General features: G+C 40.1%; 2 protein-coding genes and 2 pseudogenes across 2 annotated transcripts; 1 reads left to right on the forward strand and 3 right to left on the reverse strand.

The window, feature by feature from the left end:
- Positions 1 to 100,453: 100,453 nt before the first annotated feature.
- On the reverse strand, positions 100,454 to 174,177 carry GAD2 (glutamate decarboxylase 2). The gene is made up of 16 exons (XM_066281106.1): positions 173,750 to 174,177; positions 173,002 to 173,061; positions 172,685 to 172,834; positions 171,485 to 171,718; positions 166,769 to 166,859; positions 166,110 to 166,222; positions 161,776 to 161,891; positions 150,720 to 150,799; positions 130,480 to 130,534; positions 128,941 to 129,057; positions 126,015 to 126,079; positions 119,680 to 119,758; positions 116,699 to 116,848; positions 109,697 to 109,804; positions 109,255 to 109,344; positions 100,454 to 103,502 (listed from the first exon to the last, which is right to left on the reverse strand). The coding sequence occupies exons 1-16, from the start codon at positions 173,823 to 173,825 to the stop codon at positions 103,329 to 103,331; spliced, it is 1,758 nt and encodes a 585-aa protein (XP_066137203.1). The 5' UTR covers positions 173,826 to 174,177; the 3' UTR covers positions 100,454 to 103,328.
- On the forward strand, positions 138,149 to 140,123 carry LOC136306214 (fidgetin-like protein 1; annotated as a pseudogene).
- A 4,244-nt stretch (positions 174,178 to 178,421) lies between the features above and the next one.
- On the reverse strand, positions 178,422 to 419,245 carry MYO3A (myosin IIIA). Its single transcript, XM_066279445.1, has 35 exons — positions 419,130 to 419,245; positions 418,423 to 418,509; positions 391,616 to 391,800; positions 388,879 to 389,013; positions 364,726 to 364,830; positions 364,067 to 364,166; positions 348,377 to 348,453; positions 334,917 to 335,062; positions 332,308 to 332,373; positions 328,278 to 328,433; positions 302,858 to 302,957; positions 301,017 to 301,133; positions 299,938 to 300,042; positions 299,753 to 299,836; positions 295,519 to 295,721; positions 290,910 to 291,008; positions 290,704 to 290,818; positions 287,307 to 287,433; positions 282,551 to 282,761; positions 280,135 to 280,282; positions 265,947 to 266,100; positions 262,095 to 262,183; positions 259,785 to 259,914; positions 252,638 to 252,717; positions 252,101 to 252,178; positions 248,822 to 249,027; positions 238,197 to 238,308; positions 235,769 to 235,931; positions 233,745 to 233,868; positions 227,318 to 228,221; positions 225,077 to 225,221; positions 192,338 to 192,444; positions 187,004 to 187,044; positions 185,533 to 185,676; positions 178,422 to 178,663 (listed from the first exon to the last, which is right to left on the reverse strand). Exons 3-35 carry the CDS (start codon positions 391,781 to 391,783, stop codon positions 178,543 to 178,545), a joined length of 4,860 nt encoding a protein of 1,619 aa, XP_066135542.1. The 5' UTR covers positions 391,784 to 391,800; positions 418,423 to 418,509; positions 419,130 to 419,245; the 3' UTR covers positions 178,422 to 178,542.
- LOC136337970 (large ribosomal subunit protein uL23 pseudogene) lies at positions 269,427 to 275,874 on the reverse strand (annotated as a pseudogene).
- Positions 419,246 to 437,980: the final 18,735 nt, after the last annotated feature.

Raw genomic sequence — 437,980 nt, forward strand, 5'->3', positions numbered from 1 at the left:
AGGGCTCTGGCCTTATAGTCTTGAGATAGGAATATAGAAGGTCAGAAAGAAGGCCAGTGTGCCTGGAATGTAGCTAGAGAATAGGGCTGTGGTAGAGGATGGTGACAGAGAGGTAGCAGGAACCAGATCAAGCAGGGCCTTGGGATCAGCCTTGAGTATTTTGGCTTTTATTTTAATTGCAATGGGAGATATTGGCAGATTTTTAGCAATGAGGGCATGATTTGATTTCTGCAGTGTGACATCATGTTGGCTGTTGATTGGAAAAATCAATTGAATGGGCAAGGGTAAAAGCAGTGAGATATTACTGAGTAGGCTGTGCAGTACTCCAGGGGAAAGATGATGTGGCTTTGATTAGGATTCTAACAGTGGGGATGGTGAGGAGAGTTTGAATTCAAGATACAGTTTCAAAGCAGAATAAACGGTGTTTGCTGATAGACCAGGGCAGGGGTGAGGGCATAGCAGAAGGAATTAGGAATTTAATAAACCAGTGTGACTGGAGATCTAGAAACTCTCCTGTGAGGCAAGGCTAGATAGAGAAAGGTCAGTAGAGACAAACCCTGCAGGACCATGTGGACCATGCCAAGGATTGTTTTCTCATCCCACAGGCAATGAGTGTGTTTAATAATATTTCAAGCTTGCAGGTGGTGGGATTTATGTTTTAGAAAAATCTTTCTGGCTCTAGATTTGGGAATTGACCACATGAGAAAAAGAATGGGTGCAAAAAGTTTTGTGAGCTAGGCTGGGTAAGGGATTACATTGAGTTGGACTAGGTTGGTGGCAGTAGAAATGGAAGGAAATAGATGGACCTGAGATATTTAGAAAGTAGTGACATTGTGATGACTGGATACGGCCAGAGTGAACCCTGACAATCAGATTTGGCTAATTGTGCATGGCACTGCTGTTCATTGAGATGAAGAACCCTGGAAGAGAAATGTTTGGGGAGAGAAAGAGATAATGAGTTTTCTTTTGAGTAAGTTGATTTCGATAACCTTGGAGACATACAGTTGGAGACTTCAAGTATAGAGCTGTGTATAAGAGTCTGGTGCTGAAAGAGAAAACAATTCATGGATAAGACAACAGGGTGGGGATTGCCAAGGGGAAAGGGAGTGGGGCGGGGTGGGCGTAGAGGACATAAATGGTGATGGGGGGACTTGACATGGGGTGGTGAACACATAATACAGCAGCGGTTCTCAACCTGTGGGTCGCGACCCCGGCGGGGGTCGAACAACCAAAACACAGGGGTCGCCTAAAGGCATCGGAAATACATATTTTATTTAAAAATGTATTGTATAATAAATATGTATTGTATAATAAATATGTATATGTATTTTCAGATGGCTTTAGGCGACCCCTGTGTTTTGGTCGTTCAACCCCTGCCGGGGTCGCGACCCACACAGGTTGAGAACCGCTGTAATACAGTGTACAGATGATACGTTGTGGAATTGTGCACCTGAAACTTGAATAATTTTGTTAATCAGTGTTACCCCACTAAATTCAATAAAAAGAGAAAAATATAATCTGGACTCAGAGAGTGAGGTTTAGAGCTGAAGATAGATAGTTTGACCAATCTACCTTTAGGTGGCCAGAATGGCTATTGACGAAATTGCTTAGAGAGGAATGAGATGAGAAAACAGGTTAAGTCTAAATTTAAGGAATGCTATCATTAAAAGGAAGATGAGCCTGTGAGGGAGACAGGGGAAGAGCTTTCAAGGGGTAAGAGGTGAACCCAGAGAAGGCAGAATTATGGAATGACAGGAGTGGGAGGGAGTGATCAGCCGTGTCCTGTCTGGAGGTGCTGAAGGGAACATGCTGCTTCCACACTGGAGCCCCAGGCCAGACTGGGTTGAGGAGTGAGCGGGGCCATAAAGAAGTGAACAAAGAAAGCAAAATAACCCTTTTGAGCAGTTTGCCTGTGAAGAGGAGGAGAGAGGTAGGGAGGCAGCGAGAAGGACATGTGAAATTGAGGGAGATTTCATTTATTTTAAAAATGAAGTTTTCAAATAGGAAGAATCCAGATTGAGAATGAGGATTTGAATATTAAAGAGAAAGTAGAGATTATTGATGGGTGAAAAGTTCTTGAGAATGAAGAAACGGATAGGGTCCAAAGCACAAATTAATGAAGGGGTCCTTAGCTAAGAGAAATGAGACCTCTTCTATTTTATCAGAAAGGAAGGCCAGAGAGTTTAGAGTGGGTGAGGATTTTCTTCATTTTGAGAGCTGTGAGATAAGGAAGTTCTAATGCTTCTATTTTCTTTGCAAAGTAAGAAAAGAAGTAGGGACATCTGCTGACTGAAGTGGGAGGTAGATTTGGGTACCTGGAGGAAGCTTGACAAGGTCATTACAGAGAATGGAAGAGTGATTTGAATAAAAAAAGAAAAAGCAATAGGTTTTCCAGGCAGCCTGAAAATCTGCTTGAAATTGGTGAACATGGTGGTGTAGTAAGGTACCAAAAAGCTGAAAAATTAATATTGATATTTTAGGAGGAAAGGTCAGGCTTTCCTGTCCCATCCTTCCTTTGGTGAGGGGAGGGAGAAGAATGTAGAAGTTTCTGGCTTGCAAGAGCAATAGGTCATTTAGTTTTAAATCTAAGCAACTTCTTCTCTTTCAATGGAAGACAGAATTTACATACCACCCTACATTGATTGAAGTTCCTCCTCCCTTCCTGGACTCTTGAGAGTAAGATACCGCTAGGCAAAGGAGGGAAGATGAACCCTAAAAGATTGGTAAATATCTTTGATTGTGTTACCTTGAAAGTCTTAATATTTCTGTGTTTCCCCCAAACAAATATTGTAAGCTTGTGCCATGATGTCATGCTCTCCCCCTCCCGTGTGTGAGCAAGGGTATATAACCAGCTCCTGAGATATATTTGGTGCACATGATTTGGGTTTGCAATTGCTCCGTGTCAGCCATATGTGGCTGGCATATTTAATAAATCTCCTCCTTTAATAAAACCCTTCAAAATTCATCTGGACTTGGTGTCTCTAAGCAAACCCGAGGAATTGAGGTATGGTACTTTACAACAATGGAAGCAGTTTGCTCAGTTGTGTGACTCCCTGCAGGGCTGGGTTACCTGGGTTTGGAGAACAGTTAGCCATGATAGAAGTGGTCAAACTAGCCAGCTGGAAAGATGGGTTACGTTGTCAAAAGATAGGCAGATTAAATTTTGCTCCTGGAGGTAGCAAGATTATGAGTTCTGATGTTGACCAGGGTGTGACCATGGGCCCAGGTGGATGAGCTGATCAAGGAAATGAGAGGGCAGGGGGTTGTGTGGATTCTCTAGGTACTTGTTTAAATCATTCAGGATTAGAGTGACCACCTAAGTTCTTGTTGAGACTGGGTTATGGGCAGGGTAAGCAGCAAGCAGATGGTGGCAGTAACTACACAGGTGACTGCACACCTGTACCCATCCAACTTTGGTAAGGGTCCAGTGGTGTCTATTTGCCACCATGTCAGTGAAACTGTGATAAGGTGCCGAAGAATTGCAAAACTTAACATTAGTATTTTAAAAGGAAGAGTCAGGCCCCCCTTATCCCTCCTTTCTGAAAAGAAAAAAAATCCAGAGAAGGAGATCAAAGGGGCAAAAGTTAGTATCTAAAAACTTCCCCTTCCCCTTCAATAAGATCCTTTAGGAGACAATGTTTACATACCTACACTGATTCTAACTTCCTCCCCTCCTGGAGTCCTGAGAGTGATGTATACCTCTAGACAAAGGGATCACAAGACCATTCCCCTTGCCTGAAAAACCTGCATTCTGTATCATTTTATATGCTTTCTAATAATCATCCCTCTTGAAATTCTTTATAAGTATAAAACTTTTAAACTAAAGCTAGCCCCAACACTTTTAGCAAAGGTAATTTCCTTATCCTAAGCTAAAACTTTTCACTGTTGTGGCAAGAATCCTAGAAGATTTGAGAATGTCTTTGATATATAAAACAATATTTATGATACTGTAAAACATTTATCACTACTGTGTTATCTTGTAGTTAATGTGTAGGAATGTTTTTTCCTTTTAATAGATCCTATAAATAAATGTTGTAAGCTTGTCAGTAATGACTATTGTGTCATGCTCCCCCTCCTTTTCCCCCAACCTGTATGTAATCAAGTCTATATAACTAGGCTCAGAGCTATATTCAAGGCTGCACGATTTGGGTTAGCTATACCCCGTGTAAGACATATGTAGCTGGCTTATTAATAAATCTCCTCATAAAATTTCTTCTGTATCTTGCCTTGGTGTCTGTTGGCAGATAAAATATATTATGCTCACTTTGTTAAAGATGGTGCTGCCCACGTGGAAGCCTGTTGCCCAGGTGATGGTATTGGTTGCCTTTCTTGCTTGGGATGGGTGTGTTTATATTAATGTGTGTTGGGGCAGGCTGTGGGCAGGCAGGATCCTTGTAGCCTGGGGCTTGGTTTTGGGACTAAGCCTTTGCCACCCTTTTTGATGTGGGGTGGTGCATTCTCATGAGGAATCCCATCATGCCTCAGATAAGTGACTTTGTATCAGAGACTTCCTTGTTTGTATATTGGATTAAAGGTTTGGGTTTCTACATTATAAAGTGGGGCAGATGGGGAGCTTGCTCTCTCTCGATTCCTGAGATTAGCATTAGAGGAGAGAGCAGAGAGAGAGGAGAGCAGAGAAAGGCCACGTGGAGGAGGCCAGGAGAAGCAGTCACGATGATGGAATGCTGAAAGAGAAGCCAGTTTGTGCAGAGTTTGTGCAGAGAGAAGGAGATGGGAAACAGAGGTGAATAAGATTCTAGGAAACTCGGATAAGTCTGTAGCTTTGTGAGCACTGAATGTGAGTGGGTTTTGGAGCCCAGTGTGTGTTTTTACTTGCCCGCCGGATGCAAGCTAGGATTAAAGATAATGACCCACCTGTTCGTGGCTCTGTTGTTTCATTACTATCTGTCCGAATCTAATGCGAACCTGCATAGGCCAGGCGGCTGTGATAGTGGCTGTGGATACTGGCTTGACAGTGTTTCTATGTAACCCGTGGATTAAGGTAATATACTTTATAACAGAACATGACCTATTTGGATCTGTCCAAGTGACACCAGTTCTTTTAGAGGATGCTACTTGGAACACACTGCACATTGCTCACAGGCTGAAAGTATCTCTGCATAGGACACAGGCAAGTTCCACACTTTAACCATAGCCCGCATAGTTTTTTGTTCTGCATGGAGCAGACACTGGTGGAGCCACTGCGCCATGTCACCTGCAGACACAGTCTCCAACCATTGCACCTTCTCCAAGGTGTCTGTCTCATCATTCCCAGGATGGGCTAAAGGGGTATGCCCCATGACATGGTATACTGTTACCTGTTTCTAGTGTCCTATCTCCTATAAGTCCTGCCACATGGCCTGACCCCATAGCAGATGGTGCATTATCATCCACTGGTTAATATGCAAGTAGCAATCCAAAGGGTCAGTCAATGAAAGACAGCCCAGCTGTCAGTGCAAATCACCAGAGGTGAAGGTTTATTATGGGCAACTAGCCATATGTCTCTTAATTCTGCCCATTGGCTGCTTGTGTCCATCCAAATAGTCTCAGTGGCCAGATGGAAGGCTATGGCTTGTTCACTTGGCAGGTTGGCCCCTGCTGGAACCATCAATATACCAGGCACCCTCAGGGATGGGCGTTCGCCCCTCCTGGTAGGGACTGACTTCAGGTTCTGCCTCCTGAGCCCCAGCTGCACCTGACTCTAAGGTTGCATATGTGACTGGACCCAAGACTTCCTGCAGTTCTGCTCTCAATGGGCTGGTGCTAAGAGCACAACCTTGTTGCAAGAATGCACCTCACTTGCCCAGGGTGGAGGTTTGGGATGTACCACTACGAGGTTTGGTTGCCCAAACTCTCACCCATCCTGCAATAGGATATGTGGTCTTGACCATAACTAGAGTTGTGGCTAGGAGGGCAGTATGCATAGCTGCCAACTATTTCTCCACTAATGAGTAACGGACTTCAGCACCTTTCCACAATTGGGACCAAACCCCAATAGGTTGCCGTAGGCGCTCTGTCCGTTGCCACAAGTCCCATCCAGACCCCTCAGAGGTTACATGGACATCCAGCTCACAAGGCCTGGCAGGATCAAACACAGTCAAGGCCTGTGCCACCTTGACAGCTCTCTTAGCTGCTGCGCATGCACCTTGTGCCTGCTCAGTCCAATCCCAGCAAACCCCCTTCTGAATAAGGTAATATAAGGGGCGCAGTAACTGAGCTAAATGGGGTATGAATGCTCGCCAACACCCTAACAGACCTAGGAATTCCTGTAACTGCTTTACTGTAGTGGGCACAGGGTATGCTTGGATCTTATCTGTAACTATGTCAGGGATAACTTTTGTCTTCCTTGACCAGATAATCCCCAGGAACTTAACAGATAACCCAGGTCCTTGTAATTTGCCCTCATTGACTGCCCAGCCACACGCTTTTATGTGGGATAGCAGGGTAGGGACTGCTTGCTCCAATTCTGGAAGAGAGTCACTCATTAGCATAATGTTATCAATATAATGATACATATGAACCACCTCTGGCTTTTTCCATTTAGCCAGGTCAGCAGCCGCCAGCCCATGGCACAAGGTGGGGCTATGCAGATAGCCCTGTGGTAACACTGTAAAGGTCCATTGCCGCCCTTCCCAAGTGAAGGCAAATTGGTCTTGACTCTCTGCAGCTATATCAATAGAGGAAAAGGCATTAGCCGAGTCTGCCACAAAGTGGTATGTCCCCAACTCATGGCTTAACCAATCCATCAGGGTAGCTATGGAGAGTACAGCAGCACACAAAGGGGGAACAACTTTATTCAGTTCCTGTAATCTACTGTCATTCGCCAGGTTCCGTCTGGTTTGCCCACAGGACACACTGGGGTATATTGTAAGGGCTGTGTGCTGGCCGGATGATCCCCACCTTTTCTAGTTCAAGGATTGTCCCAGTGATTTCTTCATAGCCACCTGGCAGGTGGTACTGCTTAGTGCTAGTTAACATGCTGGGGAATGGGTAATTGCAAAAGGGGAATGTGATGCATGTCCCTGCAACACTGCCTTCATGACCCTAACTCTCGTAGGCAGAACTCTCGGCTGTAGTTTCCAACCACAGTCTAGTCCTTCTATGTACTATGTATGGACTAGCCCTTGTATGGACACCCAAATATATTCAGGAATAGGAGATACATATACCTTATATGGCTTAAAAGGCAGTCTTCTTATCCCCAATGGAATAGTTATTGGTTTCACTTGAACAGTTTGGCCCTCATACCCATCAATGGCCACTGGGGTCCCAGCAAACTGTTCTGGGTTCCCATAGAGAAGGGAACATTCTGCACCTGTATCCACCAAGGCCAATACCTGTTGTACATTAGAAGGGGACCGGTGGATAGCCAGTTCCACATGGGGCTTCCAGTCCCTGCCCGTCCCTGTTAGACGGGTCCCTTGGCCTCCCCCCTATTCAAACTGAAACAGTGGGTCTTGGGGGGTCCTCCTCTCCCTCAGTGGTCTCCATCCTATAATCTTGTAACCGTGCGAACTGCACAGCAACCATTTTATTGGTAGCTGCTGGGACCATTCATCTCAGTGGCTAGAACCTCTGTCCTGGTTTAAGCTGCTTCACAGCTCCAAAAGAACTTTATTAGGTTTGCCATCCAATTTCTCCCTATCTGCCCCAGCCGCAATGAAATCTACCCACATCTGTGTTTGGGTAACTTTCACAGGCCCGTTCCTCTTGCTGGTGGGAGGGGCAGCATGGGCAGCAGCCCTCACAGCTTTGTGATTCCGTGCTACCTCCAGCTCCCCCAAATCTGCTACCATCTGTGTAACCATGTTGATGGCTGTCCCACATAGGGGCCCAGGATAGCCACTAGTGACCCAAAAAGGGCTGATGGGGTGCTGCAGAGGATAAGATCCCACATCCTAGCCATAAACACTTCCTCGTCTGGTCCACGAGCCCTAGGTTGAAATAGTATTCTTCATACCTAGTTCTCAAAGGACCCGAGACAGTTCACTATAGCACTGCCACCAACTCACTGCCCCAGGCAAGTGTCTAGCATTCTACCAGACCTTACAAATACCAGCCATCACCCATTCTAATAGGGTATGGTTTCCTGGGTTGTCATGGCATTTCTGAAGACCCTGCCTCAAAGAGGAGTGTGTGGTAATGGTGGACAATTTCTCCATCTCTGTTCCAGAGAGCATGATGCCATTCACCCCTATGTCCCACAACCTCAGTAGCCAGGCTGCCAGGGTCTTGGTGGGTTTCTGCCTGAATTGTGCCCCCTGCTCTATCAGCTCTGCCTGGGTGTGGGGCCAGACCAAAGAGTGCTCCACTACCTGAGGAGGTGGATTTAACGATGGGCACACTGGGCATGCTTCTTGGGCCCCACAAAACCCCAACTATACACTTTTTCCCAATGATACCAAGTTTGGTTTCACATGTGTAATTTTAACATTAATAGTATATAATATTTTTTATTTATTTAAAAATATGGTTAACATGTGTTTTTATTTTCCCTGTCTCTCTCTCTCTCTCTCTTTTTAAAATAGGCCTAATATTTTCTTCTGCACCCAGGGCCTCAATCAACCTTAATTCATCTCTGGGGGTGTGCCTGTCCCTGAGGGACTCTTGACTGCTGGGTCTTTACCTTCTTGGTGACCACCAGCCAGGCTCTGAGTCTGCAGATGGCAGTTGCAGCCTGAGCCTCCCTGACAGAAGAGGAGGAGCTAGAAATGCTGCTCCTGCTGACTCAGAGCCCCTCACTCTACTGGCAAGAATGCAGCTTTGTCTTCTGTGCCTGCTTTGGCTCCTGCAGCTGCTGGCTGTCAGTCTGAAGCTGTGACTCGAGCTCCTGAACCTGCAGTTGTTTCTCCAACAGCTGTTGCTGCCAACATTCAGCTTCTGGGGCAAACTGCAACTGCCAAACCCACAATTCCTTTTCCAGAAACTGTTCCAGTTCCAGGTACCATTGGTGCTCAGCCTGCATCTCACACTACAGCTCTCAAACCTGGTTGGCCTCCCTCTCCAGCACTCACTCCAATTCATGCTGTCAGTGGTTCTCAGCCTGAAGTTCTTGGACCTAGAGCTCTTTCTCCAATGACTCTTCCAGCTCATGGTGTTGTTGTCGGTTGGTCTGCAGCTCATTCTGGTGCTTTTGATCTCAGGCAGCCTCTCTCACAGACCTCTCAGCTTCCTCTCACAGGGCTATAAAACAGACTCAGCCCACTTCCCCCAAAAGGACAGCCACAGGGAACCATATGCTGGAGAACAATGACCACTCCTCTATCCAACCCTTCAAGGGAGTTGCTGACTCCATACCAATTTGCTCCAAATCCTGCCCACTATGCCAGATGTAATGCTGGTGGTTGAAGCCAGGCAGGTTTTCACTGAATTTGGGCAGACAGTAGAGGAACTGTGAAGTCAGAAAGTGTCACGCCATACCCGTTTATTGGAGGCTCACAAAGACAGGCAAGCAAAAAAACAGCAAAAGGAAAAGAGCTAGTAAACAAAGGAAAATCGCTTTTTGCAGTGTAAGTCAAGGGAGCAGGAAAAACCGAACCTCATGGTGGTGGGAGAGCAATCTGGGAGAATCGCCCCTCAGGTAAAGCACCTGCAGCCTCACAGAGACCACACACACACGGCACTGCCACATGCCAACACAACATTCAGGCAAAGTGCTTACAGCCGGTAAACCCGTGAGCAAGCCTAACAGCCATTTCCCCCACAAACAGTAATAGGAGGAGGAAGGTGGGAAAGAAAAGAGTCCAAGAAAGCTTAGGAGAAGACTTTTGGTGGTGAGATGAGAGCAAAGCAGGGAGAAAAGTGTTGGGGACACTGCAGGACATGACAGAGGTAGGGTGTGAGAAGAAGGGAGGAAGGGGGGGTTAAGAAATATGGACTTGGTTAAAATTAAACGTGGTTGACGGCTTCTTTGCATTGACTCTGTGCTGAGGCTATGCCCATGGGAGTTAGGTTGCTTTATAAACATTAACATCTGTGAAATACTGTGAGGGAAAACAGCTAGGCTTGCTTGCTGGTTTACCAGCTGCAAGCACTTTTCCTGATTGGTGCTTAAGCACATGGCAGCACCATGTGGGTATGGTCTATGTAAGGCTGTGCATGCTTGCAATAGGGGAGACTGTGGATAGCAGGCTGTAGATTGACTGCCCACTGCTGTGAGGGTCCATTTTTGTTGTTTGTTTGCCTAAGAAGAGGTTTTTCCCTTCCATGTTTGCTCATTTGCCATTGTAAGACTTTATTAAATGAAATGGCTCAAAGCTTTCTGGCTCCATGTTTCTCGACCATCTGCCCCAATCTGGTGTGGACTTGCTTGGCCTCGGCCACTGATATTACAAATACTAACACAAATGCATACACAGTATCTCCCCAGGAATGTGTCTGTAAAGCAGTTATTGCTGTTACCCAATATCATTGACTAAAACGATGAAACAAGCAGGCATTGTTTTATTCACAAGAAACACAATCCATTCAAACTGGCTCAGGTTGAAAGTTCTGGGAGAGAAGCTTCAACAGCTCACTGAAGTCAAGCAGGAAGTGCAGTTGGGCCTCTTGAGGGACTGCGCAAAGAACTAGAGGGCCCTCAGGAGCTCTCTTTGTCTCTCTTTCTCTTTTCTTTTTCCAGATTTTTAAATTGTGGTAAAATATACATGACAGAAAATTGATCATCTGAACCATTCTCAAGGGTTCAGTGCAATGGTATTAAGTACATTTGGAATGTTGTATACCCTCACCACCATCCATCTCCATAACTTCCTCTTCAGCTTGCAGAACTGAAACTACACCCACTGATGCTACTTTCCATTCTCTCCTCCCCCAGATCCTGGCAGCCGCCACTCTGCCTTCTGTTTCTATTATTTTGACTAAGTCTCTCAAATAAGTAGAATTAAACAGTATTTGTCTTTTTGAAATTGGCTTCCTTTTTTATTTTTTTCACTTAGCATAATATCCTTCAGTTTTATATGGGTTGCAGCTTAAGTCAGAGCTTTCTTCCTTTTTAAGGCTGAACAGTATTCCATTGCATGTATATACACATACTGCTTATCCATTCTTTCATTTCTTTCCTCAGTGGGCACTTGAGTTGCTTCCACATTTTAGCTATTGTGAATGTTTTGAACATGGGTGTACAAATACCTCTTTTAGTTCCTGATTTTGATTCATTTGTGTATCTACCCAGAAGTGGAATTGCTGGATCATATGTTACTTTTATTTTTAAGTTTTTGAGGAATTGACGTACATTTTTTTTTTCTTCTGTATTTTTCTGAAGCTGGAAACAGGGAGAGACAGTCAGACTCCCGCATGCGCCCGAACGGGATCCACCCGGCACGCCCACCAGGGGCGACGCTCTGCCCACCAGGGGGCAATGCTCTGCCCCTCTGGGGCGTTGCTCTGCTGCAACCAGAGCCACTCTAGCGCCTGGGGCAGAGGCCAAGGAGCCATCCCCAGCGCCCGGGCCATCTTTTCTCCAATGGAGCCTTGGCTGTGGGAGGGGAAGAGAGAGACAGAGAGGAAGGAGGGGGTGGGGGTGGAGAAACAAATGGGCGCTTCTCCTATGTGCCCTGGCCGGGAAACGAACCCTGGTCCCCCACACGCCAGGCCGACGCTCTACTGCTGAGCCAACCGGCCAGGGCCTAGGAATTGATGTACTGTTTTACACAGTGGCTGTACCGTTTTACATTCCCATCAGCAGTGCACAAGGGTCCAATTTCTTCACATCTTTGCCAACACTTATTTTCTGTTTTTGATAGTAGCCATCTTATTGAGTATGAGGTGGTATCTCATTGCGGTTTTGATTGTATTCTCTGATTTAGTGATGTTGAACATCATCCCATATGCTCATTGGCCATTTGTGTATCTTCTTTGGAGAAATGTTTTTTGAACTCCTTTGCCCCCTTTTAAAGTTGGTTTATTTGGTTTTCTTAGTGTTGAACTTTAGAAGTTCTCTTTATATCCTGGATATCAATCCCTTAACAGATATATGATTTGAAAATATTCTCCTATATGTGGGCTGCCTATTTACTCTATGGATATTATTGTTTTTTTTTTGTTGTTTTTTTTTCTTTAATTTATTCTTTATTGATATCAAGGGCAAAATTATTCTTCTTTGAGAAACTTCTGCGGTGCTGCAGTTTCAAAGCAGAATACAACTCGGTGGAGTTCATAGAATTATAGAGCTGAAACTTACCTCAAAGTTCTCTTCTTTTTTTTTTTTTTTTAAATAAATTTTTATTAATGGTAATGGGATGACATTAATAAATCAGGGTACATATATTCAAAGAAAACATGTCTAGGTTATTTTGTCATTAAATTATGTTGCATACCCCTCGCCCAAAGTCAGATTGTCCTCCGTCACCCTCTATCTAGTTCTCTGTGCCTGTGCCCCTCCCCCTCCCCCTAACTCTCTCCCTCCCTCCCTCCCTCCCATGTCCTCCCTCCCCCCACCCCTGGTAACCACCACACTCTTGTCCATGTCTCTTAGTCTCGTTTTTATGTTCCACCAATGTATGGAATCATGTAGTTCTTGTTTTTTTCTGATTTACTTATTTCACTCCTTATAATGTTATCAAGATCCCACCATTTTGCTGTAAATGATCTGATGTCATCATTTCTTATGGCTGAGTAGTATTCTATAGTGTATATGTGCCACATCTTCTTTATCCAGTCTTCTATTGAAGGGCTTTTTGGTTGTTTCCATGTCTTGGCCACTGTGAACAGTGCTGCAATGAACATGGGGTTACATGTGTCTTTACGTATCAATGTTTCTGAGGATTTGGGGTATATACCAAGTAGAGGGATTGCTGGGTCATAAGGTAGTTCTATTTGCAGTTTTTTGAGGAACCACCATACTTTCCTCCATAATGGTTGTACTACTTTACAGACCCACCAACAGTGGATGAGAGTTCCCTTTTCTCCGCAGACTCTCCAACATTTGCTATTACCTGTCTTGTTGATAATAGCTAATCTAACAGGGCTGAGGTGGTATCTCATTGTTTTTGATTTGCATTTCTCTAATAACTAATGAAGCTGAGCATCTTTTCATATATCTGTTGGCCATTTGTATCTCTTCCTGGGAGAAGTGTCTGTTCATGTCCTCTTCCCATTTTTTTATGGGATTGTTTGTTTGTTTGTTGTTGAGTTTTATGAGTTCTTTGTAAAATTTGGATATTAGGCCCTTATCTGAGCTGTTGTTTGAAAATATCATTTCCCATTTAGTTGGCTGTCTGTTTATTTTGATATCAGTTTCTCTTGCTGAGCAAAAACTTTTTATTCTGATGTAGTCCCATTCATTTATCTTTGCCTTCACTTCTCTTGCCATTGGAGTCAAGTTCATAAAATGTTCTTTAAAACCCAGGTCCATGATTTTAGTATCTATTTCTTCTTCTATGTACTTTATTGTTTCGGGTCTTATATTTAGGTCTTTGATCCATTTTGAATTAATTTTAGTACACGGGGACAGGCTGTAGTTGAGTTTCATTCTTTTGCATGTGGCTTTCCAGTTTTCCCAACACCATTTGTTGAAGAGGCTTTCTTTTCTCCATTGTGTGTTGTTGGCCCCTTTATCAAAGATTATTTGACCATATATATGTGGTTTTATTTCTGGGCTTTCTATTCTGTTCCATTGGTCTGAGTGTCTATTTTTCTGCCAATACCATGCTGTTTTGATTATCGTGGCCCTATAATATAGTTTAAAGTCAGATATTGTAATGCCCCCAGCTTCATTTATTTTCCTTAGGATTGTTTTGGCTATTCGGGGTTTTTTATAGTTCCATATAAATCTGATGATTTTTTGTTCCATTTCTTTAAAAAATGTCATAGGAATTTTGATGGGAATTGCATTAAATTTATATATTGCTTTGGGTAATATGGCCATTTTAATTATATTTATTCTTCCTATCCAAGAACAAGGAATATTTTTCCATCTCATTGTGTCTTTTTCTATTTCTCTTAATAATGCCTTGTAGTTTTCGTTATATAGGTCCTTTACATTCTTTGTTATGTTTATTCCTAGGTATTTTATTTTTATTTTTTTGCAATTGTGAAGGGAATTATTTTTTTGAGTTCGTTTTCTAATATTTCATTGATGGCATATAGAAAGGCTATGGACTTTTGTATGTTAATTTTGTATCCTGCGACCTTACTGTATTGGTTTATTGTTTCTAATAATCTTTTTGTGGAGTCCTTCGGGTTTTCAATGTATAGGATCATATCATCAGCAAAAAGTGATACTTTTACTTCTCCTTTTCGGATATGGATGCCTTTTATTTCTTTGTCTTGTCTGATTGCTCTGGCCAGAACTTCTAGCACCACGTTAAATAAGAGTGGAGAGAGTGGACAACCCTGTCTTGTTCCTGATTTAAGGTAGAAAGTCCTCAGTTTTATGCCGTTTAATAGGATGTTGGCTGATGGTTTATCATATATGGCCTTTATCATGTTGAGATATTTTCCTTCTATACCCATTTTGTTGAGAGTCTTAAACATAAAATTGTGTTGTATTTTATCAAAAGCCTTTTCTGCATCTATTGATAAGATCATGTGGTTTTTGTTCTTTGTTTTGTTGATATGGTGTATTACGTTAACCGTTTTGCGTATGTTGAACCATCCTTGAGATTCTGGGATGAATCCCACTTGATCATGATGTATTATTTTTTTAATATGTTGTTGTATTCGGTTTGCCAGTATTTTGTTTAGTATTTTAGCATCTGTATTCATTAGAGATATTGGTCTGTAGTTTTCTTTTTTTGTGCCATCCTTGCCAGGTTTTGGTATGAGGGTTATGTTGGCCTCATAAAATGTGTTTGGAAGTATTGCTTCTTCTTCAATTTTTTGGAAGACTTTGAGTAGAATAGGAACCAAGTCTTCTTTGAATGTTTGATAGAATTCACTAGTATAACCGTCTGGGCCTGGACTTTTATTTTGGGGGAGGTTTTTAATAGTTTTTTCTATTTCCTCCCTGCTGATTGGTCTGTTTAGGCTTTCTGCGTCTTCATGACTCAGTCTAGGAAGGTTGTATTGTTCTAGGAATTTATCCATTTCTTCTAGATTGTTGTATTTGGTGGCATATAATTTTTCATAGTATTCTACAATAATTCTTTGTATATCTATGATGTCTGTGGTGATCTCTCCTCTTTCATTTTGGATTTTATTTATTTGAGTCCTGTGCCTTTTTTCCTTGGTGAGTCTTGCCAAGGGTTTGTCAATTTTGTTGATCTTTTCAAAGAACCAGCTCCTTGTTTTATTGATTTTTTCTATAGTTTTTCTGTTCTCTATTTCATTTATTTCTGCTCTGATTTTTATTATCTCCTTTCTTCGGCTGGTTTTGGGTTGTCTTTGTTCTTCTTTTTCTAGTTCCTTAAGGTGTGAAGTTAAGTGGTTTACTTCGGCTCTCTCTTGTTTGTTCATATAGACCTGAAGTGATATGAACTTTCCTCTTATTACTGCTTTTGCTGCATCCCAGAGATTCTGATATGCCGTATTTTCATTTTCATTTGTCTGTATATATCTTTTGATCTCTGCGCTGATTTCTTCTTTGACCCATTCATTTTTTAGAAGTATGTTGTTTAGTTTCCACATTTTTGTGGGTTTTTCCCCCTCTTTTTTGCAGTTGAATTCTAGTTTCAAGGCTTTATGATCAGAGAATATGCTTGGTACAATTTCAATTTTTCTAAATTTGCTGATATTGTCTTTGTGGCCCAACATATGGTCAATTCTTGAGAATGTTCCATGTACACTAGAGAAAAATGTATACTCTGTCGCTTTGGGATGAAGTGTCCTGTAGATGTCTATCATATCCAGGTGTTCTAGTATTTCGTTTAAGGCCACTATATCTTTATTGATTCTCTGTTTGGATGACCGATCTAGAGCCATCAGCGGTGTATTGAGGTCTCCAAGTATGATTGTATTTTTGTTAGTTTTTAAGGTCAATAAGTAGCTATCTTATATATTTTGGTGCTCCTTGGTTTGGTGCATATATATTAAGGATTGTTATGTCTTCTTGATTCAACTTCCCCTTAATCATTATGAAATGACCATTTTTGTCTCTGAGTACTTTTGCTGTCTTGTAGTCAGCATTATTAGATATGAGTATTGCTACACCTGCTTTTTTTGGGGTGTTGTTTGCTTGGAGTATTGTTTTCCAGCCTTTCACTTTAAATTTGTTTTTATCCTTGTTGCTTAGATGTGTTTCTTGTAGGCAGCATATAGTTGGATTTTCTTTTTTAATCCATTCTGCTACTCTGTGTCTTTTTATTGGTAAGTTTAATCCATTTACATTTAGTGTGGTTATTGACACTTGTGGGTTCCCTACTGCCATTTTATAAATTGCTTTCTGTTAGTTTTGTATCTTGTTTGATTCTTCTCTTTTGTTTTTCTATCATTTGTTTTTGTTTGTTTGTGTTCCATACTTCTTTCCTCTGTTGCTACCTTTTTTAAGTCAAGTGTTTTTGTGGTGGTTTTTTCAAGGGTGGTTACCATTAAGTAATGAAAAGGGTACCTACCATATTTATTGTAGTACCCTATCTTATGAGTATTTCTGCACTTCATCGTCCTTTGCTACTGTTAATCTCCTTCCTCTCCCCCCCCTTTTTTTCTTTTGTTGTCACAGTTTAAGTTTGGTTTTATTGTGTTCTTGGTGGAGCTGTTACTTGTGGTTTTGTTTTCTTTTGTACTTTGAATCTGGTTGGAAAACCCCCTTTAGTATTTCCTGGAGTGGGGGCTTTCTGCTGATAAATTCTCTCATCTTTTCTGTATTTGTGAATGTTTTTATATCTCCTTCGTACTTGAAGGATAGCTTTGATGGGTATAGTATTCTTGGCTGAAAGTTCCTCTCTTTCAGGGCTTTAAATATTGGGGTCCACTCTCTTCTAGCTTGTAGAGTTTCTGCTGAGAAATCTGATGATAATCTAATAGGCCTTCCTTTATATGTTGTACTCTTCTTTTCCCTGGCTGCCTTGAGAATTTTTTCTTTGTCATTGGTTTGTGACATCTTTATTATGATGTGCCTTGGAGTGGGTTTGTTGGGGTTAAGAAAACTCGGTGTTCTGTTTGCTTCTTGAATTTGAGGCTTTAGTTCTTTCCTCAGGATTGTGAAGTTCTCGTCTATTATTTGTTTGAGTATATTCTCCATTCCGTTTTCTTTCTCTTCTCCCTCTGATATACCTATTATTCTTATGTTATTCTTTCTGATGGAGTCAGACAATTCTTGTAGGGCTTTTTCATTTTTTATTATTTTTGAGTCTCTTTCTTCTTCTCTCTGTTGTGCCTCAAGTTGCTTGTCTTCTATTTCACTAATCCTATCTTCTATCTGGGCTGTTCTGTTAGCTAAACTTGTTACCTCGTTTTTCAGCTTTTGAATTGAGTTTTTCATTTCTGTTTGACTTGTTTTTATAGTTTCAATTTCCTTGGTAATATATTCTTTGTGTTCATTGAGTTGTTTTCTGATCTCCCTAAATTGCCTTTCTGTGTTTTCTTGTATATCTCTGAGTATTTCTATTTTAAATTCTCTGTCATTTAGCTCCACGGCTTCCAATATGTTAAGTCTTTTCTCCATAGATTTTTCCACATCTATTTGTGTTACCTCTCTATCTTTTGTATCCATAATATTCGATTTCCTCTTTCTTATTGGCATCTGAGGGTGGTCTTGTTGATAGCACTAATTAGAATTAATAAAGAGTAAAAAGTAAAAAAAAAAAAAAAGGTAAAACACCCCACAAAAAAAACAGTAATACTTTATTATTTCCCCCTTTTTTTCTTTCTTCTCTTTCCCTCCTCTCCCCTCCTCAGAGAAATATCGTGATGACCTGTGAATTATATTATGCTAAATGGAACAAAAACTGCCTATAATGGAGGACATGATTTGGGGTGAAGAGTTCAAGGGGCAAAAAAAAGGGAGTAGGGACCTACTAAATGCAAAAAAAAAAAAAATCTTAGACAAGCATAAGATGATTTGCTTGTAAGTGATGGTCGACTAAGAGATATAATGAGAGGGATAAGAGGGAACCAGGAAAAAGGAGAAAAATAAAGAATAATAAAGAAGAAAAAAATAAAAATACTAAGTAAAAATCTGTTGTATTAAGTGGAGCGAAGACTAAATACAATGGAGACCTTGGGTTGGGAGGAATGCTAGTGAGTTAAAAAGCAACGTAAAAAGTACCCAAAATGCCACAAAAATAAACAAACAAACAAAAACAAAAAACAAAAGCAAAAAAGAAAAATAAAACCAAAAAAAAACCTTGAGTCCCAAATTAAATAATTTGTTCGTGATTGAGGATTAAATGGGAGGAAAAGTAAAACGAGAAAAGAAAAAACGAATAGAAAGGAAAAAATAAGAAAAAGAGAAAAACGAAGGAAGAAAAAAAAAGAAAGAAAAAAAAACAAATAAAGCAAATCAAAAAAAAAACAAAAGAGGAGAGAGTGAGAGTTAAGTGTTTTGGAGTGTAACCTTAAAGGAGAGTGAGGATGAAGAAAAGAAATAAAATGTAACACTCATGGGTAGTGTAGTTCCAGAAAAGGGAAGCCTAAGATGGGCAGAGAATAAAAGGACCAAGGTGGAGGAAATAGAAATAATAATAATAAAGGCAATAAGATAGAAAATACAAACAACAACAACAAAAAATTAGTGGAACCAGTTGTAAAGTCTGTGGATTTTTCTTGATTTTGAGAGGTTAACTTCTTCCTTTTTCTTTTCTCTCCCTCTTCCTGGTCAGTGACTCTGTACCCCAGGCTCTGCCCCTGTGTCACACTTAGGTAGGGATTTGCAGTTGATGGGATTCTATGGCAATGTCACATACTTGGCTTTAGTCTTGCTAGTAGTCAAGGCTTGTTGGCATTTGCAGGGTCCAACGATGAGAGAGTTTGCTTTCCTGGAGTCTCTCTCCTAGTCCCCCCTTCCTGAATTAGCAGCCTGGTGATCCAGCTATAAGGCTGCTACTGCTTCTGCCTGGGGAGTAAGAGGCTCAAAGAGCTAGGAAATCCCCACTCTATCCCCACTCAGCGCAAGGCTTTGGGAAAGGCTCTGGCAGTCAGAGTCTCCAGTGTAATCAGGCGGGGGTGGGAGTCAATTGTTGTCAAGGTGACTGTTCAGCGCCTAGCATTCAGTTGGACCTCTCAACCCAGGCTTTCCACACTTTGTAGCCTGTTTTGGCTGGGAAGAAGAGGCACTAGTCTCTGCTTGCGACTAGTGTAGTATAGATCTTAATATCTGCCAAGTCCCCCTTGTTAGGGTTTATCGCTGAATATGGAGGCTCTATCAATCAGAAGTTGCCCCCGCCCCTTTAGCGAGAGGCACTAAAAAATATCATGCCTCTTGTCTTGGGTCGCTGAACTGAGAGATCTTATCAATTAGAGCCCCGTGGGTGCGCAGATTTCGTGGGTTAAGCTAATTTCAGTGATTGGGTCCGCAGCTGTGCTCCCGAAGGTATTTCAGGCTGCCTGCGCGCCCCTCCCCCAACGCTTGATTGTTAGCTTGAATGGCTGGGTGAGGTGCCCCACCCATGGAGAGAATCTCCCAAGTAGGAAAGACCGCCCTGGCGCCTCTCCTGCTCGCCCCGCCACTGATGGCTGGGGTGCACCGGGCGCAGGATAATGGGGCACCCTGGGTGTGCGGGCCAGTAGGGCGCTCTGGGCGCATGTAACTCCCAGGGCATGTGCGCGAATGGGGTGCTCCGGGCACCGGTGGCTGGGGACTCTCACTCGCAGTGCGCGGGCCGCTGGGAATGCTAGCGGTGCTCGCTCTGCGACCGGACCGTGGCACCAGGCGCGCACCGGCGGCTGCTCGCCACTCCCTGAGTGTGGGCCGACTCACCACAGGTGCACTTTCTCCGCGGCTTGAATGAACGTCCCTGCGGTAGTTAGCTTCCTCCACACCTTTGTCTCTCAGATTGAAGTGATAACAGTCCTTTCGCTTTCAGTTTGTGTGGAACTCCGGAATGCTCCGAGGATAAATTTTTCTGTTTCTAGTTGATAAATTTGTTGTGATTTAGGGGAGATCTGTCGGACGCGCTGCTCACGGCGCCATTTCCGTGATGTCACCCTGGATATTATTGTTAATGAACAAAATCTAAAAATTTTTATGAAGTTCAGTGTATTTATTTTTTCTTTGGTTGCACATAGTTTTGGTGTCATAGTTAAGAAATCACTGCTAAATTCATCTTCAAGCAGCATTGCTCTAGAGTTTCTTCTAAAGTTTCATAGTTTTAAGTCTTATATTTAAGTTTTTGATACATTTTGAGTTAATTTTTTGTTGAAAAGACTGTCCTTTCCCCATTGAATGGTCTTTGCACCCTTGTCCAAAATCATTGGACCATATATGTGAGGATTTATTTCTGTGTTATCTATTTTATTCCATTGATTTTTATGTTTGTCTTTATGCTAGTACCACACATTTTTGACCACTATAGCTTGGTAGTAAGTTTTGAAATCAGGAAGTGTAGGTCCTCCAGCATTGTTCCTCTTTTTCAGGATTGTATTGGCTATTCAGGGTTCTTTGGGATTCTCTCTGAACTTTAAGATAGAGTTTTCTATTTCTGCAAAAAACATCATTGGGATTTTGATAGGGATTGCATTGAATCTGTAGATTGCTTTGGGTAACATTGACATCTCAACATTAAGTCTTCCAGTCTATGAACATGGGATGTTCATTTCCATTTACTTATGTCTCTTTAAATTTCTTTAAGCAATATTTTTTAATTTTTATTAATTTTAATTTATTGTGTTAACATAGATTCAAGTGTCCTAATCAATATAACACCCTCACCCCCATTCTCATGTCCCCCATTACACCCCTTGGCCCCCTCTTGCTGACTCCTTCCCCCCTTCCCTCTGGGTTTTGCTGTCCTGTTATCTGTATCTATGTGTTATGTATATATTTTCACTAATCCCTTCACCTTCTCTGATCCCATCTCTTCATCCCCCTTCCCTCTGACAGCTGTCCCTCTGCTCCCTGTGACCCTGCCTCTGCCTCTGTTCCATTCCTCAGTTCACTTTGTTCATTAGATTTCACATATAAGTGAGATCATATGATATTTGTCTTTCTCTGCCTTGTTTATTTCACTTAGCATAACAGTGGTACCTTGAGATACGGACAGACCAACATACGAATTTTTTAAGATATGAGCTGTGACTTGGTCTGTATTTTTGTTTGAGATCCAAGTGAAATTCTGAGATATGACGAGTTGTGATTTGGGAAGCTGCTGCTAGTTGGCACATTGGTGCACAGGTTCAGTATTGGCAGTTTGATATACGAGTTGACTGACTTATGAGCTCGGTTACAGAACAAATTAAATTTGTATCTCAAGGCACATATGGGAGTTGATGCTTCCTGCTCCTCCCCCCTTCTCTCTCTCTCTCTCTCTCTCTCTCTCCCCTCTCTATAATGAATAAATAAAATCTTTAAAACACTGTCCTCCAAAATGACCGTACCATTTTGCATACTCATCATTAATAAGTGAGAATTCCTCTTGCTCTGCTTAGACAATTGCTGTTTTCAGTGTTTTAGGCTTCAGCCCATTCAAATATGTATGTAGTGGTATCTCATTGTCATTTTGATTTGCATTTCTCTAATGACAAAAGATGTTGAGCATTTCTTAATATGGTTATTTATTTATTTTGGTGAGGTGTTCAGTCAGATAGTTTGCCCATATTTATTTGGCTTGTTGTATTATTGTTGAACTGTAAGAGTTCTATATTTATTTTGAGAATGCTAAATTTTTAATATTCAGTTTATGCTCACTCAGTATTAGCCCTAGCAAGGCCGAAATATCTCCTCTTCCACCCCATTTTCTTTCACACAGTGGTGGCCAATGGCAGTTATTGCCAGTCAGCTTTTATATGAAAGATCAAGTTTGGTGAAAAGTGGTTTAGGGCTGTCAGTATAACATGTTTGAAAATGAAGGCTATAAAATCAATAGTTAATATCTTTTCTCTGTTAAAAAAGGTTATCTGTTTCATCCAGTGTGATTCTTTGTTTTTGGTGCTCATTGGAACGACTAGGGAAGCCATAAAAATACTGATGTCTTGAGACATCAGGCAATGGAATAGGCGGATGTTCCAACTGCCACCTCCCAGGACCAAACTAGATTACAACTAAGTTAAGAACAATCATCTTGAAAAACCAACTTTGGACTAAACGAAGAGGACTCTATAACCAAGGATCACAGGAGAAGCCACACTGAGACTGGTAGGAAGGGTGAAGACGTGGAAAGAGCTGCCCTGCTCCCAGGAGTGAGTGGTGGCAGAGGGTCTGGAGGGTCTCTCACTGAGGGGAGGGTTGCCCTGAGAAGTGTGGGTTCTCAGTCCCAGGTCTAAAGCTCCAGCCTAGATCCCCAGAGCCTAGAAGAGGCACCCACACAGCATTTGGAGGTGAAAAGAGCCAGGTTTCTGTCTGTGAGAAAGAGACAGCATTCTCATAGAAGCAGGCTTCATCTTAAAGGGCCAACACAGAAAAATCTCATTCACAGCCACTTACCTGGGACTCTAGCTGGGGAGGGTTGAGAGGACTAGAGTTGCGTGAAGAGACTGTAAAGTTGGAGGCCCAAGGAGAGAGACACTGTGGTGGATAGTCACCGAAACCCTTGTGCTGAATCATTCTCTAATACTGCAAGAGAAAGGGGCCCCCATAAAAATGACATCTGACTTCTCAACAGAAGCACTTGAGGTCAGAAGATATGGGAAAAAATACTCAAAGTAATGCAGAACAAAATCTTACAACCAAGACTACTTTATTTAGCAAGGCTATAGTTTAAAACTGAAGGAGAAATAAAAAGCTTCCCAGACAAAGCATGCGTGTGAGTGTGCGCGCATGCGCGCGCACACACACACACACACACACAACAAAAACAAACAAAAAAACCAAACGGAATTTATTACAACCAAACCAGCACTGCAAGAAAAATGTTAGAAGCTGGCTATAAAAAGTGCAAAATAAATAAATAAATAAGGAAATAAAAAAAAATAGATTGTAGATTTAAAGAATAAAATGGAGAGATGACGTCAGAGTAATGGCGGAGTAGGAAGCGATACCGATAAATCTCCACCAAAACTCAACAAGATCTTCAACCAGAAACAGAAAAACCTATACTTGGAGCTTCCAGATTCTTCGCAATACACCCAAAGGTATGATTGAGTGAAAAATTGGCTAAATATATAACCAAACCCCAAAGGAAATAGGGAGTAAGAAATGCTCCGCCTTCCTCACTAACCTAAACAGGGCGGCTTTTTCTGGTAACTGTGAATATAGAAACTGAGGCGGGCAAAGGGGGTGAATAGATCCAGGCCGCCGCAGCAAAAACGGCCGAACCAGGCTGTGGCTCAGAGATCCAAGCCGAGGAAAATCTGATCCTGTGGCAACCCGGGCAATACAAGCTAACACTCGCGCCAAACCCAAACAAAGAAAGACAAGCGGAGCCGCCATTTTACCCGGTCTCCTGGTCGGTGCGCAGTTAGTGGAAGAGAGATTTCTTCCTAAGCCGCGGAAGTGGGTGCCCGTGTTGCCCCACGGAGAGGCAGGGTCAGAGGCCTTTCTGTGGGCTGAGGGCAGAGTCTCTGGGCAGCCACAGCGCCCTGGGAAAGCCACGCACGGGAGGGAGTGAGAACTAATCCCAACGGTGGAGATTTTCCGTGCTGGAGGCTGTTTCACTCAGAGGGAACCGCGGCCGGCCTCATATCCTGGTTTGCGCGCGCAGATAAGGAGTGAGCGATTCCTCCGAGTGCCTCGGCAGTGCGCGCCCGTGTTATCGCACAGAGGGGCAGAGTCAGGGGCCTTTGTGTGGGCCAAAGCGGAATCTCGGGCCGCCCCAGCGCCTTGCAAGAGCCGCACACGGGGACGGAGCGAGACTCAATTCCAACGCTGCAACTTTTCCCTGCGGTTGGGGGTTTCACTCAGAGCGTGAGACAGCTGGCCGGATATCCTGGTTGCAGACAGTGAGTGAGAGTTTCCTCCAAGCACCCCGGAAGTGGGAGCCCACTTGTGTTACTGGATAGAGTGGCAGAGCCAGAGGTCTTCGAGTGGGCGGAAAGCCCGCCTGATTATGCTAGCAGCTCTGACTGACTGAGCCTTACCCAGAGCCCTGTGCTGAGTGGAAATAGAGTGGGGAGTTGCCAGCAATTTGAGCCTCTTACTATCCAGGCAGAGGCAGCAGCAACCCCATACCTGGACTATCAGGCTACTAATTGAGGAAGGAAAGACTAGGAGAAAGGCTCCAGGAACACGGACTCTCTCACTGTCGGAGCCTATAAATGCTAATGAGCCTCGACTCCCAACGAGAATAAAGCACAATACATGACATTGCCATAGGGACTTATCAACTGCAAACCTCTACCTGAGCGTGCCAAAGGGGCAGAACCCGGGGTACAGAGTCACCGACCAGGAAGAGGGAGAGAAAAGAAAAAGCAAGAAGATAACCTCTCAAAATCAAGAATAATCTGCAGACTTTATAACCTATCCCATTTTATTATATTTGTTCGTTTGTTTCTCTTATCTTCATTCTTGAGACTTTTTTTTCCTCCTCCAATTTGGCCGATTAACTCTCTACCGGTCTTACTCTCTCCTCTCCCTGAACTACACTACCCATAAGTGTTACATCTCCCATTATCATTTCTCTTCTCTTCCTTTCTCTCTATGAGGGTTGCACTCCAAAACCCTTAACTCTCTCTCTCTCTCTCCTTTCTTTTTTCTTCTTTTAGTGGTTCCCTCTTTTTTTCTCTCTCTCTCTTTCTTTTCTCCCTCTATATTAGTTTCTTCCTTTCTCCTTTACATCTCCTCTCATTCAAACCTCAATAACAAACAAATTATCTTATCTGGGACTCAAACCTATGTTTGTGGCATTTTGGGGGGTTTTTACTTCACCTTTTTAACTCACTAGCAGTGCTCCCATCCCTGGCTCTCCATATTATCTAGTTCTTGTTCCACTAAATACAATAGTAAGTTTTTAATTTGTCCCCCCATTTTTCCATTTTCCTCTTATTCCTCTCATCATAACTCTTAGAAAACCAACACCTAAAAGCAAATCATTTTATTCTTGACCCAAATTTTTTCCTTATTTGCTTTTTGTGGGTCCATACGCTCTTTTTTTTTTTTTTTCCTTTTTTTTTTTTCTTTCTCTCTTTTTTGCCCCTTTATTACTTTTCCCCAATTCAGGCCCTCCATCACAGGCATTGTTTGTTATAACTCACAGTCCACCACAAGATTTTCTCAAGAAAGAGGGGAGAGGAGAGGAGAGGAAAAAAAGAGGGGGGGAATAATTTCCTTTTTTAAAAAATTTTTATTTTATTTTATTTTTCTTTATTTCATTATTAATTTTTTTTAAAAAAAACAACTCTTTTCGATTTGTTATTTTTTTAACTTTTTATTCTTTATTAAATCTCATTAATACTATCAACAAAACCACCCTCAGATGCCATTAAGGAAGAGAAAATCGAATATCATGGATACAAAAGAAAGAGAGGTAACACAGCTAGATGAGGAAAAATCTATGGAGAAAAAATTTAATATATTGGAAACCTTGGAGCTAAATGACAGAGAATTCAAGATAGAAATCCTAAAAATCCTCTGAGATATACAAGAAAACACAGAAAGGCAATATAGGGAGCTCAGAAAACAACTCCATGAACACAAAGAATATATGTCCAAGGAAATTGAAACTATAAAAACAAATCAAACAGAGATGAAAAACTCAATTCACGAGCTGAAAAACGAAGTAACAAGCTTAGCTAATAGAACAGGTCAGATAGAAGAGAGGATTAGTGAAATAGAAGACAAGCAACTTGAGGCACAACAGAGAGAAGAAGAAAGAGACTCAAAAATTAAAAAAAATGAGATAGCCCTACAAGAATTATCTGACTCCATCAAAAAGAATAACATAAGAATAATAGGTATATCAGAGGGAGAAGAGAGAGAAAATGGAATGGAGAACATACTTAAACAAATAATTGATGAGAACTTCCCAAGCCTGTGGAAAGAACTAAAGCCTCAAGTTCAAGAAGCAAACAGAACTCCAAGTTTTCTTAACCCCAACAAACCTACTCCAAGGCATATCATAATGAAATTGACACAAACCAACAGCAAAGAAAAAATTCTCAAGGCAGCCAGGGAAAAGAAGAATACAACATATAAAGGAAGGCCCATTAGATTATCATCAGATTTCTCAGCAGAAACTCTACAAGCTAGAAGAGAGTGGACCCCAATATTTAAAATCCTGAAAGAGAGGAACTTTCAGCCACGAATACTATACCCATCAAAGCTATCCTTCAAATACGAAGGAGAAATAAAAACATTCACAGATACAGAAAAGATGAGGGAATTTATCATCAGAAAACCCCCACTCCAGGAATTACTAAAGGGGGTTCTCCAATCAGATACAAAGAACAAAAAAAAACAGAGCCACAAGTAAAAGCTCCAAGAAGAACACAATAAAACCAAATTTAAACTGTGACAACAACAAAAAGAAAGAGGGGGAGAAGACGGAGATTAACAGTAGCAAAGGACGATGGAGTGCAAAAGTACTCACAAAATAGTTTGCTACAATGAACAGGGTAGGGACCCTTTTCATTACTCAAAGGTAACCACCATTGAAAAAACCACCACAGAAGCACACGAGATAAAAAAGATAGCAACAGAGGAAAGATGTATGGAATACAACCAAATAAAAACAAAAGATAGAAAAACGAAAGAGAAGGATCAAACAAGACACAAAACTAACAGAAAGCAAGATATAAAATGGCAATAGGGAACTCACAAGTATCAATAATTACACTAAATGTAAATGGATTAAACTCACCAATAAAAAGGCACAGAGTAGCAGAATGGATTAAAAAAGAAAATCCAACTGTATGCTGCCTACAGGAAACTCATCTAAGTAACAAGGATAAAAACAAATTCAAAGTGAAAGGCTGGAAAACAATACTCCAAGCAAATAACATCCAAAAAAAAAGCAGGTGTAGCAATACTCATATCGGATAATGCTGACTACAAGACAGGAAAAGTACTTAGAGACAAAAATGGCCATTTCATAATGGCTAAGGGGACACTGAATCAAGAAGACATAACAATTCTTAATATATATGCACCAAACCAAGGAGCACCAAAATATATAAGACAGCTACTTATTGATCTTAAAACAAAAACTGACAAAAATACAATCATACTTGGAGACCTCAATACACCGCTGACGGCTCTAGATCGGTCATCCAAACAGAGAATCAACAAAGACATAGTGGCCTTAAACAAAAGACTAGAGCACCTGGATATGATAGACATCTACAGGACATTTCATCCCAAAGTGACTGAGTATACATTTTTCTCCAGTGTACATGGATCATTCTCAAGAATTGACCATATGTTGGGCCACAAAAACAATATCAGCAAATTCAGAAAAATTGAAGTTGTACCAAGCATATTTTCTGATCATAAAGCCTTGAAACTAGAATTCAACTGCAAAAAAGAGGAAAAAAATCCCACAAAAATGTGGAAACTAAACAACATACTTTTAAAAAATGAATGGGTCAAAGAAGAAATAAGTGCAGAGATCAAAAGATATATACAGACTAATGAAAATGACAATACGACATCAGAATCTATGGGATGCAGCAAAAGCAGTGATAAGAGGGAAGTTCATATCGCTTCAGGCATATATGAACAAACAAGAGAGAGCCCAAGTGAACCACTTAACTTCCCACCTTAAGGAACTAGAAAAAGAAGAACAAAGACAACCCAAAACCAGCCGAAGAAAGGAGATAATAAAAATCAGAGCAGAAATAAATGAATTAGAGAACAGAAAAACTATAGAAAAAATTAATAGAACAAGGAGCTGGTTCTTTGAAAAGATCAACAAAATTGACAAACCCTTGGCAAGACTTACCAAGGAAAAAAGAGAAAGAACTCATATAAACAAAATCCAAAATGAAAGAGGAGAAATCACCACGGACACCGTAGATATACAAAGAATTATTGTAGAATACTATGAAAAACTTTATGCCACTAAATTCAACAACCTAGAAGAAATGGATAAATTCCTAGAAAAATACAACCTTCCTAGACTGAGTCAAGAAGAAGCAGAAAGCCTAAACAGACCTATCAGTAGAGAAGAAATAGAAAAAACCATTAAAAACCTCCCCAAAAATAAAAGTCCAGGCCCTGACTGCTATACCAGCGAATTTTATCAAACATTCAAAGAAGACTTGGTTCCTATTCTACTCAAAGTCTTCCAAAAAATTGAAGAAGAAGCATTACTTCCAAACACATTTTATGAGGCCAACATAACCCTCATACCAAAACCAGGCAAGGATGGCACAAAAAAAGAAAACTACAGACCAATATCTCTAATGAATACAGATGCTAAAATACTAAACAAAATACTAGCAAATCGAATACAACAACATATTAAAAAAATAATACATCATGATCAAGTAGGATTCATCCCAGAATCTCAAGGATGGTTCAACATACGTAAAACGGTTAATGTAATACACCATATCAACAAAACAAAGAACAAAAACCACATGATCTTATCAATAGACACAGAAAAGGCTTTCGATAAAATACAACACAATTTTATGTTTAAGACTCTCAACAAAATGGGTATAGAAGGAAAATATCTCAACATGATAAAGGCCATATATGATAAACCATCAGCTAACATCATATTAAATGGCACTAAACTGAAGGCTTTCCCCCTTAAATCAGGAACAAGACAGGGTTGTCCACTCTCTCCACTCTTATTTAATGTGGTACTAGAGGTTCTAGCCAGAGCAATCAGACAAGACAAAGAAATAAAAGGCATCCATATCGGAAAAGAAGAAGTAAAGGTATCACTTTTTGCAGATGATATGATCCTATACATCGAAAACCCCAAAGAATCCACAAAAAGACTACTAGAAACAATAAGCCAATACAGTAAGGTCGCAGGATACAAAATTAACATACAGAAGTCAATAGCCTTTCTATATGCCAACAATGAAACAACTGAGAAGGAACTCAAAAGAATAATCCCCTTCACGATTGCAACAAAAAAAATAAAATACTTAGGAATAAACATAACAAAGAATGTAAAGGACTTATATAATGAAAACTATAAACCATTGTTAAGGGAAATTGAAAAAGATATAATGAGATGGAAGAATATACCTTGTTCTTGGCTAGGAAGAATAAATATAATCAAGATGGCTATATTACCCAAAGCAATATACAAATTTAATGCAATTCCCATGAAAATTCCAATGACATTTTTTAAAGAAATAGAGCAAAAAATCATCAGATTTATATGGAACTATAAAAAACCCCGAATAGCCAAAGCAATCCTAAAGAAAAAGAATGAAGCTGGGGGCATAACAATACCTGACTTCAAACTCTATTATAGGGCCACGACAATCAAAACAGCATGGTATTGGCAGAAAAATAGACACTCAGACCAATGGAACAGAATAGAAAGTCCAGAAATAAAACCACATATATATAGTCAAATAATTTTTGATAAAGGGGCCAACAACACACAATGGAGAAAAGAAGCCTCTTCAATAAATGGTGCTGGGAAAACTGGAAAGCCACATGCAAAAGAATGAAACTGGACTACAGTCTCTCCCCCTGTACAAAAATTAACTCAAAATGGATCAAAGATCTAAACATAAGACCTGAAACAATTAAGTACATAGAAGAAGACATAGGTACTCAACTCATGGACCTGGGTTTTAAAGAGCATTTTATGAATTTGACTCCAATGGCAAGAGAAGTGAAGGCAAAAATTAATGAATGGGACTACATCAGACTAAGAAGTTTTTGCTCAGCAAGGGAAACTGATAACAAAATAAACAGAAAGCCAACTAAATGGGAAATGATATTTTCAAACAACAGCTCAGATAAGGGCCTAATATCCAAAATATACAAAGAACTCATAAAACTCAACAACAAACAAACAAACAATCCAATAAAAAAATGGGAAGAGGATATGAATAGACACTTCTCCCAGGAAGAAATACAAATGGCCAACAGATATATGAAAAGATGCTCATCTTCTTTAGCTATTAGAGAAATGCAAATCAAAACTACAATGAGATACCACCTCACACCTGTTCGATTAGCTGTTATTAGCAAGTCAGGTAATAGCAAATGTTGGAGAGGCTGTGGATAAAAAGGAACCCTCATACACTGTTGGTGGGAATGTAAAGTAGTACAACCATTATGGAAGAAAGTATGGTGGTTCCTCAAAAAACTGAAAATAGAACTACCTTATGACCCAGCAATCCCTCTACTGGGTATATATCCCCAAAACTCAGAAACATTCATACGTAAAGACACATGCAGCCCCATTTTTATTGCAGCATTGTTCACAGTGGCCAGGACATGGAAACAACCAAAAAGCCCATCAATAGATGACTGGATAAAGAAGATGTGGCACATATACACTATGGAATACTACTCAGCCATAAGAAATGATGACATCGGAACATTTACAGCAAAATGGTGGGATCTTGATAACATGATACGAAGCGAAATAAGTAAATCAGAAAAAAACAGGAACTGTATTATTCCATACGTAGGTGGGACATAATAGTGAAACTAAGAGACATTGATAAGAGTGTGGTGGTTACGGGGGGGAGGGGGAAATGGGAGAGGGATAGGGGGTGGGAGGGGCACAAAGAAAACAAGATAGAAGGTGACAGAGGACAATCTGACTTTGGGTGGTGGGTATGCAACATAATTGAATGACAAGATAACCTGGACTTGTTATCTTTGAATATATGTATCCTGATTTATTGATGTCACCCCATTAAAAAAATAAAATTATAAAAAAAAAAAAAAGAATAAAATGGAAATAAATAAGTACATATCAATAATAACCTTAAATATAAATGAATTAAATGCTCTAATCAAAAGACATAGGGTAGCTGCATAGATAAAATACAGGACCCATATATATGCTGTACATATGCTGTTCTGAGATGGGTCTCTTATAGAGTGAAGGGATGAAAAAAAGTATTTCATGCAAATGGAAACGAAGAAAAGCTGGGGTAGCAATACTTATATCTGACAAACTAGCCTTTAAAACAAAGGCTATAGTAAGGGATTAAGAAGGTCACTACATAATGATAAAGGGAGCAAACCAACAGGAGAATATAATTGTAAATATTTATGTGCCTACTATAGAAGCACCTAAATATATAAAGCAGATTTTGATGGACATAAAGGGCAAGATTGACAGCAATACCATAATAATAGGTTATTTTAATACCCCACTAACATCAATGGATAGATCCTCCAGACAGAAAATTAACAAAGAAACAATGGCTTTAAATGACAAACTAAATCAACTGGATTTAATTGATATCATCAGTACTTTTTGCCCAAAGCAGCAGAATATACATTCATTTCAAGTGCTTATGGTACATTCTCTAGGACTGACCATATGTTAGGACACAAAACATGTCTCAATAAACTTAAGAAGTTTGAAATCATATCAAGTATCTTTTCTGATCACAATAGCATGAAACTATAAATCAACTATAATAGAAAAACTGAAAAACATTCAAACACTTGGAAGCTAAATAGCATACTATTAAGTAACGAAAGGGTTAACAATGAAATCAAGGAAAAAATAAAAAATTTCCTTGAAATAAATGAAAATGAATATACAACTCAAAATCTACGGGACACAGCAAAAGCAGTCCTGTGAGGGAAGTTCATAGCATTATGGGCATACCGTAAGAAGCAAGAAAATGCTCAAATAAAGAACTTAACACTGCATCTAAAAGAACTAGAGAAGGAACAGCAAATAATGTCCAGAGGAAGTAGAAGGAAGAAAATAATAAAGATCAGAGTGGAAACAAATGATATAGAGGCTAAAAAAATATATAAAAAAATCAATAAAACCAGAAGTGGGTGCTTTAAAAAGGTAAACAAAATTGATGAACCTTTAACCAGACTCATCAAGAAAAAAAGAGGACTTAAATAAATAAAATTAGAAACGAGAATGGAGAAGTAACAACTGACACAGTAGAAATACAAATGATTGTATATAAATACTATGAAGAACTGTATGCCAAAAAATTAGACAACCTAGGTGAAATGGACAAATTCCTAGAAACATACAGTCTTCCAAATCTCAATCTGAAAAAATCAGAAAACCTAAACAGTTCGAGTACAGCAAATGAAGTTGAAACAGTTATCACAAAACTCCCAACAAACAAAAGTCCTGGGCCAGATGGCTTCACAGGTTAATTCTACCAAACATTCAAAGAAGAACTAACACCAATTCTTCTCAAGCTATTCCAAAAAATTCAATAGGAGGGAAGATTTCCAAGCTCTTTTTATGAGCAAAGCATTGTCCTCATTCCAAAGCCAGGTAAAAACACTACACAGAAAGAAAACTATAGGCCAATATTCTTGATGAATATAAATACTGAAATTCTAAACAAAATATTAGCAAACCGGATCCAGCAATACATCAAAAAGATCATACATCATGATCATGTGGGATTTATTCTGGGGAGGCAAGGCTGATACAATATTTGCAAATCAATCAATGTGATTCATCATATAAACAAAAGAATAAAAATTACATGATTATATCAACAGATGCAGAAAAAGCATTTGATAAAATCCAGCACCCATTTATGATCAAAACTCTAGGCAAAGTGGAAATACAGGAAACATATCTCAACATAATAAAGGCCATCTATGACAAACTGACAGCCAACATCATACTCATTGGGCAAAAATTAAGAGCAATCCCCTTCAGATCAGGAACCAGGCAGAGGTGCCCCTGTTCACCAATCTTATTCATCATAGTTCTGGAAGTCCTAGCCACAGCAATCAGACAAGAAAAAAAAATAAAAGGCATCCAAATAGGAAAAAAAGAAGTAAAACTATCATTATTTTCTTATGACATGATACTGTACCTAGAAAACCCTAGTCTCAGTCAAAAAACTATTAGACCTGATAAATAAATTTGGCAAGGTGGCAGGATATAAAATTAATATTCAGAAATCAGTGGCATTTTTATACACCAACAATAAACTGTCTGAAAGAGAAATTAAGGGAACAATCCCCTTCACTATTGCAACAAAAAAAATAAAGTACCTAGGGGTAAATTTATCCATGGAGGTAAAAGAGTTGCACTCAGAAAATTATAATACATTAAAAAAAGAAATCAAGGAAGATCAAATAAGTGGAGCATATACCCTGTTCATGGATAGAAAGTAAACATCATTAAAATGTCTATACTACCCAAAGCCATCTACAAATTTAATGCAATTCCTTTTAAAATCCCAAAATATAGAACAGATATTCCAAAAATTTATATGGAACCAAAAAAAGAACATCAATAGCCTCAGCAATTTTGAAAATGAAGAATAAAGTGGGAGGTATCACACTTCCTGATATCAAGTTATACTATAATGCCATTGTAGTCAAATCAGTTTGGTACTGGCATCAACAAAAGTGTACAGATCAATGGAAAAGAACAGAGAATCCAGAAACAAACCCACTTCTTTATGGTCAATTGATATTTGACAAAGGAGGTAAGAGCATACAATGGAGTAAAGACAGTCTCTTTAATAAATGGTGTTGGGAAAACTGGACAGGTACATGCAAAAAACTGAAACTAGACCACCAACTTACACAATTCACAAAAATAAACTCAACATGGATAAAAGACTTAAATGTAAGTCGCAAAACCATATGTATTTTAGAAGAAAACATAGGCAGTAAACTCTCTGATATCTCCTGTAACAATATTTTTGTTGCTTTATCTCCCTGGGCAAATGAAATAAAGGACAAAATAAACAAATGGGACTATATCAAACTAAAAAGATTTTGCATAGCAAAAGACACCATTAACAAAATAAAAAGACAACTCACAGAATGAGAGAACATATTTGCCCATACGTCTGATAGGAGTTAATAACCAACATTTATAAAGAACTTGTAAAACTCAACACCAGAAAGGTAAACAATCCAATTAAAAAATGGGCAAAAGAACTGAACAGACACTTCTCCAAAGAGACATACACATGGCCAATAGGCATATGAAAAGATGTTCAATGTCAGTAATCATCAGAGAAATGCAAATTAAAACCACAATGAGATATCACCTCACACCAGTCAAAATGGCACTCATTAACAAATCAACACACAGTAAGTGTTGGTGAGGGTGTAGAGAAAAGGGAACCTTCCTGCACTGCTGGTGGGAATGCAGACTGGTACAGCTAATGTAAAAAACAGTATAGAATTTCTTCAAAAAATAAAAAATGGAACTGCCTTTTGACCTAGCTCTCCCACTTTTAGGAATATATCCTAGGAATACCAAATCAGTGATTCAGAAGAAGATATGCACCCCCATGTTTATGGCAGCATTGTTTACAATAGCCAAGATCTGGAAACAGCCCAAGTGTCCATCAGTGGATGAGTGCATTAAAAAGCTTTGATATATATACACAATGAAATACTACGTGGCCATGAAAAAGAAGGAAATCTTACATTTTGCGATGCATGAATGGACCTGGAGATTATTATGCTAAATGTAATAACCCAGGCAAAGAAAGAAAAATATCATATGATTTCACATATATGTGGAATCTAATGAACAAATTAAACTGAGAAATGAAATAGAGGCAGAGGAGGGGTCACAGGGAGCGGAGGGACAGCTGTCAGAGGGAAGGGGGACAGAGAATGGGATCAGAGAAGATGAAGGGATTAGTGAAATTATATATACATAACACATAGATACAGATAACAGGACAGGAAATCCCAGAGGGAAGGAGAGGAGGGTGTTAGGGGGAGGGGAGCTAAGGGGGTGTAATGGGAGACATGGGAGTGGGGTGTGAGGGCATTATATTGAGTGAGACACTTGAATCCATGTTAACACAATAAATTAAAATTAATAAAAATTAAAGAATATATTCATGAAAAATATTAACTAATACCTGAAAAAATGAAACTGTTATTTAAAATATTTAAAAATACTGATTTTTGGGTGTGACGTCACGGAAATGGCGCCGTGAGCAGCGCGTCCGACAGATCTCCCCAAAATCACAACAAATTTATCAACTAGAAACAGAAAAATTTATCCTCGGAGCATTCCGGAGTTCCACACAAACTGAAAGCGAAAGGACTGTTATCACTTGAATCTGAGAGACGAGGGTGTGGAGGAAGCTACCGCAGCGACGTTCATTCAAGCCGCGAGGGAGTGCACCTGTGGTGAGTCAGCCCACACTCGGGAGCCGCGAGCAGCCGCGGGCGCGCGCCCGGTCCGGTCGCAGAGCGAGCACCGCCGACACTCCGGAGCGCAAGCAGCCGCGGGCGAGCACCCGGTCCGGTTGCAGAGCGAGCACCGCTAACGTTCCCAGCGGCAGGCGCACTGCAAGTGAGAGTCGCCAGCCACCGGTGCCCAGAGCCCCATTCGCGCCCGTGCCCTGGGCATTCCACACGCCCAGAGCGCCTTACTGGCCCGCACACCCAGGGTGCCCCATTATCCTGCGCCTGGTGCGATTCAGCCGCCAGCGGCAGGGCGAGCGGGAGAGGCACCAGGGTGGTCTTCTACTTGGGAGATTCTCTCCGTGGGCGGGGCACCTCACCCAGCCATTCAAGCTAACAATCAAGCATTGGGGGAGGGGCGCACGCAGGCAGCCTAAAATACCTTCAGGAGCACAGCTGCAACCCAATCACTGACATTAGCTTATCCCATGAAATCTGCGCACCCTCGGTTCTAATTGATAAGATCTCTCTCAGTTCAGCGACCCAAGACAAGAGGCGTGATATTTTTTAGTGCCTCTCGCTAAAGGGGCGGGGGCAACTTCTGATTGATAGAGCCTCCATATTCAGGGATAAACGCTAACAAGAAGGACTTGGCAGATAATAAGATCTATACTACACTAGTCGCAAGCAGAGACTAGTGCCTCTTCTTCCCAGCCAAAACAGGCTACAAAGTGTGGAAAGCCTGGGTTGAGAGGTCCAACTGAATGCTAGGTGCTGAACAGTCACCTTGACAACAATTGACTCCCACCCCAGCCTGATTACACTGGAGGCCCTGACTGCCAGAGCCTTTCCCAAAGCCTTACACTGAGTGGGGATAGAGTGGGGATTTCCCAGCTCTTTGAGCCTCTTACTCCCCAGGCAGAAGCAGTTGCAGCCTTATAGCTGGATCACCAGGCTGCTAACTCAGGAAGGGGGGACTAGGAGAGAGAATCAAGGAAAGCAAACTCTCTCATCGTTGGACCCTGCAAACGCCAACAAGCCTTGACTACCAGCAAGACTAAAGCCAATTATATGACATTGCCATAGAATCCCATCAACTGCAAATCCCTACCTAAGTGTGACACAGGGGCAGAGCCTGGGGTACAGAGTCACCGACCAGGAAGAGGGAGAGAAAAGAAAAAGGAAGAAGTTAACCTCTCAAAATCAAGAAAAATCCACAGACTTTACAACTTGTTCCACTAATTTTTGTTGTTGTTGTTTGTTTCTTCTATCTTATTGCCTTTATTTCCTCCACCTCGGTCCTTCTATTCTCTTCCCATCTTATGCTTCCCTTTTCTTGAACTACACTACCCATAACTGTTACATTTTATTTCTCTTCTTCATCCTCACCCTCCTTTAAGGTTATACTCCAAAACACTTAACTCTCACTCTCTCCTCTTTTGTTTTTTTTTTGATTTGCTTTATTTTGTTTTTTTCTTTTCCTTTTTATTACTTCCTTCGTTTTTCTCTTTTTCTTATTTTTTCCTTTCTATTCGTTTTTTCTTTTCTCGTTTTACTTTCCTCCCATTTAATCCTCAATCACGAACAAATTAGTTAATTTGGGACTCAAGGCTTTTTTTGGCTTTATTTTTCTTTTTTGCTTTTGTTTTTGTTTTTTTCGTGTTTGTTTATTTTTGTGGCATTTTGGGTCCTCCCAACCCAAGGTCTCCATTGTATTTAGTCTTCGCTCCACTTAATACAACAGATTTTTACTTATTATTTTTATTTTTTTCTTCTTTATTATTCTTGTTTTGGTCCTTTTTTCTGATTCCCTCTTATCCCTCTCATTATATCTCTTAGTTGACCATCACTTACAAGCAAATCATCTTATGCTTGTCTAAAATTTTCTTCCTTTTTTTTTTTTTTTTTTTTTGCATTTAGTAGGTCCCTACTCCCTTTTTTTGCCCCTTGAACTCTTCACCCCAAATAAGGCCCTCCATTATAGGCACGATATTTCCCTGAGGAGGGGAGAGGAGGGAAAGAGAAGAAAGAAAAAAAGGGGGAAATAATAAATTACTACTGTTTTTTTTTGTGGGGTGTTTTACCTTTTTTTTTTTCTTTTTACTCTTTATTAATTCTAATTAGTGCTATCAACAAGACCACCCTCAGATGCCAATAAGAAAGAGGAAATCAAATATTATGGATACAAAAGAAAGAGAGGTAACACAAATAGATGTGGAAAAATCTATGGAGAAAAGACTTAACATATTGGAAGCCTTGGAGCTATATGACAGAGAATTTAAAATAGAAATCTTAAAAATACTCAGAGATATACAAGAAAACACAGAAAGGCAATATAGGGAGATCAGAAAACAACTCAATGAACACAAAGAATATATTACCAAGGAAATTGAAACTATTAAAACAAATCAAACAGAAATGAAAAACTCAATTCACGAGCTGAAAAACTAGGTAACAAGCTTAGCTAACAGAACAGCCCAGATTGATGATAGGATTAGTGAAATAGAAGACAAACAACTTGAGGCACAACAGAGAGAAGAAGAAAGAGACTCAAAAATAATAAAAAACGAGAAAGCCCTACAGGAATTGTCTGACTCCATCAGAAAGAATAACATAAGAATAATAGGTATATCAGAGGGAGAAGAGAAAGAAAATGGAATGGAGAATATACTCAAACAAATAATAGACGAGAACTTCCCAAGCCTGTGGAAAGAACTAAAGCCTCAAATTCAAGAAGCAAACAGAACACCGAGTTTTCTTAACCCCAACAAACCCACTCCAAGGCACATCATAATAAAGATGACACAAACCAATGACAAAGAAAAAATTCTCAAGGCAGCCAGGGAAAAGAAGAGTACAACATATAAAGGAAGGCCTATTAGATTATCATCAGACTTCTCAGCAGAAACTCTACAAGCTAGAAGAGAGTGGACCCCAATATTTAAAGCCCTGAAAGAGAGGAACTTTCAGCCAAGAATACTATACCCATCAAAGCTATCCTTCAAGTACGAAGGAGATATAAAAACATTCACAAATACAGAAAAGATGAGAGAATTTATCAGCAGAAAGCCCCCACTCCAGGAAATACTAAAGGGGGTTTTCCAACCAGATTCAAAGAACAAAAGAAAACAACACCACAAGTAACAGCTCCACCAAGAACACAATAAAACCAAACTTAAACTGTGACAACAAAGGAAAAAAAGGGGGGAGAGGATGGAGATTAACAGTAGCAAAGGATGATGAAGTGCAGAAATACTTATAAGATAGGGTACTACAATGAATATGGTAGGTACCCTTTTCATTACTTAATGGTAACCACCCTTGAAAAAACCACCACAAAAACACTTGACTTAAAAAAGGTAGCAACAGAGGAAAGAAGTATGGAGCACAAACAAACAAAAACAAATGATAGAAAAACAAAAGAGAAGAATCAAACTAGATACAAAACTAACAGAAAGCAATTTATAAAATGGCAGTAGGGAACCCACAAGTGTCAATAATTACACTAAATGTAAATGGCTTAAACTTACCAATAAAAAGACACAGAGTAGCAGAATGGATTAAAAAAGAAAATCCAACTATATGCTGCCTACAAGAAACACATCTAAGCATCAAGGATAAAAACAAATTCAAAGTGAAAGGCTGGAAAACAATACTCCAAGCAAACAACACCCAAAAAAAAGCAGGCGTAGCAATACTCATATCTAATAATGCTGACTACAAGACAGCAAAAGTACTCAGAGACAAAAATGGTCATTTCATAATGATTAAGGGGAAGTTGAATCAAGAAGACATAACAATCCTTAATATATATGCACCAAACCAAGGAGCACCAAAATATATAAGATAGCTACTTATTGACCTTAAAACAAAAACTAACAAAAATACAATCATACTTGGAGACCTCAATACACCGCTGACGGCTCTAGATCGGTCATCCAAACAGAGAATCAATAAAGATATAGTGGCCTTAAACGAAATACTAGAACACCTGGATATGATAGACATCTACAGGACACTTCATCCCAAAGTGACAGAGTATACATTTTTCTCTAGTGTACATGGAACATTCTCAAGAATTGACCATATGTTGGGCCACAAAGACAATATCAGCAAATTTAGAAAAATTGAAATTGTACCAAGCATATTCTCTGATCATAAAGCCTTGAAACTAGAATTCAACTGCAAAAAAGAGGGGGAAAAACCCACAAAAATGTGGAAACTAAACAACATACTTCTAAAAAATGAATGGGTCAAAGAAGAAATCAGCGCAGAGATCAAAAGATATATACAGACAAATGAAAATGAAAATACGGCATATCAGAATCTCTGGGATGCAGCAAAAGCAGTAATAAGAGGAAAGTTCATATCACTTCAGGCCTATATGAACAAACAAGAGAGAACCGAAGTAAACCACTTAACTTCACACCTTAAGGAACTAGAAAAAGAAGAACAAAGACAACCCAAAACCAGCCGAAGAAAGGAGATAATAAAAATCAGAGCAGAAATAAATGAAATAGAGAACAGTAAAACTATAGAAAAAATCAATAAAACAAGGAGCTGGTTCTTTGAAAAGATCAACAAAATTGACAAACCCTTGGCAAGACTCACCAAGGAAAAAAGGCACAGGACTCAAATAAATAAAATCCAAAATGAAAGAGGAGAGATCACCACAGACATCATAGATATACAAAGAATTATTGTAGAATACTATGAAAAATTATATGCCACCAAATACAACAATCTAGAAGAAATGGATAAATTCCTAGAACAATACAACCTTCCTAGACTGAGTCATGAAGACTCAGAAAGCCTAAACAGACCAATCAGCAGGGAGGAAATAGAAAAAACTATTAAAAACCTCCCCCAAAATAAAAGTCCAGGCCCAGACGGTTATACTAGTGAATTCTATCAAACATTCAAAGAAGACTTGGTTCCTATTCTACTCAAAGTCTTCCAAAAAATTGAAGAAGAAGCAATACTTCCAAACACATTTTATGAGGCCAACATAACCCTCATACCAAAACCTGGCAAGGATGGCACAAAGAAAGAAAACTACAGACCAATATCTCTAATGAATACAGATGCTAAAATACTAAACAAAATACTGGCAAACCGAATACAACAACATATTAAAAAAATAATACATCATGATCCAGTGGGATTCATCCCAGAATCTCAAGGATGGTTCAACATACGCAAAACGGTTAACGTAATACACCATATCAACAAAACAAAGAACAAAAACCACATGATCTTATCAATAGATGCAGAAAAGGCTTTTGATAAAATACAACACAATTTTATGTTTAAGACTCTCAACAAAATGGGTATAGAAGGAAAATATCTCAACATGATAAAGGCCATATATGATAAACCATCAGCCAACATCCTATTAAACGGCATAAAACTGAGGACTTTCTACCTTAAATCAGGAACAAGACAGGGTTGTCCACTCTCTCCACTCTTATTTAACGTGGTGCTAGAAGTTCTGGCCAGAGCAATCAGACATGACAAAGAAATAAAAGGCATCCATATCGGAAAAGAAGAAGTAAAGCTATCACTTTTTGCTGATGATATGATCCTATACATCGAAAACCCGAAGGACTCCACAAAAAGATTATTAGAAACAATAAACCAATACAGTAAGGTCGCAGGATACAAAATTAACATACAAAAGTCCATAGCCTTTCTATATGCCAACAATGAAATATTAGAAAACGAACTCAAAAAAACAATCCCCTTCACAATTGCAAAAAAATAAAAATAAAATACCTAGGAATAAACATAACAAAGAATGTAAAGGACCTATATAATGAAAATTACAAAGCATTGTTAAGGGAAATCGAAAAAGATACAATGAGATGGAAAAATATTCCTTGTTCTTGGATAGGAAGAATAAATATAATCAAAATGGCCATATTACCCAAAGCAATATACAAATTTAATGCAATTCCCATCAAAATTCCTATGACATTTTTTAAAGAAATGGAACAAAAAATCATCAGATTTATATGGAACTATAAAAAACCCCGAATAGCCAAAACAATCCTAAGGAAAAAGAATGAAGCTGGGGGCATTACAATACCTGACTTTAAACTATATTATAGGGCCACGATAATCAAAACAGCATGGTATTGGCAAAAAAATAGACACTCAGACCAATGGAACAGAATAGAAAGCCCAGAAATAAAACCACATATATATGGTCAAATAATCTTTGATAAAGGGGCCAACAACATACAATGGAGAAAAGAAAGCCTCTTCAACAAATGGTGCTGGGAAAACTGGAAAGCCACATGCAAAAGAATGAAACTTGACTATAGCCTGTCCCCGTGTACTAAAATTAATTCAAAATGGATCAAAGACCTAAATATAAGACCTGAAACAATAAAGTACATAGAAGAAGAAATAGGTACTAAAATCATGGACCTGGGTTTTAAAGAACATTTTATGAACTTGACTCCAATGGCAAGAGAAGTGAAGGCAAAGATAAATGAATGGGACTACATCAGAATAAAAAGTTTTTGCTCAGCAAGAGAAACTGATATCAAAATAAACAGACAGCCAACTAAATGGGAAATGATATTTACAAACAACAGCTCAGATAAGGGCCTAATTTCCAAAATTTACAAAGAACTCATAAAACTCAACAACAAACAAACAAACAATCCCATAAAAAAATGGGAAGAGGATATGAACAGACACTTCTCCCAGGAAGAGATACAAATGGCCAACAGATATATGAAAAGATGCTCAGCTTCATTAGTTATTAGAGAAATGCAAATCAAAACTACAATGAGATACCACCTCACCCCTGTTAGATTAGCTATTATCAACAAGACGGGTAATAGCAAATGTTGGAGAGGCTGTGGAGAAAAAGGAACCCTCATTCACTGTTGGTGGGACTGTAAAGTAGTACAACCATTATGGAGGAAAGTATGGTGGTTCCTCAAAAAACTGCAAATAGAACTACCTTATGACCCAGCAATCCCTCTACTGGGTATATACCCCAAAACCTCAGAAACATTGATACGTGAAGACACATGTAGCCCCATGTTCATTGCAGCACTGTTCACAGTGGCCAAGACATGGAAACAACCAAAAAGCCCTTCAATAGAAGACTGGATAAAGAAGATGTGGCACATATACACTATGGAATACTACTCAGCCATAAGAAATGATGACATCAGATCATTTACAGCAAAATGGTGGGATCTTGATAACATTATAAGGAGTGAAATAAGTAAATCAGAAAAAAACAAGAACTACATGATTTCATACATTGGTGGAACATAAAAATGAGATTAAGAGACATGGACAAGAGTGTGGTGGTTACCAGGGGTGGGGGGAGGGAGGACATGGGAGGGAGGGAGGGAGAGAGTTAGGGGGAGGGGGAGGGGCACAGAGATCTAGATAGAGAGTGGCGGAGGACAATCTGACTTTGGGCGAGGGGTACGCAACATAATTTAATGACAAAATAACCTAGACATGTTTTCTTTGAATATATGTACCCTGATTTATTAATGTCATCCCATTACCATTAATAAAAATTTATAAAAAAAAAATACTGATTTTTTAGCCAAAATCTTAAAATAATTATTGAAATTAAAATTTGTGGACCTACTAAAATAAAACTAATTTGAAAAGATACGTTTACCCCTATGTTCACTGCTGCATTATTTACAAGAGCCATGATATGGAAGCAATCTAGGTGTCCATCAATAGATGAGTGGATAAAGAAGAGTGTGTGTGTATGTGTGTGTGTGTGTGTGTCTGTGTGTGTCTGTGTGGCACAGATGAACGGATATTACTCAGCCATGAATGAAATCTTACCATTTGTAAGAACATGGATAGACCTGGAGGGTAAGTCGTCAGAGAAAGACAAATACTGTATCATTTCACTTATATGTAGAATCTGAAAATAAAACAAACAAACAAAAGAAACAGGCTCATATATACAGAAAAAAAACCCTGATCGTTGCCAGAGGGTTGGACAGTGGAGGGGATGGCAAAATGGTGAAGGGTATTAAGAGGTACAAACTTATAATTATAACATATGTAAGTCATGGAGATATAATGTACAACATAGGGAATATAGTCAGTAATATTTCAATAACTATACTCGACTTTTTTTTTTGTTACTAGACTCCTGGTGATCACTTTTTAAAGTATATAAATGTCAAACAACCTGAAACTAACATGATATTGTATGTCAATTATACTTTATTTAGAAAGAGATTTACATTCCATAATGCAAAAAAGACTTCTGTACTAATTAAAACTGTATGAGACACCACTATATATCCACTAGAATGGTTAAAATTAAAAAGATTGATCATACCAAGTGTTGGCAAGGGTGTGGAGGAAATAGAACTCTCATACGATACAGGTGGGAGTGGAAATGGTACGAACTTAGAAAACATTTTAGCAGTTAGTTCGTCAAAAAGTTAAACATACTCTCATTGTGACTTGGTCATTCCACTTCTAAGTATCTATCTAAGAGAAAGAAAGATGTATGTTCACCCAAAAGCTTATTATGTGAATGTTTACAGCAGCCTCAAATTGGAAACAACCCAAATGTCCATCATGGGTGATTGGATAAACAAATTGTGTAATAATTACACCATGGAATACTACATTGCAACAAAAAAGAATAAACTGGTACAACAATGTGGATGAAACTCAAAATATTTATGCTGAGTGGAAAAGGCCAAATTAAGAAAAGAATACATGTAATATGATCACATCTATATAAAGTTCTTGAAAATTCAAACTAATCTAAAGCGAGAGAAAATGGAGGAGAAGAAGGGAGGATCACAGAGGGACACGAGGAAACTTCCAGGAGTGGTAAACATATTCATTGTCTTGACTTTGGTGGTGGTTTCCACAGGTGTGTCCTTATGTCAAAACTGATCAAATAGTACACTTTAAATATGTGCAGTTTACATTGTGTCAATTGTATCTCAGTAGAACTACAAAAATACTTTGCCTTTGGACTGTTATTCAATTTGTGATTTCAAAAATATAACTTAAAAATCTATATATTAGATTTCAATTAAAATCTCAACAACAGTAGGGAAACTTTAGATATTTGTAATAATTATAATACATATGGATAAACAGGCAAGAATCACTGCTTTACCTTTTTTCATAGCTGAACATTCTGTTGTTGGAAGCTTTAATCTAAAATATAAATGAGAGAGTGAGAGAGAGAGAATACACAAAGTTGTATGGGAAGAAATATGAAATCAAATACTAGAAAGTTTCCAGCCGCTCTGTCCAAAGTCATCGGCTCCAATGGCCTATGGGGGTGCACAGTATTACATGCAGTGTAGGGAGGTGATGCAATAACACGTGTTTCTACAGCAAAGAGGGTTTTGTACCAAGAGTGAACACACCGAGAAAAAGCATAGCATTTTAGAAATGGTAGTGATACATATGTTAGAACACAAACGTTACTATGGTCATTTTAAATTCAAATTAAGTTCTTTTATCTTAATTTTTACTAAATCCATATGACTTCTAGTAATAGAGGCCAAAACACAGGCTCCTCAGTCTGTCTGGTGACATTACATTAAGAGAAGAGAAGAATTCCAACTGCTTGCAATTTAAATAATTACTTTTCTGTATGTGTGTCTGCATGGCAGGATTATAACTGATTTAAAAAATTGTGCATGAGGATTTATTGCAGTTGATGTTAAGTGTTTTAGAACCTCAGTTTGAGCTTTGGCAGATTTTAATGGGCACAGAGTTGCATTTAAATGCTGGCCATAAACATTGCCCAGTTGGACACAAAGTCAATACAAATTATTCCCCTAGGCATTTTGATTACAAAAATGGTCTTGTTCAATAGAAACATTTAAATTACAGTTTGCATTATAGTTTTCTTTTTCTTAATTAATTTTAATGGGTGACATTAATAAATCAGGGTACATATGTTCAGAGAAAACATCTTCAGGTTATTTTGACATTTAATTATGTTGCATACCCATCACCCAACAGTTTGCATTATATTAATAATTTTACTTGTCTTTCTCAGAAATGAAAAAAAGCTATTTTGACAGAATTCCTGCACTTAAAAATAAATCTCAAATTTAATGACAGATATGTGTTGTAAATTTATGATGTGATATTTGGGTTTCACTTATAATAGTAGTAACTATTGTTTATTTTTGTTTCCTACTGTGAAAATTAGCTTTTATGCTCTATGATTAATTTCTTTTCACTTTTATGACACATCTTTTTCTTAGTTGAGGTATAATTTACATATAGAAAAATGCACATATTTTAAGTGTACAACTTTATGAGGCTTCTCCCTTTGATGGTGTAAATTTTTAAAAAACATTTATTGATTTTTAGAGAGAGAGGAAAGGAGAGGAAAACAGGAACACCAATCTGTTTCTGTATGTACCCTGACCAGGGATGGAGCCTGCAAACTCTGCACTTTGGGAAGATGCTCTAAGCAACTGAGCAATCCGTCCAGGGTGATGTAAATTTCAATGAAGTGTAATATATCAACTTTTTCTTTTAAGATAAGTCTTTTTGTGTTCTATCTAAAAATCTTTGCCTACCATGATCATAAATATTTTCTTCTATAAGTTTTACAGTTTTTGCTTATGCAAATGATCAATCCTGAATTAATTTTTATGAGTGGTGTGAGGTAGGGTTTGAGATTCATTCTAATTTCAGGCATTTACCCAGTTGTCCCGGCATCATATGTTGAAAAGATTTTCCTGCTTCAGCTGTTCCATAATGTGAGTGATTGGTCTAATTCTCAGTTTCAGCAACAGAAAGCCCGTTTGGCTTTCCTACTAAGTTACAGTTCTCCTTGTATAGTCTTTGTCATCATGAAGGTGATATTTTGGTTTTCGATAATTCTTCACTTGTCTCACATTCAGTATGTTCAAAAATCAGGTAGGGGAGAGAGGTGCTGTTTATAAGTTCTTTCCACTGGGAGCGCCTTCCAAGCTCCCAGTGAAGGATCCAAATTCAAATCCAGTGACTGGCTTGGCCCAGGTTCAGGCTGCATGAACATTTCTACCTTCTTCTTCCTCTCGAGATATTGAGTTACATGGGAGCCATAACCCTAGCACTGGTTGGTTGAGGAATTTTTTTTCATCTTTTCTTTTTACTAAAAAACGCTTTGGCCTCTCATACAGTATAATTTATTAAAGAGATGAAAATCATGATTCTCATACAAATATAATATTCACAGTTGTCAAGGATTTAATTTAATTTATTAATTATTGAGGAAATCTGGAAGATGTTACAGCTGTTTCAAAAGAGAATTTAAAGAAGCCCATGTTTATATGCAATAAAGGAAAGCTGAAATGAATTTACAAGTAGATAAAAAAAAAACTAGTCTACCCCCAAGGAAGTTGTCAATTATATTTCACCAGACACAGTAATTTGCATTTCTGTGGTCAAGAATCATTTGTATTAATACCAGTATTCTACAATTTACAGTTGCAAAACAGCTCACTGATAAAGCAAGACGGTGGTAATTAAAATGATTAAGCTGGACAAGACACCTGCTCATCTTTTTACCTGTTTGTGGTGAGCCTGGTTCTGTCGTCTGACACAAGATTCTAACCAGCGTTAGCTATTTATACATTTAGCTGGTTTTCTCTAACTGCCTTCCTGACCTTTCCACTTGGGTATTCAACATGTACCTTAAACTTGACATGGATAAAACAGATTTTTTTATTTTCCCTTAATTCTATTCTCCTCCCAACCTTTTTTTATCTCATTAAAGGGATCCCCTTTTTCCTGGGACCTCAATCCAAAATTCAGGAGATATCACTGATTCTATTTTGTATTTCTTCCCCTTGTTGAATGCATTAGTTAGCATGTCCTTTTGGCTCTACTTCCCAAGTACATATCTTTCTCTTTATCTCTCTCCTCACCTACTAGGTCCAAGCCCTACCTCAGTAATTGGTCCTTGGACCACCTCAGTAATTTCCCAACTGGATTGGTTGCTTATCCCCTTTCTCTCAACCTATTCTCTAATAAAAGTCAGAATTATTATTTTAAATAAAATAAGTAATGTTTAGCAATGTCTACTGTACACCAGGCACCATTCTACATATTTCACAATGAATTATTTCAATATGGCCCTATGCTGTGCTATTGTTATCTGTATTTAATAAATGAGGAAACTGACATGTGAATATTAAGTAGCATGTCTTCATTCATACATTTAAGAAATGGTATTTGAACCTAGATGATCTGATTCTAGAGCTCACATTTTTTTTTTTTAGCAGAGAGAGAGACAGGGACAGACCAACAGAAAGGGAGAGAGGTGAGAAGCATCAATTCTTTGCTGTGGCACTTTAGTTGTTTATTGATTGCTTTCTCATATGTGCCTTGATGGGGGGGCACTCCAGCTGAGCCAGTGACTCCTTGCTCAAGCCAGTGACGTTGGACTCAAGCCATCAACCCTGGGCTCAAGCCGACAACCATGTGATCATGTCTATAATCCCATGTTTAAGCCAGCTACCCCAAGCTCAAGCTGGTGAGTCCGTGCTCAAGCTGGATGAGCCTGCACTCAAGCTGGTGACCTTGAGGTTTCAAACCTGCATCCACAGAATCCCAGGCCAGCACTCTATCCACTGTACTATCACCTGGTCCTGGTCAGGCTAGAGATTACACTTTTAACCACTATATGTCCTGCCGCTCTGAACATGATCAGATTTGTCATTCCTTGTTCACATTTCACATAAAATATAAACTTGCTTTTTGTTCGCAGGATAAAATTAAAAATTTTGTCTTGATCTCCAAGGTTTTATAAGTTCTGATGCCAACTGCACCTCTCCAAACTCATCTCATACTTGTCTTTACAAAGCAAACAAAGCTCCATCCATACTGGTGTCTTCCCTTCTGTTCCTTAATATTGGAGAGCTCTGTACTGTCGAGAATGCACATCTTCCTGATCTTTGCTTGAAGGACATCTTCTTATCCTGTTAGTCACAGGTTAAAAATGACCTTTGTCCCTGTCAGGTAAGCTCCATGAAGCCATGCAGGTGTAGCTACAGTAGTGGGGTAAGAGGTGGATTGTAGGGAGGGGGCTGAGAGAACTCAGAGAGCTTTCATTTCTCCAAGCACATTGTCCTAAATTGGTAATTTTTCTAAGAGAAGTTGTGTGAAATATTCAGTTTAAACACTCTTGATCAGGGTGTGAAACATAGGAGGTCAGAAAATGGCATTTTTTAAAGTTCTCACCCCACCCTCAAGTGTAAAATGAGGTCAATAATAATGTCTTCCTGCCCGAATAACAGGGTTGTTGTGCAGATCACGTATGCAAGATTACTCAGAAAACTGTAAACAGGAACGGATGTTAGCAACTTCAGGCTAATGTGGTCTTCACACTATAGTGGGGCCTTCCTTTGTGAATTCTGCCAAGGATGAAGCAGTGAGCTCCAAGTGCTTAGAGAAGTCCTTGGAGGCATTGCATTGCCTCCTCTGGGGACCCCAGGGGGTTCTGCACCTCATTGCTGTTCATGCACCCATCTTCAGACACTAAGTAATAGTGTGCTTATTTTATTCTTTCAATGAACACAGTAAAGAAAAAAATTTAAATGGGAAACTTTTCTCTAGTTCACTTTAGTCCAGAATCTCCTCCTTCTTAGCCTTTCTCCCTCCTTTACCTTCTTTCTCCATTATCCTTCCTTCCTTCCTTTCTTCATTCCTTCTCCCCCCCCCCTCTTTCCTCCCTTCCCTCGTTTGCCAAGATTAAAGAAGGAATCTGCTCAAGGTGGAAAACTCCATGTGAACAAATGAATTTCAAGCATAGTAAAGCGTATAGCAGTAGATTTTTTTCAGTGTTAGCCATTAATGACACTAAGACGCTGGTGTAATTAAGTGACCAAGCAGAGTGGCTAGGACCCCACAGACGCTACCTCAACTACTTTTCATTTGCTTTGCTTTGTTCACTTTTCTATCCTATGATCTGAGGTAAAAGTATAAAATAACTCATTGCTGGACTTTTAAATTTCTAATGAGGACCACATTAAAAACATTTTTTCCCCTCTTTAATCATAATTTATTCTGATAAGGGACAAATACTAGAAAAGTACCATATAGTTTTTCTTCCCTGGAGCCATGCTTGCAGTCAGTCAATGAGATGGTATTTGGTAAAATCACTGTTTCGTCAACAGTTCTATTTCAGTTCCCATCCTTATTTCTACTGATTCTAAGTTATTATTATTATTATTATTTTGAGTCTTACTTGAGTATTTTCCCATGATATCTTTCATAATGATGTGATTCTCTTTCATGAGAATCTGGTGAAGCTGACTCTAACAAACTCCCAGTGCAGGGTCACACAGTGCCTGGCCCTCTCCTCATTCAGTCTATGGACCCTCATGTGGGTTCGTGATGAAATCAATGTGATAATGCAGTTTCCTGATATGTGCTACTTTTTTTATCTAAGCAGAACTCCTTAAATTATTTGTTACTGTAAGATTTTAATTGAAATAATTTAATTTACTATGGAAAATAAAGGATAAGTCACTAAATAGAAGCAATACACAGCTTATATTCGAGTGTTATACTATTATTTACAGTTGAATATATTATTATGATGATGATTAGTTATATTGCATATATAAAGCACTTCAGAGGTACCCAAATAGTTACTAACAGCCCCCCATATCATACAAAATTATTTTTCTTAATTGATTTTAGAGAGAGAGAGAGGAAGGGAGAGAGAGAGAGAGAAGAGAGAAACATTGATTTGTTATCCCACTTATTTATGCATTCATTGGTTGATTCTTGTATGTGCCCTGATTGGGGATTGAACCTTTAACATTTGAGTATCAAGAGGATGCTCTAACCAACTAAGCTATTCAATCAGGAGCCAATTAAGTCTTTTCCAAAAGGAAGAGCTGTTTATTTACAACACATTTTTTCCACCACTTTTACTTTATACACATCCTTCTCCCTCTAATATTACACTCTCTTCTCCTGGGAATCCTTAGTTGCTCTTATTCAATGACTATAATAATCCAGAGCAGTGATTTTTAACTGTTGTGCCACAAAAAATTTTAAAACATGCAATACGCAACTATTTAGTCAGGAACACTGACTTCTTTTCCCTTAGATTGTCATACAACAAAAATGCCAACAGCCAACACAACATACACCATGAAGCATGACAGGCAATTCTAATGCTGTATCTTAATATTTTCTTTTTAGATAACATGATTTGTAATTCAGGCAACACACTGCTTGAAACACGTTTTTATTTTATTTTTTAATTACAGTTTACATTTAATATTATTCTGTATTAGTTCCAGGTGTACAGCAAAGTGGTTAGACAATCACATCCTTTACAAAATGTTCCCCCTGTATTTCCAATACCTCCCTGGCACCATATATAACTATTATAATATTATTGACTATATTCCCTATGCTGTACTTTACATCCTATGACTATTTAGTAACTACCAGTCTGTACTTAATTCCTTCACCGTTCTCACCCAGTCCCTAAACCAGCTGCCAGTTCCCTCTGGCAACCATCAATCTGTTCTCTGTATCTATCTATGAAATTCATATTTTGATTTCTCATTCCAGTTGCTGCACATGCTATTTGAGGAAGCAAATAATACATGGATGAAGAGAAAAATATTTAAACATTCCTGGGCTAGATAATCAAGACTACTACAAAGAATACAAATAACAAATTAATAACATATTACAACCCAAATAAATGGCATTTTTAGTATAAAATTGCATTTGCATGAAGAAGCTATTTGGGTGATGGGTATACAACATAATTGAATGTCAAAATGATCTGGAGATGTTTTCCCTAAATTTATGTGCTGTAGTTGACCAATGTCACCCTGTTAAAATTAATTGTCTAAATAAAATTATTAAAGAAAAAAAGAAAAAAGTCTGCAGGGGCTTGTGGTGGCTCTGGCTTCTTTAGTGGTGAAAGCTGCTGGTTTGTGCCCAGAGCAGGTGACTGAGAAACCGTGATCACACCTGCTGTGTGGCTGCTGTTTAAAGCCTGGCATTTCTCTCTTGTTCCCAGCCATCTCTTTTCATCTCGGCTCTGCCTGTCTCTGGGCGGGTGAAACTGAAGTGGGGCCTTTGTGCGGTATCCCAGACAGGCTGGGGAAGTGGGTCCTGTCACTCGTTTGCTTTCTGTGAGGGAACTTTTTCTATCAGGGAGTTTCCTCTGCTGCGCCACCGTGCCAGCGTGGGGGATGGGCTGCTGCAGAGAAATGAAGAAGCCCTCCTTCCTGTTTTGTATGGTTATTCAAGTTTTTCATTCTGCTGTGTTACTAAAGTTTCTTTTCCTTTTTTTTTTTTTTTACGGTCACAGTAGTCAAAGATATGATTTATTTCTATAAGTGCTGTTGACACACCCATAAATTGATTCTAAACCAGTGGGAAAAATGGAAACCATTAACAGAGGTACAGGGCTAAGTTTGTTAAAACCCAGCCTCATCTGACATGTGGTGGCGCAGTGGATAAAGCACTGACCTGGAAATGCTGAGGTCGCCGGTTCGAAACCCTGGGCTTGCCTGGTCAAGGCACATATGGGAGTTGATGCTTCCAGCTCCTCCCCCCTTCTCTCTCTCTGTCTCTCTCTCCTCTCTCTCTGTCTCTCTCTCTCTCTCTGTCTCTCTCTCCTCTCTCTCTCTCTGTCAATCTCTCCCAGAAGGGGAGGCTGCAGGACCGTCTGCGGCTCTTGCACAGGGGTAGAAGTTAGACTAGCTGTTCTGTGCTGGTTACTAGAACTCTGGTTCTGACTCTCTAATGCCTTAGCACATTTTAACTGCAAACTAAGCAGAAAGTGCCACCTGTTCCAGACTGGTTTCTTGGAATGTTTCTGTGAGATGTTAAAAGCAATCAGAGAGAGTAGAGTTCTTGGGTCAAAGGTGTTTGGGAACACTGGGTTAAACAGAGCAGAACTTTTGTTGTTTTTATCTCTTTCTTGTTCCTCTTCTTCCCTTTTCGTCGCTCTAAAGTGTCTTTACAACACTTACTTCCTCTTTAAGATGCCGAAGCCCAACGTGGACATTCACAAAGACGATAATGGTACATAGTACTCCCAACCCTACCTGGTCATAGAACACATCCTTCATCAGACACAATTAAAAATCTTATGGGATACTAGTGTTCAACAAAATATAGTTTGGGAAATTATATGAAACCATTTCCTTTGATTTTCCTATGAGTTTAGTAGACAGACTCTGTTACTTAATAGAGATATAATAATAAGAATTATTATTTTTATCTACTTCACTGCTTGCAAAGAGCTTTCATACATATTGTTGAGGGCAATATTGAGAGCTCACTTTGTTCGGGATTATTATTATTATTGATAGATACACCAATTACAACTACCCTTTTGCTGTTCTGCTTGGCTGCCTGACCCCACCCTTAATTACCGGTCAATCGCCCCTGGGACAAAGGAATTCCAGGAAGCTAGTCAATCACCCCAAGGAGGAGTATTCCAGAAGGCTGAACATACCAGCACACCCTTGCTCGAGGCTATCCTCAACCCTATAAAATTTTGCCTCAGTCTGTTTTTGGGGCCCTTCTTCCCCGGAGAAGTGCCTGGCAGGTATTTCTCGTCTAATAAAGCCTGCACACCTGGAATTCGAGTGCCATCTCATTCTTACATCTGATGCCGAAACCCGGGACAGGGGACTAACTGCCTGGACGATCCCTCTTTGCTGTCCAAACGAAGCCTGGACAAACAATTGTAGGTTGATTGGCCGGCAGTCTAACCCTGTCCTGAATCCCTGCCGGATCAGAAAGGTAAGGAATTTCTCACTTCTCTCTCCTGGTTGGCTTTAATTCGACCCATAAATCCCTAATCCATCGTTAGACAGTTTTCTCGATCAGCCTCACATTTTGAGGGGTTTGTCATTTTTCTGTCCCAGGGACAGCACATTCCAAAAGTCTAAGTGATTAGCCAAATCCCCCCACATTCTCTTTGAGCTCCTTCTTAGGTGGTGACAACCCCTAAGTAGGACGACTCCACATTCCCAGGAGAGCTTTCTCCTTTGAGATTGTGATTGGAGTTGGGGATGCCCTGTCTAGATCACTAATGTCCACATTGGGCTCTTTGGAGTCAAAGCCACCTGACCAAACCCCGTTGGGCTGTCTTCTACTCATTTTCTTTTGGCATACTGCCTGGCCACAATATAAACTAGACAGTGACTCCCATTGGCCTGAAAATGGGACATTCGATTACAATATTCTGAGAGACCTTGACAACTTTTGCCACCAGACTGGGAAAGCTTCTGAAATCCCTTGCGTGCAGGCTTCCTTCTCCCTTCACTCCTGTCCTTAATTTCGGTACTGCTTGTTCTACACGCAGGCTGTTTTTGGCCAAGGAAACCTCACCTAAAACCTCCACTCCTAATCTTTCTTTCTCCGCAGACTCTCAACTCTCTCTCCCTCCTGCCTGACCACTGGGGGCACCCCTTTCTTGGGACCCCTCTCTGGTCCCTCTGCAAATCTCTTTGCTCCAGTCTCTTCCCTCCAGAAAGCCCCCTCCCTTCGTAGGATTCTGTTTCTCATTCACCTGCAAATACCATTCTCTCTTTCTCCTACTTTGCTGGCCAGGGCCCCCTCCCTTCTCCACTGTGTTCTTAAATCCCTCCTCCCCCCTTAAAAGCTGTGGCTCCAGCTGCGGTGCCTGTCTCTCTTCTTCGACCCCTCCCACTGGCTTCAACTACAGCTATGCCCTCCTCCCCCTCCTCCTGCAGATTCTGACCCTCCTTCTTTCCATCTAGCTGTTCACACTATCCATCCGTCTGCTTTCTCTCTTCCTCCCCTCTATGCTGGCAACTCCCTGCCATCTCAAAAAACTTAAAAAAGCAGAATTGTATATTAAGCTATGTGAGTAAGTAATCCATCTTCTCTTTATTTGTCAGAAAATATCTCTAGTATAATTTGAATTGAAACAAGTAAAGCACTCTCATTTAAATTCCTTAATTCATAACTTGTAAAATCTTTGTTTAATGTGTAACTGTGTCTATTTCTAAGGCCTTAAACCAATAATTACCCACCTCTTAAATGAAGCCTTACTCATCCCCACAAACTCTCCCTGCAAAACCCCCACCCTTCCTGTTCAAAAACCTTCAGGGGATTATTGCCTCGTACAAGCCTTACATTTAATCCATAAGGCAATAGTTCCCCTCCATCCAGTAGTCTCTAATCTCTACAGGTTACTGTCACACATTCCCTCAAACACCACTCACTACATGGTCCTCGACCTCAAGAATGCCTTCTTTACCATTCCTCTATACCCTGACTCTTACTTTCTGTTTACTTTGTTTAAACTGACCCAGACACTAATGCAACCCAGCAACTTACATGGACTGTCTTACCCCAGGGGATCAGAAACCTGTTTTGGCAAGCACTAGCTCAGGATTTAGCAATATGCAATCTCAAAACTAGTACTCTCTTACCATATGTAAATAACCTACTCCTCTGCAGCCCCTCCCTGCCTGCCTCAAGGAGACACACCACCACCCTTCTTAACTTCCTCACTGTAAAGGGATATTGTGTCTTCTCTACTAAGGCTCAACTTCACTCCTAGTTTGTAGTCTATCTAGGCATTGTCTTAACCCTCACCACCTGAAGTCTCACCCTAGATCAAACTCAGACCCTCCGCAGTCTCCAACCACCTACCACTATAGATCAAATCTTTTCTTTCCTAGGTCTAATAGGCTTCTTTAAACACTGAATTCCCCATTTTGCTCTCACCTTTAATGCTTCTCAGTCCTTTTACCCTTCACATAGTAAGGGGACAAGATTGCTGGGTCTTCTTGGCTGAAGAAGAGCCTACAAATGGACATGAAACATTTCTTTTAGCTCAAGCTAACTGCTCTCTCCAGGGCTGCCAGGAAAAAATATCTCTAACTTTACCATGAAAGAACTTTCACCCCCTGCTATACAACCCTCCTTATCCAAATACTTGCCCCCTTCTTTATCAAGTTCCTACAGGCCAGGATGAGAGAAATCTCTAGAATTACCTACAATCAAATGCTCCTATTCCTCAATACCCCAAGGAGAACTTCACGAGGGAAATATCAAATAGATAGGGATGGCAGCAGGAAGAAGCCACCCCTTAGCCCGAGAAGTTCCCTCCTGAATGTTCTCCAAACCCCCTTCCTTTTAAACCACACATATTCAGTCCTTCTAAAAACTTACACCAACAGGTTCCCTATCTCTAAAAATCTCCACATATCCTCCCATTTGAGAGGAACCAAACCAGCACATCTCATGAGGCTCATCCAGGAGACCATGTATCACCATGTCACTCTGTCCACTTGGCACTCGCAGCAAACAATTCACAATTATTACCTCGCAAAATTTTTTTACTTCTCACTCAGGTTTTTGAAGACATCTCCTGGTTCAGACCTCACAGCACAGAAATTGATGAACTCCTTAACTGGATGGGGGACTTGGCTTGGCAAGGTTCTTTTCTTGAGTTCTCTCCAGAAGAAACAATAATTTTCTAAAATTTTCTCCTCTTTCTTCTCATCACCCTTCACCGTATATTATAAAATTAATAACTGCCTTTCTTGTATATGTAACCACAGAGTTGAGAAATGATAGATACATGAATTACAACTGCCCTTTTGCTGTTCTGCTTGACTGCCTGACCCCACCCTTAATTATCAGACAATTGCTCATGGGACAAAGGAATACCAGGAAGCTGGTCAATCACCCCAAAGAGGAGTACTCCAGAAAGCCAAACAGACCAGCACACCCTTGCTTGAGGCTATCCCCAACCCTATAAAGTTTACCTCAGTCTGTTTTTGGGGCCCTTCTTCCTGAAGAAGTGCCTGGCAGGTCTTTCTCCTCTAATAAAGCCTGCACATCTGATGTTCAAGTGCTGTCTCATTCTTACAATTATTATTTTTGATTTTTTTTTAAATTTATGACTTTAATTTGTGTTTACATAGATTGAAGTGTCCCACTGAATATATCTACCTCCCCCCACCCTCTTATTCCTCCTCGGCCCCCCATGCCCCCTCCCCTCAATGCCTTCCCCCCTTGCCTCCAGGATTTGCTGTCCTGTTCTCTATAATGCTGTGTTATGTATATATAATTTCATTAATCTCTTTCCCTTCTCTGATCTCATCTTCTCTTCTACTTTCCCTCTGACTGTTTTCCCTCTGGTCCCTTTGATCCGCCTCTGCCTCTGTTTTGTTGCTGAGTTCACATTGTTCATTGGATTCCTCAAATGAATGAAGTTATATTGCATTTTTATTTCTCTGCCTGGCTTATTTGACTTAGCATAATAGTTTTCAGGTGCATCCATGTTGTCGCGAGAGTTAAGATTTCCTTCCTCCTCACAGCCGCGTAGTATTCCATTGTGTATATGTACCACTGTTTTTTAATCCATTCGTCCACTGACAGACACTTGGGCTGTTTCCAGATCTTGGCTATTATAAACAATACTGCCATAAACATGGGGGTGCATTTCTTCTTTTGAATCAGTGATTTGGACTCTAAGGATATATTCCTAAAAGTAGGATGGCTGGGTCAAAAGGCAGTTCTATTATTAATTTTTTGAGGAATCTTCATACTGTTTTCCACAGTGGCTGCACCAGTCTGCATTCCCACCAGCAGTGCAGGAGGGTTCTCTTTTCTCCACATCTTCGCCGGTACTTATGTGTTGTTTTGTTGATGAGCGCCATTCTGACTGGTATGAGGTGATATCTCATTGTGGTTTTAATTTGCATTTCTCTAATGATTAGTGATGTTGAACATTTTTTCATCTGCTTATTGGCCATCTGTATGTCCTCTTTAAAGAAGTGTCTATTCATTTCTTTTGCCCACTTTTTGATTGGATTGTTTATCATCCTGGTGTTGAGTTTTACAAGTTCTTTATAAATTTTGGTTATTAACCCCTTATTCAGACGTATTGGCAAATATATTCTCCCATTGTGTGGGTTTTCTTTTTATTTTGTTAATGGTGTCTTTTGCTGTCCAAAAGCTTTTTTAGTTTCATATAATCCCATTTGTTCATCCTGTCCTTTATTTCACTTGCCCGTGGAGATAAATCAGCAAAAATATTGGTATGAGAGATTTGGAGAGTTTACTGCCTGTGTTTTCTTCCAAGATGTTTATGGTTTCACGACTTAAATTTAAGTCTTTTATCCATTTTGAGTTTACTTTTGTGAATGATGTAAGTTGGTGATCCAGTTTCAATTTTTTGCAAATACCTGTTCAATTTTTTTTAACACCATTTGTTAAAGAGACTGTCTTTACTCCATTTTATGCTCTTACTTCCTTCGTCAAATATCAATTGTCCATATAGGTGTGGTTTATTTCTCAGTTCTCTGTTCTATTCCATTGATCTGTATGCCTGTTCTTATGCCAGTACCAAGCTGTTTTGAGTATGATAGCTTTGTAGTATAACTTGATATCAGGAAGTGTGATACCCCCCCACTTTATTCTTCTTTTTCAGGATTGCTGAGGCTATTCAGCAATTCTGAAAAGTGTTCTTTTTCGGTTCCATATGAATTTTTGGAATATTTGTTCTATATCTTTGAAGTATGTTATTGGTATTTTAATAGGAACTGCATTGAATTTATAGATTGCTTTGGGTAATATAAACATTTTAATGATGTTTATTTTTCCTAACCATGAGCATGGTATATGCTTCCATTTGTTGTATCTTTCTTGACTTCCTTTAACAATGTTTTATAATTTTCCGAGTACAAGACTTTAACCTCTTTTGTTAAATTTACTTTATTTTTCCTAACCATGAGCATGGTATATGCTTCCATTTGTTGTATCTTTCTTGACTTCCTTTAACAATGTTTTATAATTTTCCGAGTACAAGCCTTTAACCTCTTTTGTTAAATTTACTTTATTTTTCCTAACCATGAGCATGGTATATGCTTCCATTTGTTGTATCTTTCTTGACTTCCTTTAACAATGTTTTATAATTTTCCGAGTACAAGACTTTAACCTCTTTTGTTAAATTTACTTCTAGGTACTTTATTATTTTTTTTGTTGCAATAGTGAAGGGGATTGTTTTCTTAATTTTTTTTCAGACAGATCATTGCTGGTGTATAAAAATGCCACTGATTTCTGAATATTGATTCTATATCCTGCCACCTTGCTAATTCATTTATCAGGTCCAGTAGTTTTTCCACTGAGACTTTAGGGTTTTCTATGTACAGTAGCATATCACCGGCAAATAATGATAGTTTTACCTCTTCTTTTCCAAGTTGGATGCCTTTTATCCCATCTTTTTGTCTGATGGCTGTGGCTAGGACTTCCAGAACTATGTTCAATAAGAGTTGTGAAAGGGGCACCCCTGCCTTGTTGCTGATCTTAAGGGGATTTCTTTTAATATTTGCCCATTGATTATGATATTGGCTTTGGGTTTGTCATAGATGGCCTTTACCATGTTGAGGTATATCCTTGTATCTCCACTTTGCTAACATTTTTTACCATAAATGAGTGCTGGATTTTATCAAATGCTTTTTCTGCATCTATTTTTATTATCATGTGATTTTTATCCTTTCTTTTGTTTATGTGTTGAATTAAATTGATTGATTTGTGGATATTGTACCAGCCTTGTCTCCCTAGAATAACTCTCACCTGATCATGATGTTTGAATTTTTTCATGTATTGCTGGATCCAGTTTGCTAATATTTTGTTGAGAATTTTAGAATCTAAATTCATCAGGAATATTGGTCTATGGTTTTCTTTTTTTTTTTTTTTAATTTTTTTTTTAAATTTTATTTATTTATTTATTTATTTATTTATTTATTTATTTTACAGAGGCAGAGATAGACAGGGACAGATAGACAGGAACGGAGAGAGATGAGAAGCATCAATCATCAGTTTCTCATTGCGCGTTGCGACTTCTTAGTTGTTCATTGATTGCTTTCTCACATGTGCCTTGACCGTGGGCCTTCAGCAGACCGAGTAACCCCCTGCTGGAGCCAGCGACCGTGGGTCCAAGCTGGTGAGCTCTTTGCTCAAGCCCGATGAGCCCATGCTCAAGCTGGTGACCTCGGGGTCTCGAACCTGGGTCCTTTCGTATCCCAGTCCGACGCTGTATCCACTGCGCCACCACCTGGTCAGGCTAAATTTTATTTATTTATTTTTTACAGAGACAGAGAGTGAGTCAGAGAGAGGGATAGAAAGGGACAGAGAGAGATGAGAAGCATCAATCATTAGTTTTTCATTGCACATTGCAACACCTTAGTTGTTCATTGATTGCTTTCTCACATGTGCCTTGACCGCAGGCCTTCAGCAGACTGAGCAACCCCTTGCTGGAGCCAGCGACCTTGGGTCCAAGCTGGTGAGCCTCTCTCAAACCAGATGAGCCTGCACTCAAGCTGGTGACCTCAGGGTCTCGAACCTGGGTCCTTCCACATCCCAGTCCGACGCTCTATCCACTGTGCCACCACCAGGTCAGGCTCTATGGTTTTCTTTGTAGTGTCTTTGCCTGGTTTTGGAATCAGTATTATGCTCGCCTCATAAAAGGAGTTTGGAAGTCTTCCCTCCTCTTAAACATTTTGAAATAGCTTGAGAAGGATAGGAGTTAGTTCTTCTTGGAATAGTTGGTAAAATTCACCAGTGAAGCCATCTGGATGATGACTTTTGTTTGTTGGGAGCTTTTTGATAACTGTTTCAATCTCATTTGATGAAATCGGTCTGTTTAGGTTTTCTGGTTCTTCTATATTGGTTTTTGAAAGATTATATGTTTTGAGGAATTTGTCCATTTCACCTAGGTTGTCTAATTTTATGGCATAGAGTTCTTCATAGTATTTTCTTACAATCCTTTGTATTTCTGCTGTGTCAGTTGTTTCTTCTCCTTTCCCTTTTCTAATTTTATTTGAGTCCTCTCTCTTTTTTTCTTGATGAGTCTGGTTAAAGGTTCATCAATCTTGTTTACCTTTTCAAAGAACCAGCTCTTGGTTTCATTAATTCTGTGTATTCATTTTTTTAGCTTCTATGTCATTTATTTTCTCTCTGATCTTTATTATTTTCTTCCTTCTACTTCCTCTGGGTTTTACTTGCTGTTCTTTTTCTAGTTCTTTTAGATGCAGGGTTAAATTGTTTATCTGAGCTTTTTCTAGCTTCTTAAGGTATGCCTGTAGTGCTATGAACTTCTCTCTCAGGACTGCTTTTGCTGTGTCCCATAGATTTTGAGTTGTTGTATGTTCATTTTCTTTTGTTTCAAGGAAATTTTTGATTTCATCCTTGATCTCATTGTTAACTCATTTGTTATTTAATAACATGCTATTTTGTTTCCAAGTGTTTGAGTGTTTTTCATTTTTTCTGTTGTAGTTGATTTATAGTTTCATGCCATTATGATCTTGATGTGATTTCAATCTTCTTAAATTTGTTGAGACTCATTTTGTGTCCTAGCATTTGGTCTATCCTAGAGAATGTACCATGAGCACTTGAAAAGAATGTATATTCTGCAGCTTTAGGGTGAATGGTTCTGAAGATATCTATTAAATCCAGTTGATCTAGTGTGACCTTTAAGGCTGCTATTTCCTTGTTAATTTTCTTTCTTGAGGATTTATCCAGTGATGTTAGTGAGGTATTAAAATTCTCTACTATTACAGTATCACTGTTGATCTCACCCTTTATGTCCATCAAAATTTGTTTTATGTATTTAGGTGCTCCTATGTTAGGTGCATAGATATTTATAATGGTTATATCTTCCTGTTGAATTGCTCCCTTTATCATTATGTAGTGACCATCTGTATCCCTTCTTATAACCTTTGTTTTAAAGTCTGTTTTGTCAGATATAAGTATTGCTACCCCAGCTTTTTTTTTTCATTTTTATTTGCATGAAATATTTTTTTCCATTTCTTTACTTTCTGTCTATGTGTATGTTTTGTTTTGAGTTGTGTCTCTTTTAGACAGCATATGTTTGGGTCCTGTTTTCTTTTTTCACAGCTACTCTATGTCTTTTGATTGGAGCATTTAATCCATTTACATTTAAGGTTATTATTGATATTTAGTTGTTTAGTTTTTTAATTTAAAACTATTTATTTATTCATTTTTAGAGAGGAGAGAGAGAGAGAGAGAAAGCATCAACTCCCATATGTGCCTCGACCAGGCAAGCCCAGGGTTTTGAACCAGTGACCTCAGCATTCCAGGTCAAAGCTTTATCCATTGCGCCACCACAGGTCAGGCTATATTTAGTTGTTTATTGACATTTTATTCTTTAAATCTACATTCCTCTTTTAGTAGATTTTTATCCCCTCCCCTTTGTTCTGTTTACAGCAGGTCCCTTAACATTTCTGGTAGCATTGGTTTGGTTGTAATGAATTCTTTGAATTTTTTTTGTCTGGGAAGCTTTTTATTTCTCCTTCAATTTTAAATGATAGTCTTGTTGGATAGAGAAGTCTTAGTTGTAGGCTCTTGTTTAGCATTACTTTGAATATTTCTTGCCATTCTTTTCTGGCCTCTAATGTTTCTGTTGAGAAGTCAGATGTCATTCTTATGGGGGCTCCTCTGTAGATAATAGACTGCTTTTACAGCTTTTAGTATTCTTTTTTATCTCTTAAATTTTGTATTTTAATTATAATGTGTCTTGGTGTTGGCCTTTTTGGGTTCACCCTTAATGGAACTCTCTGTGCTTCTGAACTTGTGTGACTTTTTCCTTCCTCAATTTTGGGAAGTTTTCAGCTATGATTTTTTCAATCAGATTCTCTATCCCTTGTTCTTTCACTTCTCCTTCAAGAACCCCTTATGGTGCAGATATTATTTCTTTTCATGTTATCACAGAGCTCTGTTAGTTTCCTCAGACATTTTGAGCTTCTTTTCTCTTTGCTGCTCTGCTTCCATGCTTTCATTTATCTTGTCCTCTAACTCGCTGATTCGATCCTCAGCTTCATCCATCCTGCTTTTAAATTTCTTCCATTGTGGTCTTCATTTCTGATATTGTATTTGTCATTTCTGACTGATTCTTTTTTATTATTTCAATGTCCTTTTTTATACTTGCTATCTCTTTAGGTGCTCATTATGTCCATCCATTGTTGCTCTAAGATTTTGAGCATCCTAACAATCATTATTTTAAACTCTGCATCTGGTAATTTGGTTATATCTGATTCATTCAGGTCCTTCTTTGGGGATTTCTCTTGATTCATTTGGGTTGCATTTCTCTGCCTTCCCATTTTGCCTGTGTACTAGAAGGGTGTGGCCACAGGAGTCTGATGGGTGTGGCCTCTGTGTTCCCTAGGTGTGGTCCATCTGCATGCCTACCACCCCCTCTGCCACTGCCTTGGGCATTTGGGCACAGGAATTGTCATGCTGGCCTGTTGTGGCAGTCATTGAGGTTTCCACCTCTCCTCTGTGGCCGGGACTGTGTTCACGTGCCCAGGCTACAAGGCCTGGCCGGTCCTAGCCTTTACCCTGCTCCTGCAGGTGGGATGGCGGGACTGTGCTCCTGCGTCTGGGCTACAAGACTTGGCTAGCCTCGGCCTTGGCCCGCCTCCATGGGCATGACTGCACTCCTATGCTCAGCTTCAGGTCTCAGCTGGTTCCCCAGCTTTCGCCTTGCCCTTTCAGGCGGAACTGCAGGCGGGACCACTCTCACCCAGCCCACAGCCATGGGTCAAACCACTTTCGTGCACCCCTCCTGCCACCACGGCTGCCCTCAGCCTCCGCCCCCGCTGGGCAGGATTGTGCTTGAGCCAGGCTTCAGTCGCGGCCAGCTTTGGCTTCTGCCCCTGTTTGCAGGTCTGTGCTCACACCCCGGCTGCAGCTGCAGCCAGCCCCCAGCTTCTGCCCCTGCCGATGGGACCGTGCTTCCGTGTCCCGCCGCCACCCGCCCTCCGGTGAGCATTCAGCAGTTTGTGGGTGGTGATGCAGCTCAGACCTAAGCACTCAATACTGTATTCCTGAAGGTTCTCTCCTTCTAAGTGACTCTGCTCTGAGTGCCATGGGAGAGCTTCTGTTTGGCTGGTGTCCTACTTCCCTTTGCTGGTATTGCTGGTTCCAGGAAAAATATTCACTTCAGATTTGGGGAGTGACTCAGCCCAGGGGTTAGAGTGGTTGTCCCTTAAAGTGTTTCTCCCTATGCCTCCTAGATTACACTCTCTTCCTGCTACTCTGGTCCTCTCATCTCTCCCCATCCCCCAAAGCCCCGGGTGAGTGGTTGTGAAAGAGGTTTTCTGCGTGGTCCCTTTAAGACAAATCCTGGGTTTTAGAAATCTGTCTCTTTCTTGAAAACAGTATTCTGGCTTGTTTCGCAGCTAAATACTGTCTGTAGGCCTCTTTTAGGCTCTGGGGCTGCAGGCTGGGCTTCATTCCTGGGGCCTCATTCCTGGGGCCCAGGACCTTCCCCTCTCTGCTAAACTCACTTCCCACTGCTTAAGTCCCTTCAGGCTGCTATTTACTCCAAGAAACCAGACAGCCCTCTTCACATTTCCGCTTTTCCTACCAGTCTCAATGTAGCTTCTTCAGTGTTCCTTGGTTAAAGAGTCCTCTTAGTTTAATCCAAAGTTGCTTTGTTCAGATGATTGTTCTTAAAATTAAGTTGTAATCCACTTTGGTTTTGGGAGGTAGAAGTTGGTACATCTGCCTGCTCCATCACCATCTTGCCGCCCCAGGACCTAAAGTTTCTTAAGTGAACTCCAGAGCTCTCCCAGAGCTGTTTTAATATGTGGATAGCTGTGTAATCATTGATCTTTGCTGTGGGACAGAGACTAGTGTCCCCTATTCCATCATCTTGGTTATGTCACTCTCCCTGTGTAATGCTGGTGGCCAAGGCCAGGCAGGTTCACACTGGATTCAGACAAATGGTAGAAAAACTGTGGAGCCAGAAAGCATTGGGCCAATTCGTTTAATAAAGTCTCACAATGACAGACAAGCACACAGGCAGGGGAAACCACCTCTCAGACAAACAACAAAATGACCCCTCACAGTGATGGGCAGGCAATCCACCATCACAATCCCCCTAAACACAAGCCCCCATAGCCTTATATAGGCCATACACATGTGACCTTATGTACCAATCAGGCAAAGTGCTTGCAGCTGGAAACCCCACAAGCAAGCATAACACAGCTGCCCCAAACCAGTAATGCAGTCATTCATCACTATTATCAAGTAGTATGTACATCGTTTTATGTGTTATTCTTTTATATGACTGGCAGCACAGTAGGTTGGTTTATACCAGCATCACCACAAACATGTGAGTAATGCATTGTGCCACAATGTTGCGATAGCTATAACACCACTAGGCCATAGAAATTTTTGGCTCCATTATCATCTTAGGCACTGCTGCTGTATACGCAGTCTGTCATTAACTGAACCATCATTATGAGTGATGCGACTGTACTCACACACACATTTATATGTATATTGAAATAACAACAATGAAAACCACACAAAGCTAGACCCCTTTCTTACACTATATACAGAAATGTAAAGGCCCTGGTGGGGAAGTGGCTCAGTAGGTTAGAGCATTGTCTTGAAACATCAAGTTTGATCCCGAGTCAGGGCACATACAAGAACAACCAATGAATGCTCAACTAAGAGAAACAACAACAACAAAAATGAATGCATCTTCCCCCCTGTCTCTCCATTTCTCTCTCTCCATCTCTCTAAACAATCAATAAAAAAAGAAATAGTAAAAATTTAATATTAGAAAACAATGAACAACTAGAATAAAATTTTGAAGAGCAAATTTTGGAATAGGAAAATCCTCCAAACCAAGAAATTTAGTAAGCAGAAAGACAGATAGGTTTTTCTACATGTATATTTTTAGAAGTTCATGGAAAAAATAATTATACACTAAATAAAAAGGCCCAATGGGTATGACAGACAAAACTATTAAAATCAATAATAACAATTTCTGTGAATTAATAAGAACTAGAAAACACATAAGAAAGGGGAAAGGTGATTCATAGAAGATAACATTTAAATGACCAGTAAATATATAAAAGGACACTCAAACTTGCTAGAAGACAGGTTGGTGAACTTGAATGAGGTGGAGGTAGTACTCAGACTGTGTGTATATCAGAATGGGAGCTTTAAGGATGTTGATTTGTTATCCAAATGCTATTACATAATTTCTTTGAACATTTCAGTGCTGGCTAAAGAAATTCATAAATAGATATGTAGAAAACTTATGTAGAGAAGTCCTCAAATAAAGTTTTTATTTTTTAAAAATCTGTGTGGGATAATGAGATTTTTATCAGGAAAATATTTAGCAAGATCCCACATTTTTCTTCTCCACTAAAAGGCCCATTTAAAACCATAAAATTAGGTTAGCAGTTAGGCCCACTTAGTTATTGATTTTTCTGTACAATTGGTTAGCAAGTGGAGTTAACAATTATTTTACATCTCTAGACATTAGATAACATTTCTCACACTCTTCTCTGAAATTTTGTGATTTCTTTTGGCAAGAATTGGCATGTTAGCAGTCAAATGTCCAGCCATGTCATTTACACAAATGAATTTTGTGACTGCGAGTAGAAAAAGGGAAGAAATGTTAGAATTATGGTTACCATATTAAATTAGTCTTCCTAATTTAGCTTCCCAACTTCCTTTTAGGCTGTTTGTGTTTTTGCCATCCAATAGCTGTATGTGTGTTTCCTTTTTTCCTCTCTTTTTTATAAACAAGTTTTTCATTTATATTTATAAACAGAGTCTGTTTCTAATCAGATTAGTTACTCTCTGGAAAAGACTGTAAATGAAAACACACAGACACACACTCACACATATGCACAAACCCTGTCCACTTACAGGCACACAAATAAACACATAAAAAAAGTTATGATCTCATTTTCCTAACCCTGTCAAGGGCACAATTAACTGCCAAGTTAGCATTTTCTGCATAATGATATTCTCTCTTACGGTTAATTCAATTCTGTGTATAGATTTGGGCAACCACAGGCTATGTGGCATTGTGCTTTAAGCTATAGTTGTGTGTGGGATTAATAAACCTCATAGGTTTTATACTAACTCATAGTACTTTTGCTTTTCAGAAGCATCTATTAAATTTTGATGTTATAAATAAAGTCAAGTAATTTAAGGTTTTTCTACATGCAAATAAGTGAAGGGTTTAGAACTTCATGTTGGAGCATAGGTAGAATGTTTGGAAGATTGAGCATTTCCTCAAATTTAAAGTTTCCAAAATAAGAAGCTATATTATTAAAATTGCCATTTGAACTTCAACATCTAGCCTTTTCACAGTGCTTAACTGGAATGAAAAGTGGCGATCAGTTATGCAGAAACGTCATTGCTGTTCTTACCCTGACAGAGAGAAGGAAGTCCCGCTGAGGACGCACTAGTGCTCCAAATGGAGTTCACAAAGGGTGAGGAAAGAGATTCTAAGAGCCAACACACAAGAGTTGCTGGTTTGCCACAGAAACTCACAGAACAACAGCAAGTATGGATTAGCCAGCAATGAGCTACTCTAGCTGACAAAAGTGTAGGCGCACGCTGATTTGAGCAGCACCGTGTACTTCCTGATGCTGCGAGGCAGATGTCTTTCCATAGCATGCTGGAAGGCATCCGGTGTTATCTTCAAACTCATTGTCAGGGACTACAGACCATGCCAGCAGTCATCTTCACCTGTCATAATCTCTGCAGACAGCTGATACTAAAGTGATTGATGTTGAGGAAAGCTCCCTTGACTGTGACATTTGAGACAGTGATAAATTTCACAGTTTTTAAGAGACTATCACAATGTGAAAAATAAGCTCTATACCAGGGGTCCCCAAACTACGGCCCCCTGAGGCCATTTATCCGGCCCGCCACACTTCCGAAAGGGGCACCTCTTTCATTGGCGGCCAATGAGAGGAGCATATTGACCATTTCATTAGCCAAAAGCAGGCCTATAGTTCCCATTGAAATACTGGTCAGTTTGTTGATTTAAATTTACGTGTTCTTTATTTTAAATATTGTATTTGTTCCTGTTTTGTTTTGTTTTTTTACTTTAAAATAAGATATGTGCAGTGTGCATAGGGATTTGTTCATAGTTTGTTTTATAGTCTGGCCCTCCAACGGTCTGAGGGACAGTGAACTGGCCCCCTGTGTAAAAAGTTTGGGGACCCCTGCTCTATACCATGCTTATTATTTCCAATGTCTGAATGTTCCACAAACATGGATCAGTTCTTGTAGGTGAACTATTATAACTATTGATTTAAAATTATTTCTTCAAATAAAGCAGTGAGCAGAATTACCCAAAGTTGTTGAAACAACTACAACTTTTAAATTCAATTTTACTTAGGTAATTGTACATAGGTTAATGTAAAATATTTCAAACTGAGTCTTAAATGGTAAATAATGAGCAATCTGAAAACTTTTGGCAAAAAGTATATTGGTAAAAATAATGTAACCTAAATAACCCCTTACTTGCAAACAGAAGATATCTAAACTCAGTATTTCCAGTTCCAAGTTTCTTTATTTTTCCATAATTTATGAGAAAAGTAAGCCATTTCCTCAAAACAACATCATATAAAACATCATCTCTGTTTTTGTGACTCACAATGTGGTTCTTATACTTTTCAGGATAGCAATGAATGCATTGATCCTCCAAATATATGTGGCGAAAGGATAAAATGTCTGAATACCTCAGGTAATCTATTTTGATGAAATGTTTGTTTTTCGTAACAATGTAAGAATGGGTAATAGTAGGCCCGGATTTGATCACCTGAGGCTTTTCCAACCATATACACTCTCAGAAACTCAAACACACAGGCTGTGAATTCTTGTTCACCTGTACACGAGTTAGCACACTTCTGGACTCTTGAGGGGAAGGTCTACTTCCTCATTGCCTTCTTTTCACCTCTCAGTGTGCTTTTGGGAATTCCTCAATGTCTGCATGTGAGTTCTTAGGAACACAATGATAGTCTCAAAGGCAGGGTGTAATTGAGAAGGTCAATTGGATGCAAAGGAATTAAACAATGCCTTTCAAAGTCCAAATGACTTGAGTTAGATAGTTTGGGTTTCCTGGATGCTTCCTTTAATTCATACAAGTAACTGATCCCACTCAAAAAATGTTAGGACCAGTTCTCTGATTAAACAGAAACTCTCTCCAGGTTGATGACAGGAATTCATTATCAGGGTTAAATTCCATCTTTTTTTTTTTTTTTTTACCTCTGGAGCAGTCATTCTTCAATGATAGAAAGGGGGGGTATAGTCCCAGAGCATTTCCATCTGTGGGATGAGATCTCTGGGCTGATGGAAGAGCTAATGAAAAGCCCCTGCTTTTTCATCATTTCTCCCAATATTAGCTGCTAGGAAGGAAGATGATGATTCAGGGTGGACAGCTGCCAGTGTGAGGGAGGAGTGTGTTTTGATAGAAATGACAAGGCTGAGAGAGGACTTGATTACTATCCTTGAATTTCTGAGAATTTTTAACAAGATATTGGAAAAGTTGTTGATCGAAGATAGAAATTTGAAAATGTGAGTGTACAGTGACTGATGCTTTGAGGTTACTTGTCTCATTTATCAACAAATGACCTGTGAGTTACTGAGCAAGTCCTTTCTGGGAGTGGACAGCTATTATTGGTAAAGCCTGTCAACTGATTAGGTTAGGTTGTCCAATGGGCCATGTCTATAGTTTTTGGAGTCCTGCCTGAACTTGGATATATATTTATTTTGAATTATAATACATTTAGGAGAGTTCATTGGAATTTATAGTATGGTTAGCTGACACACAAATTTTTGCATAAAAAAGATTGGTGTTTGTGGTTCAGAATTTTTTTGGTTTTGCTTTTGTTCTTTTCCCCTCCCCTTAAGTTAATCATTTCTTGGGGTAGTTAATAGCGTTAGTATCTTTTGGTTAAAAAAAAATAAACTAACAACAGCAAAAAATGAAAAAGAATGAAGATAGTTTAAGGGACTTCTAGGGCAACAATCCCAGCAGTGCAAAAGAGAGAGAAACGGGCAGAAAGCTTATTCAAACAAGTAATGTCTTAAAACTTTTCTCATCTAGGTAAAGAAACAGATATCAGATTCAGGAAACCCAAAATGTACCAAAAAAAAGACAAATCTAAAAAGGTCCACACTGAGACATATTATAATTAAATTTTCAGAAGTTAAAGACAAGGAAAGAACCTTAAAAGCAGTAAGAGAAAATCAACCTGTTATGTATAAGGGATCCCTACAAGAATATCAGTGGGTTTTTCAGCATGCACCTTGAAGACTAGAAGGGAGTGAGATGAAATATTCAAAATGCTAGAAGAATAAAACTGCCAATCAAAAATTCTCTACTCAGTAAAATTGTTCTTAAGAATTGAAGAAGAAATAAAGAGTTTTCCAGATAAACAAAGGCTAAGGGTAGACTGATCTTACAAGAAATCTTAATGGGACTTCTTTAGGCTGAAACCAAATGGAACATTACTTATTTAATTGAAACTCATTTAGAATTGCAGAAGCTATGAAGATTATTTCCTTTCTAAACAGGTGGTTTCAGGTGTCTGGGCATTGCTGAGAAAGGTGCCACTCTGGATCATGTGGTCGCGGCTATGTCTGCAGCCAAGAAGTGTGACAGTGTCAGTGCCTAGAAAATGGCACTGTTTCTTTTTTAAAATTATTACAAAACCCACAAAGTATAGGAAGGACTAAGTTTGGAGAAAGTAGTATCAGGCTTAGACAGGTCCAGGATCGAACTGGTTGGACAACATGGTGACTTTTTTAGTGACATCTTCTGCAGTCATTAGGGAGTTCTCCTGTTGGCACCTACAGAATCTGACTTGTTTGCTCTTGTGTGGTGCTTATGAGATCAACAAAATGCCTCTTTTCTAATCTCTAACTCAGCTAGAGATGAGCAAAGAAAGGCAGACTTCATATCCAGAGAATAATCAAAGGAGCTTTATGTGGTAGAATGAAATGTTCAGTACAAAACCCAAGTTAAAAATTCTTCATTGTTTCAGCTATGAATAACTCAAATCTCAATATTACTCAGTGATACTGGGCTGAATAACTTGGATGGCTAAGAAAGACGCTTGTGTATTTGACACAGCTGTGAAATAAAGCTTTGATACGGAGTTGAAGGGCTGATAAGGCAAAGTCTTCAACCTATGAGCCTGTGATTTTTAAGCCTGCTGCAGATGATGCACTTGGTTCAGGCATAGGAAGTGGCAGGGTGCCTGCCAATCATATCTGCCATCAGCTAGCAGTGTGGGAACACACACAGCCCATGAACAATAAAGTCACTGAAACTATAAGTTGTTTAAAATATCAAAGATTGAAATATAAGAAGTGGCTTAGTTATTTTATCCTCAGATAATGTTTATTCAAAAGACATTATCATTATCTTTATGTTAGTTATTTAAATTCTGATGTGCAAATATTTCTCAATGCTTTTAATACAATATTTCCTATTCATTATTTAATTCTGTAAAAGCTAGTTTGCAATCAAGTGGGTTTTTTTGTTTTTGTTTTTTGTTTGTTTGTTTTCAGAGACACGGAGAGAGTCAGAGAGAGGGATAGACAGGGACAGACAGACAGGAACGGAGAGATGAGAAGCATCAATTATTAGTTTTTTGTTGCATATTACAACACCTTAATTGTTCATTGATTGCTTTCTCATATGTGCCTTGACCGCGGCCTTCAGCAGACTGAGTAACCGCTTTCTTGAGCCAGCGACCTTGGGCTCAAGCTGGTGAGCTTTTGCTCAAACCAGATGAGCCCGCACTCAAGCTGGCGACCTCGGGGTTTCAAACCTGGGTCTTCTGCATCCCAGTTCAACACTCTATCCACTGTGCCACCACCTGGTCAGGCTCAAGTGGTTTTTGATTGAATGCATTTCAATATTTCTAGCTTTTTAGTATTGTGAGGCATCTATTACGGGTGCTAACTGTAACTTCTATACATTAAATTATCTGTTGAAACATCAGGGATGCTGTTATGCACGTTATACATTTTAGTGAGCTCAACAGCTAGCTAGATATAAGAATTAAAGTAATTTAAGGAGTAATATTTTTCCCCTGAGGATTATAGTTCCTTCAAGTACACTTTAGTACAGGGGTCCCCAAACTACGGCCCGCAGGCCGCATGCGGCCCCCTGAGGCCATTTATCCGGCCCCTGCCGCACTTCCAGAAGGAGCACTTCTTTCATTGGTGGTCAGTGAGAGGAGCATAGTTCCCATTGAAATACTGGTCAGTTTGTTGATTTAAATTTACTTGTTCTTTATTTTAAATATTGTATTTGTTCCCGTTTTGTTTTTTTACTTTAAAATAAGATATGTGGAGTGTGCATAGGGATTTGTTCATAGTTTTTTTTATAGTCCGGCCCTCCAACAGTCTGAGGGACAGTGAACTGGCCCCCTGTGTAAAAAGTTTGGGGACCCCTGCTTTAGTAGTTGACTGGTGTCTTAGCTTGGGCCACCATAACAAAGTATCAAAGGCTGGGTGGCTTAAACAACAGAAATTTATTTCCTTACAGTTCTGGAGGCTGGAATTCCAAGATGAAGGTCCTGGCTGATTTGGTTTCTGGTGAGCATCTGTGTCCTCACACAGTCTTTCTTCAGTGCAGGTACCTAAGGTGTGGGGTGTGGGAGAATTTGGTGGATTTTGTGACAGACAGAAAGCTCTCTGGTGTCTCTACTTATAAGGACATTAATCCTATCAGATCACAGCCTCATCCTTATGACCTCATTTAACCTTAATTATTTCCTTACAGACCTCATCTTCAAATACGGTCTCGCTGGAGGTTAGGGCTTCTACATATGCATTTGGGGGTGACACAGAAGACAAGCTACCCTTTATGGCAGCTGGATGGAACTTTCACATAGTTGGGAGAACTGACTTATGAGACAGTGTTGTAATTGATATTGGAATGACAGAGACTACTGTGAAGTGGCTTTCATTGTTTTTAGCTGATTACACCTAATGGAGTATTATTAATACCATCTTTTCATTGTGTGTAAAAGTTAAAATGCATTTTTAACTCTGTTTGGCTATCTTAAAACTTGTGCCTTCTTCTTACATCACTTTATCTCATAAGAAAGTATTACAGGTCCAAGGATATAATGGAACCAAAGGAGGTAATGTACTGAGATTTCTCGACCTTGGGATTCTGGGCTGTTTCATCTTGTTACTGTTAACTGGGCATTTTAACCATAAGCAGCAATAGCATAATTAGAAAGGATCATCAAGAGCAAGGATGTGTCATTAGAGACCAAGGCTAAGATCATCCATACCCGCATATTCCTGATAACTGTGAACAGATGCAAGAGTTGGACAGTGAAGAAGGCTGATAGGGAAAAAATGGATTCATTTAAGGTATAGTGTTGGAGGAGACCTTTATGGATGCCCTGGACTGCCAGAACGATGAACAAGTGCTAACTCTTTGTTTAACCATTTTAGAAACTGCCAGATTGATCCAAAGCAGCTGCACCACATTCCTTTCCTATCAAGAGTGTATAAGAATTGCAATTGCTCCACACTCTGAATGCCCGTGTTGGTGTAGGTGAACCCCTATTACAAACCTGCTCCTTCCTTTGGATTTTCTCCCTTACCCCTAGAGGTAACAGCTACCTTTGCTATTGTTGCATTATTTGCAATTTTGTTTTACCTCTTTCAGTAATACCCACTCTTTTCAAGTTAATAATTTCTCCAGTCTGAATTCCTCCCCCAATTCCTATGTTGAATCCTAATGCTCAATGGCAGAGCCGTCAGGAACGAGATTAGTGCCCCTTATAAAAGACACTCCCAAGAGCTCCTCCTCCCCTTCCATCATGCAAGGATACAACGAGAGATCTGAGACCCAGAAAGAGGCCCTCACTTGACTGTGCTGACACCCTGATTTTGGACTTTCAGTCTCAAAAGAAATAAATTTCTGCTGCTTATAAGATACCTGGTCTATAGTATTTTGTTATAGCAGTCAGAATTGATGAAGACAACTTTTTTATTAAATTTGCCTTGTTTAAATTACTAATGTGGTTTTGTCTCCTTACTGGATCCTTATAAGATTTGCCATCTTTTTTTTTTTTTTTTTTTGTATTTTTCTGAAGCTGGAAACGGGGAGAGACAGTCAGATAGACTCCTGCATGCGCCCGAACGGGATCCACCCGGCACGCCCACCAGGGGGGATGCTCTGTCCACCAGGGGGCGATGCTCTGCCCCTCTTGGGGCAGAGCTCTGCCGCGACCAGAGCCACTCTAGCACCTGGGGCAGAGGCCAAGGAGCCATCCCCAGCGCCCGGGCCATCTTTGCTCCAATGGAGCCTTGGCTGCAGGAGGGGAAGAGAGAGACAGAGAGGAAGGAGGGGGTGGGGGTGGAGAAGCAAATGGGTGCTTCTCCTACGTGCCCTGGCCGGGAATCGAACCTGGGTCCCCCGCATGCCAGGCCGACGCTCTACCGCTGAGCCAACCGGCCAGGGCCAAGATTTGCCATCTTTTAATGCAGTTGGACATAGTGACCATTTTAAAATTAAATTTGTTGGGAAGATACTGGTTAAAAACATTATATAAGTTTCAAACGTATAATTCTTCAATATGTTGCCTCTCTATTGCATTGTGTGCTCACCACCCCAAATCTAGTCTCCTTCCATCACTATCTATTCAGCTTATTCAGCTCCTTTTACCCTCTTCATCCTCTCCTCACCCCCCCTTCCAAGCTGGTAGCCGCCATACTGTTTGTGCCTGTAGTTTATTTACTGTGTTTATTTATAAACACTTTCTTTTTAAATTAGTTATATCAACAACACACTGAAATAGAGTTCAGTTATTTTTATAACCGTTGGTGTGTTAAACTATCATTGTAGTGCTATCTAAATTCACCTTTGCAAGTTTAATACAGTATTAAAATGTTAAAATCTCTAGTAAACAATTATAAAAAGAAAACTATAAAGGGAAATTCTAAAGCTGCTAAATAACTATAGTTACAATGAAAGAACTGTAACTTTATGTAAGAGTTTACTTTCAAATTTTAATCATCATTTTAAATAAATGCAAAATCATGTGTCCAACTCAGCATAAAATAAAATTCAAATGAGAAGCTTTATGATTTGCAATATATGTATCCCTTCAGCAACTACTTCCTACCATGTTTGAGTATAACGTTATGATCTGTCTCCAAATTGCAGGCAAAATGAAAGAAGTAGGTTATGAAACAAAAGAAAATGGACTCAGGAGACCTTTCCTGACCCAGCTGATTTTAATGGAAACCAAGGAAGTGGGACTGCACTGTCTTCAGTTTAATATAGCCATGTTCACAGCCAGCCAGCCTGCGGAAAGTCAAGAGCTGGATGAAGCTCTATTAGTCCTTCTCTAATTTATTTTTATCTCCCCACTTCCTTAAAGCTGTCCTAAATCATGTCAGAAGTCTACATTCAAGCCCAGTGGCCAGCATTTGGTCTGGCACCTGCTGACTTCATGTTTTATGAAGTGCATTTGACACTTCCTGTGTCATAGGTAACTGTTGGTAAACCCTGATGTGAATTCCCACACTACAGTTTTGAAGCATTGAAACACTCTCAGGTATCAGAAGGAACAAACTTAAAATTTTAAGATGCCATTAACCCATACTACACAAGTGAAAAATAAAGCACCAAAATTTTCCAGTCGGGTTTACTTGAATGTGACTAGCAAGATGTTAAGGCTAAGCTCCAGACTGCCCTGCAGAGATGCAATCCAACTGGAGTTACTTGATAACCCCGATGAAGGTGTGCTCGGCCCCAGCTCTCATGGGGTTCCCTGAACATATTTGTGATGATGATTGCACACTGTGTGGCTATTTTAAAACAATTGAATTGTATACTTTAAGTGGGAATATGTGAATTATATCTCAATAAAATATTACATTTAAAAAATTTTTTAAAAGGGTATATTTGGAACTGAGGCAATAAATTGGTAACTTGCACAATTCTCAAAAGACTTTGAGCAAAAATGTAGCCATTTTACTATATTAAATTCCAAAGCATTTATTTTTTATAGGAAGCTGATAAAAATATCTGAAGGCTGGAGAGGTTAGGTGAGTCGCTCAGAACATGGTTTTCCTGACTTCCAGGCTATTTTTTTGTTGTACAAGACAATATATTTCAAGAGAGTCTTTAGAAAAGCACTCTAACAACTCCTGTATTTCCCAGAGAGAGGTGCTCTCTGTGAAGATTTATCTCTGATTTAGAGGTGTTAGAGGCACAATGTATCAGAGTTTATTAAGGGAGAAAATAAAGGTCTGGATGTGAAGAGGGCTTCAAATCCAGCCATGGAAAACGACTGGTTGGATTATATGTTGCCAGTCTGAAGATGAAAGACTGATGATGGTGTATGGCCAGTTGCTGTGGCCACCATCACAGTCACCTGGCCTATGCAGGTTCGCATTGGATTCAGACAGACGATAATGAAAAAATGGAGCCAATAACTGGTGGGCTTTAATCCTAGCTTTCAGCCGGCAGGCAAGTAAAAACACACACTGGGCTCCAAAACCCAATCATTTAGTGCTCACAAAGCTACTACTGATTTATACGAGTTTCCTAGAATCAAAGGTTTCTAGTTCACCAGACTTATTCACCTCTGCTCCCCATCTCCTTCCTTCTCCCTGCACAAACTCTGCACAAACTTCTCACTCAGCACTCCACCATCTTGGCTGCTTCTCCTGGCCTCCTCCACGTGGCCTTTCTCTGCTCTCCTGTGTAATGTTAATCTCAGGAACCAAAGAGAGCAAGCTCCCAGTCTGTCCCACTTTATAGTGTGGAAACCAAAACCTTTAATCCAATATACAAATAAGGAAGTCTCTGATACAAAGTCACTTATCTAAGGCGTAATGGGATTCCTCATGAGAGTGCACCACCTCACATCAAAAAGGGTGGCAAAGGCTTAGTCCCAAAACCAAGCCCTAGGCTACAAGGATCCTGCCTGCCCACAGCCCGCCCCCAACACATATTAATATAATCACGCCCATCCCAAGCAAGAAAGGCAACCAATACCATCACCTGGGCGACGGGCTTCCACGTGGGCAACGCCATCTTTAACAAAGTGAGCTTAATATATTTTATCTGCCCAACAGATGAATTAAATTATCAAGTTTTTAAGTTTTGATAAATATAGATTGCTTACTTAATGCAAGAGAAAAAACATATCTTTTTTGAATTGTATACTTTAATGGGTGCATTATAGAGAATGTGAATTACATTTTAATACAACTATTACAAAGATCCAATTTTTTATTTTTTAATTTTAAAATTACAGTTGACATACAATATTATATTAGTTTCAGGTGTACAACCCCACGATTAGACATTTATATAACTTACAAAATGATCACCCTGATAAATCTAGTACCTGTCTGACACCATACACTGTTTCTGCAGTATTATTGATTATATTTTCTTTGTTGTACTTTATATCCCCATAACTATTCTGTAACTACCAATTTCTTAATCTTTCACCATTTTTTATCCCTCTTTCAACTGCCACTACCCCTATCTGGTGACTCTCAAAATGTTCTCTGTATCTATGAGTCTGTTTCTGTTCTGCTTGTTCATTTATTTTGTTTTTTAAATTCCACATATAAGTGAAATCAAATGGCATTTGTCCTCTATCTGACCTATTTCACCCAGAATTATACCAAAATTTAATTCTTTATTTTGGCTGAGTCATATTGCATTGTACATATGCACCACTTCTTTACCCATTCACCCACTCTTTTATTGATGGACATTTAGTTTACTCCCATATCTTGGCTGTTGTAAATAATGCTGCAATGAACATATGGATGCATGTGTCTTTTCAGTTTAGTATTTGGGGTTTCTTTGAATAAATAACCAGAAATAGCTTCGCTGGGTTCATTTTCTTCTCTTGTTGTATAACCTTTGTTTTAAAGTTTATTTTTCTGGTATAAGTATTGGTACCCCAGGTTTTCTGTTTTATTTTTTCCACTTTCATGAAATATATTTTTCTGTACCTTTACTTTCAGTCTGTGGGTATCTTTCAATCTGAAGTGAATCTCTTGTAGACAACATATGTAAGGGTCTTGTTTTGTCATCCATTGAATTACTGTATATCTTTAGATTGGAGCACTTAATTCATTTACATTTAAAATAATTGTTGATAGAGAAGAATTTATTGCCATTTCATTATTCATAGTTTTGATTATTATTTACTTCTTCTTTAGGAAGACCTTTAAACCTTTCTTGTAATACTGTTTTGGTGGTGATGAACTCTTTTAGCTTTTTCTTGTCTGGGAAGCTCTTTATCTGTCCTTTGATTCTAAATGATAGCTTTGCTGCCGAGAGTAATTTTGGTTGTAGGTCACTGGTTTTTATACTAGTCCCTTCTGGCCTGCAAAGTTTCTGTTGAGAAAGCAGCTGACAGTCTTATGGGAGCTCCCTTGTAGGTAACTAATTGCTTTCCTTTTGCTGCTTTTGAGATTCTTTGTCTTTAACCTTTGGCATTTTAAGTATGATGTATCTTGGTGTGTGGGCCTCTGGGTTCATCTTGTTTGAGACTCTGTATGTTCAGACTTGTGTCTATTTCCTTTACCAGGTTAAGGAAATTTTCTGTCACTTTTTTCAAATAGGTTTTCAATTCAGTTCCTTGCTCTCTCTCTTCTTCTAGCATCCCCATGATGCAAATGTTACTATGCTTGAAGTTGTACCAGTGACGCCTTACACTATCCTCATTTTTTGGATTCTTTTTTCCTTTTGCCATTCTGACTGGGTGTTTTTTGCTTCTTTATATTCTAAATGGCTGATTTAATTCTTGGCTTCATCTACTCCACTGTTCATTTCTTGTTATTTAGTCTTCATCATAGTTACTGTATCCTTCTTTAATGACTGGTTCTTTTTATTTATTTTATTTTATTTTTATTTTTTAAAGAGACAGAGAGAGAGTCAGAGAGAAGGATAGATAGAGACAGACAGGAAGGGAGAGAGATGAGAAGCATGAATCATCAGTTTTTTGTTGCAACACCTTAGTTGTTCATTGATTGCTTTCTCATATGTGCCTTGACCGCCGGTCTTCAGCAGACCGAGTAACCCCTTGCTCAAGCCAGCGACCTTGGGTCCAAGCTGGTGAGGCTTGCTCAAACCAGATGAGCCCGCACTCAAGCTGATGACCTCGGGGTTCTCTGCTTCCCGGTCCGGTGCTCTATCCACTGCGCCACCACCACCTGGTCAGGCAATGACTGGTTCTTTTATATGATTTTCATGTTGTTTTTTATGCTGTTGAAGTTCTCACTAAGTTCCTTGAACATCATTATAACCAGTGTTTTGAACTCTGTATCTGGTAGTTTGCCTGCTTTTCTTTAGTTCTTTTTCTAGAGGTTTCTCCTGTTTTTTTCTTTGGGATCTTTTTCTTTGTCTTCTCATTTTGGCTGCTCCCTTATGTTTGTTTCTGTGTCAGATGGAACAGTTGTATCTCCTTGTCTTGGTAGAGTGGCCTTGTGTAGGAGGTGTTCTGTAGGGCTCAGTGCACAGCCTCCCAGTCACCAGAATGGGCGCTCCAGGTGTGCTCCCCATACACACACCCTGCCCTGTGCGGGCTGTGTGCACTGTTCTGTTAGAGCTGAGCCTTGACTGCTGTTGGCACGACACTGGGAGAGGCTGGCCCTCAGGTTGATTGGCTGTGAGAACTGCCTGCAACTACAGTGATGGATCTGTTTTGCAGGGGCCAACCCCACAGACCCCACAGAGAAGGACTTGCTGCAGTGGGGTTTTGGTGCCTGCCAAATCTGCCCTTTGAGTGTGTTGTTCATGGAAGTGGTTGGATTGTAATCTGGTGTGGTCTGAAGCTGGGCCTCCTGCGAGGTTCAAGGTTAACCATTGTCTGTGCCCTGCCTGGGGCCACCTGGCATAACCTACAGAGTGATCCGAGTAAGCTGCAGATTGCTGCTACTTATGCTGGGCTTGGAGGTGTTTATGAGAGGCCAAGTTGAGGCTGGTTGCCACTACTGCCAGGCCTGGGGCCACTTAGCAAGAGGTCTGGGGCACACTGAAGCCAGACACTGCTTGTTTGAGGGATTTTAGGAAAGTCTGAAGCATGAGCCAAGATAGGTCATTTGTGTGAAAAAGCCACTGAAAACAGCTTGGGTGGGCCTGCAAGTTGGGTGGGGTGGGGCCTCAGGGGATCACCAAGGTGGAGCAAACTGTGTGAGCCAGGATGATGGAGACTTAGATATGGTGACTTCCTGCAGGAAGTGTGTGTGTGGGGACAGTGGGTGGTGCAAGAGGTTGCTTAGCAAAGGAATAATGGCCTCTGCCAGCACTTTTGTCTTGGAGTAAATTGCCTCTTCAGCTCTCACTCTGATGCCAGATAACTCAGTTCTTCCTCATGTGTCCCTAGTACCTTTCAAGCTGCTGCACCAGTGCTAGAGCTCAGAGGAAGTGAATCCATCTGAGTGAGTTCGTGTGTGGACCCTTTAAGAAGAATGCCTGGGATTCCAGCAGCCCTCAGTCTCACTCAGCCACAGTCCTCACTGGTCTTCACAGCCAGAGGTTTGGGAACTTCTCTTCCAGCACTGGAACCCTCTCTCCTTAGGGGGACCTCAGTAGCTGAAATATGTCTCCCAATTTTATCCACCACACGTGGGTGTGGGACCAGCTTGTTTGGCATCCCTGCCCTCTTTACCAGTCTTAATGTACCTTCTTCTGTATTTTCTTAGTTACAGGATTCCTGTTCAGTTAGATTTCAGGCAGATCTCCATGACAGTTATTGTTTAGATTAGTTGTAATTTTGATGTGGTTTTGGGAGGTTCCAGGTATGATGTTTACCTGTGCCACTGTTTTTCACCAAAAGTTCTCAAAACATTTCTTAAATGCTCAACTTTTGTAGTACCTTCTATTTTAAACTTCCAAGACATAAAACAGACAAAATTCTGAATCATGCTTCAAATAACTTTTCTCTGTGTGATAATTCACATACAAGAGTGTTCAGTTATAAAGTTTATGTTTATCTGTAGATGGTTTTAATGGTTTTCTCATTTTTGTTGTAACTTTAGCAGTTTCTCTTTCTTCTATCATTTATATTGTGTTTTGACAAACTAGGAAATAGAAGCCATATGACACATACTGGAGTAATATTGCTGTAAGTACATGGATTTTAGTTGTACTTAAATAGAGCATTTCTTTCCTTAACAACAGAAATACTAAAATTAACAAAGTTTTTGTTATATTTTGGAAGTTAACCTTTCTGAAAAGATCAGAAATGTAAAAAAATTCATTTTTACTTTTAAAGAAAAAAATTTATATTTACTATAACTGAATGAGATATATTTTATATTATTCTAAATCATTTCAAATACAATAAGGAGTTCAGTATATCATCTAGTGCTATCTTTTAAAGCTGATTATAATGTTTAGAGTTTGAATATTCTCCCATAATGGAACAAATATCACACCATATTAATAAAAGATTTAGAAATATTAAAACTCAAGTTTTAAATAATATCACAGCTAATAAATCAAGGAGTTTTAAAATTCATTTAGAAAACTAAGCTGCCTTGTTATCTTGTCATGTGAATTGTTTTTTTATCAGAAGAGTTATGTCATAAAAGTCAGGAAGATCCTAGGTTAGGGGGAAGAGTGATGAAGAGGATGGACAAAGCCTCCACTCATATCATTTGAGGCCAGCCCTGCATCCTGTAACCAGACCATACACTACTTGTAAGAAGAACGATCAACTGCCATAATGGTGGACGTGATGAGACTGTGTAGCACTCACATTTAGATGAGAAATTTTTGCAGCTAGTTCTATAAAGATAACCTGAAAGGTGGAGTTTGCTAAAAGAAAGGAAATCAAAAGCTGAAACAGTTTTCTCTCCTTTTCCTTGTGCTGTTTTTGGCATTTTTTGCTTCTGTAGTGGAAGCAGAGGTGACCTGCCCTGTGCTACTGGCACCAGCTGGGAAGTGAAATGTACCTGAGGACTGTAAGCTTGCTGGCTGCAGATAGGAAGGGGACGGCCTGAGAGAATCACTGTACTGGCACTATCACACCGGAGTGGGAGCCCAGCGGATGTCAGCATAAAGACAATTTCTGCTGATTTCCTTTTAACCTAGCTGAAAAAATTGGGTCTTATAAAAAGACGGCTCTTATGAACAGAGCTGGAGCTTCCTCCCTCCCAGTTGCCCAATTCCCCTGTAGGCTAGTGGCACTTAGAGCTATCTGTAGAAAAATTATCTCATGCCCTTGGAAATCACCTGTCCACCAATCCCTTACACAGCCCACACCTCCACTCTCAAGATTCGTATTCTGAATTTCTGGAGTAATATATTAGATTTTACATTTTTAATAATCTCTACAGACCATCCTAATGAATAGCCAGGGTTGAGAACTGATGTCTGAAGGACAAATAACAAATATATGACTTGCTTCCTTGCATATCTTTTTTTAAATCTAAGTGTGTTTTCAGATTTTACTCTTTTTTTTTTCTAAAATTTATTTGTTTATTTATTGAGTCATTGATTCACTTATTAATTCAGGTATAATTTACTGAGAGTCTACTATGTCCCAGGAATTGTGCTAAGTGAGGTTAATAAGATATCCTTAGATGTGGTAGGGGAGATAAATAAGAAACAAGTAATTTCAATATAAAATGACAGCTATGATAGAGATATATACATGTGATAGAGATAAATTCAGCAATTAAGGGGGACTCTCATCCTAAGGAACATGGCCATGGCATGACTGAAATGTATTGATGGGAAAGAGGACGGAGAACCAGTTTGGGCGGGCAGAGTGTCCCTGTCCTTGGTGCTGAACCATCGGAAATTTCCCCAAACACCTGGCTTCTGATGCTTTTTTCTGCTACTTCACCCTTTAATTCCGAACCAGCTGAGGACAGGAATATAAAAAAAATTTAAGAACATAGATATAAGAAGATTAAAGAGGAAGCAGAAGAAACAGTCACTAAGTCATTGACTCAGTGATGTGGGAATTTGGGGAAGTGTAGGAAGTAGAGATTTCAAATTACTTATTTCCAAGAAGAAATCTCTCCTTTGGGAAGGTAAGCTCTCCAGTACATCCTGCAATGCTGTACTTATGAAATCATAGGCTTTTGGAAAGTACTAACAACCTGAAATTAGTCCTGGAATAACACTGTATGAGAAGGGATTCTGAGAGGCATTTGGGAGAGAAAGCGTATTTAAAATTTTTTTTTTTATTTATTCACTTTAGAGAGGAGAGGGAGAGACAGAGGGAGAGAGAGAGAGCAGAGACAGAGAAGGGGGAGAGGAGCTGGAAGCATCAACTCTCATATGTGCCTTGACCAGGCAAGCCCAAGGTTTCGAACCGGTGACCTCAGCATTTCCAGGTCGACGCTTTATCCGCTGCACCACCACAGGTCAGGCCAAAAGCGTATTTTTTAATGTATTAATTTTTATTAAATTTATTGAGGTTACATTGGTTAATAAAATTATATAGGTTTCAGGTGCACAATTCTAAAATACATCATCTGTATATTGTATTGTGTGGTCACCACCCCAAGTCAAGTCTCCTTCTGCCGCGGACCAGCGCAGCTCCTAATAACGGTGAGGAATTGAGGAAACACACCTGTCAAAACAAAAACAATGGGACCTGGAGGACTCTTCAAACTTCCTGGCAGTATCTGAGTGCCTCATAGCCCCAGTTCGCTTTATTATATAGACCTATGCAAATCAAGGACCCTGATACAAAATTGCACATCAAAGGCTAAGACAGGAACTCTCCCAAGGCAAAAACAGGATACATTAGTGAAATTTACAAACATCTGAAACAAACAAAGAGTCAGAGGAAGGGCATGTATATTGCTTCCTGCAACCCAAGGAAGCAAGTGGAGTGGGTGCAAATACTCAGCATCAAAGCCAAATATGGAGATGGAGGGGGGAGAATTTAGCCTTTTGCTAAGCCTCAAATCTATAATGGCTTTTTGCCATTAACGGTCCACAACATCCTTCCATCACCACTGATTCCCCTTTCACCTTCCTCTACCTCTCCCCACCCCCTCCCTCTGGCAAACACCATGCTGTTGTCTGACCTGTCCATGAGTCTTTCTTTCTTTTTCTTCTTCTTTATCCTTTCACCCTTCTCACCCCTACATCCTCCCCTCTGACAGCTGTCAGTCTGTTCTCCATATCCATGAGTCTGTCTCTACTTTGTTTTACTCATTAGATTCCACCTATAAGTGAAATCATATAGCACTCATTAATTTAAATAAAAAAGACTTTTTCAAGGACATACATATAATTTAATATAGCAAAAACCTACCCTGTGATGATACACTATAATGGTAAAGATGTAGCTGGGAGTTGTGTCATTTTATCAGTGTCTTGCAAGGAGAAGAGTGCAGTCATCACTTAGATGCAGGCCAAACCCTCAGGTGGCAGCTGGGAGTGTGTGTAGTTAAGTCCCTTCCAGGGAGAAACTAAGAGATGGGAATTTTTGCCTGCTCAGTCTGTGTCTGGATGTACAGCTGCAAGGTGCTGCCCATTAACTGTTTCTTTGTTTGCTGTGGTCCTGTGGGACTCAAGTGCAATCCCTGTTGAGTACTGTACTAAAGTCAGGCAATCTGGGGCTTTTACCTTGGTGGGCTGCTGAAAATGCTGGAGTTCCAGATGTACAAATTTCTTCTGTGGGGATACAGGATGAATCGGGATGGGTTAGTGGGAGAAGGCAAAAGGGGTATCCCCTGGCTTTCCTAGTCTCTTTTCCTGGTCCCTAGTGCCTGCTGACTTAGAAGCCTGGCCCTCAGCAGCAGCTTTGAAAGTGGTCAGACAGACTTCTTCCAGGAAGGACAGGGAGATGGGTACGATTGCCTGTGCCCTCAGGATGAAGGCCTGGAGGGGCAGCAGCGGTGAGTGGTGAGTGCTCTGCATCATTAAGAATGGCTTCTTTGTTTGCTCTAGTCTTGTGAGCCTCCTGGACACAAGCCTGTTGGCTTTCAGAGCTAGGATTTTTGGGAGTCCATTTCTCTAGTGGGATTCTTAAAAGTTGTCATGCTAGATGTGCAGTCCAAATTCTTCATTCCTTAGTGAAGTTAGGAGTTGGGAGTTCCCTCCCAATTGTATGGTACTGTGCTGCTGCTGGTGGTGGGGTTATGGGGAAAGAGTATTCTATGTTTCCTTGTGGGTATTTTCTCATTTGTTTGATGTGTAGGGGTCACTCAGCTTCTGGATTTCTTTTACAGAATTGCTCTGTCTGTAGTTGTATACTCAAGTGCTCTGTGGGAGGAGAGGCACTCAGGAGCCACCTGTCACCATCCTGGTTGGCTCTTCAGTCCCCAGTTGTCTTTTAAATGTTTTTTTTTATGTTTACTTGTTAGGTTGCTTATTTTAGTATTGTCACCAGGAAGGAATTGGGCTGAGGTAGGTCAGCCCCAGCATGGGCTGGAATGTGTGGTTTCATGAGGAAAGAAGTGAAACCCAGATGATTTTGAAAGTATGTTTATTAAATCTTAGGACAGTACAATAAAAGAGGGGCTTAGACTAGAAGAGACAAGGTCACAGCAACAAGAGTGAGCCTAGGCGGAGCTGCTTTGGGTTCTTTTAGATAGAAAGTCACATGGCCTTGGCTGATTGGCTCAGTGGTAGAGTTTAAGCCAGTGTGTGGATTTCCCAGATTCAATTCCCAGTCAGGGCATACAGGAGAGATGACCATCTGCTCTCTACCCTCTCCCCCTCCTGCAGCCATGGCTTGATTGATTTGAGTGCATTGGTCCCAGGTGCTGAGGATACCTCTATGGAGCTTTTGCCTCAGGCACTAAAAGTAGTTCAGTTGTGAGCATGGCCCCAGATGGGCCAAGCATCATCCTCAGACAGGGGTTGCCAGGTGGATTTCTGTTGGGGCACATGTGGGAGTCTGTCTCATTATCTCCCCCTCTCTCACTTAAAAAAGAAAAGAAAGAAAGTCACATAGGCAGAAGAAGTGATCCATGCTAGGCTGACTGGATGCAGGAAACAAATTAGAAGCAAAAGGAGGGACCTTGGAGGCAGCCCCTCCCATTTTCCATTCCTCTGCATAATAAGAAGCCTGAACTCTGTACTTTCTTAAGATGGATTTGAGGAATAATCCTTTTCTTACTCCAAACTCTGACATCTGAAATTTGGCTTTTTGAAGTGTTAGGTGCATGGGCTTTAAACTGTAACACCAACAGATAATCCTTAATGTATTTTACAGTTTACCCTACAAAAGTTAAAATGAGAGTATGTGTATTCCATGTTCATGTATCAGAAAAATCAACATAGTTAAAATGGCCATATTACTCAAAACAATATACAAATTTAATGCAATCCCCATTAAAATCCTAATGTCATTATTTATTTATTTATTATTATTTTTTTAATTTTAAAAAACTTTATTGATTTTAGAGAGAGAAGGGGAAAGGCAGAAACTTTGATTTGTTCTTGCATGTACCCTGACCATGCAAGGATTGAACCCTCAACCTTCGCATTTTGGGATAATGCTCTAATCAACCAAGCTATCTGGCCAGGGCCCAATGTCATTTTTTTAAGTGTATGGATTCATAAAAGACTCTGAATAGCCAAAGCAATCTTAAGAAAAAAGAATAGAACGGGAGGTATCACACTACCATACTTCAAATTATACTACAGAGCCACAATAATGAAAACAGCACAGCAGAAAAACAGACATACAGACCAGTGGAACAGAATTGAGAGCCCATAAATAAAACCACATATATATGGACAAATCATCTTTGACAAAGGAGTCAAACACACAATGAAGAAAAGAAAGCCTCTTTAATAAATGGTGCTGGGAAAATTGGAAAGCCACATGCAAAAGAATGAAGCTCGACTACAGTTTGTCCCTGTGCACAAAAAAATTAATTCAAAATGGATCAAATACCTAAATATAAGATCTGAAACAATACATTGCTAGAAGAAAATATAGGTACTAAATTTATGGACATTGACTATAAAGTTATTTTATGAATTTTACCCCAAAGGTAAGGGAAGTAAAGGTGAAAAGAAAAGAATGAGACTATGTCAAACTGAAAGGCTTCTGCACAGTAAAAGAAACTGACAACAAAACAAAAAGGCAGCCAACCAAATAGGAGTTGATATCCACAAATAACAGCTCTGACAAAGGGTTAATATCTAAAATATATAAAGAACTCACAAAGCTCAGAAACAAACAAGCAAACAATCCAATTAAAAAATGGGAAGAGGACCTAAACAGACACTTCTCCCAAGAGGACATGCAAATGGCCAACAGATATGTGAAAAGATGCTCATCTTTGCTAACTATTACAAAAATGCAAATCGAAATTACAATGAGATACCACCTACACCTGTTAGATTGGCTATTATGAACAAGACAGGTAATAACAAGTGTTGGAAAAGCTGTGGAGAAAAAGGAACCCTCATTCACTGCTGGTGGGAATGTAACTGGTACAGCTATTATGGAAGAAAGTATGGTGGTTCCTCAAAAAGTTAAGAATAGAGCTACCAGCAATCCCTCTATTGTGTAGCTATCCCCAAAACTCAAAAACACTGGTATGCAAAGACACATGCTCTCCCATGTTCATCACAGCATTATTCACAGTGGCCAAGACATGGAAACAACCAAAATGTCCCTAGATAGAGGGATAAAGAAGAAGTGGTACATATATACAATGGAATACTACTCAGCCATAAGAAACGACATATTGCCATTTACGATAACATGGATGGACCTTGATTGATAACATTATACTGAGTGAAATAAGTAAATCAGAAAAAGCTGAGAACTATATGATTTCACACATAGGTGGGACATAAAACTGAGACTCATGTATATAGATAAAAGTGAAGTGGTTACCAGGGGGAGGTGGGTGGGAGGTAAGGGAGTGAAGAGGGACAGATATATGGTGACAGAAAATGATTTGACTTTGGGTGATGGGCACACAACACAATCAACAGTTCAAATGCTGTAGAGATGTCACCTGAAACCTTGTACTCAAACTGTTCAATGTCACCCTATTAAATTTAATTTCTAAATTAAAAAAGAAAAATATAAATAACAGGAAGAAGGATCAGCAGATTGAGATAGTAGAGAATGGGTGAGAGGAGGGAACAGAAGCCAAGGACATCGTTTTTAAGGAAGAATATGAAAGAATAGTGGGTTAGAAAAAAGCAAAAACTAAGAAGTGATAGCTGTGTGAGTTCAGTGAAGCTATTGAGCCGATGCAGTGGCTTGATTGTTTCCAGTGTCGGCCCCAGATGGGGGTGGATCCTGGTTGGGGTGCATGCAGAAGTGTGTCTCATTATCTCCCTTCCTCTCATTTTTTAAAAAAGATATAAAATCACAGAGGTGCTAAAAGAAAATATGCAAAAATTGTTTTTATAATCTTGGTGGTGTGGAAGGCCTTTATAAGGAGGCATAAAACCAGAATCCATAAAGAAACTGTCAATAAATTTACTTCTCTAGAAACTAAATCTTTATGGTCAAAGGAAAACCAACAATCAAAACAAAAATGAAAGCAAAAACAAAAATTTCCCTCCTTCCTTTCAAAAAGTACATTGCCAAAAGTCAAGGAAAAGATTCACTAAGTTTCTGTGCCTGAAAAAAATGAGCAGAATTTGCAGAATTTGGTTTTGCTCAAGGGAAGAGGGTATAGAAAAAAAAAAAGAAATGTGGACATAGAAAGACGGGCTGCTGGGCTGCCCTACTGTCTTTGCACCTCACTTAGTACTCAGTGGGCAGCCTCCCTCTCCCCATCCTTTGCTACCACTTCCTCCCCAAAGTCCCCCCTCCTTCCCACCCCGTGGTAGAAGCAAATTTTGTTCATGTACTTCTGTGGAATTGTTTAGTTATGCTAAACTCACACCTGATGTATAGTAGATGTACAATAATTGTCAGCCATAACAGAGAGAATAATGCTTTTTGAAATTCATCTCTTGCGTTACTTTGCTGCAAATATCCATGTCTTTAGTGTTTTACCTCCTATCCCAAAGAATTTTCTTATACAAATGAAATTGCCATTCTGAGAGGAATTATGGTGCTAGGGACAAGAGAAAGTGTGTAAAAGAATTACATATATTATCAGTTATACATGTATACACACACATTCACACAAACACATATATACCTAGAAATATAGCTTCCCCATCCAAGCACTTCTCAAATTTTGTCCTATATATGTTTTCTTCTATGTTCAATAATACACAGAAATACAGAAATACACCCATACACCTCAATTTTGTTTCATTATAGGTATTCATACAACTTTTATTCTAGATATATACACATCTGTATGTCAATATATCTATGCATTTGCAGATATATAAAAAAGCACCCGTGTGATATGGCTAAATCTCCTCACAGAGGTTCTCTCTGGGGTTTGTAAAATGTCAACACAATAAATTAAAAATTTAAATAAAAAAATTAAGGTAATTGATCATAAAATTACACTTCTTTCTTCACAGTAACCAATCATGCTGCTTTGAGCCCTCTTCCAAATCACCTAAAACCTGCAAATATCTTCTGGAAATTCTCCATAGTCCCCAATAATGGGTGTTCTTTCTCATTGCAATGAGTCAACAAATCTAAATTTGTTCAAGTGTAATAGTGTTCCTTGTGGTCTTTGGCTGCAGAGCATTGACATTTTATGATAAATATGTATTTTGGAAAACAAAATAAAATAATACTTTTGTTATTTAAAAAAAGAAGCTTTTGGCTTCTTCTTCCTTTTTTTTTTTTTTAACCTTTCTGTGTTGGTTGGATTTTCCACATATTTTATTATTTTGGAAAAGAAAAATGACCTTAAAAATGAAATAGTGTTTGGAAGGACTATAAAAGGTAAAATGAAGACAAAATATTCCCAGGTTTTAAATTGTCAACAAAATATTTGAAGTCGTTTTACCATCACCATATTCTAAATGAATGAAGAATGGCTTCTTGAATTTAGACTCTGTACTTAAAGATTAAAAAGAAAGACAAAAAGGAAGCAACCAGTTGAGAAGTGGCCAGCAACCCTTCCTCCTCAGCATCCTGAGCCCTGCAGTGGGGTTTTGTGCCATATGGAGACACATGCAGCCGGCTCCTCTATCGCTGGGGAGCCCATTCTGGTTTGTAGTCTCTTGACTCCTCCCCTGTTCTTACTATTTGTTGCCATCATTTTGTGTGTGGGGGATGGGGGAAGAGAGAAATGGAAAGAGAAAGAATATAGAGCCCAATATATTCATTCATTTACTCATTCACACATTCATTCATTTACTCACTCATTCATTTTCTCTCTCTCTCAACCCCCAACCCTGTGTGTGTGTGCACACATTTTTCCTAATTGTAAGTTACTGTTAGGAGTTTTTATAGTAGAATTTCACAGAAGCAATGGGTTAGCCAGCTGCAGACTTGAACCCTGGGGAGTAATAAAATGCGTCACATATAGCATTTAGAGATTACAGACCATTTTACTTAATTTTTAAAAAAATTTATTGATTTGAGAGAAAGAGATAAGCATTTATTTGTTTGTTCCACTTATTTATGCATTCATTGGTTAATTCTTGTATGTCCCTTCACTGGAGATTGAACCTACGACTTTGGTGTATTGGGAAAATGCTCTAACCAACTGAGCTACCTGACCAGGGCCTCATACCATTTTACTTTTTAAAAGAACTATTAATTTGGCCCTGGCTGGTTGGCTCAGTGGTAGAGCATTGGCCTGGTGTGTGGAAGTCCTAGGTTTGATTCCTGGCCAGGGCACGCAGGAGAAGCACCCATCTGCTTCTTTACCCTCCCCCTCTCTTTTCTCTCTGTCTCTCTCTTCCTCTCCCACAGTCAAAGCTCCATTGGAACAAAGTTGGCTTGGGCACCGAGTATGGCTCTATGGCTTCTGTCTCAGGGACTAGAATGGCTCCAGTTGCAATAGAGCAATGCCCCAGATAGGCAGAGCATCGCCGTGTAGTGGGCATGCTGGGGGATCCCAGGTTAGGTGCATGTGGAAGTCTGTCTCTCTACCTCCCTGCTTCTCACTTCAGAAAAATACAAAAACCAAACAAAACTAAAAACCAAACAAAAAAATCTGTTAATTATTATTTGCCAGCCTCACTGATAGCATTCATCATGGTCAGCCACATGCTGACCATGTGGCTGTATAAATAGTATCAGAATACTATTTCTCTTGATTTAACTCTACTCAGTTCCACTCTGCTTATGAAAGGAAATTGAAGGGTCTAATTATATATGAAGAATAGATAAATGGCAGAAGAAAAGATTTGCTTTCCAAGAACCACGATAGAGAATTAGGAATGGAAGATGAGAAAATGGCAAGAATATCAAATCATTATTTTCTGCATGTCCCTAGAAATCGAGGTGAAAGAGTGCACTAGTGAGAACTTTATGATGATGCCAGAGATCACCACAGCTGCTGGTTATTGACAGAAGACTACACAATTGGAAAACAAAAATGTCAGTGTGTTCCTTGTGTCCTACAGTATAAAAAGAGCAGAAGAAAATAAAAATGAGGATCCAGAAAACGTAGTTTTCCTCAGAATGAGCTCTGAAACACCCAACTGAGTCCATTCTTTTTAAGTGAATATTCAAGGGGGGACAATGCTAATGTGGATGCCATCTGAATGAAAAGGCACATGCAAAATGGGGGAAAACAATATGAGTTCTTTGAGGAGGATACTGCTACTTCCTGGCACTACCATTTTAACAGATTGTAATTATGGAGGTGACAGTACAACAGTAGATTCCAGGACATACTCCCTGAGATAATAATATTAGTATTGGTTTCTAAGTATCAAATAAGTGCCAGACATGAGCCATAAAGATGCTGATGGAAAAGTCAAACTTAGGTGACTTCATCTCACATTAAAGGGTGAGTGTGTGGAGAACTATTGGGACTACTGTATGTGGATGTGGAATTTTTATAAGCTGATTATGGGGTGGAAGAAAGGATAAAGGATGAAACGTATTGGGAAGGAACATTCAGATATTTAGGCGTCCAGTTCAGTGTTGGGTTCATCCATCTCCCTGAACTTTCTACTGGTTTTAGGTGCAGTCCAAGTGTTCCGTAGTTTTTCACTTTGTGTTACACTGGTCACTTGGGTAACTAAGTTCACTGGGATGGGCTGAGTGATTAAAGTCCAACTTTGTCAATATAATTTATCCTCCCTCTTTATTTATTTATGAGAGAGAGAGGAAGTGTAGGGGGGAGAATGAAGAGAGAGAGAGAGAAAGCATCAACTTGTTTCACTTTAGTGAGTGGTGTACTCATTGACTGCTTTTCATAAGTGCCCTAACTGAGGCTTGAACCAGTGCCCTTGGCATCAAACTGGCGACCCTGGGATGGAGCAGCAATCTCAGTGCTCCAGAATGACACTCTATCCACTGTCCCTCTGGCCAGAGTCTTCCCTCTTTTTTTTTTTCTGAAGTGAGAAGCAGGGAGGCAGAGAGACTCCCACATGTGCCCAACTGGGATCCACCAGGCATGCCCACTAGGAAGCGATGCTCTGCCCATCTGGACCATTACTTGGTTGCAACCAAAGCCACTCTAGCACCTGAGGCATAGGCCATAGAGCCATCTTCAGCACCCTGGCCAACTTAGCTCCAATGGAGCTTTGGCTGTGGGAGGGGAAGAGAGAGACAGAGAGGAAGGAGAGGGGGAGGGGTGGAGAAACAGATGGGCGCTTCCCCTGTGTGCCCTGACTGGGGATTGAACCTGGGACTTCCACATACTGGGCTGACGCTTTACCACTGGGCCAACCAGCCAGGGCCCAGAGCCTCTCCTCTTAATTTCTGAGTAAATGTAGCCATGTCTTCTAATCACAGCATTTTTGTATGAAGTATTGGTAGCTATGTGAAAGGCTACAGGGATTAACTAAATTATAGTTGAAATTTTAAAAGCCTTGGTGAGAACCTCCTACAGAAAAAAGATGGTGCTTTTCTTAAATGTCATATTCTGAAAAAAGCTAATGAGGCTATTTGAAATTTTCTTATAAGATTTTAGCGAGCTGTCATAGCATTTTCTGCATGGGGGGAGAGACTTAAATATACTTTAAAATGATGCAAGTCTCAAGTTATTAATGATAATTATAAGGTTTAAGGAACATCTCTAATACTTAAGTTTTATTTCATATACAGTAATACTGTTTTCCCAATGTAAAGCTGTGGTATCTCTCTCAGATTCACAGTCTCGGGAAAATGAGGTTTTAGTTCTTGCTTCAGTCAGCATGTACTACGGACCTGCCAAGGTGGCGTTTAGATTTTGCAGATCCTGCTAGAAAGACTGGCCCTCCAGTCTGCTGTGGCTTTTCCCAAGCCAGTTGGGGCTGTTGCTTTCTCTGAAGTTTAGTCTCTCTGCTTGCTGCTCCTTTTTTTTTTTTTTTTAAATATAATATATTTGAATTCTGGCCCATTCATGATACCCTTCTCCTGTTAAGACTATTGTGAATTAATTCCTTTTGTTTTTCTTCTCCTTTCAATAGAATTTGGTTAAAATAGAACAGGAAATATAAGTGATCAATCCACATCTCATACTATAACTTGAATTAGAAAGTTCTTTTCCATTAAAAAAATTTATATTATTTTTCCTTCATCTTCTTTAGTCTTTCTTCTAATTGATATAGGAAGCGTTGGTGGTGGTTAAACGTACAGGCCAGAGGTTGAAGAATTGGGAGAGCGGGGAGAGGATTAGAGCAGTAACGTTCGGTGGAGGTCGAAGGCTCCGGGCACAGAGGGCCTGTGGCATCCCCGTCTGCAGTCACCGCTGCCGGGGTTCTGCCGCGCCCGCTCTGCGTATTGTAATGGCCTCCCAGCCAGGACAGCTTCCCCGGACCCTCTACATTGCTTCCTATTTTAAACAGTTCTCTTTTCAAATGCAAATCTGCCAGCTCTCTCTTCTTTCTTTTAGGACATAGACACAAGTCCTGGATGTGCCCTTCAAGGCCCTGCAGGGCCTGGTCTGACTTCTCCTTCCAGCTCTGCCAGGGCACGATCTCCTTGTCCGCTGCTCCTCTGGTGGGCCTGGCAGCGAGCTGTGATTCTTCCTGACCCTGGAGAGGACGCGGGGACCCGCACAGGCATGGCTCTGACTCTAGTTGGAGAGCCCAACAAAAACCAAGCATTTGAGAGGTGTCTTTGCGAGTCGTGCTCCTGTCCTCACGGGTGCTCACATGTGCGGTTTCCTCTGCTATGGGTAGAACTCAGTGACCACTGGGTATGGTTGAGTGTGGTTCTTGGAGTGGGAATGGATGGTTTTAATATGTGCTGTGGGAGAGGAACGCAGGGCGTAGGTCATGTGCTTAAACATTTAATTGCTTCCAAACCTAACAGATTCTGTCACCTGAAATCTATTTCATTAGATTTTTTTCTTCCTTGGAGCACAGTGAATTGGTAAGGTTTTCTTTTCCTCTATTAAACGAGGCTGGACATTTCTCAAGTTCCTGGCACCGAAGGATTACTGAGCCCATGGCTACATCTAAAACCGCATTTGTTCTGACGTCATCTGTTGGTAAAAAAAAAAAGGTGATTTCTGGAGAACCAGAATTGTCTGCGGGAACTTCTCTTTGAGTGACACCTGTAGGACTAGTCTTCCTGCCATCGCAGCGCGGTAGGGCGCGGGCTCTGCTCTGGCCCCGCTCTTCCTTATAGATGCTTCCAGAACAGTGACTATCTCAGCTTTGATTTTTTCGTGTGTGTTCGCAAACAGTATGCCTGAAGTTTTCGTTGTGACTTTGGAAAGTATCCTTCAGGATCCAGCCTTCTCTGACCTCCCGCGGAGGCATCCTCTGGCGATTCTGACAAGGTCCCGTATTGATTACGTCTCTGCCTCTTCTGCCACTCTTGACACCTGAGACTCTGATCTTTCAGCTTTGTCTGCCAGCAGCTAAGGTGTCGCTGACCAGCTCCCTTCGGCGGGGAGGCCACAGCTCCTGGGAGGCAAGTGGAGGGTGAATGGGAGGGAGCTATGGGCTTAGGAAGTTTAGACTTTTTTTTTAAATTAATTTTAATGGGGTGACATTGATAAATCAGGGTACATGTGTTCAGAGAAAACATCTCTAGGTTTAGACTTTTAGATATTATGTGGTTGGTTGGTTATGTTATATACTCTTCAACACAGAAGTTATATATGTATTCTAGGGAGTCCTGTGGTCACCCCTCATTTCTGAAGCAAACTATGTTATTTAATGTTATTTAACCTCAAAAATGGATGACTAAAATCCTTTTCATTTCTCCCATCTCTTTTTTCTTAGAGAAACCCTGATTGGGCACAAGGAGACTGAGCTAATATGGCTCCAGTGTCTGGCGGAACCTGGCGGGTCTCAGCGGGCTGGGCCCTTGGCTCTGGTGACAGGCCTGGGGAGGAGGGCAGAGCAGCTGCCTCCAGCCTGTGCCGGACGTGCTGAGGCAGGGTGGCATTCCTCCTCAGTGCCACACTCGTGGTGTGAGTGTCCCTTCGCAGCCTCACTGATCCTGTGCCTTGTGTACTAGGCCTTCCATGGCCACACACAAATCATCTCTTTGCCACAAAGGCAGTGGCACTGGCGTTTGTCAACCTGGGGTCCTCTGTCTCAGGTGGTCGCTACTCACCAGCTAATAGGTGATTATCTAGTCTGTCCCTTGTGGGGTGCGGTCTTAATAGAATCTAATAAAGGCTTTATGAATGAGTTTACTGGAATAAAACCTGCTCCCGGGGTGCTCAAGCCCACTCTTCTCTGGAAGTGTATGGTCTCAGTTGATGTTTTGTTTAAGCGAACAAACCAAAAAACAAAGCCCTTTTAGTTTATATGGAAAGCTACCCAGGCTAGTAATCACATTCCTAGTGAGTGCATGTTCCAGTTGACTCCCCAGCACAGTAACTGTCCGTCAGGAGGTGACTCCAGTCCCAGGAAGGCAGGGCAGTCCCAGAACAGAGCTGGGGAAGGAGAGTCCCTGGCAGCTTGCTATTGCCTCGGGCCTTATAGGCTTTTCCTTTGCAATCAGTACCAGTAACCCAATTTTGCAGAAGAGAAAGAAACATTCAGAACTGATAAAGAGATGAGACAGTGTATTATTGAGTAAGGAATGTTATCATTATTGCAGAAATTGCTGAAGGGCTTCTGGAATTTCACAATAGCTGCTTCAGATTGAAGGCAGGAATTAGGGAAAAGAATCAGGCCCAGCCTTTGACTGTTTCTTCCTCACTCAATCCCCTCATTGCCTCTCCCTGAACATCATTGTAAGTGTTAGATTAATGGCGTCACTGAGTTGGGGTCCTTCATGCATTGAATTTATTCCTAGGCTAAATTAACTCTTATCGTACATTATTATAGCTCGTTATGACAGGAGCAGAGAGAATCACTCAATGTCAGGATTTAACTTCCCACCCAGGGCTAACTATAGATAGTTAATTCTCGATAGATCTTTTACCTGAAATTCCATCCACCTTTTCTAAAAAGTGAAGTGAGCAGATGCTTTGTTTTTGCCATTCACTCTATCTATCTATCTATCTATCTATCTATCTATCTATCTATCTATCTAAAGTGGGAAGAGGGGAGATAGTGAGACAGACTCTTGCATGCACCCCAACTGGGATCCATCTTGCAGCACCCATCTGAGGCTGATGCTGGAACCAATTGAGCCACTGGCTGGAGGAGGAGAAGAGGAAGAGAAGAGGAAGAAGTAAAGGAAGAGAAGCAACTGGTTCTGACCAGGAATCAAACCCAGGATGTTCATAGGCTGGGCCGATGTTCTATCCATTGGGCAAACTGGCCAGGGCCATGTTTTTGCCACTTTTTAAAAAAAGGAAATTCTTTCTTTACCTTTTGATTTCTAGGTAAGAATTGGAACCATATGCTCTTCCATGAGCATAAACTAGCCTAGGCTCAGCCTCCTGCGGACACACAGTGGTTTCTCCCTCTAGAAAGTCCCCATGGTACAGAGGGAACATATGCAATGATTCAAAAGAATTAATACTAAAGAAAATTCCCATTCTTCACTCTCTTAAACTCCACAGTCCCAAAACAGACATATAAGGAAATAAAGAGAAGGCGAAAGATTTAGCAGCAAGATTTCCTTTTGACTAAAATCTGAATTTAAAGAAATTCTTTGATGCTCTCCTTTTCTCCAGTTTTTATCATTGAAGCTTCTTGGAATTTACAAAGTGACCATGTTTATTTTTTTTTTTTTTCATTTTTCTGAAGCTGGAAACAGGGAGAGACAGTCAGACAGACTCCCGCATGCGCCCGACCGGGATCCACCCGGCACGCCCACCAGGGGCGAAGCTCTGCCCACCAGGGAGCGATGCTCTGCCCATCCTGGGCGTCGCCATGTTGCGACCAGAGCCACTCTAGCGCCTGAGGCAGAGGCCACAGAGCCATCCCCAGCGCCCGGGCCATCTTTGCTCCAATGGAGCCTTGGCTGCAGGAGGGGAAGAGAGAGACAGGGAGGAAAGCGCGGCGGAGGGGTGGAGAAGCAAATGGGCGCTTCTCCTGTGTGCCCTGGCCGGGAATCGAACCCGGGTCCTCCGCACGCTAGGCCGACGCTCTACCGCTGAGCCAACCGGCCAGGGCCAAAGTGACCATGTTTAAATAAAAATTCTTTTTATCTTGAAAGTTCTTTTCTTGCTAACTGTAATAAGCTTTTTGTTAGACCAAAAAGAAGACTGGCAACCGAAAGGTCTAGAGAATCAGGTTTTATTAGAAAGAAAACCTGCCGGGCTGTCTCGAAAAATGAGAGCAGCCCCGGCTACAGTCTTAGGCCACGTCTTAAGGGTTAGGTTAGGGAAGTAGGAAGGGTGGCGGGGCATTTGCTGATTGGCTGCCACTGTTGCTGGGCGCAGGGGTGCTTTCCACTAATTACGGATGTTGGTGCATTATCAACCATCAGCAGTTTCAACCGTCCATGACTTCTTGGAATTGGGACATCGGACATTCCTTTGTGGTTGGTCACCTGCCACAAGTCCTGAAACAAAACTCATGCTGGCAGGGTTAAAGAAATAAAACCTAAGACTTTTAATTAGTTTTCCTTAGCTAGAAGCCTCAGTTCTGACATGTCCCAGTAGAGCCTGAGCTCTATGTCATTCAAGTGTCCCTGATTCAACTTCCCCTACAGTGGGACACTCCTGCTTAAGAGCAGGGCTGGAAGCCTCTTTAAGAGTACTCTTGAGGCAGCTATGAGGATTCTACTTATTGGTACTGAGACCAATCGCCACTGGAGGATAGGTGCAATCAACATACAAGTTAGTTGCAAGAATCACAAAGGCAGTTTATTACTTACAGATCCTATGGTGTGCCTGGGTACAGTTTAATTGGGCCCCGTCGGCGTGCTCCTCTTGGCTGTCCTTGGTCAGAGCAGAGTGGAGACAGTCCACATTCAACATTGGAGTCTGGATGACTAACTGCAGCTGGGGCCCCTCTGCTTTAGTACCCTTTCTGACATATGCCTTCTAACAGATGGTAATCTACGGTATTATCACATCAAGCCTCTTTTAGGGCGTTCCTCACAGAGAGAGCTCTTTTTATCCATATATAATTTCACACACACACTGACTGGGCTCTGTGCAGAGGGCATGGTCTTGCCTGTCACATCCCTACACACCAGATTAGCTCCCACCCAGAAGGCATAGCCTTATTCACTTGCCTTCATGGCTCTTAATATTCTAATTTATTTCTATATATCGTCTATATTTTTCTATATTTCTATATATGTAATTACTATAACATTATATTACTGTAACATGATACTTGAATAGAGACTACGGACATTGTTTTCAGAGAGTGGGAAGCTGGGTTCTGAGAAATATCCATGTAGCCACCGGGCTGTGTGGTCTGTTCGTGTGTCCCAGGCATGGCTGCAGGGCCAGTACTGATGGCAGCTGGTGCTGGGAAGGGATGACATTCATTTTAGAGACTTCAGAGTTTCTTTGCTACTTGTTATTTTAGGTATTAGAAACTCTTTCATGACTTGGGGGAGACCCAGTCACTCCTACTTCTTGTGGTGTGCCCCCTATGATTCAGTCTCACTGTATAAATGGAAGCTGTGAGCCTCAGGTAAGGGACTATATGAGCAATTCCAACGAAGCCAAAGCTATGTCACTAGATTGTTTTGTTCTAACTCTGATGGCTGCCTGTCTGAGGCAACTGTGTGCCCTGGGGCAGGGGTTCAGAACAAGTACTACAGAATTCACCCCAACAGCGGTAGCTTTCTTCCTCCTGCACTTCCTTTCACTAGGCATCCTGCCCAGCCCTCTGAGTCTCCACCCATTCCCTACTAAAGTGAAGGGTGAGGCTGTGAGTGAGGCTGCCCTGGCCACAGCCTGCTATCCTCAGGGATAATTCACGGGGTGGCTTTTTACAGGGAAATGCTGCTGTCCCAGGCTTTATGTGTTCAGCACAATCTTCTGTAGGTGCATGAAGTGGGGTGCAGCGCTTGCATCTGAAGCCTGCTTCTTATAGGCAGCAGCACAGAATAAACTACAATTAACATGTAGTGAGCATTCACTATGGTGCTCGCATTGGGTTTTCTTTTCATTTCAATCTTCGCTTTCACCCTTGTGAGGTAAGTGCTATTTTTGTCCTCATTTAACAGATTAGTTAACTGAGGTTCAGAGAGGTTAAGTGAATTGCTGAAGGTCACAGAGCAAATAAACAGCAGAACTGGCACCTGAGACCAGGCAGTATGACTCCAGCAGCTGATCCAGGAGTGGCCGTGTTGGAAGAATGAAAATGTGGGCACATGGCTTCTACCTCTCCCAGCAGGAGACTGGGTTTCTAGGCTGCCAAAAACCCAGTCTTTCTGGGTACTTCCTTACCATGACATGGTAGCACTTGTAAGCACTCAGAACACATACTAAGCCTGATTTGTATTTATTTGGCCATGGAAGTTCCCTGTGTGCATATCAGAAATGCTCCACCAATTACGTCCCAATGACATTTTACTTTTTTTTTTTTTTTTTTTTGGTATTTTTCCGAAGCTGGAAACGGGGAGGCAGTCAGACAGACTTCCGCATGCGCCCGACCGGGATCCACCTGGCATGCGCACCAGGGGGTGATGCTCTGCCCATCTGGTGCATTGCTCTGTTGCAACCAGAGCCATTCTAGTGCCTGAGGCAGAGGCCACAGAGCCATCCTTAGCGCCCGGGCAAACTTTGCTCCAGTGGAGCCTTGGCTGCGGGAAGGGAAAAGAGAGACAGAGAGGAAGGAGAGAGGGAGGGGTGGAGAAGCAGATGGGCGCTTCTCCTGTGTGCCCTGGCCAGGAATCGAACCCGGGACTCCTGCACGCCAGGCCGACGCTCTACCACTAAGCCAACTGGCCAGGGCACATTCTACTTTTTAACTTGCTCACATATCAATAGCCACGTATACACAGAGCTGTATTGTGTGCCTGACCTGCCTAGGTCCCAGCTGCCCTGAAAGGAACATGGGACATCACGGAGTTTCCTGAGCCCAAGGCTTTGCTGTAGAATTGAGAATCAGGGAAATGAGAACACTGACTGAATATTTGATGATATTATGGCAATATTACTATTATAGTTTTAATTCTGATAGTGGTATTGAGGCCTTTTGGGGGGAATTCTTCTCTTTTGCAGATTCATATAAAAATAATTGGTGTTGCCTGACCAGGTGGTGGCGCAGTGGATAGATCATTAGACTAGGATGTAGAGGACCCAGGTTCGAGACCCTGAGGTCGCCAGCTTGAGTGCGGGCTCATCTGGTTTGAACAAAAGCTTACCAGCTTGGACCCAAGGTTGCTGGCTCAAGCAAGGAGTTACTTGGGTTTGCTGAAGGCCCATGGTCAAGGCACATACCAGAAAGCAATCAATGAACAACTAAGGTGTCGCAATGAAAAACTAATGATTGATGCTTCTCATCCCTCTTCGTTCCTGTCTGTCTGTCCCTATCTATCCCTCTCTCTGACTCTCTCTCTGTGTCTGTAAAAAAATAAAAAATAATAATTGGTGTTGGAGAGGCTTTGAGATGGGGGAATAGATGAAATGAAATCCAGGCTCAGAATCAGCCAATGTTGAAGCCAGGTGAGGCTTTCATGGGAATTCATTATACTGTTTTCTCTACTTTGTGTATGTACACAGAATTTTCAATAATAATATTTTTTAAAAGGATTGGCTCTGGCCTAACCTCTGGTGGCACAGTGGATAAAATGTTGACCTGGAACATTGAGGTCACTGGTTCAAACCCCGGGCTTGTCTGGTCAAGGCACATATGGGAGTTGATACTTCCTGCTCCTCCCCCTTCTCTCTCTCTCCCCTTTCTAAAATGAATAAATAAAATCTTAAAAAAAATAAAAAGGATTGGCTCTGATTGAGAGACACCAGAGTGCTATGCAGGATCCATCCAAGCCTGCAGAAGGGCGGCCACAGCAGTAAGAGCTCTTTTCCCAAAGACCCGAAGGCACTGAACTCTGTGACAAGTGCAGAGCCTTTGATTTAGGCAATTCATGAACAGTTAGCTCCACCATGTGGCAAGGTCCGAAATAACTCTCCGAAGCCTGAGATGTGGCTACATTTACACATTTATTTGGGTTTAGAGAGACAACACAGATAAAATACCTTGATCATATACACAAGTTTATATTTGGTAAGAACAGACTGCCACATATTTATATATTTTTAATCTTTTTGTGTCTTTAGTAATTGAACAATGTCAGGGAGATGGCGATGTCTTTCAAAAACATCAACTGGGAACAGTATTTTGGCACACATAACTAATAAATATACAGTGTTTGTACTTAGCATTTGAAAACAGGACAGCACGTGCAAAATGATCTCCACTGTTGGGGTCCTGGACTCCTTGTCCCGCTCTGTATTTACACCTGTGCTTCCTTTGTCCGCATTCCGAGGAGTGATACCTACCCCACAGCCCGGCAGGGATGGTCCCTGCAATTCTGGTAGTTGTGACATTCCATAATTGGTCTCTTCTGTCCTCAGAGCTGCAGTAGCGTTCACCTTGTGTTTTGTGAAATTGCAGTTCTCAAAGGAGATTTCTCAGCAGGAGCTCAGCCGAGGGCATGTGCTATGTACAAGCGGACGTGGGAGGGGTGCAGTGTAGCAGCGCGGGAGAAGGAGAGTACAGGAATGGATGCGAATGTAGTTCTCAGAATTTCAACATAACTACCACACAGAGAAAGACATATCAATAATGTACTGTACAAGCTTTTACAGCAACAAATGTTGATTGACAACACTGTACAGCTCGAGCTAAAGTGCACAACCACAATCTGAGGTGACGAGACGGTACTATCAGCATAGTCAGGGTGATGCAGTCACACACATAGCTGATGTCATTTTCCTTCCTCACAGCCTGGTGATGGGACATGAAGTCAACGCCATTTATACATCTCAGAGGAACACATACCACACTTTTTTTCAAGTATTGAAAAATAATAAACACAATATTGCAGTATAAGTAAAAAGAGCCATGCCAATTCGGACTAAAGCTACAACCAAACTTTTCTCAAGTCTGTAAAGAACGGTCCCACATATAAGCCTCTGGCGCTGGGCATTTTGGCTAACGTTCAATTGGCTAACGTTCCAAACAATCTCCCTCTGTCAGTCCTTCCCTCCTGAGGGGATTACAGATCTGCTTTAAAGATTTATGGGACCGCTGAGACGTAGGAGGCTCTCCTTTGCCTCCTTCCCTGGGCTCTGCTTGGTAAGGGTTTTACCGCATATGGTGAGCAAGGCTCCCAGCAAACTTGGGGAAGGACTTGGAAGGAACAAGGGATTGGGAAAACAGCCTATTTGTGAAAACAATTTCTGGTCTTTAGAGAAGGGAGAAATGTTTCTAAGTTTGTGTCTGCAGTGTCATAGATGAGCTTGCAGTCCCCTCTGCGAGCACTCGGCCTCTGGGAATTGGCGGCCCCATAAATACCTGTGAGGACTCTTGTTAGCTCATGCCTCTCCATCAGGTTCACAGGGGCAGAGGATGCTTTTAAAATATTATTTTGAATTCTAAGGATCTTATTATCTCTGCATATACTCTGGTCACTTTGGACCTTGATGGGAGACAGAGAAAAGGTTTTAAGATGCTGTCTCAAAATCTTGGGTGAGGAGCTGTTTTGATGAGAGAAAAAAATAACCACCCATGGAGTAGAAGTTAATTGTTTGGGACCCCAGTGATGGGGAACCTAGCAGGGAAGACTTCTGTGGGTACGAACGGGAGGGAATGGGACTAAGCAGTTACCCAGGTGGTAAACGACTCCTCCCTGGACAGTGGCAGTATGGCGTCTGGGATGCTGCCATTAGTCTCACACAGAGATCTCTTCTCCTGAGGCTGACTTTAATTTTCTGGGCTCACCATGTCCTGGAGTGTGCTTTGCCTCCCTTTGCTCAGGCTGATTAGATTTTATTCGTATTTTTCCTTAATTAACCCAAATGACCTAATAAAAGAATATTGTTTGGGAAGATGCTTCAAGAACCAGCATCCACCTTCTGTTCAGAACAGACTGAACTGAAAAGTCGATTAGAGACAATTACCCTAATTTGGTCCACAATGAAGCTGGGCTGGTCATGCCCACTGAGTGGGTCTGCAAAGGGCCACCTGGGTGGAAAACAGTTTTAAATGGGAAGAGAGTCTTATTGTTGATCTCATCAATTATATTAAGGGACTTGCAGTATTCTTTTGTATTAGTTTTATAATACTGACTTTAGAGATGTGATAAGCCATAACAATGAATAGAAGGAAGGCATCCTACCTTTGAAAGAATTTTGTGGGTCTATGTTTCAAAATAACATTGCTAAGTGTTTTGTTGTGCCTCCATTAAAAGAAAGAGAGATAAAAAAAATTCGGCTTAATTTTTTATATCTGCCTCATATAAAATAAAAATCTATATGTTACAAAATAGGATTTCTTTTTTAATATATATTTTTTCCTTTTGTAAAATTATATGTATTTAAATACATTTGAAATGCTGCTATAGGTAAATTAGAAATTTTTTTTCTAATACTATGAAAAAGGCAAGAGTTTTTATTGTCAACATACATTTTATATTTACTTTCTCCTTTCCGCTGCACCCCAGAGAAACTTTTATGATTCAGGGGCAATTTGGCACTATTCAATCCTACTACTCCAACATGAAAATAAAATTGGATTTGCACACTATATTAAAAGTAAAGGAAGTATTTATAACAATTTTAAGCTTTTCCTTATTGATTAGAACACAGCCTTTTGTCACTAATTATTAGAGGTATTCTAAACTTAAGAAAGGATTTTTAAAAGGAGCAATGTTTTGTTTTGTTTTTAAATTTTAAACTGTACTCTACTTTGACACCACAATATAGAAATAGGTTTACTTTGGAACAAACTACAAATACAATCACACAGGTTGTGACAACTTAATTGTCTACCTAGAGAATTGAGACAGCTTAGTGAGCTAGTTTATTATAAATCTTGTCCAAGGCGTTCTATTTCTTCAATCAGGAAGTCAATGTCTTGGTGAGTTGCTGCGGGATTTGAAATGACCATGCGGAAGAAATTGACCTTGTCTCCCAAGGGCTGGTAGCTGACCATGGTGGTTCCATATTCCATCATTCTGGCTTTAATTACTGGAGCCACCTGCGGGAGAGACCAGATCAATATGGTGACTGCTTCTCCTGGGGCTCTCCCCCGAGTCCCCACTATCAGGTAGCATTTTCAATTTTTAACTGAACCATTAGAATCATATTTGTTTTTCCTTGAAGAAATTGCCTCAAGTTTTCTTGGGTTTAGAGCACTGGCTCAGTTCAGCACATCCAAGATATCAAAGGTGATAAGAGAAATAACCAGTAGCTATCAAGTGCTTGCCAACTTTTTCTTGACTTTCTAATTAGTGTTTTGGGAGAATGAGAAGAAACCGATGTTGGCCCAAGGCTAAACAGTTCAGCAATTCAGCATTTGAGTAAGGGCATATGTCCCCGTCCCCCCCCCCCCCCCCCCCCCCGCCTCAGTACAATGTAGAAACACTGGAAACAAAACATTGCTCCAAGAATAGTTACTAGGAGGTAAGCTTCAATTTCAAGTGATGTATGAAAACAAGTAGACCCTAAAGCAATTTTTTCCTTGAGCCCCTAATTCTTTCTAGTTCCTTTGCGTCCTTCTTTGAGTGACCTCAGTTTATAAGGTGTTGGGAAATATTTTCCATAATAATAAAGAAGAACGAGCTGAAGCAAAAAGCTGAGCCCGACAGAAGCGGATTACAGACGAGGTGATCACAGCACATGCGCGCCAGGCGCATGGAGACGGTGCCAGCAATCTTCTATTGTCTCTGAGATTCAAGTCACTCTTACACTCAGCACAAAGACCTCCGTCACCCAGCTCTGAGGACTCGTCTTCCAGTGCTCACCAAAATAAACCTCAACTCTGAGAGGGGCTAGCTATTTAATCCCTCTTGACTGTACACACGTATTTTTTATCCCTTTACGCTTGTTCTCAGATTTGCCATGTCACATCTGTCTCTTTGCTTAGACGCCCCCCCTTTTCTCTTACAGTTCACGTTCTACACACGCACGAAGACCCCACTGCGGTCCTACACCTGCTGTGGACCCCTTCCTGATTCCTCTAGTCCACTAGCATCTTCTCTCATTTGAGTGGTAAATACGTGATCCTTACCCATAGATTATGACCAGATTCTATTTTCCAATTGTTCTATTAAGAGAAAATACATTTTATCCCTTTCCCACAAGCTCCTGGAGGTCAGGCACAGTGTCTCTCATTTCTTTTGATTACCGGTGGCACTAGGTCCCTATTGAGGTGTCCCCAAGTCCTTATTGACTGTAAAGATATACATTTAAATTAGGTCTAGTTGTATATATAATCTGTCTAATCGTATTTTATCATTGGAATCTATAAATATAACCTCTGATCTTTTAAGTTCATTGCTGCAAATACAGTTACCAGGTAAAGACACGCTTCGCCTTCACCTTCATTTTCCCTCCAGCTCACATTCTGAACCTAATTTTCTCATTTAAAAATGAGGATAGTTCCAGCACTCAGTTTTCTGATTCTATACTGCTCACAAAAATTAGGGGATATTTCAAAATAAATATGAAGCGATAAAAAATAGAAGCATTTGATTTTTTAAAATTAAATAAGAACATCAGAAAAGCAAATGACAAGTCAAAAGAAAGTTGTTTGGTTATGCAAATGAGATGCAAAACCAACTTTTATTTCATTGGTGAAAATGCACTATGCAAAAGGCTGAAAGTACCGGAGTATCTGCACATTCCCTGATCCCCTAATTTTTGTGAGCAGTGTATGTTAACAAATTCTTTAGTCCCTTTCTTCCCATTCCTTATTCCATGAGGAGGTGATATAATTAGGGATGTTTCTGTTGGGCTGATCCTTCTTTTGCCCAAAGGATTAAGGATGTGTTAGAGCATTGGGCTTATCCCAGGGAATAAAATAAATAAGGATTTAAATATCTACAGTCTGTGATTAAGTTCTAAAAATGGATCTACTATAATATTCTAGCCTAATGACACAAAGTTTATCACTTTGTGCTAGAGGCAGGGCAAGTCAATGTGTTTCTGGGAAGATAAATCCCAAATTAGAAAAGAAATTCCAACTCCATGCATCTTCAGGCACTTAAGGAAAGATCACACAACTAGTCCTTAGTTTAACCTGGGCAACAAAGTGTGCTTGCTCTGCTCTTTAGAACTGATAAAACAATGACTGTGCTTTACTCAGTGAATTAAACCCTGCTTTAGTTTTCATGGGCAATCCAAGAAAAATATACAGGAATGGCACTAATCATTAAGAACAATCACCTCTGGCTCTGTTCAGTTGGCCAGTTGACTCAGTGGATAGAGCATCAGTTGGCGTGTGGATGTATCGAGTTCAATCCCTGGTCAGGGCACACATAAGAAGCAACCATCTGCTTCTCTTCCCTTTTCTCTCTCTCTTCTTTTTCTCTTCCCCTTTTTCTCTTCCCCAATGGCTTGATTGTTTCAAGCATCAGCCCCAGGTGCTAAGGATAGCACTGTTAATTTGAGCAACAGCCCCAGCTGGGGGTTGCCAGGTGGATCTTGGTCAGGGCACATGTGGGAATCTGTCTCTCTATTTCTCCTCCTCTCACTTAAAACAAACAAACAAAAAAGAACAACCATCTCTAACTTTTCAGGTAAATGCAAATGAAAGGTCAGAAGATTAATGGTCTCAGCCATCCTCTCAAACAGAATTTGGCATCAAGTGAGATTGACTCTCTCAAGTTTCTGAAGTGAGTGGAGTTGGCAGAAATCACAGCTATCTAACTATGTATGACTTTTGGTTGTTTCCAGAAAATGCTGATGAACTAAAATTAGCAGGAACATGGAACATCTACTTCATTACATAATCACTAATTGCAAGTTAAGAAGGAAAATAAAATTCTGACAGTTCTGATGAATACATAGAGTTTCACTTATTTCTAGGGTTTTTTTGTTGTTGTTTTGTAAGGGGGATAACACTCTTGGGTTTGCTAAGTAAAGTCACTTAAGAAAGAGAGGAGCCAAATGCTAAACTCATGCAGGGCCTAATAATCAGCAGGAGCTCTTTGGCGCTGCCTTGCAGGTTTTCGGGTATTATTTTCTCCCTTGTGCCATTAGCTTTTTCATCTTTTAAAATACAATAACCAGGGGACTCCTTTATAATTTGAACCCACATTTTTTCTTTCTCTAAAGAGAGCTCAGATTAAAGCATTAGGCAATAGTATTACAAGCTATCACAGAAATGCATTTTTCACTGTGTATTACAAACCCTCTTTGTTTTTAAATCTTGGAAGTGTGACAGAAAATTTGAAAACTGAAATAGCAGAATAACTATAAATAAAACATTTTATACTGTTAAAAAATCTCACAAATTAATTACATTTAATAACAGAAGAGTCATATGTAATATAAGGCCAAAATACTTCTTTACAAATTTATTTTTAAATCTATAGATAACCTTTTGAAAGTCCACCAATCAGTATAGAACTATCAAAGCTAATAGAAGAGATGTAGGTCATGATCAAATATTATGAAAACTAAAATAGGAGAAGAACCAGAAACACAAGAGGTGATCAATATACTGCCTTTAGGTTCTTTTGTGTGTGTGTGTGTGACAGACAGAGAGAGACAGAGAGAGGGACAGATAGGGACAGACAGACAGGAAGGGAGAGAGATGAGAAGCATCAATTCTTTGTTGCAGCATCTTAGTTGTTCATTATTAGCTTTCTCATATGTGCCTTGATGGGGGGGGGGGCGGTTATAGCAGAGCAAGTGACCCCTTGCTCCAGCCAGTGACTGACCTTGGGCTCAAACTGGTGATCCTTGCTCAAACCAGATGAGCCCGCACTCAAGCTGGTGACCTCAGAATTTTGAATCTGGGTCCTCTGTGTCCCAGTCCAATGCTCTATCCACTGCACCACCATCTAGTCAGGCTACCTTTGGGTTCTTATCTGATACCTACCTGCATATGGAGTCTACCTGCTGCTCCTTGTCTGTGTCTAAGCATGTGGCCATATCCCCTTAGCACCTAGGTCCTCATATCCACTCTGCCTCAGTGACAATGTGCCACCTGCACAATCACAGTCCTGATTGGGCAGCAGGAAGTGCACCAGCCAGATTTTCGTAACCTCCCTCGTGAAGCTGTGATGATGCCTGTTTTAGTAGTAACCAGGTGTTACCTAGTGATCTATCCCCAAGCCAGCGTAGATGGGAAAAAGGCCTATAATTCACTGGTAGGCTTCCTAAGAGTTATTTCTCTTACCTATTCTGGAGATGCAAAGAAACGTTAGCTCAACACTTTTGAGTGCCTACTGTACAATAAGCCAAGTAATTTAACTTAATTCTCTTGTTTGCCACTTGTCACAGAGTGGTCTTCATACATCTCCCCATTTTGGGTCTATATCAGCACTGACTATGAACACTTTATGTTATAATGATGAAGATGTTTGCTATCTGAACCAGCCGACATAATAGCCACTAGTCACAAATTGAGCACTTGACATGTGGCTAGTGTGACTGAATAAGTGAATTTCTAGTTGAACTTTATTTTAATTGATTTAAATTTAAATAGCCACACGTGGCTATTACTATCATGCTGGACAGACAGTGCAGATGACTTATTTTGCCTCAGCTCTTTTCCTTTTGAAATTGTGTATGTTGTGTGTGTGTGTGGTATGTGTGTCTGAAGATTTTATTGGTCCCTGGACATTATAGTTTAAGGGCTTTGTACTTAGTAAAAAGTTTTCTGAAACTCTGAACAATTATTAACATATACAAACAAAACTTAACCTTGATATTTTATGTGGTGCTATTTTGGTTTCCAGTTCTGAATTGCTGAATTCTCTCTATTACAGTTAGAAAAATGGAGTACAGGAGGGGAAAATTATAATTCATTTTGCAATTCCTAGAGATCTTCAAATTTGACTTACCAACAGTACAAAAACAATTTACTAATATTCTAATGGCTGTCCCAAAGAAATAATCTCCATCCTCATCATAGTTTATGTGACGTGCTAAAATCTAAGAGGTAGTTGAAGAGAGATGCATTTAACTGGGGGAACTCAGAGTTGACATTTGCTCAGAAAATGGTGAATAACGCATTCTGTGTTTAATTCCCATCCTGCCCCATCCCTCAGCGAGAATGAACCAATTTAACAAATGAGATCAGCCAAACTACTCTATGCTTTCTCTGTCTGGTCAGAGAATTAAAGAAGTGAAAGCGAATAAAAATGGAAATATCTAATTTCTAACTTGTTAAATACAATTAGTTATTCTTAAGATAATATATACTGTGGAGAAGCCACCATGAAAATTACAGGAAAAAAAAGGAATTCTTGCCTCTCAAACAACAGCAGGGACAGACCACAGTCTAAGCAGTGGCCGCTTATTACTGCTCCCTGCTCTATTACCTTCTGGGAGTCACCACAGATCAGACACCATGGGGCAGCCTTGACCTTGGCATCTCAGGATCAGCAGCAGCTTTATTATTTTCTAATAATTTCTGGCACCTGAAGTTCTCTTCAGTGCTTGTAACTGAGCACCAGTTTCACTTGGCAGGTCAGTCGATGCCTGCGAGGGTTCTTGCTGTGTTGTGAAGGCCAGTACATGTTGTCACCACATTGCTTATTATAAGACATCTTAAACTGACTCTCAGAAAACAGAAGCAAGTATGATAGTTAAAAGTCTGGATATATCAGCTTTGCATGTCCTGGCTCTGGAGGAGCCCACAGAGGGGAGTGGGTCCATGCACCAAGATTAAGGATGGATTTCTCCTAAAGGTCTATGAATATGTCATAAAGCTTATGCACATGTGAATGGCCCAACATACCCACCAATGTCCATATCAAGGCGCTCGTATCACTGACCTTTGAGAGGCGGCTCATTCTCTCCTCCTTGTCTTCCAGGGCACGCAAACTCGGAGGGACATACCAGAAGCAGACATTTGTGTGCTGAGGCTGCAAAGAAGAATGTAAGATTCAAACTTAGCCCAAACTGGATATTTTGAAAATTCTAAGGATTTTTCTAATCTATTTAATCTGTAGCTTCTGATTACAATTCCTACTTTGACATCTGTAATCACCTTTGAAGTGGCTGACGTTCACAACATCATACAGAGTTGTATTTTTTTACTTTGATGTTTTTTTACCCTAGCTCAGAATAGCTACTCTGTCATCCCTACTTATGTATTGGTTCACTTAGCTGGACAGTACATTATTAACATTAAAAATATATATATATATATATATATCAGGGATAAGGATGGCATTTGACTAAACATTTTGGGATCATTGACATCAGAAGACATACCTTTCCATCAAGCACCATTTCATATCCTTCTCGGTTTTTTATGATATTGTATAAATACTCCGCCAGCTCCAAACACTGGTCAATATGTGCTTCGAACCCAGTGGTTCCCTAGTAAGAGAAGAAGAAGGCGGTCTCAGGCAGGCTGAGGAAAGTGGGTGAGCACCCAGGCTGAGATGCAGGACAAGGGATTTCTCGAGACAGACGGTCTTTTGACCGCATCTGACTCGGCTCTGGCTCTGCTCCCACACTTCCCTAACATAGGCAGTGTTTCTAGAAGCTTTCCTGGCAACCGTTTCTCCTTTCATGCTCTCCTTGCTCCCTTTCCCGCCTGTCATTCCTGCTCTCCCGGAGACTCCCTTTCTTTCCAGAGCCTCTACTCCCCAGGCAATTACTTTGATTACTCAAGGGGAAAATTCACCTCTGCCATTCATAGGGGTGATTATGGAAGTAGGTAATGGCAGGAGGGCTGGGCTGTTCTCTCCCTGTGGATGAACCGCCTCATCCGAGGCCACACCTCCTGACCCTGCAGGAGACCTGCTTAGCTCCTGCCCATCATGTCAGCCTGTCAGTTCCAGGCCCCTCTTTTGTTCACCAAGTACACCCCCACCATAGAACAGATAGGGTCGGTCTCAGTGAGCATTTGCTGCACACATGAAGGAATGAATCTTGAGGGGCATGCAGATGCGCTGCTAGCCTGTCACTCTGCAGAGCTCCTCTGGGGAGAAATCACTGATGTGTGTGTGATGGGGAAACGTTAGCACAGAAGTCTTTCAGCTTCCAGCTCTGGAAGCCCAGGGTCTGGACTTAGGGAAGACAACACAACAGCCTTGGGCTGGGACTGTTTTACTGACATCAGCCCACACTAGGGAATTACTTTTCGAAATGGCTTTCCTGCAGTGTTTGCAGTACGCTAATGGAAAACTTAGAAAAATGGCAAATGCTCATTCCAGAAGCTCTGAGGAGCTTGGCCTACCTGTGACTAACTCATCATGGAAACTAGAGTGAGCAATTGTAACAGATAAGAAGAGCCCACTTTCCCATTTACACGGAGTCTGGTCAACCCAACGAAAAGGGGGTCCAGCATGGCCAATGACATTCAATATCGAAAGCAAATTTAAGAACAAGCTGCATTGAAAGAATCTCATGTGGTTACACATCTATTTCCTTGAGATGGACCCCCTCACTGATTGGTTCTAGGAGGCTGACTAGATCCTGATGAGCCCAAGGGAGGGTTTGGCCGCCGCCTGAATGCTCAGGCCGGCACCTAGGCCATGTGCGCCATCAGTCTGTGGTGCCAAAGAAGTTAGGATTAGTTTGCACCAACTTGGAGGTTTGGCTCCCCTGGGATGGACTCTAAGTAGGAGGGAGAGAGGTTAATTGTTCTCCACACCTGACCCTTTGGATCAATCTAGAGCTGAATTTAAACTTGCACACACCTGATCCAGGCTATGGCCGGGACCAGTGTGACTCTGACCCGCTCAGAATAGGACCTTGGGGAATCTCTTTGGTTACATGGGAAAATGGTGCCTGTGTGATCCCCCACACAGAGGCATAGTAAGGTACAACAAATGCCCTGAAAATGCTCTCGATTGCATTGCAAAGGGAGTAGGATTGCCGCAGACCGAAGCGGAAGTCCTCCGGCTTCGCTAGTCCAGAACTTCACTCCAGAGATGAGCAGGAGTCTGACAGCCCCTTTGGTCGATGACTAAACATGTATAAGGGGAGTGATGTAGGAAACTCTAGTGTGACCTTTGAAGCCTGGGGCCACTCCTTTCATGTTGGATATTTATGGAAATACGATCTATATTTTATTTTCAAGGTTCTGAAGCTTTTTAGGAGATTGTTTAAAAATCATTTATTTATCAACCTCTCACTGAGTAGCTATCGCCCGCCACCCAGCTCAGACTGTGAGAACGACTAAGGCATATGTAAAACTTTATCAGCACTGAACCATTGTGACCCGAGTCACTGGGCAGGACGCTGAAGACTCAGAAGGGGTTCCTGAGTGGAAGGCAGGGCTTTGCTGAGGGAGCTTTGGGCACAGACAGCTTTATTTACTACCTCACTCCCCACACGTAGGATTGGTCTGGACTAACCTGGCTCAAACATGCTCCACAAGGGCACACATTTATGTTCCTTTTATTCGTTGTATCGTTCGTGCCAGCAGTGCTGGACACATATTAGGTGCTCAATGTATATTTTTTGAATGAATGGAGGAGTGAATGGAAATGTAACTTCTAATCCCAGGGGCAGTTTTTTTACAAAGTGCATTCTCAAGAACCATCTGTATCAGAACCAGATTAGCTGTTAAAAATGTGGATTCTAAGTCCCAGCCCAACTCTTAAATCAGCACTTCAGGGAGATAAATACGGCTTGTATGTTCTCCAGTGATCTCACGGTCTCCCACTGTTCACCTGTGGCCCGGTGTCTTTGGAGGGTCTTACACCCGAGTGCTGCCCATGGCTCCTCCCTGCTTCTTAAAGCCCCCATCTAATGCTCTCAGGTCCCAGGGCTGCTGCTTCTGAAATAAAGACTGACTCCCTTGTTGTAAGCTCCACTGTTACTGCCGCCACCCGGACAATGGCTCCCTAAGCACCCTCTGTCCTCTAGACTCTTCATGAGGCTTAGAATATCATGCACGTTGTTCCCTGCTAGAACTTTTCCCCAGAATGACCTTGTCCCAGCTCTGCTGGTTCATGTCCTACTACTCTGCCTCTCTTGCTCAACACCCATCTCAATCAAAGGCCATCTCTTGATAAGCCACTCTCGACTCAGCTAGGAATGAGCTCTCGTCCTTTAACATCTCCAGATGTGTCTGTGCTTCTCTTATGGCCATTTACATCCTGTCTCAGGTGCTGGTTATCTGAGCATTTATCTTTTCCTGTCTGGAACACTGCAGCTCCTGATCTCATTCAGCACTGGGCACAACAGCAGCTGCTTGATATCTACTTATTAAAACAAATTTATATTGTAGAGAGAAAGTGAACATTCAGTCACTCAGCAAAGGATACTACCAGTCATCAGTGTCCTCTTAATAGTTTTCTACTGTTATTTTTTTTGGCCCTAGCCATTTACCAGTCCTTTTATTATCTATTATCTATTACCTATGTTTAAATTAGGAGGGACAATCAGAGAAAACAAAAAGGAAACCTACCAATTTGTATAAAGATACACACAGATTAACTGTGAAAACTCATTAATCACATATGAAGCCATCCCTGCAGGCCTGAAAAAGGGGAACTATATTTTAAAGTTATTTTTTTCTACCACCAAGTTTTTATCATTGAAGAAATCTGGCAAGATGGAAACTACTCGTCAAGTGCTAATGAAATGAAGACAAGGCCCTGGCCAGTTGGCTCAGTGGTAGAGCATCGGCCTGGCGTGCAAGGGGTCCCGGGTTCGATTCCCGGCCAGGGCACACAGGAGAAGTGCCCATCTGCTTCTCCATCCCCCCCCCTCCTTCCTCTCTGTCTCTCTCTTCCCCTCCCGCAGCAAGGCTCCATTGGAGCAAAGATGGCCCGGGCGCTGGGGATGGCTCCTTGGCCTCTGCCCCAGGTGCTAGAGTGGCTCTGGTCGCGGCAGAGTGACGCCCTGGAGGGGCAGAGCATCGCCCCCTGGTGGGCAGAGCATCGCCCCTGGTGGGCGTGCCGGGTGGATCCTGGTCGGGCGCATGCGGGAGTCTGTCTGACTGTCTCTCCCCGTTTCCAGCTTCAGAAAAATACAGAAAAAAAAGAAAAAAAGAAATGCAGACAAAATAAATGTTCCAGTCAATAAGAACTGAGCTCAGGGCAGGCACAGTGCCTGTGTGTAGACAGGACTGTAAGTCAGACCGCGATCTGGAACACCCCCAGCATCCTACAGCAGGAGGCTCATTTGGGGGGGAAGGGATAAATTTGCTTTAATCAAGTTATCTTGGACTGAATATGATGGCTGTTATTGGTGCACTTAGCTCCAGTAGTTGAGGAGCTAACAAGTTGAGGAATAGTAATTTATACTTAGGGTCCTATATTTCATGGGGTTTATCTTGGGAGAAAACGTAGATTCATTTGATGTTGCATTTTCCAGGAGTATCTGATAGCAGGGGGTTTACAGATCATTGATTAGTCAGATTGCCTCCTAATTCCTGAGAGCAAGGGGGCATGTAGGACAGAACGTCATGGTTTTCTCTGGTTCTTCTGGGGAGAGATAATCTCTCTTCCATGGCTAGCATCACCAGACAACTTTTGATATAAGAAGGTAATTATCCTCACCTCTGATCCTGAGCGTAGGATTACACTTATTACTTTAATAATTATTATTAATTCATTTAGTAAAAAAAAAAAAATGCAGCTCTAAGTTGAAAGCCAAATGGGAGTTTCTGCTCTTTGGATGCCTAGATACTCAAGGTTTTGCACAAGGAATGAAGAGGATATATGCACATAAGTTATGTGGCTGCTCTGCTTTCTCTTCTTATCCCTTTCCCTGGGCCTTCACATCAGCACTTTAGAAACTGGGTCCTCTGCCTTTATTTCAGCTTCCTTGTTCCTACTGTTTAATTCCCACCGATGTCCTCCAAGCCATTCCTCTCAGAACCAAGCGGCTGTCCCCTGCTGGTGAGGAGGCTTCAGATGACAAAGGGGCAGCAGCAACTGACCATGAGAGAAGCACTTCTGTGGAAACATGGCTAAAGACTATCGCCTTAATGAAAACACCCAGGAAAAGGGGACAAAAGGGATGGTACTGAATAACAATTAGAGATCAAGCTGCTGATGTTTTGTAATTCCCACCAATTGAAGAAATGACAAGCCCACTCTTTTTAATAGCTTGAGAGTCCACCAATAATTCATATTCTTGATTTCTTACTTTTCTCAAATGAAAGTGTCATTGACAACTGAACGAGTGTCATCCTGGGTGATGAGGACCAGGTAAGTGTCCTTGTTAGGCTTTAACTTTCAAAAGAGGAAGTGGTCCCCTGCCCTGCTCAAGAGATGGGAACTCACCCATCACATCACCTTTACAGGGCAACAACTTACCTGAGGCCCCACCCACTCCAGGTAGCTGCCCAATATTTAGCAGCACTTAGAGAAAATTCAGCTGGGATAAATGGTATGATGGAGGCTTACCTGTGAATCCATGGTCCAGCCAGTGGTGCGATTCAGCTGGTTCGCACCAGTTCGGCAGAACTGATACCTAATTTTTTGAGTTTGGTGAACCGATTGTTAAAATGGCACTTGTAATCAGGGTTCTCTCTAAGGTGGGCATCTGCCCAATGTAAAAATCACAAATTTACATTCCTTACATTTGTTTTTAATGTTCATCTGTGCAACAGTGTATTCTAAGCGTTCATAATAATGTTCATTCTGTTCATAGGTGAAAAAAGTTTGATGGAACTATGCTTGTAATATTTATTTATTCATTTCATAAAACTCATTATACCTTTGCTAAGATACTACATTTTAATTCCCTTGTGTTTGTTAGTTCAGTAAACAAACATATAACGTAAAGAGAAAAAGTGCCAAACAACCAGGGGGTGACAAGCTGTCATTTGTTTCAGATTTGTGTTATGCCCCAAATCCCCCTGAGACACTATGAGTGCGCTGGTTTTCCTCAAATGGTGAAACCAATAGGAAGCTAGGACACAATGAACCAACAGAATATAGATTTCAAGGGTTAGCTTATTGCCCATGAAATAACAAACAACCTTTTGGTATATCAGTTTTTTACACTTAAAACGGTCATTAGGGCAGAGAATCGGCTGTTAAATTATTTGAATCCCACCACTGGGTCCAGCCATCCCTGGAGACCATGCAAGAGTTATTTCTGCAGGAAGCTTCTTTCTATTTAATCTGCTGTTTTTCAAGATGAATTTAAAGAAGAGTCCATACAAACATTGTGGATTATATTGTTTGATTCTGTAATCAATCCCTCCTCCGTAAACTGCCGAAGGCAATTCAGTTTACTTTGAAAACTATTATGAACAACAGCATATGGAACTGGTGGTTGTGGATATGGGTCACACGTCTTTACACAGACCCGAGGAAGAACCCATTCTGTGGATTCATCCTGGCACATCTCACCCCTGTTGACCAGGCTGCCTGCTTGTTCCTATGGGACTGTGCCTGTCACATGTTTGTGTGGACTACTCAGAAAGCTTAGAGCCAAATCTGTGTGACCTTTCCTACACAGGTAGGACCTCAGGGCGTGACGACTTCCTTTTCACTGCTTCCTTCCCCTCCCACCTTGGTCAGCTTTCCCCCACAACTCTTTCAGCAGCTGGGTTTTTCTAGCATGTCCAGCTGGCTCTGGGCATTGCCTCCTGTGGGAGGTAAATAAAACCAGGTGGTGAGTCACCCAGTTTGTGACACTTAAGTGAGGAGTCTGGTCTAGATGGAAAGTAAAAACTTTGTTCTTCCCAGCCTGCTTACTGGTTAAACATACACGAGGCTCCGTGAAGGCTTCAATGAGATCCAGCCAGTACCTTACACCCTTAGTCACAGCGTTTGTGTTTCTGAGAGAGGAGTGATTATCTGTAGTTCAATTCTCAATGGAGAAACTGGGTAAAGGAGGTCACTAGGTACTTCTGGAGTTTTTACAAAAGCTCTCTAACTAGAGGTTACCCCTTTGCAATGTCAAAAATAAAATATCATGATGGGTTTTTCATTTTTCCATTTTTGTTGCTTAAATATATGCCATTAGATTGCATTAATCTGCCCGGTGATTGATCCGTGGTAAAAACAAAAGAGTCGAGAGATGGAAACAACAGCAAAACATTTCTTAAATTCCAGATGGCCTGCCATACAAAGTGACATGGATTTGTCTTCCCACTGAGTGAAGATTCAAAGAAAATTGGTTTACAAGACAAAAAAAAAAAATTCAATGGGTTTTATTGTATTCTTGCCCATGGCAGAATGTAGATAAAGGATTAAAGAAACTTAACCTTGAGTAAGTACTTTTCAACTTGGAAATCAATGACTAACATTTACACTAAGGCTCAGCAGATATAGCTGATGTGCATGTGCTCACCTTTGCTCTCCACATTAGCCATAACTTGAAGACGTCCACATGGCGCCCGCACTGTAAAGCCTTGTCTCCGGTGTCGTAGGACAGGTCGTAGTGTTTATCTTGCTGGAAGAGGTAGGAGGCATGCATCTGGTTGCAACTCTGCATCAGTCCCTAGAAGATAAGAGAAAATTAGGAAACTGTAACAACTGTCTAAGGTGGTCTATTAGATTTACATCATGATGGAAATTATTAAGAAAAAATAATAATAAAAGGAAGAGACATGAATATCATAGAGAAAGAAAACAGTAAGAATCAAATGAAAAAAAATTCATGTGATAGGTAAACTCTGTGGGATAAATGGCTCAGGGTCTGATGTTACCAGAGTTCCACTAGGGCAGGCATTTGCGAAAAATAAAGAAATAAAATAAAATAAAAATCACATTCAGAGTGTAATGTTCATTCTTTGGGAGAACGTCCTGATGGTCTGGTTTTATTGCAATTATAATATTTTGGAAACTATAGTTCTGTAAAATATTATCAGTGTGATTCTTCTAGGGTTTCATTCATGTTTAATTCAAGTACTTTATCAGTCGAATTATGTTTGGAAATAAAGCTTTTAAGATAGTTCATTACTATCACTTATAATGCAATCTAAAAAAATAAAAACATTGCTAGCACCCAATGGGTGTCTTAAACACCCAATATATCAACTGTCATGTTTGTCTCTCAAGAGTGGTTAGAGCGCCTCTACTGAACTTTCATACTCAGTGGAAAGTTTCATTGTCGGGACTATAATGGCTCCTTGGCACCGCAGCTTACTCTGGAAAACGGGGGACAAAATGACTGGAGTTTTCCAAAGAACAATAAATGAATCATGCTCTCTGACTAAAACAGCCCTGTCAGTCTCCTCATTAGAAACCCCACCATGTTTCAATTTGTCACGAACCACAGGAATCCTTTGCACTATATAATCGTGATTTTACAGAGGCTTTGGCATTCTCTTTTTCCTCTTGTGACTCATGATCAGAGAAGAAAAGACTTAAATGTGATTACTTAAGTTGAAGTTAGTAGTCATAACCCTTTTTAAAAATTATTCAAACTAAAAAAAATGCAGCTTAGTTAAGATTTTTAACTAGGACTCAGCCTTGTGGTTTAGGCTTTATAGTCAGTGGAATTCAGTCAGTTAATAGTTAAATTTTTGAGACTAAAGGAAATTACACTACATATAATTGAAATAGGGCAGTAGAGAGACATAGAATCTGAAAAAAAAAATCACTTCATCAAGAAAGTCGAAAAACTTTGCAGCAACCTTCCCAGCCATGCAAACTTGCAAATAGGGGCCACCCCCGGGTGTGGACTGGTGGACAGACTGGGCCAGCTTCTACTGGGATAGGAAAAGCCACTCAAAGTACATGACCTCTAAAAGTTTGGAGGGCACCAGTCTCATTGTGCAAAGGGATAAGTACAAGTGATGTTGTTTTTCTCATAAAGGGCCTTGGTGAGATAATATCCTGGTTCTGGGCCATTAAAAGGTTATAAAATAGTATGTCCCAAACTATGGTGACTACAGGAATAGGTGCTGTGCAGTAAGATAGTAGCCGTGAAAGAGTTCCCACAATCAAATGTGAGAAATTCTGTATCATAAATTCCTTCTTTCCAGATATTTGCAATGTATGTCAGCATATTAAAGGCTCTGATATGCCCAGAAATAATTAAACTAGTTTTTAACTCTTTAATCTGATGTATCACACACTGTTTTAAAAACAGAATTTTCTCATCAAACAATACGTAATATAATCTCATAGAATGATATTATTCCTTGGTTCCCAGTAACGGAAATGCAGTCAGAGCTGGCTGCTAATCTGTGACCTCCCAATGAGGGAATCCCTTTTATCCTCTTACCTAATAAGTGATTGTCCAATCTTCATTCAATTACCTACCCTGATGAGGAATTTATTTCTACATAAAGCACTCATTACTTTTTGAGCAACTTAATTTTTGGAAAAGTGCTCCTTTTATTGACTTCCAACTTGGACCTAAAATCACGGTGAATTCAGATTTTATCATGAGTCTGTACCACCCAGTGTTACTAACCCGGCTCCCTGAAACATCAAGAAAAAACCGAAATCTCTTCCACTTGGGTCATTTAAGCTGTAAAGCCTGGCTAGCCTGTCAGCCCTTTCTGCCTCTCTTTTTAGACTAAGCATCTTTAGTTCTTTCAACCCCCTCTCTCACTGTTTACCAAGTGTTCTCCGCTGTGCACACTCCCCCTTGATGAGGTTCCATACTCTATTTGGCACCCATCTAAGCAAACCACAGCAGGTGTGGTTTAACCTTTTTTGGGCCACGGACCAGTTTAATGTCAGAAAATATTTTCACAGACCGGCCTTTAGGGTGGGACGGATAAATGTATCACATGACCGAGACGAGCGTCAAGACTGAGTCTTAGATGGATGTAACAGAGGGAATCTGGTCATTTTTTAAAAATAAAATATCATTCAGACTTAAATATAAATAAAATGGAAATAATGTGAGTTATTTATTCTTTCTCTGCGGACAGATACCAAATGGCCCATGGACTGGTACCGGTCCACGGCCCGGGGTTTGGGGACCACTGGTTTAACCAAAGGAAATGGAGGACTACCACCTCCCTTATCCTGAAACTCCACTCTTTCATCCCATTAATGTTTTGTAAATAGTAATTCTCTTTTAACCCGTTGTTGACCCCACAGGCTACAAGCACTATCCTGATGTGCTACGCTTTTTCACAAGTAGAACAATTTAGCCATGTGTGAAACATGACCTTCTTGTCTAGTCAAATTGTACCAGACTATGCTAGGATATAAGAGCAGGAGTTGACGATTATCCTCATTAACAATTTCCCCCTTTTGGTAGTTCAGTGTTCCAGCCTGTGAAATCACCCCATATTCTGATTCCGTCACTACACATATCCACTCTGTCCAATCCCACAGTGGCCTGGGCCGCAGCCAGGAGAGACGTACCTCTTCCCTGACCAGGAGGGCGGAGCACTGCAGAGGGACGCCCATCATCTTGTGCGGATTCCAGGTCACGGAGTTGGCCCTGAGGGAAACCAATCATGTTAAGAGGTGGCACCCATGACAAACTCATTCCTCAGGCCCTGTGCATGAGCAGCAGAGCTCCAAGGTTCTTGGCACAGTTTCCAGACTCCAGGAGGACACTTAATTTGCAAAACCACAAGTGGGTCTACAACCTTTTCCCTTTCCCATGGAGGCTTCCAAAGTGGTCTGAGAGCCCCTTCAGATGACCGGGATCATCCAGTCTGGGGTCCCACCTTTAGCCACCAAGGAGCAGAGCACCAGGCACATGAAGGTGCTACTCTCGTGTGTGTCCTCTGCTTCTGACACAGGAGTGGCCTGGAGCTCAGAGCCAGAGCTCACTCCATCCACTGCTTCATTTTGGTTTTTTCCCAACCCAGTTTCTCCTTCTTCTGATTTCAATGGATTACCAAATTTCTTACATGCCTCATTTCATAATAGCTTCTAGCTCATCCCCTGCTTCCATTTCTTCTCAAATCTAGAGTTATCCTTCTAGACTGCAGGTGAAATATGCTACGGCTCCTGTAGCAGTTTTCAATTGCTTTGGTTTCAACAACCTGGAAAAATAGAATGCTCTTCTTTCAGCACTAGCAAGTCTAAGCTCAGGGGTTTATGCTATTTGAAAACTCTACACCATAGCCCTTATTCAGATTCCTTAATAATAATAATTGTTGTTATTTTAATCTAGACATAGCAAACATGTCTTAACTGACTACAGGTTTCCATTTTATCTTCCCCCAGCTCCACAGTCATCTCCTCACTCTGCTTATGGCTCTCTCCTCTTTCTAAATTGTTGATGACTTCCTTTGACCTCCAGCCTACATTCAAGTGACAGGGTGTGGCCCACTGGGGAGAGCCCCGGCTGTGTGTTCAATCTTGTGTCCTTTGCACTTTCTTGTACCCATTTCCATCACATCAGACTATTTCTGTTCCCAGAAAATTCTATGCTCATGCTCCTAGGTCACCTTAATGCTATTTCCTCTTCCTGGGATGTCACCTCCCTTTGCCTCACTTGGCTAAATCCTACTTACTCTTTATGGTCCAGATCAAGTCTTATCTCTGCAGCTTCCTTTGACAGCATTCAACTTCTCTCCCTACGCTGTACTGTGCCCCTTCCCTCACTCCAGTTCCCCAGAAAGCAGCTGTCCCTCCTTGAGCTCCTCTCACTCACTCTACATGCTTAGCATGCAGGCGTGCCCCTATGCCCCTCTTCTGAGAACCTGAATGTGTCCTTGATATAAACAGACTCACAAGAGGAGGAAGGTGAGTAGCTGCACCACGACAGTTGCCGTGACTGCTGCCCCTCTGAGCAACACACTCAGGCTCAGCCTGCTCCCAGCACCCGAGGGGTGAAAGCCTTGAGGAGAAATGAGAATCTGGGAAGAACCTGGTCAGGTCAGCTATGTGAGGAGTGGAGGCTCAGGCGGCCAGTCAGAGAGAGCCCTTACTGGCCTGGAAATCTTATCTGGGTCAGCGAGTAGTCCAGCTCTTCTTCTGGACTGGTAACGAGGCAAGGAGCACAGGCATTTTGAAGCCCGGTGGATACTACCCTAGAAAGAGGATTAAATGACTTCAGGACCAGCGACCTAGGCTCTAAGCGGTAGACAACAGTGGGCCAGGGAGGCAAGGGGGGAGCCAGACAGTCTGTTTGCACCCAGTGCAATCACTCCCTAGCTGTGTGATCTGAGCAAGTTACTAGATTTCCTTACCTATGAATAGAATGCAGTACCTCATGTTAGGACACAGTTCTGTTCCTACAACAGTGTTGTAACCAAAATTTTGGTGTAAGTCAAAACACACCCTAGCCTAACACAAATGGAACACTTGTCCAAAATAGCATGGGTACTGGGGATGCCAACCTCTTCACTCATACCAGGTTACTGTATATTCTTCTGTTCTGCGCAACCAAACTAGTTTGCCCACATAGTCCATAAGTACCACACTAATGGTGTAAACCAAAACATTCACATCTCAATTTTTAAAAGCTTTTATGGGAGTGAGCATCGTAAACTCCAAACGTTGTATGTCCAGACTGTTGTAACCAAGGACCCCCTGTAATAGTAAAGAGTTTGGGCAAAGTGCTTATAACTGTGTCTGACACACCATAAACATGAAATGAGATTGGCTTTCACCATTGATTTCAACTCCATCATTTCTGAGCTCCCTGACGCTGGGTCCACCGACACTGCCGTTCCACAATGTCCTGTCCTGTAGCTCTGCCCCTCATCCTGATGGAGCACAGCTGTGTCAGCAATGATGCCAATGGAGAAGAAAACAGCTGTTCTCCATGTCTCTTACTGGAGGTGCTTATTTCTACGCTGTGGCCAATGTGTCTTTTTAGACTAGCAAGTGCCCAGGCCCACCAGTGACTGCCTGTTATTGTCCTGCCTCTTCTCAGCAGGCCACCTCATAGAGGTGAAAAAAGCTGAGCAGACTGATTCAATGACACAGGCTTAATTTGTTTGAAAAATGTTGGCAATTTATAAACAGCAGCCTCAGGTTTATTTCAGAATGTTTTGCCACGGGATTCAGACAAGGTGGCACCTGTGACTTTCCAGTAGAGAGCACGGAGTCCCCGGGGGCTGTTTTCAGACAGAGCCTGAGCCCTGTCTGCACCAGGAACTCAGCAGATCCCAAAGGAACGCCGTCACTTGCCCCTCCTCGCCTTCCAGGCTTCTCTTCCTCCTGAATTTCTGTGCCTTAGTTCCTTGCATCTTTTCTTCCTGCATCTAGCCCCCAAACCCGTGCTGCTTGGGGCATTCTCTCCGCCATCCCTGACCCCTGACAGGGCCCCATCCCTGACCCCTGACAGGGCCCCGCGGTGTCTTCCTGCCTCCTGGGCTCTCCGCTCACTGTCCTCCCTGCCCTCAGCTCCTCTCCCCTCCACTGCCCCCTGCCCCCCCCCCCCCACTAGCCATCTGCCCAATAGCTCTGCTCAGTTCTGCCTTCCCCCTCCCCTTGAATCCAGAGTTATCTTTCCAAAGCGCAGGTGACAACAGCACTCCTGGCTCACACCCTCTAAGGCCCCAGGGCAGGGAGGGCTCTCCCAGCTTTCCCCAACCCGAGCACTACAGTGCTCTCCATGCCCAACAGTGGCCCACACGGGGCAGGCGTGATTCCCAGCCCTGGGCCAGGGGTGGGGGGCTGCCTGCGCTCTGGACTGTGGCTCCTCGCTGGCTTCCTGGGCACTGCCATGACTCCATCTCCACCTGCACGCAAACTCATCTTTCTCCAAGGACCCTTTCAAACCTGCAGGTCCCTGATCGCCACCTTAGGTCCCTTCTCCTTCCACGTCTGCCTGGCTGAGCTCTGCTGCCCGCCCCTGTTTCCGAGGAGGAATCATTGCTTCCCTGGAGCCCTCTAAAGAGCTCGCCCGCTGGTCTCTGGGCCTCACTCCCTGGCCTTGTGTTTCAACCCACTGCCGATTGCCAGTCTTCCCTGATAGCCTCAGCCCCTTGAAGAAAGGACTCATAACAAGTGTGTCTTGGTGCCCTCACTGAGCCCAGTGACTGGGCTTACATGGCAGAAGTTCTGCCATTACTGACTTGAATTTTGTAACCTCTGGCTCTGAGAGGGCAGTAATTGGTAATGGGTCAGAAGCTGCGCTGGGACCTTCTGCTGGGCCAGAAACCTTGAAGTGGCCCACAACCCACTTGGGAGGACCAACGGAATCAGCTTCCAGTGCACAGAACAGGCTGCAAGCTTCGGGGCCTCTGGAACGCCCTCGTGACATTTGGACAGTGTCATGAGGAAGGAAGCGGCTTTCTGAGAAGTTGGTTGGTTTTCAATGGGAATGCCAGGCAGGGCGCTGGGAATTGTGCCATTTTGCAATGAGAACAGCACACTGGGATCCCTGTGACTACTGGGGAACGTGTGCACTTGGGGACAAGAACAACTATAGATTTCCTCCACTTTTGTATGGATCCTAATGCTTGGGTAAATGTGATACCCCAAGTGAGGCCAATTTCCTTCCCACATTTGTGCCCATGCATATTATGCTCAGGGGTTTCCATGGGCCCCATAATCTTTTCACCAAAGAAAGTGTGCCTTTTGCTGATGATAAGTGAGCAAGATGGGTAGTCTCCGGTAAATGGTGGCTATGGGGATACTGCTCAAAGCAGAACACTACAGTGCCTCCCTCATTTTTAGGACATCTCTGACTATTCCATTTAGTTGAGTTTGTTACAACACAGTTCCAAGAACTGTGGCGATTACAGAGGACTCTGTGTTCCATGGTGAGTGTTCTAAGCTTTGCTCTCAAATAATAGTCTTTAGTACCAAAGCGTGTGGGTGTGTATTTTTCTAAGGCTCAGGGTAGGTAATTTAGCGAGCTTTCAAGTGATCACCAGTGTAGGATGCTGCGTAGCCTTCAGCACTTGGAGTTCCAGGTGGCATTAAAGGTAGAATAACAGATGCTCACTTTCTTGCCCGTCAAAGAGAGCCATAACGAAGGGAAGGTCCTGTGCACCACACACCTCTCTCAAAAGTACACAAATTTATTTCCTGTTTTGATCAACTAAACAGACACCTTCTAAATTGTTCTCTTTTGTTCATAGCTTCTCCTTGTTTACTTTCTTGCCTCCTCCTTAAGCTTCAGGCTCCCTGCAGCACTTCATGACTAAAGGAATGTGCCTGTGAGAAGGCCTGGAGGACCAGAAGCAGACACTAGAGTAGGCTCAGTGCAGGAAGGGAACAGGTCTGTCCTCACCCGTTCACACCGACACGGGCACCTGCAGTCATCATCAGGGTGGCTGCCTCGGGGCCAGCATCCTGCAGCAGGTGCGGAGCGGGCCCAGCTGCTGTCTCCCCAGCCTTCTCTCTAATGAGGCAGCCTGCCCCTGACGGTCTCAGTAGCCCCGTCTTCCTGCACTCACAGGTTCTCCGGGTGTGAGTGGGCCTGGGCGTCACACTGCATACCCTGTCTGTTTATTCTGGCCTGGCTGCTCTGCGTGCCCAGTGCTGACACATGCTGCCAAGTGCATTGGCCTTCCTCCTCATCCTGGATCAGAAACTATGCCAAACTGTCTAGGGGCAGAGCCCGTGGGAAGCTTTTCCTGGGCAGCATCCGGCTATTTGGCAGGGCACGCTGGGAACTTGGCAGCCTTGGACAAATTTGGGCTTTCTCAGTTGCCTGCAGGGTCAGAGCCCACAACTACAGTTGGCCCGCCGTGTTGTGGTGGAGAACAGGGAACCCTGAGCTCTCTCTGCACATGGTCCAAAGCCCGCCCAAGGCTGGTTTTGTATTCTGTAATTTTTTTTCATTTTTCTTTGGATCTGAATATGCTTTATACTAACCAAATATTATCTCTTTTGTTTTTTACAGCTTTTCTCAATAATTTACTGCTTGGTTTCTGAATAAAGGGTGCTTTGCAGGACTGATCAGAGTTATAGCTGAAAAAATCTATTATAGAGTGAGAACATGTTCCACTTTAAGTAAACTGGCCGTGTTAAACCCAAGCCCAACATAAATTACAAGGTGCTTATTTGTTTTGCTAAATTATTTACTGGTTTATTTAAAGCAGTAGATATCACCCTTTATGGAACTCAAAACAATAGATCTTTTTCCTAGAAAACTATGGACTGCCTATAGTTTAAACCAGTGGTAGTCAACCTAGTCCCTACTGCCCACTAGTGGGCATTCCAGCTTTCATGGTGGGCGGTAGTGGAACAACCAAAGTATAAATAAAAAGATAGATTTAACTATAGTAAGTTGTTTTATAAAGATTTATTCTGCCAAACTTAGCAAAAATCCGACATAAAGTACTTGGTAAGTAATTATTACTATGTGCTTTAACTTGCTGTAACTTTGCTTTATAAAGTTTATAAAGTAAAGTTACTTCCCTACTTTATAAATCACCATTACTCTGGAACCGGTGGGCAGTTAGAAAATTTTACTACTAACAGAGATACAAAAGTGGGCAGTAGGTACAAAAAAGTTGACTACCCCTGGTTTAAACAGTTTTGGTGCTAGGTACAGAGACTCCAGGCAGGTCATTCCTGATTCTTTTGGAGAACCACGGGTCCCAGTTAGGAATCCATATACTTCAGAGACCTTCTCCTTGGGTCACTTGCTATGGGCTTTGGTTTCTTTCTGTTGATTACACATGCGAGTCACACGAATATGATCACACGAGGCAAGGTGCACGAGCACTGCACAGAGTGGTTTTACCTGCGTGCCGACAGTTCTTAGAAATGGGGTGAGACTTGCTTTCACCTTTAGCTTTCCCACTTTACATTATGAACAAGAAAAATGTGTGTACCTCTCCACGCCGCTCAGTTTCCACTTGTGTTTCCGGGACATCAGCAATCCCCCACCCCAAGCAGCCTGAAAAAGGAAGATCACACAAGGAAAAAGGGAGTGGTTTTCATTGCTGAGATTTCTGTGACTGGGTATGTTTCACAACAGGGAGGTTCTCCTTGACCCGAGGCAATGTGGGGCTGGCCACCTTCCTCTAGCACTAGAATATCAAAGTTTAAATTGGGGGGCTAAGCCCTGGCTGGTTGGCTCAGTGGTAGAGCGTCGGCCTGGCGTGCGGGAGTCCCAGATTCGATTCCTGGCCAGGGCACACAGGAGAAGCGCCCATCTGCTTCTCCACCGCTCCCCCTCTCCTTCCTCTCTGTCTCTCTCTTCCCCTCCCGCAGCCAAGGCTCCATTGGAGCAAAGTTGGCCCAGGTGCTGAGGATGGCTCTGTGACCTCTGCCTCAGGCGCTAGAATGGCTCTGGTTGCATAGAGCAACACTCCAGATGGGCAGAGCATCGCCCCCTGGTGGGCATGCCAGGTGGATCCCGGTCGGGCACATGTGGGAGTCTGTCTGACTGCCTCCCTGTTTCCAACTTCAGAAAAATACAAAAAAAAAATCCTAAAAAAAAAAGAAAAGTAATTGGGGGGCTATTCTAAGTCTCAGACTCTACCCCACATTTCTATGGTGTAACAGCCAAATCAGGGCCCTGTTCCCTCAGTCTGCATGAGAAAGAGGCGGGTTCTCCCTGCAGCCCAATCACCAGCTCTCTTAACCCTGGGAGGCTCATCATGGGATGGGGACGCTTTAAACATCTTCCAAGTTGCAAGGAAAACTCTTTTGACAAGTCTGAACAATTCCAGAGGGAAGAAGCAGCTTCTCCACCCAATTTTACTGCTGTGTAATTTTGGATAAGCTAATTTCTCTACCAAAAACAAACAACAATAGAAGCAAGCAGGAACGAGTTATACTGGTTAATTGGTTGAGCAATTAAAACATGTCCCTTAAATTGCAACAGCAATCTTTAAAAATAAGATGTCAAGGTGGAGATTCATTGGGAAATGTTAACATTTCTTGTGGTTGAAAATATTCCTGGAATAATTTTAAAGAAAAAAAACCTGTTAGGGTATAATTGCTTCCCCCCTCCCCTTTGTTGTAATTTTAGTTCTTTTACACATTTAAAAATTACCCAATATTCTAAAATGTGTAATCTTTTCAGATTTTTTCTAGCTTAATTATAGAATGTATAAACATTAAAGAGCATGAGTACGTGGTAAACTTGACATGTTCTGAAGAAAGCTAATGCAATCAGTTAAAAGGTTTCCCCGGCTATTGTAATCAGAAACCCCGAAGGAGGGGACACGGCTTCTGCTGGCTTAGGGCACACAGTCATTGCTGTTTTTAAAATCGTCAGGGTCATTCTCTTTCTGCATCAGCCAGCAAGAGTTAATGGGCTCCCCGGTTCTGAGTCCAGGTCACGGATGGTACTCAAGTTGTTCAGCTGTTCCCCAGGGTCTTTGAGTATAAAACAAAGTGATGTCTGTTAGCCTAATGCGCAACTCACATTGTGAATCAAGGAAGGAAAAGGAGATCAGTAACTGCTATGCAGGACACCTCTGGAATAAGAGAAATTTACCTAGCTTAGCTTGCAGACATTTTCTGCTCCTAAGAAAGGGGGAATCAATTTGCTCTGAATACTGATCATAAAGCCAAAATGATCTGACTGTGCTGCTCACCAACATTCTTGCACCAGAATGTAAGTCAACCTGCGCTTCCTTCCCTGAGGAAGACAGCTCTAGCAAACTCTGCTTAGTGATGATCTGCTCCAGCTCCTTCTCTCCTCAGAGACCGTTAGCAGTTAGCAGATAGCTGCTAATCTTTGAACGTTCTTTGAGAAATATCGGCCTAAATTTAAATCTCTGCAATTAGTCCTTCTAAAAATGGACTGTTTTTCATTTGAAAATGTTTTCATTGGCCCATCTCCATTTTTTTCTTTTTTTTTTTCTAATTTGTCTAAGCCTGGAGTCAAAAGTCTCACATATAGTTTATCTTCTCAGCTGAACAAGCCAAGGCATTGGAAACTTGGTGGTAGGTATTTCTTAACAAGTTGTCAAACCTTCTTTCCTCCAGATGTATACAGATAATCTGACTTGAGTTTTTTACCCTTTGGGTTTCCTATATAAATGCAACTCCTAGTTACCCTCTTGATCATTCTTGCAGGGAAGTAAGCTCTGCATGTGTGTGAGTGCATGTATGTACGTGGGAGGCTGTGGCTCAATGAATTTAGAATGAGCTCTAAGCCTGAGTCCTGGTCAAAGAAATAAGAATATTATCATGTCAGGAACATTAAAGCATAATTGGTCTCAGACTGCTTCCTATAAGTGTTGCATATCATGTGAGTTGTGTGCTATTTTGTCTTTGCAGCCTTTATAAACTGAATTTGCTCTGGCTGGTTGGCTCAGTGGTAGAGTGTCAGCCTGGTGTGTAGATGTCCTGGGTTCCATTCCTGGTCAGGGCACACGGGAGATGTGACTATTTGCTTCTCTAGCCCCCTCCCATCTCTCTCTCCCTCTCTTTCTTTCTCTTCCCCTCTGTAGCCATGGGGCTCAATTGGTTCAAGCAAGTTGGCTCCTGGCACTGAAGATAGCTCCATGCACTCGCCTCAGGCACTAAAGCAGCTCAGTTGCCAAGCAATGGAGCAAGGCCTCCATGGGCAGAGCATTGCTGGTAGGAGGCTTGTCGGGTGGATCTCAGTCAGGGTGCATGTGGGAGTCTGTCTCTCTGCCTCCCCACCTTTCACTTTATATATATATAAAGCTGAAATGTTACCATTTGAAAATAAGCTCCTAAAGTAAAAGAGAGAGACAGAAAACAAATTTTATCCCATGAGTCCCAGGGGAAAAACATGCAAGGATATTTTAGTAGCAGGCCCAACCAGATACTTACATCCACATGCATCCAGATCTTATACTTTTTGCAGATATCAGCGACAGCTAGGAGAGGATCAAACGCTCCATACACGGTGGTCCCAGCTGTGGCACTCACAAGAAAAGGAACAAATCCCTATGCAAACGAGAAAGCCCCAAGTCATGTAAGACAGGGGTTCAAGGACTCTTTAAAGTTGCTGACATACTTTCCCTCTACGATGCACACACATGCACTTTGGGAGCCATGGGAAGGGTGGTTGAAAACTTGGAGCCAGGTAGGAACAGCGTTCACATTCCACGAACCGGGTTCTCCAGGCCATGGTGTTGGACCTACCATTGCCTTTTGAAAAGACATTCTGGTTCTCAGAAGAGGCTATACTGGACCTCAAGGTGAATGAGTTTTGCGATTCCCACAAGTCATTTATATGTTCCGGGGGAGATTTAATGCCCTCTACCCCCATTGCTGATTTTCTAGTTTTTTGTTTGTTTTTCCATAACAGGGCCTCAGAACTTAATTTAAAAAAGCAGAAAAGAGAATGAAGCGAAGCCACTCCAACCAGCCCTTTACTCCTATTTGAAAGATTCTCAGATAATTTACCTGGAGTCTTAGAGAAGAGAATTCCTATGGGGCTAAACAGTAAGTTATTGCTCTTATCTTAGTAGTTCTCTGTGTAGCCCTGGCCACATGAAATTTACTGAAATAATAGGTAGCCTCTGAGAGAAAACAAAAGAATGCTCCAAACAGGACTAACATGTTGCCCCACATGATGAAACGTGATGTTACAGGGTCAGTGTGTAGGGGCAGCAAAGGTGATTTATTTTACAAGTTACAAGAAGTAGTGCTAGAACAAGAACAAGGAGTACCCCTTGCTACCAATTTGTAGCGTGGCGTTTGGGGAGAAGGCATATAAAAATAAATAATTATTCCTGATTTCACAGTACTCAAATGCGTGTGCTAGCATTGCACTAGGAACCAGTGAGAGTTACACTGAAAGAGTTCTGAAAACAAGCTCTCTGGCTTGCGAACCACCCAGGGGATGTAAATGACTTTCCAGAGCTTTGTGGGAATCTTTAGCAGGTCTTCTGTTACTTCTAAAAAAGAGCTCGAAATTGCTTCTAGAAAAATAAGACATTTGGAGAGCCAATCACACCAGTATGTGTCCAGGCAGGGCAAATCGGTCCCTTTCAAATAACCTCCCAACAATAACTCACAGGCGGCATTAGCATCCTGATATTTTCTACTTGTGAAAACAGTCTTTCAAACGTGTCTGTTTAATGCCAAACTTCATCTTGTAAGAAGACAAATTGCTTTGGAAACTCTTACAATAGTATGTGAATGTTATTCATTCAACAATGTAGGCATTTCAAAAGCAGGAGCTGACAACTCAGAGAAATAAATCATGACTGGATGCAAAATCTCATGTTCTCATTTAAGCTGGGATGTGAGGCTAGGGTCCTCTTTTTAAAAATAAAACCGAAGTGTTTTCTCCACTGAGTAGACAAATCAATTTGCCCTTAGCTGGTTATGGGCTGGATTTAGCTACCTACAAACACTTACTTTTTGTTTGGCTTCAAGGATCCTTCTTTCAAGATCAGATGGGATCATTTTTCCCCTGGAAGGAAAAATAAATGTGTTATAGATTTATTTTGAATAGTTCACTTCTTTTTATTTGATAAGTGGCCACATGAGGATAAAAGTACAACCCTAAACTGTTGATAATAATGGTCAGTTTAAAAAACAACTCCTTGCCTCTTTTCAGAAAGAAATGCATTTCCTCCCTGAATGAAGCACGGTTGTGATTTCTGGCACATTTTGAGGACTCCTGACAACACAGTGCTGTTAGAACAGCCACGCGTCCTGAGCTCTGAACACAGCCTACTTTTAGGTCACCTCTTCATTTGGTTAAAATGAGGCTGCTTTGGAGCAAGACATGTTGCAATAGGGAGTGAGTGCAGAAAACTATTTGTATTCCAAACCTTCTGATGAATGGACATGCAATTGCACACATAGACGAAAGACCAAGAAGAGAAAATCCAGTCTGATGCATTTGAGTGAAACATTAAGCCAAAAATCTACGTAATTACATTTGTAGTGCTAAAAATACAGAGCGCACCAGAGCTCATGGGCTAAAAGTTCAAACAGTTAATAGAACCGGAGAAAGAAGCATCCTTTCAGCCTCGTAATGTTTCTTTCCTAAAATAAAAATCCAGACATTGCTCACTGTAAAACTCATTATTATAATAACCAGAGGAGTTGATTTCTCCAAGAAGCCATATGTGGCTAGAAATGTGATCTTGGTCGAGTTTCTTAATCATTATCCCTAGAACATAATGATAATAATATTACTTAGGGAGTTATGAGTTAATAAATGCTCATAACATTTTACAGTGAGCAATGTCTGGATTTTTATTTTGGTGTGGAAGCATTATTAGCTTTTATTGTTGGGATTGTTGCTTTGTCTTGTGACATTCCTATCTTAAGGCATTCAGAAAAACAGACAAAGGGCAGACAGAGCGGCCACACAGCATTGGAGGCAGTGAAACAGTCTTCAAACCAACATAGCTCTCTTGAGGTTGCTAAACTGCCTAAACTTTTTCCATCAAGGTCCGATCTAGTTTTCTTTTCTTTCTTTTTAAAAAAAGGCAATTTGGAAAAATAAATTATGGGGAGGAGGCTGTAACAATGAATAGTGTGGGGTGCGACTAGCAGTCAGTGAGCAACAAGAGGGGCGTCAGCGTGCGGCCGGTGCAGGGGTCCAGCTGTGGCTGTCCCCCTTCCGAGACAGGGCGGAGGAACCGGGCTGCTGCGCTTCACCTCCCGGTGTGGGCTTGCCTGGGCTTTTTATTGAAATGTTATTATTGTTAATTACTTTGGTCACACTTCTCCATTTAAAAACATAATTTGCGCACTCTACAGTGAGCAGCTAAGTTATATATTTTCTACAATTTCCATTTCAGGCTAATACAGGAAGTGTTACAAAATGGCCGGAATATAAAGCAGACAGGAGGCCTGAAGGCATTGAGAACTGCTGATTTATGTGACGCTGTTTTCTGAAGAAAGGCAGTTAAAATGCAATTACCTGGCGACAGTGACAGACAGCTAGCAGTGATTAGTTAGGGAGGTAGGGAACAAAGGACATTTATGTACCTTTGGTGCAAAGGGTATTCCCCGACTCAGAGCTGCCCGTGATGGGGACAGGAGGAGGGACAGAGGGAATGCAAAGGCTGGGTGGTGGGGCGGGCACCTCACTCCCTACATTTGCCTCTCCACGTCATAGCTTGGCCTGGGAGCCATCCTCTCTCAGTGTGGTGACTTGCACCTTGCTCCAGCCCCACTGTAAACAAAATGTTCACATTTCAGAAGAAATTCGGATGTTTATTTTTTATATAAATCTCTAAGCACATTAAAATCACCCTGGCACTTTGGTAGTATATGAAAATTGAGAACAAGAATTCACAGAAATTGCTGGCAAATCCCAAATTTTACTAATCACCTCTGCCTTGGAAGGTTTGAGGAGGACTAGCTGACCATTGCTGCCTGCTCCTCTCATCACACCCAGATGCTTTGTTGCGCGTAAGGCAGTGGGTGTCACAGATCAGGGTGCATTAGGATTGGAAGGGGTTCAAGACCTAATTCTAGTTTAATTGTCTCTCTCTTTTTTTATTTTTATTTTTTTACAGAGACAGAGAGAGAGAGAGTCAGAGAGAGGGATAGATAGGGACAGACAGACAGGAATGGAGAGAGATGAGAAGCATCAATCATCAGTTTTTCATTGCGACACCTTAGTTGTTCATTGATTGCTTTCTCATATGTGCCTTGACTGTGGGCCTTCAGCAGACAGAGTAACCCCTTGCTTGAGCCAGCGACCTTGGGTCCAAGCTGATGAGCTTTGGTCAAACCAGATGAGCCCAGGCTCAAGCTTGCGACCTCGGGGTCTCGAACCTGAGTCCTCCGCACCCCAGTCCGACGCTCTATCCACGGCGCCACCACCTGATCAGGCTAATTGTCTCATTTTTCAAATGAGAAAGAAGGCCAAGGGAGGTGAAGTGACTGCCCAAGATGATAAGCTGGTAAAAGGCTGGTTGTATCTAGAAATAAAACGCCAAGCTTTTAGTACGGACTCAAAGGGCCACAATTATGGCAAACCTATTTGGAAAGATTGAAGTTCTTTAGGATAAGATAAATCCTTTAAGATAATATCTGATTTTCAGGGATCAGAGCTATCATTCCAGCCTTCTGGGAGAGCAGAATGACCATTTCTGTGCCATGGTTGATTGTAAACAGTGCCACTGTGGGTAGGGGAGACCACTGCATGCAGTGCATGCATAGGTTTGCGTCTTGCAGAGTGGACAGTGACGGTGTGGCTCATGACAGGCGGGCTCCTGCCTTTCCTAGGTGCTCTGCTTTCCAAGCCCATACTTGTTTTGTCTTCCTAGAACCCCCCCACCCCCACCCCAGCCTGGCACACCACAGGTGGCAGACTAACATCCGTTAGATGTGTGTGACCAGACGCAAGAGTCGAGCCAAGGATGATATTAGTATGTTCACGTCACCTCATTCTCTTACCAGGCAGCTAGTGTGGGGGCCTCTGGAGACAAAACTTTTCATCTTTCTTTTTATTTTAGAACTGGTTCAATTGCTTTAGAACAATGGTTCTTAAAATTTAACATGTGTAAAAATCACCAGCATACATCTTTAGACTGCAGATGCTTTGGCTCCATTTTTAGGAATTTTGATTCAGTAGGTCAGTTATAGGACCCAGGAATTAATTCATCCCACAAGTATTTACTGAGCACTTACTATGTGCTAAACTCTGTCAGGGGTGCTAGGGTATCCAGGTAAGCAGACCAGTTCCTACTCTCTGGGGCCTGTGTGCCAACAGGGGAGACAAACACTAACATAGTTAACAGACAGACGTGCCTAGGAATCTGCGTTCCTAACAAGCACCCTGGTGATTCTGAAAAGTGGGTAGACCTAGCTTCAAGAAATATCGCTTTAGAAACGGAAGTTTTAATACAGTAAGCATTTGAATAATTGTGCAACATACTAGCCAGTTTTCATGTGACCCATGGCTTTAAGCCATTGTGGCTTAGGGCAGCAAGTAGAAGGCGCTCCAGATGTGGCAGTAGGCACCCCCCCCCCCCGCCTATGTGCTGTGGGGTGAGTACACTGGGTGATAGCCCCCAGGCTCTTCCGAAGATGAGGGGCTGTCTGGCCAGTCCAGGCTCCTCCAGCCAAGCCTCCCACAGGGCAGGGCAGGGCAGCACCAGATGGCAGCCATTGCATCCTCTATCTCTGGTCTAAAAGCATTTCCGAAGCAAAAATTTATCTTTAATGTTTACACATCCAGCCTTCAGGCTCACAGTTAAGGGGTGACTGATGCTTTGCAGTGCTGCTCTCTGTTGGTTGCCAGTGTTTAAGACAGCACTGCCCTTAAAGGGAAGGCTCTTGAACCAGACTGCTGCTTTGAATGCTGCTGTTTTGCATTAAGATTTCTGACTGACCATAGCCTTTCAAAATTCATGTGACGTTACAGGGTCAGATAATGTCACAGAGTTGCCTGGGAAAATCCCACAATGCCAACTAGGATTGCCAGCAGGAAACATCTTCTCTTTATGGGAAGGGCAAAACCCACAGGTTACACTGTGTGTGTGGCCTTTTGACCCAGATTCATGGCTATCTTCCATGGCTCTGAAGGCAAGAGCCACCTGTCTTACTAAAAGGATCACGTTCCTGGAGAGTGTGTACCTCTAGGCAGGCATCCAAATAGTCGTGTGGCTGGTGCTTGAGTCATCAGTGACCCTGTTCATTGGCCCTGCTGAACCTGTAGTAGTTCTTCTAGCCTTTCCAAGGTAAGCAGAGCATGGCTCTGTTCACACAGATATGAGTGCAAAGAAGAAAGGATGCGTGAACCCTTCCTGTTAGAAATCAACCATGCTGCAATTGCTATTAATAGCAACACTACTGGCAGCATAACAAATTACCAGTTTTAGAAAGAGTCACTGCACTCTATCTTAGATAAGAAAACTGAGGCTCTGAGAGGCATCTGAATGTGGCTAAAGGTTTGCAATGTGGAGACAGAATAGCAGGGCTCCTGCTGCAGATCTCTGCTAAGATCCTATGCTAACTGTGTGTACTTGAAGAATTTAGTTCTTCCTTTTACCACCTATGGATGATGGTAATAGTATCTGCTTCACAAGGTTTACCTGAGGATTAAATGAAATGGTGAATCTAAAACACTGTAGAGCACTAAGTATAAAATTCACCTAGCATATAGTAACCACCCAATGCATATTAGATAATCTCGTTGTTGTTTTTAGTAGCAATAGCACTGGCACTATGTAACTTGCAGGATGTCACACAGCTACTAGGAAGCAGATTTCAAACCTAAGAGCCTTGTGACATCAGAATCAAGGTTCTTACCACTGTACAACAAATGTCCAGAGCATTTATGTGGTTTAAATAAAATACCTACTACCTTGACTTAACATGAACCTTTTCTGGCTGAGTTCTAGGATAGTAATGATGTATGTAATATTTCCACTATGATTGTCTGGAAGTCCCTTGAATTGCATAATCCCTTGGTCCCAGTTCTTATTGCTATTAGCATTGATTAGTAAAATACAGAAAACATATAAGGTCCTACTAAAACAAATCGCTCTCTTGTTCTTTGATGATACGTTCTTTCCAGTGTAGTACCCAAACATTATAGGAGTAACAGAACCCTATTAGCTTTTTATTTGTTTTTGTCTCTAGTCAGTGGCAAGCAAAATGATTTCTTTAACATACAGATAACAAGAGGAGTTCATGGACCCAAGTGAGTTTCAAATTGCCCAGACTGTATCGTGCTTGAAAAACTGCAAGGGTTTAGAAAAAAATTTGTTGCAGGAATTTACAGAGCAGCAATATAACTTACTAGAGAGATTCCTTTAGGGAAAGAACTCCATGTGTCCCCATATGGCCACTGCTGACGTGGCTGACCTATCCTAAGGAAGGCCCATGAGATAAACTAACAAACAGAAGTCATAACAGATCATCCAGGAAGCACTTGTATTATGAAAACAATCTCTGTGTAAAAACATTATTATTATTATTATTATTATAGGTAAGAGGAGGGGAGATAGTGAGGCACACTCCTGCATATGCCCTGACTGGAATCAACCTGACAACTCCATCTGGGGTCAATGCTCGAGGACCTAACTATTTTTAGTGCCTGAGGCTGATGTGCTCCTATGGAGCTATCCTCAGCCCCTGCTGCCATACTTGAACTAGTTGGGCCACTGGCTGCAGGAGGGAAAGAGGGAGAGAAGGGGAGAAGGAATGGGGGGAGAAGCAGATGGTCCTTTCTCCTGTGTGCCCTGACAGGAATCGAACCTGGGACATCCATATGCTAGACCAACACTCTAACCACCCAGCCACTGGCCAGGGCCACCATAGTTATAAACGGTGGACTTCCTTGGTCCTTTTGACACACAGTTTGATTTGGATAAATAACTTTAACTGTAACAACCATATTTTCTCTTAAGATTTGTTTTTCAATATGCACAATGGGATCCCTTAGCCTATGATTGAATATGGAAGCAAGCTATTTTTGGTGATTTTTATATCTAATTATATTTGTATATATATTATTTTTTATTTAACTTCTCCAAAAAGCATTTACATATTTACATATGCTGCATAGCAATCCAAGTGATATGCAACTGGGGACTCCAAGTGGTAAAGGACCTATTCCTTTTTTATACGAAACCTTCTCATTGCTGCCATTGGGGGCTAGGAGAGCCTGGCAGGGGCAGGCAGGGGAGGTAAGGTGTCTGTGTGCTCAGGGAGGTGTGCTGACGGCCTCGCGTCACTCTGCCCACTCCCTAGTCTACCACCCTCTTCCGTGACCTTGTTGGTAGAGAGAAGAGAAGGATTATTGTAAGGAGTCCAGTTTATCTTGTAAGAAACAATTGCTTGGCTATTGTAAATAACTTTTGTGACAAGGAGGAAATCAAAACTGCTATTACAAAAACCTTAAAAGTTAATGACGTGGGATTACAACAAATAGAAATATGAGAGGCATCCTAAATCATTCCCAGAGGAAAATGTATAGCCTGAAGTGCTTTTGAAATTAAATAACAGAGGATAAAAGTAACTAAAGTAAATATTTAACCCAACAATAAACAATGTGGACAGAAAGACTGATTTTTTTTTCAATAAATTAGAAATCTAAGTACACTTTAATTTTAAAGCTGGAAGGTTGGAAAGATCAATGAATTTACAAATATCTGACTAGTCCAATAAAAAAAGAGAGGAAATGTAAATGTAACATTTGAAATAAGAAAGAAGGTATGGGTATATATATTTTTAATATTATAAAATAATTTTTTTTTAATTTTTTATTTTATTTATTCATTTTAGAGAGGAGACAGAGAGGGACAGAGAGAGACAGAGAGAGAGGAGCTGGAAGCATCAACTCCCATATGTGCCTTGACCAGGCAAGCCCAGGGTTTCAAACCAGCGACCTCAGCATTTCCAGGTCGATGCTTTATCCACTGTGCTACCACAGGTCAGGCAATATTATAAAATAATTTTATGGAGAGCCTTTGCCTGGTCTTAAAATTTTTGTGGATATAGATAATCTCTCCCCCCCAGAAAATGTAAATTAAAAAGAATTGATTCAAGAATATATAGAAAGTTTGAAAAAATTAATAACCAAATAATATGTGGGGAAAATATTTCTGAAAAATTGTCCCTCAAAATGCCAGGCCCTGATGTTTCTAGTAGTGATTTTTAACATGTCTACTCTTGGCAAATAATGCTTATTCAGCTTTCATAGACAATGGAAAGCTACTGAGTTTATTTCCTGAAATTAGTTAACTATGAAATCTGTCAAATATAGCCTCCAAAACCTATAGATATGTCTTAGAGTATAGCTATAAAAATCTTAAATATAATATTAAAAATATAATCCAGAAGCAAGTTAAGGATCAACACAGAACTAAGTAGGATTTGTTGCAAGAATGCAGAGAATGAAAGGGAGGTAAAATAATAATTAGTATCTGAAACTATGTAAGTGTGTAAGCAGAAACTAATCTATAAGGAGAAACATATAAGCAGGCATACAAATATATGAAGGTCCCAGATAAAACTGAAGACTAGGCGATATTAAGAAGCTTGCTTAAGATCATTCATCTACCTCTTCTTGGAGACCAGACTTAAACCTCAGGCTTGACTGTCTCAAATGCAGGCCTCGGGCTCTAAGCACGTGCACCTGCATGGGTGGCAGAACTCCTTTGCAGTTATACCCAGCATGTGGACAGAAGGCAGATGGCTACTGAAGACAGATACTAGCATTCAGTCTTCATGGGCAAGCTCTGAGGTTTCCCAGGTCTGTGCTACCAAACTGTTCAAAAAATAGGCAAAGAAATATTCTGCAAGTATTGATTCTGACAATGTTGAAACTGGCTTGAATAACTATGTGGAAAACAGATTAACTTTAGCAAGATCTCAGCAAACTGACCGTGACAAGAGGCAGTCTGGATTATCAATAAATAATGATTTCAAAATGAGTGATTCAGGCTGGCAAAAAGTTCAGAGCCTCCCTGTTGGCATCTGCTGATGCATCAGTAGTAATCCTTCAGGAGGCCGTTGTCTTCGATCCTCCTACATTTAGTGTCTGTGGTGGTTCTGAAGAGAGTGATCTATTAACGGATCCAGCTCATGGTGCTGACAGGACCCAAGGCATCCCAGAGAGCAGGCCTTTGAAAGGTCCTTAGAACAGCCAGCCACTGTGCTGACAAATACCCTGAACACGTGTCTTACATTCTCAACACCCTTTCGCAAATTAGTCACTGTAAAATTCTGCCCCTCACCGTTATTTGTAAATGTCAGAGAGGAAAGTAACGGCTTTCCAAAAGCCAGCACAGGGCCAAATGTGTGCTTACCCAACCAGTCTCGCTTCCTCCTGGCAGTGAACATCCCCGAAAGGCTTTCTCCACAGTCGGGCACCCCTGGGGCATTGTCCACCCCAATGCTGGGTAAGGCTTTCAGTAAAACAAGATAATGGCCAAAGAGAGGAACACAGCCTGGCAACTTTAAAACTGGAAAAATCAACTGTGGGAAGATCAAAAAAATATATATCATGTACCCCTTGTGTGTCAGAGTCTTCATGTGGTAGTGTAACAAAGTCTCTGGGAGCCAGCAGATCCTGAGAGATACTTGGGAAATTTGTCCCTCCTGTGCCTAAGCCAGACAGGGTGGGAGGATCTGAACGGGGGTGCCGTGTAAGCCCGACAGCACTGGGCCCACAGAACCAGCACATCCCGTTGATGAGCATCTGAAGAACTTGGAGTCAAAAATGATTAAAATGATTATGAATAAAATTATGAACCACGGGCTCCCAGGAATCTGGGAAGATATCGTAAGGATACAGTCTGCCAAAGCCACAACAAAGGAGAGACCTGTGTGGCCCATGATGAGGCCACACATCTTTACTGGTTTATGAGGACCCTTGGAAGGAAGTCTGCTCTCTGGTCCTTCTGGGACTGGGAAAACCCTGATTGGCAAGCGCATTGCTGGTCAGTCTGGGGCAACCTTCTTCCACATCTCTCCCTCCTCCTTGACCTCTAAGTGGGTGGGTGAGGGGAGAAAATGGTCTCTGCGCTGTTGCTGTGCAGGTGTTAGCAGCCAGCTGTGATATTTACTGATGGAAATGATTCCCGTTATCTCAGTGGGAAGATGGTGAGCATGAGTCTTCTCGGCCTGGGGATAAAAACCGAGTTTCCAGTTCAGTTAATTAGACCAACCATGTCTCCTGAAGATCGTATGCTAATGGTGGGAGTAAGCAAACGGCCTCAAGAAATCAATGAAGCTGCTGAAGGAGGTTGGTGAAAAGGCTCTACATTCTCCCTCCAGAGCATCAGCCTGGAAACAGCAATTAATTTGACATCCAGGGTGCAGCTGCCTCCGTGAGGAGAGAACTGAGCTGGTTGTGTAGCCATCAGAAGGCTTCCTGGGCGCTGACAGACCCAGCTATGCAGAGACATTCCCTTGGTCCCATTCTCAGGGACCGACATCGCCACAGTACATCAGACAAGGTTCCACCAATAACTTACACTGGTTTTGAAATGCTTTTAGAACTGTGCCAACCCAGTGTGTCTCCAAAAGGTTTAGAGTTTTATGAAAACTGGAACAAAACTTTTGACTGTGGAAAGTAAACGGGACACTTAACATTGAAAGATGGCATCTCTGTAGTAGTTTTTCCATTCATTAACATAGGAAACTAGGGATTTATTAACTGTACTTCTAGTGTGTATTCTAAATCTGACACCTCAAAAAAAATCAAATAGTGGTAGCTCAGATTCTACAGTTGACTGACAGCCTATATTAAGAGAAACTTGATTTTGCTTCCAGTTATTATCTGATGTGTATACCTAGTCAAACAAAATGCAAAGGAACTTTTTTCTTTTATTTCTAATAGGGCTTTTTCAAGATGTGTAAAAGGACGAACAGTGAGCTCAAATCAAAACTTTACACCTTATTTGTACATAAGGATGCATGATTTATATACATCTTTTATAGGAGAAAAAATTTCTTCCTAAGGCCACATAATTCTTAGTGTTGGCTGATACAATGATTTACATTTGAAACTGATCTTTGTTTACTGTTGTTTAACAGATTTAAGATCTCATCAAAATGTTGGTGAGGATGTGGAGAATAGGGAAGCCTTGTACCCTGTTGTGGGAATGCGGACTGGTGCAGCCCCTGTGGAAAGCAGGATGGAGTTACCTCAAAAAATTAAAAATGGAACTGCCTCATGACCCAGTGATTCCACTCCTGGAAATTTATCAACAGAAACCTGAAACAGTAATTTGAAAGAATTCAGGGTAAGGCAAAAGTAAGTTACAGTTGGTTGTATGGAAAATAATACAATAATTAATAAGTAATACTACAAGAATAAACTCAGTGTTTCACATAGTCACAACTGTAAACCTCGTTTTGCTCAGCCCTGCACATGCACCCCTATAGTCATTGCAGTGTATTTACAAGAACCAGGATCCAGAAGCAGCCCAAGTGCCCATCAGTAGGTGAGTGGATAAAAATGCTGTGGCACATTTATACAGTGGAATACTACTTGGCTATAAGAAAAGAAGGAAATCTTACCTTGTGTGACAGTGTGGATGGACCAGGAGAGCACTATGCTAAGTGAAATAAGCCAGTCGGAGAAAAACAAGTACCATATGATCTAACTCATTTGTAGAATCTAATGAACAAAGTGAAGTAACAAGCAAAATAGAGGCAGATTCACAGATAGAGAGCAGGCTGACAGCTGTTGGAGGTGAGGCAGGGTTGGTACAGGGATGGAGCAAAAAAGAAAAAAAAAAGAGGAAAAGCTCATGGACACAGACAACAGTGTGGTGATTTCTGGGGGGAGGGAAGCAGGGAAAGGGGGAGGAGAGAATGGGGGAAAAATAGTGATGGATGGAGGCTTAGGGTGTGAGCCCACAGAATAGTGTATAAATGACGGGAGTAGGACTGTACCCCTGAAACCTGGATAATTTTGTTAAACAGTGTCACCCCCTAAATTCAATAAATAGAAAAAAAAGAGACCTCACCAAAAGCTGGGTAAAGTGCCAGCTTTTCCTTTATCTGGTTTGTAACCTGATGCTGTTTTCTTCCCTTAACAGGGCTAACTGATAAAGCATGTTCAGAAATTAAAAAAAAAAAAAGTGGAAGAAAAACACAGATCTTTACCAAAGGATGCAAAAAAAAGAGATTTGGATAAATGGAGAGATACATTATGTTTTTGGTAAGAGAAGTCAGCATGGTGAATACATATATTCAATCTCTAAACACAATTCCAGTGGGAACCTGGGAAAATAATGTTAAAGCACAACTAACTGGGAAATGTAACTAAGGATATGCAATTTTTAAAAAGTAGCTCACAAACAAAAGAATAGGCAGGGGATGAATTTTTCTCTACCAGAATGTAGAACACATTATAAAACTAGTGTGACTAAAGAATATTCTAATAAAGGCAAATAAGCCGCTTGGTGGAACAAAACTAAAAGACTAGAAATAGGCCTAGTATGAATTTTGTATACGGATCAGTGATTAAATTTTTTAAAAATTTCATATGTTGTTAGAATATGTGGCAAAAATAAATTTAAAAAATTACATACCTCTCAAACATCATAGATTGAAATAAATTTCAGTTAGATCAACTATTAAAATAATAAAATAAAGGTTGTGTTAGATCAACTATTAAAATAATAATATAAAGGTTGTAGTGGAAAAAAAGATGAATGTTAACATGTGTTAAGAATAGGGGATACTTTCTACAGAAGGCACTAAAGGTGAAAAATCAATAACTAATGATAGCTCTGACTACCAAAAAATGGAACATTTTTATAAATACTACAAATAAAATTTAAAAACAGATGATACATTTTGGAAAACATTTACAGCACACATGACAAAAGAGGGTTTTGTTTTCTTTTTTCAATTATAAATAACTGATAAGCATAAAATGCTTGACTTTACTAATTATCAAAAGTACAAATGAGAGAATCAATACAGAAAGTTCTGCCTGACCAGGTGGTGGCACAGTGGATAGAGCATTGGACTGGGATGTGGAGGACCCAGGTTCGAGACCCCGAGGTCACCAGCTTAAGCGTGGGCTCATCTGGTTTGAGCAAGTCTCACCAGCTTGAGCCCAAGGTCGCTGGTTTGAGCAAGGGATCATTCGGTCTGCTGTAGGCCCTTCCTCCCCCCGTCAAAGTATATATGAGAAAGCAATCAATGAAAAACCCCCAAAAAACTAAGGAGCCACAATGAAGAATTGATGTTTCTCTTCTTTCTTCCTTTCTATCTGTCTGTCCCTATCTGTCCCTCTCTCTGATTCTCTCTGTCTCTGCCACCACACACACAAAAACGGAAGTTCCCATGCACCAAATTCATATAAGTCACTTAAGGTTGAAGGCCTAGGTTTAGTGAGGACATGGTGAGCAGCCACACCTATATACACCTTGGGTTGAATGTAAATTGGCAGTTTCTATTCTGGTGGGCAACATGCCAGTTAGAACAATAACTCTAAAAATAAGCCCAGTCTTGGGCTCAGAAATTCTATTTTTAGGAACTTATCCTAGAAAAATAATATAAGAATATATGTAAATATTTGGCAACAATAATGTTTATGTTAGCATTTTTATTTTTTTAAGTTTTTAAACTTTTTTTTTTCTTTTTCTGAAGCTGGAAACGGGGAGAGACAGTCAGACAGACTTCCGCATGCGCCCAACCGGGATCCACCCGGCACACCCACCAGGGGCGATGCTCTGCCCACCAGGGGGCGATGCTCTGCCCCTCCGGGGCGTCGCTCTGCCACGACCAGAGCCACTCTAGCGCCTGGGGCAGAGGCCAAGGAGCCATCCCCAGTGCCCGGGCCATCTTTGCTCCAATGGAGCCTTGGCTGCGGGAGGGGAAGAGAGAGACAGAGAGGAAGGAGGGGGGTTAAACTTTTTTTTAAAGGACTTTTATTAATTTTTCAGAGAGAGAGAGAGGGAAAGAGGAAGAGAGAGCAAGAGAGAGAAGGGGGAGGAGCAGGAAGCATCAACTCCCATATGTGCCTTGACCAGGCAAGCCCAGGGTTTCGAACCGGCGACCTTAGTGTTCCAGGTCGACGCTTTATCCACTGCGCCACCACAGGTCAGACTATATTAGCATTTTTAAATGGCAAAAATTTTAAATAACTAACAACAGAAGGTTTGTTAAATTACTTAACAGTAAGTAACAGTAATAAATTCTAAACAATAAATTATTAAATATAATTAAGCATTATATTGAAAAATTTCTAATGACATGAAAGTTGCCCATAATATTTTAATTATGTAAATAATAAATTTCTAATCAGTAAGTTTTATGTTTAAATATATATATAATTATATGCACCAAAATACTACAAGAGATTTTGTCTAGATCCTTCTATTCTCTTATTTTTCTACAATGTCTATGTGCCACTTCTGAAATAAGGAAAAAGCATAAGATTAAGCTTCATGACATTGGATTTTGCAATGGATGTATTCATGGATATGGCAATAAAAGCATCAGCAACAAAAGAAGAAGTATTAGACAAATATTAAGAACTCTTGTGCATCAAAGACAGTACCAACAAAATAAAAAGGCAACCCATAAAATGGGAAAATATTTACAAATCCTATCTCTGTAGAGAATTAATATTCAGAATATATAGAGAACTCCTTAAACTCAACAACAAGAAAAACAACCCAGTTAAAAAATGACTGAATGACCTTAAGAGACACATATAGAACACTCCATCTAAGAGCAGCAGAATATATATTCTTCCCAAGTGCACATGGAATAGATCATATGTTAAATCACAAAACAAGTCTTAACAAATTTAGGAAGACTGAAATCATATTATCTTTTCTGGCCATAACAGTATGAAATCAATAATAGGAGAAAAATTAAAAGAATTATATACAGTGTGTCCATAAAGTCATGGTGCACTTTTGACTGGTCACAGGAAAGCAACAAAAGATGATAGAAATGTGAAATCTGCACCAAATAAAAGGAAAACCCTCCCAGTTCCTTGCTGCATGGGCAGCATGTGCGCATGCGCAGATGATGATGTAACACCGTGTATACAGCAGAGCAGCCTACGGCCATGCCAGTCAAGATGTGGTCGGTACAGAGGAAAGTTCAGTGTGTTCTGTGGCTCGCTAAATTAGAATCCATGACCAAAGTGCAACGTGAATATCGACGCGTTTATAACGAAGCGCCACCACATAGGAATAACATTACGTGGTGGGATAAGCAGTTGAAGGAAACTGACAGTTTGGTGGAGAAACCCCATTCTGGTAGGCCATCAGTCAGTGACGAGTCTGTAGAGGCTATACGAGATAGCTACCTAAGGAGCCCTAAAAAATCTGTGCGTGAGCCCACATTGAACTGCACTGAATAGGTATGAAACTGGGAAAGTTTTGCTTTTATTTGGTGCAGATTTCACATTTCTATCGTCTTTTGTTGCTTTCCTGTGACCGGTTGAAAGTGCACCATGACTTTACGGACACACTGTATATGTGGAAACCAGACGACACACCAATGGGTCAAGAAGAAATAAAAATAAAAATCAAGTCTATCTTCAGAGAAATAAAAATGGGAACATAACATATCAAAATTATAGTATGCAGCAAAGCAGTTCTAAGAAAGAAGTTTATTGTGATAAATACCTACATTAAAAAGAAAGCTCTCAAATAAACAATTTAACTTTACATCTCAAGGAACTAGAAAAAGAACAAACAAAGCCCCAAATTACCATAAGAAAAAAATAATAAAGAACAAAATAAAAGTAAATGAGAGAGACAATAGAAAAGATGGACAAAACTAATAGCTTTTTTGAAAAAAATAAACAAAATTGACAAACCTTTACCTAGATTTACCAAGGAAAAAAAAAAGGACTCAAAATAAAATTAAAAATGAAAAAGAAGACATTACAACTGATACCATAGAAATGTAAAGAGATCATCAAAGACTACTATCAAAATTTATGCCCATCCCTCTACCCCAACCATCAGCTTCCAACCTCTAACCCACCTTTCACTCTGTGTTTAAAATGATTGTTCCAACATAAAATAGGAAGTCGCTCCTCTGCTCAAAATTCTTAAGTGATGTTCCATGTCTTTAGCCTTATGTCCAAACAACTTAAGATAACTTGCAAGATTCTTCATGACAAGGACATTCTGACCTCTTGCCCCAGAACTTCTTCTCAGTTCCTTGGACTAGCCAACTTCTCTCACATCCATGGCTTACAACGTGCCATGACCTCCACTTGTTCCAAAATCTGCCTCACACCATCAGACCAAGTTTCGCAGCATCGGTGACTATGTCCATGTTCTCTGCCACTGCGTTCCCAACCAAGGCCGCTGTGTACAGCCAAAAGAAGTGCTCTCACTTCCATCATATGGAAACTTTAAATTCTTCCAGATTATCATCTATAGAACAGAAGGTTTCTCTCCTCGGCCCCCGTCTAAACCTCTCAGAAAGATCTTTCTGGTCATCAGCCTAACCCAATTTTGAAACAGCACTCAGTTTTCTTCCACAAATACTTAATTACTAACTCAGACTTTTTGCTCTATCCTTAGACACATCAGTGCATCATTACTTTAGATTCCACTAATTCAAAATTTGCAAATATTAAAACCCAATGACTCTTGTAATCCCATCACTGGAAATATTCAACTTTTTTCTAACAAGGAAAAATAATTCAAGTTAAAACTTAGGGAATGAAAGATTCATTTAACATATTTTCCTCTTTTGAACTTAATTAATTTTTACAAAATGGAATACTCTTTTTAGTTATAATACTCCCATTAAAATATAAACCATGCTAAATTGAGGTTTTTCATTACCTTATCTTATTTTACTTATTTGAGTACTTATAATAAAATTAAAATGTTTTTTGATGTTCAACTCTGAGAGAACCTATTCCAAACAAATGATTTATATACATTTTGGAGAACCATGTTTTAACTGAGAACCACGTTTCACTCTGAGTGGATCATCAAACTGAGCCCCTATAACTGCTAATTCAGGGCAGTGTTCTGGGATCTCCTTCCACATGTGGCTCTGAGCTTGTCGTTAGAAGGTCACAGGTTCTCCTCCTTCACTGAGACACTTCCCTTTGTGCGCTTCCTGCTAAGTCAGCTGTCTGCAGACCACGACAAAAGCGGTCACCGCAGTCACTGACAGACTAATGAGCAGAGTTGGAGAGAGTAACTGTACGATGTGCAAGCCTGCCCTGGCCGGAGCTCAGTGGATAGAGCGTCATCCTGGTGCACTGAGGTCATTGGTTTCACCCTTTAGACAGGTAACATATGGGAAACAACCAATGAGCGCACAGCTAAAGGAAACAACTAAGTGGAACGAGTTGATGCTCTCTCTCTTTTCATTCTCTACTCTCCCCTCCTCTCTCTCTCTTTCCCTTCTCTTCTTCCCCCCCCCTCCTCTCTCTCTCTGTCCCTCAACTCAATGAAAAAAAAAAGTGAAAACCTTAGCAAGCATGTCCAGGTTCATGTTTTGCAAAGTCTGGATGAACTTTGTAAAACCTATTAGGAGAAACGAGAATGTAGGTACGTACTTTGTCAGCCCCAAGTGATTTTCTGAACTGCATGTCTACTTCCACGAGGACTTGATAATAAAAACAAAATGGCAGCCCTGGTGGGGTAGCTCAGCTGGTTAGAGCATCCTCCCAATACGCCAAGGTTGCGGGTTCAATCCTGTCAGGGCACGTACAAGAATCTACCAATGAGTGCATAAATAGTGGAACAATAAGTCTATGTTTCTTTCTGTGTGTCTCTCTCTCCCTTCCTCTCTCTATAAAATCACTTAATAACAAAAACCCAAATGGTTGCCAAGAGTGTTTTAATAGGTTTTGACTGGCATGGTGGCTACAGATGACTATTCAAGGGCTTCTCCTTGACTCCTGACCCTGAACACTTCAATTCTACTTACTCCATTAAAGCCAGCTCTCAATCTGAAATGCATGTTATACAGATGGTATGAATTATGAGAATGAAAGACTGCCTGTCGCTGCAAACATAGCTTTAATTTTCTTTTCGGAAATGTCCTCATACAATACTCCTGGGAGTGAAATGATGAAACCTTCTGAAAAGCAGTTTGGCCTGATGCCTCACTTTACTTAAGAATGTTCATAGAGTTTAAGTTGGCAAATATATTGAGAAATAACCATGGATGGGGAAGCCCTGGGCACATACGGATATTCACTGAAAGATGCAAGCGTTATTTATTAACAGCAATACCAGAATTAGGGAAATAAACAGTAGGGGACCAATATTTTGTGCTTGCTCTGATCTTGTTGTTTTTAGCATTTGATATTTGTTCATGCATTCAATCTGCGCAACCACCCTGTGATGCAGGTGCCATGGCTGTTTCCTTCCCCAGAGGAGGAGACAGGCACGGAGCGGCATTAGCCCGGCTGGAGCTGGAGCTGAGCTGAGCTTCAACAGCCCCGCTCCAGAGCAGCCCTTCAAAGTCCTGCCATGTTTTTCAACTGTCACACCTCAAAAATAATGTAGTTAAGTATGTTTAGTTTGTAATAATGTAGAAAAGTATTTATGTGATCATGTTCAGTTAGAAAAAAAAACATGATCACAACTGTTAATTTTGTTCAAAAGAGAGAGAAAAAAAAGAATAAACCTCTATGCTTAAAAGAAACTCAGGTGTTTAGACACCAATGTAGTGTTAGTGATGACATTTTGGTGGTAGAACTACATTTCCCCATTATTTTCTATTTTTTAAAAAGCAAGCATATATTGCTTTTTACATGATGAAAATGGTAATTTATTCCTTTTAAAGTGTGCATGGGTTTCCTGCCCCCCACATCCTCTCTGCATCCCTCCTCCTTACCCATTTCAAATGTTCACCACCAGGTTTTCACTTGCATCTTTTATTTCTTATGCCTTTTCTCCTTCCTGTTCTCTTTCTTCTCCCTTCTGTATTGCTCCCTCCTCCCTTCCCCACCCACAACTCCTATGAGCAGAAGACACAGCCCCCCTCGTCCTGCTGTTAATGAAAGACAGACACCTTGGGCCCCCTCAGGCCTATGGTCTGTGGTTCCTTTCCCTGTGACACTTTTGCTTTTTCTTCTTTTTTTTTCCTTTTTCCAGTACTTCTCTCTGGAGCACAAGGCTGCCCCCAGCAGCCCGATGTCCTCAGGCCAGCCTTTGCTCCTGTGAACGCCAAGCTGGCAGGCTTGGTGGACCCATCCCAAGGCCATTACATTACATTGGTCACAACCTGAGTTTCACATGAGTCACAGCAGCAATACTGGGCCACAAGGAGTAGAGTCAAGAGCCCCCTCTGTCCTCCTGGGTCATCTGTTCTCCTACTGGCATGCCACTCAAGAACACCTCCGGAGAGGCTCAGGAGGAACGTTAGTGACACAGAAAAACCAGGCTCTGTCAGCCCATTTCCCCCGGAATTCTAGGTTCATTACTTATAACCGTTTGGCCAGACGTTAAGAAAATATATAGGCCCTGGCCGGTTGGCTCAGTGGTAGAGTGTTGGCCTGGCGTGCAGAAGTCCCGGGTTCGATTCCCGGCCAGGGCACACAGGAGAAGCACCCATCTGCTTCTCCACCCCTCCCCCTCTCCTTCCTCTCTGTCTCTCTCTTCCCCTCCCGCAGCCGAGGCTCCATTGGAGCAAAGATGGCCTGGGCGCTGGGGATGGCTCCTTGGCCTCTGCCCCAGGCGCTGGAGTGGCTCTGGTCACAACAGAGCGACGCCCTGGAGGGGCAGAGCATCGCCCCCTGGTGGGCAGAGCGTCGCCCCTGGTGGGCATGCTGGGTGGATCCCGGTCGGGCGCATGCGGGAGTCTGTCTGACTGTCTCTCCTCATTTCCAGCTTCAGAAAAATACAAAAAAAAAATATATATAATATATATATATATATAGTTTATATATATATTGTTATTTAAACCTTTATCCCCCAACTGGCCAGTAAGCTTACTTGGTTAGAGAATAGTGCTAATCAACCTTTATCCCCAGTTAGCAATTTGTGTATGTGCCAGTTCTCTCTTCAAATCTTAATTCTAAAGTACCGGGTAGTGAGGATCACTAGTAGTCTTAGAAATACAAGACAGTTCTTTTTCAAAATGTGTTCCTCACAAACAAACAAAATCAGGCAATATATCAGGTGCGAACAAAAAAGCAGCAGTCTCTTGTGATTTTGTCTCCCAGAGGGAGACAGGGTCATTGTTCAGTTTGGCCAATCACATCCACCAAGGCCATCCCTGCCCCACTGGGTCAGGTCCTGTGCCTCCACCCCAAACGCTCACTCCTACTTCCGGGGCTCTGCTCGTGGTGTTCAGTCCTCTGCATTGCCCCTGCCTTTCCCTCCACCCGTCCAACTCCCCTGCAGGTTCAAAATTCAGCTCAAGCTCTTCTGCTACCTGAAGCTGTCCAAGCCGTACTCATAGACTATGTACTAAGCCACACAGTTCAACCACACCAATGTCTCCCCTGATGCCCCCCTCCCACCTGCCTCACATACTGTCAGGGCACTGGCACCAAGCTTATCTTTTTCCAGAGCTTAGTGATATGGTGGGCAATCATAAATATCTGTCCTCTGTCCAATAAATTCATATGAATAAGTGGTTAATTACGGCAGCTTACTTTTAATTTAGTGAAATTCCTCACTCAACACATTTAACATTTTAAAGGTTCCAGGCCTACAGGCCAGTGATATTTACATGAATATCTTGAAAATGCTTTTCAGTCTCCCCCACACCTGTTCAAAGAGTACCTATGAGGTATAGATGTCAATTATAACAGGGATTCCCCTTTGGTTCCAGCACAAAGCTGGTGAGTGGCGGAGGCATTTACTCCCTGCTCACTAAAACATCCTTCCTTCTGTAATTACTCCCCAGCTCCACACCATCCATGGTGCCTAGAGGATGATGCCACCACGAATCAGTGCTCAAGCTGCTGGTTGTTCCTAAAGTGCCCAGTTGATGACTGTTCTGTGCACCGTCTTGGTGCAGTATATTTTGATGGATTTAACAAAGGTTCTGATTCAGGCAAGGGCCATGGAAGACCCCATGGCATTGAGCGACACTGTCCCAGAACTCCAAGAGAGAGCCACATGAAAAAGAAAGTGAACGACAGTGGCCAAGATGGAGGCGGGTTTGCTGCATCACGTCGCCTGTTTTCAGACTAAAAGATACGTGTGTGAGATTTGCAAATTGCTAACCAACAAGGGTTGCATATTCAGGCTCACCTCTCATCACATTTAATAAGAATCACGCTGTCTGTTCCAATGCCCAAGGCTGCAGCTCCCTTCTTGAGAGAAAAATGACTCTGTAAAAAAAAATATTTGCAATTAGTTGCATATATAATAATGTCAAGATCCACTCTCTGAGCTTTTTCTTTCCTTTCTCCTCCTCCTAATCTGTCCCTCCAAAGCCTGGGTTGCTGAGTGAAGACATCCTTCACTTGGGCTTTAGAAAAAAATCGTGGTGAAATAAACATAACAAAATTTACCATCTTAACCATTTAAAATGCATAATTCAGTTGCCTTAAGTATGTTAATATGGTTGTGCCATCATCACCACCATCCATCTCCAGGATGCTTGTCATCTTGCAAAACTCTGTTCCCAGGAAACAACTCCTCGTTCCTCCTTGCCTCTCTAACAGCCCCTAGTGGCTGCCACTCTACTCTGTGTCTGGGAATTTGACTATTCTAGGAACCTCACGGAAGTGGTACACTATTTAGCCTTTTGTAACTGTCTAATTTCACAGAGCATAATGTCATTAAGTGCCATCCATGTGTAGGTGATGTCAGAATTTTCTTCCTTTTCAATGTTGAATCATATTCATTGTATGTATACATCACATTTTGTTATTCCATTCATCCATCAATGAACATGTGGGTTGCTTCCTCCTTTTGGTCATGTGGATAGATAATGGCATTGTGAGCACAGGTATACAGAAATCTCTTTGAGCCCCACCTTTAATGAATTGGGAATACTCAGAAGTGAATTGCTTAATCACATGATAATTTTATTTCTGAGGAACTGTCATACCGGTTTCCATAGCAACTACACCATTTTTCACTCCCCCCAGCACTGCCCAGCGGTTCCAGTTTCTCTATATCTCTCCAACAGTTATTTTCTGTTTTTTGAAAACAGTCATCCTAATGGGTGTGGAGGGATACCTCAGTATGGATTCACTTTGTATTCCCACAGTGATTAATGACCCTGAGCATATTTTTATGTGCTTACTGGCCATTTGCACATGTTCTTTGGAGAAATGTCTATACAAGTCCTTTGCCTATTTTTGAATTGAATTTTTGGCTTGTTTGTTGTTGTTATTAAATTCAGCTGGACTTTTAAGTGAGAATAATAAGACACCAGGAATTGTAAAAGAATCTGCTGCCCCAACACGTAGTACTCCAAGCCCATTTTATATACAAGGAGGAAGAACACGTCAGCTGCCCCCAGCAGCTTGTATGTGTGGCTTCCAAAATTCTGTTTTGCTACTAAGAGATTATACTCTGTTTCTCTCAAGTTCAGTGAAATTGTGTGCACTTAAGAGAAAACATAGGCTTTAAATTCAGCACTTTTCATCTCATGCTTGTTGGAGGGGCTATTCATCGTGCAGGTGACAGTCCAGCCTGGGGTGGCCTGGGGAGAAGGCATCAGTTCCCAGTAGAGCACCGAGTGGATAAAGGCCACGTGACAAGGCACCGCCCCATCTTTGTGCTCTTGCTTATTGATTCCGGGTGGGAATCTGAATCTTAAAGGCTGCATCTCTGTGCCATTTGGAAAGCTGAGAGACTCACCCAAGCCCAGCTGTAGTGCATCTGCTCAGCAGCCTCTTACTATTAACTACAGGTCATTAAGCTGTCCACAAGGGGAGCCGCTGCCTCGATTTACGTCCCCAAAGGCTGCTGCCTGGAATGTTAAGTTTCAATTCCAGAGTGTACTCTCCCTTCCAATGACCACTTCTGACTCATTCGAATTCTTAAATACACTCCATAAAAACTGCTAGCACACATATTTTTAGGGGGTGTGTCTCGTAAGCAAGAGGAAATCAGGTTTAAAACAGCAGCAAATAATGTAAACCCAGCAAACGAGGCAGGAATGGAGGAGTTTAAAAAGCCCAGTGTAGCTGAGAAATAATGAGAAATGTTAATCCTAATCCGGAGGGACCCAAAACATCGAAGACAGGAACAAGGTCTGTCGATTACACACCAAAACTTTATTGTCTAGCTTGGCCAAGCGGCGGGAACTCCAACAGGAATCTGAGGGAGAGCGCGCCGGCCCTTTGTTCTACTTAGTTTTTATAGTTTTGTAAGTGGGAAGTACAGAAGAAAATATTGTAATTAGGAGCCCCTTACCACTATTGGTTATAGTCATATGTCCTTTAACATGATAGGACCATGTTCAATTTGCAAGCCATACATCCTTTTGGAGAAAACAAAATTTACAAATCAACACATTGGTAGAAAGATGTCTCTTTACATATTAAAAGGCTTTCCTATATTATCTAGTGTTTTTCTGCTATTTCTCTGTCTAGAGTCACACGTGTTAACCACACGCATTTACATAGGAGAGGTAGTTTCTGTGGGGACAAATGTCCGTAAATGGCTCATTGCTATAAGAAAAGGTTTATTTTGGCTTTTCTCTTCCTGCACCTGGCTAGCCATTCACCCCTTTCCCCACAGGTGTGGTGGAATGTGTGGGGATCCATGTTTTCCTCCCCTTTGCATTTACAATACAATGCCAATCACACAGTACAGAGACTATTCTCACAATTTCTCTGCACACCTTAACCCAAATTAATAAAATGTTCTCCAAGCCTCTTAAAATATTAATATTAATTCTGTAGCTTTTGGTACTTTACAACACCTGCGGGTGAAGTGGCTCCTCAAGAAAGAGCTATTTTACAGTCTCAGGAAGACAAAGCAGATGTTTGTTACCAAGATACCTGGGAACTAAAAGAGAAAGCTTAATTGTAAAGATGCCTGTCTCCCCCATTAGAAAAAAAAGTGCTCTCTCTTGCTTACTTAGTATATCTCTGGGTGACTCCAGAAAAGAGGGAAACAGTGCTAAGTCTCACTGCAGGAGGCCACAGAACAGCGGAAACAGCTGCCCCACTGAGCAGCACAAGCTACTCAAATTAGGCCCCTCAATGAATGAGCTTTGAGCAGGAAACTGCCAAATGGCAAATTGGGGATAAGAGATCGGGTGCACCTGGTCAATGAGAGGAAGTTGTCTTGTCTGGTCTTTAATGAGAAAGAATAGGGATTCTCAAAAGAGGAGCAATTAACCAGGATAATTGATCACTGTACCCAATGGCACACACTTTAAACACATGCCCAAATAGAAAGCTTCATGACAGGGAACAAAGGTGGTATGAGGCATGAAAAAAAGAAAATTAGGTACTCAGCACTGTTTATATTTTTAGGGAAGGGGGCAGGGAAATAGCTAAATATTGTTCACAAATAGTAAGGAACCCATAGAGGAAGGAACTTGAGAGGGGAAAACAAAGATGCTGCCTAATGAGGAAGAAGCAGCGAGGACAGCTCACATGGCCCATCTATTGGGCAAATAAGTTTGTAAAATTTGATTTTTATGTTTGCTCACTTTGTTAAAAATGGCCGCTGCTTATGTGAATGGCGCTGCCCAAGGTGATACTGCTAATTAACTTCCTGCTTGGGAAGGGGCTTTGTTATGCTAATGTTGCTGGAGGAGGGGTCTTTGTGGACACAGGTCATGTTTTAGAAGGAGGAAGAAGGAGAGGAAGGAGGACGAAACCAAGATGTCAGGGTGCTGAAAGAGAAGCCAGTTTGTGCAGAGAGGAGTAAAAAGCCATGTTGGCAGACGGGGAATCAGAGGTGACTGGGACGGGCGGGGGCCTTTGATTCTAGGAAAACCCAGATGTGTCAGTGGCTTTGGGAGCCCTGAATGGAAAGGGAAGTGTTTTCCCACTGTGTCTTTCTCGCCAGCTGGATGCGAGGCTAGAATAAAGAAATGGCCCACCAGTTTTTGGCTCCACAGTTTCTTTACTGTCTGCCCAAATCTAATGGGAACCTGCATATGAATGGCCGCCACAACCGCGTCTACTGGCCATACACCATCCTTCCGTGCTGGTGGGACAACATGTGGAGAATCACTTTTAGTGCATGTTTCATGGAACCACATGTTGATGAACCAGAGCACAGGACATCCTGGACACTACCAAGCCTGGAAACCAAGGGTCTAGAGAGCTCAGAGGAAGCTTGGTCGTGAGCAGAGGACATGAGGAACATGTGGTGTGTGTGGCCTCACCATCTGAAGGGCTGTGCAAAGGCAGAAGGAGAGGAATAGATGAACTGTTCTGAAAGCAAAACTCTGAACAAAAACTAGAAGCTCTGAGAATTCAGAGGTGTCCCATAAATCATCAAGACTGTTATGATAATCAGCTCACCCACAGAGTAGCCGGACAACGAGCTGATGAATGCCCTTCTTGCCTCTCTCTCCCTGATTTTGGAAAAATAACAACAAGCCCCTCTGATAGATTCTAATACTTATTTAGAACTAAATCATATTTTGATTCCAGGATAAAAGATGTTAAAACCCATATGGCTTTTAATTTATATTCAATAAAGATTAATTTCTCTTATCTTTTCAAATATATTGCAAATAATCTAGATACAGGCTACATGATTCAGGTGACATTTAAAACATGCATGAATAAGCATGGGATTTTATAGTTATAAAACAATTGCAAGTTAAGACATAAGCAGGCTTTCTGGGTTTGAGTGGGGTGAGGTTATCCAAAGTGAGAACAAGGGAACCCACAGGCATGAGCCCCTCCCTTCATCTAGCCCTGGGACTGAAGAGTGCAGATCAGTCCCTTCCTTCTTTAATGGGTCAATAAATCTGATTTGTCCTTAGGGATGGTGAGGAGTGAAGGGGATGGTGAAAAGTTCTCAGACAAATCACTTCAGTCTCTTGACATGCTGGTTTCTCTTCCTCTATTGCAATTTAGATAAGCTGTTGGGTAAATAAGTTTGTAAAATGTGATTTTTATGCTCACTTTGTTAAAAATGGCCACTGCTCATGTGATGCTGCTGCCACATGATAGTGCTGATTGCCTTTCTGCTTGGGAAGAGGCTTGATTATGCTAATGTGTGCTGGAGGAGGGCTTTTGTGCCAAAAAGTTCTAAAAGGAGGAGCTAGGACGCCATTTTAGAGAGAGACCATGTTGTTTCAGGGGAGAGAGGCCACGTGGTTGAAGAGGAGGCAGGAAGCAAGATGGCAGGGAGCTGAAGAGGAACAGAGGTGAGCCTTTGATTCTAGGAAAACTCAGATGTGTCAGTGGCTTTATGAGTGCTAAATGAATGGGTTTTGGAGCCCAGTGTGTTTGTGTTTACTCGCTTGCCGAGTACGAGCTAGGAATAAAGGTAATGGCCCACCAGTTCTTGGCTCCATTGTTTCATTACGATCTATTCAAATCAAATGTGAACCTACACAGGCTAGGTGGCTGTGATGGTGGCAGTGGTTACTGGCCATACATAAGTGGTTTGGAAAACTGCAGTAATTCTTTCAAGCCATTGCTAGTCACATCCAGATATTTAACTGAGGCTCAGAATCAATCATCTTTGGGATCACAGGGCTTCAGAGACATCGTCTTCCAGGTTCATGGAACATACAGATTACTAAGGTGGCCCTTGGTATCTAGTTACCTTCACCTGCGCATCTCCCCCACCTGTGTCTTTTAGTATCATTCTGGTATTTTGGGAGAGGGGCCATAGCCATTGTAAGGCAATAATTTGCTCCCAGATACATTCCCAGACATGTCACTGCTCTCCCTGCTGCCTCCATCTTGCCTCCTGGATGGGCTGGACTCTCCCCAACATGGGGCACGGTAGGGGCCTGGTTAGAGAAGCAATGTTACTGCCATTTGTGGAGGGCTTACCAAAGGCCAGGCACCATGCTCTACCTGTTGGCATGTATTATCTCACGCCACCCTCCCAACAACTATGTGAGCTGGGTATCATAATTCTCATTTTAGAGACAAGGAAGAAAATAAAGTAGCTAACTTGGGGTCATGTCCTGGGAGTTAGCAGAGCCTGCCATCATTTCTAGTCACTTCCAAAGCTTATGGGCTTTATCCACTAACCCAGTGGTCGGCAAAATCATTAGTTAACAGAGCCAAATATCAACAGTACAATGAGTGAAATTTCTTTTGAGAGCCAAATTTTTTAAACTTAAACTATATAGGTAGGTACATTCCTTAACAAGGTAGCACCCGCACGTGCTATTTTGTGGAAGAGCCACACTCAAGGGGCCAAAGAGCTGCATATGGCTCATGAGCCACAGTTTGCCGACCAGGCTACTAACCTAAAGAAAAAGAAGTCTGTCCAATTACTCCTGACCTGGCACTCAGGGCAAGGGAGTCAGTCAGCCAATGTGGAATGTGACCTCGGGGGCACTGGGAAGGGAGATCGTCCCCTCCCTGTCCTCCTCTTCTCCCCCAGTACAATCTATGCTCCTTGAATGCAAGCACTGAGTCCGTTCTGTGCACTGTTGTTGCCCTGGCACCTGGGGCAAAGCCTGGCATACACATCCTTGAGTGAATGAGGGAAGGGAAAGAGAACCGCCTCACTGGCCAGTGGCTGTACTTGGGCCTTGTGGCCTCATTCCTTTGTCTCCTACTGCAGTGAAAACTACCCCCCCCCCCCCAACATTTGGGTTTTATAGTCATTTTCTTGGCTCTCAGGTTCTTTCTGGACAGTAGGTTTTGACAGGTTTGGGTGGAGTAGAAAATAACTCAGAAGTGATGAGGGCATGAGAGCAAAAGTAGGCAGAGCAGGGAGTGCCAAAGGGGACTGAACTTGGCTCACAATTTCACTCACTGACAGTTCTGTCAGTCTAACTTTCTGTCTAAGGGGAATCATTACATGGGAGATATCCTTTTCCAAGCTGCCTGGATTGCTGTTCATTTTGCTTTGTTTTGTTTTTCATCAAACACAACTATTTTTGGAATTGAAACCCTTTCAGATAGTGTTGTGATATGAAAAACATCTTTCCAAAGCAACTAAGAAAATCATTTCCCCAAAGAAGTGGGCTGAGGCCATGTGGGGCCCAGGCAGAAAGTTGGTGACTGGCTCAGGGGACATGGATGGGGCTGGGCCTGGCTAGTGAAGACTGGAGTGCGTGAGTTCCATGACTGGTCTGAAGGAGGCAGCATCTCTTATGATTGTGAAGAGTATTTTTCCTACACAAGTATGCTATTTCACTGAAGCTATTTCTGGAAGATCTTGTGTCACATGAAGAAATAAGAGGAATTTGGAATTAAGTTCGTGGTTGGGGCTTTCAAAGGATTCAGAGAGAGAGAAAGTGAAAGAGTGAGAGAGAGAGAGAGAAATTATCAAGCTGGGATCATAGCTTATTTCTAAACCTACTCTCAATAAAGGACCTTAAACGCAGATTAACTTTCGCCTTTTTTTTTTTGTCACTGAAGATTTTTGAAGGTGGTAAGATTCTAGCAAAGGATGAGTACTGAAGCAGATGATCTGTAAGGTCCTGCCCGAGTCTGAGATTTTGTGATTCTATATTTTGGAGGAAAATAACTTGGAGCTCTTTGCTCAAAGCTTTCATGCTTTCTCTTGTTTTAACTCAGTGATTTATTTACTTCTTCTAATGTTCGTCACAGCAATCCTATTTGTTTAATTTAGTTCCAGTAAAAATTTCACCAAGGTAGTTTGATAGGAACAAATAGGAAGCTCTTTTGGTGGAGTGTGAGAGGGAGAGAGAGAGAGATAGGGAGATGGGTCATTTAGAAAATAAAGAATGACCCCTCCCTTCCTATATGTGTGAATTTTTTAAAATGTTTATTTTATTGATTTTAGAGAGAGTAAGGGTGAGAGTCAAAGAGAGACAGAAACACCAACCTGCTCTGGCATGTGCCCTGACTGGGGGACCAAACCTGCAGCCTCTGTGCTTCAGGATGATGCTCTAACCGAGTTGCCCGGCTAGGACTATGTGAAGTTTAGGTTGGATGCTGGAAGATGACAAAATTTCTCAATACCATTTCCATCTTGATGGCTCTAAACATGTCAAGTTATTAACTCAGTGCTCAGAACAGAAGAAAGGACCGTAACTTGACCAGGCTCAACAGATCAGGAAATTACACGAGCTCTAGAATAACGAACACAGGGAAAATAAGGTTTGAGAAAAAGCGCTACAAGTGGGGACAGAGCAGCCAGCTAGGGAATGGTGCTCAAGTCGTTCCATCCTGCAGGCGAACGGCAGTGTTGGGACTGTTGGGAAACTGAGGCTCTAGCTCTGACTCTGCCAATGTGGCTGTGACACCTTGGGCAAAGCATCTTCCACCTCTGGGGCTTGGTTTCTTCATTTATAAGACAAAGGTTCTTTATGTTCATTTTCATTTTAAGTTACCTCATGTTTATGAGATATCCTATCTCCCAGCACTGACACAAGTGTTTTATGAGGCTCTCGTCTGATTTCTCAAAAGTTGTGAGCCTTAGAAATGCTCGAAGTACGTGAAGTGAGACAAGACCGGGTGCAGCCTCCACCTCCTCACGGGGCCCTCTCAGAAGCCCCCCACAACCCCTTCTCCAGAAGAGCAATCTCTACACAAAGATGGAAATTGTTTTGCCTGGAGAAAAAGCATTTGAGACATATCCCAGTAATTTTTTTTCTTTAGCCTGTGGAGAACTATTTCTGGGGCTCATGGAGACACGGGGGTAGTGAAATCGGAAAGAACTAGAATATACAGCTTGGCTTGAAGTGGGAAGGAGCTCCACCCAATGATAGTGGAATGGAATCGCCCAGAGAAAGGAGCCCAGAAGGAACTAGACCTTGGGGGTCGAGTTACCTAGAGCTTCAAGGGCAGGGCTTACTTTTAAGGGCTCACCTGTCCAGAATGATTTGGATGAAGTGTTCAGAGATATAGGAGTGTTTTCAATAAACTCTGAAAACCCCCTCCAGCCTAGCCCTATGTGATAATGAGGAGGTTTTATTTGGGGGAGGTAACAACTTAGCATCACTTCCACACACACAAAAAAAGCTCTTGGTGGAAATGCGATTGGGAAGGTGGAAAATGTTGTCAATAGCTGAACCGTGGTGTACAAAACTTTGTTGTTGAATCTTTTAATCTGGTTTCTACATTGGTAGTCAAGGCAGGTCTCACTGGCCTGGGAGTCAGGAAATCCATTTAACCCTGGCTCTGTCTCATAGCCTCTTCATTTTAAAAACAGTGATAGCAATCTCTGTCCTGCCAGTTCCACAAGATTGTAGTGAGAATCAAAAGCTAATGTATATTGGAAGTGTGTTGGAAATGGTCAAATAATTATCAGGTATAAGTATTATTACACATTAAAAAACAGGTTGTTTCTCAAAAATACACTTGCAGTTAAAACCAGTCAATATCTTAGGGAAGGTTTATAATTCAAATGTTCTTTCATAATTATGCAGATGGCTAGAGATAGAGGAAAGAAGAGAGAGTGTCAAACTACCTTTCTTTCCCTTAGAAATGAAGACTTTGACTTCAAGTTGGCAATATCAAGAAAATAAGCAAAATTACTCGTAGGCCATGTGAGCTGACTTTCTGGGCAAGGTTAAATCAGTTGTGTGAAGGTTGTGCCCAAGAACCTCATGCAGAAGCCAGAGTGAGTGCAGGACAGTGTGGCGGCGGCCAACCTCGTTTCAAGTTGTACAATCAGCACAGAAGCCAAAAGAAAAAGATCCCCAATATGACATCATGTGGAATTTTTGAGACTGAGAATATAAGAACATTGAACTAATCCACTGCAAGGGTCCAAATCCACTGCAGGAAAATACTAATTAGAAAAAAACAACTACATAACGTTTTTCTTCCCTTGGAGAAGCTGAGTAATGAGAAACAGCTGCTGTTGGGCTGCCAGGCCTAGTAAGGTGAACAGTGCCTTCCTCCCCAACGTGGGCTCTATCCTAATCCCTGAAACCTGGGAGTATGTTCCTGAATTTGTGTTGTTTTAAGTCACCAAATTTGTAGTAAATGTGACTAAAAACAATATGCTACAGATAACTGGATAACATGCATTACTGATTCCTTTGATTTCATGGCGACTGCTGTGATTAAGAATTGTACTCACTGTTTTCCACCTGTACTTGCCCTTTGTTTCCTTGTTATAAACAAACGTGTGTGTGCATGTGTGTGTGTGTGCGCGCACACACACACACACACACACACACCACTTAAAAAATACACAGAAAAGTCCCGCAGTAGATGAGGCCCATTGCGGTTCCCTGCTTCTGCTGACTGACATCTTTCAGGAGTTTCTAGTTTCCCCACAGACCCCTTGCTTCCCTCTCCATTACCCATTTCCCCAACCATCAAAGGGTTTCTTGATCTTCAAGGCAGTTGTTTCCCAGACCCTAGGATACTTTGAGGCAAAGTTGTGAAGGAATGATCTCAGAAATCACACAGCTTAGCTAACACCGTAAGAACATCCTCGGTCCGTGGCAGGGCCGTGTGGTGGGAGACAGCGTGCCAGGATACTGCTCACACAGCCTCAGTGTGGCTCTGGGCCTGATGCCCTTCACTGTGCTGTATGAGAGCATGGCAGCCCAGCAGAGCTGTGATCTCCGGGGAATGTGGATGGGACGAACCATGGTTTCCATGCCTCGTGGCAGTGGGGAGAACGGCTACTTGCAAAGCCATGGAAAGAATATGGAACACCATGCCCTAGCATTCAAGAAGGGAGGCCTGAGCTCTCAGCATCCTGCAGGCCAGCAGCCTGATGGTGAGTAGCAGCCTGTGACTGACTGAGACAGATCTGGCCCAGAGATCAGCTATGACAGATCACTAGGCCATTTCTCCACAGTGATAAACCCTCTGGTTAAGTCCACCAAAGGTTAGCATTAAGTGGTTCAGGTACCAGGAGGCTAGACTATCTGATCAGAATTATTAAACACAGAGACTGTATTAACAAGGTATTTTGAGTCTTGTGTTATACAGGCAGAGTATCGATAGTCCAAATGAGTTCATAGCTACTCCGCTTTCTCTCCTCCTACCCTCCCCCCAACACACGATGTTATTACTAAAAAGTGAAGTGTAGGGACTGCAGATAAAAAATCCTCCTTTCCCTTTGAGAGTTATCTGACTTTCAAAGAGGAAGAGTTCACCCCATTGTACCACTCAGCTGTTCTCTCTTTTCTTTTCCAAGAAGTATCTTCTGGAAAGAAAACCTCTGGGGATAAAGCATTTCCAAATAGCATTCCTTCAACCTGGGGTTTACGGAATAGAATCTTAAACTTGAAAAGAACTAAACCACGTACATGCTCAGACGTGAAGGCAATGAGCCTGGGAACAGCAGCCATTCCTTTCTCCTTGACTTCTGGGAACATCTTGAAGCGTGCGATCAGCATGGCATACATGTTAGAAATGGCTCCACCTAGAGTAACAGCAGCACAATTATCTCTTCTAGTCTGTCACCACTGTACACACAAGCTACATCCCTACTTCCACTAGCTTCGTCCTCCTCGGACACAGGGAGAAGACCTTTTTGGCTCGCCTTAAACTGAATCCTCAGACTCAAGCACTAGTTGAGTGTCCAGCGAAGGAGCATTGGGCCCAACCATAAGATGGATGCTCCTTCTCCACACCCATCTCTGTCACTAAGAGTAACTGTAATTGGTTCTTCTCTTGGGAGCTCTCTGACGAAGCGTTTGAGAACTGAGAAATGGCTACCTTCCTTGCCAGCTTGTGAGTGGGGTCATTCTGCGCGAGGCTTAGGAAAATCTTATATTCTCATATAGAAGACTCATTTCTTCTCCCTTCAGTTTATACAGTACCTTGCACTTGAACTGAGACAAACCAATTGCTGTTAATGATGTGGACTGGTTTAACAATTCTTACAGAATGGGAAGAAACACCCAAGCCCATCTCGTTGTACTCATTTGTTAATTTTGCTAAACAGTTCTTCTCTCTTAAAGATATTATTAAAACATAATCGTAATAGATAACAAAATCTTGTTTAATAAGACATGCAACTAAGGGAATTTTAAGTTTATATTGAATTACCTTTACTTTGTCATCCTAAAACTGTCAAGGATTTCATTCAATAAAATTTGTATCTCATAGGTAGAGTTTTATTTGCTAAGCAAGCAAGTGAGCTTTCCTCCAGGATTGTTGGAAAGGCTAGGATTTTTGCTATCCAGGAAAAAGATAATATTGTGCATGCAAATGAATGTGCTGGCATGGAAGCTGTGAGATCATGAGGCAGATGAAGGTACCGTCTCCCCCTCTCACCCACGGAGGCCATGCCCTGGCCCTGCTGTTATGTGAATACTTTGAGCTCCCTTCCCTCCACGTGGTTGAGGAGTAGCAGGGCTCTCTGTACTTGGTTGAGTGGCTCACTCAGGGTACGATATTTGCCTCATGAGCCCTGGGCTCTGACTCAAGCAGGCAGCCACCACAGAGCGGTCGCCAACCAGATCTTGGCTCTGTCATCAATCAGAATGAGGACGATTCCTACTTCTGGACCCCAGAGACATGTGACAAGCAGAATCTAGGTCAGACCTGTTCTGAGCAGACACCTTGTCTAAAAGTCTGACTGTGAGGATGCTGGTGGGAAATAGAGCAGCTTTTAAAGGAGCTGGCACTCTAGCTGTGGCTTCTCGATCCCGCACTTACTGGTATTTCGAGCTGAATAATTACATGTGGAGGACTGTCCTGTGCCTTGTGGGATTGTAGGGTGTTTAGCAGCATCCCTGGCCTCTACCCACCAGATGCCAGCAGCACTATGCTCCCTAGAGTGACAACCAGAAATGTCTCCAGACATTGCCAAATGTCCCCTAGGAGTGTATTAGGGGCAGAATTCCTCACTCTCCGGCTAAGAGTTTAGCAACCTGAGAGGGCCAAAGAGGCTTCCGGCCTCCAGACAGAGCAGGCTGCTCTGTGCAGCACAGGCAGGAGGATGGAGGCACAAGTCCTGCATGCTCTTATTGCCCACGCGCCTTCCAGAGACAGGCTTCACAAGCCAGGCCTGAATCACTGGGAGAAACCTGGAGACAGGAAAAGGTTTGTGACTAAGCCTTTCCTCTTCCCCCTCAGCCTTTCATGACTTGCTGAGCAGTGACGAGTGCTCAGTTCTCTCTGGCTGTTAGGCAGAAGTGACTTCACATAAACAGATTTCTTTGAGAAGTCCCAAAGGACTTTCCATGAAGCACGAAGCCTCTGGATGTGATAGATGGAGGCATAAGGCAAACAGCTGAGCTATATATTCAGCCACAGATTCAACTCTTCATGCTTAGTCCCAGACAAAGGGATTTTCAGACCTCAGGCACATAATATGTGCATTTCCCCTTATCCCCACCCTTAAATAGTAAGACCCTTTACTCCAGGAACAAGGCTGACTGCTACCTAGAAAGGCTTCCATTAGTGATGAAGGATGCTATCCACCTTTCCTCTGTACTGCCTATAGAGGGCAGAGAAGAAACAGGTTGCCAATGGCCTTCCCTTCTGTCCCCTCCCCACTTTACAGTGTCTACATTACATTGTAGCATGACATCTACAGGTTCCATTTTGGGTCTTTAGGGTCCAAGGAAGGAGCCCTATGATCAAGCTTAAGTCTTGTCTGCCTCTTCTCTTGATCATTCCCTGTCACTGACGAGGGTGGTGGGGAGCCTAAGCCCATGCCTGGCCTAACAGAACTGCCAGAAAGAGTCCATTTTCTGGGGCAGGTGGGTTTCAAGACCAGCCAGGTAAATTAGGCCTTGCCCAAGCCACGTTAGTCAACATTTTTGGGTCCACAGGAGCAGATGTTCTCTCCTACTTCTTGAAAACCATTAAAACAGAGCCCAGGATGCTCCTGGCTGCCTCAGGGACAACTCAGTCATGTCTCCAACCTTGTAAGAGGAGGAAAAATAAAGTTAGAAGTAATGTTGATCTCAAATCCTACTTAATTGCTCTTGAAAATGCCTTAAATGTTAAGAGTTTCAGCTCCAACCTGACCAGGTGGTGACACAGTAGATAGAGCGTCATCCTGGGACTCTGAGGACCCCGAGGTTGCTGGCTTTAGCACAGGCTCATCTGACTTGAGCTTGGGATTATAGATATGACCCCATGGTCACTGACTAGAGCCCAAATGTTGCTGGCTTGCATCACTGGCTTGAGCAAGGGATCACTGGCTCAGCTGGAGCTCCCCCCCTGCCCTCCCCCCATTAAGGCACATGTGACAGAGCAATCAACGAACAGCTAAGGTGTGGCAACAAGTTGATGCTTCTCATCTGTCTCCCTTCCTGTTTGTCCCTGTCTCTCTCTTGCTAAAAAGAAAGAAGGAAGGAAGGAAGGAAGGAAGGAAGGAAGGAAGGAAGGAAGGAAGGAAGGGAGAGAGAGAAAGAAAAGAGCATCAGTTTCAGGCATGATGACAAAATTCCCCTAATAAGGAATAATTTTTCCAGAGAACAACTAAGTACTAAGTTTCAAAATTCATCACAGCTGGTGTTCAATGACTTAAAAAGAAAAGGCTAATTTTCCCTGCAATTTCACTAACAGGCTTTTTTTCAGCACCTGAAAAAAAAATGCTATGTCTTTAAAAACATAAAATAAATGAGCCAATCTGAGCCTGTCAGTAGAGCTGCTGGATTTCAGCCCCGGCCTCGAGGCCACTGCTGCTCATTCATCATTTCTTCTTTCCACCTGGTTTTATTCTCTCTCCCTCAGCAGCCCTTTGTCTTTGCAGATCTGCTGGAGAGAGAGCACACTGTGGTCTTGCTAGGCCTGGCACAGCAGCAGGAGTGGTACTGGCTCGTGGACTGTGCCCTAGGGGAGCACCCAGCCCATTATGATGACCTCCTCCCTGCCACTGATTAGGTGATGATCTGCACACCAGGTGTCTTTTCCCTGGGTCAGCGACTCTTTCCCCACTGTCTTCCTAAATTCTGGCTCTTCTCTTCATCAAACCAAAGCCACCAACACACCTGGGTACCCAAGAGCAGGGCTTCGCCTCAGGCTGATTCCCTTGTCTGGAAGAGGTGTAAATAATGGAGGGGGACACAATGGCGGGTGATAAAAGGCAGGATGGGAAAGACTGAGCGGCGTGATAAAGAAGAGAAGGGATGAGAAAATCCTTGAAGAAATCATCACTCTTTTAGCTCTAACAAACTGTCTCTCTAGGCACTCCTCTGCCCTTATGGAAATTAATGTAAATCAGCTTCTCTGCTTGTTGTTTGAAAGGGACAAGGTACTTAGGATCTATTAAGTAGCTCTGCCTGCCATGCCCTCTTAAACAGAGAATGCTTTATGAAATGAAACTACCCTTTTCCTTTCTCTTATTCTGGGAAGAGCATCGGAGAGTGAATTCTCTTTCTAGGAATCTTTATTATTTTATTCCATATGAGGAATACATCATGTGTGGGGGGGCCCCAGTAGAAGTACTGGGTAAGTGTCACCCTTGTTTATGCTGTTTTTGAATACAAATAACTAATGTTCCAGCATGGGGTAGTTGGCTTGGAAGCATGGTCAATGATCACGGGCACTTAACAACACTCGTGCTTTGATTGCCTATTTAACTTAAGCAGAAATACAGACTAAACATTAAGATTTCCTAGGTTCATATAGGGCATTGAATACCAGAAGAATAAAAAAGAAAAGTTGAAATATCATTTACCAGGAGAAAATATCCCATCGCCAGAGCCCCCAGGCCAGCCAATGATTTCTCTCATTTTCTTTAGCGTGACATATTCCAAAAGCACAAATACTGGAGCAATTTCATAGGTGAACCTGAAATGTGGTAATGGCCACATTTTATGTATGTAACTCAGAGAAATAATTCACCATTACAATACTCACAGAACCAGTTCCTTTCTCAAACCCCACATTTACAAATGTTATAATTATACATTAATCAGAGAGAAAATTATGTCTTCTAAAAGGTTTGATCATTTTTTTTACATTCTTAAAGTTAAGGGCATCAATTATTGGCTTAGTGCACAAGGGTCATTTATCATATTGAATAAAAAACATTGCCGTATAACACTATTCGAATGACAACATCTGGTCTCATTTCTATTTTACAGTGTACATAACTAAAAACCCAAAATGCAAAGAAGGTCTCTTTTCTGTTTAAAAGTGTTGTATAGCTTTGCACAAAGTTATATCAGGACTCTATTCTATCAAGCTAGAGTGAACAGCGATGTACATCTGATGTTCCTATTACTATTTTAGGGGCTACTTAATAAAAGAGATTTTCACATGAGAGGTAGGATAAAGACCATGGATTCACTAATAATTATTCTGGATTACACAAAGACACAGTTAACTACTTACATGTTAGTGTTTGCTGTTGATGTCAGCCAGTCTGCTGCTAATCCAACCATATCCAGTCCAGTGGAGAGTTGATTGAAATATCTGGGATGCCCTGAGTAAAATGAAATACTGGACTCAGGACTGCACTCTGAGCAAATAAATGCCTCTCAAACACACAATTTCTTTGCTAAAGAACCTTGAAAAATCCTTCAGTGAAAGAAAATCTGTATTCAGAAAACCAACAGGCACACACATATTCCTCAAAGGAATATTTTTATCTAACAAGTGAGGCTTATTTTGGATGTTTGGTATCCTTAAAACACACACTAAGAATCATTCTTTAAATATTCCCTATTAAAAATAACAAATGAGAAAAAATAACGATAACAGCAGATGTAGTCTGCAATGTGGACGCTAGCTTATTTCCTAGCATTCTTTCAATGTCCTAGCAGATGAAATGCTAGTGCAGTCCAAAGCTGCTCAAAGACAGCCTTTTCTTATTTATACTCGTGCTGCTAAAAATCCTTATTTGTTGAAGCTGTTTTGAATCAGTCATACCATGTCATCCGCCAGGCATGCCAACATTCATAATAATATTAGTGACAAATGACTGATGATTACCAAAGACAAGGCAAAAGTGAGAAAATAGGACATTCAGTTGAGAGATTTGCCCTGGATTCCAAAGGTGATGATGACTGTCTAAAGATGGCATGGACACACCTAATTCTTGTCAATTCTTTTCTGTCCAAATATTTAATTATGAACAACAGAACTCCTCCATAGCTGCAGTTTAAAATCAAGCTGAATCGACTCCACATGGCTGTCTTGTCAACAAGATACATGAAGATATAGTCAATGGACTGATCAGTCCATTAGCAAGGCTTATCTAATTAATTTCTGGATCTCTCTAAGACTCTCCAAAGGGTTGACATGCAAATACTCCTGAGGCTGGTATTTTAAATGTGATGGTAAGTATCTCATTAGCATTCAATTTCCTTGTCTTGCCCCATAAAAGACTATCTATAAATCTGATTTGTTTAGCAGGAAAAATTTGGGTAGATGAACAATTATGGAAATAGCATCTGATCAAAAGGCACCTGCCACTTACTGGACACCTGTCTGAAGTCTGGGGATGTGATAGTCTCTCGTGCCAGCATGGGCAAAACAAGATAAAGAAAGCAATGGGGAAAACAGGGACAAAAGTCAACACAGAGCTTATCTCTCAGACTGGAGTGCTCTCTTATCAGCCTCTGGCATGTGGCTAGACAATTAGACACAGGGAAAAGATAGGAACTGGGAAAGAAAAGAGCACATTTGCAAAAGATTGGGTTTTGTGCAGCTCTCAACCTGGTCTCCGTCATTGTTTTCCCTCCCTGCGGCCGCGTACAGTGCCCTCCCATCTTTCCGGCTCTTTTCCAGGCCCTCTGACGCTGACCCTGTCACTCTATGCATCCACAGAAAGCGACAAAGCCTGCTTTGCTGCCCCTGCTGAGGCCCACCGTCTGGAACAACCCTCCCTCCTCTCTGCCTCATTGACTCGCCATTTCATTAGAGTTCACTGCTGAAATCATAGCCCTCTTTTCCCTCCTGGTGTCCCTACATTTCTGTCCTTTAAGCCATTTCTTTAAAGCAAGGAAATGAATAAGGACGAACAAATCTATCCGTTAATCTACTCTCTCAATTCATATGCATTATCTGTGAAGCTGGGGTCTGTTATCACACACTATTTAACTCTATGGAAACTTTGGCATGAAATTGGCTGCATAAAATGGAAAGGGAATCCAAGAAGTGTGTTGTGGCCCAGGGTGTTAGAAGGCCTTTTCCTGAAGTCTGCCTTTGGGAAACTGTGGAAATAAGTCTGGTGGTTCAATGGCCATTTCCCTTTTATATATATTTTTATCTTGGTCTCCCATTTCGCCTTCCCTCAAATTTTGCATTCTCTGATGAGGATGTAACAATACACAGGGAGATAGTTTGACAGGCCGGAACAACATGATCTCTCGATTTCTGTAGAAATATTTTGCAGAAATGTTATTTCTGCTCCCTTTGCATAACCCTTACAAACTGCAGGCGAATCCAGGCAGGGCTCTGTGAGTGGAAGGGTGTGAGAGACGTGCCTAGGAGCTTGCCCGCCTCTGGGCAGCCCCGCACCTGGCTGTTACCACTGCTGCTGCTGCTGCGCACACCTGGGCCCTGTGCCGCCAGGCTCTGCACCAGCAATCTGGTGGCCACCAGAGCCTGCGCAGCCAGGGTCACCACAAGTTTGAAAGGTGAGACTAGAGCCTGTCCCAGCTCTGAAATGCTTCCCACAGATCAAGTAAATGGACCAGGAAGGATGCACAGACTACTTGTCCACAGTCAGCTGGGGAGGAGCCCAGAGTTGCCAAACTGCTCTATGTCCAGGTAACAGGCTCCCAAGGACAGCCTCCCTTAATGACACTTCAATTCCTTTGTCTGATGGTTTACTGACAAGATTCAAGACAATATTTAACCACTCAACCACTCAACTACCACCACCACCAAATATAAAGACCCCCCAACCCCACAAATGCCAATTATTCCAGGATTCTATTATTCTTGGCAGCTTTCAGTCCTGACATTTCTTACAAAGGTAGTATTAACAAAACGCAGCGGCATCATTTAAGAGTATTTCCCCATTGCCTCTCACTCCTCTCTAAGCTTGGAGCCCAGGTGGAAATTAGGTTAAGGACTCTTAGTAGAAAGCAGGTGATAAGATGCATTTTATAAAAATATCTACTGAGAAGTATGAAAATGCTTAATGGGAGCAGGGTAGTAACGACTTTATAGACCCTAAATAGGACCAGTTGTCAAGTTGCAGCATAAAATCCTATAAACCTGCTAGTTAGAAAGAGAAGATGACTGCTGTTAATTGTTTAAAATGCTATTTGAGGGTAGGAGGAAAGACCAGATGACTATGTATGTCATGCATCCTATTGATATTGAATTAACATTGATATGACATGTTAGAAATCCAACTAAATCATATTTTTTTCTGAACTTCATGCATCAGAGCTACACTTGACCAAAAGTTTTACAAGCATTTTGGTAAAAATCAAAGTATTAAATTGATTCATGTTTTCCTGACACTAAGTGAAACACTGACAGATAGAATTACTTTCATTGACTTTCAATTCCCATTATCTTAATTCTTTAAATTGTATTTCAGACACTATCAGCTTTAAAGGATGAAGAAGTAAAAGTTTGTATGGATTCTTTTTGATTTGGTAGCAAAACAACAATAAGAAGCATTTTACTAATAACAGTTAAATATTAGGTTGGTGTAATGGGTCAAACAAAAATGAATTAAAAGCATTGTTCAGTTTTGTTCTTATAGACAGGGAGGAAAGAAATCTTTAATGCCATATATATATATTATATATATATATATAATATATATATATATATACACACACACACACACACACACACACACACATTATGTGGATTTTCCGTGACCATAATTGAGAATGATATCCAATAAGCCTTCAAAAATCATACTGCACAGACTGAGTTTGATAGAAATCACCAAGCTAAATTCCTTTCCCTATGTGTCTAGCTCTAAATCTACAGTCTCACAAAGGTGGATATTAATAATTCAGTAAATCAGTTTCCCAAGGTTTTTTCTATGCATACCTTTCCTCTCCATTGGTATAAAGAATGTGCAAAAAGCCCCTCCACACACACACACAAAGAGCTAAAATCACACAGCAAACATTTTAAAAATGTTTGTTGTTTAGAATGATACAGATCAAATTCAGCTTCAAATCAATTAGCCACAGATGAATTTAGATCCACAAGATCTCTCCCTTTCCCTTCCCCCAGAAAAATTCAGTCATACTTATTTTTACTGCTTTAATGAAGTGTTGTGCCACCACGTAGCAGGATGTTCAGAGACGATGTAGAAAAGAAAGGAGTAATCATGACCTGGGAGAGAAACAGCTGACTTTATGTGGACAAAATGAAAACTTAGACTGCATTCAAGCAAATGGTACACCTGGCACTATACCAGAGTATGAAGAGTACTGTGAAAAAGCGATACATTTGCCCCTAGAGCTATCTGACTTTCTTCAGCCCCTTTCCTTTTTTATCTTATACGCAGAGAGTGTGAGAAGCACACATCCTTGTATAATATGGCTGAATTGTTAAGGCATTTTGAATTGTGTTTTCTTTTGTGTCGGTTTCTTTAAAAAATAAAGACAACCTGGAGTTCAAATATAAAGTGTCGGCCATTTGAGACAATGCCAAAATATTATCTTTCTGGTTCAATAATTGCATAGGATGGTTTGTCTAGTTCCTGACCATTTCTATGCCAAGGAAATTACCAATTAGTATTTCAGCTTTTGTTTAGATCATGTTTTTTTTTTTGAATGTTCATTTCCACATTCCCCCTTTTCCTGCATTTTGGGTCCCTTCTACTGGCTTCTGCTGGCAAATGGTTGTTTTTAAGTCAGTGGTTAATCCCCATGGCCAAATAGGTACAATATAAAATATAATGATTTATAATTAATGTTTCTGAAATTATCAACCACAGAAGCATTAACAGTGATAGTAAAGGGTGCTTTTGCTTTGAATCATTTTAAGTTACTATTTTTTTAATGATGAAAATAATTTTGTAAACTTGAACATATCCATAACTCCATAAAACAGAAACTATTTTATAGTAAAAATAAAGATTGTGAAAGAAAAAGAGCTTTATTATTTCTGATGAGACAATACCTGTTTTAATTGCATATTTTAGAGTTGTTTGGCAATGCATTAAAATTTCCTCCAAATTTTGTGGCTGGTCTGCCAATTCCCAATTATACTCTTGAAGAAGCTCATTAGGATAATGGAAATCAATCACTTTGGTTGTTCTGTCGAAACTTTTCACCACATACTGAAGCAAAATATCCATAACGTCCTGCAGAAACGCCAGGGTGGGTCCTTCTCCATCGCAGGCCGGCAGCAGGTCTACGGGATGGAATTAAAAGGCCACATTGTAGTTTTGCTAAAGAAATACCCATGCAAGATCTTGATCCAGTAATTTCTCTGAAGGGAGGAATTGTATGTTTAAAAAAAATCTTCTGGAAATGCAGTTAGCTTTAAAAGGGAGGCATTTTTCAAAGACGATGGAATGAAAGAAATTAAGATTTCTCCTCCTCACCTTAAATGAATTCTTGCATTTCAAAACTTGTTTACTTTTCTTTTTTTTAAGAGTGTGTTCCTCTTTACAGGGGTTCGTCCTAAAATGTTACTTCTCGGGGAATCGTCCTAAACTATTATGAAAATTCTTCATGTCAGAAATGTTTCAGGAATGCCTTTGGGCAAACCAGGCAGAACGGGACATGCAAAAAGTCAGGATCTCCGATTTATTAGGAAGGGCTGCTGTTTTCCAAAGCCTGTGTGTGTGTGTGTGTGTGTGTGTGTGTGTGTGTGTGTGTCGCGTGCGTGTTTGGATGACTAGACGTGTAAAGGCAAGGGAACAAAACCGCGTGCAGGTCTCACGTGAATAGAATCGTTCTTCTGTGAATTGCAGCTATAGATTAATTATTCTTGTGAGCTGAAGACCTAGAAAGTGTTTACAATTCTGGACTGGAAACCGAGTCCCACCTGAAGGTTCAGCGGCACGAAAAAGCCGACCAGGAGCTCGGCGCGCGCAGGCACCTCGGCCGCCCGCAGCCCCGGGGGTGGCGCCGGAGCAAGAACGCCGCGGCCCCGGAGCCCCCTCGCTACGCGGGCGCCCAGCGCCAAGCCGGGTCTCGGACCCAGGGAGCAGGCCTCCGCTGTGTCTCCCTTCCAGCCGAAGGTTCTCCTACGGTCCGCCTCCGTGCTCCACCTGGAAGCCTGGGGCTGGGCTCCCGGCGCCGGTCCCTCCGACAGCGGGGGGCGCGGCAGAGCGGGGACGGGGGCTCCCGGGGCCCCGCGAGGCGCCCTCACCTGTTGCGCGCAGACCAGCGTAGTTGACGCCCGCGTGGGGACAGCTGCAGGGCTTCTGGCTGCAGGCGCAGGCGGCCTTGCGGGAGGCGGTGCGCGGGGGCTCGCTCCCGCCGCTCTCCGCCGGCCTCTCGGCGTCTCCGTAGAGCAGAGCTGGTCAAGGACACGGGCGCGGACCTCGGTCAGCCGCCCGCCCGCCCGGCCCCCCGGCCCCAGCCCGCCCCGGGCCCGGGTGACCCCGACTGCGCTGCTGGCGGAGCAGAGCGGAGAAGTGGCTTCGCGCCCCGGGCCCCGGGGGCCCCCGGGGCACCCGCACTCACCGCACAGCTTGTTTCCGATGCCGCCCGTGAACTTCTGGGCCACCTGGCACCAGGCTCTCGCTGCCGGGAAAGACAAGCAGGAGGTCGACGAGGCAGAAAGAGCAGAACGGACAGACGGACGTGCGAAATTTTGTTCTACGTGAGCGACGTCAATCAGCCCCGTTTCGGGAAGGCACCGCCCAGGATTCGGCACCGAGGGCAGGTGCGGGAGGCGCGCGGGCCCCGGCCGACCCCGCCCGGCCCTCTGTCCCCGAGGAGAAGCCCGCACCGCGACCCCTTCCTCACACCGGCTTCCCAGGCGCAGCCGGATCCGCCAAACTGCCTCCTCTTCCTGTCGCGCTCGAGCGAGCTCCCCAGACACTGAGCTCGTCCCTTTCTTTGCAGACACTCCTTCCAGACCAAGAGCCTTTCCCCTTCCCCACGGCGACTCTGTCCCTTCTAAAGCAGGGTCCAGACGCTTAGGATGGTGGCAGTGTCCCAGGCCCCCGGAATTGAGGGTCAAAGACATGCCTCTGATGGGAAGGCTCGCCCAGAGCTGGGCGAACTGGGCCCAGGTTTCTTGCGCGCGTCTTCCCAGGGGAAAGGCACCCGTGGGGCTGTGGTCTCTTGGGCCCGGAGGGACCTACTCAAGAGCAGTGCGAGACCGCCGAAGTTTCCTGCTCTAGGTGAAAACCCCCTTCGTCTCCCCCAGCCCCGCAAACCGCAGTCCCCCCCAAAGCTCGCCTGCTACAGGTCCCGGCCCTCCTACCTGTGCCGGGGTTCTCAGGGTCCCCGGAGCCGTCTTCGGACCCGAAGGACCAAAAGCCAGAGCCGGGAGACGCCATCGGCGCTGCGCGACTGGAGCAGGTCGCCTCCGAGTGCGAAGTGCCTGCGAGCTGCCCTCGGCTCGGCCCCGCACGCGCGTGCACGTGGGTGGCGGGAGGGGGGCGTCGCCGGGGGGCCGCGCGACCGCGCGGCAGAGGGTGAGTGTCACTCAGGGACAGGAGTCGTGCGTGTCTGACTGTGCCTGAGCGTGTGTGTGTGTGTGTGTGTGTGTGTGTGTGTGTGTGTGTGTGTGTGTGTGTGTTGGGGCTTTGAGACGCGGGGACTCTGTGAAAGCTGTGGAGGTTAAATAAGGAAGGGGACCCAAGGGTCCTCGAGCCAGGAGATGGGAAAGCGCTGAGGGCCCCAAGGATTTTGAAGGCGAGGGAGCCCAATACGGCTTGACAAGGGGGCGGCGGAAGGAAAAAAATGGGAGAGGAGGTGGCTGGTTCGTGAGGGTGAGAGACAGACAGTGCCCACTGGCTGGAGTCCAAGCGGGTGGGAGAACGCGGACGAGCTCCCTCCGAGGGCCAGGCCAGGGGCTGCGGGCGTCCCCACCGGGCCGGAGGCGCTGTCCAGGGTGCTGACGCCTCTGGCTGCGTGAGCGCCTCCGGGAAGCGGGGACAGAGAGACCGGGCGAGGAGGGAAGGGTGGCCCCGAGGAGGCTGATCTACGCCACGGTTGGCGTATTGTTTGAGGTCTGTCTCCCGCTGCCGAGAAGCAGGAGCGGTTTCCGGGCCACCTTCCTTCAAGAGGGTGCTGAGGTCGCTGTGACCTCGAGAGCCGGAGCGGCTGGCCGGGAATCCCGAGCGGTTCTCGAGCTTGGGGAGGGGGTGGTGGGTAAGGGTGCACGCGCGGGTGGGCGCATTTTAGCTCCTTAGCAGCGCGGAATGCCTGCCTACCGCGGTGCACAGGTCCTGCGCTTCCGAGAGCGCAGTCGCCGGACCCACCGTCCAGATTCTGACTGACGGCTGGGGAGAAAGACTGCCGATTGAGGCAATTAAATCCATGCTGGAGTCTACCACTGAGGACCTCGGGCTGGAGAAAAAAATAAAACAAATGGGAACTTCCTGGAAGAAGGGCGAGGAAGAGAAGCTAGAGTCAGCAGAATTGACATGGGGTGGGGTCAGGTCATTTGGTGACTTGGGCCCGTGGAGGCGTGAAAGGGTCAAGGGTCGCTTCTCACGTGTGACAGGCATCGATGTGTGCGTGGGAGGCGTGCACAATTTCCAACTAAGCAATTTGAGCTTTTCAAATCCGAGGCGGAAAGCGGGCATCTCTTGCTAGGCCATCTTTTTTTTTAGCGAATCTCACATCAATGACCCCCCCCCCCCACGAGAATCTTTAGGATAGCGTGTGTGTGTGTGTGTGTGTGTGTGTGTGTGTGTGTGTGTGTGAGAGAGAGAGAGAGAGAGAGAGAGAGAGAGAGAGAGAGAGGATTAGCTATTTCCGTGGTCTGTTGGAAAGGGCCTTGAGAAAGTTAGTGTTTCTTTCTTACAATTTTCTTTATTTAAAAGCTGTTAAACAAAGAGAGGGCGCCCCTAGAATTCGGAGCCCCTGGATTTCGGTGGTTAGCAGTGGCGACACCGCGAGCGGCTGCTGGGCAGGTCGAGAGCGCGGGGCGGTCCGGGCGGGAAGGGGCTGGTCCGGCCGCTCCCGGGTTCACTCGGGCATATCGCTCCCCTCGGGCTTCCATTGTGTTCCAGTCACTCTTTCTCGAGCCTCCTAACCAAGTCGCCAAAGCTGCTGCCAAAGTACAGATGCAGATCCTAAATCTTGGCTAGCCCCTCAACCCGCCTTAGGACGGGCGTCGTGGGTCCAGGACGGTCGCGTGCAAGTGTTCAAGACGGGTGTCCCTCGGCACGTGGAGGCCTGGTCATTCTCTCCACAGAGCTCTGTCTTCTTTCCACGGGCCAGAGCCCAAGGAGTGGTTTAGTCGGTACCGCGGCCGCCAGGCCTGCTCTGGGAGTGGGGGCCGGGAAGGGGCAGACCCGACTGTGTTCAGAGGCCTGCCCGCGGCTGAGGACACGCGGGGGCTCCACGCCAGGCCTCAGCTCGGCCCCTCTTTCCCGAGCTCCCGGGCTCAGTGCTTCAGTGGACAGGTAACCCCAGGGGTGTCGTGTCCGCAGCTCTTGCTCCAGCAGTGCAGATGCGCGTCGGAGAGACCCGTTTCCTGTGGAAGTCCACACAAACCCTGCAGCTGTCCCGCTTCCAGCCAGCAGGCTGGGGCTCAGTGGTGGGAGACAGACGGGTCTCCAAAACAGGCGTGGGAACACACACACAAAGGCCGAAATAAGAAGCCGATTAAAACTCTAGGAAGGTAGAAATCACATCTGGATTTCACTGATTTTTAAAAACGCAGTGACTTACAATTCTACTCCATTAAATCCCGCAGCTCCGGAGTACTTTGAATCAAAGGTACTATTTGCATTTTTTATTTAACACCCCGAGCGCATTAATCAGATGCACTCAGGATCTGATTTGTTCTTCCTTAAGCGTCCCTCCCTAGACGGCAATTTGCTTTCTAAAGACTCATTTCGCAAAGCAGCCCACTCCCGCCTTCGGCGGCTCGGGTTTGGGGATAACAAAAGAGCTCGGGGAGGTAATAATTACAGTCGTTAGTCCACAAAGGAGGCCGCCGCCGAGGGGGAGGGAGGAGGGCCGGCGCCGGAGCTTTCCGAGGCCCTCTCCCCGATCAGGGCGGGGAGGCTCCGCTCCGCCCACGGCCGGTGCCTGGGTGACCTGTTTTCTGGGGGCGGTTTGCCCACGTTCGCGCGGCAGGCCAGCTAAGGAAAAGTGTGTGGCACATCTTTCCCTTGTGTCCAGTGCTTACATGTCAAAGGACAGAGAAAGGAGATGGTAAGAAAAAGGAGAGAAAACGAAGAACTATTAAACAAACACACACACACACACACACACACACACACACACACACACACACACACAAGAACACTGAATCCTTTCCCCAAACGTTGGCATTCTCTTTAACGGTCCCGCTCTGAAAGGGAGGAGGGGTTTTAGGGAAAGGGTCAGTCGCTTCCCTTTCCAGCGCGGAAGGGCCAGCCTGCTAGGGCTCTGCTCTGCGGGCCCCTCGGGACACTGGGCTGAAGAGGCCCGGCAGGGAGCTCGGCTTCGCCCCGAACCCCCCTCGGAGTGGTCGGAAGGCTGGGGGGGGGCGGGCCACCTCGGAGCACGGAGACTCCTCCCTCCCCAGACCCGCCGGGGATCCGGACCCTGCGGCACAGTGTCGTGGGGGCCGGGCCCGGCCGGGCCCTGCCGCCTCCACAGCCAGGGGTGGCCTCCTCCTCCGGGTCACAGCAGCGGCAGGCGGGGCACGAACCCAGGGAGGAGCAGGACCTGCAGCGCAGCGCAGCTGGCCTTGCAGCGCAACCCTGAACGCTGGGAGGTTTCCCCTCCATGCTGCTGAGTTGTAAGATGAGGAATGTGCACGTGTCATCTCAGAGGACCTCTCTGTGCCGACCCTTTGGGTTGGAGAAAGCCGAAGCCCTGCGGTGGAGCGGCACGACAGACATCACCGGCGGGCACAGCGGCCTCCTCATCTCTCCCAGTATTTCACCAGTCTCCCGGCTCTGGGCTCTGGGCTCCGGGCTCCGGGTACACTGGCAGAAGGGACAGTTTCTGTCCCAGCTAGAACTCCCCCTCCCAACTGAGCCGTCGATGAAGCCACGTCGCCCTCCCTTCTCGCCCTCCAGGTCGCGTAGACCCGGAGGGGGCCCGTCTCAGAGAAGGGCGCAACCTCAGAGAAAATGCGTCAACCGAGGAATGCAACCCCCTGTCAACCCACTGCTCTCCCTTCTCTCTGAAATTCACCAGAATTCAGAGCAGCGGAGATCGCCCAGATCTGCAGGCGGAGGGAAGCTAAACACCCTACAGCTCACTCGGTGGTGGGTCAAACATTTTACAGGTGGGGCCAAAGGAAGCCAGTGTTTGGGAAGGGTGTGTGTGTGTGTGTGTGTGTGTGTGTGTGTGTGTGTTCGGGGATTTGGAGATTTGTCTTTGTCTGGAGGTCACATTATGTCGCCAAGTACGGGTTGTAACTTCGTGTGTGCGTGTGGGGTGACGGTGGCGGGATTGTTCCCGGGAGAGAGAAGGCACCACACCCGCTTCCTTTGTGGCTCCAACCTGCACAGCAGGACGGCAGGAGCTGGGCCCCGACGGGAACACAGCGACCAGCTCTGAAAGCCACGGCTCTCAAAGGCCTTTCCTTTATTTAGTAACCTTAATAACCAGGGGTGGGAAAAGCGCGGGTTTAAGATGAAGTTCATTATCGAAACTTTCCCAACATCCCCGCGATTCTCCTCCCACCCAGGCTGTATTCCGTTTTCACAGATGCAACCGGTCCGTGAGTGTCCTGGGACGCGGAGCGGGTTTCCATGAAATAAATCTTTTAAGTCAACCAAAATGAATGAGGAGGAATCAGCGAGAGCTCAGGGGTCATTGGGATCTCAGCAGGAGTCGCAAACAAGTGAACAAAAACACAGGGAGCCGGGGACGAGGATGCCCCAGCTGGTGGGCTGGCGGAAGTGGGGCGCGGGGGATGCTCCCAGTCGGCGTCCGAGCGCTCCGGGTCTCCGTCCTCCGAGCGCCAGAGGCTGGCCTGAGCGCTCGCCCTGGAAGAGCACAGTGGGCAGCCGCGACTTCATGCCCCCCGAGGGTCCCCGCACTGGCGCCTGCACGCCGCAGTCCCGGCACATTCTGACCGCCACTGTGGCCGCTGCGCTACACCTGCTGGAGCAGGCGCCGGCGCTGGGACGTTTTGCGCAGGAGCCTCCTGTAGTCGTAGGGGTTGCTGACGGGTCCTCTCTCCTCCTCTTCCTCCGGGTTCTCCACCGCCCAGCACCTGCAAGCGAGACCCGGCCGAGCATCAGTACCAAACACCTCCCTCCCACGCGCGCTCACCCAGAGTGAGGTGGGTCCTGTCTCTGCACCTCCTGCCCGTCTGTGCGTTTGAAAACCGCACATTCCATATTCGATCCTGATGTTTTGAATGTACGGTTTTCAAGTGCCCGCTGACGGTGGAGGGTGTGGAGAAGAGTGCCTGTTTAACTGCAAGTCTCTCTCTCTCTCTCTCTCTCTCAAAATCAATTTAACTGCCTTTCTCTCTAAAAATCAATTTAACCCCCCCACCACCACCACACACACACATATCAGGATGGTGGTCAAAACGATCTGAGATAATTTTTCTCATCAGGTTTTCAAAACTGAGCCGAGAAGCAGAATGGCTGGTGAATCTGGTGGCTTTGTGTTTGAATGACAGCTAAGAAAAGTGTCAAAATGTGTAGTTCAGAAAGGTGAGCTTCTTCTGTCTTAAAATAGCACACAGCCAATGAACAAACACCTATTTTAGTTGCATAATAGACAACTGTTATTTTGCATTTTTACACTGCTCAAATGTTTCTTTAAAACGCTCCCTCCAAATCTAACCAGCCACACAGGTATCAGTAGCAAGTGACACAGTTGCTGTTAGCCCTGTGGGCTTTTTTCAATGTTGGGCCAAATTTCCTAAACCTACTGTTGGAAAATCCTGGACTTTCTTAAATCTTTACACCCCAACCCCATCCATCAGCAAACTCTTTCAGTTCTACCTGCCAAGTATGAACAGAATCCGATCAATTCTTACCTCCTCCTGTCAATGTTTACCTTTGGATTCTGCAGCTTTCTTGGGGAAGCTGGTGCTACCTAAAAGGTAGCTACAAAGATTCACTTGTTTTACCCATGGAGCATCAGCCACCAGTGCAGGTGATGTGTGAACAGAAGTCCCTGTTCCCATGGAGTTTATAGTCTAATATGGGAGACAGCCATAGATAGACAGTGTTTAATACCAGATGGTAAGAGGTGTTAGACAAATAAAGCAGACCAGTGGGGAAAGAGTGATGGGGTGTGTGTCAGTGTGTACAAGCCATTCACAGAGGGTGGCAGGTGACAGGTGAGCACCGGCCCAAAGGAAGGGGAGGAGTGAGCCAGGTAGATCTCGAATGGAAGGACTGTCATTCCAGGATGACAGTCAATGTATAGGGTCCAAGACTATACTGTTTATATTGTGTTCAGGGAAAAACAAGGAGGCTACTGTGGCTTAAATAGAGCAAGCCAGAAGAATAATAGCAAGGAATGAGAGCAGGAGGAATGAGGTGATAGCATAGTAGATAACTTAGTGCTTTGAGACCACGGCAAAGGCTTGACTTTTACGTAGAGTGAGACAGACATTGGAGAGTTCTGAGTGGAGGAATGATTCATAACAAAAGTGGCAGTAGGGAGGCCAATAGGAGATGCTGCAATAGTTCAAGCAAGACTGATAACAGCTTGTTCTAGGCTTATAGAGGAGGTAAGAATTGATCGGATTCTGTTCATACTTGGCAGGTAGAACTGAAAGAGTTTGCTGATGGATGGGGTTGGGGTGTAAAGATTTAAGAAAGTCCAAAGGTTTTTGGCTTAAACAACTGAAAGAAAGGGGCTGCCATTTGAGATGGGGAAGGCTTCAGGGCAGCATTTTTTTGGAGGGTGGTTTAAAGATTTTGGTTTTTGTTATGCTAAGTTTACTTACTAGATATCCAAGAGGAGACACTGACTAGGCAGTTGGATATGTAAGTCCTGATCTAGGCCACAGATTTCAGTTCAGGAGTTTTAAGTAAATAGATGGTGCGGAAGGCCATGAGAGTGTATGTTAAGTGAAGGACTGAGACACTCGGATGTTGAGAGGCCAGTGAAATGAGGAAGACTCAGCCAAGGAGAAGAAGAAGGAGGAACCAGGGAGGTAGGAGGCAAAGTAAGAGAAGTTCTATCCAGAGACAGATGAAAAAAATGTTTAAAGAAAAAAATGAGTAAATGTAAGGAAAAAAAAATGTTAAATGTCAATAGGGCAAGATAAGGATTGAGGATAGATAATGGCATATGGCAAAATAGAGGTCCCCGGTGGCCGTGGCAGGGGCAGTTTCAGTGGAGTGGTGGGAAAGAAAGCCTGAGTGAAGTGGCTCGAGAGAGACTGGGAAGAAAGGGCGTGGTGGAGGTCAGGTCATTCTTCCCTGTCACTCTTGCTTAGTGAAGAGCAGGTAAGACTATACTTTCAGGGATCATTTCTAAAGTTTGTGAAGAGCAGGAAAGGTGGTCGGGAGGGGGATTGATGAGACAGGGCTGTTTTTTATGATGGGTCTAATTGCATCATGTTCACAGATTGTCAAAAATGACGATGTAAAGAGAACAAATGTTCAAGTTGCAGAGGAGAGAGGAGACACTTGCGGGGCAATGTTCTTGAGTAGAGGACCCAGCTGGATTTCGTGCACAAAAGGAAGGTTTGGCTTTAGCCAGGGGACAGACATTCATGCTAAACTGAGGGAGGTTTATGGGTAAGTGACAAATTTGGCATAGGAGGCATATGCCTCTTCTCTGTCATATTGTTTTCTCAGTAAAACAGGAGAAAAGATTGTCTGGTGAGAGTGAGGAAGTTTTGAGGTTTTGAAGAGAAGAGCAAGTCTGAAGGAGTGAACTGGGAAGTGGGATTATGGATTTTTAGGGAACTGTAGTACTGCAAAATAACTCTAGGGGCCTGCCTAAAGTGTGTGGTTATAAGTTTTAATTGATGATAGACTTTTTTCTAGCCATGTTCAGTTTCATGGGTGCAGATATACATTGGGTAGGAAGTCCTGCATTGGAGTTTGCCAGTTAATATAAATGAGGGAGAAAGGGACAAGGTCATTGGAGGTGTAAGCAAATAAATGAAAATAATGAGAGGATAGAAAGGAAAGACTAGCATTTGTCTGCAAATGGAATATGCCTTTATTTTGGTCCATTCTGAATAGAAAATTTCCAAAAAGAAACCTGTGGGATTTTGCACAGCAAAGGAAACTATCAACAAAACAAAAAGACAACCTACTGAATGGGAGAACACATTAGCCAATGATATGTCTGGTAATGGATTAATATTCCAAATTTATAAAGAACTCACACAACTCAACACACACACAAAAAAACAACCCCCAAACAAAACACAATACAATGAAAAATAGAGGACCTGAATACCACTTCTCCATAGAGGACATACAGGTGGCCAGTAGTGATATGAAAAGATGCTAATCATCAGAGAAATGCAAATTAAAACCACAATGAGACATCACCTCACACCTGTCAGAATGGTGCTCATTAACAAAACAACACATAACAAATGCTGGCAAGGATGTGGAGAAAAGGGAACCCACCTGCACTGCTGGTGGGAATGCAGACTGTGTAGTCACTGTGGAAAACAGTATGAAGGGTCCTCAAAAATATTACAAAATGGAACTGCCTTATGTTCCAGTGATTCCACTTCTGGCTATATATCCAAAGAAACCCAAAACACTAATTTGAAAGAATATATTAACTCCTATGCACATTGCAGCACTATTTACAATGGCCAAGATAAGGAAGCAGCCCAAGTGCCCATCAGTAGATGATTAGCTGTAGAAGATGTGGGACAGATACACAATGGAATATTACTTGGCCATACAAAGAAGGAAATCTGACTATTTGTGACAGCATGGTTTGACCCAGAGGGTATTATGCTAAGTGAGATAAGTCAGTCAGAGAAAGACAAATCATATGATTTTATTTATACGTAGAATCTGAAAAACAAAATAAACAAACAAAATAGAAACAGACACAGAGAACAAACTGATGGCTGCCATATGGGAGGGGGCCGGGTGAAAAAGGTGAAGGGATTAAGAACAGATTGGTAGTTACCAAATAATCACAGGGATGTCAAGTAGAGCACAGGGAATATAGTCAATAATACTGTAATGCCAACGTATGGCGCCAGGTGGGTACTGGAAGTATTGGGGGAACACTTGGTAAAGTGTATGATTGTCTGAGCAGCATGCTGTACACCTGAAACTAATACAAAATAATATAGAATGTAAACTGTAATTTAAAAATTAAAAAAAAAGAGAGAGAAACCTTTGGGAAGGTCTTTCAGGGCAATCTTGAGCTCAACTGATGCTTGCTAGGGAAGACCCCTGGCTAGTGTCTATGGAAAGGATCTTGGGTGACTGACTTGAATTCTCATACCTGATCATCTCATTTCTAGTTTAAGAATAATGAGGATCAACTCTCTGCCAGGCACCTCACACACATCATCTTCAGTATATATGCTGCCAAAGTGAGCATAAACGTGATCTTTAGTTCCAAGGACAGCATGTGGGCTGTAGTTTATCTTATCCTTGGTCTTCAGATGAGAAGATTACAGTCGACATGACTAGTGAGGAGTGAGTGGGGATTCAAACCCTGTCTAGAGCTCATACCTTCCCGTTTCCCTTTGCCTCTTTTCTTTCATGACTCTTCTATCCCTAGACTTGCTCCATTTTATTCCACCTTTGCCCTTCCATCTTTCTTATTTCTTCTTGTCCTAATTAAAACCTGGCTATGCTTAACTCCACAACACTCTCTGTTGCTCAACAGAGACCCCACCAAGTCCCATCTTAGGAGGAGACAGAAGACAATGGCTCTCCTGAGCAACTCCATTGCTCTCTAATGCTATACTCTAATCACTGCCCACCTGCCACCACTTTTATTTTTTATGAGATACTTAACTCATCACTGCTATTGTCCCTGGTTCCTGGATCTAGTCACACCTTCCTGGGTGAAATCAGTGCTTGGTATAGGTGTGTGTGTGTGTGTGCATATATATATTTTATATATATTTATATATATAAAATACATATAATATATTGTCAGAATAATATATTACACTTATTACATATAATAGAAATATATTGTATGAAATGTTATATTATTTACATTTTATAAATGTATAATATGAAATATATTTATTATGTAATAATTTAATATATAATAAGATATATGTTCTTTCTATAATAGTGATATCATCCAATTTATTGTTTAGCCCCTTTTTCTCTAACTTTAGAGCTGCTTTTCTGTGTTGCTTTTGTTTTCTGTTTTAAATTCAGGATCTTATCAACAAGGTATACCTATTGCATTTGAGTGTTTTGTCTCTTTAAGCTTTCTTAGTTTAGAAAAAGTCATTCTCAGAGCTATCTTGTTCAGCTTTGTGAGATCAATATACTTTCTCTATAGAGCCAAGGCCCTTGGATGGATAGAAGGTCACATCCCAGACACCAATGTATATACCCCTTCCTCACACACCCAGCACGGGGCATAGCTTAGGGAGGTGATACAGATCTGTGGTTAAAGTCTTACTTGAAATTCAAAAAAGGCCATCTTCAGATGCTGGCTCCATCAGTTATTATCTAGGTGAGTATTTGTAGTTACTAAACTTTGTAGACTTATCCTTCACATCTATAGAATGGGGCAATAATAGTAATGGCCTCAGAGGTTACTGGGGATTAAATGAGATATTAGCATAGTGCTTCGTACAAGGTTCTTATTCTAGTGAACACTAACTACACATCCATAGGCACTACTAGAACACCAGGCAGTACTTCCGAGATGCAATGCTTGTATAGCCTGTGTGTGTCTGCCATAGGGCAGAGGAGGCAGCCTGGGCTGCTACCATGGGAAGCAGGTACGTCAGTGAAAAGCAATTTCAGCAGGAGTGAAAAAGCTTGGATTTTGGTTCACTAACGCAAGTCACTTTGGGCAAGTCACTCAATCTTTCTGGAATTTGGTATTCTCCTGTTTAGAACTCTGTGGTTAAACAGGAGAATCTCTAAGTGCTAACATGTTATAGTTCTTGATCCCAAGATGGAAAAAATACATCTTCTTTGGGATACAAGGGGAAGAAATCATAGTTCAGGTAGATTACGGAAAAGCAAACAAAGATGGTAACAGCCATCTTCATGGACCATCTAGCCAATGCCACAGCTGGTGTTAAGTACTTTGCACACATCATTTTGCTAATTTCTACTACAACATAGTGAGGCAGTTATTAGTAAATCCCTTTGCAGACCTGGTTGTGGAAGCTTAGAGAGGTCTTGTAACATGAACAAAGTCACCCAACTAAGTGGCAGAATCGGGATCCAAATCAGAGATCGTCTGACTAAAGCCTTTTCTCGTAACCACTGTCTCACACTGTAGAAGAGGGGAGCGAGGGGGACGAGGGAGGCGGGTGCCCTAGGCTGATAGGATGTTCATTTAGGATTTCAGAAAAAACAGGTTTTCAGGGCCTGCCACTGCTCCCATTTCCATACCCCATGTTCCTATCTTATTATGTGCCCTCAATTTCAAATCTTCAATAAGAATTTCTAGGGAAAGGAAAAGAACTGCCAAGGTAGTAAGTTACAAATGGTTAGTTACTTGTTATGAAAGTCAGTGGCAAAGTGAGAAATTAAATCCAAAATACCTATTTCTATATTAATCTTTGCCCAAACACTTTCCTGATCTGACATCACTAGTTTTAGGAAATAACAGCATAACTGAGGAATCAATAGCTGATAAAAATTACACTGGTTAGTGCTTAACCACAGTTTTGAATATGATTTATTGCTTATAATTAGTAAAACCATAAATTTATCATCCCAACTGAGGTACTTTTAAAGGGAGAGATGCTATTAATGAATACGCCAAGAAAACAGCTACAAACTGGGCTTGTGCTAGAAAAACTGGGATGTCTGATTATTCAGCATAATATTTAGGGGTTTATTTTTAAATAACATATCAATCATAAGATGCAGCACTCAGTAAGGGCTTTGTCATACATAAAATGCTTAGAAATGGAGTTGTGAGTATGAACCTGAAAATGCTGTACTTTAATGTGAAGTTTATTACCTTTCTTCATCTTTAAAAGATTGATTCTGGAGTTCTCTCTGTGGTCTTCGTTCTCTTAAACTTGGGTTGAGTTCCTTTGGTCCAGAACGACTGGGCAAAAATTCCTTATAATAGAAATCTTCCAAATCTAATAATTTTCCCTGACTGTAAATGAGCACATAAACACACTACAGTAGCAACTGAATTTTCTATTCATTTAAACATACAGGACACTTGCTTTCTTCTATTAAAGTATTTACTGTAATTTAGGAGTAACACATATATGTCAAGAGAAATAGGTTAGTCTTGAAATGTGCAAAAATAGCATATACCATAAATTAAAAAGAAAAAACAAAACCCTTATCTCTTACCTTTATGAGAACGTTAGCTATTGGAGGGGCTTTTCCTGGTTGTGTTGCATTCAACTTGGCACAACATCAGTAATTACTAGATAGCCAGTGATCGCAATGTTCCAGTTTGGCCAGTCTAGGTCAGGGTTCACAACAGACCTTGGGCCACTTTATTTAATAACTCGTAGCATTTTCCAATTTTATCAATCACTAATACATTGATATATACAATGTTTCATGATCTTGCCTTCCTTTACAGGTAACCTTCTGTCTTCCCTCTACCCATTGTCTTAGGGAATTCTTTTCAGTGCTAGTTTTTAGTTCCTGCACATGACATACACACGGGGTGTGTCCTTAAACATTTTGGCTCTTGGATCTACTCTATGGCTCTGGTGCCTGAGTGTTCAGTATCTGTAGTCCAATGGGACTTCACATGAGTTAACTGGGGGCAGGTTTGGATGACTCCGAGATAGTACAGTGCTTCAGTGCTTCTGGGAAAAAGTGCTTTTCAAGTTGCAGATACCAATTTATGAATGAACTTCCAGAATGCCATTGATTCATAAATTAGGAACTCTGTATCCACTCATGCCTAACAGAAGAACTCTCAATTGCTATTAGCACTGTCTGCACATTAGATGATTGAAATAGTTGCAATATATTAAAATAAGTATTGGTCAGCTGAAGTATTATCGGAGAAGGAAACTGTGAATTTAAGTGTGTCACACCTGCAGGTGACACAGACCTTGTCTTCTAACAAATCTGTAAAAGTGAGATTTAGTATGTTTTGTCTTCAAGAATTAAAAGCAAAAAGAAGTTTGGGGAAAGAAAGGTCATGGACATGGGCATGTTCAAATTGCCCAATCATAATCATATCAATGGACCAAGAAAAGCAAATTCTGTATTGGGATAGTACAATTCTTTCAAAATGACTGAGTTTTTAATGTACAATTCACACTGTGCTAACTCAGTGCATTTCCTGTAGACAAGATCTAAACCATATACAGGTATTGATAATATAAATGCATATAGAGCACACTACTTTCCAAATCTATTCAAATAAAAACTGTTCATTTTTAACTTAATTTGAACATATAGATTTATATTTTGGTTTGATAACATTGAAATCTAGAAAAAATAATTACCTATCTTTCCTTGGTCTTCGTTTTTCTTCTTGGATTGACTTCTGAAGGGAATAGAATAATTAAAAAAACTATAAATATGATCTTAATGTAATATAATATAATGTAATATAATTATATTATACTATAATCTTAATATATAAATGCATTTGTTCCTATAAAGCTGTTAGAAACAAACAAGTGGATACAATATTTTTTAAATCTGAGGAAATGTAATTTATTCAGATTTTACTAATTATGAATTTGTGATTATTTTTTACCAGGACTGTCTGAAATTAATCTTTGTATTCCATGTAACAAACAGAGTTTACCACAGTGATCACTATATACAAGATTACATAAGGTCTATCTACCTACAAATGGGGAAAAAATGTCAGAATTTCTGGAAAATCCATCTCTCTTCACAAATGCTGTTATGACTTAGGCAGATAATGAGGCTGATCATGTCTTGTTTCTGTGTCATCCTTGTCTGCAGGTAAAGCAGGTGGGTGGATAGTGAGAGCAGCTGCAGCAGTTCACAAAACAAAGAAATTGACTTCACTAACCACAGGAGCCCATTTATGGCATAAAAGTAGCAGCACAGATGATACATATGTTCATTTGTGAAATGTTTTCATAGTTGAGACTTTCATGCATCAAGACACAAATTAGAATATATATTTTTTTCTTCATTGCCAAGTGAGAGGAGGGGAGGCAGAGGGACAGATTCCTGCATGTGCCCTGACTGAGATCTCCTCGCAACCTCCCACCCCCATCTGGGGCTGATGCTCTGCCCATCTTGGGTCATGCTCACAACCAAGCTATTTTTAACACCTGAGTTGGAGGCTCCACAGAGCCATGCTCAGCACCTGGAGCTGACACACTTGAACCAATTGAGCCATGGCTATAGTAGAGGAAGAGAGAGGAGACAGACAGAGAAGGGGGAGGTATGGAGAAGCAGATAGTTGCTTCTCCTATGTGCCCTGACTGGGAATCACAACTGGGACATCCACATGCTGGGCTGATGCTCTACCACAGAGCCAACCAGCTAGAGTCACAAATTAGAATATTTAAGTATAGACATGATTATATATATATATATTTTTGTATTTTTCTGAAGTTGGAAACAGGGAGGCAGTCAGACAGACTCCTGCATGTGCCCGACAGGGATCCACCTGGCACACCCACCAAGGGGCGAGGCTCTGCCCATCTGGGGCGTTGCTCTGTTGCATCCAGAGCCATTCTAGCACCTGAGGCAGAGGCCATAGAGCCATCCCCAGTGCACGGGCCAATTTTGCTCCAATGGAGCCTTGGCTGCAGGAGGGGAAGAGAGAGACAGAGAGAAAGGAGAGAGGAAAGGGTGGAGAAGCAGATGGGTGCTTGTCCTGTGTGCCCTGGCCGGGAATCGAACCTGGGACTCCTGCACGCCAGGCGGACGTTCTACCACTGAGCCAACCAGCCAGGGCCAACATGATTATATTTTAATCAATACTTTAATTTGAACACTAACAAAATGGTACTTTACATACAAAACAATATTCTCTTTGGTAGTGTAACACCAGTGATTTGTTTCATTGTGTGCTAGCTCAATATATTTGAGCCTACATATTTACATGTTACATGAGCACACATGTCTCTTCAGCTGAGGAAACAAACACCACACTCACCTTGAACAAGCTGATGGTATTATAATAGGGAAACTCTACTGCAGATATCAAGTTAGCTGGCACTATAAAAGTGCAAGATAATAACAATGGCAATTAATAGCAATTTGTAAGGATGAAGGGTTTTCTCAGTATTTTTTGACAATCATTTTTTCCTCATGATTTAACACTTGTAATACACTAAAATCTTAGATGAGCCAAACAGTTCATAGTTTCTTTAATTTTTATTGGTTATTGTTTTAGTGGGTGGATGAGCTGGAAGTGAATGCTTAAATGTATCACATCTGGGAGAGGACCCATTAAGAAATAACAATATAAGGGGCAGGACTCCAATTACATTCTTGTCCTCCTTCCCATTTTCTATTCCTTCACGTTCTTGACCCAATGCCCGGGACTGGGAGGTGCTTACAGATAATTACACTACCAGCAGAGGTACAATGGCCCCTAGTGGTCCAGTTAATGATTCCTGGGACCAGAGTGGTGTTTGCAGTGGTTGTTGTTGTTTTAACATGAGAGGTCCTATACCTTTGATCTATTGTCTGAAAAAAAATGTTTTTTTTAAAGTAATAGTTTTCTGTAACCCAAAATTATGCTGAAATGATGGCATGATATTGAACCGCAGAAATCCCCTTTATACAACCAAGAATCAAATACCATTGTGCCCTTGAACTCTAAGCTGGTCAGGACCCCTGTGTTCTGGGCCAGCCTCTCCCCAGGGAGGTGGTGTGGATAAGCTGGTTCTCAGTTACAGAAATTTTCAGAAGAGGAAATACTGTCCAGGCTTTATTTCACTCTTGCATGTGCTAGAATAGTCTAATGAAATACAATTTAATAATAACATTTTCTAAACATTATTTAAGACAGTTTATAAGTCCAAAAGGGGGGGCATGAAAATGCATTTTTTTATCATAAAGAAGGAAGCATATTGAACCTCAGAGGAGAGGATTTAATTCAATTTTAACCCATGAGACTTTAGGGAAATTTATTGCTAAGACAAACAGTATTTTCAATGGTAGCTTTGAAATGACAAATTACCAAATTGAAATTTAAAATGAAAATAAAGAAGCAAACGTCCTAAGGCAGTTCCTTTTGGGACTAGAGCATAGAAGAGGGAAAGACAAAGACCACCCCAGGAGGAGACAGTCTGGTGAGGGAGTCTCCTGAGGAGGCCTTGGAAAGAGCAGAGATTTCAGCTCAGGGGACTCTGAAGACCCAGCCACATCTCCCCACCACCATTACCGAACATAAAGAAACACATTTTATAGCAAAACTTCAAATTTTACATCCATTGCAGCATGGTGGACACAGTTATACACTCCTTTTGGAAATATACCAACAATTCATTTAGAGGTCTCCATAAAGATGAAGAAAGTAGCCAAGACACAGGAAAACTACCTACTTCGGTAGCCAGGGAAGGTATGGGAGAAGATAACAACACCGGAAGGCCTTTGAAATGACGTGTCCAGTTACTCTTTCTGAGGAAGCTGTTGGCCCTGAGTCGTTCTTGCTGAGGGCTGCCCGCGTCTGAGTGGGAGGGCGGCCCACACGTGTTACAGCTAACGTCCTCCCCTCTGTGGGACATTTCTTAGCTCAGCCTACTCTTATTTTGGACACAACTCTGATGACATTTCCCAGGTGTAAGAGATTAAGAGCATCAAGTCATAGACGAGAGCTGGGAGTGATGTTAAGGCAGTCAGACGTCTATAGTAAGAAGTGACATTTAAGGAGAAACAAAAGCTGTAAGAATGGATAAAACAAATGAAAGCACAGCTGTCTGGGATGAGCAGGTTCAAGGTGTCATTCCCCCAGCTCAGCAGCCCCCCCCAGCACTGTGCTACAGGAGTGTGTTATTCACCAAAGTCTTCTGTTTATGAGCAACACACACATTCCAGCAACAAGGGGCAGTCACAGTGAGCAGAGCCCTGCCTTCATAGAGCTAATCATCCCTGGAAAGGTCAGACAAGAAACAAGTAGAGAAGTGAAGATTTATAAATGGAAACACATGGAGCAGAGCCAGGGGTACACAGGGACGGAGTGTGCCTCAGATGTGGGGGTCAGGAGCCTCCCTGCAGCACAGGTCTAAATCAAGTACAAACACTTCCGTTCAGTATAGTGACTTTGGGTCCTCAGGACAAGATTTAGAATGTGCAGCATATTTTAGAAAGATTTTCATAAAGCCACTTAAAATTACAGTGTTTTGATGGGGAAATGGGTTGGGGCTGTGTCATTTCTGTAAATTTCACTCATGTGTAGCACTCGAACCCAGCTGAGGGCAGAGAAATGTGAACACGTGGTATGTTTGCTTTCACTTATAATAATAATAGATTAGTTTTCTGTGTTTTGTTTTTCACTGAAGTCTCAAATTTAAAGACTCAGGGTTATAAAAAGGATTCTAGTAAATAATAACTTAAGATGAAATAAAACACTTTATATTCATTTAAAAAAAATAGTTCAATGGCAAGGCAACCTTCCTGTGGGCAAGGACTCACCTGTGAGACTCAGCCCGCTTCAGGCTCAGCGGCTGGCTGGTTGTGAGTCATAAACATCTCCCTTACTTCAAAGTCTCTCACAATTCATCACATTGAGAACAGTGTCTGTTGCTGAAGCCACAGCAGCCACTTGTCATTTCAGGGACAATTAAGAAAGGTTACCGAGTAAGATTTACTACTTACATTATTCAAGGCTAACTGGAAATGTTTGGTGCTTCCTACTCTCATTGTCTTCTGTTCGGTCCGGAGGAGTCTGGGCTTTATGCTGGGGGAGCTGCTGAGTTACAAGGGACTATCAAGGGAGAGACACGACCAGATTGACGGTTTACAGAAATTTGCTAGTTCGGGCTGGAGAACCTGAGACTGGGAGCGCCTGGCTGGGACCTGAAGGGCTCCAAGGGAGGGATGAGGACAGTCAGAAGCAGGGCAGCTGCTGTGAGATTACAGGGGGGAGACGGGGCGGGGGGAGAGCCAGTCTTGGTGGTAGAAGCCGTACTTCAGAGTGAATAGGTAGATGTCAGGTATGGGATAGAGGGTCAGGTCCAGGATGACACCAGGTTCTTGGCTTAGGTAACCCAGTGGATGGGGTGGCAGCCATGGAGAACAGGAGCATGAGAGGAAGGGCAAGCTGGCACGGTGATGCCACTGAGCTCGCACGCTGCCTGTAGTGAGAGGTCCTCAGTATAACTAGTGACCCTGACAGCTGAGATGTGCTGGGTCTGTGACTCAGAGTCCGATCTGTGAGGTGGGAATGCCCCTTTAGGGCTATTTCTAGGATCAGATGTCCCAGCATATGTGAACACACCTTAGTTCAGGCCTGGAATTTAAAAGGTGTTCAATAAGTGTTTCTTTTTCCTCTTTCTTCCTTTCTTCTACTTGCACCATAACTCACCCGTTCACATTCAGGTCCCTCTCTGGAGAGCTCCTGCCATGACACACAGTGAGCATTTGCATATCAGCTCAAATGAAATGACCAGCAGAGGGGACTGCTGGGAGGACACGGAGGTTACGAGACTGGCGAGGCCCGGGTGGCGAGGAAGACGGGCTGGAAGGCAGCTGAGTGCCCGCATCTCAGCCAGGGCCGGGGCAGGGAGGCAGAGACAGGGGCATCTCCCTTTCACGGGCCCTCCCTTCGGACAGGCCCAGTGTGGCCGCAGTTTCACAGACGCTATGGCTCTCATCTGAAAATAAGAGCGAGCACTTACATGTAGCAGATAATAGTATGTGCAGTCTTCAGGGTTATTTAACGTTTTGGGTTTCCGGGGCCGTCTTGGGGGCCTCAATATTTTTGGCTCCTCTCCTTTAGAGATACCTATAAGAAAGGTGATCATAAACAAGTGTTCAATTGCAAAGACTATCATCAAACAATCCACTGGGTTACCTAACCAAGAACCTGGTGTCGTCCTGGACCTGACCCTCTCTCCCATACCTGACATCTTACCATTCATTCTGAAGTACGGCTTCTACCACCAAGACCTGCCCTCCCCCGCCCCCGTCTCCCCCCTGTAATCTCACAGCAGCTGCCCTGTTTCTGACTGTCCTCATCCCTCACTTGGAGCCCTTCAGGTCCCAGCTGGGGGTCAATAAATTATATGCACATCCCTGGGGCTGAAGTTGGGAGAAAGGAAATCCTTTGTTTCCCCAAACCAACCCTTATCATACTCCTCACCATGTGCTTTCCCCCAATCGTCTGGTGGTCTACAACCATAAGGGGTAAGGGGGAGAAGACAAGGGGAAGAAAAGAGACGAATAGTTTGGGGATGTGCAACCGGTACTGCAGTTCAGAGGGTGGACGCGGAGAGCAGACAGAGCTGCCAAAAAGTCTTTAAAAGGGGTATTGTGCCCACAGAATCTTGCTGTCTCCTCTGTCCTGTCCCCTTACTGCCAACCTAACATACCCACCTGTCCAAGCACTGCCTGATCTTCAGTCTGAGTACCACCTCATGTTGCGGCCCAAACAAAAATCATCTGCAAGCTTTACTCTTTTCCAAAAAGCCTAATCTAATTTTTTTGCCAAAATATAGAACCTCATGCTATTAGAATGTTCAGATCTGCCTTGAAAAACCTTGATCAAGAAAGAACAAAGTCTATCATTTTTCCTGCCCTTTCTTCCCATATCACCACAGTCTTAAAGCGTGGTCAGAGTGTGCCTGGTTGCAGTGATCACTGTAACTGGCTTTATAGTTACAGAGATAATAGACCTCTCATGAAGTATTTTTATTTTTCATAATTCTTGACACCACAGCCACTGAAATTTCTCATGGCCCTTTACACCCCATCCACTGACTGCATTTGTGCAGGAATGTCTGCTCAATAGATACATAAGGCTTGGGGAGGAAGAAGGCTGTGGGTGTGATGGGAGAACAGCCTACGTTTGAGATACTTGAGCATATGTTTCTTAGCGGAATTTTAAGGGTAATAATACTTAGATCCTTACTATGTATAGTAAAGGGGTAATAATGATCCCTAATTCTTAGAAGTAGAATAACAGAGACTGAACTTCTCCAAACCAAAGAAATAGAACCAAATCAAAGAGTGTTTAATGACTGTGTATGAAGAGTTGTGGCTGGCAGTACACGTCGGCTTCAACCACGAGGCAGCAGACACAGCCCTGCCTAACTTTCTGGTCCCCCATCTAACATCATCCGGCTCATTCACTTCAAAACATATAGGAAATTGCTGGATGACAAAAATACATCGAGTAGTTGGGAACACTTCCCAGAGTGTGACGCAAGGAACAATGCTAACCAGAGAGAACCACAACAATCATACATTACCACCCTTTATTGAACAAAACAAAAGAAAATGAGATCTTGGCTAATGAGACCATGTTACATAGAGATTAGTAATAGACTAATTACTAATCAGGAAGAGTGAAAGCACTTTTCCAACCAATCCCTGGAAGTTCATCGCCCCTGCTCTCTCTTTTCTCCACAGGGGCAGACAGTGGAGGGAGTTTAAATACTGTATTTCCCCATGTATAAGACGCCTCCATGTATAAGATGCACCTTAATTCTGGGGCCTGAAATTTGAAAAAAAATGTATTACATAAAGTTACTGAACTCAAGTTTTATTCATCATAAAATTCATACAACTCCTCATCACTGTCAAAACTCCCATTTATTAGCTTGTCCTTTTCTGTGTCTGATGACGAATCATTGTCTTCATATATTGACTCATCCTCAGTTCCATCTATGGCATTTGAAATGCCACAACCACTGTATAAGACGCACCCAGTTTTTAGACCCCAAATTTTTTGAGAAAGTGTGCGTCTTATACATGGGGAGTGTGGCAGCAAGCCCTGTCATTGTTGTGCCTGGGACTGTTACAGGCACAAGGAGAGACGGCAAAACCTGAATTCTTGCCACAACCATAAACTGTTCTTTAAAATTATTTTCTTTCTCTTTGCTTATCGTCTGTCCCAGTGCTGATTCATAAACAGTTTCTATTGGCTCTTGCAAAGTTTAATCATCTTAAAATGTATCAGTCATATTCATTTATATCGTTCCTTTGAATCTGAATGGAAAGAAACATAAAAATATAGTATCGAGTTTTATGCTTTTAGAAACATGAAAGTGACCTGTAATTAAATTTTAACTTGACTATTAATATTATTTAAAGTCTGAATTAAAATATCAGAACATTACTATTTCTAACAAAAATTGAATTGAAAATGGCAAAGAATTTGAATAAATGCCAGGGGAGTGAAAAAATAAGTCAGATTCTGGGAATAAAAGAAGTCTTGCTCTTACCTCCATTTTCTCAACAAATTTTCCTCATTCAATCTGATTTCTATTACCAAGACTCTACTGAAGCTGCCTTCTAGAAGGTCAAGGGTGACCACTTTATTGATAAACCAAAGGCCCTTTATTTGTCTTTATTATTATCCCTGACTTCATCATTCCTCATTGTTGACTACTACTTGCCTTCATGACCGGGGATGAGGTTTTTGAGGGCAGACATGCTATCTTATTTGCTTTGTATCCCGGCACTTAAGGGAATGCTGGACACAGAGTACATGCCTGATAAAAGTGCACTGAATAAGTCAGCACTCCTTTTGCCTTCTAGACTGAATCACTCTCCCTACCCCCGCCAGCCCCTTGCACTTTCCACAGTGTACGCCACACTGACAACTCCCTAATGCACACCCCAGGTTTGACCTTCTCAGCCCCTCAGAGTTCCTACCCTAATTTCTTTTTCCTTCCTTTCTTTCTTTTTGTTTTATTTTGAGAAAGAGAGGAGAGCAAAGAGAAAGAGTAAGAAGCATCAACTCAGTTTTCACTTTAGTTGTACAATGAGCTTCTCATACATCCAGTGTCTCTGAGCCTGACCTGTGCTGGCACAGTGGGTCAAGTTTTGACCTGAAACACATACAGTGTCCTCTTCCTCAAGCCAGTGACCTTGGGCTTTTCATGCCAGCAACCTTTGGGATCATGTGGATGATTCCTCTGCTCAAGCCAGTGACCCATGCTGACAAGCCGAGTCGAAGCTTTATCCACTGTACCACCACTGGCCAGGCCCTGCCCTAATTTCTTATGGAATACTTTCATCTCAAACTCTCAAAGGGACCAGTGGTCGCCTTTCCTCTGCATCTAGAATTCTGCATGCTACAGTCTTAAAGGCACCTTTATTTCTGTCCTTCAGGTTAAAAAAATACTGCTGTCCCCTTGTCTTATCCCTCTTCTTCATTTCCTGTCAATGGGCAATTGTCAACTTGTGTTGATACTGAAGTGGTATTTCAGGGAGAAACATCTTGTTTTCATTTGTCAAAAATTTCACTTTTTAAAAAGTGTACGAGAGAAGTGACGTCACGGAAATGGCGCTGTGAGCAGTGCGTCCGACAGATCTCCCCAAAATCACAACAAATTTATCAACTAGAAACAGAAAAATTTATCCTCAGAGCATTCCGGAGTTCCACACAAACTGAAAGCGAAAGGACTGTTATCACTTGAATCTGAGAGACGAGGGTGTGGAGGAAGCTACCGCAGGGACGTTCATTCAAGCCGCGAGGGAGTGCGCCTGTGGTGAGTCAGCCCACACTCGGGAGCTGCGAGCAGCCGCAGGTGCGCGCCCGGTCCGGTTGCAGAGCGAGCACTGCCCACACTCCGGAGCGGCGAGCAGCCGCTGGCGAGCGCCCGGTCCGGTTGCAGAGCGAGCACCGCTAACGTTCCCAGCGGCCCGCGCACTGCGAGTGAGAGTCGCCAGCCACCGGTGCCCAGAGCCCCCATTTGCGTGCGTGCCCTGGGCATTCCACACGCCCAGAGTGCCCTACTGGCCTGCACACCCAGGGTGCCCCATTATCCTGCGCCTGGTGCGCCCTAGCCGCCAGCAGCGGGGCCAGTGGGAGAGGCGCCAGGGCGGTATTCCCTACTTGGGAGATTCTCTTCGTGGGCGGGGCACCTCACCCAGCCATTCAAGCTAACAATCAAGCGTTGGGGGAGGGGCGCGCACAGGCAGCCTGAAATACCTTCGGGAGCACAGCTGTGACCCAATCACTGAAATTAGCTTAACCCATGAAATCTGCGCACCCACGGGTTCTAATTGATAAGATCTCTCTCAGTTCAGCGACCCAAGACAAGAGGCGTGATATTTTTTAGTGCCTCTCGCTAAAGGGGCGGGGGCAACTTCTGATTGATAGAGCCTCCATATTCAGGGATAAACGCTAACAAGAAGGACTTGGCAGATAATAAGATCTATACTACACTAGTTGCAAGCAGAGACTAGTGCCTCTTCTTCCCAGCCAAAACAGGCTACAAAGTGTGGAAAGCCTGGGTTGAGAGGTCCAACTGAATGCTAGGCGCTGAACAGTCACCTTGACAACAATTGACTCCCACCCCCGCCTGATTACACTGGAGGCCCTGACTGCCAGAGCCTTTCCCAAAGCCTTGCACTGAGTGGGGATAGAGTGGGGATTTCCCAGCTCTTTGAGCCTCTTACTCCCCAGGCAGAAGCAGTTGCAGCCTTATAGCTGGATCACCAGGCTGCTAATTCAGGAAGGGGGGACTAGGAGAGAGAATCCAGGAAAGCAAACTCTCTCATCGTTGGACCCTGCAAACACCAACAAGCCTTGACTACCAGCAAGACTAAAGCCAATTATATGACATTGCCATAGAATCCCATCAACTGCAAATCCCTACCTAAGTGTGACACAGGGGCAGAGCCTGGGGTACAGAGTCACCGACCAGGAAGAGGGAGAGAAAAGAAAAAGGAAGGAGTTAACCTCTCAAAATCAAGAAAAATCCACAGACTTTACAACTTGTTCCACTAATTTTTTTTTGTTGTTGTTGTTTGTTTCTTCTATCTTATTGCCTTTATTTCCTCCACCTCGGTCCTTCTATTCTCTGCCCATCTTATGCTTCCCTTTTCTTGAACTACACTACCCATGAGTGTTACATTTTATTTCTCTTCTTCATCCTCACCCTCCTTTAAGGTTATACTCGAAAACACTTAACTCTCACTCTCTCCTCTTTTGTTTTTTTTTTGTTTTGCTTTATTTTGTTTTTTTCTCTTCCTTTTTTTTTTCTTCCTTCGTTTTTCTCTTTTTCTTATTTTTTCCTTTCTATTCGTTTTTTCTTTTCTCATTTTACTTTCCTCCCATTTAATCCTCAATCACGAACAAATTAGTTAATTTGGGACTCAAGGCTTTTTTTGGCTTTATTTTTCTTTTTTGCTTTTGTTTTTGTTTTTTTCTTGTTTATTTTTGTGGCATTTTGGGTCCTCCCAACCCAAGGTCTCCATTGTATTTAGTCTTCGCTCCACTTAATACAACAGATTTTTACTTATTATTTTTATTTTTTTCTTCTTTATTATTCTTTTTTTTGTCCTTTTTTCTGGTTCCCTCTTATCCCTCTCATTATATCTCTTAGTTGACCATCACTTACAAGCAAATCATCTTATGCTTATCTAAGATTTTCTTCCTTTTTTTTTTTTTTTGCATTTAGTAGGTCCCTATTCCCTTTTTTTGCCCCTTGAACTCTTCACCCCAAATCAGGCCCTCCATTATAGGCACGATATTTCCCTGAGGAGGGAAGAGGAGGGAAAGAGAAGAAAGAAAAAAGGGGGAAATAATAAATTATTACTGTTTTTTTTTGTGGGGTGTTTTACCTTTTTTTTTTTTTTTTACTTTTTACTCTTTATTAATTCTAATTAGTGCTATCAACAAGACCACCCTCAGATGCCAATAAGAAAGAGGAAATCAAATATTATGGATACAAAAGAAAGAGAGGTAACACAAATAGATGTGGAAAAATCTATGGAGAAAAGACTTACCATATTGGAAGCCTTGGAGCTAAATGACAGAATTTAAAATAGAAATCTTAAAAATACTCAGAGATATACAAGAAAACACAGAAAGGCAATATAGGGAGATCAGAAAACAACTCAATGAACACAAAGAATATATTACCAAGGAAATTGAAACTATAAAAACAAATCAAACAGAAATGAAAAACTCAATTCACGAGCTGAAAAACGAGGTAACAAGCTTAGCTAACAGAACAGCCCAGATTGAAGATAGGATTAGTGAAATAGAAGACAAACAACTTGAGGCACAACAGAGAGAAGAAGAAAGAGACTCAAAAATAATAAAAAACGAGAAAGCCCTACAGGAATTGTCTGACTCCATCAGAAAGAATAACATAAGAATAATAGGTATATCAGAGGGAGAAGAGAAAGAAAATGGAATGGAGAATATACTCAAACAAATAATAGACGAGAACTTCTCAAGCCTGTGGAAAGAACTAAAGCCTCAAATTCAAGAAGCAAACAGAACACCGAGTTTTCTTAACCCCAACAAACTCACTCCAAGGCACATCATAATAAAGATGACACAAACCAATGACAAAGACAAAATTCTCAAGGCAGCCAGGGAAAAGAAGAGTACAACATATAAAGGAAGGCCTATTAGATTATCATCAGATTTCTCAGCAGAAACTCTACAAGCTAGAACAGAGTGGACCCCAATATTTAAAGCCCTGAAAGAGAGGAACTTTCAGCCAAGAATACTATACCCATCAAAGCTATCCTTCAAGTATGAAGGAGATATAAAAACATTCACAAATACAGAAAAGATGAGAGAATTTATCAACAGAAAGCCCCCACTCCAGGAAATACTAAAGGGGGTTTTCCAACCAGATTCAAAGAACAAAAGAAAACAACACCACAAGTAACAGCTCCACCAAGAACACAATAAAACCAAACTTAAACTGTGACAACAAAGGAAAAAAAGGGGGAAGAGGATGGAGATTAACAGTAGCAAAGGATGATGAAGTGCAGAAATACTCATAAGATAGGGTACTACAATGAATATGGTAGGTACCCTTTTCATTACTTAATGGTAACCACCCTTGAAAAAACCACCACAAAAACACTTGACTTAAAAAAGGTAGCAACAGAGGAAAGAAGTATGGAACACAAACAAACAAAAACAAATGATAGAAAAACAAAAGAGAAGAATCAAACTAGATACAAAACTAACAGAAAGCAATTTATAAAATGGCAGTAGGGAACCCACAAGTGTCAATAATTACACTAAATGTAAATGGATTAAACTTACCAATAAAAAGACACAGAGTAGCAGAATGGATTAAAAAAGAAAATCCAACTATATGCTGCCTACAAGAAACACATCTAAGCAACAAGGATAAAAACAAATTCAAAGTGAAAGGCTGGAAAACAATACTCCAAGCAAACAACACCCAAAAAAAAGCAGGTGTAGCAATACTCATATCTAATAATGCTGACTACAAGACAGCAAAAGTACTCAGAGACAAAAATGGTCATTTCATAATGATTAAGGGGAAGTTGAATCAAGAAGACATAACAATCCTTAATATATATGCACCAAACCAAGGAGCACCAAAATATATAAGACAGCTACTTATTGACCTTAAAACAAAAACTAACAAAAATACAATCATACTTGGAGACCTCAATACACCGCTGACGGCTCTAGATCGGTCATCCAAACAGAGAATCAATAAAGATATAGTGGCCTTAAATGAAATACTAGAACACCTGGATATGATAGACATCTACAGGACACTTCATCCCAAAGCGACAGAGTATACATTTTTCTCTAGTGTACATGGAACATTCTCAAGAATTGACCATATGTTGGGCCACAAAGACAATATCAGCAAATTTAGAAAAATTGAAATTGTACCAAGCATATTTTCTGATCATAAAGCCTTGAAACTAGAATTCAACTGCAAAAAAGAGGGGGAAAAACCCACAAAAATGTGGAAACTAAACAACATACTTCTAAAAAATGAATGGGTCAAAGAAGAAATAAGCGCAGAGATCGAAAGATATATACAGACAAATGAAAATGAAAATACGACATATCAGAATCTCTGGGATGCAGCAAAAGCAGTAATAAGAGGAAAGTTCATATCACTTCAGGCCTATATGAACAAACAAGAGAGAGCCGAAGTAAACCACTTAACTTCACACCTTAAGGAACTAGAAAAAGAAGAACAAAGACAACCCAAAACCAGCCGAAGAAAGGAGATAATAAAAATCAGAGCAGAAATAAATGAAATAGAGAACAGTAAAACTATAGAAAAAATCAATAAAACAAGGAGCTGGTTCTTTGAAAAGATCAACAAAATTGACAAACCCTTGGCAAGACTCACCAAGGAAAAAAGGCACAGGACTCAAATAAAAAGTGTACGAAGCTTCTTTTTCCTTCTTCATTATGCCTAAACTTCCAAATCCAGATTACTTACAATCAGCAGCTTCAACTTTATCTTCCTCTTCCCCCAAAATGAACTATGTTCCTTGGTCAGCTGAGTTATTGCACAGGAACTGCACATGTCATGTTTGTAGCTATAACCTTGTTTATGCTCATCTTTCCCATGCCAATGCCCTCCACTTCCTCTCTGAGACCTCAGCCACCCTTCATGCCAGTCTCCAGGCCTGACTCCTCCAGGAAGCATTCACCGACTGCCCAGTGATTTCCCTCTCATGTGAACACCAACAGTATGTACAGGCTGTGCAAATCATTTGAAACGTGTTATGGGCTGAGTTATGTTTCCTCAAAATCCCTATGTTAAAAATCCTAAGCAGCAGTACCTCTGAACGTGACCATATTTAGAGAAAAGGTCTTTCAGGTGAGGCTGTATGGGATGGCCCGGATCCCACATGACTGGAGTCCTTATGAGAGGAGAGATGAGGACATGGACACACATAGCAGAAAGAGGGTGTGAAGACACATGGAGAAGATGGCCATCTACGAGCCAAGGAGAGAGGCCTTGGAAGAAACCAACCTTGCTTAGACCATGATCTTGAACTTCGAGCCTCCAGAACCATGAGGAAATCAATCAACTTCTATTGTTTAAGTCACCTAGTCTGTGGAACATTATTATGGAAGCCCTGGAAAAATACATAACACCTTACTATTTTTACCTGTGATTTGTTTTCTAAATAATGAGACCTTATGTTTTGGGATGGTGGCGATGATGATTTAGTTTGCTATGCCCTCCTGCCTTAGCATGGGTGGTCTGTCTGCATGCGCTCATGTCTGGGGACGAGAAGTTTGATCGACTCCCTCTTCACTTAGAGACGTGGTGGTAAGTGAATAGTGGAGACTCAGTGCACTTTTGTTAACTGGATCGCTATTGTCACCAGATACAAAAATCAATTCCTAATGCTTTAAAGAAAAACATAAAAATAACAACAATAGCAACAACAAAACTCTTGAAAGAGAACTCAGAGGCTTCATGAACAATCTAGGGGTATAAATGTCTTATCCAAAACTCAGAAGTTATAAAAAGGTAGATATATCTGCCTATCTAAAAATAGATGAAAACCTTAATATGGCAATGAAATCAAAAGACACACATAGATTTGAAAAACAATATTCACAACACAGATGCCACAGAAAAGGTTGATATTTCTAATGTACTAGAGTGCATGCAAATGACCACAAAAACATGAGGCAACAGGAACACAGACAAACGACATATAAACAGGAGAGTCAAGATAAGCAAATCCAAAAGGCCAGCAAGCATGGAAGGCCCCTGAACTTTCTAAGCAGACAAAAAATATAAAATAAAAACAATGAAATATCACTTTACTTCAGATGTATTAGCAACGATTAAAAAGACAAGTAAACCTGTTAGGATGTCAGATAAAGTGTATTCTCACACATTGTCGAAGAAAATGTCAATTGCTAGGGCCTTTTAATAAAGCAATCTAACAAAACCAAAAATACTGCCCTGATTGGGTGGCTCAGTGAGTAAAGGGTCAGCCTGGGGACGCAGGTTTGACATCTGGTCAGGGCATGTATGAGAAGCAATCAATGAGTGCACAACTAAGTGGAACTAAGTGAAACTGAGTTGAAGCATCTCTCTCTTTTTCTCCTTCTCTCCCTTCCCCTCACCTTCTTCTTCCTCTCTCTCTCTTTCTCCCCCCTGAAAATCAATACCCCCCCCAAAAAAATCCCCTAAATACTTTTCAACTCAAAAACCACTCTTGGTGACTTTCTCCATAAAATTAAAATCCTAGGATACAAGGAAAATTTCAAAGATGTTTACTGTAACATTTTCCTTAGTGGCATAAAACTTAAAAAGTGAATATTTAACAATAGATAAAAGTTTATATAAATTATTGTGTTCTACACATGGACTAATATATAGCAAGTAAAAATAATAAATTATAGCAATTCCAGTTAATGTGCAGGAATTCCTGCTGAAGTATTGAGGGAGAAAAGCAAGATAGAAAAGTATTTATATTATGATCTTATTTATATAAAAGAATGACAAATTCTTTGTGTAAGTACATGTATGTGCATCTGTAAAAACTATGAAAGAATGCATATTTTATAGTAAGGGTTCCCTTAGGGGGAGTAATGTGGGCTGTGGAGGGAGAACAGAGGAGTGGGGAAGAAGGAAATAGGAAAAAAAGGAGAAATAAAAAAAAATACTCCATAAAAAAGAATCCTGGGGCCCTGAGCAGGCTCAGTGGATAGAGCGGCACCCTGGCATATGGATGTCGCGGGTTCAATTCCCAGTCAGGGCACACAGGAGAGGCAATCATCTGCTTCTCCTTCCCTCCCTCTTCACCTTCTCTCCCTCTTTCCTTCCCTCAGCCAGTGGCTCCATTGGGTCTAGTGTGACTTCAGGCATTGAGGATAGCTCAGTTGGTCTGAGTCTCATCCTAGGAGCTAAAAGTAGATCAGCCCCCTAGGAGCTAAAAATAGATGGGGTTGCCTGTGGATCTGGTTGGGGCATATTCAGGAGTCTGCCTATCTCCCCTCCTCTCACCTGAAAAAAAAAAAAAAGAATCTTGGAATGTGTGGTATAGTCACATTTATGTAAAGTTATAAATTTACATGCTGGTATGTGGATATTATAGAGATTTAAAAAAGTCAAAATGCTTTAAATCTTCAGAATTTGTTTAATTCTTGTATTTTGCAGGATCTGCTTTAGTGTTAATTTGCTGACTTCTTCCCTTCACCAAGACAATCTGAAGGTTGAATATTCTTAAAGGGTGTCTCATTTAAGATACTGCCATGCAATGTGGGCAGCCAGCAAAGAAAAATTATGATGAGTCTATTCAACAGGGACTGGTTATGCAGATTAAATTTACCCGGACTATTTTGTATTTTTGAAGAGCTAACTTCCCATAAACTCATCAGCATACAAATGTTTTGGAAAGGCACAAGTTTATTTTGCCCTCTAAATTCTTGTTCCTTTGGGGGAGTACAAATACTGTCTACTAAAGTCACTCTAATCTTTTAATTACAAAAGTGACATAAACATTTATAATCACAAATGGTCAGCAGCATATCAATCTTGGCAGTAGCAAAATTAGTTTTGTGATTATTTTGTGTGAAAGGAATGATAAACCTTAGATGGTAAGGGGTACTGCTTATTAAATATTCAGAGGATAAAATACTTATTTACATTGTAGTGCATTAAGTGTCTTAGTTTACCAAGAATAAATATTTTAAAAATAATGAATGGGATAAACATCACAGCATTTTGTATCCAAAGAAAGAAGACAAATTTAAAAATTGTTGTGAATAGCTGCTTTAGAAAATTAAATTTCAGTATTACTCTCATTTTAATAATTACACTATTTTACTTAAGTATACATGCAGAGTATAATTTGTCTAAATCAATCATGAGAACAGAAATGCACTTCTGTTATTGTAATTTCTTCTTTAAGAAATCAGTCTTAGCGTGCGGAGGACCCAGGTTTGATTCCCAGCCAGGGCACACAGGAGAAGCGCCCATTTGCTTCTCCATCCCTCCGCCGCGCTTTCCTCCCTGTCTCTCTCTTCCCCTCCTGCAGCCAAGGCTCCATTGGAGCAAAGATGGCCCGGGCGCTGGGGATGGCTCTGTGGCCTCTGCCTCAGGCGCTAGAGTGGCTCTGGTCGCAACATGGTGATGCCCAGGATGGGCAGAGCATCGCCCCCTGGTGGGCAAAGCGTCGCCCCTGGTGGGCGTGCCGGGTGGATCCCGGTCGGGTGCATGCGGGAGTCTGTCTGACTGTCTCTCCCTGTTTCCAGCTTCAGAAAAATGAAAAAAAAAAAAAATGAAAAAAAAAAAAAAAAGAAATCAGTCTTTTAGTTTTTCTTTTTTACAATTTTTTTAAAATTAATTTTAATGGGATGACATTGATAAATCAGGGTACATATGTTCAGAGAAAATATCTCTAGGTTATTTTGACATTTGATTATGCTGCATTCCCATCACCTAAAGTCCAATTGTCTTCTGTCATATTCTAACTGGTTTTCTTTGTGCCCCTCCCCTCTCCCAACCCCCTCCCTCTCCTCCCCCCACCCCATAACCCCCACACTCTTGTCCATGTCTCTGAGTCTCATTTTTATGTCCCACCTATGTATGGTATCATATAGTTCTTAGTTTTTTCTCATTTACTTATTTCGCTCAGTATAATGTTATCAAGGTCCATCCATGTTGTTGTAAATGATCCGATGTCATCATTTCTTATGGCTGAGTAGTGTTCCATAGTATATATGTACCAAAGCTTTTTAATCCACTCATCCACTGATGGACACTTGGGCTGTTTCCAGATCTTTGCTATTGTGAACAATGCTGCCATAAACATGGGGGTGCATGTTTCAAACAGTGCTATGTTGTTCTTGGGGTATATTCCTAAAAGTGGTATAGCTGGGTCAAAAGGCAGTTCAATTTTTAATTTTTTGAGGAATCTCCATACTGTTTTCCACAGTGGCTGCACCAGTCTGCATTCCCACCAGCAGTGCAGGAGGGTTCCCTTTTCTCCACATCCTTGCCACCACTTATTCTGTGTTGTTTTATTGAGGAGCGCCATTCTGACTGGTGTGAGGTGATATCTCATTGTGGTTTTAATTTGCATTTCTCTAATGATTAGTGATGTTGAGCATTTTTTCATATGCCTATTGGCCATCTGTATGTCCTCTTTGGAGAAGTGTCTATTCATTTCTTTCGCCCATTTTTTTGATTAGATTGTTTGTTTTCTTGGTATTGAGTTTTACAAGTTCTTTATAAATTTTGGTTATTAACCCCTTATCAGACATATTGTCAAATATATTCTCCCATTGTGTAGTATGTCTTTTTATTGTTTTTATTGTCTTTAGCTGTGCAAAAGCTTTTTAGTTTGATATAGTCCCATTTGTTTATCCTGTCCTTTATTTCACTTGCCTGTGGAGATAAACCAGCAAATATATTGCTGCGAGAGATGTCAGAGAGCTTACTGCCTATGTTTTCTTCTAAGATGCTTATGGTTTCACGGCCTACATTCAAGTCTTTTATCCATTTTGAGTTTATTTTTGTAACTGGTGTAAGTTGGTGGTCTAGTTTCATTTTTTTTCAGGTAGCTGTCCAATTTTCCCAACACCATTTGTTGAAGAGGCTGTCTTTACTCCAATGTATGCTCTTACCTCCTTTGTCAAATATCAGTTGTCCATAAAAGTGTGGCTTTATTTCTGGGTTCTCAGTTATGTTCCATTGATCTATTGATATATGCCTGTTTTTATGCCAGTACTAGGCTGTTTTGAGTACAATGGCCTTATAGCTTGATATCTGGAAGTGTGATACCTCCCACTTTATTCTTTCTTTTCAAGATTGCTGAGGCTATTCGTGTTCTCTTTTGGTTCCATATAAATTTTTGGAATATGTGTTCTATATTTTTGAAGTAAGTCATTGGTATTTTAATTGGTATTGCATTGAATTTATAAATTGCTTTGGGTATAGACATTTTAATGATATTTATTCTTCCTAACCATGAGCACGGTATATGCTTCCACTTGTTTGTATCTCTCCTGATTTCTTTTATCAATGTTTTATAATTTTCCGAGTACAAGTCTTTAATCACCCTGGTTAAATTTATTCCTAGGTACTTTATTTTTGGCTGCAATGGTAAAGGGGATTGCTTCCTTAATTTCTCTGACAGTTCATTGTTAGTATATAAAAATGCCTCTGATTTTTTAGTATAAATTTTATACCTGTCACCTTGCTGAATTTATTTATCAGATCCAGTAGTTTTTTGACTGAGATTTTAGGGTTTTCTATATACAATATCATATCATCTGCAAATAATGATAGTTTTACTTCCTCTTTTCCAATTTGGATGCCTTTTATTTCTTTTTCCTGATTGCTGTGGCTAGGACTTCCAGAACTATGTTGAATAAGAGTGGTGAAAGGGGGCACCCCTGCCTTGTTCCTGATCTTAAGGGAATTGCTTTTAATTTTTGCCCATTGAGTATATGATGTTGGCTGTGGGTTTGTCATAGATGGCCTTTATCATGTTGAGGTATGTTCCCTGTATTCCCACTTGGCTGAGAGTTTTGATAATGAATGGGTGCTGGATTTTGTCAAATGCTTTTTCTGCATCTATTGAAATTATCATGTGGTTTTTCTCCTTCTTTTTGTTTATGTGATGAATCACATTGATTGATTTGCGAATATTGTACCAGCCTTGCCTCTTAAGAATAAATCCCACTTGATCATGGTGTATACTTTTTTTCATATATTGCTGGACCTGGTTTGCTAATATTTTGTTGAGAATTTTAGCATCTAAATTGATCAGGGATATTGGCCTATAATTTTCTTTCTTTGTGTTGTTTTTTGCCTGGTTTTGGAATCAGAATTATACTCGCCTCATAAAAGGAGCTTGTAAGTCTTCCTTCCTCTTGAATTGTCCCATAAATTTTGAGTTGGTGTAAGCTCGTTATAGTTCGTTTCTAAGAATTTTTAAATTTCTTCTTTGATCTCATTGTTAACCCATTCATTATTTAATAACATGCTATTTAGTTTCCAAGTGTTTGAGTATTTTTCAGTTTTTCTGTTGTGGTTGATTTCTAGTTTCATGCCACTGTGATCAGAGAAAGTGCTTGATATAATTTCAATCTTTTTAAATTTGTTGAGACCACTTTTGTGCCCTAACATGTGGTCTATCCTAGAGAATGTACCATGAGCACTTGAAAAGAATGTATATTCTGCTGCTTTAGGTTTAAAGGTTCTGAAGATATCTATTAAATCGAGTTGATCTAGTATGTCCTTTAAGTCTGCTGTTTATTTGTTAATTTTCTTTCTTGAGGATCTATCTAGTGATGTTAGTGGGGTATTGAAATCCCCTACTATTATAGTATTGCTGTTAATCTTACCCTTTAAATCCATCAAAGTCTGCTTTAGCGCTGGCTGGTTGGCTCAGTGGTATAGCATCAGCCTGGCGTGCGCATGTCCCGGGTTCGATTCCCGGCCAGGGCACACAAGAGAGGCGCCTATCTGCTTCTCCACCCCTCCCCCTCTCCTTCCTCTCTGTCTCTCTCTTCCCCTCACGCAGCCAAGGCTCCATTGGAGCAAAAGATGGTCCAGGCGCTGGGGATGGCTCCATGGCCTCTGCTCCCGGCACTGGAGTGGCTCTGGTCGCGACAGAGCGATGCCCCGGATGGGCAGAGCATTGCCCCCTAGTGGACATGCCGGGTGGATCCCAGTCGGGCGCATGTGGGAGTCTGTCTGACTGCCTCCCCGTTTCCAGCTACAGAAAAATACCAAAAAAAAAAAGTCTGCTTTATATATTTAGGTGCATAGATATTTATAACGGTTATATCTTCCTGTTGGATTGCTCCTTTTATCATTATGTAGTGACCTTCTTTATCTCTTACTATAGCCTTTGTTTTAAAGTCCATTTTGTCTGATATAAGTATTACTACCCCAGCTTTTTTTTCATTTCCATTTGCGTGAAATATTTTTTTCCATCCTTTTACCTTCATTCTCTGTGCATCTTTTGTTTTAAGGTGTGTCTCTTGTAGATAGCATATGTATGGGTCCTGTTTTCTTATCCACGCAGCTACTCTATGTCTTTTGATTGGACCATTTAATCCATTTACATTTAAGGTTATTATTGATATGTAGTTGTTTATTGCCATTTTGCTATATTCTTTTTCTCCTTTGATCTGCTTACAATAGGCCCCTTAGCATTTCTTGCAGCATTGGTTTGGTTGTAGTGAATTCCTTGAGTTTCTTTTTGTCTGGAAAGTTTTTTATTTCTCCTTCAATTTTAAATGATAGCCTTGCTGGATAAAATAGTCTTGGTTGTAGGTTCTTGTTGTGCATTACTTTGAATATTTCTTGCTATTCCCTTCTGGCCTCAAGTGTTTCTGTTGAGAAGTTGGAAGTCATCCTTATGGGAGCTTCTTTGTAGGTAATAGTCTTTTTTTTCTCTAGCAGCTCTTAATATTTTCTTTTTATCACTTAGCTTTGGTATTTTAATTATGATGTGTCTTGGTGTAGATCTCTTTGGGTTTCTCTTTAATGGAGTTCTCTGTGCTTCTTGAACTTGTGAGAGGTTTTCCTGCCTTAATTGAGGGAAGTTTTCAGCTATGATATGTTTGAACAAAGTTTCTATCCCTTGTTCTTTCTCTTCTTCTTCAAGAACCCCTATGATGCGGATGTTATTTCTCTTCATGTTGTCACAGAGCTCTCTTAGAGTTTCCTCAGACTTTTTGAATCTCTTTTCTTTTTTCTGCTCAGCTTCTATGCCTTCATTTATCTTGCCCTCTAATTCGCTGATTTGATTCTCAGCTTCATCCATCCTGCTTTTTATTCCTTCCATTGTGTTCTTGATTTCTGATATTGTATTTGTCATTTCTGACTCTTTTTTATTATTTCAATGTCCTTTTTTTATATTTGCTATCTCTTTAGGTGTTTGTAATGACCATCTATTGTTGTTCTAATATCTTTGAGCATCCTAGCAATCGTTATTTAAAACTCTGCATCTGGTAATTTGGTTTTATCTGCCTCACGTGGGTCCTTTTCTGGGGATTTCTCTTGATTCATTTGTGTTGCATTTCTTTGACTTCTCATTTTGTCTGTGTAAAAGAAGGTTTTGGCCACTGGAGTCCACTGGGTGTGGCCTCTGTGTTCCCTAGGTGTGGTCTGTCTGCAGGCCCACCACTCCCTCTGCTGTTGCTGCCTAGGGCATTCGGGTATGGGCGTTGCTGGTGCCTGTCCACTGGGGCTGTTGCTGTGGTTTCTTGCCTCTCCTTCACGAGAGTGGCTGTGATCATGTGCTCGAGTATACAAGCCTCGGTGGCTTCGGCCTTCACCCCACCCCTGCGGGTGGTGTTATGCTTGGCCCTGAGGGCAGGGGTGAGCACTTTTGCTCATCTGCAGGTCTCCACCTGATTCCAGGCTTTCGCCTTGCCCCTGCAGGAGGAGCCTGATCATGGGACTGCTGCAAGCCTTGGCTCCACAGGCCGGGTGGGACTGCATGCCCATGCTGTGTAGTGGGACTCTGCCTGTTCTGGGCTTTTGACTCCAACCCCACGGGAGGAGCCGGTTCCCAAGTCAGGCCACAAGCCTTGGTTCCATGGGCGAGGCGAGGCTGTGCTCCTGCACTCTTGCTCAAGGGCTTGTCTCCACCCCTTCTGGTGTTCCCGCCCTTCCCCTGCAGGCTGGATTGCAGGCAGTCTGCAGCTGGGCTTGACCACTTTTGCACATCCCCTCCTCCCCAGCTGGGCAAGACTGAGCTCACACCTGGGCCTCAGTGGTGGCCAGCTGGCTTCCACCCTTGCCAACAGAACCGTGTTTCCGCATCCCGCCGCTGCCTGCCCTTGGGCGAGCCCTCAGCCATGTGGGTGGGGGCACTGCAGCTCAGACCCTAAGACTCACTACTGTAGCCCCGAAAGCTCCCTCCTTCTAAGTGTCTCTGCTCTGAGTGCCACGGGAGAGCTTGTTTGGCTGGTGTCCTGCTTCCTTTTGCTGGTATTGCTGTTCCCAGGGGAAATATTCAGTTTAGATTTGGGGAGTGATTCGTCCCAGGGGTTAGGGTGGCTGTCTCTCAAAATGTTTCTCCCTGTGCCTCCTAGATCTGGTCCTCTACTCTCTCCCTGTCCCCCGGAGCCCCGGGTGAGTGGTTGTGAGAGAGGTGTTCTGTGTGGTCCCTTTAAGAAGAATCCTGGGTCTGAGAAAACAGTCTCTTTCTCACAAACAGTATCCTGTGTTGTTTCCAGCTAAATACTGTCCTTACGCCTCTTCTAGGCTCTGGGGCTGCAGGCTGGGGCTTTGTTCCTGGGACTCAGGACCCTCCCCTCTCTGCTAAACTCATTTCTTGCCACGCGAGTCTCTCCGGGCTGCTGTCACTCCCGGGGCTGGGCAACCCTCTCCACGTTTCCGCTTTTCCTACCAGTCTCGGTGTGGCTTCTTCAGTGTTCCTTGCTTGGCGAGTCCTCTAGTTTAGTCCAAAGTTGGTTTTTCCAGATGATGGTTCTTAAAATTAGTTTGTAATCCATTTTGGTTCTGGGAGGTGGAAGTTGGTACGTCTGCCTACTCCATCGCCATCTTGTCTTCTCAGAATGCTGGTGTTGAAAGTGATTTTCTACCAGCTCCCTCACTAAAGAGTGAGTTGTGTTGCCCACACTAGAAGCCAGCCTGATGCCTCCTTTGCAAAGCCCAGTAAACAGTACTTCCTAAGTCTAGTCTTTTAGTTTTTATAAATTTCCATTTACCCCTGACAGTCTGTGAACTTTAAGCAAGGCAGTGACCTACAGGGAATCTTAGAAGGGAGGGATGATCATTGCTGTGTGTCCAAGGCAGGGCTCACCCTAGTCACGGATGCAACCTGCCTTTCAGGAGCAGCTGCCTTTCACCTCTGCCCTTCAGCCAGGTGAGCCACTCTCAAAGGAACGGGATACAGGCTCTGAGCGTGTGTGGGCACTGCTCCTCATGCTCTGAGCTCCTGGCGGTCATGGTTGCCTTGGATTTGACTACTAACTTTACTCTGTGGTCTGTGTTCCTTTGACTCTGCCTGAGGTTTTGTAAGGGTCCTTTGAGTGTCCTTACTGTTTCGAGTGTTTACCTTACTGTTCAGTGGGTCTGACTCACTGGCTCCCTCTGACCTTCTCAACAGGCAGCTACCAGCCCCCACCCCATTCAGAACTTGTCAAGCGATTCCCTGTTTTCCTTTCCAACCAGGAACAGCAATTTCTTAGACCCGGCTTCCACCGTACCCATCCTGTAGGGCATGGGCTGTAAGTTTTTGTCATTTTCTGATTTAGGTATGTTGCACTAATACCCAGAATCTTGAAAATGGAGCATTTAGTTTTTTAATTACATTGTCAGACTTAGATAAGGTGCTTACCCCAGCCTGTCACTCATGTGTGTTCTACTTACATCACAGGAGGAACAGGGGAGAATAAAGCAGCTGTGTTTGTGGGGTGGTGTCTTGGACATGATTGCTACATACATCCTGTCTTCTCCATTGGGCTGAGGTCATGGATTACAGTCCTCAAAGGCTAGTTTGTTTTTCCCAGTCCCCGGGGTTAGGTCACACCCTCACCCTGCTATCTTGTGTTCATGTGCATTGTTATCAGAGGAGAGTGCCTAGCAGAGGCCTGTGAGAATCACAGTGAGGACAACGGGGTCCTGACAGTACCATCTTTGCTGGGGACAGTGAGTTGTCATGCTGACCCATGGGCACGCAAACTGTGTATGTCCGTCTGTGGGGTCATGCATACAGTCAAACGAAAAAATATCGATACATCCTTCCTTGCTTGAAGGATGAGGAAACTCAGGGTGGTATTTAAGGTCCCCTAATAACCTCTTGGTTATTTTCAAGATCATACTAAGCTTAATCTCTCTGAAATAATAATTGCATGTATAGCCTGAGGTGAAAGCCTAATGTTAATTTTTCCCAAAGAGCCAAATTTTAGAAAATTATTTATTGACTATTTTATGGTCATTTTCTCACATTGGCCTTTGAAAAACACAGGCTAGAAGAACATTGCCTGATTTTAAACCAAAAACATTTAGATTTTTCTTGCCCCATGCTCATGCTGTATAACACAAAGATAGGCAGTTCCTCTCAAGGTAAAATAAAATATACTGGCCTTTACAACAAGCTGTTAATCCATATTAGAGCATGTCTGATCACACGCATGGCCAGAGGAGGTACCAAGCAAGCTTTTAGTGGCTCAAGACAGCCTGGCACCAAAGGTGACATGTCTGGAGAAGACACTCTGGTCTGTCGCACATGGCTGTGCAAGCTCAGTTCCAGGTGGCAGTGACAGTATTCAGATTATTAATTTTATACAGATGCGAGGGTGGAGGGCGTCTGCTGTGTTGGCGAGTGAGCACTTTCTTCTTATTCAACCAGTTATGGGGATTTCTAGAGCTCTCTACACAGATGTTCTTGTTAATGAGCCACCTCGCATGAGGAAAGATTAAGCTGATTTATTTACTGTGTTCCAATCCCAAGTCTGCCATATTTTATCCTGTAGTTGGGTTAGCTAGCAGTTTGCCAAGGTTATTCTTTGAAAAATGAATTTAAGGGCTGTTAATATTCTACCTATGAATGTATTATTACTTATTAATCACTTCCTTATTGTCTTATTTTATATTTTGCCATGTACATAAATTTTTATTTTTCAGCTCTGATTATTTCCTTAGGCTATGTTATCATAAGTGGTTTCACTGGGTCAATGATATAATCTATTTTTTCTTCTTTTCCAAGTGAGAGAACTGGAGACAGAGAGACACTCCCGCATATGCCCTGACTGTGATTGACCTGGCAACCCCCATCTGGGGCTGATGCTCTGCCCATCTTGGGCCATGCTCTCAATCAAGTTATTTTAGTGCCTGAGATGGAGCTTCATGGAGACATCTTCAGCACCCCAGGGTCGATGCGCTCAAACTAATTGAGCCATGGCTGCAGGAGGGGGAAAGAGGGAGAGGGAGGGAGGAAGGGAGGGAGGGAGGGAGGGAGGGAGGGAGAGAGAGAGAGAGAGAGAGAGAGAGAGGAGAGAGAGGTGGGAAGGGGAGGGGTAGAGAAGCAGTTGCTTCTCCCATGTGCCCTGGCTGGAGATTGAACCTGGGACATCCACACACCAGGCCAATGCTCTACCACTGAGCAAACAGGCCAAGGACAATATAATCTATTGCAATGTTGTTGTTTTTTAATTTTACATATTGTCAGATGACTTCAAAATGTTCACCTTTTAATGTCTCACCATTACTGTTTGAGAATAATTAAATTAGCATATTCTAATTTTAATCACTGTTAACATTTTTTCTTCCTTGCCATCTTGATAAGTAAAAAACAGTAATGTATTTTTATTGTATTTTTTAGTTCATATATATGCTTATTTACTATTTGCATTTTCTTTTTTTTATAAATCCATTCTTGTTCCCATTTTTCCACTGGGGGGTGTTAATGTTTTCTAATGATTTGTAAGAGGTCTTTCTACATTATGTATGTTAACCTTTTTTCTATTTGTTTTAAGTATTTTATCCAGTTTGTCTTTAACCCTTTAACTTTTTAAAACAATTTTTATTTATTAATTTTAGAGAGGAGAGAGAGAGAGAGAGAAAGAGAGTGAGAGAGGAAAGAAGGGGGAAGTAGCAGGAAGCATCACTCCCATATGTGCCTTGACCAGACAAGCCCCGGGCTTCGAAACGGCGACCTCAGTGTTCCAGGTTGACACTGTGCCACCACAGGGTCAGGCTAGCCCTTTAACTTTTAATGATGCTTTCTAATTTCTAGAAGGTTTGATTGTGAAGTATGATGTCCAATTCTATCACAATTTTGCTTTGTAATTCTTTTGTTGCTTCCTAGGCTTTGTCCTTTCCAAAGAAGAGAGTGTGAAATACTCAGTTCATATCATCTGGTTTCTTTTGGTTTATTTCTTACATTTAAATCATTAATATATCTGTGAAATATTTTAGTAGTTAGCATAAAGTAGGACTTTTGTGTCTTCTCCCCATATAAGAAAAGTTTTAAGCATTATATATGTTTGTTTTTTTTAAATGGTTTGCAGTGTACCTTTTAGTTTTTCAGAAATACTAGACAGGTATTCAGAGTCCATTTTTGGGCTATTTTATTCCAATAATCTGTGGCTGATTTTTATAACAGACATGTGGTTTTTAATTATTATAGCTTTATATTATTCATTCTAGTATCTATTAAGAAAAATCCTCATTTACAATTATTTTTTTCTAAAATTGACAAATAATCTTTAGGGACATTTTCTTAAGTTCTAAGAAAAATTTCATAGAGATTGAGTGCAATATTTTTAAACTTAGAAATTAAATTAATTTTAGAATAGTCATGCTTACAATATCGTATCTTCCAATTCATACATACAATGTAATATCATTCCATTATCCATCCCGTTTGTCTCTTTATCGTTTTCTTGCTGGCTTTATTTCAGTGTATTAATTTTTTTTTTGCTGTTATTTCCAATGAGCTCTTTCTCCATTATAAATTTTTATAATGAATGGAAAGAACATCTGTGTACCTATATATCCTTGCTGAAGTCTATTGCTAGTACCAGTCATTATTTTGGCTCATTCTTTGTATCTTTAGGGTCAAAATTCATGTTGTATATGAATACTTTTACAATCCTATCTTCCTTCTTCTTTCCAATAGTTAGAAATTTTAAGAAATTTCTATTTTCTGTCTTATTGTGTCAGCTAGAAATTTCCCCAAATATAAAAAACTAGCATTGTTAGCATCCTTATATTAATATTGCCTCCTGAAAGGAACTGCATCCAGTGTTTAAAAGTTAGTTCTGATGTTTAAGAAATACTTTTTCATATTGCTAAATAATCTTCTATTTCTAATTTAGTAAGAATTTTGTTTCTCATCAGGACTGGTAGTTGAGTTTTATTCAAAATTGTTTCAGCATTTATCAAAGTGACTTTTTTCTTTTGACCCTTTGATATTATGTCACATTAATGTGTTATTTGGAGAGTCTCTGAATGTACAGTTATCCAGTGCTGTTCTTAGGAGTTCTACCTCTGAATCTCTGAGATTGATCCCTAGCTTTCTTTCCTTGCCCCCTCCTGCCTTCCACCTTTCCCCATGTTTTCTTCTTTCCTCTGTCTTCTCTACGCCCCTGTTTTTTTCTAAAATAAAATTTATTTGTTAGACTTTGCTTTAAGGTTACATGACTGTCATAAAATATGTAACCTATACTTTTCCTCAGGTTATATAATATGGGAATTAATCTGTTTCATGAACTTTGAATGCAATTGCCAAAAACACTGAGGATGTTTTGTTTGTTTTTCCAAGAGAAAGAGAGAGAAACAGAGAGAGAGATGAGAAGCATCAACTTGTAGTTGTGGCACTTCAGTTTACTGATTGCTTTTCATATGTACCTTGACCAGGGGGATCCAGCTGAGCCAGTGACCCCTTGCTTAAGCCAGTGACCTTGGGCTTCAAGCCAGTGACATTTGGCTTCAAGCCAGTGGCCTTTGAGCTCAAGCCAGTGACCACGGGTTCATATGTATGAGTCCATGTTCAAGCCAGCAACCCGGTTCTCAAGCTGGTGAGCCTGCACCCAAGCTGGATGAGTCCATGCTCAAGCCAACCTTGGGGTTTTGAACCTGGGACCTCTGTGTCACAGGTTGATGCTCTATTCACTGTGCCACTACCAGTTAGGTTGAGTTTTTGTTTTTTCAGTTGTACTTTTTAAAAATTAAATTTATCGGGGTGTCATTGTTTCACACAATCATTTACATTTCAAGTGTACAACTCAACAAAACATCATTAGCGCACTTCATTGTGTGCTCATTGCCCCAAGCAAAGTCTTTGTCTACTCTCATTTCCAACCCCCTTGCCCACCTCCACTGAGCCCTCACTTTCTATTCCTTCTGGCTATCACCACACTGTTGTTTGCATCTATGCAAACATTGAGTTCTTGGACTTTTTTTTGACAGACATCATGTCACTTTGACTAATTTATAATAGAAAATTTTTGTCAGTCCAAAATTGTTTTTGTAAAACAGATTACATTTATAGCATGCCAAGATTTTAGTGTTATCAATTATAGCTGTTACGATCTTGTCCTTTTTCTAATTTTTTGTACCTTCTTTTTAAAATAGTCATAAATTTTTTGTTGTTTTATTTTCAAAGAACATTATCTTAGCTTCATTTAGATCTTTGGCATATTTCTTTTTCTCTAACTTTTCTTGAATTTATTGTGGTGATATTGGCTAAGCAAATTAGACAGGTTTCAGGTATACAATTCTATAATATGCCATCTGCATATTGAATTGTGTGTTCACCTCCCAAAGCCAAGTCTCCTTCCATCACCACTTATCCCCACTCTACTGTCACACCACCATTCTGTTGTTTATGCCTATTTTTTGTTGTTAATCCTACTACACTCAGACTTCTAAAGCTCTCTTCTCTGACAGCTTTCAGTCTGTTTTCTGTATCTATGAGCAGTTTCTATTTTGTTTGTTTATTGTGTTCATTAGATTCCACATATTAGTGAGATCATATGGTATTTGTCTTTCTCTGACTGGCTTATTTCACTTAGCACAATCACTGTCCAGGTCCATTCACACTGTCACAAAAGGTAAGATGTCCTTCTTTTTCAAGACTCAGTAGTATTCCACTGTGTAAATGTACCACAGCTTTTTTATCCACTCATCTCCTGATGGGCACTTGGGCTACTTCCAAATCTTGAAAATTGTAAACAGTGCTGCAATGAACACAGGGGTGCAGATGTCTTTTTGAATCAGTGTTTTGGATTTCTCAGGATAAGTTCCTAAAAGTGGAATCACTAGTTCATAAAGCAGTTTCATTTTTAATTTTTGAGATAACTCCATGCTGTTTTCCACATTGGCTTTACCAAATCTGTAGTTTCCACCAAGAGTGTACAAGGGTTCCCTTTTCTCCACATTCACACCAACACTTGTTGTTTGTTGATGTATTGATGATTTATTAGTGATCATTCTGACAGGTGTGAGGTAATATCTCATTGTGGTTTTAATTTGCATTTCTCTGATGATTAGTAACATTGAGTATCTTTTCAAATGTTTATTGACCATCTGAATGTCCTTTTTGGAGAAGTGTCTATTCAGGTTGTATTTCTGTTTTTTAATTGGATTGTTTGTTTTATTGATGTTGAATGGTATAAATTTTTATAGATTTTGGATTTCACCCTTTATCAAGCATATCATTGGCAAATATGTTCTCCCATTAAGTGGGTTGTCTTTTCATTTTGTTGATGGTTTCCTCTGCTGTGGAAAACCTTTTTAGTTTGATGAAGTCCAATTTGTTTGTTTTTTTATTTCCCTTGCCCAAGGAGATAAATTAGAAAAAATATTGCTGTGAGGAATGTCAGATTTTACTGCCTATGATCCCTTTATAATTAGTAGTGTCCTTCTTTGTCTTTTACTATACAGGGGTCCTCAGGTTACAACAGTCTCAACATATGACATTTGGAGTTTACGATGCTCATTCCCATTGAGAGGAGCTGTCTGCTGAGGATCTCATTCAGCTGGAGAAGCAGCTGATTAAAGAGGAAGAAACAGAAACTCCAGAACTCAAAAGATTTACTACCAAGGGTCTGGTAGAAGGCTTTCCTATGGTAGAGGATGGGTTGGCAAAATTTCAGGCTGAGGACCCCAGCGATGACAGATTCAGTAAGGTCTACAGAGCTGTTATGGATGCCTTGCAATGCTATAGGCAGATTTTGGAAGAGAAGAAGTCATCAACCTTCCAGACTAGCCTGGTACAATTCTCTAAGAAGATAGAGGGGCCTACAACAGATCCTATACCCTCTACATAAGCAGCTTCTCAAATGAAACACCTGTAGTGCAGGTAGGATCATCTCTAGCATTCTCCTGCATATTCCTTAGGCAATCCTGATTCCCCTGACCCAGTATTTCCAGCACCTTCTGCAGGTTCTCCCGCCTCCCCAGCTTTCTTCTCCCAATAGGTCACTCTTTCCTACCTCACAATGCCCCTTCCAGTGTGCAAGCCAACCACAAAAATAAAGGTAAGAAATTTTTTTACACTCATTTTTTGTCATTTTTCTGTTACTACAATACAGTGTACGGTGCAGTATATTTATGTCCTTTTCCTTTTTCTGTGGCTTAGTTGTGTTTTTACGTTTTAGATTATGATTTTACAACTGTGTTAGGATAGGTAAGTGACTCGGCTAGGGTGTGTTTCATTTTACACCAAAATTCAGGTTATGTCACTGTTGTAGGAACGAAACTGTTGTAACCTGAGGACCCCCTGTATGTGGTTATGCTCATTTTTATTATATTGAAATAATTCATAACTCTAATTATAACTCCTTCAATTCAGATTACGTTATTAAATTTTAACATGCAGATTTAGTTTTCATGTCTATCTCAATTGGTTTGTGGTCAGAAAATGTAACCTGGTACAATTATAATTTTTTGGGAATTTGTGGACTAGTTCAATATGTCTAATTATAAGAACAAAAAAATATACCAGGAGCTCTGGCTGGCTGGCTTAGTGGATAGAGTGTCATCCTGGTATATGGGTGTCCTGGGTTTAATTCCCCGGTCAGGGCAAACAGGAGAAGTGACCATCTGCTTCTCCCCCTCTTTCCCTCCTGCAGCCAATGGTTTGACTGGTTTGAGTATTGGCCCCCATGCCAGGATAGCTTGGTTGGTCTGAGTGCATCAGGCTCAGGTGCTAAAAATAGCTCAGTTGATTTGACCATTGGCCCTAGACAAAGGTTGCCAGGTGGATCCCAGTTGGAGTGCATGTGGGAGTCTGTCTCACTATCTTCCCTCCTTTCACTGAAAAAAAAAATACACACACACATACTAGGATTTAAAAAGAAGACATTTCCTATATGTGATATGAAATTATGAATTATATGTGAATTTACCTTGTTGAATACTCTATTTTATTAAATGTTTTATTTCTCTTTGAATTGATCTTATGTAGGTAAGTAAAATGGTATCAAAACATTTAAAGAAAAAACTCAGTTTCTAGTGCTGCTGATATTATTGGTCTTTTTTATGCATTATAATAAAAAATTAATGGGAAGATTGGGGGGAGTACATTGTTGGTGACTTCTCTGTTTCCATGTTAGCTCTGTGTCCTCTGTAGTTTAAAGTAAATACAAAGTATGAAATGAGGAACAATAATTTATATGCAAAAAATTTAGCTCTTTCCATCTAAGGCTTCTAGGTCAGATATTTTGTCTGAACTAATTCAGTGTGAACTTATCAGAAATCCATACTTCAGAGTGTTAAGTTACATAAAGCAAACTATTTTATATAATTAGCATTTAGTATAAAATACTAGAAGTAAATGATTCTCACGGAATTTTACATTTATACATGAAATCATTTCTTTCTGGATACTACAGGTTGTTGTTTTTAAGAGGTTTGGGGAATTAGTATTACTACTTATGAACAATGAGGAATAGCAAATAAACTTAGGAAGATAAGTGTTCACCAGAGTTATATTGGGTGGGAAGCAATATAACTTCTGTAATTTCTTTCTCTTCTACTCTTAATAAAATAACATTCATATAAAATATATAACCCAACATTATTTGAGCTTCCTGGATTTCATATAAACCTAAGTATGTTTATAGATTGATACACATGGAGATACCTTCTTGGACAGTTTGTAAAACACATTCCTAGGTGCTAGCATTACGATGGTAACTTGATAGGATACCTAAAAATAGAGTGGATTAAATCTGCACTCTAATGACCAAAAATACTAGGGTTATTGCATGATTTTAAAAATTGCTATTTTTCCTGACATTCATGCTGAAAGCAACATGAAAGCATTTTCACTGTATCTACTGTATGTGTGTATGGCAAAGGACTGCTTTGATCTCATCTTGAATTTACTGATGATATTATGTAAACAAAGCCTGGAATTATAATAGCATCCTTATTTGTTAACCTTGCAGCCCATTTAAAAATGGCTGCTTGTTGAATAGTTATAGCTTCTTTGTAACAAGAGACAAGGAGAACATGTTTTTCTGTTGCCAGGGTTTATTTATCCTACAATTAACCTTTTTCTTCTCTTCACAATTGTCAACCCAAATCGCCAGGTGTACCATAGTAAGTAGAAAACATCCCCGAAACTCTGCATGCCCTTCAGGGGCAGATAATGCAATGTCATTGTATACTTATGCATACAACAGCATTTATTAGGATCTATACTCAAGTGACCATGTTCTAGTTAAATATAGCCTATTTATATATTTATCTCAACAAACATGCAGTGCAGTTAGCCTTGTATCAGTTTCAGTTTATAGAAATTATTATCAAAACAAAGATATAATATAAGCTGTCCATGCACTCATTTTACTTTTAAATTTCATAATTAGCTCCTTGGTTTTCATTTGTGTATTATTTTACTTTTGGCACTTTTGCACTTTTAAACATGTTTCACAGAAAGAGAAACCTTATAAAATAAGGTTACAGCTTGTTAAAATTTGCAAAACTTAATTATCCTCATTTATTATACGTTTTCTAGGGCTTTATTTAGAGTACATAAGAAGCTTTTCCAGTACACTCTACATAATCTAGCTAAGGCTTACCGAGTTCTTACAACAGAGTTGGGTGCAGCAATTATTTGAGAATGCCTATAGATTTTGAGAGGAATGATATTACTAAAATTTCAGGTCCTTCTTAGGCTCATTCTTATAACAAAAGGATCTGTAAATGAGCTTGATTTTGGCTCCCCAAATGAAAATTTTCCTGGGGAGGCAGACACAGCCGTGAAGGACAGTACTGCATCAGCCACGTCTCCCAGTCCCTCCTCACTCCTCGGTTGTGGGTTGTCAGGTCCACCCAGATCCCCCGGGCCTTCGGGCCACTTCAGGCCCTCACTCAGGCAGTTCCTCTGCTACTCTTGGGGACACAAAATATCCAGAAGTTTGCCAACTTAGCCTCAAAAAAGTTTGTAGAATACACAATTATTCTACACATGCACAGAATAAAAAGTTCCCTCTCTACACCAGAGAGTTTAAAAAGTCACTGAATTATAATTCTCTCCAGATAACTTAAAAACTGGTTCTGCTAGTCTTTTTAGGTCCATCAAAAATATTGACACAATGAAGAAGAAAGTGAACTAATTTGACTTTCTAGAAAATTCTGCTACAATTAGGCCTATTCAAAGTCCTTGACAAAGCAATCTTGAGAAAAAAGGACAAAGCTGCAGGCATCCTACTTCCTGATTTGAAGCTGTATTATAAAGCTATAGTATTCAAAACAGTATGGTACTGACATAAAAATAAACACATAGACCAATGGAACAGAACAGAGAACTCAGAAATAAACCTATGCAGAGCATGTATGGTTGACTAACTTCTGATAAGAGCACCATGTACACAATGGGGAAGGGATCATTTCTTCAATAAATGGTGCTAGAAAAACTAGATATTCACATGCAAAAGAATAAAATTGGACTCATATTACATCATACAAATAATTAACTCAAAATGAATTAAAAACTTAACATAGACCTAAAACCATAAAATCCCTAAAAGAAAACACAGGGAAAAATTGGCAATGATTTTTTTGGATACGACTCAAAAATTCAGGCAATAAAAGCAAAAATCAGCAAGGAGGACTAAATCAAACTAAACAGCATCTGCATACTAGACAAAACTATCAAAACATAAAAAGGCAACTGAAAGAATGGGAGAAAAGGCCCTGGCCAGTTGGCTCAGTGGTAGAGCGTCGGCCTGGTGTGCAGGAGTCCCGGGTTCGATTCCCGGCCAGGGCACACAGGAGAAGCGCCCATCTACTTCTCCAACCTTTCCCTTCTCCTTCCTCTCTGTCTCTCTCTTCCCCTCCCGCAGCCAAGGCTCCATTGGAGCCAAATTTGGCCCGGGCGCTGAGGATGGCTCTGTGGCTTCTGCCTCAGGCGCTAGAATGGCTGTGGTTGCAACAGAGCGACGCCCCAGATGGGCAGAGCATCGCCCCCTGGTGGGCGTGCCAGGTGGATCCCAGTTGGTCACATGTGGGAGTCTGTCTGACTGCCTCCCATTTCCAACTTCAGAAAAATACAAAAATACAAAAAAAAAAAGAATGGGAGAAAATATTCATAAGCCACATACTAGAAAAAGGGCTAATATCTGAAATATATAAGAAACTCATACAATTCAATAGCAAACAAGGGACTTAATTACAAATTTGGCAAATGACCTGATTTGAAATTTTTCCAAGGAAAACATACTGGCAAACATACAAAAAGGTACACGATATCACTAATCTTTAGAACTGTTATCAAAATCACAATGAACCATTTCACATCTGTTAGGTTCTATTATCAAAAAGATGAGAAAAGAATGCTGGTAGGTTGTAGAGAAAAGGGAACCCTAGTGCACTGTTGGTAGGAAGGTAAATTGAGGCTGCCACCATGAAAAACACTTTGAGGTTCCTCAAGAAACTAAAAATAGAATGACTGTTTGATCCAGCAGTCCCTCTTCTGGGTATATATCTTAAGGAAAGGAAACCAGGACCTCAAAGAGGTATCTGTGCTCCCATATTCACTGCTGTATTATTTACAGTAGCCAAAACATGGAAATAACCTAAGTGTCTGTCAACAGATGAATGGATAAAGATGTTTGTATACACACACACTAAAATATTCAGCCATGGGAAAGAAGGAAATCCTGTCATTGTGATAAGATGAATCTGGAAGACATTATGCTAAGCGAAATAAGGTAGCCACAGACAGAAAAAAATTGTCATGATCTCATTTGTACATAGCATCTAAAAAAATCAAATACATAGAAGCAGACTAGAATAGTGATTACAGGGGAAGATGAGATGTTGGTCGAAGGGGACGCACCTGCAGTGAGAGAGGATGAAGCAGTCTGGAGATCGAAGGTTAACATGCTGACCACAGTGAGCAGTCCTGTACTGCACACTGGAAATGTGCTCAGACTAGGATTCAGATGTTCCCCTCTCCCTTCCTCCCCCCCCCCTCTCTCTCTCCCTCTCTCTCTCTCCTTCCCTCCTCCCCCTCCCCCTCCCTCTCTCTCTCTCTCTCTCTCTCTCTCTCTCTCTCACACACACACACACACACACACACACACACACACAAACACATAGTAATTATGAGGGAAGAAACGTTAATCAGCTTGACTGTAGTAATCTCTCTCCCTGTAAATATATGTCACATCATCATATCGTACACTTTAAATATATACAGCTTTTATTAAGCACACACACAAGTCCCTGAGATGGTCAAAAAGTGTAAGTCATAGCAAACCGTCAGTAGCCTCCACTCCCTCCCTAGGGAGCTGCAGGCCCCTTCCCCGCCCCCCTTCCAGGAGGCCTGGGCTGCACTGCTGACGGGCCTGCGGCTGTGAGCACCAAGCACCGCCTAGCTGCCCTCGTTTCCCGTTTCCCGGGCTGACCAGCACCTCACCGCTCACACTCAGCAGGGCTGCCGAGGGCACAGCCAAGAGGGAAGCTGGAGCCCCTGCCTATCCCTCTGCTCCCATCTGGGCAGGGGTCATTGGTGGCAGTCCAGCCTCGGGCCTCTGGCTCTGAGCTGTCAAACTGCTTCTTTAAAGGAAGAGGTTCTGGACCAGGGCCAAAGAGCAGCCGGGCTGGAAACCCACTTTAAGGGCAAGCTTTTTTTTTTTTTTTTTTTTTTTAAATGTTTCACATTTCTCGACAATGATGTGGCAAGATAACCAATTGAAACACTGAGATAATTTCCCTTCCTCCCATATCAGGCAAATAGCCAGGCTCATCTTAGTATTTCTTGCCTAAGGGATTTTGCAGAAGCTGCACGAGGTTAGCAGCTCTTCCTGTCTTTGGCAACGGCCACACTCATTGCAGAGGTGGTGCCAGGTGTCCTGGATGGGGTGGGCGGGGCGCGGAGGGCCTCGGAGAAAGTGCGGGAGTGGGAGTGGGAAAAGGAACGCAGTTCTCTGCGAGAGGTAGGGAGAGGTCAGGAGAGCGGCGGTGGCTGCCCTGGGGAAGGTGGCAAGGCTGCGGAGAGGATGGCTATCGACACCTCGTGTGGATCAGGGGGCGCTCCAGACTCACCAGTTTCCCGGCACCTCGTGAGATATGGGAGCAGTAGAGCCTCTCTCCTTGAAGGGCTCATAAGGCCGGCTAGGAGACGGGTGTCCCAACAGGAACTGTGTGGACAATGACTAGTCATCACTTGCTCAACCTGATGCTCACCCTGGCGGGTGTATAAGGCTCGAGGCCTTTGCACATCCTTGGGGAGAAGTTGGCCTGATAATTACTGAGGCTGAATGTCCTGCCAGTTTCATAGAATGGGGGCAGAGTGTGATTTAGGTTGATTAGAGGAAAAGTTAATAGTGCATCTGAGTTTGTAGTGGCAGACACTGACAACAGGGATACTGTGTTTTACCTGTTGGCTCTCTCTTACCAAGCTGTACCTTGCCCTGGTCCCCCCAATGCCATCCCTTTTTATTCCCTCTGGTGTCATATGCCAAGTTCTAGTTAAAGTGTATAGAAAGGGAAAAGACTAGAAGGAGAAGGAGAATGAAGGCAGAGCTAGTACATGGAACATTCTGAAAAAGCATGCATGTGCTTATAAGACATGGAATGCAAAGAGGACTCTCCCCAAGACAGTTCGAACACCATGACCTCAGGTCTACCACAGAACAAGTGTGGGAAACTAAGAAGCAAGTCAAGGGAAGGGGGTCTGGTGTTGGCACTGCCTTTCCTGCAGGGAGTTCCAACCCCTGGTTTTACCTGAGAGGTACTGCTGAGAAGAAACTCGTCTATTAATTGGCTTATGAGGATAGCCACCCAGATAAAGAGGCTTCAGTTGCTGTGACAAAATCATTTCATTCAGTTTTTTCTGCAGAATAAAATATTCTTCAGATAACTTTGATATCTAAAAAGAAGGTCATGTGTCAGATTAAATCAAGAAATAGAATTCAGAGTGCTCACAGGTATACTAGGGTCTAATGAATTCCTGATCAGCGGTCCCTGGGACTCCCATGAACTTCTTCTTCAGGACCCTGAGCCTATACTAGTGCTGATAAAGACCTCACCTGACAATGGCCCATACCCTGGGCTACCTGCCTCATTCACATTTTCCATAGAAAACAGCCAATCAGGTCATGCTACAGGAAGCATTCTATCCTGATCAACTTCTTCCTGGGCTTCCTGAGTTTCTTTCTGGGTTTCTGTCCTTACCGATCTATTGTGATTGCCTTTGTTCTTCTAGCTGGAGGAACCCCTCTGCTGACTCACAAACCTCCCTCCTTCCCTCCCCTTTCCTTTCCAGTATCCTCAGCCTGACTCAGGGTTACCCTCTCCTGGCCCCTCTCCTTCCACCAGGCCCTTCTCCTCTGTCTGTTCTGTTTACATGGCTGTCCTGCTAGTTTGAAAGGGGAATCCTGCTTTTTTGCCTCTAGCACTGTCGCTGTGGAGCACTGAAGCAGCCCCCATTATCAGCCTGCTCTAGGTAGATGACTTGGTCATTCTACATCTCCTCACTGTGTCAGTCGCATAGCTGTTCACGGTTCTGACCCTGGCCTTGGACTTTGTGCATCAAGGGAAAGAAGGCCTGTTTAAAAATTGAACAGGTAAATTTAATTTAATTAGTAAATAAATTAATTACCTATTAATTTAATAGGTAAATTAATCAATGGCATACCTCTACTAATGGCTAGAGGCTAGAGATGTTTGGGCAGCACCTCTAACACTCCAGGTGTCTGAGGGCAGTTACTGTGCTGTCTCATGAGCTCGGCCACCATCAGACAAAAAGGCAGAGTTTAGAGCAGTGGTAGTCAACCTTGTCCCTACCGCCCACTAGTGGGTGTTCCAGCTTTCATGGTGGGAGGTAGTGGAGCAACCAAAGTATAAATAAAAAGATATATTTAACTATAGTAAGTTGTTTCATATTTATTCTGCCAAACTTAGCGAAAATCCGACATAAAGTACTTGGTAAGTAATTATTATTATATGCTTTAACTTGCTGTAACTGTGCTTTATAAATTTTATAAAGTAAAGTTACTTCCCTACTTTATAAATCACCATTACTGTGGAACCGGTGGACGGTTAGAAAATTTTACTATTAACAGAGATACAAGAGTGAGCGGTAGGTATAAAAAGGTTGACTACCCCTGGTTTAGAGGTTTAGGAGAATTAGCTGATCCTTCTTTGAATTAACCATTATGATACCTATTCTATGATTTCATTCACTAGTGACTACCGGGTAGTTCATATTAACTTATAATATGCATTTGAGAGGTCATCTAGATAAAATCCTTCACTTTACAACAAAAAAAATACAGTGGTTTTCTTAAGGTTGAACACCTAGAGGGAGCAGGAGCTAGAAATGGACTTTACAGGGGCCAGTCCCTGTGACCTCTTCAGATCACTAATATTTCAGAGTGCCGTGTGCATCCACAACAGGCTCTAATGTCAACAGCTCCCTTCTAGAAACAGCTGAGGCATGCCCGCTAACTGCATGGCATACTCTCCAAGAGGGAGCTTTTCTTGGTGGTTCCTCATTGTCAGGATGTGACATGTAGACCTTCAGCCTCATTGCATGTGTAGCCTCAATATAATAACCATCTAATTTCAATACCTGATGAAGTTGTCTCAAAATCTGGGCCAAAAAAGCACAGTCTTTAAAATAATTTAGAAGACCTTTTTTTGTTTTTTTAAATAAAAACTATAATGACAGATCTCAGATACACAGAAACTTGCAAATGCCAATATTTTTAAGCTATATAAACCAATGACTAGTCTCCTTACTACGTAAGATTTCTACTATATTTTATACCATTCTATCACAACAAATTGTTATAAAATTTATGGTAATTTAGCTAGCACAACCCTTGAGACATTTAATTAAAAGGGTTTGCTGTCTCATATAAACAGATGAAACAATATATCAATTATTAATAAATATGCATTTAATTCAGTTATTGTGCCTTTCCTGGAGATTTGCATCAGTAAATAACTCTATTTACATACCTGTTTTGAAAATATTGCCAAGTCACATGCTTCTTTTTCTGAAATTGCTTTCGAGTCTTTATCATTCCTCATCTTGATATTGTAGGATTCCTCATGTTTTGTGGAATAGGAATACAAATTATGAGTACTTTTTGCTACTTCTGTCATTGGAACAATCTTTTGACTTTTAAAAGAAGACCTCCTGTCTTTCCGTAACTGCTGCCTCCTCTTGTAGCCCCGGTACTTGCTCTGAATGAACACTGCGGCTCTATCTTCTGCATCCTGGGCTTGTGCTGATGGTTCAACTTGACTCTCTTGGGCCATCCCGAGCCTCAAGTGGCTTCTCTGTGGGCTGCATGTGGATGCATTCTGGGTGACCACAGATGTCTTTTTTCCTTTTTCCTTGCTGTCTGCATTTTGACAAACAGGCCTTTGGCTAAGACTAGGTTGCAAAGTTCTTTTAAAGAAAGGCTGCTTAGTTTCATTATCTGAGATCCAAAATCCTGGGCAGCTCGGCCTTTCCGACGTGGCCTTCCTTTCCAGACACGCTGCTTTCGAGTCATTGAAACTCCTTTCCTCTATGTAGCTCTGATAGTAATTCTGGATCACCATGTCCTCCTTCTCCTCTTTGTTTATTTTACTGTTCTCTTCTGGGTCTTTCATGTACTTCTGTTCGGGGCTTTCTTCTGTCCAAGGCTCCCCCACCAGACACAGTTCTTGCTTAGCCTCTTCCCCATACATATTGTTAAGTTTTTTCCGAGTTTGATGTCCTCTGTTGTTACTTTTGACAGTGCTGGTGGCTTCTCCTTCCATTCTGAATGTAGAAGTCTTCACAATAGGTGTGCTCCCTTTGTTATTAGGAGCCGGACTAACTCTTCCATTAGCAAAGGCTGCATTTTCGGTCTGTTTCTTCATAAAGGCTTCCCTGTGGAAAACATATTGCATTTGAATATATGGTACCAATTTCGAGCTATTACCTCTTTGGGCTATAGCTACATAATATGGAAGAAGAGCAAAAAGGACAAATAAACCCCCTAAAATAAAAACTGATCAAGTCATATTAATCAAGTGGTTTCTAAAATGTTCTCTCGAGCAACAACTGTAATGGCTATGCAAATAATGACAAAAGCAATGTAAACTTAGAGTGAGAAATATCCTAGCATATTTTCACTTTATGAGAGTGGTATCAAAATCTGAGAATTTTAATTAGTTCAGGTATGTCCTGCAGTGAGGAGATGTGAAAAATACATCTAGATGTGAGACCAGTAAGCAGGGAATGTTCACTAGATTGATGTACTGAATTTTAATAAGCTCTAAATCTGCTGATCACAAGAAATACCTTAAAAACTTAAAGGAAAAGCAATGTCCCTGCTACAATTCATAATTATATAATATGCTGGCCAAAATTTCACACTTATCTCTTTACTAATATCCTTCCAAATTCATTTCCCCTTAACTGAAGATAATATCTCCACAACTCTTTTTTTTTCCCCAGTGAGGGCAACACCCTCACAAGATCAATTTGGCCATAAGAATAACGTTAAGGGAGAGTCACACAGTCATAACCTGACACCCCAATGTAATACTTGGGAGGTTTTGCTAAAAATTTTTTAATCTTGTCCCAAAGAAGCATGAGAGAGTTTTGGTCTTTCAGATCTATTTGTAAAGAAGGGTTGCTTTATATTATTATTATTTTTTAATATGTCAAACTTGGAAAAAACTATTAGCACTCTATTTTCTTAATCTCACTTCCAAAACCCACTGTGACATCCTCAGGCTTTTACAGGAGGGCCAACTAAATCTCTGTTATTCTGTCAGTGATCAGAGAACTAGCGAAGGAACAAAGAACCCCTTCATTTTGATCACTGGCTACGCTAATACCCCTCCCAGAGAATGCTTATACTAAATATAAGCAAAATACAATAAATAAGAAAAGACGAGCAAACTATCTTACAAAGCTATCACAATCAGGACAGTATGGTATTGGCATAAACATAAATACATACATCAGTGGAACAAAATAGAGAGCCTAGAAATAAATAAATGCATTTATGGTCAATCAATTTATGACAAAGAAGCCAAGAATATATAATATGATTGGATAAGAATGTCTCTTCAAAAATGGATTAAAGCCTGACTAGGCAGTGGCACAGTAGATAGAGGGTCGGATGTGGAGGACCTAAGTTCGAGACCCCAAGGTCGCCAGCTTGAGTGCGGGCTCATCTGGTTTGAGCAAAGCTCACCAGCTTGAGCCCAAGGTCACTGGCTCGAGCAAGGGGTCACTCGGTCTGCTGTAGCCCCACGGTCAAGGCACATATGAGAAAGCAATCAATGAACTAAGGTGTCGCAACGAAAAACTAATGGTTGAGGCTTTTCATCTCTCTCTGTTCCTGTCTGTCTGTCCCTATCTATCCCTCTCTCTGACTCTCTCTCTGTCTCTGTAAAAAAAAATGGATTAAAGAGTTGAATGTAAGGTCTGAAACCATAAAACTCCTAGAAGAAAACAGGCAATGCTGCCTGACCTGTGGTGGCGCAGTGGATAAAGCGTTAACCTGGAAACACTGAGGTTGCCGGTTCAAAACCCTGGGCTTGCCTGGTCAAGGCGCATATGGGAGTTGATGCTTCCTGCTCCTCCCCCCTTCTCTTTCTCTCTCTCTCCTCTCTATAATGAATAAATAAAATCTAAAAAAAAAAAAAAAAAAAAAAAAAAAAAGAAAACAGGCAATGCTTATTTGGATTTGACACCAAAAGCACAGCAACAGAAGCTAAAATGAAATAGTGGAACTACATCAAACGAAAAAGCTTCTGCACAGCAAAGGAAACCATCAACAAAATGGAAAGGCAACTTGCCAAATTGGAAAGGTACTTTCAAATCATATATATAATTGGCGGTGGTACCCAAAATATATAAAGAACTCATTACAACTCAATAGCAAAACAACCTAATTAAAACATGTCTAAAGACCTGAATACACTTTTTTTTTCAAAGAAGACATATAAATGGCCAACAGATATATTAAAAGGTACTCAATTTCATTAATACTCTTCAAGGAAATGCAAATCAAAACCACAATGATTACAATAACACAGTAGGATCTTGAGAACATTATACTGAGTGAAATAAGTAAATCAGAAAAAACTAAGGACTGTATGATTTCATACATAGGTGGGACATAAAAATGAGACTCAGCCCTGTCTGTATAGCTCTGTTGGTTGGAGTACTGTCCCTTATACAAAGCTTGTGAGTTCCAGCTTCAGTCAGGGCACACAGAAACAGATCGATGTTTCTGTCTCTCTGTCTCTCTCCCTTTCTCTGTCTCTTAAAATTAATAAAAATTATTTTGAGAAAAAAGTGAAGCTCATGGACATAGGTAAAAGTGAAGTGGTTATGAGGGGAAGAGAGGTGGGGTGTGAGGAGGGACAAATATATGGTGATGGGAAATGATTCGACTTTGGGTGATGGGCACACAACACAATCAACAGTTCAAATGCTATAGAGATGTTCACCTGAAACCTATGTGCTCTTATTGATCAGTGTCACCCCATTAAATTTAATTTTCTAAATAATGTTAAAAAAACAACAAAATGAGATACCACCTCATACCTGCTAGAACAGCTACCAAGAAACAGACAAGAGATGAGTTTTGGTGAAGATGTGGAGCAAAGGAAACCCTATGCACCATTAGTGGGAATAGAAGTAGGTACAGCTACTATGGGAAACAGTATAGAGGTTACTCAAAAAATTAAAAACAGAATAACCACATTATCCAGTAATACTACTTCTCAGTATTTATCCAAAGAAAATGAAACCATTGAAGAGATATCTGCACTTCCATGTTTACTGAAGTATTATTCACAATAGACAAGATATATAAATAACCTAAGTATCCATAATGGATAAATGGTATATGTACACAATGGGGTATTGTGCAGCCACAAGAAAAAAGGAAATCCTGCCTTTGACAACATGGATGGACCTTTGGGGAATTATGCTAAGTGAAATAAAAACCAAAGAAAAACAAATACTGTATGGTATCACTTATTTGTGAATCTAAAAAAAAAAAGAGAAAGTCAAACTTATAAGAACAGAGACTAGAAAAGTGATTGCCAGAGTGGGGCGGGGGAAGCAGGAGAGGCCAGTGAGCGGATACAGACTTTCAGCTACCATATGAGTAAGTTCTAGGGATCTAACTTCAGACATGCTCATTACAGTGAATAATGTTGTAGTGTAGAGTTAAATTTTGCTAAGACAGTAGAACTTAAGTGTTCTCACTCAATAGAGAAAAAACCAGAAAATGATGTGAGGTGATGAACATGTTATATACCGTATTTTTTGCTTCATAAGATGCAATTTTATTCCCCCAAAAGTGGAGGGGAAAATGCCCGTGCATCTTATAGAGCGAAAAATTTGGTATTTAATTAAATATTTTAACACACCATTTGGTTCAGAATATTTTTTTTCTTATTTTCCTCCTTAAAACTCTAGGTGTGTCTTATGGTCAGGTGCGTCTCATGGAGCGAAAACTATGGTCACTAGATGGGGGACCCTTTCAAACTGGACATGTATATAAAATTATTACTTCAAATATGTCACAATTTTTTATCTCAATTATACCTCAATAAAGCACAAATTTTAAAAAGTGAATGTTTTGAAGATCTAATATATAGAGCATGGTGACTATTAATATTGTATTACATCCTTGAAAGTTACTAACAGCAGTTCTTAAATGTTCTGAATACACTGCAAGTACTGAGATTATGGAAATGTTAGCTGACCCCACTGTAAACATTTCACCATATACATATGTATCAAATCATCATGTTGCATACCTTAAACTTACACAATGTTACATATCAATAAAATCTCAATAAATATGAAAAAACAAGACAGGAGGCCTGGGGTTGGGGCTGGAATGATCTTTTTATCTCCTTGAAGCAGTCATGTTCCAATCAATTCAAGTTTTACCACATAGGCAAAATCTAGATATTTCTTCCTTCCCCACTGAGGCAGGCGTCCCTCCTCCACGCCCCCTCTGCACCCTTTGCGTGCTTGTGTGCATGCGCTCGCAGGTGTCCGTGTGTGTGTGTGTGTGTGTGTGTGTGTGTGTGTGTGTGTGTGTATGCTGTATTTCCCCATGTATAAGATGCACTGTTTTCAAAAAATTCAGGGTCTAAAAACTGGGTGAGTCTTATACAGCGGATGTGGATTTTTTACTTGCATTTCCTACTTTTTTGTGCCTGTTTTGTGCTCATTGTTGAAGACAGTGATTAGTCATCAGACACAGATGAGGACAAGCTAATGGATGGGAGTTTTCACAGTGATAAGAAGTTATATGAATTTTATGATAAATAAAACTTGAGTTCAATAACTTTGTTATACATTGTTTTTTTTCAAATTTCAGGCCCCAAAATTAAGGTGCATCTTATACATGGGGAAATATGGTAAATTCAGTGAGAGGAGGGGAGGCAGAGACAGACTCCTGCATGCAACCAGACCAGGATCCACCAGGCAAACCCACTAGGGAGCAATGCTCTGCTCATCTGGGGCCCTTGCTCTGATACAACTGGAGCCATTTTATAGCACCTGAGGCAGTGGCCATGGAGCCGTCCTCAGTGCCTGGGGCCAATTCATTCTCAAAGAGCCATGGTTGCAGGAGAGGAGAAGAGAAGAGAGAGAATCGAGAGGGGGTGGGGTGGAGAAGCAGATGGACACTTCTTCTGTGTGTCCTGACTGGGAATCTAACGTGGGACATCCACATGCCAGGCTGACACTCTACCACTGAGCCAAATGGCCAGAACCCCTTTGCATATTTTTAACAGCAAAGTTAACTCATGGTACTAGAATAATGTATTTATTGGTTATATTTATTTTCCATAACTCCGTGAGCATGTTGCGGATAAGGATTTTGTCTCATTTATCTATGTATCCCAAATGCTTAGCATAAAGCCGACTGTATGAATGAACTCAGGTGGGTCTGTGGAAATGCACTTAGAAATACAGATATGGAGGTTCCAGGGGGAAAAGGGCACAGGTGCTATGCTTTATAGATTAGATTATGATTTAGAAGCCAATGGCCTGTTCGTTGGTAAATGGGAATGAATGAGAGAGTTCAGAGACAATGTTTAGATGCAGAGGAGGATATAAATCTGGGGAGAGGGGAAGGAATTAGCAAAGGGCACTCCGAACTGGAAGCAGACATGCCAAGAGCAAGCAGTATGGCAGAAGCCTCAGAAGGAAAAGCTTTGAGAAGAAAAGTGTAATCATCAGTGTGAAATGCCAGTCAACTCCTCAGAAGGGTAAAAACTCAAAGTGGGCATGAGTGTTCACTGACTTTTAACGCATCAGTGTCCTGGTTGGGTATGAGAAAGACTGTGAACTTTATTTAGTGACTTGACTGACTTGAAAACTCTGCTGTGTCAAAACAGTATATGAACGACATTACTATACCTTTTATTTTCAAAGTTTTTCTTGTAGTCAAATTCCTGATCCTGAGTCTGAATGGTTGTTACTGCTGTGTTTTTGGTGTTAATGGTTTCTTTTCTTTGTTTCCTGACTAGAAGCCCTCTTGCAGCTGAAACACATCAGGCCCAGAGTAGTGTTAATCAAAATAAATAAAAGACATTATTTAAATAAGTAGAAACAATGTTTTCTTTGACCATCAATGTCAAAGAAGAAAATGAAACTGAAGACTCCAAACAGAACAGGTTCATAGAAAGTTATGGGATTCCTTAAGAAGACTCTTCTAGATGACAAGCGATAGTGAGAAACTAATTCAAGTACCTTTCACATTGAGGAGAGGACTAAGATAGAACTAAAATTACTGAAATGAATGAAATAAAAAAAAAGACAAAATATACTCAATTGTTTAAAATCTGATAATAATTATTTTCCTTTTATTTTTGTCCTGTTAACGTATTCATGGGAGAAAACCTCTATTATCTAAATAGATGTTTTGGATTTTTTGACCAATTATCCTTTGAGCCAGATATATTTCAGAATTCAGATTTAATTTTTTTTTTTTAGAAAGATAAGTCAGAGCCAATCACATACTGTATTTCTCCACATATAAGACACCCTTTTTTGAGAAATTTGGGGTGTAAGAACTGGGTGTGTCTTATACAGTGGTTATAAAATTTTTTACTTGCATTTCCCACTTTCTTGTGCTTGTTTTTGCACTCATTGTTGAAGACAGTGATTCGTCATCAGACACAGATGAGGACAAGCTAATGGATGGGAGTTTTGACAGTGATGAGGAGTGTATGAATCTTATCATGAATAAAACTTGAGTCCTATAACTTTATATAATACATTTTCTTTCAAATTTCAGGCCCCCAAATTAAGGTGAGTCTTATACATGGGGAAACACAGTATTTGTCACATGCCCCATGTCAGGACAGCATTCCATAATCCAACACTAATGTGTCTTCAAAATAACACAGTATTTTTAAGTGAGGTGAATAATGGAATGTAAAAATTAGGTCATATTTTACTTTCAAATGGATTATGCAAAATCTGTCTTCATCATTTAAAAGATGTCATTATGGCTAAAGAATTAGATCCCAAACTACAGGGTTTGCATTTTGACGTCCCAGTGAGGAGTTAAGTGCTAGAAGTTCCCACAGTGTGGCTGAAGAGCCTCACGGTCGACAGGACGAGGGCTGGATGAGCCTCCGAGAGGCAGTACTTTTCCACCCATCACGGCCCGCGTGTTCTTCAGAGCACAGGCTGCGGAGCGAGAGTGGATCCTAAAATTGATGTAGTGGACTAGAGCTAGTGTCTAAAAATGAAATGAAATAAACCAGAATAGAAACTGTCAGTGTGCGTTGCTTGCAGAGTTGTGTGTATCAGGTTACCGAGTAAAACAGATTTTTCATTATGGATGTCAAGTCAGAAATCTTGGAAAAATACAGTACTAAGCCATATTAAGGTCTAAATTTAGTTTCTTAGAGAAGAATAGAATACAAAATTTAGAGTCTATGAGTACATTTTAAATAAAGTTTTTGAAATATGGTTATAAATATTATTTCCCTGTAGTTAATAGGAAGAAATGAAGGCCATTGAAAATGAGGTTTAATTAAGTTGTCAAAAATTATGGCATGTGTAACCTTTGGAATAAAGTAGGATAAATCTTATTGTCCAGTGGGTTATCATAATATGATGCTTGAGATCTATAATTAATTCAATCACTTGCCATATCTTGCACAATAGGTTAATTGTTTCATTCATAATTGAAAGATAATTTTAAAATTAAATTATTTTATTTAGAATAAAACATTTATTCAAATATTAAAAGTGTCAATCACTAAAACAATCTGATTTAGATTCAGAATACAGAAAGTATCGAGGAGAGTCTGGAATTAAACACAGAAGCTACATAAGGATTGGAGGTTTGTATATGGGATGTGATTTTATGCCCATATCTAAACAGTACACTAGATTTTGTTACACAGTGAGATGGTCTGAGTGATTACCTGATTGTATGATTATAGCACTCTCTTTCCTTTTCTCTTGTATTTTTTGGTACCTTCTTGAACCCAAGAATCCTCTGACACAGGCTTGAATCAAAATAAGCTTGTCGATGGCTTCCTTTCGCATTAAATTTAACTGCTCCACATGATAATATTTAAGAAACACCTTAAAAGAATGAAAATAAAATACAAATAAAACTAAAGCACACAGGCATGAAAAAGTCATGTTCTTGAAGAATTTTAAATCTTTTTAGAGTTTGGAGAACATTACCTTATGCTTTTTTTTGCCTGAATGTTGCTCTAACATGGATTAACGCACATGAAGAAAACCTCTCTTTCAGAAGTACAGTTTGAAAGTCACACTGTTTATCTGCAACAGGTAGCTAGGCTTTGTTGAATGGGTCAACAAGAGTGCAGGATCATGAGCTCTTGGCAGAAGTTTTAGCATGATTACTTATACTCTGAGCAAAGCTAATTTTTATGCTTTTTTAAAAAATAATAAAATAATTATATTTTTCAAATTTAAAAATCTTACAAATCCATCTGTAAGACAGAAGGCAATTATAGTCATAGCAGTTCATTCATCAAATGTTTATTGAGGTCTATTATTTGTCCTTGTCTACTGGGGACACACACAGGAATAGGGCGTGCAGTCCTTCAGTGGCTCCAGTGCTGTCAGTGGAGGCGAGCTGACGGCTTCCTCACTAGACCCAGTGGCCACCGTGGACAGAGGACGGCTGACTTTTGATCATTTTAAAATCAAAATGAATTCCAGCAACAGAGGAGCCTGAGGGGCCTGGAGATGTTCTCACCTAAGAGTTTTCAACTCCCTTCAGGAAACAGGGAGGTTTTATTTCCTTCTTTTAATGGTTACATTACTAATGAAATTCACCTCAAAGAGAGTCTACTGAATCCCCTAAGAAAGTCATTTAAATTTAAATTTAACAACTGAGTCAGGAGATCGGGTAACCCTGACTCTAAAACTCTCTCAGCATTCCGTTACTTAAAAGCTTGACAACACAGACAACCAGTTCAGCATAATACGTTTTGACTGGAGTTTTAATTTCTGCAGGACTCTAGATGTTAATACATTTAGTCCATTCTACTATTGACAATTCATTTAAAATTCAATCTGTTTAAAAAGGTCATCATTTTTCTTTTTGGTGCAGCCTAAGAAATGTTCCTATTGTGAATACTTTTATCCATCTTAATGAGTTGGAAAAGGTGAAGTGGAAAAATACAAAGAGCTTTAAAATGCTACTCAAATATCATGCAGAACTGGAACAGCAAAAGGCTTTTTTACAAGTTAAAACTCCATTTGAAGTTAGGCATGTGTTTCAGACCATGAATCAGGAGATTTCAGCCTGATGAAACTCATCACTGTGAGCATCTAGAAGAAAAGGGTATGCATAAAATACATGTCTTTTTTTTTTAGTGCTCAAAATATTCCCTTCCTAAATACTAAAGTAAATACAGATTACAGAATACATAGAACTCGGTCTAAGACAAGCATGGAAACAAATTATAGGACCAACTTCTCATCTGAAAATCAGGAAAATTCTCTCCTACCCTCCCACCTACAAGACACAACAAATACAAGTTTCTTTGCAACCATGGAAGTTAGTTCCAGTCTGCGTCTATTGTGTGGCTGACAGTGGTTATTCTTGAAGGGTCGATCTATGAGTATTTTTTTCCTGCAAGCTTGGCTCTTTTCTCGACCCTCCCCCAGTAATACATTTAGTGTGTCCCCCAAGACTGGGTGCTGTTATCCCCTTATAGCCATCTTGTAATGCTCTGAGAGTATCAATGACGCCCAATGCATCCTTTCTCCAAGCAGCCACTGGTTTTACTTCCATATTCAAAACTGGTTATGATTTTGTACTTCATTCTCTAAGGGATTAAATAAACTAAGATTTCACAGGCTCTCAAATCTACTACATAAGCATGTCAATATCCAAACACATACAGCAAATCTAAAAATATTGCTGAATATTTCATCTGGATCAATTTCAAGTTTATAATAGACTTTAGAATTAGGAAAAAAAAGAAAAACAAAATCCTGTTTGGATCATTATGATTCTCTACAGCTTTTCGACTCTATTTGGTAGTGATGAAATAGAAAAAATGTATTAGTCTGTTTTCAATACTATTGAAAGTAAAGTATATTCACTATAAATTTCATCCTCCATTTGGATAAGTCTTCATGATAAATTTTTTTCTCGACTTTCTTAAAAAAATCTTTATAAGAGCAAAGTGTTTAATTTTGCTGAAGAAAAACGTTACAAATTTATCAATTTACTTCCCCTATGTTAAGCTAAGATTCTGTAACATAAAAAGCCATAACATTTTCAATCAACTTAAAATGTTACAATTCTCAGTAAACCCAACATAATTATTAACTTTAGTCTTGAAAATTACATGAAAACCTTACTTTTGTTTTTCCAAGAGCCCAGTTATCAAGACCAGCTTTTTCCAAAATGGCGGCACAGGTGTCAGGGCTCACAGCGGGCTCCTCACTCCACTTGTAGCAGAGAACATGGTAGCTTCAAATGGGAGCAAAGGCTGGTTAGTATTTCACAAAGGCCCAACATTGCAGAGCCTGGGGACACTTGACAGCTCTGTTCGGGGGAAGGAAGAGACTCCCCAGATTTAACACAGAAGATCCGTTAGGCACTCTCAGAAGAGCTTTAGAGTAGACTGAATTCCAGATGACACAAATGCAGTCCAGTCTATTTGTATAAATTTGAGTACTGTTTTTTTCAGTTTAGTGATTGCTTTTCAATACTTAACAGTTAAACCCCCAATAAAAACTCCACTCAAACAAAATAAACAAACAAGCAAAATAGAAACAATATCAGAGATACAGAGAACAGACTGACAGCTGTCAGAGTGGAGGGGGTTGGGGCTTGGGGGGCTGGGTGAAAAAGTGAAGGGATTAAGAAAATGAACTCACAGACACAGACATCATGGTGATTAACAGATGGGTGGGGCAGGAAGAAGAAGGTAAAGGGGGATAAATGATGATTGAAGAGGATTTGTCCTTGCATGGTAAAGACACAATACATTATACAGATGATGTATTATAGAATTATTACACTTGAAACCAATATAATTTTAAAAACCAATGTCACCCCAATAAACTCAATAAATTTTTAAAAAAGCTATATAGGTATTTCTAAAAAAGCAAACTTTCTCTTGGCAGTAAAAGCAGAAGGACCATAGTGGCAGGAAACAGGAAGTGGTTTTATAATCGTTACTGTTTTTACCTTCACAAAAACACTGGAAGCTGATCTTAAACTTGGATGAAGGGCTTAAATTCTATGCAAACCTCCTCCCCCTTCTAATGCTGTTTTTCCTTGAGTTACGCTTATGTCTGTTACTGCAGGTTTTTTCCATTGGTTTAACATATTAATAATTGAAGGGAGGAGGTGAGAAAAGAGGCCACAGTTGTGTTTTTTCAGACCAGTCACAAAGTCTAGTGGAGAAAAGGGGCAAATTAAAGGAAGGAAAACCAGTCTACAACAGTTGACAGTCTTGTGCAAAAAGGCAGATTTCTAGAGTTTTCAACACTCCCTTACATTTATTTAATTTCTTGGAATAAGATTGACCTGAGAGTCCAGGGGAAACAAAGCAGCAAGTCTGTGTAGGTTTTGAATTTCAAAACAGACACCATGACGTGGTCGCATGGTGAAGTGAGCGACTGAGAGTCAGGAGAGCAGCGCTCTAGTCTTGATCAAACTTGGGTACATCATGGAACCTCTTTAAGTATCAACTTTCTTATCTAAAAATGAGCCCATAGATAAAACCTCTAAAAGTTATACATCCCAGCTCCACCAAGTTTCAGCCCATTAAATCTGCAGATAGACTGGTGTTTGTTAGGGTCTTGGAGAATCCTGGCTTAGAATGGTCTGGAATAAAGTGATAGTAATAATTTTTGCTATCTGTGCAAATAACCTCAGAAAGTACCTATTAGGCTCCCACCCTTCAGGTCCGCCCACTTCAGGGTTAAACTTGCTCACAGACACATTCAGACCGAGTAGCTACTCTGCTCTCTCAACCTACCAACCATCTCCTGGCTCCATTTCCCTCTAGATCCAGCCAGGATCTCACAGTTCATCGCACGACGCACCCTACACGAACTCCCTCGACTCTCTCGCTCTTGTTCTTTTGTTGCACCTGCTCTGCAAACATGCCAAGCTGGCCAGAGCTAACCATCTGTTTCTCTGCTCTCATGTCAGGCTTTGGAACACTGCCAGGGAAAATCCCCCTTCAGTCACGGTTGCACTTCCCTCTGAATGTCCAGCTTCTGGGTGCAGCTGTGCCCCCCGGGGTGCTCAGGATCCTCACTGGTGTCCACAGCCACTTTTCTCACTCTATCCTCAGCAACTACTGAATCTCTCCTGTTCCCTCAGGTCTCCCACCTGTCCTGCCCTCTGAACCACTCTCAGCAGGTAAGTTTGTCTACTGTTTGTTTTACTAGGGGCCACTAGCCAAAAGCTTCTTCCCCAACTACAAATTCATTTGCCCACTACTGATTCTTCTGTTCTCCTTCAGAGAAGTGGTAATTTGTTCTCCATCTCCTTGAGTTCTGGAGGTTGTCTCCTCTTCCTTTCCTGTTCTATATATTTTCAATTCCTTTTCTCTCTTCTGGCTTCTTTCATTTAGTACAAAACAGTCCCGCCTCCAAGTCTCTGTCATCTGAAATGATTGTAATATTTCCCACTGGCATTATAGGTCAGTTGAAAGATTGTTTATAACTGTTTCCATTTCTCTACTACCCATCACTCCTCAGCTCCTGGAATCTTATTTAATCACATATGATCTTTTAGTGATGAAATCCAATGGGTTGTTTTCCACCCTAATTATAAATGTTTTTTTCTGAAACACTTGATATTGTTGGCCACTCAGTCTTGAGAGTGAGCACCCCTGCTTCCGCTCCCTGCCGCCTTCATCTCCTTGATATGCTTCATATTAGACTCGCTGCTTAAAAGCTAGAGTCCTACACTGGTCTGTTTCTTTCTAAGCTTTCTTCACAGGCATCTTGCTTACATGCATGGTTCTGACTATTCCCTGTATGTGATGATTCCTAAATCCGTATCTTTAGACCTGTTTATAAAAGCTCTAAACATGACTTCTGACTGCCTACCCTTAGCAAAATACACCACCTTTTCTCTCCTCCACTAGTTCCTATCTCTGTGAATGATACACCCACTTTTCAAAAGGCACTATAGCTAGAACTCTGTGTCATCCTAGACTCTTGCCTCTTCTTCACTTAGTGTGCCCACCAAGCTTCAAAGTCCATCCGGATTCCATCCATCCATTTCTCTCTATCCCTACTGACATGACTTTAAACCCACTCCTCACCTCGGTGTCTGTAGCAGCCCCCCCACCCTGGTATGTCCATCCTTACTCCTCCCCTCTGTAGGCCAACATACACAGCTCTGTCCCAATTTTAACATGAAAATCCAATCATGTCCTTTCTGACTTGAAAGTCTCCAAGATTTTCCCAAAATTCTAAGCTGGGTGGCAAAATGGGGTAGTTCCAAGGGCTGGGAGGTGACATAAATATGAGAGCTGGGAAGCAGTCAAAATGGAGTCATTCAGAATTAAAAGCAGTCATTTTGAAATGTAGAAAAGAAAAGCTCTTAGCATAACTTTTAGCAGAACTTATTTTCTCTAAAACAAGAGACTTTTGGCAGAACTTACTTCTTCTAAAAAACTCCCTACCCCTGGCCTGGAGGCTGGTTTCCCAGGCTGTTGCCTTGGGCTGGTTCTGCAAGGTGCTGGGGTTCCCAGAATGTTCCTCCCTGAATTAGTCCTGTAGATGAGCATTGTAAGAGAGCCTGTTTCACTGCTTTGTTCTACAGCTATGCTTCCCCTTGTCCCCATTCCCCAATCAGTGTCTTAAAAAGCTGACCTCAGCCTGACCTGCGGTGGTGCAGTGGGTAAAAGCATCGGCCTGGAACACTGAGGTCGCTGGTTCGAAACCCTGGGCTTCCCTGGTCAAGGCACATATGGAAGTTGATGCTTTTTGCTCCTCCCTCCCTTCTCTCTCTGTCTCCTCTCTCTAAAATGAATAAATAAAATCTAAAAATAAATAAATAAATAAAATAATAAAAAGCTGACCTCACCTCAAACTGTGTTCGGGGCTGCGGGATTGAATGACTTAGGTTTCCTTGTGGTCGCTGGCTTTAAAATAAAGACTCCTTAATTTGGCTACTTAATTGTGTGGCAAAATGTCTGCTTCTCGCTGTTCTGATACAACAATTTAAGATTGGTTGCCACAAACGATAACTAGTCTGAACGCTCCTTCCTGCTCTATATCCCACCTGCCTTTCCAGCCTCATGTTCTGCAATTTTCCATGGACATTTTGAGCTCCAGTCACCAAAGCTATTAAAATTATGCCAAAGGGCTATGTTGGCACATGCCTCTGTATGTTATTCCTAATGCCGCAGGTTTGCCATCTCCACTGCTTGTTCTCTTAGTCTAGAGACCCCTCTTAGCCTATTCTCCATGAATAGACGAACTGGGTCTGTTCATGCTTCCCTGGGTGAGACACCTCGCCCGAAGCCCACCGCGCACTGGGGGCTCCGGGAGGACTCCAGCTCCTGGCCCGCGCGCCGCCCACGCGGGGTGGGTGGGGGCTGTGCCCGTCGCCAGGCCTGGTTCTGCCAGGGGCACCTGGGAGACCTTACTCAAGTAATGATAACTGAATACGGTAAACTGGTGAAATGAGCGAGAGAAAAGCCAGAGAGTTGTTTACACAAAACTCCATCAAATGTGTTGGTAAGACTTCCTAAAGAAGTATTCTAAAAAACTGGAATTAAGCATGGATGAAGCTACTTAAAAAGGGTTGAGGAGAATCATAATAATCAAGAAATAGTTCTGTGATTATTTCACAGGTATCTTTGGCTTCTTGCTTCACTCAAGAAATATTAACTAGAAAGCACATGTGAGGGATTGTGGATACATTATGTAATCAACTAATTCTGATTAATGGATTTTATTCAAAGAAAAAAATTAAGTCTATCTCAAAAGACTGAAAAATAAATATATACTCAGGTTCTAAGTTTAAAATATGTATATAGTACATATTTTTATATTGCTTTTATGATTCTCTGATTTATTAGAATTTCTACTATAATTTAAGAAGTCTTCCCCCCTTCTCTTCACTTCCACCATCCCTGCTTCATGCTCTCAGAGTACACTGTGTATACTTTTATTAAAAATGCCCACTATTCTTTCATGCACTTAACAAATATTTACTGAGCTCCAACTATGTACCAGGTGCCCATGTGAGTGATGGGAACATAGCAATGAACTCAGCTGACCAACAAACACCCTTGCCTCCTGGAGATTATGTTACATTGTATGATAATATAGATCATTAGATCCCTCCTTCTGAAGCTAGTCTGTCTCTTCATGCCAGAGGCTCTTTTATTACTTTTTGGGTTAAGATTTGTGTTAATCTTTTTCTCAAGGATTAGAACATAATGAGTACTCAATTAAATGCTTGCTGAATGACTAATGAACTGTCTCCAGGACTTTGCTGTGGGAATAAACGTCTAGGTAGATCCGATGTGATTACAGAGAAACACCCAGATCTGTGCTATGTTGAACCTCTTGGTTTAAAGACTTATTTTAAAACCAACATACTAACCTCTGCTTTGCTTTTCAGGGTGAGTTTTATAGTTTAAATTGTGGGATTTGAGGCCATACCACTATAAATAATAAGTTCATTTGGGATCTTAGGGCTGAGGCAGAAATAATAATGAAAATAATTATAGCTAATACAACACTTGGTTCTATCAATAAACTTCATATATATTATTTTATTTAAAATTCCTAAACACATATGAAGTTGATATAATTATCATTACAATTTGCAGATGAGGGAAGTTGAAACTTGAAGCTTATGGAACTCAAGTAGCTTTGAACAAGGTCACCCATTTATCAAGTGGCAGAAATGGGACTCAGATCTGGGTTTTCTGCCATCAAGCACACGCTTTGTTCTTACCTACTTCACTACACTACTTACTGCCTTTCATGAGTTCTGGTTGCGCTGGGACTCTGGGAGCCAAACCACTGTGTACAGTGCCTGGTGGGCAAACGGAGCTAACTTCAGCCGTTTCTTAGCATAAGGGTTCATTGGAAATAACTACAGTGAAACCCAGTGTCATGTGAAAGGTAAGTTCACGTTGTGTATGTTCCTTTCTTAACATTATTTACTTGTCAGAAAACAGAAATGTTTCTTTACGATGAAATAGACAAAGGGCCTGGAGAATTCTGCATTGCATGCGAAAGGTTCGTGGAGGTTAAGGCGGGACAGAAGAGGCTCACGTAGTCCTATTTACACCTCCACAAAGCTTTTGCAAATTGTTTTGCCTTCCTAACAGTCTGTGCCAATTTAGATGTCATCTTTCAAATCAGTGACACAGAAGAGGCTTAGTCTTTTATTTCTAGAACTTCCTGTGTTCGGAGCGGCTTTCCACATGTTCTTTGTCTACTTCGTTGCCCCCTTGCCTCATCTGTCATATATAGTAATTTGCTAATAGCACAGGACTTAGATAAACATTCAAGAATTTACTCTCACTTTGTCCTTCCAAATAAGCAACTTCTAACTACAACGTCATCAAGAAAAATAGGCTGAGTTCTCCTTATGGTCCATATTGTAAAACCATGGATAATTTTGAAAGTACAAATTTAGTCTGGCATTCAAGGCCATAATTTTAACCTGATTGGTTTTCCATCTTATCCCATACTATTCTCTGTTACTTCTGTCCTTTTACTCATACCCCCTCTGCCATCCGTCTCATCCAAACCCCTCTAGCTGTGGTACACCCACTTGTGCCCTGAGAAAGCACCTTCCTGCCTTTTCCACAAGCCACGCCTCCCATGAGGTTCCAGTGTGAGTCCCCCTTCTGGGTGCTCTCTTAGTCTCCTCCTGGGTATACTCTTTCTCTCCCCTGACTTCTTACACTGTGTGTACGATTGCTTTGGATCCTAGTAGTTATTACCTTGCACTGCTGATTGACTTTCTATGTCTATGGCTCTGATCATTTTAACGGGATTGCTAATTCTTTAAGGTCAAACCTGTACATTAAAGTTTTAAAATTCTGTGTTTCCTACAGTAACTAGCATGGTGCCTTGTACATTAAAAAAGTCGCTAAGGGAGAGAGAGAGATAAAGAAAATGAAGGAGGGCAGGAGCAGGAAGTATCAACTCCCACATGTGCCTTGACCAGGCAAGCTCAGGGTTTCAAACTGGCGACCGCAGCATTCCAGGTTTACGCTTTAACCACTGCGCCACCACAGGTCAGGCTAGACATTTCTCATAGCAATTTTTTTTTAGATATATCTTCTCAGACAAGGGAAATAAGAGAAATGATAAACAAATAGGACTATATCAAACTAAAAAGTATTTGCACAACTAAGAAATTCATCAACAAAATGAAAAGACTACCCACTCTATGGGAGAACATATTAACTGATACATCTGATAAAGTGTTAACAACCAAATTTTATAAAGAACTTCTAATACTCAACACCAATAAATAAATAAATAAATAACTCAATTTAAAAATGAGCAAAGGACCTGAATAGACATTTTTCTAAAGAGGACATACAAATGGCTAATAGACGTATGGAAAGATGCTCAATGTCACTGACCATCAAAGAAATGCAAATTAAAATCACAATGAGGTATCACCTCACAACTGTCAGAATGGCTTTCATCAATAAATCAGGTGTGGAGAAAAGGGAACCCTCATGCACTGTTGGTGGGGATGCAGACTGGTGCAGCCACTGTGGAAAGCAGAAAGGAGTTATCTCAACAAATTCAAAATAAAAATGCTTTTTGAACCTGTGTTCCTACTTCTTGGGATATAGTCTAAGAATTCCAAACTGGTAATTCAATAGAAGATATGCACCCCTATATTTACTGCAGCATTGTTTACAGTAGCCAAGATCGGGAAACAGCCGAGTGTCCGTCAGTGGGTGAGAGGATTAAAAAGCAGTGGTGCATATACACAATGGAATACTACACGAACATAAGGAAGGAAATCTTCCGTTTTGGCACAGCATGGCTGGGCCTGGAGGAGATCATCATGCTAAGTGAAATAAGACAGTCAGAGAAAGATGAGTCCCATATGGTTTCACTCATATATGGAATCTAATGAACAAAATAAAGTAGCAAGCAAAATGGACACAGACTCATAAGTAGAGAGCAGGCTGACAGTTTTTGGATGTTGGGAGTTGGGTGAGAAAGTAGGAGGAGGGATAGAGCAAAATAGGATAAAAAAAAACACACAACATCATTGACAGGGACAACTGCGTGGTGATTGCCAGGGGCAGGGAGATGGATTTCCAGGAAAACTAGACAAAATAATACTTGTAAAGCTCTGATGAGCAAGTCTACATATGGTCAGAATTCAATAAATGTTGACTGCTTATATTACAAAAAAAAGTGGCTAAAATATAAGGATACTTATATTAATGTTATATTGAGTACATTATGTTATATTAAGGGAAGTGGTTACTGGGGGAGGGGTGGGGCAGTGGAGTAAAGAGGGACAAATACACAGTAACAGAAAAAGATTTGACTTTGGGTGATGGGCACACAACACAATCAACACTTCAAATTTTTAAAATGGAAAAAACTATCATATTAATGTTACTTATATTAATATTTAAGCAAGTTAAAGATCTGCTCTTAAAAAATAAAAAGTATAATAAAGTCAAACTTTGACTTAAAATCTGAAACGCCTTTCCATCAAGTCCTTTTCGATACCTCATTCATGAGCAGAATGGAGATGTTTCCTGTTGACCAATAAGAAATTACAATATTTTTTATTTCTTAGTTTTGGATGTAAAATTGGGTCTGCTCTGTGAGAAGCAGTCAGTGGTTAGATGCTGGCTGTACTTTTGAACTCTACAACTTAAAGTTTTAAAGTCTGTCTGGAAATACTAGAAAGAATTTGTCAATATGAAAGTCACCACGTTTATGTAAATTTGCACTCCATCATAACAGAATGGTAGGATTCTCCTTCCAGGTGCTCCAAATGAATGCCTTACTTTTCTTTAGAGACCTAGGTTTCTAAAGAAAAAATAGGAACTACCATGAATTACTAAAAATATGAAAATTTGTCAAAAGGGTTAGAATTCTCATTTAATTTAGTAAGGATATAGGTTACCCCAAGTAAAAGAATGCTTGACACAAGACAAGCCATGTTTTCCTTTTTTTGGGGGGGGGCAGTGTGAAGGGATTAGAAATCACAGTTCCCTGTGCAATCACCAAACTTTGTTTTGTTCTTTTTTTTTGACAGAGACAGAGAGAGAGTCAGAGAGAGGGACAGATAGGGACAGACAGGCAGGGAGAGAGATGAGAAGCATCAATTCTTCATTGCAGTACCTTAGTTGTTCATTGATTGCTTTCTCATATGTGCCTTGACCAGGGGGCTACAGCGGAGCGAATGACCCCTTACTCAAGCCAGAGACCTTGGGCTTAAGCCAGTAGTGACCTTAGGCTTTAAGCCAGCAACCTTTGGGCTCAAGCCAGCGACCTCAGGATTTTGAACCTGGGTCCTCTGTGTCCCAGTCTGAGGCTCTATCCACTGTACCACTGTTTGGTCAGGCTGGTTTGTTCTTAATGATAATTGATAAACTCTGAAAAAAGCCAGAGAATGTAACAGAGAATTCCTCAAATGCCACGTTTTACCTAATTACTGTAATAAGTTTCACTCTGAAAACTGAAACTTGAAGTTTAATGGCTAATACAAATCTTAGAATTGATACATGTCAAAAACACGAGCATTTAAAATATTAAATATATGTATATGGTACTAAATCTCCGTATTACCATTAATGTATTTACTTAATAAAATGTATTTAATTTATAGTTTAATTCATTTTACACTACTCTCAAATACCAGAAAGAACTCCTTATGCCCTTTCTGTCTCCTAAATCACCTTTAGAGACAGTATCTCATTTGAATCTTTCTTTTCCCCCCACAAGTCAAACTATATATTTTTTAAATTTAGAAATAAAATTTAATAGGGTGACATTGATCAATAAGAGCACACAGGTGTCAGGTGAACATCTCTATAGCATTTGAACTGTTGATTGTGTTGTGTGCCCATCACCCAAAGTCAAATCACTTGATTCTTATAACAATTCTGTCAGGTGGTCATGGGAGATTTATTAGATGAGGAAAAAGTTTTTATATGGGCCAGGGCTTCTCAACCACTGTTTTTATTTTAGGCTGGATAATCATTGCTGTGGGAGGTTGTCCTGTGCATTTTCAGATGTTTAGCAGGATCGTTGGTATCTACCCACTGTATGCTAGCAACCATTGCCCCATCCCACCAGTTGTGACAATTCAAAATGTCTCTAGACATTAACCAATGTCCTTTGAGTGCAAAATCTCCCCTTGCTGAGAATCACTGGGATAGGCCGTGGTCACACAGCAAGTGGCAGAGCTGGGGCGAGCACCGTCTAGGAGCTCAGGCCTCTCAGTCATGCTGCATGTGACACATACCTGTGGTGCCACACAGGCCTCCCAGCTGACGAGAGAAACTTCTCCAGATCCTAGCTGCCTATTCTTTCATAATCCTTAACATGAACAATATGCTTTTTTCCTAGAGCACCTAAGTGATTGTTTCCTATAATAGTTCCAAATAATTCTGATATAAACTGCACATGGAAACTTAAAAAGAAATCTATGTGGCCCTGGATGGTGGCTCAGTGGAGAGAGCATTGGCCTGGTGTACGGATGTCCCAGTTTTGATTCCCAGTCAGGGCTCCTACCATCCCTCTCCCTCTTCTCTCCTTATTGCCCTACTGCAGCTGGTGGCTAGATTGATTTGAGCATGGCCCCAGTCGCTGAGGATAGCTCTGTTGGAGTGCATCAGCTGCAGGTGCTAAAAATAGCTTGGTAGTTAAGCATCAGCCCCAGATGGGGTTGCTGAGTGGATCCTAGTCAGAGCACATGCCCTGATAGTCTGTCTCAGTATCTCCCTTCCTCTCACCTAAAAAAAAAAAAAAAGAAACCCACTTACCGTTTTATAAAGTTTGCAAAAAGAATCCGATGCGAGTACCCCAGCCTCCGAATCCTTGCTGTCTCCAGAATCCCTGTGTAGCGGAGCTGCAGCAGGACCTTCTCTTTGTCGTAGTTTCTTGCCTGACGTTCATTATTTGGTTTGATGCAACGAACAAAATGAGGTTGGCCCACCACCATTTTAGATAGCAAATCCATCAGGGAATACTATAATATGTGACAAAAATAAGTTTCCCGTGTAGCATACAAAAACTTATGAGTTTGTAGGTCATTTTATTGTAGTAAAAAAATAAATCTAAAACCTTAATGTTACACATGCTATACTGATTCACATTAAATGGAGGGAAATTTATATTAATGACAATTTTATATAGCATCTTTTAAAAGACAGATTTACTCATACACATAGACAGGCAATAACTAGGAACTTACAATAGCTATTAAAAGTTTGCTCGTAAATTTTATAGGCAACTTTAATTAATAGATAAAATTATTATTTTTTATTTATTCATTTTAGAGAGAGAGAATGAGAGAGAGAGAGAGAGAGAGAGAGAGAGAGAGAGAGAAAGGGGGGAGGAGCAGGAAGCATCAACTCTCACATGTGCCTTAACCAGACAAGTGCAGGGTTTTGAACCGGCAGCCTCAGCGTTCCAGGTCTACGCTTTATCCACTGCGCCACCACAGGTCAGGCTAAAATTATTTTTGATAGTTTCTGAGTAATTACCGTACTTCTCAATACATGATTGAGAGGCCTGAGCTCCTAGACGGTGCTCGCCCCAGCTCTGCCACTTGCTGTGTGACCACAGCCTATCCCAGTGATTCTCAGCAAGGGGAGATTTTGCACTCAAAAAGTATATGACACTTTTTTTTTTTTAATTCGGGGGTCTAAAAACTGGATGTGTCTTACACAGTGGTTGTGGCATTTCAAATGCCATAGATGGAACTCAGGATGAGGCAATATATGAAGACAGTGATTCATCATCAGGCACAGATGAGGACAAGCTCATGGATGGGAGTTTTGACAGTGATGAGTTGTATAAATTTTATGATGAATAAAACTTGACTTTAATAACTTTATGTGTAATGCATTTTTTCCCCAAATTTTGGGCCCCCAAATTAAGGTGCGTCATATATATGAAAACATTTTATACACAAGAAATATAGTATATCCTCTCAGGGAAGCTTGCCAAATTACAGCATTTAGGCACACAGTCTAGTTTTCTGCTTATACTACGAATTTCCTTATCTAGCTCTTTTCTGGAAAGAATGAAAGTAAACACTTTAATCTCTGTCAGAATTATCTCTTAATTTAAAATAAGGATTCAGAAGTTAATGTAGATTATTATATAGGTCAGAGTTATACAAATAACTGCCGGTTGGTTCAGTGGTAGAGCGTCGGCCTGGCATGTGGACGTTCTGGTTTCGACTCCCAGTCAGGGCACACAGGAGAAGCAACCATCTGCTTCTCCACTTTCTCTTTCTCTCCCCCCTCCTGCGGCCATGGCTTGACTGGAGTGAGTTCGCCCTGGGCACTGAGGGTCACTCCATGACCTCTGGCTCAGGCAGAACTCTGTTGCTGAGCAACAGAGCAACACCTCAGATGGGCGGAGCATCGTCTCCTAGTGAGCTTGCCAGGTGGATCCTAGTCGGGGGCACGCAGATGGGATTCTGTCTCTCTGCCTCCCCTCCTCTCACTGAATAAAACAAATAAATAAATAAACAAATCCATTTCATTTTTTTTAACATACAATATGCCAGACATTGTACTCGATGTTTAATTTTAATCCTCAAAATAACCATGTACAGTCAATGAGACTGCCATTTTACAGACAATGGGAAGTTCAGAGTGCTCAACCTATGACCTCTGACAAATGGTGAAACAAGGATTCAAACCCAAGTGGAAAGTCAAAATCTTTATAATGTCCAAGGTCCTGCATTTGCACCTTTCCTCACCCCTTACATCTTGAATCTCATTTTTTATTATCTTTCTCTCTTACTCTCCTCCAACCCTGCAAGCCTGCTCCTACCTCAATGCCTTTGCACTGGCTGTTCCTTCATTTCTGCATAGCTCGTTTCTAACCTTCTCACATCTTGACTCAAATGTCACTAAGTGAGGCTTCTCTAGATCACAACCCACTCCCCACTCCCAGTTTTTCTTGCCCTGCTGTTTCCTTTTCCCATAGCATTTTGCAGCCTCTATTGTTATCTTTATTGTGTGCTCCCTTGCTAGACTGTATGCTCCAGTAAGACATAGAGTTTTGTCTGTTTTCTTCTTCAGGGCTTCCTCAGTAATCATTTAAGTAATCTAGTCTGCTCTAGTTTGATAATTTTTTTGTTTAAAAATTTTTTTTAAATCACACAGGTGGGAAGACTCTCTTATGCAGCAATACCTTATTAAAACAGCAGCCGATATTCTAAGCATAAATAATTAGTAGCCAATTAACTAAGGATATAACATATTAGGATAATCATGGTTTCAGTAAAAGTGGACTCCCAGAAAACCAGCACCAGGATTACAAATTGTTGGCCAGGTGATGAACATGTGGACGTCGGTAGCTGTTGAAGACTGGCTCTCTTGCAGTGTTGGAAATACAGAAGTCCCCAGCTGAACCGCCCGCTGGGACTGAGTAACTGATGCAGCGTGAGATCTGCATGGCTTCCTCTGGGGCCCTGAGACTCAGATGTGATCTTCTTCAAAGGGCTGGGTCTGCTATTTTGGAGCCCTTTTCATTATGTTTATCAGTGAGTCATCATTCCTTTAGTCATACAAACATCTGCCAGGCCTCGAAGAGCCATACACCTATCTTTGGCAAGCTGAGCACAGCTCACTGCAATTTAGGCATTGGTTTTTCTTAGGGACCAAGATAGTGTTACGCTATGTCCATTCTTTTGAGGTTTTCAGCTCATCTGTATGTAGCAAGATACAGAATGGGCATGGGTACTCAACCTTGTCCCATCTGTCTATCCCCACATTATTCAGGAGTGGGAAGGAGCAAAGATGGTTATCACAGCATCTGATGAAAATACATTTTGCTCTATGGACAAATTTTAACCCAGGTAAAGATTTCCATTAAGATGGACCTAGCATACCACCATTTTACAGATTTTTGACAGCATACTCTACTTAACTTCTTGTATCTAACAAATAGTAGTTGAAATGCAGAAAAAAAACTTTTTTGCTAATAGTACTACTCTGAGATGTTACTAGTTTTTGACCTGTCACTCTCATTTAGAATAAATACCATCCTTTAGCACAACATATCATAATTTAATATCTTACTCTAAAATATGAAGCAACTGTTTGTGTCTTCATGTTGGTCGTCTCTCTGGCGTGACGCGTGGTTTCTCCGGGTTCACCCTGAGGAGACCAAGGGAGACAGTGGTGCTTCAGCACCGATCGCGCCCTGTGATCTACAGGGAGCGTGGGGGACTTCCTCCAGCGTCTCACAGGCTATGAACTCACATATACAAAACAGCAAACGGTCACTGATATTTTTATTTTAAGGTAATTATTCAAAGCCTCATTGGAATGTGACCTGGTTGTGCAAAGAATGCGAGTATCTCTGACCTTATACATTTTTAGTTGGTCTGAGTGTAACATTCAAACTAAGCTGTAAATGAAGAGTCAAGAATATATCAAAAATCCATGACTATTTAGTGTCCTATGGTAATGTGAACATAACATAAATATCTGTTTAAGCAGGAAACAGGAGTAAAGGGAGAAAAATGAAGGAAAATACTTTTAGGAGCACACCAATATTGTCATTGTAAAGGTTAGAGGCTTAGATCCACTGCCATGAAAAATGCATTTTCTTACCTTTGTCAGGTTGATTGATTTTTCTGAAGTTCTCAGTTGATAGTTTATGATATTTTTAGTTTTAGAATGTGGCAGGTTACCTATTGGAATTTAGATAAAATTAACATACCTTTTAGAACCCTTGGTAGCTAGAAGGATTTCCTCATTTATTTAAATATTAAAATGAGCATTGTTGATCCCACAGTATTCAGATTTACATGCTTGGATAACTATTTATTGAGAAACTTAGAGATAAAATAATATGTGAAAATTTATACCAAAATTTTAACTCAGAAAAACAATCCAGCTTGGAGAATAGAAAGATATAGGTCAATGTTGGATTTCCTTTTAATTGCTACAAGTTATGGAGTGTTTATAATAGAAAAAGCAATTTTATTTTGTGTATGTGTGTTAAATGGCATCTGGGATTTTTTTTAACATAAAGTTAAGCTTTACAACAGGCCTTAAAAATCACATGGATCATTCATTCATATGAAGCAATTTAAGTGAGACAAGTGTTGCTGAAAACACTGGACAATTTCAACCTAACGTTCAGAAATGTGTGCCTGGTGCAAGGGCTGTATAAATGTTCACAACTCCAGGTTGTGACAAAAGGACAGTGTGATGAAAAATTACTGATCTTGGAAGCCAGGAAGATCTGGGCTTGAATACCCGCTGCGGTACTTAAGTTGTATTACCAATGGGTCTTTTACTTAAGTCTCTGAACTTGGACTCTGGATCCATAAAATGGAGATGGTGATGCCTACCTCATAGAATTTTGATGAAATGTGATAGTTTGGCTGTCACCCGTTAGGTGCCTGGAAATGTTAGTTCACTTTCACTCCTCTCCCATCCACCTACCAAGCACAATAAACCAACCACTGGAGACAGCATAGGTAACGGATTGAAGAACCTGAATTTTTCTACCTAATTCTGTGAGGTAACAATGGAAAAGCTGTTCAACCTTTCCAAGTCTCAGTGTCTCACCTGTGAAAGCTGTTCCTTCTCAGAGTATTGTTATTAGGGATAAATGAAAGTACTTGGCATAGTGCAATTTTTATTTATTTTTAAAATTTATTTATTGATTTTGGAAAGAGAGGAATAGAGAGAGACACAGAAGTGTCAACCTATTCCTATAAGTGCCCTGACCAGGGATCAAACCAGCAACCTTTGCATATCGGGACAACGCTCTAACCAACAGAGCTATCTAGCTAGGGCTGCATAGTGGAGTTTTTAAACCAATTTATCTGTTATTGTTGTTATTACTATATGTTTGCACATGTAAGTGAGTATACATGTGCAAACATATACAGCTTCAAGGTTCTAAGTTCCTGAAACACCTTTTGACTATGAAGTTCTCTTAAACCAGAGAACTGTTCTGCTGATAGTCAGGAGGCATAATGTAGTATTGAGAACTTGGTTGCCTATTTTATAAGGGTGAAAAGCATGAAGTAGAGGCATAGATGCTGTAAGTGAAAACAGAAAGAGATAATTATTAAAATCAAAACTGAAGACTTTTGCTTCTGGGCAAGATAAAGTGACACAGGCTGGATGGACTGAAACAACTACAAAACCATACAGATTATATGGAACAACTTTTCCCTTTACATTTATTTTGGTGAGGTAAAACACACATAACATAACATTCAGCTTCTTAATCATTTTAAATTGTACAGTTCTGTGGTATTACATACATCCATAATGTTCTGCAACCAACACTGCCATCCATCTCTATAGCTCTTCTCACGTCCTACCACTGAAACTCCAGACCTATTAAATAATAATTCCCTATTCTCACATCCCTCCCATCCCCTGACAACTGCAATTCCGTCTCTATGAGTTTGTCTCACACAAGTGGGATCCTACAGTATTTTTCTAGGAGAAAGAGTCGTTACACATTGTGAACCAAGCAGTACAGGACAGTGATCCCTGACAGAGGGGAAATAAATGAAGTGAGCTCTACGATTTCTCCAGCTTTCTCTGCCTGAAGAGGCTTTAAGCTGAAATGGAGAGAGAGAAACCTAGGCAAAGCCTGGGCAAAAGAACAGATGCAACCAGTAGAAAACAAGTAAGACGGTAATGTCAATCCAAACACATCATTAATCACATTAAATGTAAATAGTTCAATTATCACAATTAAAAGGCAGAGATTTTCAGATTGGATTTTAAAAAGCAAGGCCCAAACTATATGTAGTCTACAAAAACTCACTTCTTTATTATATGCGGCTTAAGTGTCTGTTTGTCGCCGATAGCTTATTGGTTGCTTGCGTAACTGTACTAGCCAATGGGGTGAAGTTGCCATGGCTGAACGCAAATTGAGCGGGTCAGGGGGAAGGTGAACATTTGTTTGCATTGGCAATCATCTGTGTTACATTAAAACTACGTCTTAACGTAATTTCTTTTAAGAATGCCTCCTAGAAAATACAGCACTGAAGAGGAGAGAAAAGGAGCTAAAGCTGCACAAAAACGGCTTTCTCGACAAAAAGAAACCACTGAGCAGAGAAAGACAAGGCTTGCTTCAGTCGCAGAGCAAATGCGTCTTTCTCAGCAAAATGAGACTAATGAGCATAGAGAAACAAGGCTTGCCTCAGATGCAAGACAAAACAGCCTGTCTTGACAAAATGAGTCCCTTGAACAAAGGCAGGAGAGAAATGCAAAAAAAACGACAGAGTAATGCTGACCGAAATGCAAAAAGGATTAAAACAGTTTCAAATGGAGAAACTTTAATTTTTGAGCATTCCTCTGGTGACATGAATATCAAATGTGAACACTGTCAGTCCTTAAACTTCAAGTTAGAAACTAATCGATTTGACCGTGGCAAGAAAGGATTTTCTCAATGTTGGCATTTTTTTTACCTTAGCCTTCATTTGGACACGGTCAACTTTATGTTGCCTGTTCAAGAGTTCGTGAAAGAATGGACGTAAAATTAAAAATAATTGGTGGTCCTCTGAAGGCGAGCTTAAAAATGATGGAAAGATCTACACAAGAAATGTTGTGTACAAGGCCCTGGCCAGTTGGCTCAGCGGTAGAGCGTCGGCCTGGCGTGCGGGCGACCCAGGTTCGTTTCCCGGCCAGGGCACATAGGAGAAGCACCCATTTGCTTCTCCACCCCTGCCCCCCCTCCTTCCTCTCTGTCTCTCTCTTCCCCTCCCAAGGCTCCATTGGAGCAAAGATGGCCCGGGCGCTGGGGATGGCTCCTTGGCTGCTGCCCCAGGCGCTAGAGTGGCTCTGGTCTCCGCAGAGCGACGCCCCGGAGGGGCAGAGCATCGCCCCCCGGTGGGCAGAGCGTCGCCCCTGGTGGGCGTGCCGGGTGGATCCCGGTCGGGCGCATGCGGGAGTCTGTCTGTCTCTCCCCGTTTCCAGCTTCAGAAAAAAATAAAAAAAAAAAAAAAAAAAAAAAAAAAAGAAATGTTGTGTACAAAGAGATCTTTGACATGTGAATTAACATTTTATTATTTAAATCACCTTTATTTATTGAGCTAGCAGTGGCTCTTAAGAAATGTACCGCCAGTGGTTTCCTTCATTGCACTCTACTTTAAGCAATTAAGCAAGTAGAAGGGAGAAACCCCATGGGGCACTAAGCAAAGGGGCGTCCTCACCGCCTGCCCTGGGTAATTCAGTTTGAATTAGCAGACACCTTTGCACAAATCATTTTAATTACAATTTATAATATCTAGAACAGCGGTCATTTCGTATGACTGCCAGGCTTTCTAGTTAAATATAAACACAAAGTCTGATCTGTGGTGGTGCAGTGGATAAAGCATTGCACTGGAATGCTGAGGTCACCAGTTTGAAACCCTGGGCTTGTCTGGTTAAGGCACAAATCACAAATGGGAGTTGATGCTTCCATCTCCTCCCACTCTTCTCTCTCTCTGTTTCTCTCTCACACTCTCTCTGTTCTAATACAAATAAAGTCTTAAAAAATATGAACACAAAAATATGTTGAAATTAAAAGTATGAAAAATGCGGCCCTGGCCAGTTGGCTCAGTGGTAGAGTGTCGGCCTGGTGTGCAGGAGTCCCGGGTGCAATTCCCGGCCAGGGCACACCAGAGAAGCGCCCATCTGCTTCTCCACCCCTCCCCCTCTCTTTCCTCTCTGTCTCTCTCTTCCCCTCCCGCAGCCAAGGCTTCATTGGAGCAAAGTTGGCCCGGGTGCTGAGGATGGCTCTATGGCCTCTGCCTCAGGTGCTAGAATGGCTCTGGTTGCAACAGAGTGACACCCCAGATGGGCAGAGCATCACCCCCTGGTGGGCATGCCGGGTGGATCCTTGTCGGGCGCATGCGGGAGTTTGTCTGACTGAGTCCCTGTTTCCAACTTCAGAAAAATTAAAAAAAAAAAAGTATGAAAAATGCCATTCAACCACTAATCATAAGAAAGCTGAAGTCTACAAATCATTATCATACAAGGCAGATTTCAGAACAAAAAATATTACCCCGGATAAAAGAGAGTCACTTATTAATAATAAAGGGGTCTATTCATCAAGAAGATAAAACAATTCTAAATTTTTATGCACTCTCTTAGAGACCTTAAAAATATATGAAGCAAAAACCTGATTTAAATGAAAAAAAAAATCAATAAATTGACAAAGTCAGATATATCAAGATCCTTCTCTCAGTAACTGATAGAACCAGGAGAAAACCAGTAAGAATACAGAAGACTTAACCAATAGTATCAAACAAGTTGACCTAATTGATATTTATAATATAGAACATACCACCTAACAACAGTAGAATATACATTATTTTCAAGTGCAACATAAACCAAGATAGACCATATCCTGGGCCATGAAAAATGTTTCAATAAAGTTAAATGGATTAAATCATACAAAATATGCTTTTTGAGCATTATAGAATTAAATTAGAAGTCCATAACAAAAATATATCTGGAAAACTCCAAGATATTTAGAAATTAAATATAAGACTTATAAATAACCCGTTTAAGTGCCTGTATTAGAAAAGAAGAAATATTTTCTTAAATCATGGAAGCTTTCACCTTAGAAGTTAGAAAAAAGACAAAATACCTAAAGTAAACAGAAGAAAGGAGGCAATAAACTTAAAAGCAAAACAAACAAACAAAAACAACAAACACTGAGAAATAGCAAAACCTAGAAGGTCAATGAAACCATAAGCTGGTACTTTGAGAATATCAATAAAATTGATGTCGCTTTCAAGATTTTTAATAAAGTTACTATAGTCAAGAAGTGTAGTACTTGCAGAAAGATAGACAAATATCAATAAAACATTGTAGAGAGCCTAGATATAGATCTAGACATATAGAGTCAATTGATTTTCAACAAGAGTGCAAAAGGAATTCAATGAGGAAAGAACATCTCTTCAACAGATGCTAGAACAGCTGATTAGAGGCAGGGAGAAGGAGGGGAAGGATTACAATGGGTAATGAGGAAATATCATTTGGGGGTAATGAACAGATTCATTATTAATTGTGGTGATAGTTTAACAGTGTTTATGTACGTAAAGAAGTCATAAAATTTTACTGCCTAATCAGTGGTGGCGTAGTGGATAAAGCGTCAACCTGCAATGCTGAGGTTGCTGGTTTGAAACCCTGGACTTGCCCGGTTAGGGCACATATGGGAGTTGAGGCTTCCTGCTGCTCCTCCCTTCTCTTTCTCTCTTTTTCTCCCCTCTCCCCTCACTAAAAAAAAAAAAAAAGTCATCAAATTTCACTATCTAAATGTATGTTATGTCAGTTATACCTCAATAAAACTACAAAAATGCAGAGAACAATTTTAAACTCCAATAAAGAAAAACAACCCCAGGCCCTGGCCGGTTGGCTCAGCGGTAGAGCGTCGGCCTAGCGTGCGGAGGACCCCGGTTCGATTCCCGGCCAGGGCACACAGGAGAAGCGCCCATTTGCTTCTCCACTCCTCCGCCATGCTTTCCCTCTCTGTCTCTCTCTTCCCGCCGTGCTTTCCCTCTCTGTCTCTCTCTTCCCCTCCCGCAGCTAAGGCTCCATTGGAGCAAAGATGGCCCTTGCGCTGGGGATGGCTCTGTGGCCTCTGCCCCAGGCGCTAGAGTGGCTCTGGTCGCAACATGGCGACGCCCAGGATGGGCAGAGTGTCGCCCCTGGTGGGCGTGCCGGGTGGATCCCGGTCGGGTGCATGCGGGAGTCTATCTGACTGTCTCTCCCTGTTTCCAGCTTCAGAAAAATGAAAAAAAAAAAAAAAAAGAAAAACAACCCCAAACTACATTTTTTTCTACTTAAAAGCAAATCTAAGAATGTATATAGCTGAATGGAACAAGATCATGTGAATTTTTAACCAATAAGGCAGGGTTCACTAAACCCGTAGAACCTCAAGGAACTATCCAAATGCTGCCCACTCTGAAATAGCAGGTGATGCTGAGCTCTCCGGAGGTGAGCATATTCTTCTGGTGAGTAGCTAGGACACCACCATATTTCCTTCACTTTCTTTAATGAAAACCCACCTTTTTTATGTTCCTTCAGATGATCTAGGCAGAGAACATTAATTATTGAATACCTTAAGCCCAAAACAAACCAACATGAAGAATTGAGGATTATACTCATGAAAATCACAATCAGAAACTATTTGATCAGACCCTGGCTGGGTTGCTCAGTGGATAGAGCCTCACCCCAGCAAGTGAAGATCATGGGTCATCATGGATCACCCCAGTCAGAGCACATTCCAGAAGCAATCAGTGAGTGCACAACTAAATGGAACTAAATGGAACAGTGAGTTGATGCTTCTCTCTTTCTGCGTTCCTTCCCTACTCTCTCTCTCTCTTTTTCTCTCAAATCAATGAAGAAACTGTTTGATTTGGCCTGAAAAACTTTTCATTTAAAGCAAATTGTCTTGCCTGAGCTGGTGGTGGTGCAGTGAATAGAGCATCGGACTGGGACACAGAGAACCCAGGTTCAAAACCCCAACGTCTCTAGCTTGAGCGCAGGCTCATCTGGTTTGAGCAAGGCTCACCAGCTTGAGCTCAGTCTGCTGTAACCCTCCGGTCAAGGCACATATGAGAAAGCAATCAATGAACCAACTAAGGTGCCACAATGAAGAATGGATGATGCTTTTCCATCTCTCTCCCTTCCAATCTGTCTGTCCCTCTCTCTGTCTCTTTCTGTCTCTGTCACACACACACACACACACACACACACACAAAATAAAATAAAATAAATTGTCTTGGCTTACCTGTTTTTGTCAGAGGGTGACTGACTAGTTGTCGAATTACACTGTTTTCTGATGACCTCAAAAGTAGCACTATATCAGTTGGAAGGGTGTCTCTATTTTTAGCTAAGAACCCACTTGCATTATAGAGAACCTGTTGATAAAGTATGTTATCATTATCACAACTGTACCACTGTCATCATCATCTTCATAAATAGGTATTCATGGAGGGCTCACTGTGCCGAGTGACAGGTATACAAGGATTTATACAGGCAGTCCCTTTACAACTTGGTTGGAAAAGCGAATGTCTCCAGGTTTATAGTAAACCTTGTTAGAAAAAAATCTGTCTCATTGCTTTTGTTTGGGTTGGGTTGAAATGATAAAGGAAGTTTGATTCCTACCATTTATCATGCTAGAAATCTGGTGTGTTTCTGGAAGGTTGGGTGAGGTATAAGGGCCCCTGGGCCCCTGAGTCATTCTCATTCCTGTGACAGTGGATTCACTGCAGTGAATTGGCCATTGTGTAGAGTTCTGTCTCAGTAGCACTGAGATCTAAGTTTGCTGTAGGTGTTTATGCTTCTGGCACTACTAAAATATAAGACTAAAATAAAGATCAATGTAACCCAAAGATTTCTGTAGGATGGTCCAATATGGCGGTTGTTATGGACTAAATTGCGTTCTTCTAAAATTATGTTGAATCCTTAACCTCTGACTGACTATTTGGAGAGAGGGTCTTTAAGCAGGTAATTAAAGTTGAGTGAGGTCGTGAGGATGGGGTCCTAATCCCATAGGGCTGATGTCCTTATATAATGAGGAAGATACACCAGAGATCTGTCTCTCTCTACCCCATGTGTACACAAAGAAAAGGAAGTTGTCTGTAAGCCAGGAAGAGAGGCCTCACCAGCCCTCAACCCTGCCGGCACCTTGTCTTAGACTTGAAGTCTCCAGAACTGAGAAAAAATACATTTCTGTTGTTTAAGCCACCCTAGCTGTGGTATTTTGTTATGGTGGTCCAAGCAGACTGATATTGATATTAAAAACTGGATAAAATTATCATAGACAACTATTTATAAATGTTTTAAAGGAGGTTTATTAATAAAATCAGGTGGTAAAAACCATGAGAGAGGCTACAACTATAATATTTAAGGTAGATTTTTTTTTTTGATGATGAGTATGTAGAATGCTGAGGTTTGTTGAACAGAGATCTAGTAAACTAGAGTGCTCAGGGTTCTGCTTAGTTCATCCTGTTTATGTATTTTTAATTCATTGCATTCATTCTGTAATTTATCTTTTGGTTTTGATTTTTATTTAAGTTTATTTATTTATTTTTTAAATTTTATTTATTCATTTTTTTAGAGAGGAAAGAGAAAGGGGGAGAGAGAAACAGAGAGGGAGAGAGAGGAGAGAGAGACAGAGAGAAGGTGGGGAGGAGCTGGAAGCATCAACTCCCATATGTGCCTTGACCAGGCAGGCCCAGGGTTTTGAACCGGCGACCTCAGCATTTCCAGGTCGATGCTTTATCCACTGCACCACCACAGGTCAGGCTTCATTGCATTCATTCTGTATTTTAGTATCTTTTTAGCCCTCCAATATTTATGACGTCATTGTGATAGAATGACTTATTATTCTCCACAGAAGGGAAGGAACACGGCCTCCGGGCACTGAGGTTTGCTCTGGGGTGGGAATGGGTATCTGTCAGTGCTCAAACCATTCTTCTTCTAACTGTGTATCCATCCATTCGCCAGCTTCATCAATCCAGGTTAGCTCACTTATCTGACTAAACCTACCTCCAGCCTGGCACCTCCTCCTGTTGGGAAGGAGGGAAGACAAAGGCTGTGGTGGAGAGAGACGCACCTACTGTCCAAAAAAGTCAGTTTAAAATAAAGGTTCCCAGCTATCACTAAAAGAAGGAAAAAATAGGTACCACTACCCGCCAATCTTACCCAAAGCCAAATGTTGGGATCAGAAAGGTGGACTGTTTAAGGCTTGTCTTTCTTTTCTTTCTTGTTTTTCACTTACTTAATAAAAATTCCTCTACAAAAACTACTACCTTGTGTTTGTTGAACTGAGAATTTTTTCTTTCTTTTTTTTTTTTTTTTTTTGCCTTTTCAGAATAGCTGCTAGAAGTGGATGCCCCAGAGTGGGAGTGGTGGGCAAAGAACAGGACAGACTTCAGGAGACTGGAGAGCAGAGGTAGGGCCAGGGAGGGGAGAAACAGACGGCTCTCTCATTAGAATCACCTGTAAGTATCCTGGGCCACAGCTTTCATGTCTACCACTACTATTTGACAGAAGACCAAAGAGAAACTCAGTCTTAACTGTTCAATGTTCTTACCTTTCCTGCAAAATGGTGAATTCCAAAACTAAGTTCCATTCTTTTGGGCCTCCAGAAGTACTGTGATTTCAGGTTATCTTCAAATTTTTCTATTGGAAAAAAAACACCTCCAATATCAAGCATGTAGGAGATACTAAAAAAATACAGATTGATAGAATTATCTCTCCATAAAATGGACAATGTGCAGGAAAAAAGAAAATTGTACATATCTTATGCAAGCAGACTTGGAATAGAATTATAAATGGTAAGGTAACATCCAAGATCATGAATTTTGCCATTCCATTATGATTTAGAGAAGTCATTCTCAAACCTTAACAAGTATCAGGGTCCCCTGAAACCCATTTCCAGGTCCTACTTCCAGAGTTTCTGACTCAGTAGATCTGGAATGGGATCCAAGAAGTCATAATTCTACCAAGCTCCCAGGTGATGCAAGTATTCCTTGTCTGGGGACCACATTTTGAGAACAACTGATACAGAGGAGACTGACTGATTAGAGAGGTTTCTGAAACACAGTTTGAAGCCTGAAAATCAGGTGTTGTGCCTCTCCTGTCTTTAGAGAAGTTATACGTTATTATTGGTTACATGGGAAACACAAGAGGAAAGGCTATGTTTCTGTAACAGTTTTATTACCCTCAGAGAACTTTTTACTCATGTTTTAGAGGAATATTTTAACATCAAAACCAAGGTACTCCTTTGCAACCAAAAAAAATAAAGTACCTAGGAGTAAATTTAACCAAGGAGATTAAAGACTTGTACTCGGAAAATTATAGAACATTGATAAAAGATATTAAGAAAGATACAAACAAGTGGAAGCATATACTGTGCTCATGGTTAGAAGAATAAACATCATTAAAATGTCTATATTACCCAAAGCAATTTATAAATTCAATGCAATACCAATTAAAATATCAATGACATACTTCAATGATATAGAACACATATTCTAAAAATTTATATGGAACCAAAAAAGAACATGAATAGCCTCAGCAATCTTGAAAAGGAAGAATAAAGTGGGAGGTATCACACTTCCTGATATCAAGTTATACCACAAGGCCATTGTACTCAAAACAGCTTGGTACTGGCATAAGAACAGGCATATAGATCAATGGAACAGAACAGAGAACCCAGAAATAAACCCACACAATTGATATTTGACAAAGGAGGTAAGAGCATACAATGGAGTAAAGATAGTCTCTTTAACAAATGGGGTTGGGAAAATTGGACAGCTGCCTGCAAAAGAATGAAAATAGACCACCAACTTACACCATTCACAAAAATAAACTCAAAATGGAAAAAAGACTTAAATGTAAGCCGTGAAACCATAAGCATCTTAGAAGAAAACATAGGCAGTAAGCTCTCTGACATTTCTTGCAGCAATACATTTGCTGACTTATCTCCACGGGCAACGGAAATGAAAGACAAGATAAACAAATGGGACTATATCAAACTAAAAAGCTTTTGCACAGCTAAAGACAATAAGAACAGAATAAAAAGACAAACTACACAATGGGAGAAAATATTCAATAATACGTCTGATAAGGGGTTAATAACCAAAATTTATAAAGAATTTGTAAAATTCAACACCAGGAAGATAAACAAATCCAATCAAAACATGGGAAAAAGAAATGAATAGACACTTCTCCAAAGAGGACATTAAGATGGCCAATAGGCAGATGAAAAAATGTTCAACATCACTAATCATTAGAGAAATGCAAATTAAAACAACAATGAGATATCACCCCACACCAATCAGAATGGCGCTCATCAACAAAACAACACAGAAAAAGTGCTGGCCAGGATGTGGAGAAAAGGGAACCCTCCTGCACTGCTGGTGGGAATGCAGACTGATGCAGCCACTGTGGAAAACAGTATGGAGATTCCTCAAAAAATTAAAAATCGAACTGCCTTTTGACCTAGCTATTCCACTTTTAGGAATATACCCCAAGAAAACCATAGCACTGTTTCAAAAGGAGAAATGCACCCCCATGTTTATGGCAGCATTGTTCACAATAGCGAAGATCTGGAAACAGCCCAAGTGTCCATCAGTGGACGAGTGGATTAAAAAGCTTTGGTACATATACACAATGGAATACTATGGGGCCATGAAAAAGAAGGAAATCTTACCTTTTGTGGCAACATGGATGACATGGAAACTATTATGCTAAGTGAAATAAGCCAGGCAGAAAAAGAAAAATATATGACCTCACTCATTTGAGGAATTCAATGAGGAACGGAATTGAGACAGAGGAGGGATCAATGGGACCAGAGGAAAAGAGAACAGAGGGAAGGGGGTGATAGGATGGGATAAACCTGATGGGAAGGGGGGAGGGCGCTATGGGGAGGTGGGCAAGGGAGATGTTGAGGGGAATACAGGGGGAAGAGAGATGCATTTGGGGCAACACTAGAAATTATTGTAAGACAATAAATTAAAATCAATAAAAAAACCCCAAAACAAACAAACAAACAAACAAAAAACCCAAGGTACTCCTGTGAAATGATTTTTTCACAATTTTGAGATTATTTTCTTTTTCATTAGCAGTACACAATTAGAGGACAGGATAAGCCAATCATGAGTAGGGAGGAAGCAACAACACTGACTTAATGGTAAGAAACAGTCTGCTTTATCTCCAAAGTAAATGAGAGAAAATGTGAATCTAAATTTTTTGCAAGTATTCACTATGCAGAATGAGGATCCCCTACCATCAGGGAATATAGTATTCCATATTAAAAATTATATTTTTAGAGGACTAAATCTAAAGATTTATTAAAAGAGTAGGAATATTTATTTTAACCATTTTAGGTCACTATCTTTTAAATGTACTATAGATATCTCTGTCTTCTCGAAAAGAAAAAAAAAACAATGTTTAATATTTTTGATGACTCAGGATTATCATAAACATTTATTAACATACTGTAACTTAGAGGTTACTAAGCTATTTGAGGCTAGTGCCTCTAGTAGATAAATGACTAGAACATCACAGATGAATTTATTTCCTTCCCATGAGCTCTTTTCAAATTCTAGTACTATCCTTTTGCCCTGCCCTTTGATTTCTAATTTTGGGTTGAATAATTTCTAGGGTAATTTCTTTTTATTTTTTTTAATTTTTTTTATAATAATTTTATTTTTTTAATGGGGTGACATCAATAAATCAGGATACATATATTCAAGGATAACAAGTCCAGGTTATCTTGTTGTTCAATTATGTTGCATACCCATCACCCAAAGTCAGATTGTCCTCTGTCACCTTCTATCTAGTTTTCTTTGTGCCCCTCCCCCTCCCCCTTTCCCTCTCCCTCTCCCTTTCCCCCTTCCCCCCGTAACCACCACACTCTTATCAATGTCTCTTAGTTTCACTTTTATGTCCCACCTACGTATGGAATAATGCAGTTCCTGTTTTTTTCTGATTTACTTATTTCTCTTCGTATCATGTTATCAAGATCCCACCATTTTGCTGTAAATGTTCCGATGTCATCATTTCTTATGGCTGAGTAGTATTCCATAGTGTATATGTGCCACATCTTCTTTATCCAGTCATCTATTGACGGGCTTTTTGGTTGTTTCCATGTTTCTAGGGTAATTTCTAACATAAGATCTGATGGTTGGGGCTCACAAAGTAAGGAGAAGCCTAATGTCTAAACTTGTTGAACTTGTCGTGACATATGTATTTCATTCACACTGTTATACATATTCACTGATGCAGGGATTAGACCCAAAGCCTCTTCTTTAAGGTCTGAACTACAGGCTTTGTGACAGTTATTTTCTCCCAAATAATTAAAAACCTATTTTTTAACCATTCAGAATTAGATGACTATATCAGAAAATGATGTAGACATACTGGGTTTAATACTCGCCTATAAGAGTCTGGTCGGTGGCTTTGGGAAATCTACTTTCCTCATCAAGTAGAGACAGCAAACCCATTGGCTTCTGCAGAAACAGATCTAGGATGGGCCGGTTATCTTCATATTCAATAACTCTGGCATCAATATCCTCAATAACATATTCATTCTATAACGGGACATGATACATACAGAAGAATTCACTTTAAAACTTTGTGAATAATATGTAGCTTTACAGTAATGACCTAAAATCCTACTTTGCATACATTATAACAAAGCACTTCCTCTGGCCTTCAACTAAGGGTTTCATTGTATTTTTCTCTTTCTATAAATGTTAGTTCATTAAATTTAGCACTGATTCTACTCAGAGTAGTAATAAAAAGTTTCTAGTTTCTATACTAGACTTACAGATATCTCAAGATTTCAAAAAGCAAGGGAAATGTTGCCAATGAGCACTAATAAAATTATATTCCAGAATTTAGAGAATATTTAGGCGAATTTTAAGATTACATTCCCCCCAATTTAAGCCTTGTATCTACATCGTTCCAGAAATGAGTCTCTCACAAACGTTACATACACTTCAGTTATGATAACATTTATATTGTTAATTATAAGAACAACCAACGGGTTTAGCACCAAGGACAAACAGGTTCCTATCTGGGGTCTGCCACTTAACTAGTCGAATAGTCCTTTGGAATTTTCATACTCTATAAGCTTCCATTTTCTCATCTACTCAATGCAGCTTACAGTCTTCATCAGCAAAGTCAAAATGTCTGGCACATTCATGAAAATTTGCTGTTAAGTTATAAGATGCATACAATAAAAAACGATGAACAACAATTACAGTATGATCATGGTTCTAGAACAAGGTAAGTGCTGCTGATGCTCTACTTTCCAAAAGGGACATGCAGAACTGTGCTGCATGTGTGTTTCTATGACTGTACCTTCGTACTGTGCCCCTACTTCACAGCCTATAAGAGGGGACACACGTGACATCTGAACAATGACTTACGTGTAGGCTGCTCACTAGTTTCAGGTGAGGAAGCCACTTTTATCGGAGAGTGTACCAGATAACCACTGATGCAGGAGGAATGTCCTGCTCCACTCACAGATGAAATGACAGGCTATTTGCATTTACATATTTAACTTTACTTTTATATAGTCTATATTTTTAAATTCATTAAATGCCTTATAATAAGGGACTGTGTTGGGTGATAAAGAGAGGTATAAAACAAACTTTCTGTCCTCAGTGGGTTTAAAATCTAACTTGGCTGATATGTTTAGTAAATACATACTCAGAATATAAGGTGAGACGTGGCAGACAAATGCTATGCTGCACGCGCCGAGTTCAGAGAAGGAGAATGTATTTCCGGCAAGTTCATGCAGGACTTTAGCCAATGGCAGGTGGGGAATTTGATAAGCAAAAAACTTTTTTAAGATGGTTTTATTTATTTATTTATTTATTTATTTATTTATTTATTTTTTACAGAGACAGAGAGAGAATCAGAGAGAGGGATAGATAGGGGGACAGACAGGAAGGGAGAGAGATGAGAAGCATCAATCATCAGTTTTTTGTTGCAACTCCTTAGTTGTTCATTGATTGCTTTCTCATATGTGCCTTGATTGCAGGCCTTCAGCAGACCGAGTAACCCCTTGCTTAAGCCAGCAACCTTGTGTCCAAGCTGGTGAGCTTTTTGCTCAAACCAGATGAGCCTGAGCTCAAGCTGGCAACCTCGGGGTCTCAAACCTGGGTCCTCCGCATCCCAGTCCGATGGTCTATTCACTGCGTCACTGCCTGGTCAGGCGATAAGCAAATGTTTTAATCACCACTTCTGGATACTTATGAAATAGAAATCGCATTTCGAGCAGCCTGTCACCAGAAAAAAATATGTGTATATTTTTAAATAAAACAAAATCTAATACATAAAAATTAGGCATAACCCTCTCGTCTAAAAGGTAGATCACCTGAAAGATATTTAGTTTAGTTTTTGCAGTATAAAAAGAAATAGAAACAATGTCTTGAAGTTTCACAGCTTTTTCATTTGAAGGTAACCTTGGAAAATATGCAGACCTAGAATTACTTTACTATTTAGATACATTATGCTGACAGTATGCTACAGTCTAAATGGCAACAGCAAAGTTCAAAGGCGGTTTTGTATGTTTTATATAGAAAGCACACAAGGGTAAGATCTAAATCAACGCATCTGTCATCTCTCTTTGCCAGTGTCAAAATCTGCTGACAGCTTTTTGTGGCAGGTTACACAGAGCAGAGATGATGAAGTTGGAAAACAAAAGGCTCCCCTTTCTGATACTTGTTAGTGCCTGACCAGTTGGTGCTACAGTGGATACCATGTCAGACTGGGACTCATAGGACCCAGGTTCAAAACCTTGAGATCGCCAGCTTGAGTGCAGGGTTGCTGGCTTGAGCATGGGATCACAGACATGACCCCATGGTGGCTGGCTGGGGCCCAAAGGTCACTGGCTTGAAGCCCAAGGTCACTGGCTTGAGCAAGGGGTCACTCAGTCTGCTATAGGCCCCTGGTCAAGGCACATATGAGAAAGCAATCAATGAACAAATAAGGATCTGCAAGGAAGAATTGATGCTTCTCATCTCTTTCCCTTCCTGTCTGTCTGTCCCTATTTGTCACACACACACACAAAAAGATACTTGTTAGTAATATCACTGCAGGCAAGACAATGGAGAAAAAAATGTTATTACTCAGTATTTATAAAGCACTTTAAGTAAAATAATCATGACTAAAACAATATATTATATGTTTTTATAGTGGTTATGAGCTCAACATACTTAGTTGTTTTTAAGCATCTGCAGGGAAATGAAGCTTATCTACCACTGCAGAAAGTCCTCTGTTTTGCACTGTACATGAAACATACATTTAAAGCAGAGCAGTGGAGTTATTAACTACAGGGAAGCTGAGCTGTTTAGCATATGTGATCCCTACTCCATTCAGATGGCCTGAATTCTCTTTTGAAAAAGGATAGATGAATGATCATTTAAAGTATAGATCAAGGAGGCAAGGGAAATCATAGGACTCGGATGTCAGGAAACCTCATCCTGAGTCAAATTCTCTGGTATTTCACTGAATTTTGTGTGTGGGTTGTGAAAGGACTCACTGGCCAGAAAACCTGTAGAAGGAAGGTGGATCTCTATGGCCACAGGGCTTAGACCACAAGCTTAAATATTTAGGCTCAGGAGAGAGTGGAGATTACTAAATGGAGTCCTTAGACTCACACAGCAGGGTGGAAGGGTGGTCACCACAGGCAGAGCGAGGCTGTGAACTTTCATGGCAGGGAAAAGCAAGCATGGATCACTCAGTACAGATTAACAAACAACACAATAAAGGTGCGATTCTCACCATTCAGGCCTCATGTCCTCAGAAAAACCTCTCATTTCCTAGACTAATTCAGCGACCCTGCTTCCTACACTGGTCACTCTCTCTTGCCCCCACAACCATGTGTATCTCTTATTTTTAAAGTTTAGTCCACCTTTTTTTCTTTACAGTAAAAAATGTTTATATTTAGAATTAGCCAGGTGGGCTCAGTGTAGATGATCCCAATTTTGTTGGCAACATACAAAGCATCATCGTCAGGAGCCAGTCTAACATATGCCTCCTTCTCTCCATCAGGCCCAATCAGGGTGTTGACCTTGATCACATCAATGTCACAGAGCTTCGTCACAGCCTGTGTGATCTGGTGCTTGTTGGCCTTGACACCCACAATGACACAACTGTGTTGTGTTCTATCCTCTTCATGGCTGACTCGGCGGTCAGGGGGAACCCAGGGATGGAACAGTGGTCAAGCTTGTTCCCCCCGGGGGGCCCTGCTGAGACTGTTTATGCTGCCTTCAGAGCCATAGTGTCTTGTGCCATTGGAAGGTGGGTGACGTGCAGATCTTTTTTTAGTGGCTGTGGATGCCTTTCAGCACTGCTTTCTTTGCCTTCAAAGCCTTTGCTTTGGCTTCGGCTTTGAGGGATGGGGCAGGGGCTTCCTTCTTCACTTTGACACCATATTCGAGAAAAAACTCCACTTTTTAAAAAATATTTCTACCTATTTCAAATCATGAGATGAAGAATGAATGGGATTTATATCAAGAGACTGTATTTGAGATTCACCTAGGTGGCACTGTCTCTGATAGACCATTTAAAAGATGCCACATATTAAAAGTCTTAAAATATTTAAGAAGCACATACTATGTGTCTGTTTATGGGTAGATGGGGCTGGAGAGGTAGAAATAAAGATGAAAAAGGTAGAGTCTCTGTCCTATGGGGCACAGCAAAGATGCTCTCTCTGTCTTGCCATTTCAACCTGAACAAAAAACATCCTAGGATTTCTCGGCTTTTGTTTTCTTCTTTCAGTTGTTCCGTCCTCTAACTACATCCTTCCTGTTGGGTCTGCACTCGCCCAGCTGCCAGTCCTCGTAACTACATCCTTCCTGTTGGGTCTGCACTCACCCAGCTGCCAGTCCTCTAACTACATCCTTCCTGTTGGGTCTGCACTCACCCAGCTGCCAGTCCTCTAACTACATCCTTCCTGTTGGGTCTGCACTCGCCCAGCTGCCAGTCCTCTAACTACATCCTTCCTGTTGGGTCTGCACTCGCCCAGCTGCCAGTCCTCTAACTACATCCTTCCTGTTGGGTCTGCACTCGCCCAGCTGCCAGTCTGCACCACTGCCACTCACCTCATGCTACTCTTCTCTCCAGTTTCCTTCTTTCCTGCCTTATGTTGATTCTCCTTGGCTTTTCAGGTGAAAAGATAGCCTCTCTCTCTTTTCTCCTTCCCTTCCTCTTTTGTTCCTTCCTTACTTTCAAATACATGGAGTACCTTTTCTTCTGCACAAGAGATTACTTCGTCAGGTCTCTGGTTCTTCTCAGCTTTCTTATTTGATTATACATGGGAGAGCTTGGGTAGGTACCAGACCTGGATTCTGGTTCTGGCTATGCTTAACCAGCCTGCAACCTTGGGCAAGTCACAGGGAATCATTTTTGCCTATGAAATATAATCCATTTAGGTTTCTTCTGGCTCTGACATTTCAAAATGCCAAAACTGCCTCAACCTGCTGTGAAACTCAATGAATAAATAAATGTTTTGTTGACAGAACATTTGAAAGGGGGAAATAAACCATATAAACACATTTATTCCTTGAAGTCTGCCTTTTAGTAAAATAATTTCTACTTGCCAACTGCTCATATGAGTGAACACATTTACAAAATCATTTCCACAGTGGACAGAAACCACTGAGAAGCTACTTACTCATTCTAACCACTGAAAAAAATCCTCATTCCAAGAGAAAGACGTTGATGGTTGAAAATCTAGGATTTAGAGTGCTGTTAGTGGTCAAGGTAAATTGTATATGTTTATTATAGCAAAAATTTTTTTGCCACTTTTTATTTTAAAATGATTTCAAATTAAAAAAAAAATTGCCAGAATAGTACAAAGAACTCCCACGTACGCTTTATCCAAATTCCCCAACTAACATGTCACCCCATTTGCTGTTATTCTCTCTCTACGCTATTCTTAGCAATAACATTTTACTGAAGTATCTAAGTATTTTAAAAAGCTAAAAATGAATAAAACAAAGTGATAATACACATGCTTAAAAATATAAACTCCTGTTGTAAAATGAAATATAGAATTCAAAAATCTACGTTTTTCTCCCTGTGTTTTCTATTCAAAGCTGGTCTCAATGCAACTGCTGATTTTTTGTTAATGTTAATGGCAAGCCACAGGGAATGTTGTTTATTGTTAACTTGAGATGACATAGGTCATTAATTCAGAATCTGACAAGTAACCTAATGGGTAGTATTTGGATAATTCCTAATAAATTTATACATGTTCTATTTCACACACACACACACACACATATATTTAATAAGATTTGGAGGAAGGAATTTTAAGTGTTGCTCCCTAGGGCATTTCCTTTCTCAGAAAAGGAGGCAAACAACGCCTGTTATGATGAAAAATCTTTTTGTGTATGATACCTGTTTTTGAAAGCTCTTTAAAAGTCGTAAAAGTCGCTTGACCAGGTGGTGGCGCAGTGGATAGACCATCAGACTGGGATGCTGAGGACCTACGTTCGAGATCCCGATGTCGCCAGCTTGAGCAAGGGCTCATCTGGTTTGAGCAAAAGCTCACCAGCTTGGACCCAAGGTCGCTGGCTGGAGCAAGGGGTTACTGGGTCTGCTGAAGGCCCGTGGTCAAGGCACATATGAGAAAGCAATCAATGAACAACTAAGGTGTCGCAATGCACAACGAAAAACTGATGATTGATGCTTCTCATGTCTCTGTTCCTGTCTGTCTGTCCCTGTCTATCCCTCTCTCTGACTCTCTCTCTCTGTCTCTGTAAAAAAAAAAAAAAAAAAAAAAAAAAAAAGGTTGTAAAAGTCACCTGATAAATTCAATGAAAAAAAGTCATAAGAAAAGGTCATTGACAGGTATTGGCTTAACATAAGGAAGCATTTTAGTTGGGAATTCAGAAATATAATTTTCTATATCTCTTTCATCTTAAACTATTTCTCCTTTACTGTCATAATTAAATCTTTATCAAAAATTTATATTTCAGTTTGTCAACAGTATGCTTTAACTTCACATATAGAACCTATAGTAATTACATGGATCTATACTCCTAATGCTATATCTCATTGAAAACAAATTCTTTTTTGAGAGAGAAGAAGGTAGGGAGAGAAGCATCAACTTGTTCCCCTTAGTTGTTCCATGGATTGTTAGTACTCACATGTACCCTGACCAGAGTCCAAACTGGGGCTTGTAGGATGGAGCTGGGGACGCCGGGCTCGAGCCAGTGACCCTGGGCTGAAGCAGGTGACTGTAGGATTGAACTGGTAACCTTGGTGTTCCAGGATAGCACTCTATTCTCTGCACCACTAGCCATGGTGAAAATCACTTTATTATAATTAAAATATTATCAAATTATCAAAATAAATACCACAAATGCCCACACTGCATTAGGGTGCTGACCTAACTTCACCGATGGTAGAGAAACAAACTGTGAAGCACAGTGTCTGAAGGATGACGTGGACATGGAGCCCCAGAGGTTGCCTGCAAGAGCGCAGGAGAGGGTGACAGGCCCCAGCAGGAGCCGCTGCAGCGCTGCTCCACATGTCTTACTACTTGGATGTCCGCTTCTATATTCTCCTGGTATGTGAGAAGCTTAAGGAGCATTTGTATGTGATCTGAAACAGTAACCCATGTCTTGGCTGAGCATTTAAAAAGGATTTGTTGTATCAAGGGTTTCTTAAATGTGTGGTTATTTTAATGCTTAAAGGAAATGGCTATTGCCTGACCAGTGGTGGTACAGTGAATAGAATGTCAATCTGGGATGCTGAAGTCCCAGGTTAAAATCCTGAGGTTGCCAGCTTGAGCGCCAGCTCAAAAGCTTCAGTGTGGGGTTGCTGGCTTGAGCATGGGATCCTCGATGTGATCCCATGGTCGCTGACTTGAGCCCAGTGTCCCTTGCTTGAGCCCAATGGGTGACTGTAGGCCCCTGTCAAGGCACATATGAGGAGCAAATCAATGAATAACTGAGGTGCCACAAGTACGAGTTGATGTTTCTCATCTCTCTCCCACCCTGTATTTCTCTCTCTCACCATAAAAATAAAGAAGCCTATAAAATAGCCTTTATCACTTTGAAAGCTAAAATAGGACAATCGCTACTAACATAGTACACATATGACTTATTTAATAGGGAAGAAAGTTAGATATAAAATAAAAATTCACACTTTGCAAGCAAAACAATTTGAAGACATTTATAAGGGCTTCATTTTTAATTATCCACACATTTTTATACGATGACTAATTTTTACTTTGTGATGCTAAAAAAATGTTGAAAATGTAGATATTACATAAATGAATGAATTTCTATTCTTTGTAATTGCCACAAATTATGTTTTAAAGCCCACATTCAAACATCTCAAGGGCTTTAGTCTTGAGGATATGAACAGCTGGAGAGAAAAGTCATATACATCATTTTCAGAAAGAGAAGCTGGAGCCATAATTGCAGTTATTGTTTCCATTATGTGCTGTAAATAGTCTCCTGCCTATAAAATGGCTTCTGACTTTTAATTCTAAACCCACGGGTACATATATAAGTGATATATGTAACAGCTCACTTTAAAAATGAGCTTTAGCTTGACCAGGCAGTGGCGCAGTGGATAGAGTGTTGGACTGGGCCATGGAGGACCCAGGTTCGAGGCCCCGAGGTCACTGGCTTGAGTGGGCTTATCTGGCTTGAGCACAGGCTCACCAGCTTGAATGTAGGATCACAGACATGACCCCATGGTCACTGGCTTAAGCCCAAGGTCGCTTGCTTGAAAGGGGTCACTCACTCTGCTGCAACCCACAACCCCCAGTCAAGGCACATATGAGAAAGCAATCATTGAACAACTAAGGTGCCACAACAAATAATTGATGCTTCTCATCTCTCTTCCTTCCTGTCGGTCTGTTGTCCCTATCTGTCCCTCTCTCTCTCTCTCTTTCTCTGTCAAAAAAAAAGAGAGAGATTTAGTTTAGTTAATAGCCAGAATAGATAAGCTGTACTATGGATAAGAAAGCTTATCATAGGCATAAACAGGCATATAAGCAAGAAGAGCCAATCTTCAGGATTCTAGAACAATGCTTCTTAGTATCATAACGGCTCTAAAGAACAATGGCATTTGCTCCAATTCAAATTTGCCCATGGGTGACTAGTTAATGGTTGGTATACATTCCCCTTGATTTGAAACATAAACTTGTAGGGAACAGGTTTCATTTTTTGGATATGTTTATACTACAATGATTATACCACAGTGCAAGATGAAAACAAAGGACACAAGCCACCACTTATAGCACTAACATGACTCTAACTGGAAGAGAATTTCAAGCTTTCTATCACATTTGTTGACTGTTGAGCTCTCTATTACATGGAAGAAAACCTGAAAGTGAAAAGACAAAAGAAGCTCCATCAGTCTTGGTTATGTAACAACACTGAGACTCAGGGGGAGGGCTCAGGCAGGGAGATGCCTCCTGTATTGGAAATGCTGTAACTTCTTTGCTGCCCTTTGAGCTGCTAACTAAAACCTTTTTGCAAAATATGGAAGTAAACAATGTACATCAATAACTCTACACAAATGTACTAGAAAGGCTGATATATGAATACTCTATTTGTGGAATGAATAAAATCAAGAGAAAAATCATATATTTTCTAGTTGCAACTCATTTAGAAGAGTTTGAGTCTAGAATTTTAAAAGGTTACAACTCTATTCCTCATCATATTTGCAGGGGTGGGACCTGGATAATCTTTATCATCTAATGCTCAAATGATTGTTTTAAGACACAAATCATCCCTTGAAATTTTATTAAAGTCAATATATATAAAATGGTTCTTCTAGTGCTGAGAAAGTATGGAAGTTTCAAATATTATGAAATATCAAACTCTAGGAAATTTTCAGGAGCTATATAGTACACACAGTAGAAAAATAATGCTACCATAGATCAGCTGTCTTAGGTATTATAAATACCTAGATAATAAGAAGAAAAAAGGATGCAAATTCTGGGTGCTCTCAGTTGGGTGTTGAGATTCTGAGACATACAATTTATGCCCACAGAAAGTAGGTGATGAGGAGAAGAGAGTCAGAGTGGCCAGTGAGTTAAAAGTGGATTCCCAGATTTAAGAACATGTTCAGAAGTGATGCAAATGGTTAGTTGGAGGCAACCATTCTAAGAGATATGAAACTATTCACCCTGCAAGCTGTGGATCAGGTCACTGTCATAAACCTTTTCACCAGAAATGTTTGCCTATAGTCTACTGATTCTTGTTTTAATGGAAAGGGAAAATAATATTCAAAATACCTTTGTCATCAACTTTGTTGGAGTGTCCCAGTGTAAGCTGAACTTCAGATAAATAAGGAAATGCTTTCAACAAATCTGTATTCATGTTCCAATGTTGTGGGATTGCCAATACAGATAATATTTGTTGTGTTAAGCAGGACCAGAAGCTGGTTCATCTGTGACGGCGCTGCCTGGGACAGGCTGTGTGTGCTCAGACTGACCAGATCATTGGCATGTGTGTAAAATTGAGAACTGCATGTTCTACTGATAAGCTATAGTGGCTATATTAAACAAAGGAGCTCTGAGTTAAGTCAAACCTGTGCTTTTCTTCAACCAAAAATGTGTGACTATGATTTTAATGACTTGGCTTACTAGCTGTTTCTTGTTTATAGAAATCAGTAACTGTGTGCTCTCTTTATATGTTATAGCTAATACATTCAACTATAGTCAGCATTTATCACTTACATTTTTGCCTTCACAGGAAGTGACAGTGAAAAAGAGAAAAAAACACATGCACCCACATGTTAAAGTCAAGAAAAACCAAATATTCCTGTACCCAGCAGACTGCACACTCAGTTGCCAAAATCTGATCCTTAAGATTAAAAGCAGGGGCTCTTGGATAGTTACCCTAGGAAGGCACTTTAAAGAACTGAAAGTGGCCTTAATTTCTCAAAGTGCACTGTGTAACCCTGGACCCTAGTTAAAATTTTAATTTGTTGAAGACGATTTTGAGTTGTTTTGTTTTAAAAACCTCTCAATGGGTTTTATAGAACCGTTTCATTTATAGCAAGCCCAAAGACAGAAAATTTAAGAACATTAGAATCATGGATGGAATTCAAGACTGTCAATCAAAGTAAATTGTATATTGCAATATTCTATAAAAAGTAAAAGGCAAGTAATAATCAAAAGATCTGCACATTGGTTTAAAGGCCAGGAAGCTGGTCGATCGCCCCAAGGAAGAGTACTCCAGAAAGCCGAACAGACCAGCACACCCTTGCTCGAGGCTATTCCCAACCCTATAAAATTTTGCCTCAGTCTGTTTTTGAGGCCCTTCTTTCGGAGAAGCACCTCGGCAGGTCTTTCTCCTCTAATAAAGCCTGCACACCTGGAGTTCGAGTGCTGTCTCATTCTTACATCTGGTGCTGAAACCCGGGATGGGGCACCGGCTGCCTGGACGATCCCCTTGCCGGTCAAACTTACAACCAGGGAAGCAGTGAACAGCGGCAGCTCGTCCAGGCTAACTCCCGGATTCTGTTTGGCTGTGTGAGTGCAGTTGAGCGACCAGCAGTCCGACCCTGTCCTGAACCCTGCCCGACCAGGAAGGTAAGGAGTTTCTCCCTCCCCTTCCCCAGTTGGCCTCCAAATTTCTCTCCAAAAACACCCCTTCCTGGTCGGACAGTTTTGACTTCAGACCCCATACCTATGAGTGGTCTGCCTCCACTCCTTTATGGACTTTTACGAAAGTCGAGGCACGCCTAGCCAGCCCCCTCTCCTATGTCCTGGGGTCTCAACCTTGGGGTGACGGCCTCCTGTCTGAGACTCTCTTTCTATGGAGATTTTCTCCTCCCGGGACTGTGACGCTCCCTTCTCTCACCAGTCTCCTCTACTGTGGGCTCCTCCCAGTCCAAACCCTCCAGCCAGACTCCCCTCGGAACACGGGTTCCTCCCAATCTCAGGCCTAAGTCCTCTACTCCTTCAGGACTCACTCTATTCTCTGAGGTTCAGTTTGGGAGGTTTCTACTCCGAACAGCTAGCTTCTACGAACTTCCTTGAAAGTCTAGGCGTCTAGCCAGGTTGCTTTCTACTACCATTACAATATCCTGAGAAATCTTGACAATTTCTTCCTCCGATGGGGAGGGCATCAGAGATTCCTTATGTGCAGGCCTCTCTTCTCCCTTCGCTCCTGTCCTTAATTTCTGTGCTGGTTTTTCTACACGCAGGCCGTTTTTGGCCAGAGAAACCTCACCTAAAACCTCCATTCCTATTCTTTCCTTCTCTGCAGACTCCCAATTCTCTCTCCCTCCTGCCTGACCCCCAGGGGCACCCCTTTCTCGGGACCCCTCTCTACTCTCTTTGTAAATCTCTTTCACTCCAGTCTCTTCCCCTCCAGAAAACCCCCTCCCCTCTCTTCACTGAATCCTCTTTCTTATTCACTTGCAAATACCATTCTCTCTTTCTCCTCCCCTGCTGGCCAGGGGCCCCTCCCTTCTTCACTGTGTTCTTAAGCCCCTCCTCCGTCAGGCCTTTCTCCACCTACTATTGGCTCTTACACCGGTTTGCAGGACCCCAAGGCCCAGCCCCAATTTTCTTACAGGAAGTTCTGGCCCTGTCCTGCCTTTGGCTCCAGCATTTCTGGCAGGATCTGGGTGCCAGGCTCCCCATAAGCCCTTCCCCTTATTCTCAACCCCCAAACCCCTATCTGGGATCTGTGAACATAGCATTTAAAGTTTTTAATGGTCCTAACTAGTAGAAACAGGCCAATACTGTTCACCAGGCCTGCATGCAGCAGAAGGTAACTCTCCAAACCCAGGCTCTTGTGACATCCCTGAGGCCAGCACAGCAATAGAGGCAAGGCGCAGGAAGTGCCCGACCCAAGTCTGGACTGCAAAGAAATCCCATCAGCAGCTTGCTTTAAGTGGGGCAAGCAGGGTCATTGGTCCCGGTAGGCTGCCCATTGAGCCCTGCCCTGACTGCAAGCAGCCCAGTCACTGGCGGAGTGATTGCCCCTTTGGGCAACAGGTTTTTCCTCAGTGCCTCTACACGGAGGACAAGCTGCCCAAACGGGGGGCCAATCCAGCCAGGTGGGTGCATTGCTCAAACTCCTAGGACACGGCCTGGACTCGGAGAACCCAGGGTATGCTGCAACTAGTGGGTAAGTCCATCTCATTTCTTGTGGACACGGGGGCTACTTTCTCTTTTCAAATATTAAAGAAAAAAATATAAAGTCCAAGTGTGCTTTTATAGTAATTAAACAAAATAAATACAACAAAATTAAATTTATTTTGACATTAAAAAACATTTTTATGTTACATTTTTTGAGTTATGCTTTTTAGAATTCATAAAAATGAGGGGTTAAAAAATAAAAAAACAACAAAAATGTTATCTTTATATATATATAGATACATTCTTAGTAAGATTTAGTAAATTCGGCAGGTCCCAGCTGAATGTGTTAAGTTTTTTCATTCTTGTGTTTATGAGAAACATAAGCCTGATGTGTCTTAGAGATTTCTTCAATGTTTGGGCATATATTTGAAAAGCAAACTCTCATTTCCTCATCAATACATTGAAGAATTCCTCTCTTTTTACTCTTAATTTTGTTGAGTGCAGAAAACCCCCACCATACATATCATCTTGACACCAAACAAAGGATAGAAGAAACTTGCCTCCAGTCTTTCCGGGGAACATGGGAGGTAGTGTAAACAATCCAGCACCACAGCTTAACAGCCTTTTGCAACCTAATCAGGCAAGTGAGGGGGGGGGGGGGTTGGGCAGACTGTCAGCTTACAGCCAATTCCCCACACCTTTGTCCCCCCAAAATCTAAACTCCAAAAACCCTGTTGGATTTTTGGTCCCCAACAGGCACATATTTCTCTGGAATCCCATAGGATGCACCTGGAAATCTTCTAGGGCACACCAGTGCACTCTGGCACACACTTTGAGAACCACTGTTCTAATTTATCTCAAATTTAAATAAAAACTTCAGTTGTAATCAGTAGACCCAGGACAATTTTAATATTATTTAAAGGAGACAAATGATATACTGAATATGACTATTTCTTTTAGACTTGATAAAATATTTTAAACAGTCTTAATACTATAGCTTTGCCAAACGCAATTCAAGTTAATCTCTCATTTTTCTCTAAGAAAGGAGTATTTTTGAAGCAGAATCCTAAATTACATATTGTACACTGACAAAATTAATGTTTCTTGGCAATTGCATCAAACCCGTTATCTTGTATTATGTTGCATAGTTACTGGAATTCCGAAGTTTAATGCATTTTAGATGGATATTTAAATTGCAAACAGAATTTCAGCAATGTAATCTACTGAAAGAGAAACAGTTGGACATACCTACTTCCTTAAATTTCCAAAAGAAACATCTTTGTTTACAAGGGCTCAGGCTTGCTTTGGAAGAAGGTGCACTGATTTTCGATGGAGGACATTCAACATCTCATACCAACACACGCTAAATTCATACTAGTTTTGGGTTTGTTTTTGTTTTTACTATGGGAATGCAGGAGAAATTTTTTTTCTTTGTCTTTATTAAATGGACAAGGCTTTAAATATATAATGTAGGTCCTGTTTCATTAGCACAATTCCGCATATAACATACACATGCATGCATCTTTGTAGTATATCAACTTACCTGTTCCCATGCAAACACATGCTGATTGAAATAATACTGAATTTGTTCATTTGCAATGTTAATGCAAAGCTGTTCAAAGGAATTCTTTTTGAAATTTTCAAAGCCAAATATATCCAGAATACCAATGCTCAGTTCATCACCATTCCCACTGGAAAATTAGAGATGTTATTTTGAGTTCTTATTTACTTTCTTAAGAGATAATATAAATCAGGTTATCTCAGAGTATTTTTGTGTGACCTAGCTAGGAAACTACTACCAGCATACACACTTAAAGTGAAAATTTTAATTGAGGAATTAGAACTTAAAGATAAATTAGGTAGCATCGATTTTAATATGGAAATGTTCAGTATTTTCCTGTAATACAGAAACAACTCCTATACTATCTTATCTATTTAAAAAAAGAAACATTTTTCCTATGGGTTTATGAGCCCCAGATCACAGCCCTGAGAAGGTCACTCAGGATTGTCACTGAGATTCAGAGGATTACCCAGCTAGCACACAGATAAAAACCAAAAAGTCCACAAATTCTGTGAAAAAGCATATTTAGTCTGTAATTTTAGGGCAACAATTAAAATATCTTGCTAAAAATATTTCAATTATTTTAAAGAATCTGGTTACTATCTAGTGTTGATCATGCAGATCATCACTAACAACATGAGGTCAAACCTCTGAATACCTAGCTTACCTTCTGTGGAATAAACAAATATTGAAAATTTCTCAAATTTTTCCATTTTTATCTTAGCATCATATATATGGCCACACATGAACATACAAACTAATTGACCATTAAATCATAATGGGCAAATCTGATTGTGGTTGGCAGATCCAGTCAGACAGGGTACAGTTTAGCAGGGAGGGAAAGAAGCAATTTTGAGGATAATTTTGACTGGATAATATTATGAAGCAATGTGTATTTTAGTGAAAAAATAACAATAAACTGCATGCCTGAAATGTATATAAAATGGTCTTTTATGTTTAATAAGCAAGTATGAGACTGATCGGTCATAGTGCAGTAGACAGAGTGTTGATGTGGGATGCTAAGGACCCTGGTTCAAAACCGCGAGGTTGCTGGCTTGAACACAGGGTCACCAGCTTGAGCACTGTGCCATGGGCTTGAGCATGGGAGCATAGACATGACCCCATGGTCACTGGCTTGTGCATAAAGGTCATTGACTTGAGCACAAGGTCGCTGGCTTGAGCAAGGGATCCCCTTCTCATATGTGCCCCTCCCTCCTCTGTCAAGGCAGATATGAGAAGCAATCAATGAACAACTAAAGTGACACAACTATGAGTTGATGCTTCTCATCATCTCTCTCCCTTCCTGTCTTTGTCTCTCTGTTTCTTTCTCTATGACATATAAAAAAAAAAGTGTGAAAGAGGTGATCTTAAGGTAGGCATTCATCTTCTTTTTTTCATTTTCAATTTTCTTTTTTTAATTTATTTTATTTAAAAATTTTTATTTTAGTGAGAGAAGGGGAGGCAGAAACAGACTCCACATTCTCCCCTTTCCGGGATCCACCCGGCAAGCCCACTAGGGAGCAATGCTCTGCCCATCTGGGGCCCTTGCTCTGATGCAACTGGAGCCATTTTATAGTGCCTGAGGTGAGGCTATGGAGCCATCCTCAGTGCCTGGGGCCAACTCATTCTCATTGAAGCAGATGGGTGCTTCTCCAGGGTGCTCTGACTGGGAGTCGAATCTGGAACGTCTATACGCCAGGTTGACGCTCTACCACTGAGCCAACTGGCCAGGGCCCATTTTCAAATTTCTAAAGATTGTATAATTTCTAGCAGAACAAAACCTTAGATGTAAATGAAGGACTTCTATATAAGCACAGTCTGTGGCACACAGAGAGCACAGTCAGCGGTGGCTGAGATTACCTTTACTTCTAAGATGTGGCACCAGGCAGGGTGGAGACTATGCTTACATAACATTGTTCATGTCCTGAATCTACTACCATTTACTAGTTATTTAGAACATTTCTGAACCAGATGTCATGGTGGTCATAACATCTGCCTTCCCAGGTTGTAGTGAAAATTAAAATAAATAAAAAAGGTTTTCTTTGCCTTCAAGATTTAATTCAAAACCTCAAAACAAAAACCAGAAACTGCTGAATTGACATTTTATACAAGTATAAAATGATGTACATTTCACAGTAATCTTCTAATTAAAAGAATAAATTGATAGCAAGATGTCACATTAAAAATTCATTCTCTATTATGTTTATTCATGTTGCTAGCACAATGAAGGGGTACTTTTAGGAAATTAAGCAGATCTATTGAAATATAACTTTGACAAGTTAAATGATAACCAATTAGAAATATTTTCAAAGGGACTCCAATATAAATCAGTAAATTACAAAATAGATTTAACATCATGTGACATTGAGGAAAAAAATGTTTTCATAAAAATGTTTACCTTGGTGATGTGTCATGCTTCAACAAGCTGTTAATGCGGTTGACTATCCAGCTAAAGAGACGGCCATACAGGGTTTTAGCCACAGCGTCTCTGACATCGGCAGCTTTCTCTACAGTATTGGGTCGTATGATAGTTTCTCCTCTAGTGACCACACAGTGGGAGGTGAGAGCTTCTTGCAGCTCATCTGCCTGAATGCAAAGCAAAGAAGCAGCTAAAAAATAAACAGATGTGTAGTTAGAAGAAATTATGGCAATGAAGAAACTTCCCAGAGAAAGGAAGTGCCTTAATTCATCTTCAAATGACATGAAGTAAATTTGCAATGACTTTATAATGAAAAATAAGTTACTGTGTAAAAGTAGTCCTATGTCTCTCTCTTCTTGATCATTTTTCTCTATCTCAGCCAGTCAAGTGTGGGCTGCTTTAAAATATAGCATAGCCCAAACCGAACCGGCTGACAGGGCGAAATGTGTGCACACGTGAGTGGTTGTTTGTAAGATGTCAAATAAAATTTCACTGAATTATGTTAAATAATTTAAGAACTGAATGGACTTGGTATAATTTGGAAACTATTCATTATATAAGAATTGTCAAAACGCAGAAATTAATTGGAAGCTTACCCAGACTTCAGGCTATACTAAAAAAAATGCATTTTATGCACCTTCTACAACATAAAACCCAAATAACATACACCTCTCTTGACATTCATATACCTTCTATCATACTACCTTTCAGTAGTATGGGGTCCCCAAACTTTTTACACAGGGGGCCAGTTCACTGTCCCTCAGACCGTTGGAGGGCCAGACTATAAAAAAACTATGAACAAATCCCTATGTACACTGCACATATCTTATTTTAAAGTAAAAAAACAAAACGGGAACAAATACAATATTTAAAATAAAGAACAAGTAAATTTAAATCAACAAACTGACCAATATTTCAATGGGAACTATGGGCCTGCTTTTGGCTAGTGAGATGGTCAATGTGCTCCTCTCACTGACCACCAATGAAAGAGGTGCCCCTTCCGGAAGTGTGGCGGAGACCGGATAAATGGCCTCAGAGGGCAACATGCGGCCCACGGGCTGTAGTTTGGGGACCCCTGAGTTACGTATTTCTTTTATTTATTATTTTTAAATTTTTAGTGAAAAGAGGGGAGGCAGAGAGACAGACTCTCACATGCACCCTGACTGGGATCCACCCAGCAAGCCCACGAGGGGGCGATACTCTGCCCATCTGGGGTTGTTGCTCCATTGCTCAGCAATTGAGCCATTTTTTAGCTACTGAGGCAGAGGCCACAGAGCCATCCTCAGCTCCTGAGGCCAATTTGCTTGAACCAAATTGAGCCATAGCTGCAGGAGGAGAACAGAGAGAGAGAGAGAGAGAGAGAGAGAATGGGGAGGGGTGGAGAAACAGATGGTCACCTCTCCTGTGTGCCCTGACTGGGAATTGAACCTGGGACATCCATATACTGGGATGACACTCTACCACGAAGCCAACCAGCCAGGGCCTTCCGTTACATATTTCAATTACTAAATTTTATTAAAACTTGATGCCTGAACAAGCATTTATTATCATGGGGAGTTTAAACTTAGTAATACTTGACCTCAGTGAACAAAACTAGTTTTTGTAAAATAAACAATTTTAATTCAAATTATTATATGATAGGTAGGCTGTTTTAAAATCAGTTGTTCAAAATATGTTGGACATACTGAACTTACTTTTAATATTTGAAACAAGGTAGTCCTTAGTAATGTGGCAAAGATTGTTGAGCCTTATTTGAACAAAACTTTTTTTTCAAATTTTAGAAGTAATATAGGCTCAAAGCATAAATCTCACCTTCAAAGTTGACATTTTCCATTTCTTTCCTTCCAGGCATTTTATTGCCACTACAACATAAAACCCAAATAACATACACCTCTCTTGACATTCATATACCTTCTATCATACTACCTTTCCGTTATGTCAGGGGTCCCAAACTTTTTACACAGGGGGCCAGTTCACTGTCCCTCAGACCATTGGAGGGCTGGACTATAAAAAAAACTATGAACAAATCCCTATGCACACTGCACATATCTTATGCTTTATCTAATATAGTATCTTAAGCATTTTCCATTTAGTTGAATATTGCTTATAATTATAATTTAAGTTGCCACATTAAATTACTGGCATAAAATGATATATCAATAATTTTTCAATTGTTGGATGTTTAGATTGCTTTCATGTGCTCATAATTATAAAGAATGCTGGGATAAATGTTTTGTATTATTTTCTTAGCATATATTTCCTAACAGCAATTGGTTCAAGTATATAAAAATATTCAAGCCTTTGAGGTATACTTTTTAGCTAAACCAATTACTCCTATCAGCCAAATAAAGAACCAATAATTTTAACACAATTGAAAGAACACCAGATATTGTTATTTTTTACAATGGCCAATTTGATAGGGTAAAACATGTCTTTCAATTTGTTTTTAATTGATTCCTAGTGAAGCTGAATTCTTTGTTCTTTTCATGTTTTTATTAGTGATTTGAGGTTCTATTTTGTAAACTGTTTTTTCATTGATATGTTCATCTTTTCCTAATCAATTTATAAGAGCTCCTTATAGCGTAGAGAATATTTTGATACACAGAGCAAATATTTTCCCTTGCACTGAAATTTCATTTATTTTTTAGTATGAGTTTTAACTTTTATGTTATCGAATATCCACTTTAAAATGTAATTTGTTTTTAGTGTTTGGCACATAAAGGTCTTCAAATATTTTCCTGTCTCAGGATTATATGCATGTATTTTATCTTGTAGTTTTATGATTTTTTGCATTTACATTGATACCTATTTGACATCCATTTTGATACGTGGTATATAACAAGGATTCAAATGGTTAGCCCGTTGGTGGTCCCTACGACATTATTAGTGATCTGTAATGCTATTATTACTGGATGATTCTACTTGGATCTGTCCCTGAACAGTGTCCCTCATGATTGGTATTTCTTTAGTCCATATTATTTATTCACTTGACATATATTCAGTGAGCATTTACTATAAGCCAGGAATTATACTGCTAAATATAATACTTTGTAAAACAAAGATCTAGTCTTGGTGTTTTTTATCCAGGAGAAATAGGAAGCTAATCAAGAAATTTAAGTGGGAAGATAGAGGGAGGTGGAGAGGGAGGGGAAGGAGTGATGAGAAGGGGAGCGGAGGAGGAAGGAAGGTCCGGGGACAGGGAGAGGGAGACTGAAAGAGCCCACCAATGCAGTAAGTGGTTTCTGAATGAATTGTGGAGAATGGACTAGAAAATTAGAGAAGTTCAAGAACTGATGTAAAATAAACAGTTGGGAGGTCACTGGGTGAGAGATGATATTGTCTTGGATGATAATGGTGATGACAGAGATAAAGAGAAGTGGTCGGATTTGATAAATGCTTATGAACTAGAATGGATAGAACCGGTGCCTATGATGCAATGTACTTATAAAATCATCTGGAAACATGGTTTTGGTTTAAAGATAATTCCTTGTAACTTTAATTATAAGTAATTTTAGTGAAAATTAGTAAAATTTCTATTTCCCGTGAATGGTTATTCCAGAAAGTACTTTAATTAATTTTAACTATATTTGTATTACTTTTAACCTTTCAGGATCTATACGACTGCCTCTTGCTATACAGAAATAGGCTCTTAATCATCAAAATCATTTTTTAGTTCGATTGTTTCTAAGTCTATTCCTATCTACAATATACCTCTATTGTAACTCATTATGTTTGTTTCTGATCATGAACAGATGGTGAAATTTAATCCTATCATCACTGGAGTTTTCTGGTTATTATACTTCTGATAACCTAATGTCTTACTTATGTGCCAATTAGGTGTTTTTTTTTTTATATATGCAATATCAAAATAGGTTTCTAGGTACATGCCAACCTCAGACATTTGTTCTGCTGTGTTATCCAGCTGTTCTTGAGACACAGTGGGATAGAGATGACAGGGATCTAGGGACAGGTCTGAACCAGGGTGATTGGGCATTTGGTCCCCTGAAATTACCCTAAAGTGTCTCCTTCTGTTTATGAGTAAGCATAAACTGAAAAAATATATAAGTAAAAGTTTATATCATGATTCTCTAGGTTATGAATGAAATTTATAACAACATATACTGATAACAAAAATTTAAAAGATAGAGTGCAACAAAATAAAAATAAAAAGCTAAGCCACTGAAAGATATCAGTGAGGAGCCTTAAATTATTGAAGTTAAAACATCAAACTTTGCAAGGCGAAAAACTGATTTGAAACAAGTACCAAGACATTCTTTTGTTATGAAGAAAACGACTGCAAAATTAATCAATGCAGGATGAATGTGTTAAAAAATTTATGCAGTATGAAAATATATAGGTCTTTATTACTTATAAAATGGTACAGATGATAAATCTACAAGATAACAACTTTAACTCTTCTTAGATTGGTTAACTAATTTTTAATTAAAATTTTCATGTCTTTACATTGAAATGTAAATAGCTCCTAAAACAGTCATGAATGACTAGTCTTTAGATGTGTTTTCTACAGTAATCAGTTAATTTAGGGGCATTAAGATGTTTTAAATAGTGGACTTGAAAAACTCCATTTCACACAAATTGAATCTGAATATTATTTCTAAGGATTCCATAGAAGTACAATGACTTAAAAATATCCTTAACTGATCAGACTTACAGTATGTTGTTAGAAAATTCTTTTTCAAGAGTTGAGCTTTGAATGGAAGATAATAGAACTTACAATTCTCCAGAGCAGCAAGACTGGAAATGTGGCTCTTGTCAATTTGGTGTTCAGTTGCCACAGAGTAAAATTCAATGTTTCCAACATTCAAGATGGCAGCAAGTATACTGTATATACTTCCAAGTTGCTGAAACACACCACACAAATGTTAGCATGACTCCACCCGTGGCATGGCAACGAAGTGACTATGGGTGGGGACAGACTGGGGAGAATCCTTAGTCTCCAGAACAAGGGGGTCATCCTACAGACTAGAATGTCAGCCTGTGCCTCAAGTAGGCAAGGATCCAAGGAAGCCTGAATCATTCATGCCCCTAGAGGTGAGCATGGTGTCTGCTATTCAGTGAGTACTTCAAAATATTTTATGAATGTAAATACAAATAAAAAATAGAAATGAGGAGCTCCCCTCAGAGCAAGTAGAAATAGCTAATTTGTTAGGCCACAGAGAAATCTAACCATGTGAAACTTAATCTCAGACTGTGATATGATCATTTACATATGTTCATTTTCCTCAAGGCCATCTTAAAAGGGAGGTTGTATATGTGGATAAAGGACAGTTAAGGAAGAAAACTCAAAACATCCCAGCACCAAAATAAAAGGATATGTGTGGTTTAAGAATGGGCAGGAGAACTTTGGACTACAGTTTAGTCTATAATAATTGCTTCTTTAACCTAAAATCCTAAGTAAGGTATATCACAATATATTCAGAAACACATATATATGTATATGTGTTTATACATACATATGTATATGTACATATATAAATACATATATGACTCTTCTTGGAAGCACTCTCCAGTTTGTTAAGGAGTCTGTGGTAATTCTAAGTGTCATTCCAACTCTGTTTGTGGTACAGTGAGGAACAGGAAAGAGAAAAAAATCCTTTAATGATTTCTTATTTTGCTGTACTTCATTTATTTTAGCCCAAATCCTACACTTAACAAAAAAATGATTATTATATTCACTCCAACATTTCAAGTCAAGACAAAAGCTGGCTATGGAAAATTTCTTTAGGAATATTTACTTTTTCACGTATAACATATCTATTAAATAAATATATAAATATATTTGTTTAATAAATCCTCACCAGTATTTAGTGTCAGTTTTTTGGTTTTTGGCCATTCTAATAGGTGTGTTATGGTATTTCATTGTTATAGTTTTTTGTTTTAATGTAAAAAATTACAGTTCTGCTGCTGGAGTTAAAGATCCTGAAGATGAGTGTCTGGTCCACAGACCCTATTTAATCTCTAGCCCACTGCCTTCCACATGGTCAGCAATGACTCAAGGTTTGTGTAATCAATGCATAAGTATGCTTTGCATGGTAGACAATGAATATCATGGTGATGAGGAGGTCAGGAAAAGTAGGATAAATACATTATCTTGTTGCTCCCTATAAAATATAGGATATATCTGCCTGACCAGTAGTAGCTCAGTAGATAGAGTGTCAACCAGGTAGGAAACCCTGAGGTTGCCAGTGTAAGCACAGGATCACCAGCTTGAGCATGTGGTTGCCGCCTTAAATGTGGGATCATCGACATAATCCCATGGTTGCTGGCTTGAGTCCAAAGGTTGCTGGCTTGAAGCCTAATATTGCTGGCTTGAGCAAGGGGTCACTGGCTCAGCCAGAGCCCCCTGGTCAAGGCAGATATGAGAAACAATCAATGAACAACTAAAGTGCCACAACTACAAGTTGATGCTTCTCATCTTTCTCCATTCTTGTCATCTCTCTCTCTCTCTTTCTCTTTCTCTTGCAATATAGAAACCCTCACCCCCACAAAAAACTATCTTATTTATAAAGTATAATATTCCAAGAATTTCTTTGTTAAGTGACTTTGTTTGAGACATGGAGCATAATGCTGTTAAGACAAAGCACCTTTCTTCCTGATGACTTTTTCACATGCATAACTTGCTCAGAAAGTAAAAAGGAACATTTTCCGACCTGAGCATACCATAAGTCACAATCTAACTGAAATAGTGTACTTTTGTAATAAAAGGTAGAAAATAACACTATTCGGTTATATTTTTAAAATAATAAACTAAATAGAATATATATCCTCAAACAAAAGCACAGTTCTCATCATGATATGATATCTACCACCTCATGGCATACAAAAGGGTATACACCACTCTACTCTTTACACGAGCTATCCACAGTGAGTTTGCAAATTCAGTAACCTCTCAGTTGTCCAACTCCCAACCAGTCCCCATCATTTTTCTCCCAACTCTCCAGCAAAGGTTGCTACTGGTCAGGCAAATTCTCCTGTATTCATACACCTTTCTTCAAAGAAGATTATAAAGGACCAATAAGTACATGGAAAGAAGTTCAGTATCATAAACCATTAGGGAACTGTGAATCAAAACCATAATGAAGTCCCACTGCATACCCACAAGGATGGCTATGATCAAAAAGACATAAGAAGTGCGGGGGAGGAGATGGGGAAGTTGGAACCTTCATACACTGCCGGTGGAATGTAAAATTGTACAGCCATTCTGGCTGCACAGCTCCTCAGATGAGTAACATAATGTTATTCTATGACCCAGTAGTTCCATTCTTAGGTAGATACCAAAGAGAAATGAAAGCTTATGTCCACGCAAAAATTATACACAAATGTTCATCGCGGTGCTACTTATCATGTCTAAAAATGGTAACAACCTAAATGTCCATGAACTGATGAATGGATAAATAACACGAGATATATTCATGAAATATATAGAATATTATTCAACAGTAAAAAGAAATAAAGCAATGATACATGCTACAACATGGATAAAAGTGTTAAAACATGAGAGAAAATGAGAGAAAAGCCAGTCATAAAGGACAACACGTGGCACCACTCTATCTGTGTGAAATGTCCAGAATCAATCAAGCCCTCTCTAGTGATGCAGGGCAGAGGTGGATGGCAATGAGGAGGAAGCGCTTCTAGCATGTCTCTTTTTGGGGTGAAAAATTTAGGACACAAAAAAGTCCTAAAAATGATGATGGTCATGGATGTGAATATACTAAAAGTCATTTAAGATGTGCTTTTAAATGGCTGACTTGTATGGTATATGAATTATATTAATAAAGTTGTTATAAAAAAGTCTGCACTAGAAAAGATATGTCATATGATTACATTTATGCATTTATTTAAAAATTTATATATGCAGGAGGTACATATAAAAGATTAAGAACAAAATCAAATTCAATTATACCTCAATGCCACTGTTCCTTTATCTATAAAGTAAACATTAAAATTCTAGTCATTTCATAGCATTATTTGATTAATTAAAAGATGACCCATGTAAAGCACTTAGCACAATGCTTGGCATATATTAATCACTTGATAAATGCTACTCTGGCAATTACTGGTGATGGAGAGATATTGCTTCCTAAAGTGCTTCAGATGTCTTTCATACTCACCTCCATTGTGAAACCTATGACTTTGAAACATTGCTCAATTAATTCATATTGAGATTTATAGAAACTATTATTCGTCATGTCCTGTACTTTTCTGAGGTGGTCATTTTGTAGGTATCTGAAAGGAAAATATGGAAGGATGGGTAAAAATCTAAAATTAAGTGGAAAATGAAAGTATTATTTATGAAAAGCATAACCTGCTGGATTACCTGGGAGGCTTGTTTTCAGGCAGTTTGTAATGGGCTAATTTCCTCTTTTCAGCTAAACCAGCATAGATGTAGTAAAAAATATGAAAATTTTTTTCTCCACTGAAAAAATAAGATAGTTTCAGGAAGGCGGTTATAAAATTATTTATTAATTGTTAAAATTACTTGGCAATATAATGATCAGAACAATTGTGAGTAGCAATGAAGGCCTTCCAGGATACTGGAGTTTGGCTTTCTGTGGTTGTCACTGTTGTTATTATGTGTAACAACCACTGTCATTGAATTCCAGACACTGTTAAACATTTTACAGGAATCACTCCAGGCCTGTTTGCAAGTGAATACAAGGCACTCCTGTAGGCACCGGGGTGCAGCAAGAGCAAACAGTTTACTTGCCAGTGCAGCAGACAGAAACGAAACAAATTAATAATATATAGTCAGCATGCCAGATGATCATATGCACTGCATTATCTTGTTTACTTGCTGTAAGCCTCCAGTTATGATTCATGCCCTTCTCTCATTTTACATACAAGGCAACTGAGGCTTAGAGCAGCTACTAATCTCCTCTCAGGTCAGAGCTGATGGCAAACTGGATTCAAACAGGGCTCTTTGACTTTGAAGCCCAGATCTTTAACCACATGGTCACACTGACTTTGTGGGGCTCAGTTTTCCCAAGTGTATGAGGAATCTGCCTCTTATGAGTCTCAAGTTTCACGGCTCTGTGGTTCTATTCATAAACAGCATTTCCCAGATTCTGGACTAATACGATGAAAGGAATATGGATGACGACATGCTGAGTCTCTGGCTCTGGGATGTCTACCACAGAACTGCTGAGGCCTCGGGGTCCCCCTTCTCCTCTTTTCCTTGTCGTCCTTTTGCTCTGGAGGGCTCCTGGAAGGGACTGCACTTTCTCTCCGAGGTCAGGCAAGACCTCTTCAGAAACAGAGGCAATCTTTCTGCTTTACTGGCTTCCGGGTTTGCACTGTCCCTCTTTGGTCCTGCTTTCCTTCTGTTCCGAAGACCATGATGGCCATTTGGAGACTGGGGTTTGCATCTGTCTTGTGGCATTGCCCTTCTCATCCTCGCATGACATCTTCCTCTTGTTTGAGGTGGTCCTAAATCTTCACTTGGCTTGCCACCCCATTATCACCAGGCTCTGAGACTAGGGTTGGGCAGAGAAGAGCCCCTCTTACAAGGGCTACATTAATGCTTACCCTCAAAGCCTAAGGCTTTGCTGTCTTAAAAGTTTTGCAAGTTACCAGAAGGACTGGGCCAGAAGATGCTAAACTGTTGCTGCACAAGCACCCTTCTCCGCCACTGTATTAGTCAGGGTCTCCAAGAGAGACGTAACCAACAGTGTATGTGTGCGTGTGTGCGTGCGTGTGTGCATGTGTGTGTGTGTGGAGAAGGAGAGATATCAAGGCGAGAAAAGAGAAACACTCCAAGGACAACCCACATTTTGGGCATGGATGGGCGAATCTAAGTGACAGAAGAAAAATTCAGGGACGTGTGAATTGGAATCCAGGGATAGAAGCAAAGGCAAGTGAGCTTTGCAGAGATGGGGACGTTGCTGGCTCAGATGTGAAGTGAGGATCGGCATGTCCCTTAGAATGGTTGTAGTCACACTCTCCACCTCCAGCACAACTTGGAGTAGTCACCAGGAACATGTCATTGAACACCGGCACTGTACACAAGCATGGTTGGTACATTTCTCCCATTTTTCAGTTCTTGTCCTTTCAGTTCTTGTCCTTTCTCCCCACAAAATAGCAGAACTCTAAGACTGGGTCAGCATATAATTCAGTTTGCTTTGTTCTGATGAAATCACATGACTGTGCAGTGTGCCACACCTTTAACACTTAAATGACACAGTGTACAATTATAGAAGTGATTCATTAATGTAGACACATAAAATGGGTGGTTTTCTCTTTAATTATCATGTTGTTTACTGTGAACTGTAATTTGACAGGACCTGGAGACACTATAAAAAATTACTGACCTTTAGTTGATGAACATTTGGAGTGTTAAAGAAACAGGAATAAAAGATACCGCCAAAAATTATCCACTTCATGTTTTGCCCTAACTACATCAAAGGTGTACCTAAGTAAACAGAGGACCATAGCATCCCACATCTCTTCATATGACGAGTGCTTCCCAGGTCAGAATGGCATGGGGACAGCCAGGGTCTCAGCAAGTTCCCATGGCATTAACTCTCTCTACCACAGACCTAACTGGGTATGTTGCGACGTTCTTCAGAGCCCGCTCACCCGTGTGCAGGAAGGTCCCTAGGCTGTCTCACGTGTGTGCATCTGCCCTAGATCCTGGGAACCACCTATGCAGCAAAGGCCTCGGACACTCTCACAACTGTGGCAAAATCCTCACAAGAGTGTGGCTTATCCCACCTGTGAAAGGGTTAAACTTAAGTTAAAAAATATGTTAAAAAAATAGAAAAATGGAAAAATGATAAAACAGCTGTGCTCAAATTATAACTGAGTAGTATTTCAACCTGAATGTAAATTTGGAACGTAGAGTGCTTTTCCTCAATAAACAATGTTATAAGTCTAAAATAGTTCTTTAGGACAGCTGGGGAAAAAAGCTTTTTTAATTCACAGCATTCCTAAAATATAATCCTACTCACATGATTTCCTAGAATATATCCTATGATATATTGCATGAGATTATATGTATGGTTATAAACCCAGGGTATCATTGCGTAAGCTCCAGATTTTTCTGTCCACAATCTATTCTATGTATATGAATGGTGTTCCATTGAGCCCACTGTGGCTGGTGCTCTTTGGTATTGTGCAACATGGTGGCACCACAAAAATCTCAATAATTGAACCCCTTAGGTAGACCTTCGCCTAATGCCTGAAGTGGAGTCTTACACGGTTATGAGAGCAGGGCAAGTTGTTCTGAGAACCAGTCAGGTCTCGACATCAGTCTAGGAGCCTGAGGTCCCTCTAGGTATGGGTGGCACAGGACACACGTCAAGAATAGTAGCTGAATGTTGGAGAGGCTGTGGAGAAAAAGGAACCCTCATACACTGTTGGTGGGAATGTAAAGTAGTACAACCATTATGGAAGAAAGTATGGTGGTTCCTCAAAAAACTGCAAATAGAACTACCTTATGACCCAGCAATCCCTCTACTGGGTATATATCCCAAAAACATTGATACGTAAAGACACATGCAGCCCCATGTTTATTGCAGCATTGTTCACAGTGGCCAGGACATGGAAACAACCAAAAAGCCCATCAATAGATGACTGGATAAAGAAGATGTGGCACATATACACTATGGAATACTACTCAGCCATAAGAAATGATGACATCGGAACATTTACAGCAGAATGGTGGGATCTTGATAACATGATACGAAGCGAAATAAGTAAATCAGAAAAAAACAGGAACTGTATTATTCCATACGTAGGTGGGACATAATAGTGAAACTAAGAGACATTGATAAGAGTGTGGTGGTTACGGGGGGGGGAGGGGGGAATGGGAGAGGGAAAGGGGGTGGGGAGGGGCACAAAGAAAACAAGATAGAAGGTCACAGAGGACAATCTGACTTTGGGTGGTGGGTATGCAACATAATTGAACGACAAGATAACCTGGACTTGTTATCTTTGAATATATGTATCCTGATTTATTGATGTCACACCATTAAAAAAATAAAATTATTAAAAGAAAAAAAAATAGTAGCTGCTGTTCACTGAACATCTTCAATGTTCCATGTCTGTGCTAGATGCTATTTTAATCTTCATGCAACTCTCAACACTACTACTGTAATAATGGCTTAGACTGAGGAATTCTTACTATGTATGTGCTATTCATCGTGCAGACACTTGACAGGCATTATCTTATCGACTGGTAGGTCTATTGCTATTTCCATTGTAAAGATGAAAAACTGAAGTGCAGAGAGGTTAACTGTTTTATGCACACTGTAGGTTCCAAAACTAAAGCTCCTAGAACGGTCTTTAAAATTTAAATGTCTTGCCCAAAGTGGACCTACATGTCATAGAGCTACAATTAAAACCGCATTTCTCTAATATTCTCTCCTTACATGTTTTGCACTGAGGACTGTAATTTTCCACACTGAGGGCTGAGCTCAGGAGCTGGATGCCAGGCAACCTATATTCACTATTTACTCATGGTACAGTGATAGCAAATTTGAAGGCACTTATATTAAATAATGTGCTAGTACATAACACAAGAGCTCATGTTCCCCTGAATTAAACATATGACATATTACTACAATAATGTACATATGCTTATCATAAAACCAACATAAAAAATAAAAGAATCTTTAACTTGCCACACTTAAAAAAAATATATATATAACCCTCAGGGTAGAAATCTGATGCTGTGACCATAGTTTCCTCATAATAATAAAGATGTTTTAGAATTATTAGGCCAGAAAAGAAATTCTGTCATTCTGCAAACTGCCAAAAGGAACACATGGGCTACTGAATGACATGCATGCCACCAATGACAGGTATGTTTCTTATGTCACCCATAACATATACCACTTGGGGCACCTGTCCCTTGTGACACGTATGTTGCTTATGACACATATCTTGCTTGTTTCCCAGAAAACAGGAGATATTTGATGTGAACTCACAGGGCTTGGTGGATAACACGGGATTTTTCCAGAAGATATTCATAAATCTGTGCTTCCACTACTGCTCCAGAAGAGGTGAATTTCATTTCTAAATATTTTCCAAATCGGCTGGAATTGTCATTTATAATGGTGCAGGCATTGCCAAAGGCTTCTACCAAATTGTTCACTTGTAAAATCTTCTCTTGAAGGGTTATGTTATTAGCCTAGAGAAAATGCCAAATTATATTTAAATTTTGTATAGAGTGTTTGTTCTTTGATAAGCACTTTCTGTAGACATAAACGTACATGAGCACATTCTTGGTGCATTGCCAGGCCTGACAGCCTGGCCCGCTGCTCCCTCTCATGTATGGAGTCACCTTCTTGCTTCCTTAGAAGGGCTAAGAGATGTTCTGAGCTCTCTATTCAAATATAGTTCCATTCAGTGCCTGCTTCACCAACACAATCTATGCAGACTGAGGTCCACTTTTTATTGTGTTATTCCTCCTTTACCTGCTTCGGTCCCCATCCAAATGTTCCCCAGATCCAGAACCATTTCCCCTGCTTCCATGGAAGCTGCTAAACCTGAAACTAAAGAATTTAAGATAATTTGTAAATTCAAAAGCAGAAGAAAGGGAGTAATTGTGAAAACTGAGAATAGCTTAGAAGTTCAGATGGGGGAGTGGAAGCCCAGTCAAGGCCCACTTGCCTGTCCCTCTGTTTTGTCCTACCCTATCTCACATTCTCCTCCCCTCAAACAAGTGCAACTCTTTTTTTGCCTTAATCACTTTACTTGAAATTCCACCAAGTAGAAATCTTCTTTTAGAAAAGCATCCTCTCCTTTGAGCTCTGAGAATTTTGAGGAGGCATCAGTTTACATATTGGTAGAAATTCTGGATCAAGTAGACCATGTGCAGTGTATAGGCACATACTAGAAAGCAATCAATGAACAACTAAGAAGCCCCAATGAAGAATTGATGCTTCTCATCTCTCTCCCTTCTGGTTTATCTGTCCCTATCTGTCCCTTTCTCTGTCTCTGTAAATAAATAAATAAATAAATAAATAAATAAATAAATAAATAAATATCTGGGGCTGGCCCTGCACTCATGAACAAGGTGAGAAAACATCTTCATCTACTTACATTAAATATTAGTGCCCTGTTAAGTAAGGTTTTGAGAACTGCATATTACAAATGTAAACTCAATCCACCAAACATTCCTTACTTGTATCTGGTAAATCTTTATCAAGGAGATAAGTAAAAGACAGGGTATAAACTTGTGTGTGTGTGTGTGTGTGTGTGTGTGTGTGTGTGACCATCTTCAATTGGTATTAAATCATATTTTTAGACCAAAAACAAGATAAAGAGATTATATAAACTAGTTTGATGACATCTACAAAACAACATTCCATTAATAATAAGAACCTCCTTTGGCCCACAAATCAAGAAAGAATGGTAAAATCCCTTTTATTACAAAAGGTTTGAGTGAATTAATTCAGATGTTCAACTCTTCTGTGTCAGGACAGTATACTGTGCCTCGCCATCCTTCTCCTTCTAAAATTACATCTTATTTCACTGTATTTAAAACCTTTTAGAATGATACTGATTCTAGCTGCAAAGAGAGGGGGAGTGATGAAGGAGGGAATGGGGACGAGACTGAGATTACAGCCCTGAGGTAGCATTCTCTTCCTGGTCTCTTCTCCCTCTTCCAGTCCTTTGGCATCACAAGTCTGATTAATAGAGCTCATAGTATTCCGCTGAGCAATGTATAGTTCTATTTCATATCAATACATATGATTGAAAATATTAAGACAAGTTGATTTTAAATAGAAACATGGACTTTTTTCAACTCATTATGTTGAAAACAAAGGATTAGAATTTATTAAGCTGTTGTTTTGACACTATGAGGCCTCACCCATTAACAGAAAGGCTCTCGCCTTATAATCATAGTACTCTATAACACAAGATTCCTGTAATCACAGTGACGGCAAAAATTTTAACATGACTCAAAGTGTAACTATGTAGCTCATAATAAAAATTTTCACAGAGGTAAGTTGTGTACAATGATGTTTTAAAGCTATTAGCTTAATAAGAACAATAATTCTTTTTTTTTTTTTTTTTTTTTTTTTTCATTTTTCTGAAGCTGGAAACAGGGAGAGACAGTCAGACAGACTCCCGCATGCACCCGAACGGGATCCACCCGGCACGCCCACCAGGGGCGATGCTCTGCCCACCAAGGGGCGATGCTCTGCCCATCCTGGGCGTCGCCATGTTGCGACCAGAGCCACTCTAGCGCCTGAGGCAGAGGCCACAGAGCCATCCCCAGCGCCCGGGCCATCTTTGCTCCAGTGGAGCCTTGGCTGCGGGAGGGGAAGAGAGAGACAGAGAGGAAAGCACGGCGGAGGGGTGGAGAAGCAAATGGGCGCTTCTCCTGTGTGCCCTGGCCAGGAATTGAACCCGGGTCCAGAACAATAATTCTTGACCTATCTCATTTTAAGGACTCTAGCTAGAAAATCAAACCATGTCTCTATCATCAACTTCCCTTTTTCAAAATTAGATATAATTTACATAAAGATTTATCCTGTATAGTGTAAAGTTTTGAAAGTTTTACATACACAATCATATAAGCCCCAGTGCAATACACACATAAAACAATTCCATCCCTCCCCCCCAAATTGTATCATTACCCTTTGTAGTAAACACCTCTCTCCATCTCTGGCTCATGATAATCATTGATCTGTTTCTGTCTCTATAATTATTTTTTGTATTTTTCTGAAGTTAGAAGCAGGGAGGCAGTCAGACAGACTCCTGCATGTGCCCAACCGGGATCCACCTGGCATGCCCACCAGGGGGCGATGCTCTGCCCATCTGGAGAATTGTTCTGTTTTGGCCAGAGCCATTCTAGTGCCTGAGGTGGAGGACATGGAGCCATCCTCAGTGCCAGGACCAACTTTGCTCCAATGGAGCCTTGGTTGCAGGAAGGGAAGAGAGAGATAAAGAGGAAGGAGAGGGGGAAAGTTGGAGAAGCAGATGGGCGCTTCTCCTGTGTGCCCTGACCAGAAATCAAATCTAGGACTTCCACACTCTGAACTGATGCTCTACTGCTGAGCTCACCAGCCAGGGCCTGTCCCTATAATTTTAAATTTGCAAGAATGACATGTAAATTAAACCATACAGTATGTACTCTTCTGAGCATGGCTTCTCTGACCTGGCATAAGGCATTTGAAATCTATCCAAATCTCATTTAATAAGATTCATTCATTGCTTGTATCAGTGTTCTTTTGTTTATTTAAAAAATTATTTGATTTCTCATTATTGAGTTTTGAGTTTTTAAATATGTATCTTAAGGGTCCAATCTTTTATTATATATGTGACATGCACAAAGTTTCTCTGAATCTGTAGCTGTGGTTTCACTTTTAAAACAATGTCTTTCAGAAAAAAAAATTCTTAATTTCAGTGAAATCCAATTTTTCCCTTTATAGATTATGTTTTTTATATTGTATTTAATAGCTATTGTAGCTTCATCATAAGTCTCCAAATCAGGTAATATTAATTCTGCAATTTGGTTCTTTTACAAAGTTATTATAGATCCTTTGCCTTTCCATATAAATTTTTGATTCATCTTGTCAATTCCTACAAAAAAAATCCAATTGTGATTTTTATTGTAATTGAATTGAATCTACAGATTAATATGTGGAGAACTGACATGTTAATAATAGTGAGTGTTTTAGTCCATGAACATGGTATATCTCTCCATTTATTTAGGTCTTCTTTTTATTAACTTTTTCTATTTTTCAGCATATAACTATTGTACATGTTTTATAAGAGTTAGATTTAAATACTTCATGTTTTTTGGTGCTACTGTAAATTACTCTCAAATTTCAATTTCCAAATGATCATTGCTGGTATATATATATATAGTATTTAAATACAATTAATTTTTGTAATAGTGAGTCCTCTTCAACCTCCTGCTAATAAAAGGGGGAAAAGTAAAGAAAACATTCAGTGAATGTGTTGGGACTAAAAAGAGAGAAATATCATATTTATAAAGCTTTGCTGACTAATAATGAGAAAAGTTCAAATATCCTCAAAACAGAGCATATGTTTTTTACATTATAAACTTACAAAGGATAATGAGCATGTTATATAATTTTTGTGATTATTAAATGTAGAAATTACTGGATATTAATTTAATCAGTTCTATCTGGCTCTGAAATGTAACAAACATTTCTATTAGGACAGAGAAAAAATAGACTGTACCTTCCCAAGCACTGTCAGCTGCTGAACTAAAAGGTGAGCACTCTCAGTCTTGCCAGCACCACTTTCTCCAGAAATAACAATGCACTGCACAGTGAGAAAAGGAAAGTGTCAGACTTGACCCTCACAAAGTTCAGCTGGCACACAGACGCTAAGAGGAAAGTTTCAAGAATGTGAGAATTCCTTACCTGATCTGAATTATATGTTAACATAGACTGGTAGCCTAAGTCAGCCATTGCAAAAATGTGAGGGGGATTGGCAGTTCTCTTTGCTCCAATGTATAGTTTGGAATGCTAAGGATTAAAAAAATACAAACACATTTTGTAGAGTTTTTGTTTTTGTTTAAACCTTAGATTATTTATAGGTAGAGCTCCAATCTTTTAAAGCAAAACAGAAATAAAAATAAAATTTCATACCACCAAAACATTACATACATGTAACACACACCACACACGCATATCTATATCTATATCTATATCTATATCTATATCTATATCTATATCTATATCTATATCTATATCTATATCTATATCTAAATCTGCACAATTCATGCACAATTATGTACAATAAAATAGCCTGACACAAACAGCCCAGCAATATGATGACAATATGGTATACCATCTCTCCGGCAGCAGTATTCAAAAGAGGACTCTTTTGGAAGTGCATACCACTTCCAAAACCAAACTTAAGGCTTGAAAATGCTATTATTTCTTTAACTATCTAAGAGACACTTTATAAGAAAGACACTCAGGTATCATTTTGTTGACTATTCCTTGGATACAACAATATCTGATGTAGGATCACCACTTTTTGTCCTTCCACATCACTTTACAAACATTCTCTCACTTGATTCATCCAAAAGCATATAGTTAATCAATAGTAGAATTTGCTCTAAAGCCCAAATCATCTGAAACTTAAGGCAAAGTTCATAAATTTACAGTTATTCTTGTCAATTTTAAGGTGGTAGAGGATGACAGAATTGTGTTTTTCACATATAAAAAATAATGCTTAGGTACTGTATTAAAAACTACTCTGGAGTAGCTAGAACAGAATGTATCCAATTAAAAGCAGCCTAGTTTAATTCTCTGACACTTGGTTCAGAGGATGATACTGAGTATCAACCTATCTCTATGTTTTGACAATAATTATTCAACTATTTATTCAAGGTACTGAATAAAACTTTCTTCGGCATGATTTAAATTAATTTAAATATCTAAACAGTATAATTATTAGCATCATGTAAGACAATGCAAGGCATGCCACATACCTCTGTGGAATAGAGACCCAGACTCTGGAAGGGGTTGAGCGCAATGAGTATGTCTCCCACATAGATGTAAATCTGATCTCGGGAGTAGCACTTCTCAAGTTGCTCAGAGACTGTACTCTATAATAAAATAAAAATAATATCTTGTTCTCAAAAATCATTTATTGTCAATTACAATTAAAAAAATAAACAATAATAAATAAAAATCTGGAACCTGGACTATGGCTTTAGAAAGAAACAGATGTATTGATTGGAAGACGTAACGTTTGGTCAGCAACTACCCTTTCACTTGACAGACATTTTTTTTGGTTTTGAAAGCCATAGAGTGTCTACAGCCACACCACCTTGATCTCATCTGATCTTGGAAGTTAAGCAGAGTCAGGTCTGGTTAGTACTTGAATGGTAAGCCATAGAGGGATGTCACTGTTACCCGTGTTTTCCAAAGGACAAATGTGATATTACAGAGGTATTATATATTCAGTGCTTTCAAGGAAACAAGTAAATGCAGAAGATGAAGAGAAAGAACAATAGAAAAGAAAAGGGAAGATGCAGTGAACCTGATATTATTCAAAATTGTGGCTACTCAGTGGCTCTGTGGAATGTTCTAGCCCTTTACTTAGTCATTTGGCTTTATGAGGCAGAATGAAAAGTTCAGAAAAGTGACTTTCATATTTGATAAGTCATGAATACATGGAATCAATTTTAACAAAGGAAGAACAAAATTTCTTAGGTCAAAAAAGAGGCAAAAAGAAAACACAGCCAATAGGAACAACCAAACCCACCATATAAGGTGTAGGTCAGCGACACAATAGCAAGGCCTTCTTCATATCCACAAACCTAGGAAGTCATATCATTGGAATATTTGCTACATAAGGATTTATAAAGGTTTTGGCAGTCTCTGACATATAAACATTGTCAGATTAGAAGATGTGTGATGTTCAAAGAAAGATTATTTTGAGGAAGTACTTGAGTTGTTTACACCACCCTAAATTTACCAAATGACTACTTCTTTTCAGAAAATGTCTTCATTTCTGAACAAAATGATCAGGCATGTGTCAGAAGTATTTAAGAAACAAAAATCTGTTGACCATGCAAGACAGAGATCCCAACCTTTTACTGAAAAGGAACTGTTCATTTCTCTAATGACCGAATTATCCGGAATAAAGGAGAGTGAGGGAAAAGAATGCTGAACTTATAATTTACTGGTTTGGATTTGTATGTACACAGAGATGTTCCAACTATTTCTGAGGTCACTGGGATCAGTAAGAAGTTTCAAGCAGAATTAAATGCCCTAAAAGGTTAGCTCTGTGGGAACAGGGGCTCTGAGATCCCATGAGGGGGCCACTGACCATAAGTAATAGGCTCTTGAGGCACCCAGGAGGCCGGCAGGTACAGCCACTGAGAGTGGCCCAGGAGAGGAGTAAGCGGAGGATACCACATGGTGGGTACGGGAGACAATTTTTTTTTTATTTCAGTAAATGATCCCTTTGAAACTTCTAGAAAGAAATGAGTAGGAGAAGAGGCTGTGACCACTAACAATGCATGCTAGTGGAAACTCACAGATTTGCAATCTGAATATCAAAAAGAAAAAAAACTGACACCAGGCTGGAACTACCTAGAAATTTGCATTACCTGTATTAAAGCTGAAGATAGGAGAGAGAATCAGGAAGCCAAGAGACAAAGCATGAAACAGATATTCAAACAACCTGCTGCTCATGTCAGTTCTACAAAAAAAAAAAAAATATATATATATATATATAATTAAAAAAATTATATATCTATTTTAAAACATTCCACATATATATATATGGAATGTTTATGTTCAATTTAAGTGGCTTCCTTACCTCATCCAAAACTTCTAGGGTTGCTAAATCATCTACATCCTTCAGGCTGGAAATTAAAGGTCTGCTGAAGTTACTCTTCTTGGTATGAATACGTTCATGTCTGCAGAGCAACACAAAAAGAAAACCCTTTCTGATTTGAGAACTTATCAGAGTGGAAGTAAGTTTTAGATTCATATGAGATTCAAACTTCTATGAAGCTGATTTACTAAATTCAGTGATAACAATTTACCAGAAAATAGCCTAATATAGTTGATGTTTGTTTTTCTCCTCCTTTAGAAAAATGTAACATGTCAAACTTACTTCGTGGATGATCAAGAGTTCATTATTTCTATCAAGAACTATCCTACATACAATTAGTTTTAATGTCTTCTCAAAACTCCTATTGTGTAATTTAATCTGCTACAAAGTAGTGAGTCAGAGAGATTTGAATCAATTAGATTTCCAATATAGGCCACTCATAGTCAAGGAATGGTAGTTTTAAAAATTATTATTCAGCAAAATTTAAGAGGAGTATAAAAAAAATCAAGCACACTGTAGATTTTCAAAAGGTTAAATGTATGTGGAAAAATGATTTCAGACATTAGGAACTTTATTTTCAAAGGAAACATTTCAGTAACTTCCATGAACAGCATAAGAATCTTGATTTGGCATGAAGGCTGAACAAGTTGCTAAGATAAACACAAGTTAGTTTCAACTTTTCTGAAAATAAAATTATCCACTTTATTTTGAGCAAAACTATATTCTCAGTGTTTATTTTTGGACATACTTTTAAGCATTTGAATTTGTCTATTAGTAAAAGGGAAAATATATATAAGTAGATTATGAGGAATAGTAAGAATCATATCACTCACTCAGTAAACTTGACTGCTTTCTCATTGCTTAGAATTAAGTCCCTATTGACTCTGTCCCTGCCTCTGTCCAGGGCTAGTCCCGTTTTTGTGCACCAGACTCTGTCTCCTCACACTTAATCAAGGACTTTTCTCATGTGGGTTCCTCTTACTCCTATATCTCTCTCAGATGTTATAGCAAACAAAAAGCACCCTTCCTTGACTTCCAGGTTCTTCCACCTACTGTTATATTTCCTTGTTTTACTGCAAAAACCCTCAAAAGAATTTCTGAATTTAGTGTCTTTAATGTCTCTCCCTCCATTAAGAAAACCCACGTCAATAGTCTGTCCTTGCTCCACTCCCTGGACACAGTTTCTGTTAAGCATATTAATGACCTTCACATTTCTAACCCAGTGGTCAATTCTTATCCACATTTTACTTATCCTATCAGCAGCATATACAGACTCCTTCTTGAATACATCCATCTTTGATTCCTGTACCCTCCTCTTGATTTTCTTTCTTAATTCTCTCACATCTTCATCTGAGTGTCTTTTTTTTTCTGGTTTCTCCTTATCTTTCTGTCACATTTTGGAGCCTCCCAAGCTTCCACCCGTCTTTGCAGTTAATTTCTTTTCTATCCACATCCACATCCGGATATCATAGCTGTAAATGCTACTCATGCCTGGCAAGTCTGCTGAGCTCCAGACCTAAGCATCCAACTGCTTACTTGACATTTCACTTGGAAGTCTAACAGGCATAGTTAACATATTTCAGATCGTGCTCAATACCCCAGCCCACCACACACTTATGCCCCGGGATCTTCATCTCAGTCAATGGCAACTCCACTCTTGTCGTTTAGACAAAAACCCTGAGAGTGATCCTTGGCCCTGCTCTGCCTCTCCTACCTCTCTCTCAGTCTGCATACATACCTGGTTAGCTCCATCTAGAACCAAACATTTCTCACCACCATCTGTCTCATCTACCACATTTCATCTCAATAGTCTCCTAAGGGGTTTCCCTGTTACCACCTTTGCCTTCTTACACCCTCTCAACACTGCAATCAGAGTAATTTTTTAAAAAACATGTACGATGTGTTCTTTGTTTTGTCTTCTCTTTCTTGGCCCTGTGTAATAAACTTTTTTTTCCCCCATTTTTCATAGTCCACCTCAAATACTACTTCCTTTTAATCTCTCAGCATAATTCATACGTCCTTCAGGACAAGTGTCTTAGTTAAGCCATTTCAGTAAGCCATTTGTGTATAGATCTTATTTCCTTTATTAGACTATAAACTTCCTCACGATAGGGATACCTCTTCAAAACATAGTGCCGGAACAACTAAACATCCATATGCAAAAATGAAACAAAACAAACAAACAAACATAAAGCAAAAACAACAAAAAACAACTCAACACAAAACTTATAACTTTCACAAAAATTAACTTAAAATGGATCACAGACCTAAACATAAAATACAAAAATATAAAACTCTTAGAAGAAAACATCTAGCTAACGTTGGGTTTGGAGATGAGTGTGAAGATACAACACCAAAGCACCCTGGAAAAGAATATGATAAATTGAATTTCATTAAACTAAAAATTCTTCTCTACAAAAGACACTATTAAAAGGATAAAAAGTGAAGTCACACACTGGGTGTATTTGCAAATCAAGTAACTGATGTATGATTTCTGTCTAATAATAAGGAGTAGTTTCATTCCTATTTGCAGTTCTTAGATTTCTCCATAGTTTTAATGGTATTTACAGAAGTTTACAGTTGTACACTATTTGTTTGGATAACTCAGTTAGTATTTGAATCCCTTACTATAATGTAAACTCCAGGATGTACAAGACTATGTGTCTTTGGTTCCCATTTAGAACTTAGTAGGTCCTCAATAAATGTTTGCTGAATAAATGGCCTCTATCCCCATGATTTCTGTTACGGGACTGGTAGATAGTTGGTCTACATTTGCTGAACTCAACATGTAGAATCCTATTTATCCCATTTTCAAAGAAGCAAATATTAAAAAAAACCCCCACAAAAAACTAGGAAAAGAAACTCAATTATCCACTTGATTGAAGTGAAGAGCCTGAATTTTTCATCTGTTTTAGTGGGCCCATTTGACAGTTTAAGACTGTTCCTGAAGAAGGAGACGGAGCTGGTGGTGAAGAACTGGGGTCAGTATTTGATTGGCAGGTACTTTCATTCTTCTGCTCCTGTAAATTCGTACTCCATGATGTTTTGGTACTGGTTTCCAAAAACATTGAAAAGAGTTTGATATTGTGATGATTAAACCTCAGATGGCTCCCCATTTTCTATAATTTGACTTCAAAATTCCTTGGCATGAAATCAATGAATCTTTACAATCTTGCCTCAAACAACCCTTCCAGCATCATTGCTCATCATCTCTATATGGAACATTCCCCACTATATCAAGCATTTTCAAGATTCTGGACTTCACCCATTCTGTAATCTCTGCCTGGAATTACTTTCCTCCTATGTCTAGCAAATTTCTACTTATCATGCAGAGTGAGGCTCAGATATCACCCTCTCTGAAAGCCATTGCAAAGAGAATATACCACAGTAGAGATACTTTCACATTCAATTAGGTATATATACTCATGCTCATTGTTCCTGCTAGATGGGGAGAAACTGTAAGAGAAACAAAGTGTTATTCATCTTTCTATGCCTGGCATTAAGATTACAAAGATGTAAAATACAACTGATGGCTTGAATCGCAATACCAACCAGCTGGTGTACAGAGAATAGTATCTCCTAGAGTGAGCAATCTCCATCCTTCCCTTTTGACAACAGAGCTGGAACCTAGTTAGGTGCTGGAGGAATGCAATGAACAGGTACATGGCTATCCAGCACATCTTTACTCCCAACTTCACGCAGGTCAGGGCTGAGGTCTGTTTAACCAGAGACACACCCAGTCACTGAAATTGCCTATCTGTATCACTCTCATAACTGTACTTCTGCACCATCAGTTACTCCAAGACAGGGCCACTGGCCAAGGTCTGCTCTGGAAAGCATGGTCAGCGTTGCTGTCACTTGCTTGGATTTTAAGTGTTATAGAGAAAATGGTACCGAGAAAGAGAGAGAGAGAGAGAGAGAGAGAGAGAGAGAGAGACTTACAGCTGTCATGATAAAGCAGCATTACTGAATGACTCACATTTATATTCTTTCAAGTGGCATGATAGTTCCATCAACAATATTGTTCAGCTTTCAAAGTAGCCTACCATAAAAAAGCCACACAATTAACAATATAGAAGATTATAGTACATAAGAGCAAGAACAGTTAAATATGAAGCAGTCCAATTTCCTTTAATTTTAAGAAATGTGAACTCAAGCCAGCAAGTTTGTGATGGGCCCAACATTGTGGCAAAACTCAGTAAACAACTTGATTAATATGACATTTTCCTTCTTGTTCTGATTTGTTAGACTTGTCATCCACCTTAAACATACAAGCACACATGCACGCACACACACACACACACACACATGCAGAGCCTTGAATTATATGTTTCAACAATCCACTACTGCATTCATTCATTCAACAGTTATTTAATTTCTGGAGCACCCACTATGCTGGGATGAAGCTATGAAAATGGCAGAACAGGTCCCTGCTCACATGGAGCACACAATTTGATGAAAGAGTTAATAAAGAAAATGTTAACAAAAAAGTGAAGATAATTTCAGCTAGGACTTACTTGTTTGAACCGATTCATTTTGAAGAAGAATATATAAAAATCAAGGAGGTACAACTAGCTACTGCTTCAAATATGGACCATTTATTGACATAGCTATATCTGTTCACATGAGTTTTTAAAATACACAAATAAGGCCCTGGCCAGTTAGCTCAGTTGGTTCAGAGCATCCTCCCAAAACAACAAAGTTGTAGGTCAGAGCGAGTTGGCCCCAAGTGCTGAGGATGGCTCCATGGCCTCCACCCCAGTTGCTAAGATCAACTTGGTTGCTGAGCAATGGACGGAGCAACGCCCCAGATGAGCAGAGCCTCACCTTGTAGTGGGTTTGCAAGGTGGATCCCCAGTTGGGGTGCATGCAGGAGTCTGTCTCTGCCTCCCCTCCTCTCACTGAATAAAAAAAAAAAATTAAGCCTGGTCAGATAGCTCGATTGGCTGGAGTGTCATCCAAGAGCGTGGAAGTTGCCAGTTCGATTCCCTGGTCAGGGCACACACAGGAGCAGCTCAATGTTCCTGTTCCTTTCTCCTTGCCTCTCTAATCCCACCGCCCCAAAATATACAAATAATGTAATTTAGGCACATGAATTAATTTATAAAAGCTTTCTCTATGCGTTAAATACTTTAAAAGCTAATCAAGTTATAATGCATGATGAAGAAAATAAACGTATATTCTATAAATGAAAATTAAAAAAAAATCAGCAGCTGTGAAAATACTTTACATCTTCCTACATGTCTCTTTTGGTCCTTAATGTATCCTAAGCCCACAAAGAGTAGTTGGAACATAGTACATACTAAATAAACATGTGTAGAATGACTAAATGATTATTTATCAAAAGAAGGTGTCTAGCCCAATCTTTGTCATGATGTTATTTGGTATCTATGTTTGCCAGAAACAAAATAAATTCTTTGGACTTCATTTGGGTAAATAATAGCTTTAAATGATTTTTCTTATTATAATATTGGGTATTTCTTAAAATGAGTACATTTTCACAAGGACATTTAAATGTTTCTATAATTATATACATTAGTGAATATTTTATCAATCATGACTTCAACTTTCATTTTTCTGGTATCAACTGATTTATTTTCTTTTAATTTAGTGAGAAGAGGGGAGGGAGAGACAGACTCTTGCATGCATCCTGACTGGAATCCACCCGGCAAGCCCACTAGGGGTGATGCTTTGCCCATCTGGGGCCCTTGCTCCAGTGCAACTGGAGTAGTTTTTTTAGCACCTGAGGTGGAGGCCATGGAGCCATTCTCAGCAACTGGGGCCAACTCATTCAATTGAGCCATGGTTGCAGGAGGGGAAAAGAAGAAGGAGAAGGAGAAGGAGAAGGAGAAGGAGAAGAAGAAAGAGAGAGAGAGAGAGAGAGAGAGAGAGAGAGAGAGAAGAGAAGAGAAGAGAGAGGGTAAGAGGTGGAGAAGCAGATGGGCATTTCTCCTGTGTGCCCTGACAGAATTGAACCCAGGAAATCCACATGCCAGGCTGAAGCTCTACCACTGAGCCAACCAGCCACGGCCCAATATCAAATGATTTTGATTTGTTAGATTTAATAACATACCAAGTATCAGACAGAATTATAATGTAAATAATTTTTTGATACTTTAAAAAAGACACACTTGCCCTGGCTGGTTGGCTCAGTGGTAGAGCGTTGGCCTGGCATGCGGGAGTCCTGGGTTCGAATCCCGGCCAGGGCACACAGAAGAAGCGCCCATCTGCTTCTCCACCCCTCCCCCTCTCCTTCCTCGCTGTCTCTCTCTTCCCCTCCTGCAGCCAAGGCTCCATTGGAGCAAAAGATGGCGGGGCGCTGGGGATGGCTCCTTGGCTTCTGCCCCAGGCGCTAGAGCGACGCCCCAGATGGGCAGAGCATTGCCCCCTGGTGGGCGTGCTGGGTGGATCCTGGTCGAGTGCATGCGGGAGTCTGTCTGACTGCCTCCCCGTTTCCAGCTTCAGAAAAATACCACAAAAAAAAAAAAAAAAAAGACACACTTATAGGAAGTGATCACTATAGGTTTTGGAAGGGCTTTTCTTTATTCTCACATCACTGTCATTAAATTTTAATAAAAATTTAAATGTGCAATTCAGTCTAACCACTATTTATTGAGACCCTGCTATGTTCAAGGCATTGTGCTAAGTGTTGAGGGGTTACTGTATATGAAATTAGATCCAAGGTCCTGAATTCAATGAGTTATCATCTAACGGGAAACATAAACAGAAACATTTAAAACAACACAAGGCATATGGCAAATACCACAACTAAAGTAACAATCAAATGTTATGGAAATAGCAAAAAGGAAAGAATTTCATTCTGGAGAATTGGGAATAGTTTTCAGTAGTTCAGCATTTAATCTTGGTTTTTTAGTAAGAGTAAGATTCCATGACTTGTGGGTATTTTTACGAGGGGCTGGCCACAGGCGGATGGTGAGATCTGAAAGAACAGCCTGTGTGAACTGCAGTGCACGAGCCCAGGACAGTGCTGCTGTGCTTGCTGTGGCCAGACGTAAAGTGCATGGCTGAGGAAACTAGGTCGGGGAGGGCTTGGACATTGAGAAATAGGGCTGTCTTAAAAAATGCATTCACATTCCAAATGTCCAATCATTAAAGCACGACCTTCTGCAGCAAAGCATGCAGCTCCCCTAGTGTTTCCAGTCACATCAACGGCCACCACCACCTAATTTGGTGCACACATCGGAAACTGCCATCTTCCCCACCTGCATCCACTCCCTCACCAAATTAGAGTGTTTTCATCTTGAAATTTCTCAAATTTCCATTTCTCTCCACCTCCACTGAGGAGATGATGGTCCCATGGAATGAGATGGTGTTGACTGAGGTTAAGAACAGTGAACCCAACAGGAGAAAAAACTCAAAATGTGGTGAAAGCCATAGGACATATTTTATAAGAACATTTAAAAAAATTTTCTTGGACTGCTGACTTGGTACTTGGGTAAAAATGGGGGGGGATATTGAACAATATTCTGATCTCCTTCTAAATCCTAAACAGAGAGAGTGATTAATAAAACTGCCAGTGCTTCAGAGGCTCAGCGGACTCTTCCTTCTGCCTGGAGAGCCTAGGGCCCTCCCTCCCTTGCGAGGTTGGAGCTAATCATTCTTTTTTAACATTGGAATTCCATTCCACCCCATCCCAGAACTCCCAATCCAATTTACCTTGTTTTATTTATTTATTTCTTTAGCATGCATCACCATCTAATAATATGCTACATTATTTACTAAATTATTGTATTTAATGTCTGGGCTTTACCATTGGTATACAAACACCATGAAAACAGGATTTAAAAAAATTAAATCTGTTGGCTGATACAGTCCATACTCCTAGACCAGAGTCTCACAAATGGTAGGTGCTCAAAACTTATTTCCTGGGGAAGGAGTAAATATTTTCCTTTTACTATATGTTCATCTACTGTGGAACTGAAGAAAAATTTTATTATTTTTTAACTCTGGTTATAAACAATTAAAATGCTCAAATATATCTCTGTGTGTGTATGTATGTTTCAAGATCATTTTATACTTCTAACATTTTTCTTTTGCTTTTACTTCATAAAAATTAGTTTCCATTCTTGTTACTTTATTCAATATTTATTTCTATAAGACTTGGAGAAAGTAAAATCAAAATCCTTCTATAAAATTTTTGTCCTCTTGGGAAAAGTACAGCTTGTTAGCCAGATTACATACTTCATTTACTCTGTAACACTGAAGAGACATCGTTTCAGACTGTAAGTATTTTCTTTCTGTTTTGTCAAAGGCTACAGGCACCCTCAGGGATGGTTCTTACAGCTTCACTTGCGTTTCAGTTCTACACACTGAAAAAAGAAACCCCAACTGCTGCTGTTCGATGTTAAATTTTTATCTTCACTATTCAGTTATACTCTGGCCATGAGGCAGATCTGTGTTTACTTTGGTTAAATATGCTCTTGTAAATATCAAGCTCTATCTTCTAAGCAATCCAGGAACCAGTGGGGTAGTCTAGGAAGTCTTTGCTTAACACATATCTAATCAATGGGATATTTTAGTTTCCTTATACATCTTTAAATTCTAGTAACAAAGTCAGAACTGGTAATAGCAATGGGAGTATGAGCTCTCACTGATGTACCTTGGAAAAGCAGTTTTTATTTATCTGTGTTTGACTCTTTGGCCAAATGTCTAGTCTGAATGGTGGGAGAGAAGCCGGAGCAGCAGAAGAACTGGCAATGACTGCAGTGACAAGTGTCAGTCACCAGCCCCAGTATACTTCTAATTACCCTTTCACTCACAGAACCCTTCTCTTTAGCATATAATTCCTTAGAGATGTGCTTGCCTCTGGACTGTACAGGTAAGCACATAAAACTTGTAGCCATGCTGGATGATGTTGGAAAAGTAATGCAGCTGACTTTTGAACAATGCAGGGTCAGGGACATAGCCTTCCTTCGTCTGCTGTCGGAAATCCACAAGAAAGGTATGACTCCTCCAAAACTTAATTGTTAACCAGAAGCCTTATCAATAATGTGAACAATTAACCCTAACCCTAACCTTAACCCTGATACTTTGTATGTTATTTGCACTCTATATAATTACCTACAATAAAAGCTAGAAAAAAAGAGTTAAAGTCATAAAAGAAAATACATTAACAGTACTTTGCATATCTATTGAAAAAAAACCCATGTATAAATGAACCAGTGCAGTTCAAAGCCATGTTGTTCAAGGGTCAACCTCACACGAAACAGACTGACACCTGTAGCTAACACCTTTCTTAATTTATTCTTAATCTCTATATTCGCAGCGTCCCTACTCTTTTCTCCATGTGGATACAAAAGCTCATGAAATAAAAGAACACCAAGGAATTTTATATAAAATTAACATGTCCCTATAGAATACTCTGTACTGTTATAATTTTTTTATTGCTGCATTTAAAATTATTTCCTGATTTTTCTTTTTTCTGATGCTTTTTGCCCATTTATTACCAGGACCAAAATCCCATACTCTAGGGTATGGATGGGCAAACTTCCCTGTAAGGCAGCAGATACATAAACATTTTGAGCTTTTCAGGCTATAAGACCTGGGTCATAACAACTTAACCTTGTCTGCTGAGTTCCTGAATGTTCGTGTCTCCCAGACTTTGCCTAGGCGCCTGTCACCTCCCTTTCTAAATACTCACATTCAGTGACCTCCACCAGTCCATCATTCAGAACCTCTATAAACAAATGACTTACAAAGACCATCACTAACATGGACTGATCTGAAGTCCAGATTCCTACATCCAACTGCCTACTTCATAACTCTCCTTTCATGTTTATTTATATCAAATTTAACATCCTCCCAAACGAACTCAAGACCTCCTTTCACCTTATTTGAATAAACACAGAAGAATGACACTATCATCCATGGACAGAGAACACCACCCACATTTTAGGCTGACAAGCTAATGTTTTTACACACACACACACACACACACACACACACGTTTAATTTTTTTTACAGGAACTTGTGGTACAGCCAGATCTATATGAGAGTCGACCATAAAACAATAGTATTCTCTTTCAATTTCAATTCCCAAGACTAGAATAGCAAGTCAGGTATTTATTTCCTTTTCTTTCCCTTAGAAAATCATGGTATTTTGACTTTAGATTTTTTCACTTAATAAAAAAACTCCTCCAGCTGTATTTATAAAAATGTATATAAATCTAACGTCAAAGCGAATCATATTCTTTCCAAACTAAAAATTCTGTTAAATACAGCATTCTCCGCCTCCCCCCCCCCCCCCCCCACAGAGATTACAAAACTAAATGGGGAAGCAAACAAGATTAGGCAGCTGAGCAGGCAGAGATAAGCTCTCTGCGCCTGGCCACCGGAAGGAACAGAGGCACGGCATTTTGATTTGGTCTGCTGAGGCTGAAATACACTGCTCTAGCCCTTAACTACTGCCCTTAAAAAATAGTTTTCTCTCTTCCCCAGCAAAAAGGTGGTTAAAAGTTTTGGCTAATTTAATAGACAAAGATTTCCAGTGTAACTTTCAATAGATATTACTCAGCCCCTTTGACATGATGGCAAAATGCAGAGAACGAAAAATGTGAAAGGCACTCAGGGAAAATGGTTGCTCTGCCCTCCTCTCAAGCTTGTGAATCTTACTTTACTGAAAAATAAATAGTATCATACACTCAGTGTCCTGCCTACTGTGAGGCGCTGCAGAATCCACAGAAAATGCAATTCCACGCAAATGTGTCTCTTCTGATGGCAACGGTACCCAAAATGGATGCAGGCAGTCCTATGCTGTTGCTAGTTTGAATGAAAATAAACAAATAGGCAAAATTGCAGTATTTCTTGAAACCTCTGTAAGTAGGTCAATGCTTTTGATATTCCCTTAAGTTATTTTTTCTCTCTAGCCTAAAAATTTTTTAAAGATGAATGTCTCTAAGAGAAAGGCCAGGTAATGTTGGCCTTTTTAAAAAATGGGTTCTATTTTGCTCCATTTAAGTACATTTACTTGTTTGAGTCATAGCATTTTATCTCATAAAATCAAATTTGATTATTTTTAGGAACCTCTGTAAATAAAATAATTATAAAATTAAAAGAAAAAGTACAAATATATTTTTTTTTCATTTTTCATTTTTCTGAAGCTGGAAACGGAGAGAGAGTCAGACAGACTCCCGCATGCACCCGACCGGGATCCACCCGGCACGCCCACCAGGGGCGAAGCTCTGCCCACCAGGGGGCGATGCTCTGCCCATCCTGGGCGTCGCCATGTCGCGACCAGAGCCACTCTAGCGCTTGAGGCAGAGGCCACAGAGCCATCCCTAGCACCCGGGCCATCTTTGCTCCAATGGAGCCTTGGCTGCAGGAGGGGAAGAAACAGAGAGGAAAGAACGGCGGAGGGGTGGAGAAGCAAATGGGCGCTTCTCCTGTGTGCCCTGGCCAGGAATCGAACCCGGGTCCTCCGCACGCTAGGCCGACGCTCTACCGCTGAGCCAACCGGCCAGGGCGAAAAAGTACAAATATTTTAAAAACAAGTAAGGTTTTGAGCCAATATCATACAGCTAAAAATGGATAATGCTATCTTTAAAATGGTGATTTCTAGAATATCATTGGAGACATTAACATTATAGAAATTTGGTAATCTAACATAAGGTCTAGAATTTACAAAGTGGCCCTAATATATTATAAAATTTAAATGTCCTTGCCAGCCTGACCTGTGGTGGCGCAGTGGATAAAGCGTCGACCTGAAAATGCTGAGGTCGCCGGTTCAAAACCCTGGGCTTGCCTGGTCAAGGCACATATGGGAGTTGATGCTTCCAGTTCCTCCCCCTCTTCTCTCTCTCTGTCTCTCCTCTCTCTCTCTCTCTCTCCCTCTCCTCTGTAAAATGAATAAATAAAAATTAAAAAATTAAATGTCCTTGCCAATAATTAGCATATTTTAATACTAAATTCTAATGAAAAACAATGTTCCATTGACTTATGCTGAAGATATCAAGGAAGTGCCAAACCAATTAATCCACATAAATTCTAGGGAAATATTCTAGGATTTCATCTTTGCATAAATTTGCTGAAAGCACTTTGATATGAAAGTACTTTGGAGTACAACAGTTTTCAGGCTGAATCATGACCCAGGTGATAAAGCATGAATCAGGGACAGCTTATCACTCTCCCCAGTTCTCTAGTGGTACTAAGGTAAGGTGTACGTAGCTGATATCACAGACGGTAATCAGGCTGGGTTGTCAAATAAATTTATTCAGAGTTTCCCAGGCTCCTGACCCCAGTGCACACTGCACAGTTTGGAATGTTGCATCCCCGCACAACATTAAAGTGGTGGAAAGCATTTTTGTGGAATGTGAGATGCATGGTGCCTCCTGTAGTACAGAACATGGGCCATCGTGTACATCCTGTACCACTTATGGGTATAAGAGAGGTCTTCACACTATCAGATTTTGCTGGTTTGTTGTCATCATACGCTAATGTAGGGCTCCTGTCACTTTAGGAAGTCCCCAAAAGTATGTCTCAAAATTGCTCATGGACAAGTCTGCTTCAACTAGACACCATGCTACTCAGTTCTTGTTTAGCTGGGTGTCGGTGCCCTTCCCACTCTGCCAGGCAGATGATGGCTGGCATACTAGTAGTCATTCTGGGTGCTCTGGCAGCTCCCCAGTGCGTAGAGGCCAGGCCTGCAAGGCTGAGCACAGTCCAGCATTGCTAGCAGGCAAAGCAGTGCCTTCCACTGCTCTGCCAGGTTATGTGTTCCTCTGCTGAGGATCCTCTGGGTTGATACATGATTGCTTCGTGGCCCACCAGACATAGCCACACCGCTTCTGCTGTTCCTTTCCCCCAGGAATCCTCTGGGAAGTGGAAGTGATGGATTTTGTCCCTTTGTGTTCCTTGCTGACTGAGACGGGGTCGATGTTGTTGCTTGTACTGCATTTACAGGTTGAATGAAGTAGCTCTTTCAGTTTCCATTATAACCTCACCCTTCCTTAGGACACAGGTATGTACCCAGACCATTGGGCTACGACTGGGACAGCTTTAGTTCATAGGCAATACTTATATCCAGACTTCCAATTCCCTCCAACTATGGGGGCTTTTTACTGGGTCAAAGCTGTGCTCTGTCCCTTAGTATCAGTCATCTCCCAGAAGGTCATATGAGCCACAGTGGGCACAGCTTCAATTCTTTCCTGGGAAGCTCCTTGGTGTCCTCCATCTATGTGAACACTACACTGGGTGCCCAGACACATCTAGTCTCACTTAGCCTCAAGGTGGGACTCTTTGTTATATCATCCACCTAAGGTTTTAAGTCACATTGATAGTATGAATATTGGTGACTTCAATAAGATTCCTATCCTCTTGTTCTGGTTATTCCTTGCCATGTAACAAATTGTCCTAAAATTCTGCAGCTTAAAAAAAACACACATTTTTATTATATTTCATGATTTTGTGGACCAGAAATTGAGGCAGGACTCATAGGTAGGCAATTCAGCTCGTGCGGTGTCAACTAAGGTCACTCAGTGGTATTCAGCTGGTGGGCAGGCTGGTCTGAAGGGGCCAAACATAGCTTCACTCACACAATTGGCACTTTCTGGGGACTGCCAAGAGGCTGGGCTCCAGCAGGACTGGTAATCACAGTGTCTATATGTGGTTAATCCAGCATGGTGGTCTCACGGTTAGTCTCATCCCCTTCCTGGAAGTTCAGGGTTCTCAGAGAAAGTGTTCCAAGAGACACGAAGGGGACACTCACAGCTTTTTAAGGCCTGGGCTCAAAAACATCATAACCTTACTTTTGCTGTCTTCTATCAACCAAAGAAGTCACAGAAAATGCCAGGGCTCAAGGGCAGGCAAGAAAAACACCAACTCAATAAAAGAAGTGTCAAAAAGAAAATTGTGACAATCTGTCACCCACTACACCTTGCCCTATTCGATCAAGAAGCTGAGTGAGAGTTAGTTCAAGTTAAACATCACAGAATAAAGTAATTTCTCCCTCCCTTAAAATTCACTAACCAGCAAAAAGAATGGAAAGTAGAGAAATGTCTCTTTCAAGGCAAATAGAAATGGCCACAGTTTCACAATGCATGAAGCAAAACTGTCAAACTTTGTGAAATCTGTTTGAAATGGATGAAGAAGCTGAGAACCAACACATCACTCCTCAGACCTCCACTTGCAATGAAAGAGACATTTCTAACATGAAGTACACAGCCCTGAGAAGTCTACATAGTGAGCTTTGCTAGGTGCATAAGTAGGCCACTGATGGAGTAAGAAAGGGTGCTGATGGGACTCAGATCAACAGGCAGGAGAGCAAGGGCTGGGGAGCTGGGAAGACTATGGGACTGGGACCTATCTCCCACTAGTCCAACAGAGGGTGACCAGTGGCCAGGGGAGACAGAGCGAAGGGAAGAAGAGAGGCAGCAGCAGTTGCTTCATCACAATATGGAAACACTGTCATTACGGGCTTGTGCTGTGAGCCACAGAGAACCAATGCGAACGGCGCTACTGGGGCTTGCTTTTTAAGGGTTCAAAACTGAAGGTGTCTGTGCCTAGGTGAAGAAAACGCAAATGTGGTGAGAAGGTGGTCTAGAACCAACCTAATCCAAACTAAAGACTAAAATCATCCTGTGACCACGCCTACTTTTTGTTCTGTTTTGTTTTGTTTTTAAATCTAGAACACAGTTGTGTTCCTGGTCCCACTGGGGAAGAGATTTGTCACCATACATACTTTTAACAAAAAAGGAAGAAAGAAAAGGAGGAAGAAGAGGGAGGGATTATAAACAAAGGGCAGATGAAGGATGGATAACACAGGGAAGAGTCATGGAAAGGGTTCAGAGAGAGAGAGTTCTCCATCCCTCTTCAAGGTGCTTCTAACATGATCTCTCATTAAAGAGAAAACTCCTTAGGAGATGGTACAAAGTTTTAATAAAGAAATAAGAAGAAATAGATAAACAGTGAGTCAGTTGAACTGAGGAAAGATATGGAGGGAAACCATGACAAAAAGCCACGAGATGCAGAATAAACAGGACTGAGCTCACCAGCTGGGTACGGAGCATGGCTTAAGCACACAAAGTGTAAAGGAAAAGAACAGAGATTCTCTTGGCTCTCTGGGCCTGGGTGAGCTGGCTGTAACTCATTATAGGGCACACACAAAACTGACGTGAAAACACAGCTTGGCAAAACTCCTGAAAGCCTCATGGGCATCACACAGAAAACGGCAGCCACGAACAGAGGAAGCACACGGCGTGGTGCGCTCGGCAGCAGCACACACCGCCAGTGAGATCGTGGAACAGCGCTCATAACATGTGGAGGAAAAGAAATGTTAAGGTAAGTATATTTTACCTAACTGCACTGAGCTTCAAACTCCAGCAGGGAAGAATTCAGGGTTTGAGGCTTTCTGGAAATAACCATGAAGTGACACAAGGTAGCTACCCAAGAGAATGATGCAAGAACTCAGAAAAGGAGAGGGTATAGTAAAAAAGACTTGTGGTGGATTCAGTGTAAACACAGAAAAAAGATCATGTGACCCTACAAATATGGTTACAGACACTCTACACTACAAAGGCTAAACTTTGACAGTGTTAAGGAATAATGTAACAACACCAGGAAATGGGAAAAAAAGGAGATGGGAGGAGGCCTAACTGCTAACTTCATCCATCCTAGCAGGGAAATAGTAGATACTGTCTGGCATTGAATTGAAATGAAACTAACCTTTTAAACTTCAGCAAAAGCCAAAAACTCTTGAAATAAAGGTAAACATTTATCTTAACTGCAACACAGAGTAACATGCTAAATAAAGTCTTGGATTATGGTACAACTTCAAATATTAATGAGAGAAAGTGTAACTAAGATGTTTTATTGATTAATGCAGTTTATTGGTCCCTGCTGATACTTTGGTTACTTAAAAATGCAAATCTCTAAACTCAAAGCAGAGATGAGGTGTCTTTACAAAGAAATGAAAAGATCATGGTGTTGATAATCATCAACTCATATCAAGCAGTCATTAAATCTAGTTCCTAAATAATATTTGCCAAACATTTCAAGGTCACTATAAATTAGATTGCCATTTTAAACTAGTTGTTTTCACATTTTATCTTAAGTAAAAAATATCTTTGAGAAACATGAGCAAAGATTTCTTGACCCTTGAATATACTACTCAATAAGGTAAGTCCCAATTGCAAAGAAATTGGTTAAATTTAAGTTTAAATGCCCATTTTGAGTAACTCATACAAAGCAGCTCCCAAAAGTCCAACAAAAACTATTCATATCATCAGTTTTGTGAACACAAACTTCCACAACCAGTGAGGAATACAGACACTAGTGAAAGTGCTGGTCTGAAAATTAGGATATTTGAGATATGACCCAGCAATTAACCTGTTTTAAAATGGCCAAGATTCAATTGCTCTGGCTTTAGTTTTCCGAGCTCTAAGATAAGAAACCAGAAGAAAAGTTCCTTTCCAGCAATAACAGGCTAAATTTTTACACTTGTTCTTTGGAGAAAAAAGGAAGACAGATGATACAGGAACTGAACTAGGTCCTGGGACAAGGGGGTGCAGGCCCCCCCATTTCTGCAGAACACCACATGACCGCAGCTCTTTCCCCCTTGGTCTCAGTTTCCTCTGGTTATGTGAGTCAAGGTCAATGGCAAATTGTATGAAAGCAATGGTTCTTTACTCTGTTTTTATTGTTGTGTTAAGCACGTATCAACTTAACTTACTCCTAGGAATTATTTACAACTTCTCAGCATATTTTAGCAACTGCCTCTTCCTTTATTTGAATCCCTTCATTTGTTGCTACATGGGAGCATAGATACTCATCAGTGATCTTCCCCAGGGAGTGCTCATTCAATTGCCTTTTCCTTGTAAAATAGCTCCAAGACAAGTAACCATGTTTGAAAGCCATTCAGCTCTTATTTGGGAACTTTTCCTAGAAGGGGAAGTCAGGAAGAAAAGCATAAGAAGGTATTTCAGGTGGGCAAAAGTAAGTTATCAGTTCTTAATGTTCTGGTCCTAAATGGACCTTACTATATCCCCTAGCTTCACCTGTCTCTTACTGGATTCTCTGTCTTGGATAGAGAAGGGGTCTGCGCCTCTCAACCCTGAGACCTAGTATGAGTTCACCTGTGATGACTTAGTGGCTGTTCGCTAGACACTCGAACTCAAGTCTTAGGCTCTTCCAGTCATCATGTCACCTAAGAAGAGTTATTTCAGAGAAGGTTGTCTGTATTTCAAACTTGTGGATTTGGAATATTTAAGATTTGCTAACAATGTATTTGCTAATGTTAATGTGAAGTAAATAGAATATAATGTTAAAAAAAAGAATATAATGTTGAATACTTTTAAGCATTCACCTAATAAAGCCACTGTTAAACATGGTTGGGCTAAAAAAATAAAAATATAAATAATTCCTCCTGAAGTTCTCAGGAGGTGGGTAGGAGTGCGAGGAGGTGGGTGACACTGCCACTAGCTCGTTGCTCAATGAGACCTCTTCTCCTAGATTTCATATGGACGATTCCTTTACACTTGATCTCAGTCCAAAGTCCAAGGCGTGATGACAATTCTTTTATCCCTTTTAGTCAAGATAATATTTTCCAAAATAAAATTTACTTAGAATATAAGTATGCACACACACACACCCATGTGTGCATGTGTACACATACACCAAACAAAAACATCCCACCAAAACATAGAAAGAAATATGTATCAACAGATTCCTAATCTCAAAATATCTAAAAATTAGGCGCTTAACTGCCTTGATAATTAAACATGGGGACCAACTCTCCTGCCCCCACCAACTTGAAAACATTATATTAATATTTAAAAAAATACAATAGCTTAAAGTTAAGAAGAAATATTGGAAACAAGCAAAATACGTCCAAAATTATTGCTGTAGTGTGTGTTATTGTGTCTGTGCTTACCTGCTAGAAACCATGAAAGGATGGTGCATAACAGGTGCAGGATCTCATGGGTACTCTCCAGTGTGGGCTGTCACGAACACTGGTCGAACCTCTCAGCCTGACTTGCAATGCTACCAGTGCCCTGGTCTCTTCAGTCCTATTTCTGAGTTCTTCCCTTGTAACTTGGATTAAATGCTTGCCTTTCTGTGAACAAATCACCTTGCTTTCATGATTTTGCTCAAGCTGTACTTTCCAGCAATAATGTTCATCTAGTGTTAACTCTATTTCTCATGATTAAGTCATGCTTATCCCTTGCAGTGCTGATTTAAAGGCTGCCTTCTGGATAAGCCCACCTGTCCTGTACCTGCTAGCAGACAGACACTCCATTTCTTTGAAATTTCACAGGATGTTATTGGGATTCCTTTCATGGGACTGAAACTTCTTATTTGGTGTAACAGTTATTTACATGCTTGTCTTACACCTTTCACTAAAAAGTAACCCCCCACAGTACAGAACCTACAGCTACTTCAGCTGCCAGACCCCTTGTATAGCAACTCACCCAGAGCTTTACACAAGGGCCTCAGTAAATACTGGCACAACATGATGTGTTGCCTCAATCCATGATTTCTATAATAGCAAGTATTGTATTACAATTGGTACTGGGTTGAATAAGGAGGTGGAAAAAATTCAGTCTTGCTATGGACTGAAAACAGAAAGTAGGAGAGTAGCCCTGGATGGTTGGCTCGGTGGTAGGGTTTCGGCCTGGTGTGCTGATGTCCCCAGTTCAATTCTCAGTCAGGTACACAGGAGAAATGGCCATCTACTTCTTCATCCCTCCCCTTTCTCACTTCCTCCCTCCACTCTCATAGCCATGGCTTTATTAATTCAAGTGCATCAGCCCCAGGTGCTGAGGATGGCTATGTGGAGCCTTTGCCTCAGGCACTAAACATAGCTTTGTAGTAAGCATGGCCCCAGATGGGGGTTGCTGTTGGATCCCAGTTAGGGCGCATGCAGAAATCTTTCTCTATCTTCCCTCCTCTCACTCGGAAAAGAAGAGAAGAAAGAAAGAAAGTAGGAGAGAAGGATACATCAAGACAATGCCTCAATTTCTGGTTAGCACAAAAGGATGACTGGTGGTGCCATTAATAAGACAGAGAACAAAGAACCAACTTTGGGTGGGACAGTGTAAGTCAATTTAGGACATGTTGAGTTTGAAGTGTCTTTGAAATATTTGATATTGAAGTGGAGACAAAAATCAAAGGATGTATATTTTAAGAGCAGCCAGGATACCATTTTAGAAGCCTTATGAATTAAGGGAAAGAAGTAAATGTTCCAAAGAGTGAATAATTCTCACTATGACATGGCCACAGCCATTAGAGAAAAATTATTTTTCTCAGAAAGAAAATAAAATGGAGGCATGCATCGTATTGCACTGAAAGAACCTTATTACATTTGCTATTGATTTTTCTGTTTTCTCCTTTCATTTTTTTTTTTGTAAAATCAAAATTCTATTCAAGTAAATTTTCATTATATAAAGTCCTACACCTAAATAATCGACAGCTTGAACCAGGCACTTTTAGCATTAATTGGTTATACATTTTTGTAGCTTGTGTTTCATTTGCTAATCCTTTGAGAAATGTGTCAAAGTTGCCTTATATCCTGGTTTAAAAACCATATATTCTGCCACAAGTGGGATAGTTGCACAGTGCCTCAAATATGGCTAGTATTTTTGGCTTAAGAGATAACTATGTTTGAGTTACTAAATTCTTACATAGATTCCTTTTGCTTTTATAAAATTACATGTAAAATATAATTTATGTATATCAAAGTTAATCACCACCAGAATTTTGAGCATGTCAAATTCAATATTAAAGGTATTTTGCTTTGTATATAAAAAAGGAAATTTAAAGGATACCATGTTAATAATGTAACCATCACAGAAAAAAATGACCCCCTGCTCCAGTGCTGACCAATCAGCGGAGACCACAACCCTAAAAGGACTCACTTGGAGAGCTGATGAACATTCCATTGAGTTCTTCCCTGGGACCTGCCCTAAGATCTCCATGCTTAAAATCCCTTAGGACTGATGACCAGGGCGCTCTCCCTCCTGGGTGCACACCTGGGCCTTTCCCTTCCACCTTACCCTCTTCTTCCCCCACAAGCATGCATCTCCTAAACTCTAAGGGTCCCCATGAGACCTGCAACCAGAGGGGCAGTGGGCGGTGCCAGCTCGTCCTGGACTAACCCCCTGAACTTGTCTCTGTGGCCCCCTCTTCTCTGACTTCAGTGAGCCAAAGCAGCCCCACCCAGGCTCTCCTGTTGCTTCTTCTATTCTAGGCCCTTCCTTGTTTCACTGACCCCAACCTTATTAAACTTACTCTCAAAATCAGTTGGACTTGTGAGATTTTTCCTGCACAAAGTCAAGAACCCACACACTACTGCAAAGCCCTAGGCAGACACAAAGGGCAGGTCTCTGTCAGGTAACAGCATCAAGTATCAGCTTTGTTAGCTCTGTTGATTGGGTGCAGTCAGATTTTATTTTATTTTTATTTATTTACTTATTTTAATATTTGTTAAGCGAGAACTGGCCAGGGCTGCAGTCAGATTCTAGATAAATTTTATCAATGTTGGGAATTGTGACAAATCAAATAATTCTGCATGATCTTGATGAGAACTACTTTAGCCTAAGGTGCTGCCAGTGGTATCCCAGAGCCTAGTGTCTTTTTCCCGAGTATGTCTCACATGTTGGAACTAGTATAAAAATGCTGAGAGCAGTGAAGTCTTCCCTCCTCCTATGACTTGGGACTAAGATCTGTAGTCTAAAAAGTGCTGTGGGTTCATCATAACTCAAGCTCCACTCCCACCTCTTTCAAACATACACTTGTCAAAGACAAAAGATAAGTATTCAATGGACTTAACAGATCAGATACACAGTGGAAAAGAGTGCAGAAACCATAGGCTGAGTCGAAGTCGAGGACTAGAAATAGGCAGAGACCTGGAAGGTAAAGGAACTGAAACAGCCACTGCACAATGAAGGTCTTGACCTAGATGCAGGGAGAGCATGAAGTCTCTCTTGTATGGAAGAGAAGACTGAAAATATTCTGCACCTTCTCCCTTCCATGGAGCCAGGTGCCTGGAATTGCAGGATGGAGCAGAGACATGGGGTCTACTTCATACTGGCTTGGTGACTAGGTCAGCAGTGTCCTCAGAGTCATGACAGGTAGAAAGGCCTTGGACTAGGGGACTCCTAAAGCAACATTATGGCAAAGGCAAATCCCCAAAACAGGAGAACAGAATGCCAAAAGAAAGAAAAAGCAAAACAAACAAAAAATACCTCATTAAAGATAAGTAAACTAAAATTTAAACCATAGAAGGAAACCATAAACTTGTCTCCATAAACTCACCATCCAGGACAGTTTGCCCTTATTGAAATACAAATAAAAAATGACTCTTAAATGGTATAGGGTCAAAAAAAAAAAAAAAAAAAAAAAAAAAAAAAAGGAAAGAATTACATTCACAAAAAAGAAAAAGAAATTAGCAATATATGAACAACCAGATATAAAAAGTCAGATATGAATAAAGAATAAATGGTTTAAAAAACAGTGAGAAACTTGAAAAAATTACAGATATTAATAGAAATATCAGCACAAAGAATAAGTATCTAGAATAAATTCAGACTAGGCCTAGTCTAAGAAAGAATTACTCAATTGGAAAACAATTCTGAAGAAACTCTTCAATTGATAAGATTGGTAAATGGATGACAATATGAAAAAGAAATGATAAGACATATAAAGTAAAGCAGGACATTCCCATGTTTATCTCTTAGAAGTAAAAGAAAAATAAAAAGGATCAACATTTAAAGAAATAATGACTAAAAAATTTCCACAGTTGTGTAAGACATGAGTTCTCATACTGCAAACACATTCTAAGTTCTTTGCTGGATAAACAAGAATACATTTTGTGACTCACAAACAGAAATATTGAGACTAACACAGTGGCCAATACATAGCAGTTTTCAATATTTTTTATCACTAGAATTTAGAACACCAGGCTTACAACCCAAAGATAACGTCTCCCTCCAGAACAGATGAGAGTTTTGTTTGCTCTCTTCCAGAATAGTAAAGATAGTGTTTGCTCCAGGGATAATTTTGGACAGGTTTCTCAGCAGCCTCTTTAAAAGATAAGCTTCCCAAGCTTAGGGTTCTGCAACTGTAAGGCAAACCCACTGTCTATTTCAGGGGTCAGGAAACTTTTGGCTGAGAGAGCCATGAATGCCACATATTTTAAAATGTAATTCCGTGAGAGCCATACAATGACCCGTGTATGTTACGCATTATCCAATAAAAATTTGGTGTTGACCCAGAGGACAGGTGTGATTGGCTCCAGCTACCCGCAACCATGAACATGAGCAGTAGGAAATGAATGGATTGTAATACATGAGAATGTTTTATATTCTTTTTTTTTTTTTGTATTTTTCTGAAGCTGGAAACGAGGATAGACAGTCAGACAGACTCCCGCATGCGCCCGACAGGGATCCACCCTGCACGCCCACCAGGGGGCGATGCTCTGCCCACCAGGGGGTGATGCTCCGCCCCTCCGGGGTGTCGCTCTGTCGCTACCAGAGCCATTCTAGCGCCTGGGGCAGAGGCCAAGGAGCCATCCCCAGCACCCGGGGCCATCTTTGCTCCAATGGAGCCTCGGCTGCGGGAGGGGAAGAGACAGAGAGGAAGGAGAGGGGGAGGGGTGGAGAAGCAGATGGGCGCTTCTCCTGTGTGCCCTGGCCGGGAATCGAACCCAGGACTCCTGCACGCCAGGCCGACGCTCTACCGCTGAGCCAACCGGCCAGGGCGAGAATGTTTTAATATTCTTAACGTTATTATTTTTTTTTATTAAAGGTTTGTCTGCGAGCCAGATGCAGCCATCAAAAGAGCCGCATCTGGCTCACGAGCCATAGGTTCCCGGCCCCTGGTCTAACTCTAAATGATACCTACTTAGAACATCACCCCTAGGATTTGTGAGGCAAGGACAATGGACATGATCATAAAACTTGTGCTGCTAACTTAACTGTGAGTAATCAAGTTCTTTGGCTCTGATCCAGAAGTCTTGAAATTTCTCCCAGCCTTCATGAACTTGGCAGGACAATTTACTAGCTTGTAGGTAGGGTAAAGTTTCAGATCCTTTCTATACAGTGTTGGTGCACTTTAATTTCTGTTTGATTTGTTTGCTTGTTGTGGACTGGATTGAGGATTGGATTGTGGAAGACTATGAAACTATATTCACACAAAGATAAAAAGATGGGCATATATGAGCCCAAGACCATCTCTTTGCTGTACATTCCATGCCTGCTTCCTTCTTTTTGGTATGACATTAATTCACAAATTAAATTTTTCCTCATTACGTGTGTATTAGCTCTGTCTCTCTAACAAAGTTATTAACTTACATTGGCAAGGATTAATATCTCCCAAGATAGTCCACAATTGTTAGGTCCTTTACACTCATGTGAATAAAACTTAGGCTTTGGGATCAGGATTTGTCTTCCTGCAAAGTCATTCATTACATGTACAGCCTTGTAAAAATTAGTGAGTCTCTGAAACATCAGTTCTTCTCAGCCATGAAAATGTGGTGTCTAACACATCTCCTCAGGATTGTTGTAAAAGTGTGTAAGTAATGTAAAGTGCTCATGCAATGTCTGGCACATAGCAGGCATCAAGGAAATAGGAATTAAATATGTAAAACTGAAACAGGAATTCAAATATAACTGTCTTTAAGTCAGAGTCTATTTTCTACCCACTTATACCAACTCCCTGAATAGTGAAACTAATAGGATTCTCAAGAATGAATTTAAATGACGAAAGACTAGTCTTTGACTTGCCAGTTTCATCTACAATAATTTATCTTTTTAAAAAATTTTTTTTTCATTTTTCTGAAGCTGGAAATGGGGAGAGACAGTCAGACAGACTCCCGCATGCGCCCGACCGGGATCCACCCGGCACGCCCACCAGGGGGCGATAATCTGCCCATTCTGGGCATCGCCATGTTGCGACCAGAGCCACTCTAGTGCCTGAGACAGAGGCCACAGAGCCATCCCCAGCGCCTGGGCCATCTTTGCTCCAATGGAGCCTTGGCTGCGGGAGGGGAAGAGAGAGACAGAGAGGAAAGCGCGGCAGAGGGGTGGAGAAGCAAATGGGCGCTTCTCATGTGTGCCCTGGTTGGGAATCGAACCCGGGTCCTCCGCACGCTAGGCCGACGCTCTACCGCTGATCCAACAGGCCAGGGCCTCTACAGTAATTTATCTTAAGGAAATAACAAGAGTTTATGTACAGATCTTTTCATTATGGTGACACTTATTCGAGTAAAAACAACTAGAAACAACCTAAATGTCTAATAATAGGGAATTATTTAAATTAGTCATTGAATAGTCATGCTAGAGAATGTTGTGCAGGAATTGAAAAATTTGTGGTAGTAAATATGACATGGATATTCACTATTCAGTGAAGGAAGGCAGTCTCCAAAACACATAAAAATATTACTCCAATTTTGTTTTAAAATGTATTTTTATTCATTAGGTATTAGAAGGTTATAGATTAAAATGTTAAGCTTAATTGATTTTTATGTACCACACTTCTCTGTATCTTCTAAATTTCCTAAAATAAACACATATATTATCTATAATAAGTAAAAAACAAAGTCAATATTATAAATACACAGTAGATTATTAAAAATCCAAATAGGAAGTGTAAAAAAGATATTAAAAATCAATTTTGAATATAATTCAATCAGGGAAAGTGATACCAACAAGTGTCATAATGTCTTTCAAATTTTACGTTCCTTTTTAAACCTCAAATCTAAGAATCTTACTTTAGAGAGGAGCAGAGAAGACATGAAATATATGCCAATACTAACCACCTACATAAGTTTACATTCTTTGTTCTGATGAATTTTTTTAAAAAAATGTTGCTGGTAATTTTTACCAATTTGGGGATGCAACTCAACATGTGACAATCACTTTTCATGCAAGTGCCCCTTATCTCCAAATCACAACCAGGAACGTTTTTCATTTTTTGTATTTTTCTGAAGTTAGAAACAGGGAGGCAGAGAGACAGACTCCCATATGCACCCAATGGGAAGCCACCCCACATGCCCACCAGGGGGCGATGCTCAGCCCATCTGGGGCATTGCTCTGTTGCAATTGGAGACATCCCAGCACCTGTGGCAGAGGCCATGGAGCCATCCTCAGAGCCGGGGGGCCAACTTTGTTCCAGTGGAGCCTTGGGTGCGGGAGGGGAAGAGAGAGATAGAGAGAAAGGAGAAGAGGAAGGGTAGAAAATCAGATGGACTCTTCTCCTGTGTGTCTGGCTGGGAATTGAACCCAGGACTTCCACACACAGGGTTGATGCTCTACCGCTGAGCTAGCTGGCCAGGGCCACAACCAGGGACTTTAAACGAGTTCTTTTCTCACCTTAATAACTACTTCATTATAAACTTGTTCAGTCTTTAGCTGATCCTTGGGCTTGTGGAAAGAAGATATTATTTGATTACCTGGCCTTCTCGGTGCCTCCCACACATTGATAGGCATCAATGAATTCCATTAGTTGTTTTTGCAACACTGCATCTTTGCCCTCAATTTGAGTGATGAATTTATGCTGTAGGAGATCTGACACTGTTGGACGCTTCTCATAATCTTTTGTCAAGCATCTGCACTGGCCAGAAAGAACATGCAATTATTAGATAAATTATGATTCATATTCCTAAAAACTACTTTAATGTAAGAGAACATTGCTCCTCATAATCGCTCAGCCCAGGAAACATTGCAAAAAATGTTACGCTAGAATACGACGCAGTGAATGTTTGTGAAAGTGCACACATCTGTGACTCAGCGGCAGTGCTGCCCACCTCCGTCTACGCACTCCTTCCCCAGGCCCCTGGCGAGCACTACTGCGTGGTGATGGTTAAACTCTGTCTCCACAGCAAGTCTTCTTTACAAATCAGTAGCTAAATATAAAAAACAATGAATGCCTATCCAAAATTCAAATTTTCAGTTTCGCTTCCTCATGCTCTTAAATGCTTCTCAATTGATCTAGTTTCTCCTACGTGATAAAATGGCGAAACCATTTGAGAAGGCTAATGCGCTGAGGATGTTTAAATTCCCATGGCAGTAGATGCTTTCTGAGGTCATACAGTAGATGTGCAGGTCACACTTGCTGAAAGGTCTGACCAGTGCAGTCACAAGAAAGGAAGCGCAGAATGAGAGCACCTGAAGCAACTTCACAGTATGAGCGTTTGAACAAACTTGCAATGTTCAATCAGCTTGATGGCCGTCTTCAAATATGTGCAGGAGGGATTAGACCAGGCATAGCCAACATACGACCCACGGGCCAGATCCAGCCTGTATAATGAGTTTATGCGGCCCATAATTAAATTTTTAATATTCTCTGCTACTTTAAAATCTCAGCTACTCAGAAGTGAAAACATCTTTGGAAACCGAGATATTTAAAAAGATAGTGATATGCGGAAAAGAATTCCACATGTGACTAATCTAGGGTTAACTTCCAATAATTGGTCAAATGGATTCGTGCTACTTCTTTATCTTTAAAAAAAAATTCCATTATAAAGATTTACAACTTTTGTACTCGTCTGTACTCGATAGGAACTGTTTGACGTTTCGCGGCGATGTGAAACCCACATTCTTTTAGGCGGAGTTTGCCAGTGCATACCCAAGGTCAAACAATTTGTTATTTTTGCAGTCAAGTGTGCTGAATCAAGTGGCATTATAGCATAGACAATAGCTGCGGTTGATAACTGAAAATGTGTCCAGGCTGTTTGTAAAATGAAATAATTGTTTTATTTGCTATATAACCCCTTCAAGCTCATTCTGTTAATTAAATATTGTTTCTATTGATTGTGATACAGTTTGGATATTTATACAGTATGTAATTATATTTTATTAAAATATATTTTTATTAAAATAATATTGTATATTAAAAATTTTCACTTACATTTATTCATAAACAAATTACATAATAAAATTTTGTTTACTTAAATGAATTGTTTTTGTATTTAATATTTTTTAATTTTAATATTTCGTCTGGCCCGTGGAAAAAGTTTTCTTTCTAATCTGTCCTGGGGGCAAAAACTGTTGGCTGTGCCGGGACTAGACAGCACTCAGTGATCACAGGGACAACACCGAAGATGGGCTGGTGAGATTAATGGAGAAACAGATCTAGGTCTGTAGAAATAAGAACTTTTATTTAAAAAAATTTTTTTTAATTCATTTTAGAGAGGAGAGAGAAAGGGGGAGAGAGAGACAGAGAGGGAGAGAGAGAGAAGGTGAGGAGGAGCTGGAAGCATCAACTCCCATATGTGCCTTGACCAGGAAAGCCCAGGGTTTCGAACCAGCGACCTCAGCATTTCCAGGTCGACGCTTTATCCACTGCACCACCACAGGTCAGGCCAGAAATAAGAACTTTTAAAAATAATATTTCCCAGAAATAAAGAGGGCCACATTGGGAAGTATGATTATTTTATTAGGGGTGTTTACTGATTGGATGACTGCTCAGTAGACATGTTTGAGAAGGATTTACACCCAAAACATAAGTTTGGGCTGTAGAAATTGATAATTCCTTTCCAACCTTGAGATTCTGAGGATCTGCGACTAGGAGGAAACTGGGCAGCGCTGGGCTGTCATTGGGCATACAGACACAGGAGAAAGGGGGACCTCAGCCTGGACTTGAGCAGTGCCGTTTCTAACCTGCACTGTTAGTCCTCCTGAAATGCTAGCCTGATCGTTTACTTTATTGGGCTTAACCAAAAGGATATTCCCAGATATGCCAAAATATGCTAGGGAATAAGGATGATGATATCTGAGAATACAGACTGGAGCTCTGAGTTTTCATTTAGTTTAATGGAAGGTGCTGACACCTGCAGTACTCGCCTCTAGGTTCTGAGTTCAGTCATATATGAAGTGATCTTCTTCAAGTAAAACTCCATCAAATATCTGATGTGTAACAGGCACTTCGCTGAGACACTGGAGTTACAGTATCATGTAAGGCATACTCAGGGCCCTGGAGCTGCTTATTGACCACTTAGATAGAAAGAAAGACGTCTAAGAAGGTATCCACATAAAGTGGCAATGTTACTAGAGGAAGACAAATAAAACACAATGGTAGCATACGGAACAGAAAATACTGTCTTGTAGGCAATCAGTGAATGTTTCTTAGAGGTGAAATGGTGTGAAATATGTCAGTCACCAGGTTTCAGCAAGTATCTCCATAGAGGGATCTGCAAACAGAGGGCATTATTATGAATCCTGGGAACCCTTCAAAGTTGTCAATGAGCCTCCTAAGAGATGTGTGAAATTTGATTGCAGTTTATTAAATATTCTCTAGTGCATAATACACTATATACTCGGTAATGACTAAGTGAAAACTAAGGAAAAAAAGATTAGCATTCTTTTTTTGGGTTTCCACCACCATTAAATTTACACCTCCTATATTTGTAAGAATAAACACATATTCTTCATAGAAAAACCAGTGATAGCAGTTATGTGTGAGTATGACTGGTTCCTTTCCTTTCTTCACCCTTTCTACATTTTCTGAATGGAGTTTGACACCAAATCTTAATGACCCTCTCTTCCCTTCACAATCTGAGGTCATCCCTTACCTATATTCATTCTTTTTTAATTTTTTAAAAAAAATGTACTGCGTTGACATGGTTTCAAGTGTCACATTCAAAATGACACCCTCTCCGCGATGTGCCCCATGCAAAGTCTCTTTCACCCCCATTCCCACCTTTGCCACCTCCCCTTTCCCTCTGGCTATTGCTAACCTGCTGTCTGTATGTCTTTGTTTTATATATATTATATATATATAATTTAGCTAATCCCGGTACCTTCTTTTATCCTGTCCCCCTTTTCCCCCTCCCCTCTGACAGCTGTCCCTCTGTTCCCTGTGACACTGCCTCTGTTTCTATTTTGTTCCTCAGTTTATTGTATTCATTAGATTCCACATATAAGTGAGATCATATCTCTTACCCTGATTTTTTTAAAGGTGATGTAATAATAATAATTGTAAAAAAAAAAAAGGTCTGTGGGACAACTGGCCACAGACCAATGTATAAGCAATTTATCTATATGATTATGTGATTTATCAACTGCAATAAATGTCCCCTGATAGTGACGAGAATTAATGGTAAAGAGAAACAAAGGGTTAAATTACAGACTAAAGAGATGGTGGGTGAGCAGGTGGGAGAAGCTGAGGGCAAAGCTGCAAAAGGCAGGGGGACAGAAGAGTGTGTTACCGGGTGATGAGAAGTCAGCATAACATCACTGTCAGTAAGTGAACAAACAGGACCCTAAGATCATTGTTTGAGCAACCATGAATTCACTGAACATTCACAAGACACAACAAAGGCGTGTTTTGAAGGAGATAATGGAGACCTCTGGGACTATTTAAGAGATAAAAAGTAAGAAGGAAACTCAGAAGCACAAAGGACTTGTAAAAGGCATATTTCAAAATTAGAAAGATGATATTTCTTTGACTGAAAAAAAAAAAAGAACTTTCTTGTTACTCACTTGCTAATGAAATCATTGAATTCTGCTGACCATATCTCAGGCTGCCTTAGTTTGGGGGATGGATTCCTAGAAAGATAAGAATCAAGGTTGGATTGTACACATGGGTTAGTCAGTGCCCAGCCAGAGGCAGAACAAGATGTATGACTCCAGTATGGCCCTCACAGGTCCTGCCAGGGAAAATCAAGTATTACCAACATCCAATTCAAAGGCAGATAATGAGTTATTAATCATTCTTTACATAAAATGACAGGTTTCTTGTTTCTCTGAAAGCTTTTAATAGATGACCCAATTTTTCTGATAATTTTTTTTTCTTTTAAAGAATCTTCTTACTTTTACCTGACAGCCCTAGGGTAGAAACTTCAATACTTAGCAGAATAGAAACAAGTAATACTGGGAAAAATATTTTGTTGCTTTAAGTCCTGCAGAAGTCTCTGAGGGACACCCAGGGCACACAGAGGGGACCTGAAAGGTACAGTTCAGAAGATGAGGGAACTGCAGCAGAGAAGAGCACACAGGACAAGGCCTGCACGAGTTGTTCGGTTGTTACTGAACACATGACTGGAGATACGGTTACAAAGTAAGGAACTGAAAAGGATGATTAGCTCTAAAGCTCTGAATGCCACCGAATTCCGTTCATTTTTAAACTGAACAAATCTTTTCTTTCTCAACTTGTTCATGAATACAAAAGGACCTCACATGGAAATGAGGCCCAACTGTAATCAAGCAACATTGATCAACCAGGTAGTTGAATTTGCACAAATACTGCTTTATGTTAATTCTGACAGCTCTTTGTTTTCATTAGTGGAATGGAAACATTTTGCCTTCAGTCCTGCATTTCTCCTTAAATAGCTTAGCATGAAATTAATGTACAGTAAATAGCTTAGCATGAAATTAATGTACAGTGTGTACTGGTTCATTACAGAGAAGCGCTCCTACTCATCTGCCCCAGATAACCGAACGCTCCCTTCACAACCCTCAGGACTGTTTGAAAACTGCTGATTTTCACATGAAAAGAAGTCATTCTTTCCTCCAACAATCTTGCTTTGTTTCTTGTCCTGAAAATTTCCCTTCTAAGAGATATATCGACTTGCTCTGAGGATGACAAAGTTTCAATGATTGTACCACACTCAGAACTGGGTAGCTTTTCAGATCCCCTTTTTTGTAATTGTTTCTAAAGCCAGTAGGAAGTTTCAGAATTCTGTCTGAGAGATACACTGGTGGTTTAAGAAGCAATAACTAAGATGATTCCATTTCCAGCAGTACTCATCAGTATGGCATGTACCAATGGTGACATCAGTCTGTGCAGAATCATCACCAAGAAAATAGCCCCAGGCTAACTACGGTCATTTAGCCGTAATTAAAATAGCTCAGGAGATACAGTGCTTCATGTTACATAGGAATGATGCGAGGCTTAGGAAATACAGATTTTTGCTGTTTTCCACAAATTTAATGGAATGTCTTAGACATGGTATAGAGCAAGCTTTCTGTTATTTGTAATATTTGTTTCCCCCACTTACCAAATAAGTCTCATATTTTACAAACCATAAGACCTAAAAGATATACTGTCATTGTTATGTGTTGTGATTCAGAACCTATAGCTAGGACAGAAAAGTCAAAAGTAAAATTATAAACAAAGTCAAATGCTTTGTCTTATACTGATTTTAATTATATGCTAAATATTCCAAATGGATCCATTTGGAAGTAAATATAAAACATTGGCATTAATTGTGAGGACTAGAAAACTACCCCCAGGACATTATACATGTGATTTTATGTTCTGTGGAAGCTGGGACCATAGAATTTGGTGGAGAATGTTGTAACAAATAGTAACATCCCACCTACCACTCTGCCCTGGACCTATCACCCACACCCTCTATAGGCATTCCATTAGAATTAAGGTACCAGGAAAAATCTTTAAGAAAGTCTTCAGAACATAACACACCTATAATAAAAATAGGCAGTCTTTTCATGTCAGTTTTCTGAACAATCTAGGAACTAACCAAGACGTATAAAATAGTATTTAATTATTAACAGAAAAGCAAGAGAAAATCCGTCAATATACACTCTGAAGGGTGGGGTTTATACAGATACAGATGCGCTTTCATGGCTCCAAAGAGATTATTCTTCTTAGTTTACTGTTCTACGTTAAGATATTAAAAACATTAGCATATTTTAAATAGTTATTTTATCAATACATTTTATATATAATTTTCTTAATTATTTTAAAGTTCTAAACAAAGATGTCTTAGCAAGCAGTAAAAATCGACAGTGAAACAAAGCAAATCACTGTTATACTGACTGTGGGCCAGGGTGCCGCACAAACTGATTTGGGAGCTGGTAAAGACTAGGAGAAATTGCTATGTCCTGAGGTCAAGTCCTTGCAAAAGAAAGAAGGCATACTAAGTATCAAGAGAAAGCTCTTCTACTTAGAGCAAGGAAATGAAACTATTGGACAAACACAGAATCTCAGTAGAATACTATTCCAGCCACTCTGCCCCAACCTGGTGAAATGTATCTGAGTATTTCCATGACAGGCATGATGGGTGCTCAGTGGCTGGAGGAAGACAACTGGGCTGCAGGCACTGGCCCAAGCGGCAGAATGCACTGACCTTGGTATTTTGAAGAGTGCTCTCATGGGATGCAGGTCTGCCAGAGGAGGATCTCCGTCCCCTAGCTCGATGGCCGTAATCCCCAGGGACCATGTGTCACACCTGGCATCATATGTTGTATCCAACTGCTGTTCACATGCAATCACCTAGTAGAAAATGTTTAAAAAGTGACACTTGTGACTTTAACAAGCATGTAGCAAGATGTTTAGAACAATGTGTGTTTAAGCTGATGAAGTTGGATAGCTATAAGTAAAGGCAGTACTTGGGAGAATAAAAATCAAATTATCAGTAGTAGTATTTTCATTCTGAGAACAGAATACCTTAGCAAACACAGGTTTGCAAACATAAGGGAAGAAGCCTATGAAAAGAAATATTTTTTGAAAACATCAAACAGAAAGGGCAAAGAAACAGTGTCTCAGATGAAATGAGATGGGATCAAATGCACAGCTAAAGATTGGGAAGTCAGAGTAGCTCAACGAACATCTGATGAGTAAATGAAGTGACTCATCTTGGCAAGATAAAGAATGTATCCGTAGTGAATTCAAAGTGAAGGAGGTAAAGAAAAATAGCTGGAGAGCAGTCTAATTAAATGGCCTGATCTTTCCTGGAAACGGGAAGGCAAGGGTACCTCAAGGAGAAATAAGGCAAACTTGAAGGAATACAATCAGTTTTATGCCATTAATAAAAAAATATATACGAAGTAAAAATAGACACTTGTTAAGATTTATCAGCTCTTACCTAGGAGCACACTAAACTATAAAATTACAACCAGGTTTTTAAAAATTCCACTAATCAAAGGATGTAAGTTAGAGAAAGAAAAATGGTGTTTTTTTTCCCCCAATATTATAAAATAGTATTATACAGAAGAATTACTAAATAATTACTTAAAATTTATTTCTAAATATGCGAATATAAATACAGATGGACTGCATGTAATGATTATAATATCATTGGTCACAAAAAGAAAATTCAACCTTTATTTTTTTAAAAACCATTTTTTACATTAAAAAAATGTCCTGTTTTCTGGCTCTAGCCAGGTGGCTCAGGGTATAGAGCATGTCATGAGGACTCCTCATGACAGAGCATGAGGTTGAGGACTCCTCCCCAGTCAGGGCACACAGGCAGCAGCCAGTGAGTGCACAACTAAGTAGAACAACGAGTTGATGCTTCTCTCTCTCTCTCAACCCCTTCCCCCTCTCCTTTCTTCTCTCTCTCAAATGAGTGGCAATTTGTTTTTTAATTTTACATTTTGTGAATTTTAACCCATAAGACAAATAAAAATGATTTTGGGATGATGGCAGGTTAAAGTTCTGTTATTTAACTACAGTATTATGACATGATACATAAAGTAAAAGAAATCTAAGGCCCTGTCTCAAATAACATTTCATCTTTCTGACTTCATTTAATATCAGGCTTAATACATAAACTATCCCTGTGCTGGCACACTGGAGTTTATTCAGCAACATTCACACACATGCCATCCAGGAAAGGTGACTCCTTCATAAATATCTTTATTCATACCTGATTTTAATAGCAAGGATGGAAAATGGTTTAAATATAAACATATGGGTGTGATTAGAAACATAAAAGAAAGGCAGCAATAAACATAACATGTAGGACAAGAGTTACTCCAGGAAGGAGGCACAAAGATGGGATAGAAGAGGAACACAGAAGCAAATGTGTGCTATTTGTTTAAGTAGTGAATTCATGGGCAAACAGATAAGGCCATAAACCAATCCAGTTCTTAGACCTGAAGGCCAATAATCAATACAGAAATAAATTATGTACCTGTGTGTGCATATCTATCTATCTACATATATCTATAACTATATATATTTACATATATGCATATATATGGGGAGGGAAGGAAGAAGGAGGAGGGAGAGAAAGAGAGAGAGAGAGAATAACTTTTAGAGTCAGGGTGATGATGGGGACATCCTACCAGCACTTCCTACCAATGTGTTTTTATTATCACAGGAGAGTGAATTGCTGAAATCACAGAGCATAGCCTGAAGTACTGGAAAAAACATAAGAGTCCCAAGTTTTGTATTAAAAATTCATGTGCAATAAAAAATGAGATATTACTCAGCCATAAAAAAATTAAATCTTACCATTTGTGACAGCATGCATAGACCTAAGTGAAATATGTCAGAGAAAGACAAATACCATATGATTTCACTTATCTGTGGAATTAAAAAAAAACTGAAACAGATTCATAGGTACAGAGAACAGACTGATGGTCATCAGAAGGGAGGGGTGTTAGGGGACTGGGTAAAAAAAGATGAAGGAACTGAGAAGTCCAAATTGGCAGTTACAGAGTAGTCAGGGGATATAAAGTACAACATAGGGAATATAGTCAATAAGATTGTAATAATTATATATGGTGCCAGGTGGATACTTGAAATATCAGGGGAAACATTTTGTAAAGTTCATGGTTGTCTTACCACTATGCCATACACCTGAAACTAGTACAAAATAATATTGAATGTACTGTAATTAAAAAATAAAATATAAAATAATTCATGTGAACAAAGATTCATAGAAATATTACTCATAACAGCCAAAAAGCAGAAACAACCCAAATGTGCATAAACTGGCAATTGATCAACAAAATGTGGTGTGTACATACATACAATGGAATATTATTCAGCCATTAAAAGGAGTGAAGTGTTGATATATGCTACAACATGGATGAACATTGAGAGAAAGAAGCCAGACACAAAGAACAAAGAAAACCCAAAACCAGCCGAAGAAAGGAGATAATAAAAATCAGAGCAGAAATAAATGAATTAGAGAACAGAAAAACTATAGAAAAAATTAATAGAACAAGGAGCTGGTTCTTTGAAAAGATCAACAAAATTGACAAACCCCTGGCAAGCCTCACCAAGGAAAAAAGAGAAAGGATGCATATAAACAAAATCCAAAATGAAAGAGGAGAAATCACCACACACATACAAATTATTGTAGAATACTATGAAAAACTATATGCCACCAAATTCAACAATCTAGAAGAAATGGATTAAGCCCTAGAACAATACAAGTTTCCTAGACTGAGTCATGAAGAAGCAGAAAGCCTAAACAGACCAATTGGCAGGGAAGAAATAGAAAAAATCTATTAAAAACCTCCTCAAATATAAAAGTGCAGGCCCAGACGGTTATACTAGTGAATTCTATCAAACATTCAAAGAAGACTTGGTTCCTATTCTACTCAAAGTCTTCCAAAAAATTGAAGAAGCAATACTTCCAAACACATTTTATGAGGCCAACATAACCCTTATACCGAAACCTGGCAAGGACGGCACAAAAAAAGAAAACTACAGACCAATATCTTTAATGAACACAGATGCTAAAATACTAAACAAAATACTAGCAAATTGAATACAACAACATATTAAAAACATAATACATCATGATCAAGTGGGATTCATCCCAGAATCTCCAGGATGGTTCAACATACGTAAAACGGTTAACGTAAAATACACCATATCAACAAAACAAAGAACAAAAACCACATGATCTTATCAATAGATGCAGAAAAGGCATTTGATAAAATACAACACAACTTTATGTTTAAGACACTCAACAAAATGGGTATAGAAAAAAAATACCTCAACATGATAAAGGCCATATATGATAAACCATCAGCCAACATCATATTAAATGGCATAAAACTCAGGACTTTCCCCCTTAAATCAGTAACAAGACAGGGTTGTCCACTCTCTCCAATCTCATTTAATGTGGTGCTAGAAGTTCTGGCCAGAGCAATCAGACAAGATAAAGAAATAAAAGTAATCCATATCGGAAAAGAAGAAGTAAAGATATCACTTTTTGCAGATGATATGATTCTATACATCGAAAAACCCAAAGACTTCACAAATAGATTACTAGAAACAATAAACCAATACAGTAAGGTTGCAGGATATAAAATTAATATACAAAAGTCTATAGCCTTTCTATATGCCAACAATAAAATATTAGTAAATGATCTCAAAAAAATAATCCCCTTCACGATTGCAACAACAATAAAAAAATACTAGGCCCTGGCCGGTTGGCTCAGTGGTAGAGCATCAGCCTGGCATGCAGGAGGCCCGGGTTCAATTCCCAGCTAGGGCACACAGGAGAAGTGCCCATCTGCTTCTCCACCCCTTCCCATCTCCTTCCTCTCTGTCTCTCTCTTCCTCTCCCGTAGCCAAGGCTCCATTGGAGCAAAGTTCGCCCAGGTGCTGAGGATGGCTCTGTGGTCTCTGTCTCAGGTGCCAGAATGGCTCTGGTAGCAATAGAGTGACACTCTAGATGGGCAGAGCATCAGCCCCTGGTGGGCGTGCCAGGTGGATCCCGGTTGGGCGCATGCGGGAGTCTGTCTGACTGCCTCCCTGTTTCCAACTTCAGTAAAATACAAAATAAAATAAAATACCTAGAAATAAACATAACAAGGAGTGTAAAGGACCTATATATAAAAAAAACTACAAAGCATTGTTAAAGGAAATCGAACAAGACACAATGAGATGGAAAAATACTCCTTGTTCTTAGATAAGAAGAATAAATATAATCAAAATGGCCATGTTACCCAAAGCAATATACAAATTTAATGCAATTCCCATCAAAATTCCAATGATATTTTTTAAAGAAATGCAACAAAAAATCATTAGATTTATATGGAACTATGAAAAACCCGAATAGCCAAAGCAATCCAAAGGAAAAAGAATGAAGCTGGGGACATTACAATACCTGACTTCAAACTATGGTATAGGGCCACGACAATCAAAACAACATGGTATTGGCAGAAAAATAGACACTCAGATCAATGGAACAGAATAGAAAATCCAGAAATAAAACCACATATATATGGTCAAATAATTTTTGATAAAGGGACCAACAACATACAGTGGAGAAAAGAAAGCCTCTTCAACAAATGGTGCTGGGAAAACTGGAAAGCCACATGCAAAAGAATGAAACTCGACTACAGCCTGTCCCCTTGTACGAAAATTAATTCAAAATGGATCAAAGACCTAAATATAAGACCTGAAACAAACTACATAGAAGAAGACATAGGTACTAAACTCATGGACCTGGGTTTTAAAGAGCATTTTATGAATTTGACTCCAAAGGCAAGAGAAGTGAAGGCCAAGATAAATGAATGGGAGTACATCAGACTAAGAAGTATTTGCTCAGCAAGAGAAACTGACAAAAAAATAAACAGACAGCCAACTAAATGGGAAATAATATTTTCAAACAACAGCTCAGATAAGGGCCTAATATCCAAAATATACAAAGAACTCATAAAACTCAAAAACAAACAAACAATCCAATAAAAAAAATAGGAAGAGGACATGAACAGATACTTCTCCCAGGAAGAAATACAAATGGCCAACAGATATATGAAAAGATGCTCATCTTCATTAGTTATTAGAGAAATGCAAATCAAAACTACAATGAGATACCACTTCACACCTGTTAGATTAGCTTTTATCAACAAGACAGGTAATAGCAAATGTTGGAGAGGCTGTGGAGAAAAAGGAACCCTCATTCACTGTTAGTGGGAATGTAAAGTAGTACAACCATTATGGAAGAAAGTATGGTTGTTCCTCGAAAAACTGAAAATAGAACTACCTTATGACCCAGTAATCCCTCTATTGGGTATGTACCCCCAAAACTCAGAAACACTGATATGTAAAGACACATGTATCCCCATGTTCATTGCAGCATTGTTCACAGTGACCAAAATATGGAAACAACCAAAAAGCCCTTCAATAGAAGACTGGATAAAGAAGATGTGGCACATATACACTATGGAATACTACTCAGCCATAAGAAATGATGACATCAGATCATTTACAACAAAATGGTGGGATCTTGATAACATTATATGGAGTAAAATAAGTAAATCAGAAAAAACCAAGAAGTACATGATTCAATACATTGGTGGGACATAAAAATGAGACTAAGAGACATGGACAAGAGCTTGGTGGTTATGGGGGGGTGGAGGAAGGGAGAGGGGAAGGGGAGGGGGAGGGGCACAAAGAAAACTAGATAGAAGGTGATGGAGGACAATCTGACTTTGGGTAATGGGTATGCAACATAATTGAACATTATGGACATGTTTTCTTTGAATATATGTACCCTGATTTATTGATGTCACCCCATTAACATTAATAAAAATTTATTTATGAAAAAAATGTTAAGGAGCCTTCTATAAACAGAACAAAGAGGAGAAAAAATCTAGTAAAATAGGAATGTAGATTTAAAGAATATAATGACAATAAACAACTACATATCAATAATAACCTTAAATGTAAATGGATTAAATCCTCCAAGGAAAAGACATAGGGTAGCTGCATGGATAAGAAAACAGGATCTGTACATATGCTGTCTACAAGAGACACACCTTAAAACAAAAGATAAACAGAGAATGAAAGTAAAAGGATGGAAAAAAATATTTCGGGCAAATGGAAATGAAAAAAAAAAAAGCTAGAGCAGCAATACTTATATCTGACAAAATAAACTTTAAAACAAAGACTATAGTAAGAGATAAAGAAGGTCACTACATAATGATAAAGAGAGCAGTCCAACAGGAAGAGACAACCAGTATAAACAGCTATGCTCCTCATAGAGGAGCACCTAAATATATAAAGCAGACTTTGATGGACATAAAGGGTGAGATTAACAGCAATAGTATAATAGTAGAGGATTTCAATACCCCACTAACATAACTGGATAGATCCTCAAGAAAGAAAATTAACAAAGAAACAGCAGACTTAAGGTACACACTAGATTAACTGAATTTAATAGATATCTTCAGAAGTTTTCACCGTAAAGCAGCAGAATATACAGTCTTTTCAAGTGCTCTAGGATTGGCCACATGTTAGGACATAAAACGAGTCTCAACAAATTTAAGAAGATTGAAATTATATCAAGCATCTTCTTAAATCACAATGGCATGAAATTAGAAATCAACTACAATAGAAAAACTGAAAAACACTCAAACACTTGGAAACTAAACAGCATGTTATTAAATAATGAATGGGTCAACAATGAGATTAAGAGAGAAATAAAAAATTTCCTTGAAACAAATGAAAATGAGCATACAACTCAAAATTTATGGGACAGAGCAAAAGTAGTCCTGTGGGGGAAGTTTATAGCATTACAGTCATACCTCAAGAAGCTAGAAAAAGCTCAAATAAACAACTTAACCCTGCAACTAAAAGAACTAGAAAAGGAACAGCAAGTAAAGCTCAGAGGAAGTAGAAGGAAGGAAATAATAAAGATCAGAGCAAAATAAATGACATAGAGGCTAAAAAAACAATACAGAGGATCAATTAAACCAAGAGCTGGTTCTTTGAAAAGGTAAACAAGATTGATAAACCTTTAACCAGATTCACCAAGAAAAAAAGAGAGAGGACTCAAATAAATAAAATTAGAAATGAAAGTGGAGAAGTAACAACTTACACAGCAGAAATACAAAGAATTGTAAGAAAATACTATGAAGAACTATACGCCCAAAAATGAGACCACCTACGTGAAATGGACAAATTCCTTGAAACATATAATCATTCAAAAATCAATCTGGAAAAATCAGAAAACCTAAACAAACTGATTACAACAAATGATATCAAAACAGTTATCAAAAAACTCCCAACAAACAAAAGCCCTGGGCCAGATGGCTCCACAGGCTAATTCTACCAAATATTCAAAAAAGAACTAACTCCTATCCTTCTCAAGCTTTTTCAAAAAATTCAAAAGGAGGGAAGACTTCCAAGCTCCTTTTATGAGGCGAGTATAATTCTTATTCCAAAACCAGACAAAACAATACAAAGAAAGAAAACTATGGGCCAATATCCCTGATGAATTTAGATGCTAAAATTCTCAACAAAATATTAGCAAACTGGATCCAGCAATACATGAAAAAAATCATACATCATGATCAAGTGGGATTTATTCTGGGGAGGCAAAGCTGGTACAATATTTGCAAATCAATGAATGTGATTCATCATATAAACAAAAGGAAGGAGAAATACCACATGATAATATTAATAGATGTAGAAAAAGTATTTGATAAAATCCAGCACCTATTTATGATCAAAACTCTCAGCAAAGTGGGAATACAGGGAACACACCTCAACATGATAAAGGCCATCTATGACAAACCCATAGCCAACATCATACTCAATGGGAAAAAGTTAAAAGCAATCCCCTTAAGATCAGGAACAAGGCAGGGGTGCTCCTTTTCACCACTCTCATTCAACATAGTTCTGGAAGTCCTAGCAACAATAATATGACAAGAAGAAGAAGTAAAAGCATCCAAATTAGTAAAGAAGAAGTAAAACTATCATTATTTGCTGATGATATGATACGATACATAGAAAACTCTAAAGTCTCAGTCAAAAACTACAGAGCCTGATAAATGAATTCAGGAAGGTGGCAGGATATAGAATTAATATTCAGAAACCCGAGGTATTTTTATACACGAACAATGAACTGTCTGAAAGAGAAATTAAGAAAATAATCCCCTTTACTATTGCAACAACAACAACAACAAAAATAACTAGGAGTAAATTTAACCAAGGAAGTTAAAGATTTATACTCAGAAAATTATAAAACATTGATAAAAGAAATCAAGGGAGATACAAACAAGTGGAAGTGAAGCATATACCATATTTATGGATAGGAACAATAAACATCATTGATATATCTATATTACCCAAAGCAATTTATAAATTCAATGCAATTCTTATTAAAATACCAATAAAATACTTCAAAGTATATCTTCAAAGTATATTCCAAAAATTCATATGGAACCAAAAAAGAACAGAAATAACCTCATCAATCTTGCAAATGAAGAATAAAGTGGGTTGTATCACACTTCCTGATTACAAGTTATACTACAAGGCCATTGTACTCAAAACAGCTTAGTACTGGCATAAGAACAGGCATATACATCAATGGAACAGAACAGAGAACCCAGAAATAAACCTGCACCTTTATGGACAATTGGTATTTGACAAAGGAGGTAAGAGTATACATTGGAGTAAAGACAGCCTCTTCAACAAATGGTGTTGGAAAAATTGAACAGCTATCTGCAAAAAATGAAACTAGACCACCAACTTACACCATTCACAAAAATAAACTCAAAATGGATAAAAAACTTAAATGTAAGCCATAAAACCATAAGCATCTTAGAAGAAAACATAGGCAGTAAGCTCTCCAACATCTCTCACAGCAATATATTTACTGGTTTATCTCCACGGGCAAATGAAATAAAAGACAGGATAAACAAATGGGACTATATCCAACTGAAAAGCTTTTGCACAGCTAAAGACAGTATGAACAAAATAAAGAGATAAACCACACATTGGGAGAACATAGTCAACAATACGTCTGATAAGGGGTTAATAACCAAAATTTATAAAGAACTTGTAAAACTCAACACCAGGAAGATAAACAATCCAATCAAAAAATAGGTAAAAGAAATGAATAGACACTTCTCCAGAGAGGACATACAGATGGCCAATAGGCATATGAAAAAATGTTCAACATCACTAAAACTGGAAAACAAAATTTTTGTTGCATCCACATAAAGACTTGCTCTTACCTAATTTGAGTGTGCTTTTCTCAAATTTGACATTAGTTTTTCTCTGTAAGCTACAGTTTTTTTTGCAATTCAAGATTTTAGGTGTTCATCTTATTGTAAAATTTTCAACATTTACTTTAACATAATGAAATAGAATGTCTTCTTGGGCATCATCTTTGTGAAAATGTAATAATTTATATAATGCAGTAAATACATTAATACACTGAAAGATATGATTGCATCAGAATTTGTCTACAATTTTGAAATAGAACATATTAAAACACTTATTTTAATAATAAAATTTGCGCAAAACTTATTTAAATTCATTCAGGCAAAAATTTGCGTTTGTAACTCTTGCATTTGTGTACTTATGAGGACAATCTCCTTTGATGCTCCAGCAGTAGTCTGCTCATCCCTAACGGCTCCAAAATTTTGGGGAAACTTATCAAGGTGACTGTTCAGGAAGTGAATCTTAATGCTCATGTTACATCCAATTTCGCAGAAAGCCAACAGCATCCTTTGAACCAGAAGTTCATAGTTTTCTGCTTTTTTGTTGCCAAGGAACTTCTTTGTAACTGCCACAAAAGCCTGCCATGCTGCTTTCTCCTCCTTATTCATCTTTCTGGCAAATTCTTCATCACGTATGAGGGTTCGAATTTGAGGTCCATTGAATACACCTGCTTTTATCTTTTTGAAAGACTAGGCACAAAAAGCAGAAATTATATGTTGAAAGCATTCACTGTCTCTATTCAAAGCCTGAACAAACTGCTTCATTAAGCCAAGTTTGATGGGAAGTGGGGGAAAAATGATCCTGTCTCGATTAACTACAGGTTCATTCACAATATTTTGCATCCCTACTTCCAGAGCTTCACATTTTGGCCACTCCTTCTGTGTCCAGTGTTTCTCCTGAGCTCAGCTGTCCCACAAACACAGAAAGCAAGGATACTTTGTGAAACCTCTCTGTTGTCTTAGCAGGAAATTTACCATTTTAAGATCCACATAAATGATCCAATTATGCTCCTCATACTTCAGAAAGTCAATAACAATTTTTATGTCATTATAATCTTCTTGCGGCTGAGTTGAATAACCATTTGGAACCGGTGCGTAAACATTACTGTTGTGTAGGAGAATACATTTCAGATTCCATTTAGAGCTGTCAAGAAATAGCTGCCATTCTGTTGGACTGTAAGTGGTAACACCTAGCTGGCTGAGACTACTGATACCATGACAGTAAACAAAGTGTTTTTCTTCAGAAAAAAAGTCCACAAAAATTTGTTCACACTTCCTGCAATGAGATACTTTAGCTGACCAGTGAAATACATTCTTTTCTTGAAGACTGGAGGCTAACAACTCAGCTGCTTTCTTTGGTAGGCCCAAATCTCTTACTAAGTCATTTAATTTGGGTTGGCTAAACTGCTGAGGGGTTAATGACTGCTTGGCATCAGAAGAAGACCCTTCAGATTCTACAACCATTTCCTCATGCATCTTATCAAAATACACTTGATCACCATGTTCACATTCTTTGTCCTTAGAAGAAATAAAACCATTGAAAACTGGAACCGGGAGTGTCTCAGAGAGTGGGATAGGTCGTGTTGCTGAATGAATATTAGGATATGCAATCATATGTCATTTTTTCTTGCCAATGCCCTTTGTATGGATCAGACAGAAATAAGAGTCACTGCTGTGGTCCGTAAGTTCACACCAAACCAGGGGAATACCAAAAGGCATTCCTTTGTGTTATCCTTTTGTCCAGTCACAAAGCATTTCCTCACAATTATGACACACAATATGAGGAGCCCAATTCTTGTCTTGATCGCCAAGGGGAACTTGAAAATAGGCAAGATATCCACGTGCCACAAATGATGAAATATTGCGCCTTTGACATTGATGTGTGTAACAGCCACATATATAACAGAAGGTGTCAGGACTATTACATTTACGCCTACTCGAAGAAGCCATGATTCAATCTTAAAACAAAATAAGAGGGTGTTTTTATCAGATAATAATTTTTTACATTTAGATACAACTACAATTATGTAAAAGTAATGTTTGTAAAACATTAATTGACTTGCGGTTATGTTCAATCCAAGAGTCGTTGTGCTTTAACTCCAATTTAAAAACCAATGCATGGCATTAACTGTAACAAAAGGAAATTAAAATTGCATAAAAACTAGAGCATGCACCAAAAAAATAAATTTCATATTTGGAATGAGCAATGCAGAAATATATAGAAACAGTTCTAAAACTTCGTGCAACAGAAAATGAAAAAAAATTTGTTCCCCAGTGTAATCATTAGAGAAATGCAAATTAACACCACAATGAGATATCACCTCACACCAGTCAGAATGGTGCTCATTAACAAAACAACACATAATAAGTGCTGGCGAGGATGTGGAGAATAGGGAACTCTTTTGCACTGCTGGTGGGAATGCATACTGGTGCAGCCACTGTGGAAAACAGTATGGAGATTCTTCAAAAAATTAAAAATAGAACTGCCCTTTTATCCAGCCATTCCACTTTTAGGAATATATCTCAAGAACAACACATCAATGATTCAAAAGAAGAAATGCACCCCCATGTTTATGGCAGCATTGTTTACAATAGCCAAGATCTGGAAACAGTCCAAGTGTCCTTCAGTAGATGAGTAGATTAAAAAGCAGTGGTACATATACACAATGGAATATTATGGGGCCATGAGGAAGAAGGAAATCTTACCTTTTACAACAACATGGATGGTCCTGGAAACTATTATGTTAAGTGAAATAAGCCAGGCAGAGAAAGAAAAATATCATATGACCTCACTCATTTGAGGAATCCAATGAACATTGTGAACTGAGGAACGGAATAGAGGCAGAAGCAGGATCAAAGGGACCAGAGGGAAAGTGGACAGAGGGAAAGGGGATGAAAGGATGAGATCTAGAGAGCAGAAAAGAAAATCCTGGAGGAAAGGGGGGAGGGTGTTTCTGGGAGGGGCAAGGGGGATGTTGAGGGGAATACGGGGGAGGGAGGATGCATTCGGGGGGGGGGGGGTACTAGAATCTATGTAAACACAAGTTAAAAAAATTTTTTTAAAGTTTTTAAAGATAATTTATCCTTCTATATGTTATTATTATGTTTCCAATTTAACTTTTTTCAAATTAATATTTTAGAATTAGTATTAAAATAGAAGCAGTACAGCAGGATGTAATTCTCAAACTTAATTCTAAGGTTTTGCCATATTAACGTAGTATTTGAATCATTTCTCATTCTACTCCTTAGAAAAGTATAGATAAATAGCAGAGCTTTTCCCAAAGGTTGCAGAGAAGGTTTTCAAACATAATTAAAAAGACAAAAGGCATTAACAGTGACTGTGGGGAGAAGATGTGACTCTAGAACACTCTTTTCCTCAGCTATGCTGGCATAGTTCTCTACAACTTCCCAAAGGTACTAATGAAAGAAATCTACTAAAGCTGAACACAGTCCCCAAGTAGAGTGAGTATGGAAATCTGTCACACAGCATAATAGACCTGAATATGATCTTAAACAAAGGCTAGCGGTCTTCATAATATTTCTATTATAATTAAAAAACAGGCTCTAAATATCATTTATATCAATACATGCTAAACTATTAAAGCAAGTTTAATGAAAAATTAAAGCATCAACCAGTTTCTCCTTGCCTCCTCTGACTCACTCACTCATTCAGTGTTCATGTGCCCATGTATTCATTCACCGCCCTTTCACTGAGCACCTCCCTGGTTCCTCCTCACACGTGCAAAACCCTCACATAAAAATGACACAACTGACATTTTCTTCTAGTACTATTCCAATACACATATGGAGAGAGAGTACTCATGAAAAGGAAAATCAGGAAGGATCACATATTACATTTGTCTCCCTCAAAACTCTCTCCGACCTCAGGAGCCATCCAGAACGGTGTTCCTACGGATGTATTCCGGCGGTGCCAGGTGCTGGTGAGCTGTGCAGACACACCTGGAAGGAAGAGGCGACACTTACTCCTTGTATTCATTCCTCATGGAAAGAGATTCCAACTGCGATACATTTGCTTACACACCAATATTAAAATCCTGTTCCCTTAAGCTGCCACTGGACTTGAACTTCACATTATAGTATCCTAAGTCAGGATTTCTGCATAACCCAAATACAGAATTGTCCTCCTGTTTTCTATTTCTCATATCCAAACCTATGTATCCTTAAAGCCCCATTTCAAGTTTTAGGTCCCCCACACTGACTTTTAATCTGCTTTTTATCATTAACCTCTATTTCTTTTGAACTTCTACATTTTAAACTATTTGTCTGTATGACATATGTGGGCATGTAATTATTATTTGAATGGTATGCTTCCTACCCTCCTTCTTCCCTCTGCTCGCCATCAGCTCTGGTGAATCTAAGGCAATTTTATGGTGGCATGCACATAATGGGTGACTGGAAGTTTCTAATAAACAACATCGATTTAAACCAACACCAATAATAGAATCCATTCTTTTCCATTAGAGAGAATACAGACCAGAGGACTACAGTGAAGAGGTGCAACTGAATATTCCCATCATGCTGTCCTATTAATCTCACTCCATTAGACATAATCATAACTGACCCTTAAGAAACTGAGGAGGAAAGTCTCTGCCCTCTTATTTTACACTCCTGCTCTTCACATGGCGTCCTGGTCACTTACCCCTGGCTGTTCAGTGCCACTTCCCTTGACCTTACCTGGACCTGATGGTTATACCAAAATCTTGGGCTTTCGCTTCCTGATGGTCCTACAATATTTTGGAAAGCACTTCCTAGGTGTCACATTTGCTTTTAGGCTTTGGATGTTTATTGTATAGGCCAAGTAAAGCAAAGGCACTCATAGGAATTTAACACTGGATTTATTTGATTCCTCTAAGAGGACATTTGACATTTACCATGAAATTCAGCCAAACGGGCACTTTGCTGATGGACATACACTTGAGCAGATGGACAGGAGATGTTTTGGTTCTACATTAACTGCATCCCAATGACATACCCCATCTATATGTATGTAAATCTTGTCCAGAACAAAATCTTTATCTACAGCCTTCAAATAAGTTCATTTGACAGGAAAAATTCTCACTAAATCTTTTTTCAAATTCAAAGAAGATTTTCTAATCTGTGCTTAAAAATTCTCCCATAAATATTTTCTGACAGACTATCTGAAGAAAAGGAATCAACACTTAATATCTCATTTCTCCAAAAGATATTCCCTACCTTTACTCCAGGCATTCTAGCTTTTGGAAAAATTAAATTTAGCCTGACCAGGTGGTGGCACAGTGGATAGAGTGTCAGCCTGGGATGCTGAGGACCCAGGTTCAAAATCCTAAGGTCACTGGCTTGAGCATGGGCTCACCAGCTTGAGTGCGGGGTTACTGGCTTGAGTGTGAGATCATAGAAATGACCCCATGGCCACTGGCTTGTAGCCCAAGGTTGCTGGCTTGAGACCAACATTGCTGGCTTGAGCCCAAGGTCACTGGCTTGAGCAAGGGGTCACTGGCTCAGCTGGAGCCCCCCGATCTAGGCACATGAGAAAACAATCAATGAACTAACATGTTGCAACTATGAGCTGATGCTTCTTATCTCTTTACCTTCCTGTCTGTCACTCTCTTGCTAAAAAAAAGAAAAGAAAAATTAAATTTAAATCTAAACATTTTATCTTGTATTTTTCTATATGAATTAAAGAAAGAAATGATTAACCTTGAATATCATAGTACTTTCAGTATACAGTAATTTATTTAAGTGAAAAAATAAATGGATTTAAAAAGCAATTCAATTTAATATTGATTCTAAATTTATTAAAATTTAATAATTTAATTTAAATTATTTAGAAAAAATTTTAAATTATACTTGACTCTTTGTGGACATTTTGTTTTAATATTATAAAGATAGTTTAAGAATTCAATTAAAAAATTCAAATGTCATGTCACTGAAGTGGAAAGGGAAAGAAGAAAACCACAACCAAGTGAAAAATCAGAAGTATTGCTTCTGGCAAAAAAGTGACATTTTAGACTAATCACATGATACATTCTTTTCTCTTTTTGGGTATGAAAGTTATGTCATCATAATTGGCATTTTTCAGGAAATAGTCATGTCCTAGTTTCTGAATTTATAGATGTTGATGGCAGAAAATATTTCATAGGAAATGTTTATGAAAGGATGCTGAGAAAAGGTTTTCTTGGGGGGTCAGGTGACTTAAAGTAACCAATCAGACTCTCTATCTTAGAAATCTGAGTTTTGAATGGAGCCACTCAGGGGGAGAAGTAACTATAAGCTAAGTCATCCAATGGCAGGTCTCTAAGGATCAATCCACCTGCTGCTCTACTTGAGGTCCAAGGCTGCATAGCTCTCTTCTTAGGAGGCTGATGGCCCAGTTTCTCCCTGGACTTTGTAAGCCAGCTAGTGTTGTTTTCAGTTTTTGACTCAGTTGATCAGTTAGTTTCTGTTACTCACAACCAAGGAACCCTGTCTGATACAAGACCCTAATGGTTTTACATATAAAGGAGTAAATGTTGGGCTTCTTATCCCTTTAATCACATATCCCAAACAATGAAAAAAAAAATTTGAGCAAGTACACTGTACATAGATATAGATAAAGACAGATTATTTTCTAAATATCTACTAGTATATTAACATAAACATTATAAAATATAAAATAAAGATAATTTTAATTATTTTATTGATTTTAGAGAGAGAGGGAGGGAGGGACAAAGGGAGGGGAGAAGGGAGAAAGGGAGAGCAAGAGGAAGTGAGAGAGAAAAATATTGATTTGTTGTTTACTTATTTATACATTCATTGGTTGACTCCTGCATCAGTCTTGACCAAAGATCAAACCTGCAACCTCAGCATATCAGGACAACATTCTAATCAACTGAGTTAACTGGCCATAGCAAATGAAGATAATTTTAAAGAATGAGATTAAAATAACTATAATAGAGGTACAGATATTTCTTGCTGTACTCCAATGATATTTTATAAATTCCGTAAAAGGACTGACCTTCCCTTCAAAGATCACTGTTCTAAGAGGTGCTAGGGTAATAAATTATAATGCTCTTGGAGTCTCATATATATTTTAGTGTCTGTTGAGATCTTGCAGAAAGAATGTTTTATACCTGGTTCCTATAAACTCTATGGAAACAAGAAAAGTCCAGATTTTAAAGAAAGAAAAACAAAAAGTCTCAAAATAAATAAATAAAAAACCAAACAACTATGTAGAATAAGAACCCTGTGAGTCAGAGAATATTGGATGATGATCACACTAGAAACAGGATTCACACCCAACTATGAAAGTGACAGAGAAAGTCATTTACCAAATTTCACGTTTGTTGACTGCTTCTGCAATGACTGGTAAACCCCAAGATCATTTACCAACATAGCCAAATAGTTCCAGAGAGAGAAGGCAACTTAATGGCCATAAAGTCTACCATGTTCAATTTGCAGGTTAGTTAATTTCAGCTGGAGAAAAAAAAATATGAGTTTCCTGGCCCTAGCTGGTTGGCTCAGTGCTAGAGCATCAGCCCGGTGTGTGGAAGTCCTGGGTTCAATTCCCAGTCAGGGCACACAGGAGAAGTGCTTCCCCACTCTTTTCCTTCTCCTTCCTCTCTGTCTCTCTCTTCCCCTCCCGCAGCCAAGGCTCCATTGGAGCAGAGCTGGCCCGGGCACTGAGGATGGCTCCATGGCTTCTGACTCAGGAGCTAGAATGGCTCTGGTTGCAACAGAGCAACACCCCAGATGGGCAGAGCATTGCCCCCTGGTGGGCATGCCGGGTGGATCCTGTTCGGGCACATGCAGGAGTCTGTCTCTCTGCCTCCCTGCTTCTAACCTCGGAAAACTACAAAAAAAAAAGTTTTCTGAGAAAAAAATGGCATTTTTACTCAATATAAATTCTCACAAGGAAAGTAGCTAGAAGGTAAAAAAAATGTAAAATTCTATTTAGTAGTGATTGACACAAATGACATTAAAAGGCAACAGAAATCCAAATACTGAGTTCAGGAGCCCTAGGACGTAACAAAGATTAGAAAAATCATCGTGTCCAGAGAAGAACTAATAGGAATAAGTCACCAAAGTAAACAGTTACATAAGCTTCTCAAGGGTGAAAACACCAAAGGGTGGAAAATTCCAGGCAGAAAGTCAGGGTAGTGAAAGGATATTAGAAAATAGGAAGGCCAGAAGAGAAAAGGGCTGAACAGAAAACAGAGAGGACAATAATCCACTGAAAATCAAAGCCACAGAACATCAAAAAGGTTTATGTTAATGATTCTTCACCCCTTTGCTGGATTACACTGCTGGGGGATTTTCATGCTATTTTAGGCCCCTTCAGTGAGGCTTCCTGGTCCCTCTGACGGCTGCGCACCAAATCTGTTCCCTATTGCACTAGTCCCGTTTCCAGGGAGAAAATGTGCAAGCTTCACATCTGTGGTCAGAAGTCTCTTAGGGTCTTAGGAAGTCAGAACAAACATCATAGGTATGGTTTCCAATATATGTGTAGTTCAAACAGATCAAGAAATTTCAGGAAACTTGATTTTCTGTAACTATACAGTAAAACCCTTGACATCTTCACAAACCAAAGGGAAGACCATGGGTTTTTTTGGTTTGTTTGTTTTGTTAAAAACAAAATACTTCAGGAATAAGAACTGAGATTATAAAAATACAGAATCTTTTCAACAGGGGCCATGAAATTTACTACACCATCTAACAGCCTCATTTTGTTTATGAGGTTAAAACAGTGTGATGACTAGTTTTATGTGTCAACTTGGCTGAGTCATGGGGTCCATATATTTGGTAAAACATTATTCTGGATGTTTCTGTGAAGGTGTTTTCGAAATAAGGTTAACATTTAAATCAGTGGACTTTGAGTGAAGCAGATTATTCTGCATAGTACAGGTGAGCCTCATTCAATGAGTGAAAGGCCTTAACAGAACAAGGACTGACCTCCACCAGACAGCAGCTACCTTTGGACTCACTACAGTTCTCCTTTGGGCCTTTGGTGGCCAGCCCACCATCAGATTTCGGAGTTACCACCCCTCCACAGTTATATTAGAGTCTCTCTCTCTCTCTCTCTCTCTCTCTCTCTGTCTCTGGAGAATTCTAACTAATATAGATTGTGGTCCTGAGAGTGGCTTTAGAGGAACAAAATTTTTAAGATAAGTTTTCTGAATTGGTTCTGGGGCTTCTGGAATTGGCTTTCTAATCAGATTAGATTTAAAGACTGTAATGGCTCTATTTCCAGTAGTAAAGAGAGCACTGATAGTCCATGGTATGATGTGGCAATAGATATGTGAACTGTCATCACTGGATACTTGTAACCAAACACTTACAGGAGGTACAGTTCAAACTGACCATCTATATCATTGCTTTTCCACTGCTGGTGCATGGACTGATCCGCCAGAAATTTCGTGTGGGCCCATGAAAGAGTTAACCACCCTGATGTTGTATGAACATTATAGACCCAATAATCTTAGTCAATTTCCTTATTTATGCTCAGGGCCATTTCTGCTTAGCAGTCCTTGAAATAATTCTATTTTCATCGGTCCCTACGTATAAAAAAGGTTGAAAACCTCTGAACTGTGTATGATCTCTCTCAACTTTTTTGTCAAACTAATGAGTATAATGAGATAGGCTGGTTGCTTCTACTATCACTGGACAAAGTGAGGGGAGAAAAGGATGCGCTCAGGGGTTCAAGTTCCCAGCCCAAGTGCTGCACAAATGCCCTGAAAGCTCCCATGTCTGCCCTGACAGAGGCCCTCCTCTCCTGTGGCTGCAGAGAGCTGAGCATGCGGAAAACCAGCCCCAAATCTCAGCCTGCAAGCGGCTGACATGCTAATTACTTTCCCAGCTTCACAGGCAGTGTGCAGTGAACGTGAGGGCACTGAGTGGGAAGGACTGGATCCTGACAATTGGAACGTGGACATATGGGAGGACCCTGCTGAAACTGAGGACTTTGAAGTCCTAATTTATGATGCATCTTCTTTGCCAGTACAATTAACCTCTCTAGCCTCTTCGAAGCAGATTAACCTTGCATTGCCTGAGGAAGCTGCAGTGGCCTCCTCTGATGTAGCGATTTAGCTGTCTTACAAGACACAACTCACTCCCGTCAGCACCTACCCAACCCACCTCCTTCTGCTTCTAAACCTATAACTAGACTCAGCTCCCAGCAGGACCCGAAAAATGAGGTACGAAAGTACAAAGAACTACTACATTTTTCAAACTTATACAGAGATTCAGAGAATATGTGGGAACAAACATTAAGGGTGCAGGATAAAGGTAGAAGAAACATAAATTGGATCAGTCTCAATTTACTGATATGGGGCCACTAAGCAGACATTGCATTTACTCCTATTGAATCTTGGGGAGTTAGAAAGGCTCTCTTCAAGTTTGGTTGGTTAGCTCAGACATAGAACAAAAAGTGGTTCTCAGAATATGAACTTGAAACACCAGAACTACATTGGTTTACTCTAGAGAAAGGGATTCAAAGGTTAGGAAGACTGGAATTCTTAAATTCATTATAAAATTTTTAGGTGTACTTCAATTATGAAATTTAATTTCAACAATTAAAAACTAAAATTTTGAACATCTTCAGAATTTAGGGCAGTGCACATCAATAAAAAATATTCTCTACAATATTTAGAAAATATCTTTGTCTCTTCTTTTCCATAATACTGTTTTTAAAAGTTTTTATTCACAGTTATTTACAGAATAGGCAGGCCCAGGCAGTCTTGCTTGTACCATGTCAGCCCATTGCTCAGTTGTGGTTGATTGGATCAAAAGGGGATATCCGACCCAGCTGGTGTGACTGACTTCCTCTTCCACTCCATATTCCTTTTGACTTGAGATGCTACAAATCTGGGCCACCTAACTGTTGGCAATGGGCCCATAACTTATAAAGATTGGGAGGGGTGAGGCTGCTGGGTTTTTTTGTTTTTGTTTTTCGCGCAAGACAGGAAGGGAGATGAGAAGCATCAACTCATAGTTGTGGCACTTTAGTTGTTCATTGATCACTTCTCATACTTGCCTTGATGGGGGTGAGAAGAAGCTCCAGCCAAGCCAGTGACTCCTTTCTCAAGCCAGTAACCTTGGATTTAAGCCAGCAACCTTGGGCTTTAAGCCAGTGACCCTTGTGCTCCAGCCAGTGACCATGGGGTCATGTCTATGATCCCATGCTCAAGCCAGAGACCTTGCTCTCAAGCTGGATGAGCCCGCACTCAAGCCAGAGACCTCAGGGTTTTGACCCTGAGTTCTTAACATCCCAGGTTGATGCTCTATCCACTGTGCCACCACCTAGTCAGGTGAAGCTACATTTTTGAGTAGCCTCTATGGGCAACATGAAAAGTCCACAGACTGAGGTGTAGACACTGAAAGAGAAGCAGAGGAGAGATTTGGTTTCTCCAACCAGAGAGCAAGAGGCAGCATGCAGTTCCTGGGTCCCACCCCTCATTCTCTTGTTTGCTTCAGTTCCCTTGTCCTGTTCTTATCTATGTGATGGCCTTCCGGAGCTCTTTGGGGTCTCTTGTCCTTACAAATAAAATATCCCCTTGATTAAGATGTACACCATTATTGGCCCTGGCCGGTTGGCTCAGCGGTAGAGCGTCGGCTTGGCGTGCGGGGGACCCAGGTTCGATTCCCGGCCAGGGCACATAGGAGAAGCGTCCATTTGCTTCTCCACCCCCCCCTTCCTCTCTGTCTCTCTCTTCCCCTCCCGAAGCCAAGGCTCCATTGGAGCAAAGATGGCCCGGGCACTGGGGATGGCTCCTTGGCCTCTGCCCCAGGCACTAGAGTGGCTCTGGTCTCGGCAGAGCGACGCCCCGGAGGGGCAGAGCATCGCTCCCTGGTTGGCAGAGCGTCGCCCCTGGTGGGCGTGCTGGGTGGATCCCGGGTCGGGCGCATGCGGGAGTCTGTCTGACTGTCTCTCCCCATTTCCAGCTTCAGAAAAATAAAAATAAAAAATTAAAAAAAAAAAGATGTACACCATTATTATAACGTTGAATTCCTTAATTCAACTTGATGATCAGCTGAAGGAAAACTGCAGCCCACAAATTCAGCTGGAACTACAAAATCCTAAAAGAGCTAAAAAGAGAGTCCATTTATGGCTTTGTTTTAATATAACACAAAAGAACTATAAATGTCTTTCTTTTCAAATAAAGGTCACCTCCCCAAAGTAAAAGATTAAATTCTAGCTGAGCAAATTATTAATTTTTTGTATAGGTATGAACATTCTAGAGTGGTTCTTTCCCCCCCTTTTTTTTTCTAACATATTATTTCTTTTTTTTTTTTATTTTTATTTTTTTTTTTTATTTTTTATTTTTTTAATAAATTTTTATTAATGTTAATGGGATGACATTAATATTTCAGGGTACATATATTCAAAGAAAACATGTCTAGGTTATCTTGTCATTAAATTATGTTGCATACCCCTCACCCAGAGTCAGATTGTCCTCCGTCACCCTCTGTCTAGTTTTCTCTGTGCCCCTCCCCCTCCCCCTAACTCCCTCCCTCCCTCCTGCATCCTCCCTCCCCCCACCCCTGGTAACCACCACTCTCTTGTCCATGTCTCTTAGTCTCGTTTTTATATTCCACCAATGTATGGAATCATGTAAAGCACTAACTCTCAAATTTTAAAGATTTATTCATCTACCAAACAGATATATTTGGGATATATATACACACATATATATAAAGGTCTACCGGAAAGTTCTGTCTGTTTCTATCACAAGTTTCGACACATAAGCACGTTTATTTGGTGCATGTATGTGTGCCTCTCTATTTTTATCACTTAATGTATACAATACATACTGACGTAGCAAATTAACTAAAACAAAGTAGATTCACGTTAGTCTTATGTATGAAGCGATAGTGTATCCATGGCTACTGATAAAGTTCATTTACGCCACTGTAATTTTTACGAATTTCAACAAGGAAGAAATGCTACAGAAGCATGTCTGTCGCATCCACCATATTCTCCGGACTTAGCACCCTCCGACTATCACTTGTTTTTGTCCTTACAAAGTTTTTTGAAGGGCAAAAAATTCAAAAATGAAGAAGATATCAAACAAGCACTGGTTCAATTTTTCGCATCAAAAGATAAAACATTTTTTAAAAATGGGATATATATATACAAATTGCCCTCATGCTGGCAAGAAATCATTAATAATAATGGCAATTATATTATTTAATAAAGTTTATTGATGGTAAGAAAAATTTTTATTTTGTTTTATTCCAAAAACGAACATAACTTTCCGGTAGACCTTATATATTTGGAATATATATATATTTATTCATTGATTACTTCTCATATCTGTTTATATATATCTTTAGACAACTCTATTACACAGTTTAAATTTTTTTGATATAATTTCTACCCCAGAGAAAAGTTAGTAAGAGGAGTACAAATAATTTTTTGTCTGAACCATTAGAGAATTAGTGGGCTACATTATGTCCCTCCCCCTGCCCCAAATACTTTAGTATATAACTGCTACAAGCAAGGGCATTCCCTAAATATCCATAACACAACTAATTAAGTTAGGAAATCTAACACTGGTACATTTCTACTATCTAATCTACAGACAGCACTCAAATTTCATCAAGTGTCTCAAATATGTTCTCACAATAAAAGGGCCCCACTCAGGATCGTGGGCTGAATTCCACTGTCACGTCTCTTTAGTCTCCTTTAGTCTGGAGGAGTTCCTTAATCTTTTCCTGAATTTTCTGACCTTGACATTTCTTAAGATTTCAGCGCAGTTATTTTGTAGAATGTTCCTGAATTCACATTTGTCAAATATTCCGTCATGGTTATATTTTTGGTAGGAATATAACAGCAATGAGACTCCTCGTTGCATCCTGTCAAGCACTATGTGATTTTCATTCTTTTCCAATTACTATCTTTGTTCACTTTGATCACTAGTTAAGGGTAGATCCTGAAGGCATGGCTCAGTCCCCAAGGTCACTAGTTAGAGCCCCATTTAGGGCACATATGAAAAGCGATCAATGACACAACTAAGTGGAACAATGAGTTGATGCTTCTCTCTCACTCTCTGTTCCCCTGCTCTCTCTCTCAAAAGAAAAAAAAAAAAAAGGAAAAGAAAACAATGTGTTCACAATGACACCTCCAATTCCAACCCAATGCCATTGGGTTCAGTTTTCTCCCTTTCCATACTTGTCATTCTTTTCTCTAACAGTAAGAAACTTGGCTCCCATTGTTCTTTTTATTTTTCCTGATTGTCTGAAGCCCCCTTTATGTACCTCATTCCTTATCTCCATCTTGACCACTAAGTAGATGTCCTTGTTACCTAGCTTAGACTCTGACACCCTGACTGGGATCAGCATCATCCTCTGGGATGACAGATGCTCTCGTTGTCTCACTTGGGACTCAGCACCCCATGCCAAGCCACCACTTCCACTGCCCTCCCAGCATGCTGCCTTCCTCACCCACTTCAGCCCGAACCAGCCAGCACTTCCGTGCTTCCTCTACCCCACCTAAAGGCTTTTGTTTTGAATCATTCAGGAAGAAGGACATACAGGGAACTTCAGATCATTGCCTCGATGCTTAAAAGTGGATTTTAATAAATCACAACTTCTCTATAACCTACATTACTCATTGTGGATTTGGTCTAAATTTGGGCATGTGGGTAATATGAGACTTAAAGCTATAAAATATTCTTTCATAAGAACACTGCATAAATAAATCTCAAGAAATATGTTCTGTACTTTTGTATTGAAATGTTAACTAGTCTATTATAAACGAAATTCCCCAGAGAGAAATCCATCGAATGAGAACTGAGACCTGCTCGTCAAACTTAGTCTCTCTCTCACTTTCCTACTCCAGATGAGGACGCTTTTTCAGACATTAGCTGATTTGCCTAAAAACTGTTTACCTGCCGGGAGGTCATATTATTTACTGGCTGATCATACACCAGGGACTGCCAGTGTATTTCATTAGTGATGTTTACAATCTAACTAGTCTTTTGACTTTCTTAGTAAAGTCTGGTTTTCTGTAAAAGCATATCCCACTTAGCAAAATACTGAAAGATTTTCTAAACTGGTACTACCAAATTAACCCTCACTTTTAGTGTAAATAAACACTAAATAGCTTGCTATTTAAAGTAATACTAAATTTATGGTAGTAAAATGATTTTTTTTAAAATAGAAAGGGGCACCTATTTTAGGAACTCAGATTTTCATTATTTAGCAATTACTATTTATTAAGTATCTGCTTTGTATACAACATTGAGCTAAAGGCTACATGAGATTATACTTTCATAACAAGAGTAACAGCTTAGATTTTTAAAAATTATAAAATGTCAGTCAGTAAGGATAAGGAGTGGCTTATAAGCCTTGCGGGCAGGGAGAAGAGAGTGGGGGATCTCTGGTCTCTGCGGCCACGTGCCTTTGTCTGCCTGGCTGCTAGGGGCCCTGCTGGCATCTGTATCTGGTGAGCATCAGCCTGCTCACCTCATGCAAGCAGGGCTTTGTCGTTCCTCCTGGCAGACGAAGGCGCAGGTGGGTCTCAGCTGGAGCTGAGAGCACTCTGAGGTTTGGCAATGACACCTGCTCAGACCCAGCCCATGTGTTCTCCTCTGTGCCTCCCTCCTCTCCCCTCCCCTCACTCTCCCCTTCCCTCCCCTCCCCTTCCCTTCCCTTCCCTTGCAGCCTCCTGGAAAGCTCCCCAGCCAGATTCTCGGGTACATCTGGGTTTCTGGAAACTAAAGGTAAGGGTTTGGGAAAGCTCAACCAGAGCACTTCCTCTGCTTCACCACACTACACCTCAGGTGACAGCCATGTGGCTCACCCCCTCCTGGACTGTGGCAGACTGCAGTGGCCTCCTCTGGGACACTGAGCGACAGAGGCAGGGGTGTGAGGTGAGAGCTCCTCCTGCCCTCTCTGTCATCCTCACTTGTTGCAAGCTCACCTCTCTCTCTGTCTCATCTTTCCCTAATTACCCTAGAACCAGAAAGGCTCTCTCCCTTGCTTATGTTCTCTTTCACGTGGAACTCCACGGTGTGTCCCTGGAAATTCTCTCCATACACTAACAGAAGGTTAGAGCGATGTAGACAGAACTTTCTCAAGAAGTGGCCTGAGTCTTGCTACAGATTCCTATTTTTTAATATTAAAAACAATGTTACCAGCCCTGGCCAGTTGGCTCAGTGGTAGAGCGTCGGCCTGGTGTGCAGGAGTCCCAGGTTCAATTCCCGGCCAGGGCACACAGGAGAAGCTCCCATCTGCTTCTCCACCCCTCCCCCCTCCTTCCTCTCTGTCTCTCTCTTCCCCTCCCACAGCCAAGGCTCCACTGGAGCAAAGTTGGCCTCGGCGCTGAGGATGGCTCTGTGGCCTCTGCCTCAGGTGCTAGAATGGCTCTGGTTGCAACGGAGCAACACCCAGATGGGCAGAGCATCGCCCCCTGGTGGGCGTGCCGGGTGGATCCCAGTCGGGCGCATGCGGGAATCTGTCTGACTGCCTCCCCGTTTCCAACTTCAGAAAAATACAAAAAACAAAACAAAACAAAAAAACCCCTGAATATTATCTTAGTCATTTTCTTGCATTCCCTCTGGAACAAACCTTGATTTCATCCCAGACAGATGCCTCAAGCAGACTGTGGTGAAGGTCATGTTTTTAGATAGGCAGAAGACGAAAGTGTGTTAATAAAGTTTGTAGTACTTCTGAAAGTACTTGGAAATGCTCGACTTTTCAAGTACTTTGAAGAACTCAGTTGCATGTGCCAGAGCCCTGACTGAGGAAAAATGTGGCCATTTAAGAAAATGAGAGAAGCTAACTGGGCTCTTACAACAGGAGAGGGGACACCTGATGACCACCACGGGGTATAAAAGGTATCAGTCACTCAGGGCTTCTTTTGAGTCAACACAGAGGACCATAAGGAAAGCCCTTCCCAAGGGCTAGAGGAAGCCATTGAACAGGAAGAATACTGAGCAAGAGAGTGGCAGGATCAGGTGTGCTTTCTGAAAGGGTCCCCTAGCTGCAGTGTGGAGAATGGACTGGAAGGAAGGGAATGAGACTAGATGTGGGGGTTCAGTAGCGTGTAATGACAGGAGCCCAGGTCAGAGATGATGGGGAGGAGCAACTGAGATGGAATCTGAGATTAGAAAGACAGAGCTTTCTGACTAATTGTAGGTGTGGGAAGTGAAGGCAAGGGAAGTCTCAAGGATGACCCTAAGATTTCTGGCTTAAACTACAAAACAGATACCAGTCACTTTCTGAGACAAGAAACTCTTGATAGGAAGCAGATTTCTGGGGATAGATGAGGTGGTGAGTTCCACTTTGGACTCTTTAAGACTGGCAGCCATCCCAGTACAGGTCTTCAGTATCCAATAATGAGCTCACCGTATATTTTATGAGGTGAGAAATTCAAATAACATGTATTCTAAAACCTTTACATTCAGCTCTAGCTGTCTCTGAAAATCTGATTTAAACACAAAATGAGGACATTGATTTTTCTCAGTTTGATTCCGCAGTTTGTGGCTTACCACATCTTAGTCCTTTATGCCCTTGAGCCATTTCATTATTCATGTACCTCTGCACTCAGGTTTTAATTAATATGAAAACCTACCCATCTCTTTAGGTGAACTGAGTCCATGTCCTCTTACCTCGGAGAATAGAAATAGACGCATTATCTTAAACACACACACACACACACACACACAAATAGCATTTTAGTATCAGACCTAGGAACACATTTAATAGGCAGGGGCCCTATTTTCTAATTGTTGCTGAAAGTTAAGTCTTTAAGTCAATTCATCTAAAACTAAAGCTTTCATTTTGTCAGTTTTCCAACTTATGACTACTTTATAAAGTTATCATATAAAAGATCACATTATTTATTATCTAGGTATGTGTTTCTAATCTAGATGACTTCAGAGGGTATCCCAGAAAGTTGCATTTCTCAAATGTACTGGTTTACCAAGTTTTTCTTTCCTGACTGAGAAGCTGTTTACTTACAGTTCTTTTAACAATTTCCATCCAGGCTATATATGCTGTAACCATTTTTTAGAGCAAGAGATTTTATGAGGTCTTCAGTTAAATATTAAGTTCTCCATGTATGACTGTTACAGTGGAGCTAAAATTATATTCTGAGGAGAGTCAGTGCCCTGCCTGTACCACAGTGAGGAGCAATTTGGGGTGTGTGTGTTTTCATTTCAGGCACAAGTTCCTGTCAGTATCCTAACCCAGCCCGACTGTTCAAACACAGTTTTGAACTCAACTAGCAACACAGACCAGCCCTGTCGCAGTTATTAATCAGGAACTCACAGTTGCTCAGCAATTTTCAAAAGCTCAACTGAGGATACAAAAAGGCACACACATGGTTGTTTAAAGGATATATTATTCATCCATTCCTCCCTAGGGATACTCTGAAATTCATTCCTGGGTTAAGCCAGATATTTAGAGCACTACATACACAGATATTAAACAATTAATTTATAATGTTAATCAATGAACTTTCCTAAGCTTCAGTTTCCAAAATGTGAAATGAAGGAAGATTCATTCATTCAATATCACTCATTGAATTACTAACATCCAAAGCATCAGGTCGACGAAATAGAATAATACATAGTCCCACAGCTCAAAGACCCGTTTATCTTTCTAAATATCTTTTTCTATGACCAAAGAGGTAATTATATAATTCTATGGGATAAACACAAAATGGAGAAATATACAGAGTATAACAGCACAAGAAAAGACATCTTACTCATCAGAGTGCAGGGGAAGGGGAGGGGAAAATGATGGAAGGATACTGAGATGTCTTAAAATAATTATGCCCACCCTCACATGATCACGGTGTTAGCAGGGCTGAAATGATAGGAGATAAGGGAAAGTACTGTCAGAACTGGTCAATAACTGCCCAGGTGAAGAAGACAGGTATCAGGTAGGGTGCCCTTGGCTATGACACAGAAATTCCAAGTTGGCTTATTAGTAGATATGGAAATTTGTAATCTCATGTGAAAAATGGTCCAGAGTTACAGCAGGTTCCCAATTTGGTTGATTTAGTGGCTCGATTTATGTCATCAGAGACCCTTGTTCTTTCTGTCCTCAGCTCTGCCTTTCTCACGGTTGGCCTTCCACCCAGACAGGAACACCTCTGGACAGAACAAGGTGGCTGCTGCAGGTCAGGCATCACAAAGTGACACAGAGGGTCCTAAGGAAGAAATAGACCATCTTTCCCTGTGCCTCCTTCTTAGAAGGGAAGAAATTTTCCCAGAAACCTTTGAAGATTTCCCCTCACATCTCAAAATCATGGATTTGGGTACATACCCATTTGTAAAGCAACTACTAGTAAGGCCATGGGGTTTTAGGCTTACGGCAATCATTTGGGTGCCGTCTATTTTAGAGAATCAGCCACACACACTGCTACAGTAGTGTTATGGGCACAAGACAGCCAACATAAAAGAAGTCACTCTTCTCAGAATCTCTCATTTGCCAAATTTTAAAATATCTCTGCACTTTCTAACCTCAGGGAGACATGCCCTTTTTCCATTTTCCATGCCTAGAAAGCAAGGTTGATGGAAAGTGACCAAATCATACCATACCACTCACTTTGCAGCCCAAACCCAAGCTCATTCCAAACAAAACTTACCAAAATCTACTAGCTTGACCCCTCCTTCCCTTGTCAACAGGATGTTATTTCCTTTCACATCGCGATGGATAGTTCTGTTGTTGTGCAGATGTTGAAGTCCCTAGGAGGTGGAAAATACTTCCTTTTAAAGAAAGCACCAAACAAAAATACATTTTTCAGATGGATGCATTTGTGCAAAACCAACAGGAAAGAGTGAAAATTAACATTCAAGCAATTTGAATTAGTCATATCAAATTACATCATTTCCATTTTGGACTATACAGAACTTCCTAAAACCAGAGCATGTCCTTAGTTTTTATCAAATATTTTATTAAAAATGTGCTGATCTCAATAGATGAAAATGTTCTATATACTTATTTTAAATAATGAAAAATTAAAGCCTAACTCTTAGTAAAAAGTACACATTATCTACCTTCATTATAATCACAATCTCAGAAGTACACTTAGGAGATCAGAACTCAAGGTTCTGTTGACACATGGAGGATAGATTTCTCATGGAAAAAAAGAAATTAGCTATACGTACTAAATATTTCATATTTTTTATATACTCTTGCATCAGTAATACTAATATAGTGATATTTTTCTAAAAATAGAATCCACAGTTTTCATTTAACTAGAACTGCCTCGCAATTAATGCACAAACAATTAAATTGCCTTACCATTAGTGCTTCACGTAAAATATAGGCAATTATGGGCTCATTCATTCTTTTACCCTTTTTCAGAAATCCTTTCACAAGATCAGTCACTGATCCTCCATTGCACAGCTATAAAAGAATACTTCAAGATTAATATTAAAATGAATAAGCCATTTTAAGTACTTTCTATAAAAGGTTTCCCCAAAACACTTAAAAAATTGTTCTATTTTTATTTTAAATAATCATTTTTATCACCTTTATGGTTTCATAAATGAATGAACATATAAACTTAAACTAGTGTGCAATTACTTATTGGAATACAGTTTTCATGAGTTAATTTTTAGAAAAGAATCTGCAGAAGCATGGGCTTGATTTTTAAATTCAAGGGTATGCATTACGATTCGACAAATTAGTCCCAAATCTTAGTATATAGGGCTTAAAAGCATTCTTGATTTCTGATAGTTTAATTAATAGTGCAATAGATTCCATGACTTCAGTAGATGACAATATAATCTATTTTACATGTGCATTAATTTAAAAACATGGCTTCTTCCTATCAAAGTTTCAGAGTGCATTGAAGTATATTACAAATAATATTTTATAGAAAAAATTTTAAATGTCATGTTTTCCAAGCTTTTTAGCCTCATTCCCCCCTCCCCACATACATACACAAAGTAGAGAAATCTAAATGGAAGAGCAGAGAGAAGAATATGGTAGGCAGAGGTGGATTAAGGTCTGCTGAGGTCCCAGGTGCAGAAGAAAATATTGGGTCCCTTAAAAAATAAAGAGACAGAGAAAATAAAAATATATGCTAAACATATTTTTAAATAAAAAATATTATGTACTATTGATGTTAAAATTTCACATATGAAACCAAACTCGGTGTCATTAGAAAAATGTGTAAAGTTGGGGTTTTGCGGGGCCTTCAGAAATCGGGGCCCAGGGTGCACACCCAGTGCGCCCACCGTTAAATCTGCCTCTGATGGTAGGGGGTTTTCACAACCAGGTTCTCCAAAGTTAGGAAACATGAAATCTCACAGAAAATTTTCAGAGGAATGAAAAATTTGCAGAACATAGAAACACTGATATTAGCAGTAGAATATGAGATAGGAGATGCTTAGGCAAATGGCCTTAGAACCAACAGAGCTTTGATACATGAGCTCTGGATCCCCTCAGCCCTGACCCATTAGTCTTGGCCTTCAACCGGCCTCTCTCTGGGAGCTCCTGGCCATGTCCTCCTCAGCCTGAGCCAGGGGGCCTCCACTCCTACCTGCAAGTTCCTGGAAATGGAAAGGACCTGAATTTCTCTGCCTATACCAATCTGAATGGAAGCAGAGGAAGGAGGTGAGAAGTATATTCCCAGCAGCCCAGTTTGAAATACTGAACAATTCTTTTTTTCTATCATGATAATTAGATTTTTTCAGATGCCTGAATACTTCTGATACATTATGAATTAATTAAATGATAATAGCTAAGGTGTGCTGAGCATATTGCTAATCCATTTACACTATTATCTCTATGACTCACCTCTCACTCTCTGAAACATGATTATCACCTCCATATTAAAGACTGGAAAACAGGCACAAAATAGTAAAGTAACTTAAAAAGGCCACACAGAAATGACAGATCTTGGATATGAACTCACTCTGATTATAGAGTCAAACTCCACATTTAACCATGATACTTCATGACCCACCAATAGGCTTTGTGGGTTGGCTGGGTAGTCTAACTGCTCTGTGGGATATTGATTCTATAAAAGAATGTTTTAAAATCTAAACACAAACTTATCAGTGAACATTTAGATGGAACCCCCTTTATAATCAGTGTCTTTTTACATTCAAAAAATTTTCCTTTAGCTTGATTAGAGTAGGTACAGCACTAACATTCCAAAACATGCACTTTCTTCTGTATCAGGAAGGGGGACATCCTTGACGTGGAGAGATGGAAGAATGCTCTGCCCTGGCAGCAGAAAACAGTGTCACCGTGCCTCCAATGTGACTCAGCATAGTTCATAAAATGACTCAAAATTGACTGACAGGAAATTGGAGTTCTTTATTTTGCAAAGTACTTCTTTAAAAGAACCAAGTTCAAAACCAATTTGAAAATTTCTAAAAATCACTGCCGAGGGCCTAAATGTCTTTTCCTGTTTCTCCAGAGTATGCCTCTCTTTGGCTGCCTCTTCTGTGGCTGTCATGTTAACGAGTGCCACAGGGGGAATAAAGGAATCCAAAGAATGTGCCAGAAGTAAAATTTTAAAATGAAATTATGCAATTTGCACCAAGCAATTCAAATGTTTACTTTCTGGTATCAATTTTTATTTAAAACAGTTATCTTCCCCATCTATGAAAGTTTAGAATAAAAAATTCTTTATAATATATACTTTACTTTTTAAAAAATAAGGTATATTAAAGTATAAGTTACATATAACAAAAATCACCCAATTCACTGTACAATTCTGAATTTTGACAAATGTATTATTGGTCATGTAACCACTACGCAATCCAAACACAGAACAAATCCATCACATAAAAATTTTTCTTCATGTCCCTTTGTGGTCAAACCACTCTCCTAGCTCATGGCAAACACTAATCCGTTTTCTGCCGTGATAATATTTGTCATAGAGATTGAATCACAAGGTATGAAGCCTATTATGTCTGGCTTCTTTGACTTAGCATAACGAATCTAAGATTCGTTTATGTTGTTGCACATTACTTTTTAAATGCTGTTTTAACAATGTTTATACCTTTGTTGATGTTGAGTATTCCCTTGCATAGATAAACCACTGCTTGGTCATTTCTTCACTAATTGAAAGACATTTGAATTGTTTCCAGTTTGAGGCGATTACGAGTATAACTACCAAACATTCACATATGGGTTTTTATGATAATGTTTTCATTTTTCTTGGATAAATATTAAGAGAAGAAATGGCCATATGTTGGACCTCCTAGCTACTGTCAAGCTGCTACCCAAAGTGGCTATCCCATTCTCATTCCCACAAGTGTGTATGAAAAATTCCTTCTACATTTCTTGAGGAAGTTTTATAGTTCTAGGTTTTACCTACAGGTAGGTTTATGATCCATTTTGAGTTAATTTTTGTACAGGGTGTGAGGCATGGATTGTATGTGGATGTCCAATTATTATAGTACACTTTTCTGTCATCAAAGGTGTCCAAGAAAAAGAAGATATAACTGAATTGAGTTTAAAATCTAGTTGCCAACACCAAGAACAGGGGAACTTAAGCATATATTAGTAAGTAAAAGAAGGCAATCTGAAAATGCTACATACTATATGATTCCTATTTGGAATCATTCTGGAATGTTATTTAATTGAACAAAATTGAAGTATAGTTTTCTTAAACCAGAGTTACACTAATTAAATAAGAGAGCAGCACTGAAAATGAACTCTACTCAAGCTATAGTTGAACATGAAAAAAACAAAAACAAAAAACCCTAAACTTAAAGGGATGATATTCTATGAATAGATCATTATAACTAACTTCCAAAGACAGCCTTTATAATTTTTCTAAATGTATTCTGTCTTTACCATGTTAGAAAAGGATGAGACTTTATTCAAATTTATGAAAAAGGACTACTCGTTTCTGCAATTGACATTTCTGGCTTCAGTTGTTTTTCTTTTTTTGTTTGTTTATTCTAAGAATGCTCAAAGGCCATTTGCTTAGTGTGACCATACTCTATGAAAAGCACAAAAACAGAAACTCTTATTGTCTAATACTCATTTTAGGGTTTTTTAAGTTTGTTTGTTTTTGTTTGTTTGCTAAAGAGAGACAGACACAGACAAACAGGAAAGGAAAGAGATGAGAATCATCAACTTATAGTTGTGGCACTTTAGTTGTTCATTGATTACTTTCTCATACATGCTTTGACTGAGGGGCTCCAGCTGAGCCAGTGATCCCTTACTCAAACCAGCAACCTTGGGCTCAAGCCAGCGACTATGAGGTCATGTCTATGATCTTATGCTCAAGCCGGTGACCCTGTGCTCAAGCTGGTGAGCCTGTGCTCAAACAGGCTTTTGAACCTGGGTCCTCAGCAGCATCCCAGATCAATGCTCTATCAATTGAGCTTACCACCTGGTCAAGCTTATTCTAGTTTTTATTTTGCTCATTTTACAAAAGTGCTTTCAACATTCGTGTTTAAGTCTTTTTGAAGAAACTGATGTTTTAGCAAATGCCCACTAGTGTAATGTTAACATATGGTAAGTGTATGTGTGATGGTACAAGACACTGCTATACTCCTTCTAAAGTAAGCGCATCATTTTACACTAAGCAATGGGAAAATTCAATTTGCTCTACAACTTCACAAATATACTGCTTAAAAAAATCGCTTCATATGAAGGGATAAAATATCCCCTGATTTTTTTGAGCAGTATAAATAGTCTTTAATTTTAGCCATTTTAGTTGGTGTATACTAGAGTCTCATTGTGGTTTTAATATAAACTTTGCTAAGACATCCTACATGTTTTACATGTGTGCTTTTATGAAGAGTCCAAATTTTTCGCTCACTTTTTAGAAAAATGGCTAGACGCACTTTATTAGGTGAAATTTCTGTCTACTCCTAGTGTTCTATTCTTACTGTTTATCACAAAATGGGTGTTGAATTTTGGCACAGTTTTTCATGATTTTCTTCTCTTTCTCTTAATACAGTGAATTATGATGCAGTGACTTTTAATGTATAAAAAACTTTATTTTAATGCTTTAAGAAACAATAAATTTATAATCCTGAGATTAATCCCATTCAGTTATGGTGTGATTTGTTAATATTTGGTGAAGGATTTTTGCATCTATGTTCATGTGAAATGCTAGAATATAGTTTTCTTGTAGTATCTCATATTCTTTTGTCAGTATAATGCTGGTTTTGTAAACGAATCCATAAGATTCATTGTTTCTTTTATAAAGATTTAGTAGATTGTTTTGTTTTCTGTAATGGTGATGTCAAGAACTCTGTAGACCCACTCTCTAGTAAAACAAACAGAACTGGTAAAAATTATAAAAATAAACAACCATATAAAACCTTTGGAAATTTTACAAGAGCATATAGCAAGTGAAGGAACATTCAAGAACACTACTAAATCTCAGTAAGAACAGCAGCAGAGTGACGTCAGAGAAATGGCGCCGTTAAGGAGCGATACCGATAAATCTCCCCAAAATTTCAACAAGTTCTTCAACCAGAGACAGAAAAATCTATCCTTGGAGTGTCTAGAAGTCCCACACCGAACACGAAGGTATGATTGAGTGAAAAATTGACTAAATATATAATCAACCCTGAAGGAAATAGGACGGAGAAAGGAATACTCTGCCTTCCTCACAAACCTAAACAAGGTCTGCTTTTCACTGGGAACTGAGAATATAGGAACAAAGGCAGGCAAAGTGTCAGTGAATAAAGCCAGGCTGCGGCAAAAACATTTGAGCCACGGACATCCAAGCCGAGGAAAAACCGTGCTTGTGGTGACCCAGTCAACACAAACTAATGCTCACGCCAAACCCAGACAAAGAAAGGCAGGTGTGGCAGCCAACGGTCCCATCTCCTGGTCGGCGAGCTCGGATAGTATGTGAGAGATTCCTCCTAGAGCCCCGGGAGTGGGCACCCATGTTCCAGACAGAGGGACAGAGTCAGAGGCCTTTGTGTGGGCTGAAACCAGAGTCTCGGGGTCGCCCCTGTGCCCTGAAGAGTGGTGCGTGGGGAGTGCGCAAAAGCGAAATTCCCTACGCTCGAACTTCTCCGGGCACGCGGGGCACCTCACCCGGGATGAGTGGCGGCTGCCCCGATACCCAGGTCGGCGAGCGCGGATAGTGCAAGAGGTTCCTCCTAACACCTCAGGAGTGGGCGCCCGTGTTCCCGGACAGAGAGGCAGAGTGAGAGGCCTTTGGGTGGGCTGTAATCAGAGTCTCGGTGCCGCCCCTGCACCCTGTAGAGCGGTGTGGGGAGTGCGCGAAGCAAACTTCCCTACGCTCAAACTTCTCCAGGTGAGTGGGGCATCTCACCTGGGGCAAGAGGCAGCCGCCCGATATCCTGGTCAGCAAGCGCGGATAGTGGGCAAGAGGTTCCTCCTAGCACCCCAGGAGTGGGCGCCCATGTTCCGGGACAGAGGGGCAGGGTCAGAGGCCTTTGCGTAGACTGTGACTGGAGTCTTGGTGTCGCCCCTGTGCCCTGAAGAGCAGCATGCAGGAAGCGCGCGAAAGCGAAATTACCTACGCTAGAACTTATCCAAGTAGATGGGGCGCTTCACCCAGCCATACAAGATAACAGACCCAGGAAGGATTAGCTTAACCCACACTCTGCTCGCCTCTCAACTGATCTATGCGACCCTAACTGACAAGATCTCTCTCAGTTCAGCAATCTAAGACAAGAGGCATGATATTTTTTAGTGCCTCTTGCTATGCTGTGCACATAGGGGTGGGGACAACTTCTGATTGGCAGAGCTTTCATACTCAGGGTTATATGTTAAAAAGAAGGATTTGGCAGCTTGTAAGTCCTCCTGTTTTGCAAACAGCGACTAGGGCATCTTCTACCCAGCCGAAACAGGTTACAAAGTGCCAAAAACCTGGGGAAAGGGGTCCCACAGAGTGCTGAGGCATTCGGGACACGCCTAGAGGTGCATAAAAAGGCACCTTGAAAACAACTGGCTCCCAGCCTTGCCTGATTATGCTAACAGCTCTGACTGATAGAGCCTTACCCAGAGCCCTGCACTGAGTGGGAATAGAGTGGGGATTTGCCAGCTCTTTGAGCCTCTTACTATTCAGGCAGAGGCAGCAGCAACCCCAGAGCTGGATCATCAGGCTGCTAATTCAGAAAGGAAAGACTAGGAGAGAGGCTCCGGGAACACGGACTCTCTCATTGTCAGAGCCTGCAAATGCTAATGAGCCTCAACTGCCAACGAGACTGAAGCCCAATATATGATATCGCCATAGAGACTTATCAATTGCAAACCTCTACCTAAGCGTACAACAGGGGCAGAACTCGGGGTACAGAGTCACCGACCAGGAAGAGGGAGAGAAAAGAAAAAGCAAGAAGATAACCTCTCAAAATTAAAAAAAATCCACAGACTTTATAACCTTTTCCACTTTATTTTATTTGTTCGTTTGTTCCTTTCATCTTCTTGTCTTGATTATTTTCTTCTTCTTCCATTTTGGTCGTTTAATTCTCTGCCAGTCTTACTCATTCCTTTTCTTGAACTATACTACCCGTAAGTGTTACGTCTCCCATTTTCTTTCCTTTCTTCTTCTTTTCTCTCTATGAGGGTTGCACTCCAAAACCCTTAACTCTCTTACTCTTTCTCTCTTTTTGTTCTTTTTTCTTCTTTTTGTTATTTCCTCTTTCTTTTTTTCTCCCTCTATATTAGTTTCTTCTTTTCTCCTTTACTTTTCCTCTCATTCAATCCTGAATCACAAACAATTATTTTATTTGGACTCAAATTTTTCTTTGTGGTGCTTTGGGTGTTTTTTACTTTGCTTTTTTAACTCATTAGCAGTGCTCCCAACCCTCGCTCTCCATTTTATCTAGTTTTTGCTCCACTAGATACAATAGTAATTTTTAAATGTTTTTCCCTTTTTCCTATTTCCCACTTATCCCTCTCATTATATCTCTTAGTCAACCATCACTTAAAAGTAAATCATTTTTTTCTTGACCCAAATTTTTTCCTTTTTTGCATTTTGTGTATCCATACCCTCATTTTTGCTCCTTTATCACTTATCCCCAACTCAGGCCCTCCATTATAGGTAGTTGTTGTTCTACTTAACACAATATAATTCACAGTTCATCACAATTTTTTCTCAAGAAGGAGGGGAGAGGAGAGGAGAGGGAAAAAAAGGGAAATAATAATTTTTTTTAATTTTTATTCTTTATTAATTCTTATTAGTACTATCAACAAAACCACCCTCAGATGCCATTAAGGAAAAGGAAATCAAATATCATGGATACAAAAGACAGAGAGGTAGCACAGATAGATGAGGAAAAATCTATGGAAAAAAATTTTAATATATTGGAAACCTTGGAGCTAAATGACAGAGAATTTAAATTAGAAATCCAAAAAATACTCATAGATATATAAGAAAACACAGAAAGGCAATTTAGGGAGCTCAGAAAACAACTCAACAAACACAAAGAATATATTACCAAGGAAATTGAAACTATAAAAACAAATCAAACAGAGATGAAAAACTCAATTCATGAACTGAAAAACGAGGTAACAAGCTTAGCCAAAAAAAAACAGGGCAGATAGAAGGTAGGATTAGTGAAATAGAAGACAAGCAACTTGAGGCACAATGGAGAGAAGAAGAAAGAGACTCAAAAATTTAAAAAAAAATGAGAAAGCCCTACAGGAGTTGTCTGACTCCATCAAAAAGACTAACATAAGAATAATAGGTATATCAGAGGGAAAAGAGAGAGAAAATAGAATGGAGAACATATTCAAACAAATAATAGATGAGAACTTCCCAAGCCTGTGGGAAAGAACTAAAGCCTCAAATCCAAGAAGCAAACAGAACACTGAGTTTTCTTAACCCCAACAACCCTACTCTAAGGCACATCATAATGAGATTGGCACAAACCGACAAAGAAAAAATTCTCAAGCAGCCAGGGAAAAGAAGAATACAACATATAAAGGAAGGCCTATTAGATTATCATCAGATTTCTCAACAGAAATTCTACAAGCTAGAAGAGAGTGGACCCCAATGTTTAAAGTCCTGAAAGAGAGGAACTTTCAGCCAAGAATACTATACTCATCAAAGCTATCCTTCAAATACGAAGGAGAAATAACAACATGCACAGATACAGAAAAGATGAGGAAATTTATCATCAGAAAAATCCCACTCCAGGAATTACAAAAGGGGATTTTCCAACCAGATACAAAGAACAAAACACAACAAAACCACAAGTAAAAGCTCCACCAAGAACACAATAAAATGAAATTTAAACTGTGACAACAAAAAAAAAGGGGGGGGGGAGGAGAGGACAAAGATTAACAGTAGCAAAGGACGATGGAGTGCAGAAGTACTCACAAGATAATGTTCTACAATAAACAGGCTAGGAACCCTTTTCATTACTTAATAATAACCACCATTGAAAAAACCACCACAGAAGCACATGACTTAAAAAAAAAAAGCAACAGAGGAAAGAAGTATGAAATACAATCAAACAAAAACAAATGATAGAAAAACAAAAGAATCAAACAAGATACAAAACTAACAGAAAGCAATTTATAAAATGGCAATAGAAAACCCAGAAGTGTCAATAATTACACTAAATGTAAATGGATTAAACTCACCAATAAAAAGACACAGAGTAGCAGAATGAATTAAAAAAGAAAATCCAACTGTACATAAAGCAGGCATAGCAATACTCATATCTAATAAAGCTGACTACAAGACAGCAAAAGTACTCAGATACAAAAATGGTCATTTCATAATGATTAAGGGACACTGAATCAAGAAGACATAACAATTCTTAATATATACGCACCAAACCAAGGAGCACCAAAATATATAAGACAGCTACTCATAGACCTTAAAACAAAACCTGACAAAAATACAATCATATTTGGAGACCTCAATACACCACTGATGGCTCTAGATTGGTCATCCAAACAGAGAATCAACAAAGATATAGTGGCCTTAAACAAAACACTGGAGCACCTGAATAGGATAGACATCTACAGGACATTTCATCCCAAAGTGACAGAGTATACATTTTTCTCCAGTGTACATGGAACATTCTCAAGAATTGACCATATGTTGGGCCACAAAATTAACATCAACAAATTCAGAAAAATCAAAGTTGTACCAAGCATATTTTCTGATCATAAAGCCTTGAAACTAAAATTTAACTGCAAAAAAGAGGGAAAAAACTCCACAAATATGTAGAAACTAAACAACATACTTTAAAAAAATGAATGGGTCAAAGAAAAAATAAGCGCAGAAATCAAAAGATATATACAGGCCCTGGCCGGCTGGCTCAGTGGTAGAGCGTCGGCCTGGCGTGCAGAAGTCCCGGGTTTGATTCCCGGCCAGGGTACACAGGAGAAGCACCCATCTGCTTCTCCACCCCTCCCCCTCTCCTTCCTCTCTGTCTCTCTCTTCCCTTCCCGCAGCCGAGGCTCCACTGGAGCAAAGATGGCCTGGACGCTGGGGATGGCTCCTTGGCCTCTGCCCCAGGCGCTAGAGTCACTCTGGTCACAACAGAGCAATGCCTTGGAGGGGCAAAGCATCGCCCCCTGGTGGGCAGAGTGTCGCCCCTGGTGGGCGTGCCGGGTGGATCCTGGTCAGGCACATGCGGGAGTCTGACTGTCTCTTGTCGTTTCCGGCTTCAGAAAAATACAGAAAAAAAAAAGATATATACAGACAAATGAAAATGACAATACGACATATCAGAATCTATGGGATGCAGCAAAAGCAGTGATAAGAGGGACGTTTATATCACTTCAGGTCTATATGAACAAACAAGAGAAAGCCCAAGTGAACCACTTAACTTCACACCTTAAGGAACTAGAGAAAGAAGAACAAAGACAACCGAAAACCAGCCGAAGAAAGGAGATAATAAAAATCAGAGCAGAAATAAATGAAATAGAGAACAGAAAAACTACAGAAAAAATTAACAGAACAAGGAGCTGCTTCTTTGAAAAGATCAACAAAATTGACAAACCCTTGGCAAGACTCATCAAGGAAAAAAGAGAAAGGACTCATATAAACAAAATCCAAAATGAAAGAGGAGAAATCACCACAGTTATCATAGACATACAGAGAATTATTAGAGAATACTAAGAAAAACTATAGCCAATAAATTCAACAATCTAGAAGAAATGGATAAATTTCTAGAACAATACAACCTTCCTAGACTGAGTCAAGAAGAAGCAGAAAGCCTAAACAGACCAATTAGCAGGGAAGAAATAGAGAAAACTTAAAAACCTCCCCAAAAATAAAAGTCCAGGCCCAGACGGTTATACTAGTGAATTCTATCAAACATTCAAAGAAGACTTGGTGCCTATTCTACTCAAAGTCTTCCAAAAAATTGAAGAAGCAATACTTCCAAACACATTTTATGAGGCCAACATGATCCTCATACTGAAACCTGGCAAGGACGGCACAAAAAAAGAAAACTACAGACCAATATCTCTAATGAATACAGATGCTAAAATACTAAACAAAATACTAGCAAATCGAATACAACAACATATTAAAAAAATAATACATCATGATTAAGTGGGATTCATCCTAGAATTTCAAGGATGGTTCAACATACGTAAAATGGTTAACGTAATACACCATGTCAACAAAACAAAGTAAAAAACCATGTGATCTTATCAATAGATGCAGAAAAGGCTTTTGATAAAATACAACACAATTTTATGTTTAAGACTCTCAACAAAATGGGTATAGAAGGAAAATATCTCAACATGATAAAGGCCATATATGATAAACCATCAGCTAACATCATATTAAATGGCACTAAACTGAAGGCTTTCCCCCTTAAATCAGGAACAAGACAGGGTTGTCCACTCTCTCCTCTCTTATTTAACGTGGTGCTTGAAGTTCTATCCAGAGCAATCAGACAAGATAAAGAAATAAAAAATGCATACATATTGGAAAGAAACAAGTAACGGTATTACTTTTTGCAGATGATATGATCCTATATATCGAAAACCCCAAAGAATCTACAAAAAGAATACTGGAAACAATAAGCCATTATAATAAGGTTGCAGGATACAAAATTAATATACAAAAGTCCATTGCCTTTCTATATGCAAAGAATGAAACATTAGAGAATGAACTAAAACAAATAATCCCCTTCATGATTGCAACAAAAAATAAATAAAATACCTAGAAATAAACATAACAAAGAATGTAAAGGACCTATATAATGAAAACTACAAAGCATTGTTAAGGGAAATCGAAAAAGATACAATGAGATGGAAAAATATTCCTTGTTCTTGGATAGGAAGAATAAATATAATAAAAATGGCCATATTACCCAAAGCAATATACACATTTAATGCAATTCCCATCAAAATTCCAATGATATTTTTTAAAGAAATAGAACAAAAAATCATCAGATTTATATGGAACTATAAAAATCCCCGAATAGCCAAAGCAATCCTAAAAAAAAAAAGAATGAAGCTGGGGGCATTACAATACCTGACATCAGAGCCCCTTCAATTAAAAGAGCATGGTATAGGCAGAAAATAGACCAATGGAACAGAATAGAAAGTCCAGATATAAAATCACATATATATGGTTAAATAATTTTTGATAAAGGGGCCAACAACACACAATGGAGCAAAGAAAGCCTCTTCAACAAATGGTGCTGGGAAAACTGGAAAGTCACATGCAAAAGAATAAAACTCAACAACAGTTTGTCCCCTTGTACTAAAATTAATTCAAAATGTATCAAAGACCTAAATATAAGACCCGAAACAATAAAATATATAGAATAAGTCATAAGTTCTAAACTCATGGCTCTTGGTTTTAAAGAACATTTTATGAATTTGACTCCAAAGGCAAGGGAAGTGAAGGCAAAAATAAATGAATGGGACTACATCAGACTAAGAAGTTTTTGCTCAGCAAGAGAAACTGACAACAAAATAAACAGACAGCCAACTAAATGGGAAATAATATTTTCAAGCAACAGCTCAGATAAGGGCCTAATATCCAAAATATAAAAAAAACTCATAAAACTCAACAACAAACAAACAATCCAATAAAAAAATGGGAAGAGGACATGAACAGACACTTCTCCCAGGAAGAAATACAAATAGCCAACACATATATGAAAAGATGCTCATCTTCATTAGTTATTATAGAAATGCAAATCAAAACTACAATGAGATACCACCTCACACCTGTTAGATTAGCTATTATCAACAAGACAGGTAATAGAAAGTGTTGGAGAGGTTGTGGAGAAAAATGAACCCTCATTCACTGTTGGTGGGACTGTAAAGTAGTACAACCAGTATGGAAGAAAGTATGGTTGTTCCTCGAAAAACTGAAAATAGAACTACCTTATGACCCAGCAACCCCTCTACTGGGTATATACCCCAAAACTCAGAAACATTGATACATAAAGACACATGCAGCCCCATGTTCATTGCAGCATTATTCACAGTGGCCAAGACATGGAAACAACCAAAAAGCCCTTCAATAGAAGACTGGATAAAGAAGATGTGGCACATATACACTATGGAATACTACTCAGCCATAAGAAATGACAACGTCAGATCATTTATAACAAAACGGTGTGATCTTGGTAACATACGGAGTGAAATAAGTAAATCAGAAAAAACCAAGAACTGCATTACTCCATACGTAGGTGGGACATAAAAATGAGACTAAGAGACATGGACAAGCGTGTGGTGGTTACGGTTGGGGGGGGAGGAGAGGGAGGGAAAGGGGGATGGGGAGGGGCACAAAGAAAACTAGACAGAAGGTGACGGAGGACAATCTGACTTTGGGGGATGGGTATGCAACATAATTGATTGACAAGATAACCTGGACATGTTTTCTTTGAACATATGTACCCTGATTTATTGATGTTATCCCATTAAAATTAATAAAAAAGGAAAAAAAAAAAAGAACAGCAGCAGTTTGGGCACTTGAGCCACCCTCCTCTTCTCACCTCTGACCAGCACAGTGACAAAAGCTTTACTTACTCTGGGGAAGCGTCTAGTTTCATATAGGTGTGGCCTGTATGAAAAATTTCACATTACTTTTCTAATGTATAAACTAGAAGTGGTACTATTAAGGTATTATTGACATATAATTATCTCATTCAACTCTGCAGTTTGATGTATTTTGGTAATTGTATACAATCATGTAACCAGTTAGTTAAGAAATAAAACTGTTCCCTTACCCTGAACTGTTTTAAAATTCTTGGGAAACCACCATTAAACACTGGTAATGTTATCAATAAGAAATCTATGATAGCCTGACCTGTGGTGGCACAGTGCGCGGGGCGTTGGCCTAGAATGCTGAGGTCACTGGTTCGAAACCCTGGGCTTGTCTGGTCAAGACACGTATGAAAAGCCATGAGTTGATGCTTCTTTTTTTTTTTTTTTTTTTTTTAAATTTTTTTTTTTTTTTTTTCATTTTTCTGAAGCTGGAAACAGGGAGAGACAGTCAGACAGACTCCCGCATGCGCCCAACCGGGATCCACCCGGCACGCCCACCAGGGGCGGTGCTCTGCCCACCAGGGGGCGATGCTCTGCCCATCCTGGGCGTCGCCATATTGCGACCAGAGCCACTCTAGAGCCTGAGGCAGAGGCCACAGAGCCATCCCCAGCGCCCGGGCCATCTTTGCTCCAATGGAGCCTTGGCTGCGGGAGGGGAAGAGAGAGACAGAGAGGAAAGTGCGGCGGAGGGGTGGAGAAGCAAATGGGCGCTTCTCCTATGTGCCCTGGCCGGGAATCGAACCCGGGTCCTCCGCACGCTAGGCCGACGCTCTACCGCTGAGCCAACCAGCCAGGGCTTGAGTTGATGCTTCTTGATTGTCAGTACCCCCCACACACCTTTCTCTCTCTTCTCTGTCTAAAATCAGTAAATAAAATCTTATAAAAAAAGAAACCTATGACAAAATCTAGGGTAAATAAACCTAACCTATAATTACAAAAGAAAAGACTTAGAAATTTAATGTGTGTGGTAAGAACATATTGATTTTTCAAAACATCTTAGGTTACCTCATATATTCCCCTGAAGTAATACCAAGAACTTGAACTCCTGTTCAGAGAGAAGATTTTTTTTTGCAAGCACTGAATTACAATTAGGGAAGAAAGACACAGAGCCTTATACACAGAATCTATATATTTCAAATCTTGCCCTTTAAACAAAAGATTAAATGACTCTAGGTAACTGGCTGTCTGTTCTGTTGCAAGTAAACCAAATAACAGCATTTAAATGAGAGCTGGGGATGGTGGTTCTAGCCCTGAGAACACGAAAGCAACTGTCTGGTCATTTGTGCGTCTCCGCTGCAATCATGCACAGCTCAGGAAGGAAACGTGCCTTGCCGATGGAGCAGCTCAGAGGCCCAGCTCCCCCCCCCCCCCTGCCCTGCATCCTCGACCCACCCCACACACAAGCCTGAAGCCCTTCTGTTACATGTTATTTCAAAAGTCTCAAAGGGTTAATAGCTGAACATAGAAACCATTTTCATTTTCTTTCTAGCTACGTTTTCTTTCCTCGTGACAGGATTGCTAGATGTCAGTCTGAGCACAGAATCACTCATTATGCATGACTTATGAAAGTACTTGTCCATGAAAACCACTTTGATTGCCTGAAATAGATATCTGAAAGGCCTTGTGATTATTTACTAAATTTTTGTGCTTCCAAATACTACCTGTAATTTCTAGTCTTTGATCTCTTGAAAGGGATATAATTTCAAAGAGAAACACTGCTATAATTGGAAAGCATCGGAAGCATATTACGAAGGAATAAATGAGGACTGTTCAGATAAATTATAGAATGCCGCCTGCAGCACCGCCTGAAAGAAGCAATTACACCTCAGGCTGAATTATGAGGTAAAGCATCTTCTAACAGAAAGGTGTCCTAACTCTGAATTTTGGCTTCATTATGGTTGAAGGCATGATAAGAAAATAGCCTCTGAAAGAAAAGACTGGATGGCTTACAGATTTAAGAGGTAGCTGTCCATCCAACCAAGAAGGAGGGAAGGACAGTCATGCCTCAGTTTTTCCCTTTGTTCTCAGCAGTAGCAAATGCTTAATCACATTTAACTCTATTTTGACTCTGTTTTTGTCTCTTGGATCAATGACAAATAAGCAGCATATCCAGACACCTAACCAACTCCCATCTTCCCAGGACCCCTGTCATTGCACTGGGTGACCCTCATTCAGAGCTAAAAGAAGCACAAACCCCAAAAGAGGTCAAGAGTCCCGCCCTCATTGGCATGTTCACCTTCCAGGGTTTCAGTTACCCACAGTTAGCCACAGTTTGAGAACATTAAAGGGAAAATCCCAGAAATAAAAATTCACGAGTCTTAAATGGCATGCCATTCCGAGTAGTGTGGTAAACTCTGCTGCCGCCCGGCCCCATGTGGCCAGGGCCTGACGCGCCCCTCTGTCCTGCAGACCACACTGCGTGTACAGTACAATAAGCAGACCACGCTGCGTGTACAGTACAATAAGGTATTTTGAGGTGCAGAGAGAGGAGAGACCACATTCACATAATGTTTATTACAGAAGATTGTTATATTTGTTCTATTTTATTATTGGTCATTGTTGTTAATCTCCTACTGTGCCTAATTTATAAATTAACCCTTTGAGTAATGAGTTTTTTGTTAACCCTTTGAGTGAGGACGTACATGAATGTTCATACTACTCACAGGGTTAAACTTTATCACAGATATGTATGTATAGGAAAAACATAGTATTTAGAGGGTTCAGTACAATCCATGGTTGTAGGCATCTACAGGGGGTCTTGGAATATATCCCCCATGGGAAAGGGAGACTAATGTATCTACATTCTACTAAGCAGGTCAGCCAAGAGGTGTGGTAGCATCGACAAAAATTAATATAAGTATGGTACTTTAAAATAAGGCATGGATTTAAAAAAAATTTTCTCCCTTTATGCCTTTATCATTGGGAAAACTTAAAATGTTAAGCGACAGGAAAAATCTCCATAAACATTCTGTAAAAAAAATAAAACAAATCAGATCCCACAGCAGAAAATGTTCTGCCTCTTCTCTTAGGAGGTAGTTACATCACAACTGTGTAAGTGGTTTTTCAGTTGGCTAACAGCCACTGCTCTTCTACTAAATCAGGGCAACATTTATGTCCAAAATAAATATGTAGAAAATTTAGAAGAAAAAATAAATCCCCAAATGCAGCCTTGCATATTATTCATGCTCAAAAACATATATTACAACAAAAACAGGAGTCTCCAACTCTTACTTAGTTCCAAATGATAACAAAATGAAGGAAACAAACAAGAAAGAAAAATTGTCTCAAAGTCAAAGAAATAATTTAAAAATCACAACTAAATAATAAAGACAACAGACTGCCCAGAAAGACCCACATACACATTATTCTTCTTGGGATTTCAATTCTAGATTAAAATATAAATAAAATAATCTTTCATGGTAAAAAAAAGTCACCGGGCAGGAGCTGGTCTAAGCTGGTATAGTGCTTACTCACATGCTGACTGATGCTGAGGGCTGTCACTGACGGCTCAGCCCCTCCAGGACTCATAGTTATGTAGAGTCACATTAGAAATCAAGCTCATTAGCATGACTTTGTGGGGTAACATCACAGCCTATCTTAAGCCACTCTTATGGTATCCTGATGAAAAATAATTCATTTGGGCCTTATTACAATAATTGGTATAATTAGCAGTCATTTTGTAGAATAAAGTATTGAGGACACAAGCCAATTTTCTGAAAGGGCCTCTAAAGCAGCACCTGTATCATTCATGTTTATAAATTAGGTAATTGAACATCTAGCCACTCATGTGTATACGTAGTCTGAGTTATATATGCAAATCAATGATCTCATATACAGTTGGCCAACTTCTTGCTTTCTTAATGCTTTTTTCCCCATTTTGTAAGTTCAGATAGATTCAATTTCTAAAATCCCATTATAATAAACTACTATTTATTTTTTTCCCTCAAACTATTTAGAGATATTTCTAATACTTCCACCTGATAATAAAATATAAGAACAAAGCTCAAAGAAGCAGAAGTCTCTATATTGATTCATTACATCAGGAAGCTGCTTCTCCTGTACTGGATATTCCAAACCATTTTAATCAATCTTTTCTGCCCTCTCAAAAAGACATTTAACTATGAGCAGGAGTCTCCAACTCTTACTTAGTTCCAAATGATAATGAGTGACAATATAATTAGAATAGGAATTTGATCATCATAAAAGACGATTGATCTCATTCAAAATTTTTTAAGGCAAAGATTTATATCGAGTCCTTGCCCACGTAGGCCTACATTAGACAGAATACCCAAATCTCCCTTCTAATGCTAATCTGACACTGATTCTACATGGAGAAAAGTAAAGATGCAATTACTGAAATGTTTTGAAGGATATAAAAACGTGAAATTTTACTCAAGACTACCTTAACAATTTGTACACCATTACATCTCAAATACACATACACAAACATAAAGTAAGCCTTTTAAAATTCTCCACTAATTTAAGTCAAAATGGTTTAAGTTCATAATTTATATTCTATTACTTAGGCAATTAAGTTTAGGTGAGTAAAAATTTTGCTTTGTTTTAATGTGTGAGTTAAATAAAAATTTAAAGTTATTTAAAACTTAATTGAGAAATACAAAATAATTCTGAAATCATAAAAATTTGCCTATTTTTAAAGAACACAATTGGTCATTTCCAAATACTTAAATTGCTCTAAATTAAGATGACCAATCGTCCTCCTTTAGGAAGGACAGTCTTTTGTAAGTTCCGTCCTCCCTCGGAAAGTGTCCTCCTACCTGTCCTCCTTTTTGATATTGTAAGATTAATCTGTAAATGTCTGTATTCAACTGATGCAGAGTAGATCCATTGTGTGAGTTGTGGCATATTTGTATTTGACATGACAATTCATCAAGGATCAGTACAGTACAGTGAGATGCAACTATGAGATGCACGCACTCCGCACGAGAGACCTTGAGAGAGTGCAGGATATACCAAGTGCGCAAATGGCTTTGTGTACTTTTTACTGAAGCACAACACGGCACATAGGACATTGTAGACTCACAATTATTTCTTTCTCAGTGAATATTCAATTATAGACAGGTAAGCACAATTCACATTTTATTAACTCATTATCTATTTAATAATTTCCAAATACATATAATTTATTTACAAGTATTTTCCCGAAATTCAAGTTTTAAAGTGGAAATCTAACCTCAAACCATATCGATTAATAATGCATTTTGATTAAATAGTTGCATAAAACTATTTAGAGAATGATAAACACACCCTAATATCACTCCAAATTAGTGGTTTTGTTTGATATTTAGTTTTGTTAAGTTAGCTTCCAGAAAATTCACCTACCATGATGTAATGTTTTCAGTTCCTAATGTGCTTGTATCATTCGTGCAGCTCTATATTTTTAATTTTAAATTTCATTTAAGGGATAAAAAAATCAAAAAAGAAAGAATGCCATTTCAACAATCAATTGAAAAAGGAATTTCCATTCCTCATATCAAAGAAAGATACCATTGTTTTCTGCAATATTTGCAGCAGAGAATTTTGCATTGCAGTTGAGGGCAGAGCAGCGATAATGAAACAATTGACCACCAATAAACATAAGCGATCATTAGATGCATCAGCTTCCAGTTGTAAAGTAACAAGTTTTTTTAAAACTTCAAATTATTCTGAAGATGAAAAACAGTTGGTTGCAATGGAGGGAACATTTACATTTCATACCATAATTCACAATCAAAGTTTTCGTAGTATGGATTGTACAACTAAATTATTGAAAAAGTTTTACAATGCAAAATTTTCATGTGCCAGGACAAAATGCGAGGCTAGTTTGAAATCAGTATTTAAAAATTACTGTGACACCCCATGGTGGGCGTGCCGGGTGGATCCCAGTCGGGCGCATGCGGGAGTCTGTCTGACTGTCTCTCCCTGTTTCCAGCTTCAGAAAAATGAAAAGAAAAAAGTAAAAATTACTGTGACAAAATACTTACAGAGGACTTGGAAACTACAGCATTTGTAACAGTTTTATCTGACACATAAAATCATAATGAAATTAAATTGTATCCAATAATAGTAAGATATTTTAATGTTACCAAGGGCATTCAAGTAAAATCCATTGAGGGCAAAACTTCTGAAATTCTGTCAGGCCATCTACACAGAGTAACAAATGAAAGCAATTTGAATAAAAGAATAAAAATCTAAAGCTGTTGCACTAACAGCTGATAATACAAATACAAATTTTGGTGGGCGAAGACCCAAAGGGGTGAATAATGTGTATGTAAAATTACAAGAGTTACTCCAAAAGAAAATACTAGGAATAGGTTGCAATTCACATATTTTGTCAAATGCAATCACACAGCATCATGTGCCATGCCAATTGATGTAGAAGTAATAATAACTACAATTTATTTGCATTTTAGTCATTTTACTGTTCGTGTTGCTACTTTAAAACAATTTTGTGAAGAAGCAAATATTGAATACAGAATACTTTTAGCATGTTCAAAAGTTAGATGGCTTGCTCTAACACCTGCTATAAAGCATGTTCTACAATTATTTGAGCTTTTCTGTTCATACTTTTTAAAGTTTAGACAAATGTCCTAAAATCCTGGAATTTTTTTCAATAATAAAATATGAAATATTAATGTATTTTGTACGTAATCAAGCATCTATTTTTCACAAAATGATTCAAAAGATTGAAGGTGAACACATTTCAGCTACGAAAGTTAGTCTTATTTTGAATGACTTTATCCTTCAATATAAATCTTGTTTTGAAGATAAATTTGTTCCTTTAATTATAATAACAAAATTTTCAGATTTAGAGGAATCAAATCCAGGCATAACAGAAATGTTTATCGAAGAAGTGCAGAATTTTTACCAGACATGTTTTCAATATATCAAAGAATGGTCTGAAACAAACATCAGGGGAAATAACAGTTTTCAATGGTATTTTCTGACTTCATCATGAGTATATTGGACAGATATTGAATCTTGTCTTGAGTTTTTATCTAAAGAAATGCCAGACATCAAAATAGATGACAACTGTCTCTTTGAGGAAATTAGAAGACTGAATGTATATTTAAATTCTGAAAAATGAATACAATGGGAGAATGAACACGTCGAAATTGATAAAAGATGGGTGGAAATATTCAGCCATTTCAAAAATGAACATATTCCATGTGAAAATTTATTTTTCTTGTTCAATTTACATTGTGCTACTCTGGAACTAATGTAGCAGTTGAAAGAGGGTTTTCAATTGCTAATAATTTTTGTACAAGTGAGAAATCGAGATTGAATGTTGATTCTCTAGCTGTGGCACTTACTGTAAAATTCAATATGAAAGATATTTCTTGTTTAGATATTTCCAATATATTGTTACAAGATGATACATTGACAAAAATATTCATTCAATGGAAAAGTACTCATTTAGATATTATCTTACAATTATTATTAAAAAGTAATAGGCATGTAAGCATAATTACAATATAAAATATTACAAATGTTTTTATTATGCATTTATCATATTATAGTATATTACTGTTGCAATGAATAAAATATTTCTTTTATTTATATTTTTTTCAATTTATTTTTGTTCTTTTCACTGTAAAAAAGTTGGTCACCTTACATAAATTAATACGCAGTTTCATGTTTTGAAAAGATTCTTGTAAATACTATTTTACAATTTTAAAAGGCTCTATGGTTCAATTAAAGGTGACAGATTAAACATATAAATTTACTTCCTCTTGCTCATGAATTTCTACTAAAATGCTAGTGAAAGAATAAAAAGTATAAATCACAAGTAAAAAGAGAACAAAAGAAGGAAAAGCAGCAGAGAAGAGATTCAATAACATTTTTCAATATGGAAATCACATGAGCAGTGGTAACAGATTTAGCAAAGCAAAGGGAGCCACCAACTACAATGCTAGCCAAGTGGATTACACTCAGACAGCACTGAGTCACAGCAACAGTAGCGGGGAGGAGGCAAGGGAGAGGCCGTCAGACAGCAGGGAATCCTCTGGAAGTCTCTAATCAAAAGGCTTGCCACCTTCTTAACCCACAAACTATCAACATCCAGAAGCCTGCCTGAGTGCTCCTCACACACACTCCCAGACAAGAGATTATAGTTTTGTTCCCCAGAGAAACTGCCTTAAAGAGACTCAAGGTTGGTAACATTAGTTCAGTGGGCCATGAGAGTTAGGCACATACCAGGACATGATGTGTGAAACAGAGAAATAAAGTTGGAAAGAGAAGATCAAGAGATTCGGGAAATGGTGTATTCTACCCAGGTGAGCAGCAGAGAGGTATGAGAGGTCAGATGTGTGGCAGACTTCCAGAATGGAGCAGGAGACACGGTCTAGAAGTGCAAATGACCACCTTGCTAAAAATCAGAACATGGATTACTAAAAAAAAGAGCAGAGATGCTCAGCCAGACATTTCCAGGTACATCAATCAGCATGTCAAAAGCTCAGGCCTGCTCGGAAGAAGGTGGCCCTACTGAGCTGGATATCGTCACTATTGCTCTGCAGTTAGGCCTTCGGGTTCTACTCACTTTTTATTAACTGAATGTTTATTCTGAACAAAGATATGAGGGATTAAGTGTATCTGAAATTATACTTAGTGAAAACTAGAATAATTTCATAAGTAATATTGTCAATTATTTTAAACATACACAAGAAGGTGAAAGAGCCTGACCAGGTGGTGACACAGTGGATAGAGTTTTGGCCTGGGAAGCTGAGGACCCAGGTTTGAAATCCCAAGGTCACCAGCTTGAGTGCAGACTCATTACCTGAAGTGCAGGCTTGCCAGCTTGAGCACAGATCATAGACATGACCCCAAGATAGCTGGCTTGAGCAAGGGGTCACTGGCTTAGCTGGTGCCCCCTGCCATGTCAAGGCACCTATGAGAAAGCCATTAATGAACTAAGGTGCCACAACAATGAGTTGATGTTTCTTATCTCTCTCCCTTTCTGTCTGTCCCTGGTTGTCCTTCTCTCTCTCTAAAAAAAGGTGAAGGATATATATATATGTTAAATGTTGAGAATGGTTCTTATAGTTTTAAGTATTTTCTGTGATTACTATTCACTATTTCTAGAATCATTTAAAAACCACAATAAAAATATTTTGTTGAGCAAGGAAACAATTTATAAATGATTATTGTGTTACTGAATGAAAACCAACAGAACATTCTGAAAGAAACAGATTAATCAAATGCTAATAAAATCACAATAAACACAATAAATATATTATGGTACAGTGGTCAAATAAAGATTTCACTAGCCACAATAACAACTTTTTGTTTAAATATAAAACTATTTATAGACCACTGTTTAGCAGTATTTACAATAAAGTAAACAATATGCAATTGGATAACATTCTGTTTACTACAAAGTTATTGTTTCTCCTGGCTCTTGCTGAACCAAGGACTGAAACACTGAGACTACGCCTACCTGTAAGGAATGAGTTGGAGTAAACACAACTTCTAAAAATTCTTATATCACTTGAATAATTATAATCAGTGAAATTAGTAAAGCACTGGCTGGCTGGCTCAGTGGTAGAGCACTGGCCTGGCATGTGTAGATGTCCTGGGTTTGATTCCTGATCAAGGCACACAGGGGAAGTGCCCACCTGCTTCTCCACCCCTCTCCCTCTCGCTTCTCCCTCTCTCCCTTTCTAGCAGCCATGGCTTGATTGGAGCAACTTGGCCATAGGTGCTAAAGATGGCTCCATGGCCTCCACCTCAGGCACTAAGAGCTCAGTTGCTGAGCAACAGAGCAACACCCTGGATGGGCAGAGCATCGACCCCTGGCCTATCCCAGTTGGGTACATGTGGGAGTCTGTCTCTGCCTCCCTCTCACTGAATTAAAAAAAAAAATTAGTAAAAGCACATTTTTCTTGGACTGGCCATTACCATAGCAAGGCACTTCTCAATGTTCTGGCATTAGAGAGAACTGCCCAAACTTACTCTCAGAACTGAAAAAGGCAGGATCTACAGCTTCCACTTGACAATTTATTCAGTATTCAACACCATTTTTCATGAGGTTCCCCCACCAGTAAATGTAAATACCTGGTTCTGTAATTTACGTCACTAGTACTTAATGAGGACAGAAAAAAATACCGCAGCTCACCACTTTTGCCTAATGAAGCCTCAATTAAATTGATTTTCTCTTCTATCCTAGCACCTGGCACAGGCTCAGTCATGTGTTAGCTGATCAAAATATGGGTGAATAAATAAATATTATAATGAAGTCCCATTTAAGCTTGTTCTTCTGCAAGGAAAACAATCAGAGTTTGTTTAATCTTTTATTGTGAAGATGTTTCCTTTTAATTTTTAATGATCTTTATATGGCTTTTCTTTAATTCTCAATGTATCTTAAAATGATGAGGCCAGAGCTGGGCACAATATTCAACTGAGGATAAGAGTCAGGCACACACTGCAACTGCTTCACGGTGTGGATGTTACATAAACATTAGGCCACGTTGCGAATTTCCACTCAGAATATAATGTTGAAGCACTTACCTCAAGAACCAACCAAAGCTTATCTCCATTTATTTTATCTTTCCTGAAGTACATCCCATAGAATTTGACCACATTTGGGTGGTCAGAAAGGGCTTTTAAGATACTATACTCCGCTTCAATCTCTTCATCAATATCCTAGTTTCAAAAAGTCATAGGAAGAGAACTGTGAGAAAAACATGAATAACGACAAAGAGACATATTACAGACTACCAAAACGAGAATTTAATTTTGTCAAAGCAAGGTCATAGTATATTTCATTGTGTTCAGTACTATGTACTGAGATTTCTCATAATATTGTTTAAAGGGAGAGACTGGGATTCTCCTGCCAATGAAACGCATCTCCAATTATTTTAATTACTTGAGTTTGACAGGGACAAATAAAAGGCTACTGTGGTTTGTAACTGGGAAGGAGAATATATGAAGAACCACTGCAGATGACTTTCTCTTCCTTGTGGTGCTAACTGTATTTCAAAGGCAAAGCCACTGATTTAAAATGAAAACTTTTAGCTGGCTTGTTCATTTTGTGTCTTTAAAATATAGGATATTTAGAAGCTATCAAAAACTAGTCAAACAAACAATAAATTCCTACCTTTCCAAATAAAGTAAAATACATTTAAATGATATGAGATGGAATGTAGCCTTTAGTTAGCTAAAGGCTGGTTCAGCAGAAGGAGAACTGGTTGCTAGGCTGTCAACAAAAATGCAAGATAACCACCTCATCGTGTTCCTGGAAAAGCAAATGTGCCTGAAACAACTCAGAGAGGAATAACTAAAGGAAGGGTTCCTAATACTGTTCATACAGCAATAACTAATGCCCATGCTGCTTTGAGATAGATCATGGAATCACAGAGCTGGAAAGAATTCTAGACCAGAGTCTAATTTGAAAGGAATTAACTGAAGCTCAGAGAAGTTAGAATCACAGAGCTGGTTTGTGCAAGATCCAGGACGAGACAACAAGTCACCTACCTACTACCTTCTAGTCCTGCTCATTTCATCCCTTCCTTAGGAAGAAAATACTAGTTCAAAGCTCACAATAATAAGAACCTTTTAGTAAAAAAAAAAAAAAATACACTCTATAAAATGCCTGGGTACATTTAAATTTATTTTATTTAGATTATAATCACTTGGTTATAAATCATTTTTATTTGACTTGTGACATGATAAATGATGAGTAAATAATAAAGCACATATGTGCTATGACAATAAAAGCAGCAAAAGAACAAATTTCATACAAAACCTATGCAATCAATACATTCCATTAAAGCAATATAACAAAGCATGAATTATTAGGTTAGTGACATGCCAACCATGAGCATATTATGAAAGCAATTTGTTCTCCAGTAAGAAGTGGAATGGGAGAGAGACACTGACTATGGAATCAGGCACTGGGGTCTGCCTGGAATACTTTCTCTTGCCACCATGAACCCCAACCCCTAATTGCAAAGCCTAGAGGGGAGAGTTACAGTCGTCTGTACAGCTCTCTCTTCCCTCAGTTTAAATGGTAAGATCTTTCAAATAGGGGAATTAGAAGACATTAAGCATCACTTAAAACTGAGCATAGTGCTGCACATGATTTTTCCTCATCATTACTTAATTAAAAAACCCCACTTTCTTCTTTACTCAAAATAATATGAAACATTGTAGATAGCATGGTTAAGTAAAAATAAACTATCAAAAAGAAAAGAGCAAACCTAAAATGATCAGAGGCCCAGAGATCTTTTGCAGTGTCCCTCAATTTGTTTGTGGGAGAGCTGTGATGAGGACTAGGACTCCAATGACCCCCCCCCCAAATATACAAATTACATGATAGGTATCAGGCACACCTCCAGCACGTGTGCAAGAGTGGCACAGTTGGAGAACTTCACCAGAAGCTCGGAATTATGAGATCACTACATTCATTCCCTTTCATCCACCTGCTATGGGGAGCCACCCATCTGCCAGCCGCTGAGTGTGCTCCAAACGACTAGCTCTCACTCCCAGAAAACAGGATCTTGTCAATCTCCCCATGCTCTTCAAGGCAATGAGAAGGCTTAGGGAGGTTCCTTATCACAACTGTTACTCCAAAAAAACAAGGGGGTCCAATCGGGGAGCACTTAGAACATGGAATTCGGTTCTTCACAGGGAATCTCAACCTGATTATAAATGAATGCCACTTCTGCTTTGAAAACATTTAAGCAAACCTGAAAATTAATTTTTCTCCATATGAAATTCAATTTTTAAAACATATTTCTGACTTGGCTTAAGAAAAATTCTTCCTGCAGCCTGAATAAATGCCAGAAGAAAAGGAGGTGGAGGTGGGCTCTTCTAGATCCAAGAGTCTATTCTTATATTTTTTTCAAAATCTAAAATAATATTAAATCAGTTGTTGAGCTGTATTCATTTGTGTATTTATTTGTATTATACCGGGATTGGTTCACTGTGCCACTGCGCCATTCTGTGAGTTAATCAAGCTATTGTAATAATCAAACCTGCACGTCTTTTTTCCATCTGAACAACTGTAAACCTACATTTGCTCACCTCTGTACATTTATTCATTTGTCAAATATTTATTGGGTCCTATTTCATATGTTAAACATATTAATAAAGAAAATCTAACAATCAGACTTTTTCCCACATTTTCTTCAAATTGTAACTGACATTGTGACAGATACATCATGATAAAGTCCTTATAGATTTTTCAACTGTTTAACACAGATAAAACCAAAGTTAATTTCATGATAAAAACAGTATGACTTACATGAATTGGATCCAGAATTTTGACTGCTGCTTTTTGGCCATTTTTCTTATTCAACACTTTAAAAACTTTCCCGTAAGTTCCTTTGCCGATCGTTTCTGTGATTTCCCATGTATCAGAAGGATCAGGGAAGTTATCAAAGATGATTGTTTTTCCAATTAATGGAAGCATCTCAAAAGTTTAAATCACTAGAAAGAAAAAGTATATAGTTTCATCTCCATTTGAATGGGATATTAAACAGCACACATAAACTCATGGGAAATTATCTAATATTTTCACTGATATGATGAAAAATGTATACAGTAACCAAATGGACTTAGAGTCATAAAATATTTTAATTTTAATTCTTTTTGCAAACAGATTAATGTGAGTTTAATAATGCTTTGTAAGTAGGGCTTTATTCCTATGTTTAATACAGTCTCATAGTAATTATCAATACTATTAATTCTTTTCAGATTAAAATAAGAAGTGCATATTAAAATCATTTTGACTTATTGCTTTATACACAGGTATGAAAGAATTTTAGAATGAAGCTTAGAGATGATAAAATTCAACTTCATCACAGCAAACTCCACTTTAGAGTAATCTTGTCTTGTAAATACTTTTCTATGTAAATCCCAATAATCTCTTCATTGCTTTCAGGATGAAATTTCTTTAACACAATCTACCAGTGCCTTTAAAATATGGCTCTTGGCCCTGGCCGGTTGGCTCAGCGGTAGAGCGTCGGCCTAGCGTGTGGAGGACCCGGGTTCGATTCCCGGCCAGGGCACATAGGAGAAGCGCCCATTTGCTTCTCCACCCCTCCGCCGTGCCTTCCTCTCTGTCTCTCTCTTCCCCTCCCGCAGCCAAGGCTCCATTGGAGCAAAAGATGGCCCGGGCGCTGGGGATGGCTCTGTGGCCTCTGCCCCAGGCGCTAGAGTGGCTCTGGTCGCAACATGGCGACACCCAGGAGGGTCGCAACATGGCAACGCCCAGGATGGGCAGAGCATCGCCCCCTGGTGGGCGTGCCGGGTGGATCCCGGTCGGGCGCATGCGGGAGTCTGTCTGACTGTCTCTCCCTGTTTCCAGCTTCAGAAAAAATGCAAAAAAAATAAATAAATAAAAAAAATAAAATAAAATAAAATATGGCTCTTGCTTAATTTTCCAGCCTCATGTCTCCACACTTCTCTCAGACATTATAATCCAGCTACTTGAGATCTTATAGGTCATTTCTTTCTTGTCTGAGAATTTTAATACACACTATTTCCTCCCATGTCCACGATAGTTCCTTTGCTAAATTCAACCTGCTACTTATCTTCCAGATCTTAGCTTAACTGTCATGTCCTCGAAATAGGACCACTCTCCATCCATTCGGGTTGCATGACCCACCTCTGTACAACAACAGCATTCTGTACCTATCTGCATCTAATAATACATATGCCTAGCACCTGGCATAAGGCTGGAAAAATGAGAAGAATATGGCCACTGATGTCAAGACTTTTAAAAGGAGATTTTATATATAACCAGAGATAAGACCCCAGGTTTCTGACTTCTAATTAGTGCTTTTAACCTTCCTTATATTACATTCTCCTTATATTACATTCAACCATTTGCATAAAATTAAAAATAAAAGAAATGGAAAGAGCTCCCAGCATTTAGTTCATGAAATTCTCTTATCTGACCACAACTTTCAACCTCCTCCACACCACCAATCCACTAATTCCTCACTGCCAAACCTCCCCGTCTTCACTCCCTCTTGCCCGGCACAAATTTTCCATGTGAATTACTGTGACTTCCTTGCAACACCCTCAATACTTGTTCCTCTCTTCTTCACCATGATCTTCTGGGGTAAACAAATCCAACTCTGGTTAGTCACTGTATTTGCCTATCACCTGTCCCTGTATCTGGAGAAAACCACATAGCCATGTCAACTAGCTTCACTTTAAACTGAGGATAAAAAAATCTACAAGTATACCCTCAACAAACTGAATGCCCTGGGTTGACTATTCCCTTCTCTTCAGGGGGACTATTTGACCATGCTCACTCCTGAAAGTTTTCTCTTCTCAAACTGTCCCCTCTTTACTATCCACCCATTCTCACAATAATTCCCAACTGATGTCCTCATTTAATAATTAATTGAAAAAAATAAAAACTATAATATACTCCTTAATCTTTTTATCTCAGAAAGTACAAACCAATATACATCAAACACAATGAGTTTGTTCAGATCATCAGCAACCATTGTTTGGCTTCAATTAGTCTTTTTCTTTGGTTCCATCTCAACTCAAAAGTTTCTTAGAACAGGCCTTTCTTGATCAATCTATATATAGGTAACCTTCCCCACACAAGTGTGTGCAGACTTTGTTATTTTTTACTACTCTATCCACAATTTCCAGAACACACAGTAGCCAATCAGTAAATGCTGGCTAAATATGAAGATGCTTATTTATTTGTTAATTCTCAGCGGAGATCTAATCTGTTTTGCTTATTTCCGATTCTAATAATATCTAACTCTTTTCTTGGCACAGAGTAGATGTTAATAAATGAATCAAATGGTTCTTAAACAAATGTTTTTGAAAAAAGAGGAGAGAAATAGGGATAAGGGGAAGTTGAAATGAATTTTAAAATCTAATCCAAAAGGGTTATATTCTGATTAATTATATGTACGGGCACATCATCCAGTAAATGGCTATGAATACCTGCTAAAAATAGCATCACTACCTAAAAACACACTTATGAATAGTTCTTAGAACACTTAATTTTTTTAAATGTGTGCTTTTGATCTGAAGTGCAAAGGAACAAGGAGGCAATAATCAGTAATAATCACCCACTTTAGTGATTTTTACAATCAGTAATGAGATAACTACTTCTTATATCTACCTACTTGAGTCATGGAAATAGCATTTATGCCATCCATCAAATATAAAAGTTAGACCAAAAGACAAACTTGAATCTCATTAAATGCCTGAAACAGGATGGTTGAAAACCATCATAAACATTCTTTACATGGAATACTATATTTCAAGCAGTAATATTATTTAACACAATTTTAATTTCTGTGATATTAAATATTAGGAATTAACTATTGGTCTTTAAATACACAGGCATTAAAATTAAATTAAAAAGTAACTGACAAGCAAACAATCCAAATAAAAAATGAGGAGATGATCTGGACAACTCTCTCAAGACATACAAACAGCCAACAGATATATGAAAAGATGCTCATCTTAATTAGCTACCAGAGAAATGCAAATCAAAACTACAATGAGATACCACCTCACACCTGTTAGATTAGCTATTATCAACAAGACAGGTAATAACAAGTGTTGGAGAGGCTGTGGAGAAAAAGGAACCCTCATTCACTGTTGGTGGCAATGTAAACTGGTACAACCATTATGGAAGAAAATATGGTGGTTCTTCAAAAAATTAAAGAATAGAACTATCATATGACCCAGCAAGCCCTCTAATGGATATCTACACAAAAAACTCAAAAACATGGATACACAGAGACACATGTACACCCATCTTCATTGCAACATTATTCACAGTGGCTAAGACATGGAAACAACCCAAGTGTCCCTCGATAGAGGATTGTATAAAGAAGATGTGGTACATACACACAATGGAATACTACTCAGCCATAAGAAATAATGACATATTGCCATTTACAACAACATGGTTGGAACTTGAGAACATTATACTAAGTAAAATAAATAAAGCAGAAAAAGCTAAGAACTATATGATTTCACACATAGGTGGGATATAAAACTGAGACGCATGGGCAGAGATAAAAGTGAAGTGGTTACCAGAGGAAGAGGGATGTGGGGGAGGGGGAGTAAAAAGGGACAAATATATGGTGATGGAAAATGATTTGACATTGGGTGATAGGCACACAATACAATCAAATGCTATAGAAACATTTACCTGAAACCTATGTAGTCTTATTGATCAATGTTACCCCATTAAACTTAATTTTCTAAGTAAAATTTTTAAAAAAGTATCTGAACATCAAATGGATGTGAAGTACTTTACAGTTTTTAGGATACAAAGACAGGCAACTCATGAATACATAAATTAGAAATTAGAAATTAGAATATAGTATAAAAATGGATAATAGAAATATGCATATAATGCTATAGAGTAGCCCACATCAAGAAGCACTTAATTCTGAAGTGATTATGAAATGATACAGAGGTTATTCTTATGCAGTACTATGCAATATTAGAGCTGAGAATAAGCCATAAAGAGGAGTTGTCTAAGATACAATTTCTTCTTTAAAAGTTCTCAGGCAAATACTTACAGCAGTGCATGACTCTATTATAAAACAAGAATCACAAAATAACAAAAACACAGGCATTTTGGATTCCGGTTATACATGGTCAAATCCCATTAAAAATAAACAAAATTTCCAAGAGGTAGGTGAAATAAAGCCCAGAAGGACTTCTCAAAATCAAACATTAAAGAATTTCAAGAATTAAAATAGAAACAAGTCTTCTGACTCTTAAACTATACTTTTCCCACTGTACACGGTTGTTTATTCTTTAAGAATAAAATAAACTGTCACAGTAAGTAAATAACTAATTATTTAATAACTACAGTAAATTTCACTCTGCATAGCAAAAAATATTTGTATTTTTTCTAGTCCTTGAGCACTCACAGAATAAAAAAATAATTCTCTAGCTTATAAAAGTAAAAATATAATTAAATTCTTAATACTGTAAACATGTAAGCTAAAGAATTATTTTTATCATATATATTTACCATATCTTCATATATGTATTTGCCATAATTCTGAAAAGTTATTTAAAAAGCTACATGTAAAAAAATGAAAAATCTTTTTAAATTGATTTATTATATATTCAGCTGCTGGATCGTTTTTTCACAATAGAAACAAGACCATCAGACAATAAGAAAAGTACCATATTTCCCATGTATAAGACTATAAGATGCACCCTTTTTTGAAAAATTTATGGTCTAAAAACTGGGTGTGTCCTATACACTGGTTGTAGATATTTTTTTTTTGTATTTTTCTGAAGTGAGAAGTGGGGAGGCAGAGATCTAGACTCCTGCTTGTGCTCGACTGGGATCCACCTGGCATGCCCACCAGGGGGCGATGCTCTGCCCATCTGGGGTGTTGCTCTGCTGCAACCAGAGCCATTCTAGCACCTGAGGCAGAGGTCATAGAGCCATCCTCAGTGCCCGGGCCAACTTTGCTCCAATGGAGCCTTGGCTGCAGGAGGGGGGTAGAGAGATAGAAAAGAGAGGGGGAAGGGTGGAGAAGCAGATGGGCACTTCTCCTATGTGCTCTGGCCAGGAATCGAACCTGGGACTTCCACACGTCGGCCGACATTCTATCACTGAACCAACCAGCCAGGGCTGTAGATTTTTTTTACTTGCATTTCCCGCTTTTTTGCGCTTGTTGTCTTTGAGCTCACTGTTTAGCACAGGGGTCCCCAAACTACGGCCCGCGGGCCGCATGCGGCCCCCTGAGGCCATTCATCCGGCCCCCGCTGCACTTCCAGAAGGGGCACCTCTTTCATTGGTGGTCAGTGAGAGGAGCATATTGACCATCTCATTAGCCAAAAGCAGACCCATAGTTCCCATTGAAATACTGGTCAGTTTGTTGATTTAAATTTACTTGTTCTTTATTTTAAATATTGTATTTGTTACCGTTTTGGTTTTTTTACTTTAAAATAAGATATGTGCAGTGTGCATAGGGATTTTTTATAGTTTTTTTTTATAGTCCGGCCCTCCAACGGTCTGAGGGACAGTGAACTGGCCCCCTGTGTAAAAAGTTTGGGGACCCCTGGTTTAGCACTTGCTACTGGTATAATATGGTAGGTTATGCTTTGCCATGTTCTCCCCAGAAATGGCTCAGAGATGATTTTCGTACAGTGCTGAATTCAAGTTAAAAGTGATCCAGTGTGCAAAAATGAATGGAAATCATGCTGCTGAACATAAGTTTGGTCCTCCTCCAACTGAGAAATCAATCTGAGACTGGCTATGGGAAGAAGAAACCCTACCAAAAACACCACAGCAGAAAAAGGTCATGAGAAGCAAGTCAGCAAAATGGCCTGATTTAGAGAGGGAGTTGAAGATATGCATTGAAGAGCAAAGAGCAATTGGAATTCCTGTGTCCACAAAGATGGTTCAGCATGAGGCAAGAAGAATTGCTGATGAAAAAGAAGTTACTGATTTCAAAGGAGGACACAGTTGGTGTTTCAGGTTCATGAAACAGAATGGACTAAGCATTGTACAGGCATCAGACTTGCCCAAAAGATGCCTGAAAACTATGAGCAGAAGGTCTTTGAATTTCATCATTTTGTCATTCAATGTCAGAAGACACATCAGTTTGAGTTGGGACAGATTGCAAATATGGATGAAGTCCCCCTTCAATGTGATGTCCCAAGTAACAGAACTATTGATAAGAAGAGGGTGAAAACTGTAACTGTGAAGACAAGTGGACATGAAAAAAGCCATTATACAGTTGTTCTAGCTTGTTGTGCCAACGGAACCAAGCTGCCCTCTATGCTGATTTTCAAACGCAAAACAATGCCAAAAGAAGACATTCCTCGAGGAGTGATTGTTCACATTCATGACGAGGGTTGGAGGGATCAGAATGGGATGAAGATCTGGTTTGAAAAAGTTTGGAAGAGACCAGGTGGGCTCTTACACAAACCTGCCCTATTGGTGCCTTGATCAGTTCAGGGCACACATAACAAAAAACACAAAGAAGACTGCTGCAGAGCGAAAAGCAATACTTGCTGTCATTCCTGGAGGCTTGACATCCAGCTCCAACCACTTGATGTCAGCATTAACAAACCCTTCAAAGCTGCCATGAGAGATGAATGGAACCAATGAATGAAGTCTTCTGAGGACAATTTGGCATCAGCAGGAAGGGTTAAGAAACCAACTATAGGAGAAGTTTGTACCTGGGTGAAGAGATCCTGGGATAATATCAAGATTGAGATTGTTGTAAAGTCACTTAAGGAGTGTGTCATTTCAAATGCCATATATGGAACTGAGGATGAGGCAATATATGAAGACAGTGACTCATCATCAGACACAGATGAGGACAAGCTAATGGATGGGAGTTCTGACACTGATGAGGAGTTGTATGACTTTTATGATGAATAAAACTTGAGTTCAATAACTTTATGCAATACATTTTTTTTTTCAAATTTTTGGCCCCAAAATTAAGGTGCATCTTATACATGGGAGTATCTTATACATTAGGAATATGGTACCTTACTTCAGGATCTTGACATTCAGCTCAACTATTATTCTGACTGCTTTTGTAAAGCTTCACTTAATTCTTCTTTAACAAAATAAACAAACTACCTTCATGCTCATTCTAAATAATAGCAGGAATTATCTCCAATTGAGCTGTCTCCTCCATCTGCCCAGAACGCTCTTTCTCCAGATACCTGCATGACCTTCAACTCTTAACAACAGTGATCTCCTCAGTAAGTACAATCCCAACCAAACTATTTAAAATCTCTTCCTTCCTCCTTCACTTCGTACTGCCTTCAACTCCTGGTCCCCCCAACGTGCTCTGTTTTCACAGCACTTATTACCTCCTCACATACTATATATCACTTCTTACCATGTTTTTCTTATTGTTTTTCCATACTACTGAAATGTAAGCTCTATGAAGACTGATATATTCAAAGATAGGCACAGAGGAGGCACTCACGAATTTGGGGAAGAGATAATGCCATTTTACTCAATTTTTCAAGAGAATAGACAGAGAGGGAATGAATGAAAGTATTTACAAAGATACACACATTAAAAAAACCAAAAAAAACCTCTGGGCATAATAAATAAAATAACTATATTGAGACATTCACTAGAGTGTTTCAATATCTGACTTGCACATACAGAAGAAAATCAGTGAAATTAAAAACAAGTCATTCAAAATTATCCAGACTGAGAAAATAAAAAATAAGAAAGACTAAAGAAAAGTGAACAGAGCCTAAAGCATTTCTACAACACAATCAAGAGGATTAATATGATTACTAAGAGAGAGCTGTCAAAAGACAAAGAAAGTTCCTGGCCGGTTGGCTCAGTGGATAGAGCATCAGCCTAGCATATGGATGTCCAGGGTCTGATTCTTGGTCAGGGCACACAGAAGAAGTGACCATCTGCTTCTCTTCCCCATCCTCTCTCTCTTCTCTTCCTCTTCCCCTCCTGCAGCCAGTGGCTTGGTTGATTCGAGTATCAGCCCCAGACAGGGGTTGCTGGGTGAATCCTGGTTGGGGTATATGTGGGATTCTGTCTCACAATCTCCTTTCTTTGCATTTAAAAAAATAAAATGAAAATAAAAAATAAAAAGATACAAAGAAAAATCTTGAAAGTAACAGGAGAAAAGCGATCTGATATTTGTAAAAGATCTTTAACAAGATTTCTCAGCAGAAATGTTATAAACTAGCAGGCAGTGGGATAATATGTTAATATGCTAGAAAAAAAAAGAACTTGTCAGGACCCGGAAGATGGCAGCGGAGTAGGCAGGTGCACAGACTCTCAGCTCACACCACCGAACTGGATTATAAACTAATTTATGAACAATCAGCATGAAAAACCAAATCTGGACTATAAGAACAGCTTTCAAAAATCAAGGAGCAAAGAAGAAGCCACAACAAACCTGGTAGGGAGTGCCTGAATCTCCCCTGCTTACAGGAACGGGGTGTGTGTGTGTGTGTGTGTGTGTGTGTGTGTGTGTGTGTATGAGGCTGGGCTCTCAATTCCAAGAAAAAGAGCAGTAAATACTGCTCACAGCCACTTACGTGGTGACCAGGGAACAAGGTGTGTTGAAAGGGCCCACTTGTCTTTCAAAAAGAGGAGAAAGAGAGAGACGGATGGTGAGGGGGAGAGGAATATAGGTGATGACATAAAAAGATGACTCATTCAGTGCTGGAGGCGGCCATAACTGGAGGAGGGGCTGATCCTTCCACAAAGCAAAATACAAAAGTACTTCCAGGTCACAGAGATACAGACATCTCTCCAGCTCCAATCAGCACAAGACACAGCTGAAAACAAGAAGTGGGGAGGAGGGGCAGTAACTCAGGTCTCCTTGGAGATCTGAGATACACCTCCCCCTACTGAAGCTGAGAAAGCAACCCACCCCCAGAGAGATTAACTGGCAGAAGAGGACTTCAGAGTCTCAGGTCACACCTACCGCATTCCTGGATACAGTTTCAAATAAGCCCCCTGCTGAGATCAGCAAACAAGACAATCACCTGTTAAGAAAACAAACAACTTTAGACTTCAAAGCGGCCCAAATCCTAAAGTGGATTACAAATAATTGCTGATGCCAACCCAAGAAGACTTAGAAACAACACAAGTAAAAACTAGAGGCAGACAACACCAAGCCTAGACTCAACCAGCTCTACAAAGAAAACACCCCTGGTAGGCACCCTGAAAAGACAAAGAAGTGCAATCCAAATGAAACCACAAGAGAGATCTTCAGGAGATGAACTGAGTGATATGGAAATAATCAAACTTCCGGATGCGGAGTTTAAAATAATGATTGTAAGAATGCTTAGGAATCTTAGAACAACAATGGATGGTCATCATGAACACCTAAATAAAGAAATAGCAAGTATAAAAAAGGATATTGAAATATTAAAAAAAAATCAGTCGGAGATGACAAATACAATATCAGAAATGAAGACCACAATGGAAGGAATTAAAAACAGGATGGATACAGCTGAGGATTGAATCAGCGAGTTGGAGGACAATTGGAATGAAGGCATGAAAGCAGAGAGAGAAAAAAAAGACTCAAAAGTCTGAGGAAACTATTAGAGAGCTCTGTGACAACATAAAGAGAAATAACTTCCGCATCATAGGGGTTCCTGAAGAAGAGGAGAAAAAACAAGGGATAGAGGCTTTGTTCATCATATCATAGCTGAAAACTTCCCTAAATTAATGAAGGAGAAACTCTCACAAATTCAAGAAGCACAGAGAACTATACTAAAAAGAAACCCAAAGAAACCTACACCAAGACACATCATAATTAAAATACCAAAGCTAAGTGATAAAGAGAAAATATTAAAAGCTGTGAGAGAAAAAAAAGGCTATCACCTACAAAGGAGACCCCATAAGGATGACATCAGACTTCTCAACAGAAACACTTGAAGCCAGAAGGGAATGGCAAGAAATATTCAAAGTAATGCAGAACAAGAACCTACAACCAAGACTACTTTATCCAGCAAGGCTATCATTTAAAATTGAAGGAGAAATAAAAAGTTTCCCAGACAAAAAAAAATTCAAGGAATTCATTACAACCAAACCAATGCTGCAGGAAATGTTAAGGGGCATGGTGTAAACAGATCAAAATGGGAAAAGAATATAGCAAAAGAGGAATACAGCTTTAAAGAATAAAATGGCAATAAACAACTACATGTCAATAATAACCCTAAATGTAAATGGATTAAATGATCCAATCAAAAGACATAGGGTAGCTGCATGGATAAGAAAACAGGACCCGTACATATGCTGTCTACAAGAAACACACCTTAAAAAAAAAGATGCACAGAGGTTGAAGGTAAAAGGATGGAAAAAAACATTTCATGCAAATGGAAATGAAAAAAAAAAAAGCAGAAGTAGCAATACTTATATCAGACAAAATGGACTTTAAAACAAAGAATATAATAAGAGATAAAGAAGGCCACTACATAATGATAAAGGGAGCAATCCAACAGGAAGATATAACTATTATAAATATCTACACACCTAATATTGGAGCACCTAAATATATAAAACAGACTTTGATGGATATAAAGAGCAAGATCAACAGCAACACTATAATAGTAGGGGATTTTAATACCCCATTAACATCACTAGATAGATCCTCAAGAAAGAAAATTAACAAAGAAACAGCAGACTAAAAGGACACACTAGATCAACTTGATTTAATAGATATCTACATAACCTTTAACCCTAAAGCAGCAGAATATACATTCTTTTCAAGTGCTCATGGTACATTCTCTAGGATAGACCACATGTTAGGGCACAAAAGTGGCCTCAACAAATTTAAGAAGATTGAAATCATATCAAACACTTTCTCTGATCAGAATGGCATGAAATTAGAAATCAACCACAACAGAAAAGCTCAAAAATTCTCAAACACATGGAAACTAAATAGCAGGTTGTTAAATAACGAATGGATTAAGAATGAGATCAAAGAACAAATAAAAAAATTCCTAGAAACGAATGATAACGAGCATTACAACAACTCAAAATTTATGGGACACAGCAAAAGCAGTACTGAAAGGGAAGTTCATAGCACTACAGGCACACTTTAAGAAGCTAGAAAAAGCTCAAATAAACAACTTAAACCTGCATCTAAAAGAACTAGAAAAAGAACAGCAAGTAAAGCCCAGAGCTAGTAGAAGGAAGGAAATAATAAAGATCAGAGCAGAAATAAATGACATAGAGGCTAAAGAAACAATACAGAGGATCAATGAAACTAGGAGCTGGTTTTTTGAAAAGGTAAACAAGATTGATGAACCTTTAACTAGACTCACCAAGAAAAGGAGAGAGAGGACTCAAATAAATAAAATTAGAAATGAGAGGGGAGAAATAACAACTGACACAACAGAAATACAAAGGATTGTAAGAAAATACTATGAAGAACTGTATGCCAAAAAACCAGACAACCTAGATGAAATGGACAAATTCCTTGAAACATACAATCTTCCAAAAATCAATCTGGAAGAATCAGAAAGCCTAAACAGACCAATTACACCAAATGAGATCAAAACAGTTATCAAAAAACTCCCAACAAAGAAAAGTTCTGGGCCAGATGTCTTCACAAGTGAATTCTACCAACTATTCAAAGAAGAACTAACTCCTATCCTTCTCAAGCTATTTCAAAAAATTCAAGAGGAAGATTCCAAGCTCCTTTTATGAGGTGAGCATAATTCTGATTCCAAAACCAGGCAAAGACAACACAAAGAAAGAAAATTATAGGCCAATTTCCCTGATGAATATAGATGCTAAAATCCTCAACAAAATATTAGCAAACCGGATCCAACAATATATGGAAAAAATCATACACCATGATCAAGTAGGATTTATTCTGGGGAGGCAAGGCTGGTACAATATTCGCAAATCTATCAATGTTATTCATCACATAAATGAAAGGAAGGAGAAAAACGACATGATAATTTCAATAGATGCAGAAAAAGCATTTGATAAAATCCAGCACCCATTCATGATCAAAATACTCAGCAAAGTTGGAATACAGGGAACATACCTCAACATGATAAAAAGCCATCTATGACAAACCCACAGTCAACATCATACTCAATGGGCAAAAATTAAAAGCAATACCCTTAAGATCAGGAACAAGGCAGGGGTGCCCCCTTTCACCACTCTTATTCAACATAGTCCTGGAAGTCCTAGCCACAGCAATCAGACAAGAAGAAGAAATAAAAGGCATTCAAGTTGGAAAAGAAGAAGTAAAATTATCATTATTTGCAGATGATATGATATTGTATATAGAGAATCCTAAAGTCTCAGTCAAAAAACTACTGGACCTGATAAATAAATTCAGCAAGGTGGCAGGATATAAAATTAATACTTAGAAATCAGAGGCATTTTTATACACCAACAATGAACAATCAGAAAGAGAAATTAAGGAAACAATCCCCTTCACTATTACAACCAAAAAAATAAAGTACCTAGGAGTACATTTAACCAAGGAAACTAAAGACTTGTACTTGGAAGATTATAAAACATTGATAAAAGAAATCAAGGAAGATACAAACAAGTGGAAGCATATACCATGCTCATGGTTAGGAAGAATAAACATCATTAAAATGTCTATATTACCCAAAGTAATTTATAAATTCAATGCAATACCAATTAAAATACCAGTAACATACTTTAAAGATATAGATCACATATTCCAAAAATTTATATGGAACCAAAGGAGAACACGAATAGCCTCAGCAATCTTAAAAAAGAAGAATAAAGGGGGAGGTATCACACTTCCTGATATCAAGCTATACTACAAGGCCATTGTACTCAAAACAGCTTGGTACTGGCATAAGAACAAGCACATAGATCAATGGAACAGAACAGAGAACCCAGAAATAAACCCACAGCTCTATGGACAACTGATATTTGACAAAGGAGGTAAGGAAATACAATGGAGTAAAGACAGCCTCTTCAACAAATGGTGTTGGGAAAACTGGACAGCAACCTGCAAAAAATTGAAACTAGACCACCAACTTACACCATTCACAAAAATAAACTCAAAATGGATAAAAGACTTAAATGTAAGGCGTGAAACCATAAGCATCTTAGAAGAAAACATAGGCAGTAAGCTCTTCGACATCTCTCTCGCGGCAATATATTTGCTGATTTATCTCCACGGGCAAGGAAAATGAAAGACAGGATAAACAAACGGGACTCTATCAAACTAAAAAGCTTTTGCACGGCCAAAGACAATAAGAACAGAATAAAAAGACAAACTACACAATGGGAGAACATATTTGACAGTATGTCTGATAAGGGGTTAATAACAAAAATTTATAAAGAACTTGTAAATCTTAACACCAGAAAGACAAACAATCCAATCCAAAAATGGGCAAAAGAAATGAATAGACACTTCTCCAAAGAGGATATACAGATGGCCAATAGGCATATGAAAAAATGCTCAACATCATTAATCATTAGAGAAATGCAAATTAAAACCACAATGAGATATCACCTCACACTGGTTAGAATGGCACTCATCAACAAAACAACACAGAATAAGTGCTGGCGAGGATGGGGAGAAAAGGGAACCCTATTGCACTGCTGGTGGGAATGCAGACTGGTGCAGCATCTGTGGAAAACAGTATGGAAATTCCTCAAGAAATTGAAAATCGAACTGCCTTTTGACCCAGCCATCCCACTTTTAGGAATATACACCAAGGACACCATAGAACGGTTCCAGAAGGAGAAATGCACCCCCATGTTTATAGCAGCATTGTTCACAATAGCGAAGATCTGGAAACAGCCCAAGTGTCCGTCAGAGGACAAGTGGATTAAAAAGCTTTGGTACATACATACTATGGAATACTACTCAGCCATAAGAAATGATGACATAGGATCATTTACAATAACATGGATGGACCTTGATAACATTATACAGAGTGAAATTAGTAAATCAGAAAAAAAATAAGAACTATATGAACCAATGCATAGATGGGACATAAAAATGAGACTCAGAGACATGGACAAGAATGTGATGGTAACAGGGAGTGGGGTGGAGGGGTGGGGAAGGGGCGAGGAAGGAGAGGGAGGGAGTGGGGGGAGGGTAGGGGCACAAAGAAAACCAGATAGAAGGTGACGGAGGACGATTTGACTTTGAGTGAGGGGTATGCAGCATAATCAAAGGTCAAAATAATCTGGAGATGTTTTCTTAGAATATATGTACCCTGATTTATCAATGTCACTGCATTAAAATTAATAAAAATAAGATAAAAAAAAAAGACCTTGTTACCTTAAAATTTTAATATCAGGCAAAACTCCATCAAAAATGAGGAAAAACTCAATATATTCCCAAATAAACAAAGATGAGGGAGTTCATTACCACTAGATCTGTCCTACATGAAATGTTAAAGAGAGTCCTTCAGGTTAAAATGAAATGTTGCTAAACATTATATAATGATAAAAGAGTCAATTCACCAAAATAATATAACAAAACATCAGAGTCCCAAAATATATAAAGTAAACATTGACAGAATTGAAGTAAAAAATAAGCAGTTCTGCAATAATAGTATAAGACTTCAATACCCCACCTTAAATAATGGATAGAACAATGAAACAAAGAGATCAATACAGAAATATAGGACTAGAACAACACTATAAAGCAATTTGATTTAATACACATATACAGAACATTCACCCAACAGGAGCAGAATACACTTTTTTTTCATGGACATGAAACATTATCTAAGATAGACCATATGTTAGGCCACAAAACAAGCCTTCATAAATTTAAAAAGACTAAACTTACAAAGTATCATTTCCAATAAAAATTGAATTATTTTTTGAGGTAACTTCATGCTGCTTTCCACGGGGGCTACATCAATCTGTATTCCCACAAAAGGTACATGAGGGCTTCCTCTTCTACATATCCTTGTATCACCTATTATTTGTGTATTTATTTTTTTATTTTTTCTTCTTTTTCTGTATTCTTCTGAAGTTAGAAGTGGGGAGGCAGTCAGACAGACTCCCACATGAGCCCACCTGGGATCCACCCGGCATGCCTACCAGGGATTGATGCTCTGTCCATCTGGGGTGTTGCTCCACTGTGGTTGGAGCCATTCTAGTGGCTGAGGCAGAGGCCATGCAGCCGTCCTCAGCACCCAGGCCAACTCTGCTCTAGTGGAGCCTTGGCTGCGGGAGGGGAAGAGAAAGATGGAGAGGAAGGAGAGGGGGAAGAGCAGAGAAGCAGATGCGTGCTTCTCCTGTGTGCCCTGGCCAGGAATCAAACCTGGGACTTCTACACGCCAGGCCGATGCTCTACCACTGAGCCAACAGGGCAGGGCCTGTGCCTTCATTGATGACAGGCATTCTGATAGGTGTGAGGTGATGTCTCATTGTGATTTTAAAATGCAATTCTCTGGTGATTAGTGATTAACTAAAATTCGAATAAGGGGAACAAATTAAACCCAAAGGTGGTAAAGGAGAGGATATAATAAAGAGCAGAGATAAGTAAAATAGAGAACAGGAAAAAATAGAGAAAAGCAACAAAACCAAGAATTGGTTCTTTAATAAGATAAGCAAAACTGACAAACCTTTAGGTAGAATGACTGAAAAAAAAAAGGGAGACGGCACAAATAACTAAAACCAGAAATTAAAAGGGAATATTACCACTTATTTCACAGAAATAAAAAAAGATTATAAGAGAATACTATGAGCAATTATATGCCAACATAATGAATAAACTAGATGAAATACACAAATTCCTAGAAACAAACAACCTACTAGGACTGAATCATGAAGAAATAAAATTTTTTTTTTTTTTTTTGTATTTTTCTGAAGCTGGAAACGGGGAGAGACAGTCAGACAGACTCCCGCATGTGCCCGACCGGGATCCACCCGGCATGCCCACCAGGGGCGACGCTCTGCCCACCAGGGGGCGATGCTCTGCCCCTCTGGGGGGGGGGTCGCTCTGCCGCAACCAGAGCCACTCTAGCGCCTGGGGCAGAGGCCAAGGAGCCATCCCCAGCGCCCGGGCCATCTCTGCTCCAATGGAGCCTTGGCTGTGGGAGGGGAAGAGAGAGACAGAGAGGAAGGAGGGGGTGGGGGTGGAGAAGCAAATGGGCGCTTCTCCTATGTGCCCTGGCCGGGAATCAAACCCGGGTCCCCTGCACGCCAGGCTGACGCTCTACCGCTGAGCCAACCGGCCAGGGCCAAATTTAAGTAGACCTATACCTAGTAAGGAAATCATATCAGTAATCAAAAACCCAAAAGCCTTTCAACAATAAAAGAAGCCTAGGACTAGATTGCTTTACTGGTGAAGCTACCAAACATTTAAAGAAGAATCAACACCAATTCTTCTCAAACTATCCCAAAATGTTTAAAAGAAGAGAATACTTTTTGACTCATGAAGCCACCATTACCTAGATAACAAAGCCAGACAAAGACACAACCAGAAAAAAAAACCTTCAGACCAATGTCCCCATAAACATTGATACAAAAATCCTTAAAAAGAAATACCAGCTCACTTAATTCAACAACATATTAAAAAAATTATATACAATGGCCAAATGGGATTTATTCCTAGAATGAAAGAATGGTTCCATGTATGAAAATCAGTGAATGAGCCTGTCCAGGTGGTGGCATAGTAGATAGAGCATCGTCCTGGGATACTGAGGACCCAGTTTCAAAACCTCGAGGTCGCTGGCTTGACCATGGGTTCACCAGCTTGAGTGTGGGGTCACTGGCTTGAGTGTGGGATCATAGATATGACCCCCTGGTTGCTGGCTTGAGCCCAGAGGTCGCTGGCTCAGCTGGAGCTCTCTGGTGAAGGCCCATATGAGAAAGCAATCAATGAACAACTAAGGTGCTGCAATGAAGAATTGATGCTTCTCATCTCTCTCCCTTCCTGCCTGTGCCCCTCTCTATCTCTCTCTCTCTTTCACTTGCTAAAAAATAAATAAATTAAAATTTAAAAAAGGAAAATCAATAAATGTAATACACTATATTAACAAAAAAAGGCAAAAACACATGATTATTTAAATTGATGCAGAAGAAAGCATTTGATAAAATTTAACACCCTTTCAAGATTAAAAAAAAAAAAAAAGAAACAACCAAATACTCAAACTAAGAATATGAGAAAACTACCTGAATATAATAATGGCCACATATTGAAAAACCACAGCTAACATCATACACAGTGGTAAAATAAACTGAAAGCCTTTCCTCTAAGATAAGAAACAGTAAGGGATGCTGCTTCTAGCCCCCCCAAAAAGAAGGGGAAGGAAAGGGGAGCAAAGGAGAGAGAGAGAGAGAAATAGAGAGAGAGAGAGAGAGAGAGAGAGAGAGAGAAGGGAGGGAGGGAGGAGAGAAGAAAGAGAGAGAGAGAAAGAGCATCCAAGTTGAAAAAGAAGAAAAAAATTATCTTTATTCATAGATGACTTGATCTTATATAAATAAATAGAAAATCCTAAAGAACCCACAAAAAAAGACTGTGAAAACTAATAAATGAATTTAGAAAAGTTGTGGAATGCAAAATCAATATGCAAAAATCAGTTGCATTTCTATACATTAACCATAAATCTGAAAAAAATTATGAAAACAATTTTATTTATAATAGCATCAAAAAGAATAAAATACTTAGGAATAAATATAGCCAAGGAGGCAAAAGACTTTTACAGTGAAAACTACAAAATATTGTTGAAAGAAATTTAAAGGATACAAATAAATGAAACATCCCATGTTCACATATTGGGAGACTTGATATTGCTAAGATGTCAGTAATACCACAAAAGATTTACAGATTCAATTCATTCCCCATAAAAATCCTAATGAGATTTTTTGGGGGGTTAGAAAAATAGAAAAAAATAGAAAAACATCCATCTAAAGTGTGTATGGAATTGCAAAGGACTTCCAATAACTAAAAACAATCCTGAAAAATAAAAATAAAGTTTGAGTTCTCACATTTCTTTTCTTTTTTTTTTTTTTTAAAGATTTTATTTATTCATTATAGAGAAGGGAGAGAGAGAGAGAAGGGGGGAGGAGCAGAAAGCATCAACTCCCATATGTGCCTTGACCAGGCAAGCCCAGGGTTTTGAACCGGCAACCTCAGCGTTTCCAGGTTGACGCTTTATCCACTGCGCCACCACAGGTCAGGCCAGAGTTCTCACATTTCTTGATTTCAAAACTTATAAAGCTACAATAATCAAAACACTGTGGTACTGTCATAAAGTCAGACATAGAGACAAATGTAATAAAACAGAAACACAACTTCTCATATATGGTCAAATGATTTTTGGCAAGACTGACAAGACAACTCAATGGTAAAAGAACAGTCTTTTCAATGAATGGTACTGATAAACCTGAATACCCACATGCAAAAGAATGAAGTTGAATGTGTATGTTACACCACATACAAAACTTAAACCAAAGTGGGTGAAAATCCTGAATGTAAGAGCTAAAACTATAAAACTTCAAAAGAAATGGGAAAATTTTCATAACATGGAATTCAGTAATGATTTCCTGGATATGGCACCAAAGCACAGGTAACAGGAATAAACAGATAAACTGTACTTCACAAAAATTAATGACTCTTGTACATCAAAGGACACTATCAATAGAGTGAAAAGATAATCTACAAAAAGGAGAAAATATTTGCAAGACATATCTGATAATGGGTTAATATCTGAAATCTATAAAGAACTATTACAATACAACAATAAAATAATCCAATTTTAAATGGGCAATGACTTAAATATTTGTCCAAAAAATACAAATGGTCAATAAGCACATGAAATAATGCTCAACATCACTAATCATTAGGGAAATGCAAGTCAAAATGATGAGATACTACTTTATACCCACGAGGGTGGCTATTATAAAAAAAAATTGTTGAGGGTATGGATAATTAAAACTCTTGTGCATTGCTTGTGGGGATGTAAAATAGTGCAGCTGTTGTTAAAATGGGACAGCAAGTCCTCAAAAAAATCCAAAGACTTACCATATGATGGATGCAGCAATTCTACTTCTGAGAACAGAAAGAACTCAAAAGAACAGAAAGCAGGGTCTCAAAAAGGTTTTTACACACCCATGTTTGTATAAGTATTATTCACAATAGCAAAAGTTGGAAGCAACCCACGTGTCCATAAATACATGAGTGGATAAATAAATGTTACATATACATACAATGAAATGTTATTCAGCCATAAAAAGGAAGGAAATTTTGACACATGCTACAGTATAAATGAGCCTAGGAGACATTCTGCTAAGTGAAATAAGATAGTCATAAAAGGCATCCAAATTGGAAAGGAAGAAGTAAAACTGTAGCTATTTGCAGAATGCATAATATTATATAGTATAGAAAACTCTAAAGAGCCTACCAAAAAACTATTGGACCTCAAAATGAATTCAGTAAAGCTGCAGGGTACAAAATCAATGTACAAAAATAATCAAAAAGAGAAATTAAGAAAACAATCTCATTTACAATTGCATCAAAAAACCCTAGAACTAAATTTAATAAAAAAAGATTGAAGATTTGTACACTAAATACTATAAGACGCTGATGAAAGAAATTGAAGACAACACAAATAAATTCAAAGATAATCTATGTCCATGGATTGGAAGAATTAATATTGTTAAAACACCCATACTACTCAAAGCAATCTACACATTCAATGCAATCACTATCAAAATTCCAATGACAGTTTTCAGAGAAATGGAACAAACAATCCTAAAATAAGTATAGAACAAAAACCCCGGTAAAATAGCCTGAATAAGCCAAAAACAATTTTGATAAAGAAGAACAAAGTTGGAAGTATCATGTTCACTTATTTCAGACTATATTACAAAACTACAGTAATAAAAATAGTGTGGCACTGTCATAAAAAACAGACATATATACCAATGTAACAGAATACAGAGCCCAGAAATAAACCTATTCATATACGATCAATTCATGACAAAAGAGCCAAGAATATACACTGGAAAAAGAACAGGCTCTTCAATAAATAGTGTTGGGTAATTGGACGCCACATGCAAAAGAATGAAACTGTACCACTACCTTACACCACACCGAAAAATTAACTCAAAATGTATTAAATATTAAAGACTTGAATATAAGTCCTGAAACCATAAAATTCCTAGAAGAAAACAGGCAATAAGCTCCTTTGCCATGGTCTTGACTGATTTTTTAGGCCAAAAGCACAGACAATAAAAGCAAAAATAAACAAGTCATCATCAAATTAAAATTCTTCTGCACATCTAGGAAACCATTAATAAAATGAAAAGGCAACCTACTGAACTGGAGAAAATATTTATGAATCATATATCTGATAAGGGGTTAATATTTAAAATATACTATAAAAACTCATACAAATCAATAGCAAAAACAAAAACCGCAAAAACAAATAATCTAAATAAAAAAGGGCTGGGGATCTGAATAGACATTTTTCCCAAGAAGAAATACAAATGAACGAACAACAGGTACATAAAAAGATGCTCAACATTACTACTAATGCAAATCAAAATCATAATCATACCTTTTAGAATTATCAGTAAGACAAGAAATAACAAGTGTTAGAGAAAATGTGGAGAAAAGGGAACCCTTGTGCACTATAAATGGGAATGTAAATTGGTGCAACCGCTATGGAAAACAGTCTAAGGTTGATCAAAAAATTAAAAATCAAACTACCATATGATCCAACAATTCTGAGTACTTATCCAAAGAAAACAAAAACACTAATTTGAATAGATATATGCACCCATGTTCACTGCAGCATTATTTACAATAGCCAAGATATAGAAACAACCTGAGTCCATCAAGGCTAAATGAATAAAGAAAATGTGATATATATGTATGTATTACTCAGCCATAAAAACTAAAAGAATAAAATCTTGCCATTTGTGACAACATAGATGGAATTTGAGGGGGTTATGCTAAGTAAAATAAGTCAGAAAGAGGAAGACAAATACAATATTATCTCACTTATATGTGGAATCTAAAACAAAACAACAGAAAAAAAAGACAAGCTCATAGATACAGAGAACAGATTAGAGGTGGGGGGCAAAGTGGGTGAAAGAAGTCAAAAGGTACAAACTTCCAGTTAGCACATAAATAAGTCATGAGTATGTAATGGGTAGTATGGCAACTATACTTAATAATACTGTATTACATACTTGAAGGTTGCTAAGAGAATAGATCTTAAATGTTCTCATCATAAGAAAAAAGAAATTCTGTAATTTTGTATGCTGACAAATGTTAATGGACTTATGGGGGTGATCATTTCACAATATATACAAATATAAAATCATCATTGGCCCTGGCTGGTTTTCTCAGCAGTAGATCATCAAACTAGTGTGAAGATGTCCTGGGTTCAACTCCCAATCAGAACACACAGGAGAAGCGCCCATCTACTTCTCCACCCTTCCCCCTCTCACTTCTCTGTCTCTTCCCCTCCTGCATTTGAGTTGGCCCGGGGCACTGAGGATGGCTCTATGGCCTCCACCTCAGGCACTGAGAAGAGCTTTGTTGCTGAGCATTGGAGCAGTGGCCCCAAATGGACAGAGCATCACCCCCTAGTGGGCCTGCCAGGTAGATCCCAGTTGGGATGCATGCAGAAGTCTGTCTTGCCCCTCCTCTCACTGAATAAAAATATAATAATAAATAAATAAAATCATTATGTTGTACATCTGTAACTAATATAAAGTATGTCAATTATACCGCAAATAATTAATGAATAATGAAAATACATAAAAATTTGTGGGATGCAGTTAAAGCAGTACCTAGAAGAAAACATCGAGCCTCGAATTTTATATCAGAAAGGAAAGAAGGCTAAACATTATGTAGCAGAGTGTAGAAAAAGGAAAGATAAGAGTAGAAAATTTAAAAAGACAGTATAAGGTATGACAGATTAGTGAATTGAAAAATATAATGCTTCTTCAAAGCAGCTTTTCTTAAAAATTGACAAACACCACCCTGGCCAGATAGCTCGGTTGGTTAGAGCATCATCCCAAAGCGCAGAGGTTGCCGGTTCAATCCCTGGTCAGCACATACAGGAACACACAACAGATATATGTTTTTGTGTGTGTCTGTCTCTCTCTCTCTCCCTTCCTCTTTCACTAAAATCAATAGATAAAAAGTTTTTAGAAGTTGAAAAACACCTGTCAAGATTGATCAAAAATAAAGCAAACAAGAGAGAAGGTGTAGATGAGTAACATTAAGGATGACAAGGTTGACAAACTACAGCAGAAACTAAAATCATTAAAGGATATAATTTTATATCAATAAAAAATTGAGATTAAACGGTCAAGTTTCTAGAAATAATATTACAGGAGAAAAAACAGAAAAAGAAAAGTAATTTTTTTGGTATGTTTGAATTAATTATCCTTTATACTCCTAACATTTAATTCTTAACTCATCTAATCTCTGAGTAGATAAATTAATGCCAGAAAAATTACTCTTCCCAAGGATCTCATAATACTTCAGATATAATAACCAAATTTATCAGTGGATGGGGCTAGAAACCCAATTTAGGGGTAACTACTTCATAAATGAAAATGAGCACATTTTCCTTTCTCTAGTACAACACAAATTAGTAATCAGTTTAATTGTTTACTACAATGCCAATTCTCAATGAAATGCAATTTCCTCATGACATAAAACACACTAAGAAGGTAGCAGATGGCTTTACTCAAAACCAAGGAAATATTTGAATACTGTAATATTCATTTTCAAAAACTTCCATATATACTTGCTGTAGAATATTATTCAAAGATCCTTCTCTTTTGCCATGCTGCTTAAATTGCATTAAATAAGGGTTACACTACATTCAAAAGGAGCTCCTGCCTATGACAGAAGAGACACATTAGAATGTCAGTAGGTCAGTACAGAACTTGTCTCTCTCCACAGACCAGTCAGAGTGATCTCAACACAGAAATCAGATCGCACTGTTTTCCTGATAAAAATCCTTCAAAGTCCACATTCTTACCATGTCCTACAGACCTGGGATGATCTGGCCCTTTCTGACCTCCCCAAACTCATCCCATGTTCAACATTCACAGGGACTTCAGCCTCAACTGCTTTCTAATCATTCTTAGAACACTGTAAACTCTTTTCTGTTGCCTCCTGATGTCTTTGTCTAGATGTTTCCCCCAATCCTCTGCTTGGCTGCCTTGAATTCCCCTTGTACATAGTTACTACATCCACAAATAAACTACCTCTGATTAATTTATTCTATAGATTATTCTCTTTGTATGATTACAAAAGTAATAAAATAAATTCTAAAAAAATGTGAGTTTGCCATACAAAACCTTCCAGGGTTGATAAGCTGAATCACCAAACAAATTCTAGGTATCTCCTTTCTCATAAAACTTTAAAACATAGGCTTACAAGAATCTCTAGCTTAACTACAGAGTAGATGAACTAAACACACATCCCTTTCAGCTTTTTAATAACATAAAGTATGGTTTAAGACAGACCTTGTCCACTTATATATAAGGTCTGTTCTGAATAAGCCATAATCAATGGTTTGTTCCCTTCAATTTACCTAAAAATATTCTGTAAAGAGGGTAAAGAAAGTCTACTTATGTAGTTTATTCACGTATTCTTTTTTCTATCACTCATTTTATAATTTTGTAATTATAGGGATAAAAGTACTGGCTGAAAATAAATGCTGAAATCAAAAGAAAGGCTATCATTTCCTGGACAATATCTCCATATTTTAAAAGTGGCATTAGTGAGAACTTTATCCACAGCTATAAATTAGACTAACGATGCATGTCTATACTAACTCTCAAAACTGATATGTTATCAAATGAGTTTTAGGAGAAAATGCTTTGTAAATTGTAATACAGGACTACTCTTCTCCTTTGTTGAGCCTGAAAATTGGGTTATAGCTTGGGCCACACAATTACCTGTATCTCCTACTAATATGGCCACACAAATTAGTAAGAGATATATCTGAGTCAGAAATCATAAAATGAAAATATCTGCAGGGGCAACAGAGGAAAAATACATGAGTGAAGCAGGTCTGGATGAAACCAAAGCAGGGAATGAAGGCACTGTGGCTAGTGGAGAGAGTATGTCCCAGCCAAAGTGGAAAACCACATCTTGGCTTCAGTGCTGGCAGTTGCAAGCCCCACCTCCTCTTGTTTTTCAGGAGAAGGTAGGACTTTGGAAATTTATGTAAAATTTACTAATTTTAAAATGTTGGTAAGTAATTTTAAAGTACTGATCTGACCCAATTAAACATATCTGAAGGTCAAATTCAGCCTTCATTGCTATCAGCCTATGACATCTACTTGGATTTGTTTTTTTTGTTGTTGTTGTTAGTTTTCTTACAAGAAATGGCCAATGAACATAAACGTATCCACAGGTGTAATCACCCTCAGACAGCAGGAAAATGGATAATAACAGTGGCCAGCATCTTTCTGTTTGCTATGTGCCAGGAACCTATTGCACTTATATGTTTACATACGTTGCGTCATTTAATACTCATAAGAAACCTTTCAGAAAGGCATGACTTGTAACTCCCATTTTCAGAAAAGAAAACTGAGGATTGGAGAGGTTTCTTAAAGGTCATAATGCTGGTAAGTGATAGTCAAGAAACAAACCAGGTCAAAGTCCACAGTAGAAATTTAATGTTCAACAATCCTGACTATGTGTGTCCAAAATGATAAGGGTCTCCTGTGAATTAGTTTGAAAGCCTCATTGTAATCTCTCTTATTAAACCTGTAATGGATAACTAAGTTTATTTTCTATTACCAAGGAAAGGGAGTCTGTTTGTTGGATACAATCTCTCAAATTATCAATCCAGGGGAAAAATTAAGGAAGGGATCTTTGTTTAAAAAGAGAGAGAAAAACAAACAAACTTGGAAATGATTAGAGCACTGACACTGCAGAAATTATTAAAATGATAAAACATTTTTACATCAAAACTTTATATCGTCTACCACCATGTTAAGAAAACTGGGAAGAAAACAAACAAATCAAGACTTCAAAGCAGCTCTACTAGAAAAGCCTAATCCAACAGTGGATATAAATAACAGCTGATGCCAACCCAAGAAGATCTAGAAATAACACAACTGAAAACAGGAGGCAGACAACACCAAGCCTAGACTCAACCAGCTCTACAAATAATACACCCAAACATACAGACATAATGAGAAGACAGAGAAGTGCAATCCAAATGAATCAAGAAGAGAAACCTCCAGGAAATGAACTGAGTGATATGGAAATAACCAAACTTCTGGATGCAGAGTATAAAATAATGATTGTTAGGATGCTTAGGGATCTTAGAACAACAATGGATGGTCATTATGAACACCTAAATAAAGAAATAGCAAGTATAAAAAAGGACATTGAAATATTAAAAAAGAATCAGTCGGCGATGACAAATACAATATCAGAAATGAAGACCACAATGAAAGGAGTTAAAAACAGGGTGGATGAAGCTGAGGATCCAATCAGTGAGTTGGAGGACAAGTTGAACAAAGGCATGGAAGCAGAGCAAAAAAAAGAAAAGAGACTAAAAACGTCTGAGGAAACTCTAAGAGAGCTCTGTGACAACATGAAGAGAAATAACATCTGCATCATAAGGGTTCCTGAAGAAGAAGAAGAAAAAGAACAAGGTATAGAGACTCTGTTCAATCACATCATAGCTGAAAACTTCCCTAAATTAATGCAGGAAAAACTCTCACAACTTCAAGAAGCACAGAGAACTCCATTAAAGAGAAACCCAACGAAATCTACACCAAGACGTATCATAATTAAAAAACCAAAGTTAAGTGATAAGAGAAAAATATTAAAAGCTGCTAGAAAAAAAAGGCTATCTCCTACTCCATACATAGATGAAACATAAAAATGAGACTCAGAGACATGGACAAGAGTGTGATGATTGGGGGGGGGGAGGAGAGGAAGGAGGTGGGGAGAGAGAGAAGGGGCACAAAGAAAACCAGAGAGAAGGTGACAGAAGACAATTTGACTTTGGGTAAGGGGTATGCAATATAATCAAATGTCGAAATAAAAAAAAATTTTTTTAAACTTTATATAATTTACACCAATATCATCTAAAGTATATTGTACTTTTAAATATTTATGTTTACCAAACTATGAGTAACAATGAATAGACTTTCAAATATTTTGAATTTAACAGATAAAAGTTATTTTTCAAAGAACGTTTGCACAAAAAAATTAGGGTTATAAAAATACAATTGAAAGGGGAAGTGCAGGATGATGCTATCCTGTTATGTAATGGGACCAAAATCTCTGCTAACATATACTAAACTGTATTAGAGATCACAGAATTACATTACACTTACATTACATTACACTGGTATTAGAGATCACAGAATTACATTACACTTTTTCTTTTTTTGTTCCCAACAATAATAAAAAAGGACTGAGACAAATGAGAGTAATTTTTCACATGCCAGACACCACACCAATATATTCATAAAGAACCAGTTATCTTTGAAAGCTAATACATCTCTCAATTTTCCCATTTTAAAACAATTATCTTTGATAATGTAATAAAAATCAATATGGCATGAATAACATGCACCCTCATTTATCTGTCAAAACTTGACACGTACGTCCTAGCAAAGCCAGAAAATTTGTCAATGTTATCACCCACCTTTAGCAAAGCTTGAAGAGTAATGCATGCATAACACTTGGATATCAAGTCAGGGTAAGTGTCCAGGTGGCAGCTGTGATCCTGGGCCTGTAACACACACACAAAAAGTCACGGTGTTACAAGGATAAGCATTCAGGATCCAGAGAAAGTAATTAGAAGTTGAACTTAGAAACATTTAGGCAGTATGGCAAGACTATAACTTATTCCTCAGTTTTAGCATTTTAGACAACACGGAACACAAAGCACCTTACTGTCTGTGCCTGCATAAAACAGCTCTGAAGTTCTTATAGTTAAACTGGATCAGTGTGAATAATAACGTTCAAGAGGCTTTGAGTGCACCCCTGCACTGACCAAGAAAACTGGAGACATTAAAACTCAGGAGCATTTGGGGGGTTTTGGAAAAATCTTAAAAAAAAAAAAAAAATAGTACCGTTACAAGGCTTACGTCCAATTACCACCCTAAGAATAATAAAATTAACTTTTTTTTTTTTTTTTTACACTTCTCCTAGGATGATATGTTAGCAGGTCAAATAGAAAGTACTGGGGAACAGAGCAAGGCTGTTGCTGAGCAAGTTGAAATGACGTCGTTACTGATAGGATTTTCCTATTTCTCAGTAACTATCACCATCACCTGGTCTGCTCTTTCTCCTTAAAAAGGAAACTTTTACAGACGCGTTTGGAGTCGCAGGGATGCCAGCTCCACCAACCTGCCCACAGAGCCAACTCTGGAGAGCTGTTCCCGCGGTGACACGGGCGGCACGGGCCACAGTTCTCGGCGACGCTGTGTCCCTCGCGCTGTCCCCGTAGCCTCTCCAGTCCCCTCGCGTTTTCCACGTTTCCCCTCGACGTCAACCTGCCCTTTGTTGTCCGGGCAGCCCGGGGGCCCCGCAGTCGCCCCCCACGCGCCTGAGCGCCTCGGAGGCCCGGCTACTCCCCAGCTGCCCCGGCCCGGCGGCCCGCCCCCTACCTGGGCCGGCAGCCGGAATCCTCTCGCCTCCCCTCCGGGACGCTGGCGCAACCACTCCGGGGGGAGGGGCCTCCAGCTAGGGGCGGGACCAAGCCCCCCCCCCCCCCCCCGCCCCCGGTCCCCGAGCAGGCACCCAGGCTGCGAAGGCGCCCCGGGGACTTACACCCGGCGGCCCTGACCAGGGTGCCGGGGAAAGGGGAGCGCCCCCGGATCCCCGGACCTTCTCAAATGGGCCTGGTTGTCCTAGAGCAAATTAACCTTTTTGTGCGCGGTGCCTTCCCTCCAAGAAGGTCTCAAACTCCACGAAGTCTGCCACGAGGGTACCATCTCGTGCCTGGCAGGCTCCAACGCTTGAAAGTAAGCATCGATTACTGATCATGAGATCAGCCCCATATACCAATTTGCTTATTGGTCTAAGGAAGCCAGGGCTCAGGCAGAGGCACGGCAGCAATTTCTGCCTTCAACAGGACACCTTTTAACTACCAACCTTCTAACTGGTCACTTGCCGTTAGTGCCAATCCTGCCCTCTCAAAAGGTGAGACCCACAATCAAAATGTCCTTTGATTCTGTTAATAATCTAAAAGAGTCTGTCATTCATGATGTTGTATAAAACAGAGGTCATCTATCCCTAATCAATGCATCTGCCTTAAGAAAAAACATGGTAATTTGCATAGATGCCAAAAAGACATTCAGCATATTGAAGATCCTCATAAAATATCTCCAAAATGTAGAAATTAGTGGATTTTTCTCAGAATATTGTATATCTCATCTGATATATGATGATGATATCTCAGAATGCTGAGAATAGTGTATCAATACTAGCATTATATAAACAGACTCCGATTTCAAGGTATTTCTTTTAAAAACATCATATCAAATACATTATTTAACAGAATTCATAAAGATAACAACTGGCCACATACAAAATAAAATATGTCAACAATAACCAATTAAAATACAATGGAAGAATGAAGTCCATTTACAATAGCAACAAAGAACAAAATAACTACGATTGATGAAAATAAGAAATGTAAAGAGTTTTTGAAAACAAGAATGTAGAACTACTGGAAAATTATTGATAAAATATTTCATTAATTGGAAAAATATAGGATATTCTTAAGTGAGAAGACAACATTTTAAATGCATAATTATTACCTTTCAAATTAAGAGACAAAATATCCTAGAACAGTAGTTTTCAACTGCTGGTAGGCCAGAAATTTCATGCTGTACCACCCTGATGTGGTCTGAAGATTATAGACCCAATGATTATAGACTATAATCTTCAGACAACATCTGGGTAGTTAACTCTTTTGTGGACCAGCACAAAATTTCTGTAGACTGGCAACTGAAAACCACTGTTCTAGAATTCATCTGAGAAACTACACAAGCTAGACTAGCTTAGATCAGTGGTTCTCGGACTATGTGTGGTCTGGGGATACTGGGGTTCCCAGAAACTCTTTCAAGGGGTTCACAGGATCAAAATTGCTTTCATAATAACATTGACTTTTTTTTAACTCCCTTTTTCACTCTCTCTTTTTTTTTTTAAGGTGAGAGGAGGGGAGATAATGAGGCAGACTCCGCGTGAATCCCAACCAGGATCCACCTGTCAACCCACATCTGAGGCCTATGCTCCAATCAGTCTGTTTTTAATGCCTGAAGCTGATGTGATCCAACAGAGCTATCCTCAGGGCCCAGGACCACACTCAAACCAATCAAGCTACTGGTTGCAGGAGGGGAAGAGGAAGAGAAGGGAGAGAGGGTTAGGAGAGAAGCAGATGGTCCCTACTCCTGTGTTCCCTGACCTGGGATCAAACCCAGCATGCCCATATGATGGGCTGACACTCTATCCACTGAACCACCGGCCAGGGCCTTCACTCTCATTTCTTCACAATTATACAGGGAAGTGTTCCAGTGGTTCCATAATATATTATATTACAACAGACAGAATGCAGAAGCAGCTAGGTCTTGTGTTACTCCAGACATTCAGGAAATTTGCAAGAATGTAAAACATGTCATTTTATACCACTGAATTTCTTTTGCTTGGAAAACTATAGTTATTTTTCATAAAAATGTTATTTATGTTGAAATATAATGAATCTACTAAGGTTTTAAAATTAATTTTAAAATGAATTATTTTTTATTTTTCAGTTTTAATTTCTGATATGGTAAATATTGACAGCTATAACACATTGTTAACAAAAGTTCTTTAGTGTCCTCAATTATTTTTTAAGAGTGTAAAAGAAGATGCAAAGACCAAAACATTTGAGAATCTTTTGATAATAATGAAAAAACCCAGATATTATTAAACTAATAATTAAGAGTATGGCACTAACACATGAATAGAACAGTGCGCCCAATCCAATCAGCCTAAGACTGTCAAAGACACAACATGTAGACCCACAGTCAGGTTTACTGACTCACTGCAACAGTGCACGCTGTCCACCGAGGAGCCATGAGGTTGAATTTTGATAGATTTAAAGCGCATCAGGGCTGGGACTAGAAGTGTCAACATGAGGCTTGGGCCATGAAATGAGCCTAGGGGTCCTGGTTCCTTGTATAAATATAGGATGTTGTATGCAGAAATGCCTTACCTAAAGCTCTACACCTGAGTGTAAATCAAGAGCACTTATTTCTATTAAAGTGAGTTAGAACCTCCATGCGAGAACAGGATGTTATGCCCTGGCTGGATGGCTCAGTTGGTTAGATCATCATCCCCATATGCCAAGGGTTTGTTCTCTGGTTGGGGCACAGACAGGAAAATTCATGCCTCTCTCCCTCCCTTTCTCTCTCTCAAATTAATAAGTGAATTTTTTAAAAAAGCAGGATGTTTCATTTTTACTGATATAATTTCAAAAATCAAATTTTCTGTTAGTCTATGATATTAGGGAAAAAGCTTTTCCATTAAGTAAGAAAACAGTAGTCACTCAAAGAAACGGCGGCTGCAATGGCTTTATAGCTGCAGAGTGCCCCGGAAGAAATATGGTTTCCTTCTGGCTCTACCAGCCGGGTAAGTAGCCAGGTGGATTTTACTTTCTCCATCTGAGCTAATTTTTTTTTTTTTTGCAAAATAAGCTAATTAAATAGCCCAAAAGCACTTGCTAAAAGATATAAGAACTTAACATATGATAGACAAAGCCATAAACAGCAATCTAGGAGGAATGATTGATTGTTCAGGAAATGACTTTAGGACTATTGGTTAGCTTTTAGGAAACACTGCATGTAATTAGATCCTGTGGCACATCATGCACAAAATAAATATCATAAGGATCAAAAAGTTAAAGCTAGAAAATTAAATCAAAAGTCTAGGTAAAATGGAACAGAATAGAAAGTCCAGAAATAAAACCACATATATATAGTCAAATAATTTTTGATAAAGGGGCCAACAACACACAATGGAGAAAAGAAAGCCTCTTCAATAAATGGTGCTGGGAAAACTGGAAAGCCACATGCAAAAGAATGAAACTGGACTACAGTCTCTCCCCCTGTACAAAAATTAACTCAAAATGGATCAAAGATCTAAACATAAGACCTGAAACAATTAAGTACATAGAAGAAGACATAGGTACTCAACTCAGGGACCTGGGTTTTAAAGAGCATTTTATGAATTTGACTCCAATGGCAAGAGAAGTGAAGGCAAAAATTAATGAATGGGACTACATCAGACTAAGAAGTTTTTGCTCAGCAAGAGAAACTGATAACAAAATAAACAGAAAGCCAACTAAATGGGAAATGATATTTTCAAACAACAGCTCAGATAAGGGCCTAATATCCAAAATATACAAAGAACTCATAAAACTCAACAACAAACAAACAAACAATCCAATAAAAAAATGGGAAGAGGATATGAATAGACACTTCTCCCAGGAAGAAATACAAATGGCCAACAGATATATGAAAAGATGCTCATCTTCTTTAGCTATTAGAGAAATGCAAATCAAAACGGCAATGAGATACCACCTCACACCTGTTCGATTAGCTGTTATTAGCAAGTCAGGTAATAGCAAATGTTGGAGAGGCTGTGGAGAAAAAGGAACCCTCATCCACTGTTGGTGGGAATGTAAAGTAGTACAACCATTATGGAAGAAAGTATGGTGGTTCCTCAAAAAACTGCAAATAGAACTACCTTATGACCCAGCAATCCCTCTACTGGGTATATATCCCCAAAACTCAGAAACATTGATACGTAAAGACACATGCAGCCCCATGTTTATTGCAGCATTGTTCACAGTGGCCAGGACATGGAAACAACCAAAAAGCCCATCAATAGATGACTGGATAAAGAAGATGTGGCACATATACACTATGGAATACTACTCAGCCATAAGAAATGATGACATCGGAACATTTACAGCAGAATGGTGGGATCTTGATAACATGATACGAAGCGAAATAAGTAAATCAGAAAAAAACAGGAACTGTATTATTCCATACGTAGGTGGGACATAATAGTGAAACTAAGAGACATTGATAAGAGTGTGGTGGTTACGGGGGGGGGGAGGGGGGAATGGGAGAGGGAAAGGGGGTGGGGAGGGGCACAAAGAAAACAAGATAGAAGGTCACAGAGGACAATCTGACTTTGGGTGGTGGGTATGCAACATAATTGAACGACAAGATAACCTGGACTTGTTATCTTTGAATATATGTATCCTGATTTATTGATGTCACACCATTAAAAAAATAAAATTATTAAAAAAAAAAAAGTCTAGGTAAAATTACTATCTATCAAATATCTGGATGCAAATATATTTTATATTGAAAAGCAATTATAAAGAAAATAATTGGTAAATTCCTTAAAAAAATTAGTGAGTCCTTAAAAAACATCAACCAAAACAAAAACCAACAATATGCAAAGTGAGAAAAACTCTGGAGGAAACAAGTGCAACTGATCAAATCAGTTTCATGTCTTCAACCCATTAAAAAAATGTGTATTGAAATGAGTAAGAAAAGCACTAGGATGCTAAAGAACCCTGTAGAGACATGGTAAGTGCTACAGGAGAGGGATGGGCAGTTGGCTGTGGGAGCAGCAGGAGAAAGGAGAGAATTCTATGTGTACCTGGGTTGAGGGGTTCAGTGCGGGCAAGAAGAGGGTGGTCGTCAGGGAAGGCTTCTCAAAAGAAACGTTGGTTTTGAGGAAGGAGGGGCAGCCCCCCTTCCTTGAGAAGGAAGAAAAGAGTGCAAGGGAAAGGAACCTGGAGGGGTAACTGAGTCAGCCAGTTATAGATGAACTACAGTTCTCTTAAAGGGTGCCTGGAGGTGGTTGTAAAACAAAGCAAGAAGAAAAGGATTTGTGCATAGTTGACACCAGTGGTCCGGAAACCCCTTCCCCCATTGAAACTCACCCTCCCCTCCTGAAGTCATAAGAGCAATGTATATCTCTAGACCAGCAGTTCTCAACCTGATACAATACATTTTTAAATAAAATATGTATTTCCGATGGCTTTAGGCGACCCCTGTGTTTTGGTCGTTCGACCCCTGCCGGAGTCACAACCCACAGGTTGAGAACTGTTGCTCTAGACAAAGAGATCACGAGCCACTTGCATGAACACATGTATTTTGTAAAAGGTATATAAGATGTAAGGAATCTAACTTCAGGGAGCTCATGGTTTATTGCCTCTTTTAGGGTCATGCTGCTCCTCTGGCTATTAAAATCCTACTTCCTTCATCAACTTGTCTGGGTGTCTCTGTCCCCCTTGATTCCTGCTACAGTTTGAGGTATAAGAATGCATTGGGGCTCACTAGGTAGTTGGGGAAGAAGGTCGTATCAGGCAGTGGTATGTGTGGAAATAAGAGACCTGAAAATGTGGCTGGAGAGGCCTGGGAAATAAAGCTGTAAAAGGGGTGAGCTTGACAAAAACCCCACGTGCCAGACCAAACAGTATAGAGCACGGGAAGTTATTAAACAATATGGTAATGAGTACCACAATCTGATGCTGGAAATGAAGAGGAAGAGGCGACTTTGAGAGCTGCTGAGGATTTTGATGGTTAGAATCGGTGACTGAATGTGCAAGAGAGAGAAAGTGGTTAAAAGTGACTGAGACTCTTGCCTCGGGTGCAAGGGTACAGAAAGCAACCTATTGTTAGCAGTGGACTCCCCCTTGCTCCTGCCTCCACAAGAAATTGATTTTCAATGGAGGAACACCTTGACACTTATATACACATATACTATCACCACCACCACCACAACAACCCCCCCAAGGAGAGTGATAAATAAATGGTTGCAGAATTGTTTTCTAGAGAAAAGTGGATTTGCCAAATGGGGGTTTTGTTTTGCTGAGTAGAATAAAGAAGACTGAGGAGAGACTCTGGGGGAGAACTGAGAGGCCCAGAAGTTCTGCTAGAAGGTGAGGATGGACCCATCTCCCCTCTCTCTCCATGCAGCTGTCAGTAAAATCGACAGGAGGGGTGGTGTGGGAAGAAGACTTGATGAAGTTCTAAGGCAGGCCTCAAGTGACTCAGAGATCCAACCCTTTTCTGGTTACATGAACTAGTTAGTGAATGGTGGTTCCAGAAACTGAACAGAAACATAGTAGGAGATGTGTATGGAAACAATGAATTTTAAGTTTCACATCTTGCAACTGAAGTGTAAATTATTAGATCTAAGATACAGCTTTTTTAGAATGTTCAGTCTTCAGAAAGGGCATCCTTTGCTTTTCACTTGTCCTCTTTATCCCTTTGTTCTGCTTATGAGCTCTTCCTATGGTTCAGTTCTCTGCCTTCTCACAGGATTTCCCCCATCCTTTCCCCTTTTATCAGAAGATGCTCATCATCTCTATCTGCAGTTTCAGGGAAGTTCATGACACATACACGTTTTCAATTCACTTCTAACAGACTGGAAATGAAACGCAGGAGCTGAGGCTCCACGTAGAATCTGATTTTCATTACTGTTAAAACAAAAATGGAAGGGTTTATTTAAGGCCTCTTAACCTCTCATTCTGGCTTAAACCACCCATCTAATGCTGGGCAGGAAAGCTCAAAGAAAGCAGAGAACTGAGTGGACCTGCCTTGTAAGCTAACAGCCCCTTGTAGGAGAGCCTGGCACAGCAGGTGCAGAGACTCAGGAATAGTGAGCAGGGTGCGCAGTAGCCTCAGTCCTGATTTCTGGGCCTCAGAAACCCCACCAGGCAATACTTGTATGTGAATTGCAGCCCCATTAAATCACTTTATTGTGCTGGTTTTGCCTTACTTTAGACTTTCACCATCCTAGAGTGTGTCAGCATTTTCCTGATGTCTCCTGCCACAGCCCTCTCAGCTTTATAATGAATTAAAACATGGGATGTGATACTCCAGATCTTTGTAGGAAATCTCTCCTTGCATTGTTAGTACACATGTGGTGACTCAGGCATGAAACCATAATAAATAGAAAACATAGTAAATAACCCACAATAACAAAATGCACTTCTTCAAATGCAATATTTCATTTTGGTCACACAACACACCTCTCCAGTGGAAATACCTATAAGGCCACTGCTTCTATTTACTAATAAGAAAACTGAAGTACAGACTCATTCATGACTTTTTGAAGGCCATAATCTTCTTAAAGTAATCACTTTTTTAAGATAATAAATTCCAAAAGCTACCACCCTTGTAAATGCCCAAGTTAGAGTTTGATCCTCATGGAGGTATCAAGGTTGAAATCATGCTGCTTTAGAAACCTAAACACCATTTTTTGGCTTCCTAGTGATGGGCCAGGGCTGGGCTTAGTTAGACCTCAGCATGGTGAGACTTTCTTGGGACAGTTCCCTTGCACCTCTGTCTAAACTGAATGCCCACTCTCCTCTATACCTACTGAACCATTAAAATCTAAGCCATGATTCTCTTGATTGTTCCTTTATCTATGGGAGAGCATTTACCCAGAATCAGTATGATGGGACACAGTAGGCACTTTATTCCTCTCTTTGCTCATCATTCAATAAATGTTTACTGAGTGCTTCCACATGCTAGAACTGTTCTAGGCATTGAAATTGAATTGAACTGTTCTAGGCATTACCACATATGTCTGCAAAGTGTTTTCAGAACTGCCTTTTATTTGAGCTGACACTGATAACTAAGTGGAAGATTACTAAGATAAATGATACTCAGTTGAGATGAACACAGTCTTTTACCACTAGCCTTGTTGAAATCATCTAACTTAGTGTTTAGATTCTTGATTTATTAGAAAAGATAGCCCAGGTGTTTCCTTGATCATTGTATTGGGCACTTTGGCTGGTTGCCCCCTACATTGTCTGTTTCCAGTGCTAAGGACCTATGAACATGTAATGGACATACTCTTAGCTCAAGTTCATTGGAGCTCTTGTTTCAATTACATCTATTCAGGCAAAGGGGTCCACTGTATATGACTTACATGGTGGTTAAAATATTCCACATTTTAAGATGTCACTGGTATCACCTACTTTATCTTTTTTCCATGTATTTTGAACTTTCTAGATTGCTTTGCATTATGGTGTGGGAGAGAGGAGATATATAATATCACTTTGTAAAAAAAAATAGATACAAATTGTCACAATCTTCACTGTTCAGCTTTTACTCATTGATCCCCAATTCAGTGACTACAGAAAATAGAATTAGATATCCTTATGCCAACAGTATGGAATCCTACATGTAAAGGACCCATACATAGGAAGAGAATGAAGAAAATAAGCTATTATTGTATTCATTCAGAAATATGGAGAAGAGTTTTCTGTATGGTAGGTGTGTTCTCAGTATGAAGAATACAACAATTTAAAAATGGTAAAAATTCACTGTCCTCATGAAGAGTGTGTTCTAGTTGTGGAGACGGAATAAACCATTAAGTAAAATATATTTCATTTCAAATGGTGATAAACATGAAAGAAAGAGCAGGAAAGGTGGGTAAAAATTGTGTTTGTGGGGGGGGGGCGGTAGAGGATGTAATTTTTAAGTAACATAAGGAGGGCAGAGCCACCTGGGAGGGTGGCACTTGGGTCCTGTGAATGAGACCGGGAAACTGAGGTGGCAGCTAGAGCACGTGGAGCACTGGGGGTCTTCTGACACCATAGAAGACGTGTCCTCCCACCCTTAGGAAGGGCTGTATCCTCTGAAGCCCCTTACTCTTGTCCATGTGTGCTTACCTTCTGTCCAAGACTGTCTTAAGCATCTAGTAATTTAAAGTGTTGTGAGTAGCTCTGGCCTAGTAGCTCAGTTGGTTAGAGCATGGTCCTGACATACAAGGTTGTGGGTCAGGGCACATACCTGACTCAACCAACGAATGTATAATAAGTAGAACAACAAATCAACGTTTCTCTCTCTCTGAAACTAAAAAAATTTATTAAGTGTTCTGAGTACTGAGAATTAAATGGAAAAGGCCCTGGAAGATAGAGCGAAGAGCTGACATCTCACCAACAGCAATACTGAGATTGCACAAAACAATTAACATCGGGATCCAACCTGCTCCCTTGGACAGCCCCTCCCACCACATCCCTCTGTCACTCTTTTTTTTTTTTTTTGTATTTTTCCGAAGCTGGAAACGGGGAGAGACAGTCAGACAGACTCCCGCATGCGCCCGACCAGGATCCACCCGGCATGTCCACCAGGGGGCGACGCTCTGCCCACCAGGGGGGTCGCTCTGTTGCGCGACCGAGGAGGCCGAGGAGCCATCCCCAGCGCCCGGGGCCATCTTTGCTCCAATGGAGCCTCGGCTGCGGGAGGGGAAGAGAGAGACAGAGAGGAAGGAGAGGGGGAGGGGTGGAGAAGCAGATGGGAGCTTTTCCTGTGTGCCCTGGCCGGAAATCGAACCCGGGACCCCTTGCATGCCAGGCCGATGCTCTACCACTGAGCCAACCGGCCAGGGCCCTTCTGTCACTCTTTCAGGCTGTTCAATGTTTGCTCTGACAACTACTTCTATCTGGAATCTGAGATTCATCGTGTTTGTGTTTCAAGCTCTACACATTCAAAGTTTCTCCTAATGTTCATTTTAACCAATTTTTATTCAAATGGACTCAGACACAAAGGTGGTTTAGGAGAGATACAAGACATAGTGTAGCTTCTTCTGGTGGTTGACTGGAATGACTCCCCCCTCAGCCAAAAAATTTAAGAAGTCATTTGGGAATTAGCGCTGTAGATGACATCCAGCTGGGAAGAGAGAGAGAACATTGACCAGCCACTGGACTCTGCTCTGATACAACAGTATACAGTATATAGAATATAATATAAAATATAATAGGGTACATATACTATATATAGTATTTCATAAATACTGCACTTTGGGGGATTTTTAATATTAGATTTGAAGGGGAAAGAAGGAGGGATAGAAAAATGAACAGAAAAACGTGTTTTTGCATATCCCACTCCAAACAAACCTTCTTCAACACAGTCGGGAGGAGTGGAGGGGCTGCATAAGCATCACTGAAAGACCAGAAAATGGAGTTTTTAGGGAAACATGGTTCAAGGTGAACTTCTGTTGATTAGTGATATAAATAGACTTTCTTATGATTACAATAGCTAGTTAATAGGCCAAGAATTCAGAACATGTATATCTGTGGAAGAATTTTGTTTTCTTTGATTTAAGAAACACCAATAAAAATTCTAGCGTGCATTCTTTTTCATGAAGCTGAATAAAGGCATGGCCTTATCTTCTGCCTTACAAACTAATTTCTGATTTCAAAATGGAGGAATTCCGTGTCATGTAATGAATTAAGGCTGAGAAGCATCAAATGATGGGGTGATACAGGTTGGGTTGTTGGTGCTAAATTATACATTTGCCTAAAGATGAGGTAAAGTAATCCCGCAGAGTTTGTTAAAATATTTACATTGCCAATTAGTGTAATGGGGACAGTAGATTCTGTATGAGATAGCTTTAAAAAGCAGGAAAACCAGCAAAGTAAATGTAAAACAAAGAACAAAATCCACCTTTGAAGGGAAGTTTTAAAATGTTTTTGTCCCCCCACCCCAAAGCCCATCAAGTATGTGGTTTTCCAACTTTGAGTGTTTGGTCTTTGAAGTTCACAAACACTTGCAAGGACATCTTCTGGCAGAACAAATTAGAAGAAATAATTTTAGCCCCTTGCTGGGGTTGGGGAGGCTGTCCCCAATGCAGACTGAATGGGTAGGTAGTCGGGAGGGGTGAGCATTGAGAACTATTGCTTCTTGTGGTGCCAAAAAGACATTGCCAGCGAAGTGCACACTGTATGCTGCAAAGCCACCAGTTCCCATGATATCCAGGAAAAGAGGCAGGCTTCCCCTACTGCCCTTCACGCATACCTGTTCTCATTTTTTTGTTGTTGTTGTTACAACCCTCATGGTACAATTATTTCTCATTTCAATCAGTTCTTCTATAAGAGGAAATAAACATTGACTACTGAATGGGCCATATGCCTTCCTAACACCTTTTAATTTAATTCTTACAAGACCCTAAATAGGAAGAACTCAGCCTTTCCACTTTACAGTTGAGTAAGCTAAGGCTAAGAGAGGTTAATAACTAGCCTAGGTAGCACTCTTTATATGTGCAGAAGGCAGGTGGAGAGAAGTAAGTTTATATATGCATTTGAGCTTCACAGAACATGGGATGTGGAACAGACTGGCCTTGTTTTAAAAGTTGCCTAAGATAACTGGCATTTCTTAGTATTTTATATGCTTTATTTATAGACATCTGTTCAGATAAGAAACAAAGGACTTTCATGTGCCAGACTGGTTGGTTGCTTATATAAGAAAATGTGGTAAAATACACATAACATAAAATTTACCATCTTAGTTATTTTTAAGGGTACAGTTCGTAGCATTAAGTCCATTCACATTATTGTGCTACTCTCACCAACACCCAGCCACAGACCTCCTTTCCTCTGGTAGGACTGAAACGCTGTCCCTGTGACAGCTCCGCCATCCCCGCTCCCCCGGCCCCTGGCACCCACCCTTCCGCTTCTGTCCTATGAACCGAACCGGCACTCTGTGCAACTAATGTAAGTGGTATCCTATGGTGTTTGCTCTTTTGCGACTGGCTTATTTTAATTAGCATAATGTCTTCCAGGTTCATCTGTGTCGTAGTATGTGTCAGAATTTTGTTTTCTTTTTAAATACTGAATTAACTTTATTGTGTATATACACATTTTGTTTTCCCATTCATCTGTCAATGGACACTTGGGCTACTTCCCCCCTTTGACTGTGTGGAAAATGGTGCCATGAATATGGGTGTTCAAACTCCCTTTAAGCCTCACCATTTATTTAAAAAATAAACCTTTAATAATATTTGACATTCTAGTAATGCAACTTAAAATGCTGATTCAAGACCTGTATTTTGAGATAAGCTAGACAGTAAGGAAAGATCAGACATTATGATCCCATTCACTTGTTCATTATCTAATTGATGGACACTAAGAATGTCCATCAATTATACCTTTGCCTTTATTCAGCTTCATGGACACTTTAAATATGGACAAATATTTACTAACTAAATAATTTGGAAGAATGGAACAATAATGTATTGAATTCAGAAATAAGACAAAATTAGAAACATTAATAAACAAATAGACTATATAAGAAAGGAGTGGAAATGAACTTCAGAGTGATCTGGGACAATTGAGTTTCCCTAATAAAAATGGTTCCCTAATGTACCTTTCCTATTTCAAAATATTTCTTAATTTATGTTGAAGTGTGCAAGTGGAGATTATAATTCACACATTCACTGTGACTACTAAGTATAAGCTTAAAACTAAACAAACTAGCAGAGTCATGCTCTACCATCGGAAAAAGCACACCACCAATGAGATTATATATGTTTGTTACAAAAAAGAGTGTGAATTAAGTAATGTAAAATATCAAGAATGTTTCCTAATTTAAAAAGTCTTTAAATAAAAGTGAGATAGTATATCTTTTGATGATTGTGATATGAAAGATTATTTCCATGACTCATTATACTTACCTGAACAGGTGCCTCAGCAAATGTTACTCGACTCTCTGGCTCATGGATGGTGATCCAATGCTAGACTAGTCCTGGAAATTTCATATTTGTCTTTAAAATGTTTTAGCATCTTATTAATATCATGATGGTTCTCAATGAGCAAGTAGTGAATCCCTGTTAATATTACTGATGTGTGTGTAGCACGGAGTTAGGTTCCCTCACGAACAGAGAAGAAGTTGATGACGTGGTTCCTGCCTTCATGTATTTATGTGTCACATTGAACAGCCCGAGAGAAAACTCAGTAGCTGCCATCTGTGGAGATTTACAGTTACACGTTCTCTCAGTCCCACTTCTTTCCTTCTAACAATTCTATGGGAATCTTTAATGGGACTAGGGGTCAAATGTAGTTATTTGGGTTCAAAATCATTTTAATCTCTTTAGTACACCATAAGTCTGCTGTCTATGTATGTATGGCTGCATGTAATATTTTAAAGTATTTATTTTATATCTATGAATATATAGGTGTGTATACATATATGCCTTCATGTTTATATATACATATACACACACACACACACAAAGACACATACACACAATTCAGTTGATGCAATTTCAAGACCCAGGTTCTATTCTTTTTTTTTTTTTTTTTTTTGACAGAGACAGAGACAGAGGGACAGATAGGAACAGACAGACCAGAAGAAAGAGAGATGAGAAGTATCAATTCTTTGTTGCAGCACCTTAGTTTCTCATTGATTGTTTTCTCATATGTGCCTTGACTGAGGGGCTATAGCAGACCAAGTGACCCCTTGCTGAAGCCAGCAACCTTGGGGTTTTGAACCTGGATCCTCCACATCCGAGTCTGATGCTCTATCCACTGTGCCACCACCTGGTCAGGCTCTACTCTTGATTTATTGCTTAATGGCTGCTGAATGTGAACACACAGATTCAGTTTCTTTATCTATAAAATGAGAAGGTAAGCCCAGCCATAACATTTTTTTTTGTAGGAAATTTGTGAAGATTTATTTATTTTACAACAAAATAGCATTTATGAAAACATTCTCCAAGTCACATTAAAAAACGTGAAGCATTATTACACACCATGGTTTTTCTGTTTTTTAAAGAGGGGATGGCCCTGGCCGGTTGGCTCAGCGGTAGAGCGTCGGCCTGGCGTGCAGGAGTCCTGGGTTCGATTCCCGGCCAGGGCACACAGGAGAAGCGCCCATCTGCTTCTCCACCCCTCCCCCTCTCCTTCCTCTCTGTCTCTCTCTTCCCCTCCCGCAGCCGAGGCTCCATTGGAGCAAAGATGGCCCGGGCGCTGGGGATGGCTCTGTGGCCTCTGCCTCAGGCGCTAGAATGGCTCTGGATGCAACAGAGCGACGCCCCAGAGGGGCAGAACATCGACCCCTAGTGGGCGTGCCGGGTGGATCCCAGTTGGGCACATGTGGGAGTCTGTCTGACTGCCTCCCCGTTTCCAGCTTCAGAAAAATGAAAAATGAAAAAAAAATAAATAAATAAAATAAAGAGGGGAAACTGAAAATTTCTTTAGAACCAAGAAATTAAATGGAAACTTGACAAATACTGTCACCAGGAGACTGCTGTACCATTTCCTCCATCTTGGATCCTGGAATAGGAGGGGACCAAATTTTGTTCTCTGAGACCATATACTTATTCCAGAAAGAGGAGGCTTGCTTGATGGCAAGAGGCTGCTTCTTGCTAAAATGCCACTGGCATGACACACATTCCATAATACATACATACATACACACTCCTGACATCCAGGGTAAAGGAATGTGCAGGAGGAAAGATATATTAAAGTGTTGTATTCTAATTATTGAATTAAGAATAGACTTTTAGCTCAATTCCAAATTTCTTGAGTGATTTGCAAGTCACAAGCTTACCAAATTGAAAACGAGAGAGAGAGATTTTAAAAGTATAGCCTTAGGATGTTCTGAAGTGACTAACGGGGTCTCTAATTCTTGCAAAATATTTTATTTTGAATTTTATTTCAATAGGCTGTATTTTCTATAAACATAATTACTCCTAAGTAGCTTATTTCTGTGAAGAGTATACTTTTTAGACAAATATTTGGTTGTATCTATAGTAAGGATAACTTGAATATTTCTAGCTGTGATTGTTATTTTATTTTATTTGGATTAACATATAATTGACTTTTCTCACTCAATTTTTCACAGTGAAGTAAAAGTTGTACTTTTAAAGGGATTGTCCTAAGCCTCAGAAGGATGGGTTCTGTCATTGGTGTGACCTTACGAATAAAGAGCAGATGGCTAAATAAAAGGCACCTTTTCAGAGTAATCATAAAACACAATAGAATATCAGTTAATATGAGAAAAAATGTCTGTTCTGAGACCCATATTTTTCTTAGAATATATACTATAAAGACAAACCACCTGAGATTAAGTCTGGTACACATAGTAAATACTCAGAAAATTATTTTTCTCCTATGTGAATGAATCCATGGCAGTAGGGAATTAAAAAAAAATTCAGATATTGAAATTTTTCTAATTCACATTTGAGCAATGCTATATCACTGTTGTAATTTTATGCTTTCCAGTACATTGGCTCCAAAGTCTATCTGGGTCATAGCTTTCAAGTCTATATTATTTCATATGTAATTTAGAAGTAAGAGAGTTGTTTCAATTGTAAGCAGGTATCTAACTTTTATGGTGAAACTGTTTAGAGTAAGAGCTGTTTAGTCAGAGTTTTATGTTTCCAAGAATTGTCTATTTATTCTTTATTTCCTTTTTTTCTTTGAATACAACATACATATATTTGTATATATATGTATACAATTATATTTCATCAGGCTAAAACCACATAAGAAATACCTTGAGACCCAAGGTATCCCAATTTCAGTCCCCTCTCCACTTCCCACTTCAAACCTGGATAACCACTACCTTGAATTTGGAATTTATCAAGGCTTTATTACTTTATTGGATTTATATGAAACCCAATTTTCCAAATTTTTAAAAACTGTTCTTTAAGTTGGTAAAGAATCATATAGAATTCATTTTGAGATTGTTTCACAGCATTATATTTATGAAATTGATTGGTGTTGATGTATGCAGCTGATGTTGTTTTCACTGCAGTGCAGTATTTTATTGATCATTATGCCAAATTGCAAATAATACTCGACAAACATTATTTTACACACTTCCTGGTGTGTCCAGGCCAGGAAAAATACTTCTGGGTCTTTAGTCTTAAGTTTCTTCATAAGAATATGCTAAATTGTTTTCCAAAATGGTTGTGCCGATGTACAATCTATCAGCTGGGTAGAAGTATGAAGAATTCTCTTGTGTTCTCTCTCTTCCTCTTTCTTTCTCTCCCTTCTCCTACCCCCATCCTCAATCATCACAAATACCTCATATCATCAGATTAAAATTTTTTTGGCCAAATTAATGATATAAAATATCTCATTGCAATCTTAACATGCACTGCTATTATTGCTAGTAAAGTTGAATGGATTTTTATAAATCATGATATAATTCTGTCAAATGTCTATTTGTTTCTTTTGTACATTTTCCCATAGGGTTGTTTGTTATTTTTCTTCTGAATTTTCAGCAAATTTTTATATGTTTTGGATAATACACATTGTGACACAATTCTGTCAAAAGTCTGTTTGTGTCCTTTCCCACTTTTCTGTGTTTCCTTGTTATCTGATTGCCTTATAACAATTCTTTGTTTTTAGATATAATTTTTATGTTACTTACATGTGTTGAAATATCTTCTTTCCCATTGTGTATTTTTCCTACTTCCCTTATAAAGCCATTATATAAATTGGAAATTAAAATTAAAATTTTGCCAATAATGGGTCACTATTTTTGAATCTTATTTAAGAAGTCCTTGCCCATATCATAGTCATAAAGATAATCTTTCACATGTTCTAAAAATTATATTAATTTTACAATTCACATTTAGAATTGATTATTATATGTGATTTGGAAAGAGTCCAATTTCATCTTTTTTTTATAGTGATGGAATATTTGCCCCAACCTTATATAATGGTCCATTCTTTTCCTATTAATTTAAAATGTCATAAATAACATTTTTATATATATGAATTGTGGTTAGTTATTATGTTCCATTGGTTTATTTTTTACTCATGTACCAATGACCTTATATAACTTTGAGGGAGCCAAATGAATATAAATCTTGGTTCCCCTATTTACTGTTTGTATAACCGTGGTTACTTAACCTCAGTTTATACTTTAGCTTGTTGATCTATAAAATTGTGATGATACTCCATTCACCTGAAAATCATTGCCTAGTTGTTCCTCATTTCTACCTTTAAGGTTTCAGGTCTTTCTTGTCTTTGACTAACTCCTGGGCCCCTCTTGGGTTCTGTTTTATTTTGCTGCCTCTCCAGACCCTGGGGCATAGGGAAATTCTGAGCAGCTGTCAAGTAGTCATTGCTACTCTGAGATCTCACTGCTTTATCTGTCCCTATCCAAAATAAGGCTATAAGCCTGCTTGACCAGTCAAGTCTACGTGGGATTCCTGTTACTCACCTTCGTCTGAACAGCCTCCTCATTTTTTCTTGGTTGTTAATGAGCATTAAACACCTATAATCAATGCCTTAGTTAGGTAAAAAAAAATTCTAGGAATAAGTATATTTTCAAATATATAATGCTGCTGAATAATTAATAACATATGTTCAGAAAGATCCTATTAAAATTCAAAGCTATTCTTCTACTATGTCAGTTAACATTTATATATAAACAGCCAAGATGACTGATTTTCCAAGTATTCTGAACAAACAGGAATCTGTACTTCTCAATTTGGCTATTAATAAAAACAGTTTCCAAATATCCTATAAAAGTTCTTTCCACATATAATCTTCCCAAATATTAACTTAAACCTTTAAATGAGGAGAGCACTGTTATTAGTCAAAAGTCTTCCATCTTATAAGTCCTGATTAATTATTCTGTCTAAATTATTTATTGTTATAGCTAGTGGTAGAGCACTTAGATCTTAGGTATAAATTGTAACTGAATTTGATATTCACTAATTCCTGAGGAGAGGTCCTTATTCATTAAGACTTATGGAATTATACGTAACAAAGACATACCCCGAGAAGAGATGAGTCTGTGTCTCTTGCATAACTATGAGAAAAAACTTTCCCCTGCTGGTTCCTTAGTGACCTTTTAGTTCTGAGGTATAATAGATACTTAGTTATACTGTCTACTGAGGATTTTTTAAAATTGTTGCTAGTTTCAAGTTGATTTTACATAGCAGACCCTTCTTTTACTAACTGTAAAGTAGTTGTACAATGCCTTTTAATGCTTAAAAACTTGACAAATTATTTCTTTCCAAGACTCTCAGCTGTTTGGGTAGGACCCATTTAGCTATTGGCCAGTCTTCACTGTAGTCAGAACATACTACTGATGGCAATAGATCTTTCTAGGTAGTTTGAATCTCTGTAATATTGAAGTTGTTGACCATGACAGTAATTTAAGTGTACATGTTCATGAGTATTGCTTATTTGGGTCAGATCCTAGTTCTGCACTCATTTTCTGGAGAGTGGTTTTAATATCAGTTCCATTTTCATCTTTGCTTTGCTGATTAGATCTGCCTGGTGCATGTGACATGTGAGAGTTAGTCTAGGATTTGGCCAGTGGTTTATATCACAGTTGAGTTCTTGAAGCCTTTGCTCATTAATTTGTTCAGCACATGCTCAGCTCGAGAATAAGTCTAGGACTTACTGAGTTCATACAATGAGTAGATCA

The sequence above is a fragment of the Saccopteryx bilineata genome, chromosome 5 (assembly GCF_036850765.1).
Source record: "Saccopteryx bilineata isolate mSacBil1 chromosome 5, mSacBil1_pri_phased_curated, whole genome shotgun sequence".
In the NCBI taxonomy this organism is placed as follows: domain Eukaryota; kingdom Metazoa; phylum Chordata; class Mammalia; order Chiroptera; family Emballonuridae; genus Saccopteryx; species Saccopteryx bilineata.

Coding starts and splice junctions, on each gene's coding strand:
- GAD2 (XM_066281106.1), bottom strand. CDS start 173,825: ATGGCGTCTCCCGGCTCTGGCTTTTGGTCCTTCGGGTCCGAAGACGGC. Junction 173,062..173,749: donor CCCTGAGAACCCCGGCACAG/GTAGGAGGGCCG, acceptor CTTTCCCGGCAG/CGAGAGCCTGGTGCCAGGTG. Junction 161,892..166,109: donor CGATGGGATATTTTCTCCTG/GTAAATGATATT, acceptor CTGTTACTCTAG/GTGGAGCCATTTCTAACATG.
- MYO3A (XM_066279445.1), bottom strand. CDS start 391,783: ATGCTTCCATTAATTGGAAAAACAATCATCTTTGATAACTTCCCTGAT. Junction 389,014..391,615: donor AAATTCTGGATCCAATTCAT/GTAAGTCATACT, acceptor TTTTGAAACTAG/GATATTGATGAAGAGATTGA. Junction 328,434..332,307: donor TTCAATGATTTCATTAGCAA/GTGAGTAACAAG, acceptor TGGCCAGTGCAG/ATGCTTGACAAAAGATTATG.